Source organism: Dipodomys merriami, unplaced genomic scaffold, assembly GCF_024711535.1.
Source record: "Dipodomys merriami isolate MVZ:Mamm:240054 unplaced genomic scaffold, mDipMer1.0.p SCAF_11, whole genome shotgun sequence".
NCBI classification, from domain to species: domain Eukaryota; kingdom Metazoa; phylum Chordata; class Mammalia; order Rodentia; family Heteromyidae; genus Dipodomys; species Dipodomys merriami.
In genome coordinates, this window is record NW_027202382.1 from 40,664,781 (window position 1) to 41,111,604 (window position 446,824).

General features: G+C 42.7%; 3 protein-coding genes and 1 non-coding gene across 27 annotated transcripts in view; 3 read left to right on the top strand and 1 right to left on the bottom strand.

The window, feature by feature from the left end:
- The first annotated feature begins 8,218 nt into the window (after positions 1–8,218).
- Gapvd1 (GTPase activating protein and VPS9 domains 1) lies at positions 8,219–110,558 on the top strand. Of its 8 annotated transcripts, none has more exons than XM_070013577.1 (27): positions 8,219–8,365; positions 32,098–32,315; positions 38,672–39,515; positions 39,972–40,058; positions 44,365–44,499; positions 44,623–44,812; positions 48,330–48,410; positions 50,009–50,169; positions 52,121–52,250; positions 55,614–55,739; positions 58,323–58,496; positions 68,714–68,854; positions 76,637–76,771; positions 77,498–77,617; positions 83,975–84,052; positions 84,171–84,541; positions 87,751–87,838; positions 88,711–88,791; positions 94,478–94,600; positions 96,919–97,048; positions 98,527–98,636; positions 99,119–99,278; positions 100,331–100,518; positions 103,334–103,547; positions 105,821–105,893; positions 107,042–107,239; positions 108,729–110,558. In XM_070013577.1, the coding sequence occupies exons 2-27, from the start codon at positions 32,131–32,133 to the stop codon at positions 108,867–108,869; spliced, it is 4,464 nt and encodes a 1,487-aa protein (XP_069869678.1). In that variant the 5' UTR covers positions 8,219–8,365; positions 32,098–32,130; the 3' UTR covers positions 108,870–110,558. The 8 variants fall into 8 exon arrangements, with proteins under 8 accessions (XP_069869678.1, XP_069869701.1, XP_069869669.1 ...); XM_070013568.1 differs by lacking the exon at positions 8,219–8,365 and adding an exon at positions 8,790–8,931; XM_070013586.1 differs by lacking the exon at positions 8,219–8,365 and adding an exon at positions 8,791–8,931 and having other exon boundaries at positions 52,121–52,187.
- A 49,883-nt stretch (positions 110,559–160,441) lies between these two features.
- On the bottom strand, positions 160,442–402,595 carry Mapkap1 (MAPK associated protein 1). Of its 8 annotated transcripts, none has more exons than XM_070013646.1 (13): positions 402,344–402,566; positions 391,351–391,480; positions 368,791–369,118; positions 366,236–366,325; positions 354,749–354,897; positions 295,013–295,185; positions 271,975–272,151; positions 255,526–255,635; positions 216,669–216,776; positions 201,527–201,667; positions 184,483–184,620; positions 164,755–164,852; positions 160,442–160,951 (listed from the first exon to the last, which is right to left on the bottom strand). In XM_070013646.1, exons 3-13 carry the CDS (start codon positions 369,047–369,049, stop codon positions 160,826–160,828), a joined length of 1,569 nt encoding a protein of 522 aa, XP_069869747.1. In that variant the 5' UTR covers positions 369,050–369,118; positions 391,351–391,480; positions 402,344–402,566; the 3' UTR covers positions 160,442–160,825. The 8 variants fall into 8 exon arrangements, with proteins under 8 accessions (XP_069869747.1, XP_069869729.1, XP_069869764.1 ...); XM_070013628.1 differs by having other exon boundaries at positions 402,141–402,566; XM_070013663.1 differs by lacking the exons at positions 391,351–391,480; positions 402,344–402,566 and adding an exon at positions 402,575–402,595.
- On the top strand, positions 388,903–389,005 carry LOC138822410 (U6 spliceosomal RNA). The gene has a single exon (XR_011370441.1). It is a non-coding gene; the product is annotated as a U6 spliceosomal RNA (small nuclear RNA).
- A 33,601-nt stretch (positions 402,596–436,196) lies between the features above and the next one.
- Positions 436,197–446,824, top strand: part of Pbx3 (PBX homeobox 3) — a 223,286-nt gene continuing 212,658 nt past the window's right edge. For 2 of the 10 annotated variants that reach the window (XM_070013696.1, XM_070013740.1), the window contains exons 1-2: positions 437,345–437,667; positions 438,655–438,728. In XM_070013696.1, coding sequence (XP_069869797.1) covers positions 437,468–437,667; positions 438,655–438,728 — 274 coding nt within the window. In that variant the 5' untranslated portion in view covers positions 437,345–437,467. Of the gene's footprint in view, positions 436,297–437,344; positions 437,668–438,196; positions 438,368–438,426; positions 438,586–438,654; positions 438,729–446,824 lie in introns of those variants that run through there. The other 8 variants (XM_070013750.1, XM_070013721.1, XM_070013712.1 and 5 more) reach the window with 7 other exon arrangements.

Below are 446,824 nucleotides of genomic sequence, written 5' to 3' on the forward strand. Positions count from 1 at the left end.
CCTCATGACCTTTCACCCCGAGGTAGCTTCCGCCGGTAACTGCTTTGGTACTGCCCTCGCGCTGAGCCCCACGGGATTGGAGCAGGTCGGCCGGCCTTGTTCCCTCGGGGTGGTGGGAACGGAGTCTCCCTAGTTTTTTACTTCTTTATTGCCCGCCTTTCCCTCCGGTCCCCAAGCTGGAAGCGCCTTTTTCTCCTCCGGGTCGATCACCTCTGTACGAAGAGCCTCTCCGATCCTGGGATGCTCGAGCTTTTAAAGGCTTGTAGCTCAAGAGCTGAGGCCTGAGCTGGGCTCCGTACCGCTGCGAATCGTTCCTGCCCAGCTATATTTTTGTCTCTTCCAAACCTGTAAATTGCTCCCCCCACCACCACCACCGTAAGTGCCTCGACAGGCCTAACTAGAAAAATTTTCCTCCAGACCTTGAGTCCCCTCCCCGTTGTGGTAGCCCCCTCCAGAGAATGCACTAATGCCAACCCGCGGATCCCAAGCTGGATCCAGTTTCCCTAGTCTGCCTCCCCTTAACTACCCCCCGCCCCTCATCTCTGCTCAGGATTTCCCTTTGTGGCTCAGGCAGTCATTCACAATCCTTCCTTATCCTAACTTAGTAACTTTTTACCTGCACACAAGGGGAAAGGTCTGATATGCTAAAGCATTTGAAACACAAAAGACGTCTTGGTAAAAGCCTGTTAATATGTCTTGTCAAAAATACACATATTACAGCAGCTAAGTTGATCTTGTGCCACATATTGTTATATGTGCTTTTCATGTGTCATTCAGCCCTTACAGTTCAATCCCTGGTGGGCATTTCCCATTTGCCAGATGAGAACACAGAGCTCAAAAAGGGATGAAGTAACTAGAATCATCATTGACCTGGTGAGTGATGGAGTTAGAGTTGATACCAGGTCGAGAGTTTTTTGCCAAACTATGATTTGAATTTGAGCCACAGCCAAACAGTATTCCTATTAAGTGTATTCTTGAGATTGATGGATGGGTATCACAATGTCTAAACACTTCCAAGACATCTTACACACAATTAATTGACGTGGTGAGCCTATGAGTCAGCATCGAAGAATTTTCTTTTCTCCTTTAGAGCTCGACAGAGGTTATAATGGTGACTCAGTTGAATGCATTCTTACCATAGACGTTGCATCATTTATGTCTTTTAGCAGTGCTTGTAATACTGAGGAAATACTGATCCTACTTTGAGTTGCATCAGTCCAGTCCAAGATCTATACAGAAGTCAATATTTGGTTACAGTCATTTCAAGCAGACTTTCTGTATATGTCACAGTCTGCTTCCAATAAGACACAATATTCAATTTTAGCCTCACTTTGGATTGATGGAACAAACCAGTAATTCCTTTCTGTAACGTTATTGTTGTTATTATGCCAGTATTAGGCTTGAACTCAGAGCCTAGGCACTGTCCCTGAGCCTCTTTGTACTCAAGATGCTTTCTTTTGCTCAAGGCTAGCACTCTACCACTTGAACCACAGCACCACTTCTGGTATCATTTTGTATGGTCACAGGTACATAGCCCCACAACCAACCAAAAGAATTTTTTTTGGACTTTTCATTTCCTTGTGCTAATATGGCATTGAACTCATTTTACCAATTGAGCTTCATTTGCAGCTTTTTTTTTCCGGGGGGGAGGGAGCCAGGTTACCAATACTAGGACTCTGAACTCAGGGCTTAGGTACTCTCCCTTAGCTTTTTTGATCGAGACTGGCACTCTACCACTTGAGTCACAGTTTCCCTTCTGGGTTTTTGGTGGTGGTTAATTGGAGATAAGAATCCTGTGGACTTTCCTGCCCTGGATGGCTTTGAATTGTAATCCTCAGATCTCAGTTTCCTGAGTAGTTAGGACTGAAGGCATGAGCCAGCTCACTTGGGGCTTTTTGCTGGTTTTTTGGAGGGAGATAAGAGTTTGAACAAGGACAACCAAGGGCAAGTATTCTCTAGAGCAAAACTTTCTCCAGGGCCTAGATACTGTCTCTGGGATTCTTTTGCTCAAGGCTAGCACTATACCACTTGAACCACAGTGCCACTTCTGGCTTTTTCTGTTTATGTGGTACTGGCAAATTAAACCCAGGGCTTCATGAGTGCTAGGCAAGCACTCTACCACTAAGCCACATTCCCAGGCCTGTATTCATTTTTAAAGGACAAGAATGGATTCCTACTGGGCATAGGAGCTGTGTACCTGTATTCCCAGCTCTTGGGAGGCTGAGGCAGTAGAATCAAAAGTTGCAATCTAGCCTGAGCTATGTAGACCCTGTGTCAAAAACTTCCCAAAGACAGGGACATTTGAAGTAGAATGTCATGAAAAACAGCCTTTGAATTTAAAAAAAAAAAAAAAAAAAGGGAGAATAGACTGGATATTTCTAATCATTCATTAAAATCAAAGCCAGATGTTGGTAATTCTCATCTATAATCTCACCTACCACTCAGGAGGCTAAGATCTAGAGGATTGTGGTTTGAGGCCAGTCTGAGCAGAAAAATCAGCAAAAATATGGGCTTGACTGAGGTGAGAGAATACCAGTCAATCAAGCAAATTGAGCATGGTTTATGCTGTGAGTTCAAACCCTAGTACCACCAAAAACTATTTTTAGGTAGCATGTCTGGTACCAGGGAAACTATGAATTAGCATCTTTGATTTCAGAGTATACTATTTAGTTAATTCTAAGGAAGATTTCACCTTATCAGTTAATATCTTTGGTTCGACCTAATAATGTTTTGTGTGTTTTTATTTGTTATTTTTTTGTCGGTTGTGGGGCCTGAACTCTGGCCTGGGCGCTGTCCCTCAGCTCTTCAGCTCAAGGCTAGAGCTCTACCACTTGAGCCACAGTGCCACTTCCGGCTTTTACTACTTATGTGGTGCTGAGGAATCGAATCCAGGACCTCATGCATGCAAGGCAAACACTCTACTACTAAGCCACCTTCCCAGCCCTGCCTAATAATGAAGTTTGAGATACTTTGTCAGATCTGATAATAAAGTGTTTTTTGTTTTGTTTTGTTTTGTTTTTGGGTCCAGTCGTGGGGCCTGAACTCTGGGCCTGGGCGCTGTCCCTCAGCTCTTCAGCTCAAGGCTAGCCCTCGATCACTTGAGCCACAGCGCCACTTCGGGCTTTTTTCTTTTTGCTTATATGGTGCTGAGGAATCGAACCCAGGGCGTCATGCATGCATGCAACATGCATGAGGACATGGGTTTGATTCCTCAGCACCACATAAGCAGAAAAAGCAAGAAGTGGCTCTGTGGCTCAAATGGTAGAGGGCTAGCCTTGAGCTGTAGAACTGAGGCAGCGCCCAGGCCTAGAGTTCAGGCCCTAAGACAGACCAAAAAAAAACAAACTTTTTAGCAGTCCTTCAAATTACCAGGTATAAGTAACGATTTTTTAGCTTGCTTCTAAAACCAGGTTTGCACACAGAGAAAAGAGACCCCCCCCCTTTTTTTTTTCTGCTGCCCTCTGGCTTGAATTCAGGGCCTGGGCACTGTCCCTGAGGCTCTTTGTGTTCAACGCTAGTATTCTACCACTTGAGTCACAGTGCCACTTCCAGCTTTTTCTGAGTAGTTTATTGGAGATGAGTCTCCCAGGGCTTGGGGATGTGGCTTAATGGTATACAGTGCTTTCCTAGCATGTATGAAGCCCTGGGTTTGATTCCTTAGTACCATATAAACAGAAAAAGCCAGAGGTAGTCTTGTGGCTCAAGTGGTAGAGTGCTATCCTTGAGCAAAAGAAGCTCAAGGACAGTGCTCAGGCCCTGAATTCAGTCCCAAGGACTGGCAAAAAAAAAAAAAAAAAAAGTCTCCTGGACTTTCCTGCCCCAGCTGGCTTCGAATCACAATCCTCAAATCAGCCTCCTGAGTAGCTAGTATTACAGGTATGAGCCACCAGTGCCTGGCAAGAACATTTATTTTCCCCCAGTCTTGGGGCTTGGACTCAGGGCCTGGACACTGTCCCTGAGCTGCTTTTGCTCAAGGCTAGCACTCTACCACTTGAGCCACAGCTCCACTTTGGCCTTTTCTGTTTATTGGTACTTTGGAATTGAACCCAGGGCTTCATGTATGCTAGGCAAGCACTCTGTCACTAAGCCACACTCCCAGCCCCAAGTAGAACTTTATTTACTTTTTATTTTTTGTGGGTTGTGGGGCTTGAACTCTGGGCCCAGGCACTGTCCCTGAGCTCTTCAGCCCAAGGCTAGTGCTCTACCACTTTGGGCTACAGCGCCACTTCTGGTTTTCTAGTGTTTAATAGGAGATGACACTCATGGACTTACATTCCCAGGCTGGCTTTGAACTGCGATCCTCAGATCTCAGCCTCCTGAGGAGTGCCACCAGCGCCTGGCAAGGAGAACATTTTGTAAAAGATGGTGTGTGTGTGTGTGTGTGTGTGTGTGTGTGTGTGTGTGTGTGTGAATACTGGGTCTTGAACTCAGGGTCAGAGCTGGGGGTACTATCCCTTAGCTTTTGCATTCAGGCTGACACTCTACCTCTTGAGCCACAGTTCCACTTCTGGCTTTTTGGAGGTTAGTTGGAGGTAAGAGTCCCACAGACTTTCTGGCCTTGAATCCTGGATACTCAGATCTCAGCTTTCTAGTAGGATTACAGGTGTGAGGCACCAGGACCTTGATATTTTTTTTTTTTAAATCATTTGCGGGGTTTGAACTCAGGGGCTAGGCACTGTCCCTGAGCTTTTTCGATGGCACTCTACTACTTTGAACCACAATGCCTCTTCCAGTTTTCTGGCATTTAATTGGAGATAGGAGCCTCATGGACTTTCCTGTCCAGGCTGGCTTTGAACCACGATCCTCAGATCTCAGCCTACTGAGTAGGATTATAGGTGTGAACCACTGGCACCTGGATCAGCACCTGGCTTTTTTTTTTTTTTTTTTTGGTCAGTCGGGGGACTTGAACTCTGGGCCTGGGCACTGTCCCTCAGCTCTTCAGCTCAAGGCGAGCACTCTACCACTTGAGCTACAGTGCCACTTCCGGTTTTGTGGTGGTTTATTGGAGATAGGAGTCTCACGGTCTTTCCAGCCCGGGCTGGCTTTGAACCTCGATCCTCAGATCTCAGCCTCCTGAGTAGCTAGGATTACAGGCGTGAGCCACCAGCGCCCGCCAGCACCTGGCTTTTAAAAGACTTTTTATTATGTGGGGCTGGGAATGTAGTTTAGTGGTAGAGTGCTTGCCTAGCATGCATGAAGCCCTGGGTTTGATTCCTCAGTCCCACATAAACAGAAAAAGCCAGAAGCAGTGCTGTGGCTCAAGTGGTAGCGTGCTAGCCTTGTGCAAAAGAAGTTCAGGGACAGTGCCCAGGCCCTGAATTCAAGCCTCAGGACTGGCAAAAAATAAAAGACTTTTTATTAGTATATATTTGTTGTGCAAGAATGGGGGTGTTCATTTTGTAACTGCCATACATATATATAATGTACTCTGGTTAAATTCACCTCCTCCATTTTATATATATATATTTTTTTTTTTTTGCGGGGGGGTCCAGTCGTGTGGCCTGAACTCTGGGCCTGTGCGCTGTCCCTCAGCTCTTCAGCTCAAGGCTAGCACTCTACCACTTGAGCCACAGTGCCACTTCCAGCTTTTTTCTTTTTTTTTTTATTATTAGTTTTTTTTTTTTTATTGTCTGGTCGTGGGGCCTGAACTCTGGGCCTGGGCACTGTCCCTCAGCTCTTCAGCTCAAGGCTAGCACTCTACCACTTGAGGCACAGTGCCACTTCTGGCTTTTTTCTTTTTGCTTATGTGGTGCTGAGGAATCGAACCCAGGGCCTCAGGCATGCAAGGCAAGCGCTCTACCACTGAGCCACCTTCCCAGCCCAACCTCCTCCATTTTAGTCTCTCTCTCCCCTCTTAAAAAACAATTTCAAGAGTTTTCATTGTTTCATACATGCATATTAAGTACTACACCCTTTATACCCTGCTGCCCAACATAACCTGTTTTACTTTCCTGTGACTCATTTTTTTGAGTACATATAAATTGAACAAAAGGGTTTCACCATGGTCATTCAAATATGCATATATTATACATTTTAAAAATAAATCTGCTCTGCAATTCTGAGTCAGGTAAGTTGAACAGAGACAATGAAATTGGGACCATGGAGACCTGGGTTCTCATCAAAAGCAGTGCAGTTGTGTGCTGGTGGCTCATGCCTGTAATCTTAGCTACTCAGGAGGCTGAAATCTAAAGATTGCAGTTTGAAGCTATATTGGACAATAAAGTCCTTGAGACTTTAATCTCCAATTAGACATAAAAGACCAGAAGTGGAGCTGTGACTCAAGTGGTACAGCCCTACTCTACACAAAAGTTGAAGGACAATGCCCAGAGGCCAAGAGTTCAAGCCCCAGATGGGCAAAAATAAATTAATAAATATATTTTGTGACAATGGACAAGTTATTTTATATTCTGTATATCAGGTGGAAAGTAAAGGGCCATGGACAGTTTGCTGTTTATCCCACTTATTTCAAACAAGAACAATAAAATCCCACATTTTTTTGCCAGACCTGGGGCTTGGGTCTGGGCACTGTCCCTGAGCTGCTTTTTGCTCAAGGCTAGCACTCTACCACTTGAGCCCCAGCACCACTTCCAGCCTTTTCTGCTTATGTGGTACTGAGGAATTGAACCCAAGCTTCATCCATGCTAGGCAAGCACTCTACCACTAAGCTATATGTCCAGCCCTTCCCACATTATTTTGATAGGTTTTATTTTATTTTTGCTTGAATTCAGACCTTGCTCTTGCTAGTCAAGGACTTTACCACTTAAGTCCTGCCGTAGTTCTTTTTGCCTTTTTCTTCTTTTTTTTTGGGGGGGGGGGCCAATCGTGGGGCCTGAACTCTGGGCCTGGGCACTGTCCCTCAGCTCTTCAGCTCAAGGCTAGCGCTCTACCACTTGAGCCACAGTGCCACTTCTGGCTCTTTTCTTTTTGCTTATGTGGTGCTGAGGAATCGAACCGAGGGCCTCATGCATGCAAGGCAAGTGCTCTACCACTGAGCCACCTTCCTAGCCCCTCTTTTTGCCCTTTTCAAGTCAGCATCTCATAGTTTTTTCCATGTGGTCTCAGGTCTTCATCTTCCTATTTCCTTCCTATCTGCCTCCTGAGTAGTTGAAATTATAGGAATGGACAGCCATACCCTAGCCCCCAAACTTTCACTTTTTGAGATTACCCCATACTCTTTTCCCTCTCACCCACCATGTGGTTTCTTCAGGATCATTTTTCAACTTTAAAAGCCTTTCATTTCCATCCTCTCTGGCCTGTGTGCTGCCTATCTACATTACTCTTCCAGAGCCTACTGTGAATATGTTCCTTTTGCTCAGTCTACAAATGCTTTCTACATCTTGTAGGGTTTTTTTTGTTTTTTTTTTGTCTGCCATGGGGCTTGAACTCTGGGCCTGAGCGCTGTCTCTCAGCTTTTCTGCTCAAGGTGAGTGCTCTGCCACTTAAGCTAAAGTGCCACTTCTGGTTTTCTGGTAGTTAATTGGAGATGAGTCTCATGGACTTTTCCTCCCAGGCTGGCTTTGAACGGCAGTCCTCAGATCTCAGCCTCCTGAGGAGGATTACAGGCGTGAGCCTCCAGTGCCCGGTTTCTTGCCTTTTCTTTCTTTTTTTTAAAATGGTGTCACTACTGAGGCTTGAACTCAGGGCCTCAAGCTCTTGCTTAGTTAGCATTTTCTGTTCAAGACTGGCCCTCTCCCACTTGAGCCATGACTTCCTTTCTGGTATTTTGCTAGCTAATTGGAGTCTCTTGGGATTTGTCTGCCTCAGCTGGCTTCAAATCTGAATTCTGGGCTGGGAAGTTGGCTCAGTGGTAGAATGCTTGCCTTGCATGCCTGAGGCCCTGGGTTCGATTCCTCAGCACCACATAAGCAAAAAGAAAAAAGCCGAAAGTGGCGCTGTGGCTCAAGTGGTAGAGCGCTAGCCTTGAGCTGAAGAGCTGAGGGATAGCGCCCAGGCCCAGAGTTCAGGCCCCACGACCGGACCCCAAAAAAACAAAAACAAAAACAAAAAAAACCCTGAATTCTCAGATGTCAGCCTCCTGAGTAGCTAGGATTAATAGGCATGAGCCACTGGCGCCTGGATTAAGAAAAAACATTTTTTAAAGGGCTGTCATGTAGGAAGCGGTTTCCGTTGCTCTGAGCAGCCTACCAGCGATGGAAGAAGAAAAAGGGAAGCAGATTTCGCTAGCAGGAGGCGGAACTTTGGGACCCAGGGCTCTGCCCAACAGCAGAGCGGGGTGCAGCCGCTGGGTGGTGGCGGAGTGGACGCAGAAGTCGGCGGACCTCCGACTCCACGGGGACCTCAGGGGAGTCCTGCCTGGGCGGAAGCGGGCCCCGGACACCTCTGGACAGGTGTCTCCCACGCGAAGGTCTGTACCCTGCTAACTTTACCTCCGAGCACATCGAGTTATTTAACTATTAGATGCACCGCCCAGGGGAGGGTCAAGTTAACAAGCAACATTTGATAAGAAGAGAGTTAGGAAAGCAGGTTTCTGAGGATCTACACGGCACCCAAACCAGTTATCCAACTGGGGTCGGGGGAGAGGCGCGCGCGCGTGAATCCTTAGGACAACGTCCCGGGCAAGCCAGACTCTCGATTTTCATTTTACACGTAATTGTTCCGGCAGTTTTCCACGCGTGGCACCGCCGAGGGCGGGGAGGGGTGCCGGAGGCGACCCCGTCCGGGCCCGGGGAGCAGCCTCGGACTCGCTGCCCGGAATCCGTGGGCCGCCGCCCGCCGGACCACCGATCCCAGGGGCCCCCGCGGCAGCGCGCAGGCGCACTGGCGTGGCGGCAGCGCCGCCGCAGGACGCAGGGAAGCCGAGCGGCGAGCGACGGCGGCGGTGGCAGTTCGCGGCGAGGACGACGGGCTCCGAGGCAAAGCGGCTGGCTGTCCGGAGGGGACCTCGGCGCCCTCTTCCTCATGCGCCCGTTGGTGAGTGCGCGTCCCGGGTCAGCCCGCGAGGAGTGCGCGGCTCGGAGCCCAGTCGCCCGGCTGCCCCGGCCTAGGGCCGCCGCCTCTTCCCGACCGTCGCGCCGACCGGGGCAGCCGACCCCCGGGCCTTAGACCCTCCACACGCCGAGCGAGGCCGGGGTGGGCCTCACGGTTAGGCCGGGAGGGAGAGGTGTGGCAGCGCGCGGGGGCCCGGGCGGCCGGCCCCGGGAGGACGGGAGGGAGGGGCGCGTGGGGGGGAAGGGGGACGCGCGGACACGGGCGACATCGCCGGGGCCTGGGCCGAGCCCCCAGCAGGTGGGGAGGGGTGCGGCCGGCCGGCGGGAAGCCGCAGAACGTCTCCCGAGGGCCGCGTGGAGGCACCGGGAATGCGGTGCACCGGGAATCCTGACAAGCTGGATCCACGAGTGTGAGCCGGCCCATCCAGCTCAAACGTGCGCTCCGCTCCGCGTCGCTCTCCTTGCTGCTGGAGACCAAGGGTCGTGTCCGGTTCTTTCCCCTCAACTTTGCCTTTTATTATCTGCCAGAATTGTAATGGGTGCAGGCCTGTCAAGCCGTCACTTAGAAACAAACCGGATTCTAGGTCTAATGCTGCATTAACAGCAGGAGCACATAGTGACAGGTGAAGATGAGCGCCAGACCAAAGGAAGAATCTGTTTTTATTTTAAAAATTTGACACGGGTTGGAGGCATGACTCAAGTGTTAGAGCACCTGCCTGGCAAGAGTGAGGCTCAGCGTCTAAACCCCATTGCTGCCCCCCCCCAAAAAAAAAAAAAAGAAAAAGAAAAGAAAAACACCTAGTGCTGTAATGCTGTAATCTTAGCAAGTCAGGAGGCGGAAATCTAGAGAATGGAGGTTCTGGACTGTATCTCCAAAAAGATGAGTTGAACCTGTGGCTCACTGGTAAAACATTCGCCTAGGAATCTCTAGGCCCTGAGTTCAAACCCTAGTATAAATATGAGTAGGGCTTGCAATAAGAGAGAGGTTTTTCTGTTTTTATCTTTGTACATGTACATGCTGGTACTGGGGTTTGAATTTGGGCCTTGAGCTCTTGTTCAGTCTTTTCACTCATGGCTAGCACTTTGCCACTTGAATTATACTTCCACTTCTGACTTTTTTGCTGGCTAATTGGATATGAGACTTGTGGAACTTTGTCTGCCTGGACTGGCTTCAAACCATGATCTTTACATCTCAGCTTCCTAAGTAGGTAAGGATTATAAGTGTGAGCCACTGGTGCCCAGCTGCTTTTGTCATTCTTTGTCCTCTGGTCCTTTAGTTTATAGCATGTATCTGTTTACTATTTTAGTCTTCTCCCTTCTTATATGTCAGCTGTATGATAGTAGGGACTTTGTTTTCACTACTGTACTGTAGTAAGGGCTGGCACATGCTAGGTGCTGAGTAAATTTAAAAAAAAATTTTTTTTTTTGGGTCCGGTCGTGGGGCCTGAACTCTGGGCCTGGGCGCTGTCCCTCAGCTCTTCAGCTCAAGGCTAGCATTCTATCACTTGAGCCACAGCGCTACTTCCTGGCTTTTTTTCTTTTTGCTTATGTGGTACTGAGGAATCGAACCCAGGGCCTCATGCATGCAAGGCAAGTGCTTTACCACTGAGCCACCTTTCCAGCCCCTAAATAAATTTTTTCTAAATAAGCTAGTTTATAAGCACTAATTTCTGGGAATAATACTCTTTTTTTTTTTTTTTTTTTTTTGGTTTTGCTTTTGGTGCCAGTTCTGAGTGCCTGGATGCTTGCCCTCAGAATTTTTTTTTGCTTTATGCCAGTGCTTTACCACTTGAGCCATGGCTCCACTTCTGGCTTTTTTTTTTTTTTTTTTGCCAGTCGTGGAGCCTGAACTCTGGGCCTGGACGCTGTCCCTCAGCTCTTCAGCTCAAGGCTAGTGCTCTACCACTTGAGCCACAGCGCCACTTCTGGCTTTTTTCTTTTTGCTTATGTGGTGCTGAGGAATCGAACCCAGGGCCTCAGGCATGCAAGGCAAGTGCTCTACCACTGAGCCACCTTCCCAGATCCTCCACTTCTGGCTTTTTTTTTTTTTTAAATTTAATTTTATTTTATTTGAGAACATACTGTACAGAGGGGTTACAATTACATGGGCAGGATAATGCATACATTTCTTACCAAGCATTGCAGCCTCCTCCTTTGTTTACCCTTCACCTCCCTTCCCAGCCTCCCCCCTCCCCCCCACCCAATCATAACCCCCTCCCCCCACCCACACCGACATTGTAAAGCTGGTTTTGACATGACATTTTGTACTTCTCATTGTTGCAACAGGTCCACCTGAATCCTGGCTTTTTGTTGGTTAATCTGAGATAAGAGTCTTACAGACTTTCCTTCCTTGGGCTTCCTTTGAACTGAGATCCTCAGATCTCAGCCTCCTGAGTAGATAGAATTATAGACTTGAGCCACCGACATTTGGCTCATCTTTTTTTTTTTTTTTTTGGGTCCAGTCGTGGGCCTGAACTCTGGGCCTGGGCACTGTCCCTCAGCTCTTCAACTCAAAGCTAGCACTCTAACACTTGAGCCACAGCACCACTTCTGGCTTTTTTCTTTTTGCTTATGTGGTGCTGAGGAATCGAACCCAGGGCCTCACGCATGCTAGGCAAGCACTCTACCACTGAGCCACCTTTCCAGCCCCTTGGCTCATCTTTTTAAGTCTTACAAAATAATTGTACTGGAACTTTTTCATCTTGTATTTTTTAAAGTTAGGAAATTATTTCCTCGTGTTTTTATGGGCATTTGGTTTTATATGGAGATTTTATTCTTAGAACATGCTGTCATGTACATTTGGTTAGCTTTCTGTGATGTAATGAAGGAATGTGAATATTCTTGCTTTTTTTTTTTTCCCCTTCAGTGTTTTGATTTTGAAGATAGTGTTCCATATATGCAGCCCTTGTGGGTCTCATACTGTGACTCTTGAATTTCAGCTTTCACCCAATACTGACGCATTATTTCTTAATTCTCTTATTCTGTATGTTCAGGGTCATAGATTTGCCTCTGTCAAAAAAGAAAAGAAAATTTAAAAACGACATTAGTGCAAGTTTTATTTATTTATTTGTTTGTTTATTGCCAGTCCTGAGGCTTGAATGCTAGACAAGCACTCTACCACTAAGCCACATTCTCATCCTAGTTTTACCATTTAATTATAATCAGTGTAATTAGTAATTAACGAAATGAAAATCAGAATAAATGATACAACACTTTTCACATCAGATTGATTAAAAGTTTTAAATGTCTGAAAGGAATTGGTGAAAATGTGGCAAAAATGATAATTTTCTTTTCTTTTCTTCTTTTTTTTTTTTTTTTTGGGTCCGATTGTGGGGCCTGAGTTTTGGGCCTGGGCGCTGTCCCTCAGCTCTTCAGCTCAAGGCTAGTGCTCACATAGAGCCACTTCCAGCTTTTTTCTTTTTCTGCTTATGTGGTGCTGAGGAATTGAACCCAGGGCCTCAGGCATGTAAGGCAAGCACTCTATCACTGAGCTAACTTCCCAGCCCCGATAATTTTATTTTCTTATTTATTTATTTATTTTATTTTATTTTATTTTATTTTATTTTTTTGTCGGTCGTGGGGCTTGAACTCTGGGCCTGAGCGCTGTTCCTCAGCTCTTCAGCTCAAGGCGAGCACTCTACCACTTGAGCTACAGCGCCACTTCCGGTTTTCTGGTGGTTTATTGGAGATAGGAGTCTCACGGTCTCTCCTGCCCGGGCTGGCTTTGAACCGCGATCCTCAGATCTCAGCCTCCTGAGTAGCTAGGATTACAGGCATGAGCCACCAGCGCCCGGCTCTTTCTTATTTATTTATGGTGCCAATCCTGGAGGTTGAATTCAGGGCCTGGACACTGTCCCCTAGCTTCTTTTTGCTCAAGGCTAGCATTCTACCATTTGAACCACAGTGCTACTTCTACCTTTTGTTTGTTTGTTTTGTTTCTTTATTTGTTTATGTGGTACTGGGGAATCAAACTCAGGGCTTCATGCATGTTAGGCAAGTACTCTACCACTAAGCCACATTCCCAACCCAAAATAAAATCCTATTTATTTATTTATTTATTTATTTTTGTAGGTCATGAGGCTTGAACCTCTGGGCCTTGGCACTGTCTCTCAGCTCTTTAACTCAAGGCTAGCACTCTACCACTAGAGCCACAGTGCCATTTCCAATTTTCTGAGTGGTTTATTGAAGATAAGAGTCTCACAAGCCAGGCCCCTGTGGCTCACACCTGTAAACCTAGCTACTCAAGAGACTGAGATCTGAGGATCAGGGTTCAAAGCCAGCCCAGGCAGGAAAAGCCTTGAGACTCTTATCTCCAATAAACCACTCAGAAAACCAGAAGTGGCGCTGTAGCTCAAGCGGAAGTATGCTCGCCTTGAGTTGAAGAGCTGAGGGATAGTGCCCAAGCCCAGAGTTCAAGCCCCACTACCAACAAAAAAAAAGATTCTCACAGACCTTCCTGCCCCAGCTGGCTTTGAATCGCAATTGTCAGATCTCAGTGCTAATAGACTGTAAATTAGTTACAGGTACTATTGGAGACTGTATTTGCAATTCCTAGTGACAATGGTTTGATCGTACTTTGTGATTTCATAGTATCTGTAAAGGAATAAGATGGTAACAAAGGGGATGATATGGTATTATTTGTTTTTTTATGGACTTGGACTAGAAGTAACTATGACAATGTTAACAGCTATTTCTGGAAAGTTGAATCCAAGTGCTAAATTATTCTTTACACCTTTTCCTTTCCTTATTGTCGGCTATTGATTTTCTTTTTTCACCAGTCCTGGACTTTGTACTCAGCAGCCTGGGCACTTTCCTTGAGCCTCTCTGTGCTCAAGGGTAGTGCTCTACCATTTGAGCCACTGTGTCACTTCCAGCTTTTTCTGTTATATGGTACTAAGGATTCAAACCCAGGGCATCATGCTAGGCAAACACTCTACCACTAAGCCACATTTCTAACCCCTTGATTTTAATTTTTTTTTTTTTTGGTTGGTTGTGGGGCTTGAACTTGGCCTGGGCACTGTCCCTCAACTCTTCAGCTCAAGGCTAGCACTCTGCCACTTGAGCCACAGCACCATTTCTGATTTTCTAGTGGTTTATTTGAGATAAGAGTTTCATAGACTTTCTTGCACTGGCTACCTTTGAACCTCGATCCTCAGATCTCAGCCTCCTGAGTAGTTAGGATTATAGGCATGAGCCACTGGTGCCCGGTTTGTATTTTTCAAATAGGGTCTCTCCTTTTTTTCCCCATCCAGAGTAGAGTGCAACCCTCCTATTTATGCTTTCTGTATAAGTGGGATAACAGCTACATACCACCGTGCCTGCCTATGATTTATTTCCTTCCTTCCTTCCTTCCTTCCTTCCTTCCTTCCTTCCTTCCTTCCTTCCTTCCTACCTTCCTTCCTTCCTTCCCCCCCTCTCCTTCCTTCCTTCCTTCCTTCCTTCCTTCCTTCCTTCCTTTCTTTCTTTCTCTTTCTTTCTTTCTTTCTTTCTTTCTTTCTTTCTTTCTTTCTTTCTTTCTTTCTTTCTTTCTTTCTTTCTTTCTTTCTTTCTTTTCTTTCTTTCTGGTGGATTCTGGATTTTGAACTCAGGGCCTGGGTGCTGTCCCTGAGCCTCTTTGTGCTTAAGCTAGTACTCTACCACTTGAGGCACAGTGCCACTCCCAGCTCTTGAGTAGATAATTGGAGATAAAGTGTCTGATGGGGACTTTTCTGCCTGGGCTAGCTTTGAACCGTGATCCTCAGATCTCAGCCTCCTGAGTAGCTAGGATTACAGGTATGAGCCACTGGTGCCTGGCTGCCTATGATTTCTTAACAGAGGTACTTGTCTATTTAAAGGGTCAAAATATTGTTCCTAATGGGAGACTGAGGGGTCAGGGAATGCAGTGAGAAAGACAGTATTTCAATGGGCCCTGGCTCATTGATGTATGTAACTATAGGGGTATTGTAGAAACCTCCAGGTAGAGAAAACAAAGACAGGAGAGAGGAATTTACAGTGAGTAAAAGAACATGTGGGTCTTTTGTGGAGGGGCTAGTATACTAGGTCCATGAAAGGTAGCAACTATGGGAATGATTATAAAGGTAGTTTGAGGTGAAAAAAGACTGAACACTCTGAGCCACTTAGCTTTTCTCTCCATTTTAACCATGAATTCATTGTGGGACAGTGAGGATCAGCACCTTCCCAGATCTCCTTGCAGTGAATTCACTACTCCCAGAGAGCCTCAGGTTAGTATACTTAAGAACTAGAAGAACAGCATAGAGAAATGAAGAATATTGGCTTCGGTGTCCACTTGACTATCTCTTACTTTGTAAGTTATCTGACTCTCCCCAAACCATCTCTTCCTCTCATGTGGCATACATAACATGTATGTCTCTTATCTAGTAACACTGAAGGAAGAGTATCAGGAACATGACTTTCACTCTGTAATTGGTAGTTTTCTTTTGGTGCTCCATCTCTAAAGCTACTTGTATTCTTTCACCTTGTACCACATTCAGACTTTAAAACAAGTCCTCTATTGGTGCCTTCTTGGGCACTGACATTGCCAACACCTCCCATGTCACCCAGCCGGCTCTGCCAAGGTTTGTGAGCTGCTCTTCAGAAGATGGCACACAGCACTTACCACTTTACAAAGTGCTACACTTGGTAGTAGCATTCCAGAAATTGTGACAATATGAATTGACTTTTTTTTTTTTTGAAATTGATTACTCTTTAAAAGTGATATCCTGCAGCTTATTTAATTAAAAAATTAACTTTAGCTAGGTGCCAGTGGCTCAAGCCTGTAATCCTAGCTACTTAAGCTGAGATCTGAGGATCTCGGTTCAAAGCCAGCCCGGGCAGGAGAGACCTTGAGACTCCTATCTCCAATAAACCACCAGAAAACCGGAAGTGGCGCTGTAGCTCATGTGGTAGAGCGCTTGCCTTGAGCTGAAGAGCTGAGGGACAGCGCCCAGGCCCAGAGTAAAAGCCCCATGAACTACCAAAAAAAAAAAAAAAAAGAAGCTGAGATCTTAGGATAATGGTTTGAATCTGAGGCAGGAAAGTCTATGAGACTCTTATCTCCAGTTAATCACCAGAAAGTGGCGGTGTGGCTCAAATGCTAGAGTGACAGCCTTGAGCAAATAAAGCACAAGGATAGTGTCTAGGCCCTGAGTTCAAGCCTCATGACCAGCACGTGTGCACACACACTGACATACACGCATTAATCTTTGTAGAAGGTTGTTTTTTTTAGTTTAATTTTGTTCTTTTGTTCTAGTATTGGGGCTTGAACTCAGGCACCCCTCCCTTTTTTTGTTTTTGGCTTAAGGCTGGCCCTTTACCACTTGAGCATACCTCCATTGCCAGCTTCATGTTGGTCAATAGGAGATAAGAATTTTCTGCCCAGGCTAGTTTCAAACCTTGATCATTAGATCTTAGACTCCTGAGTAGCAAGGATTATAGGCATGAACCATCTTTGGTGCCTGGCTTGTATAAGGTTTGTGTGTGTGTATGGTGGTGGTGGGGTACTGGGGCATGAACTCAGGGCCTGAGTATATTCCTTGAGCTTCTTTTTTTCTTTTTCTCTTTCTTTTTCTTTTTTGCCAGTTATGCAACTTGAACTCAGAGCCCGGGCATTGTCCTTCAGCTTCTTTTGCTCAAGGCTAGTGCTCTACCACTTAAGCAGCCACAGTGCCACTTCCCGTTTTCTAATGGTTTATTGGAGATAAGAGTCTCACAGACTTTTCCTACCCGGGCTGGCTTTGAACTGCGATCCTCAGATCTCAGCCTCCTGAGTAGCTAGGATTACAGGCATGAGCCATTGGCACCTGGCTAAAAGATTTTATTTTTAATGTTTGATACAAATAGAACTCCTTTTATAGGATTCAGGAAGTCTAGTACTTGAATGAAAAATCTCAAATGTGAGACTGCTATCTCCATTGAACTACCACAGAGGAGCTGTGGCTCAAGAGGTAGAGTACTAGCTTTGAGTCACAGCTCAGCTTCCAGCTTTTTTTTTTTTTTGGTTGGTTATGCTTGGGTGCTGTCCCTCAGCTCTTCAGCTCAAGGCTAGCGCTCTACCATTTGAGCCACAGCGCCACTTCAGGGTTTTTCTGCTTATGTGGTGCTGAGGAATTGAATCTAGGGCCTCATGCATTCAAGGCAAGCACTCTACCTCTAAGCCACCTTCCCAGCCCCAAGCTTTCAGCTTTTTTGGTGATTAATTGGTGATGAGTCTCATGGAGTTTACTGTCTAGCTGGCTATGAACCATGATCCTCAGCCTCCTGAGTAGGATTACAATCATGATCTACTGATGCCTGGCTTAACTTTAAATATGTAGATGAGCCAGAATCCTAGTAAATATTTATATCTGGGCGGAACTATTTTTTTCTTTTCTTTTTCTTTTTTTTTTTGGTAGTTTGGGGACTTGAACTCTGGGCCTGGGTGCTGTTCCTCAGCTCTTCAGCTCAAGGCTAGCACTCTACCACTTGAGTCATAGCGCCACTTCTGATTTTCTGAGTGGTTTATTGGAGATAAGAGTTTCACAGACTTAACTGCCTGGACTGGTTTTGAACTGCAATCCTCAGATCTCAGCCTTCTGAGAAGCCATGATTATAGAAATAAGCCACTGGGAGGCTGGGAAGGTGGCTCAGTGGTAGAGCGCTTGCTTGCATGCCTGAGGCCCTGGGTTCAATTCCTCAGCACCACATCAGCAAAAAGGAAAAAGCCCGAAGTGGTGCTGGGGCTCAAGTGGTAGAGAGCCAGACTTGAGCTGAAGAGCTGAGGGACAGCACCCAGGCCCAGAGTTCAGGCCCCACGACCGGACCCAAAAAAACAAAACTAAACAAAACAAAAAAAAATGAAATAAGCCACTGGTACTCAGCAAACTTATTTTATTGTTTTGGTGCTATGAATTGAATGTGGGCCTTACACATGCTGAGAAAAGACTAGGCAAATGGTTTATCATTGAACTGCATGCCCCAAACTATGCTGCACATGTTTTTATTTTTTTTGCTGGTCGTGGGGCCTGAACTCTGGGTCTGGGCGCTGTCCCTCAGCTTTCAGCTCAAGGCTAGCACTCTACCACCTGAGCCACAGCACCACTTCTGGCTTTTTTTTCTGCTTATGTGGTGCTGAGGAATTGAACCCAGGGCCTCATGCATGCAAGGCAAGCACTCTACCACTTAGCCACCTTCCCAGCCCTGCACATGTTTTTATACACCACTTTTTGGTAAGCAAAGTAAGGCTTTAAGCATACTGTTAAGACTGCAAAGAGAAAGCCAGGCGCTGGTGGCTCACGCCTGTAATCCTAGCTACTCAAGAGGCTGAGATCTGAGGATCACAGTTCAAAGCCAGCCTAGGCAGAAAAGTCCGTGAGACTCTGATCTCCAGTAAACCACTAGGAAACCGGAAGTGGAGCTGTGGAGCTGTGGTTTAAGTGGTAGAGCTCTGGCCTTGAGCCGAAGAGTACAGGAACAGCGCCCAAGCCCAGAGTTCAAGCCCCATGACCGACAAAAAAAAAAAAGACTGAAAAGAAATACAATGACTACACATATCTGTCATGTTTATTCGCAAAGGTGCTTGCTTGGTCTTGCTCATGCGCAATGCCAGTATTCCCACATGAGAAAAGTGAGAGGAATGTTGTCAAACATGTTCAATTATTTTTTTTCACAAATTTATGTTGTATTGCTGTGAATATTTGTATGTTAACCTGTGGTTTTTCTATACAAAAATCTAAAAGGTCAAAACTAGTCAAGGTATATTATCCTTTCTGCTTTTTCCAGTATCAGAGACACAGTGTCTTCCCCAAAATAAGAATCATCTTCCTCTTCTTTTCCTTCCTCTTCTTCCTTCTCCTTTCTGTACTAGCCAGACTGGTCTCAAATTTATATAATCAAGGGATTTTCCTGCCTCAGCCTGGGATACAGGAACATGCCACCATGCTGTACTTTTTTTTTTTTTTTGCTGGTCATGGGGCCTGAACTCTGGGCCTGGGCACTGTCCCTCAGCTCTTCAGCTCAAGGCTAGCGCTCTACCACTGGAGCCACAGCACCACTTCCGGCTTTTTCTGTTTATGTGGTGCTGAGGAATCGAACCCAGGGCCTCATGCTTGCAAGGCATGCACTCTACCGTTGAGCTACCTTCCCAGCCCCCATGCTGTACTTTTTATTTATGTATTTTAACAAATACTCTACCATTGAGCCATATTAGCAGCCAGAATACTTAATTTTTTTAAGCTTTTAGGATATAGACTAATGTATATTCAAACCATTCTGAGCTACCTACTTCATAAAATTCAATAGATCTAAGAATTACAGCACTCAAGATAGATCATATGTTTACAAATATGGATTTCTAGATCAGAAAAATTTAAGAAGAGGATATATACAAATTCTTTTCATAGACATTGTTTTTTCATAGACAGTGTTGTGACATAGTACTTTGGCAAGAGATTTGTGAGGTCAAGTTCAACCTATACTTCTTAGCAAGCATTAGGCAGCTTAGGCTATATAGTAAGATCCTGTCTTAAAAAAAGAAAAAAAAACCTGTCATCTTCACTAGCTTCTTTGGAATCCCAGGAATCTAACTTTGGCATCTTTACTCCTCTAAAACAAAGTATTTTATTTATTTGCCAGTCTCTGGGGCTTGAACTCTGGGCCTGAGCACTGTCCCTGGGCTTCTTTTGCTCAAGGCTAGTACTCTACTACTTGAGGCACAGCACCACTTCTGGCTTTTTCTGGTTATGTGGTACTGAGGAATCGAAACCAGGGTTTCATGCATACTAGGCAAGCACTCTACCATTAAGCCACTTTCCCAGCCCTTGCCTGTATTTTTTTGGGGGGGGGGTCGGTCCTGGGGCTTGAACTCTGGGCCTGCGCGCTGTCCCTCAGCTCTCCAGCACAAGGCAAGCACTCTACCACTTGAGCTGCAGCACCACTTCTGGTTTTCTGGTGGTTTATTGGACTTTCACGGACTTTCCTGCCCGGGCTGGCTTTGAACCTCAATCCTCAGATCTCAGCCTCCTGAGTAGCTAGAATTACAGGTGTGAGCCACCGGTGTCCGGCTGCCTGTTTTTTTTTTTAAATACCATTCTGATAAATTAATAAAATGTTATAAAATAGCCTGCTGTTTACATCTTTTTTTTTTCTAATTTTGAGAGTGGACTTTTGGATCTTAGAACAGGCTTTACAAGTATTTATGTACAGCTCAGCAGTAGCAGGTCAGAGTTCTCCTTTTGCTCTACATTTAGTTGTTTTGTGTACCCACTGTGTTTATGGAATAAGCTAAGTTTATCCAGCAGACCAAAGCTTCCTCAAAACATATGGATGCTGAAATCACAGGAATTTGCTGAATATTTTAAGGATTTTGTTGTTGTTTTTCCAGTCCTGGGGCTTGAACTCAGGGCCTGGGCACTGTCCCTGAGCTTCTTTTGCTCAAGGCTAGCATTCTACCACTTGAGCCATAGCAACACTTCCGGCTGTTTCTGTGTATGTGGTACTGAGGAATTGAACCCAGGGCTTCTTGAATGCTAGGCAAGCACTCTACCACTAAGCCACATTCCCAGCCCTGTTCCAAGGATTTTATATTTGCCTTTTGGGCATACTAGAGAGCAAACCTAAGGTCTGATGCTTTATTTTGTGTGTGTGAGGAGGGACAAGGGGTGTCGGTTGTGGTCCCTGAGCTTTTTCACTCAAGGCTAGTGCTCTGAGTTCACTTTGAGCCACTTACAGTTTTCTGGGGGTTAATTCAGCTTCCCTGCCTGGGCTGGCTTTGACCTGGGATCCTCAGATCTCAGCCTCCTGTGTAGCTAGGATTATAGACAAAGCCACCAGCACCTGACCTTGATGCATTTATAGACAAAATCTGTACAATTGAGTTACATCCCAGCCACTGAAAATTTTAGATTTTTCTGGGTTATTTGGTTAATTTTGATGTGAAAATGTGTGTGTAAATGTATGTGTATATATACACATTCAAGCATGTGTGATGTCTATACAAATTGTACAATTGCATGTATGCACACACATATATATGCATACATGTACACACATGTATTTTTTTCCAGTCCTGGGATTGAACTCAGGGCTTGGGCATTGTCCCTGAGCCTCTTCTCTTGCTCAAGACTAGCCATTCTACCACTTGAGCCACAGTTCCACTTCTGGACTTTTCTGTTTATGTTTTTTTTTTTTTTTTTTTTTTGGTCCGGTCGTGGGGCCTGAACTCTGGGCCTGGGTGCTGTCCCTCAGCTCTGCAGCTCAAGGCTAGTGCTCTACAACTTGAGCCACAGCGCCACTTCCGGCTTTTTTCTTTTTGCTTATGTGGTGCTGAGGAATTGAACCCAGGGCCTCGAGCATGCAAGGCAAGCGCTCTACCACTGAGCCACCTTCCCAGCCCATGCTTTACACATCTTAACCCATTTAATGGTCACAATCTTATGAACAGATCCTGTGAAGTAGGTTCTGTTATACCCATATCACTCTACATAATGGGCCTCCAAGGCATATACCATAGCCTTTTACAAACGTTAGATATAATGTAGCAGCAACATCTGGACTTCAGGAAGTAAGAGAATGGTGGCAAATGAAGTAGGAAATACAAAAGGAGGGACTTCAGGAGGCTGAGATCTGAGGATCGCGGTTCAAAGCCAGCCTGGGCAGGAGAGACCGTGAGACTCCTATCTCCAATAAACCACCAGAATACCGGAAGTGGCGCTGTAGCTCAAGTGGTAGAGCGCTCGCCTTGAGCTGAAGAGCTGAGGGACAGCGCCCAAGCCCAGAGTTCAAGCCCCACGACCGACAAAAAAAAAACAAAAAAAACAAAAAAAAAACAAAAGGAGGGACTTCATGGTTAAGGGCTTGATGCCATGCAGATTAGGAACATTATCCTATAGGCAGTGGAGAGTTGGATGGTGAGATTTGTGCCTTATGAAGATTACCTTCATAACAACCAGGAGACACCAGGAAAGAGGCCATTGAGATGACATTCTCAACTTAATAGTGTTGACAGACTGACCGGGAGGAAGACGGTGATCTTAAGTATGCCCTAACCTTTTCCAACAGAGAGCTATTTTAGTCCTGTGATTCCAAGTTGGAAGGTGGCAGCTGATACAAGTAGAAGTCCTTTGGACAATATTGGTTACTAGACTTACCTGCCCCCAGAAAAAATCCCATCTATCAGCATTAAAAAGAATCAAAGAGCCTGCATTTGTTTATTTTTGTTTGTTTATTTTTTGCTGGTCTTGGGGCCTGAACTCTGAGCCTAGGCACTGTCCCTCAGGTCAAGGCTAGCACTCTGCCACTTGAGCCACAGTGCCATTTCTAGCTTTTTCTGCTTATATGGTGCTGAGGAATTTAACTGAGAGTCTCATGCATGCAAGCAAGCACTTTAACGCTGAGCCACCTTCCCAGCCCAAGAGCCTGCATTTATATAGAAGATCACAGTGTTATTTAGGAGATGGGATTATATACATAGGGTCTTCTAATTCCTTGTTATTCAGTAGAAAAAAGTAGTATTTCAGAAAGATTATACAGTTTCAAGATTGTATACCTATCTATGAGCTTGTTATATTACTCTTTAAAGTACTGAGAACTAGCAGGGCGCTGGTGGCTCACGCCTGTAATCCTAGCTACTCAGGAGGCTGAGATCTGAGGATCGCGGTTCAAAGCCAGCCCGGGCAGGAGAGACCGTGAGACTCCTATCTCCAATAAACCACTAGAAAACCGGAAGTGGCGCTGTAGCTCAAGTGGTAGAGCGCTCGCCTTGAGCTGAAGAGCTGAGGGACAGCGCCCAGGCCCAGAGTTCAAGCCCCACGGCCGACAAAAAAAAAAAAAAGAAAAAAAGAAAAAAAAATAAAGTACTGAGAACTTGGTTAGTATGTATAAGACTTAAAAAATATACTTTGGATAGGACCAACTGTGTATCTCTGTGTTTAAATATGGTAATACTGTTTTTTGTTTGTTCTTCTGGTACTATGGTTTAAACTCAGGGTTTCCTGCTTGCTGGGCAGTTGCTCTACTGCTGGAGCCAGCCTACTAGCCCTTTTTTGCACTTTTATTGTTATTTGGTTTTGATTTTAGTGTCCATACTAGAGCTTGAACTCAGGGCCTGATGTTGGCCTTTAGCTTTTTCACTCAAAGACTGGCACTCTATCATTTGGGTCATAGCTTCCCTCTGGCTTTTTGGTGGTTAGAAATAAGAATCTCAAGGACTTTACTATTTGCTGGCTTTGAACCACAGTCCTCACATCTTGGCCTCCTAAATAGCCTGGATTACAGGTCAGCTTGAGCTGATCTGGCACTGCAGTCCTCAGCTTCTCATGTGGCTAGGATGACAAGTGCATGCTGCTGCATCCAGCTTTCAGTTGAGAAGGCAGCACAAGCGTCCTGCCGGGCCTGACCTTCAATCTTCCCAATCTTGACATCCCAGATAGTTAGGATACAGACATGAACCACCAGCATCTGGTTTATTGTATGGATTTTGACTTATAATTTCAATTGTTTTAGACTGTCCTTTGGTTTATTTTGTTTTTACCAGTCCTGGGGCTTGAACTCAGGGCCTGGGAACTGTCTCTGAGCTTCTTTTGCTCCAGGCTAACACTGTACCATTTGAGCCACAGTGTCATTTCCAGCTTTTTCTTGTTTATGTGGTACTGAAGAACTGAACCCAGGGCTTCATGCATGGTAGGCAAGTACTCTATCAGTAAGCCACATTCTTAGCCCTTTAGATAACTCTTGAGTCACAGAAGTTTGTGATATAACAGCTAGCATTTATAATATGGGTAGCCTCCTTGGAAGTTCTAATATATCTTATAGTTCACAAGTTTCACCTTATCAGTCTGCCTCCTCTCCATGCTCTTTTTTGGTAGATGTACTTGCTCTTGTCAAGGTTTATCAAACTTCTGTCATTTGTCAGTAATATTTTAGGCTTGTGGGCCATATGAAATATGGACTCTGGCAGCTATTCAACTTTGACATTGTGGCATGGAAACAGTTACAGAAAATTATATAACCAAATGAGATGGCTGTATTTCAGTAAAATTTTACTTACACAAACAGATAGCAGGTTACATTTGGAGAGCAAGATACAGTTTGCCAGTCTCTGCAGTATAACATTTTGAGAGGATACAAAAAAGCCAGGGATGCTTTACCTATTCTATTAAAAATTTTTCTTCTGGTCTCAGTGGTAAGTTGTAATTACCTAAGTTGCAAAGCTGAAATTTATTCTCTAAAATTCTTTGAAAATATTTCTCCTACCAGTACTGGGGTTTGAACTAGGGACCTTGAGCTTACTCAACTTGCATGCCCAGCTGGGCACTGTATCACTTGGTGCCAAGGAAAAGAATTAAGTCCTCCCCCCGCCCCCCGCCCCATGTGTGTGTGTGTGTGTGTGTGTGTGTGCGTGCGTGCGTGCGTGCGTGTGTGTGTGTGTGTGTGTGTGTGTTTTGTTCCAATTTTGGAGCTTGAACTCAGCCTGAACGCTGTCCCTGAGCTTTTGTTTTGTTTTTTGGTCGCTCATTGGGCTTGAACTCTGGGTTTGGACGCTGTCCCTCAGCTCTTCAGCTTAAGGCAAGCGCTCTATCACTTGAGCCACAGCACCACTTCGGGTTTTCTGGTGGTTAATTGGAGATGAGAGTCTCATGGACTTCCCTGCCTGGGCTGGTTTTGAACTGCTATCCTCAGATCTCAGCTCCTGAGTAACTAGGATTGCAGGTGAGCCACTGGTGCCCAGCTATCCCTGAGCTTTTGTGCTCGAGACTAGTGCTCTACCACTCAAGCCACAGTTCCATTTCCTGCATTTTGGAGATAAGGGACTTGCAGACTTCATCACTGCCAGGTGTGGTTTCAACCCATGACCCTCAGATTTCATTCTTCTGAGGAACTGGGATTATAGGCACTTGGCTATGTTTGTGTTTTTTCATCCACAGGTGAGGAGAAAGCCAGAAAGAGCATTGGATTTCTACTACAGTTGTGCCATAAAAAAAGCAATTGCTTATTTGGGCACCAGAGGCTCATGCCTGTAATCCTAGCTATCAGGGACTGAGATCTGAGGATCACGGTTCAAAGCCAGCCTGGGCAGCAAAGTCTGTGAGACTCTTATCTCCCATTAACCACTAGAAAACCAGAAGTGATGCTGTGGCTCAAGTGGTAGAGCACTAGTCTTGAAGAGCTGAGGGACAAGCGCCCAGGCCCAGAGTTCAAGCCCCACAATCTACCAAAAAAAACAAACAGAACAATTGCTGCTTTTAGGAGGGGAGTTGTTATGATATCTGAAACCTCAATTTTGTATGCTTTAACCAGTATGTCTCCTTCCCCCAGCTACCCAAGTCTCTGGAAACAACCATCCTATTCTTTCATTTCTATAAGACCTACTTATTTAGATTCTGCATGTGAGTGAGAACATGGTGTGCCTGGTTATTTCCCTGTAAATGATGACCTCCAGTTCCACCCATGGTTTGCAATGGCAGGATTTTTACTTATGTCTGAATAATATATCATTGTGTATATATACCATATTTTTTTTGCCATTCATCTGCTGATGGGCACTTAGGTAAATTCCATATATGGGCTATTGTGAATAGTATTGTAATAAACATAGAATTGCAGGTATGTCTTCGATATATTGATTTAACTTCCTTTGGGTATAAATCCACTAGTGGGATTGTTAAATCATGTGATAGTTCTGTTTTTAATTTTTTGAGGAAATTTTTTATTGTCTTCTGTAGTGACTGTACAAAATTACATTCCTACTAACAGTGTTCAAGTGATCCTATTTCTCTACCTTCTCTCCATTTTGTATGGTATTTAAATATAAATTCAAATGAAATAAATATCTCTGGAAGCCCAAATGAAGTTCTGTCAAAACTAACAGATTGGGCTGGGAAGGTGGCTCAGTGGTAGAGTGCTTGCTTTGCATGCATGAGCCCGTGGGTTCTATTCCTCAACACCACATAAAAAGAAAGCCGGGGGCTGGGAAGGTGGCTCAGTGGTAGAGCGCTTGCCTTGCATGCCAGAGGCCCTGGGTTCGATTCCTCAGCACCACATACGCAAAAAGAAAAAAGCCGGAAGTGGCGCTGTGGCTCAAGTGGTAGAGCGCTAGCCTTGAGCTGAAGAGCTGAGGGACAGCACCCAGGCCCAGAGTTCAGGCCCCACGACCGGACTCAAAAACAAATTAAAAAAAAAAAAAAAAAGCCGGAAGTGGCGCTGTGGCTCAAGTGGTAGGGCACTAGCCTTGAGCTGAAGAGCTGGGCCCAGGCCCAGAGTTCAGCCCCCACAACCTACAAAAAAACAAAAACAAAACAAAACAAAAAAACTCACATTAACAAACTTAGTTGAGGATTGTCATTCAAAGCTGGTAGAGGCTGGGAATGTGGCTTAGAGGTAGAGTGCTTTCCTAGCATGCATGAAGCCCTGGATTCGATTCCTTAGGACCCCATAAACAGAAAAAGCCAAAAGTGGTACTGTAGCTCAAGTGGTAGAGTGTTAGCCTTGAGCAAAAATAGGCCCAGAAGGACAGTGCCCAGGCCCTGAATTCAAGCCCCAGGACTGGCAAAAAATGAAGCCAGCTTAGGCAGGAAATTCTATGAGACTCTTATCTCCAGTTAATCCAGAAAAAACAAGAAGCAGAACTGTGGCTCAAATGGTAGAGCACTAGCCTTAAGCAGAAAAGCTCAGGGACAGAACACAAGCCCTGAGTTCAAGCCCCAGGATCAGGACAAAAAGAAAGAAAAGAAAAGAGAAGGGGGCTGGGAAGGTGGCTCAGTGGTAGAGCGCTTGCCTTGCATGCATCAGGCCCTGGGTTCGATTCCTCAGCACCACATAAGCAAAAAGAAAAAAGCTGGAAGTGGCGCTGTGGCTCAAGTGGTAGAGCACTAGCCTTGAGCTGAAGAGCTGAGGGACAGTGCCCAGGCCCAGAGTTCAGGCCCCACGACCGGACCCAAAAAAAAAAAAAAAAAAAAGAAAAGAGAAGGAAGGAAGGAAGAAAACCTTTAAGGAACCAACTTTGAACTAGAAAAGTGGATGTTAATGACAAAGTGGTTATATTGGTTGGTTCAGAGCAGGTGGTACTTTTTGGAGGCAAATGGAATTGGATTTATTCCACTAGGTGTGTCAACACTTGTCTCAGCTGTAAAAAGAGGTAATGAGAGCATACCTGTGATAGGATTGTGATGTGCAGTAAGGAGAAACATGCAGAATTCTTGCCATAATAAGTCTAAATATATCAATACTAGGTTGATATAAGTATTTCAGTGAGTCTGATACGATATTGTCACTGTTACTTTTCAGAAAACCAGTTCATTTATTTGGTAATGTCTGTACTTTCCTGTTCTTCAGTGTGATAAAAACTCTCCTTTTTGTTATTCATGTCTAAATTTTACTTGATGCTACTCCTTAGCTTATGACTGTTAACTTCTCTTGAGGTGTGAGAACAGAACAACTTTATTAATTCTAAATTCTCAGACTCTTTCCATCAGCTTTTTTTTTAAATCTTCATTATTGTTTATTGGTGCTAGGAATCAAGCCCAGGGCCTCACATTCTGCATGTGTTCTCTTCAACTGATCTACGTCCCCTAACCTGTTTTTTTGTTTTTGTTTTTTTGTCAATCCTGGGGCTCAGGGCTTGAACTCAGGGCTGGGCACTGTCCTTGAGCTTCTTTTGCTCAAGGCTAGTGCTCTACCATTTGAGCCATAGCACCTGTTCTGGCTTTTTCTGCTTATGTGGTACTGAGGAATCGAACCCATACATGCTAGGCAAGCACTCTACCACTAAGCCACATTCCCAGCCCAACCTGTGTGTTTTTTAACACACATAATGTTAATTATGTTTTTTCCCCAAATAGTAGACTTAGTGCTAACCAAATTAAGGGCAGTAACATTTTTGTGAACAAGTGTATTGAGATCCACTTCCAGTTTCCTGGAGGTTAATTGGAGATAAGAATCTCATGGACTTTCCTTTCTGGGGCTGGCCTCAAACCGAGATTCTCAGATCTCAGCATCCTGAGTAGCTAGCATTACAGGCGTGAGCCACCAGTGCCTGGCACCAAGTTAGTCTTTAATCTCATTGTTTATTGTCTGATGGGAGAGACAGAAGTATAATGTGATAGTTGAGACCATGCTGTCAGTGTATAAAATAAAACTCAGCTGGGCACCCAATTGCTCATGCCTGTAATCCTAGCTACTCAGGAAGCTGAGATCTGAGGATTTCAGTTTAAAGCCAGTCCAGCAGGAAAGTCCATGAGACTCTTCTCCAATGACCACTAAAAGCCAGAAGTGGAGCTGTGAATCCACTACAGTGTTAGCCTTGAACACAAAACCTCAGTGACAGCGCCCAGACCTTGAGTTCAGTCTCCAGGATGTGTATATACATGCACCCGCCTACACAGACACACACACACATACACACAGGTCTTTTATAAATGTTTTTGAAGACATTTGGGACAGTTGGATGGTTATAGGAGTAAGGACCATCTGGCTCTCTGGCCATTTAAGGCCCCCTCCCCCAATCATTTTGTACATAATGGGCAGACACATAAGCTTCTTGTTGGCTGCCTTCATCTGTCTGCCTGAATTGATAGTTTTGTCTGGTCCATGAGTAATACTAAAATATCTAAATTGCCCTTGGCAGAAAAATGGTTCCCCACCCCTGGTAGAAGGTCAGTTCCTGTTTAGTAGATTGTTGAATATTACTTTGAAGTGTTAATTTTATTTTTTATTTTTGGCCATGCTGAGTTTGAACTCGTGCTTGCCAGCAGTCATTTTACCACTTGAGCCACTCTGCCAGCCCCTTAAATGTAAGTGGAGTTTTATGTGAAGATTAAATTCCTAAATTATGTAAATGGTTAATATTTGTCTATATTATTGAAAACATGCTGTGCTCTCTATCTTGAGTAGTATTGTGGTTGTAGTCAGATTATAGGCTTCTCAAGATTATGGGTAGGCTCCAGCAAAATTCAGTAATATAGTGAATAAAGGGTCTATAGAGCTTGTGTTTAGCATATATGAAGCCCAGTCAGTATTCAGTCTTTAACACTGAAAAAGATATTGAAACACATTGAATTAAAGAAGCAAAAAGGGTTTAATTTGAAAATTTCTAAATTTTTTTTTTTTTTTTTGGGTCCGGTCATGGGGCCTGAACTCTGGGCCTGGGCGCTGTCCCTCAGCTCTTCAGCTCAAGGCTAGTGCTCTACCACTTGAGCCACAATGCCACTTCCGGCTTTTTTTTCTGCTTATGTGGTGCTGAGGAATCGAACCCAGGGCCTCATGCATGCAAGGCAAGCGCTCTACCACTGAGCCACCTTCCCAGCCCCTCTAAAATATTTTTGGCTGCTTTTTTATGAGAATTTAATAATGTACAAGAACTTTTGAAGAGTAGTACAATGATTATACCTACTCTTTTCAATAGCAGTTTACATTCAGCTACTAGTTTGGGGATTTTTTTTTTTTTTTTTTTTTGGTCGGCCGTGGGGCTTGAACTCTGGGCCTGGGCGCTGTACCTCAGCTCTTCAGCTCAAGGTGAGCACTCTACCACTTGAGCCACAGCGCCACTTCCGGTTTTCTGGTGGTTTATTGGAGATAGGAGTCTCAAGGTCTCTCCTGCCTGGGCTGGCTTTGAACCACGATCCTCAGATCTCAGCCTCCTGAGTAGCTAGGATTACAGGCGTGAGCTACCAGCGCCCGGCTTGGGGCTTTTTAAAAAAATTATTATTATTGCCGGGCGCTGGTGGCTCACGCCTGTAATCCTAGCTACTCAGGAGGCTGAGATCTGAGGATCGAGGTTCAAAGCCAGCCCGGGCAGGAAAGACCGTGAGACTCCTATCTCCAATAAACCACCAGAAAACTGGAAGTGGCGCTGTAGCTCAAGTGGTAGAGCGCTCGCCTTGAGCTGAAGAGCTGAAGGACAGTGCTCAGGCCCAGAGTTCAAGCCCCACAACCGACAAAAAAAAAAAAAAAAATTATTATTAGGAAGAAATTTCCAAGCAGGGAAAACAGACAATATATAGTGATGAGTAAAGCCTAGTGTGCGGGGTGAATACCAATTATGGTGAAGAAACTGGAGGTGGGAGAGTTACAAGTAGGTGTGAAGCTAGCTTTAAAAAAAAATTATAGGGGCTGGGAAGGTAGCTCAGTGGTAGAGTGCTTGCCTTGCATGCATGAGGCCCTAGGTTCGATTCCTTAGCACCACATAAGCAAAAAGAAAAAAAAAAGCCTGAAGTGGCACTGTGGTTCAAGTGGTAGAGCGCTAGCCTTGAGCTGAAGAGCTGAGGGACAGCGCCCAGGCCCAGAGTTCAGGCCCCACAACTGGACCCCCCCCCCAAAAAAAAATTATATATTGGGGCTGGGAAGGTGGTGCAGTGGTAGAGTGCTTGCTTTGTCTTTCATGCATGAGGCCTTGGGTTCGATTCCTCAGTACCACATAAGCAGAAAAAGCTAGAAGTGGCTCAAGTGGTAGAGCACTATCCTTGAGCTGAAGAGTTCAGGAACAGTGCCCAGGCCCACAACCGACCAAAAAAATTTTTTTGTGTGTGTATTTGTTGTTGTTGTTGGTGGTGGTGGTCATGGGGCTTGAACTCAGGGTCTGGGTGCTGTCCCCGAGCTTTTTCTGCTCAAGGTTAGCGCTCTACCATTCAGAGCCACACACAGTACAGTACCACTTCCAATTTTCTGCTGGTTAGTTGCAGATAAGAGTCCTGGCTTTGAACCGCGATTCTCAGATCTCAGTCTCCGAGTAGGTAGGATTGAGCGTGAGAGCCATCATTGCCTGGTTTAAAATTGTGTGTGTGTGTGTGTGTGTGTGTGTGCGTGCGTGCTTGCGTGCGTGCGTGCGTGTGTGTGTGTGTGTGTGTGTGTGTGTGTGTGTGTGTACACTCTGGGCATGGGCCCTGTCCCTGAACTCTTCAGCTCAAGGCCACAGTGCCACTTGTGGTTTTCTGATGGTTACCTGGAGATAAGAGTCTCATGGATGTTCCTGCCTGGGTTTGGCTTTGAACTGCAATCCTCAGATCTCAGCCTCCTAAGTAGTTATGATTACGTACGTGAGCCACCAGTGCCCCGCATAAAAATTATATTTTTATTGAAGTAGTTATACAAAGAATTAGCATTCAGTGAATCAGTTTATAAGTACAATGCGTCTTGATTGATGTTACCCTTATTATTATTCTCCCCCATTTCCTACCAGCCCCTCCCCTCTGTGTTCTACTAGGGTATATACTCTGAATTTTGTACTTGCCAGGCAAGTGTACTACTACTTGAGTCATAACATGAGCCTTTTTGTTTCTGTGGGTGGGTTTTTTTTTAATGGTTTTGAATTCATGCCCAGGCAGTCTGTGTGCACCACAATTCTTCTATTAATGCTGCTTCCTATATAGCTAGAATGACAAGCCTAACCACTAACCTATCTTTTCATTAGTTGAAATAAGATCTTGCAAACTTTTCTGCCTGAGCTGGCTTTGAACTTTGATTCTCCTGATCTCTGCCTGCCAAAGAGCTGTATTACAAGTGTGAACCAATGTGCCTGGTACATTTTACTGTTTTTAGATTTGCTGCTGTTATTGTTTGCTAAATCATGTGAGTTGCAGGCATCCTAACACTTCATATCTAATTATTTAAGTGTCTGTCTCTCTCTTCCCCCTTCCTCCCCTCCTTTCTTTTCTTCCTTCTTCTTCCCTTCTCTTTCCTTTCCATTCCATTCCATTCCATTCCATTCCATTCCATTCCATTCGATAGGCTTATAGTCCAAGCTGGCCTTGAACTCATGATATTCCTGCTTCTATCTCCCAAGGTCTAGGATTACAGGCATGTTCCACCAAACGTTGAGTGTGGGCCCCCCCTTCTTTCCCTTTTTTTCTCTCTTCTTTTCCTCCCTCTCCCCTTCTCCATTTCCTTCTCTCTCTCCCTCTCTTCTCCTTTTCTCCTCTCCCCTCCCCCCCCCCCCCCCAAATACTGAAGCTTGAACATTGTACCTCATGCTTGTTTGGCCAACATTGTATTGCTTTCTGCCCTGTTGGGTTTTCTTTTTCCTCTTATTAAATGCTTTTATTACTAAGGAGTACATTTCTTTTGGGACAGTGCCACCCCTTTCCTCAGCTCTCTTCTATTTTCCCTCTCTCATCCCCGCCCTGATACCTTTTTTGATTTTTAAAAGAAGGTATGTGACATAAGCTTTTATATTTTGTCCTTGCAGTGATCTGCCTTTGCACTTTGAACACATTTGAAGATGGTGAAGTTAGATATCCATACTCTGGCCCATCACCTCAAACAGGAGCGATTGTATGTGAACTCTGAGAAACAGCTCATTCAGAGGCTGAATGCAGATGTACTTAAGACAGCTGAAAAGTTGTATCGTACAGCATGGATTGCAAAGCAACAGAGAATTAATTTGGATCGGCTTATTATAACCAGGTAAAGAAAAGATTTTTCAGATCAAAACTTTTGCAAATCACTTCTGTATTAATTGTTAACTGTAATGGAATGAATTTATTTCCAATAAAGTTCATGACTGAAGATAGTTTAGATCTGTTAATTATAGTGAATCTTTGCTTAAAAAATATTTTGTATATTCATTAACTTAAGCATTGCTATATAATTATAATTTTATTCCACACTAGTTTTTTGTCTTTATATGTATAACATAATTGTAGAGAATAAATTGTCTTGTGTTACTTTTATAGTACTATTTGTATACATTTTTATATTTTGATATTATGTATCTACTTTTAGAAACCACATATTTCATCAGTCTGTTATTTAATAACTGTAAAAATACTGGTACAGTGTTACGGAGTTGGACAGGAAGGAGTTATATACTGTATGGTTCAATTTATATGAAATTCAGAAGAGGCAGAACTAATCTTTTGTGACAGAATAATGGATATTTGTTTGGTTTGCAAAGAGTAGTATTGACTGGGAAAGGGCATTGCAGAACATTCTAGGTTACTTAAAAATGTTTCTTTTTTTTTCTTCTGGGAGTTATGCCAGGTCCTAATATATGGTAGACAAGCCCTTCCCATTGAGCTACATCTATAGCTGCCCCACCCACCACCCCTTTTTTTAGATGAAGCTTTAAACCACTCTAAGGGGTTGTTTACATAGGCTAGCCTTAAATTCTTGGGTCAAGTAGCTTCAGGCAAATGCTAACACATATCTTATTCCAAAATGTGATTACCTTGGTGCATTGATACATAAAAATTGAACAAGCTGGGCTGGGAAGGTGGCTCAGTGGTAGAGCGCTTGCCTTGCATGCATGAGGCCCTGGGTTCGATTCCTCAGCACCACATAAGCAAAAAAAAAAAAAAAGCCGGAAGTGGTGCTGTGGCTCAAGTGGTAGAGCGCTAGCCTTGAGCTAAAGAGCTGAGGGACAGCGCCCAGGCCTAGAATTCAGGCCCCCTGACCGGACCAAAAAAAAAAAAAAGTGCTTAAATTTTAAGTGTATAGCTTGTTCAATTTTTTTTTAAGCGCTGTCCCTCAGCTCTTCAGCTCAAGGCTAGCGCTCTACCACTTGAGCCACAGCACCACTTCCGGCTTTTTTCTTTTTTGCTTATGTGGTGCTGAGGAATTGAACCCAGGGCCTCGAGCATGCAAGGCAAGCGCTCTACCACTGAGCCACCTTCCCAGCCCCTAAGCACTTTCTTGTATTTTACCCTAACTACATTAAGAGAAAAATATCGATAGTGCTGCTATGCATTTCCGGTAAACTCAGAAACAAAACAAAGTTGTCTGCTATCATCATTCTCATATGATCCTTGAGTTGTATTTTTGTTCTTTTTTTTTTTCTTTGTTGTTCTCTGTCGGTCCTGGGCTTGACCTCTGGGCCTGGGTACTGTCCCTGCACTCTTGAGCTCAAGGCAAGCGCTCTACAGCTTGAGCCACAGTGCCACTTTAGGTTTTCTGGTGTTTAATTGGAGATAAGAATCTCACAGTCTTTCCTGCCTGGGCTGGCTTTGAACTATGATCCTCAAATCTCAGCCTCCTGAGTAGCTAGGATTACAGGCTTGACCCACCTGTCACCCAGCTGAGTTTTTTTTTTTTTTTTGGTCTAATATGAGTCTTGAACTCAGGGCCTGGGCACTGTCCCTTAGCTCTTCAGGTCAAGGCTAGCACTCTAGCACTTGAGTCACAGTGCCACTTCCAGTTTTCTGGTTAATTGGAAATAAGAATCTCATGGACTGTTCCTGCCCAGGCTGGCTTTGAACTGCTATCCTCAGATCTCAGCTTCCTGACTAGCTAGGATTACAGGCATGAGCCACTGGTACCTGGCCTGAAAACAATTTTTGTTGTTGTTGTTGTTGGTCATGGGGCTTGAACTCTGGGCCTGGGCACTATCCCTCAGCTCTTCAGCTCAAAGTGAGTGGTCTACCACTTGAGCCACAGTGCCACTTCTGGTTTTTCTGAGTGGTTTATTGGAGGTAAGAGTCTCTTGGAGCCAGCACCTGTGGCTCATGCCTGTAATCCTAGCTACTCAGGAGGCTGAGATCTGAGGATCTCAGTTCAAATCCAACCTGGGCAGGAAAGTCCATGAGACTCTTATCTCCAATAAACCACTAGGAAACTGGAAGTGGCGCTGTGGCTCATGCGGTGGAATGCTCGCCTTAAGCCGAAGAGCGCAGGGCAGCGCCCAGGCCCAGAGTTCAAGCCCCACGACTGACCAAAAAAAAAAAAAAAAAGTCTCTTGGACTTTCCTACCCGGCTGGCTTTGAACCATGATCCTCAGATCTCAGCCTCCTGATAGCTAGGATTAATAGTTATTTTTCCTTTTAGTAATCTTACGTGGTACCAAGGAATCGAACCTAGGGCTTCATGCATGCTAGGCAAACACTTTACCACTAAACCACATTCCCTGCCCGATCCTTGAGTTTTTAATTAAAGATGTTAAAGACCTGTGAGACATTGTGGAAGATTCTAGAAGAAGGAAACACCTCCCACATGCATCAGTTGACAGAATAAATATTGCTTAAATGACTGTATTAACTAAAGTGATATATAAATTGAATGTAATCCCCATCAAAATTCCAGTGATGTTCTTCATGGAAGTAGGAAAAAACAGTCCTAAAATACAAAAGACCACAAACAGCCAAAACAATGAGCTGGAGGGATACAGTTCCTCACTTCAAGCTATCTTTCACAGTCATAACAACGAAAACAGCATGGCACTGACACAAAAGCAGACACATAGGCCAATGAAATAGAAGTGCTGATTCTTTTTTGATGGTACTGAGGTTTGAGTTTAGATAGATACCATGCTTGCTGGGGTGGTGTTCTATTATTTCAGCTCCATCTGGCCTTTTTTGATTTAATTATTTTGTGAAGAAGGTCTTATGTTTATGCCTGGGCTGAACTGGACCATGATAATGTGTTGGCACCCCGTCATCTAAGCTTCCATTATAACTTGTTTGACTGCTATGTACCACCACACCACACTTGAAATGGGGTTTAACAAACTTTTTGCTTAGACTGGCCTTAAATTGTCATCTTCCTACTCTCTGCCTTCCTAATGGTTAGGTTTACAGGTGTGAGCCAGGGGATTGCATGGTACTCATGTATATATATACAGAACTCCAAAAAATTAAAGAGCAGTAATCTAGGAAGTAAGTAGACCAATTAACTGAGGAGACAGTTTTTAAATGAAGTAGTACAAATGGTCAGTACATATGTAAAAAAAATAGTTCATCTTTAGCCATCAGAGAAATAGATCAGAACTACATTGAGGGCTGGGAATGTGGCTTAGTGGTAGAGTGCTTGCCTAGCATGCATGAAGCCCTCCCTAGGTTTGATTCCTCCATAGCACATAAACAGAAAAAGCTGGAAGTGGCACTATGGCTCAAGCGGTAGAGTGCTAGCCTTGAGCAAAAGAAGCTCAGGAACAGTACCCAGGCCCTAAGTTCACGCCCCAGGACTGGCAAAAAGAAAAGAAAAAACAAAAACTACATTGAGCTTTTACTCCACTTTAGTCAGAATGACTACCATTAAGAAAACAACAACAAATTCTGGCCAGGATATGGGAGAACTCTTATTGCTTGCTGGAATGTTACATTAATTCAGCCATAATGGAAATCAGTATGGGTATTTCTCAAAAAGTTGAAAATTGAAGGCTGGGAATGTGGCTTAGTGGTCAGGTGCTTGCTTTGCACGCATGACAGTCTGAGTTCAATTCCTCAGTACCACATAAATAGAAAAATTCAGAAGTGGTTCTGTGGCTCAAGTGGTAGAATGTTGTTATCCTTGAGCAAAAGAAGCTCAGGGATAGTGCCCAGATCCTGAGTTCAGTCCCCAGATTAAAAAAAAAAAAGTTGAAAATTGAACTCTACTTCCTGTTATATACCCAAAAGAGTAATTCAGCTTATTTTAGAGATACCTGTATACCCATGTTTTTCATGGCATCATTTACAGTAGCTATATGCTAGAATCAGCCTAAGTGCACACTAGCCTAATTGGATGAATGGATATAGATTATGTGGTGTGTATATATATAAAATTGAGTTTTATTCAACCACAAAAACTGAAATAATGTCATTTGCTGGAAAATGGATAGTACTGGAAATCATTATGCCAAGTAGATTAAGCCAGTCCCACAAATGTAAGTGTTGTATGTATGTTTTCTCTTGTTTATGGAAGCTAGGGGAAATCCAAACAAACAGAATAGTGCTGCAAATATGCTTTTGGATGTTTAGCCCTCTTATGGGCTTAATTTCAGAGGGCTTATTACAGAAGTAACAAGCCGGGTTGAAGGATATGAGTCTACAGTTCATTACATACTGGGACATTGCTGTTAAAAAAAAATTGAATAATATATCTGACATAAACCTTGGGTTGATTGTTTTTGGTTCTTAAATATTTGTAAAATTTCTTGTGTTCATAAATAGTTTTTAAACTAGCAGTTAAAAAAATTAAAGTAGTTGTACAATAGTGTAACAAATATTTTATCTTTTTTTTGGGGGGGGGGGTCCAGTCATGAGGCGTGAACTCTGGGCCTGGGCGCTGTCCCTCGGCTCTTCAACTCAAGGTTAGCACTCTACCACTTGAGCCACAGCGCCACTTCCGGCTTTTTTCTTTTTGCTTATGTGGTGCTGAGGAATCGAACCCAGGGCCTCATGCATGCAAGGCAAGCGCTCTACCACTGAGCCACCTTCCCAGCCCCCAAATTTTTTATCTCTACAATTCTAGGCAACAGCTATTATATAATAGCCTATGATTTTTTGTTTGTTGCCAGTCCTGGAGCTTGAACTTAGGGTCTGGGAACTGTCCCTGAGCTTCTTTTGCTCTGAGCCACAGTGCTATTTCCAGCTTTTTCAGTTTATGTGGTACTGAGGAATTGAACCCAGAGCTTCGTGCATACAAGGCAAGCACTCTACCACTAAGCCACATTCCCAGCCCTAACCTACAATATTTTTTACAATCTTTTTTTCTTTATTGAGATTAGATGATTACAAAAATTTCAGAAATTTCACTGTATTGTGGGATAGTGGTACTTAAAGTCACAAACACATTTTAACCTAACTTACAATTTTTATTTAACTAATTTTAATTGACTTCCTTTATATCCATATTTATTTTTAAATTTTATTGGTGTTAAGGTTAGAACTCAGGATATCATGCTTGCTTGACTTGTTTGGCTGGTCAACCACTTGAGCCATACTCCCAGCCCAGCTTTTTGCTGGTTATTTTGGTGATGGAATCTCTCATACTTTTATACCTAAGTTGGCTTCAAACTCTTAGTTTTCTGGATCTTTGCCTCCTGAGTAGTTAGGATTATAGGCATAAGCCTCTGGTTCCTGGCTAAATATGCAACTTTGTTGTTGTTGTTGTTGTTGTTTTCAGTACTGAGGATGTAAACTCACAACGTCATATTTCTCATGCTTGCTATACCACTTGAGCCTTACCTTCAAACCTTTGTACTTTTTTTTTTGTCAGTTGTGGAGCTTGAACTTTGGTCCTGGGCACTGTCCATGAGCTCTTCAGCTCAAGAATAGTGTTCTGTCACTTTGAGCCACAGTGCCACTTCCAGATTCTGGTGGTTTATTTGAGATAAGAGTCTCATAGACTTTGCTGCCAGGGATGACTTTGAACTGCAATCCTCAGATCTCAGCCTCCTGAGTAACTAGGATTACAGGTGTGGGCTACCAGCACCCGGCTCCCTTTGTACTTTTTAGTTTAACACCCTCTGCCCCCCAGTTTTGAGGCTTGAACTCAATGCCTTTTACTCTTGCTCAGCTTGGTTGCTCATGGCTGGTGCTCTACTATACCTCCAGCCCAAATTTTCATCATTTTATTTTTAATTGTATGATCGATAGTACTGAGGCTTGAACTCCACCTTGCACTTGCTTAGCTTGCATGCGCAAAGCTGGTGCTCTATCACTTGAGCCATGCCTCCAGTGTTGGTTTTTTTCTTATTTGCAAAGTATGAGTCTAAAATATCTGTTCAGAATAATCTCACTATTGGGAGTATAATCAGTTTATATTTTCAGGCCCAAGTGTAGTACTTGTGTTGTCTGTTGTTATTGTTTTTTTTTGTTTTTTGTTTTTTTGGGTCCAGTCGTGGGCCCTGAACTCTGGGCTTGGGTGCTGTCCCTCAGCTCTTCAGCTCAAGGCTAGCGCTCTACCACTTGAGCCACAGTGCCACTTGCAGCTTTTTTTCTTTTTGCTTATGTGGTGCTGAGGAATCGAACCCAGGGCCTCAGGCATGCAAGGCAAGTGCTACCACTGAGCCACCTTCCCAGCCCTGTTATTATTGTTAATATGCTATTTGTTTTCTAATTTTTTAGTGCGGAAGCTTCCCCAGCTGAATGTTGCCAACATGCCAAGATTTTGGAAGATACACAGTTTGTTGATGGATATAAGCAATTGGGATTTCAGGAGACAGCTTATGGAGAATTCTTAAGTCGATTAAGGGAAAATCCTCGTCTTATTGCATCCTCCTTGGTTGCTGGAGAGAAGCTTAATCAGGAGAACACACAAAGTGTTATTTACACAGTTTTTACCTCCCTATATGGCAATTGCATAATGCAAGAAGATGAAAGCTACCTCCTTCAGGTTTTGCGATACTTGATTGAGTTTGAACTTAAAGAAAGTGACAACCCCAGGCGACTTTTGAGGAGAGGAACTTGTGCCTTCAGCATCTTATTTAAACTGTTTTCTGAAGGACTCTTTTCTGCGAAACTTTTCCTCACAGCTACTTTACATGAGCCAATCATGCAGCTGCTTGTTGAAGATGAGGATCACCTAGAAACAGATCCAAACAAGCTAATTGAGAGATTCTCCCCTGCACAACAGGAAAAACTCTTTGGAGAGAAAGGCTCAGATAGATTCAGGCAAAAGGTTCAAGAGATGGTGGATTCCAATGAAGCCAAACTAGTGGCTTTGGTGAACAAATTTATTGGTTATCTCAAACAGAACACATACTGCTTTCCACATAGTCTGAGGTGGATTGTGTCTCAGATGTACAAGACACTCTCCTGTGTAGATAGACTAGAAGTTGGAGAGGTCAGAGCAATGTGTACTGATCTCCTGTTGGCTTGCTTCATTTGTCCTGCAGTTGTCAACCCAGAGCAGTATGGGATAATTTCTGATGCTCCTATTAATGAAGTGGCACGATTTAACCTGATGCAGGTTTGCTTTTGTTGTTACTATTGATGTATTTAGTTTAAGTCAGTTGATTTGGGGCAGTGGTTGTGGGAACAGAAAATATTATGACAGTGTTTATATGTTCTAAGAAAATGATACTATAATGGTGTTAATTTTCTATATGGAGCCCTTACAGAGAATAGATTAACAGTTCCCTCTTGGCAGTAAGGAACTTGCTGTGTGAATTAGCATCTATGTTGCTGAGCATCTTATGATCTATATGAATTGTTTGCTTTTAAGTTTAGAAAAGGACTATTGTGTTTCCTCTTATAAAATAGTAAAAGTTGGCATAGACAGGGCATACGTAGACATGGTATGCCTGGTGAGGTTGGTATGAATATTGTGAAATCAGATTTTCAGAACAGAATAAGAGTGCTTTGATACAATAGAATATTTGTGCATCTGTAGCCCATGTCTGTCTATCACTGCCTTGGGTTGTAGGTTGGTCGTCTTTTGCAACAACTAGCAATGACTGGCTCTGAAGAGGGTGATCCCCGGACAAAAAGCAGCCTTGGAAAATTTGACAAAGTAAGAATGAATATTGTGTCATAAAAATACTGTTTGTGCAAAATTCTGATAAAGTATTATTAGTGATCTATATTCTTTTTGTTATTGTTATTGGTTGTGGAACTTGAACTCAGGGCCTGGATACTGTTCGTGAGCTCTTTTACTCAAGGCTAGTGCTCTACCACTTTGATCCACAGCCCCACTTGCATTTTTTTTTTGGGGGGGGGGTGTTCAGTCATGGGGCTTGAACTCTAGCCCTGGGTGCTGTCCCTGAGCTCTTCAGCTCAAGGCGAGCACTCTACCACTTGAGCCACAGAGTCACTTCCGGTTTTCTGGTGGTTAATTGGAGATAAGAGTCACATGGACTTTCTGCCCAGGCTAGCTAGTCTCTTGAGTAGCTACAATTATAGGCGTGAGCCACCAGCGCTGGCTCCATTGGTTTTTTGTTTTGTTTTGTTCTGTTTTGTTTTGCTAGTCTTGGGACTTGAACTGAGAGCCTGGGTACTGTCCCCGAGCCTTTCTGTGCTCAAGGATAGCATTCTAACACTTGAACCACAGCACCACTTCTGGCTTTTTCTGTTTATGTGGTACTGAGGAATCGAACCCAGGGCTTCATGCATGCTAGGCAAGCATTCTACCATTAAGCCACATTCCCAGACCCCCACTTCTGGCTTTTGAGTGGTTAATTGGAGATAAAAGTCTCATGGGGACTTTTATTCCTAGGCTGGCTTCAAACCACAATTCTGGATTACAAGTGTGAGCCGCTGGTGCCTGACCATAATGAACTGTTTTCTATAAAATTTTGACTGTAGGTCATACATAATTAATGTAATAATGAGCCTTTTAATTAGATTTATTAAATTAGCAGCATTTGAATTTAGGAAGAGTTTTCTAAAGGTTCTCATTTTAATGAGAATCAAAGACCTATTCAGATTATTTTATTTTAAAAAGCTTGTTTTTAACGCTTGGGTGCTTGTGTAATGTGCCTATAATACTAGCTACTCATAAGGCTAAGATCTTAGGAATGCAGTTTGAAGCCAGTCTGGGCAGGAAAGTCCATGAGACTCTTATTTCAAATTAACTACCAAAAAGCTGAAATTGGAGATGTGATTTAAGTCGTAGAGCATCATTATTGAGCACAAAAGCTCAGGGACAGCATCTAGGCCCTGAGTTCAAGCCCCAGAACTGGCACTAAAACAAAACAAAACAAAAACAAGCTGGGCGCCCGTGCCTCACGCCTGTAATCCTAGCTACTCAGGAGGCTAAGATCTGAGGATCTGGGTTCAAAGCCAGCCAGGGCAGGAAAGTCCATGAGACTCTTATTTCCAATAAACCACTAGGAAACTGGAAGTGGCGCTGTGGCTCAAGTGGTAGAGAGCTAGCCTTGAGCTGAAGAGCTGAGGGATAGTACTCAGGCCCAGAGTTCAAGCCCCATGACCCCCCCCTCCAAAAAAAATGCACAGCTTGTTTTTAGCTGGGTTGCCAGTGGCTCAGACCTATAATTCTGCCTACTCAGGAGGCTGAGATCTAGGAATGTGGTTCAAAGCCAGCCAGGACAGAAAGGTCTGTGAGACTCTTCTCCAGTAAAAACTACAAAAAGAAAAATGGGGGGGGGGGCACCAGGCTGGGAAGGTGGCTCAGTGGTAGAGTGCTTCCCTTGCATGCATGAGGCTCTGGGTTCAATTCCTTAGTACCACATAAGCAGAAAAAGCCAGAAGTGGCTCTGTGGCTCAAGTGATAGAGTGCTAGCCTTGAGCTGAAGAGCTGAGGGACAGTGTCCAGGCCCAGAGTTCAGGCCCCACAACCGACCAAAAAAAACCAAACAAAATCAAAACAAAAAAATAAACCACACACACACATACAAAAAAAAATCCAAAGTGGAGAGCTGTGGATCAAGTGGTACCTAGCCTTGAGCAAAAAATCCCCAGGACCAGCGCAAAAAACAAAAATAATAGTTTTTAATAAATGAACAAAAGTTTTTAAAATATTGCCACTAAATCAAATCTGTATATATTAACTAGTAGTAATGATAAAATTTTAAGTTTATTTTATAAATTAACATTTGTGTCATTGTTCAGTTAGTTTAGGAAAATAAGAATTGTGTCAGAGTTTGAATAGTCCATTTCCTCTAGTTTGAAATGTAAAGGTTGGATAATCTTTAATCTTCATTTGCTCTCCAAAGAGATCTATCCATCCTCCCTCCCTCCCTTCCTCCCTCCCTCCCTCCTTCCCTCCTTCCCTCCTTCCCTCCTTCTCTCTCTTTCTTTCTTTTCTTTCTTTCTTTCCTTCTTTCCCTTTCTCCCTCCCTCCCTCCCTCCCTCCTTCTCTCTCTCTCTCTTCCTTCCTTCCTTCCTTCCATCCTTCCTTCCTTCCTCCCTTTCTTCCTTTCCTTTCTTCCTTTCTTTCTCTTTCTTTCCTTCCTTACCGCCTTCCTTCCTCCCTCCCTTCCTTCCTTCCCTCCCTCCCTCCCTCCTCCCTCCCCCCTCCCTCCCTCCTTTGCTCCCTCGCTCCTTCCTTCCTTCCTTCCTTCCTTCCTTCCTTCCTTCCTTCCTTCCTTCCTTCCTTCCTTCCTTCCTTCCTTCCTTCCTTGCTTGCTTCCTTGCTTCCTTGCTTCCTTGCTTCCTTCATTTGTTGTGGGTCATGGGGCTTAAACTCAGGGCCTGGGCACTGTCCTTGAGTTTTTATAAAAGCTCAAGGCTAGTACTTTACCATTTGAGCCACATCCCACTTCTGGCTTTCTTTTTTTTTTTTTCAGGTAGTTAATTGGGGATAAGAGTCTCATAGATTTTCTTGCCTGGGCTAGCTTCAAACTCCAATGCTCAGCTCTTAGTCTCCTGAATAGCTAGGATTACAGGTATGAGCCATGCCCAGCCTGTCAGCTTTTTTGTTCAAGCCTAGCACTCAGTCACTTTGAGCCACAGCTCCACTTCTGGTTTTCTGGTGGTAAGAGTCTCATGGACTTTTCTGCCCAGGCTGGCTTTGAACCACAGTCCTCAGATCTCAGCCTCCTGAGTAGCTAGGATTACAGAAATGAGCCACTTCTCCTGGCCACTTCTCTTTGTATTTTTCTTGAGGTCTGTTTGTATAAAGGCAAAATCTTTCATACACTTTCTCTGGGGTTCCTTTTTCAGATGTTATTGGTAGCATAGAGTATGCAGTGCTACGTGTCATGTTTGTTTTGTTTGCCAGAATATCTCATGACTGTTGTATATCTTTTAATTTTTTTTATTTTTTATTGTTTTGGTCCGGTGGTGGGGCCTGAACTCTGGGCCTGGGCGCTGTCCCTCAGCTCTTCAGCTCAAGGCTAGTGCTCACATAGCGCCACTTCCAGCTTTTTTCTTTTTTGCTTATGTGGTGCTGAGGAATCGAACCCAGGGCCTCAGGCATGCAAGGCAAGCACTCTACCACTGAGCCATCTTCCCAGCCCCTGTTCTATATTGATATATAAAGAACATCATTTATATTTATTTACTTTTACTGTTATTTTAGAGGTGATGTACAGCAGGGTTATATTTACATATGTTAGGTAATAAATTCTCATTCCCTCCCTCCCATCTTCACCCATTGCATAGTTCACTTTTATCAATGTCTGGTGTGCTGCACTTTTTCACCCTTTTTTTCTTGGATTCTGTGCCCTCCCCACATCCTCCCACAGATGTGCACGTGAATACACCGTATATAAGGTAAAGAATACAGAGTCATCTGAAAAAGAGGAAACAAATTGAGAAAAATGTCCTTTTCCCCCCATATTTTTGGAGTTCATTTCAGTATGTATATTATTTTATATACCTATGGAGAGGCATTTAGGTATTGCACCTTTGTGATTCTCTCCTAATACTATCTTCTTTTGGTCTCACGCTATGTGAGTGTCTAGAATCTTGTGTAATTTGTCAATATCCCATTGTGTTTTAGATCTGACTTTCACAAATTAAGTAGAACATGTACCGTTTGTCTCTCTGATCTTAAGAGCCTCATTTTATATTTTTTATTTTTAAGTAATTTTTTTGCCAGTCCTGGGGCCTGAATATTAGGGCCTGGGCACTGCTCCTGAGCTTCTTTTGCTCAAGGCTAGCACTTACCACTTGAGCCATAGCACCACTTCTGGCTTTTTCTGCTTATGTGGTCCTAAGGAATTGAACCCAAGGCTTCATGCATGCAAGGTAAGCATTCTACCACTGAGCCACATTCCCAGCCAGAGCCTCACTTTTTAAGTTAGATTTAATATAATTCTCAAGAAATCAATTTTTTTGCATGCCTGTTTAATCATATTTTGTTCCAGTATTTTAAAGGAGAAGAATTTTACTTTGGTCTTGTCCTGTTTTAACAGAGTTGTGTGGCTGCTTTTCTTGATGTTGTGATTGGGGGCCGTGCAGTCGAGACTCCTCCCATGTCATCTGTTAATCTTCTGGAAGGATTGAGCAGAACCGTGGTTTATATAACCTACAGTCAGCTAATTACTCTGGTAATGGCTTTATTTTTTAATGGGATTTTTCTCAAAATTCTTTCAGCTAAGCATATTATATGAGAAATATATATGTGTTTGAAAATTTGATTTTTACTAGATAAGGTTCTTTAATTTTATTAGGTGAATTTTATGAAGAGTGTGATGTCTGGAGATCAACTGAGAGAAGATAGACTGGCTCTTGACAATTTGTTGGCAAACTTACCACAGGCAAAGCCGGGAAAGAGCAGCAGTTTAGAAATGACTCCCTACAGTACTCCTCAGATGTCTCCAGCAACCACTCCAGCAAACAAAAAGAACAGATTGCCTATAGGTAATGAGGGCTTCTCGTGTTGGAGCTTTTCCTTAAATTTAATGTTTCTTCATTAGCCCTTGTTTTTGCTCTGCATTCTTTTTTTTTCTTTTTTTCTTTTTTGTCAGTTGTGGGGCCTGGGCACTGACTCTGAGCTTTTCTGCACAAGGCAAGCTCTCTACCACTTTGAACCGTGGTGTCACTTCCATTTTTCTGGTAGTTAATTGGAGATAGCAGTGTCATGGCCTTTCCTGCCAGGGCTGGCTTTGAACTGGGACCCTCAGATCTCAGCCTCCGGAGCAGCTAGGATTATAGGCATGAGCTACTGGCGATTGTCTTGTTTTTGTTTTGGGGTTTGAAACAGGATCCTGTGTAACCCAGACTTTCCTGGAACTTTCTATGTAACCCAGGTTGGCCTCAAACTTGAGATCTTCCTGCCTCTGCCTCCCTAGTTTTGGGATTAAATCAATAAACCTTCCTGCCTGGCTTAGAATATTGGATTTCTGAAGGGAGATTTTCTCTCTCTCTCTCTCTCTCTCTCTCTCTCTCTCTCTCTCTCTCTCTCTCTCTGTGTGTGTGTGTGTGTGTGTGTGTGTGTGTGTGTGTGTGTGTGTGTGTGTGTGTGTGTGTGTGTGTGTGTGTGTGTGTGTGTGTGTGTGTGTGTGTGTGTGTGTGTGTGTGCACTACTAATGGCATTTGAATTCAAAGCCTGCCTGGATGCAGTTCCTTAGCTTTTTCTCTTAAGGTTGGTACTCTACTGTCATAGCTTCACTTTCAGCTTTTTTTTTTTTGGGGGGGGGGCGTCCAGTCATGGGGCCTGAACTCTAGGCCTGGGCACTGTCCCTCAGCTCTTCAGCTCAAGGCTAGCGCTCTACCACTTGAGCCACAGCGCCACTTCCGGCTTTTTTCTTTTTTACTTATGTGGTGCTGAGGAATTGAACCCAGGGCCTCATGCATGCAAGGCAAGCTCTCAACCACTGAGTCACCTTCTCAGCCCCCACTTTCAGCTTTTTGATGGTAAATTTTCTGCTTTGTCTTGCTTTGAACTCTGATCCTCTGAATTTCAGCCTCCTGAACTGAGGGCCTTGTACTTGCTAGGCAAGTACTCTATCACTGCCTGGCAGGGATTACAGGCATGAGATCATCAGATGTGGCCTGGAGTGTCTGTCTGTCTGTCTGTCTATCTGAATTTTATATATATTTTTTCTTTTTAGTAGTACTGGGGATTGAAGACAAGGCCTATGCTTGTTAGGCAGGTATTGAACCACTCTGTGTGTGTGTGTGTGTGCACGCGTGCATGTGTGGAACTTGAACTTTGTGTGGGTGCTGACCTTGATATGTGTTGCTCAAGGTTAACTCTCTATCACCTGTGCCAGAGTTCTACTAGCTTTTTTGGTGGTTAATTGGTGATCAGAGTCTCACAGACTTTCCTGCCCAGACTGGCTTTACACCATGATCTCAGCCCTCTGAGTATCTAGGGTTATAGGCATGTGCCATCGGCACCTGTCTTAGTTATTATTATTTGTTGTTGTTGTTGTTGTTGGTGGTGGTGGTCATGGGGCTTGAACTCTGGGCCTGGGCCCTGTCCCTGAGCTCTTCAGCTCCAGGTGAGTACTCTACCACTTGAGCCACAGCGCCACTTCCGGTTTTCTGATAGTTAGTTGGAGATAAAAGTCTCACATACTTTCCTGCCTGGGCTGGCTTTGAACCATGATCCTTAGAAGTCAGCCTCCTGAGTAGCTAGGATTACAGGCGTGAGCCACCGGTGCTCAGCTTTTGAGGTAGGGTCTTGCTTTATGCCTGTGCTAGCCTGGGCTGCAATCCTACTTGTACTTCTCCAAATTTTGGGGCTGACAGGTGTGTGATACTAGGCTCAGATCATGTGCTTCCTCCATAGCTGGGTGGCACATATCACCATATATAGCTATTAGTTGAGATGGAGGTTCACATACCCAGCGTTGACCTCAAAGTATAATACCCTGATCTCTACCTCCCAAGTAGCTAGTATTAAATACTTGAACTACTGTGTCCAGCTAGCCTATTTATTATAAAATAAAACAGAATGTTCATTTTATTTTATCATTTTTACAAGAATCTAACCTGGGTGCATTAGCTCACATTTCTAATTTTAGCTACACAGGAAACAGATCAAGAGGATCACAGTATGAGGCCAACTTGGGCAAAAAGTTTGAAAGACCTCTATCTCAGTCAATAAATATCTGGATATAGTGTTGTGTGTCTATCATCCTAAGTTGTGCAAGAAGTATAAATAAGATAGCCATTCAGGTCATTTCAGACAAAATCACAAGACCATGTTTGAAAAAAAAAATAAAGCAAAATGGCCTGGGAGGCAGGTTGAAGTGGTAGAGTTTCTGACTATCAAGCACAAGGCCCTGAATTTAATCTCCTGTACTGCTAAAAACAAAACAAAAAAAACTTTAAAAAGACAAGTACATGTGCTTAATCTTTTTTTTTTTTGTCGGTCATGGGTCTTGAACTCTGGGCCTGGGTGCTGTCCCTCAGCTCTTCAGCTCAAGGTGAGCGCTCTACCACTTGAGCTACAGCACCACTTCCGGTTTTCTGGTGGTTTATTGGAGATAGGAGTCTCACAGTCTCTCCTGCCCGGGTTGGCTTTGAACCGCGATCCTCAGATCTCAGCCTCCTGAGTAGCTAGGATTACAGGCGTGAGCCACCAGCGCCCGGCTCATGTGCTTAATCTTTATTTACTTAGTATTTGTTATCTATCTGTCTACACATACAATGGAAAAATTAAGCATGTAGCATGTGCCAGGCACTGGGTAAACCTCTTCTAAATGTTATTTAATCCACAGAGACATCCTGTCTTTCATTTGAGGCACAGTTAGATCTATTTCTTTCTTCTCTCTTCTCATTGGGGTTTGATCTCATGGCTTTATGCTTGCCAGACAGGCTTTCTACTGCTGAGATGTACCTCCAGCCCAAAGCCTGCACTCTATGAAGGCTGACTTGTAGTTACCGTTAGCAAGCATGGAAAAAGTGTTTAGACCAGAAAGACAGTAGTATTTTAGTAACATAATAATAAGTTACTTGCTATACTTAGTGAACATCATTACTTTTCTTTATCTTGAGGAATGAATTATTTCATCTTGAAACTTCCATGAGCTGATTTGTTAAGAATACAAATTTGTAAAATTAATCTGCTGTACACTTAGTATAATATAGAATTATATTATTAGCAGGAATGTGGCAAAATATTCGACAAATCGCACTTTTTCACTATCCCAAAAGCCAAATTCATAACTAAAAATAGGGAAAAAAGTGATCTTTTACATGTGGTACTTCTTAATATTAGGCGCAGTTTGTAATGTTTACCCTAAGGATAATGAGATTTTCCCATTGTTTACAATTGCTTCCCAAAGTGGCATTAGGTGTGGATCCTAGTGGACGGTAAATCTCAAAAATAATTTCTCACTGTAATTTTGTATTTTATATTTATTTAAAATTGTATCCACTGTTCAAAGGGTTGATTTTCTTTCTGTTTACTGCTTTCACAACCCAGGACAACAGTTAGCAGCCATCACTGCCTGGGATTCCTCAGCTACCAACCTTACTTCGCACATTACATTAGTCACCCCATTTGGTGGGTAACAGGCTGTTTTTCTTTTCTTACATAGCTTTAAGAAATGCTTTATGTGGCTGTATTCCGTGTGCATGTTGCTTTTTGCTTTATGTAAATTGCTATATGAAATTCAGTTATTTGCATTTTTATATATTATAGTTTGCTTAAATCATAGACCTGCTCATCAAGTTGAACTTAAGTTCATAGTTCAGTAGAAGATAGTGAGGGATAGAAAAATAAAAGTGTGTATGAGCCTGTTTAAACTTCGGAAGCTGGTGTGTGTGCTGAATGCTTGGACTGAAAGTGATTAATGAACACATCTACAGCATTGTACAGTGAAGGTAACTGTATTTTCATCGCTTTCTGTCTTCAAGGAAGTCAGCTTTCACCCATAGCAAAGTGTTTATGCTTTATATCTATACTTTTTGGAAAGAGGATTTCTATTTACTTTTTATTGTATTGAATTTTCTAGCTGTTACATTGAAACTCACAGAAGATCAAAATTCTTAGAAAAATTATCATAAGCAACTGAAATCTTTCAGTGTTTAAAAGTTCTTAAAAGGTATACAGGACAAGTTATTTTAGAAAAAAATTCTTTTAGGTAGAGAAAGAACAACAAAAATAGTTGACTCCTTTATTAATTTTAGATGTTTCCATAAGACTGAAAGGACTTCATATTCAAACATAGGGAAAACACTCCTTCATTTCTAGAGTGAGGTTAATATATATCAGGCATGGTTCAGTGGTAGAATTACCTCCCTAACAAAAATTGATCTTAGCTTTGTCAACAGTGTCTAAGTAAAAAGTATTACTATATACTTTTCATGTCAGTTACTTCCCATGAGCTGGTCCTGGGAAGCAACTTGGTGTTCCAAGTTCTAAACATCTGTAGAAGTATGGTCCAGGGTAGGTAGCAGTGATTGTCATTCGTGACTTTTCTGGGACAACCCACTTTCACCTCTGAAAGTGTCTTCCTATTCTAATAAGTTTTACTATTCTCAGTAAATCATACTTTTTACTATTTTGAACAAAAATAAAATGGCTTGATGTGGTGCATACCTATAATCTCAACATTTGGAAGGCTGAGGCAGAAGAATCTCGAACTTGAGGCTAATCAAACACATAGACCCTCTCTCAAAATATAACAGAAAGGAAAGTTAAAACAAACAGACAATATAATTTTATATGGTTACCAGATTTCCTCATGGACGTTTCTAACACAAGTTCAGTTATTAGTATAGAAGATCTACGACAAGTAACTGATTTTATAGGAAATACAAAGTATCTTAAAAAGACTAGCTGCGAGGTAATGCTTTTCTTGTTACCTCAAAATCTCCATTGATAGGGATGATTTGACCGTACTGCAGATGTGATCATGTGTAGTATGTACTCCCTATCTAGTGGATGTGGGTCATGGTTTCTCATTACTGTCTGTGTAGTAACTGGGAGGATCTGTTTTTTATTTGTTTTGATTTCTATTACTCATATCTTCATAACTTTTTGTGCCTGTGCAAACATTCAACACTAAAGGAAAATATTTTTTAAAATTCAGTGTGCCATTTTCTTTTGATTTTTTTTTTTTTTGTTTAAATTCTTTGATTTCTTTCTTAATTTGTTAGCAACTCGGAGCAGAAGTCGCAGTAATATGCTAGTGGATCTACATATGGACCATGAAGGATCATCTCAAGAAACTATCCAGGAAGTACAACCAGAAGAGGTGTTGGTCATTTCCTTAGGGACAGGTCCCCAGCTTACTCCAGGGATGATGTCAGAAAATGAGGTAGGAATATATTACTACATTTAACTTACAACTCTGTGTTAAAAAGTTTAAACCAGATGAGGTAGCACATGCCTATAATCTTGGAACTTGAGAGGCTAAGACAGGAAACTAAGGCAAAATTTTCTTCTTTTTGTTGATGCCAGTACTGGAGCTTGAACTCCAGATCTTAGAATCTCACGTTTTTTACAACCAATTACTTGAGCCACATTCCTATTTCTAGTTTTTTTTAATTTATTTTTTCTTTTGGTCATCCATGGGGCTTGAACTCAGGGCCTGAGTACTGTCCCTGAGCTTTTCTGCTCAAGGATAGTGCTCTACCAGTTTGAGCCACAGTTCCACTTCTGGTTTTCTGGTGGTTAATTGGAAATAAGAGTCTCTTAGACTTTTCTGCTGGAGCTGGTTTTGAACCACAATGGAAGTGGTCCTGTGGCTCAAGTGGTAGAGCGGTAGCACAGAGAGCACAGAGAGGTTGAAGGACAGAGCCCAGGCCCTGAGTTCAAGCCCCAGGACCACCCCCCCAACTCAAAAAAAAAAAAAAATCCTGTATTCAGAAAAACCTTAAGCCTACAAAGTCAGCTGCCCATGGCTTATAATTGTAATACAAGCTATACAAGAGGCTAAGACCTGGGGCTGGGAAGGTGGCTCAGTGGTAGAGCACTTGCCTTGCATGCATGAGGCCCTGGGTTCGATTCTTCAGCACCACATAAGCAAAAAGAAAAAAACCGGAAGTGGTGCTGTGGCTCAAGTGGCAGAGCACTAGCCTTGAGCTGAATTGCTGAGGGACAGCGCCCAGGCCCAGAGTTCAGGTCCCATGACTGGACCCCCCCCCCCAAAAAAAAAAAGAGGCTAAGACCTGAAAGATTATGGTTTAGATTGCATCTCAACCAGCAAAAGGCTAGGCTGGAGGCATGGCTCAAGTGATAGAGCAATTGCCATGAGCAAGTTGAGTGAAACTTCAAGCAAGACCCTGAGTGCAACCTCTGGTACTAGCACTAAAAAATTTAAAAGTTTACAGCTGGGCATCAGTGGCTCACATCTATAATCCTAGCTACTCAGGAGGCTGAATCTGAGGATCTCCGTTCAAAGTCAGCCCAGGCAGGAAAGTCCGTGAGACTCTTATCTCCAATAAACCACCCAAAAAACAGAAGTGACACTGTGGATCAAGTGGTAGAGTGCCAGCCTTGAGCCGAAGAAAGAGGTAAGGGACAGTTCTCAAGCCCAGAGTTCAAGCCCCATGACTGAAAAAAAGAAAAAAATATTTAAAAGCCTACAAACATCAGCAAGTGAAGACTGAAGTTGCAGACTGCTTGGCTAAGTGTTGAAGAAGTACCCTAACACAGAGCTACTCTGTAGCAACTTGGCAAGGTTTAAGGATGCTTTGTTTTCTAGCTAAATCTGCCAATCCATGGCCAGTTATGGAAGAACATGTTTGTAATCCCAATACTAAGGTAGAAGAATTGCAGGTTTACAGCCAGCGTAGGCTACATAGCAAGATTGTCTCCACAAAAAGAAATCTGCCAGATCATTTGCTGACCACAAAGCTAATAGAACAGAGTCTTCAGGGGTCACATATGACATGACAGAGACAAACAAAAACACCAATTCCTATAATCTTATGTCTGCCTGTTGTCTTTTTTTTTTTTTTGCTTATGTGGTGCTGAGGAATCAAACCCAGGGCCTCATGCATGCAAGGCAAGCACTCTACCACTGAACCACCTTCCCAGCCTGTTGTCTTTAACACTGTAGATAACAGAAAGGCAACATAGCTTCAGTTGGCTCAGCTGATCCATTTGTGTCCCATGAATTCTGTTTAATGCTTCAAAGATCTCATGAATGGAGTTGTTGTTTAAGAGTGATCTAAAAGAAGTTGTGTGCATTTGTTGTGGGTTTTCTTTTTTTAGACTTTACTCTTTCATTTGTAATAAACCAAAATTGACATTTTATTTCTTAGGTCCTAAATATGCAGCTTTCGGATGGAGGGCAAGGAGATGTCCCTGTTGATGAAAACAAACTCCACGGTAAACCTGATAAAACGTTGCGCTTTTCCCTCTGCAGTGATAATCTGGAAGGCATATCTGAAGGTGAAGGGTTATGTGATTCAAGTAATATTTTGTTTTGTGTTCTTTAAAGGAGCCTTATAAATTATAATTAAGCCATCTGTGCCTCTCACTGAGCAGAATAATGAAAGTTCCCTGTAATGAGTTTGAACAGTTGGCTGTAAAGATTGTTTCCTGAATAGAATTAAGATTACAATAAGCTGTTGGTCATATAAAATGAAGATGTAAGTCTTCATTCAGACTTAAATAGAATACCAGCATTCTGTTTATAGCAGCATTGTTTCTCAGTATTGATATATACCAAAGCTTATAGAGCTCCTTTAGAAGGATGTAATGCATGTACAAATGGAAAAAATGGACTTACTAGTATATCAGAATATTGTATATACCTTGAATATTCTGTATTCCTTTATTCATATACTCAAACACACCATCATGAAGCACTGTACAATGGAAATAAGAATTAACAAGAAAATTTTAAGCCAAGATTGTAAAGTGAAAATGTATTATTCCACATTTTGAGATAATTTTTTTTTCAATGAAAATAAAGTTCAAGTTTGATGACATTTAAAAGTAAATATAGGGCTAGGAAGGTGGCTCAGTGGTAGAGTGCTTGCCTTGCATGCATGAGGCCCTGGGTTTGATTCCTCAGCACTACATAAAAAGCTAGAAGTAGCGCTGTGACTCAAGTGGTAGAGTGCTAGCCGTGAGCTGAAGAGCTGAGGGACAGCGCCCAGGCCCAGAGTCCAGGCCCATGACCGACAAAAACAAAACAAAAGTAAATATAAATGTTATTCTTTTTCTCTAATCTATGTAAAGTAATATAATTCATTCTTGATAATATAGAAAAGAAGTGATTGTTTATAATTTCACCATTATGTTAAAAGTAGTTAATGTTGTAGCTTACTTATAGCAGAATTAGGTTTAAACTTTTTGTTTTAATAATATATACATACCATTTCCTTCCCCTTGTAGTTTTACTTTTTTTTTTTGGTCGGTCGTGGGGCTTGAACTCTAGGCTTGGGCACTATCCCTGCGCTCTTCAGCTCAAGGCACGCGTTCTACCACTTGAGCCACAGTGCCACTTCTGGTTTACTGTTGGTTAATTGGAGATAAGAGTCTCACAGAGGGATGGGAAGGGGAAACAAAGGAGGAGGCTACAATGCTTGATAAGAAATGTACTCATTATCTTGCCCATGTAATTGTAACCCCTCTGTACAGTATTTTCACAATAAAAAATAAATAAAAAATTTAAAAAATTAAAAAAAAAAGAGTCTCACGGACTTTCCTGCCCGGGCTGGCTTTGAACCGTGATCCTCAGATCTCAGCCTCCTGAGTAGCTAGGATTACAGGCGTGAGCCACTGGTGCCTGGCTGTTTTACATTTTTAAGTAACATGGTTTTGTGTTTCTATGCCACTACTGGGGCCTGCGCACTGTCCTCTAGCTTTTTTCTCAAAGCTTTTGTCTTACCACCTGAGGCAGAGGTCAGCTTCCAGCTTTTTGGTGGTTCATTGAAGATAAAGAGTCTTACAGGCTGGCTCTGAACTATGATTCTCAGCCTAGCCTCCTAGTAGTTAGGATGTGAGCCACCAGTACCAAGAAAATAACGTTTTTGTTTTGTTTTGTTTTTATTTGTCAGTCATGCCGCTTGAGCTCAAGGCCTGGACACTGTCCCTGAGTTTCTTTTGCTAAAAGCTAGCACTCTACCACTTGAGCTACAGCACTGCTTCCAGCTTTTTCTGTTTATATAGTACTAAGGAATCGAACCCAGGGCTTCATTCATGGTAGGCAAGCCTTCTGTCACTAAACCACCTTCCCAATTTTCTTTAACTTGGAATAGGCATATCAATTGATTTTAACATTCTTTGTTTTGTTTTGTTTTGTTTTGTGCTTGTTGGTCTTGAGGCCTGGGCTCTGTCCCTGAGCTGCTTTTGCTCAAGGCTAATGCTCTACCTTTTGAGCCACAACTCCACTTCTGACTTTTTTGGTAGTTTATTAGAGATCATTCTCACAGACTTCCCTGCCTGGGATGACTTTGAACCACTATCCTCAGATCTCAGCCTCCTGTGTGGCTAGGATTACAGGCATAAGCCACCAGTGTTCAGCTATTTTAACATTCTTCTGTGATAAATAGGTAGATTGCTTCTACTTTTTAGATATTTATAATACTTAATAAGTTCTACATTAGTCTTATATTAGTTTTTATTATCTAGTATACATTTCTAGAAGCAGAATTGCTGTCTCAGAATTGGTGCGTGCGTGCGTGCGTGCGTGCGTGCGTGCGTGCGTGCGTGCGTGTGTGTGTGTGTGTGTAGGTTGTGGGGCTTGAACTCTGGCTTGGGCGCTGTCCCTCAGTGCTTTTGCTCAAGGCTAGTGCTTTGCCACTTTGAGCCACAGCTCCACTTCCAATCTTCTCAGGATTAATTGGAGATAAGAGCCTCACAGACTTTCTTGCCCAGGCTGGATTCAAAACCACGGTCCTCAAATCTCAGGGTCCTGAGTAGCTAGGATTACAGTTGTGAGCCACTAGCATCTGGCCAGGGCATGTATATTTTTAAGGCATAAATTTAGTATTGAAAGCACTTTTAAATTGAAAAAGTGGTTGTGCACACCTGTAATCCCAATACATAGGAGGCTACAACAGAAGAATCTTTGGTTCAAGACATGGTTAGGCTACATAGCAAGATCCCATCTCAAAAAAAAAAAAAAATCCCCAAAACCCTGAATGCTGGTGATTCACAGCTTTAATCCTAAATTTTGGGAAGGTGGAGATTATTGGGTCACAGTGTCAGGCCATTCTGGGCATAAAAAAGTTCATAAGAAAACCCCTTCTCAACAAAGAACTGGATACAGTGGCACTTGCTTGTTATCCTAGCTACCAAAAAGCCTAACAGAGGTGGTGGATCATACCAAGGTGCACCCCTGAGCAGGAAAGGCGACCTTATCTCAGAAATAATGAGCAAACAAGTTAGGGCTAGAGGCGTGGCTTCACAGTAAGAGTGCTTTTCTCATAAGCTTAACAAAATAGAAAAAAAAATCCAAAAGAACTTTATTTCATTATTATATGTAGTTATACAAAGTCCATAAGTCAGGTTATGAGTACAATGCTTCTTGGTCAGTGTCACCCGCTTCCTTCATTCTCTCCCATTTTCTCCCTCTTGTCCTTACCCTTAAGTTACCTAGTTCATTTTTTATGTAATGTGCATTGTATATAACTACTACATTTGTTCACCCTCGATTCCTTTGCTCTCCTTTGCCTACTCCCAAAACATGTCCCAAAGACTTTTTAATCAGTTTATAGTATCTCTCCAAGGCAGGAAAAATGGCATTGTGGCTTATAGGTGATTTTTTTTAAAAGATTGCTCATGGAATAAACATTTCTCTAGGTCCTTCAAATCGCTCCAATTCGGTGTCTTCTCTAGACCTGGAAGGAGAGTCTGTGTCAGAACTTGGAGCAGGACCTTCTGGGAGTAATGGAGTTGAAGCTCTACAACTGTTAGAACATGAGCAAGGTAAAGTTGAGCACAGTTGTACACATACCAAACTTGCCTTATTGTAAGATAAGCAATGTGTTTACATGTAAGTTGGCTATTTGCAGTAAAAAAAATAAACTTAATTTGGTTATAGAATATATTTACTTCTAGTGTTATAGTAGTCCTTATAAATGTGTTTGAGGGCTGAGGCATGTCTCAAGTGGTAGAGTGCTTGCCTAGCAATACAGGCCAACTTCAGACCCTACTGTCACCTCCCAACAGTGTTTAATTGATGAGTGAAGTATTAAATTACATATAGTGTAAGTTCCTTTAAATTTTGTAGCATTAGGCCTCTTAATTAGTAACTTTTAAAGGATAAAGTGATTACTCAGATTTCAAGAAACAGAATTTGGGAAGGAAAGGAAGGGCATACAAATATTTAAAAGTATCTTGGCTCTGAAGTGACACTGTGACTCAAAGTGATAGAGCACTAGCCTTGAGCAAAAAGAGCTCGGGGACAGCTCCCAGGCCCTAAGTTCAAGCACAAGACCGACCAAAAAAAAGAATATTGGGCCAGCTGCAGTTGTTCATGACTATTATCCTAGCTATTCAGAAGGTAGAGATCAGGAGGATCATAGTTTAAGGCTAGCCTGGGCAAAATTCATAAGACACCTCTCTCCCCTCCTATCAACCAATAAAAAGTTGGATCCAGGTGACATGTACTTGTCATTCCAGCTATGTTGGGAAAGTAAATAGGAGGATTGTGATCCAGCTGAGCCTGGACATAAACATTGGATCGTATTTTAAAAATAACTAAAGCAAAAAATAGCTGTAGGCATGGATCGAGTTGTAGAATGTCTGTCTGGAAAATGTACAGACCGTGAATTTAGACGATACTACTGAAACAACACAGCATCAGAAAACCTAGTTTTTTTTTGATAGTTGTAAGTGCCAGACAAAAGCTTACTGGAAGAAAACACTAGCCGTTGTATAGGCAGAAGTTGGAGATAGATCATTGTAAGTGCAAGGCAAGTATATGAGAAATAGAAGTGGAGACCATAGTACTTAATCAGGTAGTACAGAGGAGACAGGTGGGTGACGATGGTAAAGTGGATGATACCTGTTACAGACTGAAGGAAGTCAGCTTTATAGCAAGCCAAGATAATGTTAGATGAGTGGTTGAGGATGATAGCCTCTTGTGCTTTAAGATGATAAATTGGAAACATTTCCAGATTTATTTCAGAGAATCAAGTTTAGGACAGATTGCTGCAAATAGAGTGTGAAGGAATGATTGTTAGACTTAAGGTGCCTGAGAATTACTTGAAGAAGTCCTATTTCTAGATAGCTTGCTCAGTCCATTTTTAGAAAGATAAGAATACTCCTATGGGCTGGGAATGTGGCTTAGTGGTAGAGTGCTTGCCTAGTATGCATGAAGCCCTGGGTTCCATTCCTCAGTACCACATAAACAGAAAAAGCCAGAAGTGGTGCTGTGGCTCAAGTGGTAGACTGCTAAAAGAAGCTCAGGGATAGTGTCTAAGCCTTAAGCAAAAGAAGCTCAGGGATAGTGCCTAGGCCCTGAGTTCAAGCCCCAGGACTACCTGCCGCCCCACCCCCACCCCCAATACTCCTATTAGAATATGTATGGCTTGAATAAAAATACTGCTATGTTTCATAATCAGTAACAGTTATAATTATTTGCTGCAAATAACATAGAAACCTGAAATAATGTGTTTATGACAGATGTTTATGACAAGTTAAATAAATAGCACTTCTTTGAAGAGACTTTTGGGTGATTCGAATGTAGATGATTGGCAGTCTTTATTTTCACTCAATTCACTAGAAAGTGAATTGAGGCCTGGGCACATAGCTTGTTATCTCAGCACTTTTGGATGGAAGCTGAAGTACTGTGTTGTGAGTTTGATGCCAGCCTGGATTACATAATGAGACCCTGTCTCAAAAATACCAAAATACAAAGCCGGGCACCGGTGGCAGATCTGAGGATCACAGTTCAAAGCCAGCCCGGGCAAGAAAGTCCGTGAAACTCTTATCTCCAATAAACCACCAGAAAACCGTAAGTGACACTGTAGCTCAAGTGGTAGAGCGCTCGCCTTGAGCTGAAGAGCTGAGGGACAGCGCCCGGGCCCAGAGTTCAAGCACCACGACTGACCAGAAAAACCTAAAATATATAATATGCATAGGGAGTTGGTATGAAACTCTACTTTTAGTCCCCAACACCAAACGAAAAACAAAAACATTAACAACAAAAAGTGAATTCACATAACTTGATCTAGAATGGAATGAAAACTTTAGAATGCAGACCAGAGTTGTCCATGTCAAGTCTAAAACATTTATAGTATGGGTTTATTAGCTGATTACCACCATAATAATGTGGCACAGTAAACTACCCAAAACACTTGCTCTGAAGTCTGGGTGAGTTAATTCATTCTAATTTGGACTGGGCTAACTCACACATACAAACAATAGTAGATAAGGTAGGGATCTCTCTAATTTTAGCTAGAGGTGAGTTGGCCATTGGGGAGCAGGCTGGTCTTTAGATCTAGAATGAAACTACAAGCTTAGTGATGATAAAAATTTTTAAGTGTTTAATTTTGTTTTTGATAGCTACCACGCAAGATAATCTTGATGATAAGCTAAGGAAGTTTGAGATTCGTGACATGATGGGTCTAACAGATGATAGAGACATATCAGAAACAGTGAGTGAGACCTGGAGTACAGATGTCCTGGGAAGTGACTTTGACCCTAACATTGAGGAAGATCGCTTACAAGAAATTGCAGGTAACTGATGTCCATTCAGTGTGTCTGGAAGATAGATAGATGTAGTTTTATGTCTTCCTATCCTTCATGAGAGAGAGTGTTATTCTTCGGATAGATGGAGGGTGGTATGGGTGACCACCTGACTGGGAAACTTTGAAAACTATATGGTACAGGACACTGGATACTCTTTCTAAGTGTAGTTTCCCCAATTCTAATACTGCAAAAAAAGAGAAAACTCAAAACTTTCTAATTACCTCTTGTCAAGTCTTGTTTTCATGGCATAGTGTGTACTCTCGGTCTATGATTAAAATATTCTCCACTTGATAGTAAGTACCTTACTTTATTTGTTTTTTTGTTTTTTTTTTGTCGGTCGTGGGGCTTGAACTCTGGGCCTGGGCGCTGTCCCTCAGCTCTTCAGCTCAAGGCGAGCGCTCTACCACTTGAGCTACAGCGCCACTTCCGGTTTTCTGGTGGTTTATTGGAGATAGGAGTCTCACGGTCTCTCCTGCCCGGGCTGGCTTTGAACCGCGATCCTCAGATCTCAGCCTCCTGAGTAGCTAGGATTACAGGCGTGAGCCACCAGCGCCCGGCAGCACCTTACTTTAAAATGAAAGTTTGTGCAGATAATAACCATAAAATCTTTGGGAATAATATGATAATTAAGTTCTTAAAAATGAAGGCTGAAGATGTAGCGCAGTGGTAGAGCATTTGCCTAGCATTTGGGGGGCTCTGTGTTCCATCCCTAGCACCACCACTAGATAGCAATAAAATGAGCTAGCTGCTGGTGGCTCACTCCTGTAATCCTAGCTTCTCAGGAGGCTGAGCTCTGAGAATTGTTCAAAGCCAGCCTGGGCCGAAAATCTGTGTATTCTTGTCTTTAATGAACTACCAAAAAGCTGGAAATAGAGTTGTGGCTTAGCTGGTAGAATGCCAGCTTTGAGTGAAAATACTAAGAGACAACATGTAAGCCCTAAGTTTAAGTCCCAGTATTGGCATCAAGAAATTTAAAAAAAAAGCTGGGCACCAGTGGCTCACGCTTGTAATCTTAGTTGCTCAGGAGGCTGAGATTTGAGGATTGCAGTTCAAAGCCAGCCCAAGCAGGAAAGTCCATGAGACTCTTAATCTCCAATAAACCATCAGAAAACCGGAAGTAGCACTGTGGCTCAAGTGGTTGAGCACTCAATTTGAGCTGAAGAGCTGAAGGACAGTGCCCAGGCCCAGAGTTCAAGCCCCATGACTGACCAAAAAAAGCCTAGGTAGTTCATGCCAGTCACCCCAATTATACAGGAAGCAAAAGTAGGTGGATTGTGGTCCAGGCCAGCCCAGGCATAAGTGCAAGAACCTACTAAAAAAAAGAAAAGGGCTTGAGGCAGGGCTCAAGTAAGTGTCAATCTTTGAGTGAAAAAGCTGAGGGACAACATCCAGGCCCCGAGTTGAAGCTCTAATAAAATGAAACCTACTAAAATGAACTTACTTCTGCATTTATTCTGTTCCAAAGAGGTATCCTTTGAAAAGAAAGGGGGAAAGTGTTTTGTGTTTTTTTAAATTAGCATATATTAGCTGTAGAAGGGAGGATTTCTTTTACTTTTTTTGTTGGTCATGGGGCTTGAACTCTGGGCCTGGGTGCTGTCCCTCAACTCTTCAAAGCTAGTGCTCTACCCCTTGAGCCACAGTACCACTTCCAGTTTTTCTGGTGGTTAATTGGAGATAATGAGTCTCATAGAGAAAACAGCATTCAGGCCCATAGTTCAAGCTCCACAACCAACAACAACAAAAAGAGTCTCATGGACTCTTATTATTATTATTTTTTTGGCTTTATTGTAAAGATACTATACAGAGGGTTACAGTTACGAGTGGGTAATGAGTACACTTCCTCTTGAACATTGTTACCCCCTCCATTGTTTTCCCCCTATCATCTCTCTCCCTCTCTTCCCCGAGGTTCTTTTTTTTTTTTTTTTATTGTGATTAAGTGATTACATAATTTCCCGAATTTCACAGTATTGTGGAATAATGATGCTCATTTAAAGTCACAAGTTCATTCTAACTTTCCTGGACCACATTGTCTATCACAGTCTGTAACATATAACGGTGTTCACATGTTATACACCATATATGTGATCAGCAGCGTGGGGATATTTAGTAGTGGTTCAACCAGATGAGTGGGAGTTCTTTGTTTCTTAAGTCCTGTTAGTTTTGTCGTATCACCTAACATTTTGGATTTAGCATCCACTTATCAGGGAGACCATGTACCGTTTGTCTCTTCATTCTTGGCTTACCTCGCTCAACATGATTCCTTCTAGCTCCATCCATTTCCCTACAAATGCCATTATTTTGTCATTTCTAATGGCTGCATAATATTCCATTGTGTATAGATACCACAATTTTTGGATCCATTCATCTGTGGTGGGGCATCTGGGTTGTTTCCATATCCTAGCTATTTTGAACAGTGCTGCAATAAACATGGAGGTGCACGTGTCCTTGTATATTGGTTCCTGTTGTTCAGGGTAGATGCCTAGAAGTGGTATGACTGGGTCGTAAGGGAGGTCAATCTTTAGCTTTCTGAGGACCCTCCAGACTGCTTTCCAAAGTGGTTGTATAAGTGTACATTCCCACCAGCAGTGTAATAGGGTTCCTCTTTCTCCACATCCCCTCCAGCATTTGTCGTTGGCTGATTTGTGGATGTGGGACATTCTGACTGGGGTAAGGTGGTATCTCAGGGTTGTCTATATTTGCATTTCCTTCACCACCAGGGATGATGAACATTTCCTCATGTGTTTCTTTGCCATTTTTATTTCTTCATTTGAGAAGTCCCTCTTTAGTTCCCTTGCCCATTTAGTAATTGGTTTGTTAGGTTTGGGAGGGATTCGTTTTCTTGAGTTCTCTGTATATACAGGATGTTAACCCCTTGTCTGATATATTGCTGGTAAATATTTTTTCCCAATTAGTTGGTTGTCTTTCTAGCTTAGTTGCGATAGATTTAGCTTTGCAGAAGCATTTTATTTTAAGGTAGTCCCATTTGTTGAGTCTCTCTCCAACTTGTTGTGATCCTGGGACTCTTCAGGTTTAATGTTAAGGTCTTTAATCCATTTTGAGTTGATGTTGGTGCATGGTGATAGGCTGGGGTCCACTTTTAGTTTTCTGCATGTGGCTGCCCAGTTTTCCCAGCACCAGTGGTTGAAGAGGCTGTGTTTCTTCCATTGTATGTCTTTGGCTCCTTTGTCGAATATCAGCTGGCTGTAGGCCTGTGGATTTATTTCTGGATCTTCTATTCTGTTCCATTGGTCTTCGGGTCTGTTTTTGTGCCAGTACCATGCTGTCTTTGTTATTATAGCTCTGTAGTAGAGTTTGAAGTTCGGCATGGATAGCCCTCCCATATTGTCTTTATCCCCTAGAATTGTTTTGGCTATTCTAGGTCTTTTGTTGTTCCATATGAATTTTTGGACTGTTTTCTGTATTTCAGTGATGTACATCATTGGGATTTTAATAGGAATTGCATTGAATTTGTATATTCGTTTTGGAAGTATTACCATCTTTACTATATTAAGTCGGCCTACCCAGGAGCATGGGAGGTCTTTCCATTTCCTAGTGTCTTCTGCAATTTCTTTCTTTAACTTTTTATAGTTTTCATTAAATAGTTCTTTTACATCTTTGGTTAGGTTAATTCCTAAATATTTTATTTTTTGGGAGGTTATTGTGAATGGGGTTGCTCCCTTTATTTCCCTCTCTTCTTGTACATTGTCAGTGTATATATAGTAAGGCAACTGATTTTTGTGGGTTTATTTTGTATCCTGCTATTTTGCCGAAGTGATTTATGATTTCTAAGAGTTTGGGGATGGAGTTTTTGGGATCGTGAAGGTATAGTATCATGTCGTCTGCAAAAGGGATAGTTCAACTTCTTCTTTCCCTATGCGGATCCCTTTAATGTCTTTTTCTTGCCTTATTGCCCTGGCTAAGGGTTCCAGGACTATATTGAAGAGGAGTGGAGACAGTGGGCATCCTTGCCTTGTTCCTGATTTTAGGAGAATTGGTTGTAGCTTTTCCCCTTTAAGTATAATCTTGGCTATTGGTCTATCATAAATGGCTTTTATTGTTTTTAGAAATGTTCCTTCTATTCCTATTTTCTCCAGAGCTTTTAGCATGAATGAATGTTGAATTTTATCAAAGGCTTTTTCTGCATCTGTGGCGATAATCATGTGATTCTTGACCTTGGCTCTGTTGATATGTTGTATTGCATTTATTGACTTACGTATGTTAAACCATCCCTGTGTCTCTGGGATGAAGCCTACCTGGTCATAGTGTATAATTTTTTTATGTGTTTCTGGATTCTGTTAGCTAGAATCTTGTTAAGGATCTTTGCATCTGTGTTCATCAAGGAAATTGGCCTGTAATTCTCCTTTTTGGTTAGGTCTTTGCCTGGTTTGGGGATGAGTGTGATATTGGCTTCGTAGAATGAGTTTGGGATAGCTCCCTCCTTCTCTGTTTCTCTGAAGAGCTTGAGGAGTATGGGTATTAGTTCTTGTTTAAAGGTCTTATAGAATTCTGCTGTGAATCCATCTGGTCCTGGGCTTTTTTTTGTTGGAAGACTTTTGATAGCTTCCTGTATCTCGTTATAGGATATTAGCTTATTTAATTGGTTAACTTCTTCTTTGCTCAGTTTGGGCAACTTGTATTTCTCTAAAAATGCATCCATTTCTGCCAGATTTTCTTCCTTTAGGGAGTATAGCTTTTGAAAGTAGTCTGTTAGAATTGTTTGGATATCTTGGGTACGTGTTGTGATGTTTCCCGTGGCATCCCTAATCCTATTAATATGGGTTTCCTCTCTTCTTTTTTTAATTAATCTAGCCAATGGGCCATCAATTTTGTTTATTTTTTCAAAGAACCAGCTTTTTGTTTGGTTTATTTTGGTTATGGTTTTCTGATTTTCTAATTGGTTAATCTCTGCTCTTAATTTGGTTATCTGGCTTCGTCTAGCAACTTTAGGTCCCATTTTTTCTTGTTTTTCTAGCTGTTTTAGTTGCAACATGAGATTATTTACTTGGTCTGTCTCCATTCTCTTGATGTGGGCACTGAGGGCAATAAATTTGCCCCTCGTGTCCCACAAGTTTCTTTGTGAGGTGTTTTCATTTTTATTGAGTTGTAGGAAATGCTTTATTTCTTCTCTGATCTCTTCCGTTACCCAGGCATTGTTAAGGAGTGTGCTGTTCAATTTCCATGTATTAGAGAAATTTCTGCGGTATGCTTTGTTATTGAGAGCTAGCTTGATTCCACTGTGGTCAGATAGGATACAGGGGATTATGTCAATCCCTTTGTATTTGCTTAAGTTCCTTGCATGAACTATGATATGGCCTATTTTGGAGAAAGTTCCATGAGCTGCTGAGAAGAATGTGTACTGTGTTTTAGGGTGAAATACTCGGTAGATGTCAGTTAATTCCGCTTGAAGTATGGCCTCACTTAATTCGGTAGCTTCTTTGCCAATCCTCTGGTTGGTAGACCTGTCCTTTGGTGAGAGTGGTGTGTTAAAGTCTCCTAGTATTATCGTATTGGGATCAATTTTATTCTGTAAGTTTGAGAGCATTTGTTTAACATATCTGGGTACACCAATATTTGGGGCATATAAGTTGATGATGGTTATATCCTCCTCTTGGATTGTTCCCTTTATTAATATGTAGTGTCCGTCCTTGTCTTTCTGTACTGATTTTAATGAAAAGTTTATTTTGTCAGATATCAGGATAGCTACACCTGCTTTCTTACTGGGGGCATTTGATTGGTAGATCCTTTTCCACCCCTTCACTCTGAGTTTGTTTGTATGTTTTGTTGAGAGGTGGGTCTCCTGAAGGCAACAGATGGATGGGTCTTGTTTTCTGATCCAGTCCTCAGTTCGTTTTCTTTTAATTGGCGAATTCAGCCCATTTATATTAAGAGGAAGTATAGAGAGATGCATTGTTGTCCCTGCCATTCCGTTTTCCTAAGTTTTTCTTCTTTCCTTTCCTCCTGTGCTTGCTCAGTTAGACTTTGAGTAATGCCTGTTTGGGGCAGGTCCCAGTTCCTGGTTGCTTTCTTCAGGTTGTGTCCCCCCTCTTAGAATTCTTTGTAATGCTGGCTTAATGTTTATGTATTCATTTAGTTTTTCTTTGCTATTAAAAGTTTTCAGTTCTCCATCAAATGTGAATGCTAGCTTTGCCGGATATATCAGTCTGGGTTGGCAGTTATTGGCTTTCAGGGCTCGTATGGTGCTTTCCCAGGCTTTTCTTGCATTCATTGTTTGTGTGGAGAGATCTGCAGTGATTCTAATTTTTTTTTCCCGGTGTAGGATAGCTCCTTCTTCATTTTTGCTGCATGCAGGATTGTTTCCTTATTATTCAGATCTATCATTTTTACTATAATGTGTCTAGAAGTGTTTCTCCTGGGATCTTGCTTGTTGGGTGTTCTATAAGCTTCTGTAATGTAGTTAAGATGGTCGTTTTTGAGGTGGGGAAAATTTTCATTGATTATCTTGTTAAATAGATGTTGCATTCCCTTGCTCTGGAATTCCTCACCTTCGTCCACTCCGATTATGCGAAGGTTAAATTTCTTGGCATTATCTGCTTGCTCTTGAATTTCCCTTTGGTTTAATTTGAGTGATTTTTCCATATCTGTCACTTTTTGGTCCAGTTGGTGTATTCTGTCTTCTGTATCTGACACTCTACCTTCCATTTCATTCACTCTGTTGACCGTGGCTTCTATTGTGGTTTGCGTGGAGGAAATGGATCCCTTTATGGATTCAATGTTGGTTCTCAGAGTACTGATCTCAGTATGTATTACCTCTAATTTGGCGTTTATCTCACTTCTTACTGAGGTTTGTGCAGCTTCTATTTTTGCATCCAACTTTTGTTTGATATCCTGTATCTCTTTGGATAGTTCATCCTTGTGCTCTTTCAATTTCTGATCAATTTCTCGCTTTATTTCTTGAGTCATTGCCTCCAGCAACCCTTGGATGTAGCTTTTGTCTTCCATTCCTGCTTTGCTCCCACTGTGGCTCTCCCCTGCATGGCTGCTGGCTTTTGAGGTGAGCTTGCTGTCCTGGGTGGTGGTAAATCTTGTGATTTTTCTCTGTGATTTTCGCATGGGGGTTCAGGAGACTGCTCTGTAATTTTGTTTTGGTGTGTCTGTCTTTGCTTGGTTGCTGATTCTGTATTGGTAGAGAGAGTCTGTGCCTGATCTGGGTTCTGTTGGGAGCCTATTTCCAGCTGCTATTCTGACCTACTTAGGATTCTCAGCTCTCTGCTGTAGATTGCTGGCAATTCCCGCCTTTGGAAGGGTTGAGCAGCCTAGACTTACTTGTGTTTGCTCCTACGGGTGCTCTTGGGAAGATCAGATGCTCTGGATGCACTCTCCCAAATACTGGAGTCTGCTATGGGCTCCTGATGTGTTTTTGTTTGTTTGTTTATTTTGGGCTGGTTGTGGGCTTGAACTCTAGGTTTGGGTGCTGTCCCTCAGCTCTTCAGCTCAAGGCTGGCACCCTACCATTTGAGCCACAGCACCACTTCTGACCCTTTTTGCTTTTGTGATGCTGAGGAATCAGATCCAGGGCCTCATACATCCAAGACTATCACTCTACTGCTGAGCCGTCTTATCAGCCTGAGCTCCTGCTTTCTATCAGGTGCTGGCAGCCTGTGTTGCCCAATTTCCAGCCTAGGGTATGTGGGTGGAGTTTTGGTGGGGTTTGGGCTTCTCTTGTCCTGGGCCTCCAGGTCTTTTGTTGTCACAGGCATGCTTCCCGGGGAGTGCTGTTTCCTGATTTTCTCCCCTCTGTTGAGGCGTATGCTCAGCTTTTTACTTCAGTTGAGAGGAGTTGGTTGTGTTGTTCAGGCGCCGGATCCCCGGGCCTGGTTCCGGCCCCAGCCTGGAGCGCACTCGTTAGGCCTGTGCTGATGTGTATACCACCTAGGTTATGCAGCCTGGAGCACACAGTTCAAATTTCTTCTACTGTTGGTAGTCTTGACCCAGGGGTGCTGTTCCTGGATTGGGCATTTAAGCTCCCTTCCAGGGGCACTCTTGCTCTAGCCTGGCCAGCGGAGTGTGCTCCACGGGCTGGTGGAGCTCTCGAACAGTTCCCAGTTTTAGTGGGTCTTGTGGTCCGGGTGTTGGGGTAGGGAGTCTAGGTCAGGGTCTGGGGATTCCCTCCAGCTCTGGTCTCCCTTGAGGGATACACTGTCCCCTATGGGGTATTCACCCTGGAGCTGGTTGTTTCTGTGTGGTGTAGGTCGTCAGTTGTTGTTGCAATCTGAGTTCAGTTGGGGTGGTTGCGGGCTGGGCTGGGCGGTGGTGACTCTGTGTGATTCTTTTCTGTCTCTGCCTCTATCGAAGCTGTCGGGTCCACCGTGTCCACGCTCAGGCGGCTTCTTCGCGGGTTGTAGAGATCCGGTGGGTCTGGCGCAGGTGCCTTAGGCGGCTTCTGCGCGGGTGATCTGCAGGCAGCCCCCTGTGCCTCTGGGACCGGACGGGTCTAGTGTCTAAGGCGGCTTCTGCGCGGGGGGGGGGGGGGGGGGGGGGGGAGGGGGGGTGTCTGCAGACAGGTCCCTTTGTTGCGCTGCCGGTGCCTGGCAGCTTTGGCGGGATGGAGCCTCTCTGCTCGGGTGGAGAGTGAGGGGTGGGGGTGGGATCCTCGTGGAGACTCCCGGCTGGTAGGTTTCTCTGTTCCTGGCGATCAGTTGTTCTGCAAACCGGTACCTCAGGCGGCTTCTGCGCGGGTGATCTGCAGGCGGCTCCCTGTGTCTCTGGGGTTCCCGCAGCCCCCGCCGGGCCGGCTGGCCGCGGCTTGGCACTGCCGCGCGGCCAGTAAAGGTTGGGGGAGGGGTCTTCACTCTTCTCTGTTCTGAAATTCTTCTTTTCCTCTCTTTTTTTGTTATTTTCCACCTCCGGTTTTTCTCTGAGTGTTCGTCTTTTTGTTGTTGTCGGTCTCTTGGGGCGATTAAGCGTTGGAACTCGAACTCTCTTTTTGGTTGGGGAGAGCTGTGGCGTTTTCCTACTGCCCCGTCGCCATCTTGGTCCCCCCTCTCATGGACTCTGAAGCACGATCCTCAGATGTTAGCCTCCTGAGTAGCTAGGAATACAGGCATGAGCCACCAGTGCCTGGCTTGTGTGTGTGTGTGTGTTTTAAAGTAATTGTACAAAAAATTTTGAGGGCTGGGAAGGTGACTCAGTGGTAGAGTGCTTGCCTTGCATGCATGAGGCCCTGGGTTCGATTCCTCAATACCACATAAGCAAAAAGAAAAAAGCTGTAAGTGGCACTGCGGTTCAAGTGGTAGAGCGCTAGCCTTGAGCTGAATTGCTGAGGGACAGCGCCCAGACCCAGAGTTCAGGCCCCACGACCGGACCCAAAAAAAAAATTTTTTTTGAATTCCACAAGTCTGATTATGAGTACAATGCATCTTGATTGATACTTCAGTGTTCTTAATTCAGTCATACAATAATGCTTAGCTCTTTCTGTTTGTATTTTTGAGTAATGTAAAATAGATCTCTTATTTGGTTTTGTATTATTTTATGCCAGATGCCAAAGTATTGGTTTTGGCAGTAAGCTGTATTTGAGCAATTAGCTGTATTTGCAGGAGAGTGAGTACTATGAAGGAGAGTGTATTCTCTTGCAATTATGTCTTATTGCTTTGGATATGTGGCTAATGATCCAGAAGAAAACATAATTGGCCAGTATATGGTTAAGTTTCTCTAATGTTTGTAATCCTGTAGGACTACAGTTTTAGAATGATTCCAGGAGAACATGTAAAATATATTGAAAAAACCAAAATGGAGGCCAGTTGAAATAACTCAATCCAAAAATGTGTGTGTGTGCATGTGTATGCATGCTTGTGTGTGTATGTTTTTTTTTAAATTTAATTTAATTTTATTTGTGAACATACTGTACAGAGGGGTTACAATTACATGGGCAGGATAATGCGTACATTTCTTACCAAGCATTGCACCCTCCTCCTTTGGTTTACCCTTCACATCCCTTCCCAGCCTCCCCACTCCCCCATGTTTATGTTTTTTAATGGACAGTCAAAAGTGAGCAGAAGAACTTGATAAAAAGGAAATATGCCATTGCACATTTGTGTGTGCTAGGTTGTAATTATAATTCTCACTTTGGTGTCTTTCTTGTGGTACAGAAAAGATTTTGTCAGCTTACTTATTGTTTAGCCTTCCTCCACCATCACTGCTCCATCCATCAGATACTTGTTAACACTTTGCTCCCTACTTCTTTACAGGTGCAGCAGCAGAGAACATGTTGGGCAGTTTACTGTGCCTCCCAGGTTCTGGGTCAGTGCTTCTTGACCCCTGCACAGGTTCTACCATATCAGAAACAACAAGCGAAGCTTGGAGTGTAGAGGTATTACCAAGTGACTCAGGTTAGTGTGCTGTCATCATATGCTTTTTTATTTGTTCAGAAATCTTTATCTTTCTCTCCTCTCTCCCTCCCCTCCCTCTTGGTACTGGGGCTTGAACTCAGGCTCTGGCCTGGATGCTGTCTGTTAGCTCCTTTGCTTGGGCTGCCACTTTACCACCTGAGCCACAGCTCTATTTCTGGCTTTTTGCTGGCTAATCAGAGAGATATGAGTTATGGATATGTTGCTTCACTGGCTTCAAACCTCATCCTCAGATCTCAGCCTCCTGAGTAGCTTGGATTATTGAGTGAAGTACCAATTCCTGGCTCCTAATTTCTATACTATGCACATCTTATTCAGAGCATTTTTTTAATTTTGTGCTGGTACTGGGGCTTGAACTTAGGGCTTGGGTGCTGTCTCTTAGCTTTTTTTGTTTAAGCTGGCACTCCACCACTTGAGCCTCAGCTCCACCTCTTTTTTGTGTGTGGTTTATTGGAGATTACTCTCACAGAGTTTTCTATCCCAGCTGGCTTTGAACCTCGATCCTCAGGTGTCAGCCTCCTTAGTAGCTAGCCTTGTAGGCATGAGCCATTAGCACCTGTGCCATTTGTTTAGTTTAGCTATGTGTTTTCACTTTAGCTCAGACTAGCCTCAAATTCATCATCCTCCTGCCTCATCCTCCCAACTGTTGGGATTATAGGTGTGTAAACCACATCTAGCTTAAATACATTTGACAAATGTGAGACAATCACATTGATAAGAATTAGATGGAAAATTGGACCATTTTCTAGTCATTAAAAAAAAATTCAGGAAATGGAGATGTGGCTCAGTTGGTAGCTTTGAACAAAAATGCCAAGCCAGATACAAAGGTCCTGAGTACAAGCCTCAGTATCTGCACACACACACACACACACGCACGCACGCACGCACGCACGCACGCACGCACGCACGCACGCACGCACGCACTAGTGTTGGATGGCAAAAACTTAGGATGGAAGATGTTCTCTGACAGTTCAGTGTGGCAGCAATTTTTTCGAACTCATTTCGGTCCTGAGTGGGTCTTTGAGTACCAACTCTTCTCAAGATAGGAAAGCTAGGAGTAACAACATTGCTTAGACACAGAGTAGTTGACTTCCCAACAAGTGAGGTTTGATTTATCTCTAATGAAAACTCTAAAAAATTAATGTTTTTGGAGTACATTGAAATTTGATACTTTGCCACAGGTGGAGAATTTTACAAGTACAAGGCCAAGCCTATCTCAAATCATGGTAGACCAAAGGACTGAAAGTAAAGTTTGCTAGTCCCTAGTACTTGGGTTGGGGAGGAGAAAAGAAAAGAAATTGGACCGTAGTCCTGAGGATTTATATGTGTAGTGTTTTTGTATGTAAAATGTTTCTGTTTTTTTGGTTTTTATGGTCTGGGGCCCCCAGACCCCCACCAAGAAAACCACCGAGAGTCAGACTCTACAGCTGTTTTATTTAAAAGGGCTGCAGTTCGGGCCTTGTCCTACACTCCGACACAGTGGAGCCCAGGAGGAGAGCCCCGAGCTAAGGATTTGCAGGTCTTATAAAGGCACACAACCAGGTGGTTTAGCACCACGTGTTGCTCTGCTCTGAAACAAGCAACAAATGATCACTGCCTCAAGTACTTTAACCTTTCATTCCCCCCTTGACTTATGGTCCTGAGCCACAATCTTATGGCTCTGGCCCAAAACTAAACTCCAACAGCTCTTGATCTTGAATGGGTATACCAATAACAATTAGTCCATTTTTCTTTTCTTGAGGCGTATGCAGAGTGTTTGGGTAGGATGCTTGGAGACTTCCCATGTTTCCCCACAGTTGTCCAGGGCAAAGGGGTCAGCTGGTCTGGCGTGGAGCAGTGGATCCAAGCAGCAATGCCGTCTACCTTAAGGGTGTAGCCAGTAGCACCATGTAAGGTCCCTTCCACCGTGGTTCCAGAGATCTCAAGTTGTGCCTTTGAACAAACACCCAGTCCCCTGGTTTAAACAAATGGGGGGTAGGGATAGAAGCAGAATCATATAATGCTCTAAGCTGGGGCCACATACTCTATGTACCAGCTGTAAATAGTCAAGCTTACACAGAAATTCAGTATCATCCAAATCAGCAAGCAATTCAGTCTGAAGGCTAGGGAAAATGGTGGAGGGTGTCCATACATTATTTCAGAAGGAGTAAAGCCAAGCTGATAGGGTGAATTTCTTACTCTAAACAGGGCAAAAGGAAGGAGCGATACCTAGTCTGCGCCAGTCTCCAAGGCCAATTCAGTTAAGGTCTCTTTTAGAGTCCAATTCATTCTTTCTACCTGCCCTGAACTCTGGGGTCTATAAGCATAGTGCCAATCCGTCCCCAGTGCCGCGGCTATTCCCTGACTTACTTTTGAGATGAAGGCCGGTCCATTGTCTGACCTGATGGTAGATGGGAAGCCATACCTGGGTAGGATTTCTTCCAGGATCTTCTTAGCCACGACGTTCGCGGTTTCATGCTTTGTTGGGTAGGCTTCAACCCATACTGAAAAGGTGTCTACAAAAAACTAGCAAATACTTATATCCAAATTTTCCATTTTTAATTTCTGTGAAGTCTACTTCCCAATACACACCTGGCCTATCTCCATGGAGGCGAGCTCCTTTTGTAACCGGTTGATTGGGGGCATTGGTGAGCTGACAGTCTTTACAATTTTTAACAATGTCCTCAATGAGTTGATTTCCTTGCCTAATTTTCACTTCTGAGTGTCGGAGCAAGTCCTGCATTCTTCAGGTTCCCATGTGAGAGACCCGATGGATTCTCTTAAGAATCCCCTTGCCCTTGGGCTGGGAAGGTGGCTCAATGGTAGAGCGCTTGCCTTGCATGCCTGAGGCCCTGCGTTTGATTCCCCAGAACCACATAAGCAAAAAGAAAAAAGCTGGAAGTGGCGCTGTGGCTCAAGTGGTAGAGGTCTAGCCTTGAGCTGAAGAGCTGAGGGACAGAACCCAGGCCCAGACAGAGTTCAGGCCCTATGACCAGACCCCCCCCCCAAAAAAAAAAAAAAAAAAACCAGAATCCCCTTGCCCAATCTTTGTGGCAAGATAAGTTTCCCCTCACCAGTTTTCCACCAGTCTTTGTTTCCTTCTCTGCCCAGGGGTTTATAGGCCATGGGAATTTTCTTTATCCATTTCAAGTCTTCTTGGGAGTACTGAGGCTCAGGAGGCAAAGCTCATGGCCCTGGGTCTACTAGAGTCAGTACTTCCTCTGGGCTGGAGGGCCGCCTCCTTAGCTGCCTGATCCGCCAAGTTATTTCCTTTGGTTATAGAATCAGTTCCCTTTTGATGGCCAGGGCAGTGCATAATGGCAATATTTGCTGGTTCCCATATGGCCCGGATGAGGCTTAAAATTTCTTGTTTTTAATAGTCTTTCCCTCAGCTGTCAGCAGCCCTCTCTCTTGGTAAATGGCTCCATGGACATGCACGGTGGCAAAAGCATACTGACTGTCGGTGTTCATGTTTAGTCTCTTCCCTTTTCCCATTTGTAGGGCTTTTGTTAGTGCCATTAGTTCTGCTCTGTGCAGATGTTCTTGGGGGGAGTGCTGCTTCTGCCCACACTATCTCAGTGTCCATGGTGACTGCTGCGCCCATGTACCTTTTTTCTATCTCGAATGAAACTGCTGCCATCTGTGAACCAAGTATGCTCGGCATGCAATAGTGGCGAGTCCAACAAGTCTGGCCTCTTTTCCTTGGCCCGGTCCCTCTTTTCATGCTCAATTTCACGTTCTCTGTCCTTCCTTTCCTGTCTTTGCTTCTCTGTCTTTCTCTTATTGTAAACCTTTTCTGCCATGGCTACTAGATCCCTAATAGACTTCTCACCAAGTCTGTCTAGACCCTGCAACTTTCACTTTATGTCTGGTGCAGCTTGATTTATATAGGCAAACATAATCATCTGAGCCAACTCCTGGGTCTCAAGATCATATGGGGTACATTGACTAAAAGCGTCCATGAGCCGCTCAAGATATGCTGCCGGACTTTCACTTCCTCCCTGTCTAACATCATAAACTTTGGCCATATTAGTAGGTTGGTGAGCCACCACCTTGAGACCTGCCAACAGAGCCTGGCAGTAGACGAGGAGTCGCTCTCTACCTTCAACCGTATTGTAGTCCCATGTTGGTCGGATCTCAGGAAAATAGGCAGCGATCAGGGCAGGATCTGTGATGGGCGCTACTGTGGGGCCAGGGATATGTTTCCGGGCCACCTCTCAGATACGGTCTCTCTCTTCAGTGGTAAAAAGGACCTGTAAAAGCTGACTGCAATCATCCCAAGTAGGCTGATAAGAGAATAGCAAACGAATTAAATCCTGGGGTTTCTCAGAAAAGGGGTCATTTTGGGTGTGCCAATTGTATAGATCACTGGTAGAAAATAGCCAATATTGGAGTTGCTGTTGACCATCTGCATCCACAGGACCTACGGCGCGTAAGGGAAAAACAGCTGCACTTAGAAGTGGGGCTGATCCCACGGCATCGTCGAGTAACTAGCCCCTCAGACACTTTAAGGGCAGGTGTCTAGGGTTTGGCTGCTGGTTCTATAGCTCCCTCCTCCTCTTGATCATTCTCAGGCTCTGCAGAAGGAACCTGGGAAGGGGAGTATGGGGGAGGAAACATTTCTTCTTCCAAGTTATCTCCCTGAAAAACCAAGGGTACAATTTCTTTTCCTCTTTCTTAGTTTCTTTTTGTAAGTCTAGGGGGCTAGATGGAGTGGTGCCCATGCTTTCCAGTCCTGTCAGTCGTACAGTCCAAAGAACAAACAGTACAAACAAAACACATGCATGCCTGACAGTTAGGAAGAAAAGCTTACTAAGTGGAGATCTCCGGAATTGGTCCGCTGACTCCTGTAATGGGACACCCACACCCCACAGCAGAAGGATCAGACCCACAGTGGTCAGTTCCGGCCCAACACCGAACAGACCCCCGACCCACAATTCACACGGCGGGGTTCCCAGGACCCCTACCCCACACGGCAGGGTTCCAAGGACCCCTGCTTCACACGGCAGGGTTACCCCCACCCCACAAGAAGATATGGGATGTCTCCCAGTTCCTCCAGGGTTGTTGTGTAAGCGCGGCCGCTTCAACAACCCTTTACAAATCGGAGCGGCTGTCGTCACAAGGGAAAATGAAAGTAAAACAGACAAATAACAGGACAAGACAAAGTAACAGAGTTTTACATTTGGAGTCTGAGTTCTCGGGGGTCTTTGGGGGGATCCCGGATGAGCCCCCACTAATATGTTATGCCAAGGTTGCAGGACCCCCACCAAGAAGACCACTGAGAGTCAGACTCTACAGCTGTTTTATTTAAACGGGCTGCAGCTCGGGCCTCGTCCTATACTCTGACACAGTGGAGCCCAGGAGGAGAGCCCCAAGCTAAGGATTTGCAGGTCTTATAAAGGCACACAACCAGGTGGTTTAGCACCACGTGTTGCTCTGCTCTGAAACAAGCAACAAATGATCACTGCCTCAAGTACTTTAACCTTTCAGGGCTTGAACTCAGGGCTTATGCACTGTCCCTGAGCTTCTTTTGCTTAAGGCTAATACTCTACCACTTGAGCAACAGTGCCACTTCCATCCTTTTCTGTTTATGGGATACTGAGGAATCATGCATGTTAGGCAAGCATTCTATCACTAAGCCACATTCCCAGCTGTACTTAATTTTTTCTTTTTTTGGGGGGGGGGTCTGGTCGTGGGTCCGGAACTCTGGGCCTGGGCGCTGTCCCTCAGCTCTTCAGCTCAAGGCTAGCACTCTACCACTTGAGCCACAGTGCCACTTCCGGCTTTTTTCTTATGTGGTGCTGAGGAATCGAACCCAGGGCCTCGAGCATGCAAGGCAAGTGCTCTACCACTGAGCCACCTTCCCAGCCTTGTACTTAATTTTTTCTTATGTCTACTCTTTTTTTTTTCTGCTCATGAAGACAGATCTTTGCTTTCAAGTAAATGTCAACTATCTAAATGCAAATATAATTAATTACATATCTTAATTATTTTCTGATTTATTTGGTTTAAGAATAGCTAAGTAGCCGGGTGCCGGTGGCTCATGCCTGTAATTCTAGCTACTCAGGAGGCTGAGATCTGAGGATCGCGGTTCAAAGCCAGCCCGGGCAGGAAAGTCCATAAGACTCTTTTTTTTTTTTTTTTTTTTTTGCTTTTCTGTTCAGATTTTATTTGAAATCTAATTCAAATTGTCAAAGCTACAAAAGGGGGTGACATCTGTATTACCATAAGACTCTTACCTCCAATAAACCACTAGAAAACCAGCAGTGGCACTGTGGCTCAAATGGTAGAGTGCTTGCCTTGAGCTGAAGAGCCGAGGGACAGCACCCAAGCCCAGAGTTCAAGCCCCACGACCAACCAAAAAAAAAAAAAAAAAAGCTAAGTAAGCAGGGCACCAGTGGCACACACCTGTAGTCCTATCTACTCAGGAGGCTAAGATCTAAGGATTGTGAATCAAAGCCAGCCCAGGCAGGAAAGTTTATGAGACTCTACTCTCCAGTTAACCACCAAAAAGGCCAGAAGTAGAGCTATAGCTCAAGTTATAGAGCTCTAGCCTTGAGCAAAAGAGCTCTGGAACAGTGTCCAGGCCCAGACAGCACAAAAAAAGAAAAAGTAGAGATTGGACATGATAGCTTGCATCTGTAATACCAGCAGTTGGAAAGTAGAGATCTGGCAGATCAGTTTCAAGTCAGGCTAGAAAAAAAGTTGTCAAGACCTCATTTCTCTGGACCAGGTGGCATGTACCTGTTATTCTAGTTCCCAGGAAGCTACCATAGATAAGTCATGCCAAACATGTACCTGAGCAGAAAGTGAGATCCTATCACAAAAATTAGCAGCAGAAAATAAGGCTGGAGTGGGGCTCAATCCTTAGGGCACCTGCCTAACTAACACGCATAGGACCAGTGTTTAAACCCTAGTACTGGGGAAAAAAAAAAAGAAATAATAAATGTTTTTTTTTTTTTTTTTTTTTTTTTGTCGGTCGTGGGGCTTGAACTCTGGGCCTGAGCGCTGTCCCTCAGCTCTTCAGCTCAAGGCGAGCGCTCTACCACTTGAGCTACAGCACCACTTCCGGTTTTCTGGTGGTTTATTGGAGATAGGAGTCTCACGGTCTCTCCTGCCCGGGCTGGCTTTGAACCGCGATCCTCAGATCTCAGCCTCCTGAGTAGCTAGGATTACAGGCATGAGCCACCAGCGCCCGGCTAAATAAAATGTTTTATCTCAACGAAACAAGCCTGGTATGGTATTGTAGCCCTATTCTCCCAGCTACTCTGGAGGCCATAGGTAGGAGGATTGAGGTGTAAGCAAGACCCTATATCAAAAATAAGAAGAGCAAAATGTGCTGGAAGTACGACTCAAGTGGTAAAGGACATAACTATTATGTTTGAGGCCCTGAAATTCAACCTCAGTACCACCAAGGGAAGAAAAAGTCCGTTCTGGAATGTAGCATATTCAGACATGATCCCCTTGTCTGGTGATTAGCTTACCATCAATTGAGTATCTGTAGAAGCTCTAATTTAGGAAGTAGTTGAGTTATTCTGAATTTTTATGTACTTTTTTGTCAAGTTACATATTAACCAACAAAGGTTAATGATCTAGAAACAATTGTCACCTAGCTTACATTGAGCTGAAAACATACCTTATTCCTTTTTGACACTTGATCTAACTAGGTTTGTTAACTAGGTTTGGTTTATAATTAGAAAACTTATTTATACTAATTTTATTCATACCCTGATATGTTATAGTATACCTAACAGAATCACTAAGTGATTCCTGTCTTTGGTTTAGAGGCCCCAGACTTAAAGCAAGAGGAGCGCCTACAAGAGCTGGAGAGTTGTTCTGGACTGGGCAGCACATCTGATGATACGGATGTCAGGGAGGTCAGTTCCCGCCCCAGCACACCAGGCCTCAGTGTTGTGTCCGGTATGTCTGTCTTGTTTTAAGGAATAGGAATTTGAAGGTGTTCCCCTCCTCCTCACTTATAAATTTGATTTCAAAGAGATACGTTTTTTATTAAGAACCAGTGGTTTTCCAAGGAACAAAATTATTTTGATAACTTAACATATGGCTTTTATATCCTGTTGAAGTAATTGGCAATATCTTTATTCTTAGTAGCCTGTGTTACAGTATTTAGGTAATACATGATAATTCTGCTTATGTTATATAAAAGTAAGGTAAGTACATTTGAACAGTATAATAAAGGATATATAATACTTAACAGCTCATATGTACAGAACAATGATACATAAAATTTGGAGGTTTTAAGCTGGTACTGGTGACTCACATACATAATCCTAGCTATTCAAGAGGCTGAGATCTGAGGATCACAGTTGAAGCCAGACCGGGCAGGCAAAGTCCGAGAAACTCTTATTTCCAACTAACGACAAAAATCCAGAAGAGGAGCTGTGGCTTAAGTGGTAGAGTACTAGTCTTAAGCTGAAGAGCTCATGGACAGCTCCCAAGCCCCAAGGTCCAGCCCTAGGACTGGCACACCAAAGAAAGATAGGGAGGAGGAGAGGGAGGGAAGGAAGAAAGGAAAATTTGACAGTGTTTAAATTCCATATACTTTATATCTAAACTTCATGTAGTTTTTGTATGACTACTGTGCTTCTTTTCTTTTTTGCTCATTATTAAATTTTTTTTTTAAAGGAATAAGTGCAACATCTGAGGACATTCCCAATAAGATTGAAGACCTCAGATCTGAGTGCAGCTCTGATTTTGGGGGTAAAGATTCTGTCACTAGTCCAGATATGGATGAAATAACTCATGGTAAGAAAGAAAAATGAGAATAGCTTTTTTTTTTTTTTTTTTGTCATTGGAATTAGTTTTATAAGCATGGTCTTATTAAGGGCGAAAGTTACATCTGACAAACTTGTAAGACTCCTCTGTTCTTTTCTGTGGGCCTGCTGGAAACGCTTACAGAAATTTGTAAGGGGGCCTGGGAAGGTGGCTCAGTGGTAGAGTGCTTGCCTTGCATGCATGAGGTCCTGGGTTCAATTCCTCAGCACCACATAAGTAGAAAAGCGGAAGTGGTGCTGTGGCACAAGTGGTAGAGTGCTAACCTTGAGCTGAAGAGCTGAGGGACAGCGCCCACGCCCAGAGTTCAGGCCCCACGACTGGAAAAAAAACACAAAAAAACCTATAAGGGCAAACTGGAATAGCAATTAAACAATCATTTTGGAAATCCTAATTTATCTTTTTCCACTTTGAAACAAATATTTACTTAAAAAAATTTTTTTTCGGGCTGGGAAGGTGGCTCAGTGGTAGAGTGCTTGCCTTGCATGCATGAGGCCCTGTGTTCAATTCCTCAGCACCACAGGAGCAAAAAGAAAAAAGGCGGAAGTGGCGCTGTGGCTTAAGTGGTAGAGCGCTAGCCTTGAGCTGAAGAGCTGAGGGACAGCGCCCAGGCCCAGAGTTCAGGCCCCACGATTGGACCAAAAAAAATAAAAATAAATTTTTTTTTTCCTAGGAAGCCAGCCACTCCCCAAATTTTTTACAAAAGGGATACCATTTTTAATTCCTTCTCCCAAAGTCACTTTAATTTACATTTAAGTGTGCGTTGAAACACTAGGCAGCACCCATTACCTCTTGGCCTATGGTTTAAAATGGCCACTTTTGGGGCTGGGAAGATGGCTCAGTGGTAGAGCGCTTGCCTTGCATGCCTGAGGCCCTGGGTTCGATTCCTCAGCATCACATAAGCAAAAAGAAAAAAGCCGGAAGTGGCGTTGTGGCTCAAGTGGTAGAGCGCTAGCCTTGAGCTGAAGAGCTGAGGGACAGCGCCCAGGCCCAGAGTTCAGGCCCCACGACCGGACCCAAAAAAATAATTAAAAAAAAAAAATAAAATGGCCACTTTTTTCTGTAATTTGAGTTACCTTTAGGAAATTTTGAACAAATCCAGCTTTTCCTTAATGCAATATGAGCACCAGCACTGTACCAAGATTCTAGACTTAGCATCTTTTTCCTTTTAGAGATGCAACCAATTGCAAAATATCACAGAAATCAAATCACATTTTTGCTCATACACTCCTTATGGTCTGACTTGTAGGGATTAACTCATGGTAAGAAAAAAAATGAGAATAACTTTTTTATTCTTTTGCCAGTCCTGGGGCTTGAACTCAGGGCCTGGGCACTGTCCCTAAGCTTCTTTTGCTCAAGGCTAGCACTCTACCACTTGAACATCAGCATCATTTCCAGCTTTTTCTGTTTGTGTGGTACTAAGGAATTGAATCCAGGGCTTCATGCATGCTAAGCAAGCACTCTACCACTAAGCCACATTCCCAGCCCTTTTTAAAATTTTTGTGTGTTAGGTTTTTGGTTTTTTTTGGGGGGGAGGGGGGGAGGGTCCGGTTGTAGGGCCTGAACTCTGGGCCTGGGCACTGTCCCTCAGCTCTTCAGCTCAAGGCTATCACTCTACCACTTGAGCCACAGCGCCACTTCCGGCTTTTTTCTTTTTGCTTATGTGGTACTGAGGAATTAAACCCAGGGCCTCACGCATACAAGGCAAGCACTCTACCACTGAGCCACCTTCCCAGCCCCGCGTGTTAGGTTTTGAAGTAAAGGTGTTATGCTTTAGCCACTCAGTCTTTTTTGCTATTTTTATTTTTATTTATTTATTTATTTTTGTCAGTCCTTGGGGTTGGACTCAGGGCCTGAGCACTGTCCCTGAGGTTTTGTTTAAGACTAGCACTCTACCAATTGAGCCACAGCATCACTTCCAGCTAGACAAGCACTCTACCCCTAAGCCACCAGCCCAGCACATGCATTTGTTAATTTTGAGGTAGAATTAGCTATACAGCCTGGACTACTCCTGTTTGTGCTTTCCAGGTAGTTGGGATGACAGTTGCATGCCACCATACCCAGCCATTGGTTAAGATAGTCTTGTGAGTTTTTTCTCCAGGATGGCCTTAATTCATGATGCCCTAATCTCTACCTCTTCTAGTAGCTAGGAGTACAGGCTTGAGCCACACACTCAGCCTTAAGAATGTGATAGTTTCTTTTTAAAAACCATAATATGTATAATAGATGTGTAAATATTTGGAAAAATCTTAACTCATTGTTTTTTTCTAAATTATCAATGTATTATAAACTTATGGAATAGAATAAGATTTATTAAGAAATAAAGACAGACTAGTATTAATGTATTAGAAAGCAAAAAGTTCTCTACATAGTTTCAGATTCCACTGTTTAGCTTTTACCAAAACTACTTGTCATCTACGTGTGGTGCATGTCTGTAATTCCAGCTGTTTAGAGAAGGAAGTAGGGTAGTTACAAAGTTGAGACCAGCCTGCATTATATAGTGAGCTCAAGTCTAACTTGGACTAAATGGTTGAAGCATGGGGGAAAAGAAAGACATGTCAAGAGTTGGTTAGAGTAACAATGAAGAATATTTGTAATTTTCTTAGACTGTTAATGTATTTTCCCAGAATATAGTAGTATAACTCAATGATAAAACACTTATCTAGCATGTACAAAGCTCTAAGTTTGCTCCCCAACACTATAAAAAATAAAATATAAACAAAGGGAAAATACCATCCTCTTTTCTAGCTACATATCTATGTGAAGCCAGATTTTCTTCATATGCCGAAACCAAAACCACATACTACATATGTTAAAACTGAAAGCAGATAAGAGACTCCATCTGTGCTCCATTAAACAGTACATCGAAGAAAGTTGTAAAAGTGTGTAAACTGTATGGTTTTTCTCATTATTTTGTTTCATCTCGATGAATATTATTTTAAATGATGGAAGGTACTGAGGCATTGCCCCTTTGTGTTCCTCCCCTTGCTTTTCATTTTGGAAAATAATGCTTTTCATTTTAAAGTTTCTACTTAATTGGTAAGTTTAAGTGAATAAGCTTTTCAGTTTTAATTTCTAATACGAAAAATATCAATAGCTAGAACCAGCATAAACAAAAGCTAAGAGTGTAAGAGAGTCCCTGATGAGCACTAGTGGCTCAAACCTCTAATTCTTGCCACCTTGAAAGCTGAGATTATAGGGATTAAGGTTCAAACCCAGCCTGAGAATAAAAGTTCATGAGACCCCTTCTCAATGAAGGGCTACACTCAGTAGTTCATGCATGTTTCCTTGCTCTACTGGAAAGCCTAACATAGATGATCATTATACCTGAGCAGGAAATGAGACTCTATCTCATAAATAAAAGTTCAGGACTGGTAGTGCAACTCAGAGGTAAGAGTATCTGCATAGCAAGCATGAAACCCTTAGTTCAAAACACAAATATCACTAAAAGAAAAAAAATAGAACAAAATCTTGAGACCAGAAATAAAGCTTTTAGCTATATTTACTATCAAAAAGCTTAATCACACTGTCATTCATTGTCATTCATTATCAGAAAACACAGCTTCAGGGTCAGTCCCAGTGGTGCGTATCTGTAATCCCAGAAACTCGGGTAGTAGAGATAGAAGAATCATAGTGAAGGGCCAACCCAGTCAAAATAGAGAGACAACTGCAAATGAATTAAAAAAGCTAAGGGACTAAGGGCATGACTCAATTAGAGCTTGAGACCTTAAGTTCAGTGCCCAATAAAACACACATACACAGAAATAAACAGGTAGGTGCCAGTGGTTCACACTTGTTAGCTACTCAAGAGCTGAGATATCAGATTTTCAGTTTGAAGCCTTCGGGGGTAGACAAATCCATGAGACTTATCTATAATTAACCAGCAAAAATCTGAAACTGGAGTCCTGGCTCATTTGGTAGAACACCAGTCATAAATAAAATGGTCAAGCGAGAGGCCCTGAGTTCAAGCCCCAATACTGGCACAATGAATACATTAATTAATGAATTTATTTATACTTTAAAGAGTAACAGTTTCGGGGCTGGGAAGGTGGCTCAGTGGTAGAGTGCTTTCCTTGCATGCCTGAGGCCCTGGGTTCAATTCCTCAGCACCACATAAGCAAAAAGAAAAAAGCCGGAAGTGGCGCTGTGGCTCAAGTGGTAGAGCGCTAGCCTTGAGCTGAAGAGCTGAGGGACAATGTCCAGGCCCAGAGTTCAGGCCCCACAACCGGACCCCCCCCCCCAAAAAAAAAAAAAGAAAAAGATTAACAGTTTCTTTTTTACATTCAAAAGTTTTAGCCTCTGAATATGTATCTGTTGAAATGTTTCTAGTTTTGCCTATCTGCTCAGGGGAATATTTTTTTCCTTTATAGCTTAAAATAGTATACTTTAGAAGATAGTGTTTATTTTATGGTTTAATGTATTCATTTCTTTTACGGTTCTTCTAAACATTATTTGTTGAAAACTTAGAATTTCAAGTCATACAGTTCTTTATAGCTCTTCTGCAGGTAGTATTACCCTATTTATAATGGGGGATGGAAGTGAGTCTGAGGGAGGCTGAAAAATCATATAAACTATGATGGTTTAGGTCTTTCGGATATGTGCTGTCTGCAAGAACCATAATTGCATTTGGTCATTGGCCATTAGCCACGTGGGTGCTAGATGCCCAAATGTAATAGAATCTGTATGTAAAAACAAATGTAATATATGGTATATATATATTTGCCCATCTCTGAGGGAAGCTAGGAGGACACAGAAGCAGAGGGAAACGGGGAAAACATACAACAGAGGGGCCCATCAGCTGCATTGGACATTGATGAAAACGAACTAAGCAACTCAAGGGCAGTGATGGGAGGGAGGGAATGTGAGGGAAAACAGGAACAGCTTACACTAAACAAAAGGAAAGAACTGTACATGTCAACCGATGTAGAAGAAATGCTCATAGACCACGATAATGACAATTTGCCTCATGAAGGTTAGAATATGTTTGTGACTTTAACTATCACTGTCTCAAAATACTGTGAAATTTATGTAATTACTTAATCACAATAAAAAATTACAAAAAAAGTCTGGGATGGTGGCTCAGTGATAGAATGCTTGCCTTGCATGAATGAGGCCCTGGATTCGATTCTTTAGCACCACATAAGCAGAAAAAGCCAGACGTGGTACTGTGGCTCAAATGGTAGAGCGCTAGCCTTGAGCTGAAGAGCACCCAGGCCCAGAGTTCAGGCCCCATGTCCGGGGGAAAAAAAAATTATAAAAAAGAAATGTTAAAACTAATTTGAGCTGGGTGTTGGTGGCTGATGCCTGTAATCCTGGCTACTCAGAAAACTGATATCTGAAGATCATGACATGGTTTGAAGCCAGTTAGAGCAAGAAAGTCTGTGAGTCTCTTATCTCCAAATAACCACTAAAAAGTCAGAAGTAGAACTATGGCTCAAATTGTAAAACAGCTGGGCCCAGGTGGCTCACGCCTGTAATCCTAGCTACTCAGGAGGCTGAGATCTGAGGATTGCAGTTCAAAGCCAGCCCTGGCAGGAAAGTCCGTGGGACTTTTATCTCCAATAAACCACTGGAAAACCACAAGTAGCTCTGTAGCTCAAGTGGTAGAGCGCTAGCCTTGAGCTGAAGAGCTGAGGGACAGCACCCAAGCCCAGAGTTCAAGCCCCACAACCGACCAAAAAAAAAAAAATTGTAAAGCACTAGCCTTGAGCAAAAAAGCTCAGGGACAGTGCCCAGGCTCAGAGTGCAAGTACCAGGACTGGCACCAAATAAAAGAAAAAAAAAAAAATTGAAGTAATCAGGAAGTGGCGCTGTAGCTCAAGTGGTAGAGCGCTCGCCTTGAGCTGAAGAGCTAAGGGACAATGCCCAGGCCCAGAGTTCAAGCCCCACGACCGACAAAAAAATAAAAATAAAAAAAAAATTGAAGTAATCAGAATTTGATACTTATTAGTTTTATTTTTATTAGCATGCTCTTCATATTCTTTTGTTGTTGTTGTTGGTCGTGGGGCTTGAACTCTGGGCCTGGGCACTGTCCTTCAGCTCTTCAGCTCAAGGCTAGCGCTCTACTACTTGAGCTACAGCGCCACTTCCGGTTTTCTGGTGGTTTATTGGAGATAGGAGTCTCACAGTCTTTCCTGCCTGGGCTGGCTTTGAACTGTGATCCTCAGATCTCAGCCTCCTGAGTAGCTAGGATTACAGGCGTGAGCCACCAGCACCCGGCTGTTCTTCATATTCTTATTGGTCAAAAAGAGGAAAACTGTTGTATAGTCATGTCCCCTTCACTTGGTTGTCTTGTCTCCATCTGCTCTCACAGTTTGCCTCCTGTTTTAGGTGCCCACCAGCTGACCTCTCCTCCTTCTCAGTCAGAGTCTCTGCTCGCCATGTTTGATCCACTTGCTTCTCATGAAGGTAAGCTAGTGAAGTGAACAGTTGGACTTTTTCTTAAAAACAAGAAAACAAGCCTTTTGTTAATGCTTTTATTGGATTAGTTGTATCTTAGCTGCAAAGCTTCTTTTCCATGTTACAGGGGCTTCTGCTGTGGTAAGACCGAAAGTTCACTATGCTAGGCCATCACATCCACCACCAGATCCCCCAATCCTGGAAGGAGCAGTGGGAGGAAACGAGGCCAGGCTGCCCAACTTCGGTTCTCACATTTTAACTCCCGCTGAAATGGAGGCATTCAGACAAAGGCACTCTTACCCTGAGAGACTAGTTCGAAGCAGGAGTTCTGACATAGTTTCTTCTGTTCGACGGCCCATGAGTGATCCCAGCTGGAATCGACGTCCAGGAAATGAAGAGCGAGAACTTCCTCCAGCCGCAGCCATTGGTGCTACTTCTTTGGTGGCTGCATGTCACTCATCGTCATCATCCCCGAGTAAAGACTCCTCCAGAGGAGAGGTATGGGTCACAGCCATGTAGAATTGGCTCACTGTGTTCAGTTCACTGTTCCTTCTATGAAGTTTTCTTCATGTCTGAAATGAACATTCGCTATGTAAATTCAGGATTAAGGAGGAAACCTCTACAACTTCAGTTTTGATAATACTGTCATACATTTTTATGGCACTTTTAACTCTTCTCCAAGCAGTTTTGTACCTAATTTCATTAAAACTTAACAGTATCACAGGGTTAGGAAAGGTATTTTTTAATTTATTTTTAAATTTTTATTTAATGTAAAGATGCTATACAGAGGGGTTCCAATTACATGAGTACTTTATTTATTTTCGCTGCTCCTGGGTCTTAAACTCTAGGCCTGGGCGCTAGTTGAATATTTTGCCCAGATTGGCTTTGAACCATGATCCTCAGATCTCAGCCTCCTGAGTATCTAGGATTAGAGGGGTGAGACACCATTGCCTGGAGTATTTATTTTGAAACAGTCATAGAAGATTGAAGGTATGATAAAAGAATACTTTTTCTATGTAGAGCTGTCGGTCTGATGTTTGGTTCCTCAACATTTTTTGTGTATTTTTTAACAATCACATTCTCCTGTATGTCATTTTGACATCTGGCAGCATGAGGAAATGTACACTGATACATTAATACTATCTAGTTCTCACTCCCCATTGGTGTGTCCCCAGTTTCCTATATAAAAAATACTCCATGAGGAGCTGGGAAGGTGGCTCAGTGGTAGAGCGCTTGCCTTGCATGCCTGAGGCCCTGGGTTCGATTCCTCAGCACCACATAAGCAAAAAGAAAAAAAAAACTGGAAGTGGCACTGTGGCTCAAGTGGTAGAACGCTAGCCTTGAACTGAAGAGCTTAGGGACAGTGCCCAGGCCCAGAGTTCAGGCCCCTAGACGGGCCAAAAAAAAAAATACTTCATGTGGTAAAAAAAAACTCCACTCAAAAATCACATGCCACTTTTAATTGCCAGTCTAGAACAAGCCCTCTGTTTTGTTGCTGTTGTTGTTGTTGTTTTTTACCTTGTAGGATCTCGAGGTCCGTTTTCTTTAATGTCCCTCAACTTGGATTTGTTTGATGCTGTCACATGAGTAGATGTAGGCTGTTCATCTCTAGCAGGCCTGTCACTGACGAGATAACTGTGCTCTCTTCACTATTTCTGTCAGGTGGCACATAATTTAATTTGCCCCAACACTGTGGCCTGTCAGGTTTACCACTGGAAAGTTATTCTTTTTTCTTCATAATTAGTAAGTATTTCATGGAAAGGGACTTGGAGAATATGTAACCAACCTCTTCATCAAATTTTTCATTTCCCTACTTATTAATTCTATATATGGTTTTCTGTTTTATTCAGTGAGCTGCTTACTCTCATTTATTATCCCCAATTTGGCCAGTGAGCAATCTGTCAAGCTGGCTTTGGGTTCTTTGTTGTGCTTCTGTCATTCCTTGTCTTACTGGCTCAAGGTGTTACAAGTATATCCTGTATTCTCTACTCTAGTTCTGGAATCAGCAGTTTCTCCAAGGGGCCCTGGCTCCTTTTAGTGACAAATTGTGTGTGTGTGTATGCAGGCCTGTGCGCACATGTTTGCATGTATATGCAAGAAGGTACGCTCCATATACTTAAAATCCTTTTGCCTCTGCCTCCTGAGTGCTGGAATTACAAGTACACCATCACTCCCAGAGCTCTATCTTTATATATATATAGAGAGAACCCTGAGCTCACACAGATAAATGACAGTGGTTTTAGTTCTTGGGTTTTTTTTTTCTTTTTCATTCTTGTCTTTTCTCTGACAAAGAGAAACTTGTTTCTCATGCTTACTTCTTTATGAGTAATCAGTTCTTGTCCCTCATTTCTCTGCTTGGAGTTTGATTCTTTGTTTACATGCTTGCACTTGGAGAAGCTTTTTTTTTTTTGCTGGTATCAGGGCTAGAACTCAGGACTTCACACTCACTTGGCTTGATTGTTCATATTAGCACTCTACCACTTGAGCCATGCCTCCAGCCCAACTTTTTGTTAGATGAAGTCCCACAGATTTTTCTTTCTAGGCTGGCTTTGAACAAAGATTCTCCATGTCTCAGCCTCTAGGCTTACAGGTGTGAGCACTAGTGTCTAGCTTGAAGAAGCTACTTTTAATTACAGTTTTGTAGGTGAATAAATGGATGTTAAGCAGTTTGTCTGCTGTTTTATAATAGGCTAGTAAAGGAATTACAAGTCCTGTCTTGTGACTTGACAGAGTTAATGGTAACTGTATAATCAGTGATCAAACCTAGGATTAGTAGTAGGGCAGGTCTAGTTTAACTTTCAGCTGTACCACATATAAGCTGTGTATCTTGGGAAAATAACTTCATTTAGCTTCATATTTCCTATCTTTTAAAGGACTTAATAATCGGACTTCTCCTAAGGCTTCTGTGAGGATCAAATTAGATAATATGCATTCTTACACTCAAGCATTTAGCATGTAATACACAGTTTTACTATTATTGCTGTTGCTACCCTCTTTACTACCCTTCTAGAGTTTATTTGTATTGTATTTAATTAGTGTCTTAGATTTGATGGGTTGAATTTTTTGTTTGGCTGATTGATTTTGTTTGGATTGATTTTTTTTTTTGGGGGGGGGGGTCCAGTCGTGGGGCCTGAACTCTGGGCCTGGGCACTGTCCCTCAACTCTTCAGCTCAAGGCTAGGGCTCTACCACTTGAGCCACAGCACCACTTCCGGCTTTTTTTTCTTTTTGCTTATGTGGTGCTAGGGAATTGAACCATGCATGCGAGGCAAGCACTCTACCACTGAGCCACCTTCCCAGCCTTTGGATTGATTTTTTGGGCTGAGTATCAAATCCAGAACTAATCACATATTCTGTTGCTGAGAACCAGCCCTAGCCTGTCTATAGGTATTTCTTGAGTGCCTTCTGTATGCCAGACTCTGTAGTAAGCAGTGAAAAAGTGCCTCATTCAAACAGATAACAGTGCTGCCTGAAAGATATACTTCCATGTTTCAAAAGATACTTACACAGCAGTAAGAATTTTTGTGGGCTGGAGATGTGGTTCAGTGATTGAACACTTGCCTGCATACATAAGGTACTGAGACAAAAAATGTTTTGCTTTAAGGTAAATAGGAATGGTTTTTGTATTTAACAGACTTACCAAAATCCTTTTCATAGCAATTTATCCTGCTGCTCAACTCCAAATAAAGCATCAAACTTTTTCTACAGACTGAAGAACGCAAAGATAGCGATGATGAGAAATCAGACAGGAACAGACCTTGGTGGAGAAAACGTTTTGTTTCAGCCATGCCTAAAGGTAATTTTGTAAAATTTTAAGAGTGTTATTTAGTAAACAAAATGCCCCAAATCTCATTGAGAACTTCAGTATCTCAACTCTGTGAGGTATACTGGGCCTAAGTTTCTAGCTGGTTTGAGAGTATAGAAAATAATTTCACCTAGGAGAATGCTAGGCTTTAGAAATATTCTTTTATGCAGGAAGTGGTAGTGGTTTCATAAATGGAAGTCATGCCGGTCACTTGTTTAAATGCCATTAAAGTAGACAGGACTTTTGTCGTATTATTGCAGAAAAATAGATACTGTTGTTAATGTCACATTGAAAGTTCATCCTTTACACTGCTGGACTAGATTTAAGCTCTTATGTCTATGTTTATTGAAAATGTTTACACCCTACATTTTAGTGTCTAGTTTGGAAGGTACAAAATTGTTTGCTTATTTGGTGAAAACTGTGGCATCATTTGAGTTGGCAAAAGCCTCTTTTTTTTTTTTTTAAGTAGTGATCACCTCAAAGCTAGGAATTTCTTCCACAGGCCTCTCCCTACTCAGGAGCTGAGGAGAGCTGCTTCCACACCATGCTCAAGCCCACTTGGTGGGGAGGAGCAAACAAGGCAGGCATTTTGAATGTTCTGTCTTTGACAAGAGGCATTGATTTTGTATAGTTTCAGTGGATCTCCACTAAATCATTCTTCCTATGGCAGGTGACTCCAAAACTATTCTAAAAGCTTCTTGAAAAGCTTCAATGCTCTTTTAAGAATGAATATGAGTCCACACTTGGGATTTCTTAGCTTTTGAACTTTTCAACCTCTTCGCATAGAAATGTTGGCACACCAGTTAACTTCCAAGTAGTGCAGTATGTTATATGTCACACTACTGACTTTATTTAATTTCCAGCTCCTATACCATTTAGAAAGAAAGAAAAACAAGAAAAAGACAAAGATGATCTGGGGCCTGACAGATTCTCAACACTCACAGGTTTGTAGACCATGGACTTCCTGGCTCCTTCATTCCCAGAGCACATATTTCATAACACTTTTTCTTGGGTGCCATAGCGTTGCCTCTTTAGAAGAATGTGTCTGTGTGTGTTTCACGGTGGGGAGGATGTTCTCCATAGCTCTGTGGTTTCTAGCTAGTGGCCACTGTGAATCTCAGTGTGCTCTTACTACAGACCGCCACCACCATCCTCATCCTCATTATCATAACTGTTGATGATCCTGGCCTCTAGACATACCTTGCAGCTCACCATCTAGTGGATGATGCCATGGTGCCTTGTAGGAGAGTGGTGACGGTTCTAGTGCTGTGCATGCTGTATCTCTGGGCTGATTAAGTACTTTTTCTAACATCAATCACAGAATTCTAGTTACTCTCATCTATTTTTTGTTCTTATTATTCAGATCACAATCAAATGCTGTTTTACTTAATCATTTCCTTTTTTATGGTAAAGTATTTGGTCAAACTATTATAATTGCTAACCATTATAATAAAAGTTTAAAACTTGACTAATTTTTTTACAGCTTGAACATTGCAACATTGCTGTCTGGTCCAAGAAAAATAAAATTAGGGATTAGATTAAGTTCTTTATTTGGCATTTGTATTTCTGCAGCTTCTTTTTTGGCACATTATGGTGAGCACCTTAAAAGAGTTTAAAAGGGTAGGGATAATGACCCAACACTGAGTGTGAGCTAAATATTGTTTCTGAGACACTGTAGGTCCTCTAGAGGGCAGTTTATTTCTCATATCTGTTTCTTTTTCTTTTTCTTTTTTTTTTTTTTTGTCGGTCATGGGGCTTGAACTCTGGGTCTGGGTGCTGTCCCTCAGCTCTTCAGCTCAAGGCGAGCTCTCGGTTTTCTGGTGGTTAATGGGAGATAAAAGTCTCACGATCTTTCCTGCCTGGACTGGCTTTGAACCATGATCCTCAGATCTCAGCATCCTGAGTAGATAGGATTACAAATGTGAGCCACTGGCGCCTGGCTCTCTTTCCTATTTTGATTTTAAAGTATGTTTTCCTACCATCCTCTAAGTTGAAAATGAAGGTCTTAAATTATAAAATAGAATAGATTTTAAAATAATAGTCTGTTCAAAGTAGTCAGAACAGAACAGGTAGTAGCATCATTTTACTGCATATTGTCATGTCAGTCATACCTACAGGCCCTGGCATATGCATCCCTACTCTCTCTAGTACAGTAACTTCTCTGGAATAAAGGATTTTGAGCAGCAGGTGCATGTACAGGGTAAGGTGCTCTCTGCTGAAAGCAGCATAACCTGCCCTGTTTTGTGTCAGATTATACTGACTCAGGCCACGCACTGTTAGGTGTTGTAGTTAGTAAGTAAATCACACATGTCCTGTATTAGGCAGGACTGTGCAGTCTGGTTAGGGAGTATGAGAAAGATGTTGCTGCTTTGCTAGGGTATGTATGTATCCTTTCCATATTCCTGGTTTCATGTGTTAGAAGAATACCAGAATATAAAACTTTTAATTTGGGTAAAATTGCTTTTAAATTAATAGCTTTTGGAGAAGTTGTAAAATTAATTGGGTCTTTGAGCCATACATTTTTCTTGATTCTTGGTGTCAAGTCTAGAAGTTAAGTTGAAAGATTAACTTTTTTTCATAGTATAATTCATTTTCTTTTCTTTTCTTTCTTTTTTGGCCAGTCCCGGGCCTTCAGCTCAGGGCACTGAGCTCTGGACCCCGTCCAAGCTTCTTTTGCTCAAGGCTAGCACTCTACCACTTGAGCCACAGTTCTACTTACGGCTTTTTCTGTGTATGTGGTACTGGGCTTCATGCATGCTAGGCAAGCACTCTACCACTAAAGCCATATTCCCAGCCTAATTCGTTTTCTTTATGTAGATTCCGTGGTAAAAATTTTTGCCCAGGGGCTGGGAAGTTGGCTCAGTGGTAGAGTGCTTGCCTCGCATGCATGAGGTCCTGGGTTCGATTCCTGAGTACTACATAAGCAGAAGAAAAGGCTGAAAGTGGCACTGTAGCTCAAGTGTACGAGCGCTAGCCTTGAGCTGAATAGCTGAGGGACAGTGCCCAGCTCAGAGTTTAGACCCCACGACCTGACCCAAAAAAAAAGAAAAGAAAAAAATTTTTTTGCCCAGTCCTAATTAATGACCTGGTGAAAGCTGCCATTAAAGCACTGAGATTATGCCTAGGCACTAGTGGTCACACCTATAATCCTAGCTACACAGGAGACGAGTTCTGAGGTCACAGTTTGAAGACAGCCCAGGGAGAAAAGTATGTGAGACTCTTATCTCCATTTAAACACCAAAAATCCAAAAGTAGAACGGTAACTCAAGTGGAAGTTTATCACTCTTGAGTGAAAAAGCCAAGTGAGAATGGGAAGCCTTGAGGTCAAACCCCAGGACTGCTGAAGGAATAAATAAAGGTTATTATCAAGTGAGTTTTTCTTTTCTTTTTCTTTTTTTCTTTTTTGTCTGTCGTGGGGCCTGAACTCGGCCTGGGCGCTGTCCCTCAGCTCTTCAGCTCAAGGCTAGCGCTCTACCACTTGAGCCACAGTGCCACTTCTGGCTTTTTTTTTCTGCTTATGTGGTGCTGAGGAGTCAAACCCAGGGCCTTATGCAGGCAAGGCAAGCACTCTTCCACTGAGCCACCTTCCCAGCTCAAGTGAATTTTTCATGGTCTCCAGCAGTCATTCAGTATTTGTACATGGTAGTTTTTCCGTGATTGACTCCCAATTATATAACTTTTATTCTTTTAACATACATTACTTTTAAACCTCTTCCAACTTCTACTAGGGCTTAAACAGACCTGGGAGCTGTCCCTGAACTTCTTTTGCTCAAAGGTAGCGCTGTGACACTTTGAGCAACACAGTTCAACATCCAGTTGTTTTTCTTTCTTAATTTTTTTCTCTTTTTTTGGTGGGGGCGGTGCGGGGAGATAAGAATCTCACATGCTTTTCTGCCCAGGCTGGCTTTGAACCACAATCCTCAGATCTCAGCCTTCTGAGTAGCTAGGATTGTAGGCGTGAGTTATCGATGCCTAGTGGCTTTAAATCATTTTTATTAGTTATTTACGATGAAAATAATGTGCTCATAGCTAGCTAGCTAGTTAGGTCTATCTATATGTATATATGTGTACATACACACACACACAGAGAGAGAGAGAGAGAGAGAGAGAGAGAGAGAGAGAGAGAGAGAGAGAGAGAGATAGAGAGAGAGAGAGAGAGAGAGAGAGAGATCCCTGTGGTGCTAGGGATTGAACCCAGGCCTTCATACATACTAGGTAAATAGTCTACCACTAAGCCCTATGTAGCCAATACTAACTGAAAATAATGTGCTTATAGCTACCTATCTAGTTAGGTCTATCTGTATGTATATATGTACACACACATACACACACACACACACACACACACACACACACACACACACACACACACACAGATATCCCTGTGGTGCTAGGGATTGAACCCAGGCCTTCATACATGCTAGGTAAATAATCTATCACTAAGCCCTATGTAGCCAGTACTAACCTGAATGCTATATTGCAGGTTTTATTTTAATTGTTTTCCTGGGTTAAAAATGTTAAGGATTGTGCTAATGGTAATAAGCAACATTGTAGTTCTTACTTAGCCAAATTACATATGTCCCCTTTTCAGAGTCTTCATAATACTCTAAAGCTATAACCAAAAAGTACTCTCTCTCCAAAATGAGGTTCTATAATGATACTTTTTTTTTTCAGTTTACATCTTGGAAAAGTTGATTAGGAATCTATTATCTTGAATTCAAATATTATAGCAGAATATTACTTTGGAAATCCTATCTGTAACAATACAATTTTACAAAGACATGAATACTATTTGTTTGGTGGAATTAAAAGAAAAGCCTGTGAATAGGCTGCTTCATTTCTCTATGCCTTGATTTTCTCTGGTATAAAATAGCCTGATACTAGTTCCTCTCATAAGGTTGTTTAGTGATTGAGATAGTCCACATAAAGTGCTTACAGTTCCTAGCATGTGGCTAATGCTCAATCAATGTTGGCTGCTGCTTATTTAACTGCTATTTATATGCATGCACACACACTGTGTATTTAATGGTTTTGATGTGATTTTAGAAATTTTTTACAAATTGGATTCTAACAGAATATAGACATATGGTTGGTTACCAGTTGGCCTAGCTCTATCCCAGGGCCTTACATGTATTAGGCAAAGTGCTCTACCAGTGACCTATATCATTCTAGCCCTTGATTTTTTGAGACGGGGTCTTGGGAGGTAGCCCAGGTTGTACTTGAACTCTCGGGCTTCCTACCTCTACTTCCCAGTTGCTGGTATTATGGGTGTGTGCAGTAGCACACCTATGGCTAGAATGTCATTGTTTTAGTCTGCTTTTGTTAACAGGGTAGAAGCCCTATGTAAACAGAGACACATTTGTGATGTGATAAACTTCTTTTTGTGCAACCCAGGTAACATCCCAATATGCCCAGAATGCCTAGATCCTCTAGCAGTGCCTCTGACTATTGCAGGTTGCTGCACAGACATGCTGAGATCTACAGGGCAAGAATATGAGGCCCTGTAGCTTTCAAATGTGGCGTAGAGAGAAACAGAGAGAGAAAGTGAGAGTCATATGAGGAAAGAATAGAGAATGACACTTCTTTCATCACGAAGAAGCAGCTTGAGTTTAAATAGTCTTTTTTTTTGTCGTGGGGCTTGAACTCTGGGCTTGGGCGCTGTCCCTGAGCTCTTCAGCTCAAGGCTAGCACTCTACCACTTGAGCTACAGCCACTTCCGGTTTTCTGGTGGTTTATTGGAGATAAGAGTCTCACAGGCTGGACGCTGGTGGGTCACGCCTGTAATCCTAGCTACTCAGGAGGCTGAGATCTGAGGATCACGGTTCAAAGCCAACCTGGGCAGGAGAGACCATGAGACTCCTATCTCCAATAAACCACCAGAAAACCGGAAGTGGCGCTGTAGCTCAAGTGGTAGAGCGCTCGTCTTGAGCTGAAGAGTTGAGGGACAGCGCCCAGGCCCAGAGTTCAAGCCCCACAACCGACCAAAAAAAAAAAAAAAAAGAGTCTCACAGTCTTTCCTGCCCAGGCTGGCTTTGAACCATGATCCTCAGATCTCAGCCTCCTGAGTAGCTAGGATTACAGGCGTGTGCCACCGGCGCCCCACCTAAATAGTCCTTTCTTTTACTCTGTCATAGAAATGTTTTAAGTCTGTACATAAAATTCTATTGTTGGACCGGGCATAGTGGCACATGCCTGGAATCCTGGAACCCAGGTGGCTGAGGCAGGAGAATCACAAGTTCAAGACCAGTCTGGACTATATATAGTAAGACTCCCTTTCTAAAACAAAGCACTGTTGGAAGTTCTGTTAGTATGAATGTCTAATAACAGTGACTGACATTATTAAGCACCTTAGAAACCCATCATCCATTCAGTCTGCACTGAACTTGACACTGTCATGCAGAATTCCGGTGATGATGATAAGGTGAAATGATCCCTCCAGTTTCCTGCTTTAGCAAGGCTCTTAGACCTAGATATGGCAGCTGCATGGTGCCTTGTAACACTGAGATATGTGCTCTTTTTAAGTTCTTACCTCCTAATCCGCCTTTGGGATTTATGCTACTGGTATCATACTAACAACAGAATTGGAACAAGCCCAGGGAGCTAATTCTCATACTCTCCTTTCCCCTGCAGATGATCCCAGCCCTAGGCTCAGTGCACAAGCTCAGGTTGCTGAAGACATTCTGGACAAGTACCGGAATGCCATTAAACGGAGCAGCCCCAGTGAAGGAGCAATGGCAAACTATGAAAGTACAGGTGATCACTAATATTTAAATTGTAACCTTTTTAGCTAGTGGTAAAGAGTCCAGTTTCAGTAGCTTTTAAAATGAATCACTGTAGGGAATCAGTATACTATTTCAGAATTACAGATGTAACTGAATCAGACTAATAATGTCCATGAAGCTGTACACCCCCAGATAACCCAGATGCATAGATGTCTTAGCGTTGTCATCCTTGAAGGCTGGGGTGACATCAGTAGGATTTGGCATGTGCTTTATTAAGAAGTGTTCTTTTTTTCTTTGGCCAGTCTTGGGGCTTGAACTCAGGGCCTGGGTACTGTCCCTGAGCTTCTCTTGTTCAAGGCTAGCATACTACCACTTGAGCCACAGCTCCATTTCTGGCTTTTTTTTTTTTTTCCTGTTTATGTGGTACTGAGGAATTGAACCCACGGCCTCATGCATGCAAGACAAGCAACCACTAAGCCATATTCTGAGCCCCTAAGAAGTGTTCTTTTATCCACTTCACTGATGAGAGGTCACAGACACTTAGGATAGGTTATACATTGTTGTTTTTATAGGATTCTGTTCTCCTCATAGTGGAATACTAGTAAAGTCGTCAAGATAAACTAAACAAAAGCAAAAGTATATAAAAACATAAGTAGCATTTTGCATGTGTGTGTGTGTGTGTGTGTATAGTTGTGTGTGTATGTGTTTTTGTATGTATGCTTGTGTATGTTGAAGAATCTTTTGAAAACATATCCCATAAACTGGTAACATGACCTGGTTGTGAACAGAACTCCTGTGAGGGAAGAAGAGAAGTTCTGCTTCTTCTGTTTTGAAAAGTGTTCAAATGACAGAAAGTTGAAAGAATTGTGTAGTGAAGGCTCATGTTCTCTATACTTGGACTACCCGTTTTTTTTTTTGTTTTTTATTTTTGTCGGTCGTGAGGCTTGAACTCTGGGCCTGGGCGCTGTCCCTCAGCTCTTCAGCTCAAGGCGAGCGCTCTACCACTTGAGCTACAGCACCACTTCCGGTTTTCTGGTGGTTTATTGGAGATAGGAGTCTCACAGTCTTTCCTGCCCGGGCTGGCTTTGAACCGCGATCCTCAGATCTCAGCCTCCTGAGTAGCTAGGATTACAGGCGTGAGCCACCAGCGCCCGGCTTGGACTACCCGTTTTAATGTTTTGTTACATTTTTCTCCCTACATTATTTTTTTCCTGAAACATTTTTCTCCTAAGAATAAGGATATTTTACTAAATGAATCCAATGTCTTTGTTCACATTCAGAAACTTTTTACTTCTTTTGACATTATATGTATGACCTTGTTTTAACTGACTAATTAAATACATAACAGCTATGGGAAGTGTGGTAGTGCCCTTGATGTTTGTGAGGTGCTCCCTGGTTTATTTGTGGGGGTGGCAGGAGGACTCTGCTAGGAGTTTGGGATGCTTGAGTTCTGCATCTACCTCAGCCCAGCTGTTGACCAACCAAGATACCAGAGGAAGGGATTTTTTTTTGACTGGCAAGGAGTTTCTAAAAAAAGGTATTATTTAATAAAATGTTTTTTGAGGCTCTTGTGGTTCAATTATTCTGTTTTGGTTTTTTGTTTTGTTTTGTTTTGTTTTTGGGTCCGGTCGTGGGGCTTGAACTCTGGGCCTGGGCGCTGTCCCTCAGCTCTTCAGCTCAAGGCTAGAGCTCTACCACTTGAGCCACAGCGCCACTTCCGGCTTTTTTCTTTTTTGCTTATGTGGTGCTGGGGAATCGAACCCAGGGCCTCATGCATGCAAGGCAAGCGCTCTACTACTGAGCCACCATCCCAGCCCAGTTCAATTATTCTGATTACAGAATATTAACTAATTTTACTTAGTCTTTTACTGTTTTAGTTTGCGGTTAAAAAAAAAAACAACAAAAAAGTCTTTTTTTTTTTCCAGCATTTTCTCTCAATGCATTGCTCTTTATAACCTGGTTAAGTATGGGAGTTTATCTTTCTCCATATTTTTCATCCAGAGTCTTATTGTGAGAAAATGCTATTACAGCCGGGCACTGGTGGCTCACACCTGTAATCCTAGCTACTCATGAGGCTAAGATCTGAGGATCATAGTTCAAAGCCAGTCTGGGCAGGAAAGTCCATGAAACTCATCTCCAATAAACCACCCAGAAAACTGGAAGTGGTGCTGTGACTCAAGTGGTAGAGTACTAGCCTTGAGCTGAAGAGCTGAGGGACAGTGTCCAGGCCCAGAGTTCAAGCCCCACAACCAACAACAATAAAAAAATGCTATTACAGTTGTCTTGCTCTGAGTTCTTCTGGAACCACATTAACCTGTTCATCATCATCTTGGGGATGGGTTTACTTAGAGGTCTTGGCTGATGGTGAAAGTGCACATGATTCTCCTCGTGATGAAACTCTACAGAACATCTCAGCTGATGATCTCCCTGACTCTGCCAGCCAAGCAGCCCACCCTCAGGACTCAGCTTTCTCCTACAGGTATTACATTTGTTTGCAGGGTTTGTATTAAATCACCATTTCATTCAAGTTAAGTGACTCATTAAGTCATTAATAGTATGAAACAGAAAAGAGTGAAGTGCTGCTTGTAAGAAGACTTAGCTTTATTTGTGGATGTCAGACATCTAGAGCATTAATTCAGGGATTAAAAAACAACACCTAATATATGTCCATGAGCCACATATGTAAATTTAAATGCAACAGGCTGCAGCGCCTCTGCCTCTGCCCGTGTAAGGTACATCAGGGAGGACACAGGAAGCAAGGACTTGGCCTGCAGGGGTCCAGCCACAGGGTGATGACACAGCCACTATCCCAGTAAACCTGCCTTCCTCATACCAGGCCATGCCTGTATTTCTTTCCCTCCCTCCCCTCTCCCCCTCCCCCTCCCCCCCTCCCCCCTCCCCCTCCTCCCTCCCCCTCCCCCTCCTCCCTCCCCCTCCCCCTCCTCTCTCTCTCTCTCTCTCTCTCTCTCTCTCTCTCTCTCTCTCTCTCTCTCTCTCTCTCTCTCTCTCTCTCTGTCTCTCTCATATCCTGGGGCTTGAACTCAGGGCCTAGGCACTGTCCCTAAGCTTCTTCTGCTCAAAGCTAGTACTCTACCACTTGAGCCACAGTTTGAGCCACTACTTTTCAGCGTTTTCTGTTTATGTGATACTGAGGAATCAAACCCAGGGCTTCATGTATACTAGGCAAGCACTCTACTACTAAGCCACATTCCCAGCCCAAAAAAAGTTAGTTTGGTTTTTTTTGTTGTTGTTGTTGTTTATTGTTGGTCATGAAGCTTGAACTTAGGACCTGGGAGCAGTCTCTGAACGTTTTTTTTTTGTTTGTTTGTTTGTTTGTTTTGCCGGTCATGGGGCCTGAACTCTGGGTCTGGGCGCTGTCTCTCAGCTCTTCAGCTCAAGGCTAGCGCTCTACCACTGGAGCCACAGCACCACTTCTGGCTTTTTCTGTTTATGTGGTGCTGAGGAATCGAACCCAGGGCCTCATGCTTGCAAGGCATGCACTCTACCGCTGAGCTACCTTCCCAGCCCCTCTCTGAGTGTTTTTGCTCAAGGCAAGCGCTCTACTGCTTTGAGCCACAGCTCTGCTTCCAGTATTTGAATGGTTAATTGGAGATAAGAATCTCAGGGGGACTTTTCTCCCCCCAGCTGGCTTCAAATTAGGACCCTCAGATCTCAGCTTCCTGAGTAGCTAGGATTAGAGGCATGAGCTACTGGTGCAGGTCAGACTTACCTTTTTTAAAATGATTATTTGAAAATTTTGAGTCCTGAAGCAACACTTATAAATTTATTTATTAAACAATCAAAAATGTGACCGTTTTGACTGAAGCTATAGCCCGGTGGTAGAGCATATGCCTTAGCAAAATGTACTACTTCTAGGCTTAACCTCTAGTACCACTATAGGAAAAAATGTTACTATTCTGGATAAAGTAATAAATCCAATCTGTACTTATTCTTCAGAGATGCAAAAAAGAAACTGAGGCTTGCTCTTTGCTCTGCGGACTCTGTCGCCTTCCCAGTGCTAACTCATTCAACAAGGAATGGATTGCCAGACCATACAGACCCAGAAGGTAAGTTGCTACGGATAGCTTAGCTTTTCCTGAAGATACAGCTTTAACCATATGAAGTTGCCAATATCTAGCTGTTCAACGTCATACATTTGTTTTAGGTTGCATAAGGGCACTTTGATTAATGATAGTTTGTATTTTCTAGATGTGAGTAGTTCTTTTTTTTTTTTTTTCTTGGGTCTGGTCGTGGGCCCTGAACTCTGGGCCTGGGCGCTGTCCCTCAGCTCTTCAGCTCAAGGCTAGCGCTCTACCACTTGAGCCACAGCACCACTTCCGGCTTTTTTCTTTTTGCTCATGTGGTGCTGAGGAATCGAACCCAGGGCCTCATGCATGCAAGGCAAGCGCTCTACCACTGAGCCACCTTCCCAGCCCGTAGATGTGAGTAGTTCTGATGATACATAGTATAGTAGAATTGATGTTCAGAGGCTGCTATGTAAACCCATGGGAATTCTCAGTAATAACAGAAGCCTTGTTTTTGTATTTAGACAATGAAATTGTGTGCTTCTTAAAAGTTCAAATAGCTGAAGCAATCAATTTACAAGACAAGAACTTAATGGCTCAACTTCAGGAAACCATGCGCTGCGTGTGCCGCTTTGATAACAGGACCTGCAGGAAGCTGCTGGCGTCCATCGCTGAGGACTACAGGTGAGCCCTGACCCATTCAGTTTGGGGACCTGACTTGTAGCTGCAAGGGGTTTCTTTTTGGTCCTTATTTCAGAAATGAATCTGGACTTACTACAGAGTAGGTGGCTATATTTACCTGAATGTAAACAAGCAGTTTTTAGTGACAGAGAAGTGAGGCCAGGATAACTAGATTATCACTTTCCTGTTTCAGAAGTGTTGGGACAGATTCCTTTAGTGGACCAGCGAAGCAGGAATGGCCTGGGAATTGTTAACCTTTTCTGGCTTCCAGGCTCTTGCTAATGGTTATGAGAAAAAGTATAACTGGGGTAGTTAGACCATATACAGAGCCTCCAAGGATAGGGGAACAAGTTTTCTAATAATTTGTTATATTTATGCTACAAGCAAATAATTAGTGGAGGGTGCTTAATGGCTTGTATGTAATCTGCACTTTTTGGTACTTTTAGTCTTCTGTAATAGTCAACTTCCTGTTAAGTAGGAGGTCCTTCCAGCATGGAAATCAGGTTCCCATTTGAAATGGACCAAGTATGTGAAGGTACTTAGAAACATTTAGTGAGTTAGGTAGCTAAATGTTCAACCTAATGAAGTTAGTCAGAAATAAGCACCAAAGGTTCTGTCTCTTGAGCTAACAACAGTCCCCACATGACGTGTCTACAGCTGGACGGATATGCCAGTTTGTAAAACCAAAGTTTGTTTTATTTTATTTATTTATTTATTTATTTAGTCAGTCATGGGGCTTGAACTCTGGGTCTGGGCACCGTCCCTGAGCTTTTCAGCTCAAGGCAAGCGCTCTACCACTTGAGCCACAGTGCCACTTCTGGTTTTCTGGTGGTTTATTGGAGATAAGAATCTCAGGGGCTTTCCTACCCAGGCTGGCTTTGAACCGTGATCCTTATATCTCAGCCTCCTGAGTATCTAGGATTTACAGGTGTGAGGCACTGGCACCCAACTAAAAGCAAAGTTTATAAAGTAATTTAATTTTTAAAATAGGATGCTCAACCTCTGCTAGTGCTTCTATATACATCTGCTCTCCTACAAAGCATTTCTCTTTTTAGGAAAAGAGCCCCGTACATCGCTTATCTCACACGCTGTCGACAAGGACTGCAGACCACACAGGCTCACCTGGAAAGGCTCTTGCAAAGGGTTTTGCGGGACAAAGAGGTGGCTAATCGGTATTTTACCACTGTTTGTGTGAGATTATTGCTTGAGAGCAAAGAAAAGAAGATCAGAGAATTCATTCAAGGTAATTGATTGCTTTTAGACAAGAGCTGGAGTTGAGGCTCAGGCCCTGAATTCAAACCCCAATACTGCCGCCCCCCAGAAAAAAAGGAAAAGTATTGGGAGAAAAAAATACTTTGAATGAAGCATCTCTTCAATCATGTATTATTGGAAAGACTGGACAATTTTCTTTTTTTTTGTTTTGTTTTGTTTGTGTAAGTACCCATTTGTCTTAGAACAGTTTTTTAATACTCAGTTCTTTTTTTTTTGTCAGTCGTGGGGCTTGAATTTAGGGCCTGGGTACTATCCCTAAGCTCTTTTGCTTAAGGCAAAGGTGGAGCCATAGCTCCACTTCCTGTTTTCTGGTGATTGAGAGTCCACAGCCTTTCCTGCCAAGGCTGGCTTTGAACTGTAATCCTCAGATAACAGTAAAGTTCCCAGCCTCTGGAGAAGCTAGGATTACAGGCATGGGCCACCAGCACCCCACTAATACCCAGTTCTTTTATGGATTCTTAGTAATAAATTTTAAAGTTGGGTGTGATATCCCCACACATGGGAGACTGAGTCACACTGGGTAGCTGAGTCACCCAGCTTGGGTGGGTTATATGGCAAGATCATTTCTCAAAAAACAAGGCTTAATTATTAGTTTATATCTTGTTTATTTTTAGCAGTACTGGAGTAAAAACTTAAGTCCTCATACTTGCTATTTAGGTGCTCACCACTTGAGCCATATTCCCGGCCCTTTTTTGCTCTAGTTAGTTTTTGGATAAGGTTTTTCATGTTTTGCCCCTGGGGCTAGCCTTCTCCCATAATCCTTTTGCCTAAAGCCTCCCATATAACTTGGAATCCAGGCATACACAATATATTTTTTGAGATGAGCGCCAGCTGCCCTTGCACCTACCATCCAAGTAGCTAGGATTATAGGTGTGAGCTACTGTACCCACCCCTGGAAATCATTAAACTTTGATGCCAAATCTCTAATAATTTTCTTTTTTTTCATGGATTGAATATTATAATTTATCATAAAAACTAAAGAGTTAAAAAAATTTTTTTTGGTTGGTTGTGGGGCCTGTACTCTGAGACTGGGTGCTGTCCCTCAACAATTCAGCTCAAGGCCAGAGGTCTACACTTGAGCCACAGCACCACTTCTGGCTTTTTCTGCTTATGTGGTGCTGAGGAATTGAACCCAGGGCCTCATGTATACAAGGCAAGCACTCTACCACTGCGCCACCTTCCTAGCCCCAAGAGTTACTTTTTTTTTTTTGGGGGGGGGGGGGTCCAGTCCTGGGGCCTGAACTCTGAGCTTGGGCGCTGTCCCTCAGCTCTTCAGCTCAAGGCTAGCACTCTGCCACTTGAGCCACAGCACCACTTTTTGCTTATGTGGTGCTGGGGAATCGAACCCAGGGCCTCATGCATACAAGGTAAGCACTCTACCACTGAGCCACCTTCCCAGCCCCAAGAGTTAAGTTTTTTGATTCATAGATTCTTTTGTTTTTTGTTTCTTTGAGACATGGTCTCGCCTTGTAACACTAGCTGGCCTAGAGTTCAATGTAGCCTAGCTTGGAATGGGCCTCAAACTTTTTATGTGTGTTCCAGTCCTAGGACTTGAACTCAGAGCCTGAGCACTATCCCTGAATTTTTTGCTTAAGGCTAGTGCTCTACCACTTAAGCCACAGCTTCACCGCCATTTAGAAGAGATAAAGAATCTCACACTTTCCTGCCTGGGCTGGTTTTGAACTATGATAGTTAGGGCTCAGCCTCCTGAGTAGCTAGGATTTCAGGTGTGAGCCACCAGCTCCCAGCCAGCCTCGAACTTTTTTTTTTTTTTTTTGGTCCGGTTGTGGGGCCTGAACTCTGAGCCTGGGCGCTGTCCCTCAGCAATTCAGCTCAAGGCTAGCGCTCTACCACTTGAGCCACAGCGCCACTTCCAGCTTTTTGCTTATGTGGTGCTAAGGAATCAAACCCAGGGCCTCAGGCATGCAAGGCAAGTGCTCTACCACTGAGCCACCTTCCTAGCCCTATAGCCTCAAACTTTTGATCCTTCTGCTTTAAATTCTGAGTGTTATAATATAGCTTTGAACTTAAATACTTGTATATTTTTTACTTTCTCTTCTTTTTAATGATATAGCTGCATATTCTTCTAAACAACACTCACTCTTGGCTTTAGGGTCTTGGTGTCTGCCCCATTAGCAACTGAAATAATCTGTATAGAGTAGTCTCCTTTTATTTACCAGAGGTAAATAAAGATGCTCCTACTCAAGATGCTTCTACTCCCCAGTGGATGCCGGACACTTCATATGCTTGTATTTACACTGATTAGGGAGATGGCTACTAAGTGACTAATGAGCAGTAGCATATATTGAGTGGATGCACTGAACAGAGAGGACTCCCTTTCTGGGCTAGATGGAGCAGAGGCTTCTAAATTTCTTTGTTACTCACAAAAATATGCAGTTTAAAACTTATGAATTGCTTATTTCTAGACTTTTCTGTTTAATACTTTCATATCAAGGTTAACTGAAGCTAGGAAACAAAACAGGATGGGGGGACTACAATAATTCCTCTTTTACATTTTCATGGTGTATATGTATTTTTAGGGGATAAGGGGGCCTGGTCTTGGGGCTTGAACTCAGGACCTGGGTGGGCTCTGTCCCTGAGCCTCTGTGCTCAAGGCAAGAGCTCTACCACTTGAGCCACAGCTCCACTTCCAGGATTTTGTGTTTACATGGTACTGAGGAATTTAACCCAGGGGATCAAAATTGAACCCAGTGCATGCTAGGCAAGTACCACTAAGCCACATTCCCAGCCATCATGGTATATTTCAAAAATACTTTTCATTGGAGACTTTCAGAAACTCACAGCAGCTGATGATAAAACTGCTCAAGTAGAAGATTTTCTGCAGTTCCTTTACGGTGCAATGGCTCAGGATGTCATCTGGCAAAATGCCAGTGAAGAACAGCTTCAGGATGCCCAGTTGGCTATCGAACGAAGTGTGATGAACCGGATTTTCAAGCTTGCTTTCTATCCTAATCAGGATGGGGACATACTTCGTGACCAGTGAGTACTTTGTGTTGAACTACATAGATGTATGGGTAGTCCTGCATTTGAGGCAAGCTATGCCTGTGTTTTGATATCTGACAGTAAAGAGAAATAGCTCAGTTACTAGTTTTCACTCATCAGAGTTGCACTATCAAGAATAATACCTATTTTCAGAGATGTCAGACTGAAATGTTTTTGATTGAATTGGGGTCTTGAGCCACACCTTCAGTCCTTTTGATTTTAGCTTATATTTCAGAAAGGCTTTTATACTTTTACTCAGGCTGGCCTTAGACTATACTCTTCTTACATATACTACCACATTTGGCTCTTTTTGTGTGTGCCAATCCTGAGATTTGAACTTAGGGCTAGGCACTGTCTCTGAGCCTCCATGTTCAAAGCTAGCGCTCTACCACTTGAACCACAGTGCCACTTCTGTGAGATAAGGAGTATTACAGCCTATTGTACCAAGGCTGGCTTTTGAACTGTGATCCTCAGATCTCAGCCTCCTAAGTAGCTAGTAGCTAGGATTACAAGTGTGAGCCTCTGGCTCCCGGCTTGGTCCCTTTCTTTAGTACCATCTGCCACTTGTTGAGTTATACTTCTCAGCCCTGCAGAATTGACATTTGGAGCCAGGTGGTTCTTTGCTGTGGGGTATTGTTCTGTACAATGTTTTGTTTTTTTTTTCCCAGGATTATGATCTTTTTTTAATAAGTTTTTTATTATGAAAATACTGTACAGAGGGGTTACAGTTATATGAGCAAGGTAATGAGTATATTTCTTATCAAGCATTGTTGCCTCCTCCTTTGTTTTTCCCCTACCATCCCTTTCCTCCCACCTCCACAATTGCATTCCCCTCCCCTACCCCCAGTTCTGTCCAGTGTTTAGCAGATTCTCTCCCGTTCTTGATGACAGGTTTGTGTGATCATTTGGTAAGTTTCATCATTTTCTACCCTCCATGAGAGAGGAAATGATACTTTTATTCATGATGTCAATGTCATAGTACATATGCTTATTATATATTTAACGGAATTGTTACTTATTTGAATATCAACAGATATGTGGAATTGTATAGTTGGTGAGTTATGCATTAATAAAGCTACTTTAAAAAGTAATCCTAGGGGGTAGGGATATAGCTTGTGGTAGAGAACAAAAAGACCCTGAGGTTAGCCCCCAGTATTTTAATGAGTTTAATGAATAGTCATTTCAGAAAAATAGTCTGGAATAGTAACATTGGTTACTTTGGGGTATTGAGAGAATAGATGAGATACACAGTTTTTCTGAGTACTGTTTCTGTTTCAGTTAAAGTTGTTAGCATGCTTCCCAGTACTAACAGTGGCTTGCTTCATCCAGTGACTCTTGAGGCTCATTAAGTAAGCCCTCAAGGGAAATTACTAAGTGATTTATATGTTTATTTGTTTTTTTTTAACCGATTTTTGTTCTTCTTTTTGGTTGTGCTGGGTATGGAACTCAGGGCCTCACACATCTAGACAAATGCTGTTCTACTGTGCCATACTCCAGCCCTACAGAAATTTTAGGAGGTTTGGGATCACTGCAACCTGCCTTCTTAGGTGTGCACAGCCTTCCAGGTCTGTTTCTCTAGAGCATCAGGTGCAGGATAAAGAGTTGGGAATTTAGTGCAGAGAGTACCTTCTTTCTGCCCATTTCTCTATGGCATTTCTACAGCCTTAACAGAGTGTCTGTCAAGAGCAAACCAAGTGTCTGCATAGAGCACTGGAAGCCAACAAACATAGTTTGGCCCCTTCTCAACTGAGGCAGTTCCTTACCTTTTTAATCCTAATTATCTCATCTACAAAATGAGGGGTTGGACAATGATAGAGTTCCTTCTATACGTAAAATCTCAAGTCCTCTTGCTTTCCTCTCACTGTTTGCCTTTCCCCTCACTACTGTTGTCTCCTGAGTGGTATGTCCTCACTGGGGGCCATCCCAACCCAGGAGAGGAGAGCAGCGCCCCCTCAGCTCACTCAGCATTTCTAAGATACAGGAAGGATCTCACTGTATAGACCAGTCTGACCTTGAGTTTGGGATTCTCCTGCCTCAGCCTTCTGAATGTTGGGATTACATGTACCAGCATGCCTAGATAAATAATAAGGTGGGTTTTTGTTTTGCTTTGACAGGAAAGAATGCGGTTAAGAGAGGGTCATAGGTGTAATTATAATCTGTATCTAGAAATGTCTAAAATGTGTTAACTGGTTTCAAAAATGTCAATTATGACTATGTATCTTTGTTTTCTGAAATGTGTATTTACATTTACATTTTGGGGGTTTTTTCAGGGTTCTTCATGAACATATCCAGAGATTGTCCAAAGTGGTAACTGCAAACCACAGAGCTCTTCAGATACCAGAGGTAAAGTGGGTTTATGTGGCGCGGGCTACAGGAATATTACATTCATGCTTTGTTAGAGAACTAGAGTTCAGTAAAACAGAAAATCCCAATTGCACAACTGTTTTTTGTTTTGTTTTGTTTTGTTTTGTTTTGTTGGGGGGGTCCAGTCATGGGGCCTGAACTCTGGGCCTGGGCGCTGTCCCTCAGCTCTTCAGCTCAAGGCTAGCGCTCTACCACTTGAGCCACAGTGCCACTTCTGGTTTTTTTCTTTTTGCTTATGTGGTGCTGAGGAATCGAACCCAGGGCCTCATGCATGCAAGGCAAGCACTCTACCACTGAGCCACCTTCCTAGCCCGTTTTGGTTCTATTTTTATTGTTGTTGGTTTTTGGTTTTTTGTAGGTCCTGGGGCTTAACTCTGGGCCTGGGCGCTGGCCTTCAGCTCTTCAGCTCAAGGCCAGCACTCTATCACTTGAGCCACAATGCTACTTCCAGTTTTCTGGTGGTTTATTGGAGATAAGTCTCACAAACTTTCCTAACTGGGCTGGCTTTGAACTGCGATCCTGAAATCTCAGCCTGCTTAGTGTTAGGTTTTAAAAAGAGGTTGCTGAGTAAGAACCACACCATGCACATTGTATTCAGATAAGGGATAGGTTTATTTAGTAGACCTGCTGGGACCAGGCCAGGTTGGCTCTCCCCGCGGCTGGCAAAGAGTGCGTCTGGCCTTGGGCTAGGCCTTATCTAGGGTAGGGGTGGAGTAAAGTGTGGCCAGGTAAAGGGAGGTGGGACCAGGTGAGAGAAAGGTATGGCCACATCAGATCCAGATGTGACCTCAGTGGATGCAGATGTGACCTCTTCCAGGTGTGCCAGTTGCCTAGGTAACACAGGTACTGGATGGGGTCTGCTCATTATCCAGGAGTGGACCTTGTACACTTAGTAGCTAGGATTGCAGGCATGAGCCACCGGTGCCCAGCTTTGTTCTGTTTTTAAATGCAAAACAAATTATGTAAAAGTTGAAATGGGATTTAATGTTTGGTGGAAGGGGAAGAAAATGCAGTGCAGTTTTACTGAAGAAAGGGAAAAGCCACTACCTCCTGACTGGGCGGTGGCCAGGATTGCTGCGCATGTTGCTGTTGGATTCATGATGCATATCTTCTGTTGTCTCATTTAGGTGTATCTTCGGGAGGCACCGTGGCCATCTGCACAGTCAGAAATCAGGACAATAAGTGCATACAAAACCCCCCGGGACAAAGTGCAGTGCATCCTGAGAATGTGCTCCACCATCATGAACCTCTTGAGCCTGGCCAACGAGGACTCCGTGCCCGGGGCAGATGACTTTGTCCCCGTGTTGGTGTTCGTTCTCATAAAGGTGGGGCCTTTACCAGTGTCAGTCGAAAAGTGTGGCATCCTGAGCAGGCTGGCACAGAGCTTCACATGGGTTTAGAGTCTTGGGCTCCTTTCTGTAACCAAGAAAGATGTCTAATAGCAAGGTGTGTTCTGATCACAAAGTTAGGGTTTATGAAAGAAAGGATGTGAGGCCTTTTTAGATGACTGTTTCCTGCTTTTACTTATTGATTTTAAATATAATTTTATTATTACTTTTTATTTTTGTGGTACTGAAGAATGGAACCCAGGGCTTCATGCATGCTAGGCAAACACTCTACTGCTACATTCCCAGCCCCTGTTTTTTTCTGTTTAAAGCCCCTGTTTTTGCTTTTTGTATTTTGCCTCTGTCCTTGGCAGGACTTAGCGTGTGTGGCTGAGTAAGACAAGAGGGCAGGCTCTGTGCTGGACCGTGCCCCACCTTTCACAGGCCCCTTTAGTGCTCGCTGGACAGACCAGCAGGTCAGCACTCACCTCTCCCTTCATCTGACTTCTTTGTAATCACACATAATTATCATTCATTCATTCATTTATGGTGCTGGTCCTAGGACTTGAACTCAAGATCTGGGTGCTGTCTCTGAGATCTTTTTGCTCAAGGCTAGCACTCTACCACTTGAGCCAGGAATCGAACCCAGAGCTTCATGCATGCTAGTCAAGCACTCTGCCACTAAGCCACATTCCCAACCCTGTCTTTTCCTTTGACTGTAAAATTAAAGTTTTTTCAGTTTTCTTTGAAGATTTATGAGTGGCCATGGAGTTGGAGTGCACACTAACGCTCAGTGAGGACAGTTGCATTACTTGCTTGTGTGAGACACACACACTGCTCTGTTGCTGGCTGCAGTGTGCTTGGCATGTGTCTCACTAGTTCTTAGTGTTGCTGATATTTCTACCACTGGAACTTGGCCTGGAGGTCGAATCTTAGCACATTGGCTGTCAGTTTGTCTTTCTTGCTATAGAAAGACCTGTAATCGGTCTGGTCCTACTGCAGAGCTAGTTTAAGCTCATTTTAAGGCAAGGGCTTTGACTTGTTCTCCCAACCATTTAACAACCTATGTCCTTTGTCTCCACATTAGAAAAAGAAGAAGCAGGAGATGGTTTGTGTTCCCTCTTGCTATAGAGGATGCATTACCTTTTTAAAGTGTTTCTTTCTCAGCTGGGTCTACCCACATTTAACCAGTTATAACCCAGTTTGTCTGCAGCATTTATTTGCTTGCCTAACTTTTGCCTCCAGAGGGATCAGAAAGATTAGTGTCTTAACCGAATAGAAAGCTGTAGGTAGAATAGCTAGGATTAGAACCAGTCTACCTTCCCAATATACTGTTACTACTGGTAGTATTGTTTACAAATTACTTCCAAAAGGTAGTTTGGGGATTATTGTCAAAAGGATGTGTGGGCTTTTTTGTTCATAAAAGAACAGGTACTTAGGTGATTTGGGCACAGCACTTGTGCAATTGGCTCTTTATTTACTTCTCTAGGCAAACCCACCCTGTCTGCTGTCCACCGTGCAGTATATCAGTAGCTTCTACGCCAACTGTCTGTCTGGGGAGGAGTCCTACTGGTGGATGCAGTTCACAGCAGCTGTGGAATTCATTAAAACCATTGATGACCGGAAGTGACCAAGACCCAAACCCACCACCACAGCCAATTGTTAGTCTGGCAAACAATCCCCTAAGAACATGTAGCCGCTGCTTTGAAGGCTGAAGATTGTTTTTGTATAATATTGTACAGCATTCAGACATTTTAAAACAGATCTTTACTAAACAGATTAATGTGCTAACAAGCAGGCTCTTTTTTCTTTGGGCTCTTCTCCTTTGTGATAATGCGTACTTTATCCCCTTGTCCCACATAGAGAATATTACTCAGAAGGGGACCAACATTGAAGAACAGACCAGACTCTCTTAGGAAATTTCTAGATCTCCATATGGATATCCCATTCTTTTATTTTCAAAAAGAATAGTACACCTCTTTTAATATGCATCAAATGGAAGGAAGATTCCATCTGCACTGAGGATTAGAACAGTGGTATTTGTGGCATTATCTATAAATACACTCACCTCTAAGTTGAGAAGCTAAGAAGGAAATGTAAATATAATATATATTTATATTTGATGTAATATGGATATCTTCAGATTCTAATAAACAAGGAATATTGCTGATAGTAGGTTGTGACATACCCTCTTGTGAAATGGTTTCCTTGACAAAATTTAAGCTGAGCTTAAAAGCAGAAAACACACAGGAGTATTTATGAAAGTGTGAATCAGTTTATTGAAGTCTGTAGTCATGGTGTCTGCCAAGGAGTGTGGTGCCTAGGCTGGTCTCGCCATGGACGTGTGGAATCCTGCACAGGAGCAGACTTCAGTCCTCACACACTCCATAGGAACAAGCAGTTGCATCTGCCTGCGTTGTGGTACTTCTTCTCTGGATGCTAAGTGTTCCCTAGAAATCCCAAACAGAGCTCCTTGCAACCCTTTAACTGTTCGATAACTTTAATGATTATTCACATTGAATGCACAGATCAGGAATTCAGTGAATGTCATTTTTTTAAAAAAAAAACACAAAACTAATTTGTATTGTCTGCTCTAGTGTTACAAGTTTTACTAGTGATAAACTATTTTAATCAACCATCCTATTCTTATGGAAAGAAATCTATTTTGGCAGGTTTCTGTGCCTTTTTTTCCCTCTTCTGTGTTTCACTATTGGTTTGCATTGCACACCAATAATTAATTAATCAGGACCAGCCTTTGGTGCTGAGCAGCTGGCCAAGGAGACACACCAGAGCTTCAAGCACACACCTGGTACATAGGCTGTCGCTGACCACTTCCCAAGTGTCAGCTTCTTTTATGACAAATGCTGTAGCCCCGTAATTTTGAGTCTTGTTGGCAGCATTTCCAGGCATCTTTAAAGGGACCTGTGAGCACCAGCTTTGAGTAGATGGACACAGAGCTGTCTGCTGTCCGAGATCTGTTTCATAATGCCAAAAGAAGCTGAGTATTCTTCATGCCTCCACCTCTTCTAATTCATTTATTTTAAAGTACCAAAATGGTCATTTTTATAGGAGTGTGGGATGGGGTTTCTGCCTTCTAGGGAGAGATCAAAGTCAAAACTAGTACTGCAAAATGTCCTTTTGAATGTCTGATGGAGAAACGCATAGTCATGAGCTTCATGGGCCATCACTGTCACCCTGCCAGGGTATTAGAAGTCATATGCCATCATACGTACACAAAGACTGTGTAACACGTCTTCTGGAACCTAGATAGGAGTCCATTTTCTTCAGCCTTTGATTCAATAAATCTTAATCAACAGAAGTCTTGGAATACTTGGAGTTCATTGTTATGGGATTTAACTCATAAATCAATGAGATTGTTTTTTTCCCCTTTGCAATGGTAACTAAATATACCCCATGTTATCATTGTGGAAATAAATATGAAGATGTGGACATTGCGCCAAAGCTCTTTCTATGTGGTATACGACTACACTGGAGGCAGGAAGTGGCCTCTACAGTGCTCAAGCTGGTGGTGAGATAGAGATCAGCATGGTACACCTCTGTACTCAGTGCCAGCAGAGGAGCACAGTGCTGTTCCGGGCCAGCCAGCTGTTCCAGGATTTCCCTCTGAAAACCCTGTCCAGAGCCAGGGGTTATCAGCAGTAACCATCATCAGTTTGGTTTCATGGTGGAACTTCTTGTAGGGTTGATTTTTCAGTTTAGGATTTAGTCATCTATGGTTGTGGGAGTATGCAAGAAGTAGATGTTTGAGTAGTTCATACTATGTTTCCTTCCTTCCTTTTCTATAGGAAGGATTAGTGCAAAAGCACAAATTCACCCTTGGTAAACATTACACCAGTTATTTCAGAACTGACGGAATGGTTAGTGGGGAGACAGTGGCTTAGCTCACTGAAGTCTTATAGAATGAACGTCTCTTAAAGGAAGAGAAAGATGAGTTTATATTTTCTGATAGTATTCTGCTTCTGGAAGGAATAGGAATACAAACTGAAGATGGTCCTTGTGAAAAAGTGGGGGGAGGTTGGGGAATAAACACCTGGTAAATATGTTGTTTTCTCTCTCCATTTTGGTTAATACTTTGGCCTTACTCATCACTTTCTTTTGCTTTTTCTCTGTAAAAACCTGTGTATGAACGTCTTTAGACACAGATATACAGCGGTAGTAGTGAATCGGGACCTCCACGGGATTGAAAATAGAAATGAATGATATGTGTTTTTTCTTTTCCTCTTGTATCCTGAAAGCCTTTATCTCAAGTGGACTTTAGAAATATATATATATTCTTAAAGTACATACAAAGAGAACAAAATCCTAGCCCTGAGCAGGAAAGAGCTGGCGTGAGTTCTTGCCTGAGAGCCTGGAGCAGAGGCAGGTAGAAGAGGTTCTCTCTTCTGTCACCCGTCAGAGCAATTGCTGTTTGGGCCAAGCATAGATAGGTAGGTCAGCGAGGTGTTGTAAATGTGTGAGGTTTAATGGTGAGAAGAGGGGAGTTCTTAGTGGGTTTTGTAACTGTGATAGAAATGTAGTGATTTGTGTACTCAGGGCCACAGCCCACACTGCTGCCTCTCCATTTGAAGTCTGTGTGGTTTCCCTCACAGTTCTTTGAAGTCTAGTGAGTTGATTCTTTAAGCGATTGCTGTCATTGGGAGGAGGGGTAGATACAGACTTTTTTGATGCTCAAAGTATTTTTAGAAAGTGAACAACAATGCTATTTGCCAAGATGTTCAACAGCATTGCCAAATGGGTAGTTTCTTTATGTTAAGGATGTAAGGTGACAGGGAATAGCTGTTACCGGTGAGAACACTTGAAAGAAATACAATAGAGCCAGATGCCCGGGGAAGCCGGGGCTAACCATGGAGTCCCCGAAGCGGAGTTCAGCAGTCTGAGATGGGGGCCTTCATCTCTGCCAAGGTGCCAGTCTGTCCTGTCTACCGTATCCATGTGTCACCTGTACTACAAAGCTTTGTATTGCCCCTCCAACTGACCACCCTTTGTACAGGTCCACTCATGAGCCTGCAGTCTTGTATGTGAGCAGGAGTGGGCCTGCCTCCCACGCAATTACTGTACTGTCATTCTGTGAAACTGATTAAAAGGGAGGGCAGTCTCTACCAGGCTGTATGTTTCCATCATCTGTTGCGTGTTGAGAAGCGTTTCTGGAAATCCGACTTCTTGAGTGTGACTGACATCCTCCATGAATTCACACTGTCTCCCATGTGAACACCTAAGGATCGCATAGAAAGGAAGTGGCGTAGGGCAGCCACCACGTGTGATGCGGTGAACAGCAATGGTTGTGATTCTTCATAGCTGACCTCTCCCTAGTAGCCGCTCCGGAGGCCCCACCCACCCTGCGTGGTAGTGCAGTGGCATCTGATCACAGCACTCGCCTCGCCAGCCGAGGAACTTCCTAAGTAGATGAGCCTTGGCTCACAGAGGCAAAGCCCCTGGCGACTTGACGCTGCCCTCCCCAGTGGGAAGGGGCTCCCAGAGTCTCCTGTACTTCATTTAGGAGGGAATGTTTAAAAGCTGGCTTAAGGCTTGGGTTTTTTCCCCCCTCCACTATTGGGTGTTGAACTCAGGCCCTCGTGCTCCTCACTTAGCTTGCTTGCTCCACTTGTACTTCACTATTGAAGCCATGTCTCCAGCCTGGCATTTTGCTGGTTAATTGGAGATGAACTCTCAAAGACTTCTGCCTTTGCTGGCTTCAAACCACCGGTTCTCCAGATCTCCGTCTCCTGAGTAGCAAGGGTTACAGATAGGAGTCACTGGCAGCTGGCTTAGGGCTTGGTTTTATTTACTCTTTAGTATTACAATGAGTACTCCAACTTACCTAGATTTGAAAGTATTCTGAATTTCTGTTTTGTTGTGGTGGTGGTGGTTGCTTGTTTATTTTGTGGTAGTGGGTTGTACTTGGGGCCTTGTGCTTGCTCTAAAGGCATGCTACCATTTGAGCCACCCCTCCAGCCCCTTTTGCCTTTTTTTTTTTTTTTTTTTTTTTTTGGTGTGCACACACACACCTACACTAGTACTAGGACCTAACTAGTACTGGCTAAGCTTCTGCTTAGCTTTTTTTTTTTTTTTTTTTGGCCAGTCCTGGGCCTGGGGCTTAAATTCAGGCCTGGGCACTGTCCCTGAGCTGCTTTTTGCTCAAGGCTAGCACTCTACCACTTGAGCCACAGCACCACTTCCAGCTTTTTTTGTTTTTGTGGTGCTGAGCAATCAAACCCAGAACTTCATACATGCTAGGCAAGCACTCTACCACTAGACCACTTCTGCTTCTGGCTTTTTGTTTTGTTTTGTTTGGGGGGGGGGGTCCAGTCGTGGGGCCTGAACTCGGCCTTGGCGCTGTCCCTCAGCTCTTCAGCTCAAGGGTAGCGCTCTACCACTTGAGCCACAGCACCACTTCCGGTTTTTTTCTTTTTGCTTATGTGGTGCTGAGGAATCGAACCCAGAGCCTCATGCATGCAAGGCAAGCGCTCTACCACTGAGCCACCTTCCCAGCCCATGCTTCTGGCTTTTTGCTGGTTAAAGTCTCATGGATTTATTTGCCAGGCTGGCTTCAAACTGTGATCTTTGCCAACTTGGAGTTGTCTGTGTCTCTTGGCCATAAATGTGTCCCAAGTGTTCAGTGCTTTGAGTATTTCATTTCAGATGAGTCCTTTCCATTTGCCTAGTGTAATAAAATGTAGTCCGCAGACTTTTTCAGGCATTGACAGAATGCTGGAAAATCTGCTTGAGTGGAACCAGAAAATATTTTTTACCTTGTGTGTAGACGTGGAAACAGCTCAGTGCTGGGCCATTTCTAATGCTCTAAAGAACTCTAAGCCATTGTTTTCCCAACTACCCTGTGGCCACTCCTGGTACTTGTTTTAGAATATATCCAGATGTATACAGAGTGACACCAGAAATCCCAGGAGAGCAGTGCTGTTGCCTGCATCTCATATGGGGGTTCCTAAGGTGGCCTCCCATCACCACTGCCTCCACTGCCAGAGAAGGTCCTGGAAGTCTGCATTCCTCACACACACGCGCGCCCCTGCTGACTACTCCCCAAAAGTGGAGCTTCTCTGGAACCCAATGTGTGTCAGGTGGCAAGTACAAGTGGGAAAGAAAGGTGCTGTCAAGGACGAGGCGCGTTCAGCGTTACGCACAGGCTCTCTATTTAACGTGCGGAATCCACACTTCCCCACTCACCATTGGCCTGCTTCTGCAAAGCTGTCTCAACTCCAGAGTGTGCGGCATCTCCAGAAGACAACAGCATTTGGTGACACCCAAGTTCCTGTCTCATCCCCATTTTGGTCTAAGCTTTTAGAATGTCTTCCAGAGCACCAGTGGCTCACACCCCTAATCCTCACTACTGACAAAGCAAAATCAGGACAATTGTGGCTCAGGTCAGCCTGAGACCCCTTCTCATCCAACAGCTGGGCACAGGGGTGAGCATTCATCACCCAGCAATGTGGGAGTCTGGGTGAAGATTGGGGTCCCACAGCAGCCAGAACCAAAAAAAGAAAAGAAAAGAAAAAAGGACATGGTCTCAGCAGGAAAGCGCTGAGCTTGGTGGTATGTGCCTTTATCCCAACTATGGAGGGAAGCCTAGGTCAGAAAAGCACAAGACCCTTATCAACCAGAACAAGAAGGCTGTAGCATGGCTGTAAGGTAGCATGCTTGCCTTGCAACACCCCCCAAAACAAAACCAAGGGCCTTGCATTGGGCAGGTGTTCTGCCGCCTGAGCCGTACTCCCAGTCTTGTATTTTTCTGATAGGATCTTATGTTTTTGCTCAGATTGAGATCCTTTCATCTGTGCCTCTGACATGGCTGGGGTTCACAGGCGTGCACCACTATGCCCAGCTTGACCTTTGAGATGGGTTCAGCTTTTAATTTTTTTTGCCCAGTCTGGCCTCAAACTCCATCCTCCTGATCTTCACCTCTCAAGTCACTGGGCTTACAGGCGTGAGCCACTGAGTTTTATGTCTAGTACTCATCAGCGTTGGGTAAAATAACAGGGTGCAGTAGCCCCTGCTCAAAGCAGAGGGACTTCTGGTGTGCTACCCATCCCCCGCTTCCCCCATCAGGACCTGCTTTCCTACTTCTGGGTTATTTGCCTCTTTTTGGTGACCTTTCCTTCTCTTGATGGTGACCTATGGCCGTGAGGGGCCCAGGCTGGGGGGCGGGGGGGGCGGGGAAAGGAATGGGGGAGACTGAAGGAAGACGTTTGAGGACCATCCTACTCCAGTATTACAGGAGCAAGGAGAGCTCTGGTCCCGTCATGTACTGAGAAGCCATGGGCCGAGGCTTGGAAGCAGAGCTCTGTTGTCCCCTATGGACACTGTGCCCCAGCCAACCCTAGTTTTGCCATCTCTGTGAGACCTTGCCCTGTGCTTCCTCTGCAGCCAGAACATCCCTGTTCAGACCCTGACAGGAGCAGCTGCCCCCAGGGGAGCTTGTACCCGGCCAGTGATGGCAAATTCAGGCAGCAGACTTCTCGTCAGCTGGGATATGGAGGCTGACGAGACATGCGGAGACATGCGGGCGTCCCGACAAGACAGCATGGCACAGGCACGGACAGCCCGGGGCTTTGGGAAATAACCTGCGCACAAAGCGGCTACTCTGAGAACCTGAGATTAAAGGCTCTGCTGCGGTATCCCCTGCTGGGCTGGGGTACTTTAATCTGTAAATAAGTACCCTGCCCTCAGGACCCAGAACCCTCACCCCGGCTGCTTCACAGCCCTGTCCATCCCCCCAACCTCTCAAACATCCCAAGGAAATGACTTCTTTTGAGGAGGAAGGCCCAGGGTTGCTGCCCTGCTGTCCCTCCATCTTCCACAGTGCTGCTCTCCGTGTCTCCCCCTGCCCCCTTCTAGGTGCTCTTAGAAACAGAGAATGTGGCTTAGTGGTAGAGTGCTTGGCTAGCATGCATGAAGCCCTAGGTTTGATTCTTCAGTACCACATAAACAGAAAAGGCCAGAAATGGCTCAAGTGGTACCTTGAGCAAAAAAAGCAGCTCAGGAGCCGAGTGCCGGTGGCTCACGCATGTAATCCTAGCTACTCAGGAGGCTGAGATCTGAGGATCACAGTTCAAAGCCAACCCAGGCAAGGAAAGTCCAGGAAACTCTTCAATAAAGCACTAGAAAACCGAAAGTGGCGATGTGGCTCAAGCAGTAGAGGCTTGCCTTGAGCTAAAGAGCTGAGGGACAGCACCCAAGCCCAGAGTTCAAGCCCCATGACCCACCAAAAAAAGGCAGCTCAGGGACAGTGTCCAGGCCCTGAGTTCAAGCCCTAAGACTGGCAAAAACAAAAAACAAAAAACGAAAAAGAAAGGAAGAAAGGTACAACTAGGTCTGATCAGATTATGCCCTTCCTGAAAAGTTTCTTTTATCTACCTAAGTTCCTGCTATCTTTTCAACCAAAGTTTTCCCCTGCCCCTCATTCCAGACCTCAAACTAGCCTTTAAGCCAGGTAACTCATGCCAGCACTTGGAGCTCATTCCTGTAATCCAACTAATCAGTAGGCTGAGATCTAATGATTGAGGTTCAAAGCCAGTCTGAGCAGAAAGTCCCTGAGACTTACCTCCTATTAATCACCAAAAAGCCAGAAGTGGAGCTGTGACTTAAGTGGTAGGGTCTTAAGCCTTGAGCTGAAGAAGCACAGGGACAGTGTCCAGGCCCTAGTTCAAGCTGCAGGACCAGCACTCAAAAACCAACAACAGCCAGGTGCCGGTGGCTCATGCGATAATCCTAGGTACTCAGGAAGCTGAGATCTGTGGATAGCAGTTCAAAGCCAGCCTGGGCAGGAATGTCCTTGAGACTCTTATCTCCAATTAACCACCAGAAAACTGGAAGTGGTGCCATGACTTAAGTAGTAGAGGGCTGAAGAGCTGAGGGACAGCACTCAGGCTTAGAGTTCAAGTCCCACGACTGACCCCCCCCAAAAAATCTAACAACAGTCTAGCCTTTACCCCAAAGTTCCAAGCTTTGCCTGCTTCCGGGCTCCCTCCTCTCCCCGGTGAGGACGCCTCCCCCCACCCTGACACGCGGCACGTGGCACACAGGTGTTTGCCAGGCAGGAGCTCAGAATTTCACTATGTTTTTCTTCTAATTGTTGCTCCTGCCAGGACCAAGCCCCACTCCCATTTCTTCCCAAGGTCCAGGGCCCGGTGGTGGTTGGTGTCTTTCCCAAAGACACCAGCCCCACAACCAGCCCTGATCTGGGGTGCAGGTGGCTGCAGGTCTCTCTGCAGTCCCGGTCCCATGCCTGGCCACCTGTCCCCCAGGCAGTGGCATTGGGGATGAGCAACCAGAAAGATGGAACCTAAGGCTGTTTTAGGCCTGTGCAGGCAGAGCCTACACACCTGCCGTCACCTCTCCCTGTCAGCTCCAGGCCCGTCACCCAACCACGTGTCTGTGTACACCCCACACTGGGCTGCTTTCATCCTCTGGGAAAGTAGGGATTCTTATCCCAGTTAGTAATTTAGGGGGTATTGATAAACCGGGGTCTTCTGGGGGCCACAGCTCCCTGTTCTGTGGGGAACCCTGGAATCTCCGTGACCTCTACATGCCCTTCATCCTTGGAAGGGGCTCATGAGGGGCCTGCAGTGGCCTGGGTGGATTTCTGGGCAGGCCTGCGTCCTCCTAGACTAGCTCTGCCGTTCCTTGGGTGACACCTTGTGGCCAAAGACAGGTAAAACAATTGGCTGAAAGACTGAGGAAGGTGGTCTGGGCTTTGAGGTCGGCTCCCGTCCACCGAGCTCTTCACCAGATGGTGCCCATTAACTACCAGGCCTCCAGCTCTAAGTCGGCTTTCCCACGCTGGGTGCCCCACCCTCCACTTTTCAGCCCCTCACCTGGGAGGCCATGGTAAGCCCTGTCTTGCAGATTGGAAGCGGAGACTGAACGGTGAAATGGCTCATTCAAAGCTGCACAGGCAAGAAATGGCAGCACTGGATCCAGATGGAGGCCTGAAGAATTCCCGTGTCTGTTCCGAGCAACGAGGGCGTCTTAGTGGCCTTCCGCAAAGCCAATTCACGGACGTGGGGAGTGTGGCGGGGAGAGGAGGGGGTGCTGGGGGCCGGAGGCAAGTGCAAACACTACAGGATGGTGCCAGTGATGGCACTTTATTGGCAGGGCCAGGGCTGTGCACCCTCGGCAGGTAAGTACCCTAAGGCACTCAGCGCCTGCGTCTTGGTGCTCAGTGGATGCCGGCAGATCAGATGAGTTTAATCTCTGGGGAGGTAAGGGCCACCTTCGCACTCACGGCTGAGGTTCATTTCCAGTGCGAAGGTCACAGCAAGGACGTACAGGTTCATTACATTCAGAAAGGGGTGGGTGACCTTCCTCTTCCCCTTCCCTGGCTGGCATCTGGGCACAAGGGGAGAAGGCCTAGTGGCTGGAGGTTTCTCACAGGCCCCAGAGAAAGCCACAGGGCAGAGGGAACATGCCTATGGCCCAGAGGTGGCGGGCTAGGTGGGCGAGAGCTTCAGTGAGACTTGGGTGAGGCAGCCCCAGCCTCTTCTCTGTGCATAAATCGAGCCCAGCATGAAGAAGAATGGAAACCCCTTGGCTGGACAACATGGCAGCAAATCAAGCTGGCTACCTGTACTGCCGGGTTCTCCCACTAATCCTGGACAGGGAGAGAATTAGGATTTGAAATTTCAGCAAAATCCACATGCTTAGCAGGGAAAGCCAGGCAACACCGATCAGCAGCCTCAATTACAGGATAAATCATACCGGACCCCAGTGAGCTTGGCAAGAACGAATGCATTTGAACAGCAGCTGTGGGGACCAGGCGGCCACGGAGAAGCCGAGGAAGCGTGAGGCAGAGAGAGGCAGCCCAGACGGGCTCAGACTCCAGCCCAACCCAGACCCCTCCGAGGGACAGCATGAGTGACCACAAACTGCCACTGTGGACACTGTGGGGTTGAAAGGGCTGGCTCAGGGGCAAGATGATTTTGAGGATGATCTAACTAGCATTTGCTGATGAAAACTAAACTTGTAGCATCCCCCCTCCCCCCCAACCTGCCCAGGCTGGCAGACAGAAATGATGAGGACACTAGATGTTCATTTACACACACACACACACACACACACACACACACAGTTTTTCTCGCCGTGTCCACTGCTGAGCAATGTGCGGTGATTGGGTCACATGCATCGTGGACGAGGAAAGGGAGGTTTGCTGAGTGAATTAATATTTGTCGACAAGATTGTAGGGGGCATGCTTAACTCACTTCAGGTGCTCTTCGAAGCATCGCACAATGGAGAAGCTAATTACAAATCATGCCTATTTATTCATTAAACAGGGCCTGGGGGACATTCAAAGAGGCAGCACTGTCTTCACTTCATTCAATTTGCTGTCTGTGATTAAACGGAAAGCAGCTGCAAGGCTTCCACCGCGTTGCCGGTTCCTGCCTTTACCAGCCTCCCAAAGGGGCCATACCTGGCCTCTAGGGGGCGCTGTACCAGTCCTCAAGCAGCGGGCCTTGCCGTCCTTTCTCAGTCTTGCAGCCACCCACAGGCGATTTTGAGCAAGTCCCTTCCGCAGCCACCTCAGTTTCCTCATCTGTGAAATGGGTACATGACCACCTTTCCCCCCCCCACCCCCCTACTCCCAACCCACCCCCACCCCCGCTGGCTGGATTCCTCAGAGGATAAAGAAAGGAGTTGCTGGATAATCAGTCCCCAGCCAATGGCTGTGTACTCAAATTTCCTTCTTTCTTCCTCCTTAGGCCTTGTCCTCAAATGGGCTGCATGAAGACAGAAGGCCCGGGGGCAATCAGGTAGAGCGTTTTCCCCCCTCCCCCTCTCCCCCAGGGCCCAGCACTGTGCTGTTTGTCCAGTGTTGGGTGTCCTTGTCTTGGCATCTCCCATTCTCGATCATGGTGGTCCAGGCCCCCGCCCTCACACATTTGCCCAGGATGAGAGCTCTCCTGGACCGGCCATGGTTGAATCAAAGCCTAACACAACAGTCCCCGGCGAATGAATACCATCGGTCACGCCACGCTGGTGCCGCACGCAGAAACTCTCCTAAAAGAAACCCAACTTGGAGCTGACTCTACCTGCAATCTTGGGAAACATCCGAGAGCTCCAAGGGCGATTTGTGATCGTCAATAAATTATAAGAACCAAGCAGCCAACATTTGCTTAGCATTTTCCTATGGGTGAAGGGCTTTTAATTTACAGGATGAGTGTTTTGGGGCTTCCTTTCTGATTACTCGGCACCTGCTGACTGAACTCCCTCTGGGGACGCAGCAGGGGGAGGACCCCAGCGCCCCGTCCCGTATTCCCCCCGAGGCTGTGCAGCTGGGTTCGGTCACACTTGTTTCTGGCTCATCTTTTTTTTTTTTTTTTCCCCTGCCATTTTGGTCTTAGATTCCCAGTGCTGGAAGAGATCTGTTGTTCCCAGGCCAGGATATTAGCTTACATTTCCTGTTTGGGGTTCCCAAACAGTCAAATACTACAGGAAAAGAAGCCAAGTTCAGTGGTGGTGTAAGTGTGTGTGTGTGTGTGTGTGTGTGTGTGTGTGTGTGTGTGGCAGGACTGGGATTTGAACTCAGTACTAGGCAGGGGCTCTACCATTGAGAGCCACACCTTAGCCCTTAAGGTGCAACTTCAGACAACTTCATTGCTTCCGGCTTCCTGTTTCTTATCTGAGCGCTGTGGATCTTAACGGCTCCTCCCCCAGGAGCTGGTGGAATGAAGTGAGATGTTCTACACAGGGCATCCGGCAGTGCGTGGCTGGCAGGAGAGATCCTCAACTAGACTTTTCATTGCGGGCTTCCGAGTGGTCCGTGTGCTGGTGAGCAGAAGCAAGTGAACGGCGTACCTTCCTCCTGCTGCTGGCCTCCCCAATGACCTTGAACTCAAGTAGGCTGCTTACTCGCTCCCCCCGGCCCCCAACACCAACCAAGAGGCTCTTCCTCTGCCCCCCTCCCCTTGGAGGCCTCTTGGTAAAACACCCCATTTCCCATGGCTCCCTACGGGGGGCCTGATGGGTTTCCAGACATGTTTCCTTCCCCCCTACAGTGTCTAAAACACACAAATCATCGGGCTACACGTCTGTGTTTCATTACTAGCAATGCACATTTGAAAACAACAGAGGGTGAGGTTTAAAAGCAACATGCAATTTTTATTACAGATATCTCCAAATCTGCCATTAGGCCCGTCCCCGCGGTGTTATTGACCTTGATTCTTTCTCATTTGCATCCTGCATTTTTCATCCTTTGGAATATGGTGTTTTGGGACTTCTCCATCATTAAGTGGATTTACAGCAATTTCCCTGTGTGTTTTCTCCAAGGGATTCTGTTATGAGATGCACATTAAATCTCCATTAATACCTCATTATCCGACTGATAAGATTACCATGATAATGAGGCAGAAATTCTAATTGTTTCACTTCTTATTGCGCCTTCCATTTCATCCTTTACTCTACCTGCAAGTTGGTCACAAGCTGGTGAGTGCCAGGCTAGAAAAGTCTTTCCCATTGGAGGAGCAGAAGTTGGGAATGATCCACAGTGGCTAGGTGGGGAGAAAGGAGGCGGGTGATGTTCAAGTGAATTTCCTGGGCTCAGCCTTTGGGGGTGGGCCTGGCTGGGTTGAAGTCTTGCTGCAGTCCTATCCATGCACACCTGTGCACAAGCAAAACCACTCACACCTGTGTGCACGATATGTGCAAACCTCCGGCTCCAATTCAGAGGAGCCCAACCTCTTAACCCCATGTTCTATTTTTCCAATGGACTGGACCCTCTTCCAGAATATTCTTAGCTCTCGAACACTCCATAAACCTTGCTCTCCAGGTTTTATGAACTCCTCCTCTTCTTCTTCTTCTTCTTCTTCTTCTTCTTCTTCTTCTTCTTCTTCTTCTTCTTCTTCTTCTTCTTCTTCTTCTTCTTCTTCTTCTTCTTCTTCTTCTTCCTCCTCCTCCTCCTCCTCCTCCTCCTTACTCCTCATCTTTTTCTTTTTCTTCTGCCTTCTCCCTCCATCTTTCTTTCCTCTTTCTTTCTTTCTTTCTTTCTTTCTTTCTTTCTTTCTTTCTTTCTTTCTTTCTTTCTTCCTTCCTTCCTTCCTTCCTTTCTCTCTCTCTCCCTTCCTTCCTTCCCTCCCTCCCTCCCTTCCTTCCTCCCTCCCTCCCTCCCTCCTTCCTTCCTTCCTTCCTTCTCTCTCTCTTTCTTTTTTTCTTTCTTTCTTCTTTTTGTATACCAGTCCTGGGGCTTAAATTCAAGATGTTCTGAGCTTAAATTTTTGCCAAGACTAGAGCTTTGCCACTTGAGCTATAGCTCCAATTCTGGCTTTTTTGATGATGAATATGGTGATAAATGTTTCAAGGACTTTCCTGTCTGGGTTGACTTTGAACTGTGATCCTCATATCTCAGCCTCCTGAGTAGCTAGGATTACAGGCACAAGCCACCAGCACCCAGCTGGTGAACTCTTTTTTTTTCTTTTTTTTTCTTTTTGGTTGGTTGTGGGGCTTGAACTCTGGGCCTGGGTGTTTTCCCTGCACTCTTCAGCTCAAGGCAAGCGCTCTACTGCTTGAGCCACAGCGCCACATCCGGTTTTCTAGTGGTTTATTGGAGATAAGAGTCTCACGGACTTTCCTGCCCGGGCTGGCTTTGAACAGCGATCCTCAGATCTCAGCCTTCTGAGTAGCTAGGATTACAGGTGTGAGCCACTGGCGCCGGGCGGTGAACTCTTTTTGAAACTGGGGTTTTAGACTCCAATTCCCAAAGTCCAGGTGTCCCAAGTTAGGTCCAGCTGTTCATATGCCAACTAAAGAGACATGGTGAAGAGAAGAGAAAAGAGATATATTGCAAGGCAGCTGTGGGAAGACAGCATTTCAGAACTTCTTCAGCCGTCCTCAGAGATGCAACCAGGTTATGTAGAGAGAATTGGAGGCAGGATGTGAGAAAGGCAGGCCGAGTCAGAAATGGTTCCAGTACACACACACGCACACGCACACACACACACACACATACACACACACACACACACACACACACACACACACACACACACACAAACTGCATCTTAATCGAATTATATCTACAAAGACCCTATTTCCAATAAGGCCACATTTGCAGTTATTAACGGCTAACACTACATATCTTGTGTGTGTGTGTGTGTGTGTGTGTGTGTGTATCTGTGTCTGTGTGCAATTCAATCTATACGATCTTTTGAAGTTTATCCACAAAAAATACTAACTGGCTCAGGTCTATATTCTTAGCTCCTCAGGAGGCTGAGCTCTGAGGATCTTGGTTCAAACCCAGTCTTGTCAGGAAAGTCTGTGAGATTTTTTTTTTTGGGTCCGGTCATGGGGCCTGAACTCTGGGCCTGGGCGCTGTCCCTCAGCTCCTCAGCTCAAGGCTAGCGCTCTACCACTTGAGCCACAGCGCCACTTCTGGCTTTTTACTTTTTGCTTATGTGATGCTGAGGAATCGAACCCAGGGCCTCAAGCATGCAAGGCAAGCGCTCTACCACTAAGCCACCTTCCCAGCCCGTCTGTGAGATTCTTTTTTTTTTTTTTTTTTGCCAGTCATGGTGCCTGAATTCTGGGCCTGGGCGCTGTCCCTCAGCTCTTCAGCTCAAGGCTAGTGCTCTACCACTTGAGCCACAACACCACTTCCAGCTTTTTCTGCTTATGTGGTGCTGAGGAATCGAACCCAGGGCCTCATGAATGCAAGGCATGCACTCTACCACTGAGCCACCTTCTCAGCCCCTGTGAGATTCTTATCTCCAGTAAACCACCCGAAAAACAGAAGTGGCGCCGTGGCTCAAAGTGGTAGAGTGCTAGCCTTGAGCAAAAAGAGCTCAGGGACAGTGTCCAGACCCTGAGTTCAAGCCTTGCAACTGACAAAAAAAAGAAAAAGAAAAACAAACAAACAAACAAAGTAAAGGCAATGGGCAGAATTTGTGAATGGAACTGTTTTTATTTTATGTATTTTGGTACTGGATTTGGAACTCAGGGCCTCATGCTTATTAGCCAGGCAGTCTACTGCTGAGCCATGTCTCCCACCCTTTTTCCACACTAGCTGTTCGGAGGTAGGGTCTCATTTCCTGCCTGGGATATTGGTCTTCCTATTTTTGCTTCGCATTGCAGCTGGGCTGATAAGTGTGCACCACAACACCCACGCTCGGCTTTTTCCACTGAGATGGTCTCTCCTGGATTTTTCTGCTCAGGCTGGCCTGGAACTTTGATCGTCCCAATCTCAGCCTTCCATATTGCTAAGGTGACAGATATCTGACACCGCAATCCAGCTTCTGGTTAAGAAGAGGGAGTTGAGTAGTTAGGGTTATAGTTGTGAACCACAGATCTCTGACAAAACCAGGCACTGGTGGCTCACACCTGTCATCCTAGCTACTCAGGAGGCTGAGATCTGAGGATCACCATTCAAAGCCAGCCAGAGCAGGAGAGTCTGTGAGACTCTTATCTCCGATTAACCACCAGAAAACCAGAAGTGGCGCTGTGGCTCAAAGTGGTAGAGTGCTAGCCTTGAGTACAAAAACTCAGGAACAGCGCCCAGGCCTTGAGTTCCAGCCTCATGACTGACAAAACAAACAAAAAACCCAACCAAACTTTTGGCAGTACTGGGGCTTGAACTCAGGGCTTCAAATTTGCTAGACAGGAATGCTCCCATTTGAGCTACACCCCAAGCCCTTAGCTGAAATTGAAGGTGTACATTACTTTTGCCAGTTCTACAAATGGGGTTTTTGAGGTTGATGCCTGGGCTTCACCGAAATGAGGCATTTGGGTTAGAAACACCATGTTCCAGGGCTGATGGCCCTCCTGTCCTTTTCCTCCTTCCTTCCTTCCTTCCTTCCTTCCTTCTTTCCTTCCTTCCTTCCTTTTTGCCTTTCTTTCTTTTTTTTTTTTTAGGGCCGGTCGTGGGCCTGAACTCTGGGCCTGGGCGCTGTCCCTCAGCTCTTCAGCTCAAGGCTAGCGCTCTACCACTTGAGCCACAGCACCGCTTCTGGCTTTTTTTTCTCCTTATGTGGTGCTGAGGAATCGAACCCAGGGCCTCATGCATGCAAGGCAAGCGCTCTACCACTGAGCCACCTTCCCAGCCCTCTCTCTTCCTTCCTTCCTTCCTTCCTTCCTTCCTTCCTTCCTTCCTTCCTTCCTTCCTTCCTTCCTTCTTTCTTTCTTTCTTTCTTTCTTTCTTTCTTTCTTTCTTTCTTTCTTTCTTTCTTTCTTTCTTTCTTTCTTTCTTTCTTTCTTGTCATGGGCTTGAACTCAGGTCTTGGACATTGTCCCTGAACTTTTTTGCTCAAGGCTAGTGCTCTACCACTTTGAGCCACCGTGCCACTTCTGGTTTCCTAGTGGTTAATAGAAGATAAGAGTCTCATGAACTTTCCTGCCTGGCTGGCTTTGAACCATGATTTTCAGATAGATGTCTCCTGGGTAGCTGGGATTCCAGGAGTGAGCCACCAGCTTCCTGTCCCATTTTCCATGACTGCCCAGAACACAGATTGGCAGAAGATCACCTGAATTGATTTTCTTCCAAAGTAATATAAGTATTTAGGGATTGTGTTTTGTTTTGTGAATCAAATAACACTATAAGCTGCTAATACAAGATATCTCTTCCATACCCATCCCTACCACCTCCCGCAGTCCTGAGCCCCCACAGCAATGACGGGCGCTGCTCACTAGCACTTCTCTCCTATTTGTCAATTACATTTACGTCGCTATTGTCTTTCTTATGGTACCAAAGATTGAAGCCAGGGCCTTGTCCCTGATAAGGTAAGCGCTTTACCATGGAGTTGCACCCTCCGTCCTGTGGTTTTTTAATTTTGCTTTTGAGATAGTGTCTCACTAATTTTGCCTGGGCTAGCTTGGCACTTTCATTCCTTGTGCCTTTGTCTTCTGAGTAGCTGGGATTGCAGGCTTGGCTCTCTCTCTGTGTGTGTGTGTGTGTGTGTGTGTGTGTGTGTGTGTAGGTGGCGTGCTCCAATGTCAGATAGTCTGGACCTAATGGTTTGGGGCAAGCTATACTTCTGTCCCTCTCTTGGGTTAAGAGGGGTTTTTGTTGGAGTTTCTCCCTATAGTGGGTCTGATATGTGTGTGTGTGTGTGTGTGTGTGTGTGTGTGTGTGTGTGTGTGTGTGTGTGTGTGTGTGCATGTGTATGAACACATGTGTGCAGGACTTGATCTCAGGGCCTGGGCACTGTCCTTTAGCTTTTTTACTCAAAGCTAGGGCTCTACCACTTGAGCCACAGCTCCACTTCTGTTTTTTCATTTTCGTTTTTTCTGTCGTCATGGGGCTTGAACTCTGGGCCTGGACACTGTCCCTCAGCTCTTCAGCTCAAGGCTAGCACTCTACCACTTGAGCCACTGCGCCACTTCTGATTTTCTGGTGGTTCATTGGAGGTAAGAGTCTCACGGACTTTCCTGTCTGGGCTGGCTTTGAACTGCAATCCTCAGATCTCAGCTTCCTGAGTAGCTAGGATTACAGGCGTGAGCCACCAGTATCCGGCTTCCACTTCTGGTTTTTTCAGTGGCTAATTGGACATAAAGGCTCACAGATGTTCCTACCTTGGCTGACTTTGAACCCTTGGTGTCTCTGCCCGCTCTGCCTTTTCAGTACAGGGGGGAACCCAGGGCCTCTTGCTTCCCAGGCAAGTGCTCACTGCTGAGCCACATCCCCAGCCTACCAGGGAGTGTCCATCTGTCCCCCAAAGCCCCTTCCTGCCAGCCCCTGCTGCCGCTGGCCTCCTTCCCCCACGCAGGACCCAGTGAGTTTGGCTTCCTGTCTCTTGGCAGCGCGGCACACAGGGCTGTCTGGGCCTGTTGTCAGGAAGCCTGCAAGTGGGCGGGTGGCCTGGGCCCGCAGGCCTGGAGATGGGACTCTCAGGCTGTGCCTCAGGCTGCACCTCAAGCAGGCCCACAGACAGATTTGGCAAGCTGTGGGAACTCTAGCTGCTGCCTTAGTCAGATCGGCGTTGCTAGAATACGACGCCACACTGGTCAGTTGATAAAGAATAGACATTTAGCTGGGCACAGAGGCTCAAGCCTGTAATCACAGCCACTTAGAGGTAAAAATCAAGAGATTGAATGCAGTTCCAGTCCAACTCCAGGCATTCAAGTTCGAAAGACTCCATCTCAACCAATGGCTGGGCACAGTGGCACAAGCCTTTTATCCCAGCAACAAAGGAAAGCACAAATATGAGGATTGCAGTCCAGGGCATAAAGAAAGAACATAGAAGCCAGGCGCTGGTGGCTCAGGCCTGTAATCCTAGCGACTCAGAAGGCTGAGATCTGAGGATCATGGTTCAAAGCCAACCCAGGCAAGAAACTTTGTGAGACTCTTATCTCCAATAAACCACCAGAAAACCAGAAGTGGCGCTGTGGTTCAAGTGGTAGAGTGCTCGCCTTGAGCTGAAGAGCTGAGGGACAGCGCCCAGGCCCAGAGTTCAGGCCCACGACTGACCAAAAACAAACAACAACAACAGCAAAGCAAGAACACATAGCAATATGTTCAAATATGACAAGTATGTTCAATATGATAAATAACCAATGGAAAGAAGGGATGGGCAGAGTGGCTGCAGTTGCAGGGACGCTGGGGCAAAGGATTTTCAATTTGGGGGACAAGCCTGAGGGGCTAGCACTGCTCGACACGCTGTCTACTCCTTGCGGCACGTTCCCAGCCCTTTTGCATTTCGTTTTTCATTTAAGGTCTTGCGCTTTTGCCCAGAATGGCCTCAGACTTCATGCCTTCTTCTGCCTCTGTCTCCCAAATAGCTGAAATGACCGATGTGAACCACGACACAGGTTGTTTGTTAAGATGACGGTTTTTACTAACTTTACCTGGGCCAGCCCAGAACTTCTATCCTCCTATTTCCATTTTCTCAGTATCTGCCTGATCTAGAGGCAAATGATTTGTGAGCCTAGGCCTGGCAGGATTGTGGAAGGATCTGGAAAGTGACAGAAGAAATGAAGATCAGAGGAAGCACTGTCCACTGCTCTGAGAAGCGACTCAGTTTCAGACTTGTAAAGGGCTCTTGACCTTGAGAGGCTTGACCTTGAAGGGAAGGAGCCTGTGGGAGTGGTCACAGGTACAGTGATAGGGTCCATATGCCACACCACGCACAGCGCTCCCCAGAGCCTTCATCCATCCAGAGCCACGCTTGGTCCTTTGTGGGCTGAGCTCCCACCCCTATAATCCTCTAGTCCTGGAGCACTAGCACTTGAGTCCTCTCTGAGAACCTGGCTGCTGGTGGGTCCTGGCTGGTCCCAGCTTGGAGGTGATCAAACCTCATTCATGAAGGCCTGGGCCTTGAATCAGATGCTGGTGATTTCTAGTCCAGCCGGCCTTTCACAGCCTCAGGTTCTGCATCTGTGGAATTAACTAACCACTGACCTAATACAATATAACAATTATTTACATAGCACTTGCATGACATAATGTACGTAGTCTAAGATGACTTGAAGTATATGAGAGGAAGGGCTGGGCAGGGCACACCTATAGTCTCAGCTATTCAGGAGACAGCAGGGGGAAGATGGTAGCGCAAGGCTGGTGTGAGCACAAGTGTGAGATTCTATCGAGAAACCTAACTTCTCTTCTTTCCTCTCCTCCTTGTCCTCTTTCTCCTTCCTCTCCCTCCTTTCTCTCTCTCTGGCTTCCCCCCCACACCTCCATCCTGGTCACCATGAGATGAAGTTATTCTCTACGTCACATTCTCCCCACCATGATGTTTCTACCTTGCCACAGGCCTACAAGCAACAGAAAGAGCTGATCATGGCTGCCATCTTCCTGCTGTGATAGACCCACTTGTCTAGTCTAGGTACGGCCCGCCACCTGCCCGCCATCCCAGCCTAGGATGACCCTAGAGATATCATGTCAGAGCTGAGGGGTGTGCGTTGTCCCCAGCAGGAAAAAGGCTGACCCAGCAAGGCCAGTCCTGCACATGACAGAAAGCTCTGCCTGTGGGAGGTAACCTGCTGGCCTGTACCAAGCTCCTCCTGGCGTCTGTCTCCAGAGTGGCTGGGATTCTAGAAGTACACCACCGAGCCTGGCCAAGCTCTGGGAGTCCTTCCAGCCCACCCTCTGTGGTGCCTGGGATTGGACTTGGGGGACCTTGGCAACAGTCGCCACAGGCAGAGCACATCTTCTGTTTGGCTTCGCCTATTACGAGGAAGAGGACCAGGGGAATGGGGGGATGGAGGTGTGGCTCAGAGGGTAGAGTGCCAACCATGCAGGCAAAGCAGAGAAAGCTTGAAGCCTTGAGTTCAAACCCCAAGATCAGCAAAGACAACTTAAAAAAATGTGCATTCCAGCCAGGCGCCGGTGGCTCACACCTGTCATCCTAGCTACTCAGGAGGTTGAGATCTGAGGATTGCAGTTCAGAGCCAACCCCAGGCACAAAAGTCCATGAGACTCTCATCTCCAATTAACCACCAGAAAACCAAAAGAGGTGCTATGACTCAAAGTGGAAGAATGCTCACCTTGAGGGAAAGAGCTCAGGAACAGCGTCCAGGCGCTGAGTTCAAGCCCCACGACTGACAATAAAACAAAAACAAACACACACAAAAATCTTTCTGAGCTCTGCTCGCTGGAGCCAGATGTCACTGGCTGCAAGCTTTGGATCTGGACTGTGGCTGTCCCCATGGGCTTGTGTGCTGGGACCTTGTCCCCAAGGGAAAACAGAGTCAGGGCCTAGTGTGAAGCCATGAGGCCATGGGGGAGGGGGCGAAGGGAGGGGGAGGGACCCACGTCATGCATGTAGTTCCGACGCAAGGTTGTTGTACAAAGAGCAAGCCTGGCTTAGGAACTGCTGCCACAGTGCCATCCGCCCATGCTGTGAGGAAGCCTGAGACAAAGAAGATGCCAGCACCCTACTCTTGAGGATCTGAACTGACTTGAACCTCTTTCCTTTTTTTTTTCTTTCAAATTTTTTATTGTGATTAACTTGGTTACATAATTCCCCAAATTTCACAGTATTGTAGGATAGTGATGCTTAAAGTCACAAACACATTCTGACTTTCCTGGAGCAAACTGTCTATCACGGTCTATAACATTTATGAGTTCTATGAGCTTTGCGAGACAGTTATTTCTTCCACATTGGGTGGTATGTACATTTCTTTTGTTTTCATAGCATCAGCTGTTGCCTCTCACTCGTTCCCTCCCTCCCATCGCTGCCATTGAATTGCTTAGTTCGTTTTGGTCAATGTCCAGTGCAGCTGATGGGTCCCACTGTTGTATGTTTTTCCCTGATTCCCTTTAGTTCTGTGTCATCCTCCTGGTTTCCCTCCGGTGTGCACATATACACCATACATGTGATCAGCAGCATGGGGTTATTTAGTAGTGATTCAACCAGATGAGTGGAAGTCCTTTGTTTCTTAAGTCCTGTTAATTTTGTCATATCACCTAACATTTTGGATTTAACATCCACTTATCAGGGAGACCATGTGCCGTCTGTCTCTCTGTACTTGGCTTACCTCGCTCAACATGATTTCTTCTAGCTCCATCCATTTCCCTGCAAATGCCATTATTTTGTCCTTTCTAATGGCTGCATAATATTCCATTGTGTATCAATAGCACAATTTTTGGATCCATTCATCTGTGGTGGGGCATCTGGGTTGTTTCCATATCCTAGCTGTTGTGAACAGTGCTGCAATAAACATGGAGGTGCACGTGTCCTTGTATATTGGTTCCTGTTGTTCAGGGTAGATGCCTAGGAGTGGTATGACTGGGTCGTAAGGGAGGTCAATCTTTAGCTTTCTGAGGACCCTCCAGACTGCTTTCCAAAGTGGTTGTATAAGTGTACATTCCCACCAGCAGTGTAATAGGGTTCCTCTTTCTCTGCATCCCCTCCAGCATCTGTCGTTGGCTGACTTGAGGATGTGGGCCATTCTGACTGGGGTAAGGTGAATCTCTTTCCTTAATAAAAGCTCCAGCCTCGGGTATTTTGTTATAGGCACTCGGGCACCAGCCATCCCTGCCAAGACAGCCAATAGGTGTAGGAGCCTCAGGCACCTGCGGAGCCGCCCACAGCGAGCTGGGTTGTGTTGGTGGACCCGGCAGGCACAGGGGAAGCTCTCACCAAGCCTCACCCGGACTGAGAACCCTAGACTAATGAGGCAGCTGCACTTTCCCTCCTCTTCAATACACAGTCATTCTGATGGATGGCCTTGGTCCCTCGGGGGAGCCCCAAGAGACAGATGTAAGCTGGGTGCTGTTGACACACACCTGTAATCCCAGCTACTCAGGAGGCTGAGATCTGAGGATCAAGGTTTGAGGCCAGACTGTGGCTCTTAAATTTTAGATGAGGTGAGGTGTCACAGTTTTAATCTGGGTGGGAGTGAGGCCTAGATCACCCTACCTCTGCCTCCTTGAGTAGCTAAGATTAGAGGCTGACACCACCATACTCAGTTTGTTTTTGAGACAGGGTCTCATCAGCTTTTTGCTTGGGTTGACCGTAGCAGGCCAGAGTGTTTACATTTCCAATAGCTCTGCATTATAACTTTTAAAACTGAAACAAAATGTTGTCATAAAACCTTGGTCATGTCTCAGCAGGGCAAGCTGGACTCTGAGCGGTAGGTTGTGGGGAGAAGGTAAGCTTGTGGCTTGTTGGAAGTGGTCATCTTCTTTTATTTTTTTATTTTTTATCTGTCGTGAGGCTTGAACTCTGGGCCTGGGCGCTGTCCCTCAGCTCTTCGCTCAAGGCAAGCGCTCTACTGCTTGAACCACAGCTCCACTTCTGGTTTTCTAGTGGTTTATTGGAGGTAAGAGTCTCACAGACTTTCCTGCCCGGGCTGGCTTTGAACTGTGATCTTCAGATCTCAGTCTCCTGAGTAGTAAGTATTACAGGTGTGAGCCACTGGCACCTGGCTCTTTTTTTTTTTTTAATGCTTTAAATAAACCTCTTTACAAATGTGAGAAATACACATAACCATTTTATTTTATTTTGTGCTGGTATGGGGGCTTGAACTCAATTCCTTGTACTCTTGCTTGGCTTTTCTGCTCAAGGCTGGTGCTCTACCACTTGAGCCACACTTCATGTCTGCCTTTTTTGCTGGAAAATTGGACCTAAGAGTCTCTCAGATTTGTCTGCCCAGGCTGGCTTCAAACTGGGATCCTCAGATCTCAGCCTCCTGAGTAGCTGGGATTACATGTTGAGCCACCCATAACTGGCACTACACAACCATTTTTAGTCTATAGCTCAGTATCATCCAAGACCATTGCTGTGCAATGATCATTGGCATTCATTTCTAGAAGTTTCTACCGTTCCAGGCTGAAACTGTTTCCCTGTTGAAGATTCACCCCAGACTCCCCCCCCACCCCCTCTGCCACCTCCTCTCCCCTTGCACCCGTTCCCTGCCTCCCTGGCAGCCCCGTGGCTTTTTCTATGAACTTCACTGCTCAGATCTTGTATACAAAGAACCCCAAGGCAAGTATTTGTCCTTTGATGCCTGGCTGACAGATGTGCGTGTGGAGGATTCCCAAGGGGCCGGGAGGTCACCCTGGGCTCGGCTCCCTGGCCCGGCCCGGCCCGGCCCTGGTTGGCAGGGTGGCACAGGCGTCTGGCCCAGCTCTCCGCACCTCCCTTCGCCATCACTGGACGAGGGTTAATCAATATTCACTCATGTTTCCAAGTTTAAATGGAGCATTTGTTTAATTATGTGTAAGTAGCAATACATTGTGGCCATTATCTAAATCACTATTTTATTTCCTGGATGTGGTTTCATAATGCAGGGTTTCTGCTCTAGCCTTGCTTCATTAACAGAGAAGAGTTAATGAATATCAAAGCGGAAAGGCTAATTACACTTTAATTTACAATCACGGTCTCATTTGGGGACCACATGAAATCTGTTTTGAAAACAATTTAAAAAAATAAAACCCTACTCTTGCCCTGGCAAGTGGCGGGACGGCGCCAGGGGCGGGGGCTCCGCGTGCCACGCCGGCTTGGTGGCTGGCAGCGTCTCTCCCGGTGCCACCACGGCGGCGCGGCAAGGCCAGGCGGCGCCCGGTGACTCTCTCTCTTTTGTTCTCAGTAATCTCCTCTTGCCTTCAGCGCTGCTGAGTGGCTGCTGGAAGGGCTGGGTTGCCAGATCTAGAACCTTCCTGGTTCTAGAGGATGGAGCCTCTCAGGAGGCCTCCTGGGAGAAGAGCCGTTGGAAAGGCCGGTGCCGGCTTCACCTGCGGCGCCGGCCGCTACGCTGGGCTCTTTCACATGTGTGGCTTATTCCTCAAAGTCACTTATCAATGACAATTAGTCTCCCTGAAACGAGACTGTCTCCTCAGAAATGTTTAATGGAGCGGGCAGTGGGTGGCTCATGCCTGTCATCCTAACTACTCAGGAGGCTGAGATCTGAGGATCACGGTTCAAAGCCAACCTTGAGCAAGAAAGCCTATGAGACTCTCATCTCCAATAAACCACTAGAAAACTGGAAGTGGTGCTGTGGCTCAAGTGGTACAGTGCTCGCCTTGAGCTGAAGTGTGTGGGGACAGCACCCAAGCCCAGAGTTCAAGCTCCACGACAGACCAAAAAAAAAAAAAAAAAAAAAGGGATAAAGTATGACATTCACTTTCAGTTTAAGCCTATAAAAATATTACACAAGCTGGGCACCAGTGGCTCACACCTGTAATCCTAGCTACTCAGGAAGCTGAGATCTGAGGATAATGGTTCAAAACCAGCCTAGGCAGTAAAGTCCATGAGACTCCAGTAAACTACCTAAAAAGCTGGAGTGGAGCTGTGGCTCAAGAGGTAGAGCAATGGCCTTGAACAAAGGAAGCTCACGGATGGTGCCCTGAGTTCAAGCCCCAGAACTGGCAAAAAATAAAAATGTAAAATTCTTTCAACTATTTTATGTTTCAAAAATTTTACAATAAAAATTAGAAAGAAAAGATATTTTCCTAATGGACACTTCCCTCAACTACCTCCTCCTCCTCCTCTTCCTCTTCCTTCTTCTCCTCCTCTTCTTTCTTTTCTCTTCTTCTCCTTGTCTCTTTATGTAGCCCAGACTAGCCTCTTGTTTTAGCCTTCTGGGTGGTGAGATTACAGATATGTGCCACCATGCCTAGCTTGCTTTGCTTTTTTTTTTTTTTTTTTTGGTCGGTCATGGGGTCTGGGCCTGGGCGCTGTCCCTCAGCTCTTCAGCTCAAGGCTAGCGCTCTACCACTTGAGCCACAGCGCCACTTCCGGCTCTTTCTGTTTATATGGTGTCGAGGAATCAAACCCAGGACCTCATGCATGCAAGGCAAGTACTCTACCACGAGACACCTTGCCAGCCCCATTGCTTTGCTTTCTTTATGTGTGAAATCAACCTTTCTCTCATTTCAGATGAGGTCTGTTTGAAGCCCAGCCTTTGCAGAAGTTTGCATTATGGGTATTACTGTCTGGATGGTGGATTAATCAGTTAATCAGTTCATCAAGCAATCAAATATATATATCCAAAAAGAAAAAGAGCAAACTCAAGTTACCTTTGATCAGGTGTGCCACTATCCTGTGTCTGTGAAATTCAAAGACCTCCTGGGAGAAGGGCAGAGGGCCTTTTGGGGCCCAGTTGCCAATTACTTCAGTTTAGGCTTCCTTCTAATGAAGTGAGGAGTGAAAGCTGCCACCAAGCCTAGAAATTCATCCTTTCAAGATGAGAACATAACTGATAGAATGAAGATTGATGAAAGCGAGATGAGATCACATCTGTAGCAGGAGAAAGAAAAAAAATACATGTGCAGACAAATCAAATACTACAATCCAACAATAGTACCCAAACAGTATTTCTGAACAGAGTAACAGCTCATAAACTCATGGGTCCCGCACCCCAGCCACTGGGAGATTGGGCGGGATGCTGAGTGACTCCACCTCCTGGCTATAGCTGATTGGAAGAACTCCGGCATGGGCACTCAAGCCCAGCCAATCAGGATGCTTACCCAGGAATTTGGCTAAAGGAGTTAGAATCCCGACTCTGACTGGGAGCCCTGGGGCCCCCAGCTGGAGTAGTGACCTCAGAGAGACGCCTGGCAGTGAGCCCTGGCAGTTTTTCCTGACTCTGGTGTTCAGGCCATGGTCTTTCCTTTGGAGTTTAGGAGACTGTCCTGTAGCTTTTTCTTAAACCCTCTTTTTCCTGTCACAACCAAGGCAATCCTAATTAATACTATGAGCTAGCATTATTTTAATAACACCAAGAAAAAAGAATAGACATCCTGGCCATTTATGAACCGGCCTGGGTACCTTATGCTGTGCTGCCCCTGGGCTGGTGCAAATACGCTCAGCTCCATTCCTGCTTCTCCCAGCTCTGCCTGGGCCAGGGCCTGCCCTGCCGTTGAGTTTCTAGAACCCTCAGTGCCACCAGGATTCACTGGGAGGACAAGAGGGGGAGGAAGAAGTATGTGTCTCTCCCAGCTAGCTGGGGTCTCAGCTTCTTCCAGCGCGGACTCTGTTCCCACTACTTGGCCCTACAGCCTAGGAGAGAAGGAACTTTTTTCCTTCTATCATGTTCTGATCTCTTCTCAATTCTTCTGTCCCCTCTGTCCAATTCCCACTTAAATACTATTTCTGAGCTCGTACTCCTCTTTTTTTTTTTGGTTGGTCACGGGGCTTGAACTCTGGGCCTGGGCGCTGTCCCTCAGCTCTTCAGCTCAAGGCGAGCACTCTACCACTTGAGCCAGTGCCATTTCCAGTTTTCTGGTGGTTGACTGGAGATAAGAGTCTCACAACCTTTCCTGCCTGAGCTGGCTTTGAACCGTGATCCTCAGATCTCAGCCTCCTGAGTAGCCAGGATTACAGGCATGAGCCACTGACGCCCTGCTTGTATTACTTTATTGTTGTTGTTGTTGTTGGTCCTGGGGCCTGAACTCTGGGCCTGGGTGCTGTCCCTCAGCTCTTCAGCTCAAGGAGAGCACTCTATCACTTCAGTCATGGCACCACTTCTGGCCTTTTCTGCTTATGTGGTACTGTGGAATCAAATCCAGGGCCTCATGAATGCAAGGCAAGCACTCTACCACTGAGCCACCTTCACAGCCCCTGCACTACTTTTTGGTTTTTTTGGGGGGGGTCCAGTTGTGGGGCCTGAACTCTGGGCCTGGGTGCTGTCCCTCAGCTCTTCAGCTCAAGGCTAGCACTCTACCACTTGAGCCACAGTGCCACTTCTGGCTTTTTTCTTTTTGCTTATGTGGTGCTGAGGAATCAAACCCAGAGCCTCATGCATGCAAGGCAAGCGCTCTACCACTGAGCCACCTTCCCAGCCCCTGTACTACTTTTTATAATCCCCCCTCTGGGGCCCGAGGTGATGAGCACAGAGCGGCAAAGGAGGGGCGATCCTGTGCTGCCTCCTTCCTCCCTCCAGGTCCCCGACTGGGTCCTCCCTTCTGTTCATTTTGTCAGGCTGTTTCTTGCTCTAAAAACAGTTGGCAACATGCACAAACTTGGGCCTCAAGGTCAGAGGTGACATTGAGTGCGCAAGTCGCTTCTCTTTTCCTGGGGGAAAAGCCTGGGCGATGTCCCCATGACACGAGGGGCCAAGCTGTGACTTCTGCACTGGTCAGGGTGCTGGGCGTGGTCAGGGTGAGCGGGAGATGGCCGCAAGGACCTTGTCATTTGATTATTCTAGCATGTCACCAGCTGCACCAGTCCCCCATGCCTTGAGATGTGTGCCTGAGGGCTGAGCACAGAGGCCTAGTGTTGCCAGGTGTCCCAGGCTGGACACCGGGACACTGTCCTGTCCCACAGCCCCCAGATTCTGCTGTGGGGGGAGGGGCGAGGCTGTGAGGCCCCCTGACTCTGGGACCTTCCACCCTGCCTCCCTCACCAGGGAGCCAACCAGCGTCTACCTTCCGATGCGCGCCCCCTGCTGGCTACTGCTGGAATTGCCTTGAGGCTGCAGTTTGGTACCAGAGGGACCTGGGTGCAAACCAGGTCCTGCCCCGCAGAGCTGTGGGACTCTGTGCACATTGCTTAGCCTCTCTGGGCCTGAGCCAAGACAGGGGTGGTTTGCTTCCATGGCTAACAGCACGAGATGTTAAGGCTGCCTTCCTCAGCCCTCGCAGCGGGCCCAGTGCTCCACCCTTCCCAGATGCCTGGTGAGACCTAGCAAACCCACCAGCTCTGCCCCCCTCAGACACCCCCCCCAGGCAGGGCCCCCAAACCTGCAGGGCATGGCTGACTCAGCTAGGACAATCTCCATGTGATCTTACTTGCTTGCTGCCTCAGTTTCTCCCCTTGCTCCTTGCCTCAAGGTGGTGTAGAGATTTACAAGAGTAAAGACCCCGGTAGACTGCTGGTCCCATGATTGGTGTCAGTTAGCTGCTTTCTAAAGGTTCTTGTCCAAACTGGGGTTTGGGGGTGAGGTAAGGGTGGCTGTATGGTGTATGGGAATGGACACAGGTGATATCCTTTCCCCTTTCTTGGTGTCTTGCCTCAGTTTCTCTCAAGGCTGGTGGCTGGGCAGCTCTTTGCTTTCTCTGCACTGGCTTGTAGCTGTGGTGAGATGGTGCCGTGGAGGAGCAGATCTTCCTTTTTTTGGTCAGTCGTGGGGCCTGAACTCTGGGCCTGGGCGCTGTCCCTCAGCTCTTCACCTCAAGGCTAGCACTCTACCACTTGAGCCACAGAGCCACTTGTAGCTTTTTCTGCTTATGTGGTGCTGAGGAATCGAACCCAGGGCCTCATGCATGCAAGGCAAGCACTCTGCCACTGAGCCACCTTCCCGGCCCCAGGGAGAAGATCTTCTGAAGTTAGAAGCAAGTTTCTACCAACATGACCAACATGAAATGCAGTGAGAGCAGGGTTATACCGTGGGGGAGGGACACACAAAATAGCAAAGAAATCACGCAGCAACTTATAAAAATAGCAAGGAAGAAAAAACCACTTGCGTCCTAGTCTTGGGGTTCATTTCACTTAACATCGTCTTCCTGAGCTTTCCTGTTCATCCCTGAAAGCCCAGCTCCCAGGATCTTCCCTGGGCAGCCCCTGCCCCGGGCTGGAGTCACAGCCACTTAGGCCCGGCCCTGTGTCTGCCAGGCTGGGAGGCTTCAGGCCGGGCGGGGAGCCTGTGTCTGCTGGGCTGGGAGGCTGCGGGGTGGGCTGGGGGCCTGTGGGCCTGGCTGGGAGGCTGTGTCTGTTCGCGGGCTGAGCTGGGAGGCTGCGTCTGCCGGGCTGGGAGGCCACAGGCTGAGCTGGGAGGCTGCGTCTGCCGGGCCGGGAGGCTGCGTCTGCCAGCGAGCCGGGCTGGGGGCCTGCGGGCCTGGCTGGGAGGCTGCATCTGCCGGGCTGGGAGGCCGCGGGCTGGACTGTGAGGCCGCGGGCTGAGCTGGGAGGCTGTGTCTGCCGGGCTGGGAGGCTGCATCTGCCGGGCTGGGAGGCTGCGTCTGCCGGGCTGGGAGGCTGCGTCTACCTGCAGGCTGGGCTGGGAGCCTGCGTCTGCTGGGCTGGGAGGCCGTGGGCTGGGCTGGGAGGCTGTGTCTGCTGGGCTGGGAGGCTGCGGGCTGAGCTGGGAGGCCGCGGTCTGGGCTGGGAGGCTGTGTCTGCCGGGCTGGGAGGCCGCGGGCTGGGCTGGGAGGCTGTGTCTGCTGGGCTGGGAGGCTGCGGGCTGGGCTGGGAGGCTGCGGGCCGGGCTGGGAGGCCGCGGGCCGGGCTGGGAGGCCGCGGGCCGGGCTGGGAGGCTGCGTCTGCCGGGCTGGGAGGCTGCGGGCTGGGCTGGGAGGCTGTGTCTGCTGGGCTGGGAGGCTGCGGGCTGGGCTGGGAGCCTGCGTCTGCTGGGCTGGGAGGCTGCGGGCTGGGCTGGGAGGCTGCGGGCCTGGCTGGGAGGCCGCGGGCCGGGCTGGGAGGCTGTGTCTGCTGGGCTGGGAGGCTGCGTCTGCCGGGCTGGGAGGACGCGGGCCGGACGGAACTCGGGAGCCAGGCAGGAGGGGCCGGGGCCACCCCACCCGCAGAGGAGGCTGGGACCCCTCACCTCCGCCTTGCCATCCTCCGAGCCCCGGCCCACGGATGCCTTCACCCTTCACCGGGCTGGCAGAGGGGGTCCGGGCATCGCGGGCTCCGCGGTGGGGGCGCCCTCGGATCGGGGGAGGCTGTTCTTTGGGGTGCGGTTCTCAGGCCTGGGGTGTCTGGGCTGGGGGGGCAGAGGCACCAGCGTCTCTTCCCGCTTCCAGAGCAGAGGATGAGAGAAGGTTCTGGACTATCTGTCCCAGTCTGTCCTAGGAGCTCCTGGGCCCTGCCCCCCCCCTGCGCCCCCTACACCAAGTCAGGCTCCTCACCGCCTCTGTGTCCCCGCTGTGCTCACAGTGGCCTGGCTGACCTCCAGTGACCCCGCATCCCGGTCCTGCAGCTCCCACCATGGTCCCCATCTTCCCGGCCCCAGGTGGGTGGGGCGGGCGCGTCCCCTCTGCAGGCCAGCGCCACGTCAACACTTTATGTATATGAACGGCTCCAGTACCGGGGCCTGAACTCAGGACCTTAGCCTTTTCGCTCAAGGCAGGCGCTTTTCTCCTTGAGCCACTTACAGCTCCACTGGTAGCCGTGTGTGTGTGTGTGTGTGTGTGTGTGTGTGTGTGTGTGTGTGTGTGTGTGTGTGTGTGTGTGTGTGTGTATGTGTGGTTAATTGGAGATAAGAGTCTCATGGATTTTTTTTCTGTCCGGGCTGGCTGTGAACCTCGAACTTCGGATCCCAGCTTCCCGAGTAGCTGGGATTACAGGGGTGAGCACTAGCACCTATTATTAATTATTGAGCTCCTTCATTATCTTGTATCTTGTCCTGAAATACTCCTCCCTGCAGTGTCCCACTGGCAAACTCCTACTCATCTTCAAAGCCCACTAGATAGCATCTCTTGGGAATCTTGCTGAACTGACTCCTCCCGCCGCTCCTCGGGGTTCCTCCAGCTCCAGCCCCGCCTGGGCGCTGTCGGTGGGGCTCTCAGCGGGGGGATCTCGGAAGGCCCAGGGTCCTGGGACCGGAGCTGTCGAGCGGCCTGATGACTGCTCTGGCGACCCTGGGCAAGGCAGGGCGTCTCTGTGGACTCGGTTTGCCCGCGTGCGCAATGGGTGGGTTCGCCCAGCGCCTCTCACAGCCTTGGCTCAGGCTCCCTCCCTGGGGTCCCTCAGACTCGGGGCCGCGAGGCCTCAGTTTCCCCGCTGTCGTGGCGGAGCCGGGGAGGTGGGGGCCGGCCGGGCTCGGACCGTAGGTGGCGCCACGAGGCTGCAGTTGCGCCTCCCTCTCGGCTGCGCTCCCAGGACCCGGAGCCGCGGCGGCCGCGGTCCAGCCGGCTAGGGCCGGGGCCCGCGGTCCCTGGCCGCCCCGGGCGAGGTGGGGGACACGCGGGAGGCACTGGGGGCCCGCGTCGGGGCGCCCGTGCCCGGCCCTGGACGCATCCTTTGTACCTGCTACAGGAGGAGCCGGGCTGGAGCTGCAGCCGCGGCCTGGCTGCGGTGGGCGTGGGGGTGGGGGTAGGGGGTGGGGTGGGATGGGAGGGGGGAGGGGTGGGGTGGGAGTGGGGGTGGGAAGGAGTGGGAAGGAGTGGGGGGGTGGGGATGGGGTGGGGGGTGGGGTGGGAGGGGGTGGGGTGGGAGGTGGGGGGGTGGGTGGGGGGTGGGGTGGGGGTGAGGGGGCTGTGGTCTGGGGTGGGCGTGGGGAGGGCGCGGATTCCTCCCCTCCCGCTTCCCTGGGGGTCAGAGGACGGGCGCCTGGATGTGGCCTTTGACCCCCGCTAGCCTGGCAGACGCTGCTTCTCGCGGTCATCAAGGCCTGCCGGGGCCGCCTCCGGCCTGCGCCTGTCGGGGCGTCCGCCTGTCGGGTCCGCCTGTCGGGGTGTCCCAGGTCCTGGGACGCAGCCCCCCCCCGTGCCGGTGTCCCCCAAAGCTCAGGTCCGGGCGCAGTGGCTGTGCGGGGCTGGCGGGTAACCCTGGGAAGCCGCCCCAGTGCCGCTTAGCCGCGGGCGGGCGGGGCGGGCGGGGACCCCCTCCCGGGGAGCCAGACCTGGGGTCCAGAAAGGACTGGGTTTGTGCGGGGCGCGGTTTCATTGTTATCCCCAGTGGACAGACCCTCGGCTCAGCCCCAGGTGCTCGCGGCCACCGTGCTCAGGACAAGTTTCCAGGGACTCTTCTGGCAGGGCTGCGTGCGTGTGTGTGTGCGTGTGCGCGTGTGCATGTGTGTGCGTGTGCACACGTGTGCGCGTGTGCACACGTGTGTGCATGTGTGCGTGTGCATGTGTGTGCATGTGCACACGTGTTTGCATGCGCGCGTGCGCACGTGTGCATGTGTGTGCGCGCGTGTGTGTATGCGTGTGTGCGCGTGTGTGCATGTGTGTGTGCATGTGTGTGTGTGTGTTCGTGCAGGGTTTACCTATGATCTGCTGGGGATTCTGACCCAGACCGACAGCGAAGGGGAGGGACAAAGAGCCCAGCGAGGGACTTGGGGGCCAGAGACCCACTCCACCTCCTGCCCCAGTGAGGCAGGGTCTGACTGGAGCCTGGCTTGACCAGGGAGGGGCAGGGTGCGGACCCGAGGCAGACAGTGGAGGAGAGAGTTGCTTTACACAAGGTCTGTCCAAAGGCTGGGTTTTTCTTTGTCCAGTTGATGAAAAACTCTTTTCCCATTCCCAGAAGAGAAGAGAAGGGAAGGCTGGAACCTGTTTACCATAAGCCTCCTTTTATGTCCCTTTCTTTTCTCTGTGTGTGTGTGTGTGTGTGTGTGTGTGTGTGTGTGTGTGTGTGTGTGTGTGTGTGTGTGTGCTGGTCCTAGGGCTTACACTCAGGACCTGGGCACTGTCCCTTAGCACTCTACCACTTGGGCTGCCCATTCACTTCTAGCTTTTTTTTTTTTTTTTTGTCTGTTATGGGGCTTGAACTCTGGGCCTGGGCACTGTCCCTCAACTCTTCAGCTCAAGGCTAGCACTCTACCACTTGAGCCACAGCACCACTTGTAGCTTTTTCTGCTTACATGATGCTGAGGAATCGAACCCAGGGCCTCATGCATGTAAGGCAAGCACTCTACCACTGAGCCACCTTCCCAGCCCCACTTCTGGCTTTTTGATGGTTAATTGGAAATAGCAGTTCAATGGACTTTTCTGCTTGGGTTGGCTTTTTTTTTTTTTTTTTGGTCCAGTCATGGGGCCTTGAACTCTGGGCCTGGGCGCTGTCCCTCAGCTCTTCAGCTCAAGACTAGTGCTCTACCACTTGAGCCACAGCGCCACTTCCGGCTTTTTTCTTTTTGCTTATGTGGTGCTGAGGAATCGAACCCAGGGCCTCAGGCATGCAAGGCAAGCGCTCTACCACTGAGCCACTTTCCCAGCCCCTGGGTTGGCTTTTTTAATTAATTAATTAATTATATTTTTTTGTCGGTCATGGAGCTTGAACTCAGGGCCTGGGCTCTGTCCCTCAGCTTTTCAGCTCAAGGCTCTACCACTTGAGCCACAGAGCCATTTCCAGTTTTCTGGTGGTTTATTGGAGATAGGAGTCTCATGGACTTTCCTGCCTGGGCTGGCTTTGAACTGTGATTTCAGATCTCAGCCTCCTGGGTCTCTAGGATGACAGGTATGAGCCACTTTGCCCCACTCTGTGTGCTGTCCGTGGTCTTGTGCTGGCCTCTGGGGTGTGGGGCAGGTGGAGAAAGGGCAGGGCCTGGCTGCCTTCCTTGGGCTGAGCTCGGAGCTTCTTGGGCAACTCCGACCTCCAGCCAGGACTCAGAGGAAGGGAACAAGGACCAGCATTTTCCTTGCTTCAACAATAGTCAATTATTGAGCACCTACTATTTGCCTTTTGAGTTGCTTCTACAGGGACCTGGTAGACATGAATGATGCATCATTTCATTTCAACAAGGATAGGCGCTCGTAGCAGGCCTCACTCTCCAGGAAAGATGAGAAGATGGAAGCAGCAAGGCGCAGCCCAGACCAGGGGCCAGAGCAAGCAGACAAGTCCCGAAGCGGGGAGGGAGTGACTTTTAGGAGCCACAGGGCCAGGGCTCCATGAGGAGATGAGGGGTGGGGACACAGGGCTCAGCCCATGGAAGGTTCCAGGCTTTGTCTGTGGGAGCAGCGAGGTGGGGCCGGGGATAGAGTCGGATGTGGGGTTCTACAGGAGCCTGGCTGTTGCCTGCCTCCAGAGAGTTGGTGGTGGGTGAGGAGATGACAAAGAAGTTTCCAGAGCAGGGGTTTCCTGTCCTGGCATGGCGTGTGGAAACCATACAGCCTAAGGAGTGGCGAGATGCAAGGCAGCGTGGCTGGGGGAGGAGGCCGAGGCAGGCTGAGGTTCCGGGGATGGAGACAGACGGAGGTCAAGTCCAAGTGGAAGCGGCGACGTCATGGCCTTGCTCATCTTCCAGCGCAAACACAGGTATCGAGGAAGCAGAGTCGCGGGGGGGCCACTGTCAGGGCCAAGGCCCAGGGCAGCAGATGGCCGGTTGGCCTGCAGCTCTGCCAGCCCAGGGCTCAGGTTCATTCTAGGCCTTTCTGCTCAGCCCCGATGGGCGTGGTGAGGGGCTTGGAGTGGAGAAGAGGGATTTTACGGCCTCAGCAAGGGAGGGTGGCAGACAGGCAGGGGGTGGATGGCTTTCCCGGAATCCCAGATCGTGCTTTAATAATTTGTTTCAGGATTAATGTCCATTCACGCCATCCTCGCGGTTCCAGCTCATTGGAAGATTAAATAAAACCCCGGGCCCCCTCCCCCAATGGAAGGACAGCAGTCCTGTTCTCTCCAGCTGGGCTGGCTGCCTGAAGCCAGCACCAGGAATAAATCTCTCAGAGAAAGCCACTTTGCTCACTTGCTTTCAGTCCAACAGGGCATAGTGGCCCCAGTCACTTCTGGTTTTATTTAGCTGATAATCTTTTATTGCATCAGGAGATCCTCGCACACTCGATGAAGCTTCGCAGATAACCACTGCCTGAGCCAGGCCTCCCGAGCGAGGCCTCCGCTCTGCCCTCCAACACAGCCTCCTCTGCAGCGGTGCCACTGCCAGCTACACAAGGGCAGGTTCTGCGTAACATGTCACAGACAAGGGGGACAAATAGTACTCACTCTGGCTTTAGTGCATAGTCAAGGCCTCTTTGGGGATGAATGGGTTGTCATCTGCTACTGAGTCTCAATGACCCAGCCCAGGGGGCCTAATCAGTAGTGAGGCCAATTGAAGCAAGATCCTCCCAGCCATCCATCCATCATCCACCCACCCATCCATCATCCATCCATCCATCCATACATCATCATCCATCCATCTACTCATCCATCCACTCATCCATCCATCCACCCATCCATCCACACATCCATCCACACATCCATCATCCATCCATCTACTCATCCATCCACTCATCCATTCATCCACCCATCCATCCAACCATCCAACCATCCAACCATTCATCTACACATCCATTTATCCATCCATCCACACATCCACCCATCCATCATCCATCCATCTATTCATCCATCTACTTATCCATCCACCCACCCACCCACCCATCCATCCACACATCCATCCACCCATCCATCCACACATCCATCCATCCATCCAACCATCCAACCATCCACCCACACATCCATCCACCCATCCACCCATCTGTCATTCATCCAACCATCCACCCATTCAACCATCCACCCACACATCCATCTACCCATTCATCTACACATCCATCATCCATCCATCCATCCATCCATCCACCCACACATCTATCCATTCATCCACTCACATCCATCCATCCATTCATCTACCTATCCACACATCCAGCTATCAGGTGCTGTTTTGTGTGCAAAAACAGGAAGCTGGTGTGGGTACAACACTGTTAAGAGGTCAGCTGGATTCACATGTTACAAGACTTGACATGCTCTCATTTCTTTTCTCTATTTTTTTGGTGGATTTGAACTCAGGGCTTTGCTTGCTAGGCAAAGGCTCTACCACCTGAGACACAGCTCCAGTCCTTTGTGCTCTGTTTTTGTTTTTGGTTTTTTTTTTTTTTAAATAAGGTTACATTTATGCCTGCGACAACCTGGACCAAGATCTTCCTTCATGTAACTAGAATGACAGGAATGAGCTCCCATGTCTACCTTTTGAGTGATTGAGATAGGGTCTCTAGAACTTTCTTTGCCCAGGTTGGCCTCAAACTGCCATCCTCTTACCTCTTGAATAGCTAGGATTATAGAAGTAAGCCATCACACACTCATTTCTGTTTGTGTTTACACAATTTAATATGATTAATGTGACTCAAACATTTAATAATTATTTTTTTTTAAACTTTCTGGGGCTTGAACTCAGGGCTTTGGACCTGCTCGGTGCAGGGTCTAACTCTGAGCCGCACCTTCATCCTTTGTTTTTGTTTTGTTTTGTTTTTGCACTTTTTAACTAATTCATTCATTCATTCATTTATTGTGGGTTGTGGGGCATGAATTCAGGGCCTGGGGGCTGCCCCTGAGCATTTTTTTGCTCAAGGCTAGCGCTCTACCACTTTGAGCTACAGTGACACTTCTGGTTTTTGAGTGGTTAATTGGAGATTAGAATCTTAGATACTTTTCTGCCTGGGCTGGTTTTGAGCCAGATCTCAGCCTTCTGAGTAGCTATGATTCACAGGTGTGAGCCACACCTGGCTGTACTTGTTATTTTGAGATAGGGCATCCCTTCCTGCTCAGGTAGATGTCTGAACTGAGATCCACCTTTTGATGCTTCCTACAAAGCTAAGATGACAAGTAAATACTACTGTGTGCACCTATTGGTTGAGATGGCTTGAACTACGATCCTCCAGATCTCAGCCTCCCAAGAAGCTAGGATTATTATACACATGAGCCACTGTGCGTGGTTATTCTTCCTCCTTCCCGTTGGGCTGGAACTCAGGGCCTCCCCATGTGAGGCCTTGTTTATGCTAATATGTGAGTTGAGGAGGCACTTTTAGAGTGTGCAGCTCTTCTGTGTACATATCGTGTAGTTTTCTTCACCTGTGTGGCCACACCTCAGTGGGAAAGGTTTTGTTTTCCTGGGAGTCTGTTTGCTTTGCAACATTAGGAAGATTCTTGGCCCAATAGATATTTTTTGGGTCCAGTCGTGGGGCCTGAACTCTGGGCCTGGGCGCTGTCCCTCAGCTCTTCAGCTCAAGGCTAGCACTCTACCACTTGAGCCACAATGCCACTTCCGGGTTTTTTCTTTTTGCTTATGTGGTGCTGAGGAATCGAACCCAGGGCCTCAGGCATGCAAGGCAAGCGCTGTACCACTGAGCCACCTTCCCAGCCCCTATACTGAGGTTTTCACATGTTGGTGCTCTCACAGCTAGTGGATCTGTTGATTACATTATTCAACCAATGTAGCATATACACATACACATGTACACACATATATACATATATACATAAATATACATACATATATGTACATGTATATATGTTACATATATTTTATTTATACATTTGAGTTATGTATACTAGTAATTATATATTTCATTTACATATTATATATGCATATAAATATATTTTAATGGGCCTTGATTTGGCCAGTGTCCCATGCTGGGCCAGGGTTTGCTCCTGCCTCGTTGAGGCTGGCACATCTAGGTGCTCAGGGATTGGATGCAGGGAAGGGGGTGGACAATCAGTCTCAGAGGAGCACAGAGCAGGTAAGGCAACTGGCCCTGGGCCCCAGGTAGAGGTAGAGGCTGAGGGCGGGGCGGGGTGGTAGGAAGACAGGCTGGACAGGCGGGCAGGGGTGGTGGTAGCTTCCTGCAGTGGGGCTGTCCTAGAGGGCACTGTGCAAACAACGCTTCAGAGAACGCCTAACTAGCCGGGCCCTGGTGGCTCACACCTGTAATCCTAACTACTCAGGAGGCGGAGATCTGATGATCGCAGTTCAAAGCCAGCCTGGGTAGGAAACTACATGAGACGCTCATCTCCAATTAATCACACACACAAAAGCCGGAAGTGGTGCTATGGCTCAATTGGTAGAGCATTAGCCTTGAGCAAAAAGAAGCCCGGAGACAGCACCTAGACCCAGAGTTCAAGCCCCGGGACCGGCAAAACAAAAACAAAAAAATTAAATTAAATTAAAATAAAAAAAGAAAACGGGAAAAAAATAACTCCCGAGAAGCATAGGCAACAAAAGTCAAACCAGACGAACAGGATTTCATCAACCTGAGAAGCATCTGTGCAGCACGAGCAACTGCCCGCAGGGTGAAGAGACAAGCCTCAGAGTGCAGGGAAGCTGTGCAAATCACACGCCTGACAAGGGCCTAGCTGTGCCTGAGTGTCCGCTAAGGACTTGTATGTGACAATTTTATGTATGTATGCATGTATGTATGTATGTGTATGCATGCATGTATGTATATATGTATATGTATGTATGTATGTATATTTATTTATTTATTTATTTATTTTTTGCCAGTCCTAGGGCTTGAACCCAGGGCCTGGGCACTGTCCTGAGCCTCTCTGTGCTCAAGGTTAGCACTCTACCACTTGAGCCACAGTTGCACTTCCCGCTTCTTCTGTGTATGTGGTACGGAGAAATCAAACCCAGGGCTTCGTGCATGCTAGGCAAGCACTCTATCACTAAGCCACCTTCCCAGCCTTTATTTTCTATTTTTGTTTGCTGGTATTGGGATTTGACTCGGGGTCTCTCACTCTTGCTTAGCTTTTTTCACTCTAGGCTGGCATTCTACCACTTAAGCCACATCTCCACTTCGGATTTTTGATGGCTAATTGGAGATAAGAGGCAGAGTTGTTTGGCTGGACTGATTTTGAACTGAGGTCCTCAGATCTTACCTTCATGAGTAGCTCCAATTACAGGTGTGAGCTCCAGTGCTGGCAATCGAATTCTCATTGTGAGACGGTGAGAGGGTGGAGAGTCGCACTGTGTTTGGAGGTGGAGCCTCTGGGAGGAGATTGAGGCTTGTGAAGGTCCTCAGGGTAAATACAGCCCCACGATGGAATACGGTGGCTTTACATGAAAAGCGAGAAACCTCAAAATGCACCTGCTTCCCGTTGTCTGCCTTGTGGTGCCCTGTGCTGCAGAGACCTCTACAGCCATGGCAAAAAATGAGAAAGCAAAACAGAACTCTCTTTTCTCCAACATATATCCCATCTCTGTTAATAGTAGCCACAGAAAATGCACGGATACAGAATCCAAAATATAAGAGGAACTAAAGAACCAACCTCAACAGCAAGAAAACTATGCAAATAAATAGATGAAGCTGGGCACCGGTGGCTCATACCTGTAATCTCAGATACTCGAGAGGCTGAGATCTGAGGATCAGGATTCAAAGCCAGTCTGAGTCCTTGAAACTCTCTGTCCAATTAAGCAGCAAAATGCTGCACAACTGACAGCTGTGCAGTCTTGTTTGGAACTCCTGCCCTGCGGTATGCATCGGTTTGCATTTGGTGTGTGGTGTGGGAAGGAGGGAGTTGGTACTGGAGAAAACACAAGCCGCTCCTCCAGGGCACGTTTGGGATAAACAATGGGCAGTTATTGCACGGGAACGCTTTCACTAAAACCGCTTTGTGCATCTGAAATCCGTGTTTCTCTGGGCACCGCTGGGCCACCATTTGTTAGATCTGGCTGCCCGGCTCTTCTGGGAACAAGGGTGGCAGCTCCACAGGGGGTCAAGGAGACCCACCAGCTTGGAGGCCCAGAAGGGTGAGAGCCAGGGCTGCCCGCATGCCTCTCCCTGAATGGTTCCCGTCTCCTCCACGAACATATTTATTGGGCTTGATGGCAAACAGATTATGCTTGTCCCGGGAAGGGCAGCTCGAAAGAGAAAACCTTGAAGTCCGGGAAATAATGATGAGAAGAGTTAAATTAAAGTGCATAAAACCCTCCGGAGAGATAACGTCAGGCTGAGTTACAGGCCTGATAAGGGACTGGGGGCTCACAGAGGGGGCTCAGAAAGGTCGCCCAGCGGTGCACAGAGGACCAGGAATCATAAATATGGGGCCAGATGCCCAGCCGGGGTCACCAGGGTGAAAATATTGGGGTCATTCCAAAAACAATTATCCTGCTTGCTTTGCTCTTCAGGTCTTGTAAATCTTTCACCTTTTATAAAAGACTTCTGGAGAAAAGAGCACTTCCAAAGCTTTAACCGATTTTGTGGCTGCTTCTTAGAGGTTCTGCTAAAAAGCAAACAAAAAGACAAAGGAGGAAAAGTAATTACCCAGCAGTCTTAGGGGTGGAGGGAGGAGCTGGCAGGCTTCCTCTTAACCCTTGGAGAATTTGAGCTATTCTGGGGTGTGTCACCCCGATTTGGGGTCCAGACACAGGTTAGCAAGGATTTGGCCCAGCTTTGAATCTGGCCATGGTGGAGCCCTGGCCTCCCAGTGGGGTCTGGTTGTGTAGGGGCAACATAGTGGCTGCCCGGCAGCCATCTTGACTGTGGAGGCCACCATCTTGTCACAGGCGGGTGATCATTCTGACTGACAGAGAGCTGCCCTGACTGCCGTGACGGTACCGTCATCTTGACTGACGTATATTACAGGCCCCTCTCCCACTCAGAGCTTTTTTTTTTCTTTTTGTTAGTCGAGGGGCTTGAACTCTGGGCCTGAGTGCTGTCCCTCAGCTCTTCAGCTCAAGGCTAGTGCTCTATCACTTGAGCCACAGCGCCACTTCTGGTTTTCTGGTGGTTCATTGGAGATAAGAATCTCACGACCTTTCCTGCCCGGGCTGGCTTTGAACTGTCATCCTCAGATCTCAGCCTCCTGAGTAGCTAGGATGACAGGCGTGAGCACCGGCGCCCGGCCACTCAGAGCTTTTGAATATAGAGAATAGGTGTAGGCTTCACTTGGCCTCCTACTCACTGCTCTGGCTCTATCCAGTGTTCTGAGGGCACCCTGGGTCCAGCCCTGTTCCACATGGTGCCAACAGAGGCTAATAGTTTATTTCACAACTGTTCACTGAGCGGGTCGCAGTGCTGGAGCCCAGGGCCTCGGGCTCAGCCAAGGCCTGGTCTTCTAAGCAGTCACTTCCTGGTTGTTCCGTTCCCCTCTGACATGCACAGCCACAAAATGACTCAACCTCAGCCATCTCTCTCCCATCTGCTAGCTCATTTATTCCTCACAGCCCTGGGTCATCAGTCCATTTCACAGGTGAGGAAACGGAGGTGTTACACAGGTAAGAAATGAGGCTGAGGGGCTGGGAAGGTGGCTCAGTGGTAGAGCGCTTGCCTTGCATGCCCAAGGCCCTGGGTTCGATTCCTCAGCACCACATAAGCAAAAAGAAAAAAAGCCGGAAGTGGCGCTGTGGCTCAAGTGGTAGAGCGCTAGCCTTGAGCTGAGGAGCTGAGGGACAGTGCCCAGGCCTAGAGTTCAGGCCCCACGACCAGACCCCCCCCCAAAAAAAAAGAAAAAGAAAAAGAAATGAGGCTGAGTTGAGATTTCAACCAGATCTGCAGGATTCCAGAACTGGTACTGCCCTGTGTCCCCTTACCTCTCAGTGTCTGGTCCTCTGAGTCAGAGGACACTTGTCTCCGTGTGACCATGGTTAGTCACTAAGCACTGTGGGCCAGGACAGTGAGGCATACCTGTAGCCCTGGGGCTGCATGGTCTGCAGGCAGATGAGATGCTTCTTGCTTGCGGGGTACTGAGGCCTGCTTTGCTGTGGATAGAGAATAAGATGGACTCGTGTGTCCCCCACACCCGGAAGCTCCACCTTCTGCAGCAGGAGATAGAGGAGAGCTGGAAAGTCCAGGGCCAGGCTGTTGCGGCAGCCTGGACGAGGCGGGAGGGGCCTGGGGATTGGGTGGAAGCATTTGACATGCGCTGTGAAGAAGCAGCATCCGGGCGCTCACATCTGCAACAGCAGCTACTCACGGGGGAAGTGAGATCCAGAAGATGGAGGTTGGAAGCCAGCCTGGGCAGAAAAGTCTGTGATACTCCATCTTTAATTCACTGGCATAAAGCAGGGCTGGAGACATGGTTTAAGTGGTCGAGCACTAGCCAAGCAAGTATGAGGTTCTGGGTTCAAACTCCAGTTACCTGCACCCCCCCCCCCAATCTAATACAAAACAGAGGCTGGGAAGAGCTGCCCAGGATGTACTTTCTTGGAGCTCAGAGCCCAGTGGCCCGCGACTGCATCAAGGCCTCCAGCAGGGCAGCCCACTGGCCACGTCCCCCACAGTAGTTCCCTGTCTGAAGCCATCACAGGCTCTTCTTGTCACATTCTCCCTTGTCACATTCCGTCTGCTGGAGCCACAGGCAGGACACGCACAGCAAGCAGATGCAGGCACCCTCAGGAGGACACGGCCTGTGGGTCCCGCGTGGGGTAGTGAGAGTGGACCTGAGAGTCCTCGTGGCCTTTGGCTTGGTGGTCAAGCCTTCCTCACTACCGGGGTGGCAAGGGGACAGAGGAGGTGACAGGCCACCTTCTCAGAGAAGGGAAGTGTGGATTTACCCCCCAGTGTTCACACGCCTGCACTCCCACGGCTCCAGCCTGTACCTCAGATTCTATGCGGAGGGTTAGGGGCCCCGGGGACCCCATTGTCTGTATCCACCTCCATGGATCAAGGCCTCCCTGCTGGAGCAGGCCTGCCAGTGGCCTGCAGGGGGTGCCAGCTTGGTGGGCTTCCTGGAGGAAGAGGAGGAGGATGGTGACTATGAGAAGGAGGAGGAGTTGTCCAAGATCAGGCAGGGACAGCCCAGCCCAGGCAGGCGCCTGTGCCCGGGGGTTCTACAGGGGCCAGGGAGACCAGTTTGAATCCTGATCCCTGGCTCAACTGTCAGTCGCTGTGCATTCTGGGAGGACAACAGGGTCCCACCCCAGGCTCAATTTCCTGGTCTGTGGAAGGGAATGAGGCCTGGGGTGGCCAAGGAAGAGGCCACCAGTGGGAGTGTGGCCTGGGGATGGAGGCTGAGAGCTGCTCACTTTCTGTGTCTCAGAGATTCTGGAAAACTCCTTGACCTGAAAAAAGCCCCGACCGGACGCTCCTGTGGGTCTGTCACAGACACGACTTTGCAAATCAGATGTGACAGGGCAGCGTGTGCCAAGATGGTGGCCAGCTGCTTGGCTGCTGGACGGGGCTGCTCAGAGACCGAGACGCCTCCTGCGGGAGCAGACGGCGGCCGGCCGCGCAGGTGTGTGGGAGGAGCCCTGCCTGGCGGGGGCGGGGGTCCCGGGGAAACGCACACGAGGGTCACGAATGCACCACCTGCCCACACACCTGTGTGCACGCACACACATGCATGCCCATGAACTCAGACTCGTGAGCACACAAGTTACGTGTACATGTACATGTACACGCCACCCAGTGTCTTCTTCCACAGACATCTGTGCACACAGAAACCCCAGTGCATACACTGTAGCACACATACACATACAGACACACACACAGAGAGACACACACACACAGACACAGTGCACACGTGGACACTGCCCTTGGCATCTTCCCCCTTGGGGTCTTGTCACCGTGGAATTCTGTAACAGCCTTTGATTTTGTGGAAAAAAATGTTTCAAAAGAAATGCCAAGCAATTGGCCTATAGGAACTGTGGAGGGGCGGGCCCATCCCTGTCCCCTCCTCTCTCCTTGAGGCCCATCCCTGACTGGGTGGTCTCGGGGTGGGAGGCTGCCAATCTCAGAGGCCCATCCCCTGCCTGTGACCCCGTCTGACCAGACCAAGACCGGCCTGGGCTTGGGCTTGGGTGTTGAGAAGAGTGTCTCCCTCTGAGTCCCAGCCAAGCCTGGGACATTCCAGGGGTAGGAAGGACCCCAAGGGAGGGGAAAGGAGAGAGGGGCAGAAATGGGACAGCAGGGCGGTGGTGACCCAGGGGGTTTGTCCAGAGGGATGGAGCAGGAGGGGCTTTGCCTCTGGGAGATGTTGACCACTCATTAGTGGACCCCTCTGCCCCGACCCTGCATGTCACCGAGGATTCCCTAAATGAAGCCAGGGATTTCAGGAGCAGGGGGACCCTCTCCCTCCCCAGCCTGGGGGGGGGCTTTGTTGGGCAAGGCTGAGGGAGACCTCTGGCAGGGACTTTGTGATGCTCGGGCCATAGTAAGAGGACCGAGCCAGGGGGACAGGAGCCGCTGCCCCTCCTATTCCCCCAGCACCCCAACCCCCCCCCCCGGGGAGACTTCCTCAGAAGCCCCCTGCCAGGCATGGAGTCCTCCCAGCATCCACCCAGAGTGTCCTCTGCCCTGGCTGCTGACAGATGTGGGGAGAAGGGGAGAAGAGGTGCCCAGCTCTCTGGTGGCACCTGCTACAGACAGGTCACCAGGGCACATGGCCAAAGCCACGTGGAGTGTGGGTCCCCCAAGGGCAGACTGGAGGTGGGTCATGGGGAGCTTGGCACAGGTGAGTATTAGCAGATGTTTGTTGAATGAATCCTGGATGCTTTCATTCACTAGTGGCCACCTGTCCACTGACTCCCTCTTAGGAGGGATTCTCCAGGCAGGCTGAAAAGGGCCGCTGTGTGGGCCTGGCAGTGCCCCCACAATGTGGCAGCTCGCAACAGACTCTGTAAATGTCAGCAGGGATGGCTACTCCCTTCAAGTCTGGGGAAAGGGAGGACCTGGACCAAAGTCCCTTGTGCAGTGACTCATGGCAGCCCAGACCCCAGTGTGCCCAGATGGAGAGCCAGATGCCCTGGGCAGGCCCCAAACCTTGGCCACCTGAGGCCCTGGTGCATGAATTCCCCACCGCCCCTCCCCTGTGCCAAGCTCAGGTCTGCCCTGGGTGCCCTTGAGCTGGCCTAGGGGAAGAAGGGAAGGGGCTGTACTGAGAGAAAAGGCTCTGGAAGCCCCAGCTGTGGGGTTTTGCAGGGACCCCTTGGAGGCCCCAAGGGCTGGTGGTCAAGGACATTTAGGATCTGGGGCCTTAGGAGGGCAGAGAAATCAGAACAAAACACTAGGTGGCTGGGCGCTGGTGGCTCACACCTGTCATCCTAGCTACTCAGGAGGCTGAAATCTGAGGATCAGGGTTCAAAGCCAGCTCAGGCAGCAAAGTCTGTGCAACTCTTATCTCCAATTAACCACCAGTGAACCAGAAGTGGAGCTGTAGCTCAAAGTGATAGCTAGCCATGAGTGAAAAGGCTCAAAGACAATGCCCAGGTCCTGAGTTCAAGCCCAGTGACCCCCCTCCAAAAAAGGCTGCAGGGTGAGGCTACAACCAGGCTGTCCCCTCCCCAGCCCAGATGCACAGAGGGGAGAAATTTCTAGCCGTCCTGATGCTTCATAGCCATAGTGGGTGGGCCATACCTAGTCCTCAAACCCAGCTGGGCAACTAGAGGTCCTTGCTTAGTTTTTGGACCTCAGTGTCCATGGGCAGCCCTGTCCCTGAGGGCTGAACTGCTCAGGGGACCTGCTCTGCCAGGTCAGGACTTTACTCCCTGGTCACCTGTTCCCAGGGGTCAAAGGTCAACAGGGTCAGGGCTTGCTTGTGCCTGTGGTTGACTCAGGATCCTTCTGTTCCCCCCCCCCCAATAAAAGTGGGTGGATTCACTGAGACAGTAGCTCAGTCCCGCTGGGACCCCTCGCTGCGCCACTCACACATGTCACTAGCAAGCCAGTCACCCACGGCCACCTGCAGAGCCAAACAACTTCCTGGCTCCCGCTCCAGCGTGTTTACTAAAGACATCTCTTGAGCATGAACTCTGACTTTGGTTCAATTTGGGGGGAGTCTGGCCCAGAGCCCAGTTCTTGGCCCCTCCACCCTCTGGGGTCCACCCCACCCAGGGGTAGTGTGGGGAGTCCTCCAGTCCCCCAGGGAGGCCGCCGGCCATCTCCCCAGGATTCCAGGGTCCAGCCTGAAGAATAACCTCTAAAATGAGGTTTGGAATAACCTTGCTTCTAGAACTTTCTCTCCCAATTTACAGCTTATCCTGACAGTTTTTTTTTTTTTAATGCCCATCAGTGAAGCCCTTGAATTAGTCAAGGACTTGAAGAATGCTAAAAATTTAATGTATGTTAAAAGAATATTAAATTCTAAACTAAAATTTACATGGAAATATGACATTAAAATATTTTTAGCTTTCAGGAAGCCGGGGGCTGAAATGCTATAATCTAGACAAATTCCCATCATTTTCAAAAGAATGAGCCTCACAGTAGCGTTCCGGTGTTCACGGAGTCAGAGCGCGTGATGAGAGCCCTGCTTCAGGCTGGCTGGGCCCTTGAAGGAGGACACAGGCCCCATGTGGACCCCAGCGCTTCCCTTGGGGGCCTGGGGCTCCCCCTGAGCTCCATGGCCCTGCTAGGGGAAGAGGCTTGGCCAGTGTGAGGGTACAGCTGGGCCTTGTGACCCCACAGTTGCTGTCCATCCCCACTGTGCTGGACTGGGCACAGTATCTCATTTAATCCTTGAGGCAGAAGGTAGGAGTCTACATGTGCAAGATGGAAAAATGGTTCAGAGAGGTTGAGTCGTGGGTCTGGGTCTCCCAGCACAAGGAGGAGGATTTCAGACCCTCTGTAGACTTGGCGCAGTCATTTGTCCTGGTGCTGGTTTTTGTTTTCTCTTTTTGTTTTCAGCACTGGTATTGGGGCTTCACAGTCTCTCGCTTGGCTTTCTTCACTCAGCTACTACTCTTAACAGTTGAACCACACTTCCATTTCTAATTTTTTTTTTTTTTTTTGGTCATGGGGCCTGAACTCTGGGCCTGGGCGCTGTCCCTCAGCTCTTCAGCTCAAGGCGAGTGCTCTACCACTTGAGCCACAGAGCCACTTCTGGCTTTTTCTGCTTATGTGGTGTTAAGGAATTGAACCCAGGGCTTCATGCATGCAAGGCAAGCGCTCTACCACTGAGCCACCTTCCCAGCCCCATCTGCTTCTGATTTTTTGGTGCTTGAGAGAAGAGCCTCACAGACTTTCTGGCCCAGGCTGGCTTTGAACTAGTTATCCCTCCTTCATTGGTTCCCTCGGCCCTGAGCTCAGCCTGCTCCTCTTCCCATCCACGACTCTCCTTTTTATTGTGACTTGAGGCACAGGCTCCCTGGCTGAAGGTCTCCATGAGGAGGGGACTCAGGCTGGGGCCCAGGGTATGGGTGAGGCAGGCAGAACTAGTGTCCCCCGGGCCTCCTGTGCTCCCTACATCAAGAGGAGAGTGAGATGCTCCGGGGTGGAACCCCATTCTTCCACCTGCCAGCTGTGGCTGGGACACCAGCCAGCCCATCTGTGCCAGAAGCCAGGGCCAAGGGAAGGCATGGCTCCTACGGGCTCACAGCTGGGGCACTGATTGAACGCTGCTCCTGCAGACTCCGCCACCGAGATGGACCTTCTCATGGTCTCCATTCTTCAGATGGGGAAACTGAGGCTCAGAAAGGTAAAGCAGGGGTTGTTCCTACTCAGCTAGGAGGGTTGGCATTCCTGGCTAGGGCTAAGCAACTTCAGGTCATTGCTGTTTCCTGGTCACCTCAGGGAGGCCCCTGACTGGCTAGGTGGTGGCAGCCTCAGCTAGGGGGCAGCAGCCTTGGCCAGGGGCAGGCTTAGTGCAGGAACAAGCTGGGGGGTGGGGAGGTGAGGTGAGGGGGTGGGCTGCTGCCCTTGTGGCCCCAGGAGAAGTCCTAGCCAGGCAAGGGGGTCCAGGAGGAAATGGCCAATCACTGCCTGTGGAGCTCCTCTGGGAGCCACTCATTGGCAGTTAAAAATCTATAGTGACTTGTCAGAAAAGCGAATATGTGGGTGCATTAGTTTTTCATCCCAGACCTCAACATGTGTTTGTGTGACGGGCAGGGAGCTCGGGCTGCCCTGGGTGGAAGTTCTCCTGGAGGAGGAGCCAGGCTGAGTTAAAGAACAGGCCGCAGAGCTTCAAGTACAACCACATTACACCCGAGGGGAGGTGCCCGGACCACAGGTGCCCTGCTGGCATTGAAGCAGGGGTCTGATGGGGTACACCATGGCTGCTGTGCTCCCACCCCTTTCCCCTGACCTGTGGTGGCCTTCAAGCAGCCTCAGGGACCTTCAGAATCTGGGATACCAAATGGGGGGGACCTAAACAGGCACCCATACTTCTCCCCCCCGCCCCCCCCCCCCCACGGTGAAGATGTTTGCCTCAGTTTCTTCAACTGTAAAATAGAGATGAGTTGATCACAAGCCATAAAATGATAATGGCAGGATGTGGGCACTGATGAATGTTGCTAATGTAGCCACGTCTGCTGTGTGTGTAACGGTACCACACAGGTCATGATTTTAGGGGATCATGGATGTTTTTTTTTTTTTCTGGTCATGAGGCTTGAACTCTGGGCCTGGGCACTATCTCTGAGCTTCTTTTTGCTCAAGGTGAGCACCCTACCACTTGAGCCATAGCATCACTTCTGGCTTTTTTGAGTAGTTTATTGGAGGTAAGAGTCTCACGGACTTTCCTGCCCAGGCTGGCTTTGAACTGTGATCCTCAGATCTCAGCCTCCTGAGTAGCTAGGATTACAGGTGTGAGCCACCAGTGCCAGCTAGATGGATGTTTTTATGTGAATGAGTACGAATTAGTTTTAACATTCACTAGAAAACATACATGGGGCTAGCTGAATCCATGCCACAAGGTTGTGCTTGTTTAGAATGGAACTGCACGTGAGAACATCAGTCTGAATCAATTTGATAAGGAGCAGCCTCAGGGTGATGTGTGAACAGGACATGCGGAAAGAGGCCTGGGGCTCTTCAGTCCTCTGTGGCCACTGGTGAAGCTAGTCAATGGAATGGGCTTGGTGGCCTATTTCTGCTCACCTAGCTGTGCAGGAAGCATAAATGGATCTTGATCCAGGCTGGTCCTGGGCAAAAAAAGGTGAGACTTGATCAAATAAAATCACCAGAGCAAAAGGCTAGCCAGGCATGGCTCAAGTGGTTAGAGTGCCTGCTTGGCAAGTGTGAGGCCTTGAGTTCAAACCCCAGTTCCGGCAAAAAAGAAAAGGCAGACATTTGCATGAAAAGGAGCTCCCAGTATTTTCCAGGCCATTTTAGGTCAGACATGTTGTTTCTTTGATACCAGACAGTGCTGGGACTTGCTGGATGCCGGTTAGGCCATGGGCTGGGAAGGTGGCTCAGTGGTAGAGTGCTTGCCTTGCAGGCATGAGGCCCTGGGTTCGATTCTTCAGCACCACATAAGCAGAAAAAGTCAGAAGTAGTGCTGTGGCTCAAGTGGTAGAGTGCTAACCTTGAGCTGAAGAGCTGAGGGACAGCGCCAAGTCCCAGAGTTCAGGTCCACAACTGACAAAAAATAAACAAGCAAAAAACCAAAACCTATCACTTAGGCCACAGGAATAAGCAATGACATCACATCACAGCTGCAGTCATGAAGAATGTCTGTTCTTTTTGCGTCCGGTCACGGGGCCTGAACTCTGGGCCTGGGCGCTGTCCCTCAGCTCTTCAGCTCAAGGCTAGCACTCTACCATTTGAGCCACAGCGCCACTTCCGGCTTTTTTCTTTTTGCTTATTTGGTGCTGAGGGATCGAACCCAGGGCCTCAAGCATGCAAGGCAAGTGCTCTACCACTGAGCCACCTTCCCAATGTCTGTTCTTATTGGCACATCTGTCCATCTTGCTTAACACTCAAGGACACTGAGGCACAGGCTGGGTAAGGAGAGGAAGGAGATGAGCTTTGCTCCCAGCCGCAGAGCCCATACCCTGCAGCACTATGTTCTGGGAGCCCAAGTCCTTAACTGATATTCCCAAGAAATGGTCTCTATTGGGTAGGAAACTCGGGTTCTGGGATTAGATTCCAGGCCTTTGGCCTCAGGTATGGAGCGGTCCCTGCTTCTTCCATCTCGCCTTTCTGCCCACCCTGCACCTGCCAGAAAAAGAAAGGCACCCAGGAGTTGGGTGGGTTACCCCAGGGGAGGGCTTCTGTGGTCTCTGCTGCCAGGATCCTTGGGGGCACAGGGAGTGGACAGCAGGGAAGAAACCTCTTCTCCCCACTTTTATACCCCTTTCTCAGTCTCTTTCTCTGTTAGTTGTGGGGCTTGAACTCAGGGCCTGGGTGCTATCCCTGAGCTCTTTTTGCTCAGCTACCACTTTGAGCCACAGCGCCACTTCCGGTTTTCTGGTGGTTAATTGGAGATAAGAGTCTCATGGATTTTCCTGCCTGTGCTGGCTTTGCACCATGGTCCTCAGCCTTCAGCCTCCTGAGTCGGTAGGATTACAGGCATGAATAACTAGAGCCTGGCTAGTTTAACCTCCTTAGACTGGACCCAAGTCTGGGCTGAATGGAGCTGCAGATGGAGGGGACCATGGCTCTAGGTTCTCCTTGAGCTAAGTGGCCATCAGCTTGCTCAGTACCGGGGGTGGCCTGTGTGCAGCCCAGAGGCCTGTCAGCTGTCAGTGTCATTCCAGGAGAGTCACTGTGCGCTCATGGTCTTCAGCATTAGGGACTCAAGAGTTCAGGAAATCCAAGCAACATGCAAGAGGGTATTTATGACTTTTATTTTAATATCATTTTAATATTGAATATGTCACAGATTTAATGACCCAATTAGTCATTTACATTTTTCAAAGATATCTAAATATAAAATTGCTAAAAATTCAAATACAGATAGCAAGCTACAAATAATATTTCTTTTGTTTCTGGAGGATAGGAGTGGAAGACTTAGAAAAGGGAGCTCCTGCCGGCTGAGCAAAGATCAGAATGAAGGAGGAATTCATTAAAATGACCCCTGTGCGAAGAAATACAGTTGACTTTGAGATGCTGCTCAGACATCTCTTCCCGTACAGCGATTTAAAAAATGCATTAAATGTAGGTCCTCGGTGAGACACTGGCAGCCCTGGCCAGGGACAGTACGAAAGGATGTCCCCACATAGGGACCCCGACAAGGTCTGCAGAGGCATCTGGTGTGGCCCAGAGGTGTGGTGTCAGGGCGCCCACCCTTGCGTGCCCTGCTCAGGGATGGGGCTCAGGGATGCAGTCCCCCCTCCCCCGCTCCCCTTCTCCCTGATGCGTGGCCAGAAGCAGCTTCTGTCCTCTCCCTTGGGCAGGCACTGTAAGGGGAGGAGTTGGGGGGGGCAAGGCCTTCAAGTCTAATGGAGCAGGTTCCTCTTGGTCCAGAAAACCTGCGCACAGGCCCAGCTGTCAGCTCGCCAGTAGGAAATATAAAAGGTGGCTCAGGCTGGGAGCCACCGCCAACCCCCCAGGCCTCTGGAGTGAGAGGGGCTGGGCCGCCGGGAGGTAAGGCTTTGGAAAGGGAGAATAATGTCACAGCCTTGGTCGAATAACGCTGGGTCCTCATTCCTGACTTTTGGTAGGATACTTGCCTCCAAGCAAACACGCTCATTAAACAAATGGCATAGTTAAAACTATCGACTAAGCCCTAAACATTTCTTCTGAGAAATCGAACCATCGCTTTTCCAATCTGCCTGTTCAATATGGGAACAGATTTGAAAGCGAATCACATCATCAATCCTCCACCCCAAAGAATGGCCCATCATTCCAACCGCAAGAAAGAGCACACCTGTTTATTAAAAGGAAAAAAAAAAGAGAAATGTACATTTTTGTTCTTCGTTTGCTTTAAGAGATTTGATCAAGTTGCAAGGACGTGTCTGGCATGGCTATGTACAACCTCGGGCAGGGGCGTCAGGCAGTGAAGATGGCTGGGCAGCGTGTGTTTCCTCATGATGGTCTGGTCCCGGGCCACCGCCAATCAGGTGCTCCAGCCTAAGATGCCCCCACCCCCGCAGCTTCCCCGAGAGCCACCAGCCGCATGTGCACGAGCCCTGGCTGGCTGCCCCCGGCCCCTACAGGACACGGGTGGGTTCGAGGGCCACCTGGCCCTGGCAGGCAGGCTCCGAGCTGAGGCGACAGATTGCGGCTGGAGGCCAGTGTCATTGCTGCCCTGATTTCTTCTCCTTCTGGAAGCTGAAGCTTGTACGTCTGTTCAGTTTTCTTTGTTTTTGAGCAAAATAGTCAGCCCGGGCAGTGCTTGCTCGTGATTCTAGGATGTAGTTAACCTAGAAAGCAAGAAGACAGGGCCGTCACTTGCCAGTGCTCCCAGCTCACCAGCGCGGAGGGGGAAGCCTGGGCTGGGGGCCGGGGGGCCTCTCTGTCAGAGTCCAGGCATCAGAGCATCCTGGCTACAGGACTGAGCCTAGCTTTGCTTCTGGATGATGGGTGGCTGTGGAGAGACTCTCGGACCCCTGTGGGCCTGCGATTCCCTCTTTGGTGTGGGCCACCACCAGCTCCCTGGCTCTGCCTTTGCCTGCTCTGCCACACTGGCTGACATAAGCTCCCCGCCTGCTGAAAGCCCAACATCACAGAGAGAAGACTATGGGGAAGTCCTCTCAGGTCTGGCCTCCCTCCTGCAGTCAACCAGCCAGGGCCCATTTGACAAAGGGGAGTGAGGCTCAGAGGGGAGGGCCCAAGTGGCCAAGGTCACCCTGAAGACAGGGTCATAGCCGCGTGAAGTGGGCCCAGCCTGGCTGCAGGCAGCTGTTGACATATACACCCAGGGGAGGCAGAGATTTTTCTCTAGGTAACACCTGCAGTTCCCTCACTGCAGCGCCATTCACACACCACTTCCTGTCACCCCTCACTGCCCCCTAGCTGGGCTCTGGAGGGAACCAACACCACTGCTCATTACTTTAGTCTCCAGAAGTTATAGGTAGCAATGTGAACCTATGGGCTAGAGCATGAAGCTTCCTCTGTTGCTGCCAGTACTCAGGACTATGAGTCCTAGGCCTGGAGGGAGGCGTGAAGGCTCTTGAGGACCCAAGGCAATGGAGGGGCTCTGGAGGGGCACACGGTCCCTCCCAACCCTCTGCTCAGATCGCCCGGTGGCAGGCGGTACAGGCTGGCGTGTGGGTACAGAAGGCCTGACATGCTCGGCCACTGCCTCGCCAAGTTACCAGCTGAGAGCAATAAATCATACGGACCTCGCGGCTGAGTGGACGATCTGGGACGCTGCAGACAATGTATGGAAGCAGGAGGTTTTATCATTCTTAATAAAAGCAATCTTTGGATTATATTGTTTGCACACGCAGCCGACCTAGTGTTTTCAGTGTATTTTTGGCACATATAATTTGACAAAAGCATTTTAAAATGATCCTTAACAAGCCAACTATTTCCTAAATTTATTATCTTCAGTGCTTTGTGATAATCACATAGATAATTTTAATGGAAGATTAATGTAATAATCAAAAGATAAAAACGCCCTTTGGTCTGCCATTAGCTGGTTAATATGCTGTGGCTTAAAACTTGCACAATTTTATGCACTACAGAGTGTCTCACTTTCAATGCATTTTACAGCTTAAGGCATAAAAATATAGGGAGTTTTCATGGTCAATAAAGCCACAGCCTCCATCACTCGATCACAAGAAGAACCCGACGTGAAGAGTCCAATGATTCCTCAGAGATTCATCTCGAAGGCTGTGGGACTGGAGACCACATGTGGCTCAGCTCAATTATGCCTCAGTGGCAAGCGGGCAGCTTGGCCCCTCTGCAGGGCCAAGTTCAAGAGGAGGCTCCTCTCTTGTGTGTTGTTCTCTGGCTCTAGGCCTCCATGTCCTCATCTATGAAATGGGGACAGTACTATCCACATTCTGCAGGGAAGATCAGGTGAGACATATAAAAAACGAGGAGGTGCATGTCTTTCTATAAGAGGAAAAGACGAGGTGCAAAATCACTTGAAGGAAGGCTGTCAGTTGGCAATAGTGCCAACACTAGCTTCTGGCTCTTTACTTATTCCTTTAATTTCAGCTTTAGAAGTCCGAGGCTAACCCTGAAGAGCCTCTGATGGCAAAAACCCTCCTGCTAAACTGCTGGCCCCGGGGCTGGGACCTGTCACTTGGCATTGGCACAGGGCTCAGACACTGACCCAACACTCTGGGAATGGTGGCTAAAGCTAAGTATTTAAATTTCAATCAAAAGAGGTGGAGGGGAGTGAAGTCTAATCTTCCATCAGGCCTGTGATCATTAGTGTGGAGTCAATCAGGCCTGGGCCCACTGCACCCTGTCTCTTGCACCAGGCGATAATTCTGCGAACATTTTGAGATGAAAACAGACATTTCAGGAGAGGCGACAGGCCTCAGGGAGTTTGCAGGAAAGCATCTGCTTTGAGGGAGCATTTGGTCCCGTAAAATGATTTCTTTGCACTTGATCTTCCACAGTCTCATATTGAAGTCATAAACCTGTGTTTCTGTCATCAATCTGCTGTTGTGAAAATTATTTGGATGTCAAACACAGGATTATAATTTTACTAGAATCCTTCTCAAGTCTTGAATATTTTAATGCTGGCTATAAAAATAAGTCCAGTCCCATGACGGGGTGCTGGAATATTTCTTTACTTATTCCCCAAACACCTGGCACAGTTTCCTGGGCTTTGTACGCTGGCTGGTGGTCAGCACTCCGAGTGGACCCTGGGCTTGGCCTGTGGTGTGAGGGGGCTCTGGCTAGGTGGTCTATGTGCCCCCTTCCATCCAGCTGACACGCCAGCGAGCCTCCCCCTGTAGCTTGTCCTTTCACTCCTTCTAACACTGCTGCAGACGTCCTGCAGCGCCGGGATCCTGGTCTCATCATGTTTCTATGAGGCCATTCTGTTGTTGAAATTGCCCTTCTAGTCATGGAAGGCTATGTACATTTGGGGGACTGGGAGAGCCATTCCTGCAACCTACCAGACCTTGGGTCAAGTTCTAGTCTTGGCTAAATTACTTATTTTCATCTAGGAAATGGGAACTTTTACCCATTCTCAGAGCTGGGCGATTCAATGTGACTGGATGTAACACACTTATGCCCAGGCTGGGTGCGCTCAGGGAAGCCTAACTGCTCCTATTATTATCCCTTGATGGATTGACTCTTAGGAAGAGGAAAACTGGGAAGGGTTAGCACATCTCCACTGATGGTGGGGTGGGGTAGGGAAGTATAGGTACCAGGATCTACCAGGTACAGGCAGGGAAATGCTCTCTGGCTCTAGCTCCTCCTCAGCCAAGGGCAGCTGTGTCTTCACCTGATCAAACTGCCTTCCACTTGCCTGAGGCCTCTCAGTTTGGAAGCATCTGGCCTACTCAGAGTGTGGCACACAGAGCGGTAGCCTGGGTAAGACCTGGCGCTTCTTAGGGACATACAACCCTCCCTGGGTCTGCCCTGCAACTTCTGACCCATTCTTGGACCCCCCCCCCCCCCCCAGCAAACCTCACACCAAGAAGGCAGCTCAGTCATGGCAGGGACCTTCCAACCTCCCATGATCCCCTGTTTCAGCCCCTCCTACAAATCTGCATTTTTCAGTGGTTCAGGTTCAGTTTCCCTGCCACCTCCCACATCATGCTGCTTTACCTTCTACATACCCACAGGACACTTCTGGGACCCTTTGTGGCTCTGTGTAATTTCCTCTCTGTCTTATCCTGGCTCCCCTGGCACAATTAGAGCTCTGGGAACAGGCGCTGGCCTGTCACTGTGGTTTTCTGAACGCTGGCTTGGCACGCGAAGATGCCTGATGAGGACGGTTGGATGACATCTAGAATGAGCTGGGGATGTTTTGAGCAGGCTGGGAAAATCATCTTAGCACAATGAAGGAGTCTTGGAAACAATCATCATTTCCTCCAGAGGCTCCTGACAGGGTGGTGGTGAGAAACATGGTACATGAAAGGAACAAATACAGGAAGAATGGGCCTCGTTGTGGGGCTGAGCAAGGGCAGCCACTGCCCCAGGCGGGTGGGGGCCTGTGCCTGGGTGAGGAAGAGCATGGTCCACCCTCTGCTATGCCAGGCTAGGAGCTATACCCACCCACTAGCCCTCCCCAGGGCTGGAAGGGGACACTCACCTTGAGTACAATTTCATTGACGGTAGCAGCATCCGATTCAAAGTAGAGGTGTTTATAGTCATGATTGCTTAGATATGTGAGTTTAAATATTGCGTGACCTGCAGAAAGAGGGGGGGGGGAGAGAGAGAGAGAGAGAGAGAGAGAGAGAGAGAGAGAGAGAGAGAGAGAGAGAGAGAGAGAGAGAGAGAGAGAGAGAGAGAGAGATGAGTTATAGGGCTGGGGGGGGGGTGTCCAGATAACCTTCCTTTGTTATCCCAACTCAAGTGGAGGCTGGGTAGCGACTGTTCTCCCCTGGACTGTGGGTTTTTTGTTTCGTTTTGCTTTTTACTATGGACAGTAAAAAAGAGGAAAGAAAAGTCAGGCACTGGAGGCTCATGCCTATAATTCTAGCTACTCAGGAAGCTGAGATCTGAGGATTGCAGTTCAAAGTCAGCCTGGGCAGGAAAGTCCGTGAGACTCATCTTCAATTAAACACCAGAAAACTGGAGTAGAGATTTTCCTTGGGATCTGGGAAAACTGGTGGCCTCCCAAGAAGTTCCTTCTTCGCTTTAAGCACTTCTAAAGCTGGATTCCATGATGGGCAATCAAAGGAGCACCGCTCACGAGAGCCATGCTGGCGCTCAGTGAGCCTGCTTTGACCCAGGAGCACTTGGCACACATGCTGCAGGTCTCCTGCATCCTGCCCGAAGCCACCCTCCCCATGGCTCCAACAGACCTCGGGCTCCGAGACTCAAAGTCCACACTGCCTTCCTATTAGGCCTCTTCACCTGTGTCCTTTTAATTGAAGCAGTGGCTGGTCACCGTTATTAATTTATAACATATTACCCTCATTACGGTAAGTTCACCTCTTTCCCGGAGAAATCTTCTTGGGACTTTATTTGCAGTAGCTAATTTTTCAGATCTCCCAAAATAAACTGATATATGTTATACAATTGTGGCCAGAAAAGTTGAGCTGCTGATACTTTATCCTGGAAACACCATTACAATATACTAATTGTAACTATAAATCCTCCATTGAAAAAAATGAGCTAATCATTTCTGGAAAACTTCACTTTCAGTCACTTGACAAATTTAGCTGATTTTAAATTGTGGGATTAAAATGTTAGAATCCTTGACTGGAGGCTAATGATGGTTACTGTTTCTGTTCAGGAAGTAGCTCCTGGAGGGCAGAGCCCTGGGGCGACGGTGGTGATGTCACCTTTCGGAAGGACAGTACAGACACATGTGTTGGTCAGGCTGTGACCAAGCGGAGCCATCGATGGAGGACACAGAACTGTGAAGGACAAAGAGAGACACCCCCAGAAGGTCTCAGTGCTGACACATGGCCATGACAGACACAGACACCAGGGCCTGGGGCTAGAAGACCAGAAGGTCTTAGGGAGGCCTGCAGACCTGAGGCTTCGGGGTTCACTGGCCGCGCTGGTAAGCCATCTCACGCATAGTCTGCACCACCTGTTCCTGCTGGCCACGACAAAGCAAACCGTGAAGACATGGGAGCAGGGCTTGCCTGAAGAGCAGAGGTACCATCATGTCCTGTGGTCACAGCACACATGCATGTGTGGCACGTGGCGTGCACAAGCCTCGGTGCCTCAACACTGCCCCTGGGAAGAGGGAGGTCTATGGCTCATGTGTGCAAGAGTCATGTGATCAAACAAGAACGAAATCAGCCTATGTGAGGTCTTCTGAAAGTCCCTTCCCATCGGTGTTCTACTGCCTGGGTGGTGGAGGGTGAAGCTGGGGGATGAAGAAGAGCTGGTCCTCTGCAGCTTGTGCATCACTCCACACAGAGGGAGGGGGCAGAGAGGGCCCTGTCTGGAAGGTCTTGCACTGTGATAATTCTGTTAGTAAAGAGCTAAGGCAGCAGAGCCTGGTCCAAGCTATGGAAGGCAGCAGCCATGATTTTACCATGCTGGACCATAGGCACAGGCATGACTCCTTCCTCCCTCAGCCTCCTCATTCTGCACTCAGTCTAGGCTCTGCCAGGGACAGTAATGAACACAGAGGCGGGGGTCAGGCATGACAAGTGTTAGGAGGGAGGGAGGCACAGGGGGCACAGTGGCAACTTGGAGGGGGGATGCTGGCCTGGTCTGGAGCAGGGCTCTGGGTCAGTTTCTTGGTGGAGGACAGCTGTTAGGTGGGAAAGGGGTGAAGGGAAAGCCCTAGCACTAGACTACAGCCCACAGCACAGGCAATCTGGCTCTGCAGGAGTCCTGAGCAGACCAGGACCCTGAACAGTGGGCAGGAAGTCTCAGGAGGGCACCAAAGACTGGGAATGCTTACGTTTGCCAGATATGGGCACTGAGGGTTTGAAGCAGGATAGTGAAATAAATGGGCAAACTGTATCTCAGGGAGCACCTCTTGGTCCCCAGAGCCAGCAGGCTGGGAACTGGTGGCCACAGCCAGTCAGGTAGGTGCTATGGATGGTTATAGAAAGGACGCTGAAACAGGAGCTGACTTGAGAAACAGAGGGGAATGTTGGCAGAACCAGGGGACTTTGACAATAGAATGACAGCTAATAATCGGAACTTACACTTGTATAACCTCTTCTAGTTCAAAGCCTATATATTCCAGTGTAACAAGTTAATTGACCTCCTGCTGGAAATGAATCTGCCAATAAACACGAGTAATTTATGCTGCATGGTAAATTCTCACAGAGGTGTCTGGGAAAATGACTCTCTGGCATTTGAACACCGAGCAAAACAAGGAAAGTCTGTTGTCACCTCCCCTAGCAGCCTCACCTGGGAAAGGGAGGAGGAGGGTCAAATGACATCCTCAGGTGTAGCCCACAGAGCATCTGTCTTGGGGCATTACAGGGAAGCAGGTGGGCAGTTTATCTTTGAAAATGCAAAGAATACCAGCAGTTTTCAAAGGAAAGGGCTAAGCATATTATCTCTATAAAAACATATGCTGAGAAAAATTATATATCAAAGCTAAATATTCAAGTTAACTCTAATTCTGTACTGTTAAATTCCATTTGGAAATTAAGGCTAGGAGAAAGTCTGAGATACTGAAGGCAAATGCATGAGGCCTAGGGTTTGGTGTGGGTGAGCTCCAGTGAGGGGATCTGATGGGGCTGTCCCTGCAGTAGCCTAGGCTTGCCCAGTATAAAGGAGACAGTGGCTGTCAGTCACATCTTATTGCTGTAGCACACACAGGCAAGTGATTCTTCCTCACACACTCCCTGCGGAGGGCAGACCTTCATTGAGGTCTGCAATGGACACCTGGTATTTGGAGGTTTGCTTTTAACGGGGCCTCCTCAGAGCAGATTTGAGTCTGCAGAGCTGCAGAAGCAGCATATGGGAAGGAAGCATGGCAGCTAGGCTCAGGTCACACGCTCAGGCAAGACAAGCAGATGAAACCGTGCACCTGCTGTGACTATTGGAATGGAAATCTGGATGTGTAAAAATGTGTTTACATTTATGTATTTTTTTTCAAAGTAAACCAGAGAAGATGGAATATAACACTGAGCAGAAACTAATTAGCAGCACAAATGTCACAAGTGGAGATGTCTGAGCTTTTGTGCCATAATTTTTGCTGTAGTTTAACTAAAATAAGAGGATGTACAGTTAAAGCAGGTTCTTTGGGCCAAAGGAAGGAGTACCTGTCTTGGAAAGGCTGCTGTGGTCCAAGATGGGCCAACAACTCAGACGCCTATGAAGGGCAGTGCTCTGGGAAGGAGGGTCCTTCTACCTGTCTGCTGGTGCCTGCAAAGGCTAGCACCAATGATCAGAGCTGGGCCTTCAGATGGGCATGCAAACCTACCTCTGCCCAAATATCCAGGGCTTGCCAAGAACACCAAAAAATAAATGAAAAGTTTCTGTTAAAATACTTACGAAAACATAAAATTACTAGAAATTCAGAAAACAAACCCATCTCATCCCACCTCCTCCATCCCCGTTATGCAGCTAGCACAGTGGTGCCCATGACCGCTTTTCTCACCAGCCTTACATTTTCACATGGTTGAGCTGAGCTTAATTTTCTTAGGTGAACACTTTACTCAAGCTGCCTCTGCTGCAGGTGTCTTTCAGTGGATGCATTTTACTCCAACAGGTAGGCGTATGCTACAGTTCCTGCTAAGAGCTCTGTTGGACAGCTGGTTGCTTCTAAAATTACAGCAGTGAAGAACACCTTTGAAGATTTGCATTCTTTCTCAGCTTCTTTATGTCAGCTATGGAATTTTAAGAATCTGGGTTTCAGCTGGGTGCTGGTGGCTCACGCCTGTAATCCTTGCTACTGAGGAGAGTGAGCTCTGAGGATCATGGCTCAAACCCAGCCAGGGCAGGAAAGTCTGAGAGACTCTTTCTTATCTCCAATAAACCACCAGAAAACTGGAAGTGGTGCTATGGCTCAAGTGGTAAAGTGCTAGTCTTTAGCTGAAGAGCTGAGGGACATTGCCCAGGTCCAGAGTTCAAGCCCCATGACGGACAAAAAAATAAAATAAAAAAGAACCTGGGTTTTATGTGGAAAATGGAAGAGTTGACATTGACTAAAAAGAAATGTACTTATTACCTAACTTACTTATGAGCCAGCAGCCCTTCTGTACAATACCTTAATGCTGATGGCTCATGCCTACAATCCTAGCTACTCAGGAGGCCAAGATCTGAAGATCATGGTTAAAGGCCAGCCTGGACTTATCTCTAATTAATCACAGAAAAAGCCGGGAGTGACACTGTGGCTCAAGTGGTAGAGTGCTTGAACAAAAGGAGCTCAGACAGTGCCCAGCCCCAGAATTCAAGCTCTAGGACTGGCAAAACAATAATAATAATAATAATAATAATAATAATAATAATAATAATAATAATGACAATAAAATTATATATAAAAAAATAAACTGGGTTTCTAGGATCTGATTCTCCTCCTGTCTAGGGAGAGGTTGAAAATCCCACTGGACTTCGTAGGGGGAAATGAGAGTATACACATTTTTGTGGGCACAGTTAGGTCTTTCTGCAGCTCCTGGCAGGAAAGGCTGCCCAGGGTTCTCTGGTCTCAGGCTTGCAGTTCTGAGCTGTCTGCTCAGTTCAGGGTGATTCAACTGGCAAGCAGTGGCACTCTGCCCTGAGGCAGAGACAGGTTCCTGTGACACAGCCCAGGCTGGCCTCCATCTCACAATCCTCTAGTGTCATGCCTCATTGACCACTCATGCAGAGGCTACATCTGACCTACTTATACTTCTGCCTGCATCTTTTATACACTCTTTTTTTGGGTTCCTTCCTATAAACATAATTAAGTCCCTCTAATTATAAAAAACTCCCATGGCAATGTGATTTGCTGCCTTCCTCCAATTTACTGAAAATACTCTGCTAAGATCAGTGTGGCATCTGAACCTTCCTAAGTCTCTGGCCCTGGGTTTCCATGGAGCCAGTCACCTGGTTCTTCAGTCTATTACTCCAGGTAACATTTCTCCTATTTCCTTTGTGATCTTCTTGAGCTGGATCTTGCCTCAGAATGGCAAGCTCCTCTGCTCTCCCATTCTTCTCTAACATTATCTGTTAGGTTAGCACCTTGGATTTTAACCACCACACACAAGTGATTGACTGCGGAGTAGGTGTCTAGCCTAGACCCTTCTCCAGGGCCTCAGAGCCTGCTAGAGAGTTCAGCTGCCATCTACAAGAGGCCTGCATCTTACCATGTCCACAGCTATTGTCAACACTTCCTCTTGAAGTAAAACTCCATTGGTACAATGGGAGGCTGCACAAAACTATCACATTCCAGGCATTAGATACCCAAGACAGTTCTCATGTGTACCCTGTAGCCCTCCCTGTCTTTTGACCATAGTAGGGGCTGATCATGACTATGTCGGAGTCCTCTCTCTGATTTTTCTACTTTTCATCATGTCTTCTTCAGATCTAAGCATCTGATAACAGGAAGTGGCCATCTTTCCAGCTACCTACCTATCTACCTATCTGCCATCTATGGCCCATCTACCAAGGTCTCATACATGCTAGCACAGCACATTACTACTAGCTACACCCCCAGGTCAGGAGGCATATTTTAATTCTTCCTTGATGCTATGCCATACTTAACAAATGAGTTTTTCTTTCTGGCCAGTCGTGGGGCTTGAACTTGGGGCCTGGGTGCTGTCCTTGAGCCCTTCAGCTAAAGGCTAGCACTCTACCACTTGAGCCACAGCGCCACTTCCGGTTTTCTGGGTTAACTGGGGATGAGTTTCATGGACTTTCTTGCCCAGTCTGGCTTTGAACCTCGATCCTCAAGATCTCCGCCTCCCGAACAGTTATCATTATAGGCATAAGCTACCGGCTCCCTGCTCCTTGCCTGATTTTGTAAGTTACATGGTAACTTACTTGTAACTTACATGGTAACCAAATACTATCACTTGTTTTCCTTTAAGTGACATTTTCAAGAAAATGGGTTTTGTTTGGGTGGTGGTGCTGGAGTTTGCACTTGGTGCCTCATGCTTGCCAGCCAGGCAATCTTCTACCTGAGTCATGTGCTTAACCCCCAAGACTCAAGTTTAGAAAAACAACGGATGCCACTAGTCCTGCAATACTGAGGCTTTGAACTTAGGGCTATGTACTTGCTAGGCAGGCACACTTCTGTTGAGCTGAACCTCTAGTTCTTTTTGCTCTAGTTTATTTTCTGTACCATTAATATAGCTTGAATTCAGGACCTCATGTTTTCTGGCTTACAGCTGCTATTCTACACTTGAGTCATACCTCAAGTCTGGAATTTTGCTGTTTAACTGAAAAGGGAGTCTCTTAGACTTTTCTGCTGGGGCTGACTTTGAACTGAAGTCCTCTATATTTCAGCCTCCTTGGTAGCTAGGGTTTACACATGTGAGCGAGCCATGGGTGCCTGGCATTTTTCTAGTTTTTTTTTTTTTTTTTGTCGGTCATGGGGCTTGAACTTTGGGCCTGAGAGCTGTACCTCAGCTCTTCAGCTCATGGCTAGCGCTCTCCCACTTGAGCCACTTCTGGTTTTCTGATGGTTTATTGGAGATAAGAGTTTCACAGACTTTCCTGCCCAGGCTGGCTTTGAACTGCGATCCTCAGATCTCAGCCTGAGTAGCTAGGATTACAGGCGTGAGCCATCGGCACCTGGTTTCTCTAGTTGTTTTTGAGGAAAGGTTTTTGCCTTCACCCAGCGCAAGAGGTTTGAGATTTTCCTGATCGAGTAGCCTCCCACACCACTGGGATGATGGGCAGGTACCAACATGCACAGCTGCCTGATCTCTGAAGTCAGGATTACAACACCTGGTTTGGAGAACCAAAGTTTGATGGTCGTTCTTTCAGATAAAAATACTGTCCCAAGATGGGCACCAGTGGCTCACATCTGTAATCCTAGCTACTCAGGAGGAGATCTGAGGATCGTGGTTTGAAGCTGGCCTGGACAGAAAAGTCCCTGTGAGACTCTTATCTCCAATTAACCATTCAAAAACCGAAGTGGTGCTATGGCTCATGGTGGAGCACAAGTTTTGAGCACAAAGAGGCTCAGGGACAGCTCTCACAATTGGCCAAAAAAACCCCAAAACAAACAAAAAACTGTCCTATGAAACAGATGGCTGGCTACTAAGTTATATAAATGCTTTTCCTTGAGGCAAGTATTCCACTTCTATGTGAGAAGATATACTCCTGTAGACTTCAAGAAACAAATGAAAAACAATGGCTTATGGGGCCTTTTGAGACCATATTCATGTCTCAGTTGTTTCAACAAAAGATCACATGGTATTTCAGTAATCAAGCATTGGTTAAGTCTTATTCTTCAGACTTTAGAGAAGTAAAAAGAAACAAGTTTTGCATCTAGAAAATTTCCCTTCAGGTTAGGGAGGGTGGGTGCGGTGGGGGGGAAAGGGGGCTGTCAGCTGATGACAAGTTTGAATTTACAAGTCCTCACTGGGAGGCCTCCTGTACCCAGAATCTCTGGCTTGGAGAGCTTGCTGGCAAAAACCTCTTTCCTATTTCAAGTACTGCAATCCTCTGTCAGACACTTTTCTTTAAGTGTTAGAGGAAAAATTAATTATCAATCTATCATGTTCATCAGTAGAAGTCCTGAATACTGTGGTCTTCTGAGGTTTGCAGAAAGCTCTGCTCTGCCACACAACTGCCCCATGCTGCCAGGCTTAGGTGGCTCTGCACGGTGTGATCGTTTTGGCTTTCATGTCTGTTTTTGCCTCCACTTGCCAATGCCCTTAATTTAACTTGATTCTATTATTTTCTTGATTTTCTTGCATTTCATAAGCTTTAGGAAGAAAAAACAGATAACCAATCATGGATGAAATGTGTTTGAACATAATTTTACACTGACTTGGGGGGCGGGGTGATCTTCCACAGACTGCCACCATGCATATGTAAGTGTGGACAGGTGAGCACTCACTTTTAAAATATGAATGGTGGGGCTGGGAAGGTGGCTCAGTGGTAGAGCGCTTGCCTTGCATGCATGAGGCCCTGGGTTCGATTCCCCAGCACCACATAAGCAAAAAGCAAAAAGCCGAAAGTGGCTTTTTGCTGTGGCTCAACTGGTAGAGTGCTAGCCTTGAGCTGAAGAGCTGAGGGAGAGTGCCCAGGCCCAGAGTTCAGGCCCCAAAACCAGATCCCCCCAAAAAAACATATTCAAAAAATATGAATGGTATCTCCTCCCAGAGATGCTGTCAGGATTAAGGAATCCTCTGATATGTCCAGCGATCTTAGACTTCTATAATAAAGTTCAGGTAAACCAACGGAGTTACTACAAGAGCTAGGTAACACACCGCTTCAACTGCCAGACCATCTCTATTGTTTTTACTTCTACTCTTTAATATAAACCAATCTTTTCTTTAAAAGACCAAAGGGGAAATATTTTGGGTTTTGTGGGCCAGAGGCAAAATAAATGATACTTTGTAGATACTTATATAAGAAGACAGAAAAAAGTTTCCCTTTTCTTGACAAAAATATAACTGAATATATGGTGAGGGGAGGCAGCAATACAGGATGGCTAATAAGAATATATATTATTTTCCCTTCAGGAGGAAAATAATATTTTACCTAAATGGCATTCAAAATTAATGTTCCCTGTCATCAAACCAACTGTAAATGTTTAACAGCAAGAACCATGCATAGCTCACAGACCCTGAGGAAAGAGGATGTAGGCCTGATTTAGCCTATGGGCCAGTTTGCCAGTCCCTGCTCAAGCCCTCCTAGACAGTTACTAACAGTGACACCTTAGGTGTATTAATTAATTTTGTTTTTGTTTTTTTTTGGGTCTGGTTGTGGGGCCTGAACTCTGGGCCTGGACGTTGCCCCCTCAGCTCTTCAGCTCATGGCTAGCGCTCTACCACTTGAGCCACAGTGCCACTTCCGGCTTTTTTCTTTTTGCTTATGTGGTGCTGAGGAATCGAACCCAAGGCCTTGAGCAAGCGCTCTACCACTGAGCCACCTTCCCAGCCCTATTAATTAATTTTGTGACGTACACTTGGTTTTCCATCTAGTAATCCCTCTTCCCCAGCTCTTTTTTTTTTTTTTTCAATACCTGTGGTACTGGGGCTTAAACTCAGGGCCTAGTACTTTTGCTCACAGCTGGCGCTCTACCACTTGAGCCATTGTTCCACTTCCTGTCTTTTGCTGGTTAAATGAAGGTAAGAGTCTCTTTAATTTGTCTGCCCAAGCTGGCTCTGAACTATGATCTTTGGATCCCCAGATCTTCTGAATCTCAGATTTCAGGTCAGTCTCCTGAGTAGCTAGGATTATAGGTGTGAGCCATAGAAGCCTCCCTGTCCCCCCCCCCCCCCCTGTTAACATTTCTTATAGTGAAGGTTTGATGGTAACAAATTCTTTCATCTTTATTTCACCTTTACTTCTGAAGGATAGTTCACTGAATATAGACGTTCAGGTTGGCAGATCTTATTTTAGTGTGTTAGATGTCACTCCATTGTCTTTTGGATTGCATTACTTCTGATGGGAAGTCAGCCATCATCCTGATCTTGGTGGTTCTTTGTAGCACAGCTTCTTTCTTTGGCTGCTTTCAAGATTTTTCTCTTTATCGCAGGTTCTCAGTAATTTGATTACAATGTGCCTTGATGTGGTTTTCTTTATATTTATCCTGCTTATTAGCCTTTGTGGAGCTTCCAAGATTGGTGTCTTGATTCCAGTTAGTTTTTCCCTGCTTCTCTCCCTTCCTTCCTTCCTTTTCTTTCCTTCTTTCTTTTCCTCCCTCTTTCTGTCTCTCCTTTTTTCCTGAATGGGTAGTGGAGCAACCATCATCAGTTGCTCACATACCAAAAAATGCTTCAAAATCTCTTGATGTCACCTCTGCATGAAGCACATAAGTTGCTCTTGGTATATATAAATATATTCTTGCTTTAAGTCACTAAATTTTGGGGGTAATTTGTTATGTAGCAATAGATAGCTCATTTGCTGGTCTTTTTCTAATCTTCCAAAGTTTCTCCCATTAGTGAATGTTCTAGGTCAGGAATTATTTTTCTCAGCTCTAGAATTTCCATTTAGTACTTTAAAATAGTTTTTATTTCTCTTCTTTTGAGTTCTTATTTTCCTTTACGTCCATGAACATATTTATAATAGCTATCTTAAAGCAAACCTGCCTGCAAATTTATTATTCTTGCCACTTCTGGCTCTATTTTTATAGAGCTATTTCAGCTTTCTACCTGGTTACAGAACATGTTTTCCTGTTTCTTTGTACACCTAAAATTGTATTAAATGCTGGACAGTAAATGTTACATGGTAGGGTGTTCATGTGGGCTGCTGTCCTTTAGAGAGTAGTGGGCTTTGTTGAGGCAGGCAGCTCATTTGCTTGGGATCCTTTCAAGATTCTACTTACAAGAAGTTTTCTTAATTTTATTTTTTGACATGTTGAGGATGGCACACAGGGCCTACTGACTCTCCCTCCCTGGCCCCTCCCCCCCACACCCCAGCCTCAAGATGCCTTTTACAGCTCTGTCTCTTTAGGGATAGTGTGGCTCTACTCCTAAGGCAGGGCCTCAGTGGAGTCACTAAGTGTCTCAGATGCCCCAGTGTGGTTGATATCTATTCTCCAGTAGCCCATAGCTCAGCCCACACTGACATGGAAAGGGTTCTTCCAAGTGCTCCTTCGCAGTGTGCCTCTTCCTTGTATTCTTTGCCTGCAACTTCCGTGGCTTCAGATCCCAGCTCTCCTTGGTCTCCCAGCCCATGAAGGTTCTGTCTGCCTGAGAAGCTCTGGTGGAGAACTGAGGCGATGGTCTAACCGTATTTGATTCTCTCTCAAGCATCTGTGCCTGTGCTGCCTGTTTTCCAATGTCTGAAATGGGTTTTAAAAAATATTCTGTCCAGTTCCCTGGACACTTATGATAGAAAGGCTAATCTGGCAGCAGTCACTTTGTCTTGGAAGTTGCATATGGAGTCTTCTAGGCGATACACATTTTGATTTTAATGAAAGTATGGTTTACTTTTTCCATGACTATGAGAGTAACTTAAAACCTAAGCACTCCATTTATTTATTATGAAAATACAATTTGGAGCTTGGCAGGAGGCAAGGGAAAACAGATTTTCCTCATCATTTATCCTGCTGAGAGATCTGTCACACAGAGTTTTCAGTGGGGAACAGCCCCTGCTTTTACCCTCTTCTCAATTAGGGTCTCTTCCATGTTAAAAATTAAAAAAGAATGAATTTGAGGAAAATGGTAATCAAAATCCTAGAAATGCAAATATATGCAAATTGTCATCAGGCCTAGATAATTGTTTTGTTATTGTGGGCTCATAAAGTCCAAGTCAACAATTAAGTGGAAAGTTAACAGTGAGAATGCAGCTTCTCCAAGGATGAAAAGAGTTGATATGCTGACTGAAGGCATGGGACAAGTAGTAGAACACCAATCATGAGTGAAAAAAGTAGAGAGGGAAGGGGGAAGCAGGAGAGTATGCAAGTATACTGAGTTCAAGCCCTGGGCTCAAAAGGTTTTCTACTCCACTATATCAATAGTCTATTTATGTAAGCAAATTCTTTCTTGTTAAATACATCTAGGAGAGATGAAGAAAATAGATCAGGAATGTAAGAACACTCACTGAGTATATGTCCCCCAGGCAGTTCTACTCACCAACACAGATAACCTATGCATTGGGCCAACATGTCCAATGAGCCCGTGAGCAATGTGGAGTATGTGGAGCTGTGCTCTTTTGTCAACTGTCTGTGAGCTTGGAAGGCAGCCTCTTACCTCCTAAACTCCTTGCACAGACCTGAATCTTTTCTAGGAATCACAGAGACAAGTGCATTGTTCTTCATTTATCAGCTGAGCAGAAACAGCAAGGGTAGTTTAAGAGCAAGATGCTGGGTTTACCTTGTCACTACAACCTCAAAAGGCCCCCACTGTGCCTCCATGTGTTTTTACTGAAGAGCCATACTTGCTCTTAGCCGATTCCAAATTCCAGAAACAACTTTGAACATTCAATGTGCCTAGGCAGAGTTAGAGAAGAACCCTGAGTCCTGATTCCAGCTCTTTAGCAGCTGCTGGATTTCTGGAGGATGCAGCTGAGGGCCTAATGAGACATATCTAGTGCAAGTCAGGTGTCAGCTGATGATGACTAGGTCAGTCTAGGGGTCACAGGCTGACTTGGCCAGCAGTGTTCTCCAGCCCTGGCAAACTTGCGTTTGAAATACAGTGATGGCCTACTTAACAGCTGTTGAAGCTTGAACTTACTGGAAACCAAACTCAGTCAAAGACCCTAAGAACAGAGCTGGCAACGGAGGATACAAACTAGCCCCAGGCTTATAGTTTTTCTCCACCTTAATCCTGTACCACATGCAGGTCTTTTCCCTCCCATTTTATAGGAAAAATTGAGGTGGTCCCCTGGTTGCCTAAACCCGTCTCCTAGGCAGCTCCCTTGTTTTGGAAGAAGATGATAAATAAATCAAAACGCACTAAGCAGCACTTCCACAGCTCTTGCCTCCTTCACCGAACGTGCACCTCATCAATCACACTATTGTCTGCTTGAAAGGCGAGCCTTGTAAATGTCATATCCACTCAGGCCCAAGGAGAGGCGCATCCAAATGCAGCAAGGAGTTTTAATTGGATAGTGTAATTAAACTAAAAAACCCCAGCAGACTCCCTTTGACAGGATAGATGAAGACCCCTTTTAATAGGGCTAGGAAACATATCTGTTAAAGGATGAGGCGCTGCCTGCTCCTGATTGTGCTCCAGAGTACTCTTATGAAAAGGCAATTCAATAACTGGGGCATTTAATATGGTAGTCTGTTGTGTTCTGTAATCAGGCAGTACTTACTGTATTTGATCTGGAACCTAAGAAGTAAGTCCTCGTCAGAAGATAAGAATACAACCCAGTTTGCCTACCAACTGTTTGGAGTGTCTACAGACTTCTGGGAGTCTTGAGAGCTAAGGACAGGCTGTAGCCCTTTTGAGCTAGGAGCCATCAACACCTACCCTCTAACCTCACTCTCATTCTTCTCATTCTCAGGAACATCTGAAGAATCCAATAAAATCCCAAGTATTTCTTCTTCCAGAAACTAGAGCTACCATGTCAGAGAGAATATGTATGAGTGTGTTCTTAACTGGAACTGTCCCTGTTGAATGAGGAGAAAAGAAACCAGGTGGTCAAATATGGACTGGGATGTGCCAAGCTGACTTGATTTTAGTAACAAATCTTTCTGCCACTCTCCCTGTATTTCTTTGTTGAAAGAGGGGTGAAGGATGCAATCAGAAAGCACAGACACACATACACAGAAACAGACACAAAGACCCATACAGTGGTTAGCCCCATATACAAGATAACAGAATAAAAGCACACGTGAACAGGTTTGTATCTGCACACAGATGTTTTACAAGTAATGATGATCAAGTAATAATGATTCATATGGAATGCTATTGTCCAAAGGACATGGAGCCCCATGCTGGGTCTCAGCTAGGGTGCATATAGAGATTTCAGACCTCTTCCTTCCCAAAACAGACACTTTGCTTTATTTATACACAACTTAAAGTCAGTTTCCCTAGTCCGTTGGACTGATTTTTCTTTTTTAAGGACTGTGCAACATTTGTCTGATGACTGCTTTTGCTCCCTCACAAAGCTTGCTTGGAGCTGTGTTTGCAAACCTTAAAACACTCTTAATGTTGGTCTTTCACTTTGGGTTGATGTACCCATTAAGACCATATAAGTGAATACATATAATCTATGAAAACTGGATACTGAATTAAACCATCAAATACCTTTAGGTTTAAATGAAAACTACATAAAAGCATTTCAGCCATCAATTTGGCTATCACTTCTAGCCAGTATGAATTCTGCTGGAAAAGCTATTTTCGTGCAGATGTGGAATTCAATGGGAAAGACTGACTCGTGTACCAACATCAATCAAAATGTCGACTTCCTTGGCAGCTCTCAACAGTAAGGCAGGTTCAAAGGTCACAGGATAAAGAAAAAGCCAAGCTCTGGTTCAGCTCTAATATCTCCTCTGTAGAAGTCTTGCAAAAGTACCCCCTTCTGTATTAGCCTGGCTTTCATTAATCTTCTTGCCATCTTCTTTAACTAGTCATGCAGAACCGCTCGATAGCAAGACGTATAATGGGGAAGGCCCCGTGCCTATTACCGCGTTAACATTCTCTTAAGCCCAGTGCAACAATGGACTGGGAAGGCTGGGGAGAGCTGCGACTGCAGGGTGCGGCGGGCGATTCAATCATTGCCCTGGCTTACCTATGTACTCTGACCCACAGACACAAGGGGCCTTTGTGTCTAACTGGCTTGCCCATTAAGGTTGCTGAAGATCACAACAATGCTGATCTTTTCTATTTAAGCTAAATCAATGTAGACAAATCATTATTCAGTAGCTTTAATTTAATTAGTAAATTAAATACACTACTTTACAGATCTTGTCAAGTACTTATGAAAAGAAAGATTCATTTAAGTGAGAGGTCACAATAAGACCAGCTCATTGAGCTCAGTCTTAATCTCCTGCAAGTTCTATTCACCAGAGTCGAACGCGGAAGCCCAAAGAGTTCGCTGTTTCCAAACAGTATTTTAGACAACAAAACAAAACAAAATAAAAATGCCCTACCAACCTAACCAGCATCAACAGAATCAGATTTCCTTTAAATTACACTATTGCAAGAGAATGTAATCAGGTTACCTCTATTATGTTGCTTCCTTAAGATTTTATATCATCTATACTTAATTGAGATACAGAGCTCTTTTTGGCCATAAAGACGACAGCTACTTTATTAAGGTTTAAATCTCATTTCTTAATGATAGGCTACTTCCTTTAAAGATTGAACCTGCACAGCCCTCTTCTGATGAGGCCAAACCTGGCACAGCAGAGCCTGAGATCTCAGATGGGTACCATATTCATAGAGAGGACCCTGGCTTTTGTCTCAGCACTGGAAATGGAGGTTAGCATTTAGAAAGAGTCCCTGGCATCCCGTCTATTTCCATACCTGTATGAGGTGGAAATGACTGCTCTGAAACAATGTAACCACGGCAGTTTCTGATATAGAAATACTCTCTTCTCTGTGTGCTATATACATCCTTGATCAGCTAAGAAGAATTAAAATTAATTCATCTTTTAAGAGGTCTGTGGCATCCATATCATGGAGAGTGGCAAGCCAGACTGAGAAATCACTGATTTGAATAATAATGGTAGCATGCTTCCCCCCCCCCCCTTTAAATCTAGAAAGGCAGGAATTATTCTTAATTTCACAGGGCTTGTGATACATAGACATTCTTGAGTCTTTTAGGAGTCTGTATTTATATGTACATTTTTTTTCCTAGGCATGTATCTATTTAGTCATTAAGTTCCAGGTCCTTAAACACTCAAAGGGACAGAGTGATAAATCTTCCTTCGGAGAACCTAACCTGAGAGGGAGAAGCAGAGGGGAAAGGGAGGAGAGCCACTGAAGGGCCTCTCGGACTCCACAGTCTATGTAATTATGTGTTTCACTGCAGGCGCTCTAATGCTCAGTCCCTTTGCCAAGTCAGCTATTCACACACTTCTGGGATACAGCATCAATTAAACTGAGTTGTGTTCTTTATGACGACCAAATTAATGACTTGACAGAGGCTTTCTCAATAAACACTGCAAACTGGCCATATTCGAAGGGTTTAAAAACCACTTCTTTCCCGTTCAAAATTCTGACAAACATGTCTCAAATAAGACGGGGGACAACTTCATTATCCTCCCAACTCTTAATGCCTTTTTGTAAAGAAGGCGGAGTAATAACACGTCTGCTCTGTTTTCACAACTAAATTATTCTAGTTGGTCACACATTCCAGTCTTCAGCAAGACATTTGTGTTATGAAAGATAAAAACATGAAAAAGAAATATATTGCAGAAATCAAAAACCTTATCTACTTCTAGACTCTCTTTGCCATAATTCATTCAAGAAGGCCCAAGAATAATTTTTGATGTAAACTCAGCTCAAAACATACATCACTATGCTGATAAAAATCACAGGCTAAACTTATGAAATATAGTGACTTTCATTTCTTTAGTGCTGTTAAAATAACTTTTTTCTAAGGTTCAACAGACACAAAAGATAAAAAGGGTTACCATTAATCCTTTAAAAAAAAAAAAAAGGAGGAAAGAAAAAGAAACAGCCCCATAGATTAATTCTGTGGTCTGAGGATGAACTTTTTAGAGTAAGTCACTGAATTAATTTGGTAAAGATACTGGAAATCATAAAAAACACATCGCATCAATCTGATTCATTTAATACAGCCTTATTTGGGCACTCTGCAACATAAATTATGTGGAATAAGTTTTAGTGTCTAAATTCTGACCTTATTAAGCTCAGCAAACATTCACAACTCTGCGGGGGCTATGGATGGGGGCTTGGGTGCATTAGCTCAGTAGGAAGTGGGGGCTGACCTCACACAGATAAGCACGGTCAGTGTGCTATACAGGGGTCTGTACCGAAGTCTAGGGTGAAGTTAGCAGAGAGGACTGGCCCTGGCTGGCTCTTGAGAAATGTATGTGTTGAATAAGAGAGGTAGAAGGTGTGTAAACCAGAGGAGGGTCAGTGTGGAAGGTTTTGTCCAGGCAGTAGGAATAGGAGAAGGAATAGGACATGAGGTTCACAGCGACCACCCCCCAAATTCGGGAGGAGAAACTCTGGGATATGAGGCCTGAGTGGTCAGTGGTTTGCCATGTCGGCAAAAGCTAGGCTGAGGAGTCTTAAATTTTATTTTATGTCTACAATTTCCAAGTCTTTGTTTATTTTTTAAAATAAAGCAGTAAAAAATCCTCTTACCTATGAACTTCTTAAATGCAGAGACCACTTTGGTGGAAGGGAAGGCCTTATGCTCAATCCGGCCTGACACAGACGTGTACACACACGAAGATACATGCCGGAGGGCCTCTCAAGAACCTCTCAGCTGAGAGACTGCAGTCTGAGGCACTGCTACCGGGAATGGGGACTTGGGAAGTGTGTGCAGGAGGAGAGCCAGTTATTCAGGGAACTGTCATGATTTCTAAATCTCTGGACACAGTGAGAGCCAAGGAAACCTTTGAGAAACCCACTGTGCAGTTTTTACACTGAACTGTCCAATATAATGGAAAGTGCCACAAAAACCTCTTGTGAGATTGTCAGTGCAGAGATGGCAGCCAGTATCTATTCTGTGTCCTCAACGTTGGGAACCGAGCCCATGAAGGCCGATGGGTAGTAACTACTTCTTGACAGATCCCATGAGGTGACTGGGAGTTTGGTGGCTGTGACTCTTTCCTTCCTTCCCTACTATCTGATATGTCACATCTGTAACCCCACTGCCCAAAGCAAAGCCTTCCTGGGCACAGCGAGTGGCTGTGTAAGTGTGAGGGAAATCTAAATCCTGCTTCCAGTTTTTTTCCCTAACCTTGCCACTTCAGCTCATCCTTCTATGCAGCACACAGGCACTGGCCTTGCATTTCTCAGAGACATGGAGAAGTTACAGAATGTCCCTCTTCAAAGCATCTTCAGTTCTTGGAAAGATGCAAGAACAATGACATTGTTCCTGGCTACCGAACGGGAGGGTGTGTGTTAAGACATTTCCCAAAGTACAGGGAGTCCAGCAGCCTTGGATGCTGCCATTTTACATTGTAAAAGCCTCAAGGGGCAACAGGGATAGCTGAACAGGGAGGAATGGGATAGCCATCTTCCTTCCTTCCTTCCTTCCTTCCTTCCTTCCTTCCTTCCTTCCTTCCTTCCTTCCTTCTTTCCTTCCTTCCTTCTTTCCTTCCTTCCTCCCTCCCTCCCTCTCTTCCATCTTTCCTTCCCCATATTCCAATAAATTCTTCTTCTTCTTCTTCCTTTTTTTTTTTTTTTTTTTTTTGTCGGTTGTGGGGCCTGAACTCTGGGCCTGGGCGCTGTCCCTCAGCTCTTCAGCTCAAGGCTAGCACTCTACCACTTGAGCCACAGCGCCACTTCTGGCTTTTTCTGCTTATGTGGTGCTGAAGAATTGAACCCAGGATCTCATGCATGCAAGGCAAGGACTCTACCACTGAGCCACCTTTCTAGCCCCTCCAATAAATTCTTTCAAATTCTTTTCTCATGCCAAGCTGGTAGCTGAGCTGAACAGAGAAGATAGAGCCTAGCACACCTGGATTTGACAAAGAAATTCAATACCTCCTGTGTCTGAGGTATGTGGATATGCTCAGTCTGTGAGCCTCCTAATGGCTCTTCAGGCCCATTTTTAGTTGTATGACTAAAGATGCTGGCCTTAACATTTTTTATTATTCCTTTTGAGTATATAATTTCTTATATTTGTTCTCCAAGTCTGTGGACACTGGAACATAGGAGATTAACAAAAGTTAGATGCTCAGGTACAGAACCAGAATTTCCTGGGGTAGGTGCCGGGTGGCTCCACAGTAATGCTGAGATGTATCACAGTTTGAGCACCAATATACTCTAGCCTTGCCTTCTCTAAGCAAATAATGAACATTTAACATCACATTTTTTTTTTCCATTGGGGACTACAGTGAGATCTATGTCCTTTTTTTTTTTTTTTGGCCAGTCCTGAGGCTTGAACTCAGGTCCTGGGCACTGTCCTTGAGCTTCTCTTGCTCAAGGCTAGCACTTTACCACTTGATCCACAGTGCTACTTCCGGCCTTTTCTGTTTGTGTGGTACTGAGAATTGAACCCAGGGCTTCCTGCATGCTAGGCAAGCACTCTACCACTAAGCCACATTCCCAGCCCATCTATATCCTTTTGACTTCTTGATAGGACTAGACTTGTAAAGATGATTAAGTGATCCATCTAAACACTAAACTCAATTACTTAACTACCAAATGCATGCCCAAACCGCATGTACTTTGATAATTTAAGCAGAGGAATGCCAATGCAGGAGCCTCTTGTGTAGGACCGGGCAGGAGTATAGTTATGAGCTGGGAGGTCATGGACTGCCAACAATCTGGGGACACTGACACTTTGGACAGGATGGATATCTAAATCTAAGCTTCAGCGGCCACAGGAATTTCCCCAGCTTTCCCCGATCTGGCTGGAAAGAAAGCAGGTCCAGTTCTGACTGGTTAAGTTCCCCAGATGGGAAGAGAACAGGAACACAATGTGAAATGAGGGTTTTTATGGGTTCAAGTTTCCAGGGCATAGCTGAGAGGTTCACTGCTGCCACCAACGCCTAATAGAACGGGGGCTCACGTAAGGCTCTGGGCACCTAACACAATCCCGTTTGATTAAAAGAAATTTCTGGTAATGAATTAAACAGACCCAAGGAAAAAAGGACACGGTGGTAATATATTCTCCTGGCACCCAGCACACAGAGGGGAAGAGAGGAGAAGAGAGAAAGGAGACATAAATAAAAGGGACTACTCACTGGGGCTTTTTTCTTCAGCAAGGTCACAGGCACAGAGCAGGTCAGAATCGATTGAGATGGGTTTCTGCTTAATCCAAAACTTAGTGCTGGCTTTCTGATTCGTAACAGGATCTATCTCTACTTTGTCTCCAGAGATACCTGTAAGGCCAAGGGAAGGACAAAAGAAAAGAAGCTATGAGAAGTGGAAAGTGTAAGTGACTTCAGTGTGGTTATTTGCCCTGCTTTATAAGTCCTGAATTGGATGCACATTTGCTCTTACTTGGGGCTTTAGAAAAGCCAGAGGCTTCTTATGATAGACAGAGACTCTAAAGGGCACATAGAAGTTGCAGTCTGGTTTCCTGTGTGTGTGTGTGTGTGTGTGTGTGTGCGCGCGCGTGCGTGTGTATGTGTGTGTGTGTATAAGAACTCATAATTACACATATCTTTTTAGATGTAACAGATACAATATAGAATTCACCTACAAATTGTTAACTACATTATTTCTATATCAAAATAAAATATAGTATAGAACCATTTACAAAATAATTTTGATGATTATTATTTAAAAATTTATGTTATTATTTGTTCTGGTCCTAGCACTTGAACTCAGGGCCTAGGGGTTGTCCTTGAGCTTTTGTGCTCAAGGCTTACACACTCTACCACTTGGGCCGCACCTCTACTCCCAGCTTTTTGCTAGTTAACTGGAAAGAAGAGTCATATGGACTATCCTATTTGGGCTGGCATGGAACCAAAAGAACAGTGATCTTCAGATCTCAGCTTCTCAGCAGTTAGGAATAAAGGTGGGAGCCACTGGCACCTGGCTTCATGAATTAAAAAAATAAATCTGGGGTAGATAGAGTAACACCATTCATGCCTAAGCTACCAATGAAAAGTTTCTGACCTGGAAAAATCTTATACACTAAAAAGGGGAAGGGGGCACTTCTCATCTGTGAAACTAAAACATTGTCCCAGCTATATTTAAGGGAAGTCACAGAGGGACCAAAGGGTCTTTTACACAAAACATTTGAAGTTCAAGTCTTGTAGCCTGCTCTCAGGTGGTGGAGGTCACTGCCTTTCTGCTGAGGAGACTCAGCACTGGCTATGAGCTTCATGCAACAAAGAGTTCATAAGCAAAAAGCTATAATGTTAACATGAGAACTTCAGGTTTTCTTTCCAGGGCTTTAATACACAAATCTTGCCATCCAGTGACTGGATGTGAGGAGCCCCAGGAAGGGAGGCATCCGGGACCTGTGTGGACATGCACAGTGCTTGATCTCCTGGTATTTCAGAGAAGCACATGCTCTGCTGATACCCTTTTTCCTCTTTCACTGAAAACTGAGGAATCTGTTCATCAAGTGAGACAAAAACCCTCTGGAGTGAGCCCCCTAATAGGGAGCTTTAAAATTAATTAATTTTTTGACCATGGTTTAAAGGTCAAGGTCAAAATGAAGAGAGGAAAAAAGAAAGCAAAATGAAGCCAAGATGTAAGAAATAATTAAGATAACCAACTGTAATACTGAAATAGAAAAGACAATCAAGCCTGACATGTTTTAGCCTATAGGTCACACTTACTCATTTTTTTTTTTGAGCCAAATGCAGAGAAATTAATAAGCCAAAAGAAGCATATAAAAGAGATAGCTCAATTAACATCCTTATCCCCTAACACCAAAATATGGCCATACCTAACAACTACAGTCTGACAGCAGATTTAAAATGAAAAATATAAACATAACCCTAGTAATAAGGCCCATTACCATTGTCATTCATTTCAATTTTATTTTATGACTAAATTCTGAATCCCAGTTAAGATAATGGCAGAAAGTGTATATGGATGGATGAGGGCAGTATTTTTGGAGAAGACCACACAGTGCTGGCTGTCTAGCTCTGGCTACTACAGGGCGATTCTGTGACAAGACCAACAACCGGTATTGTTTTGTTAATTGGATGCTGGAGTTTGTCATAACACTTGTGGCACGAGTGTCAAATGTCAATTAGGCATAATGTCCTAAGTCCAGTTGACTCAGATGCTCAGATCTAGATGACTTCAGGAAGGTAAGAATCTATCAGCAGACCAGTTTTATTACTTTTCACTTAAAACAGATTACGACTACCCAGTTATACTCTTGCTTCCAATCTGGTCATTAATTGTTAAGGATTAGGACATTTCTATAGTTCCCTGAAAGAAGAAAGGAACTTAAGGTATGGTCACTGGTAATGATGTGTGTGTGTGTGTGTGTGTGTGTGTGTGTGTGTGTGTGTGTGTGTGTGTGTATGTGTGTGTGTGTGTGTGTGTGTGTGTGTGTGTACATGCGAATATGCACTCTCCTTATTCTGCTTTTTATTTTGATATTTATAAAAGTCAAAATGCACACAGTAAAATAAATGTGTTTATCTCTTATGTGGAATATACCCCAGCCCACATTCCAGAAAGAGAATAAGAAAAAAAAAATCACCACCAGAGAGAAACAGAGTAAAATTTGTTCTATGGCCCTGCAGCTCTCAAAGCTGTAGTCAGTCAATATTGTTAATGTACCTTGTTAATTTGATAGGATTTGTCAGGTAACTCCACTGGAAAATTATATAAAACTGTTCCAGATGAAAAGATGATAGTGACATGAATTAAAGTGATAGAACAATAGTGGAATATAAACCAGAAATGACACCCAAAGTGGCTGTTGATTTATTGCTGCACTGAGTTTGGTTCTGGGCCCCCATGTATATTAGTGCTACAAATCTGGGTCCATTTAGCAGAGAGAGGCTCATACATACATCACCAGCTCCTGCTCCAAGCCAAGGTCACTCCCCATTGCATCAATCTTTTCAACGGAGCCTACTTCACAAAGCAGGACTTGTGTAACCATCTCAGATGTAACAGACTCTCGTCCTCTTTCATCTTTCTTTTATCATGTAAAGTACACTTTAACTTCTATTATTTTTATCTGCAAATTGTTCTGGTGGAGTTCATCCATTACAGGCGGTATCTCTGCATCAGTTTCCTAAGTCTGCTTGGCCACAGACCACTTTCTCAATGATGCCCTTTCCTAGGGTTCCTGTGCAGATGCCGTTCACAGAGGGAACCCCAAGATTGGGGCTTGGAAATGGAGATGTGGAGATGAATGTAATGGGTAGACAGGTGGGACACCAGTTAAACAATCGGTTGTTGCACAAAAGACGCATGTAAATCAGGTTTTTTTTTCCGGAAGTAGATTGCATTTTCCCACTGATTTCTAGTTCCAGTGATACTTTATCTTCATTCAGGATTGATCTGTAATTGGCAGGGGCTCCCAACACTTCAGTTTTAAGTTTCTCTGCCCTGCAGGCTTTCTGTCAAGTAGTTAATGATCTGTAAAACTCTTGCCTGCCTAGAGGAGTCACTATTTAAAGGAACCTACCTGTAGGGGAATCTTTCCTGATGAGAAAAATCCTTTGTACATTAAATAATTTCACTCCACCTTGATGTGAGTCTCAGCTTCTCAAAGCTGAGCCCTGCTGGGTACTCCTGCTGGCATCCGGTGGCATCTGGGCTGGGAGGGTCTGAGGATCACACCTACACCCCACTGCTGAAGAGAATCCTAGCACCTGGCCTGGGGGTATCTGGGTACTTGAGGAGTCCCATGTCTTCTTTTAAATTATTGCTTTTCATCTTCAAACCAATCATTGAAACAACTGATTGGTTTGACTATACATACACATATAAATAAATTATATATATATATATATATATATATTTATAATGATACTAGGTTTTTGCACTCCAGGCCTAGCTAGGAAGGCACTCTACCACTTGAGCTGTATCTGTGGTCCAAAGGTCTTCTTGTTGGAAGAGGCCAGTTTTTTGGAGAGAGATGAGTTAGGCGGCTGATGTCTACCACAGTCCAGGCCAGACACAGGGATGATGTGGGGCAGTATGATGCAGTGTGGAGAGGAGGCTGGTAGGACTCTCAACTGGGGAGCTTTGGCCCACTGGCCAATGCTGCTGTGACTGTAAGGGAAGGAGGTGAGTTCTGGGCCTGAAGCAGCCCTGCTTCCCTGGGATGGTGAAGCACTGAGAGGTCTTTTGCCACCAGGAAAAGAGCAAAAAGTGCAACCCTAGCAGGAAGAGCTCACAGCTGCTCTTGAGTCAGAAGGCTCCAGCACAGGAATCATTTGCAACAGTCCTTACCTCAGACCCAATAGGTGTCTACAGCAGTTTAACACAACTAACATTACCCCACTCCAACAAGAGCCAGCAGAGCTTGTGCCTGTGTCCAAGTTAAGGAGCTTGCCTAAGATCAGCCAGCTCCTGAGAGGCAAAACTGGAATCTGAACCCAGGACCCCTTTGTTAAGCCACTACGTGGTTGTGCAGGAACTGTGCTAATGTTCTACACAGCACACCTCAGAAGGTGCTATGCAGCAAGGGGGCTTGTCTGCAGTCAGAAACATACTCACAGGCATCCAGTCCCCAAGTCCTGGTTCATTTCATGGCTGGGCAAGGCTTCACTGATATAGGTCAAGAAGACACTACAAGGAACTTTGCCAGGCAGTCTACACTGTTTTCACTGAGGAACAAGGAAATATTCACATGTGCTAACAAGTGCAAACTTATTAGTGTATGGTTTTCCTTGACTAAAGTGTTCATTTTCATATAGTCTCTGAAGGGAAAGCAAAGGTACTCTGTAAAGTGTTATTTATGCATTATCTTAAGTAATTTGGATTTAAAGTATAGTGGCCAAGCATAGTGGTACATGTCTGTAATCATAGCTATTCAGGAGGATTGTAGTCTGAGGCTGTCAGGGTGGCCCTAGGCAAAATCAAGAGAATTTATCCTTGAAATAACTACAGTGAATCTGCAAAAGGGCTGAGGGCCTGGCTCAAATGGTACAGTGCCTGCACATTTGAACTCAGGGGAAGAGGCCCTGAGTTCAAACCTCAGTAGGGCCAAAAATGAGACAGAAAAAAGACATATTAAAAAGATCAAAAGGAGCCGGGTGCCAGTAGCTTGTGCCTGTAATCCTATCTCAATCTCAAGAGACTGAGATGTAGAGAATTTCAATTTGAAGTCAGCTCAGGCAGAAACCTCCAAAAGACTGCAAAATAACCAGGAAAAAAAAAATCAGAGTCATAAGTATAGATCAAGTGGTAGAGTACCAGCAGAGTGAAACAAGCTGAGGGACCACTAGGATCTGAGTTCAAATCCTAGTACTGGCAAAAAGGGGTATGTTCTAAGGTGTATCAGAGGTCAACTCTGGTTACTGGGATTACATTTTTTCTTCTTTGTGCTTTTCTAGAAGTAACTTCAGAAAAATTAAAAACAATCCGTTTTCTTTGTGTGTGTGGTGCTAAGGATCAAAGCAAAAGGCTACCAGGCAAGTATCCAATAACTGTCACTGAACAGAAAGTTGACTTAGTTTCCATTTGACCATTCAGTTTTCTTTTCCAATGCACACACACATTTACTCATTTACTTAGTTATGTTTATTTGGCAGTACTCAGGTTTGAACTCAGGGCCTCATGATTGCTAGGAAGGCATTGTACCACTTAACCCATACCCTCAGTGCTTTATTCCATGGAGGGTCTTGCTTTTGCCCGAGACTGCCTAAGACTGTGATCCTTTTATCTTTATGTTCCCAACAGCTGACATACATATGGCAACCACGTCCAGTTTGCTGGTGGAGATGGGGAAGGGAGGTCTTTGATAACTTGTTTTTTTGCTCGAGTTAGTCTCAACCTTGATCCTCTCACTCTGGAGTGCTGGAACTACAGCTGTGTATCATCATGCCCATATCCTAACCTTTAAAATGTGGGAAAGACTAGTATAATGAATAGATAATAACGAGTTGTAGAATACTTCCATATAGCAGCTCTCAAGTACACAGAGGGCTGAGCTAACGGGAAGAGCTCATGTGAGCTCCATTATATCTAACCTATGCTATTGTCAAAAACAATGTCCCTATCAGCTTTCCCTATCAGCAGGTGAGTCATGGCAGGTAAGGAAGAGGAGCACATGGAAGTCCTGAAGTGGCCACTTTTCTCAGAAACAAGGGAGGCCATTTGTCTGCTTTACCAGCTCTCCTCTCTTCCCACTTATCCACTGCCATCCGTCATGACCTTTTCATGCTCTCCTCTGACAGCCTCCAGATACAGTGAGTCAAACTTCACTGGAAGCAAACTATCACACCAACTGTCAAAGGTGGAAAACACTGCCTGATTGCCGTCCTATATCAATGCCAGCATATAAATCCTTCCTTAACAAGACAGCTCAAAATAAACAAAATGTACCGCTATGTATATACAACCCTCTGGGGGAACTATTTGTTCAAGGCTTTAGAGTTAGCCCAAGGGGACCCTCGTCTGTTTTAACTAACCACATTTCCATAAAAGGAAATTAGTACCACGTATCAACTTCTACTAATATAGATAGAGCCCCCTTTGGGCAGCCCCTGGTTAGGTCTTCCTGCCAACAGTGGCTTGTTGAGTGCTAACATCTCTATCAGAGGGAGAATGAACCCCTTTAATGCAGCAGTGCAGATTAGCTATGAAGATTCAGGAATCATAAGTTCAGTTTTCTCATTTCTTAAGATGTGACTTTGGGTGAATTGTTATAAAATGGGCTTGGGGTGATTAAGTAAAGTAAGGCATGAGACGTGCTTGGAATAGTGCCCGGCACACAGCTAGTGACGACTGCTTCTATTAACTAAGATTATCAGGAGTCAGGCATGGAGCCGAGGAATGATACACAAACCCAATGACAAGGATTGGGAAGGAGCCACAGAAGGGGTGTGAACGAGGACCTGCCTAGCCCCAGGCCCGAGCACTGGGGATCTGCTTTGCACCCCTGGAGGCACAAGGGCCCAAAAGGACCGTCTAGCTTGAGGTTCCAGTACGTTGTTTCTATGAATCATCCAATAATCCCCCATCACCAGTGTCACTGGCCATGTTTCTTCCAACACTTTCCATGAGCTTAGCTCAGCATCAGGAAGAATGTTCTCAGGCCTGGAACTATGAAGACAAGGACTTTGCTGGCACATCGGCACTGGTGTTCTCCTAGGCAGAGATACTGCTTCCTCACTGAGCCTAGGCTTCCTCCTCTGTAAAATGGGGGCAGTAGTGCCAATTCCTGGGGTGTCGTGGAAATGGAATGATACAGTACACAAAACAGGTAATCATTACCTGAAGTATTACTAGAGATGAACCTCAGAAAGGTGAATATGGAACAGCCCAGGACAAGCCAAGTTAGCATCTGTATAGCTGACTTGAAGTCCACACTTAGCTAATTCTAGGATGTGTGCCCCCGCAGCCAGGGGTTTCTTATTGTTCAGGAGCTACCGTTAGACTCTGAAGAGGCATACCCTAGAATTCCTTGAGGCATACTTCATATACCTCCTCCAAAAACTAGAACACCTTGCAAATATTAGGGCACTTAACACTCAGTGTTTCAGTGTGTCTCCCAGTACACTTTTTATTTATTTGCTTAGACATCACGAGCTGTGGTTCATTCATCATTTTCCTACAACTCTGAGTTTAAGACTACAAAAGCCCCAGTGCTGTTAAATCCTGGAGTAGCCTTTTATACAATTCTACAATCCTCTTGTCTTTAGGTCACCTAGAGCTTACAAAAGCCTGGAAGAGCCCCCTGGGAACAGCACTGAACAACTCTTGGCCAGAGTGGATTTTGCTGAATATACACGGTCAATCGATATCATCCGCAGAGCAGTCAAGGAAGTCTTTGAAACTTGCCTGAATTTACACACAGGATCAGACACAGGCTGTTTGGGCTTAATGAGACCTAAGAGATCACCTCGTCTGGGGCTTTGATTCTCCATATGAAGACACTGAAGCTCAGGGCTGGGATATGACCTGTGATGTCATCCACCATAATTCATGTTTCCATACTACTAGGCCAGGGCTTAAACAGAGAAGCTTTCCTGCCACACACTAATCAAATACAGCTCAGGATTAAGGCACTTCCCAGCAATATTACACGCTCAAAATAGAAGAGAAAATTATTTTGGGACAAAATGAAAGGGAAACCCAAGACAGCCTTACTTTCTTGAGATTAAGTTGGGTGCTGAGTTCCAAGACTATGGGTTCCATTCAAAGAGCAAATCATCCAAAGCTGAGAGGAAAATATAGCTAAAAGCTGTCAGTTCCAATGTATGGTTAGGAAGAGACCACAAATGAGAGGGACGATGAAAATCTGTTGTCCTCAGTATGCAAACCAAGGGTGGGCTAATAAAAATTTGCAATAAGCTCCCAGTACAGGGCTGGACACTGGAGAGGGCTCACTAACGGCCCCCCGGCAACGCATATGTCTGCAAGAAGACTGAATTCTTTCTGCAGAGGAGGCAGGTAGATGACCACACTAAATACTCCCTGGAGGGAAATATCTCTGGGGACTATAGGATGTCAGCTGGGAATAAGTAGCATTCTTTCCTAGGAGAATTTATCATTCTATGAAGAGAGTGGGGAAAAAAATGGGTCTTCCCCAGATGATAAAGAGCATGGGATCCTGGGTGAACACTTCGGAACTCCTTCAGTTCTCACTTCCTTCTCAGCCACCCCACATGACGCCAGGGGAATTCTCACAAGGTGGCTCTGAGAGCAGAAATTAGCAACTATAGTTAGATGAAGCCCTAGAGTTTCTGATCTTTGAAGTCAGGATTTTTTCCTCAATTCAATCATTGCATTAAGCACTAATGTGGCAAAGAAATTTTCTGAAGACAGGTTGGATGGTTTTGTCCTGTGATCTCCTAAGTTCATTAGTAGAAAACTCAATTCTAAATTTAATTTCAGGAAATGTTGTCATAGCAGAGATGGAACAATCATTTAACAGCAGAATTGCCATTCTCAAACCTCTGCATGGACCCTGGGATTGCAGCTGGGCATGGACATGTTTCTTGTGATTATTTAGTGACCTGCAATGGGGGACACTATATCTCCTTATGTTTAGTGAGAGAGGAAATGGGAATATGTTAGGAAGAGGGTCTGCCTCCCTCAGGAGTTCTAAAATTCTCATTTCTAAAACTCAGGGCCTGGGCGCTGTCCCTGAGCTTTTTTGTGTTCAAGGCTAGTGCTCACACTTGAGTTACAGTGCCACTTCCAACATTTTTGAGTAGTTTATTGGAGATAAGAGTCTCATGGGAACTTTTCTGTCCAGGCTGGCTTCGAACCCCAATCCTCACATTTCAGCCTCCTGAGTAGCTAGGATTACAGGTGTGAGCCACTGGTGCCTGGCTAAGGGAAATGTTTTTTTTTTTTTTTAATTTTTTTATTGTGAAAATACTGTACAGAGGGGTTACAATTACATGGGCAAAATAATGAGTAATTTCTTATCAAGCATTGTAGCCTCCTCCTTTTTTTTCCCTTCCCATCGCATCCACCCCCTGTCCCCCAAAGGAAATGTTTTATTCACCATCCAGAACTACTTCCAATGTCAGAGTGAGCCTGGAGCTGCTGGCCTTCACTTACTCCATCTTGTGATGTGAATACAGTTCTTACGTCTACATACTGTATATTAAAAAGCAACACTAATCAAGTTTTCCTTTGAGTGCTGATTTATAGTTATTGACTACAGGTTCAATAGTAACTGTTGAGTAACAGATCTTTTGGTGATAAGTGAAGGGTCTACAATGACAAACAATAGACAAAGGCAGTGAGTTCGAACAAGAGGCACAGCTGTCAACTCCTCAGGCTGAGGAGCCCTCAGGGGAAGCCAGGTGGATCTACCTAGTCAGGAAAAACAAGTGTGGGCAAAGAGCTGAGAAGTGAGAAAGTCCTCTGCATGCCATGAGGTTATGCTTTCCACGTAAGGGGAGATGCTGAGCTGGTATGCTAATCCATGTCTAAAAGCCTAGAATTTGGGAGGCTGAGGCCAGAGGATTGTGAGCCTGGAGCCAGTCTGGGCTACATATAGGACCCTGACTAAAAAAAAAAAAAAAAAAAAAAAGTGAAAACAGTCAGGTGCTGGTGGCTCACTCCTGTATTCCTAATTACTCAGTAGGCTGAGACCTAAAGATCAAAGTCCAAAGCCAGCTTTGTCAGGAAAGTCCATGAGACTCTCATCTCTAATTAGCAAATAAAAAAGCCAGTACTGGAGGTGTGTCAAGTGGTGGAACACTCATCTTGAGCAAAAAAGCTCAGAGACAGTGCACAGGCCCTGAGTTCAAGCTTTAAGATTGGCATGCATGCATGTGCGTGCGCACAAGCACACACACATACACACACAAGTAAAAAGAAAAGAGATTCTAAGTCAAAAGATCTGGGATGAGGCCAGGGACATACACACACATGGTCAGAGTTGGTAAATGACAGTCACTACCAGGATAATGAGTTGGTCCTTTCTGCCTTGTATTGGTTTCTGCATAGCTTTTTGCCTGGTATATAGTAATTTAGCTTCTGTCAGCCAAAAAACAAATACACATTAATGGTATACTATAGGCTTCCTGGATCATGGCTGGCATTTGTCATTTTGCCCCTTTAAATTTCATGTCCCTCATACCTACTTCCATCTACCAGCCTTGCTTGGATAGCTCTCTGTCTTAGAACCTAGCCTCATCAAATGGTCAGTTATAAGCTTAGGTTAGGTCTACATATAAAAGGCTACCCAAGCAGTGCGTCGGTGGCTCATGCCTGTAATACTAGCTACTCAGGAGGCTGAGATCTGAGAATCAGATCAGCCAGCCTGGGCAGGAAAGTCCATGAGATTCCTATCTCTAATAAACCACTAGAAAACAGAAGTGGTGCTGTAGCTCAAGCAGTAGAGTACTTGCCTTGAGCTGAAGAGCGCAGGGACAGAGCCCAGGCCCAGAGTTCAAGCCCCACAACCGACCAAAGGAAAAAAAAAAAAAGAAGAAGAAAAGAAAAGGCCACTCGTATGTGTAGCCTTGTAGGCTTAACCCAGAAGGGAAGGAGACAAGATGAACTATTTCAAAAATGTTTTAGAGAAACAGAAATAATTAGACATGATGGCTTCTTAGGTTAGCTTTACAGCTGATAGGACAAGATGGTAAACAGATTTCAATTTAAGAAGCAAACCTATGCTGATTGTAGAGGTTCTTTAGAAGGCTGAACAGGCAAGGAGTGAGATAAAGTCTAGACCCAGAGGGACACAGTGCTGTGACTCATTAGCAATGTCTGCAGGGGAGTAGAGGGTGACGTCCATCTCCAGAGCTAGGTAGGAGGAGAGAGAAAGAAGTGTACATAGCTCAGAGTAATCACTTCCTTTGTGAAGGTCAAGTTATAAATGGTGGAGGCACCTCTGGCAGGATGGATTGGGTTTTATCCTGATTCATGTTGGGACTGGATATCCCACTATATATCTGATATATCTGAAAGGGGAGGGAAGAGTTAGTTTATACTAAGTAAATAAGCACTGCATGCTTTACATACCCCATTATTTCACTAATTCTTTCAAGCCTCAGTTTTCCCAGTAATAAAATGGAGCTACAATATCAGTGTGCTGTGTGGACTAAATGAGGTCCAGGGGTGAAAAGTGTCCATGGACTGTAAATAGTCATAGAAGTACAAAGGGGCAATACAATGATTATTTGATGGCAAAGCTCAATACTCAGGTTCAGGACTCCACCTCAATCTTTAATTCTGATCCCAGTTTAATGTGTTACTAGATTTCCCCTGTTTCCATATATAAAAAAAGGGTATATCAGTACTATCTAATAGTTTCGTGAGTGCAGCTGTAAGTGCTTGTAAAAAGAGTAGCTAGCAAATTATCTGGTACATAGTTGTAGGGAGCCGAGGCGAGACTCCGCCCACTCCCTTGCAGCTTTGAGGTAACCACCCCAGACGGTGCTTGGCGGGACCCCTGAGCTTTGCGCGTGCGCGAGCCAGGTAGAGTCCCCAGCCAATCCCATGACACCTGGTGACGGTGAAAGGCAGGCGACCAACAATAGAAAGACCCGCGTTCCGATTCTCCTATATAAGCGGCTGTGTTTCGGGTGCACGCTCTCTAGCGCCCAAGCTCTCCTACAACTAAAAGGCTCTCCAATAAAGCGTGATCTGAGAAGACTCCTGGTGTGGTGGTCGTTTTTCCTCGCTGGTCGAGTAGACGGTCGCTACACATAGTAAATACTGACAATAATATCATTGTCAAAATGGGATCTTGGCCATGGGTTTCATAACAGAACCCATTAGTTTCCTAATCAGGAAATGTGGTGAAACCAGGTTTATAAGTTTGGATGTTAGAGATCAACATCTGACTTTCCATCCCCTGACATTTCTTGGAATTAAGAAACAAATGGCAGCTGGTAGCTGGAACATCAGGTCCTTCCACTCATCAGAAGACAGCAGCTGCAATGGCACAGCAGAGCCTGAACTCTGCTGTGCCTTCTTATGAGCTACAAATTCAGACAGTGGCTTTCTGTAGACTCAGTAGGGTTGCTGGGCAGGACATGGGCCACAAGAAATCTCTGTTCTGACTGACATGGGATAGAAGGGCAGAGAGAACCATCCATCAGTGTAGCTAAGATCTGAAGCACCTGGCTACTCAGGTGAAATAAAATATTTACTGATCTCAGAATCCAGCTGTTCACTTGAACACTCCTAAGAGTGTGCTATGTGTTGCCTTGAACTTAGCCATAGAATCCAAGGAAAGAATACCTAGAACAAAGCTGGGCTCTAAGGGGTTCATGCCCATAATCTTAGCTATTTTGGAGGCTGAGATGTGAGGATCGAGGATCAAGGTTCAAAGCCAGCCAAGGCAAGAAAGTCTATGAGATGTTTATCTCCAATTAACCACTAAAAAAAAGCTGGAAGCTGAGCTGTGGTTCAAGTCGTGAAGTGCCAGCCTGAGCAAACAAAAGCTAAGGTACAGGGGCTGGGAAGTTGGCTCAGTGGTAGAGCGCTTGCCTTGCATGCCAGAGGCCCTGGGTTCGATTCCTCAGCACCACATAAGCAAAAAGAAAAAAACCCGGAAGTGGTGCTGTGGCTCAAGTGGTAGAGCGCTAGCCTTGAGCTGAAGAGCTGAGGGACAGCGCCCAGGCCCAGAGTTCAGGCCCATGACCAGATCCAAAAAAAAAAAAAAAAAAAGAAAAAGCTAAGGGACAGAATCAAGGACCTGAGTTCAAGCCGAGTACTGGCACAAAACAAATCAGACAAAAAAAAAAAATCCAAACAGACAAAGAGAATATCTGGATTTCTGTGCTCAATTTTATGCTACAGAGCGGAGGAAGAGTCTGAAGTGCCACACCTGACCTAAAGTGCCTGGGAAAATGAACTAATTTATTTACTATGTTATACATTAACCATGGACATAGGTCATCTGACTACCACAAAATCCTGTAGAAGTATTTGTGAAGTTTCTCCATTTCTTTTTTTTTTTTTTGGTCCGGTTGTGGGGCCTGAACTCTGGGCCTGGGCACTGTCCCTCAGCTCTTCAGCTCCAGGCTAGCGCCCTGCCACTTGAGCCACAGCGCTACTTCCGGGTTTTTCTTTCTTTCTTTCTTTTTTTTTTTTTTGCTTATGTGGTGCTGAGGAATCGAACCCAGGGCTTCATGCATGCAAGGCAAGCGCTCTACCACTGAGCCACCTTCCCAGACCCGAAGTTTCTCCATTTAATGCTGAAGTTTGAACTTAGATTCAACTTGGAACACATGTTTTGACACCATCTTTTACACCCCCCCCAGCTGTGACTCTCCACCAGAGGGCGTCACATGTGCCACAGGAAGGATCCAGTAGCATCAGTTGGGAACCACTACTCTGCTTCATGGGTGCCATCCATTTCTATCTGACAGGGCTTCATTGTGGCAACAAGAGAGGTTCTCGCAAGACAGCCATCTGAGTGATCTGATTTAATACTCACAAGATTGGAAACTAGGAGAGATGGCAAAAGGAAAATAAACAAAAATGGCAATAACACTAAGATGAGCTACTGTTTAGAATGCAGCTTCTTTCAGACTACATAGTAGGTAAGCAATGTAATCCTCATTTTATAAATGGCAAAAACTAATACTGAAGAGGAAGGAACTTGTTTAAGGAAACCCTGCAGGTCAGTAGTAAAGGTAGGATTTGAACCTAGGCCTGATTGACCACAGAGTTGGGCTTTTACCTTTAAATAAAGAATCAGGATGGGCACTAGTGGCATATGCCTGTAATCCTAGCTACTCAGGAGGCTGAGATTTGAGGATTGAGGTTCAAAGCCAGACCGGGCAGGAAAGTCTGTAAGACTCTTATCTCTAATTAAGCACTAAAAAGCTGAAGAGCTGTGGCTCAAGTGGTAGCCCCAAGCAAGAAAGCTCAGGGACAGTGCCCAGGCTCTGAGTTCAAGCCCTAGAAATGACATTAAAAAAAAATCTCAATAAGTCATCAGAATTAAGTGAATTAGTATATCTGTATTTGAGGGAAAAGTAGGGAGAAAGTTCTGGGGTTTTGGTTACCATTCCAGCACTGTTCCTCATACTGCGGAATGGGCAGGGTCAATTGCTGGTTATGCTCACCATAAACATCCCTGCCTTAAACCATTGTAGGTGGACCACTGAACTTTTTAAACTGAGGCTTATTCAGAAAAAGAAGATCCCTTGCTGCTAGGCAAGTGTTACAGCCAAACAAACTGTATCTCTGCAATAAAATGCACACATAGGCTGTATATAAACCATGACTATGTACGTCACTTTTCCATAAAATGTACAAAACCATGTAAACAGATCAAGAAACAGACCCCTGGCCTTCCGAAGCCCCTCTCCCTATCATTACAGAAAGTTATAGCAATGAATTTCTCAGTGCTTCACTAGTAAAGCTATATCAAGGGATTGGATGGAGGGCCATTACTAGGCAAGAGCTCTGCCACTGAGCTACATCCCAGGCCCAGGGAGCTGGCTTTAATTTTTTTTTAAATTTTAATTTGTTTTTTAAGCTGCTCGCACCTAGCTGCTGCTCCTCTTCCTCCTTATCAGTCCTGGGGCTTGAAATCAGAGTGTGAGCACTGTTGCTGAGCTTCTTTTGCTCAATTCTAGTGTTCTACCACTTGAGCCACAGAGCCATTTCCGGATTTTTCTGCTTGTGTGGTACTAAGGAATCAAACCTAGGGCTTCATGTATGCTAGGAAAGCACTCTACCACTAAGCCACATTCCTAGCCTCTCTTTTTCCTTTTTAAGACAAGGTCTCCCAGGTACAGCCCAGGCTGATTTGGAGCTTCTGATCCTCATACTCAAGACTCCTCAAGCCTCCCTATCATACCTGTTTACCTGTTTTTTTTTGTTTTTGTTTTTTTTTCTTTTTTGCTTATGTGGTGCTGAGGAATTGAATCCAGGGCCTCAAGCATGCAAGACAAGCGCTCTACCACTGAGCCACCTTCCCAGCCCCTGTTTACCTGTTGTTTTTTTTTGTTTGTTTTCAGCAGTCTTATTATATTTATTTCTATGACAGAACTAGGAAAAACATTGCCAGAGCACAAAATACTCAGCAACTTTAAGTTTTCATCAATAGTGTTTTGTTCCAAAGTTACTGATTCATCTATTTATTCTGCATCATCCTAGCATCTAGTGTGTGTGTATGTGTGTATGTGTGTGCAATATGGGGGATGGAACCCTGGCTGTGCACACACTAAGCACACACTGGATCACTGGGCCATACCCCCAGTGCCCTGGCAGATACTGTTCACTGAGCACCTTTCTAGAACTCTGTATGTGCTGTGACACTCCATCCTCATAATTAGCCTATGAGATTAGGACTATAGGGTTGTGTATCACTTGCCAGTGGTATTCCAGTGAATGAATGAGGCCTGGACCAGGCTTCTGACAGCTGAAGTACTACAGCACATCTCTTTTTTTACCAACCTTGCCCTCCACAGCCATCCTTGATAGCTGGTGCTATTGGTATTCTCTTCCTACGTGGGGAGATCAATGTCAGGAGCAGGGAACCTACCACTGCAGATCCCATGTGAGCTAGGCACAGACTGTCTTTCTCTTTTAAATGGGCACTTAACACAGTGACTAGTGCACAGCGTACATCTAGACAAGGCACACAAGGATGTCATTATGATACTTGGTTCTATTCCTGCTATGTCAAAACAGAAATTTAGCATATCATTGGAACAAATCAACCCAAATATTCTCATCAAACAAGGCAGAACTAAGGCTCAGAAAGGTGAAGGTGCTTTGCTTAAGGTTAAATGGCTAGTTCCTGATAGAGCTACAATTTAAACCATCAAGGATCATTTGCCCTTCTCTTAATTACAGAGCTGAACTGTCGGCCGACTGCAAGTTCCTATCCATCAAGTTTGGAAGGAATATTTGAGGATATTTTTAAGGCTTATTACATTAGCCAACTTAAACTATTGCCAACAGGAGAGAAGACTTCATCATGAGAAACAAAGCATTTGTGAGAAATATAAAATTAGCGAGCCTTAGAGTTAGAATTTAAACCTTCTTGCTTATGCAAGAGACAAACAAGGTCCTGGAAGGAGTGGAGTGGCAGAGCTGGGTATAATTTGGCTCTCTGATTGCATAAGCCTGCTACAGGCTCTTCTCTTCCTACATGGGAGATCAATGTTAGGTGCAGGTAACCTACCACTGCAGACCCCATGTAAGCCAGATACAGACTGTCTCTCTTTGGATGGGGCCCTTAACACAGTGACTAATGCACAGTGCATATCTAGACCCAAGGATGTGATTAAGAAACTTGTTCTATTTCTGCTATGCCGAAACAGAAATTTAACATATCACTGGAACAAATCAACCCAAATATTAGGAGCCAGTTAGTTCCAGTTAGCCAGTGAAGATCCTAATATAACCCCTGAGATCACTGCCAAGCTTGTGGAGTGACTCAGCCATGAGCTCTGTGGGGAAAGAAGGCAAGGGGCAAAATGGTCTGAGGATAGCAGGGAAGCTGAAGTCAATCAGACTGAAAAGTCTCGAGTTAGGTCTATTTCTAATCCTCTGCTCCATAAAGAAGGTGACAAGAGAGAGCACTCGGGTAGGGAAAAGGATGTGCTTTAGATGTCATTGTTTTAACATTTACTCAGAACACAAATACCCTTATTCAGACCACATACAAGTTGCATATAATTTCTTCGCTCACTTCTTCACAGACCACTGATATAAAGAGCTCAGTTTTTCACCTGTTCGTGTACTTACCTAACTGCACGTCAGTTGTGAATCGCAGTCTGTGAATCATGCTGACTTTGAATGACTTGTAATGGTGGCTGCTAAGCATATCCTGTACTGTAGCTATGTCAATTTGTGAATCCTCTTCAAAAACCCCGTCTGCCCTTGAACCTGGGGAGGGAAAAATGCAGTTTAGCTCATAAAGATACATGAGGCTTGGCAAATGGTGTCTGCTTAAAATGCTTTGGGATAAATTAAAATACTATGGGCTATTTAATTTGGAGAAGAAAAGGCTGAGCGATGACTTAATAATGCCATTCCAGTAAACAGAGAGTGGTAATATATTAATCACTCAACAATTAATTCCACAAACACTGCTTATGCCATGGCTGGGCAGTGGGGATAGAGGATGGATACAAAAACCCCCACTTGCTCTCAGCAAGCAGCTAGGTCCTCATGTGTCAGTGGAAATCTCAAGGTGTGTATATGTGTGTGTGTGTGTGTATGTGTGTGTGTGTGTGTGTGTGTGTGTGTGTGTGAGAGAGAGAGAGAGAGAGAGAGAGAGAGAGAGAGAGAGAGAGAGAGAGAGAGAGAGAGAGAGAGAAGAGAGGCTCTTCTTGTTTCTTCAGTGTGATTTTCCAGATCACAGGAGTGATCCATGTTCTTTGAAGAAGCCTTGTCCTTTCCTAATTCCCAAACCATCTGGCCAGCAGCTTTCCAGCTTATGCCCTACAGCCCCCCCTGGTTCCGGCAGGAGCCTGCTGGTCCTGAGATGTCTGTGACAGTCTCCTCACTAGCTATCAGGCTTCCCCCCTGCAATGCAGCCACCATCAGACTTTCTGATTCATCTTTCTAAAGGTCTGATTATTCATTTACCACCAAGTATTTGTGAGAGCCCTGTGCATGTATGTTAAGTACCTTGCTATGTGACATGGGCTACAAACACAATCACTAACGTAATCACTAGTCTTCAAAAACCTTCCCTGTCTTCCCAGAACCTCTCAAGTGAAGCACTTTTTGCGGCCAAGCAATCATGGCAGCCCATAGTCTAGAGTAAGCCCTATCTAGTCTTCTTTGTCCTTTCTCACAATACCTTCTCTCAGTGACTCCCAAACTCCTCAAGCAGCACACAGAATGTCATATGTCTAGGGGTTTCTACTTCTGGATCTGTACTCCCATAGTACTCTTGGCTTAGCGTATTCTTTCCACCTTTACCATAGACCTGTCAGAATCTGCCTCCTACCCCAGGCTAGCTCAAACTCCACCTCTTCTGTGTAACCATGCAATCTTTTCTGATGACTCTGACTGGCAATGAATTCCACAAGAGTGAGTCCATCCAGACCCTGGATCCAGGTAGACCTGGGGCTCAAATCCCAGCTCTGCCTCTAATTTGCTGCATGTTCTTGCACAAGTAACTGGTTCTCTGAACTTGTTTTTTGCTACCCATAAAGTATCAAAGTTCATGTAAAAAATCTAATATATAATATGCTTAGTAAATATGTCACAATTATTTTTATTCAGTGGTTAGAAAGCTTTTTCACCCTTGCCCTAGGATTTTTGGGTGGTTGCTTTGACTTAATATGGAAACTTTATCAGGTCAGTAAAGTTTCTTTTTCATCTTTGGATCTTCTTCTACAGGCAGTTTAGGCAACTGTTACGTTCTCATTAAGTTTTGCCAAGTGAAAAATAGCCAGATACATGGTGCTTATTGTGTCAAGTGTGTACAAAGCACTTCTGTTACACTATAATCTCAAGACAATCTGGTAGGTTTCAGAGATTTCCATTTTATACAGGTGAGGAACCCAAGGCTTTGGAGATAAGTACATCCAAGGTTACACTAAACAAAGGCAAAGCATCTGCTGGTTCCTAGAGGCTGAATTTCTGAGGTACAGTTTGCTCATGCCATCCAAGGGTACAGTGAGCACTGATCTGGCAGAAGAGAGGGGGCCCTATGCCCGGGGCTGACCATCCAGGATGGCACCACAGGATTCAGAGAACTCCTTGGGACAGAGTTGGGGGGAACAAAATACTCTAGATCTGGGTGTTGAACTGGAATTTCTGTTATATAACTGGTAGCTTGGGATGCTTTGCATTGCCTACTTACAAGGCTGTTTATGAAACTGGTTTTTGTTCCCCATTGACCCCATTGTCTGTCAAAGAGGAACCACAAGTTGTTTGCAAACACTATGGATATTCACATGTTGGACAATTTCAGTACCTCCAATAGGCTCTGCCCTTGTGAGAGGTCTGGTAGAGCATCCTACACCAGCTTCCCTCCTTGCCCAGGTCACCCAGCTCTCCATATCACTCCCTTCTGGCCCCCTCCCTGTTTTTCCTAAAGAGCTTAGCTCTAGTGAGGATCTAAGAGAGTCCCCTGAGCCAGGCCCTCGGTCTACCTTGGCTCCTTCTGCCACTGCACCCTTCATCTCCCTTCAGAACAGATATCACCCTAGACTGGAGCCCTAAGAGGACAGGATGAACTCAGCACTATAGTCCTGGATGCTATGCAGGGCAGTACAGAGGAGAAAGAAAACAGAAACCCAATAAAAACTACTGGATTTCTAGGCATTGTTTCATGTCTACAATCTTACCTACTCATGAGGCTGAAATCTGAGGATTGTGGTTTAAAGCCAGCTGTGGCAGGAAAGTCTGTGTGAGATTTTTACCAACCACCAAGAAAAAAAAAAATCCGCAAATGGAGTTGTAGTTCAAGTGGTAGAATGCCAGCCTTGAGCTTAAAAACTAAGGGACAGTGCCTAGACCTGGAGTTCAAGTCCTAATACTGATACAAAAACAAATTAACTTCTTGATGAACTTAGGGTGGCACGTCCCAGTAAAATGATAGGAGGTAAGGCTTGGTCCCAGTATACCATGGGACATAGGCATGGCACCCCACCTCTGTGCAACTCGTGTCCTTTCCCTGCAACACCTGTGATTTTGGATGGAGGCACTACGATCACAGCTCCTGAGAGAGGTCTATGCCAGAATGAGAGGTTGGCTATGGAAAAATAATCAGTCACTTTCTCTTATCTACATTTTTACTGAAACATAATTGGTAAAAGTATTTATTTCTATTTTAGAACTTTTTATATGTGAAAATTAGAATTCTTCTAAAATACTAAAATCCTTTTATGCTCTAAGTCATCTAAAGCTATCTTTTCTGGGAAATGCCATTATTAGATATAACTTAGCTCTGAGTTCTTGTTTTCTTTACTAATTAGTATTTTCTAAATATTTCAGATATTTGATTTGCAAAGAGGTAACACCTTATTATGCTAAAATGCCAATTACTAAAAGGAAAAAAACACACTTAAGATTTTTCCATTTTATGATGTTGGATTAAAACCAATTTAAAAATTACTATAACGTGACATATAATTTTTTACTGAGCAATCTCAATGCCAGCTGCTAATAAAGCAGCTTAGCTGTAAATGATAATTCAGATGCTTTTAGATAAAGTGGTGCATAAATATGGCTAGAAATTGATTTAGCTTCTTTAAAGAAGCTACTGAAGAATGACATATTTTGTTTAATACACCAGCTAATGTAGTCCTAAAAGCTCAAACAAGTGCCAGTTTTCACTCTTAAATTTGCTGTGGGAGATTAATGAAAACTTTATATTTTGCTGAAATGTTAATAATGGGCAGATGAGATGATAGGATTTTAGTAGAGGTCTTAAAGCTATGGAATAACCAGAAAGGCTTGTCAATTTCCTTATATTAATTTTGTTCAAGACTTAGAGAGCTGGAGCTGGCTCAACACGCTAATGCTTTGTGCACTGACCTTCTACTCTCTGCCAGTATAAATTCATATCCCAACTGAGGATTTCAGCCCCTCTGATACTTGGGTGAGTCTTGAGCCTTGCCCCTGTTGACAAGGGGCAGCTTTGCTTTTATGATCAGGAGGGCAGCAGTACCTGGAGGAGCAGGAGGGCACTGTCCTGCACTCTTCAGGTCAAGCTGCTCACTGCAGAACAGGCTGTCTGCTGAATGAGAACAGCTGCTGGGCACCAGCTCCAGTAGCATTTGTCAAACAGGCCCACGAGTGTGGCTTCTCTGTGGCACATGTACATCTGTGTCTGTGTCTATGTCTGTGTCAGTGTCTGTCATTACTGGGGCTTGAACTCAGGTCCTGGGTGCTGTCCTTAGCTTTCTGGCTCAAGACTGGTGCTCTACCACTTGACCACACCTCCACTAAGGAACATATACCTTAACAATCACTTCTTCCTCATGCTTTAGAAGTAGGCTACCTTGTGGGAGGGCACTGGTGAGGACCAGGCAGGGCTGTGATCTGTAGGGGCTTGTAATCCAGCAGCAGAACCTAAAGCAAGCAGCACAAGACAGAGCGAAATGCCCAGTAAATGGTGTATACCAAATACTTCATCTAAAGTTAAAATATTACATCCAAAGCATGTTTTGGGACCAGAAAAGTTTTATGACTTGGTATGTGTAACCTTTACTGTTTGTATCCTTTTGGAAAAGGGTGAACTCAGCCACATAGGAAACGTGCTTGGAACCATACTGTTTGGATATCAAAGTTATTGCTGTATTATGAACTTCACATTAAAAAAAAACCCACTTGTGTTAAGAAGACATTTTATCTTCTTAAAGTGCAAAGTAGAGAAAAGGAAAATGTCTTAAAAATAAACATATAAAAAAATTCCCAAAGCTTTCCTCCCCAAGCCATTAATTTAGTTGAAATATAACCCTTTGGTATTTTGTTAAATTAGCAATTAAAAAGGTCACAAGCAATTAAAGGAAACAAAAGCCACACTGTGTTCATCTACATTAATGCTGAACTGGGTCTCCTGGTGAATGACAAGATAAATTGTAATGGTGTCTTCAAAGACTTCACAATGTATTTTGTCAAAGTCGGGAGTGTTAATGTCTCTATGTGCCATGGATTACCATAATGTATTGTGTCAAAACCCTTGAGCTGCAATAACTCAAAGATGTATTGTGATAGATCAAATTTCAGGGTGGGGCCTAATAGCGACATGAGCACCAGAACTCAAATGGACTGACAACAAAAGCCCTGGAAGAAAGACAGAAAATTCATTCACCATGCAGAGAGGTCTAGGGGGCAAGCAGAGAATTCAAGAGTGAAGCAGCTTAACTCCCCAGAGTAGAAGGTCAGGAAGGAAGAATAGGAATGGACCTGTCATCTGTCTTAGGGGAAAATAGCCAACCTAGGCTGGGACAAGTATATAAAGGGAAAAAGAGAGGAGGCAAGGAAGGAAGTAGGCAATTCAACAACCTGCAGCAAAGAATGATGCAAGGGTTGAGACAATCAAGGACTTGGGGTAGACTCAGGGCTTAGTAACATTAGCTAGAACATGGATATAGAGTTCAGGAGTGTAGACTCAAGCCCTAACTGACACTAAGAGTGGAGAATGGGTCAAAATCTTGCCTCAAAGTGTCTACTGGGCATGATGGCTCATGCTTGTAATTGCAAGATATCTGGGAGGTGGAGATCAGGAAGATTATGGTTTGAGACCAGCCTGGCATCTATGAGATACCAACTCACCCAACAGCTGGGCATGGTGGTATGAGCCTGTCATCCCGTCTAGGGATGAAGATGTAAATAGGGGGATCACGTTCCAGGCTGGGCTGGGCACATATTTAAGACTCTATCCCCAAAATAGCTGAAACAAAAAGGGCAGGGCGGGCTGGGAATGGGGCTTAGTGATAGAGTGCCTGTCTGGCATGCATGAAGCCTTGGGTTTGATTCCTCAGTACCACATAACCAGAAAAAGCTGGAAGTGGCGCTGTGGCTCAAGTGGTAGAGTGCTAGCCTTAAGCAAAAGCAGATCAGGGACAGTGCCCAGGCCCTGAATTCAAGTCCCAGGACTGGCCAAAAAAAAAAAAAAAAAGGGCAGGGGTCTAGCTCAAATAACAGAGTGTCTGCCTAGCAAACATGAAGCCCTACCTTCAAATCCCAGTACTGGAAGAAAGGAAGGAAGAAAGGAAGGAAGGAAGGAAGGGAGGGAGAGAGGCAGGGTCCATTGTTAGGAAAGACAGAGCTAACATTGCCCCTTCCTTCCAGTAATGCTGAGGACACAGTAAACATTCTTTGAGTCCTCAATATATTTTTTTTTTATACCAAGATGTGGTACAAACTTGTCATGTCAACATTCAAGAGGCTGAAGCACTGGAGGCCAGTATGGACTATCTGTTGAATTTCTAGGACAGCATGATTATACAGTGAGACCCTATCTCAAGAACAAATACATAAATCAAACGAAACAGCATCCTCTCCCCTTTTCCCTTTTTGATGCTGGGGATTGAAAATGGAGACATGCTCCATTCTAGTGTACTCTAAACACATGCTAAATACATATTGTACCTCTAAGTTACATCCCCCAAGTCCCACCTCAGTCACTTTTAATTTTTTTGGCAACACTGGGGTTTGAACTCAGGGCCTCCCACTCATTCTGGTACTCTTGCTCTTACCGGTACTCTACCACTTGAGCCATGCCACAATCCCAACCTTTTGCCAGTTATTTGGAGATGAAGTCTGGTGGATTTTTCTGCCTGGGCTGGCTTCAAACCCTGATCCTCTAGATCTTAACCTCTTGACTAGCAACTTATAGTAACTTTAAAAGAGTGCAATGGGGTCCTAATGCCAAAAAGTTTGGGAACTGCTAATGTGATTGGATATATGTTGCCATGTTTTCATGTGTTGCTATGTCTTCATGACATTAAAAAAAATGGCAACACATTTCTGGGTGTCCATTTGGGCAACATGATGAGACACAAAAGTTGCATGCAGCTTCACAGTATAGATGTGTTACACGCAGGTTTGCTAGCAGTAATGAACAAATGCTAATTACAACAAATACTGTGCTGAAGTTGGAAAAGTTTCTTCATATGTTTTCTTTTTTAATTTTGGGAGACACTGAGAGGCATATGACTTTCAAACAGGCACTAATCATTAAATCAAAGTTCAGATGACCTCACTGTTATTGGTAAATTTCCTATAATCATGGATCTTAGCTCACAGGACTTTCACATTTACCTTAAGGTTCAGTGAGTCTTTGACCAAGTCTAAAAGGCCATGATCTAGTGTGAGTTGTCTCCTTGTACCAGCTCTGTAACTCCATCAGAGATCCACATCCTTTGTAAGATAGATTATCCTTGCCTTTCAACTCCCTATAGCACAGCCCTGTTGATTGTTCCTTTTAGTTCAGGAACAGTTACCCAGCACCCACATGTGCCAGGTATGGTACAGTGCTTCAAGAATTCAGGAGGAGGCAGGATCCTAAGATGCTCATCTCGGCAATCTACCAAGGAATAGCATGGGGAACACAAGAAGCAGACCAAGGTGGGCATGTACACAGGAAATAGCATGTGTATGCCTGTGGCTGGAGCGAAGATTATGAGGGGACGAGATGTAATACAATGTTTAAGCTGGCTTAAACAAAGGGACAATCTTCCACTATTCCCTCTTGAAGACTTGAGCCCCACATTCAACTACTGCAAGCTGGACTGTGCTCAGGTTTCACCAGTTGCAAGGATGTTCTTTCCATTTTTTTTTTTTTTTTTGGTCTGTGGTAAGGCTTGAACTCTGGGCTTGAGTGCTGTCCCTGAGCTCTTCTGCTCAAGGCGAGAGCTCTACCGCTTGAGCCATAGTACCACTTCCGGTTTTCTAGTGGTTTTGAGTCTCACGGACTTTCCTGCCCAGGCTGGCTTTGAACCATGATCCTTAGATCTCAGCCTTTTGTGTAGCTAGGATTACAGGCATGAGCCACCAGCGCCTGGCTACTCTTTCCGTTTTTTAAAATGTTTATTTTTCAAGGTCTAGTCTGAGCCTTTTCTCATCCCTCTCCTGAAACCTATGGCCTTCTGTGAGTCTCTAAACCTAAGTTTCTCTAGTGTTCTCCTGATAAGAGCTCCTTGTGGACAGGACATGGCACACTGTCCATTACATATTAAATGTTAATTAATGCTGCTAGAAGAGCAAATGATGCAGCCATAAACTTGGATCAATGAAGTTTTATATTAACCATAACAATACTTGAGGTTTATATACCACCTCTTGGATTTACCTTGGTGAAAGAACCCTAACACATCATTCAGACTCTTCAATAGACTGTGTACACTGAGGATGGGGATCCTGCCTGAACAGTAACTAATGTTTATTCTATGCCAGCCACTATATGCTCAGTACTTAAATACAGTATCTTAGTTCATTTTCCCAAAGCCTTTTTAGATTTGACAGCATTCTCTTTAAACTGGTGATAAACGAGGCTCAGTTGTACAAACTGTGTAAGCTAGAGCAAGGAATTAAACCCAGGTCCAACGCCAACATTGTGCCCTTAACCTTCTTTGGGTAAAAATATATTCCTTCATTGGGCCAGGAATATACAATCTATGTGCCCTAACAATATCTAAGGAGAATGCAATCATATGCTTAGCCTTTCCAGAACAAAGGAGTCAGGACAAAACCGAACACTCTCTTCTTCTGACTCAAAATGAGTCACGGAGAAAACTTCTCTTTAGCTCTCCACATTCATCACATTTTTTTTTCCTAGAGGCCATTTAAGTCCCCAAAGTCTCATAAGCCCAAAGCTTCTCTTCTATTAAACACTTCCCTTCAGCTACTAGTCATTTTTGCTGGTCTCTAAAAAAATGATCAATAGGTGATATAGTGTAAAACACACACACACACACACACTCTCTCTCTCTCTCTCTTTCTCTCTCTCTCTCTCTCTCTCTCTCTCTCTCTCTCTCACTCACTCACAGAGCCCTGCTGCAGTAATCTCTTTAAAGCCACCAGGATATCCATATCACACAGTAGGATATAGCCTTTACCAGAATCTACCACACAGATCCTTATAACTAGGATAGGGAACCTTGCTATTACAGTGCTTAATTGATTAAACTCTTGGAGCCACAGCCAGCCTGGCTGCAGAACTTTCTGCATGGAGATACAGACCTCCTTTAATAAATCAAGGCAATCTTGTTTTAGGAGGCGGTCAGTAAGAAATGGCTTTAGATTTGTACAATTTTAAAAAAGAATAGGACATGAAAAGGTGCCCTACAAGGCTCTGCATTCTAGACCTTGCCTATCTCTCAAGCTCATCTTTCAGAGAGGCCTTCCCCCCACCTTCTGTTCAACACACTCCCTTCATTCATTTCTAAGAACTCATTGTCTCAAGGCCTTCACATGAGCAGCATATTGGCTTGGAACATTTGTCTTTTACTCATTATTTGATAACTCATCTTTTCCTTTCTCTTCCTGCTGCTCCCACCAGCTCTGGTCCCTTGCAATCCACTCTCCCATCTCTGCAGCACTGATGGCCAGTGGGTGCCATGATGAGGGCGGGCTCGTCTCCACCTCCCCATACAGCAGTGGCTGGCCCAGAGGAGGGCTCCAGAGTCATCGTCTGGAGGACAAATGAACCAATATGTGCCCAACAGATGGAACATGACCATTTAAGGGGCTGGACAAATGGGTGATTATAGGTTTGCTCGAAAATCAGGCTGACAGAATTCTTATCCCTTCCCCTTCCTCCAATGTGTCTTTGTTCCTATTCAAACACAGGAAAAACAATGGCTGTCTTCTAAGGATAAATTATATGGAAAAATGCTTCAGAGCTATAACATCATCTGATCAACACTGAAGTGTTTCTCTTCCTGACTCCAGAGTCAAGGAATGAGGGCACAAATGCTGGAAGAACCCCACTTTTCACCTAGAGTCACTGCAGAAATGTCACCTGATGCATTACCAAACCATTAGTCAGGGGCAGCAGGGCAGATTCTGGGGCCAGGAGCCTCCTGGAGGAATGCAAATCTCCATGCCCTCACGTAGAGCCCAGACAGGGTTTGTGGCTCGTCAAACATGTTTCCTTACTGCTCTAATGTACCAGTGTATCGCTTAATGAAAGTTCTTAATTGTAATTCAATTAATTACATACACAGAGTCCCCAATTACATTTTCCAATAAGACATTGGCTGTGGTACAGGTCTAAATGCACTTAACCAATTTTAATATATTAAGACCAATTTCCCTTGAATACTAATTACTACCTAATGATAAAATGAAATGGGGGAAAACTTTGAGAAAGCAGGGTAGTGAAAAGTGCAATTCATGGGGAAATTCTTAGCCCACCCCAGCACAATTCTAGCATTCATTACTGAAGAAGTAGATGGGACAGTGTGCAAGTTTGCTTCTTGTACAGGTCAGCACAGCTTTGGCCACAGGTATCAGCTACTCCACTGTCCCATGGAACCTGTGGACGTCTAAGAGGGCGGAAGAAAAGGAATATCAGACTGGCTTCAGTGTTGGTGCCAGGCACTGCTAGGCACACAGACGCTTGGTAATTGTCAACTCTTAAACAGTGCATTAGAGTTCACCATGTGCTTTTAATGTAGGTCTCATTTACTACTTTCAATAATTTAATCCTCACAACAGCTCGAAAGGTAGGGATTACCATCACAGTTGACACAGGGACAAAAGAGACTCACAGAGAAGGACCTACCCATGGTGACAAAGAAGGGCTAAACATCTCACTTTTTCCCTCCCCCACTGCTAACCAGACCACATTCACTACGCAGCAGGAGGTGGACACAGATACTTGGGGGTAAGCTTTCTGTTTCTATGCAGGGAGCATTATGCATTATCAACCTGGAACATCCACATAGAAAATTCCTTAGGGTGAACACCCACATCTCAAGCTGGACAGGCAACTGTTCTTTGGCAATAATTCAACCCAAAACATCACAAGACCTTTCTATTTATTTGCACGATCACATTTTCTTTTGGATTTGGAGTGCTGTTGTGGTCTAATAAAAGAGGTTTCAAGCCCTGATAATCAAGTCACATGGAAGAAACTGGAAAGCTCAGGAATTTGTAACTGAAGAAAACAAAGCATCCAGAAGTAGGGAGGAACCACCAGGGAGTCTCCAGGCCTGACACAGAACACAAGCAGGAGGAGAAATTGGTCTGTTACCAAAAAAAGGTTCTGGAAACATTCATTCTCTTTATTCTTTCTCTGTGGGTGTCTTTCCTACCCCTTCCTAATTCAGTGCTGGTGGTCATGGTGCTGGTGATATGTGTGTAGGTGTGGGCAAGGTCTAATTACCACAAAGAAATTTCTGCAATATAAAGAGCCTTGCTCAAACTCCAAGTTTCCTTGGTGAGAAGTGTGGTAGAGTCAGGGATGTGGAGGCCTCCTCCAGGCCTAGCCAGGCAAGGGATGCAGGGAGGATTCAGATCTGGTTCCTGTTTGTGGAGGGAGCGAGGTCAAGTCTAGAGTAGAAGTGGGCAAATTCATCCAGTGATCTCAGAGGAGTAAGGAGAGGAGCTGAGCCAGCCAGGTGGTCCAAGAGGCTCCTAGAAGCTGCCTGCTCTTTTGGGCCTTCAAGGGCCAACTAACTAAAGATAGGGAATGAGGTCTTTCAGACTGAACCCTATAGGTGCTATCCCCTACCATAGTATCTGCCTGGAGAGTGGGGGTTTCCCTTACTGCAGCCTTAAATCAAGGAAATCCAGAAGTTTAATAAGGAATTGAAATAATGGAAGGCCTTAAACATTCTGTGAATCTCCTTTAAAGGCGGTTGAACTGATATTGAATGAACAATTAACACCCTTGCTTTTATCCAGGAAATAAAATTAGATTCAGCTCATTCACCAGACTTAATGGAAGAAGACACTTTTCCAGGCTCCTCAGATTCATGAGACATTAGCAAATCACTTCACCTCTCTGAGCCTCAGTTTCCTCTTCTATAAAGAGATGGTGGTTTTAACAGGACTTATATCCCATTTAAATCTTCACATGCAAAGAAACCTTGTGAAATAGATTTGACCACCTCCATTTAAACAAGAAACAGAGGGTGACATGATTTGTCCAATGTCAGAAGTTGCAAGTAGTTCTCCCAAGGGTGGCCTTGATTCTAGCAACTGTATTTTAAGCACTATGCTGAACTTTTTAAACCACAGCCTAGTGAGTGATCAGACAGAAAGACAGTATCTGACATGTAGGTATTCCAGAAAGCCAGTTTAACTTCAAGCTGACTGGCCTCGATGATGGGAAATTCCAGTTTCCCTCTGTTAAAGATATTAGAAGAATAAATTGGTCCTTTCTTCTAAAGACTTGGACTGGCTACTCACATATGATCAGTGGGAAAGGTCACTAGAAACAGTTGGCAGAAAAGAATACTAAGGCTCAGTGTGATGCCAGGATTAATCTAGAAGCTTGAACAAGAATGGAAGTCTTCTACATCTTTCTCTAATGCACTCGTTGCTTCCTTCTGGGCTAATTCCAGCTTTGAGCAGACAGTTGGCTGAAGGATGTAGTAGATTATTAGACAAGAATCCAAACTGGAAAGCTCAAGGACTTTGGCTTGTCATTTTCTTATTTAGGCCAAGATCCAAGCACAAATGTTAGCTCTCAGTCTCTAGGCAGAGACTCTTGTCATATCAGCTTAATTTAGGAGCTTTCATCTCACAGCATAGAAAGACAATTGTCATCACATTTGCAGGACTGAATATTTAGGTTATCAACAATCTTACAGTAGGCTTTGGAATCAGATGATATCTGACTCAAAATTCTGGTCCTATCACTTAGTGGCTGGCTAACTTTGGGTCAGTCAGTCACATCTTTGTTTCACAACATGTCTTATAGGGTAATATTAGGCTCAAATAAATAATTTAAAAAATACCTTTGATGTGGTTGACATGTTAGGCCTCGATCCTCCTTTAAAAGGAAGACCATTTTTCTTCCTTTTGGAAAACAGTCTGAAACTTAGTCCAATGGTTTTACTTATAACAGGTACATATATTCTGCAACATCAGAACACATGTGGAAAGTCCCCTGCTTCTCAGTTCTCTTGGTTCTATGATATCATACATTTACAGACTTGCTCCTGTCCTTGGTTCTGGATCATTCCTGCTTTGTGAATCTCTAGAAGACTCTCACATCTCCATACCTGGGCCCATCTGTTCTGTGAGCAATGTGAAGTGAGTGCTCTTTCATCATTTCTTTGTTCAAGTTAACATTTTCTGAGCATTTACTGTGTACAAGTTCTAAAAGCTTTAGAATTAGAGTTCTCCAAAGCCTGCTGTCCCTCCCCTCCATTAACTTTACGAGGGCCAGATAAACTACCAAGAAAACGTTAAGTATCCAGGGTTATAGAGCTATTAAGTGGCACAGCCAGAATGTGAACCAAGGCAGTTCATGTTTTGGCACCATAATATGCTTTCTTGCAGTGTGTGTAAATAATACATGACCATACTTACCTCATTTCTAAAATGGTCTGAAAATAGTAAACCTATACTGGTTAAACATACTAATATTCTATTTTTGAAATATTTCTTCTTTGTGTTAACCCAACTTAAAAAAAAAAAGAAAAAAAAGAAAAGCAGGATCTGGCTTCATAGCCCAGGCTGGGTTGGAACTCAGTAATGTGGCCGAGGCTAGCCTTGAACTTGTACTCCTCCTGTCTCTGCTTCCCAAATATTAGGATACAGATATTTCCCACTATGCCCAACTCAATTAACTTGTTAATTGGTAACTACAGGAGAACAATACATGAGTTTTAGCTGGAATGTCTACTTAATTTTTCTGTTTATTTGGCCAGTCCTGAGGTTTGAATTCAGGGTCTGGGTGCTGTTTCTGACCTTCTTTTCCTTAGGGCTAGCACTCTACCACTTGAGCCATAGTGCTACTTCTGACTTTTTCTGAGTAGTTTATTGGAGATAAAGAGTTTCATGGCCTTTCCTGTCTGGGCTGGCTTAGAACTGTGATTCTCAAATCTTAGCCTCTTGAGTAGATAAGATTACAGGTGTGGACCACTAGTGTCCAGTCAATTTTTTTAATGTTTTTTTTTTATTGTGATTAAGTTATTACATAAATTTCACAAATTTCATAGTATTGTGAAATAGTGATACTTAGTTAAAGTCACAAGCACATTCTAACCTTCATGAGGAAAATTGTCATTATCGTGGTCTATAAAGTTTGTGAATTCTATGAGCTTTGATAATACAGCTATTTCTTCCACATTAGGTGATATGTACATTTCTTTCTTTGTTTTAGTGCTAGCTGTTTCCTCTTTCTCCCTCATTCCCTCCCTCCCATCACTGCCCTTGAGTTGCTTAGTTCATTTTCATCTATGTCCAGTGCAGCTCAATGTCCAATGGCTGTTGGTGATATGTTGTAGGTGTGGGCAATGTCCAGTGGTTGTTGGTGATATGTGTGTAGGTGTGGGCAAGGCAAGGTCTAACTACCACAAGGAGATCTCTGCAATATAAAGAGCCTTGCGCAAACTCCAAGTTTCCTTGGTGAGAAGTGTGGTAGAATCAGGGATGTGGAGGCTTGCTCCATGCCTGGCCAGACAAGGGATGCAGAGAGGATTCAGATCTGGTTCCTGTTTGTGGAGGGAGGGAGGTCAAGTCTAGAGTAGAAATGGGCAAATTCATCCACTGATCACAGAGGAGTAAGGAGGAAGGTTTTTTTTTTTTTTTTTTTTTATCACTAATCCAAATTAGTAATTATGGGAACATTTAGATTTCTGTTTCTTTTTGTGCTAGTAAAAGTTGTCTTTGCCTGGATTTTTTTCTTTTTATTTACATTTTCAAAGTTTTTGGAAGTTTTACAAAATTATCTTGTCTGTTTAATGATAATAGGATCTGTAGTGTATTTTGTTTTGTTTTCATTCTAGTTGTGTTTCTGTTATTTGTTTCTTTTTCTTATTTGATCTATTTCAGAAGTTTTCTGCTTTTATCTTTATTGCCTTCTTTCATTCTTTCAGATTTCTTTAATAATATTTTGAGTTGAATGCTTAGCTTATCACTTTCCAGCTTTTCTTTGTTTATAACATGTATATTTGAAGGCTGTGAAATTCCCTTAAAATACTGCTTTAGCCACACAGCCAGTTGTTTTATGTACAAAAGTCTTTCCCTCTGAAAGGACCTCACATTTCTAAACAATTCCAAAGATATAGTTCAGCAGAAAAGTATTAATCATGAAGTGCTAACCAGGAAGAGGACTGTACCAAATAGAACAGAACCAATCATTGCACTTTGGGACACACTTCTGACATAAATGCTGTTGTCTGCCTTGGAAAACAGTCACTTCCAATCTGCCTAGGGGAACCAGGCCAGTGAGTGTGTCCCAGCTCATGACTTCTAGGTAGGTTTGCAACAGACGAAGGTAAGGTGGCCAACATACTGTTCTCTCGGACCAAGCAGAACTCCCATGCGCTCTGGCTCTCCAACGTGCTGTCCAGGTCCACGGCAACATTGGGCTCACTCTGCTTCTCCAGGCGGTACTGGGGGCCTGGAAGATCAAAGGGCAGGAGGAGGGGAAGAAAGTCTGAAATAGTGAATTTAACATTTAGACATTAACATGCACTGGACAAAAGCTGGGAAGGCCATAGGAAAATGCTACATCCAAGATGGAAGATTGGGTCTTAACCCATGGGGTCTTAGCCCACACTATATCTTCTCATTCATTTCTTCCCCACGCTTGGTAAGAGGAAAATGGCTTCTGAATCCCCAGAACTGGACTCACATATGGCTACCTTGTTTCTCAGATAGGAACAAGTGTCTATTTTTTTTTTTTTTGGCAATAGTGGGGCCTGAACTCTGGGGCCTGGGTGCTGTCCCTCAGCTCTTCAGCTCTAGGCTAGCACTCTACCACTTGAGCCACAGAGCCACTTTTGGCTTTTTCTGCTTATGTGGTGCTGAGGAAACGAACGCAGGGCCTCATGCACTCTAGCACTCTACCAGTGAGCCATCTTCCCAGCCCCAGCAAGTGTCTATTAACTCCCTTTTTGAATCTAATTCCTATGTACAATGAGGGAATCCTTGTACCTAAATAATTACATGCAATTCAGAGATGATTCTGGAAAAACACTTAGGAATAACCCTACCTTATAGGAGGTATACCTACAAAGATACTTATTATTAAGAATTAGCACTATAATAATATTATAGTCAGGAATAAGGTTAAAAAATGTTTAAATGAATTTCTGGTTTCCAGTTTATGGTGATGGTGATAGTGGCTGGTGGTTCCCATTTTTGTCAAGATATTTATAAAAACAAAAGACACAGGTTCCCTAATACTGAGGATTCTAGCTATCTTGCATCATACATAGAATTCTGGCAGATCTTAATAAAACACTGATGCATTTTATACATTTATTCATGTATTTCTTTGTCAGCCCAAATGATAATGTTGTTGTTCTTAGATAACATCTAACAGGTCCAATGGTCAGAATCCAGACTGCTCCTGTGATTTGCTAATGGTTATTGAAAAGATGAGAGGCATAAGAAACTGTCTTATTATTTTGACTCTGAAAGGTATGTTTGGTCAGACAGAAAGGGATTTGAGGAATCTGCAGAGCTCCCAGGCGGAACACGTATTTTTAGACATGTTCTTCAGCTGTTGCCAACGTGTTGATTATTCATGTCCAGTACTCTCCTTTACCAGTCTGAGGTGTTTCACTCATTTCTAGCAGTTCTCATCCCCTAAGTCCTTAGTTCTTCAGTAGCATGGGAGAGATTTGTTTTGTTTTCATGGTTTATTTGATCTTTTCTCTAATTGGTATTTCATCAGCACTTCTGTCAGAGTTCTTGGGGGTTCTTCCTCAGCCTTCTTCACACTACTTAAGTAAACACATGCTTAGAACTCTGCACAAGTGTTAAAAATTCTAATGCACTCTATTCAGATCAGAAATATCAAGTAAATGAAAGTATGGAAATAAAGGTAATTTTATAGTTCCTGGTAGTAACACGTGTCAATGCCACAATCTGTCATTTAGCAAGCATGCTTGCTGCTCATTGTCAGATTCTGGCACATACACTGCTGGATGCTTTTTTTTTTTTGTGCTGGTTTTATTTTTTGAGCTCAGGGCCTGGGCACTGTCCCTGATTTTTTTTTTTCCTTTCTTTTTCTTCTTCCTAAGGCTAGCATTCTACCATTTGAGCCCAGCTCCATTTCTGGCTTTTTGGTGGCTAACTGGTGATAAGAGTCTTATGGATTTTGCTGCCCAGGCTGCCTTTGAAACATGATCTTCAAATCTCAGCTTCCTGAGTAGCAAGACTTACAGGTATGAGCCACTAGAGCCTGGCTTCGTTGCTAGACTTTAAAAAATCCCTCAACTCTGTGCCTTTTCAGTTATGAGTAATCCCCTCTGTTCTTACAGTGCTCCTTGAGAAGATGCTGGCCTAGTAAGCCACACTGTGAACTTCTATCCCCAATACCTTCCATCAATGTATATGATACATTGACATCTAGTCTATGAATCTACAATGAAGTCTGCATGTAAGTTTAGTTATAATCAACTTTTTGTATCCCCATCCCTGGATTTAACTAGCCATGGATCTAAAATATTTTTTAGGAAAAACTGCATATACTGAATATGTTTAGACTATTTGTTATTATCCCCTAAATACAGTAAAACATCTAGGTGTACATTTATAATATATTAGGCATTATAAGTACTCTAGCAACGTTTTAAGGTATTGGGAGGATATATAGTTTTGTGTAAATACTGCACCATTTTGTAAAAGGGTTCTTGAGCATTTGCAGATTTTGGATGAGGTATCCTGGAACAAATCCCCCAGAGACACTAAAGGACAAAAAAAAATTCATTTTTTAAAATTTGGGAAAACCTACGTCTAATAATAGGGGGTCTGAGTGAATAAAATATTTGAGAACATCATGCAAATAGCAAAAATGATTCTACAAATCATTTAATGTTATAAAATATGCTTACAGCATGCTATTTTATGACAAAAGCAAATTATAACAGTATTTGCAGGATGATTACAATTACAAAAATATATGCCATAGCACAGAGGACAGAGATAGGACAGTTATTTCTACAATGTGAATAATACTTATAATAGTGGGATTTGAGTATTTTTATTTTTCCTTTGTATCTGCATTTTTCAAATTTTCTAGTAGTAAATGAAGGTTACTTCTATTTATTTATATTTTATTTTTTTCGGTCATGGAGTTGAACTCAGGGCCTAGGCACTGTCCCTGAGCTGTAGTGCTCAAGGCTAGTACTCTACCACTTTGAGCCACAGCACCACTTCTGTATTTTTTTTTTCTGGTGGTTAATTGAAGATAAGAGTCTCTCAGACTTTCCTGCCCAGGCTGGCTTGGAACTACAATCTTTAGATCTCATCCTCTTGAGTAGCTAGGATTTCAGGCATGAGCCACTAACACCCACCCAGCCCTAAAGGTTTTGCAGGCACTGAAAAGTGTTCCAATTTCTTATGGTGTCACTTTTCTGAGAATACTATAATTATCATGCATGTGACATCTCCAGTGGTCTTTCACACAATGTGTTTGTGTACACAGACAGCTTCATGTTAAGCAACCCTGTACCCTGACATGGATACTCAGAGAGCAGTGCACAGGGGCTGAGCTTCTCTAGCTGTCAGCCTACCTGACAGCTGGATTGTACATCCACCTCCCGTTTCCTGAACACTGGCCAACAAGCCTGGCTTCAGCAGAGAGAATTTCAGGCTGGTTTCCTTTGAATTTTTTTTTTTCCTTGCAGACTACGCAGCTGCCTAGGAAACCAGGGAAATCAGGGAATACTAGGAAGGGTCCCTTAGCTCTAAACCCAACTCTGCCCTACCCAGAGCCCTCACTGCCCATTAAATTCTCTTGTGTCTTGTAGTATTTCTGTTAAAACCAAAAAAAGCCACCAAAAGTGGCTTTCTGGACTATTTTCTTGACTTCTGATATGATGATGACTTTCACTTCTATATGCTCACTCGGTGCCAAGCATGCTATGTGTGTCTGCTCAGCGATCATCATAGAGATAGCATCCCCATTTCACAGATGGGGATCCTCATGACATAACTTATTCAAGATCACAAAGGTAAGAAGTAGGAAATAAAACCCAGGGGTCTTTTGGCTCTAAAGCTTGTGTGCTTTGAACCTTTTTCACTCCTGCAAACTATAAATTACTGGTCAATTATAAAGAGGCCATAGTTTATCCCATAAATATAGATTTTTGTAGATTTGTGGATTCATCTGCATTCTGAATAACTGGTTTCTATACATTCAAAATGAAACGATCTGAATAACTTATCATAATGAAATCCACACATACCAATCTCCCATGTGATGGCTATGTTTGGTCATTGTGGTATAAAGTCCCCTTATGAAGACATGATCATTTGATCTTTCTAGATATCCAGGAAGACCTTCCCATTTTCCCATAAGAATATTCCTATCTATGTCTAGTTTTGTCAGTATGTGAAATTCTGAGTGCTGCCTTCTCTTCTAGGTACTCCTTAATGTGCCCTAACAAATAAAGAACAACTTGGAAAGTACTTCTGAACTTGGTATAGGACTCAGAGGTCTTGACTTTGGGGAGAGTAAGGGTGTTAAGCTGAAGACATGACTTGGAGATAAAATCCAAGAAATCTACTTCTTACAAATCTGCATTTCTCTCCTTATTGTAGATAAGAGATCTCACAAAGACCATTTCACAGAAAAGGCCTGATCAATCATCCCAGGTTATGTAGTATAATCAGAGTATAAGGGACACAGAGTCTGGTGTGGGTCTGACTGCTGTGCTCTAGGTTCTGGCACAACAATTTAGCTGTCTGACATTGGGCCAACTTACTTAACTCCTTCTGTCAGTCGCTTCATGTATAAAATGGGGAGAATAACAGCATGTACCTTAGAGGACTGCCTGAGGAGTCAGTGAGCTAAAGGTGAGCAGTGTTATTTTAGTGCCTGCCCTGATCATTCTTATCTTAGCAGGACTAAGAGATCATAATCCCTATCATCTGCCATCACCCAGGGTTTACTATGAGCCAGGGACTGGGTTAGGCCTTTTCTGCACATCATATAATTTATTCTTCAGACACTATAGGACATGAGGGTCAGAATCCCCTTTAACAGAAGGACAAAGTGTGCTTAGAGAGGCTAAATAATTTGTTCAGCATCCTTCAGGGAATGGTAGAAGTAAGATTCACACCAAGGATGCCCAGGCATCCTTTACTATACTATAAGAAACAGTGCTTTTTCTTTTTTTCTTTTTTTGCTTGTCCTGGGGCTTTGATCCTCAGATCTCAGCCTCCTGAGTAGCTAGGATTGCAAGAGTGAGCCACTGGTACCCAGCAGCAACAGTGCTTTATACATACCAGGTTTTTTAAATTTTGTTTTTGTTTGTGCGCGTAGGTACTGGGGCTTGGACTCAAGGCCTAGGGCACTGTTACTCAGCTTTTCCACTCAAGGCTGGTATTCTACCATTTGAGCCTACTCTACTTCCAGCTTTTTGGTGGTTAAAGATAAGAATCTCACCAACTTTCCCGATTGGACTGGCTTTGAACCATGATCCTCAGATCTCAGCCTCCTGAGTAGCTTATAGGTGTAAGCCACCATAATCAAGATATGATAACCCAGACCCATTTGGTACCAACATAGTCTCCCTCAAGTGCCTGTTCAATTTAGGCAACTGACATGGAAGGAAGGAAAAAAATAGCAGCTAGAGCCAGTTTGGAAGGACAAGTTATGAGGTCATTTTTCTATGAATATACTCTTGCCAAAGAAATGATTATATAAAATATAAACAGTTCTTTCAAACTGAGCAGGACAAAGTTCTCAAGGTAACATCTACCCTTTGAAAAAAAGGTTTTAAAATGTCACAGCTGCATATGGAGCCATGTACTCTCTACTTCACAGCAGAGGGAAGCACAAAAGGAAGATTCTAAAGCAGTGCCTCTGTAGCAAAAGAAAACTGGCTTGGGCATTCCAAGGATGTATTTATTTGCAGTCATAGTGTGTTATTGAATGGTCTAGGAACAAAATACTGCTCTGGACACTGAAAAGGTTCCAAGTTATAATACCTACACATGATTTTTATGGAGTTTTGTAAACCTGAGGCAAACATTGCATCATATAAGTTCCAAAGAAAATCTCTAGAATCTGTTGCATGGTGGACACATGCTCAGAGCCACTTCCTTGATCCTCTTAACCCCTGAGTGAAGCATAAAGAGTTTTAGCACACAATTCATTGATTGCTGAGAGCCAGCTAAAAGCTGAAACCCAATGCAAAAAGTATGAGGAAAAGGAAGCCATACTGTATAGACCTGATGGTTCTGTCTTCTCTCTAAAAACCCATGGGGAAAATTCCTTCAAGGGAAAGCTGGACTTCTGAGAGCAACTGGGTTGCTTTTGTGATGTTAGCCGACTGAACATAAATCTTGTCACTAATGGTACTGAGTCATATCCCTTTCCCCTTTGCCTATTAGGGATGAGCGTCTTGACTGTGATGACTCAGGCAACACCTCTGTGCCAGCTTTTCCTCCTCCTCAGAAGAGCATCTAGCTGTTTAGTCTGTCTTTTCTTTTTCTAAAGTTTATTGGTTAATGTGGCTTTATACTTCTGTAATATGTGTTTCAAACCTTCAGAAAGAGCCAAGTGATGTAATGAGCTGTCACTATTATTTGCTGAGCATCAGAACAAGTTTGAGAATGTCTGTACGAGAGAAAAGATAAGGTGAAATGAACACATCCACAGTTATACTTTCAACTATTTCTCACTCACCATCTTAAAAGCTTCTTGTAGTCAGGAAAAGCTCAGGGTGAGCAAATAAGAGGGAGGGTAGATCAGGACAGAAAGCCCCTGGTGTTTGTACTTTGAGAGGAGATAATATTGCTGGTAGAACATTCTGGGGGAGTTAGTTTCATCTGTAAGATGGGGCCAGCAGAATTTCGCTCAGATGGCTGCAGTGAGGATTAAATAAAACAATCCAGTGCTCCTTTGGCAAAGTGGCTGCTACAACTGCTAGAGTGCACTGTGACAGAGATGGGGAGACCCCTCGCCCCTGAGTTACCATAGGCTAACACACTGGGGGAAGGTACACAGTGGCAGGAGATGCTGGCACTAATGTGGATGGCCACATGTGTTTGCCTATGTCCAAAGGAAGTGTGGGGTAGAGAGGGTCCACAGCTATTTTACAAAGCTTGCTTTTAAGCTATAGGCAGCACTTAAGATTAGAGACTTGTTCAGCAGCCAGGATTCCTATGGTATCTAGTTTCTCAGGTCCTACAAACACAGTCTAAAAATGATGAGCAAACATCAGAACCCACAGAACAAACCATAACAGCACAGCTATCACAGGATATGCATGCTGCACAATAACATCTATCTGTTCAACCAACTTATTTTTGGCAGCATTAGAGTTTGAACTCAGGGTGTCGTGCTTGTTAGGCAGGGGCTCTACTCTTTGAGCCACACCTCCAGCCCTTTTTGCTCTGGTTATTTTTTATAGGACCTTGCTCTTTGACTGGGCTTTCCAGGATCATGATCCTCCTATTTACACTTCCTGTCATAGCTGTGAGGACAAGTGCACACCATTAAATATCCAGCTTTTTCAGTTAAAGGGAGTCTTGTAAACCTTTTCACCCATGCTGGACTGGAACCGAGATAACAATCTTAGGTTTCTACATAGCTGGCATGACAGGCCTATACCACTGTGTCCTGCTATATTGGTTGAGATAGGGTCTCAAGAACTTTTTGCACAGGGTGATCTCAAACCTCAATCCTCTGGATTTTGGCCTTCTAAGTGACTAAGACTGTAGGCACAAGCCAGTGATTCCCAGTCTAACAACAGTGTGCCAAACCCAGAGCTGAATAATCAATGATCCAGTCTAGAATAATAATCTTCTTACCAAGGTAGAAACATAGTGCTGTGGGGGCAAAGAAGAGGACAATCAAGGTCACCTCCTCTTTCCTGCAGTAGAAAAGGATTTGAAGGAGGACTGGGAAGGGAAGATAGTGCTATATTCCAGAAGTGCCTAAGAGCCCCATGGCCAGGGAAATTAAGCATGAAAGAAGCCCAGGCTATTTAGGGCTGTAAAAGGGAAGCTGGACTAGAAGTTTGGCTCAGACCACTGGCCATGATTTAGCGCTCTCTCTCTCTCTCTCTCTCTCTCTCTCTCTCTCTCTCTCTCTCTCTCTCTCTCTGTCTCTGTCTCTGTCTCTCTCTCTCTCTCTCTCTCTCTCTCTCTCTCTCTCTCTCTCTCTCTCTCTCTCTCTTTCAAAAGTGGGACAGTCTTGGGGCTTGAAATCTGGGCCTGGGTGCTGTCCCTGAATTTTTTTCCACTCAGGGCTAGCACTCTACCACTTGAGCTACAACTCTACTTCTGGTTTTTAGGTGGTTAATTGGAGATAAGAGTCTCACCTTTCTTGCCTAGGCTGGCTTTGAACTGTAACCCTCAGATCTCAGCCTCCTGAATAGCTAGGATTACAGGCATGAGTCACCAGCGCCCAGCTAGATTTTTCTCTTATAAGCAATGGATACCAACAGAGAAGGGATATGCCACAACTAGCTAGTTATTTTGGTAAGATTCTTCTGGTGGCCTTGTTGATAATTGGCTGGTGGAAGGAGGCCCATTTATTTGAGGAACACCATGCCAAGCCTGTCTGCTTAGCAGAATCTCGAGGTCCTCATGGCTCAAAATCATCACTGACAAGCAGATGCTGTCTATATCAGTGCTCAGACCCAGCATCAGCTATTCTAAAGTGTCTGCATTTAGTGTCAACTCTATCGCTTATAACTCTTCCTTTCTGGCTGACCACAATAATTTTCTACTTGATTTTAGTGTAAGCTTTGGGCTACATGCAAGTGATAACTGCTATAGCATAGGCTCAGAAGGATAATTTGGAATTTAAATAATAAAAAGAGGAACCAGCTGACATGACAATAAGGTCACACTTTAGCCTCTTCTGAGCCAATACCCAATTTGCTTTCAGTGAAACAGCCGAATATAATCAAATTAAATACAATTCCTATTACAAAAGAAGAGAGACCAGAGCTGTTCCAATAAACCAATTCTGCTGCCTAGTTAAACTGCAAAACCTTCAGGAAAGGTTTTGAAAGCATGACCCATCAGTTCTAATTTTTAAAACTTATCCTTTCAGTCAAGACTAGAAAAAGGCCCATTCCAACTTTTATCTTTACTACAAAGTGCTGTTATCTTGGCCTGATGTCAGGAGCTCTATCTCTCTTTCTGCTGACAAGCAGAGACGAGAAAGATAAGATTGGAAACGAATCTCACTTCTCTGAGTAAATAAATAATCAATACTCATCTAAATGTAAATGAGAAGGTAGCCCCCTCTGATAACAGCACTCTTATCAGAGAGCCAATTTTCTTCAGACATTTGGCCTCAACCAAATCACCATCATTCAGCCCCAGTCTAATGGCAAAAAATCGTAACTAAATTGAACCGATCACCAGAGATCAACTAAGTTCGGCCCTGGCCACTTCAGGTTCAAATGTTTGGGAATGCAATTTTGCCCCCATTAACTTTCAATAGCAATGAAGAACAGACTGGTCAAGGGGCCAGTCTGTGCAATAAACAAACCTAGCCAGGGGGCTGGTCACAGGGTGAGGTGTTTAAACAGGACCACTGCCACCATGGAAGGAAAGCAACCCCCAAACGATGAGAAGGCACTCCAGGGGTGGGTAGAGTGTCTTCTTGTCTCTATTTGTCCTGACTCAAACTGAGAAGATATTTAATTTGCCTCAAAATCATGATGATTAAAGCTTGTTAATACAAATGTAAATAAAGAAAAAAGATATGAAAAAGCATCTGTAGCTAAAAATAACGGAAGTTTCAAATAATCAATTTCCTCTAACTAATTTGTCTCAGACTTACATCTGACCCAGCAGTGCTGCACTGACCTGATTTTACTGAAAGAAGACGCCGTCTAGAAGACAAATCACTTTCAAACCACTGCACTGGGGTTTCCATTTCTTTGCTGCAAGACTCAATTCACTGCTGATGAGAGTATTGGGGAAATTATGACCATTATTGATAGGACAGCAAAACCACTTTTACACAGTAGTCTTCAAGTCGACAGAAAGCTTGTACTATACCATTAATGAAGGTGTCAGCTAGAATCAGAAATTAAAGACAAAGACCAGGAAAGGCCTAATTTTTAGAGTACCTAAAGGGTACCAGACATACAAAAGCAGCACCTATTCATTCTTTGAAAAGTCACAGAACCTAAGCGAGGATGAGTGGACAGGAGCTGGCTTCTCTGTCCAATGTGGGAAGAGGAAATGCCCTGTTTTCACTGCCCTTGAGTTACAAGAGCAGTCTTGATGTCTCAGTGAGTCTTTCTCAGTCAAAAGAGGTCTAGTGTGTAGCCAAACAACTCATTTTTACAATCTCTACTCCTGTTGTATCTAAGTCTATAACTCTATAATCTGACTATGTGGGAGGCAGAAGTCTTGAGGATGGTGGTTGAGACTAGCCCAGGCAAAAAGTTCACAAGACTCCATCTCAACTAATAGCTGGGTATGAAGGCATGTGCCTGTCATACAGAAAGCACAAATAGGAGGCTCATAGTGCTGGCTGCCTTAGGCATAAAGTAAGACCTTCTCTTAAAAATTATACAAGAAGGGCTGGCAGAATTGCTCAAGTAGCAGAGCATCTGCTTAGCAAGTAGAGGGCCTTGAGTTCCAACTTAATAAATAAATAAAACCCTTAGAAGGTGTAAGTACAAGTGTGGTGCAGTTGAAGTGTTTCAGCTAAGAAAGCCTAGAATACAAAGTTGGCTCTTTTACAAACTATGTGGCACTGAACAAGTTAGCTGACTTTGTGTAACACAATGCCTAAGACATAATAAGGAGTCAATAAATGTCAGTTAGTATTCTGCTGTATACCTGAGAAAATTATCAACCAGCCCTTTTTAAAGTAAGTCAAATATCGCTTCATTCCCAGACAATACCAACAATAGTGACTGACAAGAGGACTTTCCTGGCCCTTCGCAAAGCATTTTAGCCTTTTGAATCCTCATAAAACTGTGAGAATGTCCACTTTACCAAGGAGGAAAATAAGCTTTGGAATGACCATGTGCCTGTGGTAAAGCCAGGATGAGAATAAAGGTTGTCTGATTTCTACGCCCCGGGTCTTAACCACTCTTCTAGGCTATATGCCACAAAAAGCAGGATTTGTTTTCATCTCAGGGTCTGAAAAAGAATTGCAAGGTTGCAACAATTTACCAGCTCAAAAAGGAGTAAAGATGTGAGACTGGGCGGCAGGAGGACAGAGTGGGATGTTTGTCTCGAGGGGTCAGAATGGAGTCCACCAGCTATCACAGCAGGCACTTAGAAACTCTGACTGCTTGTCCTGATTTTTTTTTTTAAGGGGGGAGCTCTTTTTTCTAAGTTAAATGATTTACACAGTTACTGCTTCAATCCACAGTTCTAAAAGTGTGATTTCTTTAGGGTTTAACTATACCCATTTCTAGTCTTGTTACAACTTTTTTATTGCGATAGAAAACATTTACTGGAAATATGTTACTGCTATTACCAGGCCATAAAATAAAAAGAAAAATAGTTTATGTATTGCCATCATTTCTAATCATCAATCAGAAAGTGCCAAGAGGAGGAGAGGAAAGGGCGTACAGCTGAGATTTCCTTCTTTGTGTAGGAGAAAATGTAGGACCATCATAATTCTTCAGAACAAATTTCTTCTTGAATACTCAGCTGCAGGGATAGGTCCACAGAGGAGCAGAGAGCAACCTTTTGGCATATCCTCTCCTTTCTGTGACTTGCCTGAATTCCAGTCAGAATTAAGAGCTCTTTAATTCCATCTTCCTGGGGGCCTTGCTTCTTTACTACACTGAGCATGGTAGATAAGAAGCATGACTGTATTATAGGCTCCCATTATAGAGGCAGTCTTTGAAAAAGGTGTGAGGGAACTTAAAAAAATCTCAAGTCAAGCCAGGTGCTGGTGGTTCATGCCTGTAATCCTAGCTACTTAGGAGGCTGAGATCTGACTATTGCTGTTCAAAGCCAGCCTGGGGAGGAAAATCTGTGAGACTCTTATTTTCAATTAACTCCCAAAAAGCTGGAAGTGGAGCTGTGGCTCAAGTGGTAGAGTGCTAGCCTTGAGCACAAAAGCTCAGGGATAGTACGCAGGCCACAAATTCAAGCCCCAGTATGGGTATCAACCAACCAACAAATAAAAACTACCTCAAAACAAAAAAACAAAACCTCAAGTCTGTATTCTCAAGACCCCAACAAAGCAAAAGGCTTTGCTAGTGCTCAAATTTTTAACACAATAGTATTAGCAGGATGGCATTTAACATTGACTAACTCAACAATCCACTTCCATGGTCTTATCTTATGAAATACTAGTATATACATACCTAAGTGTCAAATGGCCTATGTTCATAGATGTTCACTGAAGCACTATTTTAATATCAAAAATTGCATATAACCTAAACCTAAATGTTTACCAGTAGGAATCCATTAAATAACTTAGTGTCTATACACTGGAATATTATATAGCTGTTATAAAAATAATATAAGCTAATAAGAAATGGGAAGATTTCTATAATACATTAAGTTAAAAAAGTATAGCCAAGGCATGGTGCAGCATGCTTGAAATCTTGGTACTTGGAAGGCTGAGACAGGAGTACCATGAGTTTGAGACCAGTGAGGCCTACATAGAAAGTACTTATTTAGCATGCTGAGTCTGATCTCCAGCATCACAAAACAAATTTTAAAAGATGTAGAATACAAGGAATATGCCACGTGTTAATAAAGTAAAACTCCAATTACGTACATGTATTTATGTGTACATTTGTGGAATACACATCTATAACCCATGTAGTTCATGCATACAGTATGGAAAGATATCTGTCAAATTGTTCTCTTAGTTGTAAACCAGCTACTTCTGGGACACAGCATTAAGACAGTACTAAAAATAGGAATTTTTGCTATTCATTTTGATAGTGTCTGAATTTTGACAGTGGATATATATGGATATTATAGGCATTAGTTAAAATCTAATTTTAAAAATGAGGCTTGACCATCTTAGAGCTATTCCAGCTAGATTATACCAGGAGTGATGGCCTCTGCAGGCTCCTTTCACTGTGTCTGTTTCCTCAAAAATCATGTGGGTATGATCTGAGGGTCATAGTTTGAAGCCAGCCTAGGCAAGAAAGTCCATGAGATTCTTATCTTCAATTATCCACCAAAAAGCTGAAAGTGGAGTTGTGGTTCAAGTGGTAGAGTATGAGCCTTAAGTGAAAAAGCTAACTGACCATGCCAAGGCCCTGAGTGCAAACACCAACAAATCAAGCAGGCTCAGTATTCTTGTTGGAGAGTCAGGAACTAAAATGGGTGAGAACCTGTCCAAGGATGGCTGTGGTCCAGAGTGGAGTGTCTGAGGCCAGGCTGCTGCCACCTGAAGCCTGCTCACTCAGGGTGGCCACGAATGCAGATGGACACAGGCTCAACTTTCCCTTGTGCTACTCTATTGCCCAGTGAACAACTGTGCCTGCCCACCTCTCCTCATGAATTTCATGGTGCTGTGGAAAGCAGAGTTTCCCATACTGCTATGCCTGGCCTAATGGCTTCCTTTGTCACACAGGCTGGGAGGTAAGAGGTGGCGTGTCAGGTCTATCCCTATACCTGGGGGTGGAGAAAGCTCTGGATTCAACTCCTGCCCTAAGTTTAATCTTGTGTGTGTGGGATGAGATGGGGGGAAGTGGCCTGCTGGCTCCACAGTCCTAGAACATCTGGGACAGTATGGTGGAATGTGCACAAGCCAGATTGCTTGGGTGTAGATTCTCAACCCCACCACTTACCAGCTGACTCTAGGAAAGCAACTTTACTTTCTTTTTTTTTTTTTTTTTTGGGTCCGGTCGTGGGGCCTGAACTCTGGGCCTGGGTGCTGTCCCTCAGCTCTTCAGCTCAAGGCTAGGTGCTCTACTACTTGAGCCACAGCGCCACTTCCGGCTTTTTTCTTTTTGCTTATGTGGTGCTGAGGAATCGAACCCAGGGCCTCGAGCATGCAAGGCAAGCGCTCTACCACTGAGCCACCTTCCCAGCCCCAGCAACTTTACTTTCTGTACCTTGCTTTCCAATTTTTGATACAGGATTAACAGCACCAATCTCTTAAAGTTAATGCTGATAGAAGGATGCCTGGGTCACAGTCTGCACTAAGAGTGCTGCTTCAGCCACCTGCTTCATACACCTGGGTGGCTGCTTCTGCTTTTGAAGAGGGAGTCTCTAGTTGTCCAGCAATGGCTACAATTTCTGAGACCTGGAACACTGGTCTCATCCCCATCTATGTACTAAGTGGCAATCTATGGGCCTGCGTTTACACTGGTCCCTCTAATTTGGGATAGTCTTCTTGCCACTTCACTAATCCAACTTGTGTTTTCTACTCAACAAGTCAAAGTCCTGTCGAGATTCTGCCGCCTCTGGACTCCTTAGAACAAGTGGCATGAAAAGATCTCTGGCCGCTGGTGCTTGTAGTTCATGGGGAGAGCACATTTTGACATCTCTGCATGCAGGTGGGTTCAAAGAGTATTTGGAGACGAATAAGCCTGGCCCGTGGGGCTTCTTCTTCCTCCAACTGACCCCTCTTCCACCAACGTAGACCAAGAGCTCTATCTCTATCTGACTTCAAATGACTCCACTGTTCAGTGACCCCACTCTGTCTTCTGGGGAATACACAGAGCCAGTACAGAGCCAGTTGAATAGTCGCCTGGACATTGGCTGGAGAATAGAACACACCATTGTCAGGGGCCTGATTGGGTCTCTCACCAAGGCTTACCTTCTCTTGTCATAGCACCTGGCCTCAACAAGGTACAACAGACAAGACAGTATTGAGCCCACTTAGCATCAGAACAACAGGAAGTAAGGGATGAGCAACCAGAAATGTCAAAACTGGGAGAAGGCTAGAAGCCATTGGACAGGAACTTCCACCTGCCATGGCAGGCAGAGAGTTCCCTGTGAGGAATATTCAGTTAATATCTGGTCACCCTCCAGCCAGGGGGAACATACTTCTCTTTGGAGAAAGGGGGCCTGGTACTACTTGTAAAGAAGCATTATTTTTTTCTGTTTCAGATCCAGATATCACTTGTTAGAGAGGATGGAAACCTTTAACACTGTCCCTAAGCATCTAATTTTTTAGTCCAATCTGTTTCTCTTAACTTGAGTCACTGTGACATTGCCGAATTTTACACACAGTTATCTGGTTCTCTGTAAAGAAATACAGATGGTTTTTGTGGAAATAAACAGTCATTTATTTTAAACAATTGTAAAATAGTTTATGGAAACCAGTGGGGTAATGCATTCAAATAAATGCCAAAACTGGTTGATGGGGAGCCAGGGTGCTAAATCACACTGCTGAGGAATTCGGCTGTGGGGAGCAGGTAGTAAATTCAGACTGACAGAATTCCCCATGATGGCAAAGGTTTCTGACATCCAGTCCAGTACTCAAAAACCACTGCAGTTCAACCCCATTTTCCTTAACACAGCCTTGACAGCCACTGAAATTAGTGAATTTAGTCACAAGCACATAAGGACAAAAACAAAAAGGAGACTTCATTTGTCTGCAGCCTTCTCTGAGCTGTATAAAAGCAGTGACTCTGACCAGAGTCAGTGGAGAGCAACCTCAAGGCCAACTGGTTTCAATCACCTGGCTCTGCTATGATACACGGAGACCCCAGAGGCTTTCCTTCAGATGTGTTCATGTCTGAGGAGAACTGGGGCAACGCATTTCCTTTCTCTACTCTGTACTTCTAATGGCAATGGCCAGGCATTGGTGGCTCATACCTATAATCTTAACTAATCAGGGAGGCTGAGAACCATAGCTCAAAGCCAGCATGGGCAGGAAAGTCTGTGAGACTCTATCTCCAAGTATCTTCCAAAAGAGCAGGAAGAAAATCTGTGATTCAAGTGGTAGAGTGCTAGCCTTGAGCAAAAAAGCTTAGAACAGCATCCAGGCTCTGTCTTCAAGCCCCAGGACTGGCACAAATAAATACACAGATAAATACATAAATAAAATGACAATATCAACTGAGCAGATTCAGTGTGGCACTCAGTCAGGGCTCTAGGAACACTTGGTTTAAGTAGTTGTCTGGTTTAAGTAGTTGTCTGAAGGTCACTCTTCAGACATGTACAGTAGGCTACAGAACCTCTCCCCTTCCATGGAAGCACCACTGCTAATGAATGCCTTGTTTCTGACCTTCAAGGAACACAGAAGACCCTAAGCTCTTTTTAGCTTTATTTTTATTTTTTATTTTTTTGCTGGTACTTATAAGGTCTGCACAGGTACACCTCCCTACCTCTTGTCTAAGTTTCTGCTTTGTATCTGTTACCTAGGTAACTGGCAGACCTGGAAGCAGTCATCTTCCCCTCCTGCTAGGTCACATCTTGAAATACCTGTGGTCACATGCCTCCCATCTGACTTGAGGAGGGCCCCAGACCTTGAGGTCACATCCGGATCCAGTGTGGCCACACCTTTCCCCCACCTGGCCACATCTATTCCTGTCCCTGGCCTAGATAAGTCCTGGCCCAGGGGTGGGTCGCCCCTTTTCCTTTTCAGCCATGCCTCTTCACCATGCATGGTGGGGGCAGTAGTTCAGTAAATAAACTTCTTTTCCTGCCTGAATAGCGCATGGTATTCTCTTCATCGGCTACCTAATGAAACCTACCTATTTAATATACCTAGGGTTTGATTTCAGAGCCTTATATTTGCTAGGCAGGTGCTCTACCATTTGAGCCATACCTCTAACCCTTGTTTACTTTTTTCAGATTGGGTCTCATGTTTTTGCCTGGGTCAGCTTCAGGCCATGATCCTCTTACACACATAAGCTGTACCCAGTCCCTAGCTTCTAATTTTACAGGACAATCGAACTATTGACTTTTTAACTCTCCCTTCTCAAACCATGGGGTATCCAATTATGACACTGAATTCTTGCAAGGAGTTAACACAGTCATTTTTCAATCATTTGCAGCCCCCCAGGCCAGAAGGCCTCATTCTGGCTTCTAGAGACTCCAGCTATACACGGACTACTTCTTACTCAGCCTTCTTCTTTGTTGCTGACATTTAATCAGCTCCCAACTTCTGCAGATCCCACCCACTTACTAAGTCTCTTGTGAACTGCTTATCATCCAGTAATGGTCTCCCTACTGCCTCCTGGCCTGCAGCCATCCATTCTTCACCTAACCGTCAGAGCAGTTCTCTAGAGGTAAACTCTGAAGGTCATCTTTTGCATGCTTAAAGTCCTTCTACAATTTCCTATGACTAACTTAATGCAAACTCCTTACTCTACTCTCCAGGCCTTCTATCCATTCTCATTTCTTGTCTGTGTCCTTGAGGATCCACCAAATCAATCTCCTTACCATTTCCTACCTCCGTGTTACCCTGTGTGCTTCCCTTCACAAGACTGTGCTCTGTATCACCAGTCACAGCCTTCCTTTATGGGCATTCCCTCAGTCGAATCTCATCTTGCAGATTTGTGCCCTGCTGGTCTTAGTGTAACCCTCTGAAATCCTGCCCTATTCTCTCATGCCACATGTTGCCTATATTTCGTTGGGAATAAATTATACATTTGATTTCCCCAAAATTAACTATTTTTGCTTATTAAAAATGGAGGAAAAACCAGCCTGTAATTCTAGCTACTTGGGAAGTGGAGATTGGGAGGATTGCAGTTTGAGACCAGACTAGACAAAAAGTTCACAAGACCTCATCTCAATAGCTAGGCACAATGGCACATAATTATCATTCTAGTTATATAGGAGACTGAGATCAGGAGGGCCTCAGTTTTAGTCAGGCCTAGGCAAAATAAATAAATAAATAAATATTTCTTTAAATTCATTAGACCCCATTTCAACAGAAAAAAAAATGATGTGGTGGTATACACCCTTCATCCTAGCTATGGAGGGAAGTAACAATGGGGGATTGTGGTTCAGGGTGGCCCAGTTCCCCTCTCTCCCTCCCCACCCCACAAAAAAGAGAAACTCTGTCTCAAATATAACCAGAGCAAAAAGGGCTTGGATGCATAGCTTAAGCGGTGTAACACCTGCCTTGTGAATGAGAAGGGAAATAGTTTGGAGAATTCTATTTGCCGTGACTCTCTGGGACCCAATAAGCCTCATGAGTGTGACTCTGAGGCAGAAAACTTAGTCATCTTTTCAATGACAGAACTTCATATTTGCCTAATGAATGACTAATGAACTAATTGGGTGGATGATAGTGTCTCAGTTTTCCAGACCCTTTTATAAGTGTGAGCAACTTTCTGAGCCAAGTTTGATATTAGTATTTAAAGATACCTATGTTTAGCTGGAGGAAAAAAGCAGTAGATTCTGTAAGAAAAATTACAATATATTTGCCTCTGACATGGCATTTTAAAAGAGATTTCTTTTTTCTAAAGGTAATTTTGTCACTGGGATTTGTGTTCACCTGCTGTGGTCCAACCCTGTGTAGCACAAGCCTGTCTGCATGACTGTCCCTAGAGGCTGCTAAGCATCACCACTTCATGGTCCTTGGTGCTGGGTCCTACAGTACCTTAGTGCTTGTGGTCCTGGCTGCTGTCTGTATCCATACTGGTTCCATCCTTTACTGGCTCTACATGCTAGCAGGGCTACTTTTTGCTTACCAATCACATACCACCTAAGCACTTCCTATACTACCAGGACCATGTCCAACTCTTTCTAATAGATGCTGGGGCTGTCTCTTTAATACCTACCACTAGATAAATAGAACCTTAATGCCAAGGTTTCCAACTCTACCATTCTTTGGGGAATATACTTTCCTTGGGGAAAGTACTTCAATGCTCAAGGCATGGTTTCTTTATCACTAATTTAGGGGTTGGTGATAGTACCTAATGCAAGTGATTCCTGTATAGACTGAATGGAGTAATAACATATGGAAAGCACTCTCTGGAAAATAAGTGCTCAATAAAGAGCTACTACTTATTACTCTATTAATACAATATAGTATACTTTGTATGTTCAGCTTTTAAGCTGAATTATATCTTGCTTTATTTTAAGATGATTGTGATTTATTTTTATTTTTTTGCCAGTGATGGGGCTTGAACTCAGGGCTTGGGTACTGTCCCTGAACTGCTTTTGCTCAAGGCTAGCAATCTACCACTTGAGCACAGTGCCACTTCTAGACTTTTCTGTTTATGTAGTACTAAGGAATTGAACCCAGGGCATCATGCATGCTAGGCAAGCACTCTACCACTGAGCCACATTCCCAGCCCAAAGCTGATTATAATTTATAACGGAGATGTTAAAATACATTTCTTCTTGTGTTACACACAAAACACAAAGTTAAGAGCAAAGGAAAGATGGCAGAAGAGTCATGGCTGGCAGCCATTTTCCTTCCTGGGAATTTTATTTCTGGTTAGATCTATTATCTGAGAGCTGGCTGCCCTGCTGGCTTTCCATTTGCCTTGCTAATAACAGTAAATCCAGCAGCTTCCACTGCAGCTCCTGTCTCCTTCAGCTGACTCTCAGGCCAGTCGGCACCTCCTTTGGGCTAATGTCACATGTTCCCTCGGAAGTCCTGCTGAAAATTTATGACCAAAGTTTCTTCTGCTTTTAATCCTTCTGCATATCCTGCCCCAGATTGAAGGTGCACAGGAGGAATGCCAGGTCAGGCCTACACGTGCACTCTGTGTTCTTACTGATGCTCTGCTGCTAGGAAAAGGGGCCTCAGGCCCCTGGAAAAGCTCACATGAGCAGCTGGACAGATACATATGTCCTGGCTGTACCTAATGCAGTCTAAATTTGAGCTGGGTTCCAATAAGTGAAGGCAGTCATATTCATAAAAGTGTTATAGCTGGAGGTCTGCCTATAATCCTAGCTACTCAGGCAGCTGAGCTCTGAGGATCATAGTTCAAAGTCAGCCAGGTAGAAAAGTCCTCATAAGACTCTATTTCCAATTAACCACTCAGAAACAGGAAGTGACTCTGTGGCTCAAAGTGGTAGAGTGCTATCCTTGAACAAAAAGAGCTCAGGGACAGTGCCCAAGCCCTGAGTTCAAGGCCCACAACTGACTAAACAAACTAATTAAATAAATTATACTACAAAGTTATGTGTGACTGGGTCTGATGGACAGGAGTCCTCTTCTAAAATCAGATGAGCTCTGCCATGAAGAAGAGACTTTTTCCCCTCATAAATAAAGAAGAGGAAGTTCAAACTGGCTAAGAAACTCACCAGAAAGTTAGCAAAGTAACAGGGGCCAGAGAGGAGACAGCCAGGCTTTTCTAGAACCCAGGTCTGACCTGCCCACTATTGAGAAGCAACTAGCAGGGACCCTATTTTACTGAAGAAACGATTAAAGCAAAAAGCTCAGAGGAGGGCAGCAGTAAGGCTAGCTTTGTGTCAACAGAAGCATGCTCTCCTGACCCACAGCAGCTACCCGTGACACAAGCTCTCAAGGGCTACAAAGGACAAAGCACTGATTCAGACTCTAAAGAGACAAGGGGTTGCACTCCTTGAATCTCTTCAGTTCAGGAGAGAGAACCTGGCCTAAGTGCTGAGGCATGGCCTCTGGTCAAAGGTGGCAGCAGTACACGGCTACCATCCAGCCCATGAAGACTGTGTGCTCTTGGCATAGGAAGGCCTTATTGTGGAGTTCCAGTCTAAGGTCACTCAAGCTCACATCCTAGCTCAATGCCTACACTCTAGCTCAACCACGTTTCTATGACCCCTCTACCTTACCACAGAGGTTAGAGGATACACCTAACCAGATTAATAGATCCAGTAAACCAAGTGTTGTCACAATTTAAAAGGAAAAAAGAATGTCCAAATGTACATGTGACAGCTGTTTGGGACTCTAATATTAGGAAAAGCAGCTGTTTTTATTTCTACTAGAGATATTAGTCATTCTTAGACTAGGACAGAGTATTCAGCTAGCAGCTTGTGCTTTGACCTACAGAAAATCCAGGTCACTGAGACAAAATGTTGGCAAAAATCACATTATGGTTACACTCACATAATGTTTTGGTCTCAAAATATTTGGAAATGTTTATAATGGAAGCAACTATTTAATAATGCTGGTCTCATAGAAATCTGATGTCTAGGGGCTGGGGGTTTAGCCCAGCGGAAGGGCGCTCGCCCAGAGCGCTCAAGGCCCTGGGTTTGGTCCTCAGCCCTGGAAAAAAAAAAGAAATCTGATGTCTAACTAATGAAATGGATGGTAACTTCCATTCCATTTGGAAGTTTCCAAATAAAGTTCACATAAGAAGTGTAAGAGAAAATTGTCTAAGTTTAAAAACAAGTTTTCTGCCAGGCACCAGTGGCTCATGCCTATAATCCTAGCTACTCAAGAGGCTGAGTTCTGAGGATTACGGTTCAAAGCCAGCCTAGGCAGGAAAAGTCTGTGAGACTCTTATCTCCAATTAACCACCAGAAAACAAGAAGTGGTGCTGTGGCTCAAAGGGTACAATGCTTGCCATGAGGTGAAGAGTTCAGGGACAGTGGCCAGGTCCACAGTTCAAGCCCCATGACCAACCAAAAAAAAGGTTTTGTTTTTACAGATTAAAAAAAATGTTTTCATCAAAGTAACATATATAGCTTTAAAAGTAAATAATATTCCAAGTCCTATGATGAAAACAGTAATTCTGAGTTAGTTTGAGCTTCTTTGGCTGTTTCTTCCAGTATTCTTTATTAGCAACCCTATTCAATGAATTAAGAAATTATTATTTAAATCAGTATATTTATTAACTTCCAATACAGAAGATGAGGATTAGGGTTCTGAGCAACCCTACCTTGTTCCCACCCTTTCCACACCCTCCTTTTGGAAAGCAAGTTTTTGGTACTTTCTTCTGTAACAGTGTGGGCTTTAACTTCTTCCTGCTCCAGCTGAGTTGATTCTCACTGCCTTGAATGTCGTTTTTGGTGTACTCCTCTGTTTCTCTGAGGATTCCTGAAAGGCTGTATGATTATGGGAACATGGTTGGCAACACTGATTTCAACTGATGGGCATTGCCTTTCAGCTTTAAAATACTTAAATGTTCATTCGCTAATTCACTTCTCTAAGTCTGATCTGTAATAAAGTATAACAAGTCATTTCTAAACACATGGCAATGCCTGGGCTGGCACCAAGTAAAGAGGTTATAGGCTATAGGCTATGGTCTGGCTTTCATTACTTTTTTTCCCCCCAAGTCCTGGAGCTTGAACTCAGGGCTTGGGCACTGTTCTTGAGCTTCTTTTGCTCAAGGCTAGCACTCTAACACTTGAGCCACAGCACCACTTCAAGCTTTTCCTGTTTATGTGGAACTGAGTTTGCTGTTTATATAGTACTGAGGAACTGAACCCAGGTCTTCATACATGCTAGGCAAGCATTCTACCACTAAGCCACATTTTCAGGCCCTTTCATTGCTTTTTAGTCAATTTTATACAGTGTATCAGCCTGGGCCAGAAATGTGGTTTAGTGGTATAGTGCTTACCTAGAAGGCATGAAGCCCTGTGTTCGATTCCTCATTACATAAACAGAAAAGGCCTGGAGTGGTGCTGTGGCTCAAGTGGTAGGGTCAATGTCCAGGCCTGAGTTCTAGCCCCAGGACTGGCAAAAAAAAAAAAAAAAAAAAAAAAAAAGCTCAACCTGTCCCTGTCCCTGTCCACGTGTCCCTGTGGATGGTGACCACAATAAGAGATGCCTGGGCCGGGCGCTGGTGGCTCACGCCTGTAATCCTAGCTACTCAGGAGGCTGAGATCTGAGGATCGCGGTTCAAAGCCAGCCAGGGCAGGAGAGACCGTGAGACTCCTATCTCCAATAAACCACCAGAAAACCGGAAGTGGCGCTGTAGCTCAAGTGGTAGAGCGCTCGCCTTGAGCTGAAGAGCTGAGGGACAGCGCCCAGGCCCAGAGTTCAAGCCCCACGACCGACAAAAAAAAAAAAAAAAAAAAAAAGAGATGCCTGGATCCAAGAGCAAACATTGAAGAAGTCCTGATCTAGAGGGAAGAGCCTCCCTTCAGTGGGAACTCTCAAACCTGGGGATGTAGGAGGAGGTCGTTTCTGTTGGAAAATGATGAACTTACAAAATCTGCTAGCCAAAATCCCTGCTGACTGTGTCACTGGTTTCGTCTTTACCCCTGCTTCTCCCATGAGAATGTGAACTCTCTAACAGGCAACTGCCACTCTTGTCCCCTGCCCTAAACACAATATCTAAGTTTTCTTTCCAATTTACCTTCTAAAATTGTATGTGGGTGATCTGTGTGCCCCTCAAGGGCATTTTCTGACTCAAATCACACTTTATTTTAATTCACATTGTACTGCTATTAAATAGTGTGGGGATTAAAAAAAAAAGTAGGCTGCAGATTTGCTGTGACTTGATGTTTCTATGATTGCATGGTGACTGTCACCAGGAAGACTGAGAGCTCCCACAGGCCACCTCTTTCTTATCTTCTGCAGCACTTGGGCTTTAATCACATCTTACAGACTTTGTATGACAAACTAGTTTAGTGACCCAGGTCAACCACACAGCTCACTGACTACCACATGCCAGTGGCTAGGGAGTCATGGGTATGGATATCCCTCCTCCTGACCTACCTCTTTGTGCTAGTCTAATGACATTGGCCTGATTTTAAGTCATTTCTGTCTTTGGACATTGTAGTCACTGTAAGGCAGGAAAACAAACACCTTCAGTAAATATTCTTTTTCTTAATGTAATTTATTAGAGATATGTAGCAGAAAGTAGAACTGTTTGTAACTGATTCAAAAGGAAAAGCCCTTTATACAAAGTTAGTATTGCAGTTGTCCTCTAGCCAAGTGCCGGTCGGTGGCTCACACCTGTAATCCTAGCTACTCAGGAGGCTGAGATCTGAAGGATTGTGGTTCAAAGTCTGTAAGAGTCTTAGTTCCATTTAATCACCAAAAAGCCAGAAATGGGGCTGTGGCTCAAGCAGCAGAGTACTAAGCCTTGAGCAAAAAATCTCAGGGACAATGCCCAGGCCCTGAGTTCAAGCTCCAGAACTAACACAAACAAATAAACAAACCAGAAAGCTGTCCTCTAAATTGCTGATGGGGGAAATGGCTCTAATGTTGCCTTTGTGAGCAGTAGGGCAGTAGTGGGGTTCCTGGCTAGTCTTGGAGAAGTCTGATGGAGTGGCTATGTCTTCTAAAGCAGTGGTTTTCTTTTGTGGAAAGTAGCTAAAGTCAGTCTTGGTAGGGGAAAGGTCTTTACAGCTACCAATAGGGTAATTATGGGAAAGGCCTGTCTGCAGGAAGGGTCTTCTGCTTCTGCAGGGGAAGATCAAAACTTTCATGAATTCTGCAGAGATGTAAGTGGTAGACACAGCCCTTCAAGCCTGTGTGTATAAGTCTATAATCATTCCCTCCAAAATCATATTGATGGTACAATTCATTTCCTCCTTTAAATGTTTGCTGTGAAGAAACAACAGGCTCTGGGAGGTGCTATTAATACAAAAGCTTGCAAAAATCACTTGTAAACAAGTTTGTTACAGGCAATTATAGACTGTTCACTTTATCTCCAGAAGCTGGGGCATAGGAAATTAAATTTGCTGATATGAGCTGTATGAAGGAGCCTGGGATCATTATTCCATCCCTGTGTGTACAGTAAGGGTTTCCTTGATAGTAAAAATCATGACAACGCCGGGCGCTGGTGGCTCACGCCTGTAATCCTAGCTACTCAGGAGGCTGAGATCTGAGGATCGCGGTTCAAAGCCAGCCCGGGCAGGAAAGACCGCGAGACTCCTATCTCCAATAAACCACCAGAAAACCGGAAGTGGCGCTGTAGCTCAAGTGGTAGAGCGCTCGCCTTGAGCTGAAGAGCTGAGGGACAGCGCCCAGGCCCAGAGTTCAAGCCCCACGACCGACAAAAAAAAAAAAAAAAAAAAAAAAAATCATGACAACTAAATCTAGATCTAGTTTTTCTCCTTGTTCTTATAGTAGACTCAATTTCAAACACAACTGAAAGCTCATTCTCTCACAAGGTAGAAGTTTTCCATACACTGAATATGCTGGAAACCAAAAAACAGCCGGTGAAGGCCAAGTCACATGGTTAGGAAGGGAAATAAACCAAATCCTACAGGTTTTTATGACATGTCTGGCATGGTAGTGGCATCAGAAATGACAGCAGCTGACATCCACTGAGCACTTACTATAGATCAAGAGTTTTATATGGGAAAAGGTAACGGAGGTGCAAAGGGTAGGTGACCTGCCAAACCCTCCAGATATTATAAAAGGTCCAGCTGAGAGCTGGGATGTAGCTCAGTGGCAAAGGGCTTGCCTAGCAAGTGCAATGTACTGTGTTCAATCCCTAGTACCAAAAAAATAAAAGAAAAAAATATATAGTTAAGAAAAAAATTAAAAAGGTTCAGCTGGGCTGATGGCTGTGCTGATTTGGTTCCAAAGATTATTCCTTCTTCAGTGAGTCAAGTTGCACCTCTACATGCTTGATTTTTCTAGGGAGAAAAATATTCCCACTTCTGCTGAGCTATGGGTCTATAACCTTAGCCAACTGGGGGAAGCACTGCACAGTGGTAAGTAGGCCAACCAAGGGACATCTGGCTTTGCATCCCAGGCCCCAGGTTTACTACTGTGTGCCCACGATAAGTTCTGCAGCCTCTCTGAGCTTTAATTTTCTGCTTTACAAAACAAAAATAACAACCAATTTGAACAGTTGTTTTAAGGAGTACAATGCAATTAACACAAGTCATCAGAAAATATTGTGACCTAAAAAGTGTTATTTAATGTACTAGGTAATAAAAAATAGTCTACCCCCCAAAAAAGTTAGTGGTGCCTATGGCAAAGGATATTTACTTGTATTTCAGAAATTTTAGCAGTCTAAATTACATATCTTTACTTTCTGTGAGTTCTTTCCTATTCTATTGTGAGCTTTTTATACCATAGAAGAATCCAGAGAACTCTATACAATGTGAATCATTGACTACAATTGATATTTTACTGTATTTGCTTTATTACATATTTATCCATCAATCCATATTTAAACTCAGGGCTTCAAGATTATGAGGCAAGTCTTAACTGCCTGAGCCATGCTTTTAGTCCTTGTTTGTTCTGGTTATTTTTGACATACGGTCTTCCTTTATGTCTGGGTGGGCCTGGACTGCAATCCAGCCATAGCTAGGATAGCAGGTGCGAAGTCACTGTGCCCTGTTTTTTCTGTTGAGGTGGGGTCTTGCAAACATTTTTGTCCAGACTGTCTTGGACCCATGATCCTGCCAATCTCAGCTTCCCAAGTAGCTGGGATGAAAGGCATGTACCACTCTATCTACTGGTTGAGATGAAGTTCTGAGAATTGCATGGTGGTCGGTATAAGGAGACTTCATAGTACAAGGTGGGAAGGTGACACTTTATGAGACTGAGGTAGGCACTGGGACCAGGTCATACTTGTAAACTGCTAGATTTCACTTTATTTTGATGACATGGGGGGCCACTGAAAGGACAATAGATAACTGCCTTCTAGATACTTGTCATGTGTCACAGATCATGGCAGAGACAGTGCTGTCCAGCACATGAGAGAGCCTGAACTCAGGGCAGAAGAGAATGGAAAGTGCTCTGTCTGCAAAGGCCTGGGTGGATACAATTGGTCAAAGTCTGATTTCTTTACTGGAGCTAAATGTGCTCTGGAAGACATGGAATATCTCAGAGCTGCAGCCAGATCTCCTAGAGTGGTTCTCAAAAGAAGATTGTGGCAAACTGTAGGCTTAGAAAACATGTGTTGTTTTGTTAAAATTAATATATAAATTTTAAATTAATACATAAACATTTTATAAGTATATGCAGTAAAAAATGTGTAGTTTCTTCTGACTTTCTTCAGTACAAATCTTGTTTTTTAAATTCAGCTCATACACACGTATATATAGGCCTTAAGTTTCATATTAACAAAGTCCCTGGTTTTTGTGGTGTTATGAGGTTTTTGTTTTGAGGTTTTAAGTCAGTGCTTGCTAAGCAAGCACTTGAGCCACACCCCCAACCCTTTTTTGCTTTACTTATTTCTTAGGTAAGGTCTCAGAGGGAGTTCTTAGGCCACAGTCCTTTTACTTCAGAGCTGGAATTACGGATGCCTGTCCCGTCATGACCAGCTTATTTGGAGTGAGTCTTGCTAACTTTTTGCTAAGACTGGACTCAAACTGATCCTTCTAGTCTCTACCTCCCAAGTGGCTAGTATTAAAAGTATACACCACCACACCCAGCCTATTTTTATTTTAATCTCAACATCTTTCAGAACACCTGTCAATTACAACTCATCAGAAATATACATGTATGAGGGATTTTTTGATAGTGATACCACACAATGTATATGATTCTACATTTATTTTTTTCATTCAGTAATGTCATAAGCATTATTCTGTGTTAGAATAACCATGCATTCTTATTTCTCAAGTTAAATTTATTTAACTTAGCTCTGTATTGAAAGACATGTTACCAAACAATCTCATATGAATATTCATTGTATGCTTGTACTAGATTTTAAGTATGGGATTGCTTGTCAGAAGTTTGGTTACTAAAAATCTTGAGACTAATTAATTGCCCTTCAAGAAGTTTCTACCCATTCTTTGTCACTCCCAGAGTATAGGATAGCACCATCCTCCCCACCCAGGCACCAACATGGATGCTATCCATCGTTAATTTTGGCTAAATAGATGTTTAATTTTAACTTGTCTGTCAGGATCTTTAGTAAGTATTTTTCAGTGCCTTTGTTAGCCATTTATCTTCCTAAAAGATAAGTCTAACATTTCTCTTTCAATGGGAAGAAATTAAATGAAAGTCTAATTTCAGAAAATCATTTTAGATATGTATTTTGTAGTTTAAAATACAAATTTCCCACCTTGCCTCCATTTTTCTTGCCCAGTCAAGCATCACACACACACACACACACACACACACACACACACACACACACACACACACACACACACACACACACACACACACACACACACACACACACACACACACACACACACACACACACACAGAAGGGGAGAAGAGAGAAGGGGTGGGAGCTTATGTGCAAGCTAGATAACTTCACTTGTTTATCTGCACTTGTTTATCTGTTTACCTGCTGACCTTTTATTACCCACAAAGCTTTTGTTTATATATTCAGAAAAATCTGTCTGGGAGTTCACTAGCATCCAGTTCACTTTGAAAACTGATGTAAGTTCCTTGGTTTTTGTCATTAAAGCTAGCTTATAAAACAGGTTTTAGGGAACTTTTAAAAAAAATGTTAATCTGGAACATGCATATAACACGATCTGGCAATCAGCAAATATAGATAAAAAGTCATCACCCTGAACAGGTTTATTTGGGGGAGGCATATCTAAGGACACTGCTGGCAGCATTATGAACAGTGCTGGCACCAAGGGCAACTGTGGGGGGTTAATGGGGACCCTGCATCATTCCTTGCCATGTGCCTGGTGAGTAAACTCCTAGAAGTTTCTGGGAATGGTGGCAAGCGGGGAAAGGCTGCAACCAACAATCAGTGTCACAAAGTGGGGATGACTGATCTGCTGAAGAGCCCGTTGAGACAGATGTTTAATTAGCTGAAGTCAGAGTGGATAAATGGGGAGAGGATGCCTATGCAGAGGTGCCTTCTAACCTCATCTCTCATTTAACTGGAAGGTTTGGGTTTGTTTGCATTTGTTTTGTTTTGATTTTGTCCTTATAATTTTCTTTTTTTTAGATTTTTACTTCTTACCTACCTACCACCAAGGTATCAACTCTTACTTGATTACATTTACTGAAAACCTACTGAATTCCAGATATTGTTTGCATTTAACCTTTACATAAGACCTTGTAAGATAAGATTTATCTCTTTTATTATTATGATTGAGAAAACTGGGGCAATTTGTATATATAGAAGGAGGAGATTAATATATAAAATTTGATGTTTAAAGTCGTGGAGTTTTCCCTGTATAACAATTTATTTAAAATAAAAGGCTAGCCAGACACTGATGGTTCACAACTATAATCCTAGCTACTAAGGAAGCTGATATCTGATGATTGTGGTTTGGAGCCTGTCCGGGAAGACAAATCTAAGAGACTTATCTCCAATTAAACAACAAACAAAAAGTCAAAGTTGAACTGTGGTTCAAGTGGTAAAGTGTCAGCTTTGAGCTAAAAAGCTAGTAAGAGTAAGGTACTGAGTTCAAGCTCCAGTACAAAAAATAATAATAAAGAAAAAAAATTTAGGGCTGGGAAGGTGGCTCAGTGGTAGAGCGCTTGCCTTGCATGCATGAGGCCCTGGGTTCGATTCCCCAGCACCACATAAGCAAAAAGAAAAAAAGCCGGAAGTGGCACTGTGGCTCAAGTGGTAGAGCGCTAGCCTTGAGCTGAATTGCTGAGGGACAGCGCCCAGGCCCACAGTTCAGGCCATGACCGGACCCAAAAAAATAAAATAAAATAAAAAATAAGAAAAAAAGAAAAAAATTTTAAAGTGAAAGATAGTTGAGAGAACTTTCTGGAGGAGGATAATAGTGTGTATACTGGCAGACCATGTAAATATTAATAAGAGCTGAGATTATGTAGGGGGATGCATTTGTTAGAACTGCCAAATAAAATTTGTAAGATTTAAGCATATCATCATATATAGATCGTACATAAAAGTTTAAAAAAAAACAGAACCTTAAATAGATACCAAACTCTAGTTAATGATTTTCTTGTAAAAGTGTTTAGGACAAATGTGTTAAGTTCTATTTTTGGTTTTGTTTTGCTCTGAAATTTGTATATACATCCTAGGGCAGGTAGGCAGTACTGGGGTTTGAACTCAAGGCCTTATGTTTGCTAGGCAGGCACTCTTCCTCTTGAGCACACCCTAGCTCTTTTTCAGTATTTCTTTTTCAAATAAGGTCTTGTATTTGTACCCAGTGGTTCTCTCCTTTAGTTTGAGTGCTCCATCATATCCCTCTCCACCTGGTGCAGAGTCTTCCTGACTCCTTAAAACTGGACAGGGCCTCTCTTCTCTGCATGCACACTCAGCCTGGACCTTACTTCCACTTACTACAGGCACGACATTATAACTGCCTGTTTATTTAGCTGATTTCCAAACCAAACAGCAAGCTTCTTGAAGGTCAAGGCCATTTTATTGACTCTACAAAAATCTCTGGCACCTACATGGTACCTTCTACCTCAACAAATTGAATGTACCTCTTCTGTTCTAGGTGTTCCACTATACCTGGGCCTGGTCTGATTTGGCTCCTGCTTAGCTTTTGTAGCTTACCCTCTGCCCTCAGCCCATTCCAGCAATTTTGGACTTCTAGGTACTGAAACTGTATCTCAAAATAAAATCCTCTTGCTGGACTATTCTTAGACACCTGGCAAAGTCCATTAGGACCTAAATAATCTTCAAGTGCCACCAATGTCCTGTGCTTGAACTCAGGGCCTGGGCACTGTCCCTAAACTTATTTTGCTCAAGGCTAGCACTCTACCACTAGGCTCCACTTCCAGTTTTTTTTTTTTTGTTGTTGTTGTTTGTTTTTGTTTTGGCAATTTATAGGAGATAAGAGTCTCACAGACTTTCCTGCTCAGGCTGGCTTTGAACTGTAGTCCTCACATCTCAGCCTCTTCAGTGGCTAGGATTACAGGCATGAGCCACCTGTGCTGGGTCCCACTCAGTAGTATTAAATACTAATACAACAGTCTCCTGTATCTACACTGCTTAGAGGCTTACATGCTTCTACTCCCAATGCATCTTTTTCCTGTCAGAAATGAGTTCTGATTCCTGCAGCGCTGTGTAGAGGCAATATTCGAGGATGGCTGCAGAATCAAGCAGTATCTTAGAGCCCCGAAGAGTTCAAGATCACACAATACTTTGCTGAAGCTTAAGCATGTGAGTAAGGCCAGATGAGGTTACATACAATCACCATAGTCCCTTAATTCTAAGACAAAAATTTCTTCGTTTTTAATACACTTCTAAAATCAAGACATAGCTTATAACTAATATGCACAATTAAGGCAGTAGTGTTTCATGAAAGCCCATTATTAAATTACAGGCACCCTAGCATGGACCCAGGAAAATACCCAGTGCCTAGAGCTCTGTGCCCTTCCCCTGCCACCACAACGCCTCAGAGTATGTCTTTTCCCTTCCTTTCATTCTGCTTTTTCATTAATCTAATCCATGCTGGTGACTGCTCCAGATGAAGTGAATGAATAGATTTTGTAATGGAAAAGGAACTTCTGAAAGATTAGCGACTAGCAGGAAGAGTAAATGCTGGTCAAATGTAGTTTTGGCCAGTGATATATTTCAAGTTTTTTTTGATGTGGCAGTTGCAAGAGCTCATAACACCCTTCTAAAATAATTGGGTCTCTAAAGTGGTTCCAAAAGATTTTTGCTTGACATAAATTCTCTAAATTCCTCGGCTTTCTGGATAAAATAGTTGACTGCAATGCCATCTCGAATGTGCTCTGCTCTATACCAGAGAAGATCCATCAGGAGCTTCAGAGCACTCCAGACACAGGAAGCAAGACACAACAACAAGATGAAGAGGCAGAGAGAGGAGGCAAGGAGGAATATTTAAGTTGGAGCTTCACTAGGGCACTTCTGAGTTAGACATTTAAAAACCTTCACAGGCCCTAATTTACTGTATCATTTTTCACTGGCTCTCTGGGTCCTAGGTATCAGATCTTTACCTCGTGCTCAGCTCCCATGCACAAGTGGCATCAGCAGGATTTATTCTTTCATAAGGAAAAGCAGTTGTCTGCAGAAATTACTGCCCATTTGGAAAAAAAAAATTTTAAACAGCCTTATATACCTTTTTGTCCTCTTTATAGTATTACCCACTTTAGCATAAGGAAACTCTTATTTTCATAGAAGAAAGAGTACGGGTTTCCTGTCTTGGCAATTACACATGAAGTAGGACTCTATTTAATCAAAGGTTCTCAGGCTTACTTTAGCCTGTGGAGAGCATTTCAGTCTGAAAGAGTGTTTTAAAAACCCACCTCCCTCTCTACATATAGGGTTTCCTTTTTCAATAGGGCAGCTTAGGCCAGGTGTATGTTGCTTTAAGAAAGCTAGATGTAAAACATTAAAACTGACACCAACATAGACAAACAGTGCAATTACAAAAAGAATTCCTGGCTTTAAATCCAGATTCACCATGGGGTTCCTTTAAATGCTGCTCTTCCCTAGTGCATTTAGATTTCACAATCAATGAACATTTCTGTTTACAGAATTTTAAATTTGCTCTCCCATTAGGATTCTAATAAACAACATGGTACAAATAAAAGGAGTATGGGCTTTCAGGTCAAAGAAGCCTGATTTAGATTCAGCATTTACTGGCTAGGGAAATAGGGGTAACTAACTTCTCAGAGAGCTGAAGAAAGGAAGATTCACAGGGACTGATTACACATAAAGTTGCCATAATCTCTTGGTTTGAAACTACCTTTTTTCCTGTTTCTTTTTTTTTTTTTGGGGGGGGTCTGGTCGTGGGGCCTGAACTCTGGGCCTGGGCGCTGTCCCTAAGCTCTTCAGCTCAAGGCTAGCGCTCTACCACTAGAGCCACAGCGTCACTCTGGCTTTTTTTCTTTTTGCTTATGTGGTGCTGAGGAATCGAACCCAGGGCCTCATGCATGCAAGGCAAGCGCTCTGCCACTGAGCCACCTTCCCAGCCCTTTCCTGTTTCTTTTTTAACCTTTCTAAGGTCTTATGTGTAAAAACAAATTTTATTTTACTGGAGTGTTGTATTGCTTAAATGAGGAAATACTGGTAAACACAAGAAGTCTCTTACTATGTCAGCTTTCATCCCCTTGGAACAGAGTTTTTTTTTAAATTGTTATGTTTTTTGTTGTTGTTGTTGTTGTTGCTAGGGCTCAAAATCAGGGCCTCACACTTGATTAGCTGTTTTACTCATGACTGGTACTCTACTACTTCCCATGTCTCCAGTCTAGATTTTTTGCTAGTAAATTGGAGATAAGAGTCTCACAGACTTTTCTGCCTGAGTGGCTTTGAACCAAGATCCTCAGATCTCAATCTACTGAGTAGATAGGATTACAGGTGAGAGCCACTGGTGTTTAGCCAGATCTTTAAGAGTAACTTTAACTCTTCTTCTGGCACAAATCTCCCTTAAATGATTCCTCTTCCTCCTCCTCCCTCCTCTTCTTCTGTTTCTTTTCCACAAATCTCTCTTAAATCACTGGTATCATTCCTCCTTTTCCTCTTCATTTTTTTCTTTCTTCTCCCTCCACCCCGCCCCCCCACTTTCTCTCCTCTTCTTTTTTTTTTCACAAATCTCTCTTAAATCACTTAAATCATTCCTCTCCCCCTCCTCCCCACTCCCCCCTACCTTTTTCTTTTTTCTTTTTTTGCTACAGGGGATTGAACCCAGGGCCTCATGCTTATTAGGCAAGCATTTAACTATTTGCATTATACTCTCAGCTCTTTTGTTGCTTGTTTGTTTAAAACAGGTATCATTAACTGCACCAGGAGCTGCCCTAAAACTGTGATCTTCTTGTCTCTGCTTTCTAAGCAGCTAGGATTAGCTACTGGACGAAGTGTACCATCACGCTCTGCTAAAACATTCTTGATAAATAATCAATTCACATGTATAAGCTTTCACCTTTCTAGATCTAGACGACATGAAAGAAAGCATTCCATGTGCAGTAACACAGAAAGATCTAGTCAGAGCTAGTCTTTACTAGAAAGTCTACATTAGGTGATAAGTTCTAAACCTGCCTGCTTCCTTGTTAAGGACTGACTTTTCTAGTGAAGATCAGATTGCAACTGCAACCATCAACTCTGCACTTCTTTCCCCACTTGTTTTTTTCCTTTTCTTTCCTTAGGTTCACTTTCCCTTCCTCTCATGGTAGAAGTTTGGATTTTACTCTGAATACAAATGTAAGTCATTGAAGGGCATGGAGAAGCTATGATCTGATTCATAGTTTATAAGAACTCTGGATGGGGGAGGCAAAAGATTGGAGAGGGCAAAGAGCAGAGCAGGAAACCCAGCTAGTCTGCTATGTTACCATACCCTATGAAAAGTCACAGGGTCTTGGGCTCATCAGGATATGCTCAAAAGGTCTAATACATATTCTGGTAATGAGTAACCCATGGCAAGATGATGCAGGGAAAATCCAAGACTGCTCCATAACTGGGTGGATAATGCTACCATTTATGGTACTGGGCACCTGTTGTATATCTTGTAAGGGTCAACTTTACTACAACTTTGGGGTAAAGGAATTAATTAAATGAAACTGTAAAATAATCTGGAATGTCCTTTTATAGTCACATATGGAAAGCCATGATTTGAAAGGCAGTCTTCTTTCCTGCTCTTCGACTCTTCACAGTCCAATTCTCTGAGCAGCTTCTCTACATGATAGAGTGGGCTGCCTAGTCTGCATCTCCCTCGGCCCCTTATGTTTTCTGTCCCTCTAGAACACAAGGCCCTCCTCACCAAGGCCTTGCTGATTTTTGCCACTGTCTCCTTGTACTCAGCACAGATCTACTGAGTGGGGCACATGATGAATGACTATATAGCACAGTCAAAACCACATTATGGATCAATATGGATAAATTGTATTAATTTTAATGTATGAGGTAGGCCAATCAGGCATCAGCTATATACTTTATTAGCATATATTAGTGGTTCAAGGGGGTTTCACGGTGACAATGTATCCCAATCAAACACCCCATCACTCTCCACCTTCTCATTCCTGCGTCTTAGAACAATTTCAACAGGTTTCACTGTTCAATATTCACACATGCAAATAAAACACTGACTATATTTATCCCCATTCACCCTTTTCAGCCCTCTTCCTTCTTACTTTTTTTTAAAGAACACTTTTAAGTTCTAGGTAAATTTTTGTGAGAGAAAAGTAGGGATGAGTGTTACAAAGCCTGTTAACAATGTTTCAAGAACTTTTAAAAAGGATTTTCATACTAATAAAAATGTCTTTCACATCAGAAGCAAAGAATAGATAGGGTAAGGATGTTAGTACACTTTTGTTCAATCTTTCAGCAGGTGACACAGAAAATCACTTCCGCTATACAATGAGAATAAACACAGAATCAGAGATATGGAGAAATCTATTTTGTTTGGTAAATCCCACTTAGAAGCTTCCTGTCTTTTGAAGATCAAGAAGCATTTGTATTTTTAGTTGATACAAAAACTGAAACTGATCTGCCCCTATTTCTCAACAATGTCTCTATTATGCCCAGTATCATGCTTCAGGAGAGTGGTAAAGGCTGGTAATTAACAGCATTGTTTTGGTCTGAGACTAGGACTTGAACTCAGTTCTTGATGCTTTTGCACACGGGCTAGTGCCCTACTAACTGAGCCATTCCTCCAATCTCATTTGAAAACATTTTAAAGCTATGATATATAAACTACCAAGAAGCCCAGATCATCACTGGTCCGGAAGCATGACCTTGAAAGAGGGAAAAATTGATGGACTAAGGTCTTTATTCACCAAATAACAGGTTAGGATATTTTCCTGGCTAAATCCAGGGCCCTGACAGGCTATCTTCACTGTGTCAAAAACACACCTGTCCAACTGTTAAAATTAGTAAAAAGGTTTCATCTAATTCTTCTAAAACCCAGACTATTTACTATTTTCTCCAGCAGTGTGAACTCTCTGCCAATAAATTCCAAGTGTCAAGTAAGTCTAATAAAAGGCTACAAAGAAACTTTAAAACTGACATTTAAAAATAGGCTTTAAAATTGAACAAACAGAAAAGACTACTATAGTTAAATACATGAACATTAACAGGAAAAAAATGCCTGCAATGAACAGAAATAGTTATGACTTGATGGAATAATTACAAACAATCCAAGTCAGAATTTTAGATCAGTTACGATGATGTAATGATATTCTATCCTAAAAAGAAAAAAAAAAACCTTAAAACTATGTAGGTTTCTATTGACAAAGCTATTTACTTGAAGAAAAATCTTTGTTCAAGCATCTACTACTTTCTGATTTTTTACAAAGTAAAACTGAGGATCAAGTATTAGAGGGAATGACAACAGAGTATTTAAATGTTAGGACTATCACTAAGCATACAACTTTATTTAAGAAGGAAATAATACAAACTCTACATTTGTAGTCATTATTAAATGAAGACCTGGAAAAAAGCTGAGAGAAGTAGAAGGATTGTGGACAAGTGCACTGTTAGCCTATCAAAGGCTTTCTGAAATGTCCTTCTAGCGTAACTCATCTCTAATGGATGCACAGTATAAGAATGACTGCCTCGGGCTGGGAAGATGGCTCAGTGGTAGAGTGCTTGCCTTACATGCCTGAGGCCTTGGGTTCGACTCCTTAGCACCACATAAGCAAAAAAAAAGCCGGAAGTGGCACTGTGGCTCAAGTGGTAGAGCGCTAGCCTTGAGCTGAAGAGCTGAGGGACAGCGCCCAGGCCCCACGACCGGACCCAAAAAAAAAAAAAAAGAATGACTGCCTTCACATGGCGCGCGCGCACACACACACACACACACACACACACACACACACACACACACACACACACACACACACACACACACCTGCCTTCACATGGCACACACACACACACACACACACACGTTGCTTAATTTCAAGTGATATTTCTCACTTAAATTGAATAACAGCAAAGAGAATGGGGTTTTGCCCTCCATCAGGAAAAAAGCAACTTGATAAGAGGTCTGAGGACTCCTACTGTGTCCTGAATTGGGGGCATAATGGACACCTCCTTGCAAACACTAAGCAGGGCTTTGTGGTGAAGTTTAGGAAGCACACAGTAAGTGGCTTTAACCTGGCATCTCTTGCCACCAAGTTCATGACTAAGTTTTTATGTCAACAGGGGACAAGCATTAAATATAGCCAACTGGGAGCACCAACAAATTTTTCTTTTTCAAAATACTTGTATTACCCTTATGACAAAGAGAGTTTTCCTCTTTTCAAAAATTACTCTCCAAAAGAAGTCCATTCCACAGTACAAAGTTAAAACCCATCAAATATACCATGCTTCTACCATATTAATCTTAAATATCTTTGCCAAACCGGAAATCCTTTCATTTTATGAGACCAGACTCAATAAAGCAATTGGAAGAGCCTCTTAGTTTAAAAAGCTTTCTGGATTAAAAAAAAAAAAAAAAAAAGAACAGTAATTTATGTAAATGTATCAATCTCAATTGGCTTTCCTAGCATGAAAAGGAATAAATAACGCAGATCACTGTTTTTTGGATAATGAGACCTAAGTCTTTGCCAAGGATATGGCAGAAGACTTTGATGAAAATGGCAGGATGTGTACACAAAGGTGACCATAAGTGTGTGTATGATAAATGTGGACACTAGGGATGGACATAGATAAACAGGTAGAAGATTGGACATAGATGATTGGAGACAGAAGGAAAGACACTGGCTCAGCTGTATCTCAGTAAGTTAATAGGTATTTCATGATATTAAAAAAAAATCAGTGACAGCAGAATTTCTATTAAGAAGGTTAAAAAAAAGTTCCATCTCTTTCTTGGACAATTCAAAATGCAATTGTTGTTAGAACATAAATAAATACATTACAAAATACACTACTGTGTTAAAAAAAACCTTAGGAACAGAACAAAAATGAATCTAGATTCTAAAAGAGAATGTGTGCTTATTAAATGTCTTTGAGTATTGAAGCAATTTAAAAACTATTAGATTGGCACCTGGAACCCCAAAACATGTACTTTCCCCTGGGGAAGGAGAAGCTATGCCTCTTCAATCATCCCCTAAATGCAAAGAGGTTTGACCCCCATGCAATAGATAAAAGTCACCCAAAAAATGAACAAAAGAGGTGTTTGGAAAAACCAGAACACCATTCATCCCAGCTAACGACTTGTTCATTATGAGTGATGATGGATAAAGACTTCTCATGCTGAGATGAAATCAAGATTTATATGCATTGTTTCCTCTCCCAACTTGTGGGAAGATCATCATCATTTAATTCTATCTCTGCGGCCAGTGATGGGCATCCAGAGAGCTGGTTATCAAACGGCGCAGTCAGCTGGCAAAAGCCGAAACGTGCAGTTGGCACATCTGGACGGAGCCGCCACAGCCGAGGGTGAACAATGACTCCTGGCAAGCATCCAAATTGCTTGCAGACGCTAGCAGGTCTCATCTACAACGGCCCCTACCAGCATCTCTCTCTCTCTCTTTTTTATGAGAATCAGATTTTCATTGCTCCATTCAATTGCTCTCCTCTGCCATTTTTTACAGCTCTTATCGTTCCCTTGGAATCCGGCCTTGAGACAGCTCATCCGTGTCCTTCACTGTGTTATCTCTTCTAACTTTTATTAAAACTTCAGCTTTCATCTGAAGATAGCTAATTAAATCTGGAACAGATTATATGCCGCCCCTTAAAAAGAGCACAGAACTATTTTCTTTGACCTGAGCAATGCTTTTTCTCTCTTCTAAGAGGTAAAATCAAAGGTGTTTAAGAAGTCTATTTACAAAGCAGAGGTATTTGCCATGTCACTTACAGTTGATTTATATTAAAATAATCTGTAGTATGACAAATCTTTGAGCTATTTCTCAAAATAATTATTTCCCAATACTGATCATATATTTGTCCTATAGCCTTTATTTTTTTGTCCTATAGCCTTTAAATATTATGTTTAATACAATAAACATTATTTTTAAACATAAAGTTGGGTAATGAGGAGCTGGAGATTAACAGCAACTTGTGCACATCAAGTGATTTATCTTTGTAAAATAATGTTTTAAAAGTTACCCTCATTTGGTGAAAAATAAAGATAATTTTTCCTTCTTTCTTCCCCTAAACACTAGTAAATAAAAAGTCACATGGAAAACTACATGAAAATATGAAATTAAAAGCAGCAACTTAAGATTTATTCTTTGTTTGTTTGTTTTTTAATATTTTGTGGTGCCAGAGATCAAACTGAGAGCCATGTGCATCCTCTCTCACTAAGCTACATCTCTAGCTCCTTGATTTGGATCTTAAGACATCTTTTCATTAACTAATGGTTAGCACAAGTAGCTCTGTCTCAATTTACCACAAATTATTAATGATGGAATGTTCATAACTGAAATGAACACATTCTTCTTACATGTATCACTGGCCCAGTCCTTTCCTAGGGCCCAGAGAAAACTTAAAATCACTTCTTTATTTTTATTTTTAAACTAGAGACCTGTTAACCAACCTTCTACCAACAATAACTGAAACAACTTAGCCCATTATCAAACACATACATATATACACATGAACAGCTGCCCCCATAAACACACACACACACACGCACATGCACGCACGCATGCACACATACATACACACTAAGTCCTTATAAGGGTTAAGCTTCATAGCCAGGGTATGATTTAATTATCCCACCTGAAATTTTCTGGGACCCTTTTCTTCGCTTCACTGCCTTTAGCAAGATTTCCTTCATGGTGACCTTTGTGTTGTCCACCTGAATAAGGGAGAATCCATGAGCAGCATTTCTGCAGAAAAAGACAAATATTAAATTATCACCATCATCTACCCAGAGAGATGTTATTACAATCTTCACTGTGTTTCAGAAAGTTTTAAAATAAGTGTTCATCAAAGGGCTACTTATCTAAGGATAGGTTGAATAAATCTACTTCTAATGTGTGTGCATGAGTGGGGAGGGGTGCATGCTATTACATGCAGTTCCAACTGAAAAAGAGACTGGGGTTAGAACAGGTTTTTCTAATTTATCTCAAGTTGAGTGTAACTGCTCTGTGTGGGTCAATAGTATCATGGGTGCCTAGTGCTGGCTCCCAAGACATGCAGGAAGGATTGACAATTGATAAAGTTGGCTTGTGTCCGTAGATGTCACTACAGGCAGATACAACCATCCTAATATGCTCATGATGCTCCAGAAGAAAAATGTCATGGAGGGTGGGGAAAGGATATTCCAAAAATAATTCAAATGGAGGAAAAGTAAAGCTCTTCCTAACTGGCTAGTATAGTATCCATCCATCCATCCACCCATCCATCCATCCATCCACTTCAGTAGGACAGATTTCATTACCTTATTCCTAGAAAGCCAACAAAATACTAGATGAACCACAAGTGATTATAAGAAGCAACACTATTTTGTACAACTAAAGATAATAAAAAAATTATAAAAACACATAACTTAATTTCCAAGAAAAGAAAATGAAGAGGAGAGGAGGAAGGAGAGAGGAAGGAGGAGGAGGAGAAGGAAAATCACTAATGGTACTCAAACTTCTGGTTAAATTGGGTTGGGGAAGGCTTTATCTAGATAAGAAAATTTAGCTAATGTGGAAGTATGCTAAAAACAGCAGCCCATCTCCTGGGTAAGGTATAACTTCATCAAGACTGTTAATTGCAATAGCAAGTATCACAAATCCTACCCACTATGCTTGGGCACTGGAACAAAACAGGCCAATTCCAAGTAGACTCATGTAACAAACAAGACCCAAGTTTCCAACTATGGAACAAGGGAATTGCTACAAGGAGTTTGGTCACATTCCCATTTCTCTGTAAGAATCTCAAAGGGGAACATGGCCAAAAAACATGGCAGAACTTCATACTGACAAGAAATCTGAAAGAAAAGCCAAACCCCAAGCTAAGCCTTGGGAAAGCTTCCCAATGGTACGACAGGCTGTGAGGGAGCCTGAAGCCTAGGCTGGACCAAACCAGGTGGCTAGCTCTCCACAGGGGACAGGGGCCCGATCTCAAAACTGAGGACCTAATTTGCTTCCCTAATACAGAGACATCTCCACACTCCCCTTCTCCATACGGCTTGCTATTTAATCCTTGACATTCCATTTGTTAAAAAGCAAAAGCTGAGGCTGGTCTAGCCAGCACGATCATCCATTTTAACTTGGTCAAGTTCTTGCTATCGAACAGCAGGCCTGAGGACTGTCAGGCTAATTTTACTGAACACTCTGTTACTGAATCATGCCTGAGCCCTGGCCATTCTTTACCTCAAAAGCTGGACCCCATCCCAGAACAATCTTTAAAAGTTTATTTTACTGATCAAAGCAAAATAAGAAACAGCTCTTTTAAAAAAAACACACACACACAAAACTATATTTAGGGAAGGAGGCAGTAAGTGATACTTTGGCAAGAGTGCTGCAATGTAAAGTGCTTTGTGCATTTAAAAACTTGGGGGTGTTTGCTCTGGCACTGGGCCAGTTTGTGTTTGGAACAAATGCCAATCAACCTCGCTCAGATTTGCCTTCCCCTGCTTTCTCCTCAGAAGTCAGTATGGGCTCCATCTGTGACAATATGTTGGGCGATGGATGAGTAGGGCTGAAAGGCAACACAAGTTCTTGGGTTCTCACAAACTAGCACTGGCCTAGATCTCATAAACTCCCATCCACCTGGGTTCTACCTGAACTTCTGTAGATCTGAGTCTACTTACAAATTGTTTATTTTCTCTCCTGACCTGTGGCTGGCTGACAGTGTTATGCCAAGCCAATAAATATGTTCATCTTCTTTGGCAAAGAGGGACTTAAAAACTCAAAAGGAAGCCTTGTGTTTGCACTAACTTCCATAAATTAAAAGTGTCCTTTTAAAGGATCTTTTTTTTTTTCCTTGAGCAGAAGAAAATCCCCCAGTCTGTATTTTTCTGTCATTTTACCAAAACGTACCTGGGTGACAAGGTTAAAGCAAGCAGAGGAAATCCCTGGCACTTATCATCCACAGGCATTACTGATAAATTGCGTGGTGGAGGAATAAAGGATTACCTTCTGTATTTTTTCATTACACTTTTCTTTTGTTACAGAATACATAAATCCATTGTGGCACAATGTAATATGTATCACCATGCTACACCTGCGGACGCTTCCGAGCGGCTGCCATGTCTGTGCAGTCAGGAATGATAAGTGAACCACCCGTGAATGTTAACGATAGTGATCATTCTGAGGTAACTCGGCTCTCCATCTTCCTTTACAGCCTCTGCGCTGAAGCCAGGGTAGCAAGGTTCACGAAAGGAAAATGAAAACAGTGGCAAAGGGAAGGGGCGCGCCCTGCGGCCCTTGGGGTGCCTTCACCCCAGCTCGGCTCCTGCAAGAACCGGGGCATTCAAAGGAGAACAGGGAGCTGTCCCAGGACCACAAACCTGACTAGCTCTGATGGTCACATCCTCGGGCCAGGCCCACACTCCACTCTTTCCCCCAGACAGATGCCACCTCTGCGTCTTTCTCCAAGTCCACAGCACTACGGGGAGGGAGGTTCAGGGGGCCAGCATTTTGGTTTCTGAGTGACCTACATACATGACTCTAAAGCATAAGGATACAAAATAGAAGTGGTTCTCAGTGCCTGCCTAGGTGCAACTGTTAACTCATGGTCCTGTTTCATACATGGAAGTGGAGACTTGCTACTATAATTTTCAGCTTGACTTCCAAACATTGGGGGTTTTATGCCTCATTTCTTCACATCCAGGGTTATTTTATGGGCTTTCTAGAAAGTCTATTGAAATACATCTTTTAAAGCCACTCTTATCCATGGAGGGCATTGGATCTGAGAAAGAGAAGACAATGGCTCCTAGTCCTACCTCCCTTCCTCTAGGTTGTGACCTGTGCAGGGGATGATCGCAGACCTGCAGGTGGGTCACACTTGGACCAGGGATCTTGGCTCCCCTTGTGGACAGGCATCTTGCTTCCACAGGGCAGGGCATTCTAGGAGCACCAAGCAGAGATAGCTGCCTTGCCACAGCTCATGGGGTTCACTTTTGGGGGCTGACTGAACGCTGCCAGGACTGCTTTAGTCAATTCAAAGCTAGGTCCTGTCAAGGCTGGAAACCACTGAAAAATGTACAGGCATTTTAAGGAGAGATTACTCACCTGAGGCATTCAGCTCTGTGCCAGGCAAAGCCGCTCAGTTCCTACATTAGGCCACTACAATGAGCGCTTTTCTTCTAAGTAGTAAACCAAAGGTGACAAGGGCACACAGGAAATGGGTACCAAAAAACAGATTTTCTGTACAGGGGCAGAGACAGAGTCAGAAGCAAACAGGAGGGCAGCATATTGGAGAACACATGGTCTAGCAGTTAAATATATCTTTTTGGTTGAAATCCTGATTTCATGGCTATCCAAAATGCTCTCCCTTACCATGAGAGAAACTTAGCTGTGCCTGTCTCTCTTCACACTATCATGAGGGTAAAATATGTGATGAATGCCAAGCCCCTGGCACTAAGACTGGCAAATAGTGAAAGGGGTTTCCTAAAATTGATTCTCTTTGTTCCCTGTGACCCATGTCATACCCCAAGAGGCTCCGCAGCCCCTCTATGTCCCAGCTCTATAGAAGCATTGTCTACTTGTGCGATGGCTGACAACACTCACTGCACTAAGTGACTGGCAACCCTGAGGCAGGACCACATATTTTCTGCTGGCTTAGTGGTTCTATCCAGGGAGCACTGTCAGCAAGCAGGCCCTGGCCTGGGCATCAAAATCTCTGAAGCTCAAAGGAGGGTCCTGGTGGCCTCACTTTTCAAAGCTTTCCCTTTGAAAGCAAACCATAGAACTAAGTATGCTCTACCTTGGCCTGACTCTGACTTTGGATGGGAATGATGAAAGTCAAAAATCACACTGGTAGCTGGGCATGAGTGGCTCACATCTGTAATCCTAGCTACCCAGGAAGCTGAGATCTAGATATCATGGTTTGAAGCTAGCCTGGGCAGAGAGGTCTGTAAGACTCTTATCTCTGGAAGTGGTGCTGTAGCTCAAGTGGTAGAGCGCTTGCCTTGAGCTGAAGAGCTGAGGGACAGCGCCCAAGCCCAGAGTTCAAGCCCCATGACCGACCAAAAAAAAAAAAGAAACAACTAATCTCTAACCAGCAAAAAGTTATAAGTAGAGCTGTAGTTCAAGTGGTAAGTGGTAGAGTGTCAGCCTTGAGTGAAAAAGCTGTGGGACAGACCAAGGTCCCATGTTCAAGCCCCAGTATCGGCACAAAAGAGAAAGAGAGAGAGAGAGAGAGAGAGAGAGAGAGAGAGAGAGAGAGAGAGAGAGAGAGAGAGAGAGAGAGAGAGAGAGAGAGAGAGAGAGAGAGAGAGAGGAGGGAAGGAGGGAGGGAGAGAGGGAGAGAGAGGGAGAGAGAGGGAGAAAGGAAAGAAGAAAGAAAGAAAGAAAGAAAGAAAGAAAGAAAGAAAGAAAGAAAGAAAGAAAGAAAGAAAGAAAGAAAGAAAGAAAGAAGAAAGGGGAAAAGAAAAAAAAATCACAGTATTTCAGAGAAATTTGTTAAGATTTAGCCAGAGCTTCTGAATTTGTACACTGCATGTTGTTCACTGTTTAACAATTATAAAAGTAATAGCAACTATTATTACCAACCACTTACTATGTGCCCAGTGCTGGCTTAAGCTTAAATAGTATCTATGTTAATTTGTTCGATCCTAAAATTGGTACTATTATCATTCCATTGTAGAAATAGAGACGGTTGGCATCAGGGAATTTACCTGAGATTTCCTGGATATCTACTTTTGGATTCAGAAATCAGCAATATGGTCCCTAAACCTACATAGCACAATCTAGTGAGGGAGAAAGGCAAAGAAGACAACAAACACTCATAGTTGCCTACGACAAACACATGAAAGGGGCAAGGTGTGACTGAGACACGGGGACACCTAACCCAGCCAAATTCTGACAAATCAGAGAAGCTTCCTTGTGAGAAGATGTCTCAAATCACACTTGTGGTTTAGCTCTACAACATGCCAAGAAAGACAATGGAAACACCGGGGGGCAGAAGGGCTCAGCAAGCTCTAGAATATGATGACTGGTTTGGAGTCCACCTTTGCCATCACTAGATAAACAACACAGTCACTCTGACTTCATTTCCACATGGACAAAATGGGGCAGGCAATAATTCTTAGACTGTAAGACTGCTTCTAAAGTGTTTACATACTATCAAATAATAAACATTTAATAAGCAACAACAACTAAAGGCTTTTCTTCATCTATACAAAGAAGTGATACATAACAAGTCAATATTAATAGTCAACACTTACTAAACAGTAGGTTTACATAATCATTACCTCCCAAAACATAGGCCCATTTTAGTAACAGAGGACACTGAGATTGGGTCAGATTAAGACACTTATTTAGAGTTATATACCAAATGAATGGGTTACATGGTTGTACCAGGTCCTAGAGGAACCACAGCTTAACCATAGGTCTGTGAGACTGTGTAGCCTGTGTTGTTTAACTTCTCCATGCTCAGAAGGGAGGAGACTACCAGAAAGTATATCCTTTAGTTGGGAACCAATGACCAACCTGTGAGAAAGGTTCAGCTGCCAGTGTAACAAACACAGCTCGACTATAAATGTCTCTTCTCTCAGACTAGCCACATGACTGAGAAGATCTTTTTGAAAAGACCTTGGAGAATGTCATGGTTTCCAGAGTCACAGTCTGTTTCCAGAGGTGGGAAAAGGCTGGCAAGAACAGCACTCCTTTCTCCAGTGCTGAGCGGTTCACAATAGCATTGCTGACATACTCATCTGCTTCCCAATCTGCTATGAGCCCACTTCCAGGTGTGCTCACTCCCTCATTTCAAGCTAGAAAATAAAAACATATAAGGAAGAGGAAGCTTTGTAATAGCTGCAGCATGCCTACTTTAAACTCAGCCCTTCGGGTATTACTTTATCCATAAGGAGAGTTGATCCAGTGTGAATGCTGTAGTTTGTTTTCCCTTGCACTGACCAATTTTTTTTTTTTTTTAAAGATCAAAGCGTATTGTGTGAGCATGTGATGTTTGACATTGGACAAAGTACTCTTTTTCAAAACAGACATTTTCCAAAAACATAACTCGCTAGACTAATGGGCAGTGAGAAGCCAAAATGACTGCCCTCCGCCTTCTCCTTGTGTATCTTTGCCAGAGTCCTTGGGACTTGCCAAATCTGGTCATGCCTGCTTAGCTTGCTCGACTGATTGTGCCAGAAAAGAAAATAAGACACAGATGTATTTGAGCTCTTTGAAATGCCAGTAAGAGAGACAGCTAATGGCTTCATTTCGACCCTCCCCTTCCAGCTGGGCACAGGTGGGGGATAATGAGGTCCCTCTCCCTAATCAAACTCAATTATTTACTACTCTATATAACCGCAAAGACATTCACATTCAGTTCAGAATATAAAACACACCGTGAGCTACTTCCAACCACTGCCATTGGGTATTTATAACAAACTCAAGTGGCTAACAGTTTGCCTTGGCAGGAGTTTAAGTGTGTAAAGTTTTGCAAACTGTTTCTGTTCAAATATGTCCTGCTGAAAAGGGGTCCCAGGCGGGGTTCCATAACTGTCAGGTCAGTGAACTGCATAACATCTGAGAATGTATTCACCATGCAGTGCCGACAGGATCTGGAAATCAAACGCTTCGTTCTATCGGAACCTTCTGAGAAGCATCATGGTTTTTTCAACAGCAAGACTGACATGGTATTAATAAACATTACAAGTCACTAGCCTGACATGTACATAGCAGCAGTTGACAGACTCCAACATCAGCTGAGGGGAGAACAGAGGAAATCAAAATGAGACATAGTAACTAAACATGGCCAAAGGGGGTGTATCACATTAATGTCAGAAATGTGAGGCCTAAACTTTTAGGAGATACAGTAACTAAAGCAACAATTTGGTATAATTTTTGGATACCAAAGTAAATTGATGGCTATCTACAATGTGGGCTTTTATTGTAGGAACAAAGCATATCCTGGCATGATGTCAACAGACATTCCAGTGAGCAAAACATACATGCTGGGCTTGTCTGACCTTTAAATTCTTAGAAGTATGTAATTAATGTTTTCCATCTTTATTACTAGCTCCAATATTTCTGTCACTTTAAACAGAAACAAAGAAAAATCTTTTCTTTTCTCTAGACAGTAGCTGTTGCCAAAAAGGAAATCAAGTCAGATTTACAAATACAAAATTAAACAGGCTGCATATGGTACATTTCCACACATGAGGACAATCTGGACAATGAAAATGTTTGCTAATACAACAGAATGAGAAGAAACAACACACAGTTGCTCCTCTATGACTCGAACAAACACTAAATAACTAGGATGATTTATACCCATATTGTCAGGCCTGGTTATCAAAGAGCACACACACATATTGTTTATTCTAGGTCCTATTTTAGCTCTGTTCCCTTCCAAACTGTGAAACCTTGGGTAATTATCTCTCTCTGATTCTCCACTCATATATTTATTATAAAATCAGTTGCTTGTATAACCTAAGTGAGATAATATTTGCTACAGACATGAGAGTGAGTGTGCCAAATGTCCCTCCCTCTTTTCTTCTTCTCTTGTCCTTTTATAGAACAAAAGGCAAGACTATGGAGCAAAAAAGGTTTCAAGCTAGTGATACTCTTTTCAATAAATATCTAGTCATTTGGGGTATACTTTGAAGATACCATCAAGAGGGTAAGCCCTTTGGAAAAGCAGGAAATTGCCCTGAGTGTGGGACATGCCTCTTAAGGTAGCCCACTCTTCCTTTTGTGTGGAGCCAAGAGAAGCCAAGGCAATCTCCCCAGCCCTGTGGGCCTCACTGCCTGTAAGGCCTTCAACCCTCTCCCTCTTGGCCCTTCACTCAAACAGCAAAACTCTATCTGGACCCCAAGTGCTTGCAGCAGTTGGTTGAACCATTCCTTTCCCATGTTCATCTGCTGTATTAAACTTTTTTTTTTTGCTGGTCCTGAGGCTTGAACTCAGGGCCTAGGTGCTGTCGCTGATCCTCTTAGTGCTCAAGGATAGGACTCTACCACCACTTGAGCCACAGTGCCACTTCCAGCTTTTTTGAGTAGTTTATTGGAGATAAGAATCTCATGGGACTTTTCTGCCCAGGCTGGCTTCAAGCCTTGAGCCTCAGATCTTAGCCTCCTAAGTAGCTAGGATTATAGGTATGAGCCACTCACTGGCACTCAGCTTGTAGTAAACCTTTTTTTTTTTTTTTGGGGGGGGGGGGTTGGTTGTGGGACCTGAACTCTGGGCCTGGGTGCTGTCCCTGCGCTCTTCAGCTCAAGGTGAGCATTCTACCGCTTAAGCCAAAGCGCCACTTCTGGTTTTCTAGTGGTTTATTGGAGATAAGAGTCTCACGGAGTTTCCTGCCCGGGCTGGCTTTGAACTGTGATCCTCAGATCTCAGCCTCCTGAATAGCTAGGATTACAGGTGTGAGCCACTGGCACCTGGCTGCACAGTTGCTTTTATCACTGCATTTTTTTTGTTTTTGTTTTTGGGTCCAGTCGTGGGGCCTGAACTCTGGGCCTGGGCGCTGTCCCTCAGCTTTTCAGCTCAAGGCTAGCACTCTACCACTTGAGCCACAGCGCCACTTCCAGCTTTTTTCTTTTTGCCTATGTGGTGCTGAGGAATTGAACCCAGGGCCTCAGGCATGCAAGGCAAGCGCTCTACCACTGAGCCACCTTCCCAGACCTGTCACTGGCATTTTTGAACCCTAGAAATTCGGACTGAATTAGCCCTGTGGTAAAGGATGGAAGAGTGTGACCAGACAGGCCCACTGCATATCCTACCACATCTAAAAGATCAGCAGGCCCTGGCTTGCTGATGACTGCTGGCAAGCAGCCCTTCTTCAGAGGTTGGGCACCACCTGAAATTCAGCTCTTTATCTGGCTTTGAGGGCCAATCAAAACCTCTCTCATTCCTATTATCCCTTTTTTCCCTCTCCAACAGTCCTGACAGTCATCCTTTAAATGCTTAGGTTTAAAGTAGTAAACTAGAGTGTCAGGATGGCCGAGTGGTCTAAGGTGCCAGACTCAAGCACATATGTGGTATATATGCACACACAGGAGGGAAACCAGGAGGAGGACACAGAACTAGAAGGAATCAGGGAAAAACATACAACAGCAGGACTCATCAGCTGCACTGGACATTGATCAAAAGGAACTAAGCAACTCAACTGCAGGGATGAGAGGGAGGGAACAAGTGGGAAAGAGGCAACAGCTGACACTAAGCAAAAGGAAAGAAATGTACATATCATCCAATGTGGAAGAAATAACTGTATTGTCAAAGCTCATAGAACTCAAATGTTATAGATCACAATAGACAATTTGCCCCTGAAAGTTAGAATGTGTTTGTGACTTTAACTAAGCATCAGTATCCCACAATACTGTGAAATTTGGGGAATTATGTAATCACTTAATCACAATAAAGAATTTGAAAAAAAAAGTAGTAAACTATCAGCAACTTAGGGATTCCTGTTTATAAATATTTGCTCTGTCCAAAATTAATCAAGAACAGGGATAGCTCAGAATCCACCTGCAGATTTGGCAAGTAAGTAGTTTGCATTAGCAGGTTCCTCATTAGCAAGCTGTTAAAGTAATCTCTTCTCTTTCCTCAAACAATTCTCATGTCCAGGGGTATCCTGAGGGCTAAAAGCCTTGGAGGTTAAGGCTAGATTTAGACCTGACTAAAGAAGAAAATCAAAAGACTGATAAACTCCAGAAGACAATTTTAACTCCACATTATTTACTCAGAACATTTTTCCAATAGAGATCCATTCATGTTAACTAGTCTTCTAAAATGTAAATAATTATATGCACAGTAATTCATTATCTTTACATGATGGAATGAAGGGAAATCTTTCCATCTCTCTCTTCTTTTCCTTCCCACCCTTCTTTCCATTCTGGGGATTGAAGAGCCAGTACAAGTCACGCAAGTACTCAGCACTGACGCATACCCCATCACTAAAATGTTCTTTTGTATTTTCTGTGATGTCTATATATACTGTCTAATAAAAAAATAACCCAAAGGAAAGTTAAATCTCATTTACATCTTTGTATGAATTATTCAGATTTGAGAAATCTGACAGAAATAAAAACAGCGATGTAATAACACTATATACTACAGTCTAAGCCAAAATTAATTCTCACAGCAGCATCTTCTGAGGTTCAGAGGCTCCCAAGAGTCAACTAATGAATTCATAGGCTAAGTTTCAGAACTTAAAATTTGATTTTAGTTCAATGAAAAACATATATATAGAGAGATGTACATCCAAACCATATATAAAGGACACACACATATTATTGACAAAGAGCAAAATGATATATCCATCACTATATGTGATACGCATACAAATATATCTATATATGATAGTTGGAGAGAGAGAGAGAGAGAGAGAGAGAGAGAGAGAGAGAAAGAGAAAGAGAAAGAGAGAAAGAAAGAAAGAAAGAAAGAGAGAGAGAGAGAAAGGGGCCACTCCCAGTCTTGCATGTTCTCCTTTCTCTACAGGGCTGAAGAAACACTGGGTGACACTTAGAAAAGAAATGCCTAGGAACACACCTGGCCCTCTTCAGACAGATGCCATCAGGAAATAAATTTATTGGAATAAGCCAGAGGCTGACAAATCTAGCCCATGTCTTTTGCCTCTGTATTATCTATGGCTTTTATATAACATGGCAGAGTTGAGCCACAGAAACTACATGACACACAAGTCTAAAATATTTTCTATCTGCTTCTTTACAGAAAAAGTTTGCTAACCCTAGGGATAAGCTGTTGAGATGTGTGGGTTGTAGCAGCTAGAGTTATTTAACATCACTAACAGACTTCATAAAGGTCAAATCACATCACTGTGAGCTGCACACAAAAATAGTTTGCTACACTGAGAAAGATGGTGGAGGAACTCTGGGTACAAGGTTCCTGCAGCAAGCTTTCTGATTTCTAAATAATTTGTGCGCTTTGGTGCCCAGGATGCACTGTGCACAGGGATCAATCAGGTAATGTGATCACCTACACATGCTCAATCAACAACAGCAAGTAAGGTAACCCCAACTATTATGGTTTACTGGAGGCAGGAACAAGATGATGTGGTAAGGTCTTTAAGTCTGTGTATATGTATGCACTTTAGGGTTATTAAACTGAACTCAGAGCCTCATATTGGCTAGGCCACTTGTGTTATGTTTTAGTTATTTTCCAGATACGGTCTCACTTTTTGGCCAGGCTAGCCTAGACCATGGTCCTCCTATGTATGTTTCCTGCATGATTGAGATGATAGACATGGACCACTACACCCAACTTCTTATTGGTTGAGATGGGTTGTCATAAACTTTTTGCCTGAACTGTCTTCAAACCATGATCCTTTCCATCTCAGTTTCCCAGTAGCTAGAATGACAGGCTTGTCACCTCCACCAAGTGACTTTCAGTTTTGAAACAGTCCTCACCAAACCAGTATGAATTAGTCATGTTAGCAGAAAGTATGATGGGACAAATGGGAAGAAGACTTTTCCAACAGAAGGCATTTGCATTTTGGGGGAGATACACTATAAATCAGTCGGGCCATTAAAATAATGTACTGGTAATTAAAACTACATTTATTGTTTAAAAGGAAAATAATAATGGTAATCATGTTTCCATGAAAATAGAAATCAAAAGACTCAGTTGACAAGTAAAACATTTAACACTCATTAAACCCAACACCATCAATTTAACTTCAGCAAAACATCAGCATTAAAGTTAATTTGTACTTTATTCATGTTATAATTTTATTTGTATTTAATTTCTAATTTTGTTTAGGTTGTCTAAAATATGGAACTTATAGTTAGAACATTACAAAACTTTATAGCTAGAGCTTTACATTTGTATGAATTCTGATAATATTATAAAAAAAACTTGAACCAAAATTGAAAGCAATTTGTTTTCCTTTAAAAGACTTCATATGTACATCACTTATACTTATATGTAAGAAAATTCCAGGGCTGGAAAGGTGGCTCAGGGATAGACCGCTTGCCTTGCATGCATGATGCTCTGGGTTTGATTACTCAGCATCACTTAAGCAGAAAAAGCCAGAAGTGGTGTTGTGGCTCAAGTGGTAGAGCACTAGCCTTGAGCTGAAGAGGTGACGGACAGTGCCCAGGCCCAGAGTTCAGGCCCCATACCACCACCACCACCACCACCACCACCACCACCACCACCACCACTAACAACAACAACAACAAAAAAGAAAATCCTGTTATCCGCATCATATAGGTGGAGAAACTAAGGTAAGAGGTTGTCCAAAGTCATGGAGCAGGTCACCAGTGAAGCTGAGATTTGAACTCAGGTTTGGCAAAGTTCAAAGCCTAGACTGCCTCACTTGGAGGGCAAGATGGTATGGTGAAGGCTGTAGGGTGGGTGGTTGCCAGGGCCTCTCAAGCCAGAAGGTAACTTAGTGCTTCTCATAGTCAAGAGGCAGGAGCAGGGAAGAAGTGGTGGCTGAACCCAAGTTTTCCCTGCAGCCCATAATCAACTAAAAGATTCACTTATTCCTTCTCCTGAAGTCCTGTGATGTGTACTAAGGGTACATATATTTATCTGTACCTTCTCAGTCTTCAAGCAGTTTGTGGTCTTGCCTATCTTTGAGAAGGTCTGCTCATAAGAGAACCAATTTGAAAGTCTTAGAATTACCAGTATCCACCACCTTCCTGCTTTCAGTCCAGGTGAGCAAGGTCATAATAAAATCTGGGCTACTTGTAGGTTAAATGAGATCACTTATATAGTTGGCACTTCATATTGGTAAGTACTAGTTTACTTCTAATTGTCAAACCTGATTCCCTCTTTTTGCTCAGCCCAGAGTCTTCTCTGTTAGTTTTTTTTTTTTTTTTTTTTTGGGGGGGGGGTTCGGTCGTGGGGCCTGAACTCTGGGCCTGGGCGCTGTCCTTCAGCTCTTCAGCTCAAGGCTAGTGCTCTACCCCTTGAGCCACAGAGCCACTTCCAGCTTTTTTTTTTTTTAATGTGGTGCTGAGGAATTGAACCCAGGGCCTCAGGCATGCAAGGCAAGTGCTCTACCACTGAGCCACCTTCCCAGCCCACTGTTAGTTTTTAATCCCTTCTCTACTACTGGGAGATGTGAGGAGGAAGGAGAAAAGAAGAGAAGGTGCTGTGGCTTTTCTCCTGGATTTCCTTTTTAGAAATGCTAGACAAGACCATGGCAATTATTGAGGCTCTCTGTCCTGCATTTACAGAAGTATTTTCTAGCTTAGAATATGGACCAGGAAGGTGGGTGAGATTCCTGAACCAAGAACATACACCCAAGACAAATGGTCAGTCATCTGTACTAGTTTATCAGATAACTGGGCAAAAAGAAATAATTTATCAACACTTTTGTCTTAATCCTCACATACAAAGATTTCACCTTATCTCATGTTTTCAGAAACATTCCATACATGTCAAATAGACTTTCTTGATTTTTAAAATAGAAAAAAATGATTGGCTGAGGAGTCTACTTGAGAGTAGAAATGCAGAGATGGAGGCAATTTGGAAGAAAATAGAACATGGAGTTTAAGACAGTTGTTAAATCTCTGTTATTGCCCCCAATCTTTCCCCAGAAGGCAGGGTGCTCACTGAGACTCTGTATGGTATTCAGTGCCTGTCCTGGGAAGGCCATTCACCCCAGGCCCAACCTACTGCACTGAAAATGACTGCTTTAAGGCTCTTTCTCAAAAGCACTTTCAGTCTTCTCTAGACAACACCAGATAAGCCCTGGCAACTCTATGAAATATATTAATGTTTATGTATTAAAATCTCTTTTAGTTACTTATTGAAGTAAAAATGCAAGTAACAACATATTACAATGCCACTGAATGCATGTTTCTTCTTGTTTGTAGTGCTATATACAAAAAAAATCTATACTAAAACTTTGTAATGTTCATATTAAAAAAGGTGGTTTTATGAATGCTACTGATAGCATTATATATTGGTGCATCTTTTAGAAGGTTATTTGTTAATAAAAGTGAGTGTTTTGGGCTAGGGTGTATAGCCTAGTGGTAGAGCCCTTACCTATATGAGGCTTGGTTCAATTCCCATTATCACAAAAAATTTAAGCATTCTGAAGAAGTTTATGCCTTCTGACCAATAATCCTACATAGAAAAAATGATCCTAAGGAAGTTATTCAACAAAAATAAAAGGGAGCCAGGCACCAGTGGCTCACACCTGTAATATTAGCTACTCAGGAGGCTGAGATCTGAGGATCACTGTTCAAAGCCAGCCTAGGCAGGAAAAGTCATGAAACTCATCTAAAAAAAAACCAAAAAAAACCCCAAAAAACCAAAAACACAATAAAACTGAAAGTGGTGCTGTGGCTCAAGTGGTAGAGCGCTAGCTTTGAGCTAAAGAGCTGAGGGACAGAGTTCAAGTCTCACGACTGACCAAAAAATAAAATAAAAATAAATAAAAAGGGACACACACACACACACACACACACACACACACACACACACACACACACACACACACACACACACACACACACACACACACACACACACACACACACACACACACACACACACACACACAATGTAATTACAGAACAATTTATTAAAACCCAAACAGGAAACAAATCTAAATATTCTGTGATATGCTTCCATTGTGCCCCACATATTTTTCTGTTAAACTGATCATCATATTCCCATTTTCATCTTCTCACTAAACAACAATATCTGTGGGGGAAGAGTTGTCTCTGTCTAGATCTGGAGTACAAAATAAATTGTAGGAATTAAGACCAAATATTGAAAGAAAAATAAAACTAAGAAAAAAGATCAAATATTGAAATATTTATAATGTCAAATTAAAAATAACGTAAAAAATATAGATACCTGGTCTTATTTTTTGCTTAAGAGTTCAAAGACCCAAAATACTCATATATAATATGTAGCATAACCTCATTCTTATAAAAATCTCAAACAAAGGCAATCAGTTTTAAATGGACAGGAATAAGGCCTCTAAGGAAATCCCTCTTTAGAACAGTGAATTTGCTGCTTCCTAACAGCAGGGGGTGCCAAAGGGATCACTATTGTTCCCAGGAGATGGCTCCTAGAGGGATTGAAGAGGCTTAGGTATAAAAAGAATATAGTTAGAGGAAGCCTGGGATAGGATCATCCTTACCCACAGGGATTCAGCAGCTGTGTGAACCCAAATGAACAAAAATTACATTTTTTTCTTCACTTCTAATGGTTAGTATTTTCTTGAATTACAGGTAACAACCTGAGAGTATTCGTAGTGCTGGTGGCTGTCATTCATTAACAAATATCCTAACAAACACATTATGGTTGACATGGGTTTCTTAAATAGCATTACTTTTTTCTTTTTTTCTTTCTTTTCTTTTCTTTCTTCTTTTTTTTGGGGGGGGTATTATTAAGGTGATTCACAGGTCACCATTTCCTAAGTCCAGTACTGAGAACATTTCTTTTTGGTCAATGTCACCCCTTCCTTTGCTTCTTAAATAGTACTTACACACATCACTACTCTCAAACAACAGACTTCAGAAGTTATGATTAGGTCTGTAGATGAGCTTGTTACTTAATCTAAAGATAAACATTTTATTTGATGACTTAAAATAATAGAATTTTTTCTTCTCCAGTGAATTTTATTTTATGCATTTTTCTATGAAAGGCTTTCCTAGACTTTTCCAGACTGCAAAGGCACAGAAAAGGTTAATAACATCTGCTCTGTCCAAAGGAAGGCAACTAAGGAAAAACCAAACTACATCTGAGCAAAGTTGGAAAGGAAGGTATCCAACTCACAAGAGAAGTGGCTGCAATGCACAGTTTCATTTAGTATGGATTCCTTAAAGAGGACAAGGCAAATGGAAAAGATTTATATTTGCAGGCTCCAAGTGAACTAATGCTTCCAAGGCCAATGTGTAGACATGTTCAAAGCTCTATCTTACCCAATTTGCTAATGCAAAGCAGGCTGTATGCAATATAGGTGAGGAGACATGAAGTAATAATGTAAATGCTGTCCTCAACATCTTTCTGAAAATAATCATTGTAGGACTCTGTAGATAATAAACACCATTCATTTGATGCAAAACTAAGATCAGATCTGCAAAGCTCAAAGGCAGGGATCAGATGCTGAGATAAGTCAGTACTCACATTCGAACAAAGAGTGATTCTTTGGATGTCAGACCAGGAGATGAATACTTTTCAACCAGGGCAAGAGTACTGAAGCCAAACTTATGAATGGGCTCATTGGAATCCAGCGGGGGGAAATCCGTGTCTACCTCCCCATCGTCCTCAGCAATATGCAGGCAGTAGGCACTGACATTGTCACTGAAAAAAAACCAAGAAGGTAGGTGAATATCAAGATAGGCAGAACATGAGGGGACCAATGGGTACAGTGTACAGCAAGCAACTGATAACACTTGCAAGTTTTTAACTCCAGGTCTATGTTGCAGTTAGAAGCATCAAACCCGGGGCTGGGAAGGTGGCTCAGTGGTAGAGCGCTTGCCTTGCATGCATGAGGCCCTGGGTTCAATTCCTCAGCATCACATAAGCAAAAAGAAAAAAGCCGGAAGTGGCACTGTGGCTCAAGTGGTAGAGCGCTAGGCTTGAGCTGAAGAGCTGAGGGACAGTACCCAGGAGCAGAGTTCAGGGCGGAACACTCCCCTCCCCAAAAAAGAAAAAAGAATCCTCAAATCCTACTTCATCTGATTGGGAGAAAATGTGGCAATGCAAAAGGGAAAAACAATGGGAAAGGAGAGGAGCCATACTATTTTTAATCTTTCAACTTTATTGAGTGCCTGTTGTAAGTAAAACATACAATTCAATCCCTGAGACCAAGGTGAGATTTAGTATAAGCCCTAAAGAAAGTTTATGGGTTAGTAAGGAAAAAAGTAAGTACCACTCTAACTGTAACTAGATACAAACACAAATAGAGGGTAGGATTAAGACAACCTATTTTGTACGTCAGGGGAAGTAAAGGTAACCAGGACCATCCACACAGTTTTCCTTTCCTTAATTAGTAATTAACTCACTCACAAGACCTGACTCCAAACATTATGGGACCTGGAGCAGAGTAAAAGCAAATGGCCTGTTTTATCCTAATGCAGAGACCTTCTCGACCACTTCTGGGCATTTCCCATGCCTCTAGAAATCAGTCAGAACTTCTAAATCCCAACCTTGTCCAGGTTAGAACCAACACACAGCCTCCTCTCCATCTTAGGGAGAAGTAAACTTTCAATTTGTTAAAAAAAAGAATGGGAGCTGGGTGCTGGTGGCTCACGCCTGTAATCCTAGATACTCAGGAGGCTGAGATCTGAGGATTGCACTTGGAAACCAACTGGGGCAGGAAAATCTGTGAGATTTTTTTTTTTTTGGTTGGTTGTGGGGCTTGAACTGGAGGCCTGGGTGGTGTCCCTGAGCTCAAAGCTCAAAGCTAGCACTCTACCACTTTGAGTCACAGTACCACTTCTAGTTTCCTAGTGGTAAACTGGGGATCAGAGTCTCATGGACTTTCCTGCTTAGACTGGCTTTGAACTGTGATCCTCAGATCTCAACCTCAAGTAGCTAGGTAGTAGTGAGCCACCAGCACCTAGTGTCCATGAGACTATCTCCAACAAACTACCTCAATGTCGAAATTGCATTGTGGCTCAAGTGGTCGAGTGCTGCCTTGAGCAAAAGTAGCTCAGGGACAGAGTCCAGGCCCTTCTGAGTTCAAGCTCCAGAACTGGTGCAAAAAAAAGAAAAAGAAAAAAGAAAACAATAGAAAAGAAAAGAAAGAAAGAAAGAAAAGAAAAAAAGATTGGGAAACTATACTAACAGAGACAATTCAAAATTGGATTGAGGTAAAAACATTGAAATACCATGCTTCAAAGATGATGTGAGAAACTGAAAATCCACTAGCATTCAGAAGCATGCTGATTTTCAGATGCATAATCTAATAGTTCACAAGGCAATAGAATTCTAAATTCTGTAGTTTAAATTTGGAGTTTTAATTATATGATTGATGCTTACATTAATTAATTGTAAAGTGTATGCTAATTGTTTAATTGGTTGCTTGATCTATATAGATCATTTTTTGAATTAAATGAGTTGATTTACAAAGTTTATTGATTGGATGTGACAATGAATTATTTCACTGACTACCTGATTTGCAATTTTCCCAATTAATTCACAAATCTTTAGTTGCAACTCTGCTTATTGAGAGAGAGCCTTCTTCAGGTGATCTATACTCAGTAATTCTGTCATGACTAAGAGATATTTATTATATAAAACAGGTAATCGGGACATATTAAAATTGGAAACTGTAAATTTCCTAAATAGATGGATAATAAGAAAGTAATCTGGCTCTGTTTGTCACTATAAATTTCATGTCTGCAGTGTTGTTAAGAAATTTAAAGTTCATCTCTGAATGGTATGAGAAACTTTTGGATCTTAGCATCAGGGTACCAACTTAGCCACAAAGCAAATGCAGAAGCAGAAACAGCATTTTAAATGAGGAAAATGTCATGAACTTTGCAGTCAGAACAACACACTTCTCAGGTCCACAGCTCATGGACCATGTGCTTTCAGAAAAAAAGCTTTCTTGAGTTTGTTTACACATCTGTCAAGAGGGTAGAATCACCTAATTCAGGCATTGTAAAGATTAGATGAAATAATGTATGTGATAACTAGCACATACAGAAATATAAAAATAAATGACAAGGTAACTACAATAACAAAGCCAGATGGAACCTCACTGTCACTAATAGGTTAGTATTTAAATTCTGGACCCATTATGGAGCAATACAGCAACAATGAACCTACCCAGCTTGTTCCACGTACACATATCTGTACCTCAAGTTTACATGTCCACTGTGTTCTAGCTTTAGGGCTGCTGAGTCAAGGGTTTTATGAACAGGCAGACATTGATGGGACAAGCAATAGACAGCACAGATTATTTATTGCCATGTAAATCAACCTGAGAAATGTCTGTGATTCTCCAGCACCACAGAGGTTCAAGGGCAAATAATAAGCCTATTGATCAAAGCAGAAAGCCAAACATTGATATCAGAAGAATTCTGCTTTGATTGTCATGGGATGCCCCCAAGTTCCCTGAAAACAAATTCAACAAATGTCACAGGCTCAGATCTGAGAGTGGACCAATGGGTTTACTGCCAAATGTTATTATTCTTTCCGGTTCTTAAATACAAAGTGTGAAACCATTTATTCAAAGAACATCTGCAAAGTGTTTACCCTGTGCTGCAGTCTGTCTTGAGCACTGGGAACACAGGGAGGAAAAGAGTGATTCCTGCTGTATGACACAAGACTAATGGAAGTCCTTTCTGGGTCATCAGTAAAGTTTAGCAGCAAACAGTGCTCCAAACCCTTAATTGAATATCCGAGGAGTTAATGACTAACATTCCATATCCTATACATTGGTTCCTTTGTGACTTCATATATGCATCATTAGTAAAAGAAGCCACCATAGTATTTCAACTTGTAAAACTGCTCAGGACTCTAGATTAGTACTTATTTGACACCAGAGTGTCATTAGCTATATTTATTAAGTACTATGAGCCAGATACTGTGCAAAGAGGAATAGATGTGTAAGTTCACTGAATCATCACACCAACTATATCAGTTATTACTCTTATTTTATAAATTAAGAAACTGAGGCTCAATAGGGATAATTGGCTTGGCCAACATTAGATGGCATGCACATGACAGAGTTGAGCATCAAAGCAGGCAGTCAAGACCCTCACTCTTGGTTCTCACCCATCTGCAGAAGCTATGCTATGTTAATATGTCCCAAGGTGCCTGGGAACCCATAGTTCACAAGATATGCTAGAATTAACATTTGATGAGACAAAGAAAGCTATAGCATAGTATAGACTTAAAAATTAGGGTCTTAGCCAGGTGCTGGTTGTTCATGCCTGTAATTCTAGCTATTCAGGAGGCTGAGATCTGAAGGACTGTGGGTCAAAGCCAGTCAGGGCAGGAAAGTCTTTGAGACCTTCATTAAGCACCAAAAAAGTTGGAAATGGAGCCATGCCTCAATTGGTAGAGTGCTAGCCTTGAGCAAAAAAGATCAGGCACAGCACCCAGGTCCTGAATTTAAGCCCCAGGACTAGTACACACACACCCCCTGCACCACCACCCCCCTGCCAAATTAGGGTCTTATATTTATTTCAACCTCCTCACTTTTACAGAAAAGAAGAATAATGAATTCATAATTACCCAAATAAATGGACAAAGCCAGTACAGAGAGTTCAGGTCTCCTTTCTTTGGTTCCTTGAGTCTTTGATAAAATCAGATATTGATGATAGTTTTAAATAGAGGGGAAAAAAGGGGAGCTCCAGTCCTATATCAAGAATTCTTCAAATACCAACACCTGAAACTTAACAATACAGGAAAGCAGAGGCATGCCCCATCTATGACACCTTGGTGGCAAGAACAGGGTTTTGTGTTGCAATATCAGGTTTTAATGTTAACTCAACCACTAATGAGCTGTGACCAACCTGAGTTCCATTTTCTTATCTGAAGCCACAAAAAACAAATAAACAACAACAACAACAAAACACGCTTTCCTTGATTTCCCTAGAAGAATCAATAGGATCTCTTACAAAGTCCAAGTGAGAGTCTCCTCTCCAGTTTTACAGAACTTGGTCAATGTTTTTGCACATCAATTGTCACAATGCCTTTTTCCTATATACGCATCTAGATTCTCCTAAAGAGTAAGAATTCTCCTATTATCTCTTCATGCTTGCTGAAGAGTAAAATGGCTGGCACTTGAAGGTACTTAACAAATATTTGCTAAATGAATAAGTATATGAATATGTAAACTGGGTTACTATGGAAAACCATGAAGGCTATTATTAATGAGGTATATATTAAGGAAATGAGAGGAAGTAGCAAGCATTCTTTTTTCTTGCTTATCACTGTGATTATCTGTTAACCCAATGAGACTTTCTAGTCTCTGCAATGCACTATGGAGAGCTCAAGGCAAGGGAAGAAGGCAGCACCAGAAGAGGTGAAGAGGGAAGGGATATTATACAGCCCAGCAAGATAAGAGTACTGGCATCCTACTTTTTAATGGAGGAAAACTAGTAAGAAATGATTATAACTATGTAATAAATTTTCAGTAGTGTACATATAAAGATTATAAATAAATGTACCAAAGGTTTGCAAAGAGTATATATTTAATTCACATGTATATTTTTCTTTCTAATTTTCTACATTTTCCCAATGTATTAAGAGGTTACTTAACTTTCCTTTTCCTTTTCTTATGAAGTATTTATTTGTGATAAGAAAAATACAAGTTCATTGTACATGGTGTAGAATTATGGAGTGGTACAAGGACAGGAGGAAATCTCAGCCCACTCCATGGAGAGACCAAGAGACTTGAACTTTGCCTTTCCTACATCCTCATTCCTAATCACGGTCTCTGCCAAGTTCTGCAGTTACGGAAGGAACAACTGTATGTATTGCCTAAGGGCATCAGAAGGATTAATGACCTTACTGGTTGCAAGAAAATGGATTTCCATTTTGCCACCATTTCTTCTCCAATTCTTAAACCTTCTCCTTATACTGAAGCATGTCCTACCATGGGGCAGAAAAACCTAAAACTCCTGCTTTTAACTTACTACAGAGAGAATGATCAGATTAATAACAAGACCAGAAGGCAGTTTCTTCTATGGACCCAGTGCCCACAAAAGGACTGACGTATGGACATAGAATGTAAGATGAAGCATGCGGCCCACATGGCCTTATGGGGGACAGGGGCAGCCAGACGGATGCAGCCTCTAATAACTAAATTTCCCATACTTGTTTCATCAAATAAAATTAAGTTGTTTCATTAGAAAAAATGTCTTTTATTGAATTGCTGACCAAATTCATTTTATGTTTAAAGACTGGGTGGTTTTATGAAGTGACAGAAACACATATGCAGCCTATATAGAGACGGTCCTTAATGTACATATGGAAATTTGAGCACATTCCAGGAAGCATCTCAGATTTTACCAAATATAATGTGGCATGTTCAATTTACACACTCATAAAATTTCACTCATGTTCGGAAGATGCAAAATATACTTAAGCAGTCACTCGTGTATTGTTTCATTGTTGGTTATAATGACAACTAAAGAACATGAGGTCATAATGTCCAGACTCATTTACTTGGACTTTGGTGTATCTTGTGATAACAGTGATATTAAAAGTGTGTTGGGCCAGGCGCTGGTGGCTCACGCCTGTAATCCTAGCTACTCAGGAGGCTGAGATCTGAGGATCCCGGTTCAAAGCCAGCCCAGGCAAGAAAGTCTGTGAAACTCTTATCTCCAATAAACCACTAGGAAACTGGAAGTGGTGCTGTGGCTCAAGCAGTAGAGCGCTTGCCTTGAGATGAAGAGCGCAGGGACAGCGCCCGAGCCCATTGTTCAAGCCCCACAACTGACACAAAAAAAAAAAAAAAAAAAAGTGTGTTGTTCTGGGGACCAGAGGCTCACACCTGTAATCCTAGCTACTCAGATGGCTGAGATCTGAGGATCATGGTTCCAAGTCAACCCAGGCAGGAAAGTCCTAAAGGCTGGAAGTGGAGTTGGGGCTCAAGTCGTAGAGAACCAGCCTTGAGCAAAAAAAGTGAATAAGATAGTACCGAGGCCCTGAGTTCAAGCTCTAGTATCAGCACACAAACACACATACACACAGTGTGAGTTGTTAGTAAGAAGGGTGTGGAGAGGGTTGTAACTCGGAGGTTCATCTTGCCCAAGTCACACAAAACAATTTTAAAACTGTCAAGAATTCCTTTTCTTCAAAACCCCCATAAAATGGAAAATAAAATTGGATAAACAGCACGATAAAATTTATCAAGCTATAGCAACCTCATACCAAAACAGTTAAAACTAAATTTTCTGGTAAAGAAGTTTTAGGGAGAAAATGTTCACTAATGGCCGGACACTGGTGGCTCATACCTACAATCCTAGCTACTCAGGAGGCTGAGATCTGAGGATCGTGGTTCACAACCAGCCTGGACAGGAAAGTCCCTGAGACTCTTGTCTTCAATTAAGCACCTAAAAACCAGAAGTGGTGCTGTGGCTCAAGTGGTAGAGCACCAGCCTTAAACTGAAGAGCTGAAGGACAGTGCTCAGGCCCAGAGTTCAAGCCCCACAACCAACGAAAGAAAGAAAGAAAGAAAGAAAGAAAGAAAGAAAGAAAGAAAGAAAGAAAGAAAGAAAGAAAGAAAGAAAGAAAGAAAGAAAGAAAGAAAGAAAGAAAGAAAGAAAGAAAGAAAGAAAGAAAGAAAGAAAGAAAGAAAGGAAAGAGTTCACTAATTTTTAGTGGAAACAAAACAAAACTTTTATACTGCTCTGAACTACTTTTTAAACAGATAGTTTATTGTAATGTCTTCATATTCATATTCTTAGTACTGGCATTGCAATTCAGAGCTTCCTACTTGCTAGGAATCACTGTTTCAATTGAGGCCCCCCACTTTATTATTATTATTATTATTATTATTATTATTATTATTATTATTATTATTATTATTATTATTATTAATGTCTTAGAGAGTGTTTCATGGTTTTTCCTCAGGGCCAAACTTGAACTATAATCTTCCTACCTATACCTACTACTGCAGGTGCAAGGATTACAGACATGCACTACCACACCTGGCTCATTTTCTTTAGATGGAGTTATCATCAACTTTTTCCCCCAGGTTGACCATGAACTATGATGTTCTCTATCTCCCTCTTCCAGATTCCAGATTTGCATGACCATGTCCAGCCAATACTGTATACTTTTATCTCCATTGTGTTCATGTATAAAGCTCTGATTGTTTTGTACATGTCGGACATATTTGTAATAAGTTTTAATATTCTTTTATGGCAATCCCATCATTTCTGGAAGTCATGACATTCCTTAAATTCACTTAGCAGAATTATGAATTTCAAAAACTCATATTATAAATTGCCTCCCCCCATAAACATACATTCTCAATCCTACTACCTGAGGGAGCTTTCAGAAATAAATATGATTCTGTCACCATGCTTAAATCCTTTCACGATTTTTATATTTAACTTAAAAAGCCCACTGAAGGTTACTTAGCTTACATAGCACCTTCCACTGTATTTTGCCTTGCCTTCCCTTCAGCCTCCCACCATTCTAGAACATACACATTAGGCTCCAGCCATCCCTACTGCTTAAATTCCCTCATCAGGTCATATGCTAGTTCCCATCACTGTGTAGCCCATCAGCTTGGAGCCTCTGTTTCTAGGGGCCCCTGCCATTGAGATATAGCAAGTACTATTTCTACTCTATCAGGTTTCCCTGCTTTCCTCCCACTCCCACTCAATTGTCGCAGAACCTTCTTTGTGCCCCTATAAGCATTTCATATATCCATTTTCAAGAAGTTTCAATGACACTGTAGCCAAGGAAGGGTAATTAGGTGTCTGTTTCAACCCTTAGCCTGGACCCTAAGGCCAGAAATGTCTTAGGACTCTGTATCCCTGAGCCTAGAATAGTGTAGGAGATGGTGTGGACAACATGCTTTGTGGAATGGAGGGAGGAAGGAGAAGAGGAAGGGAGGAAGGAATAGAAAATTTGAAGGAATGAGGAAAAATTAGGGCAGAAATGTCCTAAATGACCACAGTGTCAATGTCGCTTTTCATGACAAGATCCTCATTTCTCGGTAAAGAATAGTTGTTAAGAGCAAGAGTTTGAAATTTGGTATTGATATTCCCCCAGCACTGTTCTTTCTGTTGAGGATCATTTTTGCTATTTGGGGTCTTTTATTGTTCCATGTGAATTTTTGGATAGCCTCTTCTATTTCCTTAAAGAATGAGGTTGGAATATTGCTAGGTATCGCATTGAATTTGTAGATAGCCTTGGGAAGTATTGCCATTTTCACCACGTTGATCCTTACAATCTAGGAGCATGGGAGATTTTGCCACTTTCTAAGATCTGTTTTGATTTCCTTTTTCAGGTTTTTAAAGTTTTCATCATAGAGGTCCTTCACTTCTTTGGTTAAGTTAATTCCTAGGTATTTTATTTTTTGTGGGGCTATTATGAATGGAGTTGCTTCAAAACTGCTTGGTACTGGCACAAGAACAGACCTCAGGACCAATGGAATAGAATTGACAATCCAGAAATGAACCTACAGACCTATAGCCATCTAATCTTCGATAAGGGAGCTAAAAAAAATAGAATGGAAGAAAGACAGCCTCTTCAGTAAATGGTGCTGGCAAAATTGGTTAATCACTTGTAGAAAACTAAAGCTAGTTCCTTATATATCACCCTGCACCAGAATCAACTCCAAATGGATCAAAGACCTCAGAGTCACAGCAGACACTCTGAAAACATTACAGGATGGAATAGGAAAACCCTAGGTCTCCTTGGAACAGGCCAAAAATTTTCTTAATAGAGACTCAGAAACACAACAAATCAAAGAAAGGTTGGACCAATGGGACTGCATGAAATTGCAGAGCTTCTGCATGGCAAAGGACATAGCTAGCAAGATCAATAGAAAGCCCCCAGATTGGGAGAAGATCTTCACTAGCCATACAATGGACAAGGGTCTCATATCTACAATATACCTGGAACTCAAAAAATTAAATCCCCCAACAACAAATCCTCAAAGAAACAACTGCCCAATAAATAAGTGGGCTAAAGACTTAAAGAGAAACTTCTCTGAAGAGGAAAAAAGGATGGCCAATAGACACATGAAGAAATGTTCAATCTCTTTAGCCATAAAAGAAAAGCAAATCAAAACAACATTGAGATACCACCTCACCCCAGTTAGAATGGCTATCAAGAACTCTAATAACAACAGATGCTGGAGGGGATGCGGCCAGAAGGGAACCCTACTACATTGTTGGTGGGAGTGTAAACTTGTTCAACCACTTAGGAGAGAATCCAGAAACACATAAAAAAAATCATACACTATGACCAGGTAGGCTTCATCCCAGAGACTCAGGGATGGTTTAACATACATAAGTCAATAAATGTAATACAACACATCAACAGAGCCAAGGTCAAGAATCACATGATTATCGCCACAGATGCAGAAAAGGCCTTTGATAAAATTCAACATTCATTCATGCTAAAAGCTCTGGAGAAAATAGGAATAGAAGGAACATTTCTAAAAACAATAAAAGCCATTTGTGACAGACCAATAGCCAATATTATACTTAATGGGGAAAAGCTACAACCAATTCTCCTAAAATCAGGAACAAGGCAAGGATGCCCACTGTCTCCACTCCTCTTCAATATAGTCCTGGAACCCTTAGCCAGGGCAGTAAGGCAAGAAAAAGACATTAAAGGGATCCGCATAGGGAAAGAAGAAGTTAAACTATCCCTTTTTGCAGACGACATGATACTATACCTTCACGATCCCAAAAACTCCATCCCCAAACTCTTAGAAATCATAAATCATTTCGGCAAAGTAGCAGGATACAAAATAAACCCACAAAAATCAGTTGCCTTCCTATACACTGACAATGTACAAGAAGAGAGGGAAATAAAGGGAGCAACCCCATTCACAATAACCTCCCCAAAAATAAAATATTTAGGAATTAACCTAACCAAAGATGTAAAAGAACTATTTAATGAAAACTATAAAAAGTTAAAGAAAGAAATTGCAGAAGACACTAGGAAATGGAAAGACCTCCCATGCTCTTGGATAGGCCAACTTAATATAGTAAAGATGGTAATACTTCCAAAATTAATATACAAATTCAATGCAATTCCTATTAAAATCCCAATGACGTACATCACTGAAATACAGAAAACAGTCCAAAAATTTATATGGAACAACAAGACCTAGAATAGCCAAAACAATTCTAGGGGATGAAGACAATATGGGAGGACTATCCATGCCGAACTTCAAACTCTACTACAGAGCTATAATAACAAAGACAGCATGGTACTGGCACAAAAACAGACCCGAAGACCAATGGAACAGAATAGAAGATCCAGAAATAAATCCACAGGCCTACAGCCAGCTGATATTCGACAAAGGAGCCAAAGACATACAATGGAAGAAACACAGCCTCTTCAACCACTGGTGCTGGGAAAACTGGGCGGCCACATGCAGAAAACTAAAAGTGGACCCCAGCCTATTACCATGCACCAACATCAACTCAAAATGGATTAAAGACCTTAACATTAAACCTGAATCTCTGAAACTACTGCAGGACAGAGTAGGAGAGACACTTGAACTAACAGGCACAGGAAGGAACTTCCTGAACAGAGTCCCAGGATCACAACAAATTGGAGAGAGACTCGACAAATGGGACTACCTTAAAATAAAAAGCTTCTGCAAAGCTAAATCTATTGCAACCAAGCTAGAAAGACAACCAACTAATTGGGAAAAAATATTTACCAGCAATATATCAGACAAGGGGTTAACATCCTGTATATACAGGGAACTCAAGAAACTAATCCCTCCCAAACCTAACAAACCAATTACTAAATGGGCAAGGGAACTAAAGAGGGACTTCTCAAATGAAGAAATAAAAATGGCAAAGAAACACATGAGGAAATGTTCATCATCCCTGGTGGTGAAGGAAATGCAAATAAAGACAACCCTGAGATACCACCTTACCCCAGTCAGAATGTCCAACATCCACAAATCAGCCAACGACAAATGCTGGAGGGGATGTGGAGAAAGAGGAACCCTATTACACTGCTGGTGGGAATGTACACTTATACAACCACTTTGGAAAGCAGTCTGGAGGGTCCTTAGAAAGCTAAAGATTGACCTCCCTTATGACCCAGTCATACCACTTCTAGGCATCTACCCTGAACAACAGGAACCAATATACAAGGACACATGCACCTCCATGTTTATTGCAGCACTGTTCACAATAGCTAGGATATGGAAACAACCCAGTTGCCCCACCACAGATGAATGGATCCAAAAATTGTGCTGTCGATACACAATGGAATATTATGCAGCCATTAGAAATGATAAAATAATGGCATTTGTAGGGAAATGGATGGAGCTAGAAGGAATCATGTTGAGTGAGGTACGCCAAGAGCAAAGAGACAAAGGGTACATGGTCTCCCTGATAAGTGGATGCTAAATCCAAAATGTTAGGTGATACAACAAAACTAACAGGACTTAAGAAACAAAGAACACCCACTCATCTGGTCGAACCACTACTAAATATCCCCATGCTGCTGATCACATGGTGTATAACATGTGTACACCGTTATATGTTATAGACTGTGATAGACAATTTGCTCCAGGAAAGTTAGGATGAACTTGTGACTTTAAATGAGCATCATTAGGGGGCTGGGAAGGTGGCTCAGTGGTAAAGTGCTTGCCTTGCATGCATGAGGCCCTGGGTTCGATTCCTCAGCACCACATAAACAAAAAAAGAAAAAAGCCGGAAGTGGCACTGTGGCTCAAGTGGTAGAGCACTTAGCCTTGAGCTGAAGAGCTAAGGGACAGCGCCCAGGCCCAGAGTTCAGGCCCCATTACCGGACCCAAAAAAAACAAAAAACAAAAAACAAAACCATAAATGAGCATCATTATTCCACAATACTGTGAAATTCAGGAAATTATGTAATCACTTAATCACAATCAAAATAAAAAAAAAAAAGAACCTCGGGGTAGGTAGGGAGGGAAAGGATGGTAGGAGGAAAACAATGGAGAGGGTAACAATGCTCAATAGGAAGTGTACTCATTACCTTACTCATGTAACTGTAACCCTCTGTATAGTATCTTTACAATAAAAAAAAAAAGAATGAGAAAACAAACAAACAAACAAAAAGAACTCTAATAACAACAGATGCTGGAGGGGATGTGGCCAGAAGGGAACCCTACTACATTGTTGGTGGGAGTGTAAACTTGTTCAACCACTTAGGAAAGTAGTATGGAGGTCCCTCAAAAGACTCCACATAGAGCTCCCCTATGACCCAGCAATCCCACTTTTGGGCATTTACCCAAATGATCATAAACAAGACCATAGTAAAGATACCCGCACAACCATGTTTAGTGCAGCATTATTTACCATAGCTAAGATATGGAACCAACCCAGATGCCCCTCAGTAGATGAATGGGTCAAGAAAATGTGGTATATATACACAATGCAATTCTATGCCTCCATCAGAAAGAATGACATTGCCCCATTTGTTAGGAAATGGAAAGACTTGGAAAAAATCATATTAAGTGAAGTAAGCCAGGCCCAAAGAAACATAGGTCCCATGGTTTCCCTTATTTGCAATAACTAGTGTATGTCTGAGACAAGCAGAAAAGGTCAGATAAGTTGATGTTAGGTGAAATGAACCCTAGGATATATATTCAAATGTTTTTCTTTCTTGTGATTGTTTCTAACATATTTATAAGATGATTTCTTTGTTGCTTTGTATGTCCCTCCCCCACAGTATAACCCCTGCTTTCATTGTGTTTGATGTTGGTATAATTGTGGAGGCAAAGGGAAAAAACAAATCGTTTAAATAGGGATACAGGTGGACCCACTGCAACAATGAGATGTACAAGTCATTATGTCGAAAAACAAACTTTACAACTTTGGCCGGGGGGTGAGGGTGGGGAGCATGAGAGATGGGAAGATGGGAAGGGATGGGAAGGGGAAACAAAGGAGGAAACAACAATGCTTGATAAGAAATGTACTCATTACCTTGCCCATTAATTGTAACCCCTCTGTATGATATTTTCACAATAATAATAATAATAATAATAATAAAAATAAAAGAGCAAGAGAAACAGAGACAGACCTAGGTTAAATTCTGAGCTTGAACATTTTTTTCCCAAATAAAAAAATTCAAATTTGCAAGATCTTCGTTTATTTTCTTGATTTTCTTTCTTTCCTATGTCATTTGCTAAGACAGTATATAATCTCTCCTACAAAAATGTCATCTATGACTTAGAAAGCTGTTAAAAGGAATAAGATAATACAATTAATATTCTTAGCATATCTGTGAGACACAATAGGCACTCGAATGCATTTTTTTTGGTGCTGTTCCTAGGGCCTGAACTCAGAGCCTGGGTGCTGTCCCTGAGCATTTTTGCTCAAGGATTGCTCTTTGTCACTTGAGCCACAGCTCCACTTTGGATTTTTGGTGGTTAACTGGAGATAAGGGTCCCATCAGGGTTTCCTGACAAGGCTGGCTTGGAACCATGATCCTAGTACTCAGCTTTCTGAGTAGCTAGGCTTCCAATATGAGCCACCAGCATACAACTCCTACTGCCTTATCTCTCAACCCATCACTTAGCAGTGGTGACTCTGGCAGTTGTAAACTGGGTTTTCTTTCTACGAAAAATGAATACATGAGCAGGCTGAGAATGTCTAGCTTGGAGGATTTTACTGGTACAGATCTGTGCATGGTCTAAAATCTGCCTCAGCAGGCAGTTGGAAAAAAGCCTCCCTGGCAGGGCAGAGGTGGCTCATCTCAGACCAGGTCTCTGAATGTTCCCATGCTCTTTCATCCATTCCACAGATTATTTACTACCCTGTGTTAGGGACTGGAGAATACAAGTCATAAAACTGACATGGTCCAGACACAAACTCACATCTATGCTACTACTCCTAAGCCTTCTCTTAGATGTCTCTTGAGTAATCTCAGCCTTCATTACATCCAAAATCAAACTCTTCATTCACCCTACTCTGAGCCTATTTATTTTCTAGCACACCATATCCACACAGCTCTTCAGTGTTCAGTTTTAGGCTCTTCTTTCTTTTTAGTCATCCATGCTGTAGGCTTCAATGTATATGGCCCCCCAAATTCACCTTACCAGCTGATCTCTTATCTCTCCTCTGAACTCCAAGCAAATGAGTAAGTATTCAAAAATTCCCTTTAGATATAGCAAAATCATCTCAGATTAACAGCAGAAAACTGAACCCATTCTGGCCTTACAACTCTTCTTCACACTCCAAAAGCCAATAAAAGATTATTTTTCGGAGGCTCCTTATTTCAGTGAAAGGTACAACAAAGCATAAAGACATGCAAGTCCAAACCACAGGGAGACATCTTGGAGCCACTCTTCTCCCATACTTGCCATACCTAATGCATTCTTTTCCTGCGAGTTTTACCTCTCAAACATTTCCAGAATCTGCCCACTTCTCCCAGTCCCCATGGTCACCCCTTAACACTTCTCAGTCTTGTGCCACTCTGTTTTCTCTACTCTTCTATGTGTTCCAGTCCCACTGGCATTCCTTCCTGCAAGGCCACAATAAGCTTCCTTCTGTCATGCTGTTATAGTTGCCAGGATACTCCACTCAAATGCTTCTGGTCACTTTCTTAAGAAATATCCCACTGGCTTCAGACTGGGCTCTCCTAATGGTGTTCCTTAACTTCAGAGTACTTAACACTCTGTGTGTGTGTGTGTGTGTGTGTGTGTGTGTGTGTGTGTGTGTGCGTGCGTGTGCGTGTGTGTGTGTGTGTGCGTCCTGGGGTTTAAATTTGGCCTGGGCACTGTCCAGTATCCCTGAGTTTGTTTGCTCAAGGCTACCGCTCTACCACCAGTTGAACCACAGCTCCACTTCCAGCTTTTTTTTTTTTTTTTTTTTGCTGGAAGTAGAAGCTTAATGGACTTTCTTGCCCAGGCTGGCTTTGAACCAGGATCCTGAGATTTTAGCCTACTGAACAGCTAGGATTACAGGTGTGAGCCACTACTACCTGACAATTTAACACCATTTTAAAGCAAAAATTATGTAAGTTAATTATTTTAATTAATTTTAGTTATTTTTCCACTTCCCACACTAGAGTCTGGAATTCCACTAAGCACTGTACACCCAGCAAAATGCCTGGGATATAAAAAAATACTCAATAAATATTTGTAGGATGCATGAATGAATACAGATGATAAGTGAAATGAGCCAGTTACAAAGCTCTATTACACTTGATAATTTCTCCTTCCCCAATATACTGTAAATATTTTGAGTGAAGCAACAGCTTTCCTCTCCTCCATTTTAACCTCAATAACTAGAACCCTGGGTTTCTAAAAGTATTTGCTAGAGGAGTGGAGGAATGTGAAACTGTAGAGACAATAAAAACATCAGTGGTGGCCAGAGGTGAGAGAGAGGAACACTAGCCAGAGCTCAGAGCTTTGGAGAGCAGGAAATGGAGGAGAAAAGCAGAAAGGCATTTCTAATTAAACAGCTAAAGTAGAGAGTCTTGTTGCCAGCTAAAGAAGATAAAGGCTCAGGATACACCAAGTGAAGCTGGGGATTGTCAGAGGGGAGGGACCATTTAGGCTGCATTATTTAGTCAAGTTCTTAAGAATGACTCCAAGGACCATAAAATAGAATGAAGCAGTGAGCTAGGAAGGGGAGAAGACTAGATACAGGTGTCTATGCAGGCAGTGCAATAGGGAACTATAAGGAACACAGGACAGAATCATGTTAGCAAAGGTGTCTAGAAACATACTATATTCCTATATGCTGTCATGACATAAGCGCATGGAGCACTGGAGTATCATAGCACAATAGAATCTTGGGATATTAAGAAAGGGATAAATTATGCTACTATTGCTGAATTACCACTAGTATTGATGGTAGTAGTAGCTGGCTAGAGTTACAGTCTTCAATAGTAGTAGAAATGAACGTTTTTAACGGGTTGGTTTTTGAAACAGAATCTTGATATGTAATTCAGGTGGGTCTGGATGGAACTTGATATGTAGCCCAGGCTAGACTTAATATGTAGCCCAGGCTGGACTTATTGCCTCTGCTTCCCAAGTGCTGAAATTATAGGCATGTCCATCAGAGCTAGTTAAAAACAATCACTGAGGGCTGGGAAGGTGGCTCAGTGGTAAGAATGCTTGCCTTGCATGCATGAGGCCCTGGGTTCGATTCCTCAGCACCACATAAGCAGAAAAAGCCGGAAGTGGCACTGTGTCTCAAGTGGTAGATCGCTAACCATGAGCTGAAGAGCTCAGGGATGGTGCCCAGACCCAGAGTTCAGGCCCCACGACCGATCAAAAAAACAAAAACAAAAAAAAAATCACTGAGCATGTGCCATATATTTTTGCATTTTGCTTGTAACAATCTTATTAATTTCCATCTCTTATTTATACATAAAACACCATCTTACATGGGGTTTAAGTAATTTATTCAAGACTACTTTGTTGCTAAGTGTTACAACAGATCTAAAACCAATGCACCCCACATTTTTAACCACTATATTATACTCAAAGATGGCAGACAAAGCTGGGACAGTGGCTCATGCCAGTAATCCTAGTGACTCAGGACGTTGAGATTGGAAGAATTCCAGTTTGAGGACAATCTGGGCACAAAGCTCACAAGAAACCTTCTCAATCGATGGCTGGGAGTGTTGGTATGCATCTGTTATTTCAACTACAAGGGTGAGTGAGACTGAAAGGATCACAGTTCTAGACCAGCCCAGACAACTGAAGTTCACAAGACTATCTCAACAGAAGAAGCTGAGAATGAGAGTGTGCACCTGCATCTGAACTATAGTGAGAAGGATAAAATGGAAGGATCTCAGTCCAAGTGTGGATCTGGGAAAAAAGTAAGACCTTATCTCAAAATAACTAGTGCAAAATTGACTGGAGGCTTAGGTGGTAGAGTGCCTGCCAAGCAAACCTGAGTTCAAGCCCCAATACTAAAGGGGCTTGAAAAAGCATTCAAATGAAGTTTGATGCTTAATGAGATAAACCCATGGCTATCTATAAAACGCATGAATTTTCTCCAAGGACTCCAGATAACTGAAGTTACATTAGAATCAATCAAATCCATTACACAATGATGATCTCCACTGCATGCTATATCATATCTTGGTATATATTGCACTATCCCATATAGTTAGTCATAAGGCAGTGGCTACTGAGCACTTTTGGAATGTGGTTAGTCTAAGTTGAGGTACACTGTAAAAGGCAAATATACTAGGTGTTAGTAGCTCACACTTATAATCCTAGCTACTTGGGAGGCTGAGATCTGAGGATCATGGTTTGAAGTCAGTGAAGGAAGAAAAGTCTAAGAGACTCTTATCTCCAATTAACCAGCAAAAAAGAAAAAACTGAAGGTATGACTGGTGTACTGAAGTTGTGGCTAAAGTGGTAAAGCACCAGCTCTGAGTGAAAAAGCTGAGCAAGAACATGAAGTCCTGAGTTCAAGCCCAGTATCAGCACAAAATCAAAACCAAAAAAACTGTCAATTTTTAAAGACTTATGACAAAAACATCTATCTAAATATATAAAACATATGTAAACTACTAAATATATTTTAGCATATAGATTTGATATATATGTATTAGTTTTAGTATAGTATATATTTATATTTAATATTATAAAATATTACACATATATTATGTAGATTATGTATTTGTAGATTATATATACTGACATAGTATTATTTTGGATATAATGCTATAAAGTGATTACTAGAAAATTTAAAATTACAAATAGGTATGACATTCGCAGCTTGTATTATATTCTGACAATACTGCTCAACAGACTGAAAGTTCTACTCATGAAGCATTATAACACTCTACTTCTGTTTCTGGTTTAAAGCAAACACTTTGGGCTCTTAGTAGCTCACCTATCAGCATCCTGATAAACAACAATAGCAGCTGAGAGACCAGTGAAATTATGTTGAATGCCTAAGGGACAACTGAAAGGAAGAAGTCAAGGAAGAGCCATTTTAGTGTATGAGAGAGTCATAATACATGACTAAAGTTTCTGCATAAAAAATGGGAAGAGTCAAAATTACTCTTGAAAGTCCCTTAAATTATCTATGAAGGCAAGTATATGTGGTTTTGTGTGAAGAGGAAGTATATATCTCAAGTTCATGACAGGGTAAAACCTCACTGAATTTTACATTTCTCTCACAAGTGAATGTTACTCAAAAGATAGTGTTTCATTTTTGAATTTAATGGAGAAATATAAATTAAGGAATGTTTTTTAAAATCTTACAGGTCAGGAAAAGGCCCAGAGAAATACTCAGCTGATCTTTGACATAAGTGCAAAGACAACTTAATGGAGAAAAACAGTCTTCAACAAATGATGTTGGAACAAGTAGATATCCACATATAAAAATATGAAATCTAGGCACTAACCTTCTATCTTTTCCCTACAGAAACTCTAAATTGTAGGCTCCAACTTTGTGGTGGATGAAACACAGGCCTCTTTCTTCACATGCTGTGACTAGTACTCTATCAATGAGCTACATCCCCAGCCCAAGATCAGGGATCTAAATGTAAAATTACATAACACATAAAAATATAAAACTTTGGGGCTGGGAAGGTGGCTCAGTGGTAGAGCGCTTGCCTTGCATGCATGAGGTCCTGGGTTTGATTCCCCAGCACCACATAAGCAAAAAGAAAAAAAAGCCGGAAGTAGCACTGTGGCTCAAGTGGTAGAGCACTAGCCTTGAGCTGAAGAGCTGAGGGACAGTGCCCAGGCCCAGAGTTCAGGCCCCACGACCAGACCCCAAAAATATATATATATAAAACTTCTAAAACATATTTAAAAATCTAAGTAATCTAGATATTTTTGTTACTGTTTCTGACACATAATCAAACTGGCCTCAAACTCACTAACTTCTTGACTACACCTCCCAAATGTTGGGATTACAGGCATGCACCACCATGCTCTAATGGAGATGATACCATGAAAATATTACAGGAAGGGGGAGAGGAAACACTATTACATAGGTGAAAACTTCCTAAGTAAAGATCCAGAATCACAACAAATCAAAGACTGGATAAATGGGACTGCATCAAACTGAAGAGTTTCTACATGGCAAAAGACACAGCTAGCAAGATAAAAGAAAGCCCACAAAATGGGAGAAGATTTTTATATCAGACAAGGGCCTCAACCTAAAATATATTTAGAGCTCAAAAAATTAAACACTCCAAAATAAATAAACCCTCAAAGAAACAATAACCCAATTAATAAATGGGCTAAAGACTTAGAGACTTTTCAGAAGAAGTAAGAATAGCCAATAGATACATGAAGAAATGTTCAACTTCTCTGGCCATAAAAGAAATGGAAATCAAAACAACATTGAGATTTCACCTCACCCCAGTTAGAATGGCCATTATCAAGAAAACTAACAATAACAGATACTGATGGGGATGGGGCAAAAAGGGAATGTTACTGTACTGTTGGTGGGAATGTAAACTTGTTTAACCACTCTGGAAAGCAGTATGGAGGTTTCTCAAAAGACTAAACACAGAGCTTCCCTATGACCCAGCAATTCCACACCTGGGCATTTATCCAACAGACCACAAACAAGGCCATACTAAAACTATCAGCACAACCAGGTCCACCGCAGCCTGTTTACCATAGTCAAGATATGGAATCGATGGAATACACAATGGAATTCTATGCTTCCATCAGAAAGAATGATATTGCGCTGATTCATAAGGAAATGGAAAGACTTGGAAAATATTATATTAAGCAAAGTAAGACACACCCAAAGAAATATAGGTTGCATGGTTTCCCTCATTTGTGATAACTAGAATGTGCCTATAAATCTACAAGTAAACACAGTGGATGGTAAAAGACAAAACCAAATTACTCTTGGACATGATAAATTATACAGGACTCTAAACATTCACACAGTGAGAGGAGAGGATCACAGAGATGCAATAGCTAACATAAGATCATATAAAATGATGTTTATCAAAATGAACTCCAAGAAATGGAGACAAGAGGGTGTTTTTGTTATTTTACCGCCCCCCCCTTTGTCACTGCTTTTGATTTCTGTAACTTTTGTATGTAAAAGAAATGTACTTATTATCTGACTTATGTAACTAACTCCTTTGTACATCACTTTTACAATAACAATAAAAATAATTTTGAAAATTGTCTATTTAGAGAGTTAGAGAAGAGGTGACATTATACAATAATATACTCCTAGCTGGTTGCCAGTGGCTCACATTTATAACCCTAGCTACTCAGGAGGCTGAGATCTGAGAATCGCAGTTTGAAGCTGGCCTGGGCAGAAAAGTCTGTAAGACTCTTATCTCCAATTAACTACCAAAAAAAAAAAAAAAAATAGTGGCACTGTGGCTCAAAGTGGTAGAACAGTAGCCTTAAGTGAAAAAGCTCAGAGATGGTACCCCAAGTCCTAAGTTCAAGCCCCACAACCAACAACAACAAAAAAAAGAAATGAAAAAGAAATATATGCTTTACCTGACTTATATAACTGTAACCCCTCTGTATATCACCTTTATAATAATAAAAAATTTAATTGTCTATTTAAAAAATTTAACAGCTGGGCTCTGGTTGCTCACGCCTGTAATCCTAGTTACTTAGGAGGCTGAGATCTGAGGCTCACGTTTCAAAGCCAGCCTGAGCAGGAAAGTCTGTGGGACTCTAATCTCCAATTAACCAGAAAACTGGAAATGGCTCTGTGGCTCAAGTGGTAGCACACTCACCTTGAGCTAAAGAGCTCAGGGATAGCACCCAGGCCCAGAGTTCAAGCTCTAAGACTTACCCCCCCCACCACCACCAAAAGAAAAAGAAAAAGAAAACAAAGCATCAAAATCAAAATAGAAAAACATTGACTGGCATGAAACTGATATTATGAATTACTAAAGATAAAAATTGAAGTCAGATGTCAGTGGCTCAAACCTGTAATTCTAGCTACTCAAAAGACTGAAATCCGAGGATAGACTTTTCTGCTAAGACTGGTGATAACATCACTAAACACAAATTTCTGACACTCAGTGAAATGTGGTAATATTCTATAAGATCTGAAGTACAACTAATCAGTATTTTCTCAATATTCAATGTTCTACTTTCTCCCGAAATACTTGTAATTTAGAAAACAAATTTTATTTTATTTAAATTTTGAGACAGAGACTCAAGACTGGCCTTGAACTTAAGGCTATCTACTTTAGCCTCCTGAGCACTGAGATTAAGGATGTCACTATGACCAGCAAAATAGTTGTTGCGGTGTTTTTTTGTTTTGTTTTCGTGGGTCATGGGCTTGAACTCTGGGCCTGGGCACTGTCCTTGAGCTCTTCAGCTCAAGGTGAGCACTCTACTACTTGAGCACAGTGCCACTTGGTGTTTTGTTGGGTTTTTTTTTAATGTTATATCTCAAGGATTAACAATAATAAGCTGTCTAATAATCATAAAATAGGACGCAGTAGAAAAAGAGGTCTAATTTGTAAAAGCAGAGCAAGTATTTAATAGCTCTTAAATAGTAACCTAAGAGTAGAAATGGAATTGTTTTACTATTGCCTTCTTTTTTTTGCAGTTACTAAACTCATGGCATGAAATGCTAGGCCACTGACTCTACCACTGACTCCACTCTTGTCTGAGCCTAGAAGGTATTTTTACTGGAAAGGCTTCTTACTGCCACAAGAACAATAAATATAATCTTTATACTGCTAACTTATTCAGGCAATTTCTGTAAGAACCTGGAAGGATCCATGTGGTAGTGTAAGTCTGTAATCTCAATGCTCAGGAAGCTGAGGTAGAAAATCACAAATTTGAGGCAAGCCTGGGCTATGTTACAAGATCCTGTCTCCAAAAGAAAAAGAGAAGGCATGGTCCCTACATTTTGCTATCTTCCAAAACTTACTGCAGGGAAGAACATGTGAAGCCCAGAACAGAAAACCTGTTGAAGAAAAAATTCAAGCATGGAGAGCCAATGCAGCAAAGTGTTTTAATGTTTAAAGGCATAGAGATTCTGCTTTCAAGCTATCTTAACATCACTGTTTGAACCTAATGAGGAAAACTGAAAATGTAGACCTAAATTCTGTAGCAGGCAGAAGAAGTAATTTAACAATATAGAATCAACCCCTGAGTACCATCTCCCATTGCTGTAACCTCCAGCAATAACAGGTTTGACTCTGAGGTTTCCCCTCTGAAAACAACCTTAGAGGGAAATGAGAGACTCAAATACAACACCAGGAATGAAGTACCCCACCCAGTACCAGCTCATAGTAGGTGCCCAGCAAACATCAGTTCCCTCCCATGCTGCTTTTATCAACATAAAAAGCATACAATTTGTTAGGAGAAAAAAAAGTAGCATAAAAGCATACAATTTGTTAGGAAGTTATTCAAATTCATTTTTCCATGCCCAGATTTAGAAAGTCAGAAATCTATTTTACAAGCAGTTGGTGTGCAATAAGTCTGAGATAGGCCCAGGAAGTGCTAAGTACCCTGAGCTGGATCACTGGGGAAGTCTGGTTCCAGGCCAATGCCTGAAAGGACAGACTTGGCCAAGAATGCAGCTTTAATGGCTAGGAGACCGCCAAAAATGAGAGAAAGGATTACTTGAGCTTCGGCTCCCGGCCTTCACTTGTATACTGCCAGCATATGAGCCCGATGAGGTCCTGCACCCTGGCACTGGCCATTGTCACCACGGTCATTGGCAGCAGTCTGTCCTGGCTTGAGTGCAGGGGGAGGTAGACATCAATCTTCTTGGTTGCGGTTGTACCTACATGACCCTGTGGACAGAGCACATACATGAGAAGTGAGCACAAAGCCACAGCCACACAGACCCTTCCAGGGCCACAACCACCATTCTTTGGGCCTGAGTCCATACTGTCTTTCCTTTTGTATTTTTTTGGGGGGGGTCCGGTCATGGGGCCTGAACACTGGGCCTGGGCGCTGTCCCTCAGCTCTTCAGCTCAAGGCTAGCACTCTACCACTTGAGCCACAGCGCCACTTCCGGCTTTTTTTCTTTTTGCTTATGTGGTGCTGGGGAATCGAACCCAGGGCCTCATGCATGCAAGGCAAGTGCTCTACCACTGAGACACCTTCCCAGCCCTGTATTTTTCTTTTGTAGTACTGGGGATTGAAGCCAGGGCCTCAACTTGAGCCATACCCTCTGCCTCAACACAGCCATTTCTCATCTGCTCTGAACTCAGGATACGCCTAAGTGGAAGTGCTGTATAGTTTTAAGGGTCTCTTTCCTTTAACATTCATATTCTACTGGTCCAATGGCTCAGCCTCTGAGCACTACTAAAAGAAATAAATAGGCTGGGTGTCTGTGGCTTACACCTGTAATCCTAACTACTCAGGAGACTGAGATCTGAGGACTGAGGTTTGAAGCCAGCTGGGGCAGGAAAGTCCGTGTGACTCTTATCTCCAATTAACCACCAGAAAACCAGAAATGTGGCTCAAGTGGTAGAGTGCTAGTCTTGAGCTCAGGAATAGCACCTAGGCCCAGAGTTCAAGCCCCACGACAGACAAAAATAATAATAAATTAATTAAATAAATAGACCACTCAGAAAGCTGGAAATGGTACTGTGGCTCAAGTGGCAGAGTACTAGCCTTAAGCACAAAGAGGCTAAGGGACAGCATGCAGGCCCTGAGTACAAGCCCCAGAACCAGCAAAAGAAAAAAGGAAAAAAAGAAAAATAAGTAGGAGTGTCAAGGAGAGTTGACATATGTGTTTAGTAGTTTTGTCAATAACTCATATGACCTTGGAAGACAACTTTTGACCATGGCATCAGTTGCCCTCCCCAGCAATCACCATACTATTGCTACTGCCTGAGAGGTTGAGACAAGCAGCCTAGAATGCTGACATTCTCTCTGGGGAAGTGTTTACATTGGGACCAAGTGCTTGGCCTCTCAGAGTCTGCAGGGGTGACTTCCCTCATGCAGTACTTCTGTTACTCCAGTGCCCCTGAGTTCAAGTTCCACTACTACTCGTGTCACGCTGCTTTATGAATCTTCCCCATCCTCCTCATTCCTGAGCCCTCCACTCTGCTCTTTGAAGCTCTTGCAATAGTCAGAAAATCTTCAGATGCATTAAAAAAAAATTTTAAGGCGTTGTTGATATTTGAACTCAGGGCCACATGCTTACTAGGCAGTTCTCTACTACTTGACCCCTTTTGGCCATAGATATTTTTTGAGATAAGATCTTGGCATTTGTTGCCCAGTTGGCCTGGACTGTGTTTCTCCTACCCTTGCCTCCGACATAGCTGGGATAACAGGCATGCACTACCCACATCCAGCTTGGTGGTTGAAATGACAGTCTCATGAACTGTTTTTCCTAAGCATGCCTTAAACTACAATCCTTCTGATTTCTACCTCTTGAATAGCTAGAATTATAGGCATGAGCCACTGTGCCTGGCCCTTAATTTCTTTGTAGAAACAATTTCTCAACTTCTGTCCTTAAAACCTGCTGTTTGAGTTGAGGATACTTAAAGGACTCCTTTGCCTTCCTTTCCTATCTATTCTCTTTCCCTCCCTTCCATTCTCCTTCTTTGTCCTTTTCTCATTAAAAGATTTGTAGCTCCAAGGATTCCTTCCCTCCTCGGAACATGTCTACTATGCAGGATATTAGAAAAAAAAATCCCAAGTAACTTAAGTCCAAATCAGAGCATATAAGGAACCCCTATTCCCTCTTACCCCAGCAGTAGCAGCAGCCTCCTTATTGGCTTCCAAGTTAACAATCTAGATTCTTCTTTCTTCCTTTACTATTTTCTCCTCTAGCAAGATCTAGTGTGTCTACTTCAAAAATACACTTCAACGGGGGTCTCATCGATAGATGATGTTAGGACAACTGGATAGCCACACACAAAAAAGAGTACATGGAGCTGGGTGTGGTGGCACCTGCCTGTAATCCCAACTTCTCAGGAGGCTGAGGCAGGAGAATCAAAAGTTTGAAGCCAACTCAGGTAAGATTAGCAGAAATCCCTATCTCAAAAATAAAAATAAAAACAAAAGAGATAGGGTAAGCATTTGCCTAGCAGGCTTGAGACACTGGTTTCAATCTCTAGTACCAGACACACACACATACAAAAAAAAATTTGAACTCCTACTTCATCAAAACATTTATTAAAGATGAATCAAAGACTAAATGTAAGAGATGAAAATATAAGCTTTTAAAAAGAAACATAAATATAACTATTAGATTATGCAATAATTCAAAGTACAAGCAACAAGAGGTCATGTTAAAGTCCAGCTTAAGTATAGAGTAAGACCATGTCTCACAATCAAAAGTTTAAATTAAAGCCAAGTACCCTGGTTCATGGCTGTATCCTGGGAGGCTATGATCTGGAGGATCATGGTTCAAAGCCAGTTCAAGTAAGACTGTCTTCAAAGTAACAAACAAAAAGTAGAGTTGGAGACCTGGCTGAAGTGGCAAAGCACCAGTCAGCCAAGCAAGCTAAGTGAGTATGAGGCCCTGATTTTAAAATCCTATTACTGAAAAAAGAGAGAGAGGGAAGAGGAGAGAAAGGGAGAGGAAGGAATAGAAGAGGAGAGGGAGGAATAGAAGAGGAGAGGGAGGAATAGAAGAGGAGAGGGGAGGAGAGAAAGGAAATGAGGGGAGGAGGAGAAGAGAAGGGAGGGAAAGTTAAATCTCTTTGTGCCACAAAAGAAACTATCAAGAAAGTCATAGGCTCACACCTGTCATGTTAGCTATGCAAGAAATAGAGATCTGGATTGTATTTCAAGGCCAGCCCTGGAAAAAAGTTAGTGAGATTGCATCTCAACCAACAAGCCAGATGTGGTGTACATACTTGTCATCCCAGATGAGTAAGAAGATAGCAGTCTAGTCCTGTCTGGGCAAAAATGCAAGATACTAAAAAACAGGCAAAAAAAGGACTAAAGTCATGGGACATGTGGTAGAGTGCTTGTCTCGAAAGCAGCATGAGACTCCCCAAGTTCAAACCCCAGTATCGTGAAAAAGAAACATTGAAAGAAATAAAAAGAAAAAAATTAGTGAAAAGTCTAGAATATCTAGACTATCAGCCTAGAGTAGCTTGAGAATGCTTATAACTCAACATAAAAAGAAAATCCAGTTGGGCACCAGTAGCTCATACCTGTAATCCTAGCTACTCAGGAGGCTGAGATCTGAGGAAAGTGGTTCAAAGCTAACCCAAGCATGAAGGAAAAATCTATGAATCTCTTATCTCCAATTAACCACCAAAAAGAAAAAAGAAAAAAAAAGCTAAAAGTAGAGCTAAGGCTCAAGTGGTAGAATGCTAGCCTTGAGCAAAAAAGTCTCAGGGACAGTGCCTACTAGGTCTTGAGTTCAAACCCTAGGACCAGCACAAAAATAAAACAAAAAAGATAATTCAATTAAAAACATTGACAAAGTATTTCAAAGAAGATATAAAATTGGTCAATAAACATACAAAAAGATGTTCAATATAACCAATTATAATGAAAATCAAAATCAGAGGTATCATTTTTGTTTTTTATTTTCTTTTTCTAGAACCAAAGTTTGAATGCATAGTCTTGCACTGTAGCTTGGCTTTCTATGCAGTGCTCACACTCTATCACTTGAGCCATACCTCTAGCCCTCAGAGATATCATTTCATAATCACTAATATAGCTCTAATTAAAAACAAAAAATCCTCCCCCCCAAAATCCCACAATAAAAATGCTTGACAATAGTTCATAAGGATGTGTAGAACTTAGAGCCTCACACATTGCCAGTGGAAATGCAAAATGATGCATCCATTGTGAAAAGCAGTTTGGCAGTTTCTCAAAATATTAAACAGAGTTACCAGATGACCCAGCTATTTCCCTCCTAGGTACATACTCAAGACAATTTGAAAACATATGTTCACATAAAAACTTGGACCTGAATGTTCATAGCAATGCTATTTATAACAGCTAAAGAATGAGAGCAACCTAAATGTCCTTCAACTGATAAGTGGATAAACAAAATCCACACAACAAAATATTACTTAATCATAAAAAGGAATGAATTACTAATACATGCTATAATATGGTAAACCTTGAAAACATTACTAAGAAAGAAGCGAAACATAAAAGTTCACTTACAGTCTAAACCCATTTATGTGAAATGTCTCGAGTAGGCAAATTCATAGAGTCAGTAGATTATAGAGGTTGACAAGAGATGGGGAAGTAGGTACTTAACAGGTTTGTGATTTTCGGGGTGGTGATTGAGAGAAATGTTCTAGAATTACAGTTTCATAGCACTGTGAATATATTAAAAACCTCAGAGTTAGACACTTAAGATGGTTAAAATGGTAAATTTTATATGAGTTCTATCACAATAAAAAATTGAAAACTATTTCAAACCATCTAACTTCTCTCCTTTTCCACTGCCACCAAAATACTATCAGATTTTACCTGGACTCTTATAATAGATTCCAAACTGACCTACTGTTCTTCTGTCTACTCCAACTTGATAGGCTTCAAAATAATTGAGTTGGGGATGTAGCTCGATGGTAGAGTGATGTACAGGGCCCTACATTCTACCATCAGGACTACACATGTACACAACACACACACACACACACACACACACACACACACACACACACACCACCACCACCACCACCACCACACACACACACACACACACACACACACACTCTTTAAATTCCTTCAGAGTAGTTGCCAGGTACTGATTAAAATCCAACAAAATGCTATATGATCTGGCCCCTGCCCACTTCTCCAACATCACTTACTGCCAACTCTCCCTCCCGCCCGCTCCTCAGAGTTTGGCTACACTAGCCTTCTAAGTGCTCTGGATGCGTGCACTTACATGTGTGTACATAGCTTGCCTGATCTCCCACTTTCATGGCCTTATTAGGTGCTATTCATTACATTTACAGGGGTCTTTGTCAGAGTCTCTACACACCCAACTCTTTACCCTCTAATGTGTGCCTGTTGAGCAGTCACTAAAGTTCCAAGTTTGTTTCTTATATGAAAAATGATTATAAAAATGCATCATAAAATATAAAACTCATGTGAGAATTACTTTTGCTATTACTGTTGTTTATTAAGGCTCAGTTCCTAGGACTTCTACTCAGAGAAACCTTCACAGATAATGCTATAGAAAGAAGTTACTTTCACAGTTACTCTCCCATCCACATCCCATTTATTTAAGATATGTCATGATTATGTACAATGTATGGGCTTTCCCCATTAGCCTTGAAACTTCCATGAGGGCAGTGATAGTGCCTGTTTGTTTACTGTTCCATGTGATACTTAGCATTGAGACCAAGAAGCTGTTAAAACTACAGAAAGAATTTATAAATGACTGGCACAAGGACACCTGGTAGGTTCTCAACAAACATGAGTTTCCTTCATCCCCTTGCTCTTCCTTCTGGGCCTGTTTCTGGTCAGAGAGGGAGAGGGAAAAACTTCAGTCCCCACATGGGTATCTTACATTTCTATCATTCTAAGGTGATAAAGGTCAGAACCAGGATAAGAAAATATAAGACAGTTTTTTTTTTTAATTAAGAGAAACTTCAATTTTCACGTGACCTGGCATCTAATATTAGATCAAGTGATATTTTTTTTCTGAGTATTTATGAATCAACCAGTACTACTACATAACTCCTCTCTCATGCTTATGCCTATGTGTGCACATAACCCCACTTATGCTTTTCAGTTCCGAAGAAATAATCCTAATGGCTGGCTAAGACTTCTCTAAGCAGCCTGACAGCTAGCCCTGTAAAGAAGGTAAAGAGTTTAAAAGTGAATCTGGAAGAAGTGTCTGGCCCTCACACAACCTTCAGTGTAGACGCAGATCAACTGCTTGTTACTCTTCTCCATTTTTACTTCTGCTTATTCCTCCTCCTGTGAACTAATGCTGAGGGCTACCAGAAGCACCATATCTCAGGACATGGAGACACATGCAACAACAGATGGCTATCTGCTTTGAAAACTGCAGAGCAATGTGCTAGACAGGGTCACAGTTTTCTTTTACTCACACATTTCTTTACACATTTCTTTTACTCAAGCTCATTTCACGATCACATGGGGCTAAAAATGCATGTCACAGGGGCCCTAAAAATAGAACAGACTAGAGATTAACTGTTAGGTAAACTCTGCTGTGTAGCTACATTATCTCAATTAATTCATAGCATAATTCTAAGGCTTCTACAACTACCCTTATATTTCGCTTAGAAAGCTAAAGCTTTTGAGGCTAGTCACCTGCTCACTATCCCACTGTCAGTGCAGAAGATCCAAAACTCAGTTCCATGCCAGGGAGATTCCAAAGCTGCTACTTCAAACACTAATGCTTCTTTCCTTAAATACACTCTGAATGCTATCCACTCCTCCCTTACAAGTATAAACAACTTCGTCCTTTTCTTCTTCATAGCACAACCAAAGCTCTGCCTACAACAGCCTCCCATAGCAGGAATAAGAACTGAGGACTAAGAATTGAGGGACTATACACTGTCACTGACTGCAGGACAGCCACTCCTTAGAGTTAATGTACTCCTGCAGATCCCTTATCCTTCCCATTTTATGTAAAATGGCAAACGTGGGGGGAACTATCACAATAAATACGGTAAGTACTTATTAAATGAATGAAACATTTTGTCTTTTTAATCTTCTGATTCCATCTTGAGGCACTGATGACGAGAAAAAGTGCCTCACACAAACTCTGAAATTATATATTTTTTAATAAGGAGCCTTTTTTGAAAAAGCTCAAGGTGGTGGCAGTTAGCTCTATCTAATAGTCCCTGTGTTGCAATATTTAGAGGAAATCATCTAAAACATAAAAACAATCCATCAACATAATAGAAAGTAATTAACTTATAAAAAAAAATAAGGTGACCAAAGGATTAAAAGCATTCATCACCCATCAAGGAAAGCAATATTCCAAAGGCCTAACATCAAACTATTAAAAAGCAAGTAGCAATAAACAAAGATTCTGTCATACAGTTTTTACTGCATGGCAATTTATGTGTTCCTTAATAAAAGATTGGGGAAATAGAGGCAGAATTAGAGGAAAAGGAGGGTAGCAACACGGATAGGGGCAATTCAATCCACTTTATCCTTCTCAGTCACCCATGCTTTCCACAGTATCCAATGAAACACCATGTTCTGAAGACAAGTCCAGTAAACACAATGAAGACAAGAACCCTCAGCAAACTCCTGGTCTGCTGGAGACCTAGACTGTGCTGAGTTGTAAGAAGAAAGTAAAGGCATCCTGAGAGCCCAGAGGCAATCCCACTCATGAGCTTGGGAAAGGTCTCTTAGATACAAAAATTTACTCTTCATCTAATAGAACCATTAGTCCAGGTCAAAGCCACTTATGAATTTAGCTACCACATCAACACACCAAAGGGTGAGCAGCAGTTCCTTCTGAGATGTGAAATTGGGAGTTACTTTCGTGTTCTGCTTTAAATTTTTCTGCATTTTCTACAACGGGCATTAATTTTATAATAGAAACCAAAGAATAAATGCAATTACAAACTAAAGAGGAAATTATAAAGTAACTACCACTGAAGACTAAAGAGTATTAGCTAAGAGACCAAGCGGTTCGATGTTGAAAACACAAGCTATATTAATGCATCTGTCAAATATCAAGAGCCTACCATGTAGGCTTGGGCTGTAGTTCAGTGGTAAAGCACTTGCCTGGCACATGCAAGGCCCCAGGTTCCATCCAACCACTAGAGAGAATAAACCAAAGGAACATTTATGTGCCAGGTGTTGTGACATGCTGCTAGAAATAAGAAGTTGAAAAGATAATTCACCTACCTTCCTCTGGCAGGCTAAATAATTTTTATTGAAGAAAAGTAAAAAGTAATAAATCCACAATCAGCTGGCAATCCTGAAGTTGACTGACACTCCTTGTAGCAGCCCCTAAATGAGGGAGAGAGCCCCAATGCAGATTTGGAAAATATTCAAGTTCAACATATCCAATACCAGTTTTTGTCTTCAATGCTTGCCTCTCCTATATTCATTCTCAGTTAAGGCTTTCAATATCTACTGTCACTCACACCAGAAATACTCTCCTTTCTGCCTCATCCTCCGTATCCAAATGCTCCTAAAATGTCTCGCAAATCTTTCTCCTTCCTTTCTCACTGCCCTAGTTCAGCCTTCATCACCTCTCAGCAAGATGACTGCAGTCCCAACTGCCTCTTTATCTCTGAAATTTCTCTTCACTCAAATCTTTATCTCCTTATTGCAAACAATATGATCCTTCTCGTTACATAGACCATTCCAACCAGAAACACATGATGGAGATCTTCCCAGCTCTCTGATCTAGCATCCCAGCTCCTTAGCATGGCAGTTAATAACCTTCACAATCTGGCCCCAGTGTATCATCGCTCATGTATATGGAGCCATAGCTCAAGAGCACAGACTTGGGGTCGGCTGGACCCAGGTTTGAATCCTGTCACTTCCATAACTAGACTTTAGATTTTGGGCAAAAAAACCTCTGAGAAAAGCAAATATGATGTACTTGCTTATGATGTGACTCATTTGGGAAAGCAAATTTTATACTCACACACACATACCTGATACCAGCTAGGTGCTGGTGGTTCACTCCTATAACCCTAACTATTCAGGAGGCAGACCTGGAGGAGTCTGAGTCTAAGCCCTAGTACTAGCAAGAGAAGAAAGGGGAAGGAGGGGGAAATGAAAAGAGAAGGAGGAAGGAAGGTCTTTAAATTCAAATGTCTTCTCTTTTAAGAGGTAAAGTCTAAAATAATTTTTTCTTCTCTGCTTTCTCAGCAATATGCTTAGAATTTCACATTATTCTGTACCTCACCTCCCCACCTCCGTCCTCACTTTCAATCCACTGTGAGTTACATAATGGGAGAAAATGTATCTCATCCATTTTTCATTCTCCTTGGGCCTAGAACATGGCAGAGGTTTGGAGTTAGCCTGCTGAAATGAAGGACTCCACAACTACCTCTTGTCTTCTGTCCCAGCTAAACCTGCTGTACTGTGCCTCTTTTACTTAGGTCCACTCTTCTCTGAGACATCCCCAGCACCCAAGACAAGATCTCACTTATACATGCTGATGGAATAAAGCTTAGTATTCATAATATGTTTTGCTATAGTACAGCATAAAGAAGTAGCAGCAACTAGTTTTCCCACAAACATTCTTGAACATAAATACGCACATATTCCAAGATGTTGATTACTGGTCAAAGGGTTATGTGAATGCTATGTAGCTTGTTATACATTGGATAAAGCTTACTGTCATGAAAAGTGTCTTTATGTCAACCATGACCTATCAATCAACATTATGAATCACAATTCATTTAACTGATGATTAATAATTAGCTTATAAAATGTAAAAAATACTAAATTTAAAGTAATTTCTAAAATACAGAATATAAATAAGTACTAATTGAAATATACAGAATATGAACATATGGATAAACTAAAGCATTATACCAAATCTTTGTCCATGTGATCTCATTAATACTTGAGCCACAGCGCCACTTCCGGCTTTTTTCTTCTTGTTTATGTGGTGCTGAGGAATCGAACCCAGGGCCTCATGCATGCAAGGCAAGCGCTCTACCACTGAGCCACCTTCCCAGCCCAAAAAATTATATATATATATATATATATATATATATATATTATATATGCACACACACTGCCTATCATAAACCTAATTTAAAAATTAGGTCCCTGTTAGTTTCCAAAATAGAGGAAGCAGGAAAATAATAAACAGTTTTCAGCTTCAAACCACCTTGAAATAAGAACTATCAAGTGACTTAGCTGAATTATGTCTTATAGACATAAGGTTTACTTAGCAGTGCTACTTAACATCAAAGTCTGTTGATAGTAAATTGAATACCAGGTCTCCAAACTTGCTAAGTGTTCAATTTTTCTTCCAAGAGAAAGGAACAGAAAGGATAGAGAGTATGGCTTCTACAATTAAAGAGACAAAAACCAGACAACATTATTCCATTAGTCACAACTGCACAAGCAGATCATTATATGTAATTTTAATGCAGAAATAAATATATCAGTCTAACCAAGTCAAAGTAATGATCCAAATTGAAAGAAAGATATTCACAGCCTTCAAAAGAAAAAATTCTCCTAAAGGAATGGCAACACCCTCATTCTGCCAGTAGCTTCTTTCCTCGCTTTCTCAACAAGGACCAATGGGTGTCATAGTCTATTAGTAGTCTGGTGGTTAGTAACAAAATACATAGACTTGTTACAGGAGCCTCAAATAATCACATCTCTGATGATATTTAGTAGACTTCATTTTATTAGAAGTAATGTTCAAACAAAATCTGGACTAAGCCTGGTTTATCTGGCTATGAAAAATAAAAAAGCTGAATATGAAAAAAAAAAACCTTCCAAAGCTCATAACATTTTTTTTACAGTCAAAAGTGTAGCAAATGAATATGAATACATTTTGTATAAAATTCTATGACAAATCCATTCCGAGCTCTGGACTTGGCTTTGTAATGCTATCTTAACCCTCAATAAATCTGGCCTGCTTAAAGACTATTAAATTAACATTTCCCTGATATGGCACCTGTAGTCAGGTTAATTTGTCAAAAACATTTCTACAGTTTGTCAATGGACACTGCTTTTTCTGACAAGTTAAGTTTAAAATAAAATTGACAAAATCTCATTAATTTCCTCTGAATCACCAACCTTAGTTCCATTAAGTTTTTATTATCATGAGCATCAACTGTCACTTTTTCTTTAACAAGGTCAAGTTCTGATCTGAGTTCTTCCAGAATCTTTGCCAGAGTTAACAGAAGCTAGAGATAGTTCAGTGCGTGATTATGAATATGCGTTTTAAATCAAATAGTCCGGAGCTCAGTTCCCAGCAAAGCTACTTATAGAGTGAACTTGGACAGTTCAGCTTTTTGACTCAGTCTTTTCTCATCTATGAACCATGAATAACAATAATGCTTCTTCATGGAGTCATAGAGAGAATTAGATGAGACTATGCAGGTAAAGGACTTGTCTCTGTCCATAGTAAATGCTCAGAAACACTGTTTGCCTATTATTTTTTCTTTTTTCCTACTTCTTTTGTAATTTTTTTTTTGGGTCCAGTCGTGGGGCCTGAACTCTGGGCCTGGGCGCTGTCCCTCAGCTCTTCAGGTCAAGGCTAGCGCTCTACCACTTGAGCCACAGCACCACTTCCGGCTTTTTTCTTTTTGCTTATGCGGTGCTGAGGAATCGAACCCAGGGCCTCTGGCATGCAAGGAAAGCGCTCTACCACTGAGCCACCTTCCTAGCCCCTTCTTTTGTAATTTTATATTTAAAAATCAACTTTTGCTGTCATTCATAGAATTTTTAAACTATAAGGAAACTTAAGGGAAATCTGCAAAGCATTTCAAGAAAATGGTTGTTTTACAACTGCTTGAAAGTATCCCCACCACAAAGGCCCTGTCACCTTTGCTTCAATCTTTGGGCAAATAGTTCCGTTTTGATGGCTAGGTATCTATTATACAGGTTCTCTCCTTCTCTTCCCTCACCTCTTATATTGAGCACTAGACTCAGAGTTTCATTCCCAGTCCTTTTATTTTTAGTATGGTTTTCAGATAGTGTCTTACACTAACTTTGTCCCAGCTTGTCTCAAACCATGATCCTCCTCTACTTCCTGAGTAGCTGAGACTACAGGTATGTACCACTACACTATGTTTCTTTCTACTGAGGTACAAACACCCTGTAGATTTTTACCTACAGGTTTTAACTTCTAGTCCTTAAGACAACTGAACAAGTCTATTCCTAGCTACTTCCATGGCTACTCCATTATTTTAAGACATCAAACAAATTCAATTACTACACACAACATAATAAAGGGAGAAAAATGACAATTTCCAGTAGTTTTTCTTAAGCTAGTGATTTTTGTAATAATGTGTGTGTGTGTATACACATACCAAGTACAGGGGTTTGAACCAAGGACCTAAGTGCTGTCCCTTAGCTAATTTGCTCAAGGCTGGCGCCGACCACTGAAGCTACACAGGTTTTCTTCTCGTTTTTGGGTAGTTAATTGGAGATAAGAGTCTCACTGATTTTCCTGTCTGAGTGGGCTTTGAGCTATGATTCTCAGAACCCAGCCTCCTGAGTAGCTAGGATTACAGGCATAAGCCACCCAGTGCCCAGCTGTAATACTTTCTTCTGTAACATTTATAGCAAATGTATATTTACACTCCTAGGAACCAAAACAGAAAAAGGAGGGGGTTGTTCTCAAGAAAAATTTTCTCTAGGGCTGAGAAGGTGACTTAGTGGTAGAGTGCTTGCCTTGCACGCCTGAGGCCCTGGGTTCAATTCCTCAGCACCACATAAGCAAAAAGAAAAAAGCCGGAAGTAGCTCTGTGGCTCAAGGGGTAGGGCGCTAGCCTTGAGCTGAAGAGCTGAGGGACAGCGCCCAGGCCCAGAGTTCAGGCCCCACGACTGGACCCCCCCCCCAAAAAAAAAGAAAGAAAAAAAAAGAAAAATTTTCTCTATTTTAAATAAAACTTCCAAATTTTGATGTGTTCTCTCTCTCTTTCTCTCTCTCTTTCTCTCTCTCTTTCTCTCTCTAACACACCCACACCCACACACACACACGCACACACACACACACACACACACACACACACACACACACACACACACAAAACTAGTTTATCTGGGCACTGGTGGCTCATACCTGTAATCCTAGCTACTCAGAAAGCTGAGATCTGAGGACTGTGGTTTGAAGCCAGAATGGGGAAGAAAAGTCCCCACGAGACTCTTATCGCCAATAAACTAAAAAGCTGGAAATGATGCTTTGGTTCAAGTGGTAGAGCACTAGCCTTGAGCAAAAAAGGCTCAGGGGCAGCGCCCATACCCTGAGTTCAAGTTCCAGGATGGTCAGAAAAAGCCCAAAAAACAAAACAAAACAAAAACTAGTGCCAGGTGCCCATGGCTCACAACTGTAATCCTAGCTACTCAAGAGGCTGAGATCTGAGGATCACGGTTCAAAGCCAGCCCGGGCAGGAAAGGCTGTGAGACTCTTACCTCCAATTAACCACCAAAAAACAGGAAGTAGCACTGTGGCTCAATGGTAGAGCGCTAACCTTGAGCTGAAGAGCTGAGAGACAGAGCTCAGGCCCAGAGTTCAAGCCCTATGACCAACCAAAAATATTTTTTAAAGTAAATAAACACCACAAAAAAACTAGTTTAAACAATAAAAAATAAAAATCAGCTTAAATAAAATGACTTATCACTGAAGTCTGAGTAATAGAATCAACTCATTTCAAGCTGTTTATGTTGAATAGGTAAAACATTTGGCAAAAATGAGGTGGGGAATGTGAAGGAAAAAAAAATGGATACTTACCTGGTACCATACCAATGAGCATTTTTCCATCTTAAATACGGAAAGGAATTCCTGATACCACCAACTTTGCCATCATGGGGTATGAGTCCCCTGGCCCTACCAGCTTTGAGCTGTGCAATCATGAACCAGACTACAGATTTTTTTTTTTGGGTCCGGTCGTGGGGCCTGAACTCTGGGCCTGGGCACTGTCCCTCAGCTCTTCAGCTCAAGGCAAGCGCTCTACCACTTGAGCCACAGCGCCACTCCCGGCTTTTTTTTTTTTTTCTTATGTGGTGCTGAGAAATTGAACCCAGGGCCTCAGGCATGCAAGGCAAGCGCTCTACCACTGAGCCAACTTCCCAGCCCCAGACTACAGATTTTTTGAAATTCAATTTCCTTGGCTATAAAATACAGCTAAGACCATCTATTTCAAAGCAATGGCAGAAGGCTGGGAGCATGAGTGAATCGGTAGACTGCTTGCCTAGCAAGCACAAGGGCCTGAATTCAAACAAAAAGCAGAGAACATAAAGCAAAACTAAAGTACATTCAAATATTTTGGGGAGCTAAGATATAGCTCAATGGAAGAGTGAATATATAGCATGATTGAACCTTTGGCTCAATCTTCAGCACCTCTCCACCCACCAGAAAAGCATGGTGAACTGCAAGTTGTTAAACAGTCAATTATTCCTTACTGTTGTCACTTAAACTGTTGCTTAGACTGAGTGGAATTTTGAACAAAATGTTGTTTCAAACTAACATCATATTGACAAGCACAGAAAACATGGAAAAGTCGCCCTTCAAAATGCCTCTCTCCACTCCTTTTCTCCTTCCTCTTCTCAACAGTATTGAGGTTTGAACTGAGGGCTTTGTACCTTGCTAGTCAGGCATTCTAACACTTGAGCAATTCTTTCAACCCTTTTTGCTGTGGGTTTTTGGTTTGGCTTGGTTTTGGGGGGGTGCTTTTTTTTCCCGCCAGTACTGTGGCTTGAACTGGGCTTTCTTGCTCACTCTTGGCACTCTACCACTTAAGCCACACTTCCAGTCTAGCATTTCTTCTCTGCCTAGGCTGGCTTTGAACCTTAATCCTCTAGATGTTGGAGTTCTAAGTAGCTAGGATTACAGGTGCAAGCCACTGGTGTCCAATTCTGCTTGGTTATTTTTGAAATAGGATCTCATTTTGGCCCTGGCCAGTCTAGACCTCAGTTCTCCTATTTATGCTTTCCACCTTAGCTGAGATGATAAATTCACACCACTATTCCTAACTATTCATTGTGATGGGATGGTGTTTCATGAACTCCTCATCTCAGCCTTCCTAGTACTAGGATTATAGGCATGCCTCACCAGTACCCAGGTTCTCTAACTCATTTTGAAAGAAGAGCCACAGTATTCTGTTCTCATTTATTCTGGGGAGGGTTACAGCATGTACCAGAATGAATTCTCACACAGTTACAATCCAGCCATCTTAAAACCATCTTTATAACATGTAAAGTGTCCATTTTGAATTTTCATAGCCATTGTGGGATTCTTTAGCTCATTAATGTTATACAGCCTTTTGCACTTAATTATATAAACAATGGCTTCCATTATGACGATAATATCAGGGAAAGGTAATTTGTATGAACTAAGCCCCAGTACCTAGCATAAGTTTAGGAGCCTCTTATTATTAAATCATTTATATAATAAAATCAATATGCTCTAAAAGTAAAAATAGGTTTTTAGGCCATAAAGAAGAGTTAGATGTTTTAAACACTATCAATTATCATAATATAACGAGTCTTTTCAAGATTTAATATCAACATTTAAAATTAAAACTCAATGGAGAATGTGTATTTGATTCCATTACTAGATGATGTATCTCTAGAAAAGGTTATAGTACTGCCATTACCATCCTCCTAAATTACATGGAAATTTTGGTACAACCCTCCAACTGCCTCAAAGCCAATTTAATTCCAGGGGACAGTGAAGTATTTCAAGAATATAAAGTTGTAAAAGTATTGAAGGATATAATCCAGGTATAGATAGATAGATAGATAGATAGATAGATAGATAGATAGATAGATAGATAGATAGATAGATAGATAGATTTCTTATAGTTTCAGTTGATTAAATATTCTAAAATTCTTCAATGTCAATATTCACCTTAAAATTATACTGCTTTCCTCAATTTAAAGAGTTTTTGTTTTGTTTTGTTGGTCGTGGGGCTTGAACTCTGGACTTGGGCGCAGTCCCTGCACTCTTCAGCTCAAGGCAAGTGCTCTACCACTTGAGCCATAGCACCACTTCCAGTTTTCTAGTTGTTTATTGGAGATAGAGTCTCACAGACTTTCCTGCCTGGGCTGGCTTTGAACCATGATCCTCAGATCTCAGCCTCCTGAGTAGCTAGGATTACACCTAGCCACCGGCACCTGGCTAAATAGGTTTTTTTAACCCACAAGCTTTTTTTTTTTTTTTTTTGTCGGTCGTGGGGCTTGAACTCTGGGCCTGGGCGCTGTCCCTCAGCTCTTCAGCTCAAGACGAGCGCTCTACCACTTGAGCTACAGCGCCACTTCCGGTTTTCTGGTGGTTTATTGGAGATAGGAGTCTCACGGTCTCTCCTGCCCGGGCTGGCTTTGAACCGCGATCCTCAGATCTCAGCCTCCTGAGTAGCTAGGATTACAGGCGTGAGCCACCAGCGCCCGGCTCCCACAAGCTTTTATATAGTAGGTAGGTTCATGACTGTTTTATCCCTTTAAGACTCAATGCTCCTTAGTGATGTAATTCAAAAATTTTTCGGAATCATTATTTAGTAAGTCATAAAACCTCCTAAAATTAATCTTTCATGCACATTCAGCTTATCCAAAGTTAGAATTTAATTAGATAGCTTTGGTATAAATAGGCTTACCACTTTATTTGCTCAATCAGGGAACGTCTTTTCAGTAATTATAATTAATTCAAGTCCCTGACGCATCTCCCAGCAAACAATGTGAAAACATCAGACAAAATGGAAATAAATAGCACTACATTTCTCCAATTGTGACATTCATTTGTATCTTCAAAATGCTTATGTGAACAACTTGGATAGGTGTTGCTCCGTATAGGAAAAAGGGCACAAAGAGAGCCTCCAACTCTGGTGACAGAGAAAGATGCTCATCCACAGCAGAAAACACATTATGCTTCTTTGTTATATCTGAAAACAATACAAATGCCAAGGCCAAGTGAGAAAGTTTCCACTTAACCTAGTTCCTAAATGCATGTTGAAATACAAACAACAGCAAGTAACAGAGAAACTAAATGATTATTTATCTAGAATAACACTTTCCTGCTGGAAAGAACTGCTTGCAATTATAAAAAAAAGTTTACAATTGAGAGGAAGTCTAAAAGGTTTGTCAGACCATCAAGCTATATGTCTACTAGAGAGAATCAAGGAAAAAGGAGCAAGTGGTAAAAAGCCTTATTTTTAAAACTGTGACGGCAGGCTCCATGAGCTAATAAGAACTGTTAGTACGGACTATATATTAAAGAACCAAGAACTCCTGCCTGGTATACTACTCAACTAGGTAGTGAGCATAGCAATAGAAGACAAAGTGGAAGGACCATCTACTCACAGTCTTGGTAGGCAGAGAGCAGAGAGAAGGCAGGTTTTCTGAACCCATCTTTGTGTTCCCCCTCAGCTATCTCTGCCACCAGTCCTCACGGTAACTCATTGCCATTTATTACTGAATCCATGCACCTTTCATAACGTTATCTCATTTAATATGCCAACAATGTCCTTTGCGATCACTCCCTCCCTACTTCTCAGAGGCAGAATGAGCAGTGCCTTATGTGGGCTGCTCCAAATCCCTGGGTTGGAGTTGGTAGGTAGAGGTGAACTGGTCCTGTTCACCCCAAATTCACTCCCTAACAGTAAGCGTCAGTCCTAAAGAATCTTTAGGTAGACATGCTAAGAAGGGTTGGCAGTGTGTGTGTGTGTGTGTGTGCACAGGAAGTCTGGGTGTGTATGTGGATATAATCCTCTGGCTGAGACCTGAATCTTTAGGTAGACATGCTAAGAAGGGTTGGCAGTGTGTGTGTGTGTGTGTGTGTGTGTGTGTGTGTGTGTGTGTGTGTGTGTGTGTGTGTGTGTGTGTGTGTGTGTGTGTGTGTGTGTGTGTGTGTGTGTGTGTGTGTGTGTGTGTGTGTGTACAGGAAGTCTGGGTGTGTATGTGGATATAATCCTCTGGCTGAGACCTATACAGAAATTCCAAGCTGCTCCTCTGGCAGCTTTGCTTAGGTAGACATGCTAAGAAGGGTTGGCTCTGTGTGTGTGTGTGTGTGTGTGTGTGTGTGTGTGTGTGTGTGTGTGTGTGTGTGTGTGTGTGTGTGTGTGTGTGTGTGTGTGTGTGTGTGTGTGTGTGTGTGTGTGTGTGTGTGTGTGTGTGTGTGTGTGTGTGTGTGTGTGTGTGTGTGTGTGTGTACACAGGAAGTCTGGGTGTGTATGTGGATATAATCCTCTGGCTGAGACCTATACACCACCCACTTCAATTCTGCCAGGATGGGTGCTGGAGGAGATGGAGGCTCTCACCCTCCAGGAGTGTCTTTGTTCCATGGGTAGGGGCAGAAACTTACAATTTTTTTTTTTTTTAAACTGAGAGCACACAGAGGAGTTGACTAAATCTTCCCTGACTACATTTCAGGGGTAAAAACACAAGGGGACACCAGCTTCTTTAAAAATAGGCAATAATGTCTGATTCAGTTTTCAAAAAGCAGTGGAGTACTAATTCACAGGCCACAGATGATTCTTACTCTTGGATAAGAGGCAGCTCTGTAACAGTCCCTGTTACTAAGTCTGGTTACCCAGGTGGCAGTACCTAAATGTGCTTGGATAATGACTGAGGAGGAAAATAACAACTCAATCCTTGGAGAGATGGGCAAGCGTGTATGACATCAACATGGCATCAAGCTCCAACACAGGAAGAGTCTGCAGAGACAAAGGTCTGTCTCAGGTTGCAATTCTCTGCAGAAATGGGCAGCAAGAGACCTGCTCACTTGCAGAAACTGACAAGTAACTCAGGCACCCAGGTCTCTAGGGTGTCTCCTCAGCCCCCTGGTATCATTGCCCTCATGTTCATCCAGAGTCTTAGTCTGATCTCCTCTGAGGTCCTAACTAAGCCAGATGTAGGGAGAGTCGGGATTTTATCTTATTAAAATAGATATGGCTAATTTGTCTTTTCAAATTCATTTTAAATTAAATTGGATTTCCTCGGAAGGCTGCTAGGTCAGTTCCCCTGCTGTGAAGGCAGGACAAAGGTTAATTGCCCGCCCTTCACCAGCTCTCTTGCTCTCCTGGGCAGGCTCTGATAACCTGCGCCTGGAGAGGTAGGGAAGCTTTGGTTTATTAGGCAATAATGTTGCCATTAGAGCCCCTTTCCATTAAGCCAGGAAACATTTTACTTTTTTAAACTAAATAATAAGATTTGATTGTAATAATTAGAAAGAAATGCAACCTAACAAACAGCACCTAACTATTTGCTTCTCTAAAGGGCCCCACTAGATGCAAAAGTGCACACCCAAATGGAGCAACTGTTTTCTAGTTTCAATGTAAAATTTCCATTAACATTTTCACTTAATTTATCTCATTTAGACTGTCTATGTTCATGAAATTTAACCCAGTAATTCCCTGTTATACAAAGCATAACAAAGTATGGATACTTAAATACAATATAAATAAAACACTTTATCAATTATATTTTTGTATTCTAAATTAGTGACTTCACTTAGCATGTCTGCCTTGCACAGCACCACACTATTTTTCAATTAAAGGTCCAGATGTTTCAAAGGCTCCAGTAGGCAAAGGCAGTTATGAGAAATGCTTTATCTGCATTGTAATCATCACCACCACATCAGCTCCAGGCTGCATTAACATACTCATGTTTTATTCCAAGATCCCCTTCTAACAGAGCAGGTAATTATGCAACACAGCAGAGAAACACAAGCCTAAGAGAGCTGGACAATTTCCTTACAAGCATCATCCACCTGAGCAATACATTTTCACACATGATCTTAATATTTTGTGAGAAATATTTCACTATATACTTAAACTTGCTTTATCAAGAACTCTGACCATTTCAACCTCCTTCCCCACACCATACCTTGTTGGAGATCAAACCTAGGGCCTCACAATACTACGCCAGCTTGCACTTTTGAGTTATTCCCTCAGCTGATACTAACAATGTTTTGTTAACAGAATGGGTCTGTTTTGTTTTTTGTTTTTGTTTAAGAGTGACTCAGAGCACAGATACACATTTAGCTTTAAATACTATTTAAAGTGTAAGGTGGCCTGTACATACATTCGCTTGTACACATTAAAAATCAACTAGAACTTTGTGTTAAAAAAAAACCCAACTGTTACAATCTAAGCTATTTCTTCTCATTTTTAATGCCAGTGTCATCTCTTGAACAAGTCAGTTCAATTTTTATTCTTACTATCCAAAAATGACAATTTACCTGAGCTGAGACTGAGCAAGTATAGCAATTATCCCAGTTCCTATTCGATAAAGAATAATACTAGAGCAGAACAAAATGCGATTCTGACAACTGCAGCAAAAATGTTATTGCATTTATTATTTACTTTATTAAATGTCTCCCTTATTACCCACAAATAGAAGAAAATATCCTATGTTATAAGAAACACTGTGAGTCTTGGTAAAAAACACAATAAAATTTAGTGGGAAATTATATAGTTCCTCTTTATTAGGAGAAACTAACAAAATTAAGATGGTTTGTAGTTTTTTTTCTATATTTAACAAAATTCTGTATTTTGAAATAGTCCAAGAAGAGATGTCCTAATGAAGATGCTATACAAAAGACAAATGTCTTTACAAATATTAAAACCTCAGACAGGTCAAATCCTGACAGCTTACACTGTACCATCGGAAAGCAGACAGTTTCCATTCCTTCCTGTAGGAACCTTAGGTGGAACATTTTTAATACATCACCATGTCACTTTTTAATGTGCCCCAATCTATTAACCACATGGCAAACTAACAGGGATTTTTAAAATATGGGTTTTATGGCTTTGTGCTGGTGATTAATTAAATAAATAGGCACTGTTTCACAAATCATCCCTCTAATTAGTCTAAAACAGACACTTTGCATTCACTGGTATTGCTGCCATCTGAAGCTCACAGAAGGGCAGGAGCCGTGCGGCATGGCCAAAGCTCTGCACTTTGGAGCCCATTGTTGCAGCTCACGGCTGGCATCCCACCCTGCCACCCAGAGGCAGAGGTGCCATATTTGCAGGTGCTACAGTCAGCTGGAACTTGGCTCCAGCTGCTCAGAAAAGATGTCTCCTTAATTATTCTCCATCACCCTAAAGGAAACAATGGAACAACAAAGGGATGAAGTACCACGTCCAGCTGCAAACAGAAGAGATTTTACCAAGAAGCACATGTGTGAATAAAGTTGACTGCTTTAGGAGTAAGTAGGGTGTTAGGTCAAACCAGCTTTGAGCACAGCATCATTACCTTGAATTCAGGCATTATACAATTATTTACAAGTCTATTATTTAGAAGACTGTCTTTGAAACTAACAGGAATCAACCTTATTTGTTTTAGTAGTATATTTTAAATTGAAACTGATAGGAATCAACCTTATTTGTTTTAGTAGTATATTTTAAAATATAATAATTCCTCTAAAAGCAAATTAAACTGAGAAATAAGTTTTATTTATTTATTTATTTTTATTTTTGGGTCTGGTCGTGTGGCCTGAACTCTGGGCCTGGGCGCTGTCCCTCAGCTCTTCAGCTCAAGGCTAGCGTTCTACCACTTGAGCCACAGTGCCACTTCCGGCTTTTTTCTTTTTTGCTTATGTGGTGCTGAGGAATTGAACCCAGGGCCTCACGCATGCAAGGCAAGCGCTCTACCACTGAGCCACTTTCCCAGCCCCGAGAAATAAGTTTTAATGCCAGAGAAAAAATCAAATGGGAATGTATCAAGAACACAATTTCTGGGGCTGGAAAGGTAGCTCAGCGGTAGAGTGCATGCCTTGCAAGCATGAGGCCCTGGGTTCGATTCCTCAGCCCCACATAAACAGAAAAAGCCAGTAGTGGCGCTGTGGCTCCAGTGGTAGAGCGCTAGCCTTGAGCTGAAGAGCTGAGGGACAGCGCCCAGGCCCAGAGTTCAGGTCCCATGACCGGCAAAAAAAAAAAAAAAAAAAAAAAAGAACACAATTTCTTTGGGAAATACATTAAGTGGTTTCCTTATTTTTTCAAGTTCACTAAGTAGATTTAGAAGGGAGGAGGAAGAGTTGCAGAAAAGGAGGAAAAGGAGGAAATAAGGAAAAGGGATTAAGGAAAAGCAAACAAGAAAATTCAGTACGACTCATGCCAAAATACACAATTCTGTGCAAAGAAAGGGCTTTCCATACTGTCTTTAAGAACATTTCTAAGAAGAGGATGAAATGGGATACAGTAGAGAAGACCAGAACCTTGCTTCAGCAAGGCAGACTAAAGCTCAGTTTCCTCCCCTGTGAAGGATTCTAGCCCCTACCCTCAATATTTATAGGAAGCTGAGATATGCTGTTCTAGCACATTTCCCTGCAAAGCAGGTGCTCAAAAAAAAAAAAAAGTAGCCATGAGAAATTACACCAGTCAGTAAAACTGCGCTGAAGGCAAAGCCTAGCTAGGTTCTTGTTTTTACTTGGAATCTTTGAATGAGCCAAGTATGTTGTAGCCAACATTGCAGATGCTGTGCTCCAAATATAGAGACAAGAAGTACAAAGGTCCACCGACCCAGAACAGAACATCATATTTGCAATACTGCAGAAAGCCCAAATAAGCAGCAAGATGCTGGGAGGATGTTAAGACTCTTTGTATAGTAGAAATTGGAAAGAAAGTGGAGCAAGAAAATCCATGGAGGCATGGTTAAAAGTGACAAAGGAGTTTTTTTAGTTGGTCTGCAACTGCCCTGTCCTGGGTTACCTCAGAACTAGGAGTAGCTGCAACCTCCAATGAGGCAAGCTTTTTTTTTTTTTTCCTTTTTACTCCTTCCCACAGGCCTCTCCTCTCTGATCTCCACAGACCTCTTCTCAGACCTCTCCACCCTCTGCAGGCCTCTCAATAGGCCTCTCTGTTCTCTGCTGGCCTCTCCACAGGCCTCTCCTTTGGCCTCTCCACTCTTCTCAAGCCTCTCAGCCCTATGCAGGCCTTTCTGCAGGCCTAATGGCCCAGGTTTCCTTGGGCCTCTCTGGCAGCCCAGGCACTCCTCAGGCCTGAGGAGACCCTGGGCACTGCTCTGCTCACTTCTCTTTCCTCCCCCCATTCCTGAACCCCTAGCTTGTCTATATCCAGTGGCCTGCCCCCCCGCCACCCACTGCCAGACTCCCTTTGACACTCTGCTCCCCCCGCCAGGGGGAGGGTAGCGATGAAATCAGTATGAGGCAGGACTTCCCATTCCTCTGGTTCTCACAACTGAGCTTTGGATTAAACAGAAATTTCACTTCACTACTTGGTAGTTATATAACCTTAGACAAGGCTGTTTAGCTTTCCAATCCACAATTTCCTATCTCATACTGGATATAACAGTACATATGTTCACAGGAAAGCTGCTAGGCACAGTAAACACTAAATAGTTTCTATTCAGTTGGGTCATATGAAATGAAACTACTGGCAGTTATTTATGACTTATGAAAATTATTTCATATGGTAACATTATAATGACTGAGTTAATAAGTATTCTGAACTGGTGAAATGAGTAAAAACTCTCAAAAATATAAAATATTCCACTTCTATCAAAGGAAGATGTGTTTTATAAAGACTGGTCCATGGTTCCAACAATACAGAAGCTAATATTTATTAAATACTTGGAGACTATTCCATGGATTTGACATCCATAATATTTATGTTTAGAATTTCAAAACAGTTAAATGAGACAGAATCTACCATTCTTCCTACTTTATACAGAAGCATGCAGAAATGAAGTAATCTGCCCAAGATTAACAGAGCTGGTAACACTGGGATTCCAGCTAAAGCTGTCTAACTCCTGAGCCTGAGTTCCTACCTGTCACTTAAAATTATCTCCCCCAAATACAAGGCTACTTGTTTTGCACTTAATAAAATGTGAGGATAAATAGCAAATAATTTACAAATGAACTTCTGGGCCTTCTAAAAGGGAGATGTAACAGTGAGCCAGCAAGCATCCAGAGGGAGAGTGTGTCACACTAGCACCTGTAGCAAATGTAAGGGTGCTGCATCCAAAAATCCCACTGTAGCCATGTCAGTCTGCAGTACTGCTTTTCCCCAGTCATAGTGTTATTTTAAGAAAGAAAGCAAGAAATATATCAGACATACTTCCAAGTTTCCAAGGAAAATCCTAAAGTTATAATCACATAGCTGCCGTGTTTCCATTATGTGCCAGGCAAGCTTTTTCACTGTGTGACAAAGGCAGCAATGCTTTTTAGTTACTTGTTTGTTCATTTGTTTCATTTATCTATTTGTGTTTACATCTCTTATTTCCTGAATCCTTTGATGTATACAGTGAGCAGCCATCACAGTAAAAGAAATAGCACTGACAGTGAATGCTATGAATTCATTCCTTTGAAAAAAGAATTCAAGTCAGGGAACCCCCCAAACACCCTGCTTTCAAAGCCAACACTCTAGAAAGCATTTAAGACATTTTGGGGCTGCCACTGTGGCACCAAAATCCACCAGATATAAAGGAGATGTTTGTGCTAAGTTGGGAAAGTGGAGACATCAGCAGTTCTGCCTGCAGACCATTATTTCTGCTCTCCAGACAGCACCTGATAAAGCATCTGGAGCACTGTCTTCTGCGCAGCCACTGTTCTTCCAAAGCCCTGCTCAGGGGCTTCCCTGGGGTTTCCTTTGCAACAATTGCGGCAGAGGCTCTGAGAGAGCCCAAACGAGCTGCCTTAACCTTCCCGTAAACTGATATTTCCATAGAGGATTAAGACAAACGTTTCAAATAAGCCAATTTCCTTTACTAAAAAAACCAAAGTGACAATACTAGTACCAAGAGAAATACACAAAGACAATGAATAAGACATATTTCTCCTGTCTTTGGACATGCAAACAAATATATAGTGTGAAGGGTTAGATGGTGGTAGGCTACACAATTACCTCTTATTTCCAACAGAATGCCCTATAGTGAAGCCTAACTAAAAATTATAGAGTATTAGATTGATTCTTTCCAAGGGGAAAAGGGACAATAGCTAAACACTTCATACTGTCTGATATGGTTCATACTATCTGATACACGCTGACATTACATGTTATGTATGCTTACATTCCTGCTGATTACACATTTGTCTACTAACAATGAAACTGAATCTCTATACCAATAGAATCCTTCAAGAAAAAAAAAAGGAAAAGGAAAATAAAAGGGGAAAAAGGCAAGTGCTAAAAGTATATTTAAGAAACCCCACTCTTGAGTCAGATGCCAGTGGCTCAGGAGTATGAGATCTGAGGATCATGGTTAGAAGCCAGCCTGGGTAAGGAAGTCCATGAGATTTCATTTAATCTCCAATCTCCATTTAACCACCAAAAAGCCTGAAATGGAGCTATAGCTCAAGTGGTAGAGCACTAGCCTTAAGTGAAAAGGCCAAGGGATAGTACCCAGGCCCTGAGTTCAAGCCCCAAGACCATCACAATAAAGAAAGGAAAGGAAAGGAGGGAAGGAGGGAAAGGAAACAGCAAGGGAAAGAGGGAGGGAGGATGGGAGGGCAGGAAGGAGGGAGTGAGGAAGGAAAAGGAAGAAGAGAAAGAAAGAAAGGAAAGGAAATCGCTCTTGGAAAGCTAAGAAAAGACACAGCTTCTCTGGCCAGGCTTCATATTCTTATCTTCTTCTTCTGGCTCTTGAGTAGTAATCCTGCTTGCCTACCTCCCCACCCTCCTTTTTTATTTCTCAGTACTTGGAACACCTGTGGAAGAAGATGAATAGGATCAAAAGGAACACTATCCTCTTCACTGGCTTCCCCAATACTGGCACTGGTCTCTCACTTACTGAGGCTAATACTGCTATTGCCCACTGTCAAATATCCACCCTGAACTGAGCATGGTGGCTTACCTCTGTAATCCAAGCTACTTGAGATGTGGAGATCAAGAAGATCACAGTTTGAAGCTAGCCCAAGCAAAAAGTTCTTAAGATCCCATCTCAACCAATAAAGAGCTAAGTGCACTGGTATGCTCCTCTCATCACAGCTACTAGAAAAGTATTAATAGAACTCTATTTCTGGGTTCTATCAGGCCAACTAAGTTGGCCCAAGCAAAAAGCAAGATCCTACTTGAAAAATAACAAAAGCATAAAGGGCTGGGGGTGCAGCTTAAGTGGTAAAGTGCCTGCTTAGCAAGTCAAAGGCCAGCCTTGAGTGCAAACCAGTAACACACACACACACACACACACACACACACACACACACACACACACACACACACACACACACACACACACACACACACAATACCACCATACTCAAAAACTAAAACAAATGCTACCCCTCCCCCATACCCATATAGAATCATCCCATAAGGAAACAACCAGCCATGAAGTAGCAGGTTGATATTTCTGGATCCCTTCCTCCCTGATAGGAGTTTTAGTAGAGATAACACATAATCAGGTATGGGCTTGTTTTCTCTAATACCAATGCCTCAACAATCACAACCATCTCAGAGTGTTACAACCATAAAGATGGCAGCCTATATAATATTGTACCACTCTGAGGAATCCACTTTATAACAAACAATGTGACAACAGCATATACGCATACCTTTTTTTTTTCTTTTTTTGGTGCTGGCCTGACACTAGGGATTGAACTCAGGGCCTCTAGCTATCATTTGCCTTTTCCGATCTGGCTGGTGCTCTAGCCCTTGAACATACCTCCATTTCCAGCTTTTGCTGGCTAACTGGAGACAAGAGTCTCATGGAGGGGCTGGGAAGGTGGCTCAGTGGTAGAGCACTTGCCTTGCATGCTCGAGGCCCTGGGTTCGATTCCTCAGCACCACATAAGTAAAAAGCCAGAGGTGGCGCTGTGACTCAAGTGGTAGAGTGCTAGCCTTGAGCTGAAGAGCTGAGGGACAGCGCCCAGACCCAGAGTTCAGCCCCCACGACTGGACCAAAAAAAAAAGAGTTTCATGAAATTTTCTGCCTGAGCTGTCTTCAAACTGCAATCCTCAGATCTCAGCCTCCTGAGTGCCCAGCAACCGTGCATTTTCATACATCAGCAACAGATAGGAAAACACTATGAGTTAACAGGTATTGAGAGTAAAATTAAAAAATTAAGTAATGTGAATCAAGCAAACATATGGATTTTGTGAAGTTTTATACAGATTATTTAATAAATGGAGAGATATACTGTGTTCAAAATAGAGAAAATATTGATACTCCCAAATTGGTCAACATATTTAATGTAATTCTTATCAAAAACTAAACAAGACTTCTATTTTTGAAAGAAAAAAATACCAAGTAATTTTAAAGACAGAAAAACTCAAGCCATTTAAAATATACACCTCAAATGATGTTTTTCAACACTGGCAAAAGCAATAACAAACTTTTAGGAAAAGGCAAGAGCGGGGGGCGGGGGAAGAAAGAGGGAGAGGGAGAAGGAGGAAGAGGAGGAAGAAGAGCAGAGAGTGCTTGGAATATATATACATGGATGGAAACGTCACAATGAAATTCCCTGTTGAATACCTAACGTATGCTAATAAAAAAATAACTTTAATATTGCTATCATTAACACTGCAGAAAGTGATACTTAGAAGAATTCAAAGACAGTTTCATACATGGCCTCTTTACACTTCCTCATTAAAATCTGTCTTCATATTCTCTACTGGCATCAACAACAGCTAGCTCTTTTTTTATAAATGTATTTTTTATTGTGAAAATACTGTACAGAGGGGTTACAATTACATGGGCAAGATAATGAGTACATTTCTTATCAAGCATTGTAGCCTCCTCCTTTGTTTCCCCTTCCCATCCCTTTGTCTCCCCCCAGCTAGCTATTTTTAAAAGATATTTACATTCTGCACTTTAAAGGGAATTAGCATTTTCTTAATGCCAATTTTTAGCACAATGCCAAGGACAATGGTTATGGTGATGGTTTAGCAGTAACAATAACAAGCAACACTAGCCAAGAGAAAGTGGCAGAGGGATAAAAATGGAAACAAGAGAGGCAAAAAGCCAGTTTTATTCTGTATATAAACTGCTTACTAATATTCTTTATTATAGTATATAAAATCCTGAAAGAATAAGCAAAACTACTACAAACAAAATTTATTATGTAAAGGAATATACACAGAAATATTAACAGAAACCTATTCACAATAGTAACATGTAAAAATACCTAGTAATAAACTTAAGAACTATACAAGTCATTTAAAAGACCTCTCACAGTAATTAATTCAAAATCCACTGTCTATGAAGAAAGAAATTATAAACTGGACTACATTAAAAATTAGTGAATAAGTCAAAAATAAATATATGAGCAAAGTCAAGATAAACAATAAACTTGATTAAGTTCTCTAATACAGAAAGAATTCTAGAAAATAAGAATTAAAAAAAAAAAACTTGGACTGGGAAGGTGGAAGAGCACTTGCCTCGCATGCATGAGACCCTGGGTTCAATTCCTCAGCATCACATAAACAGAAAAAGCTGGAAGTGGTGCTGTAGCTCAAGTGGTAGAGCACTAGTCTTGAGCTGAAGAGCTGAGGGACAGCACCCAGGCCCAGAGTTCCAGCCCCACAACCAACCAAAAAAAAAAAAAAAAAAAAAAAGTTTTAGCTGGGAACCGGTGGCTCATACCTGTGATCCTAGCTACTCAGGAGGCTGAGATCTGAGGATCGCGGTTCAAAGCCAGCTTGGGCAGGAAACGTTCATGAGATTCTTATCTCCAATAAAAACCACCAGAAAACTGGAAATGGTGTTGTGGCTCAAATGGTAGAGCGCTCGCCTGGAGCTGAAGAGCTGAGGGAGAACGACCAGGCCCAGAGTTCAAACCACATGACTGACAAAAAACCAAAAATAAATAAAAAACTGTATCTTAGCAGTTCACAAAATTGTAATGGTTCTTTTTTTAAAAACTTTTATCATAATTGTATAGGTAATATACAGAGGGGATACAGAGGGGCTACAGTAACATGAGTCAGGTAATGTGTACAATTCTTTTTGATCCATATTTCCCCTTTGTTAAGGTTCTGAAACAAATAAAAAGAAGGCATCTTCACTCAGAAGAAAAAATGCAAATTAAAATTACATAGATTCATTTTCACCTATTTGATGGGCAAAACTCCAACCATTTGATAAATTCTATGGCAAAGCTATGGAGAAACAGTCTCACACATTCTGGGACATAACTGGCATAATCCCTATGGAGGGCAATTTGGCAATACTTTAAAAAATAACAAATGCATATTCTTCCTTTGACCCAGCAATTCTGGGTTCTGGAATTTCTCCTACATTTGTAATTGCATATGTGCAAAATGCCATCTGTACAAGATTTACTCACTATAGCACTGTTTGTAACAGCAAAAGACTAGAAACAATTCATATATCAAACAACAGGGAACTAGTTAAAAATTTTAATGCTTTCCAGCAATGGAATATTATGCAGCTATGAGAAGGAACAAGAAATTCTCCTGGCAAGAACACAGACAAATTTACAAGTTACGTTGGTAAGTGAAATAAAGCAAACTTTGGAACAACCTCAAAAGTTGATTAAATGGTTGCCAAGCTCAGAGAGACAAACAACACATGTTTTCTCTCAAATATGGAAGTTAGATCTAAAATACACTGTGACATGACAAATTATACAGGATTCTAGGCATTCACAGTGAGACAGAAGGAGGATTCTCTTAGGACAGGAACACAAAGGCGCAATGCCTATATGTACCTGGTCATATAAAATAATATTTATCAAAATGAACTCTAGGAAATGGAAACAAGAGAGTTTTTGTAACTGATTTTCTTTTCATTTTGTCTTGTTTGTTTTTATCAGACTATAGGAGGGTAATGGGGAGGCACAGAAATGGAGGGAGAAGTAGTGAACAAATACAGCAATGATACTCACTAGATACTATGTTGAAAATGAACTATCCAACTTGTCCATAGGAACTGGAAGGAAAAACTGGGAGAGAGCTAGGGAAGGGGTAAATTGTCCAAAAAGAAATGTATGCTTTACCTCCCTTATATAACTGTAACCCCTCTATACATCACCTTTATAATAACAATTAAATTTTTTTTATTTTAAAGTACACTGAGCTAGGCCCTAGCTTGGTGAGGGAGCATGTGATTATTAATGTATCCACAAGGCCCTGCATTTAATCCCTAACAAAATATACACACGCACATGCACTCACACACACATATGCATACGTATACACACACAAAACATTTTGTGTAAAAGAGAAAATAAGAATATTCATATTTTCACATGAATTAATATTTCATTCTGAAATGCTTGATACACACTAAATGCTTAATCAATACTCTATCATTTCAAGACAATAAGTGTTTTCAAGGACATTTAAATCAATTGAACCAAACAAAATACAATAAAGTTTGACAAAAAGTTTAGCAGAGAGGCTTTAATTGATATTTTTATACACACAGGTCAAATGGTCTCTTCTAACAACCACCCAATTAATAAATGGGCTAAAGACTTAAAGAGAGACTTCTCAGAAGAAGAAATAAGAAGACACATGAAGAAATGTTCAACTTCTCTGGCCAAACAAGAAATGCCAATCAAAACAACATTGACATTCCACAAGTAAATTCGACCACTTGAGCCATGCCTCCAGTTTAGGGCTTTGGCTGGTTAATTGGAGAAAAGTGCTCATAGACTATTGTGCCTGGATTGGCTTCAATCAAGATCCTCAGATCTCAGCCTCCTGAGTAGCTAGGACTGGGGAGTCACCAGCACCCAGCTAAACTTGTTTTAAAATTGAACACTGATAAAAAGAACAAATACTGCAAAGAAGCAAAACACCTGAGTTTTCATAAACTTACCAAGGGCCATGAGATAACATTGAATTATCTCAAAAATACTGTAAGATTAAATTCAGACTAGTACCTAACATACATCTATTTATCTTTTCAGCTGGTTGATGGTTTTGTTTATTTTTTGTTTTGTGGTACAAGGGTTTGAACTCAAGACCTTGTTAGGCGATGCTCTACCACTTGAGCCTTTTGCTTTAGTTGTTTTTCAAATAGGGTCTTGAATACATTCAGAACCATGATCCCTCTATTTACACCTCCCATGTATCTGAAATGACAGGCTGTATGACCACACAGAGATTTTACTGGCTGAGATTGGAATCTTCCTAATTTTTGCTTGGACTGGTAGCCAATCACAGTTCTAATCATCACCTCCCAAGTAGCTACAATTATAAATTACAGGGTTGAAACACCAAAGCCAGAAGTTTTTGTTTTTGTTTTGGAGACAGTCATGTGATACAGCTCAGGTTGGCCATGAGCTCTCAATCTTCCCTTCTCAGTCTCCCAACTACTGAGATAAAACTTTTTAATTTAATTATAGCTTTCAGGTTTTGCCTTTGAAGAATAGGTAACACTTGGGTCATCCAGTTCCATGCTAAGAAAACACACATGTACACAAGGAAGAATTAGCATATTTAAAGTCTAGAATGAAGCAAAATATAAATAGGTGTTATCACTAATGACTGAAAGTTAAAATTTTTACTTCCAAGAGAATGTGAAACGTTTAGTAACTATATTGTAAACTATGATTTCTACTCCCAGGTTTCCTAACTTTGGCCATAAGACAAATTTTTGTCCTTTTAGAAGTACTGGAAAATGCAGATTCCAGCCTTCCCTTTGTACCAGAAAGGGTGAGCTACCTGGCACAGCCTCACCTATTCAGCTCCCTCAAAAGTGCCTGCTCAGCAACTGCTTTTGTGTGCTCAGCATGGTAGGGTCAGGATCCTGACCAGCCTCCTAGAAGCAGGTCTGGGGGTCCAGCTCTCTCTGATCCCATTACTGGCACAGAAAGGGTATGAGACAGCAATTCTAGTCAGTTTGTCTCCTCTGCAGATCTGATCTTTCCCTGGGTGAGTCATGCTAATGTCTAGATCTGCACTAACCAATACAATGGCAATAAGGCCCATTTGGCTAAATTTTAAAACTTTAAATAAAAGTTAAAACTCAGCTCCATAATTATGCTAGTTACATCTCAAGAATTAACAGTCACATGTGGCTGGTGGCTGCCACAGAGCAGACACAGAACATTTCCATCATCATAGAAAGTTCTGTGGACCCTGCTGGTCTAGACTCAGTGGAGAAGCTATGAAGGGAGTCAGATTAGAGCTACAGATCCTAACTTGATTTACTAATAACAAAATAGATATGCTCAATTACATTTTTCTAGTTTCTCATTCTCAAGGTCCCAGAGTCAGAACAGGAAGAGGTATGACAGATGTTCACCCTGGAATTCCTAATAACAATAACTAGCACATATTGAACACTTGTAAGTTCAAGGCACTGTGCAAAAACTATTTTAATTATCTATTTTAATTTTCCATAGACTCTTAGAAAAAAAGGAGCTTTCATCATATGTTTCACAAGTTTTTGCTGTACACACACACACACACACACACACAAACACACACACACACACGTATGTGTGTGCCAGCCCAGGGCTTGAACTTGGGGCCTGGGTGCTGTCCCTGGACTTTTGTGCTCAAGGTTAGTATTCTACCACTTTGAGCCACAGTCCATTTCCAGCCTTTTGGTAGCTAATTGGAGATAAGCCTCTCCTAGACTTTCCTGCCCAGGCTACCTTTTGAACTGCAATCCTCAGATTTCAGTCTTCTGAATAGCAATTTACATGTATGAGCCATCAATGCCCAGCTAAAAATGTACTTTTGCAACATACTTAATTCATAAATATATTCAAATGACATGAGTATGCAAATAAGTCTGCCAATAAGTTTGAGTCCACAAACTCTCAATGTGGGGAAGTAGGCCAGAAGAACAGAGAGACAGAGGGCACTAAGCCCAGGGTGAATTAGGACATAGAAGATAGAAATAGGAGATGATGCCAGGAGTCAGTGACACTCAACGTCTCTGGTAAACTCTGTGCAGTCAAGGCTCCTAGAACCCCCACTCCGCAGCAATTTGCTAGATTCCTCCACACCTGGGTTATCTTTAGTCTTCAAACACTATGTGGTTTATTATTTTATAGATTAGGTCACCAGGTCCAAAAAAGGAATCTTTTGCCCAGGCAGTACTGGTATTGCCCAAGCAGCCTTAGTATTTCAATGCCAAGTCTAGGGAGTTGGAGCTCTTCTATTCTACTACACTACCTCCTGAAAGCAGCAAATATGGGATACTCAGCCTGGAAAGATGGTAAATATTTCCTCTGTTATGCCTAGACTGGCAGAGCTACTCAGAGTCCCTTGAGAACCCATCTACTACTTACAGGCAATGCTCAGCAGTTCCTAGGTCTTCTCTTCTCTAGAAGGATCCTATAAACCCTATTTCATACAGTCCATCTGATTTCCCATTTGCACCAATACCCCATAGCTCTAGTCTGAACAGAGGTTTATTATAGTTGCAAACATCTACTTTACCAAACCCTCTACCCACTTACATGAAATTCTCTGTTTGCTAATAGAACCATAGTAATTTATTCACAACAAAGGATGTCAATCCTCTGCTTCACAGATCACGAGCAAGACTTGATCAAGCCTCAGCTTTGGCCTTGTACGCCCTCAACTTGCATTCTAGGCATACTCAACTACTTTTATTCCCTTAATTCCCAGAATCGCTCTCTCACCTCATATGTTTTCACCAGTATTTCCACTGCCTAAGAGCCTCTCGACCTGCTTAATCTTCTTCCAACCTTCAAGGTTTACCTTTAAGACTGATTCATCAGGGGGAGACTCCCTCTGATGCTCTACCATCCCCACTCCAGACTAGTACTTTTCCTTTGCAGAACTTGGCCTCCTGAATGCTCATTCTCATGGTGCTTATCTTTAATTTTAGTTTTTGATAGTACTTGGGTTTGAACTCAAGAGCCTCATGCTTGCTAAGAAGGTGATCTGCCACTTAAGTCACATATCCAGTCTTTTTTGTTTTATTTGTTTAGTAGGATGTATATTTTTGCTTAGGATGGCATGAAATGCAAACCTCCTATTTACACTTCCCATGTAGTTGGATGACAGATGCCTGCTACCATAACCACCTTTTATTGGTTAACATGAAGTCTTAATTAACTTTTTGGATAAGCTGGCCTGGAACTGTGATGCTTCTGATCTCTGCCTCCAGTGTAGCCAGGATTATAGGCTGAAGCCATGGCATACAGCATCTCATAAGCTGTATAACTGCTTCAATACCTCTAAAATTGCATATACTTTAAGATTAAGAACTATACCTATCTCATTTCATTGTGTTTAGCTAAGTTTGTGGCACATGCCAACACTCAAGAAGTATGTGAGAAATGGTTAGATGTGTTTTCTACTAACCCTCTAGCTCTACCTAATCATAGTCAGCTTACAATTCATCATGATCCCAAATCTTTTCTTAATTGAGATACTACTTGATTAAACCTTACCTTCCCCTTCCCTTTCCCCAAGACTTTCCCATACACAAATGAATTTTGGCTTGTCATGATGACTTTAGTCCCTGACTTTGTCACTGCACATGTCTGCTATTCTTCCCAGATTTAACCCTCCATAAATGTGATCAGCCTAACCTCCAAGTTCTCATTTATGTCCCTGACACCAATAAACACACAGAGCCCTAACAGCTTACCACAACAGATAGCTCTTCAGTTTGACGTGAATCCATTAATCACCATTCTGGAGCTACTTGCTCAGCCAAGTACAAGTGCATCTGACCGCAATGTTACTGGCCAACATTTCTCCAGCTTGCTTACAAGAATAATATGTAAGATTCTGTTGAAATAGTTCAGATGCTTTAGTGAAACTCAGACTATGATGATCAAAGTACTCTAGGTAGTTACCTCATCAAAGAAAGAAATGAGGAAGTGGAGCTGTGGCTCAAATGGTAGAGCCCTAGCCTTGAGCTGAAGAGCTGAGGGACAGTGCCCAGGCCCAGAGTTCAGGCCCCACGACCGGACCCAAAAAAAAAAAAAAGAAAGAAATGAAGCTATTCCATCCTGAACAAGGTTCTGAGTCAACCCGTTATGTCTCCCTCCTAGTGATTATTACTTTCCTTTTCAAGATTTCAAGCCCTTCAACTACTAAGTAGACTTTTGTAAGGACAAAGCAGTCTTCCAGAAGCTGAATGCATGAGTTGCTGAAAGACACTTAGTGAAGGAAGATGAGCATTATGAGAGATTTTTGGTGCATAGGACCAATAGAGCTAGGGAGAGGACAAACGGAGAGTAATCAAGCTTAAGTATAAATAAGAAAGATGGAAAAGGTGAATATGAATAATAGAGGAAGCAAGCTAGAGGTCAAGTCCAGGTATAACTGGGACAAGCAAAGACTAATAAAAAGCAAATTCTTCCTGCTAGGATGCCAGAAAGGTCAACCATAGCTGGGCTTCTGCCTCAATTCTCATTGTAAATAAAATAAATACTAGATTAACCAAGCCAGAAAGCAATCCTTATATAAAAGACAGTTGTCAGAACGGCCAATCTAGTTTCTCCAAAGTATCTTGTGATGACAAATCTACACTAGGATTATGTGTAATGGGCAATTTTGTTGCAAAGGCCTATTGTGCAACATTTTCCCATTTCTCTTCCAGAAAAATGCAGAGGTAATTATGTACTCACAGCCAGTGTAGCAAATCAGTTAAATTAAACCTGTATTTCATCTAACTCATATAGGATATGAATAACATAACTAACTTTTCTAATTTCATACTCTAGTACTCTCAAGTAAATAAAAGGGGAAAAAAAGTAAAGTTTTCCCCCCTACAAATAGAATCTGTCACTTCCTGGGATGTGCACTTTTCAGCTCATGCATCTTAAATGCATGTGGAGATATTATATGCACTTTCTATTTAGCAATTTAATTATATCTTTGCATTCAAAGAGTGGCAATGGTTTGCAGTAATAATCAGGTGAAAGCATTCTAACATTAATATGCTGGAATCCGATGTGTTAATTTGATGCAACTTTGCCTTGACAATATGTGATTAATTTGTTCTCAGGCTAGCCCTGCTCCCAGCTCTGACAGTTTAAAATGCTGGGTTTCTTTATCCATATCGCTATTTGACACGCCTTAGCCCACTGCTTTGCTAAGACCACTGTTAATTTGTAATGAACTTGCTTTTCAGGGGGGCTCCTTCATTTTTAATTCTGTCAGTGTCACCTCCTTGAGGAAAATTACAAGTTTCCGTAGGTGTGATTACTGCCAAGTGCTGCTGATAAGAGGTTTGAGAAAACAGGGCTTTATAAAGAAGTCTGTATTTAATCTGCTGAAACAGATTTATTGCCTCCAGACAGATAAATATAATACAAAGTTCTCTTATTTAAAAGTCATCCCCAAGTTCTCCCTCACTACCACCTCCTCCTAAACAAAAACACAGTTGCATTTCCAGCACACAATAATGAGTCACTCAGGGAAAAAGAGGTGAACATGTAATAAATTTAGCAATAATGGTGATTCTTGTCATCAAATTAGACTTGTATGGGAGTCTTAAAAAAACATGAATACACTTTTCACAAGGTGGGGAAGAAGAAAAACATCCCACTGAAACAATTACAGTTTCACCTTTTTTCTAACTAGCAAAAGGATCTTACACAGTTCTAACAACCCAGTTCTGTTGGGCAAACTGAGTACTGGTGAAGGTAGGTAAGGTTTAAATTTCTCTTTGCACTATGATCTAACAATGCTTGATAAAGGAAATAGCCAGCCAAAGCTTGAAAAGATAACACTTAATATAATATTGCAGCAGAGTAATGGTAGGCTGCTGCTTCATCAGAGCTTTTGAACATTGTCCATTTAACCTTTGAAATGACCGAAGCAAAAGCACAGCAAGCCTTTCTGTCCCCACTGTCATCAAGTGGGGAAACTGAGCCTCCCAAAGAGTTTACCCAAAGGATTTATTGGCAAAAAAAGAACAGGAAGGATTGGAATCCCCATCTTTTTTGACTGCTAGACCTCTACTTGTCTCCACAACTACTGAGTGGAATCACTATCCTCTCAAATTAGTCCACAGATAGATCTGAGCTGTCTAAGATGTAAGGATCTATCTTCCTGGGCCCTAATTCTTTCTTGTTTTCCATTTCATCAGTGGCAGACTGTTCTGAAGCAATGCCAGCCATCCCACTATGAAGCCTACTATTGCCACAAAGCCAGGCAATCATCATGGCTGTTAATTCTACACTCAAGCTTAGCAGATGTCCCAAAATATCTATTTCCACCAATATCCAGAAATTTACAAAAGCCCTATTCACCTCAAACTCATTGGTGGCACAGTTTTTTCTCAGAAGATTAGAGACCTTTCCCAATACTTCTCAAGATAAAGCTCCTAGATATAAACTGCTCTGATTTTCCCCTTTTTTGCAAGCTACCTTTTTCTCTGTTTCCCAGTTGCTACTCAATAAAAGAAGTCAAGAAGACTGCCTTCACTGCATGCTTGGATGAACTAGATCCTTCAGTATCTGTACCAAGACCACTCACACACTGCTCATGTAGCAGCCTTGTCTTCAAATACAGGCATGGAAGCTGGGTGGCACATTTGTAATCCTAGAGACTCAGGAGGCTGAGCTCTGAGGAATGTGGTTCAAAGCCAACTTGAGCAGGAAAGTTGGTGAATCACTTACCTCCAATCAACTACCAACAAGCCAGAAACAATGCTGTGGCTCAAGTGGTCAAGTACTAGCACTGAGCAAAAGAGCTCAGAGACAGTGCCCAGGTTGTGTTCAAGCCCAAGACTGGCATAAAAAAAAAAAGCATGAATATCTGCTTAAAGGACTATAGTCTAGAAACTACTTGCATTATATACAAATAAGAACAATTCAAAGGTGAAAAATAGGATGCAAAATTATAACTACCCTGTAACTAAATTTTGCTAAATGATACAAAGATGATTTAAGCGTGTATGTTTCAAAAAGAAATACATAGCTTTTTGTTTACAAATTGAGTCTTCAATACACAACATCCTCAATGTTTGTTCTTTTTTCATATGCATTTTCCCTGCCTTGCCAACCATCTTATGCTTCCTCCTTTCCTTTCAAACTGCTTCCCTTCCTTTTTCCAAATCAACATTCCTTTATTGTGGCTTAAGAACTAAATAGTTTGCAGGTTCCTTCAGAGCGGATAGGGTTTATTCATGTCTACTTCTATAATAAGACCTAGAAAGTATGGGCTTAATAATATTTTCATTAAACTAAACAAAAATTGTTAGAAGGCATGTCTGTACCTGCTCAAACACAGCCTGCCAAGAGCAGCTCAGTTCAGCCTGGCACGTGTTTGACATCAGCTGTGGTGAATACAGAGAAACAGCTGCTGCTCTGAGGCACCTTCCCCTAAACGACATACACTCCTGGGCAGAAATCACATTCCCTATTCCCAAGTCTTCCTCCTGCACTGGGTCAGAAGGAACCCTAGGGAACTGTGGCTGAACAACAGAAAAAAAGGAGACCAGCTCGAAGATAAACGCAACTTTGGATGAGGAAAAGGCAGAAAACAATTCTCCACAACAAGCACCATGCCTAGGATAAATGTAGGTTCTCTTTAAGGAAGAAGAGAAGTCAAAATAAAATTCAGTAGAAATAAAAAACAAAAAACACTTTTAAAAATTAGGAAGGCAAGAGAACAAGACCCTGAGTTTAAACTTTTGAAGCAGCACTTGTATCTTGTATGGATACACACAAAACACACACACACACACACACACACACACACACACACACAAAACACACACAAACACACACACACACACACACACACACACACACACACACACACACACAGCTGGAGGTGTGGCTCAATGGTCTAGTCTACCTAAGAAGTAAGAGTCTGAGTTCAAACTTAGTTCCCCCCAAAACACTGCAAAATACTAGAATTAGGAAAATACACTGGAAAAGGTTCATGTGTATATATCAAAGATATAATAAAAATTAATTAAAAGAAAGCTAGGCACTGGTATCTCATATTTGTAATCCTAGCTACTCAGGAGGCTAAGATCTAAGGATCACGGTTCAAAGCCAGCCCAGACAGGAAGATCCATGAGACTCTTAACTCCAATTAACCACTAGAAAACAAGAAGTGGCGCTGTGGCTCAAGTGGTAGAGTACTTGGCTTGAGCTGAAGAGCTCAGGGACAGTGCCCAGGCTGAGTTCAAGCTCCATGACTGACCAAAAAAAAAAAAAAAATCATTAAAACAGAGAATACAAAATGCCCCATATTTAATAACTCCAAACTGTTATACTTGCCAAATAATTGCATATCTGCTAACATGTGAGTTGAGAAAATGAATCTGATATTTTCAGGATGATCATCCTGAGGAGGAAATTCTACACCAGATTCTAGATAGATACAGGTTTATATCCTAATGATTGTCAGACCATCTAAAACTAAAAAAGCATTAGCAGACCCAATGAATTACCCAAGCTGTCCTGGTCACCTGCCAATGGCTACCACAGCCTTTTCTCTCCTATAATCCTTCGGATAACTTGCACAGCTCCTACTAACAAGGCTGAAAAGAAACCACTCTAGGTCTAGAGAAGTTCTCATTTAGCCATGGCTGCACAGATGATAAGTGGCAAGGTTAGAACCTAAGTCTGTCTGACTCTTAGGCTCTCACATTCAGTCCCAAACACATGCATGATCTGGTTAGAAATGTAAATGAAACAGAAGTACTGAAGGGATGGGTAGATTTAAAAAAAAAAAAAAAGGAGGATCAAGTATCAAAGTAGTAAGTAAGATGAGTTTTGCTCTGAGTTCTGAAGAAAGTGAAATGGCCTAGAGGTAGCTAAAGTTAAATAGTTAGCATGGAAGTATGAAACATTAGAAAGTATCTGTGGTCAGAGGACATAGCTGTCAGGTCATATGCATGGACCACACTGTAGGGCAGAATGATAGAAGGTTTGAATCAGACTGACTTGGGCTTAAGTACTGTGCATATTTTTTTAATTGCTTACTTTTAGTCATTTGTTCAACAAATAATTATCAAACATCTACATGACATTTTATTTGTGGGGTTTGGTCTTTGGTCTCTTGGTTTCTTTATATAGAACATGAATACAAATTTCTCTCTGGGGCTGGGAAGGTGGCTCAGTGGTAGAGTGCTTACTTCACATGCATGAGGCCCTGGGTTTGATTCCTCAGCACCACATAAGCAGAAAAATCTGGAAATGGTTCTGGGGCTCCAGTGGTAGAGCGCTAGCCTTGAGCTGAAGAGCTGAGGGACAGCGCCCAGGCCCAGAGTTCAGGCCCCATGCATGACCGGCAAAAAAAAAAAAAAATTCTCTCTGCACTATTGCAAAGTATGCGTGAGAAATGATGTATTAACCATTAAAGTTGCATATCTACCACAGGAAGAAGGAGGATGAGTAAATAATGCTGACAAACCTCACAGTAAAATTAAAGTTGGAAAGTGCATGAGGCAAAGTGCTATGTCTGGGACCTTTGTCAGGGTGGGGGAATTATTTAATTGGGCCATCACTGCACTGAACACACTGAAAGAGGATATAAGTGGCAGTGAGGCCAAGCTGCAAGATGCTTCTGTAACCTAAGTGGGATATGAAATGGCTCTGCACAAGGGAGTGACAGAGGCACTGGCTAGCTTTGGGGACACTGTGGGGAAGAGTGGTAAAAAGGAAGATAAGTACTCTGATCACCTCAGAACTTTACAGAGATAAGAATCTCACTTAAGAATCAATTTTCCGGAGCTGGGAAGGTAGCTCAGTGGTAGAGTGGTTGCCTTGCATGCATGAGGCCCTGGGTTCAATTCCTCAGCACCACATAAGCAGAAAAAATCAGAAGTGGCACTGTGGCTCAAGTGGTAGAGCACTAGCTTTGAGCTGAAGAGCTGAGGGACAGCGCCCAGGCCGAGTTCAGGCCCCACATCCGACAAAAAATAAAAAATAAAAATAAAAAAAATAAAAAACAAGAATCAATTTTCCTTTCCTCTCCTTATCTTTTTATTAATGTTTTCCTTTTTTTCTTTCCTCTTTTCTTTCTTTTTTGGTGGTACTGAGGATTGGACTCAGGGCCTCATGCTTGCACATGGTTGCAATCTGTCTTTGAAAACAATCACCTCAGTAATACACATTTCATAGAAAGACCTTTTTGTCTGGTGCACAAAATATACTTGAATTTTTTAAATTAATTTATTTATTTTGGTGCCAGTTCTGGGGCTTGAACTTGGGGCCTGGGTGCTGTCCCTAGCTCTTTTTTTTTTTTTTTTTTTTTTTCCTGCTCAACGCTAACATTCTTCAACTTGAGCCAGAACTCCACTTCTTGCTTTTAGCAATTAATTGAAAATAAAAGTCTCATGGACTTTCCTGCCTGGGCTGACTCTGAATGGTGATCCTAAGATCTCAGCCTGATGAGCAGCTAGGATTATTACAGGTGTAAAACACCATTGCCCAGCTTATTTCAGTATTTGTGTACAAGCAACATCTTCTCTCCTGGACAAGTTTAAATAGTTGTCTGTCTAAATTACCTAGATCTTTCCAAGATTCAAGTGTGGTCTGCTCACTCTCACTGCCATCCTTCCATCAGGCTGACCTGAGCAAGCAGAATCTTCACTTTTAATTGAAGGCTGCAGCATAGAAAACACAGTACAACAGCACCTAAGCACCCCACTGTCTCCTACATAGCTACAAGTATTCCACTGACAAAAAGACTTTATGAAAATCTCAGGACAAAAGGAATGGTTACCACCATTGTGACCAATGCCTTTGGGAAAACTTGAAGCCACTTAAAAACCGTCTGAGGATTAACCTCCCAATAACAAGATGACCTTTGGGAGCCTTCTGCAAATCATGCGAGTAGAAGAGAACACTGTCCAGTGCTACAGTGCTTGGGTTCATACGCTGACTCCCCCTTCCTAGACATATAACGTAAGCCATGCCTCAGTTCCCTCCCTTCTCCCTGGAGATTATCAAGCACTCCTCACAGGGCTGTTGTGAAAATGAATCAATATATGCAAAGCACTCAGAACTATGCTGGGCACACAGGAAAGTGTCAATATACATTTACTGCTAGTTCCTTTTTGTTTTGTTTTGTGGGGTATTGGGGGTGCTGTTCGTAGCATTTAAACTGAGGATCTAGGGGCTGTCCTTGAGCTTTTTTGCTAAAGGCTAGCACTTTTACTTGAGCCACAGCTCCATTTCCAGCTTTTTGTTGTCTAATTTCCTGCCCGGGCTGGCTTTGAACCAGAATCCTCAGATCTGTCTACTAAGTAGCTAGGATTATAGGTGTGAGCCACAGGAGCTAGGTTTCACTGCTGTTTTTGTTATTATTAGAATATTTTAAACTCCTCCCTCCCTCCCAGTTCCTGCTGGCTACTATGAGCCTGAGAAGGGGTGAGGAGGACACAGGAAGATATTACTTTGTACTCTAGCGAAGTACAGGTAAGACATTGTTGGAGGTATAGAGGAGGAAGCCACTGTCAGGTGACTAAAGGAAATGTATGGAGAAAGTATATCTGAACTGGACCTTAAAGATGACAAGTAGTAGAAATTTCCAGGAGAAAGAAATTCACATGGCAGCAGATACTGCATCTGGTTTCTAATTTATAAGCCCTGAATCCAAATTGCTCCATTTCTGGGAAGGACAGGCAGCCACCTGCAAGGGCTGTGATGAAGAGGGCAGTGAGGCTCATTTCCCCTTCTGGCACTATATTTATATGCTCAGGTAGATTCATGAAGGCAGAATCCTCAAGGCAACTAGGTCATAAAGACTCTAACCAGAATCTCTTCATCGTTCTTCAAGTCTGGCCTAAAGACCCCTGTCTAGCTTTGACTCCTTTTTCTGTGCTTCCGAATCCTTCTGTCCTTGTTTCCAGCTTCTTGAGGGCAGGAACTACCCTTTTGTCAATTCACCCCTGGGACCTCCTAATCTGCCAGGAACACAGTAAACAAATGTTCAATAAACATTTGATGAATGAACAATGTGCTCTGCCTACTGTATACCTCAAAAAGAACCTAAATGCTTAACAGTCTCCAAATGTTCCTAAAAGTGTCACCCTGGTCATAAAGTTTCTTGTCTGGTGAGGGAAAAGATCTCATTTTACTGACTGATTACAGCCTACAAGGGTGAGACACTGAATTTAAAGTCAATAGAAAATGAGTGACAATAAGTAATAGATTTGAAATTTCATGATGGAGTACTAAGCTGGAAAAAGTTGAGAACAAGGTTTTCTTACACTAAAGGTTAGGAAAACTAGTTTTTTTCGATTTTATTTTTCTCTCCTTGGTACTGGAGTTTGAACTCAGGACTTCCAAAACTTAAGCCTTGTCCCTAGACCCTTACATTCTGGTTGATTTTTATAGGGTTTCACTTTTTGCCCAGGCCAGCAAAGATTTCAATCATCTATTTATGCTTCCTGCTGTATCTGGTATGACAAGTGTACACCACCACAGCCACTATCTTTGTCTGCTGAGATAGATCTCCTGAACATTTCTGCTGGGCTGGCCTCGAATACAATCCTCTTGATCTCAGCTGAGATGACAGGCACACGCCATAGAGTGTGGTAAGGTAAGGTCTTGGCAACTTTTTGCCTGGTCTGGTCTCAAACCATGCTTCTTCCAATCCCCATTTCCCAAAGAGCTAAGATTAACAGGCATGAGCCACCAGTATCTGGCTTAGTTAATTCTTAACTTAGTAACACTTGCTATATTTGACAAGCAAATAAAATACATTTTAAAATAATTCCTTGTAATACATGTAGCTCTTCTTAAATAGTAAAACCCCAAATTGGATAAACTGGATTGAAAGGTGGCCCCACCATGCAGCAGAGTATGACGGCAGACAAGTTGCTTAATCTCTTCTCAAAACTCACTATCAACACAAGGATAATAACAGCTACACTACAGTTATGGTGTAGATTACATGCTCTGTCGATGAGATGCCTGCTGCCTGGCACACAGCAAGTATCCATGCAATAGCAGACACTATTATTATTGTTATCTGTTATTTGTGAGAGAGGCCAGAAGTCTTAATCCCCTCACCTTCCCCCAGTGCCTGGCGTGAGCCACTCAAAACTTTTTAACCTATGATTTTAAAAAAGAAAGAAAGAAAATCAGACAAGTAGACAATGGTTTTCACTAGGCTAAAAAAATTTATACAACAATGTTAATGTGAGTACTGCATGGTTTTCAATATGGTATTCAATTGTTTGAAAGTTCAGGCTCATCTTTGTCTAAAAAGAGCCTGCCAAGTCTTTCCTAAACAAAACAGAGGAAGCTTGTTCTTATTTTAACATCTGTTTCATTATTATCACTACAATTAGAAAAATAATACACATTCACTTTACAAAAAAAAAATCTGACAAAAATTGCTAATTAGAAGTCTGAGATCATCTGTATTTTGGGCACATCTTTTCATACTTTTTTCTATGTTAATATAGTCAAGTTAACAAAAATTGATATTCATTTTAGAACTTATTTTAGAAACTGCTTTTTATTTGCTTTCTTACAAAAATATTTCTGTACCACAAAGTGACAATGATGCCATAATTTTAATTATCATTTAATACTAATTGTGTGAATACTATACCCTAATTTAATCTTCTGCTACTGGAAATGTCTGTTATTTTCAGAGTTTCAGTGATAGAAATAATCAAAATCCCTTTTTTTTGCATATACTCTTTTTTTTTTTTTTTTTTTTTTGGTCAGCAGTGGCCTGAACTCTGGGCCTGGGCACTATCCCTCAGCTCTTCAGCTCAACGCTAGTGCTTTATCACTTGAGCCACAGCGCCACTTCTGGCTTTTTCTGCTTATGTGGTGCTGAGGAATGGAACCCAGGGCCTCATGCATGCAAGGCAAGCATTCTACCACTGAGACACCTTCCCAGACCCATGCATATACTCTTAAAATATACTTCTAGATGTCTATTTTCTATGCCTCAGGACATATATATTATTAGGCTTTTGATGTATTACCAAATTACCCAAAACTTCACCAAAATGAACTGATGTTCATTTTAAACTTTATAGTGTAAAAAGCAAGAAATTCTGCTGTTTTATTTTTCACCTTGAAATTTTTAAATAGTTAAAGAAGCAAATATGCATATTCCTTTATAAATAATCATCTGGGTAAGTAGGCAGGAAGTATCAGTTCTTAAATTCAAAAATAAACCTTAACTCAATTAGAGCTCTGATTTTAAAAATTAAATATTCAGGAAGCATTCAGCCTTCCCAAAAGAGGTAAAAAGGGAAGTAGAGAGATCAGAAAGCAATGAGGTGTTCTTATAAGGATAGAATTCAAAAGAAAAACAGACATTTTACTAATCACCCCATAACTTCCTAAGGCAGGTATCTAATATATGAACTACCAGGATGGTCAAAGGCAACCTTCATTAGCCCATTTACATTAATTATTTTCATTAAAGATGGGTGCATAACAAGGGTTCAAAATTACAAACTGGAGGGAACTCATCTATCCTAGTAGGAAAAGTCCTTGAAAAAAATCTGAAACAGAAAGTTCCACATTAGCACAATTTTACCCCAAAATGGCAAAATTAATTTTTGCAACACAATTGTCCCTTTGCAATCACTGCTAATGTAAGAGGCTAGATAAAGAATTATTAGCACCATTAATGCAATATCGAAGTCACACCTATACATCCTTTTCCATAGAAAATGGTTCTTAATTTTCAAGTTGTTCTGCTTTATTAAAGCTCATTACCATTTCTCTTTTAATAAGTGCTCTTTAAAGTCATTACCTGCAGTGAAGTTAAAGGCAGAGCTATTAAAAGGTTACTTTAATGTGAATAATAGCCTCCCAATATACTCAAGTTAATTACTATTGGAAACTGGTTCTATTTTAATTTAATGCTGAACGCTTAATGAAGGATCTGCCGGGGTAGCAAAACTGACAAAAATTATTCATGGTCAACAGACCTATTCTTGCTGTCTCATTTAAAGAGATAATATCCGTTTCTAGTTCTACATAACTGCATTTAAAGATCAAAATTACATCGTAACATTTTTCTCTGTATATCTAATTGAATATGAAAAATGTGTTTTTTAAAATATTCAACAGCATGTTAGACATAGCACAATCATCAGTCATAATGTGGCAGACCCTCAAACATGTAGGAGGTGGAGAGGAAGCTCAAAATCACCACAAGGAAAGAATTGTGAAGACAAATAGAAATTCATTCTTGGTCCTTTGTGTCTGCATACACAAAGAAGCTGTCACAGACAGATAAAGAGAAAGAAGAAGGCTGAAAGGAGATGAGTGGAAAAGGACCCTAGAGCCTAGGGGAATGTGGGAAGCAGGCTCTACTTAGATGGAAAAGGAAGCCAAGCCTTCAGCTTTGCAGGAAATACTATAAAAGTAAATCCAAACCCCAACCCTAACATCCTTACATAATCAATGTGACTAGAATCTTCTCATTCTGACCAGCCAATATAACATAACATGGCTTAAACAACAGTGATAAAACACCCTGGAGTTTTATTTCCCAATCTAATTTTTCCTAAAAAGATACCAAGTGTCTTTGACATTTCTACAGAATTAACACAAGATTGTAATTCACTCATGTGACACAACAGCAACTCCTCTGCCCACTTACCACCTATTTATCCCAATCAGTGGGCTGACCTTGGAATGCAAACAGCTGGAATGCAGGGTTCCCCTACATATAGTCAGTGATTTTTTTTAAGTCTTTGAGAGAATTGTGATAAAACAAAGATCACCCTAATGTTAGCTTAGTAACAATATCTTTATAGTGACCCAAATTGGACTTTCAACATCTTAATATCAACTGTACACAGAAATCCTCCGTGTTTAAATATATACATACACATTATTTACAGTTATATAAAAACACCTGGTAGAAGGAAGGAGGGAGGGAAGGAGGAAGGGAAAAAGAGAAAGCCAGTCAGCCAGCCAGACAACCAGACATGGAATCTCACACATATTTGCATCCAAGTCCTAGCCATCATTTCCTCTTGTCAGCTTTAGTTTCCTGATACGTACAACAATAATAATACATACATGTTGTGAGGACTGAACAAGTTACTATATATCAAAGGTCCATTATAGAAGTGGGTCTAAAACAGGAACTCAATAAAATTTAACAATAGTAATATGATAAAGGGAACTTAAATACCTACTTAAAAATAGCCAGTTTAGTGGCTGGGAAGTTGGCTCAGTGGTAGAGTGCTTGCCTTGCATGCCTGAGGCCCTGGGTTCAATTCCTTAGCACCACATAAGCAAAAAGAAAATAGCCAGAAGTGGTGCTGTGGCTCAAGTGGTAGAGCACTAGCCTTGAGCTGAAGAGCTAAGGGACAGCGCTCAGGCCCAGAGTTCAGGCCCCACGACCGGACCCCCCCCCAAAAAAAAAACAAAAAAAAAATAGCCAGTTTATATGAATTGTTTTCCTGAACCAAAACAGTATCTTTAAAAAAAATTATTTTAAAGCTATATAATTAATGAGAGAGCAAGAGAGAGTGAGAGAGTTACTGTCTGGAAAAAAAAACCTAGCAAGTTATTGTTTTGATGGCATAATTAGAAAGGGAAAATGAAAGTCAGCAAAATACACAGTTTTAGAAAAGTGGTTATTAGATTTTCTTCTTTCCACTGTGGAAAGAGTCCTTCCTGTTGAAGAAGGCAGTGAAATTTTATCACAGCTATTGCTATTCATAAATCTTATATCTATTTTAATTCAATCTGGCCCTAGCCTCTGAGTCGCTGCACCACAATTTGATTACTATAACCATACTTTTTAACTGCTGTCAGGAAAGACAGCGCCTTATACAAACATCTGCCGGAACACATGCCTGTGTTCTCCAGCACCAGCCTTAAATCACACTCTGGTGATGAATCTTTATCTGACACTAATACTTTTTAACTTCATACAGACAATTAAAATGAATTGTAGCTAAATGCATGTATAACAAATCAATTTAATCTTTGGTTGCTTAGTAGCATATTTTGCAAATTTCCTAAACTTACTTTCTTACATGTGTCTTTGTCTAGGTGTTAAAACTTCAATTTAACAGGAAGGAGTGGAGATATTAATAAAATACAGCTTTTATGACAGAGCCACGTAGTTGCAAGCTTCAAAGAGTAATGGCATTTGAAATTTATCATTGCCATTTTAAAAAAAAATCCACATTTGCGTGTGGAGAGCGCTATTCTAGGCTTCACTGGAAGAATGACCAGAGCTGAACTCCCTGCTCTTTAGGAATTAATAAACAGAGACAAACACACTAGATAAGAAGCCAGGTCAAATCAAAGCTCCCACTCACCTACTATTCGTCAATGCTGCTCCACGCTCCAAGAATCTTCTGTAATGATCTCTACTCCTGTACCTGTCACTTATTCTTCAGCTCACTGTTCAACAGTCCATTTCTCTGCTCAATCAGATACATATGAAGTCACCAACCACTGTCACAGTCCCAGCACTGGGCACAATCCTGCAGAAAAAGTGTGGTTCCTCTATTTGCTGACTACATAACTACTCGTCTTCAAGTTCTTCCAGGGCAGTTAGCCACATCTTATTTCTAGAGTCAGTATATAGTAAAAATTTGGAATAAGACAGTACTGTGTAGCTGCTAAGTAATTTACTGGGTGGATGGCAATGTAAAAATGAACATGTTTGGAAAGCTACAGAATTCAATAGAAAGAAACAAAACATCAGGGGAACACATACTGGATTCTATGAGGAAACCTGTCCCATTTCATCAGCCCCTATCTTACTTCCTTTTTACAAGTAACGGGATTCTGTCCTACAAGATTCAGTACCTAATTCAATACATATAGCTAAAAAGAAGATCTAAACCAGTGGAATGTGGTGGTATAAACCTGTAATAAACCTCTGGAGGAGGCAGAAGGATCACAAGTTCTAGGACATCAAGGTCAGCCTGGGCAGAAAGATGGTGAGACCATCTCTCAAAAACATGAAAAGGAAAGGGCTGAAACACAGACCAGTGGTAGAGTGCTTGTCTAGCATATGATGCATGATACCCTGGGTTCAATATGTTGTATGGCCAAAAACATAAATAAATAAACTAGACCAGTCTATCAGATCTTGAATTCATTATTGTGATTTTTCAAATATTGGGCTGGGAAGGTGACTCAGTGGTAGAGTGCTTGCCTTGCATGTATGAGGCCCTGGGTTTGATACCTCAGCACCACATAAGCACAAAAAGCCGGAAGTAGAGCTACTATGGCTTAAGTGGTAGAGCGCTAGCCTTGAACTGAAAAGCTGAAGGACAGTGCCCAGACCCAGAGTTCAGGCTCCATGACCAACAAGAAACTAAAATGAAATAAAATAATTTTTTTCAAATATTAACAGTGGTTTTCTTCATAACAATGTCTATAAAACAATATAGGAAAGGGAGCTGTGTTCCTGGAATAAGGAAAAAGGAGTTTCATACGAACTCTGCCATCTATTAGTCTCCTTGAGCAAGTCACTTAGTCTCTCTCAGCCCATTCCCTCACCTATACAATAGAGATGTCGTGGCCTATATCACACCTTTGTTATAATAATTAAAAGGAAAAAATATACACTCATTTTTTCTAGGCACTGGCCCATACCAGTGATCCTAACTACTCAGGAGGCTGAGATCTGGTGATCAAGGTTCAAAGCCAGTACAGGCATAAAAGTTTGAACTAACTAACCAGTAATATGGTTCAAACAGTAAAGTGCCAGCAGTGAAAAAGCCAAGCAAGAACACAAGACACTAAATTCAGGCCTCAATACTGGTTCCAAAAAAAAAAATTCAACTGTTCTCACCTCCAACTCTTTACAGGTCATTGATATCAATTGTGTCAATCACATGACTAATCACAAAACTATAGAATCTTAAAACCAAAGGAATCTAAGAGGTCTTATAAGTCAATTCTCCCAAATAGGAAGAAGCCAATGCCTTACAATGGAATGTGACCTGCCTTAGAACCCATAGAAAAAAATGCCACCACCAGGGTTAATTCTTATCTCTTCTAATAACATGTCTGTGTTCCTTCTATCACATATGCCCTTCCAGTTCTATAATTCAAATTTCCATTTGTAAATATAAATGGAAATTAAGAATGAAAATTAATGACAGGAGAGGTGGGAAGGGGAATAATGGGGTAGGTTGATAAAAGAGTAACACTAAACAATATGCATTGTACTCAAAACTAACAGATTGTAACCTCTTTGTACAACTATTTAATAATATTTTTAAAGGAATGAAAATTAAGCTACATGTGGTAGCACATGACTATAGTTTCAATTATTTGTAAGGTTAAAGGCTAAAACAGGTAAATCACTTGAGCCCAAGAGTTTAAAGCTAGTCTGGGTAATGTATTGGTAAGACACCATCTCAAAAAAAAGGAAAAGAGAGATAGAGACAGAGACAGAGAGAATAGACTAAGAAAAATAAGCCAGGTACTGGTGGCTCACATCTATACTTCTAGCTACTTGGGAAGTTGAGAATGAGAGGACTTATGATCCCAGGACAGCACAGGAAACCACAAAAGACACTTTTCTCAACCAATAGGTGGGCCTGGTGGTATGTGCCTATCATCTTAGCTACTGGGAGGCCAAGATTGAGAAGATCACAGTTTGAGGCCAGTCCAGGTAGAAAAATCCATGAGACTCAATCTCAATGGAAGAAGTTGGTTATGGTGATATATGCCTATCATCTAGCTATGTTGAAAAGCCTAAAATGGAGGATCATGACCCAGGCGCATACGAGGGGCCAAAAGTGGTCTTCATTGAATCCTTATAATTTTTTTTTTTTTTTTTTTTGTCGGTTGTGAGGCTTGAACTCTGGGCTTAGGCACTGTCCCTGTGCTCTTCAGCTCAAGGCGAGCACTCTACCACTTGAGCCACAGTGCCACTTCCGGTTTTCTAGTGGTTTATTGGAGATAAGAGTCTCATGGACTTTCCTGCCTGGGCTGGCTTTGAACCGCGATCCTCAGATCTCAGCCTCCTGAATAGCTAGGATTACAGGCATGAGCCACCGTTGCCCGGCTCCTTATAATATTTTAAGATTATCACTAGCCTCACTTTGTAGACATGAAAATAGGCTCAAAGAGACAAAATAGTATGCCCAATGTCACATAGAAAATGGGTATTGAGTTAGGATCTTAAGCCCAACAGATATTTTCTCTCAACTGAAAAATTCTGCCTTATTTGAAAAGCTTTGAAAATGGTAACATTCTACCTTTGATGAGAAGATGACTTTGTTTTGTTTTGTTTTTGCTGGTCCTAGGACTTGAACTCAAGGCCTGGGCTCTGTCCCGGATCCTCTCTGTGCTCAAGGCTAGCATTCTACCATTTGAGCCACAGCACCACTTCCAGCTTTTTCTTGAGTAGCTTATTAGAGATGAGTCTCACAGACTTTCCTGCCTGAGCTGGTTTCAAACCACATTCTTCACATCTCAGCCTCCTGAGTAGCTAGGATGACAGGCATTAGCCATCAATGCCCATCTGAGAAGATGACTTTGTAACCACAAGAAGCCAACCATTGTCTGGAATCATTCAGAACAAACTGCAGAAGTGATGCCTAGACAGAGAACTCAGAATACAAGCTACTTTTAACAATTCAGCATAGACTAACTTCAGTAACATGCAAAAACGCTTTTTTCATTATAAGATTCTTCCTTATTTTGAAAACCATTCAGACAACAATCCCAAGGGAATTCCAATGTAACATCAGGAGAAGGAGAATGCAACAGAGTGGTAGTGAGAGAATAATCTCATAGAAAGATCTCTTGAATGAGTTTGATCCTTCTATTAGTATACCTTTCTTTTTCTTTCTTGTATCATTCTTTTAACGAATAGAAACGACTTACAGTCACAGAGAAAAGTATCCAAGATAGTAACTGTTAATGTGATGTTGATACTTCATTTTTCTTTACTTAAAAAGGTACATAAAATAAAGCCAATGGAAGCATGAGACAGCTCCTAATTCAAAACACAGTCACCTTGGATTTGTCTCATCACTAGGTTCTTGTTGTGAATCCCAGGAGAACTCTTATTAAAGAAGATGGGGGAGCAAGAAGGGGAAGAAAAGGGGGACTAAGTGTTACACAGCCACCATTTCAGCCACCTTTTCTGGGGGGTGGGAGCAGGAGAGCAGTCCAGCTTGGGCAGGTGGAAGAGAAGGCAGGCCAGAAGGCCATTAGGCTCAAGGCCACTGCCTCAGCTCAGGAAGCAATAAGCAAAAGCTGCTGGGAAAGAAACAAGGCCAATATTAAGAAGCCCAGGCTATCACTTTTTGGAAAATGATTCTTAAGTCTAAGTGGCTTAACATATTAGAAGGGACCATTCCCATGATAATAGTAATTTTTCCAAGTTCAGATGGGAAGCATTTTCCTCTAAGGGCATTTTTTTTAAACATGAATTCAATTTCTCTGACCTTTTCTAAGTTTCCCATATTACTTAGTGGCTTCATGCTTTTCTATAAAGTTTTAAGTGACTTTCTTTGAAAAGAGCTACTTAATCCCAATAATTGTAGAAAACATTTGTTCATAATTATCCAGACATAGACTGGAACAATGCTGAAACAAGAGCAGCATGCAAAAATGTATTTAAGGACTATCATCCCAAAATGCTGCTAAAAGCTATTAACCAGTATGTGTTAATTGCCACAGCATTCATATTAATTTTCACTTCAGGCTCGACATTGTGGAATATTTCCCCTGATACATTTTAAACAAAGTTTAATTTAAGGAACTGCTTCTATCAACACTTATGAAAATTAACAGCCAAGCAATTAGCACTCATGAATTACCCCTTCCCCCATGCTCTCTGCAGTTTCCCTGTTAAAACAGTTTCTAACAGAGAAGTGGTTACTTCCTAACAAGTTAACACAATCAAAGTCACAGTTGTCTATATGAACTGGAACTGGTTCTGCTTTTTAAGCACTTGTCAGGGCAAACATTTCTCTTATATTTAGAGAGTAGAATTTAGCTGAATCAAGTAGTTAAGATTCTTAACATTTTATTAAACTTCTAAGCAGTTATTAATATTCAACTACCTTTCTAACAGATATTTAATAAATAACTATTGTGCCATGAGCATATGATCATAAAAAATGATGCTTAACAAAATGAACTCCAAGAAATGGAAACAAGATGTTTTTTTATTGTATTGTTTGTGGGTTTTTTTCTTTTGTTTTCCCTTTTGTCACTTTTTTATTTCTGTACCCTTTGTCTTAATATATAAGTTTATCTCATTGGGGAAGGGCCAAGGGGAAGCACAGAAAGAGTGGGAAGAAAAAGAATGAACCAATTCAGCAGTGATACTCGCTAGACATTATGTTGGAAATTAACTATACAACTTGGGGGAAAGGGGTACAGGAGGGGAAAGACTGGGGGATATGAGGGAGGGGTGACACTGTTCAAAAAGAAATGTACTCATATCCTGAGCTATGTATGTGTAACCCTTCTGTACATTACCATTACAGTAAAAAAAAAATAGCTATTGCCAATGAATGAATGAACAAATTAAATTATTTTTCTTTATCTTCCTATGTGAAATGAGGGCTATAAGCCCACAAGGATTCCTAAATTTATATAAAAATTATATAAATTTATATATTGTTTAAGAACACTAACCAAAGTTGTGTGCCAGTGGCTCATGCCTGTAATCCTAGCTACTCAGGAGGCTGAGATCTGAGGATCGAAGTTCAAAGCCAGTCTGGGCAGGAAAGTCTGTGAGACTCTTATTGTCAATGAGCCACCAGAAAAGCAGGAAAGTCTGTGAGACTCTTATTGTCAATGAGCCACCAGAAAAGCAGAAGTGGAGCTGTAGTTCAAAGTGGTAGAGTGCTAGCCTTTAGCAAAAGAGACTGGAAACAGGGACCTAAGCCCTGAGTTCAAGCCCCACAACCAAAACAAACAAACAAAAAAGAACACTAATCTAAAATCAGGTTCCCTTCACTTTTTCCTGTCAATGACTTAATAAATTACAAGAGACATTCTCACTCCATGACTTCAGAAAGAGGCAGTAGCAGCAGTGGGGTATTTGCTATTTCCTCTGTGCTACATGTAGGTCCTACTTAACAGGTCTTATCCTCAGGAGGAAAATATACTATAATCATTACATTCTGGAGCTTACATTGAAGAAAAGCATCTTTTCATTCTACCCCTAGTTTTTTTCTTTCTTTTTTTTTTTTGGTCAGCTGTGGGGTTTGAACTCTGGGCCTGGGTGCTGTCCCTCAGCTCTTCAGGTCAAGACAATCACTTGAGCTACAGTGCCACTTCCAGTTTTCTGGTTGGAGATAAGAGTATCATAGACTTTCCTGCCTGGGCTGGCTTTGAACTGTGATCCTAGGATCTCAGCCTGCTGAGTAGCTAGGATTACAGGTGTGAGTCATCAGTGCCCAGCTCTATCCTTAGTTCTTGACTAGTGTTATCTGTAACAAGAAACAGACTAACAGCCAGACGTACTAGGCTCACACTTACAATCCTAGCTACTTAGGCAGCTAAGATCTGATGATTATGGTTCAAAGCCAGCCTGGGCAGGAAAAGTCCATAAGACTCTTTATCTCCAATTAAACACCAAAAAAGCCAAAAGTGTAGCTGTGGCTGAAGTTGTAGAGTGCTAGTCTTGAGAAATTTAAACAAAACAAAACAAAATGCTCAGGGACAGTTTCTAGGCCCAAAGTTATTTAAAATAAATTTTACATGATATAAAACCTTCATAAGGAAAGGAGACCTCAAAAAATAATCAAACTTGAGTGTTTGGTTATTGTACGACAAAGTAGAAAGTCCTCAAAAACTACAATAAGACAAAAGATATGAGGCAAGTGCTGACAGCCAGGGGAAAGACAGCAAGGGCTGTTAAGATTCCCTCCATCTCTCCATCTTCAGAGATAAAGAGATTCCTTTCCCTCACATGAAGACCTTGTGACCTGCTCCTGGTGAAAAGAGCAGAGTACCACGAGCAGAGTACCACAGTCTTTCCTGCCACTTCTCAAACTCCTTCAGCTATAAAATATTCACTATTCCCAGGTATAATGTTTTTTGGGGGGGGCGAGGGAAGAGGGTCCAGTCGTGGGGCCTGAACTCTGGGCCTGGCACTGTCCCTCAGCGCTTCAGCTCAAGGCTAGCACTCTACCACTTGAGCCACAGCGCCTCTTCCGGCTTTTTTCTTTTTGCTTATGCAATGCTGAGGAATCGAACCCAGGGCATCATGCATGCAAGGCAAGCACTCTACCACTGAGCCACCTTCCCAGCCCCAGGGTATAATATTTTGAAGTACTATATCCTGAACCTTCAACAAGTTTTACTGAGGTTAAATAGCCTGAGGAACTTTGTGTGTAAATGCATAAACCTGGCTTCCTAGAATAGAGGTGATATACTGACAAAACTTTCTTAAGTATGGGATAAGGCATGGGAGAGCAAATTTTAGATTCATTTCTTTTTTTTTTTTTTTCCCCTTCTTTTTTTTTTTTTTTGTCACCATAGATTCACCTCTTGAAACGCAACCTCCAGCCGGGTGATAGGGGCTCACAGCTATGATGACTGTGAGCTGAGGGTCACAGTTCAAAGTCAGAACAGGCAGAAAAATCAATGAAATTCTTATCTCCAATTAAGCACCAAAAAAACTACAAGTAGAGCTGTGGCTCAAGTGGTAAGGCACTCATCTTGAGCAAAAAAGCTCAGAGTCAGCACCTGGGCCCTGAGTTCAAGCCCTAGGATCAGCATGTGCGCGTGCGCGCGCGCGCGCGCGCGCGCGCGCACACACACACACACACTCTCTCTCTCTCTCTCTCTCTCTCTCTCTCTCTCTCTCTCTCTCTCTCTCTCTCTCTCTCTCTCTCTCTCTCTCTCTCTCTCTCTCTCTCGGGGCTGGGATGTAACTTAGTGGTACAGCACTGACCTAATATACATAAGGTTCTAGGTTCTACCCCTGGCACTGACATCAATCAATTCTTGTTTGAAAGAGGAAAGACAATATGCACACTCCAGAGCACTTAAAACTGTGCTGCCCATCAGTAGCTTGCGTTTCCCTATCACCTCAAAGCAACTCTAGGCACAAGCAACATTATTCAGATACAATGAAATTAGGACTGGGGCCACAAGTTTTCTGATATTTCAACCTAGAAAGAGGTTTTATTTTATTAACAAAATGACACAAAGGTCCTTTCTCAGCAATGCCAAAGAACTTAGGCAGGTATTAAGCTTGATTTTGCCTCATCTGGTCAAAGCATCCCCTAAAATTCTTTTGCAAACGATCAGTAAACAGAATAATGTATAGATCCAAAACAAGTCACAGACAGCATCATCATTTTGCCAAAGATGTAAGTTACAAAAGAAAAAAAAAGGATTTTTTTTAAAAGGCTGGGAATGTGGCTTAGTAGAGTGATTGCCTAGCATATACAAAGCCCTGGGTTCGATTCCTCAGCACCACATAAACAGAAAAAGCAGGAAGTGGCGCTGTGGCTCAAATGGTAGAGTGCTAGTCTTGTGCAAAAAGAAGCTCAGGGATGGTGTTCAGGCCTTGAGTTCAGACTGGCAAAAAAAGATTTTTTTAAAAAGTCCATGGGCTGGGAAGGTAGAGTGGTAGAGTGGTAGAGTGCTTGCCTTGCATACATAAGGCCCTGGGTTCAATTCCTTAGCACCACATAAACAGAAAAAGCCAGAAGTGGCTCTGTGCCTCAAGTGGTAGAGTGAGCTGAAGAGCTCAGGGACAGCGCCCAGGCCCAGAGTTCAAGCCCCACAACTGACCAAAATAAAAAGTCCTAACAAAATATAGGTGTAAGTACTGTTGTTCTCTCTCAAAAATTCCATGCCTTAAAAATTTATTAACCAACAATAGTTTTAAATTTATAAATTATAAGCCAGCTGTAGAAATAAGTACTTGACGATATTTGTTTCACTATAGTACAAAAGCAAAGATGCTTACTCTTAGATTCACCAAAACCAACAATTCAGTTTGCCCAAATTGTTATGGATTCTAGATTCATCTCCTTAACCACAATATTATTATAATTCCAAAGCAAAAACAACATGCTTTCTTCAAACCTAATACAGTTTAATCTTAAGGAAGAATTCACAGCAGCTAGTCTCTTGAGGAAATACATAATTAAGTAGTTTTTTAGCATATTTAATTAGACCCCAAACTCTTCCTTGTCCCCTTCTCTCCCCAATTATGTACCATTTACCCAAGAGACCTAAGCAACTCAGTTAATTATGTAAATAAGGCTAGCATTATTCCCAAGAAAAGCATTGTGAATATTTGTAGGGGAAAAAAACCCTATATATATTTTAGTGGCTTTAACACATTCACACACACATATATTTACACATCTACATATATATGGGTTTACACACACACACACACACACACACACACACACACACACACACACACACACACACACACACACACATATGCCCAAGACTTGTTACAACTACAACAGGCCTGCAACTACAGGCCTAAGTATAGCTATTCCTTCTCAATTGTATGCCTTATAAAAGTATTAACCAACCACAATAAAAAAATTAATAAGCTTCAAACCAGCTACAGTAATAAAAATTTATATATAAAATAACATATATATAGGTAGATGTATGTGTATACATATGTGTACATATGTATGTGTATATTATGGGAACAAGGGGAACAGGGATAGGATGAAAGAGAGATAAAAATACATGGAAAATTCTTACATTTGAGATAAAAGCATGCAATTCCAATGACAAGTTAGTGAATCATTAAAAGAGGACAGTCATTTCATTTCTTAAATATATGCTGAGTAAAAATAAAATAATTTTAAGTTACAACAGTAACAAAAATTTAGTGCTGAGGGTCGAATGATTTATGGGAAGAATCAATCTGGAAATTATTAAAGTCGACTTGCACAGAAAAGGCTTTATTACCAAGGGGTTGACATGATCTTAACTCTAGAGGCAGCTATGGTACTGTTATAACTACTACAATCCCATTATTATGCAATCACAAAATGCTAATTTGATCATTTTGAGGTGTTATTTGAATAGTCATTTTAATTTCTAGGTTACAAAAAGGCTTGACTCAAGTATAATTCTCTATTAATCATAGAGATGTCATTGAATATTATATTGATGCATTCAGAAAGATAAAGAAAGACTAATTTAATATGTACAGTACAATATCCTTCAAATATTAGCCACTTTCATTACATATCTGCCAAACACATCAATATTAAATAATAGATGAGAACAAGGATTTAATTGTATTTTAGCAATTGTAATATGTAGGATAATAAGAAAACAGCATCGCATAAGATAGACTTATCAATATATAAATCTTTTTTTTAACCAATGTATAATGGTGACTGTTCTGTGCACATGCTCACTGCAGATTATAGAAAGACTTCAGTGTAAACATATATCTAACAAAATAATTCCTGTGTGACTGAGGAGATAGCTTTTTTTTAAGTATTTCTCCCTATACTTCAGAAGTCAGCTGCTTATACAACCTTCTGACAAATCTAAACTCAATCTAAAGATACAAGAAAATTCTGAGTGCCATATTTTGTCTGAGCTATTTTGTTGGCATGAGTGCATTATAAATATGCAGAATTTTTAGCCATTATGTTCTTAAACAATGAAATTATATCACAGTGGCAACAAGTAAATTCTATCCCTATATCCTAACTTCAATGGTAACTTCTCACTTATCTGATTTCTTTTTAATCGTCTACAGTCCAACCCACCATTTTTCTAAGTCTGCTATTTTGGTCCCCTGGAGCTTTCTTTCTTTTCCCTACTTTACTATGAGAAGAAGAAGGTCTATAAGCAGGTTATAAAAGAAGCTTCATCAATTCAATCTACAATTTCTTGAGGAAACTCCAGAGTATGTTAAGATCTTTATGTTATTGATGCATTATCTATAAGGCATTAATAAGGCAATCATTATTTATCATTATATTACATTTTAGAGACAGAGTTACTATATTTCTCTTCCTCTCTACAAATATCAACAACCTCATCTTCCCATGGCCATTCATGCTGACTTCAACCTATAGAAACAGGCTGAATTTCTGAGGCAAACTGTTTGAAGGAAAAACATCTCTTTGCTCAAGATGACAACTTATAGAACTAGCATGTGAAAATGAAAAATGCAAACATAAGCAAAGAGCTGTATGTTTATTAATTGCAATAGTGCTGAAATAAGACAAAGTGTACATGACTCCTTCAAGCTATCACTCAGCATCACCACAACCATGCCAAGCAGCAAACATAATAGCAATAAATATAAAAATCAACTGCTACTGTCTCCTGAAAAAGGCTCTGCTCAGTTCAGCACAGCACAGAGGTACAGAGCAGCTAAGAATGGGGGGAGGGGTGCTATACATAGAACAAGGCTCCATCTGAAACAGTGGCCATTTTTCTAAAAGGAAAACAGATGTACTTTAATTTTATAACAATACATTGTTAGAATGAACTAGGGAAAAATAAAGTCATCAAACATGAACCCCCTGCAATGAATGGAATGCAAAGGAAGAGCCTGGAATTCTGAAAGGGAGCTCAAACCTCAACAATTCCTGCAGTTATATAAAGAATCAGATAAGACAATGCAAACTGCCTCCTAGTACCAATGTCAAGGCTTTCCAGATACAATCCAATTAGGCCAAACTCTCAAGTATAGTTAGCAGATAAAACAGGCATATCAATATGTGTATTCCTTCCTCTTTCTAAAATACGTGTGCACATATACTTAGGAAAAGTAAAACAGTTTTCAGATATCTATAAGTACAGAGAAAGAACAAGAAGGATATTCCTATGAAAATTCTTATTACCTTTTTAAATCTAAAAAATGTGAGTGACATTCTATAATTAACAAGGCACTTTTGAAACTTTACATCTAATAATAATAATAATAATAGCAAAAACAGAGGAGGCTACAATGCTTGATAAGATAATGTACTCATTATCTTGCCCATGTAATTGTAACCCCTCTGTACAGTATTTTCACAATAAAAAAAAAGTCAAAAAAAATAATGCCACACAACTGTAGTTTTATTTAATGGAACAAAGTATTACAGGTTTTTACTCACCTTGCCATCAAATTTGGAATACTCATTAAAGGGGTTATTCAGCTGCAGAGGGCATTGTTCCAGGCGCACAGATAATATGGACTGCTTTCCGGAACTTGGAGGCTTCTCTTTGAGGGATTTTTTTTCAAATAGTGACTTTAACTCCTGGGCTGAGATACAAGAGAAAGATAAAAAACAGCTTTGTGATTACAGACAGCTTGCCTACCTTCTCTAAAAAGTCTGCCCAGGAATCTTAAGGAAGGTGCATCTAGGGACAGTTCAAGTCTGAAGTGATACAGAAAACTTCACATAAACTTCAGTGTTTGCATAACGAAAGGGCAGAGCATTGGAAAATATGTAGGCCAGGACCGTCAATTTAGAAGGACGAGGAATTAAGGAAGAGGGAAGAGTCAGACAAGAATGGAATGGTTGCCCTACAAGAAAAGTAAGTAGGCTCCTGAGTTTTGGCTCAGCTTTGCCACTACCGGCTAGCTATGTAATCTGGACTATTCACTAAACCTTTTCAGGTTTAGTAAAATTAAACTATAAGATATCAAAGATTTCTCATGGCTCTCAGACTTTGTGATTTTGGAATTCTTGATCTTTAAGGATATAATCAGATCTATTCCTCTCACAGACTCCAATGGTATCTCGCACAAAAATCTGGATGATAAAGACAAGTACTAGGAAAAAGAGGAATAACACTAGGTAACATTCACTCTCCAAGTCAATGTATCTCATAACAAGCTTTTGAGGCGGAGTCTAGAATACTACAATATGGAAACAAGCTTAGAATATTTTGACTGTCCCTGATACCAGGTAAGTAAAAGGACAAGGATTTGCACTCTTTGCTCTTGGCTATTAAGCTGCTAAAGAAACAATCAGATTCTCAATAAATTTTGTATAAATAAAATAATGACTGAAAGAATTCAGATTAAATTACTTTACATCAGAATTTTCATTCTCATTCATTAGTGAATCAAGACAAGTCAGTTCCTGATCTTCCCAAAGATCATTTAGTTAATCTGAATATCAATCAAGGTGGTAGGAGATGATAAGTACATGGGGATCATTATACTTTTTCATTTTGTGAATATGAGAAACTGCCCATACTTTGATTTTTAAAATAAATCAACCTGAGATTTTAAAATCTGTAATGAACAGGTTCAACTTTATCCCACTCTTTTGCAAAGTCAAATTAAACTAAGAAAGATCAGCAGAACTCTTAAATATTCACTTAGAACTTTCTAAAGCTGTAACTAACATTACCTTTTTAATAGTCTGGTAAGAGAAGTTTATCAAAAATCCAATAGATTTTTTTTTTTTTTTTTTTTTTTTTTTTGCTGGTCCTGGGGCTTGAACTTGGGGCCTGAGTGCTGCCCCTGAGATTCTTTTGCTAAAGGCTAGTGCTCTGCCACTTGAGTGACAGCTCCATTTCTGGATTTTTAGTAGTTAATAGAAGATAAGTCTCATGGACTTTTCCTGCCTAAGCTGGCTTCTAATGGTGATCCTTAGATCTCAGCCTCCTGATTAGCTAGGATTACAGATGTGAGCAACCAGGTCCTAGCTTCTCTGCAGACTTCAGCGGCAATAGATCAGAAAAGTAGAAGGTAAAAAGGTACACCATCACCCCACCTCTGCAGGGGATAGGTTCCAAGTCCCTCAGCAATACCTGGAAACCATGAAGAGGACCTTATATATATGCTCTAGTGCATCACAGAACATTCCCAGTCAAAGATGGGCACGTATACGATAGCATTTCCATAAGGTTAAAGAGGATAGTGACGTCACAGTCATCTTAGTTTGTGTGAGCATATTCTTTTTGTGCTGTAGACAACAGAATTACCTAATAACATTCCTCAGAATGTATCTTGGCAGGTGAAGTAATTCATGACTATAATACTTGTTCCAATATATAAACCTAATTTATAAATTAGGTACAGTAAGATTAATAATGATAAAATAATTATAGTAATATCTTATAATTTGAGTTATTAAAAATTTATAAGTTCTTTATTTCAAGAATTTTCCACTTAATATTTTCAGAGTGAAGGTGATCATAGGTAACTAAAACCTGACTACTTAATTCTAGATTCTGAACATGTAAGTACACTTAAACAATTTAAGTATATATTTCAACAATATATTAATTATACATTTACTTCACAATTTGACTAAAGTGAGCTTTCCAATATTACAAATACCATGCTACATGTAATCTATTAACAACTACACAGCTACACTTGAGAAAGAAATGATCCTTTATTAAACTATGAGCCATGTATAATACTAGGTGTTTTCTCACCTTGTGTTCACAAGAGATAATATCACTGGCTCTGAAGAAACTAAGATAAAGGAAATAGCAGTAACCTACTAAACATAAACAGCTATTATCAGGAAGGTTAGGTTTGCAGTGATGATACACTAAATCTTCCATCTCAGTTTAGTTTTCTCTTCAACTTATAATACCTCCTTCCTTCTTCCTCTTTCTTCCTGTGCCATGAAGAAACAGAAATAACCACAAAAAACTTTTGCTTGCTCACTTCTGCACTTCTAGCCTTTGACCCTATTACCATGGCTGAACCTCTCTCTCAGGCCAGCTCCTTCTTTATAATTAGTTCCAACTCAAGGACATTGCTCTAGCAATTATCTATTTCTCTTCCACTGTTAATTTCCTTCTTACAGCACACTAAAATAGTAAAACACCTCCTTGATACTCTACACCCCCATTTCCAGGTATCATCTTATTTCCTTGCTCTTCAAAAGGGTGACACACACACACACACACACACACACACACACACACACACACACGTGCATGCGTGTGCGCACGCCTCCCCTCCCCTGTCAACTGTGGAGCTTAAACTCAGGGCCTAGGCAGCTTATTTGCTCAAGGCTAGTGTCCTGTCACTTTGAGTCGCAGTTCCATTTCTGGTTTTCTGGTGGTTAATTAGCGATAAGAGTCTCATGGACTTTCCTGCCTGGACTGGCACTGAACCATGAATTTTAGATTTCTATAGTCTCCAGAGTAGCTAGGATTACATGCATGAGCCACCAGTACCAAGCTCTGGCCTATATTCTTGCTGTCCAGTCCCTCTCATCCCATTCTTTCAAATCCACTCCAATCAAGCATTCATGCCACACCATTCCACCAAAGGAGCTGTCATCAAGTCACTAGAATTCCCTTCCCATCTTTAATCCTCATCCCAAAGACCTCTAGGCAGCATTTAAACCAGTTCATCATTCCCTCCTTTAAAACATTCTTCTCACTGGCTTCCCCAGGACTCTAAACTGGCTCTTCTCTCTCAGGCCACTCCTTCCCAGCCCTAGCTCATTTGCTCTCATTGCCAAGAGTCACTGGCATTTGCTAGAGCTCAGTGCTAGGTTCTCTTCTTTCTCTCTATATTCTCTGTATTACTCTCTATATTCACAATCCTTGTGATCTCACACAGACTTATGGTTTTAAATATCATCCACAAAAGAAGAAACTAAATTGTGGTGGTAAAACTTAGAACAATGGCTGCCTCTAAGGAACAGAATAGAAAGGTTAACAGGTAACTTATAAGGCAAAAGAATTGCTCTATACTTGACTGAGATATTAGTTACATAAGCATGAATATTTGTGAAAAGTCATGGAACTGACCAGGCCATGGCGGTTCATACCTCCAATTCTAGCTACTCAGGAGGCTGAGATTCAAAGGATTGAAGTTCAAAGCCATAGGCAGAAACCTCTATAAACCTCTACTCCATCTCCAAAATAAACAGTGAAACTCAGGGCTAGAGGGATAACTCAAGTAGTATAGCTGAAGAGAGCCAGGTGACCAAATACAGCCAGAACAGCATCTGCAGCCGCCACATTAAAAGTGCAATCTCAATATATATAAAAGCCCCCAAAAGGAAAATAAAAGCACAACCTCAGAAACAAAAGGTAAAATGAAATCAATGAGACTAAGTATAATAATCAGTTGGCACTTTAAGTATAAAGAAAGAAATTGGATCAAGAAAGTTTACCACACAACAATTTTACATTCCCAGCTTTTTATATTTTGGAATATATACAAAAGACAAAAACCAAAACAAGCAAACAAACAAAAAACCTTTCAAGTCCTTTTAGTAGTCATATTATTTTAAGGATGATGGTATTTCTCTCCTGGAAACAAAATTTTCAACATGAGAGGATATATATAATCAAAACCCCTCTAGTCAGGTGTGGAGGTATTTACCTGTAACCCCAGCACCTGGAAGACTAAGGCAGGGGACTGCAAGCTTGAGGACAGCCAAGGTTACGTGTGAGATACTAATCCCCCCCAAAAAAAATCTCACACCATACTTTAAAAAAAATTTTTTTTCTCTGCTTCACCCTCTAAAAAAGATTACAAGGACAAACACAATCCAGTAAATATCACTAGCACTCAGGTTATGGTCTCTGAAAAGAACCAAAACTCCTTGGAGTCTGGCTAGCTCCAGATTAGGGGAAGAAACGTGTACCGCAAGTGTAAAACATTTTTTCAAAAAAGAAAGAAGGAAGCTATGAAAAATTTATAGTGTTGTTAAACAACTCATTATACAGAGACAATTTTAGCATCAAAACAAATAACTGAAATACTGAAAAATATTCAATACACTTTAAACCCCCTAAGTTCAACATGATGCAAAGGAAAAAACCTTGCACATGTTATCTAACTAGGGATTTTTGGGAAAAACCTCATGATTCTCTGAATTTCTCTTTTTTCTTCCTTTGTGTCGCTGGGATCAAACCAAGGTCTTGTTCACACTAGGCAAATGCTCTACTCTATGTTCCATTTTCAGCCCAACAACCCTAATTTTTGAAGTTCACCTTCAAAATAAGCTTTTCATTATTCGCAAATGAAAACTACTAACAAATATAAACAGAAGTCTCCAACAAATACAAAACTGGAAAAATAAGCTAGAAATATAACTATCAAGTTTATAAGAATATTATTATATTCAGAAAGATGAGACTGTATATTAGAACTGATAAGGGTTCAGTGAGTTGGCCAGATACAAAACAAATATACAAAAGTAATAGATTTCTTGTGATTTTTTTTTTTTTTGGTCGGTCGTGGGGCTTGAACTCTGGGCTTGGGCACTGTCCCTGCGCTCTTCAGCTCAAGGCCAGTGCTCTACCACTTGAGCCACAGTGCTACTTCCGGTTTTCTAGTAGTTTATTGGAGATAAGAGTCTCATGGACTTTCCTGCCGGGGCTGGATTTGAACCGCGATCCTCATATCTCAGCCTCCTGAGTAGCTAGGATTATAGGTGTGAGCCACTGGCGCTGGGCTCAAAAGTAATAGATTTCTTTACAAAAGATCAACAATAAAGCTATAAGAAAGTTGTTATTTATGATGGCAATACAAAATATACCCAACTCTAATATAAAATATAAAAGTACAGAATCTACATGAAGACAGCTATAAAACTATTTATAAACTATTTGTGTGCACAAATACAAAAAGGACAATATATAATTATTGTTTGAAATATATATTCCCACATATGTAAATGAAATCTATAATAAATATATCAAAACATTAACAGTTATCTGGATGTGAGATTACTGATGGCTTATATGTAATTCTTTTTTTTTTTGGAGGGTGGAGGCGTGGGGCCTGAACTCTGGGCCTGGGCGCTGTCCCTCAGCTCTTCAGCTCAAGGCTAGCGCTCTATCACTTTGAGCCACAGCGTTATATATAATTATTATAATTTTTTATATATATATAATTTTGGGAGGTACCAGTCCTGGAGCTTAAACCAGGGTTTTACCCTCTCACGTGGCTTTTTCATTCATGACTGGAGCTCTACCACTTGAGCCACGCCTCCAATCCAGACTTTTTGCTGGTAATCAGAGATAAGAGTTTCTTAGACTTCTCTGCCTAAACTGGCTTCGAATTGCCTGAGTAGCTCAAGATTTCAGGTGTGAACCATCAGAGTCTAGCTATATAATTTTTTGTTTAGTATAGAGGATTTGGAAAAGTCTCTCTAAACCCTGGCCATAGCTAACAGAGAAGGACAGGAATAAGGAGTCACAAACTCCTCAATACCTAAAGCTTCAAAAGTAGCTTCTTCCTACAATGGTATAGAAATAGGTGGAGCAGAGTAGAAAGAGTATAAAATCTTTGGGGGCTGAGAAGGTGGCTCAGTGGTAGAGCATTTGCCTTGCATGCATGAGGCCCTGAGTTCGATTCCTCAGCACCACATAAGCAAAAAGAAAGAAGCCGGAAGTGGCGCTGTGGCTCCAGTGGTAGAGCGCTAGCCTTGAGCTGAAATGCTGAGGGACAGCGCCCAGGCCCAGAGTTCAGTCCCCATGACTGGACCCAAAAAAAAAAAAATCCTTTGGGTCACACTGGCCAGGCAATTTGCCATTGATTTTGGCTTTGCCATTTACTACTTGTAAGTAGCTTAGGAAAGTCATTTAATCTGAGTTCCAATTTTCTCATCTTTATAATATAGGCATATTAATAATTGCTGAACTACATAAAATGTTATATACCCCAAAACTAGTAACTTATCAGAATTACCTAAGGAGCTTTTTTTGTACAGATTTGTGGACCCCAGTCTATCTACTACACTGGGAATTCCACAGATAGGACCCAGAAATATATACAGATTGTTACTATAACATGCACTTTGGGATATACTTCTGAGTTATATACAGCCACTGTAGGTAAGAAATCAATAATACAAAAACATAAACAAAACTTCAGGACTATTTGTATATAATTGATACAAACTACATCATTATTTGGAATTTCATCATTTCATTCATAAAAAGCCTTGTCTTCTAGTTAGACTTCAAAAGTTCTGGAAGACAGGCAGCTAGCATAGGATTTTGAGGCATCCAGGAATTATAGAAAAAGCATTTGTTATAAGACTCAAAGAATAACAAGGGTAATAATCAACTATGGAAAAGATACTATTTTCCAATATCACTTTTGTTTTTCATGTTAATAGGAATTGAACCCAGGGCCCATGGAGCTATTATCCCCCTCCCCAGTTATTCCAACATCATTTAAAACAATAAAAGTAAAAATATTGGGAATCTGACATGTTTTCCCTGTTTTCTTCTGTTTACACCATCTTCATGTGTATCCATAAAGTTTTTGTTATGGGAATACTAAATACTTACTCTGAAGTATTTCTCTCATCATGTGTGGTCTTACAGCATATGGATCAGTAAGTTCACAAAGAATGTCAGCATCTAGACTAGATAGCTTCTAAAATCCTTCCTAATTCTAATGGATAGACTACAATTAGATGGAATAAAAATCACAGCCAGCCCAGGCAGGAAAAGTCCGTGAGACTCTTATCTCCAATAAACCATCAGAAAACCGGAAGTGGCGCTGTGGCTCAAGTGGGAGAACTATCCTCAAGCTGAAGAGCTACGGGGACAGCACCCAGGCCCAGAGTTCAAACCAAGGATGTTTCATCAGAGTGTATCATATATATAATGTTGATTCCTTTAGTTGGGAATGAAATTTTAAAAAGGAGTGAAGGGAGTTGGGGGGGGGTAGTTGAGGAGATGGGAGAGAAGGGATGGTAGGGGAAAAACAAAGGAGGAGGCAACAATGCTTGATAAGAAATGTACTCATTACCTTGCTCATGTAACTGTAACCTCTCTGTACAGTATTTTCACAATAAAAAAACTTATTAAAAAAAAAGTGAAATGATCTTGGTTTTTTTTTGTTTGTTTGTGGTTCCGGTCATGGGGCCTGAACTCTGGGCCTGGGCGCTGTCCCTCCGCTCTTCGGCTCAAGGCTAGCGCTCTACCACTTGAGCCATAGCGCCACTTCCGGCTTTTTTCCTTTTTGCTTATGTGGTGCTGAGGAATCGAACCCAGGGCCTCATGCATGCGAGGCAAGCGCTCTACCACTGAGCCACCTTCCCAGCCCCTGAAATGATCTTAACAAAAAATATAAGGCAGGAAAAGAGCTCAGCACCAGTGGGTTATGTCTGTAATCCTAGCTACTCAAGAGATTGAGATCTGAGGATCAAAGTTCATAGACAGCCAGGGCAGGAAAGGCCATGAGACTCTGATCTCCAATTTACCACCCAAAAGCCACAAGTGGTAGAGTGCTAGCCTTGAACACAAAAGCTTAGGGACAGTGCCCAGAACCAGCGCACACCACACACACACACAAACACATACACAAAAGCAGAAAAAGAATGAGAAGGTGAATATATGATTATCTATCCAAAATTCCAAGAAGATCAAAAGGAATTAGACATGGCATTTCTTGCCAAGGACAGCATGTGTTCAAGAGATGTGTGAGATGGATGCTGGTAGCTCATGCCTGTAACTCTCCCTTCTAGGAGGCTGAGACAGGATATTGGTACCAAGCCAGCTGGACAGAAATCCCCATGAGATTCCAGCTATAAAATAACCAGCAAATAGCAGGGCTGAAGATGTGGCTCAAGTGGTAGAGAACTAACTGAGCCAGTAAGCAGAATTAGCACAAGGTCTAAAGTTCAACCCAACTACCACCAAAAAGGAGGCAGGAAAGGGTTGTGAGAACAGATGGGCTGAAATGCTTGCCAAGAAGATGCTTAGTGAACTCTTCATTTTGTTGTTGTTTGTTGTTGGTCATGGGGCCTGAACTCTGGGCCTGGGCGCTGTCCTTCAACTCTTCAGCTCAAGGCTAGCACTCTACCACTTGAGGTACAGTGCCACTTTTGGCTTTTTCTGTTTATGTGGTGCTGAGGAATAGAACCCAGGGCCTTATGCATGCAAGGCAAGCACTCTACCACTGAGCCACCTTCCCAGTCTCTTAAGGGACCTACTTTTCTAGCATGTTTCAGGCTACCTAGAATACTAAGCTGTGGTTTAAAGATGAAACATACTCTAAGAATTCAGACACCAGTGAGGTTCAATCTAACCATCAAAAATGACCACCAGGCAGACTGTTGTCTAGAAAGATTCAGAGTCAACATTTCAAAGTGTGGACAGGAATGATATGGAGCCTCTCTAGAAATTAAATCACAGAGTCAATTATTGAAATCTAAGAGACAGCAAGAATGGCAAATAAAAGCCAAAGGGGAACTATGCATTTCTCCAGTGTATGCTACAAAACACTTAAAATGAGTGTAACTCCAAGGAATGAATGGGAGAAGAACAAGCAAAAATCCTCTTCTTTATTAGATGTCTCAGATTTCAAGCTGAGGAACTTACCTTATTCACTCTTTTTTGTTGTTGTTATCAGTACTAGGGCTTCCACTCTGGACTTGAGTTCTGTGTTTTCGCTTTTTTTTTTTTTTTTTTCCCTCAAGGCTAGTGCTCTACAACTTGAGCCCAGCTCCATGTCCAGGCTTTTGGTTTTTTGGTTGTTAATTGGAGATAAGACTCTCACACTTTCCTGCTGGGGCTGGCTTAGAACCATAATCCTCATCTCAGCCTCCTGAGTAGCTAGATTACAAGTGTGAGTTACTGTCACACAGCTATTTTTAAAGTATGAAATTTTTAAAGTACGAAAGTGAATAAGGTAATTTTAAGGTATGAAGGTCAACAAGACAAATAAGGAATGGCTAAAAAGAGAGGTTTAATTAAACTGACTGTATTAAGAGGATTAATAGGAACTATATTAAGATAAACAGAACTCTGAATACAGTGGACAGGATAATGATAAACAGACTGATATTTACTGGATCAGTCAGGCAGACTACAGAGACTTTAAAGCATCAAGACAAAACTAAAGAGACATTCAACAACTACAAGAAATCACAGAGTGAGATATAAGGAAGAAACACAGGCAAATGAGAATTCTTTTGAGAAGTAGTTGGATTTGGGTTTTTTTAGGTAAAATCAATATGCAGCAAAAGTTGGCCTTAAATTCAAAATCCCAAGAATCGTCTCAGTCCCATAAATGTTGGGATTATAGGACTGTAATACCACACCTTGCTTGCAATGGGGATTTCTAGTTCTACAAAGGCATTATTTAGAAAGTCAAGAAAATCATACTTAGTGAGAACATTGTAGTCTATAATCATAGAAGAAAGCAAGGAGAACTTAAGTGTGGTTTAGCACAGACACTTTTATATAAAGACAGTTGGATATAAAATCTCACATTACCTTCTAGTTACAGAACTTTAGAAAGTTAGTCTAATCCCTCTGAGGCTGTCTCATCTGTAAACAAAATACCTTCCAAGATCATTGTATTAACCCAAAGCCGTGGTTCACACCTATAATCCTAGCTTCTGAGGAGGTGGAAATCAAGAAGATCTCAGTTCAAAGTCAGCCCATGCAAGAAGTTGGCAAGACCCCATCTCAACAAATAACAGCTGAGTGTGGTAGTTCATGACATCCCAGATACATACATGATGGTCTGGGCTGGCCCAAGCATAAATGTAAAGCTCTAGTTAAAAAAAATAATAACTAGGGGCTGGGAAGGTGGCTCAGTGGTAGAGTGCTCGCCTTGCATGCTTAAGGCCCTGGGTTCGATTCCTCCAGCACCACATAAGCAGAAAAAAAAAAAGCCAGAAGTGGCGCTGTGGCTCAAGTGGTAGAGTGCTAGCCTTGAGCTGAAGAGCTGAGGGACAGCACCCAGGCCAAGAGTTCAGGCCCCACAACCGGACCCAAAAATAATAATAATAATAACTAAAGCAAAAGGAGCTAGGATGTAGCTTAAAAGGTAAAGCACCTGCCCAGCAAATGTGAGACCTTAAATTCAAACCCTAGAACCATCAAAACAACAACAGAAGTTATTGCATTAGAGATGATGCATGTAAAATGCCTAGCACGGCACTAGATAGGTGCTTCTGTTAATATAATTGTTAATATTGCTATTCCTATGGAGCCAATCAACAAAGATTTATTAGGTATCTGTTATATGCCAAAGTGGTACTGGAAGATGCTAAGAGGATATAGAAGACAGACTGTAGACAACCTATAGGAGAAAGAAAAAGAGAGAGAGTCTAGGAAATATTAAATATCTATTACAGAATAACTTAATAGCTCTTTATTTTTTAATTTTTTGTTTTCTGAGATTGAATGTTGAAATATAAAATATAATCAGCCTTTAAATACACATCCTATGAACACATACAGAAAATAGTAATATAATACCAGCAATATAATTTTCAGCTAAAAGAATTAGCAGATATCCAAAAAAGATTGTTAGTATAACCACAAATATGGCAAAGAAAAGGCTAGGTTAGAACTGCAAAGATGAATCTAGAAGAACCCAGAGACTAGTCCATAAAAATAATGAAATAATCCTTGGCCCTAAGAAGAAATACTGGCATGAGTGTATACAAAATGACTCCTGTGTGAATGAATCTCTGTGACTCAGAGTGAATGGAAGTCAAAAGACAAGACAGGAAGAACACAAACATTCAGAGGTCAAAGGCCACCAAGTAAAAGAGCTCAAAACTCAGAATACAAGAACTGTCTGTCAAAAGGTTTCAAAAGGATACATTAAAAATAAAAGTTCTTATACAATAATATAATCTAAACATATAAATCTCAAGTTAAGAATTAAAATTATTTCCATTTACCTGATTGCTTAGAATTTCTTTCTTTCCACTGAATATTTTTGCATTTGATCTGGTTTTGTCTCTCTTTTCGGAGTCGTTCTAATCTTTGAGCTTGAAAAGAAATATTATAACTATAAGTTTGTCAATGAAAGTTTACTATAAACAAAGACATAATTAACTACCTTTATATGAATAAAGATGTTTTATATTGCATATGTAGGAAAAAAGTCATAAAATTTTAAAGGTGGCACCCCTGAAAAGCAAATACCAACAAAAACATGAAAATATTCTTGATTTATAATTGAAATTAGAGGATATAAAACATTAATAGAGATCATAAAGATAGTATTAACATGGAAGAGAATAATAAAATGTGAAAACTTCTGTGATTAATATGACATTTCATTATATAAATCATTAATAACGGTCTTAAAGGAATTTTAATGCACAAATGAACTGAAGTGAATATTACATTACAGGAATAAAATTACTGTTATGAATTACTCTACCCGTTTCAAAAATTAAAGATAAATGAACTCAGACTAGACTATTAAAGTTTTAAATATAAAATCCTTTATCTAAAAATCATGAAAATTATAAAATGTCAAAGCTATATAAATTAGCATAGCTTTTCTTCAGTGGGCTGAAACAGTTTATAGGTAGTAAAATAAATGATTTGTATCTTTGTACATTAGTCAAATCTTAAAAAGAATAATTTTTCTCTTAAAAAATTTAAGATATGCTGAAAGGATTAACAAAGTAAATACCTTGGTCACAAGGACAACTAGCACCTTAGTGCTACCAAAAGAAAAGTCCAACTCTAAGATTCACCTAAAGCTATGCATTTATGACTATCTGGCTGATAAGCCTTAAAAATCAGTGAGCTGAGCCTTTCAAGAAATGCCATTGGCATCCATTAACAACGTTGCATTAAGATCACAATGGACTAGAAAATCAGAATCAATGTCATCATCTAAAATTCATTTCTCTTGCTAAGCTTCAACAATCTATTTGGGCACAAAATACATAACATATATCTTGTTTTCAACCACTTTCAAGGTAGAAAATCATATACTCCTGTTTTAGCATTATGTTAAAGAAATATAGAAAATATGCTTACCAAAAATTGAAACTATACTGCAAAAAGCATCCTGACAATGTCACTATATCTAACTAAATCCCATTGAAGAAAAATGCCTTCAATTGCAATTAATAAATATGAAAGGTACAGCCAAAGTAATATAATCATAAAGCTCTCAATTTAGCAGCATTCTCCTACAGAAATCCATTCAACCTGTCATATAAGATATCATCTCAATAACTTGCAAGGAAGTCAGTTTCAACTAGAGAACTGAGAATCAATGGTTCTAAATTATATTCAAGCCCTATTTTGATAACAGTTCCTTTAGATACTGGGAAATGCTATTAATTATTTTCATGAAGGCAAATTACTCTTTGTAATATCAGTGATGCTAAATTCTTAGACAAAACCTTAATGTGCCTTTCACTGTGAATTGTATTCAGCTATACCTGCAATATTCCTTTGTGTATATTTTACCTTTGAATCATGAAAGTAAGTTTGTAAATATTTTCATTGTTATAATACATCTCTTACTACTATCTTTCCCAGGGTTAGCAAGTTATTGCTGATTTGGAGATCATATTTTTTGATGACCAAATAAATGGTTAGCTCCTAGAATACCCTGTCATATCACAACTATAGTATGTATTTTTAATAAAGTAGTCAAGTAAATGTCTTAATTTATTTATCACATTCTCCTTGAAAGGCTATCAAAAAAACATAAGCCTGAAATGGGTAATGAGAAACTTTTAAAAGATTAAAATTAAAATTAAATATACAGACCAAACATGTAATATATAGATATGAAACTATATATGTGTGCATATATATATGTATATATATCTTTATATATATACATATATATTATATATATGCACACACATACACAAAAGTTGATCATTTTTAAACCACAAAAGTCAACAAGAAAGTAAAGGTAAAACATCCACAACAGGAATCCCTTTTTAAATTGTATATCCAACATGGGAATTCCCATTACAATTAGGCTTAACAAATGTTCAGCTGTCTCAGCCCACTCCCCATCCCCCCAATTCCTCCAGGAGCAAGAACTGCCCGAGGCCATAGACTGCACGCCTGGGCTAGTCAGCTCAGAGTGCTAACGGCTCTTTATTACATCATCTTTAAGTCTGCCTCCAGGTAGTCTATCTACTGGGACTTAAATGTTCCTCTGGAAAGACATACCAAACAAGTCCACTTCCTTTTCTACACAGGGACTTTTTAGAAAAATAACATTACACATGCCTCCCCTTCTCTCCTGTCCCACCTCTTCCTTTACCATCTACTTTCTCCTAACAGCATTCCAGAGGTACTTTCCATTTCCCACTCACATAGATGGAGATAACAACAGATTTCCTCCCAGTCTGACATATGCATGGTCCCATTAGCATACAAGAACTTCCCCCATTACACTAGTTCCAACATTATGCATTATCCCATAAGATTGTTTGCTAATTTAAAGTCAGAAGCCAATGTTTACCTGTATTTGAGCGTCTTCTAATACCAAAGTCCCAACTTGAGGTAATATCGACTGACTGGGCGTATACATAGCCCTGAGTCTCACCATTGCTTCCCTGAATTTCTGACCCACTGTCTCCAGGCATTGAAGGAGGATGAATCTTCTCTAGGTCAACATCATGATCAATGAGGACCATCTCACACATTCCCGTGTCATCACTGGTCACATGTGACTGCCGAATATGAGCTAGAATGATAGTTGGATTGTCCAAGAAGGCCATCCTTTCTGTGGGCCAATTTCCTTAAAAATCTATTTTCTCCTCTTCATATTGTTCCACCAGCTCACCTACCTAGAAACATGATGTACACAGCAATATTTAAGAATAAGGCAGAAAATGACTGGATCATTTTTCAAACACATTCAAGGTGGTAAAAAACTATCTTGAAAAATCAACATTTATCCCTGGACCTAGGAGTTTAAAGGGATTAAATCTAAGCTGAAAGAAAATCCTTATAAGCACTAGGGGCTATAACACTAGTCAATGAGATCTCCATGGTATCAGAGAGGAAAGCTTACGCTCTTGCAAAACAAATAATAGTAACTCCTTAGCAGGCAAGTCAAAGCACATAACTACTGTTAGGACAATAAATTCTCTTTCCTCTCTCCCTTCACTCCCATGCAGTCTCATTATTTTATAAGGTCGTGGGGGAACAAGTTGTATTTTCCTCAAATGATGTACTAAAGTAGGAAACTGTATTTCATCAGTTTACATTTCTCTTCCTGTCACATGGTTGTAGAGTGTTTAAAAGGGCAATACATAGATTTCTGAGGTACTAGGGATTTTATAAAAAGTATACCACAACAGTAAATGTGCTTAATAAACACATTTGAAGGTAGGATTGTGCTTTAAAAATAAAATGGATTAATCAAAAATGCCTTGCTACAAGATTATTATTTTAAAACCTAATTGTAAGAACTGCTTCTTCAATCCTGTAAACTATAAAGATGTTTATCCTAGGGAGTACAGTAGTGCCTCCTCAGCTAACTGAAAATATTCAATAAAGAAAACATTACAGGTCAGTGGTTAGGAACTAGGCTCCAGAAATAGAACTGGTCACTTGCTAACAATGTGATCTTGGTCAAAATACTTGAAACCTTTTTTAAGCTTTGTGTTCTTCATTTAGAAAATGGAAGTTCCAGGCTGGGAATGTGGCTCAGTGGTAGAGTGTTTGACTCGCATGCATGAGGCCCTGGGTTTGATTTCTCAGCACCACATAAGCAGAAAAAGCCGGAAGTGGTGCTGTGGCTCAAGTGGTAGAGCACTAACCTTGAGCTGAAGAGCTGAGGGACAGTGCCCAGGCCCAGAATTCAAGCCCCACGATTGACAAAAAAAGAAAAAGAAAAAAGAAAATGGAGGTTCCAGGATGAGAGAAAATATAGATGATAATTTAGGTAAGAAGACTATATATAGCACAAAATGTAAGTTAAAAGAATAGATGGTTTTTCAAAAGAATACATGGCACATAAATAACTGGAGGCTATTATTAATAATTATGATGGTGGTGGTTTAAAAAAAATACTCTTTAGGGGGTGGTACTGAAGTTTGAACTCAAACTCCCACTTGCAAAGTAGATACTCTACCATGTCAGCCACAACACCAGCCATTTTTGCTTTAGTTCATTTCTCAGTTAGGGTTTACCATTTGTGAGGAGCCACCTTCAACTGTGATCATCCTACTTATACCTCCTAGGCAACCAGAAATTACATAAGCATGCCACTGTGCCCACATTGGTTAAGCTGGAGGTCTCGGTAATTTTTTTACTTAGTCTGGAGATGATGAACCACAATTCTCCCAATCTAAGCTTCCTGAGAAACTGGGATCATGAGCCATATTACTCACCTTAAAAATGCCATTATTAAGCTGGGCGCTGGTGGCTCATGCCTGTAATCCTAGCTACTCAGGAGGCTGAGATCTGAGGATCGCGGTTCAAAGCCAGCCCGGGCAGGAGAGACCATGAGACTCCTATCTCCAATAAAACCACCAGAAAACCGGAAGTGGCACTGTAGCTCAAGTGGTAGAGCGCTCACCTTGAGCTGAAGAGCTAAGGGACAGCGCCCAGGCCCAGAGTTCAAGCCCCACGACCGACAAAAAAAAAAAAAATGCCATTATTAATTCTACTGTTAAATGCCATTATTAATTCTTAAAGTAGCCACAAAATATATCAATACCTTATCTTTCTTTAGGAAGTTCATGGAAGATAAAATAAGTCTGTGGTTCTTTTGAATAGAGGGCACCTCCTTTTTTTTTTTTTTTTTTTGGTACTGGGCTTTAAAATGAGGGCCTGGAGCTTGCCACAATTTGGCTCAGGGCCAGACTCCAACTGTAATTCACCTATCTATGCCTTCTGAATAGCTAAGAAAACAAGACACGTGCCACAGCATCTACAGCCATCCTCCACACTAGAAACTCATAAGTACAAGGAATGTGAAAGCTGAACTGGATATGTTCCTAGAAATAGTCCTAAAGGTTTTTATTTTTAAAAAATAAACAAAAAAACACAACTATAACCAAGGCTGGGGATGTAGCTCAGGGGTAAGGGACTTGTGTACCATGAGAAAAGCCTTGGGATCAATCCCTATAACACAGATTTTCTTGTCATGTGTTTCTTCTGAAGATTAAACATAAATAAGGGAAAGTCTATTTAATAAATCATTATAGCCAACTGAGGTTTTAAACTTTTTGTCTGGGGCTGGGGGTGTGTGATAAGGGTGCCTGGCCTAGCAAGCAAGAGCCATGAGTGCAAGCCCTAGTATAAAGCAAAAGGAGAGAGAAAAGGAGGGGAAGAGGGGTAGGGAGAGGAGATTTTTCTCTGTGATCACAGCAGGTCTTGAAGACACATATAAGGAAGTTTAACTGAGAAGCATACATAATCAAGTACATTAATATTTATTTTTCCCTTTAAATATATTCACTGACTACTACTTTTATACTGGGGTAAATGGAAAATACACAGAGAAGTCAGAATTGCCAGAACAAATTTCATAATGCAACTCAACACATCTCCTGATACCATGGGATTGTGTCAAATTTTGAGATATTTGGCCCTAGAGGTATTAATATATGATTTGAAATATATCAATCTAAGAACTTACAAGATTAAACAGGAACATTTAAATTTCACACATATAACCATAGATAGTATACAAGCATAGAATTGTCTGTAAATAAGAGTATTTGTCACAGAATTAGATTGCCAGGGCTACAATAACCATAATGTGGCTGTAACAGTGGAAGGAAAGCAACTAGATGTTGGAGGTAGGAAGAGGTTCCACTTTCACATTAACTAGTTCTCTCCTGAAAAATCAAGGGTTTCAATAAGAAGCCCCAACTGGCTGGATGCTGGTGGTTCACTCCTGCAATCCTAGCTACTCAGGAGGCTGAAATCTGAGGATCACTATTCAAAGCCAGCCTGGGCAGGAAAGTCAATGACAATCTTATCCATGGAGTTGTGGCTCAAAATGATAGAGCACTAGCCTTGAGCAAAAAGGCTAAGGGACAGTTCCCAGGCTGAGTTCAAACCCCAAAACCAAGAGAAAAAAGAAAAGAAAAAAGCACTAAAAGGTCATAAGGCAAAAGGTGAAGCAAAAGCACAATGAAGTACCCTTGATAAAAATCTTTCTCAGAGCCGGGCGCTGGTGGCTCACGCCTGTAATCCTAGCTACTCAGGAGGCTGAGATCTGAGGATCGCGGTTCAAAGCCAGCCCGGGCAGGAAAGACTGTGAGACTCCTATCTCCAATAAACCACCAGAAAACCGGAAGTGGCGCTGTAGCTCAAGTGGTAGAGCGCTCACCTTGAGCTGAAGAGCTGAGGGATAGCGCCCAGGCCCAGAGTTCAAGCCCCACGACCGACCAAAAAAAAAAAAAAAAAAATCTTTCTCAGCTAAATGAATCTGGTCCATTACAGCTTATAATACTCTAACTCCCCAACAGGAGAGACCTCAAAGCACCCAGAGAACCATGAGACCTCAGTTGGGTGCTGGTGGCTCATGCCTGTAATCCTAACGACTCAGCAGGCTGCAATCTGAGGACAGTGATTCGAAGTCAAGCCCAGCAATAAAGTCCTTGAGACTTATTTGCAATTAACTACCCCCCCAACACACACACACACACACACACACACACACACACACACACACACTAGAACTTCATACATCGAGGAATCTGTTTGATTTATTCAATGAATATTTATCATATCAGTATCAGTACTGATAAGAAACTCCCATAGGAATACCCTGAAAAATGTGCTTTTATACATGTCACCTGCTACTTCCTATTAGGTGTTCTTGAAGATGTAGAGCATAAGTTCCACAAGGACAAGGGCCATAACACCACATCCCTAACACAACCCAGATGTTACCCATGGCAGGAATTCAATACGTGTTGCTTTGCAACTACCAATGACTATCCAATTTTGTTGTCGAGGTAAGTCATATGTAAACATGTCAGATATGAGATTAAGAAAAGACTGCTGCTTTTTTTAATACAGACACAAGAGCTTCCCTTCAATGTGCCCTTCAAAAACTGTCACCTTGGGACAATATCAACTGGTTTTGCTTTTCAGAACCACAAACATTTTCTTAAATCTTCTTAAGAGCAGCTAAGTATCATTTGAAGATATAATTGATTTCTAAAACAAAGTCATTCAGGACACAGAAGAAAACAAGTTATTTTCTGTTTAGTTGCACAAAGAGAAAAAAAAATAAAGCTAATATTGGCCAGGGTTCAGTGACTCTCACATCTACTGAGAAGGAGTAAAATTGGGACTCTTTAGAAGGCAATATGACAATATTTATCAAAATATAAAATCTGAACAACCTCTAAGCAATCCCACTTACAGGACTCATACTAAAAAGATAATTACACAAAAATGTAATATGTACTGAAACTCTAAAAGTAATCTAAGCATCTATTAATAATGCCATGAGACATATACATACACAATACCATGCACTCTAGATGGTACAAGATGGATTAAAAAAAATAAAGTGTAGTGCACACATAGGACTGAATATTATTCAGCCCAAAAAGCTGAAGATACAGCTCAGTCAGTGGTAGAGTGTTTGCCTAGTATGCACAAGATCCAGGACTGTAAAACAACAATCACAACAAAAGGTTATTATTCAGCCTTTAAATTCTAATATATGCTTCCATATGAATAAACCTTAGGGTTCTTATCTGCAAAGTAAAATAAGCCAGTCACTGAAGGACTAACACTTGCATGGGATACCAAGAGTAATCAAGTTCACAGAAAAGGCAAGGGAAATGATAGCTGCCACAGGCTGGAAGGAGTAAAGATTGGGAAGCTGTCTAATAGCTATATTTCAGACTAGGAAAAAGGAAGAATTCTTGAGATGAGTGCTGATGATACCTACAAAATAATGTAAATCTGCTTCATGCCAGTAAATTATACATCCATGCATGTAACCCTAGCTACTCAAGAGACTAAGATCTGAAGATCTTGGTTTAAGGCCAATCTAGGTTAAAAAAAAAAAAAATTGCTCAACTTTATCTCCAAAATAACCATCACAGTGGTGGCTCAAGTGGTAGAGCTCGAGCCAAGCAAACAAGCAAAGCAAGCACAAAGCCCTGAGTTCAAAACCCAGAACCAAAAAAAAAGGGGGGCAGGGGAAGGGAATGTGGCTCAGTGGTAGAGTGCTTGCCTTGCATGAATGAGGCTCTGGGTTCAATTCCTCAGCACCACATAAGCAGAAAAAGTCGAAGTGGTGCTGTGGCTCAAGCAGTAGAGAGCTAGCCTTGAGCTGAAGAGCTGAGGGACAGTACCCAGGACCAGAGTTCAGGCCCTACAACTGACACAAAAAAAAAAGATTTGAACAAACGATTTTATGCTATATATTTTTTAGTACAGTTTAATGCTTATGTTTTTAATGCCTAAAACTTGAAAAAAATTAAAGAAGCTTGTATTGCTTGACTTTTTAACTACAGGACTTCTCAAAGCTTCAAAATTATTCATGAGTACTGTGAAAATCTCCAAAGGGGGATCTAGAATGGGGCATCTAGTAAGATAATGTAATCCAAACCTATCTGCTCCCTAAACACTTCTTGAGAAACACTAAAGCATATCAAAGTTTCAAAGAACCCAGTTTAGGAGAGCTGCTGCTCTACTGGGTTCAATTCCCAGCACTGAAAAAAATAAATAAGAAATGCCGCTGTGCTGGGAAGGTGGCTCACTGGTAAAGCGCTTGCCTTGCATGCATGAGGCCCTGGGTTCGATTCCTCAGCACCATATAAGCAAAAAGAAAAAAGCCGGAAGTGGCGCTGTGGCTCAAGTGGTAGAGCGCTAGCCTTGAGCTGAAGAGCTGGGGGACAGCGCCCAGGCCCAGAGTTCAGGCCCCACGACTGGACTCAAAAAAAAAAAGAAAAAGAAAAAGAAAAAAGAAAAAAAAAAAGAAATGCTGCCCCACACTTTCACAAATGCTGGCTCTTCTGGTCCTGAATGCCTTCCTCCTAGACATAACCAACTCCTGGCTCTCTGAAATAGTCTTTTTTATATACCTTTATACTATCAGACAAACAGTATCAGGCTCCAGGAGGTCATCATCTCCTTGAAGCTGTATTGTTTTTATAGCTTTTCTTCCACTTTTGTTTTTTTGGAGGGGGCCAGTGCTGGGCGTAAAACTCATGGCTTCATACATGCTAAGTACTAGAGCTATAACCCTACCTAGTCTCTTTCACCAATTTTAAAACTCTAGGTCCTTAAAGCACACAGATCTGTTTTGTTATACATGGAAGCAATTGGGATGTCTAAGCAGAATAGGAAGACAGTTAAAAATGTCCCAGAATGACAGCCATTTTTAATGTATTGAGTGCTAACTACTATGTGCTAAGTATGGCTCCAGGTACAATCTGGATTCTATTGCCATTTTACACACCCATTTGTATCAGTAATAATCATGTAACACGCATATGAGAATTTAGAATATGCTATAAACATGGAAATAATTTGTAATAGGTTCTAATGAATATCAAGTTCAAATTCAATTTTTAAAACTTTAGCATACATACTCTCAAACTTTATAATAGTTTATCAAAAAACATAATGTTCAACATTGCAACACAATACAATGTAAGTGCACTAACAAACACATACACACACACAAGAACAATGGCAAAAGGGAAATAATTCAGGATAAATCAGTGCATGCCATAAGACCTTGGATATTTGCAACAGGTAGACTACAGAAATTGGGAAGCAAAACACAGTGACATCAGCTAGCCTTAATTTACTAAGAAAGGTAGAACCAGTCTATCTTTCCCCAAGAATTCATATATCACTCAAAATAAAACTATTAAGACATTACTAATTGTATTCCCATTTTACAGGTTAAAAAAAAAAAGTGACGCAAAGGTTTCCAAGAAAGTAGCTAAAACCCAAACAGAGCTATGAATCTACACAGTATAACTAAGAATAAAATCTAAGAGTTTGAGATCTTAGGCATTTTACTACTCAGCCACTCAAAACAAAAAGTAACATGTCACAATAATCATAACAAAAAGGATTTTTAAAATCCTATTATGCTTCTTTCAGTCCTAAGGCCTGAGAAAAACTGTTCTCATGGGTCTTAGTGAAAGATGTAAGACAGACCCTGCAATAGACAGATCCTTAGCTCCCCCTACTAATACAGCATTAATTTGTACAATAGCAAGAAATAAGTAGTCCATGTAATCGTTGTTCCAAAATTAAAATAAATTACACAAAATATACACATGAAAGAAACTTTAGAGACCATTTACTTTTATTTTTATTTTTTTGTCAGTTGTAGGGCTTGAACTCTGGGCCTGGGCGCTGTCTCTTCAGCTCAAAGCAAGCACTCTACCACTTGAGCCACAGCACCACTTCCGGTTTTCTGGTGGTTTATTGGAGATAGGAGTCTCAAGGTCTTTCCTGCGCGGGTTGGCTTTGAACCACGATCCTCAGACCTCAGCCTCCTGAGTAGGTAGGGTTATAGGCGTGAGCCACCAGCGCCCGGCAAGACCATCTACTTTTTGACCTGAAACCATAGAGGGCTACCATATATACTCAGGGCTAAGTATATTTTTTATATACTTTTTTATATACTTATATTTAGTTCTGGGGGCAGGGTTACACATGCTAGGCAAGTGCATTATCAATGAGCTATACCTCGACCTGCCTAAGTGTATTTTTCAAAATCTCTAATGATTCATGCAACTTCAGTTCCAAGTCCATACTTGAAGCGTTCTGTTTCTTCAAAAAACTAATCATAAGCAAATGAGTCCTCCTTGTATACTTTCATGCCCTAAGGATCTGACATAAGCAATGATATGACATAAAATACTCAAGTCTAGTCAAATGATTAGAAAGAAATTCCCCTTCCCAGACTTCTTCAAACTACTACCCATACTTCCTTCTGTCAGGCAGACTTGCAGCCCCCTCACCTGCAATTTGTGCAAACTTGTCTGAATAAGCAACAGCCTGAGGCTTCTCAAAGGTCTGCAAACTCCCAATCAAAAATTACTGCTGCCCCATCAATGTGTCATATAAATGTTGGCATGTTAATTGTGTATTTATAAGATTGTTAATGGTTAGTTAATTTACCTCCCACACTATTATTGTACTTGAAATGATTTAACGTCTGCTAAGGGAGTTAACAACATGTAACAGCAGATGCGAGATTTTTTTTTACCTTTCCACACTGTACCCCGACTTCATGGTATTAGGCAAGTTAAACCTGAGTCCTGTACAAAAGCAATCACATTTATTTTCCATAATAAGGAGTGATCACAAGCTAAAAAAGAAAAAAACAAATCAGGAACCTTTTTATTATATTTAAAGTTTTCCACTTACAGAAAGCAACAGAACCTCTTTCTACTAAGATTTAAACATTGTTTGATCTAGTTACAGTTCAGAATTCATACTTCCTGGAGAAAATAATTTTATTAACATAAAATATATTGTATTGCTTTTAAACCTCTAATTATCTCTGTTAACTTTAAACTAAACCTTATTTATTTTCTTTTTTGATTAGCAAAAATTGAGATGTTTCTTTGAATTGTTCTGGGGATTAAAATCTTCTCCATATGAAAACATCTAATTTCATTAGAAAGTCAATGATAAAGCCATATACCTGCAGTTTATTGTTTCCTTTCCCATTTTCACTTTCACACTTGGAGTAAAAGGATTTACTGAAGTAAATCAGAAATGTCTGTCTTCTTTTGAACGAGAGTCCTTCATTTAAACCTTACCTAAGTACTAGATATTAGGAACCTTACAAAAAGATACAAACACCGGCCTGTCCCTTCTGTGGCTTACTTACAAGCTTTAGCAAAAACTAAGTCATAGGCATGGCATACAGAAATAACAGCTCCAGAGGTCAGTGGCTCACTGACTGAGATGTGAGCATCAAGGTTAAAAGCCAACCTGTGCAAGAAAGCCAAGAGACTTTTATCTCCAATTAATCAGCACGAAAGCTTGGAAGGGAGTTGTGGCTCAAATGATAGAGGACTAGCCGTGAGCAAAAAAAAAAAAACAAACAAAACTACTGGGGCTGGGAAGGTGGCTCAGTGGTAGAGCGCTTGCCTTGCATGCCTGAGGCCCTGGGTTCGATTCCTCAGTACCACATAAGCAAAAAGAAAAAAGCCGGAAGTGGCGCTGTGGCTCAAGTGTAGAGCGCTAGCCTTGAGCTGAAGAGCTGAGGGACAGTGCCCAGGCCCAGAGTTCAGGCCCCACGACTGGACCCAAAAAAAAAACGAAACTACTGGACAGCACCCAAGCCCTGACTTCAATAGCAAGCACCACCAGAAAAAAATAAAACAGGGAAATAACACAAGGCAATATACATACAACCTTCCAACTGAGACACTAAGACTACATTTTACAACAGACTGAAATGGCCCAGAAAGCTTCAGTAAAGGAAGAGAGGTCGTGGTATTTTTAAGGACAAATAGGTTTTTCTTAGGCAGAAACACAGACAGTAACATGGCATCTCCTAAGCTCTTAACATGAGCTGTAACCATTCCTCATCATGTAACCACCACTTAATACTTAGACCCAATCCAGAAGAAAAATACTAATGTCATCTTCATTTTATAGATTAAAAAGAAAAACTTGGGGGCTGGGAAGGTGGCTCAGTAGTAGAGTGCTTGCCTTGCATGCATGAGGCCCTGGGTTCGATTCCTCAGCACCACATAAGCAGAAAAAAAAACCCGAAGTGGCACTGTGGCTCAAGTGGTAGGATACTAGCCTTGAGCTGAAGCACTAAGGGCCAGTGCCCAGGCCCAGAGTTCAGGCCCCACAAATGACTAAATAAATAATAATAAAAAGAAAAACTTAAAGAAGTAACTTGCCTGAAAGTAGTTGGTAGATTTTAATAGGTCAGACTTTGTAGCTTCGCCCATCAAAAAACAGAGTCTATTGGCTCACTCCTTAAATTTGGACACATGAATTACTTACCCTGTATGTGTATATGTGTGTGCATGTGTGTGTACGTGTGTGCACACATACATGTGCATGTATTACTAGGGGTTGAACCTTGATCCCCAACTTGCTAGGCAAATCTTTATTTGAGCCATCCTCCCAGCCCTGTGATGGGCTTTGACTAACAGCAGCTAGTGGAAACACTGTGCAAGTTCATTTGAGGCCTGCAAACATTGGCCTCAAAATACTATGGCCTTGGAACACTTCCAAATCTTGAAAAGAGAAAAAAAACAGTTCTTTTTTCTTTTTGCAGAGTTAGAGATGGAACACAGAGCCTTGAACATACTAGGCAAGCACTCTACCCCTGAGCTACATCCTTAGCCCCAGGGAATTTTTTAGTAATCATCCATATTTCGTATTCTATCCTATATTTCTGTTTAACAGAAAAATGTGTCCCTGAAATTGATACTCCAAGAAAATGTGCAATGCTTACTTGGCTGCTAGTACCTTATCACACACCAGTATTCTCCTAACCCTAGTTTGAGCAGTAAGGGTTTAATGGAAAAATATAGCTTCAGTGATGGAAATATCTAATTCTGTAAAGATTAAGAGGTATTTTATCAATGGACAGGTCAAGATCTAAATTTTGCTCAGTAGATGTTTCCTGTGAAAAGTATGAAGAATCTAAGTATTAATCACATCAAACTATAAAGTTCTAAATTAGAATATATTATTCAGCTGTTATGAAGCAATCAGTTTCTTCAAAATGTTTTGAAATTAATGTGTATTAGCTAGCAGTAGCTGTGAAATTTCAGACAACCTAACCACCCACCACCCTCAAAACTCCAAACCTGCCAACATTTCTGGCAGTTTCAAGAAATCTGTCAGTTTGGTGCAATGTAGCCCTAAATTATTTTCCAATGGGTGTTGCCTCTCTGACATTACAGATTTGATTGATATTTGTGAAAATAAACAATTTGGGGCTTTAAGATCTCAGGTAAAAATGTTTACAATTTTACCTAGAGTGAAAATAATGAACAATGCCAAAGAAACTAGACTGTTTTTCAGTGTGAAATTACCAGTTTAGAGGCTTAAACTATAAATAGAACTCAACTGCCTATCTAATACAGATTTCATTCTTTGACAACAGAGCTACAGCATGGAGAGAAAAATAAAAACATTGCTTTCATGGGTCTGAAAGGGTATATGGTAGACAGAATCCTAAGTTAGTTACAGAAATTCATGCCTCTTGGCATGGTCTACCTATCCCATTGTAGGTTGCCCCCTCTCTTGGATGTGGGTGAGACCTAATTTGCTGACAGCCAATAGGATATGACAAAAGTGATAGGAGAGGCACTGCCTAGAAATTATATATATGACACTACAGACACATGAAATAAATTCTACCAACAACCTGAAAAGGCTTGGAAGCTTTTTCCCTAGTTGAGTCCCCAGCTAGGTCAGAACCAGGTAGCACTTTAACTTCATACTTTTGAGATGATGTGCAAAAACCAAGCTGAAGTCTTGACTCCTAACTCATTGTGTGAGCATAAGCTTTTTTGTTTTAAATTGATAAGCTTGTGTTCATTTGTCATGCAGCAAGAGAAAATGAAAACAAATCTCAAGATTCTCCAGTTCCATTCACCTGCTCCTTCTGCCCCTTGCCTTGTGTCTGTAATCCTAACTACTTCGGAGGCTGATATTATTGGGAACATAGTTTGAGGCCAGGCCAGGCCAGGCCAAAAAAAAAAAAGTTCTTGCAACCCCTTTTCAACAAAGAACAAAGAACCCAGGCAGGAAGAGAGAACTTATCTCAAAAGTAAAGTGCAAAAATCAGGGCTAGAGGCATGGCTCAGTGCTAAGAGCACCTGTTTAACAAGCGTGAGAATCAGAGTTCAAACCCCAGTACCAAAAAAAAAAAAAAAAAAGGCAACAGTGAATCATAAGATTACTTAGGAAATACAAATTCTGGTTCTAATTACCAGAAACCTAATTGCATGGCTTTGGAAAAGTCATTTCTGTCCCTCACAAAACTAAAATATAAATTTTGTTATTATCCATGTTTTATAAATCAGTAAACTAAGGTACAACTTGCTAAATACTGTACAAGTAAGAAGTAGTGTAATGATAATACTTATGGATCCAGAATACCGTTCCAAGTAACACTTGATGTCTATTCATCAAAATCTTTATCCACTGCACCACTAGTCTAACAAAGGGAAGAAAAAACATCTGTTCAACCCTCAAAATGCTGGAATTCTGAATTAAAATGTTAAATCACATTTCCTATCAAGAAGAAAGTCAAGGGCTGGGAAGGTGGCTTAGTGGTAGAATGCTTGCCTTGCATGCATAAGGTCCTGGGTTCAATTCCTCAGTACCACATAAGCAGAAAAAGCCGGAAATTGTGCTGTGGCTCAAGTGGTAGAGCGCTAGCCTTGAGCTGAAGAGCTGAAGGACAGTGCCCAGGCCCAGAGTTCAGGTCCCACAACCAGCAAAAACAAACAAACAAACAAACAAAAAAACCCTTGAGCTCTAAAGATCATGGTTCAAAGCCAGCCCAGGGAGAAAGTCTGTGAGGTTCTCATCTCCAAATAACCACTAAAAAACGATGGAAGTAGAGTGTGGTAGAGTGCCACCTTGAACAAAAAAGCTAAGACAGTGCCCAGGCCTTGAGTTCAAGCTCCAGTACAAGCATAAAATCAAAAACAAAACAAAGGTTGAAAACAATGCTAGAAAAGTCTATAATGACCTATAATGGAAATATACAGGCTTCACAAACATGAATAAGGCCAAGAATATCAAAGTAGTCACTTACAACTTAGTTGTCTTAAAAACAAAGAAAACTTCCAAGCAACAGTGGCTGAGATCTGGAAGATCACGAGGAACCCAGGCATGCACAAGAGACCCCCCCCCCCCCTTCAACCAATATCTGGACTCAGTGACAAATGCCTAACATCCTAGATATGTGGGAGGCTGAGATTAGAATGATTAGGATTTGAGGCCAGGGAAGAAAAGTCCATCTCAATGGAAGAAGTAGAATGTGGTGAAATGGTCCTGTTATCCTAGCTACAGAAGAAAGCAAAACATAGGAAGACTATAGTCCAGACACATTCCAGAGCAAGGAGCAAGAAATATTCTGAAGAATAACCAGCACAAAATGATATGGCTCCATGATAGAAAACCTGCCTAGTATGCCTAGCAAGTGCAAGGCCCTAAGTTGAAACTCCAGTACTGCCCATGTCCCCCCCGCCAAAAAAAGAAAGCAGGAAGATGAAGAAAAAGAGATGACATTGAAATAATTTATAATGCTGATAATGCTGGCTCCTTTATCGGAAGCATTTACAATAAAATCCCTCCCAGTTCTATCTATGGACATCAGGCCATGCATGAGTTATTGCAGAAGCAAAGAGAAAATCCTTTGTAGTAGGAAAAATCAAGGGAATGGGGAGGCTGAGAAAGAGTAGTTAGGTAAAGCAGGCTGGAAAATGAGAACAATCAACCATCAAGCTAGCTGGGATCATATCTGGACTTGGCCACTCACTTTCTGTGGGGCTTCAGGGAGTACCAACTTGTGTGTCTCCATTCCCTCATCTATAAATGGGAATGATTCTGGTGCTTACCAGAAAAAGACTGAAAGAGTGAATACATGTTATATATGTCTGATACCTCTTAGTCCATGGTACAAATATTTACTATTATTACTGTTATTATTTTGAGGTATAAGATAAATTGTAGGGCTGGGAAGGTGGCTCAGTGGTAGAGTGCTTGCCCTGCATACATGAGACCCTGGGTTCGATTCCTCAGCACCACATAAGCAGAAAAAGCCAGAAGTGGCGCTGTGGCTCAAGTGATAGAGCACTAGCCTTGAGCTGAAGAGCTGAGGGACAGCACCCAGGCCCAGAGTTCAAGCCCCATGACTGACTAAAAAAAATAAATAAAATAAATAAATAAATGAATATATATATATATATATATATATATATATATATATATATATATATATATTTGTCAAAGAGGAAAAGCTTGAAGGTTGGAAGAGTGGGTAAATAGCAACATTTGAGACAGCAATGAAACAAGAAATATTGGAACAGGTACCTTTATTAACTAGAACAACATGAGCTCAAAGTTGATAATTAGATTGGCATTTCATAGAGATTGTTCTGGTAGTTGTATAAAAGATTAATCCAATGGGCAAGACAAAGATAGGTTATACAGCTGTGACTGCAGCGCAGGGAAGAGATGAAATTTGAAGTAAAGCAGTGAAAGATGATTCTATAAATTCAAGAAAACATTTAAGAGATAAAAAGTGATAGAACTTTGTGACTGAGTAGATGTGAAAAGGGAAAGCTTACAGCTTTTGTGATAGTGCCAGCAAAGTAAGACTGGACTCAGAGGTAAGAACAGGTTGGCAGATAGAGGGGATAAGGATCATGAGTTTAAGGCTAGTCTGGGTTGCACAGCAAAATCCTGTCTAAAAATAAATAAATAAATAAACTCAATAAGTAAACTCAAATAGCTCAGAAGAAAGCTTTGAGCAAATTTGGGAGAAATTAACATACAATTGACAGCTGATACCCTGGATGTGAATATATACACTCAGGAAGACTTGGAAGGGGAAAGAACCAAAGAAATAACAGTTAAAAGACAAACTGACAAACCCTTAGGAAGAAAAATCCAGAATTAAAGAAAAGAAAGTCAACCGCTGTCTGGATCCATGCATACTACATAAATTTACAAATATCTGAGCAGTTGGTTCTTTCACTAGCTTTGGAATCTCCTAATTTCCAGTATGAAGTTTCACCACTGGACTGTGAAATCCTTGAGAGAAAAGCATTATGAGCCTTCTTTGATTTCTACCACTAATGCTGATAACTATATGCTCATAAAATAAACCTGACTGAACAGAGAAAATTGAAATTTTTTCCCCAACTATAAAGGCTCACGGATGTTTTAAAGCCATGGGTTGCCTCCAAAAAGACCACAGTAATACAGAGTCTGAGGAGAGCTGAAGCAAAAGGGATAATGCAGCCTCTTCAGAGAACCATTAGGCAGTTCCTCAAAATGTATGTAAAAATAGAATTACCATGAGATCCAGCAATCTAACACTTACAAGTATATAACCAAGGGAAGTGAAAACCATGTTCCCACAAAACTTGTGACACGGTAGCCTTATTCATAAGAGCCAGAGGTAGAAATAACCTAAATGTCCATCAACTGATGAAGGGATAAAATTGGCCTATAGTACATACAATAGAACACTTAACAACAAAAAAAGATAAATACTGATACATGCCACAATATAGATGAATCTGAATAACATTTTGCTAAATAAAAGTAGCAGATACCAAAGACTATATTGCACGATTTCATAGAGATAGAAAGTAAATTAGTGCTTGCCGAAAGCTGGGGGAAGACTAGAGAGTAATTGTTAGAGGACTCAAGGTTCTTTTGGGGAAGATAAAAATGTTATGGAATGACATAATGATGATAGTCATACAACACTGCAAATATACAAATGCACTACATTGTACGACTTTTTTTTTTTTTTTTTTTTGGTCCAGTCGTGGGGCCTGAACTTTGGGCCTGGGTGCTGTCCCTCAGCTCTTCAGCTCAAGGCTAGCGCTCTACCACTTGAACCACAGCACCACTTCCGGCTTTTTTCTTTTTGCTTATGTGGTGCTGAGGAATTGAACTCAGGGCCTCAGGCATGCAAGGCAAGCACTCTACCACTGAGCCAACTTCCCAGCCCTACATTGTACCACTTTAAAGGATGAATTTTATGGGAAGGTGCACAAACAAGTAAGGGAAGACTCCAGGTTGTAACCTAGATTTCTCTAGTTCAAATGATTCCAACCCAATACCAACAAAGTACTTAACTGAGCAGAACAGTAAGAGTACACAATTTTTTTTTTTTTTTTTTTTTTTTTTGTCGGTCGTGGGGCTTGAACTCTGGGCCTGGGCGCTGTCCCTCAGCTCTTCAGCTCAAGGCAAGCGCTCTACCACTTGAGCTACAGCGCCACTTCCGGTTTTCTGGTGGTTTATTGGAGATAGGAGTCTCACGGTCTCTCCTGCCCGGGCTGGCTTTGAACAGCGATCCTCAGATCTCAGCCTCCTGAGTAGCTAGGATTACAGGCGTGAGCCACCAGCGCCCGGCTAAGAGTACACAATTTTAAACAATTTGTAATACAAGTTGATTACCTCAAATAGATCTAAATTCCTCAAGCAGAAACGCGAGGTTCCAAGTCCTTTCCCGTAGGGAAAAGAGTTCTCTTTTCATAAGGTGATAGGTATCCTACATTTTTTTCGGTCAGTCATGGGGCTTGAACTCTGGACCTGGGTGGGCACTGTCCCTCAGCTCTTCAGCTCAAGGCTAGCACTCTGCCACTTGAGCCACAGTGCCACTTCCAGTTTTTTGGTGGTTAATTGGAGATAAGAGTCTCACAGAGCCGGGCGCTGGTGGCTCATGCCTGTAATCCTAGCTACTCAGGAAGCTGAGATCTGAGGATCGCGGTTCAAAGCCAGCCCGGGCAGGAAAGACCGTGAGACTCCTATCTCCAATAAACCACCAGAAAACCGGAAGTGGCGCTGTAGCTCAAGTGGTAGAGCACTCGCCTTGAGCTGAAGAGCTGAGGGACAGTGCCCAGGCCCAGAGTTCAAGCCCCACGACTGACCAAAAAAAAAAAAAAAAAAAAAAGAGTCTCACAGATTTTCCTGCCTGGTTGGCTTTGAACTGTGATCCTCAGATCTTAGCCTTCTGAGTAGCTAGGATTACAGACATAAGCCACCACACCTAGCTGGTATCCTACATTTCTAATTAAGAAAGACTAATCCTAGTGCTAAAAATCCCAGCCCAATATCTGACTTTGCTGAAGCAAATCCTTGTGTGCTGGAGCACCTTCTCCCTCCAGGGCAGTAGGCAATGCTCTAATCCACTCTAGATCATGGGTCTTGGTTCTTATCTTGTTGCCTCACAAAGCTGTGGCCCCATTATAGGACCCAAGAGTGATACTGCAATGTTCATATCCTTCTAAGTTCACTGCCACGCTGACTCCAGTAGAGTCTGCTTAGCATGGGAAACCATCTATCAGACCATGGTAGGAGCTTCAGAGACCTATCTCTGAGTTTTGGGACTTCACTGAAGTCTACCTCAGAGAATGGGGCTTTACAGAAACGTATCTCAAAGTTTTGGGACTTCACCGAAGTCTACCTCGGAGAATAGGGCTTCTAAGAGGCCTACTCCAGGGAAAAGGCTGGCAAACCCCTGGGAAAGATGTGTTTCTGTCTTTCTTTCCCTCATAAGAGTGCCTATTGATCTTTTACTGTTTCTACTGCTCTTTGTACTTGCTCATTGTCAACGTTCCCTTATTCAAAGCTCTTTCTTAAGAGTGTTGATGACTCCAATATCTGATGAGTGTCTTAAAAAATATGACTAACTCACCAGAGTTAAGTGCTACCCTGAAACCCCTCTTATGGAGGCTAGGAGACAAGTTATAAGTAAATATAAAAGTATTGGGGGTTTCACAAAGTCACTTCAGCAGAAGGAATTATTTGTAAGGGATTTACAAGAAGCTATAGGCTCAGTTAAAACAGAAAGAATGTATGGCAATTGCTGAGATAATTATTTAGGAGAGAGAATCTCCTGCTATTTACTAAGAGAATTGCTAGGTCTCCTTAAAGTTTACTATTAAAGAAGAGACAGGCCAGGTGCTGGTGGCTCACGCCTGTAATCCTAGCTACTCAGGAGGCTGAGATCTGAGGATCGCGGTTCAAAGCCAGCCCGGGCAGGAGAGACCGTGAGACTCCTATCTCCAATAAACCACCAGAAAACCGGAAGTGGCGCTGTAGCTCAAGTGGTAGAGAACTCGCCTTGAGCTGAGGAGCTGAGGGACAGCGCCCAGGCCCAGAGTTCAAGCCCCACGACCGACAAAAAAAAAAAAAAGAAGAGACAGGAAAGATCTTATGGGAAAGTTAAGGCCTCTATAAAAATAGGTAATGGTTAATTGGTGACAAACATCGAAACCCAAACCCATTGTATTTCTTAGAGATAAGCCGAAGACAAATGCCTATCAGGTGCCCAGCTGGTGACCACCCAAGAAAGAAGCCATGCAGCAAGATTGTGTAACCTTTTGCCCTTTCTCATGAGAATTCTGTTATAAAAGATTGCTATCCTCTGCATTAAATCGCACTCAGCATCCACTCCTAATGTGTGTGAGTTGTCTGTTTGCCATCTCCCCATCCTATTCCAGGTTCCTCCCCTAGGTATCCTCCGTCGTCCCAACAGAACCCAGTCCTCGGCAGTTCACCTAAAAAGAAAGTTTGCTGCTAAAACTGTACATTTGGAGTCCAGCCGGAAAGTAATCCTTTATCTATTGAAATGCTCAAACACATTCTCAAATTTAAATAAAATTAGAAAGAATATGGAATATCTCAATCAAGAGTCTTGACTCCTTTTTCTTTGTATAAATCCTAAAGGCATTTCATTACCAATCCTGTGCATCCTAGCTCTTTTATCTACTTCAGTAATCTAGTGCAAGCCACTATCTCTTACCCAGGTTACAATTGCTTCCTAGTTAGTCTTAAATCCTTCTGTGACTTCCCAAATTCCTACAGGGCTGAGCCTTGCCTACCTATGCAGGCCCATCTCTCACTTCTCTTAGTTCTTTGTACATCAGCCATACTGACCTTTGTTTTAGTCAAGCCTTAAACACCTGCTCCAGGTAGATCAACTTTACCAAGTTCAGGGTTGATAATCCCAGACTCATCCTTACTGTCATTGCTGTATACTTCTCAAACTAGATTCCAGCTTGCAGGAGCTGTGTCTGTAGTTTTTACTGATCAATTCTTTTTTTTTTTTTTTTTTGGGGTCCGGTCGTGGGGCCTGAACTCTGGGCCTGAGCGCTGTCCCTCAGCTCTTCAGCTCAAGGCTAGCACTCTACCACTTGAGCCATAGTGCCACTTCCGGCTTTTTTCTTTTTGCTTATGTGGTGCTGGGGAATCGAACCCAGGGCCTCAGGCATGCAAGGCAAGCGCTCTACCACTGAGCCACCTTCCCAGCCCTAGTGATCAATTCTTAAGCCTACTAAGCAAAATCTGAATTGACTAATTAGAATTTCCACAAACATTTTCTTAATATAAAAGCTTTTGTTTTGGGTATTTTTTTTTCCCTTGTTGGTACCAAGGTTTGAACTCAGAGTATCATGTATGCTCAGTTTGTTTGCTCAACTGAACTCTACCACTACCAGCTAGGCTTTTTGCTGGTTATTTTGGAAATAAAATCTTGTGGATTTTTTTTGCCCAGGTTGGCTTCAAACTATAATCCTTAGATCTCAGCCTCCTGAGTAGCTAAGACTATAGGCACAACCTATATAGGTGTCCAGCAGTTTTTTTTTGGTTTTTGTTTGTTTTTGTCAGTCGTGGGGCTTGAACTCTGGGCCTGAGTGCTGTCCCTCAGCTCTTCAGCTCAAGGCTAGCGCTATACCATTTGAGCTACAGCACCACTTCCAGTTTTCTAGTGGTTTATTGGAGATAAGAGTCTCCCGGCGTGTCCAGCAGTTTTAAATTAAATCAAGTGTAGTAGTTCACATCTGTAATCCCAAAACTGGGGAAGCAGAGAATTCAAAACAAGCCTGAGCTTGTTTTGAGACCTATCTTAAGGAGAAAAATAAATAAAAGAAGGTTATTACTTTGGTAGCACATATACTCAAATTGGAACAAAACAGAGAAAATTAGCATGTCTTCTGTGCACAGATAACATGCAAATTAGCCAAGTGTTCAATCTTTTTAAAAAGGAGGAAGAGGAAGAAGAGAAAGAAGAAGCTGGGTGCTGGTGGCTTACGTCTGTAATCCTCAGAAGGCTGAGATCTGAGGATCACAGTTCAAAGCTAACCGGGGCAGGAAAGTCCATGAGACTCATCTCCAATAAACCACTAGAAAACTGGAAGTGGCACTGTGGCTCAAATGGCAGAGCACTAGCCTTGAGCTGAAAAGCTGAGGGATGGGGCCCAGGCCCCAGAGTTCAAACCCCAAGACTGACCAAAAAAAAACTACTAACACAATGTAAATGGTGCTCTTAACGTGTTCCTAAAACTCATAATTGCCTTAAATGGAAAAGGTGCAAAAGACAAATATACATATATATATATATATATATATATATTATATGATAAAACATATATAATACAAGTTTCAAACATTATAGAAAAAAAATAAAAAATTTTCCCTGCCTTGTAAAGAATGTTATATACACTGGATAAAAACTGTGCTCACGCCAAATAGTTCATCAATGTTACTGTGAAATACTTCAAATTACACAAGGACTGAGGACTACAGAGTATGGGAAGAAAATGATCCAAGCAGTCTAATGGAGGGAAGGTACAAATAAAGCCTGACACATGACTATCTAAGGAAGTAGATACTAAGAGACCTACTTCTTTTTTTTGGGGGGGGGTCCAGTCGTGGGGTCTGAACTCTGGGCCTGGGGCGCTGTCCCTCAGCTTTTCAGCTCAAGGCTAGCGCTCTACCACTTGAGCCACAGCACCACTTCCGGCTTTTTTTCTTTTTGCTTATGTGGTGCTGAGGAATCGAACCCAGGGCCTCAGGCATGCAAGGCAAACGCTCTACCACTGAGCCAAAGGAAGTAGATACTAAGGACGGAATAGATTAGTTCTGAAGTCATTAACCAAGCTTCAGTTTCTGAATTATATTCAAAATGCAACATAAATACTAAGTATAAATTACAGGAACTTATCATTAAAGACAACTAAAATAATTTCCTTTGCCTAGTTTTATGAATCTCTAGCACATTCCAGATTTAGTTTCTGTATTCTGGATTTTACACCAACAATTCAAATCCTTATCATGTGTCTGCTGCCTATGCTAACAGAATAAAGCAACTCAGAATTTTCATTTCATTTCTAGGACGTGACCACTCTTTTCAGTCTGCTCCTGTTTTAAGTCAGCAACTTTAATCTAGTGATCAAAGCTTCATTAGCTTGTAAACAAACTGTTCCCCATGTAAACTGAGCTGCCTCACACAAGGATCTTAAGCAAATAAATAAGTACAAAACAGGCAGAGATTATAAATTAAGGTAGACAAATCTGTATCTAGCCCCACGCCAGTAAAGAGCATTCTATCAATATAGTGAAATGCTAATCTCCTAATTAACAACCTAATTAGGTAATTATGGCTTTGCAGAGGGATGCCGAAATGAAATATGACAACATGGTCACCTCTTTATATGGCACCTGTGGGCCTTTTCAGCTGTCATTGCAAAGAGTGCAATATCAATTTGAACAGATGACAAAGTGCTGTCATTTTTCATTCTGATAATGTACAGAATGCTTTGGACAGAAGCAGTTTACAAAAGAAACAACTTGCCTGATATTTTCCTTATTTAAATATGCTCAAATACTTGTGTGGTTTTTTTTGCATTGTTTTTATACAATCTATAGGAGAATTATATGCACTGTTTAAAATCCTAACAGGCCATAATGTCTAATGGACATGTAAAATTATTTCAATAATGAAATATATAATAATTACAAAAAAGAGTAAGATAATCTTTTTCTGGAGGGGAAGGTTGATACTGGCATATTCAAAGCCTTTCACTTACTAGACAGGCACTCTACTACTTGAGCTATAACCCTGGCCCTTTTTGCTGTTATTTTCAAATTAGATCTTGCATTTTTTTTTCCCCAGGTGGGTCTAGACTAAAATCATCCTGTTTAAGCTTCTGGCATAGTTTGGACGACAGGCATGCACACCATGCCAACTTATTGGGGGGCCTTTTTACCCAAGTTGGCCTCAAACCATCTCTACCTCTCAAGTAACTGGGATTACAGGAAATGAGCCACCAGGCCCATTCCCTAATCAAGGTATTTTAATATTCATACTTTTTACTGACTCTTGTTACCAGAAAAAAAAAATTAAAAGCTAACACAAACTTTCATCTTCAATTTTTTTTCTACAAATCAAAAAACCTAGAAATTCACACCTGGGAAAGTAATTAAAATGAAGGCCAGATCTGAAGAATTCGTGAGCAGACAAAGTCAGTTAGGCCTCATAAGTAACCTTATTTACTTAGCTTAAAAACATAAGCAAAACTTGCTGGGTGTTGAAGGATCATACCTGTAATCTTAGCTACTCAGGAGGCTGAGATCTGAGAACAGCAGTCCAAAGCCAGCCCAGACAGACAAATCCAAGAGACTCTTATCACCAATTAACCAGCAAACACCAGACTTGAAGGTATGACTGTTTTCTGTGAGCAGAAAAAAAAAAAAAGCTGAGCAAGAATGTGAGGCACTGAATTCAAGCCCTAGTAATGGCACTCCCCCTCACCCTGACAAAAAAAAAAGAGGCAATTAAATTTATCTATTTCTTATATATGTCCATATTAAAAGGCAAACAACTTATGCTCAACAAGGTAGAAATAGCCAACCGGCTTATAATTCTGTAACTAAGGAATTCTTGGGACAGATCAAATGAGGCAACTGTACAGAGGTCACCAAGTATGTTCATTGCTTTACTTCCATGTTCTTCCTATAAAACTCTCTTAGCCAGGTACCAGGGCCTAGAATCTGAGTAACACAGAAGGGTGAGATCCAGATCTTAATTCAAGGCCAGCCAAGGCAGAAAGTTTGCTAGATTCCATCTCCAAAATACCAGCAAAGAGCATAGCTGGAAGCATGGTTCAAGCAGTAGAATAAGAAACTAGTAAGCCTGAAAGCCCTGAAACCCCAGTACCAAAAAAAAACAAAAAACAAAAAACAAAAAAAAAACCACTTTTGTGTTAAATAAGAAAGCAAGAAAGCACTTGAACCACTTGGCTGGTTTGAAGCTACACAATTCATGATCACTACTTCCTCAAATACTTTAAAATTGTGTTATGCCTCAGCTGAACCTTTTTAACACAAATGATTTTCTATATAATAAAAGCACACATCACTATGTAAGGATTGAACTCACAACTGCTAGATATAAGTGGCAAACCTTGTTTATGGAGGTAGGAATGTAATCCCTAGGAAAATAAAGACCAAGGTGGTAGCTCATACCTGTAAACCTAACCATTTAGGAGGCTGAGATCTGAGATTGCAATTTCAAGCTAGCTGTGCAGGAGACGCTTATCTCCAATTAGCCACCAAAAACCTGGAAGTGGAACTGTGGCTCAAAGTGCTAAAATGCTAGCCTTGAGGGAAAAAAAAAAACAAAAACACAACCAAGCTCAGGAACAGCTGTCAGACCCTGAGTTCAAGCCCCAGCATCAACAAAAAAAATAAAGACCAACGTGTTCCAAGCCCCACTGAACACAAAGTCCCACTGAAGAGTAAAGAGGTAAGGTAGCACTACAACGCTGGTACCCTAATACAAACAGGCCTCTTCTATATGCTCTTGCTTTTGCTTGTGGGGGGTTGGAGGTTTTGTTGTTGTTTGAGGTTTCTTTATTGTTTTACTCCATTTAACCAGTTTAGACACAGGGTCTCCCAGTGTAGCCAAAGCTGGCTTAAAACTTGTGATCTCTCTGCCTTAGCCTCTGAGTGCTGAGACTGCAGGCATATGGCACCATTTTTTTTTTTCTTTTGTGGCGGGGGAAACAAGTGAGGTTTACCTGGGAATTTTTAACATCTATCATTTGTGGCAAAAACACATGAAGCCATATTCTGAGTGCAAAATAACTGAGATGAAAATGCAAACTCTGTTAGTTGGAATGATGATTACTGGCTCTACTCATATTTGTTAATGTCAAGTGTAAAACTAAAAAGAGGGGGCTGGGAAGGTGGCTCAGTGGTAGAGCACTTGCCTTGCATGCTCGAGGCCCTGGGTTTGATTCCTCAGCACCACATAAGAAAAAAGCCGGAAGTGGCGCTGTGGCTCATGTGGTAGAGTGCTAGCCTTGAGCTGAAGAGCTGAAGGACAGCGCCCAGGCCCAGAGTTCAGGCCCCACGACCGGACCCAAAAAAAAAAAAAAAACTAAAAAGAGAGCCTGGGAATGTGGCTTAGAGTGCTTCCCTAGCATGCATGAAGCCCTGGGTTCGATTCCTCAGTACCATATAAACAGAAAATGCTGGAAGTGGCGCTATAGCTCAAGTGGTAGAGTGCTAGCGTTGAACAAATGAAGCTCAGGGACAGTGCCCAGGCCCTGAGTTCCAGCTCTATGACTGGCAAAAAAAAAAGCCACCTAAAAAGACTTTTTACAGGGCAGGGGATGTAACTCAGTAGCAAAGTGCTTGCTTAGCGTGTGTAAGGCCCTGGTTTCAATCCCCAGCACCAAAAAAGTAAAATAAAAAAGTAATAATAATTTTTTTCAGAAACTATTTCTAAAACAGAGAAAAGAAAAAGACCTATAACCTTCCCATCTACTTTTTCTTTGCATAGATTTGACATCATTAAAATCATACTTTACATTGTTGTACATTCTCTGTATATATACCACTTAGTATATATACAGATTATCATGTCATTAAAATTCTTCTAAAATACTAAAATGAGTATGCAATATTCTGTTCGGTGGCATTTCCATAATTTCTCTAACCTTTATCAATACTAAAGCTGTTTCTAACTTTGCTACTAGAAGCACTGCTTAGTGAACATCTTTGGACACAAACATTTTTCTACATCTATGATTATTTTTTTAATGAAGATTCCTAAAAGTGAAATGCTCAAAGACATCATGACTCCTTTTAAGAGCTTGTGATAAATATTGCCAAAGTGCTTTTTAAAAAAACTTTCATCAATTTATAGTCCACTAACAATAAATGAGTGACCCTCTCACCACCAGTCTTTGCCAGCAATTAATGTTTGGGTTTTATTAAGTCTGTAAACTCCATGTTACAAGGTTATACCTATAATCAAATGTTCTCAATATGATCAATAGAGTTTCTATAAGCATTAAATTCATATTAATAAGATAAATCATCAGACTGATGACAATCCCAAAACAAGGGCCAGTTCCAATATCCAGATCTGGAACAGCAAGAAACAGTGGCAAAGTACCCCCATTAGAGTCAACACACAAAGGTTATGAGCTCTAGCTGTATCAACATTAATAACACTGCATCTTGAATTACTAGTCCACTAAGCTTTGCGTAGGAATGAAGACAACAGAATATCCCTTAACAACTTCAAAGGTCAGCTACATGGATCAAAAAAGGTAAGATAACATGTGTTTATTGTTATTTAGCAGGCTAATTATTTAATAGCCTCAAAGAGCACATAAACCTCAAGAGTGCACAGTAGTTGTATATACTAATCCACAAAGCACAATCAGAAATGATTACTTTCACAACTCAGATATGAAAAGGAGGGTCTTTCCTTCACGATCACTCCAGTATCACTGCTAGTTATATCACCCTAACATCCTGAAGGTCCTGAGCCCTGGGGGACTGGTACCTGCATGTCTCCAAAGCATCATATTTCCTATTAAGTACAGACATAAATGTTTTCATTTAGTCCTCACAAGTACAATGTGAGATCGGCACTACTATCCCCATTTTACAGACTGTCCAGGTCACACAGCTAATAACTGATGGGCAGTATTCAATCCAGGTGAGTAAGATTTCAAAAGCCCTACCTCAGCAGGGAGCCGGTAGCTCAAGCCCGTAATCCTAGCTATTCAGGAGGCTGAGATCTGAGGACCACGGTTCAAAGCCAGCCCAGGCAAGAAAGTCTGTGAGACTCTTATCTCCAATTAACCACCAGAAACAGGAAGTGGTGCTGTGGCTCAAGTGACAGAGTGCTCACCTTGAGCTGAAGAGCTGAGGGACAGTGCCTAGGCCCAGAGTTCAAGCCCCACAAGAAAAGAAAAGAAAAGAAAGAGAGAGAGAGAGAGAGAGAGAGAGAGAGAGAGAGAGAGAGAGAGAGGGAGGGAGGGAGGGAGGAAGAAAGAGATCCTACCTCATACTGCTTCAGGATTCAAGGCTGCACCTCAGTTCTTCCTTAAGTCTCCTGTATGTCAGCAACTAAAGTTTACACTGAAGATTTACTTTGTGTACAATTTCCTACCAATTTCTCTGCTGAAACAGTACTTTTGTAACATAGTACCTTAAAATGAGTCCACAGGGAACTAAAAACATATTATTTTTTGCAGCTGTACACATTCAGACCACTTGATCTGCATCAATAATAGAAGCATATTCATGAAAACATACTCACATACAGGATATTATGAATCTAACATTGAATATACTTAGGGATAAATAATAATTTATTTCACAAGCGATTACTAAAATTTAATTTCAATAGCTATTCTAATACCTTCTCCCTTTTTCCAGAATTTCAGGGTTTTTTTTTTCTTTTAAGTGGATTATCTGTTTTCTCACTTTCAATTACTTAAAACTATGTTCTACTTTCAGTCTAAATTTTGTGAGGTTTTTATATTAAATCTATTTCTTCAATATATCCAGACTGCTGCCAAATAGAGTTAATAAATTCTGAATGACTGCTCAGGATTTATTTTCTTCATTTTTATATTCTATGTTATTTCCTTATACAATAGAGTATGAATGAAAACAAGTATCTAGAAGACAATATTTCTTCAATTTTCACCTTGTGGAAGCTTGGTATTAAAATAAAAATAAATTAAACTCTTGGGCTGAGAACTCCCTGACCATATTTCTCTCATTCTGCTCCCTTCAATCTTGTGTATATATAGTCAACAAAGCACTGTATCCATTTGGGAAGTGCCTGGCCCATCAAGGTCCCTTCCCAGAAGTTAAAGTCATGAACAAAGAACCCAAGGAAGCACTGAATACTGCTTCATACCTGCCTGCCAGAGAGGACAAACTTCCTACTTGCCATCAGAGAGGGAAGAGGACCAGCCCCCAACCTGCCATCCAGGGAGAAGAGAGGACAAGCAGCATTGAGTAGCAACTGTCTACCTGCCAATTAAGTCAGGACGACTGGCCTCAGTTGTGTCATGTCAGTTGGAATCAGAAAGCTGGGCATCCTGAAAAGATCTCAGCAAGACTTAAGTTTTGTTCTTATTATCTTACTATGGGAAAAAGACCCAAAGATCTGTCAGTGACTTGACCAAGATCAAAAGGCTATTAATGATATATTTACAATTCAAGTCTTTCAGTCTACTGTACTTTCTACTAAACAGCAATTCACTGGATGCCACTCTACCTACAAAGGTTATGATCACCCCCCCTTTAGAATACCACCTATTATAAAAGATTATGACAATTAAAGGAAAGATGGTATACAAATTTATAATACCACTTCAGGGTACTGTGGGCAGGATCAAAGAGGTGATAGATCTGGTAGCATTTAATCTTCTAAGAGCTCCAAGCACAAGTAGTAAGGTTATCTCCTGATCCAAACCCCAACCATGGGGCTGGGAAGGTGGCTCAGTGGTGGAGCACTTGCCTTGCATGCCTGAGGCCCTGGGTTCGATTCCTCAGCACCACATAAGCAAAAAAGAAAAAAGCCGGAAGTGGTGTTGTGGCTCAAGTAGTAGAGTGCTAGCCTTGAGCTGAAGAGCTGAGGGACGGACAGTGCCCAGGCCCAGAGTCCAGTCCCCACGACCAGACCCAAAAAAAAAAAAAAAAAAAAAAAAAAAATTCTGAGATTTGGCCTGATTAAATAATAAAAAAAATTTACTCTGCCACTCTCCAAAAGACATCAGTATAAGGTACAATGTCCCCTTATTCTGCCAATTTACCAGACATTTTGGTCAAAACCCACATTGTCAAGGTGCCAGTAGTACATGCTTATAATTCTAGCTACTTAGGAAGTTAAGATCTAGATGATCCTGGTTCAAAGCTGGTCTGGGGAGAAAAATTCCATGAGACTCTATCTAGAAAATAACCAGAAAAAGAGGTGTGTCTCAGGTAGTATAGTGCCAGCTGTGAGAAAAAACAAGACAAACATTTTGTTCACAAGCACAAGACCCTGAGATCAAGCATCAGTATTAGAAAAACACACACACACACACACACAGACACACACACAGACACACACACACACACACACACACACACACACACACACACACACACACACACACACACACACACACACACACACACACACACACACACACACACACACACACACACACACACACACACACACACACACACCCCATTGTGTTTTACCTCCTGCTTTGAATTTTGGGTAGAAAATTTCAACAGGCAGGTAGATCAGAGTTTATAATCAGAGAGCCAAGTACTGTACACAACCCACAAATGTGGTTCTGATCCACATAATAAATTATTTAAATGGAATATTTTTATACTCAATACATTAAAATCCAGATTTCCACAATTTTTCAAAATAAAAACACATAAGATCTGGGACACTGGGCCTACTTCATTACATGGCAACAAGCAACTAGACCTAAGTACCTGCCACCTTTCCATTTGGCATAAGCCTCCAGTTCTCCAAGGCCCATCCTAGTACACAATGGCACGTGACTTGGAGACCACTGAGGGAGATGCTCAACAGACAACTGAGTTAATTATACCTTACCCCCAAGCCTCAGGCTACTGAATCAAATGCAGATAAAACCACCTAACTTACAGAATGAAGATTAAAGGAGAAAAGGCATTCAACAATGACTGAAGTAGAAGCACTCCATCATTTTTAAGTTCTACGCAAGCTTAAATGTACTAACTTCTGAGTCAAAACTTCTCAAAAATTTCAAACTGGCAGAAAACACAAGGTCAGGGAACCTTTGATGAGGAGAGAAAATATGTAATGTGACAGAATTTCCTGTCCTAGGACAACCTGATATCCCTGATGTCCTTAACAATAAGACTATACATCAGAATAACCAATTTCTAGCAAATTCTCTCATCCTGTAACAGATAAATCCACTCAAGTGCAAATTTCCAAAGTGTTCAGTTAACAAGCAAAACAAACCCTCCACCAAAAGGCAAGAAAGGTATATAAAGTGACACAGATGAGCAAAGTCAGTGCAGAGGCACCTCATTCCTCATTCTCCCTAACACCCAGTAGTGACTGGTGACAGCTCAAAGGCCAGAGCAGCAATTCTCAGAAGCAGGTCAAAAGGGCCCCCATCCATATCACAAGAGCAAGCAATATGGTGCAGTCTATAGAGCAAAATCAGGCACACAATCCTCATAGTTCATATCTACCAGCTAGACTCTTCCTTTTTTTTGAACTTTTCAATGTTGAGGACTCCACTCAGAGCCTTGAACATACTAAGCATGCACTCCCTCAGTGAGGGAATGCATCCCCAACCCTCAAGGAAATATATTTAAGTTTTTTGTGTCCTACTTTCCTCATCTGTGAAACCAGGATGCTAATAATACCTTCCCACACAGGAATAAATGAGGTGAAGTATAAGGACAATGCCAGCACAGAGTAAGTACTAATAGTCACCATGTGGTGTTCCTTATCTGAGCTCCACATCACTCTGTGGGGGCTTGTACCATGCTTCTTAGTTCACTTGCACACACACAAACACAAACACACACACACACACACACACACACACACACACACACACACACATCTCCCCCAGTGGAATGTCAACAACTTCAGGGTCTGAACCACAGTTTATTGTTCTTTGTATCCCCAAGGACTAACGTTTTACCTGTAACTACTCAATGAATCACAGATCTTCAAAGTATTCATTAACTGTAAACTAGAATAGACCTCTCTTGCCAGGCACTCAGACTGGCTTACTCTGACCCCTCCGGCCCCTCCAACTTTACCTCTTTGTCACCTGCTAAAAGTAATGGCTATAGGAAGTAATGCCTAGAATGTCTTTGGATATAGCCCCATAGAATGCTAACTTCAATAAAAATCTCTAACTTTAAGAAAAAAAGTGGGGGGAGGGGGAGTTGGGGAGGTGGTGAGGGAAGGATAGTAGGGGGAAAACAAAGAAGGGAGTAACAGTGTACTCATTACCTTACTCATGTAACTGTAACCCCTCTGTACAGTATCTTTACAATAAAAAATATTTTTTTTTAAAAAAAGAAAAAAGTGTTGCTATTTTTCTCTCTTTACTCATGCCAGAAACTCATTCACAGTTCTAACATCATGTCACAGCATTATATCAGTGGATCTTATGGCCATCATCAATTTAGGGACCTTACAAAGCAAAGCTTAAAGATGATAAATGTTTTTAGGTTTCAATTCTTTGTTTTTTTTGGGGGGGGGGGGAACTTGGGGATATTTGCATAGACTTTACTAGCTGAGCATTGCTAATGCAAAAACCCAAAATCTGAAATGCTCCAAAACTCTAAAGCTCCTGCTTAAAAGGTTTAGATTTACAGCTTTTCAGATTACTCAAATTGTATCACGTCTTTTATCCATATTAAATATCCCTCATTAAATATTCATAGCACTCAGAGAGGTCATCCTGTCCCATCCTATCTCACAGCTGAGGAAAACAATGGTAGAGTTAAATAGCTTGCCAAAAGTCATATATCCAGTAAGAGAAGGACCACCAATCGAATCCAGAGTCTATGCTTGTTCTCCAGAAACTATCTTTGCTGCTGATACTCAAGAGCTCAGCCCATCCACCCAGCTACGCAGTCGAGGCTAGCCTCAACTGGACCCAAGAAATCTATTGTCTTGAGCTCTAAAATAGCTGGGACTATAGACATACACCATGGTACCCAGCTCTCCCTGAAAGATGTCTATACTATTCACTTTAACGTCCATAGTTTTCCTGTATACAGACCTTTCAATATGTTCTTGTATCAAGATAGTCATAGTGTGAGAAAGAAGACAAGATGGGAAATTTTTTTTAAATTTAAGCAAAGATTAAGGCAGCAGGCAGACCTAGGCTTGTACAAGTATCTTTACTATATCCTGACTTGTAATGCTCTGGTAGATGCCCAGACCTAGGTTTGAATCCTGGCTCTGTGTCTACCAGCTGTGTAAATTTATTCTTCCTAATCTGAAATTTGAAGTTCAAATGATTAAACACGAGAAACTCAATAAAGTTTAGTTTATCTCACATTATGAAGCATTCCCTGGCTATTTCTCACTTCACTGTATCACACAAAGAACTCTGTTCACAGAGCATGTTTATTCCATTGTGTTGCAATAACTGGCTTCCCTCTCTCTAAACTGAGCTCCTGTGTACAAAGAATGAGTCTTATTTACCTGTAAATGTCCTAGTATGGGTATCTGGGCATGTATCCACACTTAGTAAATATTTGCTAAGTAAAATAACTATAAATAATGAGTGTTTACAAGATTCTAGGTAAGAAAGAAATCATTTCCAGCCAGGTTTGTCCCATGTTAGTTTCAAAGACCCCCCACTTTCATTTGGGTAACCCATCAAGTTTCTAGGCAGGACCTGGGTGCCTGTCTACTCAGGAGGCTGAGATCCGAGGATCATAGTTCCAAATCAGACTGAGCAGAAAACTCTGTAACTCTTCAATTAACTAGCAAAAAAAGTTTGAGAGGCTCTGAAATTAAACCCCACTACTGGGAAGAGAGAGAAGGAGGGGTGGGGATTCTGGGCAGGGGCAGGGAGAGGGTCCTATCAAAATCAATGGACCAAGAGAGAGCACTTCTAGGCAAGAGCAGGAAGGAGGCCCTATCAAGACCAATGGGCTAAGCTGGCACAGGTTGGTCATGCCTGCAATCCTAGCTACTCAGCAGGCTGAGACCTGAAAATTGCTGTTCAAAGCCAACCCCAACAGCAAAGTCCATGAGACTCTTATCTCCAATTAACCATCAGGAAAAACAAGTGAAACTGACTCAACTGTGGTAGAAAGCTAGCCTTGAGCAAGAAAGAGCTCAGGGTCCATGACCAGGCCCCAAGACTGACAAAAAAAAAAAAAAAAAAAAAAAAAGGACTAAGGGGTGGGGGGGAGGAGTGAGAATCAATATGATTAGCGATCCTTATATGGAATAATGGGTCACAGTGGGGATCGTTTTAAGCCTAAGTGGAAAGACAGTAAAGGGCCAGGGAAGAAACAGAGAAATGAGTGCAGTTTCACATACATAGTAGGTATCAGCACATAGCTGAATGGGAGAGGGGCCACCAGCATGCTCATGGACCTCAGGAAGTTTGTAGGTGTGCAAATTGGAAGAGGTGGAAACAATGATCACCTCATACCCGCAGCGCCGGTGGCTCAAACCTGTAATCTAGCCACTCAGCAGGCTGGGTAGTTCAGGCTGAGTCAGTTTAGCAGTTCGAAACTAGCCCAGGCAGTAAAGTCCTTGAAATTCATTTCAAATTAACCAGCAAAAAGCCAGAAATAGTGGAGTGACTAGCTATGAGTAGAAAAAGCTAAGGGACAGCACCCAGGTCCTGAGTTCAAACCCCAGTTGAACAAGAACTCCTTATACTGAGCTACACCGAAAGTGTCTCTTCCAGCTCTACTAGGGTTTTAACATTAGGGATCCGCCCTTCTGCTTTTCAAAACAGGGTCAAACAGGGGAAGGATTTTTTTTTTAACTGATGTGTCTCTCCATTTGACTGTTCAAACCTGAGGAGAGTTTTGAACGTTGCTGATGGCGGTTCTAACGACAGGGTGTTTTGCCCAATGTCAGATACTGCGATCTACTTCACTGATTCCTTCAGAATCAAAGTTCTGGTCAATTTCCAACTCAACTTGTGGAACTCTACAGTGATATTCTTCAAACTACAATCTTTTTACTTGAAGACCTTAAAGCATTCCTTTGCCATTCCTATAAACAAACAAAACCCAGAATCAAAGTTACAGCAGCACGCTGGGTGACACAAGGCAGTCTGCGAGGCTCTGCCTCCCTGCTCCCCTCTGCCCGGTGGGGAGAATGGACTCCAGGAAAAGGGGGGAGGGGGGCTGCACGGGCAATGCTTTGGAAACTTCATTTCACATTATGAGGACAGGGCACGGAGACAGTGCCCTGAATCCAGGGCCTGAAACTACCCGAGCACACTGCATACCCTCTCCACCCCACCCCCCCCACGCACCCCGACACGGCCGGGTCCGCTAGCATCTCCTCACCTAAATCGCACACCCAGCTGTCAGGCTCAGGGCAGCCTCCGGTTCTGGAAAAGGCCAGGAAACGGATGCTCCCAAGCCGCCTGGACAAGGGCCTGACAGACAGCGCCGAGAGCTGAGGAGGGAGGGGGCCGCCAAGGCCGCGCGCGGGCGGGCGGGCCGGCCTGCGGACCGGGACCGCGGCCAGCGGCTGGGGCACGCTTTACCTGACGCTGTCTCCCACACTACACGGGCCCAGCCGGCCCCGAGACACGCTCCTGAGGGGAGGCCGCGGCTTTCCCACGCCTCCCGGGACCCTGTCCCGAACTCTGCACTCTCGGGATCCTGGGGAAACCGGTGTTCCTACCGGCCCACTCAGCTGCCGCTCCCCGGGCTTGCCCTCACGCCCCCAGTCGCCCGCCGCCGCCGGCCCGCCAAGCAACAGCCCTGTTACCCACAGCCGCACCACGACCCGGAACCGCACCTCGGTGCACCGGAAGTCCCCGGCCGGGAAGGAGCCTCCGGCTAGGGAGGCAATGCGCAAGCCCCAGAGCTGAGCGTGAGGCGCAGCGCCCTCCCAGGGGGCGGGGCCGGACGGAAGAGGTGCGCCTGCGCACCGCGCGTCAGGCGCCTGAAAAGGCCCACGTTAGAGATGGATACCCCTGGCCTGGGATTCTGTGTAAGTCAACATTAGGAAATCAACATTACAGAGTCTTCAGGCAAATCTTTCTCCCCTACTTCCACGGAGAAAAGTCCCCTCCGTTCATCCAGAAATGAATGATGAGCGCCTATGTCAGAAGGATCTTGATTCAAATGCCAAATGTCCTAGGACACCACATCTCTCTCTCTTTGAGTTTCAGTTTTCCACCCATTACAGTTCAAACTGTCCAATGTTCCTATGAGAAGGGAATGGGTTGATATTCGAAAATCAATCCGCTCAGTGCCTCACACATAATAAACACGCAATAAATGTGGCTACTTTTCTAACCGCCTTCAAATAGGATAGCAATTTTATCCAAGAACTGCCAGGAGAGTTTGGTGAGGTATATCAAGACAACGCTTTTTTAAAAAATTATTTAGTTGCATTGTAAATGTAGTACTTGAGTTGCTATTCACTGGCAGAAAGTTCCTTCTATTGTCTAGCCTTAGTCCTTCCTGCTGTTGGAAATTTACTCTTTCCCCTGAACCCCCTTTTCCCTTGGAAAAGAAGGCTATCCAAGGGAAGAAAAATGTAAAATCAGAAAACAGGACAAAATTATTGATAAAGAGCAAAACCTCTTGGTAAAGAAAAACCCCAGACAAAAGCTGACTAGTCAGCCTTTACCTCTTTTCCATCCTTGCTAAGAAAGCAAAAGAACATTTCTCCCTCACTCACGTTTACCAAGCTGGGAGCTTTACAGAAAGCTACTGACAACCTTGAGGTTTATCACCAGCTACACTGAGTTGCTGTATTAGTCAGGAGTTTATAATAAAAATAATTTCTGTAATAGTGTCAATAGCATCGATAGTATTGCTGACCAAGTCAAGATTATGTTTTGCCTTTGCTCTTGTGACTCAAGGCTATGTTTTGCTTCTGTAACCTTGCTCGCTTGCCTCAGTAGCAAGGCCTTACGCCCACAGGTGACATCACCACTGTCCTCCAATTGAAGACCACCACCGAGTGGTCCCACTATGGGTGACCTATTGCAAATTAGTTCGTATGATATTTATCATAAAGAACAAATGAATTTAAAGGTCATATAACCATAAGCAATGAAAATGTGCCAAACCTGCCTTGCATGGCTCGTCTATGTAACTCCTTATGTAACTTACCCTTATAAAAACCCACTCTACCCTGAGCACACGGTAGTAGGAAGTAGACCCCATGCAGTTATAATAAAGTTTCTAGCTCCTTTAACTGGGTGTCTTGGAGTCTCTTTTGGATCCGGGATATAATAGTAAAGATGATGTACAGAGAGGTTACAGTTGCATAAGTTTGTTTTATTTTTTAACAGTGTCACCCTCTTTCTTTTTTAATGTGTGTGCCAGTACTGGGGGTTGCACTCAGGACTTTCTGTTCTCACTTAGCTTTTTCACAAAAAGCTGGTGTTCTACTACCTGAGCTACAGCTCCAGTTCTAAAAACTAAACACTTTTTTTCTGTCTGACTGTATGTCTGTGTTTGTCTATCTCTCTCAGGTAGAAGTTCTGTGGAAGTGGGGAAAAGCAGTTCAATAAGTATTACTCCTACCTGAGAAATTATCTAGGAAGTCTCTCAAAAATGCATTTAAACTGGATGCCAGGGGCTCACAACTTTATAATTCTAGCTACCCAAGAGGCTGAGATCTGAGAATTGCAATTTGAAGCCAGCCCAAGCAAGAAAGTCTGTGCAAACCTTTTCTCTAATTAAGCAAAAAGCTTAGGTATAGTGCAGAGGTCCTGACATCAGGCCCCAAAATCAACATGCACACATGTGTACACACACATTCACATACATACACAAGTGTATTTAGCAGGTCTGGCAAGGTGGTACACCTGTAATCCCAGCACTCTGAAGGCAGTGTCAGGAGGATCCCAAAAAAAACACTTAGCAAAAGAATCAAAAGTTACATTTCAACCCTAGGGGTCCTGAGACCCCCTACCCAATTTAAAAGCCACTAACAAATACACATGATCCACTCAGGCATTCAAATATAAGATTGGTATCTTATCTCAAAGTAGGGAAAACAAAGATATTAGAGCACCAACATATATACATACTACCAGCTGGGGCCATCAGGGAGCTATTGAAGGATCTGTGCCAAATCAATACGTGCACCTAGGTTAGATGTTCCATTTTCTTAAGTCAACAGGCTATCTGTCCCTTCCTAGATCTGTTGATTGGCTTTGAAGGACTTTTTTTTTGGGGGGGGGGGGCGGGCAGGGGTAGGTCATGGGGTTTGAACTCTAGACCTTGGCACTGTCCCTCAGCTCTTCAGCTCAAGGCTAGGATTCTACCACTTGAGCCATAACACCACTTCCAGTTTTCTGGTGGTTAATTGGAGATAAGAGTCTCACGGACTTTCCTCCCCTGTGATCCTCAGATCTCAGCCTCTTGAGTAGCTAGAATTAGAGGCTTGAGCCACTGCTGCCCAGGTTGTTTTGTCCTATTTTTAATTCTCCCTCTTTTGTGCTGGAAATGGAAAACAGTTTCGTACATGCTGAGCACGTGCTCTAGGAGTGAGCTACACCAACCTCAAATCTTTTTCCACTTCCACCACTTTCCTGAGCTCTGATCTGAAGCCTTGTTATTCTTCAGACACAGTAAGATTCAACCTATCTAAAACTAAAGTCATCTGGACCAACAGCTCTGACCTGACACAGAAATACAGGCATCAAGGACCAAGTCCCTTTGTGCACCTGCTCAAAACTTGTTTATCCTTTCCTACTCCACTAAGTAGACTCTATACATTCATGTGTGCACATGTGCGTGCGTGCGTGCATGCGTGCATGCGTGTGTGTGTGTAGGGGACAACACTAAGGATTGATATCAGGGCCTTGAGTTGCTAAGCAAGTGCTCTAAATACTTCAGTCATGTACTCAATCCATTTGCTCTTAAGTTTTTCAGATTGCTTTTCTGCTGGGTTGGTTTCTAACTGCTATACTTTTAGTTTCATCTCTCCAGTAGCTGGAACTTTAGGCATGCCCCACTATACCCAGGCCCTCTCTATTCATTCTCTATTGTCTTAAAATGACAGTTTATTATTTCTCTAGATTCTGTGGGTTGATGGATGGTTTTCCTGCCAATCATGCCTGAGCTGATGCATGCATTACAGTCAGATGGCAATAATTGGAAGACAAAGATGGTTGGATAAGTTGCCCCGGAGGACCTTGGTTTGTTACCTGTGGACTCTTGAATGGCTTTTTATATAACAGTTGCAGGATTCTGAAAGGATAAGCCACAATGTACCAATGAGTTTTAAAAATAATATTTTTGTGGGAATATACACACGTATAAATGATTTCTAAGTGTATTCTTTTCATTTTCTAAGACTTGTTGCACAAACTGCTGCCTTCAGAAAGCTCTCCCAGAGAACAGTTCCTATTGCAGGTCACACCTAGAGCTTCATTCTCCATGTCCAATATTTTTCATACCTTCTGTTGTTCTTTTGATACACAGCTGTCTGCCTGGCAAACCAGAGTAAAGGGACTTTCATTGTTTCTTAGCTTAAGCTAGGTTAGAGTTGTGTGCTTACTTAACATGCACAAGCTGAAGACAATACAAACACTTGGTAAAATACATACTCAAAATGTGCAGATGAAAATCTAACTTTGCCTAAGCATTCTGTGCATATGGAAATACCAGTTTGCCAAGCATAAGACAAAGCTGAGAGCAAACACAGTGGACCGGAAAAGAGGCTCTCGTGAGTTTTGCTAGAGCCATGGGAAAATGGATGTACCTTCCAGTTCCACCACAAATGTATGTTCCCATAGATAGATAGATAGATAGATAGATAGATAGATAGATAGATAGATAGATAGATAGATAGATAGATAGATAGATAGATAGATAGATAGCTTGGAAGGTAGTTTTCCTTTTTTTTTTTTTCTTCAGTACTGGGACTAAGCCCAAGCCTCATAGATACATGCTAGGCAAAAGCTCTACCACTGAGCTGCAACCCCCAGCCATTGGGTTTTTCTTTATCTTTCTTTTGTGTGTTTTTAAGACAAGGTCTTACCAACTTTACCCTGGTTGGCCTCAAACTGGCCAGCTTTCTGCCTCTGCCTCTCAAGTAACTGGAATCACAAGCATGGGCCACCACGTACCACTTTTAAACACAGATTAGGGGGCTGGGAGTGTTGCTAAGGTAAAGTGACTGCCTACTATATATGAGTTTGTGGGTTCAGTGCTTAAATACCAAGAAAGAAAATGAGGGGAGGGGCTGGGAAGGTGGCTCAGCGGTAGAGTGTTTGCCTCACATGCATGAGGCCCTGGGTTCGATTCTTTAGCACCACATAAACAGAAAAGGCTGGAAGTGGCACTGTGGCGCAAGTGGTAGAGTGCTAGCCTTGAGCTGAAGAGCTGAGGACAGTGCCCAGGCCTAGAGTTCAAGCCCCACAACAACAACAAAAAAAAAAAAGAGGGAAGAGAGGAAGGAAATGAAGAAGGAAGGAAGGCAGGCACTGGTAGCTCATGCCTATAATCCTAGCTACTCAGGAGGCCAAGATCTGATGATCATGGTTCAAAGCCAACCCAGGCAGGAAATTCTGTGAGACTCTTACCTCCAACCAGCCACCAAAAATCCAGAAGTGGAGCTGTGGCTCAAGTGGTAGAGCCCTAGACTTGAGCAAAAGAAGCTCGGGAACAGCATTCAAGCTCAGAGTTCAAACCCTAGGCCTAGCACAATAAGCAAACAAATAAACAAGCATGGGCAGATAAATAGCAGAGACTCTTATCTCCAATTAAAGAACCAGGGCTGGGCACTGGTGGCTCACACCTGTAATCCTAGCTACTCAGGAGGCTGAGATCTGAGAATCACGGTTCAAAGCCAGCCCGAGAAAGAAAAGTCCATGAGAATCTGATCTCCAATAAACCACTAAAAAAAAAACAGAAGTAGCACTGTGGCTCAGGGGGTAGAGCACTCGCCTTGAGCTGAAGAGCGCAAGGACAGCACCCAAGCCCAAAGTTCAAGCCCCACGACTGACAAAAAAAAAAAACAACAACCAGGAAGTGAAGCTGTGGCTGAAGTGGTAAAGTGCCAGCTTTGAGAGTAAAAACTAAGCAAGAGTGGGAGGCCCTGAATTCAAGCCTCAGTACAAGCACCACAAATAAATAAGCAAACATACTGGGGGCTAGACAGAAATTCCCGGAGCATTTTTCTGTAGAATTTCTATGATGACTAGTATCTCCAGTGTCTATCTTCTTTTAGGTAATTGATGGTAAAATAGAATATTTACCTGATAGCTCCATTTCTTTTTTTTTTTTGGGGGGGGGGCCTGAACTCTGGGCCTGGGCGCTGTCCCTCAGCTCTTCAGCTCAAGGCTCGCGCTCTACCACTTGAGCCACAGCACTACTTCCAGCTTTTTTCTTTTTGCTTATGTGGTGCTGAGGAATCGAACCCAGGGCCTCACGCATGCAAGGCAAGCGCTCTACCACTGAGCCACCTTCCCAGCCCAAATAGCTCCATTTCTATATAGATGTAGTCCCTTTCCCAAAATCCAGGCCCTGCACCCAGTACCTTTCTTATTCTGAACGTTAGCTACTACTGTGATTGCCCATCCCTGAATTAATTGATGTTAACAGTACTTAGAATGTAAAAAAGACTCAGATGTTTTGTTGAACGCAACTTCCAAGAATGCATAATTAACAGTGTCCCCATTAATATACAGTATGTTCAACAGTGAGACACCACTATCATAAATAAAGGTAGACATGGATAAATTTATAATTAAAAATGCATTAGAAATTACAAGCATAATTTATTTACTAATGTGCACTGGAATAAATTTTATGTGTAATATTTTAAAACAGGGCATTAATAAATAATAGTGAACATAAAATGTTTTTACAGCTAAAAATATTTCAATAAATATTAGTAAGTTAAATGTGCTGCAAGAGTTATAATTGCAAGGAAGTAGAGTTTAAAGAGTTTATGGGGTACAGTCACAATGTAAAGGACTGTTTCTTGGGAGTATTCAAAATATCAGGAACAAATAGCTGTATTTCTTTGGAGCTGACTTGTCAGATATTCAAAGTAGTGCCTGCAAAATGCTTTAAAAATAAAAGTATAAGACAACCAAATAATGAGTAATTGTTTGACAGCCAAGATTCTTCTGAGTGCTGGTGTAGATTCGTGGATTAAAATCTTTTCCACCTATTTGATCAGCAGTAATTTGGGGTAATTTTCTCACCTGGGAACAAACCCTGCCTTTCTGCTTTCTTTCCCTCCTTTCCTTTCCTTTCCTTTCCTTTCCATTCCTTTCCTTTCCTTTCCTTTCCTTTCCTTTCCTTTCCTTTCCTTTCCTTTCTTTTCCTTTCCTTTCCTTTCCTTCCTTCCTCCTTTCCTTTCCTTTCCTTCCTCCTCCTTTCCTTTCCTTTCCTTCCTTCCTCCTTTCCTTTCCTTTCCTTCCTCCTCCTTTCCTTTCCTTTCCTTCCTCCTCCTTTCCTTCCTTCCTTCCTTCCTTCCTTCCTTCCTTCCTTCACCCAAAATTTGAGCGTGTGTGAGGTCCTGGGCTCAAGTTCTATCACACACACACAAAAAATTAGGCTGGGGGTATGTCTCAAGCAGTAGAGTGCTTGCTGAGCAAACACAAGGTCCTGGGTTCAATTCCCAATGGTGAAAACAAAGTCAAATTGTTGACCATACCTCGCCCTGTGTTTCTGTTTTTTCAGGGTTTATTTTTATTTTTTATATTTGTTTTTCTGGGGTTAGAACCTAGGGCCCTTGCATACACTGGGTATCTGATGAGTAGGTGAGCTCTACTCCCAATCCTGCTTTTTTGCTTTGTCAAGTACAAACAATACCCAGGTGTTCTAAGTGCTCACATCTGGTGCCAACTTCATGCTCTTAAACACTTCACTGGCTCTGTTATTTTATTTTTATTTTTATTTAATGTTTGGTGCTATAAATCACACAGCACACTGCAGTATTTGTTTGATACACCTGAAAAACAAGCTTGAATTTATGTGTAGATTTCTCCCGCCACTGACCCCAACAGGTAAGATGTAGTTGAAGAGTAATGAATGGCACTCATCACTGGGTGAGCCTTCCTCCATGCCAGACCCTACACTAATGACTTCATAGTCTAATTTAATCCTCAAGACAATTTATAGTTTAATCCTCAAAAAAAATCCAATGAATAGATGCTATTACTATCTCCACTGAACAAATGCAGGAACTAAACATCTGAAAGGTGAAGTCACTTGTTCAAGATCGCACACATACACACACACACACACACACACACACACACACACACACACACACACATACACACACAAGAACACACAAGCACACATGTGCACATGCCAGTCCTGGGGCTTGTACTCAGGGGCTGGGTGCTCTCCATGAGTGTCAAGGCTAGCTCTCTACCATTTGAGCTACAACTTCACTTTCAGCTTTTTACTGGTTAATTGAAGTTGAGTCTCATAAACTTTTCGTGTCTGAACAGGCTTTGAACTGTGACCTCAGGCTCCTGAGTAGCTAGAATTACAGGCATGAGCCACTGACAAGATCCTATAATTTGTTTTTTTTTGTTTTTTGTTTTTTTTCCAGGGCTGAGGACCAAACCCAGGGCCTTGCGCGCACTGGGCGGGCGCCCTTCCGCTGGGCTAAACCCCCAGCCCCAACATCCTATAATTTATAACTGGCCAACTATGAAGTGTCCTACTGTCAACCTCCCTGCTCTTAAAAGAACAATGTCTATAGCCAGGCACAGTTGACTCATGCCTATAATCCTGGCGCCTCAAGAGGCTAACATCTGAGGATTTCTGTTTGAAGCAATCCTGGGCAGGAAAATCCATCCGACTCCATTTAACTACCGAAAACTTGGAAGTGAAGTTGTGGCTCAAATGGTAGAGTGCTAGCCTTGAGCAAAATAGGTCAGGGACAAAGCCTAGGTACTGAGTTCAAACTCCAGGACTGGAACAAACACATAAAAAAGAACAATGTCCTTCCTCGAAATCAAGTTGCATTTCCCAGTCCTTCAGGTAGGTTTTATTTTTTTCCCTCATTGATATCTAATCTATGTTCCTCTTGCTCTCCCATTTAAGATAATTCCCTCGTGTGCTGTCCTTACTAGACAAAAACTGATGTTTAAAACACATGAGCAATATCCCTTTAGATATGTGAAGATGGCTATTAAATTCTCCTTAACCTTCTTTTCTCCAAGATACGTTGTTAGTAACCCCAATTCCTTTTTGCCTTTTCTCCAAGGGCCTCTTTGCTGTAGCACTCCCCAGCTCAGCTATACTTCTAGAAATTGGTTTCAGGTTTTCCATATCTCGGTTCATTATCATCACCATAAAAGAGCATCTGTAGGTGTGTGTGTGTGGACTGTGCTGGAATTTATCCACACCAGAAGAAAAAAACGTACAAATGCTGTCCTTGCTCCGAGATCTCTGAGTCCTCAAATATTATGTCTTTTCTGTGACTCCTTCATCTTCCCACTCTACGTGGGACAATTTATGAAACTAGAAGTAGCCTGAGATGGGAGTGGATGTCAGTCAGTCATCATAACATCCCCAATAAGTGGTAAACATAGAATACATAGATGTTTAAAAACTATTTATGTGACAGGGAATGAAGATTGTCACTCAATATGTCCCAGGCTAACACGCTTCTCCATTCCTGTTTAGTGACTCTAGTTAAAATAACTATCTCTAGCTGAATGAGCCAGAACAATAAATATTTCCTGAATAAAAATTAAATGTAGCCGGGTGCTGCTGGCTCACACCTGTAATCCTAGCAACTCAGGATGCTGAGATCTGAGGATCACAATTCGAAGCCAGTCCAGGCAGAAGAGTCTGTGAGACCCTTATCTCCAATAAACTACTCAAAAAGCCAGAAGTGGCACTGTAGTTCAAGTGGTAGAGGGCTACCCTTGAGCTGAAGAGCTCAGGGACAGTGTCAAAGCCCAGAGTTCAAACCGCAGGAGCAGAAAAAAATTTTTTTTAATGCAGCTGGGCACTGGTGGCTTATACCTGTAATCCTAGCTACTTGGTAGGCTGAGATCTGAAGATCATAATTTGAAGCCAGACTGAGCAGGAAATTCCCCATTAACCCTCAAAAAGCCGGAAATGGGGCTATGCCTCCATTAGTAGAGCACCAGCCTTGGGATGGAGGGAGGGAAGCAAAGGGACAATGCCCAAGCTCTGAGTTCAGGCCCTAGGAGTAGCACACATACATTCAAATTAAATGCAGTAAGTGGCTGCTGAAAGAAGTATGAAAATGGTCATCCAAATAGCTTTGAGCAAAATCAGCTCCCAAAACAATGATGAATGAACATTAGCCCAGAGGTAAAACCAATGGAAACACCAAAGAGGAAGGAACTAAGGCTGAATCCAGCCAGTTTCTTGGCTGATACAGGGCTTCTCTTGTTTCTTGGAAAATCAGAAAACTATGGCAACATGGAGTTACAGGTTTCTTGTCAAGAAGTAGGCTTCCAAGGTTGGACAAATGGGATTGCATAAGGTTGCAGAGCTTCTGCAGGGCAAATGACATAGCTAGCAAGATCAATAGAAAGCCCACCGATTGGGAGAAGATCTTTACTAGCCATACAACGGACAAGGGTCTCATATCTAAAATATACTTGGGCCGGGCGCTGGTGGCTCACGCCTGTAATCCTAGCTACTCAGGAGGCTGAGATCTGAGGATCGTGGTTCAAAGCCAGCCCGGGCAGGAGAGACCGTGAGACTCCTATCTCCAATAAACCACCAGAAAACCGGAAGTGGCACTGTAGCGCAAGTGGTAGAGTGCTCGCCTTGAGCTGAAGAGCTGAGGGACAGCACCGAGGCCCAGAGTTCAAGCCCCACGACCGACAAAAAAAAAAAAAATAAAATAAATAAAATAAAATAAAATAAAATATACTTGGAACTCAAAAAATTAAACCACCCAACAACAAATCCTCAAAGAAACAACTGCCCAATAAATAAGTGGGCGAAAGACTTAAAGAGAAGCTTCTCTGAAGAAGAAAGAAGGATGGCCAATAGACACATGAAGAAATGTTCAACATCCCTAGCCATAAAAGAAATGCAAATCAAAACAACATTGAGATATCACCTCACTCCATTTAGAACAGCAAAAATCAAGAACTCTAACAACAACAGATGCTGGAGGGGATGTGGACAGAAAAGAACCTTCATTGTTGGTGGGAATATAAACTTGTTCAACCACTTTGGAAAGCAGTATGGAGGTTCCTCAAAAGACTTCACATAGATCTCCCCTATGATCCAGCAATCCCACTTTTGGGCATTTACCCAAATGTTTACAAACAAGACCACACTAAACCTACCAGCACAACTATGTTTATTGCAGCATTATTTACCATAGCTAAGATATGGAACCAACCCAGATGCCCCTCAGTAGATGAATGGATCAAGAAAATGTGGTATATATACACAATGGAATTCTATGCCTCCATCAGAAAGAATGACATTGCCCCATTTGTTAGGAAATGGAAAGGTTTGGAAAAAATTATATTAAGTGAAGTAAGCCAGGCCCAAAGAAACATAGGTCCCATGGTTTCCCTTATTTGCAATATCTAGTATAGGTATGAGTCAAGCGGAAAAGGTCAGATAATGTGATGTTAGGAAAATGAACCCTTAAATATGTATTTTAATGTTTTCGTTTCTTTCATGCATGTGTTTCTAACGCATTTACAAGATTATTTCTTTGTTGCTTTGTATGTCCCTCCCCCACAGTGTAACCCCCGCTTTCACTATATTTGATGTCAGTATAACATGTGGAGGAGATGGGGACAAACAAATCGTTTAAGGATTCAGGTGGACCTGTTGCAACAATGAGAAGTACAAAATGTCATGTCAAAACTAACTTTACAATGTCGGTGTGGGGGGGGGGAGGGGGTATGATTGGGTGGGGGGGGAGGGGGGAGGCTGGGAAGGGAGGTGAAGGGTAAACAAAGGAGGAGGCTGCAATGCTTGGTAAGAGATGTATGCATTATCCTGCCCATGTAATTGTAACCCCTCTGTACAGTATGTTCTCAAATAAAATAAAATAAAATTAAAAAAAAAAAAAAAGAAGTAGGCTTCCCTTCTGCTGGGTGGTGGGAAATGGGCATGATGGAGGCCAGGTTACAGCCACTTTTCAACATGATATTTTTTGCTAGGACTTTTCTCTGACTTGGCTTGTATATTCATTTGCTTAGGCCCCTGGTCTGACCTTAGGAAACGGCCTATGATCTCATTTCTGCTTTTCCACAATTGAGGTATTGGTGGGAAGGGGGCAGAGTTAAGGGAGTCCTCTTGTTTTCTGCTTCTTCTGATACAACCTGTTCTTCCCCGGCATAAATATGCTCTTCAATGTATATTGGAGTAAGAGGATCTAGAAAATCATGTGGGATGAGGAGCTATAAATTATTTTTGTATTTCCCAGTTCTTTGCCAAAATCTCAGTACAAAATATTGCTTTGAATGAGACAAACTAATTTTAGTTTCAGCTTATCTGTGTGACATGGATGGGCAGAGTTGAATTTTCCTTTAAGCCTCAATTTCCCTGCATGTGGAATAGAGATGACACTATCTACATTGGTAAGGTCATGTGATACTACTATTTTGTGAATTATAAAATGTTCTATCTAGGTAAAACCAAAAAAGAGAAAAATCTGAGCTAGGCTCTGCAAGTGGCTCACATCTGTAATCCTAGCTCCTCAGAATGCTGAGATCTGAGGATTGTGGTTCAAAGCCAGCCCAGGGAGGAAAGTCCTCTTGAGACTTTTATCTCCAATTAACCACCAAAAAGCTAGAAGTGGAGGTATGGTTCACGTAGTAGAGTGCCTGCCTTGAGCAGAATAAGCTAAGGGACAGTGCCTAGTCACTGAGTTTAAGCCCTAGTACCAGCCCAAGCAAAACAAAAAACAAATAAAATCTGCCTCTCATACATATATATATATAATTATTTATAATATATATGTATATTATATATATGTATATGTATATATATATAATTATATAAATTTTTACGTTTTGGCCAGTCCTAGGGCTTGAATCCTGGGCCTAGGTGCTGCCCCTGAGCTTCTTTGGCTCAACGCTAGAGCTCTACCATTTGAGCCACAGAGCTACTTCGGCTTTTTCTGAATAGTTTATTGGAGATAAGAGTATCATGGACTTTCTAGCCCAGGTTGGCTTCAAACCACAATCCTGAGATCTCAGCCTCCCGAGTAGTTAGGATTACAGGCGTAAGCCACTAATGCCTGGCCTCAAATAACTTTTTATTTTCAGCAATGGGACTTGCTCACAGCTGGTGCTCTGCCACTTGAGCCATTCATATTTTTTTCATATACATTTATCTCCCTCTAATTCCCTGCTCAGGGAATTAGCAAGAATTTCTTGGACTGGGTTCCATGCCCAGCACTGCAAAAAAAAAAAAAAAAAAGGACAAGTTTCCTATCTAGGAATAGTAACAATATTAACCAACACTTATTTATTTAACAACTGAGTCTGTCAAGCACCTAGCTAGGTGCTGTGCTTGAGTGTTGGGGATAGAACACCAGTGAGCAATAGCAGACCCAAGACCTCCAAGACCTCCCCTCACGGAGCTGACTTCGTAATGGAAGGAGAATGACAGTAGTGAAAACATTTGCAAATCAGAAGTTGCTTACTGATAGGTACTATGTGAACAGAAATGTAGTTATCTGAAGAATTGTGGGCTACAGTGGGAGTCACGTGGTAGAATGCTTGTCTAGCATATACAAGGCTCTGGGTTTAATCCCCAGTACTACAAAAAGAAAAAAATTTAAAGTTGAAGAATTACAACAAGCACTTAGTGAAATCTTGTGTTAGTATGATCTCTTTGAGTCTTTACAATTACCCTATCAGTATCCTAGTTTTATAATTTTGTTGTTATTTGTTATTTACTCAAATCCAGGGCTCACTCAGCAAGTGCTTTACCACTGAGCTCCACCCTAGTCCTTGTTTGTTTTGTGGTTTGTTTGTTTTTAGCAAGGATATATTTTAGTCTAACAGAGTTAAAAGATTTATTTTACTATATTAAAGTAGGGAGAAATGGAAAAGAGAGAAATCTTTCCTGTTATCCATACAGAAAATGGGAATTAAAGACTCAGCCTTTGTTTTTTTGTTTTTTTACGACAGGGTCTCACTATGTAGCTAAGGCTAGACTTGAACTGGAGATCCCCTTACCTTAGCCCCAATTTGACAGCATTCCCATTTCATGGATGAGCAAGTTGAGTTTTATAGTAGAGCAGTAATGTGCTCAAGTTCACATCTGGTAAGAGCATAGTTGAGCCTGAGGTTTGAAGCATCTGGGCTTTTACCCCAAACTACTCTATTCTAAGTAGGTTACTTTCCACGCCTTGATGTGACATCAGTTTGGAGTCTAAATGTACACTCCAGGCCCTCTAAATGAACACTCCCTGCTGACCAGCCAGCAATGCACAAACTGAGACTGGAAAACAAGCTCGCTATCCTGAAACTCCTGACATTGCTCTCCTCTGGTTTTGCCCCATCCTTGTAACTAACTCCTTTGCCCATTCTCTGCCCTCCAATCTCACACATAACAACAACAACAACAACAACAACAACAACAACTCGCTCTGGCCAGGTGCCAGTGGCTAACCTCTGTAATTTTTACTTCACAGGAGGCTGAGATCTGAGGTTTGGGGTTCAAAGCCAGCCCCAGCAGGAAAGTCCATGAAACTCTTATCTCTAATTATACATCAAAAAAGCCAGAATTGAGGGTGTGGCTAAACTGATACAGCACTAGTCTTGAGTAAAAGAAGCACAACAGAGCCCAGGCCCTCAGTTCAAACCCCAGGAGTGGTGCAAACAAACAAAAACAACAACAAGCCTAACCATGGCTTGAGTCTCTTACCTGAGCCTGGCCTGGTCCCCATCCCTGGTAGGAATGGGAGTGAATCACCCAACCCAGAAGGGCAGGCTAGGGACAATTCCATCTAGGTGTGACCTACATTGGGAAAAAGCAAGATGAATCTCTTAATTGGCAAGGTCATTAAAAACGAAAAGCATGCTAACCAGCTTAGTGTTCATTTTCCCACGTTATCAATTCTGGGGAAAACAATAGGCATGCTGGCCATTGCAAATTACCTTTTGGGAGCCACAAGGCTTTGTAGCAGAAGCATGCTGCTTAGAGAACAAAAGGAAACAGTGTCTGCAGCAGACACTCTAGAAGGAGGAGTGAACTAAAGCATCAGAAATTCATAAGCATCAAGGAAATGCCCTGAATTGGACTTACTGCATACATTGATGGAATATACATAAGCCATTTCTTACATTCTCCTCCCCTTTTACCCCTCTCCTTCCCTCTCCTCTCAAGTCTCTTTTTCTTTCTCTCCCAGGATTGAACCCAGGGCCTGTCACATGCTAAGACACACCCTGACTCTCCATCCCTTATTATAGCAGCATCAAGCTAACATTAGCCCTAAGAAATAGATATTACACTATGTTATTGTACCCATTGCACAGATGAAGAACTGAGACTTGTTCAAGATTGCCTGCACTGTGGGGATTTAAACTCAGGTCTGTCCAAAGCTCCAATCCCTCACCAGGACATGCTGTCCCATATGAAGACCTGGTAAACAGACTGATGAGAAGGAAAGGGAAATAGTAAGATGTTGTGCTAATTACTGCATATTGAACATGCCCTAGAAATGCCAATTTTTCTGAGGGGAAGGATTCATCTTGCTGCTCCCACTTTCAAGGCCCTTAAAAAGAATACCCAGTCATTAAGGTAGTTTGCAACTAGAAGGGGTTGGTGGTGAACTCTAAAATATCCAGCCATCATCACCAACCTTTTTCTATGCTGTTTTATTTTGTTTTTAATTTATTTATTTTTACTGTTGCAGATTGCTTTATTACTTTAGCTCTAAATTGAATTTTAATTTTTCTCAATGTAATTGTGCACAGCGTTTAAAGGTATAATGTTGCTAAAAGGCTTATAACAAAGCTCTTATTTTTATTTTCTATTACTTTCTTCCCGATTCTGTTCAGGGGCCTATAAGTTGGCTACCAAACTGTAAGGAATTTTTTTTAAAGGCCAAATTTGTTCCTCTTCTATTTTTTCTTTACTGAACATAGTGATAATTCATTCTCTAATATTCCAATTACTGCCCGAGAAACATGAGAACATACCCTCTTTTATAATTAAAATGTAAACCTGTATCTCCTTTCTATAATTTTTTTTTTGCCAGTGTTATATATAGGATTTGTTTAATAAGCCAAATAGTACTAGCTAAAAGTCTCCTGTCTGGCAACAACCAGGGCTGATCTGTCCTCAGTAAATAAGGGAAAATCCACAAGCATTTGCATTGAAGTGAAGATCCCCTGTGGTGCTTCTGCAGCATCTGCTTCTTCTCCCTTTAGATCCAATTGGGGGAGGGGGGATGGGAGTGGGAAGTTGGGGGGGAGGGGAAGGGGACACAGAGTCAACTTTATAAACCCTGTTACCCAAATAGGCATCTTTCCTCCAAAGTATGCATAGGGATATCTGCTTTCTCTAGGCCATCTGAGTCAAGCAATGGAAAACAAGTGTAACACATTTGTAACACATTGTTTTATTTTTTGCAGTGTAAATGGTGTAGGAGACTGCATTTCCTCTTTAGCTAGATCCTAAAATGGGGCTGAATAACTAAGTATAGGAAATATTTCCAGGTTCCACAATGGGAATTGACGTGAAAGACTCTGATTTCTTCTGAACACAAACCCTTGAAGTCGGTTTCCTTGTATGATTGAAGGTGCCCAGGCTCTCTGGTCACTGGCTAACATGTAGTGTTTTTTTCATTGTGAGGGCTGAACGGGGCACCCACAAGCCCAGCCCTTCATAGTACACAATCACCTCAGCCACCCAGCAGGAGCTTCTTAATCTGGATGCAACAATGGCACCATTTTCAGTGATTGAGCTATTGTTCTAACTAAAATGCTAAAGGCCTCTAAGGTGATTTTTGTTCCTCTGGTTTTATGGCCTGAACATTCTTTATTATTTTTTTCTTTCTTTCTTTCTTTTTTTTTTTTTAGTTTTCATTATCTAAAGTATAGGAGATCTAGTATAGGATCTGAATCTTTTTGAAATTAATTGCATTGTAAATCAACCAGATTTCTGCAGAATGTACTTACTCATTAGCATGCGAGAGTTTCCAGTAAAAATATCTTCAGTATTATTTTTATGATTAACATATTTACACTGTCACTCCAGCCCTGCACCCTTTGTGAATCTGTTTTTAAAATAAATATGACCTGATACCAGAGCGATTGGTGCAATAAAAATGCATGATGTGAAATTAATCAAATATGGTTGGGTTCAATTTATAAGGGACACATTAAGAAAAATTATTTCTTGTTCGGGTATGCCACTTTAGTGAATCAAACAGAGTGGTGTATATTTCAGCAAGATACATGCAAAATCCATTCATTCAACAAACATTTATTATGCATTTACTGTGTGCATCACGAGGGATAAAATCAAGCTGAGCAAACAAGAAATTCACACGAGACAACTGAAGAGCGTAAACAACCGAATAATTGTGGAATCTATATTCTAGAAATGAAAGCTTCAGTAGCAGCAGTGTGGTATGTTGGCCAAGGGTATGGGGCTGTGAATTTATTTCAGTTTTTTTCAGGAACTGGCCATTAATTTTGGCATGAGGAAAAAAAAAACAGCGAGAGCAGAGGAGCATAATTCATTGTCCTATATTCTGTATATGTGAAGGAAATAAATTTCTGATGGAGTAAAATAAAGAGAATAGAAAAGAAAAAAGATCCCCCATTTAACTTTAGAGTCAGATAGATACGGGTTCAAATCTCAACCATGCTACTTACTAGCTGGGTGATCTGGAGCAAATTCTTTCATTTCATTGAGTTTTGAGGGTTTTTTTTTTTTAATCACCATTATAGAGATAGTAGACTCTTCCTCATTGGAATCTTGAATGAAATGAGATAATGTCCTAAGTAAGCGTTTATTTAATGTCTTGTCATCCTGAGGCTAAGGGACAGTTAGAGATATCATGTTAGGAGTTGCTAGCAAGTTGGTAGCAAGAATGGATTGTCAGAGACAGTTCTTCAGGTTGACAGCATGGACCAATGTGGGAAGGGAGGACTGGAAGCCAAGTATTACTCTTACTACCTCTAGGAGTGGGGTTCTGATTTCTCCCTGTTAGAGCCAAATAGGAAAACCAGGTTAAGTATTTGCCTTCAAGTAAGTGTAGAAACTCCAAAATGCTGTAGATTAGAAATGACAAAGAACTTGTAGACAGATTCACAGGAAGGATCTGTGGAACATGTTGCCATCTCTAGGACTTAGCCATTGAACTCAGGACTCTGTGATTATCTAAAGAGTTGAGGTTTCCTTTGTCTTATTTAACCCTTAACCCTACTGCTGAGCACAGGACTTTCTCTGAAGCAAGTAATCAATAACTACTTGATGAACAAAAGAATAAATACCTCTGTTCTGCAAAATGTGAATAGTCACCAATTTATCTCTCTTTGTCTCTGTGTCTCTGTCTGTCTATCTCTCCCTCTCTCTCTGTCAGGATTAAACTCAGAAAGGGTCAGAGTCTTGTACTTGCTAGACAAGCACTTTACCCCTTGAGCCACACCCTAGTTCATATTTCTCAATCTCTGTACCTCCATTTCCTCAACTGTACAAAAGGAGCAAAATAACCATTGACTTCAAAAGATTCTCATTCTTATGAAAATCAAATACATCAATATTTATTAAGTACCAAGAATAGTACCTGGCCTAGGGTCACTTCTATATCAGTGCATATTACATAAAAACATAAATATTTTCTACCACAATGGCACTGTGAATATTAAATAAGTAAATGATTAAAGATAGCCTGTGTTTGTGCAGGAAAGGGGAGGAAGAAGAACTTGACAGCTCAAGCAATGAAAGCTTGCTCCAAGTAGGTCAGAAGGACCTAGCCTCAGACTGAACACAAACTGATGAAACTAAGCTTTGTCTTCTCCTAAACCCAGCATGCAATAAGCCTAGGGGAATGCTGAACCTGACATCTTCTTCCTTCTTTCCTCAGGAATCTTGGATTCAGGGTGCTACTCCTTAGCGTTTTGTTTAGTTTTGTTTTCAGTTGGAGGGCTTGAACTCATAGCCTGGGCACTGTCCCTGAGTTTTAGTTTTGGTTTTTTGTTTGTTTGTTTTCCCCCCTCAAGGCTAGCATTCTACCACTTTGAGCCACAGCTCCATTTCCAGTTTTCTGGTGGTTCATTGGTGATAATAGTCTCATAGACTTTCCTGCCTGGGCTAGCTTTGAACCACAATCCTCAGATTTCAGCCTCCTAAGTAGCTAGGATTACAGGTGTGAGCCACCATGGCCCCGCTCCCTTGGTTTATTCACTAGTGGGTAGGTTAAATGGTAGGCTCATGCTCTACCATTTGAGCTACACCTTCCTTCCTTTCCTCTCTTCCTCTCTTCCTCCCATCCTTCCTTCCTTCTTTCCTTCCTTCCTTCCTTCCTTCCTTCCTTCCTTCCTTCCTTCCTTCCTTCCTTCCTTCCTTCCTTCCTTCCTTTCTTCCTTCCTGTCTCTTTTTCTTCTGCTTAATTGGAAATAAGGGTCTCACAGACTTTTTCGCCCAGACTGGCTTTGAATGTCAATCCTCAGATCTCAGCTCCCAGTGGAGCTTGGATAACAGGCATGAGTCACCTGGGCTCCTGATGTCCTCTTGATGTTATTTGCCTTCCCCAACCCCTATGGTACCAAATGATGCCCTTAGTTCAAGGCTCAGGGTAGAGCCCCATATTCAGCCTTCCTTGGACTACTCAAGGCCTATGCCAATAACCAACTCAGGGACTAGGTGTTGTCCCTGAGCCTTTTCCCCCCTCAAGGCTAGCACTCCTTGAGCCACAGCTCCACTTTTGGCATTTTGGTGGTTAATTGGAGGTAAGAATCTCACAGACTTTCCTGCCCTGAAAGGCTTCGAACCATGATCCTCATATCTCAGTCTCCCGAGTAGCTAGGATTACAGTTGTGAACCACTGGCACTGAGCAACATTCTTTTAACTAAAGGTAATTTAGTCCTTCTTCTGTGCCCAACTCTCAGCCCACATCTTTTGACTAATGGATGCAAGAATAAAAAGTCCCAGCCATCTTGTTTCAACTCAGGACATCTCTGAAGAGCCATTTTGTACTCAGGTGGCTGATCCAGAGCATCATGGTTTAAATCTAGTAAGTAGGAAAGTTTGCAAGACTGCATCTCTAAAATAACCAGCAAAAAGCAGAGTTTGAAGCATGGCTCAAGTAGTAGAACACTAAGTCAAACAAGCTGAGCAAATGCAAAGTCCTGAGTTCAAACTTGGGTACAACCAAAAAGTAAAGAGGCTATTTTAGTTTTAGTGTTCCCTATAGGGTTGGCTGAGACTGTCATCAGAAGCTTGTCAAAGCACCTTTTTGGGCTGGTAATGTAGTTTAGTGGTAGAGTGTTTGCCTAGCATGCATGAAACCCTGGGTTTGATTTCTCAGTACCACATAAACAGAAAAAGTCAGAAGTGGCGCTGTGGCTCAAGTGGTAGAGCACTAGCCTTGAGCACAGAGAGGCTCCAGAACCGTGCCCAGGCCCTGGGTTTAAGCCTCAGGACTGGCCTCCCCGAACCCCTACAAAATAAGCTCAATTTTCCCTTCCTGCTTCTTCTTGCTCTTTTCCCATAGATATGACTACCAAGGGTAGCTTTGCCCGGAGCAAGTACCCTACTGTTCTTCCTCGTGACTTTATTCCTGGGAAGTCTACCAGCCCTCCTTTCCCACTTCAGGCTCCATATGTGAGCCACTTAAACCTACTTATATGTCTTTCAGATCTCCCTTAGATCCCTAGTCCTATACACCCTTCCAGCTTGTGTCTTTGTTCTCTTCTGTAGAGACATTTGTCCCTAGACCTCAGCTCTTTATCCCACTTCTTCTTCAAGCTACCAAGTTTGGTAGCTCACTGAGTCCCCAGTGTTGGCCACTCTTCTTTTTTTTTTCTTTGTGCATGTGTGTTGGTCTTAGGGCTAGAACTCTGAGCCTGGTTACTGTTCCTGAGCTTTTCAGCTCAATGCAAGTGCTCTACCACTTGAGCCACACACCACACCCAGTTTTCTGGTGGTTAATTGGAAATAAGAGTCTCATGGACTTTTCTGCCCAGGCTGGCTTTGAACCGTGATCCTCAGATCTCAGCCTCCTGAGTAGCTAGGATTACAAGTGTGAGCCACTGGCACCCAGCACTGGCCACTCTTTTTAAACCAGTAGACACCATAGACTATAATTCAGTTGAGAGGTTAATCTTCTTTCCTTCTCATAACCCTCTTGGCTTTGATGTGGCTATGATTTGATAGTAATTTCTCCCACTCCAAAGTCTCCTTTGAGACTCCTGTTTTCTTCCTCTGTCCTTTAGTTATTGGTGCTCTGTCACCTTCATTTTTCTCATCCTCTCCCTGTATGATCTCATGAACTGTCATCATTGCTTATAGCACCAAGAAGTTAATAACTCCTAACCCTACCCCACTCTGGTTCAGACCTCACTCTTGACCTTCCACTCCCGCACAACTCTGCTGCAGGCATCATATACTTTGTATGTGGACAGATACACACACCACCCTCTACTCGAACCTGTGACTTCATCCTTGGTATCTCTGCCCTCTGCTTTTCTCCCAGCTAGACTCCCCAGGACTTTCCTGTTTGCATCCTAACTAGCTGCATTATGGAGCTTAACTCTTCTTCCAAACTCCCCTGATTCTGTTTTCTGCCAGGAATCAGGATTTTGAGCCAGGCAACAATGGCTGGTACCTATAATCCCTGCTACTTAGGATGATGAGAGCTGATGATCATGGTTCAAAGCCAGCCTGGGCAATAAAGCCCATGAGACTCTTTTCTTCAATTAATTAGCAAAATGCCAGAGGTAGAACTCTGACTCAAGAGATAGGGTGCCAGTCCTGAAAGGAAAAAGCTAAGGAACAGTGCCCAGGACCTGAGCTCAAGCCTGAGTAACACACACACACACACACACACACACACACACACACACACACACACACACACACCCAGGACCTGAGCTCAAGCCTGAGTAACACACACACACACACACACACACACACACACACACACACACACAGCCCAAACACAAACACAAGACTGTGGGGCTTTTGAATGACTGCCTGATGTCATGGGAATCAGAAATTGGATTGCCTTTGAAGCCCTTGGGAGCTGTCCAGCTGCTGGCCAGCTCCTGTCATACATCTTCCTTGCTTCCAGGCTATGCTGTATCTTTGTAAGTCTTCTGTCTACAAGTGGCTTTCTTGGCTTCTCCCTGGGCAGTTGAGTGCTATGGCTTTCCCAGAATTCTAGGGATTACACACCCTCATTTCAAGCAGTCAGCAAACAAATCAATGCCTTTCAAGTGCAAGGGCAAGTGTCTAGCTGAGAGACTGTTGGTTTTTACCCTGTCAAGTGCCTGCGTTTGCTCTGGTGGTAAGAAACATGGCTATGGTGACTTACAGGGTAAGTGTGAGGTTAAGAGGAAGGATGGTCTGGATAAATATTTAAGATGTGACTTTTTAAAAATAGCAATGAATATTCACAGAAAAATTCCCAAGGATTTATGTTTATGCAAAATTCTAGTTTCTTTGCCTGCCTTCCTTCCTTCCTTCCTTCCTTCCTTCCTTTTTTTCTCTCTCTCTCTCTCTTTCTTTCTTTTTTTGTGTGTCAGTCGTGGGGCTTGAACTCTGGGCCTGGGTGCTGTCCCTCAGCTCTTTAGCTCAAGGCCAGCGCCATAGCACTACTTCTGGCTTTTCCTGCTTATGTGGTGCTGAGGAATTGAACCCAGGGCCTCATGCATGCAAGGCAAGTACTCTACCACTGAGCCAACCTCCCAGTCCCATGCCTTTGTTTCTTATTGCTTTGTGAAATACCATTTTCTTCTTTCCTTCACCTGTCTCTTTATTGTGCCATTTAGTAGAAAGATGGAAGCAGGAACTGTGGCGTAATGTAGAGAACCTGCCTGGCATGTGGGTTCAATACTCAGCATCACAAATGGAAGGAAGGAAGGAAGAAAAGGAGTGAAATGAAAGTAACATGATAGCAAGAATATTATAATAAAAATATTACATAAAGCTTGTTCCTAAAAATTAAAAGCTTAAATATATACTCAAGCCACAATTCTGCCCTATAACTCAGTTACAAATACAAAAAGATCTTTTGAGTCCATTTCAATTTTTTCTGCATTTAATCTGACCTAGAAATTCAAAATGGAAGTGATAATCAAAAGTACCATCCAGTTGCTTTTGACAGAAGCAAGTTTATAACCTGTGCATAAGTTTGTAGAAAATAATATCACCAGGCAATCTTTGATAGCCCCCTTATGGGTAAAAAAATAATTTTAGAAAATTTATCTTCAGATCCGCATATTGTAGCATAATTCTTAAGGAAACTTTTACTTTAAATCAGTTTTATTGTAAGTCTAGAAAAGCAACAGGACTAGGAGATGAACAGAATGTTGACAAGAAGAGGGTGAGATAAAAAGAAATATACTGTGTGGCCACTTGTTTTTAAGAAATGAAACTCAGGATTTATACACTGGCTTTAAAAAAATCTCTCTAGGCACACTGTTCAGCAGCTATTTAGATCTTGTCTGAAGTTTTTAGTATGTTTCAAATAAAAGTAGATTCCTTTGTTTTAAGATAGTGATTTTTTGATACTCCATTTACTTAACAATTTTTAGGCATCAATTATATGCTAGGTGTTGCTCAAATAAAAAGTTGAATGTCAACAGACCATTTTCTGCAAGCAGTATATGTGGGATACCTTTCTGGAAATTGTCATAACAACTATAACTTTTCCTCCTCCTCCTCCTCCTCCTCCTCCTCCTCCTCCTCCTCCTCCTCCTCTTCTTTTTTTTGTTTTGTTTTTTTGGGGTCCAGTCGTGGAGCCTGAACTCTGGGCCTGGGCACTGTCCCTCAGTTCTTCAGCTCAAGGCTAGCGCTCTACCACTTGAGCCACAGCGCCACTTCTGGCTTTTTTCTTTTTTGCTTATGTGGTGCTGAGGAATTGAACCCAGGGCCTCAAGCATGCAAGGCAAGCGCTCTACCACTGAGCCACCTTCCCAGCCCCCTCCTCTCCTTCTTTTCCCCTGATCCTGTGGCTTGAACTCAGGGCCTGGGTAAGTTTTCCCTCTTGACAGCTCCACTTCCAACTTTTGGAGGTAGTTAATTGGAAATAAGAGTCTCATGGCTTTTTCTGTCTCTTTGAAGGTCAGATCTCAGCCTCCTTACAAATACTATATGATTTCAACAATATGAATTTACAAGAGTAGGTGAATTCACAGATGGGGATATGGCTACATGGGAGAGCATTTGCCTCAAATTCCCTGGGTCCTGGGTTCTAGTCCCAGCATGGGAAAAGAGTAGTCTATAGAGCAGCAGTTAAGTTCATAGGTATTAAAGGTAGAATGTTGGTTGCTAGGAACTGGGGAGTTAGTATTTATTGGATAACTAAAACGTTCTAAAACAGATATTGGTGATGGCTACATAATATGACTATAACTAAAGTCATTGAGCTGCACATGTAAAATGGTAAATTGTATGTTATATATCATTTGCTACAAATAAAAAGCATTATACAGGGCTGGGAAGGTGGCTCAGTGGTGGAGTGCTTGCCTTGCATGCATGAGGCCCTGGGCTCGATTCCTTCAGCATCATTTAAGCAGAAAAAGCCAGAAGTGGCGCTGTGGCTCAAGTGGTAGAGCCCAAGCCTTGAACTGAAGCGGGACAGCGCCCAGGCCCAGAGTTCAGGCCCCACAACAGGAAAAAAACAAGGCATTAATCACTGGGCTGAGAGTATAGTTCTAAGGAGAGAAGCCTGTCTAGCAAGTGTTCAGATCTTAGTACCACCCAAACAAATAAAAAAAAGTAAGTACATTTATAAGAATCTGAGGCTGGAATTATAGCCCAGTGAGTGAATGCCTAGGATACAAGCCCTGGGTTCAGTCCCCAGCAATGCTCTGCCAAAAAAGAAAGAGAGAGAGAGAGAGAGAGAGAGAGAGAGAGAGAGAGAGAGAGAGAGAGAGAGAGAGAGAGAGAGAGAGAGAGAGAGAGAGAGAGAGAGAGAGAGAGATAGAAAGAAAGAAAGAAAGAAAGAAAGAAAGAAAGAAAGAAAGAAAGAAAGGAAGGAAGGAAGGAAGGAAGGAAGGAAGGAAGGAAGGAAGGAAGTAGAAAAAAAAACCAGAAGCAAACAAACAAATGAAACCACCAGGTGCCAGTGGCTAGTGCTTGTAATCCTAGCTACTCAGGGGCTAAAATTTGAGGATCTCTGTTCAAAGACAGCTAAGGCAAAAAGGACCATAAAAGTGATCTCCAATTAACCAGCTAAAATCTGGAAGTAGAGATGTGACTCAAGTAGTTGAGTTCCATCCCTAAGCAAAAAGGCTAAGGGAGAGTTCCCTGGCCCTGAGCTCAAGCCCCAGGAACACCACCCCCAAGCTTCCCACACACAAAGAAAAACAGGGACAGAGAGGCTATTAGGCTACATTCAGGATAGCTCCTAATATTTCTCACCACCTGATATTCATTTTTTGTGCCCTTCAACCCTTGGCTATAGGTTAGATCTCATGACTTGTTTCTAATAAAAACAATACAGGAAAGCAATAGGATGTTATGTTTGAGATTAGGTTACAAAAGAGTGACTTCTGTCTTGCATTTCTTTTCTTGATGTCTGGCTTCTTCACTCTGTGGGAAGCCATCAGCCATGATGTAAGCTGCCCTATGGAGAGGCAGTGAAGGAACCAAGATTTCGGGGCAACAGTCCTTGAGTACATGGCTTGGCAATGGTCATGTGACCAGCTGGGAAATGACTCTCCTCCCAGGTATGTTTGAAATGATTGTCACCTTGACTGCAGTCTCAAGAAAGACCTTAGGACAGAGGTATCCAGCATATACAGATTCTCAACGTATAGGAACTATGGATAATAAGTATTTGTTGTTTTAAGCCAGTTAAGTTTCAGGGTAGTTATACAGCAATGGATCACTCATCCAGGCAGAATATGACAAATCTGAAGCACTATGAATGAGATCTAGTTGTTCTAAAGCTCTGAGAAAAAGGATGAGCTGAGGTATAAATCTCAAGGATGGTTAATGATAGGCAATGAGTTCGATTTTGGAGGGTAAATGGGTAGGAAGAGAAGAGAAAAGAGAAGAGAGGAGAAGATGAGAAAGAAGGAAGAAAAGAAAATGAAAAGTGCAAGAAAATGATGGATAGAGAAGGATTAGAGAAGAGGAGATAAAGAGAAAAGTAAAGGAAGGAATACAAATAAAAAGGAAGGAGATAGAAACAAAAGCTACTACTCAGCTACTTGGGATGCTGAATTGTGTGGATCACTTGAACCCAAGAGTTAGATACCAGCCTGGAGACCAATATAATAAGATCCTACCTCAAAACAACAATAGCAAAAACAAGCTGGGCGCTGGTGGTGCACGCTTGTCATCCTAGCTACTCAGGAGGCTGAGATCTGAAGATATCGGTTCAAAGCTAGCCCAGGCAGGAAAGTCCATGAGATTCCAATAAACCACTCAGAAAACTGGAAGTGGTGCTGTGTCTCAAGTGCTAGAGCACTAGCCTTGAGCTGAAGAGCTGAGGAACAGCACCCAGGCCCAGAGTTCAAACCCCACAATTGACAAACAAGCAAGCAAGCAAACAACAACAACAAATAAAAATTAAAAAGATCCAGATGCTGGTGGCTCATGCCTGTAATCCTAGCTATTCAAGAGGTTGAGATCTGAGGATTGCTGTTCAAAGCCAGCCTGGGCAGGAAAAGTCCTTGAGACTCTTATCTCTAACCACAGAAACCTGGAAGTAGAGCTATGTTCAAGTGGAAGAGCAATAGCTTTAAGCAAAAATAGCTCAGCAATAGCATCCAAGCTTCAAGTTCATGCCCCAGTACTGGCACAAAAAAATAAAAATAAAGAGAGTGGGGTTGAAGATAGAGAAGGAACCTAGAGATGCAGAGAATTATATCCATTGTTGTTTATTATATTTTATTATTATTATTATTTTTTTTTTTTTTTTTTGTCGGTCGTGGGGCTTGAACTCTGGGCCTGGGCACTGTCCCTCAGCTCTTCAGCTCAAGGCCAGCGCTCTACCACTTGAGCTACAGCGCCACTTCCGGTTTTCTGGTGGTTTATTGGAGATAGGAGTCTCACGGTCTCTCCTGCCCGGGCTGGCTTTGAACTGCGATCCTCAGATCTCAGCCTCCTGAGTAGCTAGGATTACAGGCGTGAGCCACCAGCGCCCGGCTTATTTTATTATTTTATTTATTCATTTTATTATTTTTTTTGTCGGTTGTGGGCCTGAACTCTGGGCCTGGGCACTGTCCCTCAGCTCTTCAGTTCAAGGTTAGCCCTCTACCACTTGAGCCAAAGCGCCACTTCTGTCTTTTTCTGTTTATGTGGTGCTGAAGAATCGAACCCAGGGCCTCATGCATGCAAGGCAAGCACTCTACCACTGGGCCACCTTCCCAGCCCCTCCATTGTTGTTTTAAAACAATAACTTGGTGTGATTGTTCTTCTTCTTTCTATGTACAGATGAGAAGGCTGGAAAGTTAAGTAACCTGATCAAAGCCAAGTCCATGGTAGAGCTAGGATTCAAATCCAAGTCTGATTCTAGACCCAGAGATCTTTTTTTTATTGTTGTGGTTGTACCAACAACAAAAGACAGGCCTGGGCTCTGTCTCTGAGCTTTTTTGCTCAAGGCTAGCATTCTACCATGTTGAGCCACAGTGCCAGTTTGTGTTTTCTGGTAAATTGAAGAAAAGAGTCTCACAGACTTTTCTGCTTGGGCTTGCTTTGAACTGTGATTCTCAACTCTCAGCCTCCTGAGCAGCTAGGATTACAGGTGTGAGTTATTATTGCTCAGCTCCAGAGATCTTACGTAGCACTACTGTGCCTATCATTGTACCCTTTATTAGACACTGGCTTCCTTATTAATCATGATGCGGTTTGTCCACATACACTGGAGACATGTATATATCTATAGACAAGATAGAGTTTTATTCTTCCTTTAAGAGGAGATGTGTGGAGATGGTAATCAAGGACTGGTATTATCTATTGGACAGTAACTTCCTGATGTCATTTGGGGCATGGAATCTTAAGTTTCTCCTTTTTTATTGCAGTGTATAGCTTTTCTTTCTCAAGGTCATTTTCTAGTCTTAGATAACTTCTGTAGTTCCAACTATCCCCTGAAGGCTAGGAGCAGGGAAAGGGAAGAAGGAAAAGAACTACTTTTACTAATAAAGGGCTTTTTAAATAGGTTTCTTAGAAATTCCACATAATTCTTCTCAAAGGTCAGAACTTAATCACATGGTTAAACTTTCAAGAGGGCAAGGAGATGGTTTTATCTAAGTAGAAAAGTATGCAGTTAAAATAAAAAAAAAATCAGGCTCCTGATACCAAGGGGGAGACATTGGAAAAGGAAACCAGCTGTTTCTATTGCAGTCATCCATGCACCTTATCTTCCTCTCCCACTGCCTTGATATCCTTGTTGTACTGGAACTAAAAATTTGAAGATAACAGCTTGAGTTAGCATTCGACCAATTAAGGATATGGTACTCAGCAAGGCCACCTTCACTTCAGATGCTAGCCTTGAGTTCAGGGTTTCCTAGGTCATCTCCACTTCTAATTAGTTGGCTACAAAGTTAAGTATTCCTTTGTCCTCTTCCTCAGATTCAATAATTTGCTAGGATGACAGAATTTAGGAGAGTACTATACTCATGATTATGATATTATTTTTAAAGTTATATAAATCAGGACTGTTAGATGAAGAAGTCAAGGGAAAGGTCTGGAAGGTTCTTGAATACCGAGCTCGTATATATCTTCTTCTTCTTCTTCTTCTTCTTCTTCTTCTTTTTTTTTTTTTTTGCCAGTCCTGGTGCTTGAACTCAGGGCCTGTGCACTGTCTTTGAGCTTCTTTTGTTGAAGGATAGAAATCTACCACTTGAGTCATGGTAACCACCTCCAACTTTTTCTGTTTATGTGGTACTGAGGAATCGAACCTAGGGCTTCATGCATGCTAGGCAAGCACTCTACCACTAAGCCACATTCCCAGCCCATATTTATTCTTCATGGTGTGAGAATTCTTCCTCCTCCTGATGATAGCTGCTTTATGATGGCTTCTTGATATATACAGCTTCATTAACCTTCATTATGTAGAAATGATGGAGGGAATCATTGGCCTTGTGATTAAACTCCATCTCCTGTTCCTTTTCTCTGCTGGAATGCTGACCTGGTTTAGAACCCTAACTTTTTTTTTTTTTTTTGCCAGTCATGGGGCCTGAACTCTGGGTCTGGGCGCTGTCCCTCAGCTCTTCAGGGCCACTTCCGGCTTTTTCTGTTTATGTGGTGCTGAGGAATCGAACCCAGGGCCTCATGCTTGCAAGGCATGCACTCTACCGCTGAGCTACCTTCCCAGCCCCCTTCTCTTTTCTTTTTTGAGACAAGGTCATTCTATGTAAACCAGGCTACCTTTTGCTTTGTCCCCTGAATGCTAGGATTACAAGTGTATCTCAATATACCCAGCCAAATATTTTATTTTATTTTTGTGCCAGTCCTGGGGTTTAACTCAGGGCTTGGTGCTGTCTATGAGCTTTTGTTCAAGGCTATAACTTTACCACTTGAGTCGCAGTTCCACTTTGGGATATATATCTCGTTTAGTGGAATTAAGAGTCTCACTCACCAGGTACTGGTGGCTCATACTTGTAATCCTAGCCACTCAAGAGGCTGAGATCTGAGAGGACTGCAGTTTGAAGCCAGCCTGGGAAAGAAAATCCAGGAAACTCTTATCTCCAATTAACCACCAGAAAAACTGGAAGTGGTGCTATGGCTCAAAGTGGTAGAGCTCTAGCCTTGAGTGCAAAAGCTCAGGGACAGCACCCAGGCCCTGAGTTCAAACCCCATGACCTGCAAAATAAAAAACAAAAATAACAAATGAGTCTCATAGACTTTCCTGTTGAGACTGGCTTTGAGCCGGGCACTGGTGGCTCACGCCTGTAATCCTAGCTACTCAGGAGGCTGAGATCTGAGGGTCGCGGTTCAAAGCCAGCCCAGGGAAGGAGAGACCGTGAGACTCCTATCTCCAATAAACCACCAGAAAACCGGTGGCGCTGTAGCTCAAGTGGTAGAGCACTTGCCTTGAGCTGAAGAGCTGAGGGACAGTGCCCAGGCCCAGAGTTCAAGCCCCACTACCGACAAAAAAAAAAAAAAAGAGACTGGCTTTGAATTGTTATCCTCAGATATCAGTAGCTAGGATTTCAGGTGTGAGCCACCAGATCATGACCAAATTCTTTCTTTCTTTCTCTCTTTCTGTCTCTCTTTCCTTTCTTTCTTTCTTTCTTTCTTTCTTTCTTTCTTTCTTTCTTTCTTTCTTTCTTTCTTTCTTTCTTTTTTTTTTTGGTTGGTCATGGGGCTTGAACTCTGGGCCTGGGCACTGTCCCTGAGCTCTTCAGCTCAAGGCAAGTGCTCTATCACTTGAGCCACAGTGCCACTTCTGGTTTTCTGGTAGTTAATTGGAGATTAAGAATCTCATGGACTTTGCTGCCTGGGCTGGCTTTGAACTGCGATCCTCAAATATCAGCCTCCTGAGCAGCTAGGATTACAGGCATGAGCCACTGGAGCTCAGCATCAAATATTTTTTCTTAAATAACTCACTGTAGGAAGATACATTGTTTTCTCACTGACTATTTGGTTCCTTAATCAAGTTCAACTTCAGAAGCTGAACATTTGTCACATGTTACACATGCATATCAACTGTAAAGACCAGTTCTAATGAGTCATGCTTAAAGCACTGAAGCAATAATATTTTTGGAAATAAGAGTTGAGTTGGTTTCTGAAGTGACAACTAGAAAATGTAACTCTTAGATGCCTAAGTTTTAAAAGAACAAATTGGTTATGTTAAAGTCATGTCTTAAAATATGGTGAAATAACATGTTTATGAACTTGATGAGAAAACTAACGGTTGACTTGAGAGGAAACAGCACAGGGCTATCCAATATGGGGCAAATTTAGTATTACAGGCAATATATTCTGTAGGAGCTCAGAGTAGACAAATATCAATAAATATAAGCATGGCAAGCAAATTACAGAGAACGAGGGCCCTACGTAGTTATAAAGGAGGGTCTGATATCTCTGGTCTTCATTTTCCTTCTGTAGTGCCCTAAGATATAACAAAGCTTTATTACTTTATATTTTTGTGGTAGTGGGGTTTCATGCTTGGTAGGCATATGCTTTATGGCTTGAATCATGCTCCCAGCTCTTTTTCTCTGTTATTTCTGAGATAGGGTCCTTCTCATTGCCTGTGCTAGCCTGAACTACTATCCTCCTGTTTATGTTCCCTGCTATAGCTGTCATGATAGATATGTGTATCACATTTAACTTTTGTTCTGTTGAGATCATTGGGTCTTACAAACTTTTCTATGTATGCTGGCCTTGATCACGATTCTTGCAATATTTGTCTCCTGAGTTGCATGAGCCATCATATCTGGCTGCACTAGACCTTTTTAGACTTTGTTCTTTTTTTGCTAAGTACCTTGTTACTTATTTTTATTGTCAGTTTGTCTGTTAGGATAGTATGATTTCATGTACAACTTTTTCCCCCTGTGGTTTATAGAGTAATCTTTTGCAGCTATACAGATCACAATTTGAATTTAAGTCTTAGCACTTATGGACTTTGTGGTCTTGTGCAAATTCCTCACCTGCTCACATTCTATTTCTTATTTAATAATAATCCTAACCAGGTAGGGCTGTTGTGAGGCTATAATAAGATGTAGTGAAGGGAACACAGAGTAAGTACTGTCCCATCTTAGGGAAGTGATTGATAATGGCACCTGCTGTGATATCCCCACATTGATAATGGAAACGATGATGATGTTAATCTGAACTCATGGAAAGGGATAGCAATGAAGGAACTTCTGCTTGTTTTTCACTACTATGTCACTGTTAGCTTTACAAGAATGTCCACTCACCAAAAGTAAATTACATTTTCTTTGGCTTTTTAATAACTGCTGCCTGAGAAATAGCAAAGATGGATTCAGGTACTTAGGGTGGTTCTATTCCATTATCTGTGAAGACATCAGATCACTGAGCAGAGATAAGGCAGCATCCAATAGGAGAAACTGAAACAAGCCCAACTGATCTTGGAATGTTTGCAGTTAGGAGACACTGTTTATTGGGGCTTGGAAACCAATGTGAAAGAATTTACGGTTTACATCAGTGGCAGCTGTCAATGAGCCTGTGAGGGAATCCTTGTTAGGACTTTCTGGCTTTTTACAGCAATTTGTACTAATGATAACCAAAAGTGAAGCCCTCTCAAGCAGAAGGCCAATCAGATCCATTCACTTACTGCAGAATTAAGGTATTTCCACATCATTTAATGGCTGTGAGTGTAGAGGTGTGTGCCAAACCTAGCTTCAGATATTAAGACATTTAACAAGTTTGTTTTAATCCTAATTGCTGGCATTTGCTTAACTGTTTTCTTAATTCTAATTTATGTTTTTATGTTCCAGTTTGTTTACATAGCCCATAGTTCCCAATTGCCTTTATTTGCTTAAGTGTTTCTTTAATTTTATTTACATTTTTATATATGTTGCTTTGCTTACATAATTCATTGTTTGGAGTATGCTAGAAATAACTATAAATCCCCATTGCTAATTAGCCTCATCCTCATGACTGATTAGTCAAGATTATGAGCCTAGAAGGAGGGCAGGGAGGAGGCCTAATAGTGAGTCACAGGATCATTGCATTTTAGAGCTGGAAGAGATCTTAGCATTTAAGGCATCTTTCAGTTAGAAATTTGTGGCTTCACAGCATTAGTACTGGAGAATTATAAAAGGTTGTTTGCTCACTCTTGATCTTTTATTCAAAAGTATATAAGGATTTGGTGACAGTTTGGAAAGGAAGTAAAGAAAATAGAAGTCTCAGTGATGAGTATGAGAACCTCATAATGAGAGCTTGAAGAATCAGAAGCTAGAGATATAAATGGGTCATAGAAGATCAGGGAATATTAATGAACATGAAGGAGGATCTTCTTTGGCGGTAAGTAAGCAGAGCGGATTGTTCTGAACTCCCTCCTCTGCAGCTGTGCAATTGGTAAGGATTTTAGCTTGCCAAACTGTAAGCTTGGCTATTTGCAGTGGGGAGTATTTAAAAGTACACACAACATATGAAGGAAAGAACCTGGAACTGAGTAGCCTGCTTCATTCCAAGAATCCATCTGGCATTTAAAGAACTGCTTGTCCTACATTAAGCCCCGTGGAGTAAGAGCCATTTTTCATATCCTCACACCCCTCTTTTGGTTTCAGGTAAGACAAGCTTATCGAGTTTGGTGAAAGAAGACTTTAGAGAACCACTCAGCAGGAGGAAATAATCAAGGGTGAGACCCCCACAAATCTAATATGGGAAAATCGTATTGAAATCCCTGCTTGGGAAATCAGTTTGAGGGCAAGCTCAAGCTACCACATGAAGAGTCCGGAGTCAAAACAATTCAAATAATTCAAAAATAATTTTGAGCCAGGCTCTGGTGGCTCATGTGCACAATCCTAGCTACTCAGGAGACTAAGATCTGAAGATTCCAGTTCAAAGCTAACCCAGGCAGAAAAGTCTGTGAGACTCTTATCTCTAATTAACCATTAAAATGCTTGTAGTGGAGGCATGGCTCATATGGCAAAGCATCAGCCTTGAGTGAAAAAGCCAAGCAAGAGTTTGAGGCCCTGTGTTCAAGCCCCTGTATCAGCACACCCACACACAAAAAATTCTTTAGTCACTTGTAGACAAAATATAATGAAGAGGTGCTATAGATACGCAAATCTAGCTGGAGCTACTAATTGACTCCTGGTATTGGGGTTGATAAGTGAAATCCACTCAATCCCTTAACAAATCCATCTTTAAGTTAAAGCTTCCCCGTGGCGCCTCCCCCTTCTTTCCGCTTTCATACATCTGAAGGCATCTAAGAGCAATCGCTGCCAAAGAGTAGTTCATGGATTAACAGGAGTTGTAGGGTGTTTAAAATGTTTTTAGCCTGGAAATTAGTTCTGCACTTTGGGCAATTTTCCTCTAACTAGACCTGCTTCTCTGAAACATTTTCCTATGTTTGACTTTCAGGGAAAGTACATGAGTATTCTGATCCACACTCAGGTCTCAAACATGCCAGACAAGAGATTCCCGCTTTAACTGGTCACCCCTTGAGGGACAGTGCAAGGCCCAGCTCAAGCTCCAACTCTAAGCAGCCAACTCTCGGTTTCTATGGCAACCACGGAGGGGCGGGGCGACCACCCACTCCTTCACAGCCTGAGCCCAGGACCTTTCGAACGCTCCAATTGAGACAGCCCTTTCTTGCCTCTGTCCCGCCCCACTCAGTTCCAAGCGCGATGCGATTGGCCCCGGACCCCGAGTGGTGGCCAGAGGATACCACTTCTTGACGGGAAGAGCGGGAAAGTGTACTAGGCGCTGTCCGAGGCGTGAAGCTCACGGGCTGGCACTGCGGGGGAGCACGAGGTCGGCTTGGGAACGAGATGCCCTCTATCCCATACACTAGCCCCACATCCATGCTGTTACTATTTGGGACAGGAGACAGGTGCCGGTACCACGTTTGCGGACTGGGACAGTCCACCCCAGGGGGCCGAGGCGCGACCAGGCGTTAGGCTCAAAAGCGCGCTCTCGGGACGCCACCGCTCAGAGGCCAGAAGGGGCGGGCCGAAGTTCGAGGGCGGTGCTAGTGGCGGCGGCGGGAGGCTCCAGGTCCAATGAACGCGCGCCCCGCCCTCTAGGGGCGGGGCATAAGAAGCGCTGCCCCCGCCCTCCCGCTCGCCCCCGCCCCTCCCCCTGGGCGCCGTGGCCGCTGTGAGTGAGTGGCACTGGCAGCCTGTCAATCCCTCAGCCCAGCGGCCTTCCAGCCCGGTCCGCGGCGGCTGCTGGCTGGGTGCGTGGCTCCGGCGGTGGTAGCGGCGACTTCGCCCGCCCCATCAATCTGCTGTCTGCCCGGCGCGCGGCCCGCCGGGGCCCTCCACCGGGCTCTGAGCCTTCGCCGCGCCGGCCCGCCGGCTCCCAAACTTTCCTCCTCCGCCCCCCTCGCTCCTCGCGGCCCGCCCGGCCTTGGCTGCCGCCGCCGCCGCCGCCGCCGCCGCCGCCGCCGCTCCCTCCCCTGGGCCGCCGGGGCTGAGATCCCTCCCGGCGGCGGCGGCGGAGGAGGCGGCCGCGGGAGGGGAGAGCGCAGGTTGGCGCGGGGCGGGGGGGTGGGGGGAAAGGGACGGCGGCGTCCCGGCAACTCGGCGGACGCTGAGGAGCAAGTTGAGCGGGGCCGCCCGGCGGGGCGCGCGGCGGTGAGGAGGCGGCGCGGCGGTCGCGTGAGGGCAGCGGGCGCCGCTGCCTCCGCCTCCGCCACCGCCGCGGAGCCCGGCGCTTCCGCCCGCCGCTTCTCCTCAGCCTCGGCGGCGGCGGAAGCCGAAGCCGGGCGCCCGTCCGTCCGTACCGCCTCAGCCGCGGGCCCCGCCGGCCGGGCCGCCCCCTCCCCGCGCGGGCGGGGAGCGCGCGGCCGCCTCCCCTCCCCCTCCCCCTCTTTCTTCTCCTCCCTCGTCGCCGCCGCTGCCGCCGCCGCCGCCGCCGCCGCCGCCGCTTCAGCCTTCGCCTCAGCCGCCGCCGCCGCCCGCTCCCGCCCGCGCGCGGCGGGATGGACGATCAATCCAGGATGCTGCAGACTCTGGCCGGGGTGAACCTGGCCGGCCACTCGGTGCAGGGGGGCATGGCCTTGCCGCCTCCCCCGCACGGCCACGAAGGGGCGGACGGCGACGGCAGGAAGCAGGACATCGGCGACATCCTCCACCAGATCATGACCATCACCGACCAGAGCTTGGACGAGGCGCAAGCAAAGTTGGTGTCGTCTCATTAAGCATCTTTTGTGTGTGTGCGGGAGCCGGGCCCCGCGGCCGGCCGAGTGGGGGCCGCGGGAGGCGCCCCGGGTAGGGGCCTGAGCCCTCGGCCGGGAACTTTCTCCGAAAGCCGACCACCGGCCCGGGCCGCCGGGGCACTTGCCGCGCCCCCTCCTTCCCCCGTCGCAGATCGGAGTCGGCAAAGTTGCTCCCGGGGCTTGGGACAGACTTGGTGGCCGGGGGATTAGGTGATTTCTTAGTCTCCCGCCACCCGGCCCCCTCCTCGGATTTAAACCTCCCGCCTGGACCCCCCCCCCTCTCCCCCCGTGCGCGCCGCGCCCCGCCAGGCCCCGGGCTGCGCCGGAGGGAACTACAACTTTCTCCGCGGGCCGTGAGTGGCCCAGCCGGCTCCCCTTGGCCGCCGGACAACCTCGGCGTGCGGGCAGCCGCCCCAGCCCCGTGCGGGCGATGGGCGGGTCCCTGGCGGGTCCGAGTGCGGACGGCTAAGTTCTGGCGGAGGGAGGGCCGGCTGGCAAACTTTGCCGAGCTGTCACCCGCCCGCTGGTCCCAGCCCACCGGTCTCTCTTCTGGCTCCCGGCCGTGGAAGGCCGACTCGGGAGTCCCTCGGCGCCCATCTCCTCCCCCTAGGTCCCCTCCGCGTGCCTCCGGAGCGAGCTTCCCCGCGCGGGATCGCGCCTGCGGTCAGTGGCTGTGGCCGCTGCCCGCCGGGTAGCTGCCGTTCGGGCCGCGTTCGGGCTGGAGTCTCGCAGCCGGATCTTGCGGTGGTGGCCAACTAGTCAACTTGAGTTCTTGTTGACTTCTCCTGGTTCAAAGAGCTTTCCAAAAGTGCGGGGGGTTGGAGAGCATCAGAATGAAATCTTGGGAATAACTTAAAGGAAGGCGCCATATTATTCCATAGGTGATGCTAATACCTTTGTGTTTTGCTATTTATTTTATTTTGTTTTATCTATTTATTTATTTATTTTAGGAAACATGCCCTGAACTGTCACAGAATGAAACCTGCTCTCTTCAGCGTCTTGTGTGAGATCAAAGAGAAAACAGGTAAGAAGCTGCACCCCGCAGTGGGCCTGGGGACCCCCGAGGCGGGGTCGGAACTACTCCTTCCACTCTCCAGTTGAGAGCTGCTGCTTTTGGGCACCGCCATCTTTGATCATTCTTTCCTTCCCATCTCCTGATCTTGAGGGGGAAAAAAAAAACAAACCAAAAAACCTGCAATAAATCTGGAGTACAGCTCTCAGTTCTGCTCCTGGTGAGGTGTAGGATAGGGCTGGGTCGTCTTCCCTAGGCCCTGAGGAGGCCTGCTGCCCTCTCCCCTCCTTTTCCCTTGTTTGTCAGTTTTAAAGGGAGCAGTGGGGAGACTGGTTGCCTGGGATTGCATCCCTTGGACAAGCATCCCTCGAACTTTGTTTTACTAAGCTTCAGCTCCAGTGAAAGAAGAATAGATTGAACATATCTCACCAGCATGTTTGAATTAGTGTTTTAGGAGAGAAGACTACTTTTAAGAATCCAGGAAGGGTAAAGATGTGCTGAGGCATATAATATTGTGTTATAGCTATAAATACTTTAATAAAAAATTCCGTATTTTTAGTTGAGGTTGTAATATATAAAGTAAAAAATGTCTACAGGTGTAGGTTAAGCAGTTTTTAAGTTCAAGGCAGGGAGTATGTGAGAAGACAGATTTTGCAAAAGTGCTAGAATGAGAGCTGTAGATAAATATTAGACAAATTTTTGGCAGTTCGTTTCAGTTTAACTTTTTTGTCAGTCTTTTTTGATTGAAGATATTTTAATCTTGACATTTTAATCTTGATGGTAAGGCTCAAATGGAAGTAGCATTTTAATTTAGATGTTTAGTGTTATCTTCCCTGTTTTCTGTCAATCAAGTATATTGAATTTTTTGTTTTTGGTGTGTGTTGGGTATATGATATTTTAAAGTTGTCTTTTTGTAAGTTGAGGCAAAGAAGTAAAGTCTAGGATATTGCAGTATCCAAGAATGCTATTTAAATATTGTGTTTAAGTTGAGTATATAAATAATAGAACAGTGTATAGTATTGTTAGGTTGGTAGTCCAATTGCCTTCTTTTAAAACAGATTTTTTTTTACTTTGTCATACTAGTCCTTTCCTAAAAGTAATCCAGAAAATATGATGGGTTATTGCTGTTTCTTACATATGTACATGTGCTAAACCATAATTAACAACAAATACAAAGTGAGCCTAAAGAGTACTTTTCTTGCTTTTCAGTCATGTTGTATAGATGGTTTCCTAATCTTGTGATTCTTTATCAGATATATTTTATATTTTGAATTCCACAATTATTTTAGATTACTTTTCTTCTGTGTTGAGTTTTAGCTGCCTTTAGAATGCATAGCTATTTAAGATAGTGGATGATTTTTATTTCCGTATAAAACAAGACATCCAGCATTAAATCTTGAAGATTCTTAGTTTAGAAGCCTAAAAGTGTGTAATTCTCATTAAATTTTGTTGCTTAATGTCCAAGGGTTTTCTTGCTATGAGAGCTGTACTTCAGTTTCTTCTGACAGCTAAGCACTGGGGTATTGAGTATGTTGTGAATATTAAGATTGATTCAGCTTTCCATGGCATTATATTATTAAGGAGAAGGGATTGATACACATTCCCTCTCATCTCCCCTTCTCATGATTTGTATTTATTTATTTTTTGCCCTTTTAAAGGTTTAACATAGCCAGCTTGAGAATCAAACTGCTTTTCATGTTTAGACATTTAGCAGCAGTCAGAATTCAATTAAGAAGTGTTAGTCCTCCAGTTGCTTATTTCCACAGGACTTAGTTACACCATTCTGAAAGGAAAGTATAGTTGGCCACATGTCAAAGGTGAGTTACAGAAAAGAATCAAGTATTTTCAGAGTCTGGAATTAATAGCAGAGAGATCTTTGGTAGGGCTATTGCTATTTAAGAATCAAGAGGTAGCTGACAAAAGAAATTTTTGTGTTTTGGAAATAATTGTAGAGGTTTTTAGTGCTAACTTATAGTTTAGATCCTTTTTTTTTTTTTTTTGGTGCATTGGCCTGTGGATTCAACTTTGCACATTATCTCTTTTGTAAAAAGGCACAGCCGACAAAGAGTAAGGGCAGCTGTCTGGGCAGAGGCATCATCCTGCCAGCCTCTCTAAGCTCAAGAGGGATAGGATTTAAGTACTGAGTGATTGATAGGGGTGATGCTCTCTTTTCCTCTCATTTCCCGGCTCCTATCCATAGCTCCACCTCACTCTTCAAAAGTAGTCTTAGAAGGAAGGAGATAGGATCGCTTGGACTCAGAGCCCTCAGTTTGAAATAAAACAGCTGTGTAGACATCAGTGTTACCAAAGCAGAGAAAGCCAGACAGCAAATTCCATGGCCTGTCCCCCATCTGTTTACATAGTCCTGCTTCAGAAATATCATTAACTTAAAAAGTAAGCATCATATAATATCATTTTATGTAGTCTCTTAATAGGGTATCTAAAAATTATTTCTTTATAATCTAGAGAAAGTTTACCTAGTCATTATTGAGTACAAACAAGGAACATGATATAGTGACTCTGTCTTCATAATGGAAGGATAGGAGATTGTTAAGTTGAGGAGTGAAGGGAAAACTGTCACTTCAGTGGATAATGTCACTGTAGTCAAGCTTTTCTAAAATAGGACAGTTATTAAAAAAATCCATATGTTTATAAATTTGCCAGTTTCTGATCAAGCAATGCATACTGCCAGTTCTGATGTACACAGGGATTTAGTTTGGAAAACATGTTTTTTCCCTTCCTCTACTAAACATGAAAAGCTATTTTTTCCTTCTGACAGATAAATGGGTAATCTACTACAATTACATTATTTTCTTGTTCAGAAGTACAGAAAGCATACTTTACTATAAGATGCTACTTTTTCTTGAAAATGTATTTGTAAAATTTGTCGTCCAGTTATTTTTGGGCAGAAATGTCTTTCGTTGAGTTTTGACATACATGTTGAAAACAATTGGAAAGGTATAGGCTTTTAAACTAGGTAAGCAGCCAGTGAGTTGTTGATATGTTATTATTTTTCTCATGCTATTTTTAAAGCCATATTTTATTAGCTATTTCTTTTTTTAATTATGTTTTTATTATCTTTAGTTGTACAAAGGTGCTACCATTCAGCATAGTTGTTTCTTAATAATTATCCTTAATACCAGGAAGTCTCTGCTCTTATCTGTTTGTTTATTTTTCTTGGCCTCCTTACTCTTGTCAGTCTGCTTTCTTTTGTGAAATATGCCATCCTCAAAAATCTGCCTTTTCAAAGTCCTTAATTATGAGGGTTTCAAAGAAGAAAATCTGCTTGTTAAGCAAAATCCCCTGTTCTTGATGAAAATCTAATATTAGTATGTAATCTGAATTACAGTATTCTAGAAAGACGTTAGATATTGGGGGAAAAAAATCAAAGCCTTTTTCCTTTTTAAATGGTAGGTTAAAATACTCAATGTTGATAGCTGCCAACCAAACTCTGATTTATTGCCACCACAAACCCTAAATAGCATTCATTTACTAGTAATGTCTAATGGCATACATGATGGTTTGCCAGATTTGTAGCCTTTGTGAGGCTTATAAGCAGGACTGACTTGGGAAGATCATAAAACTTAATGAACTTCTCTACTGCAGGAGGTGTCCGCAGGGGAAGAGAAAGGCCTGCTTGACTGGTTGGGCTGAAGTATTTTTTATGTTTAAGGAAAAGAAGAGAATGACTATTAAAAATGCTTTACTTTTAAAGTAATCTTCCTTAGATTCATAAGAATTTTAGATTTCAAAACTAGGTCAGGAATGTAGCTTATACATGAATTTTTTGTATGCATTCGGTAGGTGATATGAGACCCAATCTTTTATCTTTATTATTCTAAGTGACTAGCTTTCAGAGGGAGAGGATAGTGCATTCAGTCAGCACCTCTATTTAATTTTTATCCTTCATCAGAATCTTCTGTTCATTTTAAGATTGTCACTGTTTTCTTTCCATAGTGCTGTATAATTCTTTTATTTTCTAAAATGAAATTTAAAAAGAATTCTATCAAATGAAAATTTACCAAAAAGGGTAAAATTTATTATCTATGAATTATTACATGTATTGTGTATTCTAAGTTGGTCTCACATTGTATGTAATCTAATAATGATCTGTTACAAAGTTTGGAAAACAACTACATTGTTTCACAGGACTCATTCTGTTTTTATGAATCTATTTTCTAGTTTAAGATCTTTATTATGGACAACTTCCAACATAAATACATGTAGAAAAATGGAATTGTAGTGCTTCTCCCCACTTGAACTCATTACTCACTTCAGTAATAGCAACAATTGGCTGATTTTGTTTTCTCAATTTTTCTGAATTTGTTTTCTCAATCCTACTCCCAGAATTATTGTGAAACAAGTTTTAATGGGCCCTTAAAGTTTCAAATTTTATGTCAATTTCTGACATATGTTATGGTTTGTTTACATAGAAAATAGTAAATGATTAAATGAGAAATAGAAAGTCATTGTATATTAGAAATGTCATAAATTATATTGCTTTATCAACATATTTTCCTTAAAGCAATTTAAGAATATTTTATTTATATCCTATGGATTTTTATATCTCACAAGAACTTTTGTAGGTGGTTTTGAGGGAGACTGTAACACAATGGTATTTTTCTAACTTTTTTTTATTCTTTCCCAACCTTAAAATATATATACAATTTTAAAACATGGAAGAAAAATGTCATCATCAAGCTAGTTTAACCTTGTGATCTAAAGTATCATGTAGATACTGTGTTTATACTGTGGGGCTGTTTTTAGCTCTGTTGTTTTTTTTCTTCTAATAAAAATATATTGAACCTTTTGGTCAATGCTAACTTGATCTGTGCAATAATTTTTTGTGCCTTAGTTTTAGTGGGCCTCATTTTTTAAATGAATTTGTAAGTTTTGCCATTTCATTTGGGACTTCATTAAATTTTATATAACTACATTTTTTTCATACCATGAAACTTTTAATTAATTTTGCTTGAAATCTTCGGTGTTTTTATTTTTTAAAATTTATTTATTTTTATTTTAGGGCTGAGAATTGAACCCAGAATCCTGTACCTGCTATCTAGGCAAACAATCTACCACTGAGCTACATTCATAGCCTAGTTTTAGGTTTCAGTTTTTAAATTTTATAAAAGGCTAATTTTAAGGCAACATTTTAAATGAACATCTTATTGTATGTTGGTACATAGTATTAGATGAAATTATCTTATGTGGGGCCATAATAATGGAAACTGCATTTCATGAACCACACCCTGAGTTATTGCTTTACTATACTCATTTCATAAGGTATCTATTCAGAATATATATTGTCACTTCATCACTAACACATCTAGTCAAATAAGAATTTAAGCTATCTTTTCTCTATTTGCATATGTGTTAGCAACTTTTAGATATTTATTGTTTTATTATTGACAATGAGAATAATGTTTTGTTTTCTCAGCTGCCTCGTGTTTTAGCCATTTGAGCATGATCAATATGATTTAGGTAGTAACTGACCAACCAGCCTTATACATTTGCCTTTTTCCTGTTGACCTTTTCGAGAATTTTAGTTGGCTTTTTGAGTCTGAAACTGTAAAGAGAGTAAATAATTTACATTGCCACATAGTTTAAATGGATCACAGTTTTTTTAAGTTTGGTTATCATAGGTTTTTTACAGAGATATTCAAGTTAATCAAATAAATTGATATCACAGCTAGGTGACAATATTTATTATATTCAGTAAATTAAGTGGCTCCAATGAACCACTTGAAGAATGTACCATGTTTTCACACCTCTGGACAACACATTAGAAAATAAATTTCATTAATCTTAAATAGGTGATTTCACAGATTGTCTTTATAGTCAAAATTGCAACCAGAACCCTCTATTTGCTTCATAGACATATTTTATATATGTAGTTTGTGGTTTTTAGTGGGAAGTATAATTGCTTTAGTATTATTTTTAGACTGATTATATCTACATGATAGTAACAGATGAGTACTGAAAACAAAGTAATTATGGATAAAAATACTTTTTTAAACTTTTGTACTATTTTCTTTCAGCTTAAGTGCTTCAAACATGATAAGCTGTTTCATTTAAATAAAACCCTTTTTGTGTGATCATATTAAGAGGACTTGGTATATAATGTAATCCTTTTAATGTTAGTGATTCCTTACAATGTTTAGATCATTATTTGGTAGACTCAACGTATGTCAGAACGATAGTGTTTTTGGTTTTGTTTTATGTGGTACATCAGTTTGCACAGCATATTTCTAAGGCATCAGCTTCCAGCAGGTGGCTTTTTACATTAAAAAATTCATAAATTTTAAAATCCCATAAAATTTTATTTCAAATTCAAATTAACTAATTGAGAATGTCAACATTTCTACTGTTTCTATCTTAGCATTTATAATAGAACAAATGGTTGCATATAGAAATTATCTGCAACATAATCTAAATTAAGATTCTAAACAGGCATTACAGATGCTGGTAACTTTGGCAATTATCATTTTGTTTGGTGAGCAGTAGTAAAACAGTGTGCGGTAAGAGTGTTTAGAGAGAGAGGATAAATAAATTGAACAGTTTTGCAATGCAAAGTGGTTTGTGGTGTTTTTGAGGATTTCTTGGCTCTCTCTTAACTGCTATTGTGAGCCTGGAGCAGATTTCCCCATTGCTAATGCCCTAGAAGTATTAATTCACTTTGATATGCTAATTAGAGGGCATTATGCAAGAAATGAGATTAAGTGGCAGCATGAAGCCATTTGCCTGTCAGTAAATTGAGAGCTTTAGCATCAGGAGGAGCTTTGTTTTTTTTTTTTTTTTTTTTTTTTTTTAGTTTCTCTTGCTTTTGCATATAAATAAAATTGATTGAAAGGTTTAGAGTAGCTTCTAGAACATTGGTAGATTATTATTTTTCTCTCATATAGTTATTTAAATGTAATACTACAGAATATAAAGTTTTCATTGTACACTATGTGAAAATAAATATTAAGAATTTTATGTCCTTTGTTCTCTTTTGGAAAAAGTAATTTTAGCACCATACCTATTGAACCTTTATCCCTGAATTCTTTTTGGCCATACAAACTTGTGTGTTTAGACTTGTACACCAGTGCCATCATTAAACTTAACTGCATAAGAATGCTTCATTTACTTAGGAAGGAAGACATTGAATTTGTGCTTCACAAAGCTATATTAAATGACCATTAAAATTCTGACTTGAATCCATAAAATCTGAACAAGTTAAAATTAGTGGTAAATTAAACTTTGACCTTTACATAACCTGTAGAATTTATATTTTAGCATGTATCTGATATGTAAGATTACTGTATTATTTGATTTTATATTGGAAATGGCTTTACTGACCTATAGTTCAAATTAAGACTTAATTTTTTTTTTTTATAGTTGGTTTTCTATATTTTGTAAGGAAGTAGATGAGTGATACCGGGATGGATGTAGGGAAGAAGAGGAAACAGAACTCTTCTGAACCTATGAAAGGATTAGGTTTCCTCAAACAAAATTTCTACCTGCATAAAACATTGATATCTTTGCTAAATTATAAGTTTTTAGATATGGTTGGTTAGATAGGAGAGTTATTGGGTAGCATTGATATTGAGGCTTGGTTCTAGTGACTGGATTCCACCACTGTAGCTATGACTCTAGACCCAATAAACTATAACTTTTCCTCAGAGCCATATGGATTATTTAGTCACCACAGCTGCCATGCATGCACACTGCAGAGGCTGGCATCTCCTCAGTTTGCTTGGGTGTATGTGTGATGCCCGGTAGGGTTAATGAGAGTTAGGAATATGGGTACACAGAGGAGGATGATGAGAACCTCTCATGAGACAAAAATCCTGATTACATTTTTCTGAGAATAGAACTTGTTATCTCTACACATAAGCTGCTTTTTATCCTAATTGAAATATTTTTACTTTAAATTCTCATTCCCTTTGCGGAGTCCCTGAAATAAATGAATCTTCATCATCTGATTAGTTGCAAAATTCCATTTATCACATGAAATTATTTTTGATTGAAATGCTAACAAAATTTTGGAAATTGCATATTATTATTAAGCAGAAGATTTCTACAGGATTTCAGTTGTATTATAACTTGCAAGTAAGAATCATTGGGAA

Coding starts and splice junctions, on each gene's coding strand:
- Gapvd1 (XM_070013577.1), top strand. CDS start 32,131: ATGGTGAAGTTAGATATCCATACTCTGGCCCATCACCTCAAACAGGAG. Junction 40,059..44,364: donor GCCTTGGAAAATTTGACAAA/GTAAGAATGAAT, acceptor CTGTTTTAACAG/AGTTGTGTGGCTGCTTTTCT. Junction 107,240..108,728: donor TGGTGTTCGTTCTCATAAAG/GTGGGGCCTTTA, acceptor TTACTTCTCTAG/GCAAACCCACCCTGTCTGCT.
- Mapkap1 (XM_070013663.1), bottom strand. CDS start 369,049: ATGGCCTTCTTGGACAATCCAACTATCATTCTAGCTCATATTCGGCAG. Junction 354,898..366,235: donor AAGAAATTCTAAGCAATCAG/GTAAATGGAAAT, acceptor CTTGTATCTCAG/CCCAGGAGTTAAAGTCACTA. Junction 272,152..295,012: donor GGCCGGGAGCCGAAGCTCAA/GTAATCCTTTCT, acceptor GTTTTTTTTCAG/TGACAATGTCAGTGCCTACT.